Genomic DNA, 541079 nt, shown 5'->3' with positions numbered 1-541079 from the left:
GTACCCTGATTGATGGAAAATCGAGATTTGGCCTCTCAGAGGTCATCCTAAAGATATTGTGATGTATAACTTCTGAGGAAATCTTTCTAGATTCCCCTTTCTCCTTTATCTACCTGCTAACTGGATTATTACTAATCCATATTGTGTTCTACATATCAAACCGTAAGCAACCTGAGAATTGTGAAGGAATCTCTGCTTCTGAAATCTGAGGGGCAGTGGTTCAGGGAAGTGATGGCGACTCTGCCCTCTGAACCACGAGCAGAGCGTGCGCTGGGGACGCTAACAGCGGTCACCTCTTCAGACTGCTCAGGCTGTGTGTGACCCGCTGATCTTTAGGGTCAATAACATTTCCCTTGAAACCAGATTTTTCAATAATGTTAGCATGTTTCTGTTTCCTGGGATTAAATTTAGGATTCTTCTTTATTTCTACTTGATGATTGATTTGTTATTTTTTTTAATCACTGCACTAAAAATGCTGCTGGAGAAAAATCAAAGAGGAAATTGTGAAGAAATCTCATTTGTGTATTCATCATCCCAACAAAGCCAGTTTTAAATGTTGCTTTGCAGAGACTGGAAAATGAGGTTTTTTTTTAGTGGAGAATGGGCATAAAGCCTTTGAAAACACATATCCACATTCTGGGAGCTAAGGCTCCATGGTAGAGCACTTCCCTAGTATGCCTGAGGCCCTGTGTTCAATCGTTAGCTCTAAAAACAAACAAAATAAAATAAAGCCGTTATAGTCCCAGACCAGCTCCTCCACATAGGTGTTCAAATACATCATACGTGCTTTTACACCTCGCCTCACTTCCACAGGAGTGATGGCACCCACCACTTGTTCTCCCAACTTTACACATCTTCCAGGGCAAGCTTTTCTCAGCTGGGAGTGCATAGAACCAGTGCTCCCAGGAAGGGCACCTGGACATTGGGGGCCTTTATGTACCCCAAAGAGTGTGGAGAACCAGTTCTGAGTTGTCATGTCCCTCTCAAAACCCAAATGAGAATAACCTTATTGTCCTTTTTTGGTTTTGGTATTTCTGTGCATGTATTTCATTCTGATCATACATAGTCACATCACCTTCTCTTATCCCATCGGTCTTACTGCCCTCCTCCTCATCCAGCTTCCAGTGGCTGCGCCGTGGAAGAGCGGTCAGGGCGGGCCCCAGCCCCTCCCCCGCTGTAACGAGCCTGTCCTGAGCAGGTAGCCAGTTTGACGTGAGTCCATGAGCACAACGGCTTTGTCATGTGGATACCAAAGTTCCACAAGCACTCATCCTCCTCCTCTAGCTCTTTCATTTCTCTGCCTCATCATCCAATATTCTCTGAACCCTGGAGGGTTTCATTTATAACCTCAAAATCACAAGACGATGGCGGCAGAACCCCGTTCAGATATTTAGTTTGAGCCTCTCACTGCCTCCCAGTGATGTGCTAGCACATTTCGGTAGCCCTTGGAATTGCCTTCTGAGAGTCATCTGATTCTCCTCACATTGAGAATGGACAGTTAACAGCATGTATGCAGGTCCCAAATATGTTCTCCTTTAAACACAACTGTGGTTACTCGAAGTGCAGTGAAAGCCGCTGCTGTACTGCCGCCTCCTCGCTGGCAGAAGACTGTTCCGCTTTGAGCTTTCCTGTGGAGCCTAGCTTAGCCTTATATCCATGTGTCACTTGCTTTCCATTCTCCTGTTATTTTTTCAGAATCCTCATTCTGTTTTACAGACATAGATATGTTTCCATGATTTGCATTATCAACAAATTTGAAAGTATGCTTTCTAGGACTTTGTCAAGCTTGTTAGTGTGATATTCATGAAGAGCCTAAAAAGTGAGTGACCATTAATGACACTTTAAATAGTTTAAAGTCAACCATAAACTCAGGTTTTTAAAATATTGTTCTTGGGCTGGAGAGATGGCTTAGCGGTTAAACGCTTGCCTGTGAAGCCTAAGAACCCCGGTTCGAGGCTCGGTTCCCCAGGTCCCACGTTAGCCAGATGCACAAGGGGGCGCACGCGTCCGGAGTTCGTTTGCAGAGGCTGGAAGCCCTGTCGCGCCCATTCTCTCTCTCTCCCTCTATCTGTCTTTCTCTCTATGCCTGTTGCTCTCAAATAAATAAATAAAAAATGAACAAAAAAATTTTAAAAAATAAAATATTGTTCTTCATATATTTAGGATGACAAAAACCCTAATTCTTTTGCACAGACTATATAGGTTTGCTCACACTGATATATGGATATATATGAATTATTCATATTAACAGAAGTTGTTGAGTTCTGAACTGAGCCACAGTCTGGGTACTCTAAAGCAGAATTTCCTCACAGTTCTGGATCAGGGAAGTTCAATACCAAGTCGGCAGAGGCAGGAGGATCACCATGAGTTTAAAGTCAGCTTGACCTACATACTGAATTCCAGGGCAACCAGAGATATATGTTTAAAATATCTCATTTTTTAAAAAAGGAAATGAACTAATAAAAATAAATGCCAGAAATTCTTAAAGAAAAAGAAATATTTTGGGCTGGAGGAATGGCTTAGCAGTTAAGGTGTTTGCCTGCAAAGCCAAAGGACCAGGTTCGATTCCCCAGTCCCCACGTTAGCCAGATGCACAGGGGTTCACGTGTCGAGTTCATTTGCAGTGGCTGGAGGTCCTGGCGTGCCCATTCATTCTCTCTCTCAAGTAAATAAATAACTAAAAATAAATCTTAAGGAGGGGAATTAAAAAAAAAAGAAATATTTTTGATGGACTCTTTACAAGGGTACCAGTCACTTTCTCATTGCTGGGACAAAGTGCCTCACTAGAAGCAGTTTGTGGGTGATTACTTCTTACACCCGCGGAGGTCAATTTCATCATGGGCCATATCACATCTCAGCAGTCAGGTAGCAGAGAGAGAGCAGAAGTGGAGAGCTGGCTCTAACGCCTCTAGGCCTGCCTGACCCACGTCCTCCAGCCCGAGTCCACCTCCTAAAGGTTCCACAACCTTCCCAAACAGCGCCACCAGCTGGAAACCAAGTGTTCAAACAGAGGAGCCTCTATAAAGGGGAGCATTTTACGTTCAAGCACCTACATATAACCAATGAAAGTATAAATGAATTTGAAGAAGATCAATATAACCATCCAAACCTAAAATAAAAAGAGAAAAAAATGTAAAAAAGAGAATGCCCAACAACTGTGAGACAATTAGGAAAGACGCAATGAAGAAGTAAAAATCAAACTATCTAGCAGAACAAGCATTTGAAACAATGCTGAATTAGAATTTACCAAAATTAGTAAGATGCCCAATTCCATATCCAGAAGGTTCAGAGAACATGCAATGGGATAAATGACAAATATGCACTCAAACATGCCATTGTTAAGCTTAAAAGAAAAAGCCACAAACACAAAGAGACTACCTTGAAAGAATCCAGAAAAACTTATTTTTATTTATATATGTGCCAAAGTCAGAAGAAGAATTACATTAGATTTCTCTTCAGACTCCATTTCATCAAAAATAGAGAAAAACATTTTATATATGAGAGGACAAGAACCACTGATATGTAATTCTTTATCCAATGATACTGTCCTCAGAAGTGAAGGAGAAATTACTATTTTCCAAAATGAAGATTGAGGCCGGGCATGGTGGCGCACGCCTTTAATCCCAGCACTCAGGAGGCAGAGTTAGGAGGATTGCTGTGAGCTCGAGGCCACCCTGAGACTACATAGTTAATTCCAGGTCAGGTTGAGCCAGAGTGAGACCCTACCTCAAAAAAATAAAATAAAATAAAATAAATAAATAAATAAATAAAGATTGAAAGAATTCAATTTTTCAAATCTTAAAAAGAAACTTTTCAGAAAACGATGCTGTAGATCAGAAAGCTGACAAACAAATGAAAAGTATAGAAAATGAATAAATAAAAACACAATAATCCTTCCTATATTTTGTTTTGATTTTTTTTTTTTTTTTTTTTTTTTGTGGTATGGTCTCACTGAATTCAGGCTGACCTGGGACTCTCTCTGTAGTTCCAGGCTTGTGTAGAACTCACAGTAATACTTCTACATCTGCCTTCCAAGGGCTGGGATTGAAGGCAAGCACCAACACAACTAGCTCCCTTCTATATTCTCAATTTATCTAACAGAGAATAATTTATTTTGAGGGGGACTACATATATATGTTAAAGTACTTGCACTACAAGAGAATGATCAGAGTGTCGTTTAGAGGGAAACTTGTATTAATTTTAACCAAGGATGACCAGTAACACCTCATCAGTCCAAGTTAAGTTTTATATGTTGAGAGAAGAAATATAATGGACGTTATCAAATTGCATTAATAAAGGTTGGATCTGGGGGTATCTCCTATTACCTTTAACTCTTTCCCTCCTCACTATCTGACTCCTCTTTGACATGAACAAGCTGTCTCTGCATAACTATTTTGGCCTCAGTTGTATACGTCATTACCCATAACAACAGCCAGACTACCTTTGCACCAGCTTGCCCATACTCGAGTCCCCTGTATGCCACACTCAGGGACTTCAACATATTCTCTAGTCCTTCAGTGTTTTGGGGGTTTCTCTGTATTACCGCAGTGGACCCCACTCAACAAGCTTACATACTACCTCATGTCAGGTATAGGAAGGAAGCCACCATGGGATTCTTCCCACAGACAATATTCCTCTTGATGGCTCAGCCTTAGTTACATTTCTAAGCACCTGAGCAAGACTCATGCAGTCACTACCCCCACAGGAAGGAACATGAGCACACACACCACAAAGGGAGGAATGTTGGGATCCCCTACAGACACTCCACCCTCAACCTCAGCTGCATACCTTGCTGCCCATAGCCAGAACCATGTAGTTGCTCCTCTCAATTTCATCTTTGGATATCAAGCTCCACATTGGGCACCAAGTGTCACTAAGTGCCAAGCTTTTCCCTTGGGGAGACACAAACACATGTCTTCATTCCAGATAAACTACAGATTACAGACCAAGGATGATTATACCAAACCCAGCTCTGGTGAGCCAATCAATTTATTGGGGTCACTTGCAGAGCAGGGTGAGGGGTGGGTGACTCAAAGGAAACTGCATCACTGAAAAGCCCATCCCAGCCCAGGAGATGATTCACAGATCCTGCGCCTCTGGAGCTCGCTGCACAGCCTATGTGCAGCTTGCTTGTGGGAGAGTCTCAGTATACTGGACTTGCAGGCAGCTTGGTCATAGAGAATCACCCCAAACAGTTGGGTTTCCCCTTTGCATAGTTTTAGGGAGGTTTTCTCAGACTTGTTGACTTCCGGAGTCTCCCAAGCTTCCTTTCTACAACACCCCCAGGTGGGAATGTTTAGTTTTGAAGAACTTGACATACAACATTATCTGGTATGTACAAAGACCTCTTAAAATTCAACAATAAGAAAACACAATAACCTGGTTAAACAGTCAACTTACCAAAGATGGTATGTGGCAAATGAACCCAGAAAAAATGTTCAGTATCATCTGTTACTGGATAATTGTAATTTAAAACAATTACATGATATTATACACCTATTACCATATCTCTGTTGCTCTGTCATGCATCACTGCTTACACGTGAACAGACTTAATCAATACTCCATAGTATACTGTGCTGACAATGTTTTCTGGACAGGGTATTTAATAATTAACAACACAAGATACTCAACACTTTTTTAATATAAGATATGGTTTGTACCAGGTGATTTGCCAACCACGGGCTAACAATGGCATTGCAAACTTGATTAAGGCAAACTTGGCAGAGTTGCACTATTATTAGGTAAAGTATATTACATGCATTTTCAACTTAGGATATTTTCATGCTATGATGGACATCAGGACTTAACCTCATTTTAAATTAAAAATGTATAGTCTGGCACCAGAAAGCCACCAGGCTCAGCCTGAGCCGCAGGAAAAACCAGATAAGGGGTGTTTCTAATCACACTGGAGCTCTCCACAAACTCTAGAGATGTGAAGGGAGAGCGGCAGTGAACAACAGAGGAGTAGATCACAAGGTAGAAAAGCATGTGGAACAGCTAGAGCACTAGATCAGCATCGGCTCCCTCCCTTCCCCTCCCCCAAAGCCAGTGCCCAGCTCTAGTGAACAGAGCAGCCGTCCCAGGACCTGTCCACGCCAACTTGAGCCGACAGCGGGACCCAAGCAGGAGCAAAGTCTGGCAGCAACATCAGCAGCTCTGGCACCAGCAACAGTGGCCCCAGCAGCGGCAGCTTCAGCAGTAGCCTCAGCAGTTCCAGCAGCAGCAGCTTCAGAGGCAGCAGTGGAGGATCCAGCAGTGGCAGCGACAGTAACAGCAGCAGCAGCAAAGGATCCAGCAGCGGCAGCTTCAGCAGCAGCAGTAGCTTCAGCAGCACTTCCAGCACTGGGGGTGCCTATCTGCAGAGCTACAGTTGCCAGGCTCAGTTTGCCCCACAGGAAAAGCCAGTGCCCAGATCCAGAAATCACAACAGTGGCCCAACGACCCAGCCAGCAACTGGACTGAGACCAAAATCATCCAAAAAGGTAACTGGGATTGCACCAGGGAAGGGTCTCACTTGGTCACAAGCTGACTTGGATCCCTCAACAGACCAGAAATCTTAACCTCTTTGTTGATAGAGGATCTGGTTATTATAATACCTACTGTTACATAAGTACTTGGTGCTGTTTTTGATTGAATGTGTACAGTGTTTAGTTAGATTTTAGAATCTACTTGTATTTTATTCCACTCAGCCTACTTGAATACTCCAATATCAGGCAAACTCAACCCCCAGGAACACCTTTGTAGATACTCTGAGAGTCTTAAGAGCCACACCTAACAACTTAAGCTCCTACCCTGAAGATATATACCATCAGATCAATTCATACAGCTAAGAATACCCAGCTAGCTAGAAAATCCAAGCACTAACTTAATACAAGATGCAAAAATATATACATTAAACACAAGAATCACTAAAAAGCAAGACAATATAAATCCACCTAAAAGCATTAATGCATCAGAAATGACCTCCAGTGAGAACAAGTTAGAGGGAATTCCTGAGAAAGCTTTCAAAACAATGATTGTAAATATGCTCAAAGAAGTCAAAGAACAAATCAAAGGAGTCAAAGAGGAACTAAAAGAGGAAATCAAAGGAATCAAAGAAGACACATGACACCAATTTCATGAAATAAAGAAGGCAATACAAGACATAAATAAGGAAATAGAAATAATAAAAAAAGCCAGTCAGAATTACTAGCAATGAAGAACACAGTTAATGAACTAAAAAACTCTGTAGAAAATCTCACCAGTAGAATGGATGAAGGTGAGGACAGAATATCTAAGCTAGAAGACCAGGTGGCAGATCTAATACAGGCCAATAAAGAGAAAGACAAAGTTATAGAAAAGTATGAGTGGGAATTTCAAGATATTCAGGACACTATGAAAAGATCAAACATAAGAATTCAGGGCATAGTAGAAGGAGAATAACTCCACTCCAAAGGCATAGTTGGCATCTTCAACAAAATCATAGAAGGAAACTTCCCCCAAATTGGGAAAGAGGTGCCAATGCAGATAAAGGAAGCCTTTAGAACATCAGCCAGACAAAACCTGGAAAGAACCTCTCCTTGTCATATTATAATCAAACTACCAAACACACAACCAAGGAAAAAATATTGAAAGCAGTTAGAGAGAAAAATCAAGTTACCTACAAAGGCAAGCCCCTCAGGATTCCAGCAGATTATTCAACACAAACTTTAAAAGCCAGAAGGGCTTGGAGTGATGTATTCCAAGTTCTGAAAGATAACAACTGTCAACCAAGGTTACTTTATCCTGAAAAGCTATCCATTCAAGTAGACAGAGAAATAAGGACACTCCATGACAAAAGTAGGTTAAAGTAGTACTTGAAGACAAAACCAGCTCTACAGAAAATACTTGAAAGGATCCTCCATGCTGAAGAAAAGGAAAAGCACACACTTAAGGAACCTGGAAAAAAACAAGCAATACTCAAATACTAGTTAACACAAGAGAGCAAAGGTAGAACCAGAACCACAAAAAAAAAAAAAAAGGCAAACATAAATACACACCTTTCAATAATATCTCTTAATATCAACAGCCTCAATGTCCCAACCAAAAGAGATAGGTTTGCAGACTAGGTTAAAAAGCAGGATCCTACAATATGTTGTCTCCAAGAAACTCACCTTTCTACAAGGGATAGACATTATCTTAGAGTGAAGGCTGGAAAACTGTGTTTCAAGCAAATGGACCTAGAAACCAAGCAGGGGTTGCTATCCTAGTCTCTGACAAGGTAGACTGCAGTCCAACATTGGTCAATAAAGATAAGGAAGGTCACTTTATTTTATTTATTTTTTTTTAATTTTTATTTATTTGAGAACAACAGACACAGAGAGAAAGACAGATAGAGGGAGAGAGAGAGAATGGGCGCGCCAGGGCTTCCAGCCTCTGCAAACGAACTCCAGATGCGTGCGCCCCCTTGTGCATCTGGCTAACGTGGGACCTGGGGAACCAAGCCTTGAACCGGGGTCCTTAGGCTTCACAGGCAAGCGCTTAACCGCTAAGCCATCTCTCCAGCCCAGGTCACTTTATTTTGATTAAGGGCACACTCCAACAGGAGGACATTACAATCCTAAACATATATGCACCTAACATGGGGGCTCCCAAATTCATCAAACAAACACTATTAGAACTAAGGTCACAGATAACACCAAACACAGTGGTGGTGGGTGACTTTAACACCCCACTCTCATCAATTGGCAGGCCTTCCCAGGAAAAAATAAACAGAGAGGCATCTAGACTATATGAGGTCATTGAAGGAATGGACCTAACAGATATATACAGGACATTTCATCCAAATGCTGCAGAATATACATTCTTTTCAGCAGCACATGGAACATTCTCTAAAATAGACCATATATTAGGACACAAAGCAAATCTTAACAAATTCAGGAAAATTGAAATAATACCTTGCATTCTGTCTGACCACAATGGAATTAAACTACAAATCAATAGCAAGAAAGACTACAGAACATATACAAAATCATGGAAACTAAACAATACCCTACTATATGAAGAATGGGTCAATGAAGTAATCAAGAAGAAAATCAAAAAATTTATAGAATCAAATGATAATGAAACACAACATACCAAAATCTCTGGGACACAATGAAGGCAGTCCTAAGAGGTAAATTTATAGCTTTAAGTGCCTATATTAAATAATTAGAAAGGTCGCAAGTAAACGACCTAATGCTTCACCTTAAAGCCTTGGAAAAAGAAGAACAAGGCAAACCAAAAATCAGTAGATGGGAAGGAATAATAAAGATTAGGGCAGAAATTAATGAAATAGAAACAAAAAAATCCAAAAACTTAATGAAACAAAGAGTTGGTTCTTTGAAAGGATAAACAAGATTGATAAACCCTTAGCAATTCTGACCAAAAGAGAGAAGAGACACAAATTAATAAAAGATGAAAAAGGTAACATCACAACAGATTTCAGAGAAATTCAAAAAATCATAGGGACATACTATAAAAGCACATATCCACAAAGTATGAAAATCTGAAGGAAATGGATGATTTCCTTGATCTATATGACCTACCTAAATTAAATCAAGATGAGATTAATCAATTAAGTAGACCTATAACAATCATGGAAATTGAACAGTTATCAATAATCTCCCAACTTAAAAAAGCCCTGGCCCAGATGGATTCACTGCTGAATTTTACTAGACATTTAAGGAAGAGCTAACACCATTGCTTCTCAAGCTTTTCCAGGAAATAGCAAAAGAAGGAATTCTACCAAATTCCTTCTATGAAGCCAGCAGCACCTTGATACCAAAACCAGGCAAAAATAGAACAAAGAAAGAAAATTACAGACCAATCTCCCTCATGAACAAGATGCAAAAATTCTCAACAAAATATTGGCAAAAAGAATACAAGGTTATATCAGAAAGATTATTCACCCTGACCAAGTAGGCTTTATCCCCGAGATGCAGGGATGGTTCAATATACACAAATCTATAAAGTAATACATTATATAAATGGGTTGAAGGACAAAAATCACATGATCATCTCATTAGATGCAGAGAAAGTGTTTGACAAAATCCAACATCCCTTCATGATAAAAGTCTTACAGAGACTGGGAATAGAAGGAACATATCTCAATATAATAAAGACTATTTATGACAAGCCTATAGCCAACATATTACTAAATGGGGAAAAACTGGAAGCTTTTCAACTAAAAGCAGGAACAAGACAAGGGTGTCCACTGTCCCCACTTTTATTTAACATAGTCTTGGAAGTCTTAGCCATAGCAATAAGGCAAAAGACACACATAAAAGGGATACAACTTGGAAAGGAAGAGATTAAGTTATCATTATTTGCACATGACATAATTCTATACATAAAGGACCTTAAAGACTACTAGCAAACTGTTAGAGCTGGTCAAAACCTACAGCCATATAGCAGGATACAAAATAAATACACAGAAATCAGTAGCCTTCATATATGCTAACAACAAACACACAGAGGATGAAATCGGAGAATCACTCCCATTCACAATTGCATCAAAGAAAATAAAGTACCTTGGAATAAACTTAACAAAGGAAGTAAAGTATCTCTATAATGAGAACTTTAAGACTCTAAGGCAAGAAATTGCAAAAGACACTAGAAACTGAAAAACATCCCTTGTTGTTGGATTGAAGAATCAATGTTGTGAAAATGGCAATCTTACCAAAAGCAATCTACACATTTAATGCAATCCCTATCAAAATTCCAAAGACATTCTTCATGGAAATAGAAAAAACAATCCAAAAATTCATTTGGAATCACAAAAACCCTCAAATATCTAAAATAATACTAGGAGCAACAAAAATGAATCTGGTGGTATCACCATACCTGATTTTAACCTATACTACAGAGCCATAGTAACAAAACAGTGTGGTACTGGCACAGAAACAGACATGTAGATCAATGGAACAGAATAGAGGACCCAGATGTAAGTCCAGGGGGAAAAACTGGAAGCTTTTCAACTAAAAGTAGGAACAAGAAAAGATGATTTTGCACTGCAAAGGGCAGTTTATAAAGCAAAGAGGCAACCTACAGAATGTGAAAAATTCTTTGCCAGCTATACATCTGATAGAGAATTAATATCTAGGATATACAAAGAACTCAAACAGTTAAATAATAAGGAATCAAATAAGCCAATCAAAAATGGGCTATGGAGCTAAATAGAGCATTCTCAAAGGAAGAAATATGAATGGCATATAAGTATCTAAAAAAATGTTCTACATCAGTAGTCATCAGGCAAATGCAGGTTAAAACTACATTGAGATTCCATCTCACTCCTGTCAGATTGGCCACCATCATGAAAATAAATGATCATAAATGCTGGCGGGGATGTGGAAAAAGAGGAACCCTTCTACACTGCTGGTGGGAATGCAATCTGGTCCAGCCATTGTGGAAATCATTGTGTAGGTTCCTAAAACAGCTAAAGATTGATCTTCCATATGACCCAGCTATAGCACTCCTAGGCATATATCCAAAGGAATCATCTCATTTCCTTAGAAGTATGTGCTCAACCATGTTTATTGGTGCTCAATTTATAATAGCTGGGAAATGGAACCAGCCTAGATGTCCCTCAACTGATGAGTGGATAATGAAGATGTGGCACATTTATACAATGGATTTCTACTCAGCGGTAAAGAAAAATGAAGTTATGAAATTTGCAGAAAATTGGATGGACCTGGAAAGGATTATACTAAGTGAGGTAACCCACGCCCAGAAAGCCAATCGCCACATGTTCTCCCTCATATGTGGATCCGAGCTACAGATGATTGGTCTTCTGCATGAGAAGGAAAATACTTAGTAGCAGAGGCCAGTAAGTTTAAAAAGGACATATTAAGGGAAGAGAAAGGAAGGGAGGAGGGTACTTTATAGGTTGGTATTGTATATATGTAAGTAGAATGATTGAGATGGGGAGGTAATATGATGGAGAATGGAATTTCAAAGGGGAAAGTGCGGGGGGGGGGGAGGGTATTACCATGGGATATTTTTTATAATCATGGAAAATTGTTAATAAAAATTGTGAAAAGATAAAAAAATAAAATAAAAAAGCAAAAGCACAGCAAAAAAATATAGTCTATCTGATAATAATGAACTTTGTTTATTATTTTTGTCCTCCATAGACTAGAGTGCTTAGAGAATATGAGTTTTTGGAGTCTGCCTCTGACACTCATTGTGTTAATTTGGCCAAAATTATGAATCTAGTTCTCATCTCAGATGTAACATTTTCTGCTCTACAGGGTTTATATGGGTCAGGAATATATGTTACTTGGTTTTTCATTGCTGTGACAAAATATCCAAGGAAATTTAAAGGAGGAAAGATTATTTTGACTCCCAGTTTCAGAGGTGTTAGTCCATAGCTGTCGCTCCATTGCTGTGGATCTAGGACAGGCAGATGGCAGACACATTATGGTGAAAGGGCATAGCAAAGGAAAGGTGCTCATTAAAAGTAGCTGGGAAGTGGAGAGAATGAGGACTTGGGAAAAGATATTTCCATCAAAGTCATGGCCCCAGTGACCACCCTTCTTCAGCTGAACTCCACCTTCTAGTTTCTATCACTTCCCAATAATGCCATCATGTCAGGAATCTATTGGTATTTCAGTCCATTCATGTGGTAAGAGCCCTTATGGTGGCCCCACTCTTAAAGCTCCACCTCTGATCATCACACTGGAAACCAAGTCTTCAACACATGGGCTTTAAGGGAAATTTCATAATCATACCATAACAAAAACTGCCATATACTGAGCACTCAATGCATTATTGTTATCCTTACGTTATTACATCTGCTGTTGATATTCATATGTCAGTTACTAGAAAATGGATAAAACTTAAATTAGTTCCATTTAACAGTGACAGTAGTGGGCTGGAGAGATGACTTAGCAGTTAAGGTGCTTTCCTGTGAAGACTAAGGACCCAGGTTTTATTCTCCAGGTCCCACATAAGCCAGATGCAATGGTGGCATGTGTGTCTGGAGTTCATTTGCAGTGGCTGGAAGATCTGGATCACCCATTCTCACTCACTTTCCCTCTTTCTCTGATTCTAATAAATAAAAATAGAAAGTAACCATAGTAATATCAGCGCTTGTCAAGCACTATTACTATTTTGAGTACTGTTTTATAAACTGCAATTAGATTGAGCACATTTTTCTTGTGAGATGATCATGAGTCTATGGAGCACATGGGTGGAATGTGGTGGTTTGAGTGTAAATGATCCCATAGACTCAGATATTTTTCATTAAGATTAAGCTTCCTACATAAGTCTCTAATAGGCAGAGCCCTGTTAGAATTATGTCATGGGACAGATCTTCAGTCCAGCCCTACTAGGTGTGTAGAGAGCTAGTTTGAGCTCTGATGTTCATACTTGCTAGTGTTGCTTTTTCCTCTCTCTGTTTTGAATGCTAAAGTGAGCCAGCTTCTTCCACCATGATTAAGTGTCTCCTGGAATCAGTAAGCTTGAAATAAACCTTTTCCTCCATAACCTTTCCCTGCTTCTGGTCACATGTTTGTCCCAGCAACAAGATGGTAATGGCAACAATAACCTAACAAAAAATAATGTAGTTCCTGCCACATAATAAACTCAATACATTATTTTTATTATTATGTTATCACATCTGCTAATATTTATGAACATGCCAGTTACTAGAAAATGAATAAAACTTAAACTAGTTGTATTTAAAAGCAACAGTAATAATATCAATACTTGTTGAGCACTCTTGCTATTTTGGGCACTGTTTTACAAATAACAATCTATACTATCTCAATCCTTAAATCAATCCTCACTACCTACTTCACATTGTCAGTGTACGAATTCAGGTAAATACTTTGGCACTCAGCAGCAGCCATGTCAGCCTCAGGTAGTAGAAATCCATGTTGTTGGGCCCATGCATAACCTGCAACCCTGCTGCCATGGCCACTTTGTTCATGGGCCCATTGAGCAATGCCAGGAATTGCTGAGGAAAGAGGTTGAGCACTCTCCATAGAATGGGTCAGCTTGTCTACTTGATTATTAAAGTTATCCTCTGATGTGAGGTCACCTTCTGATGAGCATTAACATGGGACAAAAGTATATTTATATTCTTTGCACATTCAGAGAGTTCTGTCCACATACACCTTCCCCAAATGTCCTGCTCACCAATTTTCCAGTTGTGCTCCTTCCAAGTCCCAGACCATCCAGTTAAACCACTGGCCACAGCCCATAAATCAGTGTGTAACTGCACATCTGGCCATTTTTCCTTCCAAGCAAAATGCACAACCAAGTGCACTACCCATAGTTCTGCCCACTGTGAAGACTTCCCTTCATCACAGTCCTTCAGAGTTGTCCCAGAAAGGGGCTATAATGCTGCAGCTGTCCACTTCTGGGAGGTGCCTGCATAACGTGCTGAACCATCTGTAAACCATGCTCTAGTCCTCTCCTCCTCAGTCAGTTGATCATAGGGCACACCCCATAATGCCATAGGTGGCCTGCTTGGGGACAGAGGGCATTGTAACAGGAGTAAAAACCATGGGCATTTGGGCATTTTCTTCATGTAACTTACTTGTGGCTTCAGGGTCTGCGTGAGCCTGCTCACATACATACTGTTAGGTCAAGAGGGCTTCCCAAAAAGGGAGTCACCAAAGAAAACAGGATGGTGACAGAGAGATATAAAGTAGTGGACCATCCACATTCCTTAAGAAATTGCTCAGCTATTAATGATTCCCCAAGTCCAGATTTATTGCCCCCCCCCCTTACCTCTCACCAGGTCACTTCTGGTCTCACCCTAAGAACAGAGATTTACTGCTCCCTTATCTGTCACCAGGGATAGTTCTGGTCTCCCCATATGGCTAATGTAAAGAACAGAGATTTACTGCCCCAACAAGAAAGTTTCCTTTCTCACCTCCCCCCCTCCCAACTGAAGAATCTATAAAATCCACTATCTGTAACCCCAAACTGACTGCTCCCACTCTTGTTAGTCAGTCCTGGCAGCTCATGATTTTCCCCCAAATAAAAACTTCCATCTTTGCCTCAGAGTGCTCTCCATGGTCTTGGTCACTCCTGAACCTTACATATACCACTTCCACTTGATGATGAGCTCCTGCTGTGTATGTCTAACTTTATGGCCTGGTGGGTCAGACAATACCCAATTCATAATAGGCAGCTCAGTTCTCATAGTAACTTGATGGCCCATTGTCAAGCATTCAGTTTTGTCTAAGGCCCAATAGCAGGCCAAGAGCTATCTCTCAAAGGGAGAAAAATTATCTTTAGATGATGGCAGAGCCTTGTTACAGAATCCCAAGGGCCTCTGCTGTGATTCAGCTATGTGGGCCTGACAAAGGCTCCAAAGGGCATCCCTATCTACCACAAACACCTCAAGTACCATTGAATCTACTGGGATCATATGGCCCAAGTGGCAGAGTAGCCTGCACATCTATTTGGACCTGTAGAAAAGCCTTCTCTTCTTCTGGGCCCAACTGAAAACTACTAGCTTTCCAATACGGGACAGAGTAACACACCCAAGTGAGGAATGTGTGTCTCCAAAATCAAAATAAGCCCACTAGACATATGCTTCTTTCTTAATGGCAGGAGGGGACAGGTGAAACAACTTATCCTTCACCTTAGAAGGAATACCCCTGTATGCCCCACATCACTAACTACTAGAAATTTTACTGAGTTGGAAAGTCCTTGAATTTTGGATGGATTTATTTCCCATCTTCTGATGTGCACATGCTGTATGAACAACTTCAGAGTGGTTGCCACCTCCTGTTCATTTGATCCAGTCAGTATAAAGTCATCTATATAATGGACCAATATGACACCTTGTGGAAAGTACAGGTAATCAAGATTCCTGTGAACTAAGCTATGGAACAGAACTGGAGACTTAATATAACCTTGAGGTAAAACAGTAAAGGTATCGGCTGACCTTGCCAGTTGAAAGCAAATTGCTTCTGGTGGTTCTTATGGACAGGTGTGGGAAAAAAAGCATTCACAAGATCAATGGCTGCATACTAGGAATAAGAGATGTGTTAATCTGTTCAAGTAAAGAAACCACATCTGGTACAGTAGCTGAAATTGGAGTCACCACTTGATTAAGTTGCTGATAATTCACTACCCTTCTCTAGGATCCATCTGTTTTCTGAGCAGACCAAATAGAAAAATTAAAGGGAGACGTGGTGGAGAGCACCACCCTGCATCCTTCAAGTCCTTTATAGTGGCATTAATTTCTGAAATCCCTGCAAGGATGCAATATCATTTTGGGCTCACTATTTTTCCTTGTGGGGGGAGCACCAATAGCTTCCATTTGGCCTTTACAACCATAATAGCCTTCACTCAACAAGACAGGGAACCAATGTGTGGGTTCTACCAACTCCTAAATATATCTATCCCAATTATGCATTCTGGGACTGGGAAAATAACCACAGGGTGAGTTCAGGGACCCACTGGACATCTAAAATTTGCCAAAACTCCATTGACCACCTGACCTCTGTAAGCACCTGCTTTAACTGGAGGGTCATAATGCTGTTTGGGTTCTCCTGGGATCAATGTCAATTCAGAGCCAGTGTCAAATAAGCCCCCAAAAGTCTGATTATTTCCTTTATCCCAGTGTACAGTTACCCTAGCAAAAGGCCAGAGGTCCCTCTGAGAAAGGATAGAACTATGCTTAATATTGAAACTTTTGGGGATTGTGGGAGGCTCCTTCCTTGAGGGGACTCAGCTACCCCTTCAATAAAGGGGCTCAGGATCTGTAAGCAGGCTCATGTATGGAAACTGGTTAAGAGGTCTTGATTCTCTCTTGCTATAATTCAAAGTGGCCTTTTGTTCCTTTGGTCTGGAACTTTTCTGCCTATAGAGATCAAATAGGAACTTAGTGGGCTTCTTATCTATTTCACTTCTGGAAACACCATGATTAATCAGCTGGTACCAAAGATCTTCACGAGTCATACTATTGTGAGCATTGTTTTGCCCAGTCTGTCCATTATGGTAAACATGCTCACCTCACCTTTGGTTATTCCATGCTGCCACTTGGCCCTTGTTACCCCAAGATCCAGTTAGACCCACTGCATCTAAGTCACCTAATGTAGTAGCTGTGGTTCCCACTGTGATGTCTTATTTCCATATTATGGCAACTACTGGCAACTTTAAGTATGCTGGGGCTCTCTTCACAAATCTGTTTCTTATAGTCTTAATGAAGAGCACATCTTCTGGACACTCTCATTGTGGGGACAAAGAGGAGTGTACATGACAAATCCACTCCAGCATTCCAAGTTCTCTGAGCCTTTCAATCCCTTCATCAGCATTGAGCCAAGGGATATCATGCAGCTTGAGCTCACTCACAGTAGGACACCTTTGGAGCCATACTTCAGCCAACCAATCAACTAAACTCTTGGCAGCTCTTCCAACTGCATGAGCTGCAGTGTTAAATCTAAAATCTCTGTTCAGTGGGCCCATGTCAATAAATTCAGCCTGATCTAATCCTATATTTCTTCTTCCATCATCCTACATCCTTAAAATCCATCCTCACACATATTGTCCATGCTTCTGCCTGTACACATTAGAAATCTCCTGAAGTTCATTAGGGGTGTACCTCACTTCCTCTTGTGTCATACTTTTTATCTCACCTTTAGGGGCCTGCCTAGCCTTAAGCCATGTTATAGGCTTAGAGGCAAAGTTGGGAGGGCACTGAGGAGTATGTGCGCCTCCTACAGGGAGGGTCATTGCTGGTTCCTCAGACAAAGAAGGAGTAATTCCCCCAGGCAAGGGTGGAGATGGCAAGACTTGAGGGCTTGGGGGTGGGATGCAACTGCTGCTAAAGGATGGGAGACCACATTCTCATGCAAAACAACTTCTTCAGAGTCTGAGTTCAATGTCCACAGATTTTTTCAGGATCTCCCCACAGATCCCCATTCCAAGTCATAGGATCCCACTGTTTTCCAATCAGTGCCCTCGCTTTAACTTCTGATAGCCTTTGAGGCTGGTGTTTGAGTTTACATTTCAGGTTAGCCAGTCTCACAGTGAGAGCTTGGATATGGTTTTCTAATTTGAGCCCTGTTCTGCCTAGAGAGGAGACTCTCCGCCAGGGCTCCCTTAGAAACCTCCAGGTCATGTATGTGGGTCTTAAGCTTGGAAACTTTCTTTCTGAGGTGCTGCTTTTCTCTCAATAGTTTATCCTGAAATGTTAGAAGCAACCAACCAGCATCATAATTCATCTTACAAATATTCAAAAGATTTAGAAACAAAGTCACTAAATTCCTCACTCTTCACAAGATATGACTCAGGATCACCAAATATATCTATCCTACAGAGTTCTTTAAATTATTCACACCATGGATTATTATTGCTATCCTTATTACTGGTAAAAGCAATCTTCTTATTACCAGTAGGGCTTTTAGTGACATGAAGTGGGAGAGTCAACTCCAGAGAGCACCAAGCCCACTAGGGAAATCCATTCTTACAATTCTGTTTCTCTAGAACCACTTCTGATACCACAATCTCTATTAGTCAGGGTTCTTTAGAGGAACAGAACCAATAGAATGAATTGAATTGAAAGGCAGTTTATTGGATTAGTTTACAGCAGTCCAACAATAGCAGTTTGCAAGCCTGAGAGTCACAGAACCAGGTAACTGCTCAGTCCACGAGGCTGGATGCCTCAGCAGCCCCAATCTAGCTCTGCAGGCCTGGAGGTGTTCTGGAAAACTGCAGTCTTCAGTCCACACTGGAAAGCAGCAAGCAGCACCAACAGCCAGGTGAGATGGGGGTGGGATACTTGCCTTCCCAGAACTTCCTTAAATAAAGTCCCCCATCCTAGAGGGGCCACCCAATCTGGTGGAAGGACTCACCCTGGGGGAAGGATTCCTCCTTTCGTTAATCCTTCCTGGAAGCAACCTCAGAAACTCACTCATGAGGAATGTCTGTGGATTCCTAAACAGATCAAGTTGACACAAAACTTAGCCATCACAGAAGGGTTTGGGGGGGGGAGAAGAAGAGGGTGGGGGAAAAGCAGACACAAAACTAAATTCAAAACGAACTGGAACCATAGAAACCTTTATCCTTGGAAACGGACTAAAAGATATAGCCCTCAAAGGGAGTAAGGGGGAAGCAGCTGAAAAGAAGAGCCCAGGAGAGGGTGGGTTGAAGCCTAAGATTTAAAAAACAATTTTTTTTCCATCTCTGGCCTATAACTCCAAGTACCAGAAATTGGTTGTTACCCATAATGAGCTGTCGATTGGAGAGACCTAAGAGGTCCAAGATGACAGGTTTCTGTCAAAGTATTTGATTACCCACCCGAGGCAATAGGTAAGACCTTACTTCAGAAGACATCATATGCTGCCAAAACAGAGCACGGAGAGACCTGGATGGAATTCAAAAGAAAGCAAGTCCCCAGACAGTTAGCCTGTCTAGTGCTGGAAAGTGCTATATGGGAGGAAAGTAGCCAACAGTAGTCTGAGCAATCAGAGGTCTAAGCTACTCAGAAGGAAACACCCTGACAGGATGTACATGCCAGTGCAATAGTGGCACACAGCCTCAGTGAGTTACAATAGCTTTCTGACTGGCTAAGAGATCCACTCAGTGTAAAGGAACACATATTTGGTATTGGGAACCAGATCAGAATTCTATGGAGACAAAGATTATGTTCTCACAGTGTCAAGTTCTCACTAGTCTTTGACTAAAAGAGAAGTTACATATATCAAATTAATAATATTTATCCCATTTAAACTATGCTGACTTCACTCTCCATTGGAGAATCTGTTCTTTTTCAGAAGGTAGCAAGACTGGAGGAGATAAACCACCCCCTCACTTCAGCCAAGCCACAGCTGATACCACAGAGGAATGGGGAGACGAGTGAGTGCTGCTTTCATGGTGAACCTGATAATCAGCGCCAGGGTGAAGGAGACTCTGAGGACACTCAACACCTACCAAAGCAGAGATCCAGGGGCTCCTGAGAGCTCATCACTGAAGTAGACTTAAAACTCACCCACCATGGCTCAGGGAATTTTGTAGAAGAGGGGCCGAAAACATTGTAAGAGCCACAGGTTGAGACATCATGCCCAGAGGCATTCCCTCCCCACAAAACAACTGGCTGCTGCTCCTGTAATGCATGACCCACAGCCCCATAGGTTATACCTGCAACCTCACTCAGGAGGATGCAGGCAGGGATGATGGAAAAGACTGTACCAACACATGATGTATCCCTACAAAATATGTTATTAATAATAATAAATTAGAAATAAAAAAGAGCCGGGCCTGGTGGCATGTGCCTTTAATCCCAGCACTTGAGAGGCAGAGGTAGCAGGATTATCATGAGTTCAAGGACACCCTGAGACTGACTAAATAATGAATTCCAGGTCAGCCTGAGCCAGAGTGAGACCCTACCTCGAAAAACCAATAATAATAATAATAATAATAATAATAATAATAATATTATAATAATAATAATGTTAGCATTCTTTCTCAATCTAATTTCTCTTTAAAACAATTCCATTTTCACCCTCATTATTGGTTTTGGTCAAACCAGATCAGAAATATTCTTGTATATTGTTTCTTTTTTTGTATGTAAGTTTTCTAGAATGTTCCTACTCCCTCCCTTTCACAAATCTGAACATCATTCCCTCAGTGTCACAGAAAAGGAATTCTGAAATGTGCATTTGTGCTGAATAATGACACAGGAGATGCATGGTGACACATGTGTGACCTGTTAGATGCCATGTCAGGAGGCCTGGCCTTATCACAGAATGCCCTCTTATCATTAGTGTGGCCATTTCCCCTTTCTTCTGAAGAGTCTACTTTGTGAATGTATATTTGCACAATAAGCATGTTTGTATTTGAAGCCTGTTATTTTGATGAACACAACAAAAAGCACACTATCATTCAAATCCACAGCCTGGGGAGGGGGCTGCTTTGCTTTTCAAGGGTGGTGAGTTCTTAAACACAAATGAGATGAGAAACATATTGCACATCCCCCGGGGACTATTTAAAATGTAAAATATAAATATTTCCCCTCTGAATGTACTTAACTTAGCCATGCGGTCTCTGGTTTGTGTCTCTTTAGTCATCACATTGACACTGTGTTTGCTGTGCCTTCAGTTGGCCCAGTGGAAATGAACTGGAGCAGTGAAAGCACTATGACCCTTTGGGCCACACTGAGCCTACGCAGGTTGCCAAGCCTTCCCTGATCACAATGACCTTTCAGATAAGGTTAACGCTACAAGAGGCTTGGCCTTGAGTCGTGATTTATGGTGACAGATAGGCTCCAAGTTGCCTGACACAGTGACTCTATTGTGGGGGAAATACTCACAGAAAGTCCACCATCCAGGAGGACTGCACTTGTCCCCACTCAAACAGAAACCAAGGTTTGGCTTCCAGGGTCTTGTTAGAGGCAACTCAGAAGCACTCCACTCCTTTCCTAGCCCCACTGGAAGGCTTTAAGAGGCTCTAAAGAACTAAGAAAACACCTTTCCTCAGCCACCTTCTGCCACCGCTGATCTTCAGCAGCCCCTCTCAGACTTCAGCGACTGTGTCTGCTCTGTCTGCTTGAGGATATAGGACCAAGGACAAATGAAGTCAAAGGAGCCGGGCTAAGGAGGCTCTACCATCCTACCCCGTGGGTGGAGATGAGATAATGGGTCTTGCAGTCTGAGACAACCAGATTTTCCAAATATCCTTTCTTCTCAGCTCTTACAACTTATAAAAAGTAAGGATAAAATAATTATGGAAACTTCATTGGGTAAAAGACAAATGTAACTTTTGGGAGAGAAAGGATAAAGAAAAGTGGTGGGAGGGGATTATGTAAAATTTTAATAAGGCTTTTTTATTTAACAAAAGAAAGAAATTTTTAAGAGAAGATAACACGTGCATCTTTGATTAAAGAGAACACTATGTCCTCCCTAGAGAAGATGGCTGGGAATTGGGCTTCTGATCTCCCGATGGCAGTACCCTCCAGTATCCTCACGTGAGGCCTTGTGAGGAAGCTCCATGCTAAAGCAAATGTTTCTGGTTAAAGGAGAGGGCTGGGCAGCTATGGCACCTCAGCCTTCGGGAAATGGCTGAAACTTCTAGAAACCGAGCTGTAAAATACCCAGAGGTAAGCGGTTGTGCAGCATAGCATGCTCTACTTTAAGTTTGCTGAATGGTATTAGGTGAGCCATGTTGTGTGTCTGGGCTTGAGTGCAGGATGTGAGGGGATAGATCCGGCCACCCACCACAGAGCCTGGTGCTTCACTAAATTTCAGATGTATCGCTATGCATTCTATGGCCAAACCACCTGAGAGAACAGCCTGAAGGAACAAGTTTTCTTTTTCTTTTTTTTTTTTTTGGCTCATAGTTTCAGAGATCCTAGTGCATGGTTGCTTGGCCCATGTTCTCTAGAAGAACATGACAATGGGTACATGTGCAAGAGAGGAGCTACACAGCTCACAGTGGAAAGAAAACACACACACAGAGAGAGAGAGAGAAAGAGAGAGAGAGAGAGAGAGAGAGAGAGAGAGAAGAGGGAGAGAATGGGTGCGCCAGTGCCTCCAGCCACTGCAAACAAAGTCCAGATCCATTTGCCCCCTTGTGCATCTGCTTTATGTGGGTCATGGGGAATTGAACAGAGGTCCTTTGACTTTGCAGGCAAACACCTTAACCACTAAGCCATCTCTCCAACCCAACTGCTGGCTATTTTTAAATGTGCAATTAAGTACTATCAACAGCAGTTATTCTACTGTGCATTAGTAGTTAAGTTTCCTATCCAACTAAACCCTTCTATTTCAAGATCCTTTTAGATCAGCCAAAGATAAAAACTGTACCTCTTGCCCAGTCATGCCATATGTTTAAGTTGGCCAATTCAACATATGTCTACTTACATCCATTTTGAAAGCCTTTTATTGCATGAAGTATAAAATGCATGATGTTAATTTTCCAGGATTTTGCCATCTGTGCATGAGATTAAGCCATGTGCAGTGCAAAGACCTATTGTGGTGGTGCTAGGGTCACAAAATAACATACGAGGCATATGGATAGCAATGGGAACCCAGAAGAAGAATCAGGAACCTCTAGCCCAAAAATCAGTTCCAGTCTACACCTATGTGCGCATGCACATGCGCGCATACACACACACACACACACACACACACACACACACACACACACAGAGGGAGAGAGAGAGAGAGACAGAGAGAGAGAGAGAGAGACCTTCTTTTCTCTTTTACTTCTTGTCTTTTTATTTTACCATCTGGGTTCCTCATCTCAGTGCAATTCAAGTTTTGGTCCTATTCTCTTAGTTTAGCTTTCTTGGATGAGAACTTTAGTTTTAAATTGCTTTTTCATGTTTGCCCTGTGTTCCTTCAGGATGTGATCATGAACTAGAGCACTTTGCTCCACATGTCATATACACAGGGGATCTATTCTGCACATTGTCTCTGCTCCAGGGAACTTGCCTGGCTAGCCACACTGGACTCACCCATGCCAGACAGTATGGTCAGGAAGAACTTTCTGATAGAAGAGGGATTTGATTATTTTGCTTGAGATTGGGTAGCTTTCTAGAAGTAAAAGGGATTTCCAGGTAGCAGGAATTATCAAGAGAAAGTCAAGGCAGTAAAATAGATTTGGAATACAGGAAGTGGTTGGGTTGCATAATGGAACAGAGAGGTGAGTCATGGATTAAAATTCTAGAAAGACAGGTTGAAGTAAAACTGTGGAGGCTTCAGAAATCTCAACTAATAGTTTGATATTTTACATGAGAGAAAGTGAAGCTTCCAGAGATTTCTAAGAGCAATGTCTCATTTTCCAAAGACAAGCTTGCTGTTTAGGTTTATAACTACATCTTCTTACTCCAAGCTTCTCTTGTGCCACCCAGTGCGTCTGCTCGGTCACTCTTACCCCAGATGTCACACTGTAGAACATACTTCTGCTGCATTAATTTCATGTTTGGACCTGAGACCTCTCTAGAGCTGCTCTAGGAGCAGGCATCCAGCAGACTGTCTGTCCCGAACAGTATGATGTATAGATACAATGATACAACAGATAGGAGAGCAAGTAAGAAAATCCACTGTCTTGGACAAGACCACTGCCATGCATTCTACACAGCTCCTAGAACAGTCATGAAAGAATGACCTGGCATGTAGTCTTTCTCAATTTTATTCTCCTGTTTCCTGGATCCCTTCTCAAGATAAGGACCTCTGTGAAGCATCTAGTCTCATTGTCTGGCTTCTGCCTTAGAATCTGGGCTATGAATAACAGGACTTGTGTCTCTGCTCTAAAGTGAGAATGATGAAGACTCTGAACTACATTTTAATTCAGTTTTCTATGAAACAGTGGGAAAAAATATAAACATGCCATTAGTCATATACTTCAATGTTTTGCCACTCTTGGGCTGCCTGATCAAAGAAAAACAGATAATGGCCCCTGCTTTGTACAGCAAGGCCATTGTAGATTTTCTCCAGACCTGAAAATTTTCACATTCCACAGGCATCCCATACAACTCCTGGGGCCAAGCTATCATTAAAAGATATAATCAAAATCTCAAGTCTCAATTACAAAAGCAAAAGGGGGAATCCTTACCCCCACATGACCAACTATAAAAGACATTATCTACCCTAAATATTATTTATCCTAAATATGTTAATTTTTTCTAACAATTTATAACATATGATGGTTATAAATCTATTGGACTCCAGGGGTGAAATGTGGTAACTTAAATAAATGGCCCCCAATGTATTCAATTGTTTATCTTAAGGTGTGACGGTGGGTTTCAGATTTCAATCTAAAGATATACAAAGTGTGCCTAACAGGTGTTCCTGAAGTGTGCTGTGGCTTTTGGCTTTAGGTTTGTACTTTTAATGTCTAACTATCCTTCATACTCACAGCTTTAAAGTAGCTCCTGAGAAAGTTCAAACTGTACCTCCCTTTAAGATCCTGGGCTTGATCCTTACCCTAGATACAGTTTCACCTGTTAGACGCTCTATATACTAGGGTTAAAAGTTAAAACTCCTTTGGAGTGTCATGTAGATTTTCAATAAATTTATGTTACTTCTAAAAAATATAATGACAGTCAACAGCATTGGGAAAATACATTTAAGAGATATTTGGCACAATGATAATATTTCCTTAGATCTGATTCAGTTACATTCAGAGATTTTGTGTTTGCAAAATAATCATCTTACATTTGATGCAGCTAAAGCTGCTGATGACTTAATATCTGCTTTTAAATCTGCATTGCCTGGATGGAATTCTCTCACTTCTTGGTTAGGAAGCTTTACTGCTACAGGTGTTTGTCTTGCTCATTCTGTGTCTGCTGCCCATACTCGTTAAATGCCTTTTGAGATCCATTATAAATATCCATGCAAAAATACATAGGCTACAGCTATGGACCCGACCCAAGCTTCCTGAGACATTATCTTAAAGCCCCTGCAGAGGCTGGTAATCAAAGATGGGTAAGATTCTCTCGAATTAGGTCAACCTAAGACAGGGCATGAATGATGAAGTTCATATACCGATGATGGGTAAGGCCTAAATATCGTAGAGGACAACCTAAGACAGACACAGTCTTTCTGCACTGAGGCCCAGAGGGGCCCGGTTCATAAAAAATAATAAATAAAAAAGGGAAGAAATTGTCTAAAGCCATTTGGCTGGCCTTGTATCAATAGCTCTGGGCCATTTGACAGCAAGACTTTAACACCTACATGTAAACAAGATTATACACATTCAGTGTTACTGATAAGAGCTGGCCATTCCTTAAGATTTATGTTTATATTGTTAAGATCAAAGGGTTTATTTGTTTCCTAACCTTGGAATAATCTTTCATACTGAGAAGTGATTAAAGTACAAAAACTCTGTAATAGAAAGGAGTTTTTTGATAGAAACTTATGTAAAGCTCATGGAATTTTTATCCATGGGAAAACTTTGTAAAAAGAAAAAGATCCATTTGGGTACCAACGAGAGACCTAAAATATCTGGGCCTCCCTGGCTGCTTGCAGTACAGTTGCCCATACGACCTTAAAACATTGCTCAGCCACCTTCCCCATCCCCGTCCAGCTTTTCCCAATGTCTCCTCTGGGCATTTGGGCCCCATCTTCCCCTAATAATTCCAGTATAGATGTGGGATACATTCATCCTTCCTTCTGTACTTTTAACACAACTGAGCCCAGTGTTCAATGCTGCCTGCCTTCTGGAATGGTTTATGTTTGTGAAGGCAGGATGGCCTATAAATTTCTGCCCACCAATTGGACGTGCCCTTGTGCCCCAGCCACCTTAATCCCCAATGTAGATATAATTCCTGGTAGCTAGATTCCCTGGCTGAGGTAGTCCTACAAAACAGAGGAGGACTAGACCTACTAACAGCCGAAAAGGGAGGCGTAAGTTTGTTTTTACAAGAAAAATGCTGCTTTTACACCAATAAATTGCAAATAGTCCAAGACAAGTTTAAGAGACTCCAGGAAGACTTGGAGAGGAGTCCTGGGACCTCCAGGACTACCTGCTGCAGACGGGCTTATATGACATCTTACCCTACCTTCTCCTTCTACCTGGACCCCTTCCCCTCCTTCTCCTCATTGTCAGGCCTTGTGTAATTAACAAAATTACACAATTTATTCACCAGTGGCTAGAGGCAATAAAACTTCATCAGGTCAAAATACATTATCGCAGGCTGGCAACTCAGGAACTAAGTTCCTCAGATGACCCACTGCCACCTCCTCTGCCCTCCATGTGACCAATGATGAGTAAGATCCCCAGAGGGGGACAACCTAAGACAGGCCATGGAGTGGGTTCTCAGGGAGCTAAATACATGGAACCCAATGATGGGTATGATCCCCAGAGGGGGACAACATAAGACAGGCTATGGAGTGGCTTCTTAGTGAGCTAATCACCTGGTACTCAATGATGGGTAAGATCGCCAGAGGGGGACAACCTAAGACAGGGGCCATGGAGACTAATCCTCTTACAAAAACAAAAGGGGGAGATGTTGGGTCCTGAAAGGCCCAGGCATGAGGCCTAGTGGAACTTCCTGAGCCTAGCTAAAGTTTGGCGACCTGTCTCTGGCCAGCTAGGACTCAGCAAGATGCCTAATGGCTTCTGGCCTGCTACTTCTGAGCAGGAGTAAAATTACCATTTCAATAGTTACAGTTTACTATTGGCCCTTACCTCTCCCTCCCCACCCCCATCCTAAAATCCCCACCTTCATCCCCAATATGGTATAGGCAACTGCTCATAGCAATAAAGTGAGTTTTTCTGTGAGTTCCTGCTTTGAAAAGACTCCCGACTCAGTGTGGTTTTTCTCCAGTGGCTAGGAGAGGTTTCTGAGTCCTCGTATGCTCATCTTCCTCCTCAACCCCTTGGGAGGAACCAGCAGGCCTGGTCCTTCCCTCAGCACTACCTGTCCACCAGAGGAGCCTGGCAAAGATGGATAATGTTTTTGATATGTTGTTGAATCTGGTTTGCAAGCATTTTGTTCAAGACCTTTATGTCTAAGTTCATCAAGGACATAGGCCTATAGTTTTCTTTTTGTTTGTGGCATCTCTGCCTGGTTTTGGTGTTAGGGTAATAGTAGCTTCATAGAAGGAGAATGGGAGATTTCCCTGTTCTCCAATTGTGTGGCACAGTTTGAGAAAAATTGGTTTCAGTTCTTCCAGGTGTGATAGAATTTAACTGAGAAGCCATCTGGTCCTGGACTCTTCTTAGAGAGATTTTTTTTTTTTTATTACCTTTTCAATCTCAATGGGTGTGATAGGTTTGTTTAGGAGATTAATCTGCTCTGAGTTTAGCTTTCATAGGTGGTATGTGTTCAGGAATTCATCCATTTCCTCCATATTATCCAGTTTTGTGGAGTAGAGGTTTTTTTTTTTTTTTAATTCTTTGTTTATTTATTTATTTTTTTTGAGAGTGACAGAGAGAGAAAGAGGCAGAGAGAGAGAGAGAGAGAGAGAGAGAGAGAATGTGAACTCCAGGGCCTCCAGCCACTGCAAATGAACTCCAGACACGTGTGCCCCCTTGTGCATCTGGCTAACGTGGGTCCTGGGGAATCAAGTCTTGAACCGGGGTCCTTAGGCTTCACAGGCAAGTGCTTAACCACTAAGCCATCTCTCAAATCTGAGTAGAGGTTTTTGAAATAAGTCCTGATGATTCTCCCAATTTCACTTATGTCTGTTGTGATCTCTCATTTTTTTTTGTGATTTCTCATTTTTGATTTCTAATTTTATTAATTTGAACCATCTCTTTTTTTCAATTGATAAAACTGGCCAGGGGCTTATCAATTTTGTTTATTTTTTCAAAGAACCAGGTCTTTGTTTCATCAATTTTCTTAATTGTTTTCTTAGTTTCAAATTCATTAATTTCTGCTTGATCTTAATTATTTCTTTCCATCTGGAGCTTTTTGAGTTGGATTCTTCTTGCTTTTCCAGTGCTTTTAGGTGGATGGTTAGGTTATGGATTTGGGATCTCTCTGTCTTTGTTACGAAGGCATTTAGTGCTATGAATTTTCCCCTGATGACCGCCTCAATTATGTCCCATAGTTTTGGTACAATATGTTCTCATTGTCATTCATTTTTAGAAATTTTGCAATTTCATTTTTTTTATTTCATCCAACGCACATTTATTGTTTAAAAGTATGTTGTTCTGAGCTGGAGAGATGGCTTAGCGGTTAAGCGCTTGTCTGTGAAGCTTAAGGACTCTGGTTTGAGGCTTGATTCCCCAGGACCCATGTAAGCCATATTCACAAGGGGGCACATGCACCTGCAGTTTATTTACAGTGGCTGGAGGCCCTGGCACAGTCATTCTCTCCTATCTATTTGCCTCTTTCTCTCTCTGTCTGTTACTCTCAAATAAGTAAATAAAAATAAACACAAAAAAAAAAAAATGTGTGTTGTTTAGTTTCCAGAAGCCGATGGGGTTCCTGGTGCATCTTTTGTTGTTAATTTCTACCAACACAGCATTGTGATAGGATATCATGCAGGAAATTATGTCAATCTTCCTAAATATATGGGGGCAGGCTTTGTGACCCAGTATATGATCTATTTTAGAGAATATTCCATGGGCTGCTGAGAAGAATGTGTAGTGTGTGGATTTGGGATAGAATGTTCTATAGATGTCTGTTCAGTCTAATTGTTCTATGTATTTTTTTTTTTTTTTTGAGCTCTCTCATTTCCCTGTTAATTTTCTGTTTGGATGACCTATCTACTGCTGATAGTGGAGTATTGAAGTCCATACCTATGATGGTGTTTGTGGTTATTTCTGTTTTGTTGTCAAGTAGGTTTTGTTTTATGAATTGTGGTACACCTGTGTTTAGTGCATAAAGATTAATGATTGTGATATCCTCTTGTTGGATCATTCCCTTGATAAGTAGGAAATGGCCTTCTTTGTCTTTTTTAGTTACTTTTGGTTTGAAGTCTATTTTATCTGATATTAGTATAGCTATGCCTGCTTGTTTCTTATTTCTGTTTGCTTGGACTATCATTCACCCTGAGGAGGTGTCTGTCTTTAGTGGTGAGGTGTCTAATTTTCTGATCCACCATGTTATCTTATATCTCTTAATGGGTGAATTAAGGCCATTAGTATTTAGGGAAATGACTGTGAGGTTTGATTTAATTCCTGACATATTGTGGTGGTTTATGTGGTTTGGTGTTTCCTTGGACTTTGTAGTTGTGTACCTTCTCTGAGTTTGGTTATTTTCATCTGCTTCATATAGGCCCTTGACGTTGGTTATTTGATTCTTCTGTGTGGAGAATTTCCTGAAGTACTCTCTGCAGGTTTGGCTTGTGTTCATATAGTTAGTTGTAAAGCTGAGTTTTATCATGGAAAGTTTTTCTTTACCATCTATTATGAGTGACACTTCTGCTGTGTAGGGTAGAGTAGTTTGGGTTGGAAGCCATAGGTGCTTAGACATTGCAGGGTTCCATTTCAGGTCTTTCTGGCTTTCAAGGGTTCCATTGAGAAGTCTAAAGTAATTCTGATGGGATTACCTTTATATGTAATGTGTTGTCTTTCCCTAGCTGCTTTTAGGACTTGCTCTTTGGTATTGATGTTTAGAGTCTTAATAATAATATGTCTTGGAGAATTTCCCCTTTGGTCCAGTCTTTTTGGAGTTCTGTTAGTTTCTTGAACTTGATGGGACTTTCTTTTGAGAGAGTGGGAAAGTTTTCTTTGATAATTCTGTGGAATAAGTTCTCCATGCCTTTGGTCTGAATTTCTTCCCCTTCTGGTATTCCCATGATCTGAATATTGGGACCTTCATGGGTATCCCACAGTTCTCTTATGTTCTGCTCACAAAACTTTTTGAAGTTATTGAAACTTTTGGACTCATGAACTGTTTCTTCTGTTTTGTCATCAGTTTTAAATTTCTATCTTCCACATGGCTGATTCTATTCTTCAAAGCTTCTGTAGAGAGTTTTGAGTTTATTCATTTGCGATTGTATTTTCTACTACACTTTTATGTAGAGTTTCCATCCCTCTGTTGAGTTTCCTTTTCATGTCATTTTCTGATTTTCTTAATGCTTCTTGGCATTTGTCCTTGCATTTCTTTATGTCTTCATTGAGCTTAGCCAGCTGGTTATTAGGTGATTTTTTTTAACCCCCTGCTTTCCTTTAGATCATTTTACTGTCTTTGGAACACTTCCTGGTTCTTATCTATTAGGTCTAATCTAGCAAGGACAACATTCATACTATTAGTGGTCCTTTGTTGCTTTTCTGCATGTCCTGCTATTTGTTTGGCCAGGGTTGCATTGCTTGTATCTTCATTTTGGGATTCTGATCCTAATATCTCTTCTATGTTTTGACTAGAGATATCCATTGTAGGACTGGGTGATCTTACTGGATTTACTTGCATATAATTTTTCATGTTATTCCTTTTGTGCTGTGGTGTGCCCATCACAGGGTAGGAGTGTTATTTAATTTAGGAGAACGCTTTAGTTATCCTTCAAGTGTCTTCAGTTATTATTCCCTTTTATGTTTGCTTCCCCTGGACTTGTGATGGAAATTGGGCCTGCCTGCTCAGAGCCCATAAGGCTCTAGTGGGGTCCTGGGGACCTGAAATAGGGGCTTGTTGTTCCATGATTCAGAGTATGGGACTGCATGGTCAGGTGGCCCAAGGTGATGGGGTAGGTGGGGATGGGACAAAGCAGACTAGTGTTGTAGCTGGACTGCTGAGGTGGGGAAGATGGTAATGTGTGGTGTTTCTGCATTGCTGAAGGGTGAAAGGATGGGACAGTGTGTCCCTTGGAACCCTATACCAGGGGTGAATGGGACTGTTGGCTCCTGTGACAGGGCAGAGTGGGGACATCGGAACTTATGTAGGTCAGGTGACACATGGAGGGGGAATTGGAGGTCCCCTTTGGTTGGAGAGCCAAGAGTGGGGAATACCAGCCTGTTGGCCTTTGTTCATGCACAGAGGGACAGTGGCATGTGGAGGTTCCTGGTGGTGGCAGGGGGAGCCCTAGCCTGATGACCTGGGACTGAGCAGGGAAGTGGGGGATGGCAGCCAGTGGGAAGGCTTTCTCATGTGGAGATCCTCTGGGGAAATGCTAGCCTGCTGGCAAGGTTGGTACACTGGGGAGAGGGCTCCAGTGAGTGGGACAGTGTTCCTTGATGGAGGTCCCCTGGGGGGAACGCTAGCCTGCTGGCCTGGGTCCACAGATGGGGATGGGGGGCAGCAGAGTTCTCCTGTGGAGCTCTTTGGTGGCAGGGATGCCTGGAAGGTGGACGCTAACCTGCTGGTCTGGGTCTGTGCACTGGGGTGGGAGGTGGCGTTGGCATGTAGGCATGGGTGTAGCTACACTGGTCTGCTGGCTTGAGTCTGCACATGTGGATGGGGTGGTGGTGGTTAGTGGGATGGTGTTCATGCTGGAGAGACCCTGGGGGAATGCTAACCTGCTGCTCTGAGACCGTGGAGGTGGGGGGAAACGGCAAGTGGGACAGGGTTCTCCAGCATGGAGGCATGGGTGGAACTACTATGGCCTGCTGGGTTGGGTCCCCTTGCCTGTGGTTAGTACAGGAGGAGCCTGAGGCAGGGTCTGTGGCTAGGACAGCTGCTTGAGGGAGTTGGGGGACTGGGGGGGGGGGGTACCTGTGACCATGGCAATTAGCCAATTCCCTTCTCTGCTCCTCCATGCCCTCCCACTGGAGTTTTATTGGAGTCTGATTCTCCCCTCCCCCACCAAAAGACCCAATGAAACCTCAGTATTTTGCCTTTCCCTCCCCAGGAGGTGTGGCACAGTTAGGCCAATGCCATCCTGACTGGAAGTTTGTACAAAAGCTTTTTAGCTCCATGTGATCCCACTGGTTGAATGCTTAATTTCCTGGATCACTGGGATATTGTTCAGGATGTCTTTCCCCACTACTAAATCATAAAGAGTCCCCTCTATCTTTTCATCCAGTAGTTTAAGAGTTTCAGGTCTTATATTTAGATCTTTAATCCATTTGGTGTTGATTTTTGTGCATAGTGAGAGTGAGTCTAGTTTCATTTTTCCACATGTGGTTGTCCAGTTTGTCCAGAGCCATTTGTTGAAAATGCTATCTTTTCTCCAGTTTGCAATATTGGTTTCTTTGTCAAAGGTCAAGTAGCTATGGTTACTTGAACTAAAGTCTGGGTTTTCAATTCTGTTCCATTGGTTTATTTGTTGGTTTTTATGTCCATATCATGCTGTTTTGTTACTATGGCTTTGTACTATACCTTAAATCAGGGATAGTGATACCTCCAGAGCTGTTTCTTTTGCTGAGGATATTTTTGTATATTTGGGGCCTTCTGCCATTCCATATGAATTTTGAGATTATAGTTGCTATCTCTGTGAAGAATGATGCTGGAGTTCTTACTGATATTGCATTGAATCTGTTTATTGCTTTTAGTAGAATTGTCATTTTCACAATATTAATTCTACTTATCAAGGATGAAAGGTCCTTCCATCTTCTCAAGTCCTCCTTGATTTTTTTCTTGATTGTTTTTATATTTTCATTATATAGCATTTAAAAAATATTTTATTTATTTATTTATTCATTCATTCATTCATTTAAAAGAGAAAGAGGAAGAGGCAGAGAGAAAGACAGAACAGGTGCACCAGGGCCTCCAGCCACTGCAAACAAACTCCAGATGCATGCGTCCCCTTGTGCACCTGACTTATATGGGTCCTGGGGAATCGAGCCAGGGTCCTTGGGCTTCACAGGCAAATGCCTTAACCACTAAGCCATTTCTCCAGCCCCTTATATAGGTTTTTAACTTCCTCTGTTAGTGTTATTCCAAGGTTTTTGATTTTTTTGTAGCTATTGGAAATTGGACAGTCTTGATGACTTATTTTGTGTGTGTGTATTTGTCTTCTGTATATAGGAAGGCTACTGGTTGTTGTGTATTGATTTTGTATCCTGCCATTTTGCTGAAGGAATTTATACCTTTAGAAATTTTATGGTAGAGTCCTTTGGGTCACTTATGTATAGGATCATGCCATCTGCAAATAGGGTAAATTTGACCTCTTCCTTTCTATTTTATATCCTTTTCACATGTTTCTTCTGCATTATTTCTTGGAATAGGATTTCTAGTATGATGGTGAAGAGCAGTGGTGAGAATGGCATCCATGTTTTGTTCTCAGTATTATTGGGAACTCCTTGAGTCTTTCCCCACTAAGTGTGATTTGTGCTTTAGGTGTTTGTATCTAGCCTATTATGTTGAGATATAATCCATTCATGCCTAGTCTCTCCAGTGTTTTGATCATGAAGTGCTGTTATATTTTGATGAAGGTCTTCTCTGTGTGTATTGAAATGATCATTTGGTGTTTTTTTTTTTTGTTTAAGATGGTGCATTTCATAAAACTCACAAAAGCATGTAGGACTCTCATGACTTGGCCCTAGGAGTGTTTAACTCAGATTTGTCAGCAACCTACTTCCAGCAGTTAATTAGTACTGACCATGTGGCTGCTGAGGAGAAGGGACTCTGCTCAAGGAAGTTGTGATGCCTTATTGGTGCCTATCTCCTTCATTTCTTGGTGCAGTGGTGTGCCCTGTGGCATCACTATCCATTGGAGAGATGAAAAGTTAGTGAGTTTTTAGTTGTTTAGCATTCTAGTCTTGTTAGGGCAAACTGATGAGTTCAAAGCTCTTTGAATGTGAAAGGGTTCAGGGGAAGTCCTTCTGCCTATCTGTTACTTGGGGTATTTGTGCTGTTGAGAGTGAGGTATTCACATGCATAATCTTATTAAATCATTACAACAAACGTTGTGGTATAATTGTCCCCCTTTTAAAAAATTATTTATTTATTTGAGAGAGAGAGAGAGAGAATGAGCATGTCGGGACCTCCAGCCACTGCAAACGGACTTTAGACCCATGTGCCACCTTGTGATCTGGCTTAAGTGGGTCCTGGGGAATCGAACTGAGGTCCTTTGGCTTTGCAGGCAAATTCCTTAACCACTAAGCCATCTCTCCAGCCCTAATTGTCCCCTTTTTATTGACAGTGATACCAAAGCACAAAACAGTGTTTGTCCCAGAACTACACAGGCATTAAACTGACAGGCAGGATTTGAACAAGGGTTTCAAAATTCCTGATTGGTGCTAATTGGGAATGAGGTTGTTTCCAGGAATAAGATGTAATACACTAGAATGTTCAGCCATTCTGTAAATCCCAAGTGATTCTAACCCAAGTGATCCTAAAGATACTTCAACATTCTCAGATACTTTGCTAATTATTATGAATATCTATGAAATTTTGTTTGATGAATAAAAAATATGAAATGTGATAGTAATGATGAAGTAAGGTGAACATTCAAACACAAAAATGCCTGTAAGTTTTATGTCCTTCTGAGTAGCATGATGAAATTTTGCACTCTGTGCCTGAGATGTAAATCATCTCTTTGTCAACTAGCACCTGGTAATTGCTAATAGCCACCTCAGCTTTCCCCATATCCACTGTTGTAAATACACATGCTTGTAGTCCAACAGCCCTTATCTTACATAAAAATATCTCTTATAACAGATAAGAGTAATGATGCTGGTAATACAAATGTGCAGAGAGAAGCTGCAGTGTTTTCAAGTAGCATCTTGGGAGGGTTAACAGGTACGTAGTGTGTACAGGGTTGATGCGATGGGTAAAAGGAGGCTGTTCCAAGAAAGAAAACACCTTCCCATAATTTTCACTACAGTATAGTATTATTTTCTATTTTATTAATAAACTCTTAATATGTCTGTTGTAGTCAGGTTTGCATTGCTGGTAGAAATCTCCCAACCAAGAGAAGCTTGTCCGAAAAAAGAGGTTTATTTTGGCTTACAGGCTTGAGGGAGAAGCTTTATGATGGCAGGGAAAATGTTGGCATGACCAGAGGGTGGACATCACCCCTGGCCAACATAAGGTGGACAATAGAAATAGGAGAGTGTGCCAACCACTGGCAAGAGGACACTGGCTATAATACCCATAAGCCCGCCCCGACCAATACACTGCCTCTAGGAGGCATTAATTTCCAATTACCATCAGCTGGGGAACCTAGCATCCAGAACACCTAAGTTTATGGGTAACGCCTGAATCAAACCACCACATTCCACCCTGGCCCCCATAAACTGATAACCATCCATGATGTAAAATGCAATGCATTCATCCAACTTTAAAAGTCCCTATAGATTTTATCAGTTCCAATGATGTTCATACATGCCCATAGTCTGAGATCTTTTAACTGAGCCATAATACAAAGAAATCCCCCCCCCCCAAACCCATAATGGCAAAGGATAAATATTCACACTGCAAAAGGTGGCACTGGGCATAGCAAAGAAATACTTGACAAATACAAGATTAAAACAGGGCAAACATGAAACTCTGTACCTCCAAACCCAACAACTTCAGTGAGTAACAAGTCTCCAAGTTTCATAATATTAGCCAGCAACAAGTCTCTGAAATTCCAATTCTATCCCTCCAGCTAGGCTACTCACAGTCCTGGAAAATTTCATCCAGGGCCAGCAGCTTTTCTTAGCAGCCATCTCGTGGTCCCTGCATCTCCACTGCAATCTCTGGTTCATCCTCATGGCTCCATCAGGTCTCCATGCAGGCATCTGGCAAACCTGCTACAGACTGCCCATGGCCATTTCCAAAACACAAGACCACATTGCAAACTCAACGACACTCTCTTTCCTGCATTTCTTATACTCCATGATGCCAGGTAAGATGCCAATTTGTTGATACAGGGGGAATAAACCAGACTTTGAAGAATAGGACACTCTTTGAGAATTCAAGCCCCTTCAAAAGAGTCTACATTCTTCCTGTTGCCCCAGTACAGGTCAGATGACCCAATCTCAATGGTTGTAATCTCTCATATAATTGTAGCTGAACAGGCAAAAGTTTCAGCTCAAAGATTTCATTTTTTCTGTGCCATATTCCTCTACTCACACCAGTCCATTTCTACACAAAGCAACCCTGCACAACTTCTCAGGACACAGGCATAACAGCAAACTCACACAAACTCCTTGTAGCCTGTGCAGGCAAAGCTCTTTCTCACCCTCATAAGCCAAACCTCACAGTTCATAGTTCTTACTGCATTCAGGTCTTTCAACTCTGACCAGAATAGTCCATCAAGCTATACTTATAGCACTGCAAGGTGTCTCTTAGGCCAACATTTCCAATCCTTCCATATTCCTCTTATTCGACTTGAAAATTAGCCCCGAAAGGCCAAAAACACACAGTCAGATGTCGAGCAGCAAATGATGCCACTCCTCAGGACTAACATTACTGTTGCAGTCAGGTTCACATTGCTGGCAGAAATCGCCCAACCAAGAGCAGCTTTGGGGGAACAAAAGGGTTTATTTTGACTTACAGACTTGAGGGGATGCTCCATAATGGCAGGGAAAATGATGGCATGAGCAAAGGGTGGACATCACCCCCTGGACAACATCAGGTGGACAACAGGAAAGAAGAATATGCAAAACACTGGCAAGGGGACACTGGCTATGACACCCATAAGCCCACCCCCAACAATACACTGCCTCCAGGAGGTGTTAATTTCCAATTGGCATCAGTTGGGGAACCTAGCATTCAGATCACCTAAGTTTATGGGAGACACCTGAATCAATCCACCACAATGTCTAATTTATAAGTTAAACTTTATTGTGCATACATCCATATATGCATATGTGGATATATGTATGTGCATCATATATACAAAGAAACATAATTTGTATAAGATTGAGGGGTTGGAGAAATGGCTTAGCAATTAAGACACTTACCTATGAAGCCTAAGGACCCAAGTTCTATTCTGCATTACCCAGATGCACAAGGTAGCATATGCATCTGGAGTTCATTGGCAGCGGCTAGAGGCCTGGTGTGCCCATTCTCTATATATATATTTGCATCTTTCTCAAATAAATAAATTAATTAAATATTAAGAAAAGATTCTGTACTGTCTAAGGTTTCAGGCATCCACTGAGTCTTGGATCATTTCTCCTGGGGGGGGGGTAACTGGGAATAACTACTAATAGGAGTAGGCAGGAGAAAAATCAAACCATTTAGAGATTAGGGACTGAAACAGACATTGGATAAAAATCTTAGCTCTGTCACTGGCCATCCTTGAAACATATGGGCCATTGTACTTAACTCCCCTAAGCTTTAGGTTCAGTACTTTTATGCAGAAAAATAATAGTACAGTGTTGTGAGACTATGAAAAGTGGAAGTAATAATAACATTTAGAGGGTTAAAGGTTAAATGAAACAATATATTTGGCGTAGTCAGAATAACATCCCCTAAAGATGCCACATCCTAATGCTAAGAATCTGTCAGCATGTTATCTTACATGACAAGAATCTTTGCAGATTGATGAAAGTTTTGTGATCTGAGGAAATTAAGGTTGCAAATGGATTAAAAGTTACTAATCAGCTGATATTAAATTCAGAGAAGATAGTGGATTTTTTGCTTGGGCTCTGTATAATTAGCAGGATTCTTAAAATGAAAGTGGGATTTTTTTTTTTAAGTCAGAGAAATGTATGAGAAAAACTTATCCCACCATGGGTGATTGTGAAGCTGGGAGAAGCAGTCACAGGCCAGGGAGGATGGATGGCCTCTAGAAGCTAGAAATGGAAAGGAAAAAGTCTCCTGTAAAGCTTCTAGAATGAAGCCATAGTCCAGATCACACTGTAGTTTTAGCCCCATGATAACTGTGTCAGACTTCTGACAAACCACAGTCTAAGAGAATAAAATTGTGTTATAGGAAGCCCTGAAGCCAGCGGTAATTTGTTACATTAGCAATAGATAACAAATACAGCACTAAAGATAACAAATTATCAGCAAGTAAATACAGGAAAAATGGGGAAGGGAAATGTTGAATGCTTCTAATTTGTAAATTTCTCTGTTGTACCTAAGATCTCAATAACCTTTTGATTTCCAAAGCTTGCCTTTAAACCAAAAAGTTATTTATTTTTAATTATCTATGGTCAGACTTAGGATTTACATGTCTTATTTCAGCCATTAATGCTTGAACAACAACATGTTGTGAATATAGATACATATAGACCCTCATATGTATTTGTAAAGCCATTAAGCTACTCCTGGGCTGCAGTAAATCCAGGCAGGTAAGCTGTCCTGCTGGGTACCACCTCAAGATAGACTCCTATCCCTAACAATGAAGTCATTCTTGGTCTTCCAACAGCTCTTCTGAACATCTGTGGCCATGACCCTCAGTCTATCTTCTATACTATCTACATAATGATTTTTAAATGAAAATATGATCATTTCACCCTCATCACAAAACCTTCAGAATGTGCAAATGATATAAAAAGAAATAGTAATAAACATAGTGGTGTTGAGAAAGAAACATTTCTTCTTATATCCTCTTGGTCTCTTACCGAGTCTGCAAATTAAAATATAGGAGCTAATACTGGGAAACTAATGGAAGATAAGAGTTTCTTTTTTATTGACAACTTCTATAGGTATAGACAATAAACCACGATATTTCACTCCTACCACCCTAATTTCCCTCTCTTAAATCTTCCCTCCATTGAATCCTTTCTCCTTTCTAATTCATCTCTTCTATTTATCATTTTTCCTTCCTATGATGAAAATCTTGTGTAGCTGGTGTACTCAATGTGAGGTCATGACTAGAAAGGCTACACTGTGTCTGAAAGCATTGTAAGTGCTTGGCTCTTACATTCTTTCCAGCATCTCTTCCACGATGGATTCTGCGACTTGGAGGGTGTGATAGGTATGTGTCAGTGTTGAACCTCCCCTGCCACTCCTTCTCAGCACTCTGGTGAGTTTGGAGTCACCTCAGTGGTCACTGCTGTTTGAGAAGAAAAGCTTCTCAAACTAAAAGTGAGATTAGCAGTAATATACAAATATAAACACCAGTGTTTAGACAGCAGCTTGGTGGGCATACTATGTGCATTTAGCCAGAGTAGTTGCTACTCCCCTGTAGTTTATGTCCTCTCCAGCCATAGAATTTTGAGTAGGTTTTCAGTACCAGGCATGTATTCCCTCCCATGGAGGGGCCTCAAGTCCAATCAGAGAGAGGGCAGTTGCTTCCCTCATAGCAGACATGCCACTATTGCACCACTTGACACATTTGACCTGTCTGGCCAATCTTAAAGCTTGCAGGGTCTACTGCTGTTTAACATGGTTCATGACTTCTCTCTCCCAACAGGTTGGATGCTGCATAGCTCTTTCCTGCATCCTGACAGCTAGTCAACACTGAGAAGGTTTCCAGCTAGCTTTAGCTTGGTTTCTTAGTAAGGCCTGCAGCTAAATCATGTGGAGTTTTTAGCAATAGGGTCTTACCATCTAGTTCTGATGGACAAACAAGAGCTTTGGCAATGGTCTGTAATGCTTTGGGGGACTTCAGAAGCCTCCTTGGCCAAAAACTCAATAGAAGGTATCCACCTCTGTCACTGAAATTTTTCTATTAACAACCTGTGGCTTCTGGGAACACCTCCATAGGATATTTCTTCCAAGCTCTCTCTCTCTCTCTCTCTCTCTCTCTCTCTCTCTCTCTCTTTCTTAGTATATGTATTATTTTCTAAGAATGATGTATGTTTCCATATGGCTTATTTATAACATCTTAAATTTTGATTAACCCTCCTTGCAACCCTCCTATCCTCCATTCCTTCCCCTGAGGTCACTTAGACCATTCCACCCCCAGCATACTGTCCCCCTACTTACATATCTATAATACCCCCCAAGCCCTTCCCTATCATACCTCCCTGGTAGCCCCTTTTTAGCTTACTGACCTCTACTACTGACTTTTACTCCAATACACATACAAATCTAAACATTTGCACATATGAGAGAGAACATGTGGCATTTGGCTTTCTGGCTTGGGTTACCTCAAGTATAATCCTTTCCAGATCCATCCATTTCCTTAAAATTTTCATAATTTCAATTTTCTTTTCTAAGTGAATAAAACTCCATTCTGTAAATGTACCACATCTCATTACCCATTCTTCATTTAAGGGGCATCTAGGCTGGCCCATTTCCTCATGACTGTGAATACAGTGCAATAAACAAGTATCCCTGTAGTTATATCGAGTCCTTAGGGAATATGCCAAGGAGTGGTATGGCTAGTTCATATGCTAATTCTCCATTTAGCTGTCTCAGGAAACTCCACACGGATCCACAGTGGGTATACTAATATACATTGCTACCAACAATGGAGAAGCACTCTTCTTCTTCTACACCCTTGCCAGCATTTACTGTGATTTGTTTACTTGATAACAGCCATTCTGACAGGAGTTAGATGCAGTCTCAAAGCAGTTTTAATTTGTACTTCCCAGATGGCTAAGGAAGTAGTAGAACATTTTTAGACATCTATTGGCCATTTGTATTTCTTCTTTTGAGAACTCTCTATTCAGTTTTATAACCCATTATTTGATTGGGTTTTGTGATTTCTTATTACTTAATTTTTTGAGTTCTTTGTATATCCTGGAAGTTAATCCTCTGTCGCATGTATAGCTGGCAAAAATTTTCTCCCATTCTATATATAGGTTACCTATTTGCTCTACTTACAATGTTCTTTGCTGTACCAAAGCTTTTAAATTTCATTAAGTTCTAATGGTTAATTAGTGGATTTACTTTTGAGCAGCTGTGGATATCTTCATAAATTGTTGCCCATGCCTATGTATTGAAGTGTTCCTCCTACTATTTCTTCTGTCAGTTTCAGAGTTTCGGGTCTGGTACTGAGATCTTTAATCCATTTGGACTTGGTTCTTACACATGGAGAGAGATAAAGGCATACTTTCATCCTTCTACATATAGACATCCACTTTTCCCAGCACCAGTGAAAGATGCTGACTTTTCTCTAGAGAATATTTCTAGAAGTTTTTGTCAAAAATCTGGTGGCTAGACTGGAGAAATGGCTTATCAGTTAAGGTACTTGCCTGTGAAGCCTAAGGACCCAGGTTTGATTCCCCAGTACCCACATAAACCAGATGCATGAGATGGTGCATGCATCTGGAAATCATTTACAGTGGCTAGAGGCCCTGGCATGCCCACTGTTTCTATACATATCTGCCTCTCTCACATAAATAAATAAATCTATCTTTTTAAAAAATTCAGATGGCTGGGCATGGTGGTACACACCTTTGATCCCAGCATTCAGGAGACAGAGGTGGGGGAATCACTGTGAGTTCAAGGCCACCCTGAGACTACATAGTGAATTCCAGGTCAGTCTAAGCTAGAGTGAGAACCCACCTTGAAAAACTAAAATAACAACAACAACAAAATCAGATCTTGGTCCTCTATTCTGGCTTATTGATCTATGTGCTGTTTTTGTGACTATATAATATATCCTAAAATCAGGTATGGAGATACTGCCAGCCTATTTTTGTTGCTCAGAATTGCTTTGATTACTTGAGGTTTTTTGTGGTTCCAAATGAAATTTAGGATTGTTTTGTCTATTTTGGGAAGGAATGCCACTGGATATTTGATGGTGGTTGCATTAAACCTATAGATTGCTTTTGGTAAGATTGACATTTTTACCATATTGACTCTTTCAATCCATAAATATGGGATGTCTTTTCCATATCCTACTGTTTTCTTCAATTTCTCTGTTGAGTGTTTTAAAGTTTTCATTGTAGAGATCCTTCATGTCCTTGGTTATATTTATTCCAAGGTTCCTTTCTTTTCTCTTTTGGGGCAATTGTGAATGGGAGTGTTTCCCTGATACCATCCTCAGCATGTTTGTTATTAAAACATAGGAAGGCTATTTATTTGTGTGAATTTTATATCCTACTACTTTGCTTAACAGTTTGCTGGTAGAGTCTTTAGGGTCCCTTATGTATAGAATCATATCATTTGCAAATAATTATAGTTTGATCTCTTCCTTTCCAATTTATAACCCTTTTATGTGTGTCCCTGTGTTAATGCTTTAGCTAAGACTATGTTAAATAAAAGTGGGAAAAGTAGATACCCTTATCTTGTTCCTAATTTTAATGGAAATACTTTGAGTTTTCCCCATTTAGTATAAGGTTGGCTATAGGTTTGTCATAAATAGCTTTTTATGTTGAGATGTGTTCCTTCTATTCCTAGTTGCTTTAGGACTTTTATAATGAAGAGCTATTGAATATTGTCAAATACGTTTTCTGCATCTATGGAGATAATTTTGTAATTTTTGTCTTTCAGTGCATGTGTACAGCATCTTATATTTACCAATTTGCATATGTTGAACTACCCTGCATCTCTGGAATAAAACCTACCTAGTCAAGGTACATGATCTTTTTACTATATTCCTGTATTCTATTTGCCAGTATTTTGTTGAGAATTTATTTTATTTTTATTTATTTGTTTGAGAGAGATACAGAAATAGAGAGAGAAAGAGAGAGAGAGAATCAATGAATAAATGGGCATGCCAGGTCTCCAACCACTGCAAATGAACTCCAGATGCATATGCCCCTTTGTGCATCTGGCTTACGTGGGTCTTGGGGAATTGGCTTTGCAGGCAAGTGCCTTAAACACTAAGCCATCTCTCCAGCCCCTTGCTGAGAATTTTTCCATCTATGTTTATGAGGGAGATTGGTCTGTAACTTTCTTTTTTTGTTGTCTCTGGTTTTGGTATCAAAGTGATGCTGGCTTCATAAAAGGAGTTTATAAATATTCCTTTCTTTTCTATTTTATTAAAAAGTTTGAGAAGTTTGGTATTAGTTTTGCACAGGACTGGTAGACTTCACCAGTGAATCCATCTGGACTTTTTTATTTGGGAGATTTTGTTTTGTTTTGTTTTGTTTTGGTTTTGGTTTTTCAAGGTAGGATCTAGCTCTATCCCAGGCTGACCGGGAATTCACTGTGTAGCCTCAGGCTGGCCACAAACTCACAGCCATCCTCCTATATCAGCCTCCCAAATTCTGGGATTATAGATGTTCACCAACACACCAAACTTTAGTTGGTAGAATTAAAAAAAAAATTATTTATTATTTATTGGAAGGAGAGAGTGAGAGAAAAAGAGACAGACAGAGAAAGAGAATGGGCATGCCAGGGTCTCTAGCAAAAAAACAAAACAAAAAACTCCAGATGCATACACCACCTTGTGCACCTGGTATATATGAATACTGGGGAATTGAACCTGAGTCTTTAGGCTTCATGGACATGTGCCTTAACTGCTAAGCCATCTCTCCAGCCCAAGTTGGGAGACTTTTTTAGGTGGTTTTATTTCTTTGATTGGTCAGTTTAATTGATAGGTCAATTTAAGTGGTTTATCTCATCTTGTTTAATGTTGTTAGGTCATACATAGCTAGAAACACATTCATTTCTTTCAGATTTTCAAATATATGTTCTTAAGGTATATCCTTATGATTTTCTAACTTTCATTGGTATCTGTTGTCATGGTGCTGATTTCATGTCTAATTTTATTAAGCTGGGCCTCTTTTCTCTTTTATTTTGGTCAGTTTTGCTAAGAGTTTGTCAGTCCTTTCAAAGAACTAATTCTTTGTTTCACTAATTGTTTGTATTGTGGGTTTCTTTTGTTTCTATTTCATTAATTTCTACACTGATCTTTATTATGTTTTTCCTTCTATTCATTTTTTGTTTGACTTGTTCTTCTTTTTTCAAAGGTTTTAAGGTATAGCATTAAGGTGTTTACCAGTGACCTCTCTAATTTCTTAATTCAGGCTCTTAAATGGTACATTTCCCTCTTATGACTGGCTTGAATATATCCCATAGGTTTTGGCATGTTGTGTTTTCATTATCATGTTATGCTATACATTTTTATTTTCTTTTTGATTTCTTCAATTACCCATTCATCACTCAGTAGTATATTGTTTAGCGTCCATGAGCTTTTGTAGGTTCTATAATATTTCTTGCTGTTGATTTATAGTTTAATACCATTGTGATCAGATACTGTACAAGAGTTATTTCAATTTTTCTGTATTTGTTGTTTATTTGCATTTTAGAGAAATTTCTATCTGCTGCTGAAAGAATATTACTCTGCAGCATTTGGATGGAATATTCTGCAGATGACTGTTAGGTCCATTTCTTTTCTATGACTTCCTTTAGTCCAGACACCTTTTTTTTCTATTTTTGGCCAGATGACCTACAACTGGGAAGAGCAGGGTATTGAAGTCACCCACTACAGTTGTGTTTAGGGTTATCTATGACTTTATATTTAGTGGTGCTTGTTTAATGAAATTAGGTGCACCTATAATTGGTGCATATGTGTTAAAATTGTGATGTCCTCTTGTTGGATTGTTCCCTTAATATCTTCTAAGTAATATTGGTTTAAAGCCTATTCTGTCATTAATTAGAACAGAAATTCCCACTTGTTTGCTAGGCCCATTTGCTTGAAACACCATTTCCCACCCTTTCACTCTAAGATAGTGGAGCAGACAGCTTCAGGTTCATTGAGATGAACTTCCAGACCAGGCACAGTTATGGAGGAAGGGATTTATTGAAGGTTACAGATCCAAGGGAAGTTCTATAATGGCAAAAGAAGTTGACCTGCCTTCACAGGTACAAGCAGAGAGAGAAAAGCACAAGACTAAAAGCCAAAATCTGTACTGCACAGCACACTTCAGGAACTCCAGCTAGGCACCCTTTGCTTATCTTTAGATTGAAATCGCAAACCCACTGCCACACCTTAAGAGTTGTCCAGTGACACCACTTCCAACTAGGTGGCTGCAGATCCAAACTACAAAGTAATAAAACACTGAAAATATTGGGGGCCATCTATTCAAACTACCACAGATAGCATCTGTTTTTAAGGTGAAGTGATATTCTTGGAGGCAATGGACAGAAGGGTCCTGCGTTTTGATCCAGTCTGCAAGTCTGTGTCTTTTTGTTTGGGTATTTAGACAATTGATATTGAGTTATTATTGAAAGGTGTGTACACATTCCTGCTGTACTTGCTTTTGTAGAGCTTGCTAATTTTTTTCTCATTACTCTCTTGCATTCACTTTTATTTGAGCATGGCTTATTCATTCTTATGGTCTTATGTATGTGCTCTTCCTTCTCTTCAGACAGAAGGATCTTTTAAGAAAATATTAATTTTAAGAATTTTAAATAAATTCAAAGAAGTAAAAGCTGAAATCAAAGGAAGGAAAGTATAGGACAAACCCCTATGTGAATCCCAAGAGAGCACAGTAAGTCAACTCAATGGAATAAGGAGGTCAGTATGAGGTGATAATAATATATAATTATAAATTATAATATAATTATATATAATTATAAATTATAAATATATATATAATATATATATAATAAAATTAATATTAAATTTAAATATTTTCTGTAGAGATGGCTTAGCAGGCATGTATTCCTTTAGCTTGTTTTTTTCATGGGAAATTCTCATTTTTCTTTCAATCGTGACAGTTAGCCGAGCTGGGTATCATAGTCTCAGCTGGCATCAGAATTTGGAACACATCATTCAAAGCTCTTCTGGCTTTTAATGTTTGTGTGAGTAATCTGCTATTAATCTAATTGCCTTTGTAGGACACTAGGTGCTGTTCTCTTACTGTTTTCAATATTTTTTTGTCTGAATTTAGCAATTTAACTATAATATGGCAAAGAGAGATTATTTTCTGGTCTTGTCTATTTGGTATTCTAAATGCTCCCTGTATCTGGATTGTACCTCTTTGGCTACTTGGGAAAATTTTCTTCTAAGATATTTTGCTTTTGATTATCAAGGCAGGGTCTCATTCTAGCTTAGGCTGACCTGTAATTCACTATGTAGTCTCAAGGTGGCCTCAAACTCATGGCTATCCTCCTACCTCTGCCTCCCAAGTACTGGGATTAAAGGTGTGCACCACCACACCTGGCTTTCTTCTAAGATTGTTGTTAAAAAATGCTTGATATATGCTTGATATGCCTTTAGAGTGAAAGTATTCTTCTTCTATAACTGAATTCTTAAGTTTGATCTTTTTCATAGTGTCCAAAGTGTCTTGAAATTCCCATTCATACTTTTCTATTAGTTTGTTTTTCTCCTTGTTGAAATGTTCCAAATCTGCCTATACATTTTTTCCCTCTCCTTCATCCATTATAATCATGAAACTCTCTATAGAGCTTTTAAAAAAATATATTTACTCTATTTTTTTTTCTAGTGTTTCTAGTTGGAATTTCTTCAGTATTTCAATTTCCTTACTCACCTCATACTGACCTCCTTATTCCATTGAGTTGACTTACTGTGCTCTCTTGGGATTCACATAGGGGTTTGTCCTATACTTTCCTTCCTTTGATTTCAGCTTTTACTTCTTTGAATTTATTTAAAACCAAATCATTCTCTTAAATTTTCTGTCAGGCATTTCATCTAATTCAGTTTCACTGTAGTTCATTACTATTGGCTTTATAATTTTTGGAGGACTTATATTGACCTGATTTTTTTATGCTTCTTGTATTATCATGTACAGATTTATGTATCTCAAGTTATTTTAGTGCTTTATTTTCTGGTTGCCTTTTATATTCTTAGACATGTAGGTCAGGAGTTATTTCTTCAAGGTAGGAGCTTAAAGTGTCAAATTTGGCTTCTATATTACCCATGCTGGTGAATATGCCTGTCATGAAAGTGCTTTAGTGTCAAATTAAAAACGTTTCTTTTGACTTCAATACATGCTAGTGTGAACCATGCTATCGAAGCTAGGGTTTGGGTTATTTAGATATGGGAGCAGTAAAGAATGAATTAGTGTGAGCACTAGTATTTACCTTGAAAAAGATGGAGGTGCCAGAGGTGTCTGGGACAGGGAACTTGGGGTCCTTTCAGTTTCCAAACATTTTAGAGGTGGTGGATGCTATTATGGAGAATATAGCAGAGAGGATGATATGGAGAGAATGAGGATTAAAGGCTGGACGTTGAGTGAGAGTAAGCAAATTGTGTATGGGGAAAAAGTAGAAAGATTCCAATAGCAGCCTATTTGGAGAAAAATATATAACAAACCAAAAATCTAACTGAGAAGCATCAAAGGCAAACATACCTAAAGTGTAATATTTGTACATGAGTGGGGATTAAAACAAGCAGACAACCTAACAAGATCAAAGGCTCTGCATTGTGGCGGCACAGTGACTCACACCCTTCGTGCTGTCAGATGGGGGCTGAAATTCCTGGGCTGCAGTGCAGGCGGATCCAGGTAATCCTGGCTACAGAAAGACCCTGCCCCTCAAAAAAAAAAAAAAGAAGAAGAAGAAGAAGTAAAAGAAAGGCACTATAAACTAAGAAAGATCAAAAGTGACAAGGATTCATACCAATACAACTTATCTAAGAATGACAAAGAATACCTAGTTTTGAGTATGTAGTACCCCAGTGTAAAACAGCCCTGTTACCTTTTGGGGTGACATTTTGTCTCACCTACATTGAGTGTGAAGTCTTTATTTGTTTGTTTTGTTTTGTTTTTCCTTTTCGGTGCTCAGCTCAGCTGGCTAGGTATGCAGCTCTTCAGACCAGCTGTGCTGGATGCTGTGTGTGGACGGGGTGGCTCTGACCTGTTAGGGTCTTGAGGTCCGAGCTGTTCCAGGTGCTGGGAGCTGGGGGGCGGGGGAGAAGCTATCACAAGCTGTCCTGAAGCTGCTCAGCTGATTCCTGCTGCCTTCTCCTTCAGAAACTTTGATTTTGCAAGGCTGGAGTGAGTCGAGGAATTCCTTCCCTTGGTTAAAGGCTCTTCCCTGTGGAATGTCTGATTTTGGCTTTTTGTGTAGTTGCTGGGAGCTCCACCTCCCTCCGTTTACTCTGATAAAGTTAATAATTCCTTACACACCTCCAATTTTTGGTAGAAGCATGTATTGGGCATTACCCAACCTCTTTTTTTCTTCAATTTTATTCAGTGTGGCTCCTATTCCACTATCTTAACCATGAGCCACAGGAGTTTCTTTTTAAACTTAAATTTTTAACATTTTAATGAGAATTTTAATATATGGAATACTGTAATTTTATTGTATTTCTGTCTCGTTACCCTTTTTGTACCCTACCCTCCACCCCTATTCTATTGTGCACCTTCCGTGTTCCAAATATCCTTCTTCTGTTCTAATATCTCACTCTTTTTGTCCTCTTCCATCTTCTACGTAACAAAATGTTAATGGACTCAGAATTGTGCAGATTTTGTGGGGATAATAACAGCCACTGTGGGGTCATAAATACATCAGCCAGTTTGTACACAGATGGCAATGCCTCAAAGTACTCCTTCTTAACCTGTGGTTCTTCTTTTCAACTCCACTTCCACAAAAGTCCCTAAGCCTAGGATTTGAGAGATTGCTCCTTTAGGGTACAGCTCTCAACTGCCTTGTATTTTCTACTTTGGTTAGTTTTGAGTCTCCTCAGTGTCTACCACCATCTCCACAGAGAAGCTTCTCTGGTTAGCAGTAGTAGCATAACTAAGATTTTTTTCTGCCACCCCTCTGCAATGTTCCTTGAGCCCCTGGTGGGTGTAACAAAGGCAACTCCTTTGCTAGACACTGGGCTCTCTCTCCTGCTTAAGTCCTGTAAGTCTTGGTCTCCCCAGATTTCATTGCCATCTGTAAAAAGAAGCTTCTTTAAGTAAACATGAAAGCAGCCTTAATTGATGGGCATAAGCATACATTTAAAGACATTTTGAGGAGCTCAACATATTGATTTAGCTAAAGAACAGTGGTAGCTTCCCTCTAGGGCCTTTGTCTTTCCAAGCATATAGGCTTTTAAAAATATATGTGTAGAGGCTGAATAGATGGCTTAGCAGTTTAACACTTGCCTGTGAAGCCTAAGGATCCCGGTTTGAGGCTCCATTCCCCAGGACCCACACTTTAGCCAGATGCACAGGGGGATGCACGTGTCTGGAGTTCATTTGCAGTGTATGGAGGTCCTGGCACACCCATTCTCTCTCTCTCTCTCTCTCTCTTTCTGTGTGTGTGTGTGTGTGTGTGTGTGTGTGTGTGTGTGTGTGTCTTTCTCTCTCTGTGTCTGTCACTCTCAAATAAAAAAATAAAAATTTAAAAAAATTAAAAAATATATGTATGTAAATTCATTTATTTAAGAGAGAGAGAAAGAGAGAGAGAGAATGGGCACTCTTGGGCTTCCAGCTGCTGCATGTGAACTCAAGACACATGGACCACCTTGTGCATCTGGCTTATGTGGGTCCTAGGGAATTGAGCCTGGGTCTTTTGGTTTTTCAGGCAAGTGCCTTAACCACTAAGCCACCTTTCCAGCCCATATATAGGCTTTTGACTTGCAGCATGAGTTCCCTCCTACTGAGCAGGCCTCAAGTCCAATCAGAGAGCAGTTGGTTACCTGCATGCCCCTATTGTACACATATGCACATCTTGCCTGTCTGATCTGTAGCTTGCAGGATCCATTGCTTGATAAAACTAGTGGCTTTTCTCCCTCCATAGCCTGTATAACACTGCAACACTATGGCACCTAGCCAGCAGAGAGCTTCCAGCTCAGTTCCAGCTTGATTTCTTGGTGTCCCATGACCACGGCCTGTGGTTTCTTTAGCCTCTTACTATCTACTTCTGGTGGGAAACCAAGAGCTAGCTTATACTTACATACAGTAGCTTGTGTTTTCAGTGGGCCTATTGCTTCAAGGATAAGCTTTCCCCTCACATTAGGGTACTTCTGACCAAACTGTGTTTCTCTCTCTTATTTTCTAATTACATTTTTTAAATTAACTAACAAAGAAGTAGGTTTCTATCTGGCTTATGCATAACATTCTTAGTTTTATGTATAAAATCTATATACAAATTTGTCTTGATGTTGTTTCCCTGTCTCAAATGATAAGAACTGCTTTTCCTTTTCTGGTGTTGGGTTGAGTTTGGTGTAGTGGACACCTTCACAGCCAGATATTTATCCTCAACTTTTCAGCAGAACAGGGAGGGCAGAGAACACTTTCTGTGAGTGTTGATTCTGTCATCTCCAGCTGTAAGTAATACTTGTGCCACAGTGAGCCTGATTTAGAGACGCTATAATCTGATCCTCTTCAATGCCTAAAACTGTACACTAGGGTTCTGCTTTATTGTTGTTTTTGTTTGCTGGCAGTGCAGGGGCTCACACCAGGGCCTTGTGTGTTAGACAAGCGCTATACTACAGCCTAAACTAAGTGTTGATGTGTGAAGACTACCAAGACTTCAAGGAATCACTCACTCAGTCATTCATTTGTTTAATGCATGCCTATTGACTCTAGCAGGGAATTAGGCCTTTGGCTAGCATCTAAAACTACAAATATTCTCTGCTCTCAAAAGCATTCAAGCTTCTTGGAGTCAGATATGAAGATAATTTAAATAAATACAGAGCCAATTGGCTGCAATTTAAGTGTGTATGTGATACAAAAGGAATACAGTAGGATAAAACTATTTTGCCTGAGCAAAAAAAAAAAAAAAAAAAAAAAAAAATGTAATGTAATGCTGAAAATATGAGTGTTGCAGCTATTTTCCATGGTCTCTGACCAACTTTGTATGAACTGAACTCAGAGTCATGCTGACTCAATAGATTATTGTCAAACAACAGATATCGCCAGCAAATTAGTGTTTACTAGAAGCTACCTTCAATAAATAACTCATTTGGAAATATTCCCTTGGTTGGAAATGTCTTTGAAAATCTTACAAATTGCTTTGTTTATTTTATTCAAAAGGAATGCAAAGATCATATATACCTCTGTGTGTGTGTGTGTGTGTGTGTGTGTGTGTGTGTGTGTGTGTTTGAAGCAGGTTATGATGGTGTATGCCTGTAGCTCCTGCACTTCAAAGGCTGAGGCAGAAAGATTGGGCTATACAACAAGACCCTGTTTCAAAAATCCAAATACATAAGGAAAGAAGAACCTAAAAAATAAATAACATTTGTTTGGGAGGGATTTGTAGCTCTGAGAAGTCTACTTCAGACTGTCAGTTGCATTCACACCTATAAATATTTGTGTCTGACTTCCTTTCGACCTAGTGAGAGCCTTTCAATAAGGTGTTTTGGATTCAGTTTTATGTAGTGACATCTGGTTGCTGTGTGAAAATGCATTAGCTGGATTTGTTTAGTTACTTTTATGCCTCCAGCCAAACCTTTTCTTAGAAGCTATTCAATAGCTTGCATGCAGATTCTCACAAGATCTCAGACTTATGTAATAGTCTTTTGTTGAATAGTGACACATATTTAAAAGCTGCTGTTGTTTTCTGAACTGCTTGAGATCTTTCTACATCTCCATTATATCTGATCTCAAATCTGGTGCAAATAAACTTCACCTTTCTTAAGATGTCAGCCACAGGCATGATCACTGTGAATAAACCAGTTGCCTTGGGCAACACCCACATGTAGCATATTTCGAGGAAATCAGCATGATTCTTTGAAGTAAACAGGAGTAATTTTCCATTCTTTTTTTGATTACTTTGTGCCAGTAAAAAGAAAAAAAAAAATCCCACCTCAGTGTGATAATAATATAAATGTCTTGTTCTTCAATCACAATCTGAATCACTTGCTGTTAGTGTAAGAAGGATTCTTTTGTATGAAATTCTTCCTGTGTCTTTGGGTGGGCCACCATGTGGGGAGCCCAGTGGCAATATGCAATCAGTGTGCTTGTGCAGGTGGCCCTCAGAGGCAGGGACAGCTGCTGTAAGTGGCAGTTTATCCTGAAAAAACAAGCTGTTCACTTCTGTTTGCAGAGAGCATAGTAACCATTTAAAATTCCTTCAGAAAAATCTTATCTGTGTCTTTATCTTCTCTCTTTAAAACTGAAGTTCATTTTAGCTAAAACAATTCACAAAAAGATTTCTACAGTTCATTTTTATCCAGTGCCATTTTTTTTCTTTCTGTACCTTTCTGTCAGTCAGCACTCAGATTTTTTAAATCTATTTTGCTCTCCCACTTAGCCTAACTTTTTGCAAATAATGAATGTTGGCTTTTAGAGCCTACAAATGTTTGTACAGGGCTCAAGCTTAGTTACAAATCCCCCTCCAAGTATATCCCTTCTACAGACTTTTCTTTAATCAGTAGTACCCAGGAACTTGTTGCCACATTACAATACTCTAATTAGGACCCTTAAAACCTACCTGTGTGACTTAAGTGGCTCACAGTTAGAGCCATTGTTCTTTCTTTTTTCTCAGTTCTCCACACCCTCAATACCCCACCGACCCATGAGGGAGCCAGGCATGGTAGTGCACGCCTTTAATCCTCTTACTCTTCCTTCCACTGCCAGTTTTCATCCCTTGCCTTCTGCCTCAGTGATCACCATGGGTACCAAAGTGCATCTGCCTCCAGTACTGCCCCCCCAACACAGTGTCAGCAAGCAATAGTCTATGCTCAAAGAAAATAAATGCCTTTTAAACCTCAAACCAGGGACCATAGACTTATAGGGGTTTGGTGTTATATGTTCAGGGCTATGAGAGTTTCCCTATAAATTTTTTAAGGTTTTGTGTCTTTTTTTGGATAAAAAGTATTAACACTGAGATACATATTGAATTATCTGTTTCCAGGTAACCTTGTATGGATGGGCAATTTGAGCCTCTGTTTTTGTTTCTGTATTTCTTTGTCTCCTGTAGATCCGATGAAAACATAATGTTTTTATTTTCTTAAACCTGCAGTTACAGTGATAAAGGCTTTCAAGAGAAAAAGGCCGCTTAGACAAGAAATGGTCATTTTTCATAATTGAGCCACATTTTTCAGAGTTCTATGAGGACTGACTATAATCATATCTAGTGGTATTTTTTTTTTAATAATCTTCAGTGTCACAAACCTGTCAGTTGGGTGTTGATTACATTTGCACTGCATCATGTGGCAGGTTTCCATGCATGTTATCCTGTTAGTCCTTTGTTTTCCTGATGTTCCTTGCAGAAGGGATGCTGTCAAGAGTTCTGTGATTGATGGCTGAGGACTTTGAGCTTTATTAAATGCTTCCCCACTGCTGTTCCACAGTACTTCCTCCCACTCTCTTATCTGTTCTCGGAGTCTGATGACTAAGTTTCTGAATTATAAGGAAGACTTCTTAGAAGAGCAATCACCCTCCCGCCTCTTGGCTCCGTATGGCTGTTTCAGCTCTGAACAATGACCGGGAGCATCATGTTCTTCCTGCCATTTCCCCAGGCTCTGTGATGCCCGGTGTTGTCATTGTCTCTTCTTCCTGAGTTGTAGAGGCTACAGCATGAAGTAGAGGAGAGAGGGAGGAAGAGTTTTGGTTCTTAGGGGGCAGGAGTAGGAGCTGTGTAGATGATTCTTCTGGAATATCCTCGTATAGTCTAAAATGTCCTCATTTTTAATATATTGTGTTCTTGTTTCTCTACCTTGCTTGCCTTCCTAACTTCCTCCCCATCTTGTTCGATTTCTATTTGCTCTCCTCTCACACACAGGTAAGCATACACTCTAGATTACTGCATAATAAATCAAAATAATTGCTTTAACACAGGGTCTCATGCAGCCCAGGCTAACTTTGAATTCCCACTGAAGCCAAGGATGACCTTGAACTTCTGATTCCCCTTCCTCCACCTCTTGAATACTGGTGTTACAAGCTTATATTTTATAGTGTTTGGGATTGAATCCAGGACTCCCTGCCTGCTAGGCAACTACCATCTGAGCTCTAGCCTCAAGCCTGTCGTCCTAGAGACTCAGGTGGCTCTTTCCCTTGTTCTGCTTCATCCAAATGACACTTCCTTCGTGAAAGTTAGAAAGCTTTTAGATGGGTGACGAAGACTTGAAGAATTTCTCAATTTAGAGAAAACAATCATAGAGGACATTTTCATGTGACATTAAAAGAAAAGATGGAGCCAGGCATGGTAGTGCACGCCTTTAATCCCAGCACTTTGGAGGCAGAGGTAGGAAGATCCCCATGAGTGCAAGGCCATCCTGAGACTACATAGTGAATTCCAGATAAGCCTGGGCTAGTGAGACACTACCTTGAAAAAACAAACAAACAAAAAAGAAAAGAAAAGAAAAGATGGCAGGCACTCAGGGTCCAGGAATATTTCAAGTTGTAGAGGGACCTGAGAATGCACATGCTTCCTCTTCCTGTCTCCTAATACTCCTCTCTCAAGTCTGAAAGCCTTTGTGAGGAGTCAGGCAAGCAAATGCATGTTGGATCTACCTTATGATTCCTCCTATTTTCAGACGTAATATATTGCCAAACACCTACCTTTCCATTTCCACCATCCCATTGTAATATCGATTTCTTCAGAGTAGCTGAATTTGCTGAGTGTGTTTTATTTTATTTGACAGAGAGATAGAAAAGGAGAGAGAAAGGGAGAGGGAGAGGGAGAAAGAGGAAGGGAGGGAGAGAGGGAGGGGAGAAGCGAGAGGGAGAGAATAGGTACCCCATGGCTTCCTGCCTCTGTAAACGAACTCCCGACACATGTTCCACTCTGTTCATCTGATTTTACGTGTGTACTGGGCTATACAACCCCGGTCTATAGGCTTTGAAGCAAGTGCCTTTAATCACTTGGCATGTCTCTAGCCCCTGCTGACTGTGTTGAATCTATGGGGACTGTTGGTAAAATATATGCTATGTTTATTTCCTACACAGGCTCTCTGCATATTCAAAGAAAATCTTATTAATTCAAACAAATGTTGAATCAGTAGATTGCATGTATACACTTCTTTCTGATATGGAAAAGTCCTCCAAGGACCTGGACTCCACAGTCTAGCATGACAAATAGTATTAGCAAGGAATGCCTTAGTTTCAAGACTCAATCAAATGCTAATGTGTGAGAAATGCTCTTAAAATGTTATAAGAGGCAAAATGTTGTCATGAGGTTTGAATAGCAATTTTGCACAGATAATGTTATTTATTTTCTCATTGCACATGTGTAATTTTTCAAATGTCATTTTTGGAAAAGTCTGTGTACTGTATCATTTATGTGGGAACCTAGTTCTTCAGTATTTTTGGCTGAAACTCCTCATTAGTTCTGAAGTGTAGAGTTGGATGGTCATATCTGAAGGATATACTCTAGTTTTAAAGGAAATATTTAACCATGAGGGCAGGATAACTTATCTCAGGCATTTCATTTCATGTGAAAACTAAGCTTTTTTCTCTCCTTGGAATGTTTTGTAAAGATTAAGAAAGGTAGAGGGGTAGGATTGGCTTCTGAGCTCTAGATCATGGGCCAAAACTGTTTCCAGAAGAGGGCTTTCAGATGGACTTGAAAGAGGGCTCAGAACATGGTGGACAGTCCTGGTGCAGAAAGCCAGGATACACAGAGCACTTCAAACAAAGCTTAGCCCCATCCTTGAGCATTCGTCTGTTGGCCAATGGCCAGACAAAGATATGTGGAACTCCTGGGAAATGTGCCCAATGCAGAGTTCAAAGCTTCCTGCTTGAACAGACTCTGAGTACCAATAGATAAAAGGCCATCCTCATTTTACAAAGACATGGGGTGCTTTGCTTAGCAGACTGATCTTGAAATATTTCAGAATGTGCTGGTCTCTCTGTACCTACTATCCACAGCTATTGCCTTTAATCATTAGCTTTAACCAGGCTATATTTTGGGTGGCCCTCACAAAATACAATAGCTGTAGAAATTACAGAGTGTTAGGACAAAGATTTTATGAATTAAAAAAGAGCTATATAGAAATTCCCATAATGTAAGTTACCCCAAATGATAAGATTCTGACTTGGTGCATATGCTGATCTCAGACTGGATTAGGGGGTTTGAAATGCTTCCAGCTGTGTGAGGCAGAGTAAAACCTACTTAAACTCACAAGGAGACCTGAAGTGATTCCTTTAATATATCCCCTTAAATGTCCCCTCTTATATATATGTTAATAGTCCCCCTATAATGAAACAGTCAGTATGCATGGAATTCCTGCTCTGATCTCGATTGTGCTGAACAATGGAACTGCGCTCATGTCAAATCCCGAGACTCAGTCTCTTCAAAGAGGGCACTATCTAATCTGGAGGGCAACCACAATAAAGGATGCCTAACTGCGACAAGGATTCAAAGAAGAGGACAGGCATGCAGGCTGCTCTGGACCCAGCCAGAGCTTGGGCATAGGACATGAGGAGCCAAGCGAGAAGGGGAAGGTACAATAACAATGTATCTCGTGCTTTGGGGAAGATGTGCCTCCATGTAAGGTAGGTGGTATCTATGCAGCAGAGGGCTGTGGATGAGTGACCCGCGTTCAGTTATGGAGCTTCATAGTCACTGCTGTAGCAACTCAGTTTGATTCAGTTAAAGCCTGGACTAGGGTGATGTGATGGCATGAAGGTGAAATGTCTTCAACAAGTTCATATGTTTTAGCACTTGTTTCCCAGCTGTTTTGGAAGGCTGTGGAACCTTTAGGAGGTGCGGAAGGAATGAGCTGTTGGAGACCGGCTCGTAATGCTGCAGCCAGTCTGGCTTCTGGACTGAGCCCTCTGCGCTTCTTCACCCAGTCAGCGATGAGGACGTTGTGAGCTTAGAGCTGCAGGAACTGTGACTTCTCCCCCGGATGGACTGTCTCTTCTAACTGGGAGCCAAAATACACTCTTCCTCACTTATGGTGCTTCTGCCAGGTATTTTGCCACTGTAACAACAACAACAAAAAAAGGCTAATCAACATATTTTAGGATTATAAGAATATAGAATAAAGTCAGGTCCCTGAATCATATGAAGGGGAAATTAGTAGAAAGATTTATATAATAAATAGAAATATTTCTTTTTCCATGTTTTTCCTTCCTAAAACTTTATGACCTATATATCCTGTAATATAGTGTCTTCAGAGTTCCTGAGTACTTCTAAAATCACATCTTCTGACAAAGCTACTAGCTACAGCATGATTAATAGAAAACCAAATGAGTACAGATGACTCAGTCACCGAAACCCACACTCCACCCTCAGCTTTAGTGATGTAACCTGCAGTAAGATAGTTAACTTTGAAAGCTAACTTTTTACCACCCACAAATTGAAGTTGCGTATTTTCCCTCATTAGGAAATCTTTCTCTTCATTTTCCTTCAGAATGTTCGTGAAAACCTGGAGACCCTATCAGATGTTCATTCTCAAGCTGCTGACCATAGACTGCAAAAGACCAGCTTCAGATTTCATAGAAGCATATGCCTTCAAAGTTGCAGTACTAGGCTGCCAGTTTCAAAATCTGTACAAATACATATCTCCAGCTCTACTGTCTACTTGTATATTTCTGTCTGTCCCCTCTATAGATGCTGAGATTTGTGACATAAAGGAGGGAGGTAAAAGCAGGTGACAACCTAGATGCAAGTGCAGTCCTTGGTTCCTGGTGCATCTTCCTTCACCCGAGCCTGATTCAACCTTCCTATCAGGAATGCCTCTATATTTCTTGCCGTCATCTTGCAAATACAATATCAATTCATGAGTGAGTTTCATTTTTCCTTACAGAACTTCTGCAATTGTAAGTTTGAGTGTTTAGTGGATTGCATTTTGGAAATACATCAAGTAGCAAAGGCTTACAGAATAAGAAACATTGTGTTTGAATTATACTTTGGTTTTCTGAGTCATCATTATTTTAATTGCTAGCCCGGGTTTCTACCTCACCCATGTATAAGCTAGAAAGAGAGACAGACTATTGAAAGGGTTCTTTGGATGGGAGCCAGTGAGGCCTTTTTTCCCCTTGTAAGTTCTTCAGGTAAAAGTAACATACACAGCACATGACTAAGAGGGTCATGGGTCAGATGGGAGCAGCTATGGACAGCTAAGGGCCCAAAGGGAAAAGCAGGGAGGAAGAGAAGAATGAAAGAAAAGGAGGTAGAAAAGGAAGGAAGAGAAGAGGGAGGAAAGGAAGGAGTGCATTTAGTGTGCTGGGTTTTGTTCATCCAATTTGCAGAACAAGAATATTTTGACAACTCACTATATTACAAGGGTTGGAAATTCCAAGGATATTTCCAAATAGCCTGAATATTTGAATAATTGAAAATGCTTTTGTTGTCAAATTTTTGTGCAGACAGCCCTAGGAAGACAGCATACTAATGCAAGAAAATGGTCTTTAAGTGGGAAAAGACCTAGCAGGTCTTTAGATTTGATTATAAAATTTCAGCATTAGCTTGGATGAGAAAGGGAGAAGACAATCTCCTGTTAGAGAAGAGCAGGGACATGGTAGGTAAGATAGGGGAGGCTGGTGACAATGGCCTCCCCTAAAGGAGAAAAGGACGGATGAAGTAGCTCTCTGATCCTGAGGACGGAGGTGCCCAAGCCAAATAATGCCCAATATTCAAACCAAAATTATCTCCAACTTTTCCAAAATAGTCCCCTTTTGGTAAACTCCTAAAAGTTTAACAAACTCAGTTTAAAGTAACATATTTAGATTATATTTGGAAAATAAAAGAAAAATTAAGACTAAAAATAATGAAAGACCTCGTATGTGTGCATGAATATGCCGGCCAGAGGTTGGTATCATGGGTCCTCCTTAAACACTCTTCAACCTTATTTATGAGACAGGGTCTTTTGCTGAACTTGGAGCTCACAAATCTGGCTAGACTAGCTAGCCATCAAGCTTTCAGGATACTCTTGTCTCTGCCTTCCAGTGATGGGGTTACCGGCAAGCACTGCTGGCTCTGGTTTTGTTTTTGTTCTTACATGGGTACTGGGGCTGGAACTCAGGTCCCCGTGTACTTCAAAGTATTTTCTCAAGCACAGGAAGTACTTTGTTGACTGAGCCATCTTCCCAGTGTCCATAAAAGCACATTTTTAGTGTAAAATTGATTGCAGAATATCCAACACTCTTCTGTGTTGACTCCACGTTTTGGCTATTTTATAACTAAGTAGAAAACCAATGATTCTGATTCATCTAGGTGAATATTCTATAGAGATATACTTGTTGCCAATGCATTATAGCCTGGCATTGGTGCCCACCCACCTCTCTGTTTCTGGTCTACAGAGGTGGTGGTAAACAGATGCTCCCTCCTGCTTCCATGGAGCCCTCGGCCACTCACCTCCATGGTGGGCCGTGTCCCTTGACTGGTGAGCCAAATAGATCATTTCTCCTGTAAGTTGCTTCTTGTCAGACATTTAGTCACAATGATGAAAAAAATAACAGAGGCCCTTAATTCAGGGATGTCAGTCATAAAGCCCCAAATCAGAAATTTCCTTGTGGCTGGATCAAGCAGAATTGTGAAGTCATACAGACCCGTGTTTTCATCATATCTCCTACTGATTGTTCAGCATGTTGCAAATTTCTTACTTCCCTCAAAATTTTTCACCTATAAAATGCCAAGATGAAAGTGCTAACATTGAAGGTTTAATAGTGGATAGAAGAGATAAGATAGCACTCAGAGCTTCTCAGTGTGATTTCTACTTCCCTAGTTGGCCAGCTCAGGAGAATGAGCTAGATCTGAGTCTTTGAAAAGGAATTTTAAACTGTGGGCTAATTCCACAAGGCATGACCCATATACCTCAACAAGGAGGAGCCAATGGGGAGCTGCAGGTCATGGATGAGCCTAATAATGGTACCAAACTGCCTGTATTTGCTGAATAGAAAACTAATAAAAAAAAAATAATGAAAAGGAATTTTAGAAGGAAACATGAAAGCTATGTTTTCAATGTTTATGTCTGCTCTAGAATTCATGCAGAAACATAATCTCGCATTGCAAAAGATACTAAGATGTAAGGCCTTTATAATTAAAAAGTGGGGGAACTTGAGGGAGTGTGGTTTTCCTCTTCTGCTCTGTGAGGGCACAACACTTTCCGATCCATCCCTTTTATGGAGACCAGCTTTAACCAAAAGCCAAATTTGCTGATGCCTGAAGCTAAAAGTTCCCAGCCTCTGGAAGTGGTAGCAATAAATTGCTGTGTTGTGCATTAACAAATTTGGGCTATTTTGTTATAGCTTTCTGAATGACCAAAGCAATGAGATTACCAAACTACATCTAATGTGTGTGTGTGTGTGTGTGTGTATGTATGTATGTATGTATGTATAACCATATATATTATCTTTCTATATATACATAATTGTATTTATTTATTTGCGGGTCAGAGAGAAAGAGACAGACAGAAATTGAATATGGGCAGCCAAGGCCTCTGCCTCCCTCTGCAAACAAACTCCAGATTCATGTGACCACTTTGTGCATCTGGCTTTACCTGGACACTGGGGAATTGAACCTAGTCTGTCAGGCTTTGTAAGCAAGTGCCTTTATCTGCTGACCCATCTCTCTAGCCCATAAACCATAGTAAAGTGAGATTTCAATGAGTTTTTCTTGAAAAAACGAGTCAGCACCCTAGATATACTTTACTGTGGTTATGCAGTATGAGAGAGACCATAGCATTCATCTGCCTTGCAATAAAGAGATGAAGTCCTTCATCCATGGTCTGCTTGTAAATATTTTAAATTGCTGAAATTTAAACATTTGCTGAAGGTAACGTTTTTCTCAAATTATTCAATTCTTGATGGAAGTAAAAATGGCAGAAAAATCACATAATTGAGCTGACCCTGGTGTTCATTTCCCTTTGCAAAATAGGAATGTTGACTTCATATCCGTCTTGTAGAGATAGTAATGGTTTTACCTACAAACTATTGTGACTATCTCATAGGAAAAGTTCTGGAAATGTCAAGAGACTATTTTATAAATGTACGTATTTATTAACATACATGTTTATGTATGGTACATGTACCCATGTTTATGTGCTTAAGTTTGTGTGTATGTGTATGTATGTACATATGTATGTACGTACATATGTATGTATGGGCCTGAGGACAGCCTAGGATGTCATCCTCAGCAATGTCATCCATCTCGAGACAGAGTCTCTCATTGGCCTGGAGCTTACCAAGTAGGCTGGACTGGCTGTCTGGCAAGCCCCAGGGTTCCCTCCCTAGTGCAGGGATTACGGATGCATACCAACACACCCTGCACTCTTATGTGCATACTGGGGATGGAACTCAGGTCCTTATGCTTGTAAAAGAAGCATTTTCCACAGAGCCTTTGACTCCACAACCCATGACTGTTATAGTTTTGCTAACACATAAGCAAAATACTCTTGCCAGCAACTTGTGTCTGCCTGTGTTAATTTTATTGGATTGCAAGGCCCTATTTCTTTTATGTCTTATTCCCTTTAAATGAATGTTGTTTTGTATGGAATTGTTTCATTGAGAATAGACAAACTGTTATAAGTATGGCCACTCTCTTACTATAGCAAATGAATAGAAACACAAACACTGATTATGGCCAACAGAAATTGTTCCCTGAGCTCAGGTGAGTCATGCATATTTCTCATAGATTAATATTCTCTGATATGTTAGGGAGCCATAACTTGTTGCATGATTGAATAAATGGCTTTTATGCTATAAGTGAATCTTTGGAGTAGCCTGAAAATATGAACACTTAATTACATAACAGAATTTTCCCATTTTACTTTGGTGTCAGGGTTTCATGTACCCTAGGCAGGTCTTAAACTCATCATCGTCCTGCCTTTGCCTCCTGAATACTAAGATGACAGTCATGCATTACCCTTATATTGCTAGTTTCTAGGCAAGAATTCTGTTCCAAAGAATGGAGACCTTTAGAGAAGAGGGGTGAGTAGTACCTCACATTTCATTGCTGCATCAGAAACTTGACCATTGGCCATTGTGATGCTCTCTCAAGAACAGCTAATTTTTCTTTATATCCCTGAGTATCTACATCTGGTCATAAGAATACTCACTTGGCCACATGTGAGCCCCTGTTGCCCTTTTCTTGGTATTTATTTATTTAAGAGTAAATACATATAACCAGGATGAATCAGTATAATGACTATAATAGCTAATGGCTATAGGCAGCCTAGTGAGAAATGCTTTACAATGTTCAATAGTCCTCACAGTAACCTGTGAAGCAAAGGTTACCCCATGTTCCAGCCAGAAAGCAACTGCATAGAGAAGGAAAGTAACATGGTCATGACAAACACACACAGCCTTTTCTTCTTCAAATGTGAAGCCCAAGTTGCATTTGAGGACACCTGACTCTGAAAGCACACCTGGTTGAAGGGAATGATGACTGACTTTGGGGCATAGTAATTGTGGGGAGCATCTGCTACAGTTTTCTAATGCATTCACACTGCCTTTACTTTCATCTTGTAACATGAAGTATGGCCATTAACTTCCTTCTACGCCAAACAAAAAGATGAGAATACCAACTATGTTACTTTAGGGGAGCAAATTAAACAAAGTGCTTAGGGCCAGATTAACTTCATTAAAAAATCCTTTTAATTTTTAATGGAAGAAAAATCTCCTTTACCTATTGTTGGAGAACTCAGACAATGGTTCAGGTTTTTGGTACATAGTTGTGGTGGCTTGAATCAGATGTCCCCCATAAACCCACACATTTTGAATGCTTGGTTCTCAGCTGGTGGCAGTTTTGGAGGTGGGGTCTTGTTGAAGGAGGTGTGCTGTTGGGGGTTGGCCTAGGAGTATAATAGCCAACTCCCCCCTGTCCTGCTGCTATTTTCCACCAGCCATGGCAGAGACGATATCCAATCTCTGCTCATGCCATGCTTTCCCTGGCATCATGAAGCTTCCCCTCAAAAATGTAAGCCACAACACTTTGCTTCCATCAGCTGCTTTTGCTCAGGTGCATCCCAGTGATGTGAAACTGACTACAATAGTGGTTGTTGGCAGTAGTTCCATCTATTTCCCAAAGTACTGCCATTTTCAATTTCAGTCTGAAGCTGGGCACTGAGCTGTTTTTGAGAAAGTGGTGAGTCTTGGTCCCCATATGATTTTAAAATTGGAGCAAGCAACTTTATACTCCCTATAACCTAATGCCTAGTCCTTAAGTTAGCAGAATTTCCCCAAGGCTCACTGACATATAAGCCTCAATTGTACACTTATTATGCTGGAGTTCTTTGTAAGGAATCAATAAATGTTGCTGAAATTAACTTTAAAAAGATATCAAGAAGCTTGTAATTTCAGCTCTCAGGAGACTGAGACAGGGGGAACATGAATTGGAGCCCAACCTGGGCAACATGGCCAGTTCCAGTCCAGTCTGGTATAAAGAGCCAGACACGGTCACCATAAAAATAAATAACTAAATAAATAAATATGGAGAGCATATGTCAGAAATAAGACACACCTGAAGAAGGAGGGGTGGATGGCCTCCTCCAACCCACTGTATATGTTTTTCTGATGCTAGAGACTGAACTCGGGCTGCTTGCACACTACACGGACACTCAGCACTGAGCTCCAGCCTACCCCAGTGAGCTGTTCCTGTGTGCATGCTGTGAGTGACGAGAAGGCAGATCAAGTGCCTTGGTGCCAGATAATGAAGTATAGCAGAATGCTTGCTATAAAAAAGAAAGATAATGTTTCTTACATTGTGGATGCTAAGGAAAGCTCTCAAAGGTACAATACTAACCACATATCATTTATTAAACAATTCCATAATTAGTAAAGTGAGAAGGTAGAAAAAGAAAATATATACTCACTAGAAATGATCACAAATGAAAAGTACTCTCAATACATAGTTGTAGAATGATCTTCGGTTATTCATTCCCAAAAAGAGAGTCAGAACATGTGTCCACGCTGTCAAATGTGAAGTGAACGTGTGGAACTTAGAGTACAGCAGCTGCAATAGTTGTCATTTCCTAGCCCAGTGCCAGAAATAATGTCGGTCCTTTCTAGTGCTCATGGCAGGGGATATAAGCGACCTTTGTCTTTTTCTTTGTCAGAAACACATGGATTCTTTTAGGATTGCTTGAAGTGACTTCATCTATTTTTAGTCCTGTTTTCATGAGTGTGGAATGCTCCTTAAGACCTGGTAAATGTTTTTGTTCATTTTTATTGAAAAGCACTATTATAATATTTAATTTGTGATAAATATTCTTAATGGTCCTAAGAGACCCATATTACTTTAAGAAGCAATACTCTGCCCTAGAATTGGGCATTAAGCCAGAAACTGGGAATTTTCTTTCTTGAACACTCTAGTGGCCATAAGAAGTCACACTGCCATGGTGTGACTGCTATAAGAAAAGTAGATATGGTAGATTTTGCACCAATCAAAGGACAGTAATTTATGTCTCTCTCTCTCCTCTTTCTCCTCCTTCCTACCCACAATTTTTAGTTGAAAATAACCCTTCAATCTATTATGCTGCCCTCTGCTGACCAGGCCTGTACTTACTGATAAAGCAAGAAGAAAAACAGGTATTAGGAATATTCTTCTTAATGGATTTAACCATTGATTACAGCTCTTTCAATGAAACCCACACATCTATCCTACAAGAAGAGCATTGAGACTTCTAGTTAAGATGGCGGCTTAGGTACCACGCCAAAGCAGCCTGGGTGGGGGGGGGGGGAGACCGAAAAAACTCAGCAAAATACACACTTTTACTAAAAAGCGAGGTATATAGGAAATCTAAATGGTAGTGGAGAAGTAGAAGAGATCCAGAGCCCACACAGGCCAGCAACAGTGGCCCCGGCAGTTCTGCCGACTATGGCAGCAGTGCACTGGAAAGCCGCCAGGCTCGGATCCAGCTGCAGGAAAATCCAGGTGAGGGGAGCTTCCCCTCACACCAGCGCTCTCTGCAACTCAAGAAACGTGAAGGGAGAGCTGCAGTGAACAACAGAGGAGAAGACCACAAGGTAGAAGAACACGTGGAACAGCGAGAGAACCAGAGCAGCCGCGGCTCCCTCTCCTCCCCCACCACCTGTGCCCAGCTCCAGCTAACAGAGCAGTGGTCCCGGGACCCAGCCACGCCAACTTGAGCAAACAGTGGGACCCAAGCAGGAGCAGGGTCCCGCAGCAACGTCAGTGGCTCCGGTACCAGCAGCAGCGGCCCAAGCAGTGGCAGATCCAGTAGTGGCAGCAGCAGCAGATCCAGCAGCAGCAGCTTCAGAGGCAGCAGTCACAGATCCAGCAGCAGCAGCAGAGGATCCAGCAGTGGGAGCTAAAGCAGCAGCAGCAGCGGCAGCAGCAGCAGTGGACCCGGCAGAGGTGACAGACCCAGCAGAAGCAGCTTTAGCAGCAGTGGCGGTTCAAGCAATGGGAGTGCTGATCTGCAGGGCCACAGTTGCCAGGCTCAGTTTGCCCCACAGGAAAAGCCAGTGCTCAGATCCAGAAATCATAACAGCAGCCCAACGACCCAGCCAGCAACTTGACTGAGACCAAAATCATCCAAAAACGTAACTGGGATTGATTGCAGCAGGGAAGGGTCTCACTTGGTCACAAGCTGACTTGGATCCCTCAACAGACCAGAAATCTTAACCTCTTTGTTGCTAGAGGATCTGGTTGTTATAATAACTACTCTTGCATAAATATTCAGTGCTGTTTTTGATTGAATGTGTACAGTGTTTAGTTAGATTTTAGAATCTACCTGTATTTTATTCCATTCAGCCCACTTGGATACTCCCATAGCAGGCAAACTCAACCCCTAGGAACACCTTTGTAGATACTCTACGAGCCTTAAGAGCCACGCCTAACACCTTAAGCTCCTATCCTGAAGATATATAACATCAAATCAATTGATACAGCTAAGAATACCTAGCTAGCTAGATAATCCAAGCATTAACTTAATCCAAGATGCAAAAATATATCCATTATAACATAAGAAACACTAAAAAGCAAGACAATATAAATCCACATAACAGTATTAATGCATCAGAAATGACCTCAAGTTAGAACGAGTTAGAGGAAATGCCTGAGAAAGATTTCAAAAGAATGATTGTAAGTATGTTCAAAGAAGTGAGAGAACAAATCAAAGGAGTCAAAGAGGAACTAAAAGAGGAAATCAAAGGAATCAAAGAAGATGCAGGACACCAATTTCATGAAATAAAGAAGGCAAACCAAGACATAAATAAGGAAATAGAAATAATAAAGAAAAACCAGTCAGAATTACTAGCAATGAAGAACACAGTTAATGAAATAAAAAAATGTAGAAAATCTCACTAGTAGAATGGATGAAGGTGAGGACAGAATATCTAAGCTAGAAGACCAGGTGGCAGATCTACTACAGGCCAACAAAGAGAAAGACAACTAATAGGAAGGTGTGAATGAGAATTTCAAGATATTCAGGACACTATGAAAAGATCAAATATAAGAATTCAGGGCATAGTAGAAGGAGAAGAATTCCACTCCAAAGGCATAGTAGGCATCTTCAACAAAATCATAGAAGAAAACTTCCCCCAAATTGGGAAAGAGGTGCCACTGAAGATACAGGAAGCCTTTAGAACATCAGCCAGACAAAACCTGAAAAGAACCTCTCCTTGTCATATTATAATCAAACTACCAAACACACAACCAAGGAAAAAATATTGAAAGCAGTTAGAGAGAAAAATCAAGTTACCTACAAAGGCAAGCCCCTCAGGATTCCAGCAGATTATTCAACACAAACTTTAAAAGCCAGAAGGGCTTGGAGTGATGTATTCCAAGTTCTGAAAGATAACAACTGTCAACCAAGGTTACTTTATCCTGAAAAGCTATCCATTCAAGTAGACAGAGAAATAAGGACACTCCATGACAAAAGTAGGTTAAAGTAGTACTTGAAGACAAAACCAGCTCTACAGAAAATACTTGAAAGGATCCTCCATGCTGAAGAAAAGGAAAAGCACATACTTAAGGAACCTGGAAAAAAACAAGCAATACTCAAATACTAGTTAACACAAGAGAGCAAAGGTAGAACCAGAACCACACACACACACAAAAAAAAATGGCAAACATAAATACACACCTTTCAATAATATCTCTTAATATCATCGGCCTCAATGCCCCAACCAAAAGACATAGGTTTGCAGACTGGGTTAAAAAGCAGGATCCTACAATTTGTTGTCTCCAAGAAACTCACCTTTCTACAAAGGAGAGACATTATCTTAGGGTGAAAGGTTGGAAAACAGTGTTTCAAGCAAATGGGTCTAGAAAACAAGCAGGGGTTGCTATCCTAATATCTGACAAGGTAGACTTCATTCCAACATTGGTCAAGAAAGATAAGGAAGATCACTTTATATTGATTAAGGGCACACTCCAACAGGAGGACATTACAATCCTAAACATATATGCACCTAACATGGGGGCTCGCAAATTCATCAAACAAACACTATTAGAACTAAGGTCACAGATAACACCAAATACAGTGGTGGTGGGTGACTTTAACACCCCACTCTCATCAATTGACAGGTCATCCCAGGGGACAAAAAAAACAAACAAACAAACAAAGAAAAAACAGAGAGGCATCTGGACTAAATGAGGTCATAGAAGGAATGGACCTAGCAGATATACACAGGACATTTCATCCAAATGCTGCATAATATACATTCTTTTCAGCAGCACATGGAACATTCTCTAAAATAGACCATATATTAGGACACAAAGCAAATCTTAACAAATTCAGGAAAATTGAAATAATTCCTTGCATTCTGTCTGACCACAATGAAATTAAACTGTAAATCAGTAGCAAGAAAGGCTATAGAGCATACACAAAATCATGAAAACTAAGCAATACACTACTAAATGATTAATGGGTCAATGAAGAAATCAAGAAGGAAATCAAAAAATTTATAGAGTCAAACGATAATGAGAACAAGACATACCAAAATCTCTGGGACACAATGAAGGCAGTTCTAAGAGGTAAATTTATAGCCTTAATTGCCTATATTAAAAAATTAGAAAGATTGGGCTGGAGAGATGGTTTAGCGGTTAAGCGCTTGCCTGTGAAGCCTAAGGACCCTGGTTCGAGGCTCAGTTCCCCAGGTCCCACGTTAGCCAGATGCACAAGGGGGCGCACGCGTCTGGAGTTCGTTTGCAGAGGCTGTTAGCCCTGGCACGCCCATTCTCTCTCTCTCCCTCTATCTGTCTTTATCTGTGTCTGTCGCTCTCAAATAAATAAATTAATTAATTAAAAAAAAATTAGAAAGATTGCAAGTAAACAACCTAATGCTTCACCTTAAAGCCTTGGAAAAAGAAGAACAAGGCAAACCAAACATCAGTAGATGGGAAGAAATAACAAAGATTAGGGCAGAAATTAATGAAATAGAAACAAACAAACAAACAAAAAATCCAAAGAATTAATGAAACAAAGAGTTGGTTCTTTGACAGGATAAACAAGATTAATAAACCCTTAGCAATTCTGACCAAAAAAAAAAAAAAAAAAAGAGAGAGAAGAGACACAAATTAATACAATCAGAGATGAAAAAGGTAACATCACAACAGATTCCAGAGAAATTCAAAAAATCATAGGGACATACTATAAAAGCAAATACTCCACAAAGTATGAAAATCTGAAAGAAATGGATGATTTCCTTGATTTATATGACCTACCTAAATTAAATGAAAATGAGATTAATCACTTAAATAGACTTATAACAAACATGGAGATCCGAACAGTTATCAATAATCTCCCAACTAAAAAGAGCCCAGGCCCAGATGGATTCACTGCTGAATTTTACCAGACCTTTAAGGAAGAACTAACACCATTGTTTCTTAAGCTTTTCCAAGAAATAGAAAAAGAAGGAATTCTACCAATCTCCTTCTATGAGGCCAGCATCACCTTGATACCAAAACCAGGCAAAGCTAGAACAAAAGAAGAAAATTATAGACCAATCTCCCTCATGAACATAGATGCAAAAATTCTCAACAAAATATTGGCAAAGAGAATACAAGAGTATATCAGAAAGATCATTCACCCTGACCAAGTAGGCTTTATCCCAGAGATGCAGGGATGGTTCAATATATACAAATCTATAAAAGTAATACATTGTGTAAATGAGCTGAAGGACAAAAGTCACATGATCATCTCATTAGATGCAGAGAAAGCATTTGACAAAATCCAACATCCCTTCATGATGAAAGTCCTACAGAGACTGGGAATAGAAGGAACATATCTCAAAAAAAAAAAATCTATTTATGACAAGCCTATAGCCAACATATTACTAAATGGGGAAAACTGGAAGCTTTTCCACTAACATCAGGAACAAGACAAGGGTGTCCACTGTCCCCACTTTTATTTAACATAGTTTTGGAAGTCTTAGCCATAGCAATAAGGCAAGAGAAACACATAAACAGGATACAGATTGGAAAGGAAGAGATCAAGTTATCATTATTTGCAGATGACATGATTCTATACATAAAGGACCCTAAAGACTCTACTAGCAAACTGTTAGAGCTGATCAAAACCTACAGCCATGTAGCAGGATACAAAATAAATACACAGAAATCAGTAGCCTTCATAAATGCTAACAACAAACACACAGAGGACGTAATCAGAGAATCACTCCCATTCAGAATTGCATCAAAAAAAATAAAGTACCTTGGGATAAACCTAACCAAGGAAGTAAAGAATCTCTACAATGAGAACTTTAAAACACTCAAGCGAGAAATTGCAGAAGACACTAGAAAGTGGAGAAACATCCCTTGTTCCTGGATTGGAAGAATCAATGTTGTGAAAATGGGAATCTTTCAAAGCAATCTACACATTTAATGCTATCCCTATCAAAATTCCAAAGGCACTCTTCATGGATTTAGAAAAAAAAAATCCAAAAATTCATTTGGAATCACAAAAAAAACCTTGAATATCTAAAATAATACTGAGCAACAAAAAAGAGGCTGGTGGTATCACCATACCTGATTTTAACCTATACTACAGAGCCATAGTAACAAAAGCAGCATGGTACTGGCACAAAAACAGACATGTAGATCAGTGGAACAGAATAGAGGACCCAGATGTAAGCCCAAGTAGCTATAGCCACCTGATATTCGATAAAAATGCCCAAAATACTCATTGGAGAAAAGACAGCCTCTTCAGCAAATGGTGTTGGGAATACTGGATATATATCTGCAGAAGGATGAAAATAGATTCTTTTCTCTCGCCATGTACAAGAATTAAGTCCAAATGGTTTAAAGACCTTAACATCAGACCTGAAACTCTGAAACTGCTAGAGGAAAAAGTAGGGGAAACCCTTCAACATATTGGTCTTGGCAAAGATTTTCTTAATACAACCCCAATTGCTCAGGCAATAAAACCACATATTAATCACTGGAAGCTCATGACATTATAAAGGTTTTGCACTGCAAAGGACACAGTGAATAAAGCAAAGAGGCAACCTACAGAATGGGAAAAATTCTTTGCCAGCTATATATCTGATAGAGGATTAATATCTAGGATATACAAAGAACTCAAAAGTTAAATAATAAGGAGTCAAACAAGCCAATAAAAAAATGGGCTTTGGAGCTAAATAGAGCATTTTCAAAGGAAGAAATACGAATGGCATATAAGCATCTAAAAAAATTTTCTATGTCACTAGTCATCAGGGAAATGCAGATTAAAACTACATTGAGATTCCATCTCACTACTCTCAGATTGGCCACCATTATGACAACAAATGATCATAAATGTTGGCAGGGATGTGGAAAAAGAGGAACCCTTCTACACTGTTGGTGGGAATGCAATCTGGTCCAGCCATTGTGGAAATAAGTGTGGAGGTTCCTAAAACAGCTAAAGGTTGATCTACCATATGACCCAGCTATAGCACTCCTAGGCATATATACGAAGGACTCATCTCATTTCCTTAGAAGTACGTGCTCAACCATGTTTGTTGGTGCTCAATTTATAATAGCTGGTAAATGGAACCAGCCTAGATGTCCCTCAACTGATGAGTGGATAATGAAGATGTGGCACAATTATACAATGGAGTTCTACTCAGCAGTAAAGAAAAATGAAGTTACGAAATTTGCAGAAGAAAATGGACGGATCTGGAGAGGATTATACTAACTGAGGTAACCCAGGCCAAGAAAGCCAAGTGCCACATGTTCTCCCTCATATGTGGATCCTAGCTACAAATGATTGGGCTTCTGTGTGAGGAGGAAAATTCTTAGTAGCAGAGGCCAGTAAGTTAAAAAGGAGATATAAAGGGAAAAGAAAGGAAGGGAGGAGGGTACTTAATAGGTTGGTATTGTATATATGTAAGTACAGTGATTGAGATGGGGAGGTAATATGATGGAGAATGGAATGTCAAAGGGAAAGTGTGGAGGGTGAGGGAGAGTATTACCATGGGATTTTTTTATAATCTTGGAAAATGTTAATAAAAATTAAATAAATAAATATAATAAAAGAAAAGAAGAGCATTTATCCAGTACATAATGGAGCCCTTATTCCTTGCCAGACACTGGCAATGAACAGACCCCATACATATCCTGCTGTAGACAAATTCTGTCCTTTAGGATGAATGGTTTACTAAACTTGTAATTTTTTTGTTTGTTTATTTTTATTTATTTGAGAGCAACAGACAGAGAGAAGGCAGCAGAGGGGGAGGGGGAAGCGCCAGTGCCACCAGCCACTGCAAACAAACACCAGACACGTGAGCCCCCTTGTGCATCTGGCTAATGTGGGTCCTGGACAATTGAGCCTCGAACAGAGATCCTTAGGCTTCACAGGCAAGCGCTTAACCACTAAGCCATCTCTGCAGCCCAAACTTGTATTTATTTTGAGAGAATTAATTACCTACCATTAAGTAACTAAGACAGGGATGCTCTTCCTAAATGTGACTGCAGATGCTTCTCATTCTCCAGGCATAGGTGGAATGGTCAAATGCTGGTATCATGCAGCTAAAGCAAATACTTGGCATCATATGATTTGTGACCACCCCTATCCTTAGATGCAGGCATCCTTTATTTGTCCAAAAGTTTCATGCTTAAGGATACATGACCAACAGCTTGGACATTTAGGTTAAGTGTGGTGAATTGGGAGGTGTCATTTTGTAGTCTAAAGTTAGACATTCTGAATCAAAATTTGTCTAGAATAGCAATTTGTAGTGGTCAGTTCTGTGTGCTGAGATAAACATCCAAACCAGATACAGTCTGTGGGAGGAAGGGGTTTATTTCAAGCTTACAGATCCAGGGAGAGTTCTATGAATGGCTGCTTCCATACAAACACAAAGAAATGATCAAAAAGCTAGCAAACACCAGAAGCAGCAAGCACACACAACCTCCAGCAAGCAGGACCCGACAGAGCTCAAGCCCTCTGCACCTTTGGGCTGGAGTTCAGTCAGACCACCAGCACTCCTTTGGGCTGGATCACAGGATCCCCCCTTGCTCCCCACCAGTGGCAGCTAGAGATTCAACTCACAATTTTAATTTTAACACCCGAGTCAATGAAGGATATATATTCAAACTACCACACAACCTAAAGTCCAAATGAATTTGACATTTTGCACTTTCTGACTAATACTTCTTGCTGGAACAATCTACGTTGGCAATGTAATTCAGTTAGTTATTTAAAGTAATTCAGAGGAGAAAGTTAATCTTTTGCAATCATTTTACAAGTGTGACCATAATATACTGTTAATGTCTTTAGGGAAACTCTAGACATGGATATAACATGAGATCAGTCAGGGCTGGACTTGAAGTTTAAGTACAGATGGACACTGAGAAGTCTTCATCTTGACCCTCCACTGCTGGGCAGGAGCAGTGATAGCAGAAGCAGGAAGTAGTGTTTCTTCCTGTTTTATTTCATTTTATTTTGTTCTATTTCTCTGTCTTTCCAATCACCATTTTACTATAAAGTTTACAAATTAAGTCTTCATGGTTATTTCAGTTTTCTGAAGTTGATGTATTTGTCACTTATTAGACTCTTTGTCCATCATGTTAATTAACAGAACCAATGAAATAATAGCATTTTTCACTGAATTGGGCCTATTGTATAATAGAATGCACTTTCCCAGAAACTTCAGTTATGAAACTATGAGTAAGAGTAAAGAAATACAGCCACCTAGATTTTTTCCACTAATTTCATTTGCATCAGTCATTGCATTCAACATTTTCCTTTAATAATTCAGTAATGTCACCCTGCCTCATCCCCATGATTTTATTGTTGTTGTTTTTGAAGGTTTAGCATATCTATGGCTCCAAGATCATTTCATGAAAATTTCATTTTGGATTTGCCCCGATGGTTGACAAATTTTCTTAAGTGAAAAAAACCTTAATGACTCCAACTTAATGACAGAAAAAAAAACCTTCAGTGTATTGAAAAGGTACCCCAGAATCCTTAATAACAGATGAAGTTAACTTGCTCTTAAGTTATTTCAACATGAAAAGGTCCCTCTATAAACAGGTCTCAGTCATGAGACCTGCAAAGAAGGCATCTGCAGATTCCCCATCAGAACAGCCAGTCTGACACTGGGAACATGATCCTCTTTTGGACATGGTGTGAAGGCTTAAGCGTAGACATTTGGACATACTTGATAAAGTAAAGATGACTAAACATTTATTCAGATTAGTTTAGCAAAAGAAAGAAAAGAAACAGTGCAGATAGAAATTATCTGCAGGATAGGGTAAATATTGGACTTTTTTTTTTTGAGTGCTTTTCAAACATTTCTATTCCCATGTCTCTAATAAATAAGTATGCACTTATTTATGTTACTACGGTCCTTTCATCAGTCTACTCATGTTTTAAGATCGCTTTTGTACACTCAGATTTGTTCTTAATGACAAACATTGTTTGCTTATATCATAGTGATATTTAACTTTTTGGATTAGATCTTCTTTATTATAAAGGATGTATGTGGAATGAGACTGACTGTCATCCAATTTAAGGCTCAAAGGCACTCAAATAGGAATGAGAAGTGGAACAAAAGGAACTGGAGTCTTCAGACTGAATTCCTCAGTTTTTCACTTGCTTTGAGCTTAGAGCTTTGACCTTTGGACACAGAGTGAGCCTCCATTTATTCATACTTAATAGAAAACCTAAAACCCACATAGAGTCACGGAGAGTTACATATAAAGTCATGGGAATTATATATAAGGTTTCAGAGTTATACCTGGCCCTGACCGCTAATTGTTGTTTTTCTTTCCTTATCTATAGGAAGACTCTGACACTCTAGACTTATCTAAACTGTTGATAGGCATTGGATGTGTGGCTTCATGTGGAGTGTTCTTTTGCAGAATTTTAGTCCTGGATTTTTTGACCATAAAAGGATGAGTGAGGGTATGTATAACAAAGAAAGAGGAATAATCTTGAAACTTCTTCAGGCTTCCATGATACAACTTCTGAGAGTCCTTTAGTTTTTACACGTTCCTGCATGCCATCCCAGTCTGTCCTTGAATCTCTTGTCTCCTCCTCCACATTGCCCCTGTTTGTATTTTGTCATGTCAAGTAATAACACCAAAATTTCAATTCCCAGCCCCCTGAGCAACAGATTTCTATTCTACTGCCTTGTCTGACATGTGCTTTGAGTGTCTTTAGAGCTTCACCAACCCAGAAATGTAGCACATTAGAAAATGTAAGCACATTATGTTCACTCCTCTCTCAGCTGCTTTGTATTGCTGACTTCATTTTCTTGGGCAGTGGTGCCATGATCTACCTCAAATCTCTTGCTTTATAACCAGAGTTATTCTGTGTGTTACTTCTACTGTCCCCTCCATTGTTAAATCAATTCTCTCTTCCTAAAAGAGTTCTTCAGGTCTGAAATTTATTAGTGATAAAAGACACTTGTTTTTGAATAACACTGACATATCAGGATAGTTATTATTGCCCATGTTTTAGTCTTCCCTAGTCTAGAACCTTCACTATTGCTCTTCCTTTTATTGAAAAAAAAAGTATTTCTTCCACCAGCCTATTTCTAATCCAACACCAAATGTAACACAGATCCGGTCATTAATTTCTCTTCTTACAAAGTAGCCCCTCACTACCTTTAAGATATAGTTCAAAATCTCTTCTTATATACAAATGTATGTGTGTGCATGTATGTATTTATGATCATAAATATGTGGCAACACATGTGTGTACAGATATGCAAGCATCTGTGTGTACGTGTATGTGTTTGGAGGTCAAGGGTCAATGTAAAGTGTCTTCCTCAATCACAAGCCACCTATTTATTGAAATACATTCTCTTACTGAATTCAATTTGGCTAGTCTACCTACTTTCCAATCCCCAGGGATCCATCTGTGTCTACTTCTTGAGCTGGTGCTGGGATTGTAGACATTCACTAGTTCCCAAATTCTGTGGAACCAAACACAGGTCCTCACTCTTGCAAGGCAATCAATTTACCAACTGAGCCTTCTCTCCAATCCTACTTCAAAGTCTTTACCATGAGCAGACTCATCTCTTTACTTCTGGCCACTATATTTCTAACCTTGATACACCTATACTGTGTCTGCATTAAACTGAATATATTGATTTAGTTTGAGGCTAGACTCAACTCAATATTTAATTGAATGCAAGCACAAGTTGACACTAAAATGCTTTCTTTGAAGGGCTGGGGAAATAGCTTAGTGGTTAAGGTATTTGCCAGTGAAGGCTAAGGAATCCAGGTCGATTCCCCAGGACTCGGGTAAGCCAGATGCACAAGGGGGCACACGCATCTGGAGTTCATTTGCAGTGGTTGGAGGCCCCTGGTGTGCCCATTCTTTCTTTTTCTTTCTGCGTCTTCCTCTCTCTCAAATAATACATAAAAATATTTTAAAAATGCTTTCTCTAAAGTATGGTTTTATACTGAATTTTTGTTATTGATAAATAGCTCAGAGAAATGTTTCTCTTGAGAACTGTAGACTTCACAGAAGCTGTTTAATGTCTTGGTAGCTTTGCCCTGGTCCATCAGCTCTGGTCCCATTGGCCTTCCTAAGTCTTTGTAGCTGGATAGCTTCCTCATCTCATTCAGTAATTTGACCTAGCTGCACCTCTTCAAATCAGGGTTTACAATGAATCAACACAACAGAGTAAACAGAAAAAATAAACAATGAGTTGAAGAAGGCAGGGTTGTTGGGGTTTTGATTACTGATCCTAAGGATGCAAAGACAGGAGGCAGAACAAGGGAACCTATTAGGAGACTACTTTCATTTAGGAGACATTGATGGCTAGGACCAGTGTGGTAGGAGTGCCAGTGATTATTATGGTATGCGTCTGGGTTTATGTTACTAGTAGGGACAGGAACCCAAGGAATCAAGGATGACACTTGGGACATGAACATCAGGAAAGAAGAGTTATCTTTAACTGACAAAGAAAAGATACTGGATGAGTTAAGCTTGAAATATCAGTATCTCAGTGTGAGGCTTACGCACCACAGATGTCTATTCCTTGTCCCAGCAGGTGGGTTATGTAGACACTTGTGTGCTTCAGTCAGTGTTGGAGAGAAGTCTGAGCTGCAGATAAAAACTTGGACACCACTAGTGTGTATATGGTATTAAAAGCCATGCATTTGGATGAAAGGAAGAGAGCAAGTAGAAAATAGAGGGCCAACTACTGAGTTTTGACCCCTCGGCCAAACTGATAACACAGGGAAGAATCTGAGAGGACACTGAGAAGCCACCACCAAGGTACAAAGAAACCCAAAGAGAATGATGGCCTGGAAGACCAGGCAGTGACCATAAGGAAAAGACTAAAACCAAAAGGGTAACTTCTGTTGAATGGCAGAAGAAAATACCTAATTAAAATGTAAAAAATTGCGGGACAGAAGTTTCAGGCTCTGCTCTGAGTATAAATGATCCTTTGAAAGAATTTTGCTAAGATGATCTGGAAAATCAAGGTTAGAAGTGGGTTAAAAAGAGTTTATTGGTGTTTTAAAATATTAAAATGTTAGTATACTGATAGGAATGATCATAGAGAGGATTATTGAGGAGGATGAATCAAAAAGGCCCATGGTGGTTCACATACTAGTAATCCCAGCCCTGAAGAGAGAGATTGAGGGAGATTGAGATTTTGATGCCAGCCTGAAGTACATATCAAGACACTGTGAAGAAAGAAAGAAAAAGAGAGAAAGGAAGGAAGGAAGGAAGGAAGGAAGGAAGGAAAATAAAGAAGTAACAAAGAGGGCAGGAAAGATGGTTCAGAATTTAAGGCACTTGCCTATAAATCTAATGACCTGAGTTGGATTTCCCAGTATATAAAGCCAGATGCACAAAAAGATACATGTTCTGGACTCCATTGGAAGTGGCTGTAGGCCCTAGTGCACCTAATCTTCCTTTCTGTCTCTCTTCTATCTCTCTCTGCTTAAAAATAAATAAATAAAAATATTTTTCTAAAATGGAAAGAATGGAGGGAGGGAAGAAAGAAGGAAGTGGGAGGAAGGGGAAGGGCAATAAAGAGGAGAGAGATCTCTGTATTAGTATCTTCAAGCAGGTAAAAAATAATGCTTTGCACATGACTGGTGTTCAGCGAGCATATTTTTATTTGCTGTTTTATTAATGAAGAGATGAAAGAATCTGTAATCTTATCATATATATATATATATATATATATATATATATATATATATATATCCCCTCTCTCTCCTCATTCTATATAAAAGTTTATTTCATTGGCTTATTGAACATTCTCATAAGGGGAGAAGAAATCAATAGGCAGGAGGGAGAGATGTTTGAAATTTCATGAAAATATTATTCAATTATATAACAAATTTAAGTCAATTCTAAATGATGTCATGTGTTAGGCCATTTTCAGTGTAGCTCAGATGTCAATCAACTAGATGACCTTCTTCTGTCCTTTATCACTAGTGGGAAGGGGCTGTTTTTCTGCCCACTGCTTTCTGATACAATTGTGATTTCCTGCCTTTGGTTCTGTCCCTATGTTCCCAACTGTCTGTCTACCCACACATAAAGCCGCTGATTTCTTCTGAGACAAACTTTTATTTGCCTTATAAAACTTCAATGTGCTTTTTATTGTTAAAGTAACTCACTTCCTTCCCCACATCTATACAGCCTATTCTAAACACTGGCTAAAAAAAATTACCCTGCACAGAAACTTCCTCTCCTAATATTTTCTACTAATTAAATATGTTCATTAATAATTCTAGTATTTTTTTCTAGCCCAAATCTCATTTAATGAATCATATCACAACACCACTAACCACCTGAAAAATGACTTAGCAGCTGTGGTAAGTCTGTTATAAATTAGTTATGTTTGGATAACCCTGGTCCATAATATGTGGCACATGCTGCAGATATAACTACTACGGGAGAAGCTGTGATGCCCACCCCTCCCCTCCATGTCACAGGCAACATTCCTTGGGAGAGCACCGACATTCCACAGAAGAGCTGACCTGAGCTATTTTAAGGTTTCTTCACATCAGGGCCACTGAGACTGCCCATTAGCCCAGAGAGCTCAAGCTCATTCCAAATTTCTATATATCTGCAACCTACTCTTACTTAACAGTTGTAGGTTCTTGCCATATCTTTATGTAATGTACTCAGTAGGAGGTGTGTGTGCCATACTCCCACTGCTGACCTTTCTTTCAACCAGAAACTGGTGTTTTCTGGTGGATCAGAGATGGAAACATTAACGATGGTGACGGAAGCCCCTGTTGAAGAAGAAGGCAGTAGTCATATGTCCTACAACCATCCTGAGCCAGGAAACGGTACTGGACACAAGGCCAACTGTTTGATAACTGCATCATAGTGTGTCTGGTACAAATGGACTAGATAAGCCAATCCCTAGCCTAGCCTTCTATTTTGGGCTGCTGAATGAATTGGACAGTGACTAACATGAAAGAATCTGAAAGCAAGAGTGTCCTAAGAAGCTGTCGTATGCCAAGGGCACCAAATTCATGAGGAAGTGACATTAAAAGTAACCATGGATGCCTGTCGACAGAGACAATATTGTGTGCCCATGGCATAGAAACCTTAGCAAAGAAAGTTAACCGGCCAAGAGATGACTCTGGTTCCTAGGGTTATGTGTTTCCAAGGGTTCTACATGCGGAAGCAAACATAAGTGTACTGGAACTCTCAGACTCTAGATAAAGTCTTGACCAGTCACAGACCCTAAGACTTATCCTTACTGGATTCCCAGATTCCATGTCATTGAGTCACTGAGTAGGGCTGACTCTGGCTGGATCTCAAGCTCTGTTTCCAGTTGCTGAACTTCCTCAAAGCAGACAGCATTTACAACACAATGTGTGGTTAAGACACGTAATGTGTTTTTCAAGCACATTAATAGCTTGTCACACAGGCTAGAAGATGTATTTGTTTTTCTTTCTGATCATTATGGTAACATGAAAAATATTAAATACCCTAATGAATTAAGCAATGAAAAGGCTTTATTTGTCATTAACAAGGTATAGCACTAGTGTCCGTTATTGTAATACCTTAACTCTGAAGCTTTGGAGTTTTATATTCTGAGGATTTATGCTGCTTTTTCTACATTTTTTTATTATCTCAGAATTTAAATTCTTCTTGTGCTGGAAGATATCCTAGAGGGAAAATATATAAATAAGTTGCATTTTATTTAAATCTCGTACCCATATGAGACTCAGATTGATAATTATAAGTTGTAACATTGATATAAAGTTATCATTTTTTCTTTATGGCTAATATGTTAAAGTACTTTTTCAGGACATTTTTACCTACCCCAAGTTAACAGTAAACATTCTTGTTTTATTCTAAAACTTTATGAGTTTTCAATTTATATTTATCTCTATCATCCTCCTAAGGAGGGATTTATATTATAATATGATATGAAGATCATTGTTAATTTCATGATGACTTTTATGCGTGCATATTAATGTAAACAATAAAAAACAGTTTTCCTCACTTAATCACTTAATGATGCAAAACGTGGGTGCAGTGGTCTGGTTTTATGCCTCAATCTCATTGAAATCAAACACTACTATGACATTATGAAATGGGTGCTTTGGGAAAGATTAAGTCATGGCAGTCCCATCCTCATGAATAAATTGGACCCTCTGCATAAGAGGCTCAAGAAGTTGGCTCTGGTTCTTACCTGTAATCCCAGCTCTCGGAGACTAACAGGGCCAAGGATTGAAGTTCAAGACCAGCCCGGGGTTACATAGTGAAACTCTCAAAAACAACTCATGGTAGGTCACCACTCTTCCCAGCCTTGCATAATCTGAGGACAAATAGAAGGAATGTACAAAATAAACTTCATTTGTTTCTATGTTACCCAGTACAAGGTATCTTGTTATATATGCAGTGGCTCTAGACTCCTTTATTTATTTTATTTATTGCTTTATTTATATAGGATGGACACTATAGTTAAAAACTATTAATCATGGCTGGAAAGATTGTTTAGTGGTTAAGCACTTGCCTATAAAGCCTAAGGACCCCAGTTTGAGACTTGATTCCCGAGTACCCATGAAAGCCAGATGTGCAAGGTGGTGCAGGCATCTGGAGTTCTTTTGCAGTGGCAGGAGGCCCTGATGCGACCATTCTCTCCCTCTCTCTCTCTCTTTCTCTGTCTGTCACTCTCAAATAAATTTAAAAAAAAAGTAAACAAAAAATTTTAAAGTTTTTTTTTAAACCCTATTAATCAAAAAACACATCAAGAGAATTTTTTTAAAAGGCCAAAAAGAAACCACATAGACAGAAAAACTATTGGCAAATACATATAAGACACAACTTTGATGTTATGAATCTGCAAGTGAATCTAGAAGAAATTTATAAATGAATTAGAAAATGAATATCCCCAGCACTAGACAACCCAACAGAAATACAGGCAGAAAGATTTCCACAAGCAAGTTCTCAGAGACCACACACAAATGACAGGTGGCTAACAAACACAGGGCTCACCTTCATCAGCTAGCATGAAAATACAAATTAAAACCACAATGTGTTACTGCCTTTGGAGGTAACTTTTCAGAGCTCTTTATTGTTCCTGCATATTTTGCAAATAGTGGCTATGTTCTGCTTTAGTAACTTTACTTTTCTTTCAGATTACTTTCTCAAAGATGTTTGTGTCATGCACAGCCTTAGATCACAGAGCTATTGTCTCTCTCTGGAGCAAAGGCATGCCTACTGGGTGCTATAAGAACTCATGAGCCCTTGTAATGCAGCTCCTGCAGGGGCCATCTGCCTTCCTTAGCCTCACTAGTGGAGCTGGGGCTTGGAGATGTGACACCGAAATCATGATACTCTGGTTACTGTTATGCTGTGTGGTAACCAACTGCTGCCCTGCGTTTGTGACCTAGGAGCATTGTGTCTTCTCAGCTCCATAATGGTGCAGCAAGCTAATTAGCTTCAACATAAGATAAAATCTCAGGCCCCCTTTTTGTTCTTGACATTGTATACACTCTAGGATGGCCAGACATAAAAGATTCACAACAAGTATTGGAGAGGATCTGAAGCAGATGGAACTCTCCCTGTTTGGGGAACATAAAGTGGTCCATCTACTTTAAATGAAGCTGAACCAGACTCCTGAGTAGGCAGGTTGAAGCCTGAACCACTATGCTGGCTGACGCTGGTACACAGTGTCTACTCATTATGTGAAAATGTATCATGTTATGTACTAATGACTTGTGCATTTTTCTGTAAGTATGCTATCTTTCAATGAAATGCCAAGGACTAAAACCTATAACTTTGAGGTCTTTTGGTTAGCAAACTATGTTATTTCAAGATAGTAATTACATTTCATATGTATCCCATTTAAGATTCAACTGAGCATAATTTAGAGTTACAATGAGTTAGAAGACAAAACTTCCATAAAGAAAATAGCAAACATAGCAGCAAGATCTCTTGAAGATAAAATGCTTTCATGTTCCCATGTCTTTGCAAATAACCCATATTTTTCCTATTTGAAGTGCTACGATATAAAATAAATGGTACTAATTCAGATTATATTGATTTAGATAAAAAATAATGTTTACTTGCTGGGCATGGTGGTGTATGCCTTTAATCCCAGCACTTGGAAGGCAGAGGTAGGAGGATTGCCATGAGTTCAAGGCCACCCTGAGGCTACTGAGTGAATTCCAGATCAGCCTGGACTAGAGTGAGACCCTACCTTGAAAAACCAAAATAATAATAATAATAATAATAATAATAATAATAATATTTACTTAATTCAAGTTTATCCAGAACCAAACAAGGCATAGGCATTTTAAGCTACTGATATAACTAACACAAATCTTGTACTTATAAATATACTTTTTCAGCTTTATTGAAGTTTACTATGTTCAAAGCAACTCCAGTCATTGAACCTTTCCAAGAACCTCACAAAGTTGTATTGTCCATGAATTCTACAATGCTCACGTACCCCATCATCACTCCTGGGTCATTCCATTACTTTAAAAAGAAGTACAGATTATATTATCAGTCATCATTGTATCAAAATAAATATAGCAAGAGTGATATCCATGGCATAATAGCATGCCATGGTAAGGATTTAAAGAATGATTTCCAAGTAAAAATCTGTTGAAAATAACTACCATTCCTCCATAACTAACTCAGAAAAAAAGATTACTCACAGTACTTGTTCATTTGTCTCTGATTCATTTGACACTTAACACAATGTTAAATTGATGATAACAACAGAAAGTTAGCCCAAGCTTGTCAAATTGTACAATGCAGAATTTTCTGTATAGGATTTAAAGAATTTCATGTTAATTGACTACTTAAAACCTCTTACTTGTTGAGACTATGATTATTACTGCTTTCATAATATTAAATAAATGGCATTTGCCAGCATTGCTCAGCTCTGGTTCTGCTGTGCTGCTGTGCACTCTCTGGTTGGATCTTGTGGGGAGAGGATATAAGAGAGTCTTTGTGTTTATAATTCTTCGTTTTAAAAAAGGTCACTTTCTGAGAGCATTATAAAATATAAAAATTATTGTTTTTTCAATAAAATGAACAAAATAACAATTTTTTTAAATCTTGAGGTAAATTTATTAGATTACATATTATTAAATGTATATATAATATGCCTAAGATAATGAGATTACTTAAAAATATTTTGACTTTGGAATTTTTATGTGATGTTTAAAAAAAATCTATACAAGATTAATTAGCCTTTAAAACTTACTCTAAAAAATACCAGTTTCAAATACTTTTAAAATATCACCTGCCTCCTTCTTATAAAGGCACCAACCCATTCTGAAGTTTCCATCTGTATGACCCAGTCAACTCCCAAAGGCCTCATCTCCACAAATACTAGAATTTTGATGACCAGGATTTCTTCATACAAGTTTTGGAGGATTCACAAATGCTCTGTGCAAGCCACTCCATAGCAAGAACATTTACTAATAAGTCATGCATGCAAGCACACAAGGCCAAGACAACAATATGGAAGGCTTTGAGCCTCATCACATGTCCCTCCTGAAGTTCAATTTGTTCTTTTCCTTCAGACTTTTGATTCACTTGTTTATTTTGCATTTACTATCCCTAAAAATTTAATAATAATGAATATTTCTAAAGTTACATTACTAACAGTTACATGCAACCATTTTTACAATTTATCATCTTATAATATTCTCTAAATTATAGAACATAGCTCCCATAAAACATGATTTATTGCAGTAATAAAATAATTTGCCCCCCCCAAACATGTTTAAATAAACCTGTCATTGCCTATAAAATTTATATATTAAAACTAAGTTTAAAGCATGAACATACAGACATACAAGGAGTCTTTGTGTGGGGTCTGCTTTTGTAAGGTGAGGAAAAGGATTAAAGTTTTTTTTTTAAGGTTCAGAAGGATTTTATTATACCTTAAAACTTTAGAATATAAGAGGAGGAAGCAAGGTGGAGCTGTTGTCCAGGGAGGCAAGAGGGGGTTGAGAAGCCCACTTTGAGACTCTATTTTTTTTCTTTTAATGGAGAGTGGCTCCATGAGGAAACCATTTATAAACCAGTGTTCACTGTGGCTACTATGCAACAAACACAAGGACAGGGACATGCAGAGAGGATCATGGTACGGTTACTAGGTCAGTGAACATATGAAGTTGAGGAGGGACAGTGACGTCTGGTTGGACTAGACTGAGAATTCCAGCAGCAAGAATTTGATAAAAAGTTCCCCACATAATAGGCTTGACACAAGTGTGCCTTTGTGGTGCTTGAAGTCAAGCATTAGAGCGGCATCTCTTGTTTTGCTTTAACATGAATCTGCTGGCAGTGTGTAGATGTGGCTGGAGACAGAAGGCCTCCCAACTACCACCCTACAGAGGTTTCCAGATATAAAGTGAGACATGTCTAGCTGATATTGACTCAGCCATGGCAAGGACAAGAGGAACCTTCTCAGACAGTTTGTGAAGGAAGAGCAAACATAATTTCCTGTGTGATTGGATGGAGCAACAAAAGAGGAAAGATAGCATGGATCCTTCCAGTGAAGACAAGATGGACAGCATACCTGTTGTTGGCAGTTATATCCTCATTGCTGGGACACGACACCTGAGACCCTGCCTTGAATAAAAAAGGAAAGATTTCATTTCAGCGTACAATTTCAAGGAAGCGTTCCCTCGTGTCAGGGAAAGCACGGCAGGCAGCTGGGTGTGCTATCTCGTCCCAGTTGTACTTGTCACAGCATCAAGGAGGTGGCAGCAAGCACCCTTTCCAACATCTGCAACATATTGCAGGAATCTAATAGCCAAAATAATATTAATTTACTTTAATTTGTAAAGTTCTTGGAAATACTTAGATGTAAGGTATTGTATCTACAGACTACACTATTATTACTGCTGTAGTTGTAAAGTCCTTTAAGGTGCCTCTTCAAGCATGACTCAGACATTTTTCTTACATATGTGATGTCTGGATTACTTATTAGAAGAACATAAACTGTTTCTAAATATGAAGTATTTGCTTCTCATAAGCTATAGTGAGAGACTGTTAGGCTGAACAATGTGTTCTATCATCAAACACACATTTCCTGTTGAACATATTCAGTAGGTTTTGAATGCATTGTGATGGTTAGTTTGGAAAAGAGCATAAATGAAGGACCTGAAGTCCATTTTCAGAAAGCTGATGGAAATGGGTATCTCTAAACAAATTAACTGAAAATGGGACCTATAGTAAAAGAAATCGTATTTCAATTTTATTTCAGCTTCTGTTCATGTAGTCAGGATGTTAGAGCTGAGCCAGTCCTTGAAACAATGGAGCCAAGGGACACCAAAGATCAAATGGACTCAAATGACATCTACATCACACTCCATTCAAACTCTACTGAATACACATTCTTCTCAGCTTCCCATGAAAGCTTCTCTAAGATAGACCCATGCTCAACTCTCCAGATCCCATGTAAGCCAGATGCACAAAGGTGAGGCAAGCACAAGGTTGCACATGCCCACTAGGTGGAGAAAACACCTGGAGTTTGAATATAGTGGCTGAGGCCCTGGAGTACTAATTCTCTCTATATATATAAAATAAAATAAAAATAGAATTCCTAGAACTATATGAAAATAAAAAACAATATACCAAAACCTATGGGACACAATGAAGACAGTCCTAAGAGAGTTTGTAGCTCTAAATGCCTTCATTATAAAAATCAATTAATCTAAATTAAATAATTTAATGATCCATCTGAAGTCATTGGAAAAACAAAAACAATCCAAACAAAAAAGTACCAGGTAGAAAGAAAAAATTAAGATCAGGGAAGAAATCAAGAAATTTAACAATGAAAACAATTTAAAATTTGATGATACAAAAGGTCTAGTTCTTCAAAAAATAATTAAGAGTGATAAACCCCTGACGAAATTAATCAAAAGAAGTGGAGAGGACTAGACAGCTTGGTTAGCAGTTAAGGTGCTTGCCTGCAAAGTCAAAGGATCCAGGTTTGATTCCCCAGGGCCCATGTAAACCAGCTACACAAGGTGGCACATGCATTTCAAGTTTGTTTGCAGTGGCTGGAAGTCCTGGTACACTCTCTGTCTCTCATACACAAGAGAAAAGGAAAGACCCTAACCAGCAAGATTAGAGATGAAAAGGAGATGTGACAACACATACCAATAAAATCAGGAGACTCTGATTTTAATTATTTCTTTCCTTCTGGAGCTCTTTGGGTTGGATTTTTCTTGTTTTTCCAGTGCCTTTAGGTGGGTGGTTAGGTTATTGATTTGGGATCTCTCTGTCTTTTTTTATGAAGGCATTGAGTGCTATGAATTTTCCCCTGAGGACCGCCTTTATTGTGTTCCATAAGTTTTGGTACGATGTGTTCTCATTGTTATTCATTTCTAGAAATTTTGCAATTTCATTTTTTATTTCATCCACATTCCATTTACTGATGCTCACACAAGTGCAATAGTGGCACACAGCCATGGTGGGAAATCAACTGCTCTTGATTCAGTTAACTGATCCCCTCAGTGGTAAGGGACCCATAGCTAGAGCTGGGAAACAAGTCAGAAACATATCCAAACATAAGCCTGCTCTCCATTATCAAGCTACCACCAATCATGGGCTACAAGAGGGCTTAGACCTATTAAATTGTCTATAAAAAAGTAAAGGTTATCTCATTTGTCTGGTGCTAACTTACTCTCCGTTGGACAATCTGCTTCTCTTTTTCAGATAGATGCAGATCCTAAGTAAAGAGCCACCTCAAAAGGGCTCTGGCTGAAACTAAGAATAATTGGTGAAACAAGCAAGGGTGCTGTTTTCTTGGTGAACAGGGCACCAGCACAAGGGTGAAGGAGATCAACACAGAGAAAAATCAACTCCTACCAAATCAGAGATCCAGAGACCCAGAGGCCCCCAACACCTCATCACTGAAGCAGACCCAAAATGAACCCAACATGGATCAGGGAAATTTTGCAGAAGATGGGGTGGAAAGAATGTCAGAGCTACATGTTGGGTCATGATATGCAGAGACATTTATCCTACCCATAACTGTGGGCTAACTCCACAATGCATGACCCACATACTTCAACAAGGAGGGACCAAGGGGAGAGGGTAGGTCATAAATGAGCCTAATAATGGTACCAAATTGACTGTATTCGCTGAGCACAAAACTAATTAATAAAAAAAAATTAGGTGACTCATCGGGACATATGTCAAAAACCAATATTCCACAAAACTGGAAAATTTGGGAGAAATGAATGAATTTCTTAACTATATGATTTTATATATATATATGATGCTATATATAGCAGACCTAAAGCTAAACCCAGAAGAGGGAAATTATCTGAGTAGAACTAAAACAATTAATGAGATTTAAATAATAATAAAAGAGTCCTAAACAAACAAACAAAAAAATCCAGACCCAGATGGAATCACTGCTGAATTCAATCAAACTTTATAGAAGAACTAAACTATTACTTCTCAAATTATATTACATAATTGAAACGCAGGAAATGCCCCGTAACACCTTGCAAGAAGCCAACACTGTACCAATACTGAAATCTGATAGAGACACAACAAGGAAAGAAAATTATAGACCAATATCCCTGATGAACTTACACACACACACACACACACACACACACACACACACACAATTCTTGCAAATCAAATCCAAGAACACACAAAACATATCATTCATCTCAACCAAAAAGGTTTCATCTTGGGATGCAGGAATGGTTCAATATACAGACATTGATAAGATTAATATATCACATAGTCTTAAAGACAGAAATAATATGACTATTTCAGTAGGCACAGAAAAAACCACTGATAACATATAAGATTCCTTCATAATTAAAACACTGGTGAGACTAGGGATAGCAGGATCATATCTCAGCATAATAATGCTATATATAACAGACCTAAAGGCAACATCATACTAAATGGGAAAAAAGAAGCATTCCCACTAAAATATGGAACAAGACAGGGTTTTCCACTCTCCCCGTGCCTATTTAACATAGTTCTTAAAGTCTTAGCTAGAGTAATAAGACAAGATCAATAAATGTGCTACAAATTGGAAAAGAGAGAGTCAAATTAGCTTCATTTGCAAATGATAGGATTCAGTACTTAAGAGACCTGAAAGACTCCATTAAAAAATATACCTTAGGGCTGAAGAGATGGCTTAGCCATTAAGGCATTTGCTTGCAAAGCCAAAGGACCCAGGTTAGATTCCCCAGGACCCACATAATCTAAAGGCACAAGGGGCACATGTGTCTGGAGTTTGTTTGCAGTAGCTAGAGGCTCTGGCATACCCATTCTCTCTCTCTCTCTCTCTCTCTCTCTCTCTCTCTCTCTCTCTCTCTCTCTCTCCGTGCAAATAAATAAATTAAATTAACATATGCCTTAAAGCTGCCAAATACTTTCAGCAAAGTGGTTGGATGTAAAGTCAACACACAAAAATCAATAGCTTTTGTATACACCAATGTTAAACACACTGAGAAGTAAATCAGTTAAACAGTCAAATTTACAATAGTTACAAAAAATTGAAGATCTTGAAGTATTCCTGTCCCAGAAAGTGAAAGATTCCTTCACTGCCACCATCAAAATACTGAAGAAATAAATTGCAGAAGATATAAAGACCTCTCATGTTCATGGATTAGAAGAACTAATATGAAAATGGCTATCCAAACAAAAGCAATATACAGATTCAATGCAGTTGTGAGGAAATGTGCTATTCTTCACAGAAATAGAAAAAATATTCTCAAAAATCATATGGAAGTAAAAAGGCCTCAAAGAGCCAAAAATGTCCTAAGCAAGAAATAACACTACAGGTGGTATCACCATACCTGATTTTAAAATATACTACAAAGCCATAGTAGTAAAAACAGCATTGTACTGTCACAAAAACAGACATATAGATCAATTGAGCAGAATAGACAATCCAGGTATAAGTACTCATAGGCAGGCTTAATGGGAGGGAATTCATGCATGGTACTGAGAAGTAAGCCAGAAACCTATGGCATGGAAGGCTATATATCCTAGAGGGAAGTTTCTACTCTTCTTTTGCTGAAAGGAGAGGTTATACCTATCAAAAAGTCTTTTTCCTGGCTATGCTTAGCCCCTTGGCTTCATGCTATTTTCACTCTTGGTTAAAAGAATCTTCTTACAGGTGGCCACAAATGCTGAGAAGACTCAAGACCCATCAGAATGACCAGAAAAGGTAGCTGACTGAGAGACAAATCATGTTTATCATGACTACAAGGGCCCAAGAAACATTACAGAGGAAGTGATAGATTAAAAATGAGTTTTGCTGTTACTTCTAGCCTGGGAACTTCCTCCAAGGAGATGGCAATAGACACTGAGAAGAATCAAAACTCATCAAAGGAGAAAGTCAGAGGCTGCTGAGAGCTCAACACTAAAGTCGACTTTTAACAAGCCCTCCAAGTTCAGGGCACATTGTAAAGCCATAGAGTGGGGTGTACTCTGAGTCACTGAGCCCTAAAGGGATTGACTGTTGCATTCGTGACTTTACACTGATAACACCAGGGAGGACGGACCTCAGTAGAAAAGAGGTCATTGAAATCGAGAGCAAGGCTCTGCTTAGTTTCACAATAATTTCAATGGATATTCAGTAAATATTTGGAGATAGTTCTTTCCTAAGCCTCAGTTCTCTTGACTATAAAATAGCAGTAAGTCCTCTGGTGTAAGGGGCTGCTAGCCTGATATGCTTTATGCAAGGCAGTTTGCTTGGAACAGAACAATTACCAAAATGAGTTCTGTGATTTAAAGACAAATACTCTCTTGCCTAAATTCATCTCAGTAACATTTGTGTTTAATAGTTTTACTACTTTTGTTGTGATTTTCTTAGGGGGTGGTGATAGGAGGAAGACGTGAATTCTTCTAAGACAAAGTATCTGGAGCTGTGACACCATGTGGCGTTTTTTTACTGTGGTAAAGAATGCACCAGTGCTATGTGCCTTATAAAACTTGTATGGTTGAAGGTCATATTGCAAATGGTCATCTCCAAATACCCAAATTCCTCTTGTTGTTTCTCCTGGATATAATGTTGTAGTTCTTTAGTCATCTAAGAAGACACAGGACTGAAACTGGGGATGCCAAGCTCTGTGTTTGAATGTGCCTGAGTCATCTGAGGTCTTCCTGACTTGACATGGCTTCCTTGTAGTAGTGTATAAACAGAACACTGATTATTCCTACGAGCAATCTGAAAGCAGGTGCTTGCTGCTGGGTTAAAACTAGGGTTTATAATGGATTAAAGAAATGTTATTGCAAACTTTCCCCATTCTAAAATTACTTTGTTAGTTGGACTTCACAAAGTTAGTCTATCTTTTAAAATCAACAGCAGCAGCATTGTCAGAATCCAGGTTCCTGGTTGGAGAGATGGCTTAGTGGTTAAGGTGCTCACCTGCAAAGCCAAAGGACCTGGGCTGGATTCCCCAGGACCCATGTAAGCCAGATGCACAAGATGGTGCTTGTCTGGAATTCGTTCGAGGCAGCTGAATGTTCTGGCATGCCCATTCTCTCTCTCTCTGCACACCCCCTCAAACACATAAAATAAAAAGTTAAAAAAAAAATCCAGATTCCAAGTTCCAAACGGAAATGAAGGCCCTGATGATGTTAGATGCCTACCATTGTGGGTTCTTTGAATACTTTAAGTTTTTACATTTGTAATGTTTAAAGTTTCATGTATCAGTCATTTAGTTTGGTAAGTGAGGAATAAAAATACCAAGGAGAGGCACCCCACCGCAGCTAGGATAATGAGGGTAAGCTTCCTGGGACCAAGGTTTTTTGATTTTGTTTTTGAATGTTGGAATTTACCCAGTGATATCACAGGACTATCCTTCCAGGCGTTTGACAGACTGACCAAGCACAAAACAGAGAGAAGAATGTCCCCATCTATGACTTAGAACTTTAAAGGCACAGCCTTGTTACTACAGAAGCACCACACGTGTGCTGCCTGCATGAGCTTTCAGTGAGTTCGTTTTCTGAACTATAGTTTACTTCTCTATCAAATAGTAGCAGTAAAGCTAATCCCTTAGAATTAGTTCAGGATGGGCACAGAGAGCTTAAGTAAATTTAAGTTTGTTAATACAAATAAATACAGCCATTTTAAAATGAAGCTGAATTATCTATGCTTATAAGGAAAAAAAATTCTGCAGTGTATATTTTAAAGTTGAAAACATATGGCAGGCAGTTAGAGAATACACCAGACAGACAACCAGCATTGGGATTGAAGAGACAGGTTGACTCCAGTCATTATGCCTGTCAGTGCCTCCAGACAATTGCCCCTCTGTGCAGCTGTTCAGAATGCACTCTTTTTGCCTCTGAAGGCACACAACTAAACCACATATATCAGCATGTCTACGTGATCAAGTTCTAGCAATATAAGTAGAGATAATATGAACCATTTCTAAGTTTGGCCAACAAATCTTGCATCTCCTACTGTCTACTCTCACTTGTGCTCCATCTGTCAAGCCCAGATGGGAGTAGCCATGGCAACACTGGAAGCCATTGTGATAGTCACTCAAGCTTTGGTTTCCAAATGTCAGCCAGAAGCAAAGCTGCTTGGGATGGGAAACTACTCCAGTATCAAAGGGATACATTTCTTTATAAGCAACTAAATATTTAAGTTTTCTTTGTTCCAGAGCTTGACTTACCCTCACTAACATAGAGTATCATAATGTCTGCCTCACAGAATGCATACAAGTCTTTAGTACAAATCCTGTCACACCCAGTATAAGTGAAGATATCAAGTGTATACTTTGTAACATGGTTCAGATGAGAAGTCAATCAGAAGACAAATGAGCTGGCTTTATAAACTAACAGTGTTATGCAGACATGGGATGTTCTGAAATTTCTTCAGGTGGGTCAGTTTTAGAACTCATGAAATTTCACTTTGGTGAAACCTTCTTAAAGTTGCAAAATCAACTTTACTTTTCCATATGTCTAGTTTAATTTTATATCTCACAACATACACACATCTTGTCTGCTGGATTTACTGGCATCATAACAAGTTTATTTAATAATCTGAAATCCAGTGTATTCATTTTATATTAGAATTTTACAAATAGTCAGTGTGGAATTCTATGGAATCCAGCACATTAAGCTAGTGGTCAATACAGGCAAATTTGATGAAGATGCTACTCAGAATGGCAGAGGTTAAGAACTGTAAAGTAAAAAAAGATGTAAGTAAAATGAGAAATTGCACATGGTATTTGCTCCAGATCTGCCCAAGGTCTCCAGTGTAACCACAAACTGCAAGTGAGAAAGGAGTGAAGTCATTTCAGTCATGCTTCTTTCATAAAAACTGGCTTCTTTGGCCAAAGTGTCTTACTTAGTGGCCCATTGTCATGTCAGCATATTAGTGGTACCTGGAATATACCTAGTCTTTACTAACGTGATCAGGGAAGCTAACACATGGCTTGAAGAGATCTGTTCTCTGCATAGAAAGCCTCCCAGAGTGATAGCAGCTCATTGTTGCTTGGAGTTTCCAGCACTTGTGTTCCTTGTAACATTAAAAGAATTGGGCTTTACTTACTTGATTTTCATTAAACCCTGGCTTTTAAACATTGCACCAGCAGGGCGTGGTGGTGCATGCCTTTAATCCCAGCACTAGGGAGGCAGAGGTAGGAGAATCTCTGTGAGTTCAAGGCCACCCTGAGACTAATCAGTTCCAGGTCAGCCTGGCCTAGAGTGAGACCCTACCTCAGAACAAACAAACAACAACAAAAATCATTGCACCAATGATGGAAAACATTGATGATAAGTGTCCCAAGCCTTTTTATTCTGACATTGCTCCTTTTAAAGGAATACATTTTGCTTACTTTTTATTTGAAAACTTTAACAAGTGAGACAACCCTAACTGTACAATGTTTTGTACACTGTATTGTTCAATGTTCAATACACGCTAATTAAATTAGCATGGGTTATAAAGAAATAATTAATATAATGTTCTCAAAGGAGTCATGATTAAGTAAATGCTGTCTTTGTGCATAAAAATATGCTGTTTTCAGATAAATGATGACAGGCCATTCAGCACTCATTCATTCATTTCATTCATTCATGAGACAAGTGTTTTTTGGTCAGAATTAATAAAGGGTAAGCACCACACATGGTTCTAGGGATAGAAACTGAGCAACATCCAACTGCTGGCCCCAGGAAGCTTGTCCAGTGGTGGAAAGAAACACAAACTCAAAGAGTTTAACATCATAAGTTTTATGAAATGAATATACCACATCACACTAAACATTTAATTCAAGTTTTTCTTACCCTCTGGCTATAGCCATAAACATTAGTAAATATTATTTTCAAAGTTGTTTGGATATTTTGTGGTCTCTTAAAAATTTGATGAAAGATAAAATTCTACTTCACAAATGGTCATAATTGAAAAAGAATGACAAGTAATTAGGTATGCTATAAGAAGTCAGGCAGATGTCATGGGAAAACACTAAGTTTCATCAAACCTGTAGGTGTTTGGTTTTTGAGACAGTCTTATCCTAACCAGCCTCATCCTTCTGCCTCAGTCTCCCCAAAGCTAGTATTTACTGGAATATGCTAACATACCTGGAAAACCTGTAGATTTATAACCTGTGTTGGGATTCAGCATTCATTCCACAACCCCCAGAGGCCAGTTTGGGTTGGCTATGATCTTGTAGCCACACAAAAAGGAATTTGACTTGTGGTTTATTGACTACACAGTAAAAGCACTCTGAGTCTAAAGACACTGAATCCTGAGTGTACCCTGGTGAATCAGTGGGGTTCCTGTATGACAAAGTTTACAGTCTAGTGTAGACTCAATGGGCCCGAAATCTACAGTCTCAAGAAAATTCACACTAGTGTGATTAATTTAATAGGGACAGAAGAGTAATACTGGCAACTGATCATATGTTATACTCAACTTTTACTCCAAAGCGTTCAACACACATACATACATACCCTAGATAGATAGCACACACACACATGTACACATGCATGCGCGCACGCGCGCACACACACACACACACACACACACACACTCATGCACTGCCAATTGTCATGAATGAACTTTACAAAAAATAATAATAATAATAAGGGCTGAAGTTAAACACCTGACCAGAAGCAGTTTATGGGAAGAAATGGTTTATTTTGGGCTTAGATATTATGCCATCAAAGGTGGAAGAAACTGGTTCACTTCCATACATCTAAGTAGAGAGACTCCACCAACAGCCAGCACAAGACAGCCAGCACCCAGAAAAGCCACAACTCCAACTGTCCTCCACACACCTTGGGGCTGTATTTAAGATCTGCCTCCAGAGACATTCCCAAACAGGGCTCCACCTGCTGGTGACTCAACCTGAGTCTATGAGGCCATACATCAAACCACCACATTCCACCCCTGGCCACCATAGACTTATGATCATCTCACAATGTAAATTGTATTTAGTTCAATTTTAACATTGTTCAAAAGTCCTAAGTCTCATCTGAGATTTAAGACTGTCTCTTAACTTTGAGTCCTGTAAAATCAAAACAAATTGCATACTTTCAACACATAATGGTGCAGAGTAAATATTTCTATTAAAAAAAAAAAACAACCAACCAACCAAACAAACAAACAAACAAATAACAAAGAGAGATTGGGCCAGTGCAAAATCAATAAACAATAGGCAAACATCAAACATCTGCAGTTCAAGTCCAACATCCATCACCAGTGATAAAAGTCTCTGGATTCTGTTTCCGCCCGCTAGCTGCCAGCTGTTGCACCAGTCTTGGTGTATACAAAACATCTTCAGTTCTACACTGCAAACCTCAGTCCATTTCACAGCTCCGTATGAGGGCCTTACTTGGTCTTTAAAACAAGGATTTCAACTCTGCTTCACATTCCAATCTCAGCAGAGGCTTCTGGAGCTGGTTTATACAATGGCATTACTGGACCTCTACACAGGGACCTATCCATGCTTTCCATTCCTGGAACTGTGTGCACTTTATGATCTGCTTTCCTGCATTTTCACACTTCCAAAACCATTGCCAGGTAAGCAGTATAGCCAAATTTGTAAATACAGAGGGGAATAAACCTTGACCTTGAGCAGCAGGTTACTTACTTAAAACTTTTCCTTCAAGCCATCTCCTTTCAAATGAATGTGCATTCTTATCATTTGAGCCTACCATGGGTGGATTTCAACCTCAAGCATCTTTTCCATTTTCCCAATGCAAAGCAGTTGGTTTACCTTTAATGGTGGTCAACCTAACAAATGTAGCTTCAGTGACTTAAAACAAGTCATTGTGCCTGTAACTTTAAACTACCTTGATAAACTGTATATATTTCACATTTTCCTGTTCTATAGAACACCAATACATTACTTTTAAATTCAACCTTGATCAGACTATCTGGTCATGGGCAGAAGTACACAGCCAGCCTTTATGTCAGTAGCCCAGTTCCAACCTATTTCCCGCTTTAAAAGTTTATAAGCCAAGCCTTTACAGTCCATAATTCTCTCTGTATTTAGCATTTTCAAAGTCTCACCAGATTAGTCCATCAAGCTCTCCTTACAACACTGTGAGGCTTCTCCAGTTCCAAGTTCTTCCACATTCCTCCTACCCACAAATTCCAAAAGACGAAAATCCATATGGGCAGATTCATTTAACAACCCCACTTCTGGTACCAATTTACTATTGAAGTCAAGTTCTCGTTGCTGGGACAATCCAGAACCCTAACCAGAAACAGCTTATAGGAGAAAAGGGTTTATTTCAGGCTTACCACTTCCAGGGGGACACCATCAATGGCAGAAGAAACTGGCTCACTTCCATAGATTCAACCAGAGAGACATGGCGGAGAACAGCCCCAACTCAAACTGCTTTCCACACACCTTAGGGCTACACTTAAGATCTGCCCCAGTGACATGTTTCTGCTCAAGTAGGCTCCCCCTGCTGGAGACTCAGGTTACAAGCCTGAGTCTATGGGGTTACACGTTCAAATCACCCCATGTCTTGTTACCAATATCTAAATGGAGTATTCTTAGAGAAACGTTCTTTCTTTAGCCACTTAGCAAGCTTTCAGGATCGTAACGAATTACTTTTCGTATTTCATGTGTCACAATAAGGCGTCTTAATCCCATAAGAAAAGTTCAGTTTGTGAGCAAAGGAATGCTATTTACAAAGAAGAGAGAGGAGGAGGAGGAAGAGGAGGAGGAGGAGGATTAAGAGGAGGAGGAGGGAGAGGAGGAGGATAGGGAGGAAGAGGAGAAAAGAGAAAGAAAGCTAGAGAAGAGGAGATGGGCACGGAGGAGAAAACAAATCTGATGGAGAAGCTGGGTCCAGATGTGTATTTTGGTGTACTGGAAGAGGCCAGCTGCTGGCTCAGGCTGTGGGAGCCCCATCCTTACTTATCAGCCCCATTTCTCCTCTAGCTCCTCCTTAGGGACAAAACTGCTTTCCACTGCCTGGGAGACGTTCTTGGCAGACTTCTGCTCTGAGGGAGGGAGGCTGCCTGCCGTTTACCTATTTCAAACTCAGTTTCGGAGCCCACACCGCCATCCTCCCCCGAGTCAGAGACCTGCTTCCTCCCGCGGCGGGAGCTCGGGACCGGGCTGGGGGCCGTGGACAGAGAGCTCCCCGCGGGACCATCACCTCCCGCCCCCCGCGAGGAACTTTTCCGCGCACCGGCTGCCCGTCACTCTCACTTTCGACGCGCCGCCCCCGGAGCGCCCTCCCTCCCTCCCTCTGTCCGTCCGTCCGTCCTTCCCTCCCCGAGCCCGCCCCGCCGCGCCGAGCCCCGTGCCCCGCCACCCGCGCCACCGCCTCCGGCCCCGCGTCGCCCGGGCGCGATGGTCCCGCCGCGCCGTGCGCCCTGAGAGCCGAGCGAGCCCGGGGGACCGCACAGCGGGGCGGGGTGCGGAGGACCGGCCCGGCCCGGCCGCCAGGGGCTGCGGCCGCCGGTGTGGAGCTGACTTTTCGCCAATGGTCCAACGCGACACGTCCAAGTCGCCTCCCCCCGCGGCGGCGGCGGCGGCGGCGCAGGAGACCGCGATGGAGCTGCTGGAGAGCGCGGCGCCCGCGGGGGCGCTCGGAGCACAGGTACCGCCGCCCGCCCGCCCGGCCTCCCTCCCGCCCGCGCCGGCTGCTGCGGACCCCGGCCCCCAGAGCCTCCCCCGGCGCTGCTTCCAGCTCTGCTTCCGAAAAGCGAGCGGGAAGGGGCGCCGGAGACCTGCCGTCTCCTCGGGCTTCAGGGCCCGCGCCCCGGCTCTCCCCGCCCGGGACAGGCACATGGAGGGACGAGAACCGGGCGAGGGGACGGGACCCGCGCGGCTCAAGACCGTGAGTGCGCGGCCGGGAGGGCTCCGCGGCCCGCCGCGTTTTCTCCCCCCCCCCCCCAACGGTGGACCGGAACCCCTGCGACCACCCTGGGCACCTGGGGCGGGATGCCTCCCTGGCACCTCGGCTCGCCCCTAGGGCACTTGCCAAGGTTTCCTTTAAGGAGAGATCGAGCCTGGAGAGGAGAAAGTTTTTTATTTTGACATCTCCCTTGAAAGTTCAGTCCTTTCAGCCTTCCGGCTGCTGGCTCTCTGATGATCCTTAGCGGTTTCGAGAAAAATTCCGCTTCGCTGCTCTTTGTGAAATAGGAGATGGCAGTCGTCAGTGTTGGGCATGATAAGGTGGCTTTACGTAAGGTTTTGGCAGGTACACTTTGGGTCACTGACACCTCCAGATATCTGGGGTAAGGAGTCTCTTAACTCTAATCTTCAGGAAGAAATGGCTTCAGACTCAGGGCAGTGGCTGGCGGGCGAGAGCTGAGAAGAGGTTAGGCTTGCACTCCCAGCATCGTTCCACAGGGGTGTTTCTTCTTCTGGCTTGCTGCTGTTGCTCCTGGACACTGGGTCCTTGCCCCTGATAGACCTGGCCCCTGGGCTCTTTCCCCGGCCCTTGGCTTACTGACTTTAAAGCCTCCATTTGACTGGTGGTAAATTGCGACATGTGAACATACAAACATACACAGGGCACACATACACAGAGCACATGAGAGCATTTACTGGGCAGCAGCGAGGTGGGAATGGGGCGGTTCTGATCCACCGGGAAGGGCAGGAGAAAGTTTTCTGTACTGTGGTAATGGCAGTTCCAAGTAGCAGAGTCTGCCATTAGTGAACTTTCTACTATGCTGGCTTGGAAGACACCATTTACTTTGATTTGAGATGGGGGAAGAATGTAGGCAGTAACCATTTGTATAATCAGAAACCCATTCCGTTTGCAGTGGGAAACAGGGAAATTTTAAGCATTTGTATAATCAGTAACCAGTTCTGTTCATGGTGGGAAAACAAGAAGATTTTAGTGGGCTCAGACCAGGGGGACGTCCAGGCAACCACCAGCATTTCCAAGTAGATTCTGCCCGAGGATTTGAATTATAACCCACACATTTCACTTTTGTTTTTAGACTCCGATTTTATCATGATGCTTACCAGCTTAGATGAGAAATATGTATGTAGATATCTCGGTCTCGAGTATTGATAGAGGGACTTAGAACTCTTGGATGATCTATGAGAGGGTTAAAAAAATGTTCTTGTGACTTTCTTTTCAAGTAGATATAGAAATCTTGGAAATCAAGGTTAAACCTGACACCAAAAAGCATGGCTGCATTCAGATAGGGGGCACTATTTTATTTATGCATCCATCAACAAATATTAGTTGTGCAGGAGCGGTAGCAAATAATTCCAGTTAGGGAAGACGGTTTCTTTCGTTAAATGCATATCCTATCAGTTGCTAGTGTGGTAAACATGGTGGTTGTCTGCCATGAGTAAAAGTCACAAATAATCTATTTTGAGTAGCCTGCAAGGGCTTTACAAGAATGATGGCATTTGAAAAGAAATTGAGGGATGAGCTAAGTTTCAACAGAGTTTTTCAAGAGATGGTAGTGAGCCATGCAAAAAATAGTCCTAGAAACTAGAAGCCTTATGTACAGCATGCTTTTCTGGTTCCCAGTGTGAACAGAAGGCAAAGGTAGAAAGGCATAAAGTTTGGCTCGAGTCTGACCCCTTAGACACATTGAAATACATGGTATATTCAATAACAGATCTGTGGGCTTGTTCAGAAAAAGAGCTTTGACAATTCCATGGAAAGATCTACCAAGAATGCTCCCTGGCATCGTTTGTGTGGGACTGAGTAGAAAGGAGCTGCCAGAAAAGGAGACTGAGAGATACAACAGTTGGGGGGCAGTGCTGAACTAAACAGAACTGAAAAGGTTATGGGTGGGACAGGTCTATGCACTGGACATTTCAAAGAGCAAGCCATGGCAGTGAGTATGTGACTACCCAGATGCAGGATATAGAAGGGAAAGAGAGGAACGGATTTTATAAGGAAGGTCTGCATATTCTTCTTTCTCCTTTTCTGGCTTCTGAAAAATGAAAGCAGTTTTGCTTCAATTGTGTTTGTATCACATGCATTACCTGAGAGTGGAATTGCCTTGTTTATGTTATATCTGGTAAATTCTGGTATCATAGAGTTCATTTGAAACTTGGCAAAGCCATGCATTCTATCTTTATTTGGGCACAGCACATTAGGCATAAAGTCACCTGAGAGAGGAGACTGTCTCAGAAGTTTGTCTTCCTTATCACTAGCTTTTTTTTTTTAATCTCCATTTTGGAGGCATCAAACAATAATAATTATCATCAGAAACATAAAAATGAGTGCCCATTTGCAAGTGAATCCTTTAAGCTATGATTGGCTTTAAGAGTCCTTTTATTCTCACCTCAGGAATTGATGAACAAAACAAAAGATGTAAATTCACAGTCTTCTCAGTTACATGCTTCTTTTGATACCAATAATCCTGGATAACCTCATACATTCTAGCCCCTTTCCCAATCACTTGTGATGAGCAAAATGGATGCAAGTCTTACTGATAGGCACGAGGCCATGCAAAGTCTTAAATATTCTGGCTTAAGCAAATTGCATTGCTTCTTAGGTAACCTGCTGAGAAATTTCACTGCAAACTTGGACCCAGTCTGCCACAAAGTCTGGCTGCTTACCTGGGGCTCTGTACATTCCAAATCTGCTCAGTCTACAACAGTAACTTGGGGTTTCTGAGTCCTTAAAATGTGGCTCGGCTGACCTGAGATGTATTGCCCATGGGCACCACACTCCTGATTTCCATGGCTTACTGTACAATGCTAAATAAGGCACAACTGCATAAAGAAATTTTAAAGTAGAGTGCATTTAAAAGTATGCACCGAAGGGAAGATATTTTACATATGTTAGGTTAAATAAAATGCATTGTCATGATTAATTTCCCCTGTTACTATAGCTACTAGGACATGTCAGTTACAGGGCTGGGAAGACAGCTCAGTTAGTAACAAGTCTTAGTCTTGAGGACCCAAACTTGACCCTCAGAATCCACATGATGAGGCCAGGCATAAGTGGGCATGCTTGAAATCCCATCTCAGGACCGACCTAGACAGGTGGATGTCTGGAGCTCACTAGCCAGCCAGGCCTAACCTAATTTGCAAGTTCAAGGCCAGTGAGAGGCCCTGTCTCAAAAAAAGGTAGATGATACCTTCCGTAGCCGCCCCCAGGTCAATTACATGGGTGGTTCCAATTAGGTTCATGATAGACAGCGCTATTCTAAAGTATGGAACTGGTAATTCTCCAGGGAGTGCAATAGCTCCTTGTTGAAGGGCAGGTGGGTGGGAAGCAGGTAATGAGGATTGAAAGGATGGTGACAGGAGAGGAAATGGACCAGGAACAGCAGAATTTCTTCAGCTTAGGCCTCAAAGAGAAGGTACCCAGCCTCTGCAGTCACACCTGAAAACAAAAGTCAGAAAGCAGAAGGCCTGTTTGTTTTGCTCCTAGCAACCCATCCCAGCTGGTTCCGCCCCAGCCAGGTCACCAGCTGCCTTTCAAGGATGTCATAGAAACAGCCAGGTTGTGGCAACTGCTGAAGCTGGGACTTTATCAAAAAAGAAAGGCAGCCTTCCTCCCCAGCTCCTGAGCCAAGTTAGCACCGTTTTCCAGAAACATTCTCAGCTCCTTGAAACATAAGAGTCTTCTCTCTAGATGTACTGGCCATGGGGTCTGGGCTTTATGTTTTACTAAAACCAACTTTCTGAATCACTGTTCAATGGTATTTTTGTTCTGGAGTTGCTTGGGAAAAAGTGAAAAAAAATCCAGTCAGAATTTCTAGGTTCATTCTGAAATTCCCAATATAAAATCTGAGTGGTATGAGATCCAGGCACGCCCACCCCTGGCCAGGACGGCTGTGATTGCAGCCCATCACAGAATTGTGAATTTACTTAGAGCGCTATGAGAGGTGAGTAACTCAGCTGTGTGGCTCGCGATGTGAGCTCTGTAAAAGAGAGCATCATGTCACAATGGCAGAAGGTTGGCTACTCATGGGACTTTGGTAGCTTTGCCACTGTGGCCTCCTCCACTTTCTCATTTGTGGCGTGTGGGGTGGAACCTAATGTTTTGCACATGCTAGGCACTCTATTTTCTGTTTTTCCTCTTTTTTTTCTTTGTAATACTTAGCTTGTCTATTGTTTCATTAAACAGTACATAGACTTGGCTCCTTTTAGTAATGCTTAGCAGAATGTGTCAAGCCTGTAGGAGCTGGAGCACTCATCAACTTTGTGACTGTTGGACATTCAGGATCCTACTGGAGGGCAGGGACCAGATATTACTTTGACAACTAGAGTGAAAACTGCTTATGATACTGCTGTAGCAATTGGACCTTTCTTAAAAATAATAGCACGGCATTGTGAAAAAGGTATGATTTGTCCTTGGCTCTTTTCTGCCCTTTCTGTCTGTTAAAATCCGTTTGGATGAACCCTGCTTCCAGGACAAATCCCTCTCCTCGGCCCCCCTGTCAGATTTTTCTCCATGTTGCCTCCCTGATTTCTTTCTGTTTCTGGGTGAACTCACTTCCTGTGTTTCCTTTTTCCAAAGAAGGTAATCTCCAGGACTTCTCACTTAGTGAAGGACCTGCCAGCCATGTTCACACCAAGGTGCTGGTAAACAAGGAAATATCGTGGGTGATTCCTTTGTGGTAGTTTTGATTTTGTTGGCATTGATCTAAGACGTGAGCAAAGTCTGAAATTCAAAGGCATGAACATCGACTCATCGCAGGCAGCAGCACTTTGCGCAGGGGAGCAATTTGTAGGTAGGAGAACTGTCACCAAGGTCATCAAGCACAGAATCGGCATCCTTAAACTGTCCCCAAGATGCTACCATGACAGAAAGCTTTGTTTGCCCTGCTGAAATCTCCAGTTAACTGACAACAACCTTAACTAACTGCTACTCCTCCAACCATTCAGATGGGAGATTTTAATTGCCCCTTAAAGATGAACATTTCTTTGCTGATTTTGAGACAGATCCACTTTCAAAAGTTAATTAGTGTCAAGGAAGATGGCCACAGAAGGCTGATGCATTCTGAATATCTTTAATGTTATTAATATTTTTGTGGTAACTTCTTAAAACTCCTTTTCTAGTGCCTGAAATCTTTGGTTCAGAGCAACTAAAAGAACTTTTTTTTAAATTTTTAAAAAATTTTTATTAGCATTTTCCATGATTATAAAAAAAATCCCATGGTAATTCCCTCCCTCCCCCCTCCACTTTCCCCTTTGAAATTCCATTCTCCATCATATTACCTCCCCATCACAATCATTGTACTTACATATATACAATATCAACCTATTCAGAACCCTCCTCCCTTCCTTTCTCTTCCGTTTATGTCTCCTTTTTAACTTACTGGCCCCTGCTACTAAGTATTTTGATTCTCACACAGAAGCCCAATCATCTGTATCTAGGATCCACATATGAGAGAGAACATGTGGCGCTTGGCTTCCTGGGCCTGGGTTACCTCACTTAGTATAATCCTTTCCAGGTCCATCCATTTTTCTGCAAATTTCCTAACTTCATTTTTCTTTATCGCTGAGTAGAACTCCATTGTATAAATGTGCCACATCTTCATTATCCACTCATCAGTTGAGGGACATCTAGGCTGGTTCCATTTCCCAGCTATTTTAAATTGAGCAGCAATACACATGGTTGAGCACGTACTTCTAAGGAAATGAGATGAGTTCTTTGGATATATGCCTAGGAGTGCTATAGCTGGGTCATATGGTAGATCAATGTTTAGCTGTTTTAGGAACCTCCACACTGATTTCCACAATGGCTGGACCAGATTGCATTCCCACCAACAGTGTAGAAGGGTTCTGCTTTTTCCACATCCCTGCCAACATTTCAGATCATTTGTTTTCATGAAGGTGGCCTATCTGACAGGAGTGAGATGGAATCTCAATGTAGTTTTAATCAACATTTCCTGATGACTAGTGACGTAGACCATTTTTTTAGATGCTATTATGCCATTCACATTTCTTCCTTTGAAAATGCTCTATTTAGCTCCATAGCCCATTTTTTTGATTGGTTGTTTGATTCCTTATTATTTAACTTTTTGAGTTCTTTGTATATCCTACATATTAATCCTCTATCAGATATATAACTGGCGAAGATTTTTTTCCCATTCTGTAGGTTGTCTCTTTGCTTTTTTCACTGTGTCCTTTGCAGTGCAAAATCTTTGTAATTTCATGAGGTCCCAGTGATTAATTTGTGGTTTTATTGCCTGAGCAATTGGGGCTGTATTCAGAAAGTTTTTGCCAAGACCAATATATTGAAGGGTTTCCCCTACTTTTTCCTCTAGCAGTTTCAGAGTTTCAGGTCTGATGTTAAGGTCTTTAATCCATTTAGACTTAATTCTTGTGCATGGCAAGAGAGAAGAATCTATTTTCATCCTTCTGCAGATATATATCCAGTTTTCGCAACACCATTTGCTGAAGAGGCTGTCTTTTCTCCAATGAGTATTTTTGGCATTTTTATCGAATATCAGGTGGCTATAGTTACTTGGGCTTACATCTGGGTCCTCTATTCTGTTCCACTGATCTACATGTCTGTTTTTGTGCCAGTACCACACCATTTTTGTTACTATGGCTCTGTCGTATAGGTTAAAATCAGATATGGTGATACCACCAGCCTTATTTTTGTTGCTCAGTATTATTTTAGGTATTTGAGGCTTTTTGTGACTCCAAATGAATTTTTGGATTGTTTTTTCTATGGACCTAATTTTAAATATGCATTTGATTAAAGGGAACTTAATAGTAGTATACATTTGCACCATTTTAAAAAGTACATAAAAAGTAGACTACTAGCTTACCAGAGATACTTTAAAATTTGTTTCCTTTATCCTGATGTTATAAAAATAACCAGACTTTAAAGAGTTACTTAGTTACAAAAACAAGGACAGTTTAAAAGAAAAATTATACTGAAATGAGTAAAATATCAGAAATGAGGTATGGTTAAGTATATTGGTTTATTTTGTCCCTAGTAAATATGAATGCTGTGGCTCACACTTTTAATCTTAGCACTCCAGTACTCAGGTGGCCGAGGTAGAAGGATCACTATGAGTTCAAGGCCAGCCTGGGCTTTACAATGAGATGCAGAACAGCCTGGGGCTAAGTGAGACTGTGCCTCAAAAACAAACCCACCAACCAACCAACCAAACTAAATAAGCATGCGTGTATTAATGTCTTTAGTCAGCCTGTGAACGTTTAAGTGAAAGAAAACATGTGTTTTCTAAAACCTTAGTCACTAGTTTGCTTACAGTGAAAGCTTTATCTCAGTGTGGCTGAAAGCTGAATAATTCCATAATATCTACAGAGTAGATATTTAAGTATACCTGAAATAATATTGATCAACAATATTGCCAGAAGCTTGGAAAAATTAATGTGAATTTTTAAATGTGTCCATTTTTTTTTTCCTAAAGAAAACAGCATCCCTGCGACTGAATGTCCTTAGCATCCACCATGTGTTCCTCTCAGGGCTGATTGGGCAATTGTGAGCAACCTCGAAAAAGCTATAGACATCCAAGGCACTGAAGAACAGACATACGTATCATTAAAGGCTGAAATAACAATAGAATTTCAAAGGCCTGCTTTTCTGTCATTTCAAAATGGTACCAAAAGGAAAGAAAAAATTGATAATGGGATAGGATTTTGTCTTTGTTCTCACAAGTAACATATTCCTCTTGAGGATAAGGGGTGTGTTAATGTTGATCCTTCCCAAGCCTCCTAAAGAAACCTTAGGCCTTAAGTGTACTTCAAAGACAAGTAATTTTCCATATGAAATAATGACAGGTTTTATTTTTTTTTAAGAATATAAGATTTTGGGGCTGGAGAGATGGCTTAGTGGTTAGAGCACTTGCCTGTAAAGTCAAAGGACCCAGGCTTGATTCCCCATGTAAGACAGATGCACAAGGGGGCACACACAGCTGGAGTTCTTTTATAGTGGCTAGAGGCCGTGACATCTCTCTCTCTCTCTCTCTTTCTCTCTCTCTGCCTACTCTCCCTCTCTCTCAAATAAATAAGTAAATAGAAATTTAAAAAAAGAGAAAAAGAAAATAAGATTTTCATGCCCTGTTTTAGTGTGCTTGTGCCTTGTGAGATGGTTCTGGGAGAAGGAAGAGCATTGTTAAAGAATGTTATTTTCCCACAGCTCACTGGACTCTGTTTATGCAAGGAAGAGGAATAGGCTGCGAGGTGAAGAGAGCCTCGTGCTTACGTTGTGAAAGCCCGGCTAGCTTCTCCGCCCTTTTACAAAGTGGACAGTTAATTAAGTGTCATGGAAACACGTTTGTATTCTATAAATCCCTTAGATACTTGGAAGAGAGCAAACATATTTAAGAAAAAAAATTTGCTTTAATACTAAACCACTCTCAGTGATGGCAAATCCAGTTGAATTACTCAGAACATAAAATGTTTGCAAAAGATTTCAGCTTGCATAAGTGGTATGTATATTATGGTTTATAAGCTATTTTTATTTTAATTAAAACATTATGAAAACATCAAACAACCAAGTAGCATTTTCAAAACCTGAATATGGTGATTTAAAAAAACTTACAAGCTATAAATTTTACTAATTTAATGAAGTCTCTAAATGCCTAACAATTCTTAGGAACACATGCATTTTAACCAAGTCTGTCCTCTGACTTTTCAATCCTTGTGTGGGTTTTACTTTTTGTATCTTACTTAAATCTTTACCATGTGCTAGATCTTTAAATTCTATAAGCACCTTATTACATTGAGTACTTTAAGCAACTGTATGAGGTTTTAATTTGTTTAATACTTAACACGGTCCCATTTAAAGGTGGAAATAGTGATGCATGCAAAGAATTCTCAAAGTCTGTTGCAGGTTGGATTCCATTCCATGGATTTAACTTGAAAAAAGTCAGTGTTGAACTATTTTTCACATATTTTAAAGTTTAATATTTGAATAATGCTATCTGTGCTTTGAAGTACAGATTAGTCGATGCCTAGTTTACCATCAGGAAAGTAAACTGTAAATACAAAAGAAAAAGCAAGTTCATTAGTAAATGTTTGTGCTGGGCTTGGTCCTGTTATTGAGACAAGCCATGTTTAATTATAAAATTTTTATCTGCAGTTTCTTGTTTTTAAAAGCTCTCTCTTTAGGACCTTTGCCTTTTGGCTGCTGACATATTCTCAGGGCTGTAACTTGGAACAGTTCGCCACTTACTAAATGCTTTGTCCATGCATTTCTTTCACTCATTCATATATATATAGAGAAAATTGAAATAAATTTTAATGATTTCACTAATGTTACATTTTAAATGATGGCCATATAAAAGGAAATTTGTTTTGGCCTCTGAAATTTTCTAGAATGAGAACTAGATTCTTGTAAAACAGTTGGATAATCTAATTTTTCTTTCTCTCTTCTTTTGTAGTCATATGGGAAAGGAGCCAGAAGGAAAAACAGATTTAAGGGGTCGGATGGGAGCACTTCATCAGACACTACCTCAAACAGTTTTGTTCGTCAGGTAAGGAGCCCTTAAATTCATGGTTTTGAGAAGTATATATACATACTTTTTCTTTGTTTGGTGTATGTGTGCATAGTATTGTGTGTATATGTATGGTGTTTGCCATGTGTGTGTGTGTGAGTGTGTGTGTGTGTGTGTGTGTGCACACATGTCCTGTGTACATGAGCACCTCATCCAGAGGAGAGCTGTGGCTGTCTTTCCCTTCACTGTTCCATGTTGTTTCCTGGAGATGGTTCCTCTCAAGGATGACCAGTGAATCCCAGTGGCTGAACTGTCTCCATTCCTCGCAGGACTGGGCTTATAGGCTGGTGTGGCCATGCCAAGCTTTTTACATGGGTGCTGGGGATCAAATGCAGGCCACCACAGGCTCCCTCAGGCACTTGTTCTTACTTACATGACAAGTGTCTTTACCTGCTGAGCCATTTCCTCAGCCCCAAGAGGTATGTTTAAAATGAGTTTTAAATTGTTATGCTTAATATATACAGTATATTTTACTGGAAATCATAATGAAAGTTGTGCACTTTAATGTTCCAATAAAAATATTTATATTCTATGTGAGACTTTAAGCATTGCATTTGTTCTTGGCAAGTTGGGGACAGTCAACTGTAGACTTTATTATGGAGGGTCTCCCTAACAGATGATGGAAGAGTCCCTGCAGAAAGATGACAAGTTTGTGGCTTTCCCTAAGGAAGCAGGGAGGGGACACTCACTTCCCCAAGTACAAGGTTGAGACATGGGCATTTCTCTAGCTTTAGTCCTTCAGCTCCCTTTCTTCGGCCTTGGACTTAGAATGAGAAAATTGTCTTTGGCCTTGAAGTGGTTGGAGATTCCAAGGTTACATAAAATGTTTGACGGCTTTGAGCTGTAACTTAAATGATTGCTGTTGTTGGAGATGGATATTGTGTTTACTGGGATTAGCTTGTGGCGTATCCTGCCCAGCAGTCTGGAACTGTTTTCCACTTCACGTCCCAGAACAGCGACATAGGCAGCCGGCCTCCAAGGACTCTGGTGATGTGTCAGCACAAAAGCCTCGCAAGGTGCAAGTAAGCACACACCTTCCTCTAGTGCCTCTCAGCGTGGTGGAAGATGTGAGAAGGGTGGGATGGAGAAAACTTTCTTGGCTGAATGGTGGCCTGTACACCCATGGGTGTTCTTTTGTGGAGAGAAACCCAGAGTAACGGTTGTCAAGGGCAAAGCTTCGCTTCTCTAGGTATAACTTTTCTCATTTGCCTTATGGGTCCTTTATTGTAACTCCAGGCTTCACTGTAGCCCCTACACTTTGTTTGCCAGGATCTTCTAGGAACCCTTTTTGCCTTTGGGGAGTTTTATTTGTGTTGGAGATTATAACATTTGATCCCCTTCTTCCTTGTTGAGTCTGATGGCACTTTGTAATATGGCCCCAACGTCTTCACTTGTGACTTTCAATAGTTGGCTTAACTTGTCCGCCTGCGCCGACCATGGGGTGTCCATACTGTTTGGCTGGGGTCACCTGATACTTGAGGGTAAGTCTGCCTTCCCATCAGTCTACTCTTGCAGTCTTTAACAACACCAGTGGAACATATGAGTACCATTTAGGCAACTAGAAAAAGTTTGATCTGTGCCAACTAGGAATTGTTTTGATATCAGGAAGTTAGAAAAAGAGAATGGGTCCAAAAGGAGAGGAACTTATTTGCTAAAAACATTTGAAAAGAAAAAGAGGTGCTGGGTGTGGTGGCGCATGCCTTTAATCTCAGCACTTGGGAGGCAGAGGTAGGCAGATCACTGTGAGTTCAAGGCCATCCTGTGACAGCCTGAGACTGAATTCCAGGCCAGCCTGGGCTAGAGCAAGACCCTACCTCAAAAAGCCAAAAAAAAAAAAGAGGAAGCTAAGTATATTCCATTCAAAGCAATATTCCAATGGTGTCAGAGGGAACTGGAAAGAGAATAAGAAGGGCCCATGGTATATATCCTGGTGGTATCACAAGTAGACCTGAGTATGATGAAGAGACTTGGGACATAGTCACTTAACTTTAGGTGACTCAGTCAAAAGTGTCTGTGTTTATTTTGCTGTGGGGGCAAGAACACTGAGCTTGTAGAGCTCAAGTCACAACTTTGAGTTGACCTGTCAGAGCTGAGTACTGGAGGACCTGACACAGAACTATTCAAGTTTCCTAGAGCTGCACAGTGGCTGTACCAAAACATGGGCAATGCCAGGCAGCTTGGTGAACTTGCATGAAAGTAGAAACAGATGTTTCAAGTGAACAAGATGGAGTGAGGTGAAATTGACAGTCCGTAGTTCATTATTGCCCATGTAAGCTCTAAGTAATGTCTTTGAGAGGCAATTGTCTTCCGGTCTTCCCTTTATATCTTTGGTTGTGCATTCCCTTCTCATTCAAAAGAAGGAAACAATTATCATGGTTATCACACTGCATATAAATGAGCTTGAATTTGTTTTTCTCATAACTTTCTCTGACAATGACTTCTTAGTAAAATAGGCTTGCTTGAGACACAATTATGAGTGAGCAAGAGATCAGTTAAATTATCTAACTGTGCATACAGACTGTTACAACATGTGAGCATGTAAAGAGTCAGAAGAAAACCTACTCCAGAAAGTGACCTTGGAGGTCTATCTCCGAGAGCCTGAGAGGAATGAAGTGCTCACTGTGGCGTGGATTGGGGGTGGAAGTTATGCAAGCAGGTCATCAAACCCACTCGCAGGTCTGGTGAGATGGCTTAGTGGATAAAGCATTTTCCACTCGAACTAAAGTATCTGAGTTCAATCCCCAACCACCACAGAAAAGGCTCAAAGTTGTGAACAGGCTTTTGTTATTCCAGCATGCTGTTGCTGATGGTGAGATGGGAGGTGGAGACAGGGGAATTTCTCAGAAGAGCATGGCAAGTCCAACAAAGAAAAATGCAGCGAGAAAGTAGAATGAAAAACCCAGCCTCAAACAAGGTGGAAAGGTAGAAGAGGGACCCAAGAGTTGACCTTGGTTGTCCTTTGACCTCTGCAGATGTACCATGGCACAACCATGCTCACATTCACACACATGAACATGCATTTATATGCACACAAATAAATAATGAAATAAATTAAAAAAAAACAACACTTGCATCATCAGAGAACAAGAGACCAGCATTTCTGGAAGACTTTGGAGTTAGAAACTGTATTTTTGTTTGAATAATTTTGTCTCAATTAACACATTATTCATGTTTTGCTGCCACTTGAAAATAGGCAAAAGCTGCAATGACATGATCAGATATCACAGAGAAGTGGGTTATTGTGACATGGGTAGGTATAGAATAGAAGTGGTTTCTGAGAGTGTTTGTAGAAATGCATGCCAAAATGTAGCTGTAGGCATGTGGGATTATTAAGTAATTTGAACAAACACCATTTAATTTTGTGACTTGTAGATGACATTGCCATGTACAGATGTGTTTGGGCCATTTGTAGCTATGTTGGAATGGATATGTCCTGTGGGTTTCAGAATGGACACGAGCTGTTTGTCCCCATCATAAGCACATGTCTTGTTAAACAAGTGACTCGTATCATCGTACAGTACTTATGTGTCTGGCTGCAGGGCATTTGTAATTGTGAGTTTTTTTGTTTGTTTGTTATTTGAAGTAGGGTCCAGGCTGACCTGGAATTCACTATGAAGTCTCAGGGTGGCCTCGAACTCACGGCGATCCTCCTTCCTCTGTCTCCCGAGTGCTAGGATTAAAGGTGTGTGCCACCACACCTGGCTTTGTAATTGTGATTTTAAGAGTGTTTGGTTCATATAACTGTACTTTCTTTTCTGTATTCCTCTTTTCTTTCTCTCTTTCTTCCCTTCATTTCTTTACCTCCTTTTTCTTCTCCTTTCCTCCCTTCCTTCTTTTCTCTCTGCTTGCTTTCTTCATGTTTTCTTTGTTCTGAAACAGGGTTCTGATATATTATCCAGGCTGGTCTTGAACCCATGGAATCAAATTATCCTCCTCTGTCAGCCTCCCAAGGACGTGGAATCATAGTCCTATGCCATGTACTTGCTGTAGCGTGTATGTGCCCACGGTCTCTCTCTGTCCCTCTCTCTCTTGCACACATGCATCATACACAAACACAAGTGTCATGCAATTAGGTTCTACTATGGCCTTCAAATTAAAAATTATTTCTATAATTTTGAAAACCTTCTAATTTTATTTTTATAAACAGTGTATTATGTATAAGGACTTAAAATTGGGAAACATTGGGGACTTTTAGGTAATCATATTGAGATATAAAAGTTTTAGAATTTGGAAATATGAAAAGTTAACATATAGAAAAAAACATTAGGAATTTTTATTATTTTTACAGTTAGGAAACATCAGGGAGCTTGTTTTGGGCTACTTGTTCCCTCTGAAAACTCACATGTGACTGAATTTAGAGGTGGTCTTCTCAGGGGCATGCAAGGGAGAAGGGTGGGCTCACCCTTCGAAGGCACTGCTGTCTTTATAGGACAATGCAGTGGAGATGCGATTCACGTGCGGGAAGGCCCTGTTAGGACCCAGCATCCATCTGCAAGTCAAGGAGAGAGGCCTCACTAGCAGCTGCCTTTGTTGAACCTTGGCCTTGGACCCTTGGCTTCCAGCACTGGGAGATTAACTATTTAAGCCACTCTGAAATGTTCTGTCATGGCAGCTCAAGCAGGGCAACAAAGCTTTACCTAGAGCAAGTGTGAGAAAAACCTTTTTCTTTTATAATTTTAAATCTTTTCTCCTGCTGATTATGTGGCATATGTACCAAGAAGTGTGTATCTAAAGTGTGTTTAGTCCAGCAAGCTTTTCACAGATTCAACATACCCATAGAAATACCACCAAGGTCAAAAATAAGTGCTACCATGACTCAGATGCCCCTTTGGATCCTTTTCAATCTTTGTTCCTTCCTCCCTTCACACTAAAGTTAACTATTTCTTTTCTTTTAGATACCATAAATTCATTTTACCTGCTTTTTTGTGTATATATGTTTGTTCATGTATATATAGATACATGTGTTCATGTATTCACATGTATGGTTAAAGGACAACCTCAGATATTCTTCCTCAGGTGCCATCCACCTTCTTTTTTTTTTTTTTTTTTATTGAGATAGGGTTTCTCACTGTCCTGGAGTTCACAATTAGATGAGATTGTCTTGCCAGCAAGCCCCAAAGCTCCTTTTGTCTACACCTTCTCAGTGCTGAGATTTCAGATGTATGCCATCAAGCTTATTTTGTATGGGTTCTGGGAAACAAACTGAGGTCCTCATGCTTGCAAGGCAGTCATTGTACCAACTGAGCTATCTACCTCACCCATTTTGTCTGCTTTCTTAAGTTAAATCACTTTGTATTTGAACCCTTGCACTCAGTTTCATGCTTACTCTCATCGCCTATTGGGGAGGTTTGGGAATGTCTATAGCTTTGCGTCGTATAGATGTGCCCACAGCTGGTTCATGTGCTCTGCTTTCAGTGGACACTCGGCTTTCTCCTGGAGGTATTAGAGATGATGTTCTGTAAAAATCCTTGAAGGACTGGGGATGATACCTCTATAGGAACACTTAGATGTACCTTTGGTGCCTGGCTGCTTTTTTGTTCAATGACTGGAGTGGAATGTGGGATCCTATGGTGTGTGTATGTTCAATGAAGTCAGTACTGTGGGGCAGTTCTCCAAAGTGGTTGTGGCAATTTGCATCCCCCCTCCCCGCCCCACATATCAGGAGCATGTACTCATGTCATTTTTTCATGGGTAGCCACTTAATGTCTGTGCTTCACTTCAGTCATTTTATGACAGTCAACTCTATTGGCTGGTACTAAGTCACTATTTCCCTGTAGCTGGGTCTGGAATGTCTAGGGAAGACCACATATAAATAGGCCTAGTCTGAACAAACATCTGAGGGTATTTTGTCACTATAGCACATATCTCATCAATTATAACAACTGGACCTATAACCATCTGATTACACTTGTATCACGACTACTAACTGGAGTGTGTTGAAGCACATTGGGGTATTTCAGAACATGAGCATGAAGAAAAGCTACACACGGTTCACCTGTAGGTTAAGGCTTCAGATTTGCTGTCATGGTTTGTGCCATTATCTGTGTGGTACTCTACTAAACTCACTCAAAGAAAAAGTCTTAAGGAAACAATGTGCATAGATAAATTTCTGCAAGATTACAAGTGTCATAAATCATACTGCAGCCCCAGGTAGAAGGTCCACTTGTTAACCAGTTGATTATCTGACCAACAAACCATCTCCTTTGGTATGTGTTCTGTTGAGGATTTCAGGATGACTCTCCACTTTGAAGCACACCATCAGTTCCATGCTAGAGCTTGTACTGGTGTCCGCATTGTCATCAGGGGATCCTTTGTCCTGGGCTAGGTAGTGAAGATGTCAGTAGCATTTCCCCTGAGCTGTGGGAGGTCTTACATAAATTAAAATCCATAGCAAATATTTAACTCTTTTAGCCAAGGAGGACATGTAGAACATTCCCAACCAGTGCTTTTAGAAGGAAACACCTTATGTTAGCTACTTTTCCACATTAGTCTAACCAAACTCCTGACAGAAGCAATTTGAAGGAGGAAGGATCTGAGGGGTTGTCAGCCCATCAGGGTGGCAGGACCTGTGCCTGAGGCTTCTCTCATCTTTGCAGTTCAGAAAGCAGAGAAGTCTAGTGGAAACCAGAAGTAGATATGACCTTCAAGGCTTCCCTCAGTGACTCACTTATGCCAGTGAGGCCAGAGTCTCCCAGGCTCCCCAGTCTCCCCAAACCACTTCGCCAGCTGGGTGTTGTAGAGCAAGTGTTCAAACACAGAGACAAACACAGAGTTGCCCGCCACTCTTATCATCCTTCCACACAGAAAAGTAAGGGGAGTTTTAATACTGTAAACTTTCACTACATATCACAATTTTAAAAATACCAGCACCATTCCCTTATGTTCTGTCACCAGTTCAGTAAATACCAATTCTCTTATTAGTGGTGAAAAGGACAATTTGAGTTGGGAATGTGTTTTCTTTTAGTTCCTCCCAAAAGTTTTCAGAAACATAAATATTTTGGGATTCTGAAATCCGCCCCCCCCTTCTTAAATAAACAGATTGAACTTGAATGTGAATTTCCTATGGCCTGTGTGGGTCTGCTCTGAGGATGCCTGTGGCTAATGTCCCTTTATGACCTGGAGAACTTTGTCAAGCCTTGCATCAGGTTTTATGTTAGACTACTTTAGAAACAGTTTGTAATCTCCTGGGGCTTTGGTCTTGTAAGTATAACAGATCCATTAATTGTAATGAATCAAAGGCCATATATTACTTCCAGGTACTATAAATTAATGAATATTATTTGAATTGCTTAAAGGTATCTAATATATAAAGCTCTAGTTATGTTAGATTATTATTAAGATAATTGTAGGCATTAAAACTGTCTTTAATTCTAATATAAATTGTACTTTTTAGCTGTATATTGGGAACACATGCATGAATGAGAGGTATTTACTAGTCATAATAAGCCAAAAATCTATAATTATTAAAACCCTTTGCATTAGTGAATTGCATAAACTTTTCATCCTTAAAATCCATTGCATAAACTTTTAATCTATTAATTGAATGAAGATATTTATTTTTTTAAGTATTTTATGTTTTATTTATTTGCAAGGAGAAAGAGAGAGAAAAAGAAAGAAAGATAACACCAGGGTCTCTAGCCACTGCAAATGAACTCTAGACACATATGCCACTTTGTGCATCTGACTTCACATGGTTAGTGATGAATTGAACCTGGGTTGTTAGGCTTTGCAGGCAAACACCTTACCTGCTGAGCCATCTCTCCAGCCCAAATTAAGCTATTTTTGACTTAGCTCTTTCCTTCCAACTTCATGAACAGGAATAATAACCATATAAACTATTATTTATAAAGAAGATATTTATTTTAACACAAGACCCTAAGTGAGTAAATTAGTTTACTGGAAGAAAAACAGGTGGACTAGAAGTAGCAAAGCTTGCCTGGCACTGAAGGACAGAAAACATTTGTGCTGCTCTTTGAGTGATTGCGCAGGAACCACTGACTGTATAAAGTCTTTGATGTTGCCAAGATCATAGAAAACTGGCCATCTGTAGATAGGTTTGGTCAGAACTATGTCCATCTGTAGATAGATTTGATCATCAAAATTAAAGCAGCTGGGGGTGATGGCAGAGGAGGCAGAGTTAGAGGCCATAGGTTGTTATTTTTCTTTTGCCAAGTGACCTTGTTCTCTCTTTCTCAATCCTTCCCTCCCTATACTCTTCCTCCCTCTTCCTCTGTCTGCTTTGTTTCTCTCTCTCTCTTCCCTTCATTCTGTATTTTTCTAATTTTCTCAGACTACTTGTTCTTTCTTTATCATCTTCATGAAAACATATGTTCTCTCTGGCTGCACTGGAGTACCTGGCAGCCCTGCTAAGATGAACACCAAATGCTCAGGAGACAGTTTGCCAGCTCTGCTTCCGTGTGGGGCTCCACAGTGTGGCCACTTCCCACGCGGGGCAGTCAGCGCCGCTCCGCTACAGGCTCCTGCTGTGCTGGGTTCAGGACTCATCAGCTGTTTATACCACTTACATTTGTAGGTCACTGAGTTGTACTGACTCATGTTCTTTATGTGGAAAGTTAAAGCTTTTGACTCAATATCTTCTTTTTTTTCTGTTTTTTTTTTTTTTCAAGTACTATTACTCTTTGTCGTTAGCAGAGAAGAACCTAGCCACTGATCTTGGACTTTTGCTCACCAACATATGTTATGGTTATAATGAAATAATCCTGCAGCTCCCAAGGGCTTCCAGAATTCAATCCAGGATGACAAAATGGAATGAACAAAATATTTAACAGAAGGTTGCATGACACTTTCAGAACATGGTATTCTAAACAAATTCCATCGTCCCCTAGTCTGTGTTCTTGGTACTGCTTTTTGGACCTTTTATATTCGTTCAGATTAGCTTTAAATATGAATGATTCATCACAGAGACACACAGTCTATTTTTCAGTCCTGTTTTGCAAAGGCAGATTAAACTGTGATAATGATTACAGACTGCAGGCCTGCATAGACTGATATGTTTAAGGTTGGGTAAATCTCTCAGCCCTTAAACACTGGCGTGGTGCCTTGTCATGCTGCACTTGTCACAAACACAGCCATAAATAATAAAGCAGTAGATTTATTGCCTCTGTGATTTTCTGTAAATGTCTTTCTATCTTGCAAGGCATTTGCTTGGGTTTTGTGAATGGCAAGATCTGTCTTGTGTCATCTTAAAAACTTTTAAAGCACATCAATATACAAATGTTTATCTTTATAATGAAGAATTCCCTTGTTCTTTCTGTGGTTCAGCTTGTATACCACTGTGACCATTTTACTTTTTGTCTTTTTAGAGACTTGTGTACCTTAGAAATGATAAAACAAATTTTATATTTTGTACTCCAGCATCTAATTCTGAATATACATAATTTCCTATGGAAGAACAAGGGTGTATATGTATAGGAAACCTCCTATATTACTGGGTGCTTTTTCATGGATTTGAAATACCTATCTGTGGTGGTTTAAATTAGGGGTCCTCGGGCTGGAGAGATGGCTTAGCGGTTAAGCGCTTGCCTGTGAAGCCTAAGGACCCCGGTTCGAGGCTCGGTTCCCCAGGTCCCACGTTAGCCAGATGCATAAGGGGGCGCACGCGTCTGGAGTTCGTTTGCAATGGCTGGAGGCCCTGGTGCACCCATTCTCTCTCTCTCCCTCTATCTGTCTTTCTCTCTGTGTCTGTCGCTCTCAAATAAATAAATGAATAAATAAATAAATAAATAAATAAATAAAATTTAAAAAAAATTAGGTGTCCTCTAAAAACTCCTGTGTTCCTGTGTTCCCCCCCCCAGCTAATGGCAATCTGACATTTAGACCCTCCTGGAGGAGGTGTGTTGTTGGGAGTGGGCTTATGGGTGTTATAGCCAGCTTCCCCTTGGCAGTGTTTGGCACACTCTCCTGCTGCTCTTATATGCCTGTTGTTAGCCAGGAGGTGATTATCCAGCCTCTACTCATGCCATGCTTTCTCCTGCCATCATAGAGTTTCTCCTGCAGCCTGTAAGGTTGAGTTTTTTATGCGAACAATCCGAAGGCAACTGCACCCGGAAAGTTGGTACCAAGAAGTGGGGTTGTGGCTGTTTGGCTTTTGGCTTTTTGGAACTGAGTTGTGGAAGGAATGTGGCAGGTTTTGAAACCTACATCTAAGAGATGCCTTGTCATGCTGAAGGCAGAGTTTGATGGAGCATTCTGGTCAGAGTTGAAAGACCTGAATGCAGTGAGAACTATGGTCTGTAAGGTTTGGCTTACGAGGTTGAGAAAGAACCTTGTCAGTACTGGTCTAGAAGTAGTTTGTGTGAGAGGCTTTCTGTATTCTGCATACTGGTGTCCTGAGGACTTGTGTAGGATTGTGTTGCATAGAAATGGACTGGTATGAGCTGATGGGTATGGTACAGAAAGACATGAAAACTTCAAACTAAAGATAATAGCTCAGTACAGCTGACATTGTTTTAGAGATTACAAGTTCTGTGATTGGGTCAGCTAACCTGCATTGGGACAGCAGGAAGAATACTGACTCTTGAAAATAAGGGGCCTGAATGTTGAAGGAGTGTCCTGTCCTTTAAAGTTGGCTTTAATCCTCCTGGATTAACAAATTGGTAGTCCACCTGGTACTATGGAATATATCAAATGCAGAAAAGTGAGGGTTATTGGATTTGCAAGGTGATTTTGGCTTTTTAGAAATGGCCAAGTACAATGTGAACCATGGGATCTAGTGGAGATGCCAGGATTATGGGATGGCTGCTAAGGAGAGCTGATGGCTTGGAATTGCTCCTCTCCCCCAACCCACACCCCCCCCCCCCCCCGTTATGAGCAGCCAAGATGAAGGGGCAGAATTAGAATTTTAGAGACTGGTTAGAGATGTTGGACTTAGAGCTATAGAACTTGATATTTGCCCTGTTTGTTTTAAAACTTGTACTGGTTCAATCTTTTTTTTTTTTTTTTTTTGCTATGCCCAGTGCCATCTTTTGCAGTGTGAATGTTTATTCTGTGCTTTTGTGGGTTTTTGTTTTGTTTTGTTTCCCACTTTCATAGTTACCTTCCTGTCTTCTGCTCATTTCAGCATTTTAGGATTAAAGAGAAAAACAACCAAGAAGATGATCAGAGGAGAGTGGGAGACTTTGCATGTACTCCCTTCATGTATGCATACTTGGGGAAATTTAGTATAGCTCTTGAGGCAATTCCTGTCTCCTGCCACCATCCAAAGCCTGTCACCACCTTTCAGAGAATTATGTTGGCCTAGGGCTTGTCACTTCTCCTGATATTCCCTTGTATCCTTACAGAAGACAGACCCAGCCCCCAGTCCTCATTTGCAGCTGTCAAAGGGGGCCTCAGGCGGCCTTCCATTTGGACTTATGACAAGGCACTGTGCTCCAATCCCACTGTCTCCTCTCCATCAGTCCTGTCTGACAGGCAGGGTCTCATGACCTCCTCAGCCGTCCTTCTTGGAAAGCCCCATCCTGAATCTCTGTCTTTAGCTCTAGCCTCCCACTTTTCTATTCATGTTTCATGGCCATTTAAAGAAGTGTTTCTTTTTGGTCAAAGCATTGCATATGAAAATCAGAAAATGATCACATTTTAACACCCCCCCCACCATCAAAGCATGCTAGTAAACATTTAATTTGAAAGAAAAGTGTGACATCAAAGACATATTAATTTTCTAGGACTGTTGTAATGAGTCATCACACTGGGAGGCATAAGCCACAGAAGGTTACGGTCTCGGGGAGGCAGGCTAAAGGTCCAAGGTCAGGATGTCTGCAGAGCGGATTCCTCCTCAAATCTGAGAGGGAGAACCTGCCTTGGTGCTGCTCTTTGCTCCAAGATGGCTGTCTGCATCTTCACGAGCTCTTCCCCCTGAGGCGCGTCTGTGCCCCGTACTTCACCTACTCATAAGGACAGAAGTTATGGTGGACTAAGGCTCATCCTAATGAACTCATTGAACTACATCACTGGTACAAAATTGTGTCTCCAAATAACTTTGCATTCTAAGGTCTTTCAACTTAGGCCTCTTATACAAGAATGTCTTGGGGGATACAATTCAATATAACAGATCTTTACTATCATAATACCTTCACACATTATTTTATTTCCTTAAAGACTTACACTAGAAAGCATAGAATAAAAAAAAAAAAAAGCTAGAATAGCCAGGCGTGGTGGCATATGCCTTTAATACCAGCACTCGGGAGGCAGAGGTAGGAGGATTGCCATGAGTTCAAGGCCACCCTGAGAATACAAAGTGAATTCCAGGGCAGCCTGGGATAGAGTGAGACCCTTCCTCAAAAAACCAAAAAAAAAAAAAAAAAAGCTAGAATATACTAGAAGGTCATAAAAATGTTATTTGCCAGTGAAATGAAGTAGTAAAAAGGTAAATTTGCTATTGTGTCAATAAAATTGATATAGAAATTAAATAATTTTATATACTTTTATTAGTTTTATTAAGTAAAATACTTAATAAATTAAACCAATATCTTAGAAACACATTTTAGTTTGTTTTTTTTTTTTTTTAACATGGTATGGCAGTTTGATTCATGTGTCCCCCTGTAAACTTAAGTGTTCTGAATATTAGGTTCCCAGCTGATGGAGATTTGGGAACTAAAGCCTCCTGTAGGCAATGTACTGATGGGGTGGGCTTATGGGTGTTATAGCCTATTTCCCCTTGCCAATGTGTGGCACAGTCTCCTGTTCCTGTTGTCCACCTTATGTTGGCCAGGAGGTGATGTCCACCCTCTGCTTATGGCATTGTTTTCCCTTGTCATCGTGGAGCTTCCCCTCGAGCCTGTAAGCCAAAACAAACCTTTTTATTTTTTCCCTATAAGCTGCTCTTGGTTGGGTGATTTCTCCCAGCAATGTGAACCTGACTGCAACACATGGATTTTTATTTATAGTGCACTGCTTTGCCAAAGCATTAAATCTCTTCCTAATGCCTCAATAATTGTAACTAATGCATATAGAAAATTTTAAAGCATTTTAAACTTGGGCTTTTTGCTAGACATGGTGACACACACCTATAATTTTAGCACTTGGGATTCAGAATTCAAGGCTAGGCTACATATTAAGTTCCAGACTAGTCTTGGATACAGACTGAGACCCTGTCTGAAAAACAAAAAGAAACAAAAGACTTGGGGCTTTTGAGGATTAAACTCATCAGTATAACTTGGATTCTGGTTTAATTTGTAACATAATTTTTCTAATTTAAAAAATCCATATGATCCACTATATATGTATAGTAGACGAATCACACTATTTTCATTAGAGCGCTGAGTCACAACACTTCTATATATGTATCTATGAATATGTATTCTGCCACCTTTTGGTTAGTACTATCTATCTACTATGTTTAAAAACAGGATTATATGTTAAAATGTAATGATATACTTAAGTCAGTGTCCTTCATAGTGTGCTAAAATTATTCGGGAGCAATTCTTATTCTTCCAGTTCTCATAGTATGTGAATAAATCTGTTGAGTCTTAGTTTTACTTCAAGCTTTTAGAAGTTTAATATGAAAAAGAGGGAAGAATGAAGAGTCTCCCTTAATCTTTCCCTGTCAGTTACAGGAAGAAAGCCCACATGGAAAGTCAGGATGCCCGGATATGTGCTGGTCATTGGAAACACAGAGCTCTTAAGCCATCACGTGTCACTTCCTGCTGATTTATTTGATGTGCACTGCTGACTCAGTTTGAGTTCCACCGAAGAACATTATTTGCTCCTCTCAAAATTTTATTTCAAGATGTTCTTCTTTGCTAAACAGAATGTGTTTAAGCAGTCAAATCCAGAAAGCTCTATGGAAGGTTCGCAGTCCCGTAGATGATTTGCTCAGCAGGCACTCTGACCTGGAAGGGATCAAAGGGTCAGACTGGGTCATAAAGAAAAAACTGAGGTAGAAACCAGCTCCCAGGGAAATGGTAAGCCTAGGCAAGATTTATTAACATATAAATAGCTATTCCTTTGAACACGCAGGAAGTTTGTGCTTTCCTACAGAAGCAAAAGATAGTCCAGTGTGAGCCTGAAGGAAGTGAGTGTGTGTGTGTACAAGCACGCATGTTCACGTGTGTGAGTGCAGTCACCTGTGGGCCATAGCTCTTCCAGTATTTATCCTCACCTTCCACATGTTTGAGGTAGAGTCCATTGTTCACCAGTGTTGGCACATGAGCTTCCAGAAGATTCTTCTGTTTCCTCCTCCCTTGCCATACGTATGCTGGGATTCCTGATGGTAATGCTACATCTTCTAGCTGTGTATGAGTTCTGAGGATCCGAACTGGTGTATTCATGCTTGTTTAACAAGTGCTTTATCCACTGAACGATCTCTTAAGCCTGTAAGTGATGTATTCTGAATAATGTGTACAAAAGCATTGCGGTGTTAATCTCTACAGTAATTTGGAACATTGCTGATGCAAAGTGCATTCCTGGGATAGTAACTACCTGTGTGCTTGGGATGAGAATAGGTGGAAAGAGGGGTGGAGCATGAGGTTGGTGGCTTACAGGAGAGCACCAAGAACTGGGGGACTTCAGTGCCATGAGACTGCTATGACATACTGGGATCAAGAAGAATATTGGAAACAAAGTGGTAGCAGCCAGAATCAGTGGTACATACCTGAAATCCTAACACCGATGCAGAAGTGAACAGTGTGAAGCCAGTATGTGCTACATAGTGACACTGGGTTTGATTCCCTGGTGTCTAGGTCAAGCCAAATGCACTGAGTGGCGCATACAGTTTGGAGTTTGTTTACAGTGGCAGGGACATCTGGGGTACCCATACTCACTCACTGTCTGTCTGTCTCTCTTCTCTCTCAAATAAGTAAATAAATATAAATTTAAAAAGCCATCACCAGGCTAGAGAGATGGCTTAGTGGTTAAGTGCTTGCCTGTGAAGCCTGAGGACCCCAGTTTGAGGTTTCATTCCCCAGGATCCATGTAAGCCACAAGGCAGCACATGCATCTGGAGTTCATTTGCAGTGGCTAGAGGCCCTGGCATGCATGCCCATTCGCTCTCTCTATCTGCCTTTTTATCTCTCTGTCGCTTTCAAATAAATAAATTAAAAAAAATAAAACATAATAAATAAATAAATAAAACCACCACCAAAAATAACAAACAAAATAAGATAACAGTGGTAGATTGACAAATTGAAAAATCAAGCATTGCCAAAAAAATGCTTGTAGAAAAATAATAAAATAGGGCTGGCGAGATGGCTTATCAGTTAAGCACTTGCCTGTAAAGCCTAAGGACCCCAGTTCGAGGCTCAATTCCCCAGGACCCATGTTAGCCAGATGAATAAGGGGCACACTCATCTGGAGTTCGTTTGCAGAGGCTGGAGTCCCTGGCACACCCATTCTCTCTCTTTCCCTATCTCCCTATTCTCTCTCTGCCTGCCACTCTTAAATAAATTAATAAAAATTAAAAAAATAATAATAATTAAATAGATAATGCAGGCTTACAATGAGCCAGTGCTGTGGTAGGTTCTTTAATAATTAGCACACATTAATGAGTGTTGCTTGTATTTTCATTAATAATGATCGTTTGAGGCTGACGATGTAGCTCAGTTGGTGGAGTGCTCACCTGGCATGCACAAAGCCCTGGGTTTGACTTCCCGCACTGCCTAAACTGGGCATGGTAGTATTGACCTGAAATCCCAGCACTTGGGAGCAACAGGCAGGAAGATCTTTAATTCAAGGACATCCCTGGCAGAGTGAGTTCAAGGCCATATTGGGCTACATAAGACCATGTCTGGAAAAAAATAATGTTAATTCATTTTTCCAAGTTCATGCACTTAAAAGTACATCAAATTTATTATACCAAATTGGCATGCTTTGGGGAATGTTTGGATGTTTCTGAGCAATATGAGACTTTCAGCAACAGCATGCTCAACATTTGCTGGGAAAGGCTGTGGTTGCTTTAGGTCCGGAGGCCAAAACCAGCAATGATGACTGTGGACATGATAAACAAAGTCTCACCACTCAAAGTAGAAGTCTGGCAACATCTGGGCCACGTGGCAAGTTACCAGAGCTGAGCTTGTCCAAGACAGAGCTATGAAACCACTGAAGGATTATTAGGGGTTACCTGTTTCATGTTGAGCACAAAGAAAGATGCTTATTGTTAATGAATCTGTGGGAAGGTTCTACGGTATTAATTGTATCATTCTGTCAGGTTTTCTTTAGGTTTTAAATTAAAAAAAAAAATTAAGGCGAATAATTGTGGGGAAGGGCAGAAAGAAGCCATGGGACAGGAACAAAGTCAGCAGGATATTGGGTAAAATAAGAGGCAGAAGCTCTGAGGGAGAGACCCAACTGTGGGGCAGGGTTTCAGGGGCTGTGCTTGGTGAACAAGTGTTTTCCCTCTCCTAGCTAGGCACCCAGAGGAGTGATTTCACATTTTTCTGAGGTAAAACAAACAAGCAAACACAAGCAATTGTGGAGTTGGGGAGAGTCCTTGGACGGCATCTGTCTACTGGCCTCGTCAGAGGCCTGGCAGTGCTGACCTGGTCAGGGACGAGAGGTGACATCTGATAGTTTTTAAAAAATATTTTATCTTGGGCTGGAGAGATGGCTTAGCAGTTAAGCGCTTGCCTGTGAAGCCTAAGGACCCTGGTTCAAGGCTTGATTCCTCAGGACCCATGTTAGCCAGATGCACAGGGGGTGCACGCGTCTGGAGTTCATTGGCAGTGGCTGGAGGCCCTGGCGCACCCATTCTCTGTCTCTCTCTCCTTCCTTCTCTCTGTCAGTCATTCTCAAATAAATAAATAAAAATAAACCAAAAATATCTTATCTATTTGCAAGGAAGAGAGTGAGGGAGAGAGAGAGAGAGCGAATGAATGGGCACGCCTGGGTCTCTTGCCATTACAAATGAATTTCATATGCATGTGCCACTTTGTACATCTGGCTTTTCATGGGTACTGAGGAATTTAACCTGGTAGCCAGGCTTTGTAAGCAAGCACCTTTAACCACTGAGAAATCTTTCCATCCCCAATGCTAACATTTTATACTTTACATTGCACAGCTTTACATTTTAAAAAAATATCTTGTAAAATATTTTCAGCAGATAAAACTATGTTCAATAACCACATCAATGGCTTGTCCTCACAGATCACAAGTAGAAGGTTAGGGAGTCAGGGCATTTATGGCTCCAAACAGCTGCTTATCCTAATTCCCTATTGAGGCTTTTTCTGTGAAGTTATGTAAACCACTTAAAGCTGAGGCTAATAGACCATTTTTCCCCTTGCCCAGAAGCAGTCATTGGGGTGGTCTTATAATTTAAAAATTGGCCATTCTCTGCCTTAGGCTATTTGTTTGCAGGGGAACATTTTTTAACAAAATTAGATTATTTGGTAACCAAATGACGCTACCCAAGTAACCTATATAATTGCCCTTTTTTATAGAATTTGTCTTTTTAGCATTTATTAGATAGCTCCAAATGTTAATATTCTTTCAGGAGATATTTACAGTATACACACACACATTCTACTAGCATTTTCTACCCTCCTTTTTTATATTACAGCATGTTGAGACGTAAAACATTAATGTTTTAAGTGTTAAAATGATTAAGTGAAAGAGATCATGTGTAATTTCCAAACACAGTTGTTTTAGAATCACATGTCTGTGTTTAGTCTCTTTTATTGAAAGCAGAAGAGTGGCTGTGAACTCGGGATTTGAAGGAGCTTTTATTATGAAAAACTTTCTCTCTTTTGTATATGTAAAAAAACAACATTGGAAATAGAGACAGAGCCATGACATTTCAGACTCTTCTACTCTGCCTATACTGAGTTCCCTCTGTACTCCTCATGCTCCTTTACTCATTTATTCCCTATCATGTGGAGTGACATTACCAGACAGCAGGCCAGTTATAGAATGAAATGATACAATCCCTATATTAAAGTGCTGAATGAATTTATGCCACAGAGCCCATGATTTATTCTGCACTAAAGGTGCATGCAAACTTGGAGTGGACAGAGCGAGTGGACTGAGTATTTCCACCATGGGGTAAAGGAAGGACTTTAGGGAAAGTCATATTTAAGCTGAATATCAAAGGCTAAGGCCACATAGTTTAGGAGAGTACACTGGGAAGAGAAGAGATGCGCCAGGTCAAGACAGCTCTCTCTGTGCAAAGGCGGGAGGAGTGGGGGAGGGGGACATTACCTGGTGTGTTGGTGGCTGTGTGAGTGACAGATGGGGTTAGACAAATATGACAAAATCAGGTTCTGAAAATGTCTAGCATCAAAACAGAGAAAAATTTGTCCTCATAGCTGGGACTCACAGATGGTGTACACAGGTTCACCTTGCTTTTCTTCCTCAAGAAAAATATTATGGGGCTGGTTAGATGTCTTGGCAGATAAGATCACTTGCTATGAAAGCACGAGGAGATGAGCTCAATCCCTAGTACCAAAATCAAAAGCTTGCATGGCCACACATGCCAATGATGCCAGTGCCAAACAGGGCCAGGGCAGGTGAATTTCTGGGGCGCTGGTGAGCCAGTCTGACTGAAAAAGCGCAGCTCCAGGTTCAGTGAGAGACTCTGTTCTTTTCAAAGAACCAGCACAGAAGAGTGACAGAGAAGGATTCCCGTATTCTACTGTGTCTTCTGCACGCACACTCATGGAGCATATGCATATGTGACCACCCATATATCACGCATACAAAGAGCGCTCTGTGTCAAGGAGATGCTTATGTGTCCCAAAACACATCTGCTGCCCACAGTACTTGTGGGTTGGATCAAGTGCCCCTGTAGGTCCCAAAATCTGAATGCTTAATATAGTTCTGCTTCTAATCTGTGCACACTGTCCTGTGAACATTGTCATCTTAGACTACTTATTATGCCTATACATTGTATTAGGTATGTTGCCAATAGTTACTGCATTATATCCTTATGGAATGATAAGAAAAAAGCTACATATGTTCAATAGAAATACTTTTTTATTTTGTAGATATTTTCTATCCTACGTGGGTTGGAACTACATGTGCAAAGGACCAAGTGTGTACCCATCCTAAATTAGCTATGTAGGAGTTACTTTGTCCCAGCAGACATCAGATAAGGATGCATTTCCTCTGTTAGTGTGAAAGATGTTAAAGGGCAGCATGTTTATTAACAAAAGTCGCATGCTTTTTTTATTTCCTCTACAACTGACTGATGTTTATATTTCTGTGGTTTGAAAACTTGTAGGTTTCTGGGTCAGAAACGTCGTATTTGTTTTAGTTATTTTGTACATCAAAGAGGATCATTTATAGAGCCTGTTTTGTAAGATATACAGTTTTAAGTCAAAATTGATCTTACTTGTACCTATTTCTGAACGTTTCCCGTCATGAATGACTTCAGTATTACATTAAGAGGGATCTGGGATTACTTATGCAATCTAACTTTATTACTGTTTTGTTTGTTTTGTGGCTGGGTCTTACCTTGTAACCTAGACTGGCTGAGAACTTGCTATATAGCCCAAATTGGCCTTGATCTAGGCATCCTCCTGCCTTAGTCTTCTGAATTTTTGGATTATAGGCATTTGCTACCACATCCAGGTAACATTATTATCAATGGCATTAAATATTTCTGTAATAAATTAACAGTCAAAAGTCTTAAAAGTCAAGGTTGTTCAAACCTGAATCAATATTGCCTGCATTTATGAGTTACATTGTTTAAGGCTCAGAGATATACTTAAGAGGTTAAGTATACCCTATTTTGATGAGAATAGTTATCTGTGTATCAGATCTGTGGAATGGAGAATGTGTAAGCAAGAAGAAGGAAGCTCTTGAACACCTCCTAAGCTCTTGAGTCCTTCCAATTTCCCTTCCTAACTGCTGAGAACAGAACTAAAAAGTTTGTAGAGCCCCAAAGAGCTATCCTGAAGCCTCTCCTACTGCCTTGCCCTGTAATAAAAAAGGGAAAGCTAGAGTTATGGTTTGAATGTAAACTGTCCCCTATGTCTAGTCCCCAGCTGGTAGAGCCTTGCTGACGGAGGTGTGTCACTAGGGATGGGCCTTGGGGTGTTAGAGCTCAAACCTTTACTTTCTCTTCTTCTCTACTGTTGACGTGGAGATGAAATGCTGCCTGGCTCTCCTGCCATGCTTTCCCCATGGTGGCGAATCTTCCCCTCAAAACTGTAAGATGGAAGTATATCTTCTTTTTCTATAAGCAGCTTCTGGTTAGGCATTTTGTTCCAGTAATGAGAAGGTAATTGCTATAAGTGGCTAGAATAGTTTTGAGCTTCTTAGCTGGGGCTCCATGGTCTTGCTGAGAGCAGTCTGTTTTTCCTCTGATGAGCAGTGCACAGAGAGAGGTCTGTTTTTCCTCTGCTGAGCAGTGCATGGAGAGAGGTCTGTCTTTCCTCTGCTGAGCAGTGCATGGAGAGAGGTCTGTCTTTCCTCTCTGAGCAGTGCACCGAGAGAGGTCTGTCTTTCCTCTGCTGAGCAGTGCACAGAGAGAGGTCTGTCTTTCCTCTGCTGAGCAGTGCACCGAGAGAGGTCTGTCTTTCCTCTGCTGAGCAGTCCACCGAGAGAGGTCTGTCTTTCCTCTGCTGAGCAGTGCACTGAGAGAGGTCTGTCTTTCCTCTGCTGAGCAGTCCACCGAGAGAGGTCTGTCTTTCCTCTGCTGAGCAGTGCACGGAGAGAGGTCTGTCTTTCCTCTGCTGAGCAGTGCACTGAGAGAGGTCTGTCTTTCCTCTGCTGAGCAGTGCACCGAGAGAGGTCTGTCTTTCCTCTGCTGAGCAGTGCACGGAGAGAGGTCTGTCTTTCCTCTGCTGAGCAGTGCACCGAGAGAGGTCTGTCTTTCCTCTGCTGAGCAGTCCACCGAGAGAGGTCTGTCTTTCCTCTGCTGAGCAGTGCACGGAGAGAGGTCTGTCTTTCCTCTGCTGAGCAGTGCACGGAGAGAGGTCTGTCTTTCCTCTGCTGAGCAGTGCACGGAGAGAGGTCTGTCTTTCCTCTGCTGAGCAGTGCACGGAGAGAGGTCTGTCTTTCCTCTGCTGAGCAGTGCACAGAGAGAGGTCTGTCTTTCCTCTGCTGAGCAGTCCACCGAGAGAGGTCTGTCTTTCCTCTGCTGAGCAGTGCACGGAGAGAGGTCTGTCTTTCCTCTGCTGAGCAGTGCACAGAGAGAGGTCTGTCTTTCCTCTGCTGAGCAGTGCACAGAGAGAGGTCTGTCTTTCCTCTGCTGAGCAGTGCACAGAGAGAAGTCTGTCTTTCCTCTGCTGAGCAGTGCACGGAGAGAGGTCTGTCTTTCCTCTGATGAGCAGTGCACAGAGAGAGGTCTGTCTTTCCTCTGCTGAGCAGTGCACAGAGAGAAGTCTGTCTTTCCTCTGCTGAGCAGTGCATGGAGAGAGGTCTGTCTTTCCTCTGCTGAGCAGTGCACCGAGAGAGGTCTGTCTTTCCTCTGCTGAGCAGTGCATGGAGAGAGGTCTGTCTTTCCTCTGCTGAGCAGTGCATGGAGAGAGGTCTGTCTTTCCTCTGCTGAGCAGTGCACTGAGAGAGGTCTGTCTTTCCTCTGCTGAGCAGTGCACGGAGAGAGGTCTGTCTTTCCTCTGCTGAGCAGTGCATGGAGAGAGGTCTGTCTTTCCTCTGCTGAGCAGTGCACAGAGAGAAGTCTGTCTTTCCTCTGCTGAGCAGTGCATGGAGAGAGGTCTGTCTTTCCTCTGCTGAGCAGTGCATGGAGAGAGGTCTGTCTTTCCTCTGCTGAGCAGTGCACAGAGAGAAGTCTGTCTTTCCTCTGCTGAGCAGTGCATGGAGAGAGGTCTGTCTTTCCTCTGCTGAGCAGTGCACCGAGAGAGGTCTGTCTTTCCTCTGCTGAGCAGTGCACTGAGAGAGGTCTGTCTTTCCTCTGCTGAGCAGTGCACGAGAGAGGTCTGTCTTTCCTCTGCTGAGCAGTGCATGGAGAGAGGTCTGTCTTTCCTCTGCTGAGCAGTGCACTGAGAGAGGTCTGTCTTTCCTCTGCTGAGCAGTGCACAGAGAGAAGTCTGTCTTTCCTCTGCTGAGCAGTGCACGGAGAGAGGTCTGTCTTTCCTCTGCTGAGCAGTGCACAGAGAGAAGTCTGTCTTTCCTCTGCTGAGCAGTGCACAGAGAGAAGTCTGTCTTTCCTCTGATGAGCAGTGCACAGAGAGAGGTCTGTCTTTCCTCTGCTGAGCAGTGCACAGAGAGAGAGGTCTGTCTTTCCTCTGCTGAGCAGTGCACTGAGAGAGATCTGTCTTTCCTGTGATGAGCAGTGCATGGAAAGAATTGTCAGCCACTTCAAGGATAATTGATTTACTAAAGAAATCCACTTTGAAAAACAATCTTTACATATTCCAATATGAAGTCCTTGTGAATGATTTTGATGGTGGCACTTTTTTTTATGTGAACCAGTGATTTTAGTTTGGCTGGCTTCTGTTTCTTTTTAAAGATCTTTTAACATGTGCTTGATCTTAAGACATAATCTTCCAAACATTTTCAAAACAATTTTCTTTGCTTGGTTAATTTATAATGCCCACTTAAATATACATCATGAATGGTGAGTAGTTCACCTGACTAGCCTCAAAAACCTTGTTATTCCAATAAAAGCTGTTCCAACTATCAGTGACAATCAGGAGTGTCATACAGTTATAATTGATAGTAATTTCATAATATATTTCTTCTTTTTACTATATTTCTGGCATGCACTTTAAAAATTAAGTTAAAGATGACTTTCTAAGCTTGTGTGAACCAGTAGCTCTTTTCTTCAGGAGGACATCATTGTATTACAAGATGATTCAATTTAAAATATCTTTAGAGGTAGAGAGATGGCTTAGTGGTTAAGCACTTGCCTGTGAAGCCTAAGGAGCCCGGTTAGAGCCTCAATTCCCCAGGACCCACGTAAACCATATACACAAGGTGGCACATGCATCTGAAGTTCATTTGCAGTGGCTGGAGATGCTGGTGTGCCCATTCTCTCCCTCCCTCCCTCTCTCTCTCTTTCTCTCTCTCTTTGCCTCTCTCTCTGTCTGTTTGTCACTCTCAAATAAATAAATAAAATAAACAAATTTAAAAGAATATATGATTATTGTCTGTGTCATATGTTTATAAATTGGTTTTTCTTTCTGATTATAAAATGAATACAGGTTAATTAAAATGACTCAGAAAATAGAGATAACCTTACTCAGGTATAGTTCATGTTAAAATAAAATGTAACAGCCAAAAAGTGGTGCATAGGTCTGGTGTTTATTTGCTAGAGACCCTGGTGTGTGTACACACACATGTGTGTAAGCAAATAAATGCAAATTAGAATAATAAAATGTGGAGAATGAGTAATAAGTGACATTACTTTATGGTGATAATAGTACCCACTGAATAAACTGCTAAATTGTCTTCCACTTCAACATAAGGTACTTCCCTTGGTCATAGCTAGGCTTTTAAACAAATGTATGCATATACATGTGTGTGTGTGTGTGTGTGTGTGTGTGTGTGTGTGTGTGTGTGTTAATGTGTGTGAATGTGAACCGCTTCCTCTTTCCAACTAGTTTGTCTTATACTTTCAGGGTCTTTTTAAATTTATTAATTTGTTTTGGTGGCCCAGTGATCTTAAGGTTCCTTGTATGAGCATGGGTGAGGGGTTATTTACTGGTTCATGAGCAAATTGCTAGCAGCTACATTGTTACTAAGATGGCTTCCACTGCCCCAGTAACTGCCAGGTGCTCCTCAAGGAGAAGTAGGGCTTCATGAGTTCTTCAACCTCCATTGCAGAATATTGGCAGGCACAATCTCATCCAAGTCTGATGCAGGCATCCACAGATACTAGGAACCCATAAGGACAATGGTCAAGCTATATCCAGAAAACAGCGTCCCACAGCCCTCCTCTGTTTCTGGCTCTTACACAGTTTCTACCCTCTCTTCCATGATGTTCCCTGAGCTTTGGAGGGGATATTATTGAGGACCCACTTAGGGCTAAGCATTCTGCAGTCACTTGTTCTTAGCACTTTGAGTTTTAGTTGTCCCCAGTATTTGCTACCCATTGCAAAAAGAAACTTCTCTGACCAAAAGTGACTTCATCACTAATCTATGGACACAAACATAAATATTTTGAAGGTACTTTGATGAGCATAACATTTAACAAAATAACAGTAGAAGCTTCTCCAAGAGGGCCTATGAACTCTTCAGCTATAGACTTTTGACAAGCTTTACGTGACCAGGCATAAATTAGCTCCTGTGGAGAGGGCCTCAGATCCAATCTGAGAGTAGTAATTGGTTACCTCTATAACAGCCGTGCTACTACTATTGCACCGATGGGTGTATCTTGCCTGGATGGTTGGTTGTGGAACACCCCAGGTTCATCACTAACACTATCAATTGCTTTGTCCCTCCAGCAGCCCACATAGCACCTTCTAGCACTTTGAAAGCTAGCCAGCAAAGAGGAGGCTTGCAGCTGAGCTCTATCTTAATTCTCTATGTCCTGTGACCAAGGTGTGTAAAATGTCCAGTTAAAAGAGCTTATCATCTAATTATGGTAGGCAATCAAGAGCCAGGGCAACAGCCTGCATTATGTGTGCTGGGTTGGGGAGGCAATGGACTTTTCTGACCAAATACACATAGGGAGGAATCATACTCCCATGCCCAGCTTTTTTTATGTGGGTCCTGGACAAGCACTTTACTGATTGACCTATCTTCCCAGCCCCCTAGATAAATGCTTACATTTTGTAAGGTAGAGTATAGATGAGTAGTTTTTGGAAAGCCTTTCTTCCTGAGTCAGTGTTTGTTCTATGTCTGCCACATTTCTGGAAGTATTTTGTCAGTTTATACATTCTCTTCCCAGAGGTGTTTACCTATGCCAGTCTTCTAAAAGAGTAAAAACAGAATGCCTTCATCAGAAATCTCTGTTACAGGAGACCACTGACTTGATTCAGAGTTGGGTGGCTCAAGTGACAAGGATAGTTTTGACCTCATCAAATTGCAAAACTCAGGGATGCCTCATATGATGTAATTAGGCACCTGACTGGCCTCTGATTTTTCCTGTTGGTTTTATTCTTTGTTCTAGATGGTAGTCAGATGTTTTCCACAAGCTTTAAGTCTTTTTCCTTCTAGATTCACTTTCTGTTGAATCTCATTGGCTGCATTAGCTGTGGATCTTCAACCTACTCATGGGCCAGGCCCAAACATGTGTTTACTGTGGAGTCAGTGACATAAAACAAAGTGAAGGGATAGTCCTTACAGGGCTGTTACCAGAGGAAGAATGAATGGATAAAGGGTGCTAACAAAAGAATTAAGGTCTCTTCTACTCTGAGGATGCCTGAAACCTGTTAACCTGTCCACTTGGTTTCTGTAGAATGACTTAAGAAAATATTGGTTTCCAGATACAGATAACAAAATGGTAATTGGAACCCCTCATGTGTGCTTTAAACTGTGCTGTACCCAGGCTATGTAGCAACAGGGTGGTTCCTAACATGGATGAGTGAGACTATCAAAATATATCTTCTTGGGCATGCATAGTGCATTAGTTGGACTTTTTCCTTATGATAAATATCTGAGAGAAACAATATATGGTAGGAAAAATTTATTTCAGGTCACTGTTTCAGTCCATAGTTGTCTTTATTGTTTGATGCCTGATGTGAGGCACACTATCAAGGTGATGGGCATGTGGGCAAGGAGAGCTGCTTACTTCAGGGCGGCCAGGAAGCAGAGAGGAGACAGGAAGGAGCTAGGAGCAAGGATGAGCCTCCCCCACCCAGTTAGGTCCTTCCTTCATTAAGGCTCTACCTCTTAACATTTGCACAACCTGCTAAAATACTGCTAACTGGGACAGGCATTTCAACATAAGAATCTGTGAGGAAACATTTTATATTCAAACTATGACATACAAGTAAAACATTTGTATCTGAATGTGCATATATGGTCAAGTAGACTGCCTCTGTTGTTTAAATCATCAGGTTTTAGATTTGTGTTAAAATCAGTTGCCAATATAACATTGGAATATTTTTCATCAGTATATACATGTCTTAAAAAGGTCCTTGTAGAGACAGCTGATGAAATTTGGTTAGTATTGTCTTAAAATCATTTGAGAATTATTTGGGCCAGAGAAAGAACAGAGAGTTATTGGTGTGTTTTTTTTTTAACTTTAATTTATTATTGTCAAACTCCACCACAACAGTAGACATCTTAAGGAAATTTAATGAAATGTTTGAGAATCTTCCTAATTGGGGCAAATTAACATATTAAGATTTAGAATGTGATTTTAAAGATAACTTTGCTTGGAATCTTAATTCCATGGAAAGGATTCATTTGGCAATGCTGAGATGTTTGATACTGTGTGTTGCTATATTTGGTACTGCTGGCTTTGTCATTAGAAGCACACATTGCTATTCTTGTTGTTTTCATCCCTCTGTATTAATAATTTTCCCATATGCTTAACAGCACAGGACTCTTTGCAAATAGTCTTTAGAGGTTCCATCTTTTGCTTGACACTAGAATCCTTTATAGCTATCTCACCTCAGATTTTCTGGAGGATTGTATGACATTAAGATTATTTTTTGCTACGCGTAGTGGTGCATGCCTTTAATCCCAGCACTTGGGAGGCAGAGGTAGGAGGATTTCTATGAATTCAAGACCACCCTGAGACTACATAGTGAATTCCAGGTCAGCCTGGACTAAAGTGAGTCCCTACTTTGAAAAACAAAAACAAAACAAAAAAATCCCCAAAGATTGTTTTTTCATTGCAAGTGTCAGAATTCCATTTCCAGTTTGCATAAACAAAAGAGGATTTGCTGTCATATGTAGCTGTGGAAAGCAAGGATGTTAAGGGAGACACAGGATGCTGCCAGGACCGTGTCTCCTGTGAGAATATTTGGTCTCTTACCACAGACACGCTTTCCCCAAGCTGAGAGGGGAATGGCAGATGAGGATCTAGGCTCCTTCATTCCCAGATTTGATATCAGGAGAAAAACAGAGAAGGGCTTGCTTCTCCTCCTTAGTCAATGTGTCGTGCTAGGGCCCATCTCCACAGACAAGGATAAAAACATCCGGTAGACCAGTTTCAATCAAACGTGTATGATAAAAAGATGGGCAGATAGCATACTTATGCTAAGGGAAGTACAGTTCAATCAACACAGTAGAAGTCAAAAAGGGATTTTGAGCAACTATTCGCAAAAAGAACTAACTTCTATTATATATGTTGCTTATATAAATGTCTTTTTGGCTTCTATACAATGAGCAGAGTACAAGATACCTCATGACCCTTACTTTAGGAACATACCTAGGTGAAGAGGAAGGGAAAGTGCATGGTTGAGAGGTCTAGGACCCTTGAACTAAAAAGCCAGTGTCTTGATCCTTCAAGGAGTAAAACGTTAGTCGTTTGTATCAGTTACTTTTGTATGGCTGTAACTAAACTAACGGAGGAAACAACTTAAAAGGAGGAATGATTTGTTTTGACTCATGCTTTCAGAGCCTTGGGTCATGGGTGCTGGCTCCTATGTGCTTGGACAGCAAATCATGGTCTCAGGAGCTTGGGAGCTCACCTTATAGTGACAGAGAGCACACTAAGAAGAAGGGACTGGGGAGCAGGCATCCTTCAACACCCCTCCCTTGCCCGCACCTACTTAACTCCAGCTATGTCCACCTTATAAAATTCCTCATCCCTCCCACAATAACACCGCAGCTAGAAACCAAGTGTTGAACCCATGAGCCCATTGGGGCCATTTCACATTCCAGCCACAACATACCCTACCATCTATTGTGTGACAGAGAACAGGCTTTTCTCTGAGATTCCATCAGCACTGGTTTTATACTACCACATACATTTCCTTCCTAGTTTCTTTTTTGTTGTTGTTGTTCATTCTTGTTTTATTATTTATTTGAGACTGACAGAGAGAGAGAGAAAGAGGCAGAGAGAGAGAGAGAGAGAGAGAGAGAGAGAGAGAGAGAGAGAGAATGGGTGCGCCAGGGCTTCTGGCCACTGCAAACGAACTCCAGACGCCTCTGCCCCCTTGTGCATATGGCTAATGTGGGCCCTGGGGAACTGAGCCTTGAACCGGGGTCCTTAGGCTTCACAGGTAAGTGCTTAACCACTAAGCCATCTCTCCAGCCCTCCTTCCTAGTTTCTTTAAAGTCATGCAGCATAACTGTAAGCATGAAAAGCCAGGTTCAGAGAAATTAGGTTCAGGTTCCCAGAGGTAGAAAATGACAGAAGCAAGATTTAAGGCGTGAATACATACTCTACAAGCCAGATTGTTGTTTATCAAAGTGTTACTACTACTGGTGTCATCAGCATTCATTGAGAAAAGCCTCAAACTATATGTTTCATAGTTGATGGACAAGGGTGAGAGTAGCATGTTGTGTTTGCCATTTAGTGACAGAATTACCGAGCAACTAAGACCATAGACTCCAGAGTCAGATGGCCTAAGTTCAAATGTGTACAGCTGACCTCTTCAGTTGTCTGGTATTATGCAAGTCACTTAATGCCCTTGAGTTCTGGGTAATAAAATAAGGCCCATCTTATAAAGCTACCGTGAGAAATGAAAGAGACAGTATAGACAAAGTCAAGACAATCCGTCAGGCACTGTGGTTTACATTAGCACAATGCCTGGTACATGGCAAGCATTATAAATGTTAGTGCCAGTGGTGTTAATAAACCACTGGGCTGGTAGCTTATTTTAGAGCTGTGTGTATTTTTATAGGCTAGCCACAGGTAGGAAAGGTGAGGATGGATTCCTGGTTGAGAAATTTTGGAAGATTTTAAGAATGGGGTCTGAAGAATTGCAAACCATGGAAATGTTATAGGGCAGGTGCATGTTTTCTTATAACATCAAATTTATCATTTAAGCAGAGTCTGTCATCACTTAACTGTAACCCAGCACTTGTCAGGCATCAGCAGGAGGATTGAGGCTAGCCTTTGCTACATGGAGAGCTCCTGTCTCCAAACAAAATTGTGATTTCATATTTTCTGTTCATGGGATTAATATTGTACAGTGAATCACTGGGCTTCTGAATATGGGAAGACATATTATTAAATTGTTTAACATGTTTTCTTGATGTTAGGAGCAAGAGCATGTTTGTTCTGTTGACATGAAGATATGTCCATTCAGTGGCAGGATTCTATCTGCTTGCATTTTTGTAGGTTTATAAAATGCTTGGCAATCCAATGAAACATTTAAATGTTTAGATGTTATAGTCTATAAAAGTACCACAAATATCTGTGCTGAATTAGGAAGCTTGGGGAGGAGCTGGCGATAGCAATGGTCATTTACCAGTGAAAAGGCAAGGCTGGTCAGTCTTAGATGTCCTTTGTTAAATAGGTATTTTATACAGATATGGTCAAGAAACATGGAAAATCATAAACATTGTTTTCTATGATATCAGTAGAACAGTCTATTTGTTATCCTTAAATAATTACTAAAATTGTCTTCTGTTTCTTTAATCTTATTATTTGAAAAAGTAACACCTTTCAAGATGTGTAATTTTCATGTGTGTATGTGTGGTTGTGTGGTTGCACGTGTGTGTGAGTGGGTGCACGTATGCATGTGAAGGCCAAAGCAGGGGCTGGGTACAGTCCTCAGTCACTGTCCTCTTTGACTCTTGGACATCGGTTCTCTTGCTGAGCCTGCAGCTTCCTGGTCTAGCAAGACTAGCCAGCCAGTGAGCCAGAGGGTCCTCTTGTCCCTGCTTTCCCAGCACAAAGATTACAGGTGCACATGGCTGCACTCAACATTTTACATAGGTTCTGGGGATCCAAACTCATGTCCCCATATTTGTATGAAAGGCACTTAATCTACTGAGCCTCTCCCCAGCCCTGAAGATAGGAACTTAGACACTTTATTTCTACTTGAGATTTGTTTTCTGCCAACCTGCTCGATTTGAGCACTACAGAGCAAAAAGTATGTGAGAAAACTGTTTTAAAGTTAAAGTTAAACACAATTCAGAGTTATTTTGTCATCTTTAAATTCTTTCATAATAAAACTGCTTAAAACAAATTATGTGTTTTAATACTGTAATAAAATCAGTTTAAAAGCATAAATGAAATTATGGTTACAGCACCAATGACAAAGCTATGTATAAATGTAATACTCATTAAACCTGTTCTGTTGACCACTGTTAGATAATGATAAGATGATTTTATATGGCTAATGACAATTTATCTCTCTAAGGTCTTGTTTTAAAATCCTTTTAAACAAATCTATAGAATTTTAGGATTTTCCACATTTATTGACGTTAGATTCAATTTGATTGTGCTTGTTAGCATACTTACATTCCCAGTACTTTTGTAATGCATATTTACATCTGGGCACTAGAGGTTTGGTTCAGTGGTATAATACTAGTTTACCATGTTAGCCTGGGCTTAATTCTCAGCACCACAAACTTATAAATAAAAAGGTCAGACAACCATTGATACTCTTATTTTTCACAATGGTTCTACTTTGAAAATGAAGTATATTCTTTCAATCTCAAAGAAACATTGGAAAATGCAAAAGGAAACTGACTCTGTTAAGTATGTAGCTGACCATCTTATCTCTACCGGTTTACTTGTTGCATACTTAAGAAATACATTTAAGCTGGGCATGGTGCCACATGCCTTTAATCCCAGCACTTGGGAGGCAGAGGTAGGAAGATCACTGTGAGTTCGAGGCCACCCTGAGACTACAGGGTGAATTTCGGGTCAGCCTGAGCTACAATGAGACCCTACCTTGAAAAACCAAAAAAAAAAAAAAAAAAAAAATTTATACGTTGAGTCAAAATGAAAATGTTTCAAGAATACTGAGAATTATTGAAAAATTAAATCAGTATTGGGAACAAAAATAAGGAACATTCATTTCATTAATGTTTATGGTTCCTGTTAAGGAAGTCTTTGAAATCTGTGCTTCTTCCCTCTTCTTCCCCCTAAACATACATGAGCATACATATGCCTGTGTACACAGATATACTTGCATCCATGTATGCTGTGCTAGAAGACATGGAACTCCATACTCTACACTGCTGCTGGATCCAGTGGAAAGATGGCAGAAGCCAGAGAGGAGTGAAGTCATGGTATTGTTCTCAAAGGAGACTTCTGTGGTATTGTGACTGGGCTAAATTTTGGGTGAAGCATGTTGTATAGGAGAGCACTCTATATTCTTGCATCAATGTTATTTTTAGAATTCCGAGGAAAATTACACACTTCAACAATTGACCACAAAGTGTTTACCCCATAACCACATGAATGTTTGTGTATTTGACTCTGAATAAACATGGCGAGGAAGAAAAAACATCCATGATTGAGAGGTCAGTAACCCCCAATATATAATGCATGATACTGGCTGGAATGGTTGATCATATGAGAAAGATAAAGTCTCGGATTGTAAGAAGCTCACTTTACTACAAGTAAGAGGCTAAAGTACCCACAATGTACTTGATAGGAGAAAGGGGAAGCACTTTATATGGGGAACTGGAGAAGGTGCTATAGAAATTTAGTGTTCGGAGATAATATTATTACTAGGGGCTCCAAAAAGCATTGAGAGAGAAATTAAGTTGGAGCCACACCAAGGGAATGAGAATGGAGAGAAGGGTCTAGAGGTGTGGAGCTATGGGAAAGAAAATGGGTCCCTGTAGAAAACTAGTGAAAGGTGAATTTAGAAAGATAGGTTGAAGAAAACTTTGACAGCTAGAAGAGCGAAGGAGGAGTTAGACTTTACAGGGTACGGGCAATTTGGTCTGGAGGTGACACTTTACTTGAGTGGGCTGTGGTAGAGGTGCTGTCCCCTGTGGGGATGTCTCACAGAAGGCTGCATGCAAAGGGAAACTTCAGGGGTGAAGGACACAGAGAAGTGTGCTCATGGCTCAGTTTTAGGGGACATAGTAAACACATCCAAGGAATGAGAGACAAAAAGAAAGAGGAGGAGCTGTGTGGAAATCGTGGTCAGAATTACTATGCTTTGTTAGTCCTGAAGTATTAAGGGATATTCTCAGACTCATTAATTCAGGAAAAATTTGCTCAATGTGCTATATGTATATCGTCATTTAAATATGGTGGTCCTGAAAATCATACAGCTATGAATCAGACTGGGGCACTGTTCTAAAGCATCCTATTGACCATAAGAGTCTCTGTTTTGACTGTTACCCCTAGATTAGGTGAGCAGCCTCTGTTCCTTTTCTTTGCTTCATTAGCACAGGCATGTTGTGAAAGCATGTTTGCTTGAATGTAACAATACAGATGTGAGGGTGGCTGTGTCTTTCAGGAAGTCTGAATTGTCATGTGTGCTTATAAGGCATCTGGTCCAAGGATTCACCATAGTGTTGCCACGGAGATGGAGACGTAAAAGCAACTGCCATTGGAAACTTTGCTTGAAATTCTAGAACCTTTGAGGCACAGGGAAACTGTGTTGGATAGGCGCAGTAATGGGCTCCTGGGGAGCCTGAGGTATTTGCAGATGGAAAGGGGAGGGGCCTGAAGGAGAAGGGAGGGAGCTGGAATACAGATCAGCTATGAGGTCTACTTAGATAACGTCGTATGTTTGAAAGATGAAGCCGGGCAGTCTGTCAGCCCTCCAGCAGGTATATGCTACAGTTGGGACGTTCATATAAACAACTCAAATTATATATGCAGTGCTATAGAACAGACTTTTCAAACCAAATAAATACAGACTTTTTTATTGAAATACATTTCCTGTTTTATTTTAGCAGAATATTAGAAAAAGACAGTCATATTAGGAACTCCAAAGAAAGAATTTATAAAGAGCAAGATTAGCAGTCCTTGCTATGTCGCAAATATAACAAGTTGATCCCAAGACCATTAGTAAAGGTCCTCTGTGTCCCTTGTAAAGGGAACATGAGAAAATTAAGTAGGCTGGTCCCCTTACCCCTACCCTGCTTCCACCCTTAGCCTTAGCTGCTGTCATCCAGTCTTTAGGCTCCTTGTCATTGTCAGTGAATAAAATGATTTTCTTTTTGGTGTTGGGAACTGACCCCAGGGCTTTATGCATGCAAACACTCTCACTGAGCTCTATCTCCAACCCAAGACCTGTTTTTTAAAAAAATCTTTTATTTATTTATTTGAGAGAGAGACAGAGGCAGAGAAAATGGGCATGCCAGGGCCTCCAACCACTGCAAATGAATTCCAGACCCATGTGCTCCTTTGTGCATCTGGCAAACGTGGGTCCTAGGGAATTGAACCTGGGTCCTTTGGCTTTGCAGGTAAATGCCTTAATTTCTAAACCATCTCTCCAGCCCCCAAGACCTGATTTTTATGGTCAAATTTTGTTTTTAGAATCAAGTCAATCTGAATATACCACAATGCATAGAAGTTTACCTCTTCCTGTTGATTTTGGAGGGCAGGGGCAATCTTTGGATAAAGAAACTCATATAAGTAGATATTAAAAATCAAATTCAAAGATTGTTTTCCAAGTACTTTAGTTTGGGAGTATATGACTTTGTTTGGAATAATTGTACACTATTTACTTTCTGTTGGTTTATGAAGAAATGTGTGCCTAGGTTTAAAATGTACAAATAACCCCACCAAAGGCAATTCTCAGCAGATTTGGGTGGGTGGTGAATGGCATATGTATGCAACCTGTTTTCATTAAAAAAAAAATCAATAAATAAATGTACTTTAACCTGAAAGGATGACTTTAAAGCTCAATTCAGATAAGAAATTTAAATCCAGTTTCCTTCAATAGACTAAAATTTACCATTAATTCTATGACTTGTGGGATTCCATACCAACACCTACCTTATTGTTAGCTCAGATATTCTTTATGGAATTGCTGTGGATGATGCTTTCCACAAAGACGTGTCCCGAAGATTCCATCCTATGCTTATATGTACAAGTTGGCATGACTACGGGTCCACTTCCTCTGCTGGCTGAAGCTGGGGCTATTTATAGTTTCTTTTCTTGGCTTCCGAGTGAGCATATCAGCATGTATTTATGCAAGGGAGAACTCTGAAGCCATATAAGACTGTAGTTTAGAGACCCAGTGGCCTCCTGTGCCTTTGCTCGCTGCAGAGAGAATGGCCTTGTATTTGCCAACGTATAAACGTAACAGGATGAAGTGAATTACAAGGCACATCACTCTGCCTCCACACACCCTCAGATACACAAGCGAGACTTGAAACCACGTCTGCATCGGGCATGGACTAGTCTAAAGTGGAATGAGAGGACAGTGTCCTAGATGAAAGAACTGCTATCTATGGAACTAAATCAAATCTAGCTAGTTCTTCTGGGAGGTTGGTGATACCACAAATTCTCTTGTCATTTTCCTTGCTTATCAGAGACATGATGTTTCCCTTGAGGCCAATGATTTTCCATCATGCTGCCAGGACAGACAGGGTGATGCAATGTGACGAACATGAACCACGTAAAACTGGATTTTAATCTTGGTCACAGTGATGAGAAGGTCAACATCCCTGATCTTCTCTGTCCTTATCCATAAAATGGTAAATTAAATCCCTTGTAAATATTGGGCCCAGGGCAGATGCTGATCAAATAGTGAAAACTCAGTTAAAAAAAAAAAACTAAAAAAAAAAAAAAAAAAAAAAATGGGGCAAAGCTTTTTTTTCTCTGGAGGCTTCACATTAAGGACTTTAGCCGAGAAAGTCAAGTGTATCTTGGCAATCTTGTTCCTTTTTCTTCTGTTTCTACCCTTTGACTCCATTGGCTCATGGTCACCTTGCTCTCTGAAATTCTGACAGGTGAACTGAAATGACTTTACCCAAGTCCATCCTTTTGTCAATGAAATTTTCCTCCTTGCAAAAGCAAAGGCTAAGAATTGGAACATCCTTTGCAGGTTATGCTTGTAATCCTTAAAGTGAGTGAGGAGATGATAGTCTGGGTTAAGACTGACTGGCTATTTGGAACTTCGTACTGAGGTTCAGACTTCTGGAAAAAATAACATATTTCCTACACTGCCCTTCACATTAAACAAACAACTGCTACTCAGAGTCTGAAATTTTGGATCCACTTTAAGGCACAGGTGAATGAATTGAACCTTAACTATTAGTGCCACCCATAGACAGTCTAGTATTCTGTCCACTTGTAGAAGACACTCCTGGGTGGCTGGGCGAGGCAACATCCCCTTGGCCTCACCTCCTGTGAACAGACAGTGGGCTGCATTCCTAGACCCACTTGTGTCTGAAGTGTGTGCTTATCACAATTTCTTTTCTGTGCTAGGGAGAGAAGGCGTGGTCTAACACATGCCAAAGCTCAGCGGCAGAGCTTTACTAGCTAGCTGCTCATCAGCTTTGCAGTACAGTATTAGAACTCAAAACTTAGGTAAAATTATATAGAGATCTATAATTTAACTTTACAAGAACTAAATAATTTTTTTGCTCTTTCCCCTAAAACATGTAAGTAACATGTACTCACAATAGAAAATTGAAAAAAGGAAGAAAATGAGAATGACCTCCACCTAAAGTTTCAACTGTACTATTATTAGTAGGTTGGGAGATTTTGCCTAAATCCTTCTATCACAACCTATCACTTAACCATGTATGTGACTAGTGATCGCGAAAAGAACGCTTGCTTCACAGCAAAAACATGGGATGATGACAGCAACTTGTAGGCTTCCATTTCATGACGACAAAATGTTGATTCCAGCATCTGTACAGACACCACCGAGTTGTAAGGCTGACACAGGCCCCTAGATACGCAAGACGCAGTCCCACCCTCCAGGAAGTCTGTGTCCTTTAAGGTTTTAATGAAACAAACAGTGATCATTAGCTTTCCGCTCTGTAGTGGTTTCTCTCCATCCCTTCTATGATCTGCTCTCTGGGTGGTCCCCAAGGCCTGTTCCCTAATCTGTGAAGCTATTGTTAGGTGGTAGAAACTTAAAAAATTACACCTACTGGGATTTTAAAAAAAAGGTATTGGGTATGTGCTTATGAAAGGACATTGGGATTCTAGATATTTCCTCTGTCTCTTTTTTCTTCCTGCTGCCAGGAGGTGGTTGGCCTTTCCTCAACCCCAGGGCAGCACAATGGCATAGCTCCGCGCCATAGGCATCAAAGCAGCCGTGCACTGAGACCTCCGAGTCTTTGAGCAAAGTAAACCTTTCCTCTCTCTCTCTCTCTCTCTCTCTCTCTCTCTCTCTCTCTCTCTCTCTCTTTCATTAATTAGTTTTGTAAGCAGTGAATACAGTCAAGTTGGTACCATTGTTAGGCTCATCCATATCCTGCCCCCTCCTTTCCTCTTTCTAAGTTAATTGTCACAAGCATGATTTTATAGGAACAGAATTTTCATATCTTCTCTCTACTCTATCCTTTTTCTTATCAACAAAACACTAATAGAAATAGGAAGCTTAATTCAAAGTTTGTCACACTAATAGAAATTGTCTAAGAAGGAGCGTAGGGATTTGAATTAGGTGTTCCCCCATAAACACGTGTTCTGAATGTTTGGTCCCCAGCTCATGGCAGTTTGGGAATTAGAGCCTTACTGGAGGAGGTGTGTTGTTGGGGTCAGGCTTGTGGGCGTTATAGCTTTTCCAGTGTTTGGCACACTATGCTATTGCTATTGTCCACCTGATGTGAGTCAGGAAGTGATGTCCAGCCTCCACTTGTGTCACATTTTCCCTTGCCATCATGTAGTTTTCTTTGGGTCTATAGGCCAAAATAAACTCCTCCCAAGAGCTTCTTTTGATTGGGTGCTTTGTGCTATAGCAGGAAGCTAACTACAGCCATGAGGCCTGTCTTAGATATGCATCTCTGAGTGCTAAGCTGCTAGATGGTGTAGAGTTAACACAAGATGCTTCATTAAACTCTTCAAGTTCAATATCAGCAGCATTACCACCTGCTCTTAAGGTTTGGGAAGGCACTGGGTAGCTTTATCTCCACTTCTATGGAGGTGGCACTGTTTTAGGATTTACTGTGGGATCATAGAGATTGAAAGATTTAGTCCATGATTATACCGAAAATGTTGCTTTAGAACTATTTAAGTGTAACATCCAATTTAAAAGAGAAGAATGCATTTTGTCATAGTTAACTTTGCAGTCATTGTAAGCCTACCCCAGTTCCAGATGCAGGAGATAGTGAACTCAATTACACTGGGATGAAAATAGCAAGAGAAAGGCAGAAATACTTGGGAAGATGACACAACTGTGATTTTATTACTGAGGCTTCATGGTTATTGAAAAATTAGGCTCTAAATTTAATATACTAAAGGAAACTGAAACTACTTTTGTTTTTGAGTCAGGGTCTTGCTATGTAGCTTTGGCTGGACTTAAACTCACTGTCCTTCTGCTCCAGCCTTCAGAATACCATTACTGTAGACATGCTTCCTCACACCTAGTCTTCATTGTTTTTTAATGACAGTTTTAGGTTTACAGAATTACTGCAAACAGTAAAATGGTTCCTGTGTGACCTGTGCTCAGTTTCCCCAATGGTAACATCTTAGGTATGTTTGGTACAATTGATGGATCAGTGCTCACACAATTTACTAACTTAATTTCATGTTATATTCAATGTCCTCACTTTCTTCCCAAGGTCTTTAAAAAGAAAACCCTTGGTCCCATCCTGGCTATATTTCATGATCACATCTGATGAAGCTCTTCTTGACTAGAATGGTGTCTTTGGCTTTACTTAATTTTTGATGACTTTGATAGTATTTGAGATTTTAAGGTCAATATTTTATAGAATGCTCTTTAACTAGCATTTTAAAAGAAAATAAAATACCATATCAATATACCTTGTTTGGAAGTTACTAAAAAAAGTTCAACAAACATTGGATCCTAGTACTCAGGAGGCAGATAGTAAGTTTAAGGCCATTTGGGGCCAAATAGCCACCTATCTCAAAATTCAGAAACAAGAGGACTTCCAGTTAAGATGGCGGCGTAGGTACCACGCCAAAGCAGCCTACGGGAGAAAAAGACCAAAAAAACTCAGCAAAATACACACTTTTACTAAAAAGTGAGGTGTGTAGGAAATTGAAGCAGCAGCGGAGAAGTAGAAGAGTTCCAGAGCATCCAGAGCCTGCACAGGCAGGAAAAGTGGCTCCGGCAGCTCTGCCAACCGCCGCGGCTGCAGCGTGCCAGAAAGCCAACAGACTCGGCTCAAGCCGCAGGAAAAGCCAGGTGCGGGTGCTTCCCCTCACACCGCGCTCTCCGCAACTCGGGAAATGTGAAGGGAGAGCGGCAGCGAGCAGCGGAGGAGCAGACCGCGAGTTAGAAGAACGCGTGGAGCAGCGAGAGAACCAGAGCAGCTGTGGCTCCCTCCCCTCCCCCACCACCTGAGCCCAGCTCCGGTGAACAGAGCAGGGGCCCGGGACCTGGCCACGCCAACTTGGGCTGACAGCGGGACCCAAGCAGGAGCAGAGTTCGGCAGCAACATCAGCGGCTCCAGCACCGGTAACAGCAGCCCCAGCAGCAGCAGACCCAGGAGTGGCAGCAGCAGCAGACTCGGCAGCAGCAGCTTCAGGGGGAGCAGCGGCAATGGACACAGCAGCAGCAGCTTCAGCAGCAGTGGTGACTCCAGCAGTGGCAGCTACAGCAGCAGCAGAGGCAGCAGCAGCGGCTCGGTTTGCCCCACAGGAAAACCAAGTGCCCAGCTCCAGAAATCAGAACAGCAGCCCGACGACCCAGGCAACAACTTGACTGAGACCAAAATCATCCAAGGTAACTGGGATTGCACCAGGGAAGGGTCTCACTTGGTCACAAGCTGACTTGGATCCCACAACAGACCAGAAATCTTAACCTCTTTGTTGATAGAGGATCAGGTCGTTATAATAACTACTCTTGCATACATACTCGGGGATGTTTTTGATAGAATGTGTACAGTGTTTAGTTAAATTTTAGAATCTACCTGTATTTTATTCCACTCAGCCTGCTTGAATACTCCTATAGCAGGGAAACTCAACCCCTAAGAACATCTTTGTAGATACTCTGAGAGTCTTAAGAGCCACACCTAGCACCCTAAGGTCCTACCCTGAAAATATATTACATCAAATCAATTGATACAGCTAAGAATACACAGCTAGCTAGAAAATCCAAGCATTAACTTAATCCAAGATGCATATATATATACATTATAACACAAGAAACACTAAAAAGCAAGACGAGATAAATCCACCTAAAAGTATTAATGCATCAGAAATGTCCTCCAGTGAGAAAGAGTTAGAGGAAATGCCTGAGAAAGAGTTCAAAAGAATGATTATAAATATGTTCAAAGAGGTCAAAGAACACATCAAAACAATCAAAGAAGAAATCAAAGAGGAAATCAAAGGAATCGAAGAAGATGCAGGACACCAATTTAATGAAATAAAGAAGGCAATACAAGACATAAATAAGGAAATAGAAATAATAAAGAAAAACCAGTCAGAATTACTAGCAATGAAGAACACAGTTAATGAAATAAAAAACTCTATAGAAAATCTCACCAGTAGGATGGATGAGGGAGAGGACAGAATATCTAAGCTAGAAGACCAGGTAGCAGACCTAATGCAGTCCAACAAAGAGAAAGACAAACTTATAGAAAAGTATGAGTAGGAATTTCAAGATATTCGGGACACTATGAGAAGATCCAATATAAGAATTCAGGGCATAGTAGAAGGAGAAGAACTCCACTCCAGAGGCATAGTAGGCATCTTCAACAAAATCATAGAAGAAAATTTCCCCCAAATTGAGAAAGAGGTGCCAATTCAGATACAGGAAGCCATTAGAACCCCAGCCAGAGAAAACCCAGAAAGAACCTCTCCTCGCCATATTATAATCAAACTTCCAAACACACACACCAAAGAAAAAATATTGAAAGCAGTTAGAGAGAAAAATCAAGTTACCTACAAAAGCAAGCCCATCAGGATTACAGCAGATTATTCAACACAAACTTTTAAAGCCAGAAGGGCTTGGAGTGATGTATTCCAAGTTCTGAAAGATAACAACTGTCAACCAAGGTTACTTTATCCTGCAAAGTTATCCATTCAAATAGATGGAGAAACAAAGACATTCCATGACAAAAGCAGGTTAAAGGAGTATCTGAAGACAAAACCAGCTCTACAGAAAATACTTGATAGAATCCTCCATGCTAAAGAAAAGGAAAAGCACACATATAAGGAACCTAGAAAAAACAAGCAATACTCAAATACTAGTTAACAGAAGAGAGCGCAGGTAGAACCAGAAACACACACACACACACACACACACACACACAAATGGCAAACACAAATACACACCTTTCAATAATATCTCTTAATATCAGCGGCCTCAATGCCCCAACGAAAAGACATAGATTTGCAGACTGGGTTAAAAAGCAGGATCCTACAATTTGTTGTCTCCAAGAAACTCACCTTTCTACAAAGGATAGACATTATCTTAGGGTGAAAGGTTGGAAAACGGTGTTTCAAGCAAATGGGCCTAGAAAACAAGCACGGGTTGCTATCCTAATATCAGACAGGGTAGACTTTAGTCTGACGTTAGTTAAGAAAGATAAGGAAGGTCACTTTATATTGATTAAGGGCACACTCCAACAGGAGGACATTACAATCCTAAACATATATGCACCTAACATGGGGGCTCCCAAATTCGTCAAACAAACACTATTAGAACTAAGGTCACTGATAACGCCAAACACAGTGGTGGTGGGTGACTTTAACACCCCACGCTCATCAATTCACAGGTCATCCAGGGAAAGAATAAACAGAGAGGCATCTGTACTAAATGAGGTCATAGAAGGAATGGACCTAACAGATATATACAGGACATTTCATCCAAAGGCTGCAGAATATACATTCTTTTCAACAGCACATGGAACATTCTCTAAAATAGACCATATATTAGGACACAAAGCAAATCTTAACAAATTCAGGAAAATTGAAATAATTCCTTGCATTCTATCTGACCACAATGGAATTAAACTACAAATCAGTAGCAAGAAAGGCTATAGAGCATACACAAAATCATGGAAACTAAACAATACACTACTAAATAATGAATGGGTCAATGAAGAAATCAAAAAGGAAATCAAAAAATTTATAGAGTCAAACGATAATGAGAACAAGACATACCAAAATCTCTGGGACACAATGAAGGCAGTTCTAAGAGGTAAATTTATAGCCTTAAGTGCCTATATTAAGAAATTAGAAAGGTCGCAAGTAAACGACCTAATGCTTCGCCTTAAAGCCTTGGAAAAAGAAGAACAAGGCAAACCAAAAATCAGTACACGGGAAGAAATAATAAAGATTAGGGCAGAAATTAATGAAATAGAAACAAAAAGAACAATCCAAAGAATTAATGAAACAAAGAGTTGGTTCTTTGAAAGGATAAACAAGATTGATAAACCCTTAGCAAATCTGACCAAAAGAAAGAGAGAAGAGACACAAATTAATAAAATCAGAGGTGAACAAGGTAACATCACAACAGATTCCAGAGAAATTCAAAAAATCATAGGGACATACTATAAAAACATATACTCCACAAAGTATGAAAATCTGAAAGAAATGGATGATTTCCTTGATCTATATGACCTACCTAAATTAAATCAAACTGAGATTAATCACTTAAATAGACCTATAACAAACATGGAGATCCGAACAGTTATCTATAATCTCCCAACTAAAAAAAGCCCAGGCCCGGATGGATTCACTGCTGAATTTTACCAGACTTTTAAGGAAGAGCTAACACCATTGCTTCTTAAGCTCTTCCAGGAAATAGAAAAAGAAGGAATTCTACCAAACTCCTTCTATGAGGCCAGCATCACCCTGATACCAAAACCAGGCAAAGATAGAACAAAAAAAGAAAATTACAGACCAATCTCCCTCATGAGCATAGATGCAAAAATTCTCAACAAAATATTGGCAAACAGAATACAAGAGTATATCAAAAAGATCATTCACCCTGACCAAGTAGGCTTTATCCCAGAGATGCAGGGATGGTTCAACATACGCAAATCTATAAATGTAATACATTAGATAAACGGGTTGAAGGACAAAAATCACATGATCATCTCATTAGACGCAGAGAAAGCATTTGACAAAATCCAACATCCCTTCATGATAAAAGTCCTACAGAAATTGGGAATAGAAGGAACATATCTCAATATAATAAAGGCTATTTATGACAAGCCTACAGCCAACATATTACTAAATGGGGAAAAACTGGAAGCTTTTCCACTAAAATCAGGAACAAGATAAGGGTGTCCACTGTCCCCACTTTTATTTAATATAGTTCTGGAAGTCTTAGCCATAGCAATAAGGCAAGAGACACACATAAAAGGGATACAAATTGGAAAGGAAGAAATCAAGTTATCATTATTTGCAGATGACATGATTCTATACATAAAGGACCCTAAAGACTCTACTAGCAAGCTGTTAGAGCTGATCAAAACCTACAGCAATGTATCAGGATACAAAATAAATACACAGATATCAGTAGCCTGCATATATGCTAACAACAAACGCACAGAGGATGAAATCAGAGAATCACTCCCATTCACAATTGCATCTAAAAAAATAAAGTACCTTGGAATAAACCTAACCAAGGAGTAAAGAATCTCTACAATGAGAACTTTAAAACACTCAAGCGAGAAATTGCAGAAGACACTAGAAAGTGGAGAAACATCCCTTGTTCCTGGATTGGAAGAATCAATATTGTGAAAATGGCAATCTTACCTAAAGCAATCTACACATTTAATGCAATCCCTATCAAAATTCCAAAGGCTTTCTTCATGGAAATAGAAAGAACAATCCAAAAATACATTTGGAATCAAAAAAAAACTTGAATATCTAAAATAATACTGAGCAACAAAAAAGAGGCTGGTTGTATCACCATACCTGATTTTAACCTATACTACAGAGCCATAGTAACAAAAACAGCATGGTACTGGCACAAAAACAGATATGTAGATCAGTGGAACAGAATAGAAGACCCAGATGTAAGCCCAAGTAGCTATAGCCACCTGATATTCGATAAAAATGCCAAAATACTCACTGGAGAAGAGACAGCCTCTTCAGCAAATGGTGTTTTGAAAACTGGATATATATCTGCAGAAAGATGAAAATAGATTCTTCTCTCTCGCCATGCACAAGAACTAAGTCCAAATGGATTAAAGACCTTAACATCAGACCTGAAACTCTGAAACTGCTAGAGGAAAAAGTAGGGGAAACCCTTCAACATATTGGTCTTGGCAAAGACTTTCTGAATACAACCCCAATTGCTCAGGCAATAAAACCACAGATTAACCACTGGGACCTCATGAAATTACAAAGATTTTGCACCACAAAGGACACAGTGAAAAAAGCAAAGAGGCAACCTACAGAAAGGGAAAAAGTCTTCGCAAACTATATATCTGATAGAGGATTAATATCTAGGATATACAAAGAACTCAATAAGTTAAATAATAAGGAATCAAACAAGCCAATCAAAAAATGGGCTATGGAGCTAAATAGAGAGTTCTCAAAGGAAGAAATACGAATGGCATATAAGCATCTAAAAAAATGTTCTACGTCACTAGTCATCAGGGAAATGCAGATCAAAACTATATTGAGATTCCATCTCACTCCTGTCAGATTGGCCACCATCATGAAAACAAATGATCATAAATGTTTGCGGGGATGTGGAAGAAAAGGAACCCTTCTACACTGCTGGTGGGAATGCAATCTGGTCCAGCCATTGTGGAAAACAGTGTGGAGGTTCCTAAAACAGCTAGAGATTGATCAACCATATGACCCAGCTATAGCACTCCTAGGCATATATCCAAAGGACTCATCTCATTTCCTTAGAAGTACGTGCTCCACCATGTTTATTGCTGCTTAATTTATAATAGCTGGGAAATGGAACCAGCCTAGATCTCCCTCAACAGATGAGGGGATAATGAAGATGTGGCACATTTATACAATGGAGTTCTACTCAGTGGTAAAGAAAAATGAAGTTATGAAATTTGCAGAAAAATGGATGGACCTGGAAAGGATTATACTAAGTGAGGTAACCCAGGCCCAGAAAGCCAAGCGCTACATGTTCTCTCTCATATGTGGATCCTAGCTACAGATGACTGGGCTTCTGCTTGAGAAGGAAAATACTTAGTAGCAGGGGCCAGTAAGTTAAAAAGGAGACATAAAGGGTAGAGAAAGGAAGGGAGGAGGATACTTAATAGGTTGATATTGTATATATGTAATTACAATGATTGTAATTGGGAGATAATATGATGGAGAATGGAATTTCAAATGGGAATGTGTGGGGTGGGGAGGGAGGGAATTACCATGGGATATATTTTATAATCATGGAAAATGTTAATAAAAATTTAAAAAAATAAAATAAAAAATAATTCAGAAACAAAAATAGCAAATCTATCTATCTATCTATCTATCTATATCTATCTATAGATATAGATAGATAGATATAGATAGATATAGACATATAGATATATCCATATAGATAGATTTTAAGTTGCGTAGGATAAAATATACAAAATATAAAGATATATGTGATTGATGTTAAAATGATCAGAAATCTATATAGTACAGTAAAGAAGCACCTTGTTAGTTTCTTGGACTCTATATTCAATCCAAGAAAAGTCCTGTGTTGGTTATGCACAAATAATAACAATATTTTCTAGTTGCTATTTTTAAAAGCAGAATAATTTTTGTTTAACAATTAAAATGTCAGTACCAAGTAAGAACCAAACTGGTGTTCACAATGAATAGAAGCTTTTCCTTTCTTCATTTTGAATTATCAGGACAAAAACTTTAAAGCACCTATTATAAAATTCTATTTGATTATTGGTAATTTTTGGTACACTGTATACATGTGAAAAATCACGTTCTATTACATGAGCATAAACAATTGCTACTTGTCAATTGAAAAACACTAAAAATTTTCAAGTGAGAAAAGAATATATACTACAAAGTTCATAAAGTGTAAAGTGTGTAACAAATGACATGTAAATTCATTCACTGGTAGCTTTATTGTATTTACCTAAAATTTGTCAAAAAAATATTACTTAAACAAACCCTTTCCAGATAGGAAATGTAGTCTTTAGATTCCATTTATATGATGATTTCAGATGGTTCTGGTGAGCCTCTCAAGCAGGGTTTCAATACATTTTGGCAAAGGGGAATGGGAAGGTCATCTTGGGTTTGCTGTTACCCTGGAAATACTGAAAGGAATGAATTTGTTCTGGCATCTGGGGCTGTTTTAGACATAGCTTCTGGTAGGGTACTTGTTCTTACATACTGGCTGAAATTTTACTGATGTCAAAATATCTCTCATTTCAAAAACAGAAAGGAAAATGGAAATGCAACCCTTACCTTGATTGCAGACTGACATGGAATGAGTCAGGGTGGGCAGAAAGAGGAAATCAGGGTGTGTAGATGGGACTCTCATTGAGTTTGCTTTCCCTGCACACCCGGCATGTTTGTTCATTCATAGAGCAAATATTTATTCAGTACTCTTGCCAGAGCTGTTCTGGGTGCTTGAGATTCAGCAAAGAACAAAGTGGACAAAATCACATGGGGATTCCATGGTGATGGTGCAGCTCCACAGTGAACACATATGTGTGGGAGGCAAAAACTAGACTGAAGTTAAGGTGAGCTGGCAGAGCAGGGCCATCTGGAGGTGCTCAGGAAGCTCTTGGAGTTGGCACTTAAACCGAGTCACAGATAGTTATATATTTCAGTGAAAGTTCTTCAATACGAAAGTTCTCTTTGGAATCTTTCATTATAATTTGTTCACTCAAAATAGCACAAGACCCAAAGGCTGGTTATATGACTGATATTGGGCTATGCCCTAGGGACATAAAAGTAAAATTCAGAGTTTGTGTGCCCCTGGAACTTGCAGCCTTGAGCAGGTGCAGGATGCTAATCAACTAAGTCCTTCAGTGGCCTGCGGTGGAAAGAGCTGGGGAGGGAGAATGAGAACTGAGAGCCAGGAGATGGGCATGAGTGGAGCTGGGGAGAGAGAGCTTAGGGAACTGGGAGTGAGCAGATGGGGGTGGGAAGAGCAATCTGAGCTGTCAGGAAAGGCTTATAGGAAGAAGAGACTCCTGGCTGAGAGCCTCACAGGAGGAAGGTGAAGGCGAAGGCAGATTGGAAGGGAAGCCCTTGTGCCTGGGCACATGGGGCTAGGAGAATATCCTGGGGTAGAGTGGGAGGAAATTCTAACTTGCCTGATTACACCCTCTTCTTCAGATATATATATTCTTATTGTCACAATAACTGCTCAGTAAATAAAAGTATAGAGTATATATTAGATTTTACTAGAAGGTCCTTACATGTCACTTTTCTGATTCTTTGTTCAAATAGCTAAAAATCAGAAGTTCATATGGAAGCACTGTAAAAATAATTGCATTAATAAGAAAAAGAGGAATTATTTTTAGGAAGATGGTTTTTGATCCTAGGATACTGAACATTAGTATATTTTATTCCTTCTACAAACATCATTAGAAGAAACTCTAAAGGAAGCATTTAGAAGTATTATTCATGTGAGCTCTGGACAACAAAGCAGTCCTAATCTGATAAAGTGAATTATCTTTGTTTAAATCTTTTCTTTGGGTACATTCAGTTACTTAATGCTGCACATCATCTTTTAAGTGTTCTGATATGACATCCTCAATGAGAAATGACTTTATGAAGACTTGTTAAGAATAAAAAATAATGTCTAATGTTTGGCTTCTAAGATGTCCCTGCAGTTTTAGGAATGTCCAGATGCAACTGTGGAGTTGTCTTAAAAGGAGGGTAATGACAGCTGATAGTCACTGACGGGAGAGTGAGGAGTTAGAGTCCTTTCTGGCGCTGAGGGAACTCCATATGATATGAGCCCGCCCTACGGGTTTCAGGTTGCTTGGTAACACTGCATGTTGAATTTCATATTTTTCTTAGTTACCAAGAAACAGAAGCTCATCACCCCAAATTCACTTATTGTTTAAATCCTAAAAGGATTTCATAGAGTTTCACAATTGTAAGCTTTGCAAATTAAGGCCATTTTATTTGTGAATTCCTAATATGTTTCCTAACAATTATGTGATTTCTGTTTTTTTTGACACAGAATCTCACTATCTAGCTCAGGCTGGTTTGGAACTCTATGTAGGCTAAGCTATCTTTGAATTTGGAATTCTCCTGCCACAGCCTCCTGAGCGCTGGTTTCAAAGTATACACTGCAATGCCTAGCCTTCTATTTCTAATATATATTTTTTATGCTAAAAGTAATACATTCAGCTCAGGGAATTTTGTGGAAGAAGGGGTGGAAAGATTGTAGGAGCCACAGGTTCGGAGGGCATATCCAGAGGCATTTCCCCTCCCCACAATGACTGACTGTCGTAACTCATAACCCACAACCCAATGGGGAAGTCAGCAACCCCACTGAGAAGGACCCTCAGTGGAATGTGGTCAGGGAGGAGGGAAATTATGGTGTGTCCCTACAAAGTATAATCTTAATTTTAAAAATCCTAAAAAAAAGTAAGACATGCTATTTTGGAAAATAGGAAATACAAATACTTTATCCCATCAATAAACCATATATTTATAGCCTATAAAATGGATTTTTTGAAGGAGAATATGTATGTGCTTATTTCATATTAAAAAAGTTGAACTCAGATTAGTATAAAACAGGTCCCAGAAAGGGATAAAGAGTATAATTTAGAGGATTGGTATTTTAAATAAGCTTTTGAAGCAGCTCTCTCTGGGGCAGGGTTGTGGCTCACTGGGTAGAGTGCTTTCCCAGTATGCACAAGTCCCTGGGTTTGATAACAAGCTCTTCAAAAACCAGGGTTAGTGGAACACATCTGTAATCTCAACTACCCAGGAGCTGAAGGCAGAAAGATCAGAAGTTCAGGGCCATCCTGGAGCACATAGGAAGTTTGAGGCCAGCCTGGGATACATGAGACTCTATCTCAAAAAACAGATAAGTAAACAAGCAAAGTAGATCTTTCTTAAAATTTTGTGCTGTTGCATCTGGCCACTGTTCTGTTTTCTTCACTCTGGTTAAATTGACCACTTTAGTTGCGGCTGTGAGCATTTTATTTTGAATGAGGATTTAGTGTAGGTCAGGGGTTAAGGACACACTTGCTTGTAAGCCTGCCATCTCAAGTTTGTCTGCTCAGCACCCACATAAAGCAGACACCAAATGCATCTGTGATCCAAACACGCCTATGGCAACGGAAGATGGAGGCAGGAGAAGGCAGAAGCTTGTGGGACAGGTAGACTGGCACACACGAACCCAGTGGGTAAAATAAAGTAACAACTGGATTCTGTCTCCAGCAGGGAGGAAGGAGCAGAAACATACGTGGGGGTTGTTCTCAGACCTCGATACTGTGCTGTGCCACATGCACATACATACCATACACATGCACAAATGCACACACACACACACACACACAGTAGAACTTCATGGATGTACTCATTTGTACAGAGTATTTTTATGCAAAAAAATGACTGTCTTATTTTCGTAGTTTATTTTCCTTATGAAGCTGAACATTGTGACCATTTCCCTTTTTAATATATTAAAACCTATTAAAGTTTTCATTGGCAGAATGGCTTATGGTTTATTGTGGTTCTTTCTCCTTTCCTTTTTTTTTTTTTTTTTTTTTTAGGTAGACTCTTGCTCTATCCCAGGCTGACCTGGAATTCACTATGCAGTCTCAGGCTGGCCTCAAACTCACTGCAGTCCTCTTACTACTGCCTCCCAAGTGCTGGGATCAAAAGCGTGTGCCACCATGCCTGGTCTTATTTTGGTTCTTTTAAGCTAAGTTTTTATTGTAAGAAAAGTGGCTTGTTTCAGTATCAAAAGCAGCACAGTGGCGAAATTGGCATCAGAACCCTGCCTGACAATGCACTTTAGAAGTTGAATTACTCAGCATTAAGTGTAAATATTTTAAAAAGCCTTGCTACATGCTACCAGTCGACCACCCTGGAGCAGTGGGTCAGATGAGATTGCACTCAGATACCTTCACATCCCATCTCCCATGCTTTTACGTCTTTTTCTCTCTACCAGGCCAATCAATCTGTTCATCTGTTCCTTTATGCCCTGGCCATGTTTTTAGACAGTTCATGTAACAAGTATAAGTGGGAGATCCGTAAGCGCATTTTGTTACATTTCAGCACTTGTATGATTAGACACAGGGACGTACACGATGACAGGTTTGGATAGTGAAGACTAGGTAACATGGCCTTGGAACTTCAGAATTCACTGCTATGATTGGTGTCCATGATATGGGAATGGAAATTTATTCTTGTGGCGTGTTCACATCATAGAAAACAAACATCTTTCCAGGTTCTTGATCCTCTATTCCATATACATTCATTAGTAATTATTTGAGCCATAGATAAGTGATTTTCATCCTACAAGAAGATTTTAATTATTATGTAAAGTTTTTCAATTTCCAAATTTTAAGTGTTGCAAATATTTTAGGAACATAAAACCCTCTAAGAGAGCTTTAGAACTTGTCTCATATTTTTAACATTTGCATCTAAAACATAGGAAGGGAAAATGACTTATAATGCAGTGGTAACCAGTGGTCTTCAGGAAAAGTATGTTTGTGAGACTAGTTCCTTCTCCTTCCTGTAGCTCATCACGTATAAGGCAGAGACACAGTTCCTTCTCTGTCCCAAAACAACCTGCCTGTGATTGGTGTAGGTAGTTTTTAAGTCAAAGCAACTGATTGAGCCTGGGTGAAGGTGGTGTTGAGACTGAGGAATGGAACGTGCAGGAAACCCTTGTGGAAATATTCTTTATTCTTTATTCATAATTCTTAGAAGCCAGAGCCAGTGGTGGCTTTAAGCTTCTCTGTGCTCCCTATCCTCTGTTTTGTTTGTTTGTTTGTTTGTTTGTTTGTTTGTTTTGTTGTGTGTGTGTGTGTGTGTGTGTGTGTGTGTGTGTGTGTGTGTGTGTGTAAAGATGATGGCATTTGTTGATTGTCCTGATGCACTTGCCTTGATTTTTGGGAGGAAGTAGTTTCAGGAGAGCCAGCTTTCTGCCAAAGGGGTTTCAAAAAGCATCCCTTAAAGAATTTTCTTTATGGGAAATTAATAATTCAACTAGATTTTATACTTATAGCTTTATGCCATTGGTAATGTTATTTTCCCAGCCAAGCTAGGATGTTGATATAAAGGGACATGGTCAGTGTTACCATTGGGTTCTCTGGGATGTAGACTCTGAAACATAATGCAGAATGTACTTTATCAGGACATGGCTGGGACAAGAGGCAGACTGTGGATAAAGAATGCAATCCAAGATCAACTTCAGCCTCAGAAGCTACATGGGGAGCCATCTCAGGCCATAATGACTGGGTCTCATTGCTTCCTCCTCATAAACGGGTCACCAGATGGTATTATGAGCTGAATGGTATGTCTCCACCAAACTCAGATATTGAAACTCTAATCCCTTTGATAATGGTGCTTGGAAATGAGGCCTTTTGGAGGTAAGTAGGACATGAAGGTAGACCCTCATGATGGAATTAAGGCCCTTAGTAGAAGAGATAGGAAAGAGGTTGCTCTTCATTTGTCTGCCATATGGTGATACAGTGAAAAGGAAACTGTGTGCAAACCAGAAGGTAGATTCTCACCAAGCACAAGAGTTTTCAGTAACCTCTACTTGGACTTCTCAACCTCTATCACCAAGAGAAATATTTGTTGCTTATACCATATTCTCTATGGGATTTCCTGATGGCAGCTGAGCAAATTCATGGTTTGTTCTGAGCTGACCAAGACAGAGGAACACACCCATAAGAGCTTGATCATGGTGGAAGCCTTTCAGTGTTGAGCCAGCAAACTCCTCTTCCAACACTGGAGGACAAGTCTCAAGAGCATGCTCATGGTGGAGTCATTTTACTATAGTCAGCAAGTCATTTGGTCATGACATTATACATATGTCAGGATTCTTGAGTTAGGGTAAGTGACCTTTGGACAAGCTTTCTGAAAACAAACAAAGATAGGATAATTCATCTGGTTATAAAAATGATTTTTATCCTGTTGACTTAAAACTCCAAGATCTGTCATTTTCTGAACAAAAATAGAATATCTCTTTGATGTGTTAAAATACAAAATAAAAGAAAATAGGGCTGGAGAGATTGCTTAGTAGTTAAGCACTTGTCTGTGAAGCATAAGGATCCCAGTTCAAGGCTCGATTCCCCAGGACCCACGTTAGCCAGATGCACAAGGAGGTGCATGTGTCTGGAGTTTGTTTGCAGTGGCTGGAGGCCCTGGCATGCCCATTCTCTCTCTCTTGCTCTCAAATGAATAAATAAAAGTAAACAAAAAAAGAGAAATAGAATAAGATTTAGCTTTGACATTGAGGACTAGTGAGTCTGCAGGGCAAATGTTTTCTTATAGTTTACCTCTCTGTGGGGAAAGCTGGCTTCACATCCTCTCCTTCCCACTATGGATTATGGATTGAAATCCTTTAACAGAAGATATACCTCCCTTTCATGTAGGAAGAGTGGAAAGAAGAGACTGGATCAGACCAGGCAGTGAGAGCTCTCCATAGCATGTGATTAGGCAGAGATTCTGACTGATCCCCATACAAGGGGCCATGCTATGAGTAGAACTGGAAATACAGCCAGTGCCTGTGGCAAGAGAAGAAGGAGTGCCTTTTCTTAACCAGTCTACTTGAAGAGAGTCATCTCTGCTAACTTACCCCAAACCACCACATATAAGGTTAGAGTTCTGTTTAGAACGCCTTTGGAAGATATTTTTAAATGAAAGGGTTTGTGTGTGCACATGTCTGAAGGATGCTCGTGTGTTCATGAGGATATAAGGACAACCTCAGGGTGTTTATTCTGTCTCTCCAACCTGTCTGAGACAAGCTCTCTTTGTTAATTTGTTCTTGCTCTCAGCTTCCCCAGTCTAGTTGGCCTCTGAGCTTCCTGATTCTCCTGGTTCCACCTCCCAGGACTTCAGGTATGTTGGGATCACAGACACATGTGTCACTTTTGAGTTAAACTTGGGCCCACAGGCTTGCAAAGAAGCACCTTTAACTAGTGGACCATCTTCCCAGCCCATGTTTCAAAGCTGTTATAAAGCTATAGCAAATATTGGAGCTATGGAAACCTGAAGCAGGGGGATGACTCATCAGCCCGGCACCCCTCCATGTCTGAAGGTGCACGGGGCCCCAGGGCATGCATTGTCCACATCTCTGTTCTCTGTGTGCTTTGAAAATACCAGGATGTCAGCAGACACTAGTCAGGAATGGACATGCATCAAGGGCTTGAACTAATCACCCACAGTAAAAGATAGGTCTAGTAATAATAGACATATTTATATAGGGTTAATTAGATACAGAGTGCTAAGAATCTGGTGGCATGGTCACAGCCTGTAATCTCTCTACATTTACAACCACTATTTCACGAAGAGTACCAAGCAGCCACCTGCCATATTTTCTCTTTGCCCTTTAGGGTAATTTGTCTGTGTAGGAGTGGTATACATGCTATCCATTCATGTAGGGAAGAATTATGGAAGACTTCCTCAAAGAGGCAACATTCTATTGAAATGTTTGATAGATTTTTGAGAGCATGTGTTCAAGTAAAGCATCTGGAAAAGTAGTAGCAGAAGGGTTGGGAAACAGAAGAAGTAGAGAGATGGAGAAACTATTTCAAATAGCATGCAATATTCAAGATCAGGGCTTGGTATTGATATGAGAGGAGCAGGAAGGATAAAATGGGTCTGCATCATCCATAGTCTGGAAGCCATGTTAGAAGTTTTACCCTGGAGGCAATGGAAAAATATTGGAAATTTGAGCAGAAGTGTTCCATGATTGGATATGGTTTTGAAAGGCCATGTGGTGGCAGGATGGAGAAGGCAAAGGAAAGTGCCCGTTGGGAGTAGAGTCAGGGATGCAGGTTGGAGATGATGATGATGTCATGAACTGTGATAAAGAAACAGATGAAAAGAAAAGGAAATAGATGAAGTTAAAAAAAAATCACAGAAGGTAAAACAGGTGGGACTGGATACTGGATCTTTCCAAAGTACTGTTCTAGTTTTCTCCTTTGACTGTTGAGGTCACCCTACAGATAGTCAGGACAGGCCTTCTTAGCACCAATCATGAAGGAAGAGAAACTGATTGGCTCTTTGACCTGGGGCGGGTGAAGAAACTAGAACTTGAGACTCATAACCTTTGCTGTGTTGTCTCCTTCATAGTCCTTCCTTTTTTGTTGATTAATGAAAGTTAATAAATCAAAACATCTCTATAGCCAGTTTTCTCATTTCTGATGTGTTAAAAAAAAAAAGGACTAAAGTCTGCTCTAGTCTACATAAGGAGCAAGTGCAAGTGAGGCAGCCACCCCTGGGACAGGAGCTAGAATGTGCAGTGCGGTTGTTCCCCTCCCTTGCCAGGTCACCGCCTGTGATTTCGGTAAGTCAAGGCCAGCAGTGGTCCAATAATATTAAATGTAAATTTCCACATTTTGAAGGGTAGGAGGGAGAGAGAGGTCAGTCACATGATTTTATTACTGCATGCATTATGGTTGTTCCCCCTTGTAACTACTGGTTGTTATTAATCTTTAACAGTCTAATTTACAAATCCATTGTTACCATAGGTGTGTAGAATAGGAAAAGACACCTTATGTGCAGCATTCAGCATTTCAGGCACAACTGAGGGTGCTGGATAAGTACTGCTGCACCTCAGTCCCAGACCTGTCAACTCCTCCACTTTTAGCCTAGTTTATCTGACCTTCAGTGGGTACACAGACAGGAAAGAGCAGGGCCAAAGATACACCTCATTGTTTATCTTTTCTTTAGATTAAAAACCTCAGTGTGTTTGATCACCAGAATACTCTAATTTACTTTGTCTGTATCACCTAGACCTAAGAGGTTTCATTCATTCATTTATTTGCTCATGTTTTTATAATTTTTTAAAATTTTGATTCATTTGTTTTCAAGCAGAGAGAGAAAGAGAAGAGAGACAGAGAGGGAATAGGTATGCCACAGCCTATAGCTACTGCAAACAAACTCCAGATGCATGTGCCCCTTGTGCATCTGGCTTATGTGGGTCCTGGGGAATCTAACCTGGGCCCTTAGGCTCTGCAGGCATACACCTTCACTGCTCAGCCATCTCTCCAGTCCATATTCACTAATTTTTAATAATTAATTGATATGAAACTCACAGAATAGAACTATTTTAATGTGAACTATTCAGTGGCATTTAATATATTCAGTGTTATATAACTACTATATCTATCTAGTTACATTTCTATCGTTCCAAAGTAAAGCTCCTTACCCACTAAGCATTTTTTCTTTACCAATTATGCTCTGATGGGCCTTGACCAACTCTGACTCCCACCAAAGTCTTGATTCAGTTTGCCGGGTATTGTCTTCTCCTGCAGAACATTCTAGACATCTTTGTACCTCAAAAAATCAGTTGTTCTTGGGTGTGCCCTAGGTTTCTGGTGGTTTATTTTGAAGACTCCTACCAGGGTCTGAAGCTAGCCAGGTCTTTCCTGCAATTTTCTTTTTATGGGAACCTGTCCATTTTGGTACATTTGCAGATATGGGGGAGAGGAACATGTGTTGAGTGCTTCATTACAATACTTTCACTTGAAAATTTAGTGATTCAGCTATGATCCACATTGACCCTTATCTAGGTAGTCTGTTAGTTGTGTGAATGTGAAATATTCCCCAAAGTTTCATATCTTGAATTCTTGTGTCCAGCTGGCAGCCCTCTTTTATGAAGCTGTGGAACCTTCAGAGGGGGCTGCTGGTGAGCCACTAGGGCCAGGCCTTTGAAGGCTGATGACATGAACACCCCCCACCACTTCTTCCCAGCCATGCACTGAGCTGCTTTACCATGACACACTGAATTCCAATGGAATGTCAGGCAAAGTAAATCTTCCTTCCTGGGAGTTGTTTGTCAGGTGTTGTGGCCACAGCAGGTTGTCATTCTGTGAGGTCTTTTCTCAAGTGAAGCACCTGTGACTGTGCTTCTAGCACCTCTAGTCAGCAGAATAGAAACAGCTTAGATGTGGTGTTGGTTCATATTTCAGGATGTGGTTCTACAATTTGTCAGAAGTTCATTTCAGAAATTTAAAAGAATGTCTTTTGGCTTTTAAATGCTTAGCTCTATATGTGGTATTTAAATAAGTACACCTAGGTTGATTTTTAGCATATTTATGGTCTCTAATTTTTCCTCTTTGAATTTAAAACTATATGAATAATGAAGACAAGACATTTCTTTAAATATCCAGCTCTTGCAAAGGAGAATGCAAAACACCTCAGAAATACTTCACAATGGAATGGGCTTGCTCTTTGTCACTCCTGTTATTTTAGACAGTCATTAAACAGTTGTTAGCTAGTCTAGTAAGTTTATATAATAAAACTGCATATTTTGAGACTTTAAATGCCATAGGAGACATTCCAGTATAAACAAGGGAGAAGAGACTCAGGGCTTCAAACGGAAGCACCCAGCATTATCCTTCATTCCAACTGAGGAAAAGCTCAAAAGTACAAGATCATGAACACAAGTTGAGCCACCCTGACTTTAAAGAGGTTCTGGGGTGATTCATATCTTCAGGTTACCAAGTGGGGCTAGGAAGGCCAGATCTCTAGTTCAAGTTCAGGGCGGGGAGAAGGGGGAAGCGAGGTTCTCTGCAGTTACAGACTGTGCTTTGGCCCTGGTGATAGTCTCATGAATGCATTCCAGTCAGTGAAGGAGTGTGGGTTATGAGCCACTGGCGCCTGGCCAGAGAGAGGCATAGCACCTCAGGCTAGTGCCCAGGAGTGGAATCTGCTCGGACGGCCGTGCCTGGCATGGCTGTGTTTCCCTGCAACACCTGCCTTTGGTGATAAGATGCCATCTCCTTCCCTCCGGATGGCAGCGGACTTGACATTGCTCAGCTGCTCCCTGGGTTGGTGCTGGCCTAGAGCAGGCACAGGACACAAAAATGCTTTTTATTTTGCTGCTGTATTGTAGGTACCTGCTTTCATCATGAGACAGCATCTTATCTATTAGTTCATTAACAAAATCCAGTTGTATTCTTAAAAATGAGTGGTTATCTGGACATCTAAAATGCCTATTGAAACTTACTCATTTTTAGCCCCTCTTACTCACAATGTCATAAGAGCAGCAGCAAGAATACTATACTTATAATGCCCAAGCCTGGGTTTTGCACATACATTTCCTATCTTAATGCCTTGGGTCCTTAGTATTATTATGACCATCCCTATTATCTGAATGTGAAAGAGAATTTGTAAACTGTGGGGTTTGGGCTCAGGACATGGTCCCAGAGTTTACTTTCACCATACACCATGCTATTGATCACAAAGCAGGGCAATAAGAACAAGGAAATAATTGGGAGTGCTCCCTCTGGCTAGTTGCATTCAAGTAAGTCTTCAATATGGTGATATCATTTGACATCACTGATGTTCAATGAAAAATCATCTCTGACCTAAGAAGGGCCTCTTCTGTTCTCTAGGAGCATCACTATGGAGAAAATGCCCTTTGTATATGTGCCCTTTTGTCTCAAAATTAATTTAGGAAGAAATTTAAGACAAAATTCAAAGCAACAGAATTTAAATGACCAATTTTCCTTGCTGTTCTTGAATTAGGATATACCCTTGAATTAAGACTTTTCTCTCTCTCCTCTCCTCCTCTCTCCCATTTCCATTTTCTTTTCTCCCTCTCTTTCTCCCCTTCCTCATTTTCTTCCCTCACAGCACTGCATTATGCTTCCAGCCTCCTGGATACTGCTGTGTTGTAAGGATCATGACTATGGCCCATGAATTTGAGATCCAGAACTCTCTACTGCCTGAACTGCATCATGATCACTTTCTTGTTCTTGAGTATTTACACCTGACATGTGTGAACCACTCAGTAAACATTAACTGAATGAGCAAATACTTTCCTTCCTCATTTCTTCTCCTCCTCTGCTCATAAGCTAGACTCCCATTTTTATGTCAAGCCTCAGCTGTCCTACCTGTGATGGGAAGAGAGCTCAAGCAATGGGAACTATTGGCTGGCAGAACTATCACTCTAGAGATGAAGCCGGTCTCAAGGTGGGCTCCTGCCAGATCTCCACTGGGTTTCATTGTGATTCTCTGGGCCAGTGAGATTCTAGGTCCTCAAATCTGGCCACAGTGACATCCAAAGTATATTTCAGAGGGTGTTTTTCTTGGAAGTTTCTAGTAAACATTTCTCTGTATTTGGTTGCTCTAATTTGGGTCACATGCTGGCTACAAAGTCATTTTTGAGGCCAGGGGAGTAACATAGACATGAAATTTCTTTGAAACACAAAGTCATGGTTAAGGGCCTGGGGAGATGGTTCAGTCAGTAAAACACTTGCTGTGCAAGAACAAGAACCTGAGGTCAGATCCCCAACAGCCACATAAAACACCAAGCATGTCAGCACACACCTGCGATCCCAGCACAGGGGAGGCGGAGATGGCAGGACTCATTTTTCTTTGTGTATCTACCTGTGCACACTCTGCTCTCTAGTCCTTCTGGATATTGGTGTGAAGTTCGCCCTCTGGGCATGGCATTGATGGCGCAACAATGAGGAGAACTATGTGCAGTTGTCTAGCAGAAGCAGGGCACTCTAGGCCCAGTGAGAGGCCCTGTCTCCAAACAAGGTGGAGAATAAGAAAGACATCTCACATCAACCTCTGGCCTACATCGCATACCCACAGACATGCACATGCACCTGCCACAGGCGTGTACACATGCATTCAAATATGTATATGCACACCCCTGAATTCTGTGTATACATACACAGACGAGAAATCCAGGCAAATCACCTGGAGCACACAGCCTCTTATGGAGAATGGAAGCCTGACTAAAATTTGGGCAGCTGTTGGGATAGGAGATAATCTTAGGGGTCGTGACCAACAGCAATGTTGCTCTAGACTCTATAAAACCTCTTTGGTGACCTTCCACCCTCATTGCTTAAAACTCATATTGTAAAATGGCATCTTACCAAAGCACTATGAAGATTCAACTCACTATCCATCAAAATTCCATCACCATTCTTTACAGAAATAGAAAAACAAACATAAAATTCTCAGGGAAGCACAAAAGCTCCCAGATAGAAAATATCCTGACATTTAAGACCCTCCCACGCCACTCTCCCAGATGCATCTCGCAGCACACTTGCGCAGTGAGACTGGGATTTGGCTAAAGGGACTTACTAATTGTTCTCTGAAAACACATGTCTTTGTTTTACCTCTGCACTTTTTTTTATTAGTTATGAACACAGTATATATACAGCCATGTTGGTACCATCATTAGCCTCCTCCCTGTGCTCCCTCCTCTGCAGGGATTCTCCTCATTGGGGAACGTGGGTCATGCATTGTGGGATTAGCCATAAGTTATGGGTAAGAGGCAATGTCTCTGTGCATAATGTCTCAACATGTGGCTCTAACATTTTTTCCACCCCCTCTTCTGCAAATTTCCCTGAGCCATGTACGGTTCATTTTAGATCTACTTCAGTGATGAGGTATTGGGAGCCTCTGTGCCTCTGGATTTGTTTGGTAGGAGCTGAGTGTTCTCTGTGTCTATCTCCTTCACCCTTGTGCTGGTACCAGGTTCACCAAGAAAGCAGCACTCTTGCTCATTTCCTCAATTACTCTATGGTTTCAGCTGGGGCCCTGGTGAGGTGCAATTGCCTGATTCTCTCCTCAGGTTCTACATCCATCAGAAAAAGAGAAGCAAATTGAGTGAAGTTAGCACCAGATGAATGGGATAAACATAATTCTAGAGAGAATTTAATAGATTTAGTCTCTCTTGTAGCCCACAGTTGGTGGGAGCTTGATAGTAGAGAGTGGGCTCGTTTTTTGGATACAGTTCTGACTTGTTTCCTAGATCCAGCTATGGGTTCTGTTTCACTGAGCAGATCAGTTAGCCAAATCAAGGACAGTTGGTTACCTGTGTGGCACTATTGCACTTGTGTGAGCATCACGTCAGGTTGTTGGCTGCTGGGTAGCTTAGATCACGATTTGCTTGGACATGTGTTGGTCATTTCCCCCCAGTTGCTCATGTAGCACTTCTGGCACTGGAGAAGCTCACTGTCTGGGACTGACTCTCTTCCAGATCCCAGTCAGGTTGCTTCATGTTCCATTCCAACAGCATATGGTGACTTCAGCAGTAGGGTCTTACTTCTAATTTTTGGTGGGTCATCAAGCACACTGACAGAAATCTGTCTTCTTTTGGGAAACCTTGTAGGTGTTTCTGATCAATAGCTAATTGTGGATGTTAACCCCTTGCAGGTACAGGGAGTTACAAGCCAGTGCCAAGGAAAAGAAGGAAGGAAAAGATAGGTAATATATAAGAGAAAGAGAGAAGAGGGAAAGAGAGAAAGATAAGAAAATTAAGGTTAATCTTCATCATACCCTCTCCAGGGCCCTGTGATTCAGGTGTTCCCTCTAAGGACCTGATGACGGTTCAACCATTTAGTCTGTCTTTTAGGATGTAGAATTTTATGGTGCCATTGCCATTTGGGTCCAGTTTTGTCTTCTCCTCCCCATGCCTTACCCTTTCCCACAACCCCACCCTCCCTATTGGCCAGTCCTGGAGATGCTTATTAGGTATGTCAGCATCCCGGGAAGATTGTTTTCTAATGAAGTCCTAACCCTACTTTCAAGAGCCACCTCGGTTGTTCTTTGTGAAGCACTTCACAGCCACTCTGCTTTGAAGCAATTTGCCTGTACTGTAAATACTCTAGCTTTTATGAGTAAAGCACAGCATTTAGCATATGTTGCTTGCTGAGGAACGCTTACTCTGGTCGTTCCTTGTAGTCATGGAAGCTTCCCTTGGCAATTCATTGTAGTAAGATCCAGATCCTTGAACAGTCTTTGGTTGATAAGAGGTTCCCAGTAATAATCTGTACTGCTGCTTTGCAAAGAGCCTCAAGGAACCTTCACAGTTTTAATGTGATTAACGTGTTTGCTTGATTCTACTTTTCTCAGATGTCATATACAGACATGTTTACTAAGAACCAACCAGTTGCAAAATAGTACCTCAGCCACTAGGTTGAATTGAGTACATATAAATATTTAATTTTGCCTTCAGGAGAGCTGAAAATATGACTGCAAGCATATTTCTAGTTGAAAGGCAAGTGATACATCTGTGTTAGTCACTTTGCACAACCTCGAGAAACTCAACTTACAGGAAAGGTTTCTTGTGGCTCATGGTTTCAGTGTTTACCACTCAAGGTGGGTCAGCTACATTGCTCTGCATCCATGGCAAAATAGGGCACCATGGTATAGAGCACATGATAACACAACTGCTCACCTTACGGTATTTGCAAAGCACTGAGGTAAAGGAAAAGAGTCCAGGGACAAGATGTATCTCCCCCAAGCTCCCTGCCGCCCGCTTTTACCCAACAAGAATCTGACTTGTTTTACATTTTAAGAGAATTGCTTTGTCTCTGGTGTGAGTGGACTTTTAGGGAACAAGTCAGGAAGGACAGAGCCCAGAGAGGAGGCTGCTGTGTGGTGGAAGAGGTGGGCAGGATGGTGACTTGGTCTAGGATATTGCGAGAATGGAGAAGTGGAAGGGAGAAGTAACAGAATCTGCTGATGGGTTGGAAATGAATTGTATGTGTGTGTGTATTTGTCATTATAAACAAAGTCTCAGAAAGAGTGAAGTGAGATACTAAAGTCTTTTCAAAAATTGAGTATATGATTAATTTTGTGACCCAGTTAGGCATCCTTAAGCAAAGAACATTTAAAAATATTAATGGACTGGAGAAATGGCTTAGAGGTTAAGGCACTTGCCTGCAAAGCCTAACCACCAGGGTTTGATACCTCAGTGCCCAGTTAATCCAGATACACAAGGTGGCCCATGCATCTAGAGTTAGTTTGCAGAGACTGGAATCCCTGACACATCCATTATCTCTGTCTTTCTTCTCTCTCTCTCTCTCTCTCTCCTCTCTCGGTTTGCAAATAATTTTTTTAAAAAAACAGAAAAAATATTAGTACCAAAATGTTAAATTCTCTAAGATTATTTTAAGTACTAAATATGGGCTCTTGGATGTGACTCAGAAGCAGATTGCAGGCCTAGCTTGATCTCCGAGACCGTAAGTGCAAGAGCCAGCAACACACACACAAACACACACACACACGCACGCACACACACGCACACACACACACACACACATACACACACACACACGCACGCACACACGCACACACACACACACACACACACACACATACAACACACACACCCTAAATAAATGGCAATGTGATGATGCCAAAAGTCACTAACAGTGATTGCTTTTTCTTTGTGACATTGTTTTCTGAAATCTCTATAATTTAGATATCTTTTGTAGAGATTAAATTGATTACATCTTAAAATTTAGCATGTTGCAAAACTTCATTGTTGATGCCATAAGTAATTCAAGGCTATTTTGATTTCTGTAATAGATTTTTGTGCTGACTTTTAAAATTTATCCTACTTGCAATAATCTTGGGAATATCATTAGTTGTCTGAAGTTTGAATATGCTTCCTTTCCATTGATAGCAGGAAGGGAAAGTTTACTTGAAATAGTGCATACAAGAGAATAAAAATAATTTAAACTAATAAACCTTTAAAAGCCCAGCAAAATGATCTTTAAAATTTTTGTTTATATTTGTTTATTTATTTGAGAGCAACAGACAGAGAGAGAAAGGGGCAGAGAGAGAGAGAGAGAGAGAGAGAGAGAGAGAGCGCCAGGGGGGCCTCCAGCCACTGCAAATGAACTCCAGATGCGTGCGCCCCCTTGTGCATCTGGCTAACATGGGTCCTGGGGAATCGAGCCTTGAACCAGTGTCCTTAGGCTTCACAGGCAAGCGCTTAACTGCTAAGCCATCTCTCCAGCTAGCAAAATGATTTTTTTATGTTAAGAATGTTGTCACTATCATTTGAATGTTCATTATTTTTTCTAGTGAATTGATTCATTTATTTTCCCTAATGAAATAATTCTGACCAAAGCGAAGTCTTTAGCATTTTTCTTTTGCATGTGTGTGTATGCACATGCGTGTGTGTGTGCACATGCTTGTGTGTGTGTTTATGTGCATGTGCTCACTTGTTTGCAGATAGGTACATCCCATACGTACATAATGCAGAGGACAGAGGAGGAAGTCAAGGTTTTTCTTTTATAGCTCTTCTGCCTTATTTCCCTGAAATAGTCTTTCACTGAAACTGGCACTTATAATATTTTTTGGTTAGACAGGCTAATTAATAAATCCCATTGACCCTCCTGTCTCCACCCACCTTTAGCACTAGGGTTAAAGGCACATGTAACCAAGCTTGAGGTATTTAAGGCTGGACTTTGAACTCTCTTATTCTTGCCACTTACCCACTAAGACATGTCCTAAGCCCAACTTTGATATTCTTTATCTTATGATGATGATGATGATGATTAACAAGATGTATCACATGGATATATCATGTGTTGGTACCCTATTTTCCTTTGTTCCTGCTGCCATTCCATTGGGACCCTCCTCAGTACAGTTGCAGGTACTCCCCATGGGGTTGTAGTTTATATGTTGTGGGAACAGTAGTCACTTATTTTGTGGGGAGGGAATGCCTCTGGGTATGATGTCTCAACCTATGGCTCTTACAATCTTTCTACCCCTCTTCCACAGAATTCTCTGAGCCTTGGTGGGCGAGTTTTAAGTCAACTTCAGTGATGAGCTCTTAGGAGCCTCTGGATCTCTGCTTTGGTAGGGGTTGAGTGTCCTCGGGGTCTGTCTCCTACACCCTGGCACTAGTTATCAGGAACAGCATGGAAGCAACACTCTTGCTCATCTCCCCATTCTTCTGCAGAATTAGCTGTGGCTTGGCTGAAGTGCGAGGGATAGTTGACTCCTCTGGTCTCTCTACCTTCTGGAAAATAAGAACAGATTCTTCAATGGGGAGTGAAGTCAGCAAGTCAGCAAAGTTTAAATGGGATACACATTATTAATTTAGGGAGAATGTGTTATATGTAACCCCTCTTTTAGCTAGAGACTAGTGAGAGCTTGACACTGGAGAACATTATCTTTGTTTCCATAGGATTCTGATATGCTTCCCAATTCCAGATATGGATTTCTTTATACTGAGTAGATCTCTTAGCCAATCAGAAAGCTATTTGTAACCCACTGAGGCTGTGTGCCATTATTGCCCTGGCATTTACATCTTAAACATCGTACATTGTTTGCTTCTGAGTAGCTTAGACCTCTGGTCACTCAGACTTTTGTTGACCATCTCCCCTCAGTAGCTGATGGAGTGCTTTCCAGCACCAGAAAAGCACACTGTCTGGGAACTGGCTTTCTTCTGAATTCTAGCCCGGTCTCTCCATGCTCTGTGTCAGCAGCATATGGTGTCTTCAGCAATAGGGTCTTAGCTTTTACCTCAGGCAGATAAGTAAGTGCTTTGACAGAAAACTGTCTTGATTTGGGGACCTCGTAGGTCTCTCTGATCAGTAGCCATAGCTCAATGTGTGTAGCAACCAATCCCTGGTACTGGGAGCTTCAGGTCAGAGACAGAAAAAAAAAGAATTTTCTTTTAAGCTTAGGTTTCATCCCACCTTCACCAGAGCCCTACTCTTCAGATGCTCTGCCCTTATTTTATTTTCTTTTTTTTTTTTTTTTTTTTTGAGGATTATGTCTTTTAAGCTATCTCCAAGGATAAACATTTCTATGGTAACAACTCACTTTGGATATAATTTTGTGTTCTTTTTCTTCCGTCCCCCTTTCCTCCCCTCCCCCAAGACCCTCCCATCCCTATTCGTATTTTCTGGGCCTTGAGTTGCCTATCAGGTATGACAGCAGCTAGAGCAGTTCTGGGTTAGGAACCACATATGAGTGAGACCATGAGATGCTTGTCTTTCTGTGATTGTGGGAGTTTGCTGAGTATGATCTATTCCAAGTCTATCCATTTTTCTACAAATTTCATTGTATCATTTTTTTTCTTACTGCTGAGTAGAATTCCATTGTGTAAATGTATCACAACTTTCTTATCCATTTATCTAATGATGGGCATCTGGGTGGATTACAGTTCTTAACTATGATGAATTGAGCAGCTATAAACATGGTTGAGTAAATGTCTGTGTATTGATGCATGCAGCATTTAGGATACATGCTCAGTAAGGAAATAACTGAGTCTGTTGGTAACTCTATGTTCATTCTTTTCAGCAATCTTCAAATTAATTTCCATAGTGGTTGTACTAGTTTGCATTCCCACCAACAGTGGATGAGGGTTCCTTTTTCCCCACATCCTCACCAACATTTGTTGTTGTTAGATTTTATAAGATTGCCATCCTCACCAGAGAAAGGTGGAATCTCATGGTTGTTTTAATTTGCATGTTCCTAATGGTTAGGGTTGTTGAACATTTTCTAATGAGCATTTCTAATGAGAAAAACAAAACTTTACTGAATTTATGATTTGTACAATGGCATTATAAGTAGCAAGTTGCAACTATTGATTATTCCCATTTCTTAACTAAGGACGAAGGATAGTGTAAAAGGTGGACAGTGAGTGAACAGCAGCCAACAATGGTTATGGTGCTGAGATCCGGAGCTTTGGGAGTCAGAGATTTGGGTTACTAAGTCACCTTTGTCACTGAATTCAAATTATCTCTTCACTCTTTCAAATCTTCATGTCCTTACTGGCAAAGAAGAGGTAATGATATACAACCTGTGCTAGACTGCAATTGACTGTACTATACTGCAATGGGGAAAATAGCAAAGAGGAGATAGACTAAGGATCTATTTAGTGCCTAGAACAGAGTCATTGCTCCATAAAAGGCAGCCAAGTAGAATGAATTGAGAAGGTTGTACAAGTGTCATGGCTCCAGAATCCCTCTCACATTTCTATTTTGGGATGTTTATCTGCTCTGTGTTATGCCAGAGCAGTAACTTCCCCCTGCAATGTTGTAGCTTCTAGAAATAGCCAGTTCTTTGCTTTAGCTGTCTGTTTTACAAAGCATTGTCTTTGTAATCTGCATGTTTTACACTGAAATTTTCTTTCTGGAGGTCCAAACTGACACTGTGCACTGGAGTCTGATTGCTAGCATTTTGTTTGGATAGCTCTGTTCCCCGGATCCTGAGTTGTCACCCACCCTTCTTTGGTTGATCCTAATGCTTCTGCCAGTCATCCTTTGAAGGCACAGTGCTACAGCAAGCTTCAGGGACAGTCTGCACAGTTACTGGGTACAGAGGGGACACCAGAGATGTCATAGCACCTACCCACAGTTCTCCAGGGAAAGCTGGTTCCTTCTGTATTCTATGCATGTGACTTGAAGAAGACGTGGTAGGGAAGAAGCTTGGAAGGTAGAAATTGTAGCTGAGTGTCACCACAGGCTAGTTGAGGATCAGCTGGGCGGGCCCATGAAGCCTGGCAGCCTCACAAAGCCTGGCATGCATAGCCTGAAGTGTGGCCAGTGACCAAAAAGACTTTTATTCCTCTGATGATGATAATCCATTTTTACATGTTGATTTTTTTCAGCTTTTGTTCCTGTGTGTATCCTCTAAGTAAAATACCATAAAAGAGCTCAGAAAAGCATTTCTTATAAAGATAATATTTAAGGCATATCAAATGTTGATTATTTTTTCTATGTAGTGCAACTAGTACCTTCATAAAGAGATGAGTTAGTAGGAGGAAACATAAATAAATTATCAGCAGTACATGCACACATGCATATGTGCATGGGTTCATAACAGAGAGCGTTAAGCTCCATGTACGTGGTCATCGATCATGTTAGCAGACGGTTGAGTGAGCGGCACAATGACATATATGGTAATGAAGAAGGAACAAGTAATTGTGCTGTAATTTCTCTCCTCTCCCTTTTGCTAGTGACGGCTATTATGAAAAGCAAGCTGTTGAAGTAGAGGTCACTAAATAAACAGGATTGTAGTTTTATAATAGCATTTTATAAAATATGTCTTTTGAAATATAATTTTTCAAAATCCATGTTTCATGGCTTTTGCCAAGTATCCATTGTATTTGGGCTTATTCATTTATCCATGGAAGTTTGAGTAGGAAAATACAGTCATTTTTGTAAAGGTTAGATTCATAAGCTTCAATAAAAACAAGCTCATTCAAACAAAAAATCACTCCTATTGTGAAATGCAAATGAAAGCAGCTTATTCTGATAGTAGAAAGTATTAAATTGGAACAGTATGTTTAACTAGACAAAGGGATCACTGCAGATTTTGAAAGTGCTCATCTCGCTCCCGTTGCTACGGTTTGGCTTACAGATGGTCCATGTGATAGTTACTATAGAAACCAAACCTTTTCATCAATTTCTTTCAGTTGCTATGGTGTGTATGGGGCTGCCACATGTAAATGTTTGTTAGAAGTATCATTTATGCTTTTCACAACTGACTTATAATGAAGCATATGGATTATGCATTAACCAATAAAGTATAACACAAGGTAAACCATCACCATTAAACACCAGTTAGTGCATGGCACTGGGACCTAAAACTACCCACAGATGTGCACTGTATTTGTTAACCAGACTATTTGAAGCATTAATGCCATAAAAATTGTTTTGTTTTATTTATTTATTTGCAAGCACAGAGAGAGAAAGAGAGAGGGAGAGAAAATGGGCATGCCAGGGTGTCTAGCCACTGCAAACAAACTCCAGATGCATATGCCCCTTTGTTCATCTGGCTTTACATGAGTACTGGGGAACCAAACCCCTGGTCATTAGGCTTGGCAGGCAAATACCTTTACCGCTAAGCCATCTTTCCAGCCAAAATGTTGTTTTGACTGACAGATGGAATAGTTGTTTTCTTTAATAGCATCTCTATAAGACTTAAGGTCTCCTCAAAGTTGATACCATAATAAGGCTCAGAATTTCTGCTCTGCAATGGTTGCTGGACATTTGATATGACCTTAAGTAAATCATTTAATTTCTGGTATGAAAGATGTATGTCATAAGCTCCATGAGAGCAGGTGCATTACCTATTCTGTTTACTCTTTCCCATTCAGAGCCTGATTCATGGTCAGCCCTCAAAGCCCCTTGTGGATTGAATGAATATACATGGGATTAGTTCTGAACACATGGATATTTTGTACTCTACTTTCTATGTTAATTAAATTAATTGTCTAATTTCTATGTTAAGTCATTTTAACTCTTGAGCAGTTTGTTGAATAATTATTAAATACCTATTAATGGCAAAATGCTGGATTCCTTATACTTTAGTAGAAATAAATTAGGCTTTCATTCTGTATTCTAAATTTATACTAATTTGTAGATCTTAAGTCTGTTTTTGCTGTACTGTGTTTTTCTGTTTTCCACCCATAAATGTAAATGTTATGACCTTACCTTTCAGGGTACATTATTAACAAGATAGTTGTCTCACACTGATAAGAAACATGATCCCTTGAATCAAACTGACTTGAATATAAGCATCTTGCCTGTGCATCATTGAGAAGTTCAGTTTTCTTATTTATGTAATGGGAATAATAATGCTCATACGTCTCATATAGTTACTGTGAGAATTAAATGGGATTTATAAAGTACTAAGCATGGCTATTCACAGTGATGTGACCATAGGTGGTAGCAGCTGCTGTCTAAGTATGTAGAGAACATATGCGTGACTCACATGTTAAATAGTCAAAACTCATGGGTTTTGCTACCTTAATAAAGTTTCTTTGTATTCAGGGCTGGAGAGATGACTTAGCGGTTAAGCACTTGCCTGTGAAGCCTAAGGACCCCGGTTCAAGGCTCGGTTCCCCAGGTCCCACGTTAGCCAGATGCACAAGGGGGCGCACGCGTCTGGAATTTGTTTGCAGTGGCTGGAAGCCCTGGCGCGCCCATTCTATCTCTCTCCCTCTATCTGTCTTTCTCTCTGTGTCTGTCGCTCTCAAATAAATAAATAAAAAATGAACAAAAGAAATATTAAAAAAAAAAGTTTCTTTGTATTCATTTGGAAGGGGAGAGAGAGGGAGCACATACATGGGCATGCCAGGTGCTTTTCTGCTGAAAATAAACTTAAGACACGTGCACCACTCTGTGCATTTGTCTTTACATGGACATGGGATAATTGAACCCAAGCCAGCAGGCTTTGCAAGCAAGCACTTTTAACTGCTGAGCCATCTGCCCAACCTGATTTTGCTATCTTGTTTCTAGAGTTTTGATGTCAAATTTGGCCTAGTACAAGTTGACACTGCTTGTGTTACTGCTTGCTAAAACTTTAAGGCTCCTTTTTAAACCATGGATTTTTTTTTTATTTTTATTTATTTATTTGAGAGTGACAGACACAGAGAGAAAGACAGATAGAGGGAGAGAGAGAGAGAGAATGGGCGCACCAGGGCTTCCAGCCTCTGCAAACGAACTCCAGATGCCTGCACCCCCTTGTGCATCTGGCTAACGTGGGACCTGGGGAACCGAGCCTCGAACCGGGGTCCTTAGGCTTCACAGGCAAGCGCTTAACCGCTAAGCCATCTCTCCAGCCCTAAACCATGGATTTTTAAGAGATACAAATATTACATGCATCTTTGTAGTAAAAGCACTATAAAACACCAGGTTAACACAAATACTGAGTCCCAGGTATGTAAATATATGTCATTTATGAACTTCAAAAGGGCTGTTTTCATTGACAGTTCTCTTCATGGCTCTGTTGGTGTTCCTTAATCTTTATTGCTCATTGCTTGATCACCAGGTAGTGATATGACTATAAAATGTGCCCCATAGATGCATGTGTTTAATACTTGGTTCCCCATTGGGAACACTGTTTGGACTGGGAAGTTTGCAGAACCTTTAGGAGTTGGAGCCTTGCTGGAAGAAATCTGTCACTGAAGGCCACCTTTGAGGTATTGGAGTCCAGCCCTGCTTGGTCCTCTTTAGCTTTTTACTTCATCCTGCTGATATGAACATGTACCGCCAGCTGTCTGCCTCTGCCATGCTTTCTAAACCATAGGACACTTCCCCTCAAAACTGGAAGCAGAAATCAGCCTTCCGTAAGCTGCTTCTGATCAAGTATTCTGTCTCAGCAATGAGAAGGTGACCACTCAGTGCCCCATTCATCGAATTTTCATAGTCTGGAGCTAAACCTGCAGAAGGTCTGAAGTCCATTTCTAATTATCTAAGCTACTTACTTACATTTACTTTTGCAAATATGTTCTAAGTCATAGAAGATCCTATACTTACAGAGAGTAAGCCTAAACCCAAATTCGGAAGAATTCTCAGGAATTAATCAACATTTGCATATGAATCTAGGGTGATGTTAAATTCCATTTGGTATTCCACAGCGTGCATCCTTGTTTCATTGAATGACTGTAAAATCATTGTGTCTCAATTAGAAAACATCCATATTTAAACAGGAACTAGGGCTGGAGAGATGGCTTAATGGTTAAGAGCTTGCCTGTGAAGCCTAAGGACCCTGGTTCAAGGCTTGATTCCCCAGGACCCATGTTAGCCAGATGCACAAGGTGATGCATGCAGCTGGAGTTCGTTTGCAGTGGCTGGAGGCCCTGGCATGCCCCTTCTCTCTCTCTGCCTCTTTCTCTCTCTGTCTGTTGCTCTCAAATAAATAAATAAAAATAAGCAAAAAGCTTTTAAACAGGACCTAAACTACAGACTGCAAACCTTAACCTGATGTGCTCTGGATTGGCTATGCCCCTCGGCCCTGCGGAGCTGCTTACCCCCGTCTGCGGGTTGTGGGCTGAGCTCATGCGCAGCAGCTCAGCATGGACTGCGTACAAGAACTGCCTGCCAAACAATCACTTCCATTGCAGTAACAAAAATATGGCTTATTTTTTTTGATTGTTTGCCTTGGGGAAGACCAATTTCATAAAGAACTAAAGATGTTCTCAATGACATGGGTGTGTTCTTTGGGGGCTTTCTGTTTTAACTTACAAATGATTAACTTTCTGGAGAAGCCTTCTCTTAACTCTGCCTGTTTTCAACTTTTATAGCAGGAAATAGAAACAGGGATATATTTTTCCAGATGTTAATGCTTGCTTTTCACCAAGATCCTGGATTTTTGAGTTGACACCCAAGTTTGGGGTAATTTTGAGCTTATTATACTGACAATGAAGGAATCGATTTGAAATTTTGTAAACACATTACAGACTTCTTATAAGTATATGATTTACTGAGTTGGTGAGCTGACTATATATATCAAAGATTTAAATATTTATATGTAGTATTCTCAAACTGGCTATTTTTCACATCTTGTTAATTCATTGTTTTAATTAGAACCATCATGTTCTGTTGATTTTTGTTTCTTTTATCTCTCTATTCTCTCCTTTCTTCTCTCCTCCCCCCCTTTTTTCTCTTCCTCTCTCCCCTCCTCTATCTTCTGTCTCTACTTTCTCTTTACTCTCTCCTTTCTCTCATCTGTCTTCCCTCTCCTCTCTCTCTCTCTCTCTCTCTCCTTCCTCTCTTCTCTTTTCTCTTTGTATTGTAGAGGTGGGACTGAGGGCCTTGTGTGTTAGGTAAGGGCTTTATCCATGAATTATATGTCTCAACTTCAACAAAAATTTGTTTTAAAGGTAGCATGATATTTTCTTTAGTTAATCTTAGAAATTAATGTCTCCCAAACTATTAACTTCCTCCAGCCCTTGATGTGCTGAATATTTCTTTAGACAGATTTAATGAGATAAACAGTGCATCGTCTGAGAAAAAGTTTTCACAGCCAGAGTTTTGGGGCCAGAGTTGTTGCTCAGTGGTATAATGCTTACCTAACATGTGACACCAGGGTATTAAAAAGATCTTTTTGGAGACGAGGGAGGTTCCTCAGTGGGTAAAGTGATTTAATAACCCACATTTGGATCCCTAGACCCCACAGAAAGCCAGACACAACAGGGAGCATCTGTAATCCCAGACCTCCTACCTAAGATGGGAGGCAGAGACAGCAGAGCCTCGGAAGTCCATGGGCCAGCCAGGCATTCTTAGCAGTGAACAACATGAGGCAGGAGGGAAGGACTGGCAGCCAGGGTTGTCCTCTGACCTCCATGTGTATGGCATGGCATGTTGTGCTTACAGACACACACACACACACACACACGCACACACACACACACACGCACACACGCACGCACCAAAATAGTTAATTTTTTATGAGAAAGAGAACCAAAGAAATAGAGAGTGAGAGAGACAGAGAGAATTGGCATGCCAGGGCCTCCAGCCACTGCAGTCAAACTCCAGACATGTGTGCCTCTTGTGTACATGTGTGATCTTTTGCGTCAGGCTCATGTGGGACCTGAATAGTTGAATATGTGTCCTTAGGATTTGCAGGCAAGTACCTTAACCACTAAGCCATCTCTCTAGGTCCCAAATCATTAATTTTTAATAAGACCTATTTTTGAAGTTAAAAATATTACATTAATTTGAATATTCAAATAAGAAGAAACCATCTTGTCATTGACAAAAAATCAGAGGCACTTTGGTCAATGTCCAGCTTTTGAAATGAAAAGGAAAAAAGAAACAACATCTTCTTAATGCTACCAGGGAATCAAGCTGTTCTCTCAGAGAAGCTATGCTAAAGTTGAAGAAAGATCCCCTTTAGATTTCCAGGAGGAGAAACTTTCTCACTTTAAAAGCAGACTGCCATCCCACCAAGACTACATTTCTGGGGCTCCACTTGGAAGCTTGACGGGGCTGTGACCTGCCAAATGAGTAATCTGTGCTTTAGGTCATTTTAAAATACATCCAAGCAGATGACTATACACAGAGTTTAGCCATTCTAAGTTTGTCACAGGGAAAATGCAGCTCCCAAATAGAGAAAAGGTGTGTGTGTGTGTGTGTGTGTGTGTGTGTGTGTGTGTGTGTGTGTACACATAACACTTTTATCCTTACAATGAATTGCATGCTTACTGACTGAGGGAACTGCATGGCATTGTTTTATAATCCTCTGTAAACAATATGAAGAATTTCTTCCTCCCATAGACCTTAGGAGTTGGCAGAGGTTGTTGTGGGTGTGGATTTGTAAAGGCAATTACATGTGTCATATACAGTTAAAAATCTGGGATTAATGGTTATAGGTAAGACCTGAGTTTGAATGCTGGCTCTGAACTGTGTATAACTTTGGGCTGCACTTATCTCTTAACCTCAGTGTCCTTGTCTGAGATCTGATGATAAATAACTCTACCTCCCAGATTTGCTGTCAGCATCAAACATAGCAAGTTTTGTATGTTATTATTAAGAATTCTAAACTTAGGGGTTAAGACACTAGCCTGCAAAGCCTAAGGACCCATGTTCAACTCTCCAGGTCTCATGTAAGCCAGATGTACAAGGTGATGCAAGCATACAAGGTTGTACATGTGCACAAGGTGGTGCATGTTCTGGAGTTCGATTATATCTGGAGGCCCTGGCATGCTAATTCTCTTTCTGTCTCTCTGTCTCTCTTGCATTAAAAAAAGTAAAAAACAGCCAGTGTGTTGTGCTCACCTCAAAAAAATAAAAAGAATTCAAAACTTATAAGTAAGACCATTAATTTTTATTCTCTATTAATTTTCATAATGATCAGGGAATTTAAATGCTTTTAAATAACCTTAATATATTATATATATTCAGAGCTGGTTATCACGCCTTCGGTCTTGAACATGCTAAGAAAACACTCTGTCAGTAAATGTACATTCTGCAAGCTGAATTCTAGGACAAGAGAGTTGATAGGTATTGTTTTTGGCTTCAGAGCATGTGAGGTGGTAGTATGGGTCTTCTGATTCATAGCTGCTTGCCTCTGGACAAGTTTCTCAGTCTTTGTAAATTTCCATGAACTTGTGCATAAATAGGCTTTACTATAGTATTGTGAACACCAAATGACACACCACGTTCCACACTGACAATGGCCCACATGGTATGGCCAGTTACTTTTCTCTCACTGTTGTAAAATATTTGAAAGAGGCAAATTAAGGAATGCAGGCTTTACTTATCTCATAGTTTGGGGGCACACAGTCCATTGTGCTGGGAAGCTTGGCAGGGGCGGGGCGTTTGCTCACATCCAAATTGGAGCAGTTCAGGAATGAGAGATGAGAGAGTCGGGGCAGAGGCAGGCTAGAAACCTCAAGGTCAGGCCCCCGGCACTGGTTTCCTCCAGTTGGCCCGACATCATGATATTTGCATTGCCTCCCAAATGGCTGCAGTAGATGAAGACTGGCTGTCTCACTGTAAACATCAGCTTTCATTAGTGTCATCGATGCTCCTGATGAATTGAGGTGCAGGCGCAGCTATGGAGCTTGTGGAAGATAGGAAATAGAGGACAAGGTGAGTGAAGGGAGAAAGAGGACAGAGGACGTCCGACCACATGGGAGACAGAAGGCAGCGGACAGCTTAGGTTTTGAAGTGTGAGGAGCCAGACTGAGACACTGTACGTGAACCTGGCATCTATGAAACCCTGGTCTTTGAACTGCATACTCCCCTGTTCCTCCTGTAGACGTTTATTAGGAAGTAGCCTGACTACTTCTAGTTTTTCAAATTATCTTGCACCAGTGGAAAGTGGCATGAGGGAAGGAACTAGGAGGGAATTATGATTAAAATACAGTATGTGCATGCATAAAAATGTCAATAAAAGTTTAAAATGATACCAAAAATATTCAAATAATTATATATGTGTCAACTTCCTAAGCCAGGTTCATTCTTGTTGCCAACTGCTTCTCTCTGTGTTACACTCCTCTCACTGGAAGAAAGCACTACCTTCAATTCCTTAAACCACCTTCATGGTTTAAAAACACTTTTGGGCTGGAGAGGTGGCTTAGTGGTAAAGCGCTTGCCTGTGAAGCCTAAGGACCCCAGTTCGAGGCTAGATTCCACAGGACCCACGTTAGCCAGATGCACAAGGGGGGGTGCATGCGTCTGGAGTTTGTTTGCAGTGGCTGGAAGCCCTGGCGCCCCCGTTCCTCCCCCCCCCCCCAGGCTCTTTCTCTCTCTGTGTCTGTCACTCTCAAATAAATAAAATAAAAATAAACAAAAAATATTTTAAAAAAAATACTTTTACTAGCTGGGTGTGGTGGCAAACGCCTTTAATCCCAGCACTTGGGAGGCAGAGGTAGGGGGATCACCTTGAGTTCAAGGCCACCCTGAGACATAGTGAATTCTAGATCAGGCTGGGCTACAAAGAAACCCTACCTTGAAACACCCAGAAAAGAAAAAAAATACTTTAACTATATTTGCATATAACATAGAGCGAGCGTTCATATAAGTTTTCCTACTAAATGTTTTAGCTTTATACAAGTAATAGAATGCTGTAGCATGTTTCTTCGAGCACTCCTCTTGTTCATCTATAATGTTCATTCATTTTCAATTGGTATGGTAATTTTCTATTGTGTGGACACAGCACAACTTATTTATGGCATCTTATTTTGATGGACATTTAAGCTAGCCTCCCTCCCTTACTCCCTTCCTTCATCCTCTCCTCCTTCCCTCCCTCCCCTTCCTATTTGTCTCCCCCTCACGCATTCTTCTCTTCTCTTCTTTCTCCTTGCATTACCAACAAAGATACTGTGAAAACCCAAGTGCAGTATCAATGTATATGCATTTCCCTAGGGCACTGCTTTGCCAGCCTTTCCTAAGATACTGTATAAGTGAAAACACCATTTTGGCAGACTGCTCACACCTGTGCCAGCTGCCCATGCCTGCACATCTGAGTAGACAGACAGCTCAGTCCCACCAGGAACTCATTTGCCTCAGTTGACTGGTGGGGTGCCCTATATTTGGAGCACCTTGGGGTGTAGTGGCTGAGTTGTTCGACTGTGCTTATTTTAACTAATTAGATTGTATAAAATTATTCTTCCAAATTCTTGGAACATTTTTCCTTCCCCACCTGCAGCACATAAGTTCTCATTCCCTTGTGTCCTTGCCATACCTGTTAACATCAGACTCAAAGGTTTTCTTGGTTAATTCTCTTTTGCTTTATACTTTACTTTTATATCTTCTGCCATATATTATGTTGTTTGGTCTTTGTATGCGTTTGTGTGTTTATATATTCTTACAGTAATCCTATTGGTGTTGTAAACAGGTATTCCTAGTTTATAAATTGTTTATCTACCATATTTCTGATTAATAAGTTCTAAATTACAATATATTCAACTTTAGCATTTTTTTCTTTAATTATTTTCATTTCTTATCTTGTAAGAAATCTTTCCCTAATACTGTAAAGACATAAAAATATTCTGTATTTACTCATGAAGTCTTAAAGGTTTTTTTTTTCTTGTTACTTTGTCAGGGAATAATCTTATTTTGTTTTCTAGTTAGATAATAAATTGTTCTAGGATAACTTGAAAAATAATTCCTCTTTCTCTTAAATCTGTGAGAGCAAATCTACCATGTACCAAATGCCTATTTGGCTTTTATTTTCAAGTTTGTTTATGAAGCTTAAAATAGAGTGGATAAAATAAAATAACAACCTCGATGTCCTTCCCCAGATACCAACACTTAAAACTTTGGATTGAAAGTAAGAAGAGTTGGCTTCAAAGTGAGAATGTAAGATGGAGCCTTTGTGTCTCCATAGTATATATATGTGTGTGTGTGTGTGTGTGTGTGTGTGTGTGAGAGAGAGAGAGAGAGAGAGAGAGACACTGGATGCTAGAATTTGTTAGGTTGTAGGTTTGTGACAGAGAATAGAGGAAAGTAAGAAAATAGAGGATCCTACCTCTGCAAGTGATTATGCTGGCCTCATGCAGCTGCATGCCATTAAAAAAAAAAAAAAAAAAAAAAAAAAAGCAGTGTGTCCAAGATTTATTTCTAGAGCTAGACATGACAGCACTTGTCTGTAATCCCAGTGGTCAAGATGCTGAGGTAGGACCATGTTTCAAAAACTAAAAGTCCTAGTTCCTTCTTGTTTGGTCCTTGGCAGACCACAAGACACACATAAAAAAAGGTATCTGATCTCACACAGCGGAGGCCTTTGGGGCTGTTTCCTCTTGGAGGCTGGAGGAGTGGTAGACTTTGGGAGTTGCTTTTTACCTTGGTTTCCTCTGGTTGAAGAGGGACCAGGTAATTTGCAGTGTCTTCACTTTTTGAGAGCATGCACAATATAATGCTACACAACTATAAACAGCTTTGCTAGGACCAAACAGATGGTTGGTTGTCTTTTAGAACCTGCAAATTGGCCTTATATTTGTTCATAAGAGGTTGAGACTTCTTTATTTTAATTTTATTTAATTGTTTGTAAGCAGAGAGAGAGAGATTGAGAGAGAGAGAATGGCCATGCCATGCTGACCCATCTCTCCAGCTCCCTGCTTTGCTTTATAATGCCTGGAGGTCATGGTTGAGATCAACGTTAAATTTTCTGTACTCAAAAGGTACTATTTTTCAATAAGTTTCCTCACTTAATTCCATAATGTAAATTATTCTACAAGCAAAACACTTAAGTGAATTAGATGCTCATTGAAAAGTTTTAAATAATATTGGTGTGTTTTCAGCAACACATAACAAACATTCAAAGCCACCTTTGTGAGTGAAATTGCAATGGGGCATGTGGTGGGAACATTATCTGATCCACAGCACTGTAATCATACATACACAAAAATATGTTTTCCAGGCTACTTACAATGGAAACACACCACCATTAGCTCATAGAACCATCTCGTCAGCTCGGTTTTGGTGGTCAAAAATTAGGAAGAGGATTTAGTTAACTTCTCTAAACACTAGTGGACTTGTTTTCTGTGAAGTGGAGATGACAAGAGTAGTTTATTTCACATGACTCTGTGCTTTTACTTTTTTAATGCACATAAAATACTAAGTGTTATATCACATACTAATGGACCGATACATGCTGGCTACTTAATGCTACTGTTCATGTATTTCTGCATATGGCTTATTAGATAAAACTTAAAAGTCATTCTAGGGATCCATGTCATTCTTTACCCATGGCTGCTGAGTTTCCCATATTTATTTCCTAGTACTATAAATTTTTGTAATATGGATTAATTATAATTGCTTAGAATGCCTTTTTAATAAGGATCATATTTTACTCTTAAGGATTGTTTCCTTTTTGGTATCATTGGCATTCCTGAAAACTTGACTACACTAACGATACTTACATACTTTTCTCTATAGTAAGATACAAAACATTTTTGGAGGTTGACTATCTTAAAAACTTACTTTGTCATTATGTTTATCAGAGAAACTTAATTTTTTTCTGACAAACATGTTATGAAATTCTCTATCATGAGTCTCATAGCCCTGACACCTCTGGCCCTAACATCAGAGTAGATTAGCAAGAATCCTGCAGACACTATTGGGAGGCTACACTTCAAGGTGGGTAATGACCCCTGTGACTATCTTAGAAAATAAAGCCATTATTACTCAAATTGTACAACTGAAACAAATGCAAACAAAAAAACCAATTCTTTGGATACTAAAGACATGATAATGCTTTCCATGAGACTTCTGGATTTTTGTCTGCATTATTGAGATTAATCTCCTACATGTCATCTCCAATCCATTAACATGTGCAAGCAATCTTTGTCTTTATTAATTTCATATTTTATTTTAAAACAGTAAATCATGTACTAGATTTATCTAGCAAGTAGATATAGGCTATTTGCAATGAAATGCGAATAATTCTGCTTTTTCCAACATTTTTTATTCAAGAAACACATAACATTTTTCTGGTAGGATTTGCTAAGTATACAAAAGGCTGCATATTAAATATATTAGGAGATAAATTCCTGATAATTTCCTCAGGTTATTTATGATTTTTAAAAGAACTCTTACTTCACATAGCTACTTATAAAAATATAATTTCCTATACCAAATAAACTTCCTCATTCATTATTCATGTCACATTATTTTCTAATTAGAGGTTGGGTATCTGAAAATACATAAAAACATGATTAGTGTTAAGGTTGGTTATTTTCAAAGTTCACTATCAACTCTTTAATATATGCCTTCATGAAATATCCTTTATAATTTAAATTTTCTTGTTATGAACTTATGATATATCAGAAGTGATTTCTTTTACTACAAAGGAGTAAATTTCAATTTAAAAGTTCATTTTGTTTTCAGTTAAACAAAATAAATATGTATCTGTCAGTGTCCTATGAATACTTGATGTGCTAGGTCTTTTATTTTTGAAAACCATAAACTGAGGAAGCACAACTCTTTAACTACATATAGGAGTGAAGCAAACTGAAGAGATCGTCTCTCTATCATTCCTTTTAGTGCACGCCAGCATAGAGAGGACTTCCCAAGAGCTTGCTCCTGGGCCATTGTTGACACCTGTACTGTTATTTGTATGACCCACATCTTTTGATTATTTGAGTGGGTACACTCAGCCTTCTAAAAGGTACCCAAAGCTCAATTTTCATTACCTTATTTAAAATTTGTTTTTCAAAAAAGCTTTTCCAGCATCTTAGAACTGACTTGAAAGCATGGATTAGAGTGACGTCAGTCTTCTAAGTCAGCATCCATTTTCACTTATCTCAAGAAGTAGTAGAAAGAATGTATAACAGTTGGCCAACATGACAAACCCCGGTCAGGAAGACCATCTATCATCACCTTTCTGGATTAGCCTGTAACCCTCAAGAGGTTGGATCATAGTGAGAGTTCAGGGCAGAAGATGTGAGAGGGACAGACTTAGGGACTTGAAATTGTGGCCACTTCTATGAAAACAAGGAAGAGTCTAGTTATGGTAGCTATGGCACAGCTGTCTGTGTTCTCTGGCTGAATGTCCTGTGTCCTCATCTACTCAGGATAATCTACCTGTACCAGAATAAGAGGAAGATAGAATTTAATAGTAGTAATTAAAATAAAAATTCTTGGGCCTCATTGGCTGTGAGGTGCTAATCTTTCGATGTGAAAATTTAAGACGGTAAAAGGTTTACTGAATTCATACTTAAGTTAGAGTTAAGGCATTTCATGGGAGCAGTGACATCTAGTGTTCCCTCTCAAGACAGCAGTGACTCCGAAAGAAGCAAGTCAGAAGTAGCCTAGAGTGGATTACTTCATCTGTGGTCTGGGTTTTACCATGCTTGAAGCCCAGCACGTTCATCTCAGTCAGGAGAATTGGTTTGCTCCAGATTTTCATAATCACTCTGACAATGAGGCAAGGCGCTCTGCTTGGATGTTGGCCTCACTCCAAAAGTTCAGAGCTCAAAGGCCCCTGAGAATCAGACATTTTGAGGACTAATCTGAGGATTGGCAAAGGATTTTAAGTGAACACAAAACCACTTTCAATAAAAAAGAGGGCACAAACTCACCTGAGCCTTTTCTCTTAAAAAAAAAAACAAAACGATTTTGCTTTAGAGGTGACAGGAAAAGTCTTATGAAAGAACCTACTGTAATCGTTCATGGGTGTATGTACCTACGTGCTTTCACCGTGTAACTTTTTATCTTGTTTGTGATTTAAGGATTGTCTGCCATGAATCCAGCACTATGGAAATAGGTTTGAGACACAATAAAACCCCTTTCTGTACTGTGTCTCTCTACCTCATACTTGTTGAGCCTTACAAGGCCATGTTGGTATGTAAGAGCCACCTGCGCTTCAAATAATAGCTGAATGTTGGGGCAAAGTGGGTATTTATTGCTCATTTCTTGAATCAATTCTTTTTAAAAAATTCTGGACTACAGTGAGACCCTCCTTTGCAAAACAAACAGCAAAAGAAATTTCTTGGTGTGCGAGAGACTGCAGGTGGACACATGCTATGCACACAGGTGGACAGAGAACTGGGGGTCCTGGTCCTCCCCTCAACCTTGTTTGATGCAGGGTCTCTGGCTGGTCACCGATGTATATGACAGGCTGACTGGCCTGCGAGCTTCTAGGAATTCTCCTACTTCTACTCCCCATCTTTCTTCAGGCTGGGACCTCATAGGTGTTCACATAGTTGGGATTTTACAGGGGCCCTGGGGGCCTGAATTCAGGTCATTATGCAAGTGCTTTTCTCATGGAGCTGTCTCCCCAGCTCTGGATCTTTTTATTTTTTTATTTATTTATTTTTTTTTTGGTTTTTCGAGGTAGGGTATCACTCTGTCCCAGGCTGACCAGGAGTTCACTATGTAGCCTCAGGGTGGCCTTAAACTCGCAGCAATCCTCCTGCCTCTGCCTCTGCCTCCAGAGCGCTGGGATTAAAGGCGTGCGCCACCACGGCCAGCTTCTGGTCAGTTTTTGATGCTCATAAGCCTGGGCTGTGTGCAGCTGCGCTCCTGGCCACATGCACCTTTGTGATCCCCGGTCATGGTCATTTTTTAGTGTTTCCTTGATAATCTGAAATGATTTGCTGATTTTTTTTAATCTGCATTTCTGTCTGTTATTGTTTGTCAGAAGAGGTTTTCCCATACATCTTTAATTCCCTTTGTCTTAAGCAAAACAAAAATAAATAGCAACTCTGTTTCCAGTGTACATACCCTACTAGTGCAGGTCCATGACTGCTGCTGGGGCTGGATCGTGACAGCAGTGACCCAGCTCTAGAGTGCCTCTACCTCAGCGCTGTAAAAACATGTGGGTTTTCATAAAAGTATTTTTAAAAACTAGGATCTTGTGTACCAAACCAGTAACAAATCCTATTCTGTTATTTAAAGTTGATGAGAGGAGAAAGATAGAGAGCCATGCCATGGTACTTTCCTTTGCTCTCAGAGCCCCCCCATGTAATTTAAAGAAGTTTATTATATGAAACTCAGCTATTCCTTAGCCTCTCCAAGTTCCAGACAAAGATCTTGATGAAGTGTTCATTAAAACCAAGCATATATAAACAGTGAGCTGCTGGTTGCTGCCTAGGTGACAGGGTGAATGAGAACATGAACACCCACACAGAATGGCGGCACTGTGAATGCCTTCCTTTAACGCAGGCGAATGACAACAGGAATGACACTCAGAATGGCGGTTCTGTGAATGCCTTCCTTTGCCTTGTTGACTTACTTGTTGCAAGTCGGCCATGGCCCAGAGAGAGAGCCTTCCTGGTCAGTACACAGAATCTTCAGAGTCATGTCCTTCTTCATGCATTTATTAAACAGACAGTTACTTAGAACATGCCCAGTCTGTGAGATACATGGCTTAACACATCTTCCTTTCTCCCTTTGCGTAATCCATAAAATTCCCTGCATCCACGGGGTTTATGCTTTATTTGGAGCTTACTGCTACAAATAATGCCATGAATAAGCCATACGGCTCTTGCTTGTAAATGTTATAGTAAGTAAGAAAATGGATATCTTGATAAGACACCATTGTTTTCAGTCTTAAGTGGGAAATTCTAAAGGTGTCCTCTGGGAGAACATCACATTTGAGCAAAACTGGATGTGGAAACTAAGTCACACAGATACTTAGAGGGAGAAACTTCTTCACTGAGGAAACACCTTTGCAAAGGCCCATTGAGAAAGTCTATATAAGTTATTGTTGCTGCTGTGTCCTTGTTACCAAGTTATTTGATAAAAACAACTTAGGGGAAGAAGGATTGGTTTCAGTGGGTTCAGCCCACGTTCTGGAGTGCTTGTGCTTGCATAATAATATCGTAGCAGCAGGAGGAAATTCTTTACCTGCTAGTATATTAGGTAGGAATGTGGGGGGGAGACAGAGAGAGAGAGAGAGAGGAGCTTAGGAGGAGATATAGCTTCCAAAGACACACCTCTAAACCCACTTCTTCCTAATGTCTCCAGAACCTCCAAAAATAGCCTCACCAGCTGGGGCCAAGTGAGTCTATGGAGAACATTCCATGCTCAAACCATAACAAAATGTATCTAGTGTGTTCAGAAACATCAAGGAGGCCTGTGTGCTGAATTTAAGGAAGTGGGGATGACGAGTCAGGGAACCAAGTCCAGCTCATACCTAAAACTTTTCTTGTTCTCAGGAACTGCATTTCCATGTATATCTCCAACGGCCCCCTCCTTGTTTGCCACAGTTTTGAATATGTTTTCCTTATAGGTATGAAGAGTCCATTATGTTGTTGATATCATGCTAGGTCATGTCTGATATATTCACTGTCCATGTTACATTTTACAGGACATTCTGAATATTGGAGGGCAATTAGATTCTAATGGATACAGGATTCAGTGCATATAGGAGCTATGTTGGTAAAAGCCTGAGCTAGGCCCTCTGCAGTTTAATATGTCATTACCAATTCAATATAAATAGTATTTCTTAGTTGACTCATCTGTACCAAATGTAAACTCTGTGGTAGAATTTGTCTCACTGAAACCTGAAGCCATTTTTATCACTACCAGAGTGATATTATTATTGGACTAATTAATTCAGCTAACTAGCCTATTCATTAGGTAAGATAGAATCTAATTCAATCCCTTTGAATTAGTGAAAGATTCTTCAAATTTTAGATCCCAAAGGACACTAACTTCTTTCTGTACAACTTTGTCACTCTGCAGGGGGGGTGCGGGAACCACTACTTTCAGTCGGTCTGCATTTCACCAGGTCGTGTATCTGCCTGAACCTTGTCTCCTGTTGGCAATACTTCCACCCACTCAATCCAGAGCTACAAATTTCCACTGCTGTCCTTGGAGGAAGACAAGTAAATTTCAAGGAGTTGCTGACTATAACTTGTGCCTCTTTTATCTGGAAGGTAAAATGACTTATCCGTCATTGTTCAAGGGTGAAGAAAAAGAAGCAATTTTAGCTGGTGGTGAAAAATGGGAGAGAATCAGATGACCTGATAATATAGTTTCCTAGTACTGTTGGAAAAGAAATGTGACCTTCTCAGAAAGGGCATTTTCAAAAGGCTAGCTCTCAAGTATAATTATTAGAAAATACTTTTCCTGGCCTTGGCCCTAGCTTACAGCCCAGAGCAGGTTGTCAAGGACAAGTGTGAACTAGCATAGAAGACAGGCTAGAGGTGCTGCCGGCTGTTTATCACCTGTACATTAGCTTACCATCCTTTGGAAAGTAGAGACATTAAGGAAATGCAGGTATTGGCTTCTGGCCACTCTCATAGTTCTAATTTCCCTAACGTGCAATAGCTTCTCACCATTGCTCATCTTATCTCTGCCAACTATGACTACTATCATACATAATCTTTTCCAGCTTACCCCTGACCATATTTGCTTTTAATCATGGCCCCTTTTCTGTAATTACTGGGTGTCATTTTATGTTTATTTCTTCAATTAAAAGGATCCCAAAGGGATGAAGTTCAGATTTTACAGGACACTGCATATAATCTTATTTGTGACATAGAGGTGTTATGTTTTGGATCTGAAATGTACCCCCAAAGGCTTATTTATACTAGACACTGGGTCTCCAGCTGGTGGTGATGATGTGCTTGGGTTGCTATAGAGCCTTTGGGACATAGGACCAAACTGGTAAGTATAGGACACTGGAAGTAGACCTCTGAGGGTTATAGCCTCAGCCTGCTTCTGGTCTTGCTTTCTTCTTCTTTTTATATACCAAAAAAAAATTGTTATTTATCTATTTGAGAGAGAGAGAAAGATGCAGAGAGAGAGAGAGAGAGAGAGAGAGAGAGAGAGAGAGAGAGAGAGAGAGAATTGTTATTCCAGGGCCTCTAGCCATTCCAAAAAACTCTAGATCCACCTTGTACATCTGGCTTACATGGGTCCTGGGGACTTGAATCTGGGTCCTTTGACTTTGGATGCAGGTGCCTTAACCACTAAGCCATTTCTCCAGCCCATACTGTCTGCTTCTTGATCTGCCAAGATGTGAATGAGTTGCCCAGCAAGCTTCTAACGCATGGCCCAAGTTGTTTAAGCCACCATACCTCCCAGTCTCTGTAATAGACTGTTTTTTATTAAACTATAAGTGCTCCCTTCAGCAGCACATATACTAAAAATGGAACAATACAGAGAAGATTCACATGGCCCTTGAGCAAAAACGACACGCAAATTCGTGAAGCATTCCATATCAAAGTATAAGCCAAAATAAACTTCAGTCAGCTATTTTGTCACAGCAAGAGAAAAGTGGCTAATAATAGAAGTTGACTTTGATGAGGATAGAGCAGTTTTGTCTGGCTGGCCTTCCTGCTCTAGTTAGGGGCTCAGGACAGAAGAGGGAGAATACAAGGAAAGCCAGGATGCCCTGTGGCCTCTTATAACAGCTTTTTCCAAAGATGGCCTTCATCCTCTTCAAGTCATAAGAACTTTCAGCCTAACACATGTTTGTGCTTATTTGCCAGAACAAGTATGCAAATTCATCCCAGGGCCAAGTAGTACAAATGTATGAGGTGAAGACTGATTTTCACTTATGCCAGCACCACACCTACCCTGCGTGTGCTTGGAACTATGGCTTTGTCTACAGAATCCCTTACTTCATTCACAAGAATAAAGTGATAGTGAAAGGAAGATTGTGCTCCTGAGTATGGAAAAGCATTTTAATAGACCTTGAGGGGCAGGGGTCATGGTTCAGTGGTTGAAAGGATTTCTGTACAAGCATTATGACTGGAGTTCAGAACCCTGGAAACCATCTAAAGCAAGACACAAGTAGCACACACACGTTGAATCCTAATGCACTTATGGCAATAGGAGGCAGAGTTAGGAAAATCTTGAAACGCATGGACCAGCTTGCCCGGCACATACAGTGTTAAAACAACAAGAGGGGCCCTGTCTCAAGCCAGTGGAAGATGAGGGCCTACAACCCAAGGTTGTCCTCTGACCTGTACATGCATACCACAGCATACCACACACATACGTACACACGCAGCACACACAGGCAACACAGAAAACACCCTAATATACTCACTAAAAGAAGTAAAATTATTGTTAAATGATGCCTTATTCTCTAGTACAGTGTTTGTTTCTGCCACTGATGCCAACCCAGAGTCATGGACTATATTTTGTATATTTATCAAAAATTTAGAAATTCACTTTTAAAATCTGTCATTGCCTGGATGTGTTGGAATAATTTGTCTTTATAGAAGTATTTCAACTGGTGAATTGAAGAAAGGATCAGAGACTCGCTTCCCCACTCCTTTCTTGACTTACTGGCTCTCGGCAGCAGCACCGTAGCTGCTGAGATCACAGCGAAAGCAAAAGCCTGGCGCTGCTGGTCTGAGGACGCAGCACACCTGTGAGGTGTCCTGCCAGTCTCAAACCAAAACCTCATCTGACTGCTAGATCTAAATAGCAATCTACACTGAGCTACAGTAAACCACCACATAGAAATACAAACTCTGAATGATGCGAAGTCCTGTAAAATACGTGAGCACTTTTGGTCACAGCCATATTACACAGTGAACAATGAAGAGCAGAGGCATAGAATTGGCTGAATAAAGATCTCTGACACAAAGTGGAATGTGTGAACCTTATTTGGGTCCTGATTTTATTCAAAGGAGAATAATTCTCAAGTGAGAGGGGAGGTATGGACCAGGCAGATGCTAGTAAAGAATTGCTGTCAGTTTTGAGCTTGTGATAATTATGATAGTTGGCACTTACTGAATAGTTTTCAAGTAGCACCAAAGTTTTGGGGACACTAAAATATTTGTGGAAATATTTCAAATGAGATAAATGAAAAGTGAAATATATGGACGTTAAAAAGTACATTGGGGGCTGGAGAGATGGTTTAGCAGTTAAGCGCTTGCCTGTGAAGTCTAAGGACTCTGGTTAGGCTCAATTCCCCAGGACTCATGTAAGCCAGATGCACAAGGGGGCACATGCATCTGGAGTTCTTTTGTAGTGGCTTGAGGCCCTGGCACACCCATTCTGTATCTGCCTCTTTCTCTCTCTGTCTCTCTCAAGTAAATAAATAAAAATAACCAAAAATATTTTTTAAAAATTACATTGGATATAATGTGAAATGTGTCTCAAAATTTGGCTTTCCATGCACTGTAAACTTATTTTCTTTGAATTGTGTCACATAAATGACTCATCAATCCCACTGACAGCTCAGAAATGCTTGATGTTTTGCTGTCAATTATATACATATACCATATGCGTGACTCATGGATACATGAAACCATTTAAATTGGATTCTAATCATCATTAGTTTTTGTTTCAAAAATAATTTATTGTTATTGATAAACTATGTTTATATGACATTAATATTAATTAATTTATATTGAACTTTGTTTATGTGAACTATGAACTAAATTATGTAGCCAGCATCTCCTACATATGTAATATTTAATATTGGTATAAGATAAAAGAAATAACTCTACATCACTTTAAAATCATATATTATCAAAGACGCTTATCAGTAATAAAAAGTCACCCAACATTTTGTGAATGAACAACTGAAACTTCATTTAGTATAATTGAATTTTTGTAAAAAAAAAAAAAAAAAAGAAAAGAAAAAAGAATACTAAGTGAATTCTTGTAATACAATTACCTTGATGTTTTACAATTGTTAAGAATGTGCTTATTTTGTTTGTTTTTTAAGGTAGAGTCTCACTAGCTCAGGCAGACCTGGAATTCACTATGTAACTTCAGGGTGGCCTCTAACTCACTACAATCCTCCTGCCTCTGCCTCCCGAGTGCTGGGATTAAAGGCGTGCACTACCACGCCTAGTGAATATGCTCATTTTTAATGCTGCTGCACAAAAGCCTATAGGGTAGAATGCTCTTTGGAGACCTCTTGTTTTGTTTTGTTTTGTGTTTGTTTTGACATTAATAAACTTTCTGGGGCTGGAGAGATGGTCAGTGGTTAAGGTGCAGAGCCTAACAACCTGGGTTTTATTCCCCAGTACCCATGTAAGCCAAACACACAGAGTGGAGCATGTGTCTAGAGGTCATTTGCAGTGGCTTGAGGCCTTGGCATGCACGACCTCTCTGTCTGCTTTCTCGTTCTCTCTGCTTGCAAATATATAAGTAAAATATTTTTTTGCAGTTTGGATGAATTTAATGCTTGGATTTTCTAGTTATTATTAGATATATCAATCAATCTGATGTTATATCTCTTCAGGATAGGAGCTTAAGGTGCTAGGTGTGGCTCTTAAGACTCTCAGATTATCTACAAAAGTGAACCTAGGTGTTGGGTTTGCCTGCTATGAGAGTATTCAAGTAGGCTGAGTGGAACAAAATACAGATAGATTCTAAAATTTCACTAAACAATGTACACATTCGATGACAAACAGCGCAGAGTATTTATGCAAGAGTAGGTATTATGACAACCAGATCCTCTAACAAAGTCACTGTCCCTTAGGGTGTGTGGTGTCCTACCCACACCCTTAATCCTGACAAGGAGGCTAAGATTTCTGACCTGTTGAGGGCTCCAAGTCAGCTTGTGACCAAGTGAGACCCTTTCCTAATGTATAACAGAAGAGGAAACAAAGCCACTATAAATCAAAAAGCAACAAATAACAAGCCCAAAATATAGCTTATTTAAGAATGGCAAATCTGACCATCCATCAGATTTAACATGTAATTTATCCTGATATGGAAGGTGCAATTAGCACTTCCAGTTCAGGGCTATATACCAGTTTTATTAGGCGGGTACTGACCTGGTGTAATCCCAGTTACCTTTTGGGATGATTTTGGTGTCAGTTATGCTGCGCTGCTGCTTGGGTCCCTCTTTGGTGCACTGTGGGCTCAAGTAGACTGGCTGGGTCACTGGACCACTGTTCTGTCCACTGGAGCTGGGCACTGGCGGTGGGGGGGTGGCTGTCAATGGTGGCTCTAGCTCTCTCTCGTCCACGTGATCCTCTACCTTATGATCTGCCCCTCCATTGTTCACTGCCGTTCTCCCTTCATGTTTCTTGAGTGTGTGAAGAGCTCTGGTGTGAGTGGAAAATCCCCTCACCTGGCTTTTTCTGCAGCTCAAGCCGAGCCTGGCCGCTGTGGTCCTGTGGACCTGGTGCCGCTGCTGCTGGAGCTGCTTCTGCTGGCCTGTGTGGGCCCTGGATGCCCTGGGTCTCTCCTACTTCTCTGCTGCTGTTTTAACTTCTTATACACCTCACTTTTTAGTAAAAGTGTGTATTTTTCTGGTTTTTTTTTTTGGGGGGGGGGGCTTTTTCTCCCCTAGGCTGCTTTGGTGTGGTTCTTACGCCACCATCTTAACTGGAAGCCTAAAATATCTTTTTAAGTAAAGAAACCTTCTGGAGCTGGAGAGGTGGCTCAGTGGTTAAGATGCTTGCCTGCAAAGCCTAAGAACCTGGATTTAACTTCCCAGTACCCACATAAAGCCAGATGTACAAGATGGTATATGTATCTGGAGTATGTTTGCAGTGGCTAGAGGTCTTAATGTCCCCTTTCTTCCTCTCTCTCTCTGTGTGTGTCTTTCTCTCTCTCTCATCTGCCTCTGTCTCTCAAATAACTATCTTTAAAAAAGAAACTTCCTGTAGTGTACAAGACCAAGACAACACACACCTGTCACCCCAATACTCTGTAGGCTGAGGCAGGAGGATTGAGAGCTATGGCCTACATAGTGAGTTCTTCCTAACAAAGAAAAGAAAGGCAAAAAAGAAAGACAGAGGGAAAGAGGAAGAGACAGGGAGTGAGGCTCTGAGGGAAGTAAGGAAAGGGGGAGAGGTTGGCTGACTTTTGGGGCTACTAGCCTAGGATATATAAGGCTCTGGGTTCTTCTGTTCCCAACACACACATACAGGCACACACCTCAAAAAGAAAGTAATTATCTTTTCTTTATTAAAAAAGACCTTTTTCTTTATAAACAATTATATGATCACTAATAAAAAATTCAGAGGTTCCAAAAAAGTTTTATTCTATCTGAATATACAACCATTATTAGCATTTTAATTTTTCTCCTTTCATAAACCAACACTATAATCAAGGGCTGGAGAGATAGCACAGTAGGTAAAATGGTCATCTTGTAAGCATGAGGACCTGAGTTTGATCACCAGACCCTATGCTAAAAAAAAAAGAAAGAAGAAAAGAAAGAAAAAGAGAAAGAAAGAAAGAAGAAAGCAGGAAGAAGAAACAAAGAAAAGCCAGGCCTGGTGGCTGGCGCTTGGAATCCTGACACAGAGGAGCAAGGCTGGGTGCTCGCTGCAGGTCCTGGGCCAATCCATGTAGCCTGTCCAGCTGATCAGCTGCAGGCCAAGGAGAACTGTCTCAAGCAAGAGGTGTGTTGTATTCCTGACAAACTGTACTCAAGGTAGTCCTGTGGTCTACACAAATGCATGCACATGCACACACACACATGTGCACCCACACAAACACATACACAAAATCCAAATATTATTACCATTTTAAGAATAACTGAGTCAGCATCAAAGCATCAGTACATGAGTTTGCTTCCATTAAAAAAAACTGCCATGCCTGTAGCCAGAGCACCAATGGGAGCAGAGACACTGGGAGCAGGTCACGATGCTCACTCGCCAGGCCGTCTGGAAATTGGTATGAGCTCCAGCTCCAGCGGGTGACACTGTCTCAAGGGAACACAGTGGAAGAGAGACAGAGGAGATCACCCATGTCCTCCTGTGGCCTTCACATGTATATCTGCACACACCTGGCATGAATCACGTGCACACATGTATACCATACATACTACACACAGAAGAAAATAATTCTCATCTTTAATTTTTGAGTCAGAGTCCCTAAAATCATCCCAGAAACCATATATTTTGTATATTTCCCCTTCTCTAACAAAATAGGAACTGCTAGGCTTTCAGCAAATGGTAACTAATTTATCTATGCAACACGTACAATAGATAGGAAGTAAGTACAGCCTGCCTTGCCAGTAACATTTTGAAATTAAGGAATTTTTTTTTTGCCTTGATAATAACAGGCCCCTTTTAATTACTAGGGGTAATGGAATTTGAGCTCTGCACAGTGGCACATGCCTGTAGTTACAGCACTTGGTAGCAAAACATAAAGTATAGACTGAATAAAATTTTATTTGCAATGCTTGGGACCAAAAATGTTTTTCCTCTTGAGATTTTCTGTTTTGGGAAATATTTGCTTATTTATAGCATATTTTGGGAGAGCCCATGTCTAAATATGAAAATAATTTCCGTTTCATAGAGACCCTATATATGTACCTGAGGTGATCTTATTTCATAGCAGCTTCTTCTTGAATCTGCTTGAATGCTACTGAACTGTCAGAGGCATGGAGTCCATTGGTCCTCAGAGTTTCAGGTTGGGGATTCTCAACCTGCATTACTCCTTACCAGCTTACCTCCTCACAGCTCCCTCAATGCCACTGCGTTTTGTCTTCTTTGTAGAGAATGACTTCCATAAAATGGAGCAAACACTTGAAATATAGAAAAGCTTGAAAAAATAGCACGTGTATGTATGTGTGATGTGTGTGTGTGTGTGTGTGTGTGTGTGTGTGCATATTCATATGTGTGATGGAGCACATGTGAGCATGCATGTGAAGGCCAAAAGTTGATGTATGCTGTCTTCCTACAGTGCTCCCAACCTTATCCTTCAAGGCAAGGTCTTGTACTAAACCTGAGGCTCTCCTGATCTGGCTAGCCCAGCCAGCAAGCAAGCCACGGGGTCCTCCTGCCTGTCTCTCCAGCTGTCATTGCAGGCATAGGCCACCGCTCCTGGACGGGTTCTGGGATCTGAACCAGGTACTCACACGTGTGCAGCAATCACTTTACCCATGGAGCAATTTCCCAACCCTCGGAGAAGCTCTTCCACCCAATCCTGTCTGACTGAAGCCCTGTTATGTTCTACCTTTGTGTGCTCTTCCTTTTGGTCTCTCCCACTGCCTCCCTTCCAGAGAAACGTCCAGCTGCTTTCTGTCTCCAGGCTCAGTAAGCTAGTAAGAAACATGTCTACCCAACTAGATATTAAATCAACCTAGAGAAGTGAATTTTGTGCAAAATTAAAAGGAATTCTATCCTATTTGATAAAATTGTCTGCTGATTGATCTCTATGTTACTTCATACTTTACAAAGAACTTTTCCCTAAACCACGAAGGGGTAGAACACATTCTTGATTTAGTGAGACTTTGGCCATCAGATAAACTTAGATCAATCTTGTTGATCAAGGCTGGGCAAGGACCTGGTCTGCATTTGAGTGTCAGAGTCATGCTTGTGGCAGGATCTTATGTCCCATAACCTTGATTATCAGTGTTTCTTGGAGTTCAATATGATGTTGGATCTTTCTTCCAAAACAATAAGAATATTACCAGCTTCCATGGTCAACAAAGCCAAGTTGAAATCTAGCTGAGTTTCTGGGTTGTAGAAGTAGAAGCAGCTAAAATGGTCCAAGCCCTGCTGCTCCGCCACAGACCATGAGTGTCCTGAAGACACCCCGGCCCATCGCCGCTCACTTACACACATCATGAGTGTCCTGAAGACACCGCGGCCCATCGCCACTCATTTACACACACCATGAGTGTCCTGAAGACACCGCGGCCCATCGCCGCTCACTTACACACACCATGAGTGTCCTGAAAGAACCCCGGCCCATCGCCACTCATTTACACACACCATGAGTGTCCTGAAGACACCCCAGCCCATCGCCGCTCACTTACACACATCATGAGTGACCTGAAAGAACCCCGGCCCATCGCCGCTCACTTACACACACCATGAGTGTCCTGAAAGAACCCCGGCCCATCGCCACTCATTTACACACACCATGAGTGTCCTGAAGACACCCCGGCCCATCGCCGCTCACTTACACACATCATGAGTGTCCTGAAGACACCCCGGCCCATCGCCACTCACTTACACACATCATGAGTGTCCTGAAGACACCCCGGCCCATCGCCACTCATTTACACACACCATGAGTGTCCTGAAGACACCCCAGCCCATCGCCGCTCACTTACACACATCATGAGTGACCTGAAAGAACCCCGGCCCATCGCCGCTCACTTACACACACCATGAGTGTCCTGAAAGAACCCCGGCCCATCGCCGCTCACTTACACACACCATGAGTGTCCTGAAGACACCCCGGCCCATCGCCGTTCACTTACACACATCATGAGTGTCCTGAAGACACCCAGCCCATCGCCACTCACTTACACACATCATGAGTGTCCTGAAGACACCCCGGCCCATCGCCACTCACTTACACACATCATGAGTGTCCTGAAGACACCCCGGCCCATCGCCGCTCACTTACACACATCATGAGTGTCCTGAAAGAACCCCGGCCCATCGCCGCTCACTTACACACATCATGAGTGTCCTGAAAGAACCCCGGCCCATCGCCGCTCACTTACACACATCATGAGTGTCCTGAAAGAACCCCGGCCCGTCGCCGCTCACTTACACACATCATGAGTGTCCTGAAGACACCCCGGCCCATCGCCGCTCACTTACACACATCATGAGTGTCCTGAAAGAACCCCGGCCCATCGCCGCTCACTTACACACACCATGAGTGACCTGAAAGAACCCTGGCCCATCGCCGCTCACTTACACACACCATGAGTGACCTGAAAGAACCCCGGCCCATCGCCGCTCACTTACACACATCATGAGTGTCCTGAAGACACCCAGCCCATCGCCGCTCACTTACACACACCATGAGTGTCCTGAAGACACCGCGGCCCATCGCCGCTCACTTACACACATCATGAGTGTCCTGAAGACACCCAGCCCATCGCCGCTCACTTACACACACCATGAGTGTCCTGAAGACACCGCGGCCCATCGCCGCTCACTTACACACATCATGAGTGTCCTGAAGACACCCAGCCCATCGCCGCTCACTTACACACACCATGAGTGTCCTGAAGACACCGCGGCCCATCGCCGCTCACTTACACACATCATGAGTGTCCTGAAGACACCCAGCCCATCGCCGCTCACTTACACACACCATGAGTGTCCTGAAGACACCGCGGCCCATCACCACTCACTTACACACATCATGAGTGTCCTGAAGACACCCCGGCCCATCGCCACTCATTTACACACACCATGAGTGACCTGAAAGAACCCCGGCCCATCGCCGCTCACTTACACACATCATGAGTGTCCTGAAGACACCCAGCCCATCGCCGCTCACTTACACACACCATGAGTGTCCTGAAGACACCGCGGCCCATCGCCGCTCACTTACACACATCATGAGTGTCCTGAAGACACCCAGCCCATCGCCGCTCACTTACACACACCATGAGTGACCTGAAAGAACCCCGGCCCATCGCCGCTCACTTACACACATCATGAGTGTCCTGAAGACACCCCAGCCCATCGCCACTCACTTACACACATCATGAGTGTCCTGAAGACACCCCGGCCCATCGCCGCTCACTTACACACATCATGAGTGTCCTGAAGACACCCCAGCCCATCGCCACTCACTTACACACATCATGAGTGTCCTGAAGACACCCCGGCCCATCGCCGCTCACTTACACACACCATGAGTGTCCTGAAAGAACCCCGGCCCATCGCCGCTCACTTACACACATCATGAGTGTCCTGAAGACACCCCGGCCCATCGCCGCTCACTCACCTCACCAGATGAGTTTAGTTTGGACTCCAAAGATGTTGAGTGCAGTCCTCTTTTCCAAGGTCTTTGTTCTTTTCTGAAGTTGGCCAACACTTGAAGTTGGTCTGTGCAAGGACAAGGTTACATGACTATTTCACATAGATATTTTATGCCCTTCATTATGCATGACCTGTTATTTCTCAGGCTTCTGACCATGCATAATAAGCATTTTGGAGGAAAAAAATGTGATTCATTGTATTCTTTCAAATCCTATTATGTTTTCAGGAATTTTAATTAATTATTTTGCATATTAGATATTAAAAAATGCTTGGCAGAGAAGGGTAGGAGGGTGAAGAGAGTGAAAAGTTAGTTGGCTTTAAATTCATTCTAGTAGTTTCAGTTGATGAAGTCCCCACTTGGTATAAAAACTTTATATGTCATTTCAAAACATTGCTACAGTGAGCTGAACCTGGTAGTACATGCATATAATCCAGTACTTACAAGATGGGACAGCAGGAGGACAAGCTTCAGGCTAACCTGGGCTACATAAGAGAACCTGTCTCAAAAAAAGAAAAAGAAATCAAATTACTATAGGAGTTGTTGTGGTTTGAATAGATGTCCCCCAATTGATTCAGGAGTTTACTAGAAGCTTGTAACTTGGATCTCCAGCTGCCTGGGGGTGGATTTGGAATTCCAGTCTAAAGATATGTAAAGTGCCAGAGTTTTGCCTGTGGTTCCCTGTGGTTTGGCTGCTGTTTTTTTGCTCTTTGTTTTGGTAGTGGCTTTTCTCTCTGTGTGGGCCCATGAAAGGGGGCACAGCTTCTTCTGCCATTATGGAACTTCCCCTGGATCTGTAAGTTTCAAACAAATGTCAATTCTTCCATAAACTATGCCTGGTTTAGAAGCTCATCCCAGAGACCTGAGGCTGTCTACTATGAGTCTTTCACAATAAGTACTATATGTCTTGTTTTATAGGACATGAAACTGAGATCTTAAGAAGTCGGTTGCCTGAGACAAGACCGTTCAGGATTGGTGGGCCCACAGGCAGACTGTGCATTGTTCTTCATTCAAGTATCTTAATTGTCAGTAGGGATAGAAGGTTGGCAAAGATGAGGAAAGCCACTTAGTTTCTGACCAATGACTAGCTACTTCAGCAGGCATTGGACACATTACACATTTTGTTGGCTTTAAAGGATTATCAAAGATATCTCTGTTGACTGTACATTTTCCCAAAATTGCTCTAGTTATATTTTAGTGCCTCTTAGAAATCTGTGTACTGTTTCACACTTTCTTCTGTTTGATCTCAAGACCATATCACTAAAAAGTTGCAGGAGACTTAAAACCTAATTTTTTTGTAGCATCTGCTTGTACCACATGTGTGTGTGTGTGTGTACACGTGCATGTGCGTATGCACATATGTGCATGTGTGTGGCTGAGGATTGAACTCAGAGCCATGCGCTTGCTAGGGAAGTCTTAGACCTTTGGGATACATGCACATTCATTACTTCTTACAAGCCACGAATGCCTGATCAAATAATCTTCAACCAATTAACTCAATGAAACCAGGTTGAATGGATGCAGTGCTTTCCATTTTAGTAACACCTTCCAGAGATACATAGTCCATGATTTGATTTACGGATCCAGAGGTTTCAACCCATGGTCACTTGGCGCCATTGTCCTGGGCATGTGGCGAGCAAGTGTACCATGGCAGGGGCAGGTGGTGGAGCAAAGCCACTCGCCTCATGGCAGCCAAGAAACACAAAGAGGAAAAAGAGGAGGGCCTGGTTTTCCCAGTATCCCTTTCAGGGGCACTCCCCCAGTAACCTCCGATCTTCCAACTAGACCTCAGCTCTCCCGTGTTTCACCTCGGCCCAATGGCACTACCTGACAGGGGACAAACCTTTAGCAATTAGGTCTCTGTGGAGGTTTCAGATCCAAGGTGTAGGAGATGCTTTGCATTGTACATGTCTATATTCTTGGGTAGTTTACAAAATATTGCCAGGGGTACACTCTTAGGCAAATCTCATCCTCCAAACCTTAAAGAAATAGGTCAAGGAACCTGAAAACCAAGTCACTCACAAGCACACCAGAGCCCTTAGGTTCAGGACACATCTGCCTTTTGATTCTGAGTTTGGTGACACTGCAGAACTGCACACAGTGGCACTGTTGAGCCTGAATATATGCATGGAGGAGGCAGGAGGGAGGTTGTGGGATAGCTGAGGTTTCAAACCCAGGAGAATGGCCACTTAAAATAAACCTTCTTGGGCTAGAGAGATGGGTTAGTGGTTAAGGCTTTGCCTGTGAAGCCTAAGGACCCAGGACCCCAGTACCCACATAAGTCAGATGCACAAGGTGGCACATGTGTCTGGAGTTAGTTTGTAGTGGCTACAGGCCCTGACATGCCCATTCTTTCTCTCCCCCTCCCTCCCTCTCTCTGCCTCTTTCTCTCTGTCTCTCAAATAATAAATAAATAAATAATAAAAAGAAACCTTCTTTATCCTTAGCACTAAGGATGGCAGTAGCAGTCCACATAGAAGGCATAGTCATAATATATTTCCTGAGGCTAGAAAAAAGTTTTATGTCCAATTGTGTAATGAGGTCAATCCAGTTCTACAGAGGTAATACCATTGGAAGTAGGTTTTACTGAATAGATCATTTACCAAAGCAAAAGATGGAAAAAGGTCAGGTTCTTTCTAACTGAGATGGGATGAAAACACAGGCCCAGGTGTGGAAGATGAGGGAAGATGTAAAATCAGAAATGTGTGGGAACGATGGCCTAGCTTGAGAACTGGCCGATGGACCAATGAGAAAAAAAAAAATAAAAAGCCTAGAAATGTGTTTATTCGGTTCTTCCTTCCAACATTATCTGTTCAGCAAAGCCAGAAGAAGCTAGTGATGCCTTGAGCATTAACTCCCAGGAGAAAAAAGTTGACATTTTTCCAGGCTTGCCAGTGAGAAGACAGTCTTTTCAGTGGAGTATCTTTTCTGTTACAAATGAAAACATATCAACAAAAGGTTGCATTATTTGATGTCTCATTAAAAAATTTTAAGGCAAGGGCTAGAGAGATTGCTTAGTAGTTAAGGCGCTTGCCTGCAAAGCCTAAGGACCCAGGTTCAATTCTCCAGGTCCCATGTAAGCCAGATGTACATGGTTGTGCATGCATCTGGAGTTTGTTTGCAGTGGCTAGAGGCCCTGGCATGCCCATTCTCCCTCTCTTTCTCTCTCTCTCTCTGTCTCTAATAAATAGATAAAAATAAAAAGAAGCCGGGAGTGGTGGCGCATGCCTTTAATCTCAGCACTCTGGAGGCAGAAGTAGGAGGATCACTGTGAGTTCAAGGCCACCCTGAGACTACATAGTGAGTTCCAGGTCAGCCTGGACTAGAGTGAGACCCTACCTCAAAAAAAAAACCAAAAAAATAAATAAATAATAAGGCAAATATATAAAGCACTTCATAAATTCCCCAAGATACTGTAGAGCAATAGTGAAGGATACTTGAATCCCAGCTCTTCCTCCTCCTGTGTGACTTTGGTACATTGCATGGTATCTGAGGACCATGGAGGGCAGGAGGCAGGAATTAATATGATCTGTAGTCATAGCCTATGCCAGTTTTGTGGCTAATTTTCATCCTTTTCCCCATTATGGATTTCTTTCCTATTCTACAAAGCATTTTTATGGGAGTAAAGTAAGATACTTCAACTGTATTTCTTAGACAGCTATAGGTATAGCATTAGTTCATTAGAATGAGATTAGCATTACTCATTAGTATGGTTAATAAAATGTGTATTAATGGAAAACAGGTGGGTACATCTTATCAACATGGATGCCACATCCACAAGTTCAGTTACACAATTGTATTTATTTATTCTTAGAAAACAAGAATGATTATTTCCATATTCAGGGGTTGAGGCAGAAGTTCAAAACTTTAGCTGTATTTCTGCTTGGGAAAATAGCAGAGATCTAAAATTAGTCTTATTAGACCACAGATATGTACCCAGCCAAATTTAATGTGGGATTTTAAAGTTCATGGAATTAGATAGTTCAAAGTAGCACTGTACAAAGCAAATAGAAAGTTCACTTTTCAACATGTTTTTAGTTTTACTTGGTGAGCTATCAAAATCATTTAAGGAATGTATTTACATTTTTATGATAGCAATACTTAAAATGTTTGACAACACAAAAATGTATTCAATATGAAGTATTAATAAAATGATTTTTTAAGGCCTTACTAGGTATCATTTGCTAAATAAAAAGACAGCAATCTTTCTTGTAGTTGCAGTTCTAAATTCTGAGCAACTGACTTACACACTGATAGATCCACCTATGTGGCAATGACCGGTACAAAAGCTGATATTGGAACATTTTTAAAATAATTATTTATTTATTTATTTAAGAAAGAGAGAGAGTGCTTTAGAGTATGGGCACACCAGGGCCTCTGACCACTGCAGACAAACTCGAGATGCACATGCTACCTTATGCACCTGGCTTTACCTGCCTGTATGTGGATGCTGGGGAATTTAAACTGGGCCAGGATGCTTTGTAAACAAGTACCTTTAACCACTAAGAAATCTCCCCACATCCCATAACACTTTCTAAAGGATACTTATGGTTGTTTCTTTTTTATGTAGCTAATTTAAATTTAGATTTAACATGGTAAGCTTAGATGTTGCATTAATCCTACCATTTAAGTCATGTTTTTTTTAATCTCTTTAGTATTGACACAAGGCATCATCCATTTGCAAAACAAAATGTACAGATGAATCTTTATGATTTATCCCTCAATAAGTGAAACTCAAGGAAGAGTGCTTATCTCAGTGCTTGTATTCTGTGATTACTGCAACTTTATTCTCTATGATTCCTACCATAAGAGGTATCTATCATATTTTAGATAGCTCAAAAGGGCTAACACCACTAGAGTAGAAGCAGGACAGAGGCACAGCACCCTCGTCTCCCTTGTTTCCCAATAAATAGTAACCTCTCAACTGGAATTGTTAAGAAAAAATAGCAAATCTTTAAGAACATGTTTCAGATTAGCAACGTATGAATGTTTCTGCAGCAATGCAAAATTTCCTGGAAGCTGGAAAATGAAAGCAAGAAGAATGAGCTCCATCTTGTGGAGAAAGCTACCGCTGTCACATTGTCACCTTCACGCTTGTCACCTCCAGGTGCTTTTCCCTCACAATATTATTAAGCATATGGGCATAGATTAATATAAGGAAAAGAATATGGAACAAGGGTTAATTGGAACGATTCTCAGCAAACAAGGGCATAGAATAGCATATGTGTATAGTTTTGTAGTTTCTTGAGACTTAAAGACATCATCATCATCTGTGGCACTTTTTTGCAGTAAGAATGAAGAATGAAAATGGGAAAAATTATTTTCTCTTGGAAAAAATATAGAAATGATGACTACAGCAAAGTTGTCTTTTTGAAAAAATTAGATGTAGCGGGAATCTTAAAGGTCACATAGTCCAGCTTCTTCCTCTCCAACTACTTTGTTAGATGGAGAGTGACCTTCCTGAGTTAGAATTGTAAATGATCACTTCACCTCCCACAGCTAGCAGACTAACTGGAGACAAAGGGGTTCCTGGGCATATTTTGCTTTTGTACCTCCTCATCCACAGTTGTATACGTACAGGGATGAAAATGAAACTCAAAGTTTTTTTTTTTTTTTAAGTTAAGAATTGTGGTGTGAGGATATGGTTCAGTGAGTAAGAGAGCTTGCTGCATAGGTATAAGAACCCAAGTTCAATACCTCAAGCCAGCACTCATGTAAATTGCTGTGCATGCCTGTAATTCCAGCTCTGAGAGGAACAGAGACAGGAAGATTGCTGATGCTCTCTGATCAGCCAAGCTCATGAGCAAGCAGGGAGCCCCGGGGTCAGCGAGAGCATCTATCAAGGAATAAGGCAGAAGAGCGACAGCGCAGGAATCGGCATCTCCCTTTGTTCTCCTTAAATGTGTGCATAGTACGTATACCACGCATTACCTAATGTTTATCAAGAAAAAGAAAGAAATTACCCCATAGCCCCAATGGCAGTATGCATAATATATGAACTGAATCAGGGGAGGAGAAGTGTTAGTAGACTAGGGAAAGGAGATGCTTCTCAAAATCTCAGCTTTGGTGTATTCTCACGACACGCACAGAAAGAGCGTTATCTAGGCATACTGGAAAGAATCCCCCTTTGTGTCTCTGCGAACCATTCCACATGTCTTGTGGTATTGCATAAAACTCTTTATGTTGTCTTTATTCTGTACGTCCTCTCCAAGTAGCCTGCTATTTCATTTTGGACACATACCCACCATGTTTTCATGTACTTTTATCCATCAAACCTTAACTGTTCTGTGGTGCCCATTAAAACTTGGTGGTACATTTGCTGGTACAATGACAGCTGCACTGAAGAAATAGAAGCTTTGCCGAGCATGGTGGCACACGCCTTTAATGCCAGCACTCGAAAGGCAGATGTAGGAGGATTGCATGAGTTCCAGGCCACCCTGAGACTACATAGTGAATTCCAGGTCAGCCTGGGCTAGAGTGAGACCCTACCAAACAAAAAAAAAAAAAACAAAAAAAAGAAAAAAGAAATAGAAGCTTTATGTTTCATCTGGGTGATTTAGAGGTACAGACTGGCAAAGACATGTGTTGCAAATCAAATTCTTTCTTTCCTGTAGCAATGAGAATGCGGCAGTTGCTTTCCAACTTTTTACTCAAGATTCATTATTCACAGTGTAAGAATGCCTCATGCCAGTAGTTACAGCCCTGTACATTCCCCTAATCCTTTTTGTTAGCAACAAGAAATATTTATTTTGGTTTGTAACATTCTTGGTCTTAATTGTGATAATACCTGAATATTTGGAAAGGACCAATTCCAACCCCTTGTAGAATGCTTTATTTCAAAAGTTGTCCTTGACTGACTTTACTTTGTTTTTCCTCCCTAAGTACATAAAGAACATCAGCAAAGGGCTGGAGCGATTGCTTAGTGTTTAAGGCACTTGCCTGCAAAGCCTAAGGACCCATGCTCCATCTCTCTCCAGATCCCACATAAGCCAGATGCACAAAGGTTAGGGAAGCACAAGGTGGCACAAGCATCTGGAGTTTGACTGCTTGACCAAGGTCCTGGCATGCCAATTCTTCTCTCTCTCAAAAAAAAAAAAAAAAAAAAACTATCAGCAAAGGCATTTATACAGAGCATTTTAAGATCTCTTTTGAAGGTAATGATACATGCTCTATGATTTTTTTTTTTATTTTGAGGAATATCTCAAAGCATAGCAAGAAAATGTTCCTGAAAATGACAACAGTAGCATTGCCCATGAGGCTTTGCATGTAATCACTCACTTAGGTCTCAAGGCCAAAGTAGTCCATAAATTGCTGGGATTTTCATTCTCACTTTCCAGAAGAGGGAGCATAAGAGATCAGGGCAAGGTTTGCTTAAAGCCACGAGATTGGCCATTGTACCATTCAGCTTCTTTATAAGTAGGAAATTAACCAGAAAGGAATAATTTGTATTTCAAACTCATGTTTGTTCTAGTAATAAAAGTAGTTTTTTGAATTAACCATGAATTCTTAAAACATTTGAGGATCAGAATTATACTCATGTATTCCTTCAATTTTGGTAAGTACAGTATATTGGAGTCATCAGTAGGGATAGCTGAACTATATTGTCAGTTTTGCCTAAAACTTGCTATTATAAAAGATTGAACTGTTCTTTTGGGGACTGTGATAATTTTGAAGCACTTTAAAATCATTTCTATGCATTCATTAAAAGCAAAAATCGGGGCTGGAGAGATGGCTTAGCGGTTAAACGCTTGCCTGTGAAGCCTAAGGACCCTGGTTTGAGGCTCGATTCCCCAGGACCCACGTTAGCCAGATGCACGAGGGGGCACACGCGTCTGGAGTTAGTTTGCAGTGGCTGGAAGCCCTGGCGTGCCCATTCTCTCTCTCTGCCTCTTTCTCTCTCTGTGTCTGTTACTCTCAAATAAATAACTAAAATAAACAAAAAAAATTTTTAAAAAAAGCAAAAATCTAATTTTCCCGCTATCATTCAAGTATATTAGTGAGCTAGGGAAACTACGTACACATATTCCTCACACGGTGGTGGCCTGAGGCTGGCGAGTCTGGCTTGCTTCCTGATCTAGGCATCCTGTGAGCATCAGCAGTCTGGTCTGGGACTTGCCACTTTTCACTTCCTTCACTAGTTTACACTTGAGCATTGAGACTTAAGTCTACTTTATGTATTCGCCACATTGTCACTTTTATGTGTTTAATGACCTTTGCTTAGAATTTTTTGTTTTTTCTTTTTAAAACTTGAGGACTTGAGATTTGGAAGCTGGTCTCTAGTGAGAACATCTGTTTTCTCCATCACTGACTACTTAGCTTATTTTTCATTAACTAAAAAAATACAGATGAAATCTTTAAACAGCATATTGCCCTGAAAATTAAGGATATGATTGCACTCTGCCAGAACTTAGAATTTAAGCACATTATAACAGTTCTTTGAACATTGTTTTTTGACGTGCCCAGCACGTAGTGAGCTCTAACACACAGACTGTGCTGAGTGCAGTGTGCATATGACCTTCTGTGAGCAGGTTTCTTTTAAGTGAAAGAAGTACTAGGTTAGGGTCTTTTGGGCACAAAAGAATAAACAAAATCCCTGCTCCTATGAGCTTACTCATCAACCTATGGGATACCTATTTTATAGCATGACATTTAGAATTAAATTTCAATAGTAACTTCAGATTTAGTAATCAGTGTCTCATCTCTGTCTCCATTAGCGTATGAAACAGTAACAGCAAGTGCTCAGGAAGGGAAGCTGGTAATGAGCCAAGCAGAGTAACTGCTACCCATTATCCAGATCATGTGAAACAACCCCAAAATGCCAGTGTTTTCCTGCTCAGAGCTTAGAGGGGCTCTGATATGTAAGACCACAAGCCCAAGTTCCTGGTCTGTCAGTACTAAGATATCCCAAGGACAGTGCTGGGCAGTGGAGCACAGGCTCCAGCATAGGATCCTCAGGGCACAGCTACTGACTGAGACGATTGTCTGAAAAGGGAGACACACGCTCTCTGTTCCATTAGTATGAGATTGTCAAGAGACATTGTCAGGGGTATCACTCTTTCATGTACTTTGCCATGAATGGAAATGTTTGGGTCACTTTTCTCTTAAGAATAGTTATTTATATACATACTGTTGCAGTCAGGTTCACTTTGCTGGTAGAAATCACCAAACCAAGAGCAGCTTGTGGGGGAAAAAAAAAAGGTTTATTTAGGCTTACAAGCTCAAGGGGGGAGCTCCACAATGGCAGGGAAAAACGACAGCATGAGCAGAGGGTGGACATCACCCCCTGGCCAATGTAAGGTGGACCATAGCAACAGGAGAGTGTACAAAACACTGGCAAGGGGACACTGGCTATAACACCCATAAGCCCACCCCAACAATACACTGCATCCAGGAGATGTTAATTCCCAAATCTCCATCAGCTAGGAACCTAGCATTCAGAACACGTAAGTTTATAGGAGGCACATGAATCAAACCACCACACATACATATACACACACACATATATATATGTGTGTGTGTATGTGTGTGTGTATACGTATGTGTGTTTTTATGTACACATGTGTGTATATATATATATACACACACACACACATATGTATGTATTGTAAATACTGTGATAAAGTTGTAAAAGGGTGCAGCTATTGTGGAAAACCATGTGGCAGTTCATGACAAAATTAAACATTAAATTAGCACTTGATCCAGGACTTCCCACTTAAATAATACACAAATGAACTGGAAGTAAGGAGGGAATGGAGAAAGATATGCACATCTAGGCTCATAGTAATATTATCCCTGCACTTTAAGGTGGAGAAAAATGTTTTGACCATCATTAAATGAATAGATAAGCAACATGGGCCATATCCATACAGTAGAACAGTTTTCAGCCTTAAAAAGTAATGGAAGTATGACCCATGGCACACAGAGGAGCCCTGCATTATAGCACCTGAACAAGCCAGTCATCAAAGAACAAATGCTGTGTAACTTCACTTATATGAAGCATTTAAGGTAACTGAACTCAAAAAGGCATAAAGTGAAAGTTTCCCAGGGGGCCCTAGTGTTCCTGTTCTCAATCTCTCTCTCTGTCTCTTTCTCTCTCTCTCTCTCTCTCTGTCACTCTCAAATAAATAAATAAATAATGAACAAAAAAAAAATTTAAAAAAAAAGATGGAGTCACATTTGATCAGGGTGAGCCCCAGCCAAAATGACTGGGGCTCTTCTCAGAGGAGAAAATCGAGATGCAGACAGAGAGAATGGCCATGTTACGATGGAGGCAGGCAGGATGCTAACGGGTCTGCAAGGACTGCAGCAAGAACTGAGAACCGAGGCCGAGAATGGCAGGAGGCAGCGTCCCCTCTAGAGCCTGGGGGGAGAGCACGGCTCTGCTAAGGTTTTCATGTTGGGGCTTCTGGCCCCTAGAACAATGAGAGAATGCATTTCTATTCCTCTAAGTCGCCTGGTGTGTGGTACCTTGCAACATCTTTGCCATCACAGCTTTGGAAGTTCCAAACTATGATCTGCTCTGGGCCTGTGGTGAGATAGTTCGTCAAGGCAGAAATGCAGTCCAGCAAAGCTTCCCACCTGGGGACATAAATTAAAAGCAAAAGTGAAGTAGGAAGGAGCTGAAGTCCAGCTCTGCCCTGTAGAGGCTAAGGGCCTCCCACCTACCTACCTATGCCTCTAACGCCCAGACTTTTGGGGAACATTCAGATCCACACTATTGAGCTACTTCCCTGGGGACTGCATGAAGGCCCAATGGCATTGTGGTGGGACTGATGTGGTGGGACAGAACACTCAAGAAGCCCAGCCTTGGCTCACTGAGGATTTCGTAGCTGAAGGATCACAAAGGCTCTAAGAGCTCTATATAATCTGTTACCCATTTTCTCTGTAGCATAGATCATCCCCTAGTTTGCACCTGCTGTTGCCTAGCAACCTTCCAGAGGAAAAATGGATCAAATGTACAGAGTCTAGGGTGGGAAATATGTGGAGTGTTTTCTAAACCATCTCTCATTGCATTTGGCATTTGATTTTATATTGTTCCCATATCCACCCCAGCCATAAGTTTATGACTGGCATATAGCATGCTTACATCCAAGGGATGGTTAAAATCTCTTCTGGTTTGCTGATTCTTGGCACCATTTCATGAAAGCCTTCCAACCCGAGTTGACTTTTACTAAACCAAACCAAAGCTTTTGTTTGCTCCTGTACCAAACCTGACTTGAATGTGTGTAGGCCCTATGTGTGAAAAGCTAGTCTTGAGGTCCATCTTGGTTTGATTGTTCAAATCTTACTTCTCTTATCATAAGCCCAGGTTATTTCATCTTTCTCATTGTGTCATTACTGCTTCTTCTAATTTTTTTGAACTAACATATTTTCTACAGAATGTGAACCAAAACAAAACAAGAAGAAGGAAACCTCCAATATAAGTAACTACTTTCTTAAATTGGGGTTCTTTTAAATCTTGCAAACTCCTAAGAAGCTTCCAATAGTGTATCATGAGTGTATCTTGAATTTGTGATTTATAATTCCTGCATGAAAAAAATGACTTAATATCTGCCAGAGTAGCTCCATTCAAACAACTGTAACTACTACTGCACTTAGTTTTTAAAAGCACAGTGGAAAAGTACTAATCACTGGAGATGCCAAGGGCCCACCTTCCATTAATAGACTCAACAACAGCAAACTTTCCAACTATTTTTGTTTTCTATGGTCTAGAACATGAAAGAGGCCCAGTTAGATGATATCTAAAGTCTAACATTATCAAACTGTGAGGTTACTTTTTAATGTCAGTGGGAGTGAAAACTCTGGGGAAGTAGCTTCAGATTTGAGAGCAGCAGCATAGTTAGCAAAGCTTGCCACCTAGTGGCCACGGGGACAAACAAGGAATGGCTTTTATTTTAAAACCACTGTACAAAATGATATCACTGTTGAATGTACTTATTACATTAACTAGGTGATTTTTTAAAAATGGAATCTAGGGCTGGAGAGATGGCTTAGCGGTTAAGCGCTTGCCTGTGAAGCCTGAGGACCCCGGTTTGAGGCTCGATTCTCCAGGACCGCGTTAGCCAGATGCGCAAGGGGGCGCACGCGTCCTGAGTTCGTTTGCAGTGGCTGGAGGCCCTGGCGCGCCCATTCTCTCTCTCTATCTGCCTCTTTCTCTTTCTGTGTCGCTCTCAAATAAGTAAAAATAAACAAAAAAAATTTTAAGAAAAAGAACCCCCTCCCAAAAAAATGGAATCTAGACAAAAGGAGGAAAGTGTTCTGAAAACATGTAAATCTTGGACATTAGTTGTTCCAGTGGTTTTACATTTTTAGACTGGCGCCCCTCTCTAAATCTAATGAAGCACTAAGTACTTTTGTCTCAAACAGGATTTTTAGGAGCTGAGTCCTATTCATGTGAGAGAACATACACATGCCCATAAGCCATGCTAATTCTGTTTGCACTCAGCTAGCTGCCTCTCTTATCAGCTGCAACAAAACAATTTAAAAGGGGGCTGGAGAGATGGCTCAGCAGTTAGGGTGCTTGCTTGCAAAACCTAACAACCTGGGTTCGATTTCCCAGCACCCACATAAAGCCAGATACACAAAGCAGCACATGCATCTGGAGTTTGTTTGCAGAGGCTGGAGGCCCTGGCATGCTCAGTCTATCTTTTACATCTCTCTGCTTACAAATAAGGAAATAAAAGTATTCTTAATAAATTTTTTAATGTGACTTTTTTGAGTCAGGTTCTCACTATTAGCCCAAGATGGCCTGGAACTTACTACATAGCTCAGTCTGGACTTGAACTTGACCTTCCTGCTTTTGCTCCTGAGTATTAGGATTACAAATGTAAACCATTATAATTTTTCATGTTGTACAATTTTTATAAAATATTGAATGACTACAGTTATAGAAGCAGCTTTGCTTGAAACTCACAAAACAAAAAGCTAGAAGTAGTCTATTGAAATTAGAAAAATGCCTAAAATCATGTTTACTTGACATTTCATTCAGTTCCACCTGGACTCTTTCTTGAACAGCATTAGTGTCTGATCCAAAAAAAACATGTTGCAAAAGGTCCAGTGACTGAAGTAACTAAGCCTTTTTTCTCACATGTTTAAAATGTAACCCAACCTTTGATTAAAGTCTCCTGTAGACTGAAGAGCAGTTTCACAGCAGCTCCGTGGCTGCAGGTTTTGCAGAAAGAGTTGCCCGATTCTAGATTTCCATGCAGTGCCTGTGGTAAGATAATGAGGGCATGAAGGGCATAGCCAGGTGAGCCACTTTTATCTGGACAGATTTCCTCAAAGACACGTCAGATTTAATACACCCTAAACTAACTTGTGATCGTGTTTGCCACCCAAACTATGCATTTTCAGTATCCTCTCTCTCCCTCTCACTCTCTCTCTCTCTCTGTCCCTAAGTGGCATTTCTCTTTCTATATCTAGATAGACAAATAATGTACAAATCATGCTTTTAAAACTACTTATTTCACAATTTCATACATGTACCTAATGCATTTTGATCATATTTATTCCCCTCCCTCCTTCCCTTGCCTCCATCCAGCTCCCACTAGATCCTTTCTTCCTCCCAACCATTCCTCTCCTACTTTCAGGTCTTTTTGTTTGGATGATCCACTGAGTTGAATCAGGGCTGCTTGCATGAACATGAGTGGGGTGTTTTACCAGAGCACAGACAAGTGACGAGCGGCTACACCACTGAGGAAAATGCACACCCTAGCTCAGAATTTTTGTATCTGTGTGTTTAAGTTGGAGTGAGTTTCTGGAGAGCCCAGTAAACTAGAAAGGGGTCTGAGCAGGAGGTGAAGAGGTATGGAGTGGAAGGATAGTAAAATATGAGTCATTCTGGATAACTTTCTTCTCCCTGGGAGCTGGGAGCCCAAACTAATTTGTTTGGCCCCAACCTTTCAACTCTCCAGAGTGGGCCCCATCCTCTCTCCTCTTTACCTGGTCAGCCCGTCTCTGTTCCGCCTTCCATCCAGCTCACTTTCCACACTGTAAGTACCCAGAGTGATCTATTCAACATGGAAGTCTAATCACGACTCTCTCTTGCTGAAACCTTTCATTAACTTCCCATTATTCTAATAACAAATACAAAACCCTTTCAAGGTGCTTAATGCTTTAAAGAACTGTAGAAATTATTTTTGAAAGTATAGTCTTTGCCTATCATTTTGAAGCAGAGAGTAGAAGGGCATTTGCAAACAATTTTGGGAAGAGGTACTCTTTCTAAGATGAGTAAGTTTTGAAGGTCCTATACCCAGCCTAAGGAGCACAGTTACCAATAACACACTGTAGGCATAAAACTCATTAAGAAAATAGATCTTACTGTTCTCACTACACACACAGAAATAGCAATTATGGGAAGTGATGGATGTGTCCATTAACTTGATTATCATGAATGTTTCATTATGGATAGTATAGCAAATAGCACAGTATACACCTCAAATCTACTCTAATTTTACTTTCTACTTACACCTCAAATAAAACTTTAAAAAAATATGTTATTCATTTATTTGTTTGAGAGAGAGAAAGAGGGAAAGAAAGAGAGAGATAATAGGTATGCCAGGGCTTCCAGCCACTGCAAATGAACTCCAGACATATGCACCACCATGTGCATCTGGATTATGTGGGTACTGGGGAATCAAACCTGGGTCTTAAGGCTTCATAGGCAAGTGCCTTAACTGCTAAGCCATCTCTCAAGCCTCTCAATAAAACTTAAAACTTGCCTAAAGGCCTTACATGATGTGCCATGAGTTTTCTATCCAGTCTCAGAATAACTATCCCCTACACTGGCATTTTATTCAGAAAGCTTCCTCCCGCAAAACCGCCGCACATCCTAGCCTTTCTCCCTGCATTACTGCTCCCTTCTGTCTTTCCATTTCTCTAACGTCATTATTCAGATCTCAGTTCTTGCTTTATGTCCTCAGAAATATTCCCTGAACTCAGACCACATGCATCTATTGTCAGGGTTCACAGAGTCTAAGTCTCTTCTGAAAGCTGCTTGATACCATTATAGTTTCCTTTGAGACTGGAGTCTGTCTGCATTTACCCCCTAGAGAATCACTACCTCTTTCTCCAATACCTGATTTCTACTAAATGCCCCAGACACCTGGATACTCTTTCCCTCTACTCTGTCCTTACAAATAAATAAAAACATATTTTAGAAAAAATGGCATTATACATAAAAATGAGGCAATGGAAAATAAACACAAGGACTGAGATCTATTTGAAATTACCAAGGATAAATTAAAGTAAATTATGCATGGCTCATGTTAGGCTGAAAGATAATCATTTACCCAGGCTTGCTACCAGGATGGCTGGACGTAGGCACTGTGTGACAGTGGTATGGTCATAGTTAAGACTGGCTGAGTCAACCTAATGGGGCACAGCAGTTCCCCCATCACAGGCGCCTTGCCCTGGGACACACAGGGCTACATTTTCTGCTATAATATGTCGGGCTCCTCCTCAGCGGGTAGGTCGTGCTGAAGGAAGGATCAGGCCTGCTAGTTCCTCCCAAGGGGTTGAGGAGAAGGAATGAGCGTCGGATGACTCAGAACCTCTCCTGTTCACCGGAGAAAAACCACACTGAGTCGGGAGTCTTGTGGAAGCAGAAACTCAGAGGAACTCGCTTTATTGTTAAAAGCAGTTGCCTATATAATTCTAGGGACAAAGGCGGGGACTTTAGGATGGGGGAGAGGTAAGGGCCAATAGTAAACTGTGACTATTAAAAATGATAATTTCAACTCCTGCATGGAAGTAGCAGGCAAGAAGCCATTAGGCGTCTTGCTGAGTCCTAGCTGGCCAGAGACAGGTCGCCAAACTTTAGCTAGACTCAGGAAGTTCCACTAAGCCTCACGCCTGGGCCTCTCAAAGCCCAACAATAATAGATAAGAAGAAAATGAGTATTAACTGAAGGTTAAGATGGTGCATTAAAACTGTGTCATAGAAGATCTCTAGAGCATGGCGTGGCGTGGGGTGGGGGATAATTTACAGCACTTCCCTAGCATGTGTGAAGCTCTGGGTGTGATCCACAGCTTAAAAAGAAAAAATAAAAAAAAACAACTAGTGCCTAAAGATATAAGTAAAAGATATTAAGAGTAAATAGCAAATTATTTACCACAAGTTTATTAAAGAAAAATAGCATATTGTTTATCAACAGTAAGCGAATAAGGAAAACTGGCATTTAAATCATTAGAAGATTCTGGAGCAGAGCAGAAGCATGTTATGTAGCTCAACACTGATGCAAGCTTCCATAAGCATTCCTTTCTTAAACTGATTTTTTTATAAAATTAAGAAAAAAATGCTATGCTCTTATATCCCCTCTCCCCACGCTCATTTTACTGAGGATCCTCATCAGTGGGGATATTGGTATTCACCATGGGGTCTAAATGCCCCAGTCAGTCTGGGGGGGGGGGTCGGTATCCCAGGCCACTCCCGAACTCCCTGCAGCTGTCCCAGTCTTTCAGTCCCTTCTTCTGCAGCGTTCCCTGAGCCTGGGCAGGCGTGTTTGAGAGCTTGATTTAGTGTTGCATTCTCTGTAGCCTCTGGATTTCTGCTTTGATGAACCACAGTGTCTGCTGCCATGTCTCTGGGACTGACTCACAGGCCAGCGGGAAGAGCAGTCCTCCTGTCACCATTTCTTCTGCAGTGACTTTGGGCTGCGCAGAGGTGGTGGAGGGGGCTGGTCTCGTGGTAGAGACAGAGAAGGAGAGAGAGAGACAGTGACATAGGCATGTCAGGGCCTCTAGCTGCTGCAAACGAACTCCAGATGCATGTGCCACCATGTGCATCTGCCTTACATGGGACCTGGAGAATCAAACCTGGGTCCGCAGGCTTTGCAGGAAAGAACCTTAACCACTAAGCCATCTCTCTAGCCCAGCTCTCTATTTTTGTTGTATTGAGGTATCCTGGATTTCTCCAGTATTCTCTACCATCTGTAAGATAAAACAGATTCTCCAACCAAAAGTGAGAACAGCTTAAAGTAAAGGAGATAAGCATAGTTATTAGAGAGATTTGATGATGTGTATGCTCACTCTTCTTAGTCCAAGAGCAGTGGGGGTTCTTTATACAGTTTATTTGTTTCCTATCCCTGAGAATCTGGCTTAGTTCCCAGCGCCAGATGTGAGCTCTACCCCACTGAGGGGTCTCGTGTCCAGTGAAAACCGTTGGTTGCCCATAGGCTTTGTTTCACTATTGCACAGGCGTGCGCTTCTCGCCCAGCTGGTTCCTTTAATGCATCTATGCTTAAATTTTCTTTATTTTTATTTATTTATTTGAGAGAGAGAGAATTGGCACACCAGATCCTCCAGCCACTGCAAAAAACTTCAGGCACATGCGCTCCCTTGTGCATCTGGCTTATGTGGGTCCTGGAGAATCAAACCAGGATCCTTTGGCTTTGCAGGCAAATGCCTTAACTGCTAGGCCATCGCTCCAGCCCCCTTAAATTTTCTATTAAAAGTGAGGAGCAGGGAACATGACCAAGAAATGAGTAGGACAGAAGGTGAACATCAGGTACTTTTGCAGAAGTGAAAATTTCAAACATATATGATATGTTGAAATCTTCCAAAGCTAGGGAAACAATGGCAAGGAACACAGTCCCCGAAAGCAGAACGGTGACCAAGTATGCTACTGAGCCTGTAATCCCACACTGCCCCCCTGCATGTTCACACCGTACATGCACTGTTATTTCCCAAGTAGCATAAGATGTCCATCCCTTAAAGTGTACCTCAGGGGCAAAATCACATGGATCTGGGGTGTTATGGAAAGAGAATCAAAAATTTGCCCACCCCGTAACAAGTGACTGGGAAGAGCTTTCCACAAAGAACAAGAGCCAGGGAAGCAGCAATGCTCGAACGGACTGCTGCGTGGGCAAGTGGTGGCAAAGCAGTGTGCAAAGCAAAACCAAGAAGAAAGTAACAGAAGAAGAAGCAAGATTTAGAGGAAAATTCTCTCAATTGCTGCACACGTAATGTGAATGATAACAGTGTAGATTTAATAAAACAGCCCCTTAAGCCAGGCGTGGTGGCGCACGCCTTTAATCCCAGCACTCAGGAGGCAGAGGTAGGAGGATCACCGTGAATTCAAGGCTACCCTGAGACTCCATAGTGAATTCCAGGTGAGCCTGAGATAGAGTAAGACCCTACCTCAAAAAAAACAAAAAGTAAAAAGAGAAAGAAAAAGAAAAAAGTCCCTCATGGAAACAAGAGAAAAACTATGTTAATGAAAGGTGAGGGAGGTCTGAGGAAATACAGAACCGAAAACTATTATCTCTGAGCAATTGCATCATAAAAAGTTTAGGAATAAACAAGCTACAGATAACAATCATTGGCACAGAGTAAAAGGTTGGGGTAATCATAGTGACTGGAGATGAAAGGACTCATGTTAAAAGCAAGTAGGGTGACACCAATCAATTGAGAAGGCAACGATGAGCCAAAAATAGATAAATCATATTTAAAGAGAAAAAATAACGTACTAGAAAAAATAATGTAATAAGATGAATTCTTTGAAATGAAAACTACGATGATTACAAGAATCCATTAGATTTAATTAAAAAATGCAGAATAGCTATCTAATTTCAAGTATTAAAAAATGGTTCAGAGCCGGGCGTGGTGGTGCACGCCTTTAATCCCGGCACTCGGGAGGCAGAGGTAGGAGGATTGCCGTGAGTTCGAGGCCACCCTGAGACTCCATAGTGACTTCCAGATCAGCCTGAGCTAGAGTGAGACCCTACCTTGAAAAACAAAACAAAAAAAAATGGTTCGGGCTACGTAAAAATTCAGATCTCATCACATATCTCCATATACCTTTTAATATCTGACGACAATGGGACATTTTCTGCAAAGATCTGAAAGGATATGCCTATGATCTTGTTTGCATCTGAAAGGTCCATCCACCAGAACAGCAAAACAAGAAAATCTTCAGAGAATATAACAGCCCTGAGTCTTTTCTGGGCACCTACTTGACAATGAAACTCATCCATTGAATGCCTAAGTCAGAAAAGAGAACATAAGAAAAAGATACTTGTGGGAGAAAGTCTGTATTAAGCACTGATTCCATTTAAATATAGAACTTACACCAAGGAGCAGTGTGTTACATAACAGAAAGTATAGATTTAAATGTTAAGATATAAAAATAATATAAACAAGTGGGAATTGAGTGCTGGGTAAATGAGAAGTGTGGGAGAGTACTAATAGTTACACAGTGTATGACAGGAAGGTCACTTCTGCTCTCCACAGCAGTTACGAAAGAAAAACAGCCCAGTATGACCAACTTGGGTTTGAACTAGCACCAACATTTCTCTTAGAAATCAATAATTTACAAAAGGTGAGATAGAAAAAGAACCAAGAACCCAATCACTCCAGTATCTTATTGCTTTCATGATCTGTTAACTCTAGAGAGGTCATTTATGAAATGTTACTATCATATGAAATAATCATTATTTAAAATTTAGTACTTCAATTATTTTTAGTTGTAATTTTTTAATTTACTGAAAATTTAAGTAACTTTTAGACTTTTAAAAAATATTTTCTTTACTTATTTGTGACAGAAAGATGGAGAGAGAGGGAGAGAGAATGAGAATGAGATTGAGTGCACCAGGGCATCTAACCTTGGCAAAGGAACTCGGAAGTTGGCACCATCTTAAGCATCTGGTTCACATGGATATTGGGGAATCAAACCTGGGTCTTTAGGCTTCACAGGCAAGTTCCTTAACCGCTAAGCCATCTCTTCACTCTCTAATTTAAGACTTTTTTAAATTATAAGAATATCAATTATGTGATCTTATTTTTCTAGAAACCATCCTATTAAAGGGGATAGTTTGAAACTATTGTAATTCTTTCTGGTTGCTAGTACTTACTGTTTTTATTTCTTTTAATTAAAATAGTACTTTTTTAAATCTCTCACCTTTGTACCTTTTGCTTTATAAAATAATTTCCTGCCAGGCATGACGGCACATGTCTTTAATCTCAGCACTTGGAAGGAAGAGGTAGAAGGATAGCTGTGAGTTCAAGGCCACCCTGAGACTACATAGTGAATTCCAGGTCAGCCTGGGCTAGAGTGAGACCTAAGCTTGAAAAAACAAAATAATCATAATAATTTCCCAATTATTTGATATTTTTTAAGAAAACTGGGGCATGGGGAGATGGCTCAACAGTTGAAGGTGCTTTCTTGCAAAGTCTGCTTACCCAGATTCAATTCCCCAGTACCCATGTAAAGTCAATTGCACAAAATGATGCATATGTCTGGATTTTGTTTGTAGTGGCAAGAGGTCCTGCATCACCTGTTCACTCTGTTTTTGTCTCTCCTTACAGATAAATAAATAAAAATATTTTTTAAAATGAACAATTGGAAAATTCTATTTTTAGAAAAACACCAGAAATAAATGTGCCAATGTATCAGATTTTTAACTAGGTGAGCAAATTATAGGTAATTGTTATTTTATTCCTTTTGTTTTTAAAATTACAGAGATATGTTTATATTTCATTTATACATTTTGGTGCTCATTTATAGATGTGTAATTTGAGAAATACTTGAAGAATACAGAGAATACTACATACTTCATTCAAGAGAATTCATAGGCTTAGCTTCATTATTATTAAGACCCCAAACGTATTCCTTATAGACTAAAAAAAGGCTTAAAATTGAAATATTTCAGAAGCATAAAAATACAGAGTAATGGAACAGACCAGGCCCAGTGGTACATCCTGTAATCCTAGCACCTGAAAGACCAAGACCAGAGGACCACGAGGCCAAGGCTGAACTGGGCTACATAGCAAGACTCTGTCTACAGAGATAAGCACACCCACATACCATATATATATATTGTGGCGGGGGGCAAATGTATCTTTGTGGGCAAGTAGCTTAAATGTTAAGCCATCTCTCCAGCCCAATAAGCAAGGTTTTGTTAAGACCCTAACTCAAAAACAAACAAAAATAAGCAAAGGTTTACTGATGTGGCCCTATAGGTACACACACTTCTGTGATTTGCACAGGGCAGCCTCATATGGTCAAGACAGAGCCCCTGCTTGTGCAGCCCACATGCCATATGAGCTATGAATGGCATTGGTATTTAACAATGTAAGTCCTGTTCCTGAGCTAAAACCCAAGGAGAATTTTGCCCCTTAATACCTGGTGTGTCCCTATCATTAGTTAACTAGATGTTCAGGCTAACCCCTCGACAACTTACATGTTGCTTTAATTATGTTTACTTATATCTATCTACTTTTACTGAATTTTCAATCTTTATAGTTTATTTTACTGAAAGGCCAAAGAAATGACTAGAAATAATCACACAGATCATAATGTCAACTGAAAGGAACTCTAACTTATGCTATATTTTGAAAAAGAAAAGCGGTAAGCAAGCAGAGAATCATTGTGCATGTTTAATGTGTAATGGGGTGTGCATCTGTGCATGCATGGTGTATGCACATGGACGTGAAGATGTACTTGCAGGCATGTGGAGAACATTGGGTGTCTTTCCTCTATCACTCATCCACATATTTCCTTGAGTTGCAGTCTCTTTCTGAATGCAAAACTGTGGTCTTTGAGAGTTTCTCTTATCTCTGCTCTTCACAGGACTAGGGTTAGAGATGTGCATGAAAATACCCAGCTGTTTATGTGGGTCCTGAGGGATTGAGCTCAGAAAGACTTGGGCCCTCGTGCTTGTGGCAAGTAAGTGCTCTTATCTGCTGAGCATCTCTCCAGCTGTGATGTGTCTTTTCAATTAAGCTAAAGTAACAGTAAACAAAATATTCAAGTAACAACAAACAACTTCAAATACATACTGAAGCAATTAATAATCAATATTTATATGAAAGTACAAATACACATAATTATATATGCAAGTAGTAATGAGTAAGGTAAATGCATTGGAAAACAAATATGCATAATAGAGCATTTTAAACAATAAGCACTCTGCTATATAAATTTAAGTCTCCACTGGCCTCCACTTTATATAATGGATGAAAAAGAACATGAGACAAAGGATAATGATGACTTATCAAACAGTATAAAATTATATTGGAGGGTTGGAAAGATGGCTTAGTGTTTAAGGCACTTGCCTCCAAAGCCTAAGGACCTGGGTTTAATTCCCCAGGACCCACATAAACCAGATGCACAAAGGGGCGCATGCATCTGGAGTTAATTTGCAGTGGCTGGAAGCCCTGGCATGCCAATTACTTATCTATCTGCCTCTTTCTGTCTCTGTCTGTTACTCTCAAATAAATAAATAAACAAAAAATGTTAATTATACCAGAGTAACTGGATTTGTTTACTTAAAATTAGACCTATAATTTGTGTCAAAGGTAATTTTAGACATGAAACAAATCATGATTTGAATAAGACTTTAAATACCAAGATAACGGAAAGGTTCAAGTCTCGGTTTTGATATAATATGACAATATTTACAAAGAGACACATACTCTTCCTTCAAAATATAAAACTTTGTAACAAGAAAACAAAACTATATGCCAGGGAGTGTCTGATGCAAATAAATGAAAGAATCAACAAAGCATCCCTTAATGGCTTCTGCATACTCTAAGGCTTCCGGGACATGAGCTAAACTCAGAATTATCTACGTTATCAGTATGGTAAAAGTGATGAAAATTTTAAATAAAATGTACAAAGAGACCTAATTTATATGTTGAGATAAAGACTAAATTTTAATTGATGCTTTCAAAATTGTCAGTAGAGTTATATTTTCAATAAATTTTTTAGAATTGTCAAATGTGGCATTGGGAAGATGGCTTGGTGGGTTACACATTTGTGGTACAAGCATGATGTTTGGAGAGGACCTGATTCTCATCCTGTGTTTGATGTCCCAGAGCCCAAGTAACCAGCTGGGTGTGGCCCCCACACATAGAACCCCAGTCCTGTGGGGAGCAGAGACCAAAATATCTCTGGGGTTTTATGGTGAGCTAGCCCAACTTAGATTGGCAGCTCTGGGTTCAGTGAGAGACTTGGTCTCAGAGGAGCAAGTGCACGAGCTCGGGGGAAGGACACTTCATGTTCTTCTCTGGCCTCTGTGTACAGGTACATCCTGATGCACACGTGTGCGTACCACACCCACACCCCACACACCACACCAGTACTATATAACAAAGGTCCCAGTACGTGTGTAAAGAGACTATTTTGGAACCTACAGGACTATGAATGTATGACATTACTAGATTTCAGTAGAGACGTAGTCAAAAAATAAGTTTGAGGTTCCTGTCAAGCATTGTAACACAGACACACACAAAAAGTGTTTCTTCCCAGCGTGGCTCAAGTGAGGTGGGACATATGTGCTAACGTAACCTGCCTCTTCTGAGGATCATCTTTAAGAATGGAAATGGGATGGAAATGGAGCCCGTACCCAAGACTACCAGAAGAGTGTAAGAGGCTTTGAGCTGTAGTATCATAGGACTTTGAACTGAATCATAACGCTAGAACTCATCAGCAGATGTCCTTGGACATGTCACTTCAGTCCAGGAACCCCAGTTCTTTAACTGTGAGACTGAATTACTACTAACTGTAGTTGCTCTTTTGGGGGGATAATTAAATGGTTCAAGGCTGCAGGGTCAAAATTGCTGCCTTGCACAGCTGACTGTATGAAAAACCTCAATCAAGAACAGCCAGACCTGCTTCTACATGTTATAGGGCCATAGACATTTGCTATAATTACCTCGACAGTGACTCTATTCCATCCTCAAAAGGCATTTCCTGTCTTTAAGCCATATCAAAAAGAGTTCATTTTGGAGCAACAGATATCAGGTTACTTTGTTGAGATTCATACAGAAGACAACACTGAATTCAGCAGTGATTTTCAGACATCAAAATGTTACCTTTAAACAAAATTCATTTCACAACGTGAATGAGGATGATCCAACCATTTCCCAATCGCATTTGGTGCCAATGAACAATATGGTTTCCCCTAATGTGGACTATGACCCCTTATTTAAACAATGTGGTACATGAATTCAGGTGAAACATATACTCATATCTATTCCAAGTTACATCAACAATCTTTCTAGGATTTAAAAAATATTCTGGGGCTGGAAAGATTGTTTAGTGGTTAAGGTGCTTGCCTGCAAAGTCTAAGAACTCTGATTTGTTTCCCCAGTAACTACATAAAGCCAGATACACAAGGTGGCTCATACATCTGTAGTTTGTTTGCAGTGGCTGGAGGCCCTGGCATGCCCATATTCTTGCAGAGAAGAGAGAAGGTATGGCAGATAAGGGCCTCTTGCCCCTGTCAGTGAATTCCAGATGCTTGTGCCACTTTGTGCGTCTGGCTTTACGTGGACCTGGGAAACTGAATGCAGGCAGCAGGCTCTACAGTAAACACCTTTAAACTCGCAGCCATGTCCCCGGCCCCCGGTATTTATTTATTTTTTATTTCTTTTATTTTCTAAATAGCCTCTTGGACTCATTTGTAAGTAAGAGGATTTGAGATTTAGGAGCAGTAGATGAGGAAGCAACGTCATAGAAGGAGGCACAGATCACCGTGATGGGTATGAAAACTGCCTCTCTCAACCCATGGGTTCTGTGATCGTTAGCGCCCTCTCTCCCTCCCCCTCTCGCTCTCACTCACTCACTCGCTCTGTGTATGGGCATGTGCAATATACACTGCATTTGCATAGATACGTGTACCCTACGCACAGGACAGATGGGTTTTATCTGATGTCCTCTATTGCTACTCTTCTGCCTTATTTCTCAGAGTCAGAGTCTCTCAGTGAACCTCGAGCTCCCAGTGTTTTGGCTAGATTGGCTGATCAGGGAGTCCCATCAATCATCCTGTTTCTACCTGCAGTCCCAGAGTTACAAGCATGTGTGACATTCCTGGCTGGCTTTTGACATAGGTGCTTGGGATTGAACTCAGGCCTTCAGGTTTGCACAGCAAGTGCTCTTCCCACTGAGCCATTTCCCAGGGTCCCGTTAATGTCATGTTACCTTACATGGCAGCCAGAATTTTATAGACATGATTAACTTATGGATCTTAAGCTGTGTAGTAATTTGAATGTACGTCCCTTGTAGACTCGGGTGATTTATTAAGTTTGTGAATTGTGTCTCCAGCCTCCTGGCTGGAGGAGAATTCACCGGCGTGGCAGATCCTAGAGTTCAGCCCTACGGTGCCAATGTGGGTGGACCTAAATTTCAGCAGAAAGGTCTGCAGGGAGGTTTGATCTCTGCCTGAGTCCCCTTCTGTTTGCTGTTTCTGGTGTTTGATAGCTTGATGTTGGTTTCCCTCTCTGTTTGGATTTACTAATGGGAGCCAGCTTCTTCCACCATTATGAAACTTCCCCAGGATCTGTAAGCTTAAAATAAACCCCTTCCTCCCTTCCGCTGTGTCTGGTTTGTTCATCCCAGCAAGATGGAACTGACTACAACAAAGTGGGAAAATGTTTCTGTACTATCCAGCTGATCATGATGTAACTCCAAGATTTCTTGTAAATCAGAGCAGAAGATAGAAGAGTCAGATATCAAGAGATATGACAACAGAAGCAGAGTACAAAGGGAGATGTTTTCTGGCTTTGAAGATGGAAGGAGCCATAAACATGGGACACAATAGCCTCCACGGAAAAGCCAACAAACCAGTTTCTTCCAAAGCAAAAGTAGGGAAACACTCTGCTAAAACCCTCATTCTTTCCTCGGTGAGAATCACTTTGGACTCAGAGTTTGAGATTATAAGAGAGTATGTCTGCTTTATTTTAACCTTAAAATTGATGATAGTAGGTTACAGAATACTTAGGAAATGCACACAGGCAGCCACATGTGTGACTGCGGTATGTGGGGAGAGAAGACAGAATGTTGTAAGGAATCCTGCTCATTTTGAGGTTTATAATTACTGCCAAACACAATACAAAGCATGCTTGGCTATCGGAGTGAGCCATGTGCTGACCTCTATTCCACACAGAAGAGAGAAGGGCCTGGGTTTCTAGGCCTCTTGCTCTCCAGCAATGTGGTAGCCAGAGCCGATCGTGAAGTCCTAATACCAGAAATTTCTAAAATCCAGAGGAAGGGTGACAGGAGGTTGGAAATGTTTCTCCATTCCTTTGTTCAGTATAGTTCACTGACTTTTATTCTGACCTTGATTTTGAAATTACACATTCTTCCTTACTAACTAGGCCATGGGAGGCAATCCATTGGTATGCTGGGGAAGAAATAAGAGCTTTCACTGTGGCACACTGGGAAAATAGTTCAGAAAGGGTCCTCTCTTAGCAATGAAATACACAAGGTAAGAAAACAGAAAGGGGCATCTACTGGAGGAAGGGACCAGTAGGAAGGGGCAGGGACTACAAAGTAAGGCAGTGAGGGAGGGGAATGAATGAGCCCCAAACATAATGACATAGTATTATAAAGATTTTATAATAACATATAATAATAACATTTATTTTGTTGTGTGCTAACCTTAAAATAAAAAAACTCTAATGGGTGAAAACTGAAGTATGAACAGTAAAGTATTAGATCATGAAAATACTCAACTATACATATTGGAATATAAATCTAGACTTCCAACAGATAAAAAAAATGCTTTTGTAGGAAGAAGGAAAAAAGAGCATGGGAAGGAGGGAAGGCCAGAGGAAGGGGATAAGGAAGAAGAGAGATTGTTTTCCAGTCAACTAATGTGTCATACAATGATTTTAAATTTTTTTATAGCCAGTTCCTACCTGCCCAGTCTCTATTTTTAAACATTAATGCTTTTCTCCTTCCTTCTCTAGCTCCTTTGAATTTGTTTTCTCTAAAGGGCTTCTTGTTGCCATCAAATTTATTTTGCTTATTATTATTGATGTCTGGACTTTGGCCTGATATGTCTTTTTAACGCCAAGGCATGTTTAAAAGTATTTATTCATTTATATGCCGAATGTGGTGGTGCACGCCTTTAATCCCAGCACTCGGGAGGCAGAGGTAGGAGGATCGCCGTGAGCTGGAGGCCATCCTGAGACAGTGAATTCCAGGTCAGCCAGAGCTAGAGTGAGACACTACCTCAGAAAAAAGAGAGAGACAGAGAGAGAAGTATTTATTCATTTATTTAACTAAGTAATATTATTAAACACCCATTATATATTAATACATTTTGAAAAAGACCCAGCAGTGGTAAAAATATCAGTTTTGTTTCCAGACTTGAGATTAATAGTCTTCTTGTAATAGGCTGGGTGTCTGCACCACTACGTGTTAGCTCTTTCATTCTTGTTTTGTCTTTACTCTTGGAACACAGCCAGTCTCTGAGGAGGCGTCATCATGTTCAGCCCCTTCTCCCTCACTCCCTTGAGGATCTCAACTTGACCCTGGTGTGAGGCATTTGGTGCCCTCCAAAGGTCAAGCCTGCTTGTGGCATTCCTGGGCCCTGATCAGGTGCTGTGTGCCTTCACAGGGTGTTCCTCTTCACCAGGCTCCTGAAGCATTCAGTGTCTGATCCGAGTGCCAAGCAGAGTGGTGCTTCTGAGAATTGGGTTTATTTTAAGCATATGGACCATAAATTATGTAACTGACCGAGTTTCTCTTTTTGAGTTCACTGCTACAAAGCTTAGAGTCAAATTCATGGCTCATTTGCAGGCAGCAGGTTGTTCATCATGGGCATGTTTCAATCATTTCTGTCTCCATTTTGTATCCATATCTTTGTTCGTCTTTCACTCTCTTATGCTATTTAAACATGATTTCTTAATTATTTTTGGAGGTTGCAGGTGGGGCTCAGTGGAAGAATGCTTACCTAGCATGCAAAGGGGCCTGGATTCAATGCCCCATGCTGCCAAAAAATAATAATTATTATTATAATTATTCTTAATTACCTTAAATTATTTCTCAATGTGAGAGACAGAAAACAGATGAATAACTAGAATATAGTTTTTAATTTTTCTCATTACAATCCTATGGTTAAGATGTTAATTTTTCATTAAAAGACATTAGTGACGTAGAATGAATTGCCATGTGGAAAAAATAATTCAGTGTTTTTAACAAGAGAAAGATAAATTCCGAGAAAGAAATCCTTTATAGAAGACAGGTCACCTGAAAGAATTAGACAAGAAGTCCTAGAGAGGCAGGTTGACTGTGTTGATGGTGGGAAAGCGCATCCTTCTCCAGGGTCAGCTTGGAGATTTAATTTTTACCTGACATAGAGGAGGAATATATGTAAGACTATGGCTCTAAACTTGGGAAATCCACACACTGGCATTGCCTTCACAATGCCTCAGGGTGACTGTGAATCTTGATTGTTTATTTGATTGGATTAGAAAGAAGACACATATCTGAGTATGTCTGAGGCATTTCCTTCAGAACTACACTGAACATAGGTGGCACGATTGCATACATTGAGGGCCTGGATGAAATAGAAGGAGGAAAGGGAGAAATGCATGCAGTAAAACATCCTCTTTCCCCTGGCCTTCCTTCTTCATCTATAAACTTCAGATAAATGCTGAGATTGCTCATTACATAGAGTTTTCCTGAGAGAGCCATCTGTGTGAAGTGTGTGGACGCGGTACTAGAACCCAATAGGAGTCACTGCACGTCAGCTGGTATTCTTTATCTACTCTACTTGAGACCTGACATTTTCAAAAAGGGGCAGATTCTCAGTTTTGTAGATGTATGACTTGATGGGGTTAATGATTGGGCTGATGTAGATGATAAGTAAGAATTTTAATAACAATACACATAGGCTTTCAGTATGTCATGAAATTCTGAAATTTATCAGGAATGCTTTGTGGTAACATAAAAGGAAATGTACATTTACCTTTTTTGGTCTTTTCTCAATCAAAGAAGAATTCAAAATAACCACTGAGAAGTATCTTATGCTATTATGATCATAGAATTGTTCATGACATGTTATAATACAAATAGCATACTTTGCTCTTTCCTACCCAGAAGGCAATATTTTCTTTCTAGCAAACATATTGTATTGCCTTAAGTCCGTGAATGAAATGAGTGGGTCAGGTATTCTCTCTGATGAAGCAGCCATTTTATATTTTAAGCAATGACTATTCTTGGCTATTCTCTTCTCTTTTCTAATTTCTCTAAGTACGGTGACAAGTCACTTCTCCCTTCCTCTCAGTGTGCTCCTCAGTCAGCCTGGAATCATGTTCTCTCAATTTCCTGCACTCGGGGGTATCGAGAAATTGGACAAAAGTTGGAGCATAAAATAAATGAAGGTTTGCTTTGCTTGTTAGCTGAGAAATGGTTGATCCAGGGAGATTTGAAAGAAAATAAACTACAAATCTGCTCGATACTTAGTTGAGGTGGAGTCAGGAAGCTGAGTGAGGTTTCACTGTGTCGTGTTGTAGTGTGTGTGTATTCATGTGTGTGGAGGGTCGGTACGGGCGCTCACAGTCCGCGGTGCACATGTGGAAGTTGGAGGACAGCCTTGTAGTGTCTGTGCTCGTCTTTCATCTTGTTTGCAACAAGGACACTCTCGTGCCACTGCTGCCCCATCCCAGACTTCAGGATTCGCCTGACTTCATCTCTTGTTGCTATAGGAGCTTGCAGATACACATATCACTTGCATTTGGCTTTATGTGGGTTCTAGGGATCTAAACTCTGAGTCATCAGGTACATGGAACAAGCACTTTTACCACTGAGCCTTCTCTCTAACCTTGAGCTTTTCCTGTTTAATGTTTTAATTTGGGTTAGAAATTGGAGACAGACTCAATAGTTTTGAAAGAGTGCTGCTGCAATTAAGGGCAAACATTTGGATTTAAATGACTATTGTTACTGGATTACACTTCTTTGGATGTGATTGGGTCACAAGAGAACTGGGATTTATTAAGGTTACACAGTTTTCACACACTCTTTAATGTAGCTAACTCTGTAACACAAAATCTATCTTAAACCTGCCATACAGTCTCATTTACATTGCTGGCAGAAATCACCAGACCAAGAGCAGTTTGTGGGAAAAGAGGGTTTCTTTTGGCTTACAGGCTTGAGAGGAAGCTCCATGACGGCAGGGGAAAATGATGGCGTGAGCAGAGGGTGGAAACCACCTCCTGGCCGACACCACGTGGACAACAGGAGCAGGAGAGTGTGCCAAACCCTGGCAAGGGCAAAGTAGCCGTGACACCCATAAGGGCACAGCAACACTGCTTCTAGGAGGTGTTAATTCCCAAATCTCCATCAGCTGGGAACCCAACACCCAGAACACTCAAGTTTACGGGGGACACCTGAATCAAACCACTACATCTTGTCTCTGAAGCTCAGTACCCATTCCATGAGTCTTAGCCATTGTGGAAGGATAACTTCCCCTTCCTGCATGCTAGGGGGTCATTTTGTGGACTGTGCTGCTATGTTCACGGAGGTTGTGAATTGTGAATTACTACTCTTTTGATGGGAGAAAAGGATCTATTTTGGCTTATGTTCTTGAGGGGAATCTTCATGATGGCCAGAAAGCATGGTAGAACAGAGGCTGGACATCACCTCTGTCACAGCAGGCTTGAAACAGGAGCAGGAGAGTGAGCCAAGTTCTAGCACGTGGGGGTGGTGGTGGCTATAACATCCCTAAGCCAAACAGCACTCTTCCTCCAGCAAGGCTCTACCTTCTCAATTGCCACCAGCTGGGTAGCAAGCATTCAAAACACATGAGTTTATGGGAGACATCTGATTCAAACCACTACACATATTTATGCTGCTTGGGGACACATCCTAAGGAAAACAGATGAAATAAGCATAGAAAGAAAATACCATTGCAATTTGGTAATTTAGCATAGAAAAATGAGTGGCAACACACTTGAATATCTTCATAAATTTCAAAAAAAAATGTTTTTTAAAGAGTTGAAATTTCATTATTTTTGCCAAGTGCCCATAGTGTTGTACATTTATTACTAACAAGCTGGCTATTAGTCTGCAGGAAAAAACAAAAAAACCACATAGTAGATAGATCAAAAGGAAACATACCTTTCAGTGACAGAGAAACAATGGGAGAACGAGTAGCATTCCCTTTGTAGAAATCGGAGTAAAACAGAGTGATGCATTTTGGTGGCAAAACAAGTAGAGATGGATGGACATACGTGAACCAGATAGTGAGTCTGCTCAGGTTCCTGGAGAAGGAGGTGAGGATCACAGCATGCCTGGAGGCAGGCAAGCCGACATGCGCTGAGCGGCAGCCGGGGATACGCGGAAATGAATTAGGAAGCATGGGTCTTTGAACTGGGTTTTACTTTTCAGTTTTACTTACCTATTTTAATTCCTAGTATCTCATGAATTCATTCACTTCCTACACGCACGCACGCACGCACGCACGCACGCCTTACCTCCACTGGATGACCAGTGGATCCTGTCTGTGCTGCACTCTTTGTAGCCGTCTTCCAACCTAGCTGCAACCCCTCTTCAAGGATGCTTTAAATGTTCTCCTTCTGATCATGCATTAAACCCACTGCCCCTCAGGAAAGACAAAAGTCCTCAGTCCAGTGGCCAGGATGTGGCGGCACCTGCCTTGCAAGCCTCCTCTGGCCCCTCTCTGTTGCCTGACCCCAGCTGTATAAGCATGGCTTTCTTCCCTCCACCACAGGCATGCTTGTGTGAGCCTTGTTCCTTCCTGTGAGGTGGCTCCTCTGCTGCGTTTCCTCTCCTCCTTCCCGTCCTTCAGCTTCAGGTCAGATAATACTGCCCCAGAAAACCCTTTTCTGCCTTTTGTAATTGTAATGAGTATTTGCTCTTTCATAGCATTTTGTATTTTTATCCAAAGATGTTTATATGATTAGTAGACTGAAATTTTCCCTCTAGAACTTGTTTTTGGCATGTACATTTGTATATGTGTGTGTGTGTGTGTGTGTGTGTGTGTGTGTGTGTGTGTATGTATGTACACAGGTGTTTGGGTACATGTACGTGTATATAGGGGCAAAAGGTTGATATCAGGAGTCCTGTTCAGTCACTCCCCAACTTGTTTGTTGAGACAAAGGCTCTCACTGAACCTAGAGCTCTCTGATTTGTGTAGTCTAGCTGGCCAGTGAGCTTTAAGGATTCTGTCTCCCCAGCTCTGGGGTTATTGGAATGTACTACCACACTCAGCATTTTACGTGGTTTCTAGGGGTCTCAACTCAGGTGCCCATGCTTATGAAGAAGCTCTCTACCCACTGAGCTACCTCCCCACTCCCGCCCCATATTCAAGAAGCTGGATGATCATACTGATCAGTTTATGACCAGTGCCTCACAGATGAGCATTCAAGGTCAGCAACCCTCAGGGGATATTGTTCACTCAATAGATGGTCCTCTTTTAGTTTTGTTTTTATGAATGTAGGGGAAAGACTTTAAAATATTTTTTAAGCTTTTAAAATTTTATTTGGGCTGGAGAGATGGCTTAGCGGTTAAGCGCTCACCTGTGAAGCCTAAGGACCCCGGTTCAAGGCTCGGTTCCCCAGGTCCCATGTTAGCCAGATGCACAAGGGGGCGCACGCGTCTGGAGTTCGTTTGCAGAGGCTGGAAGCCCTGGCGCGCCCATTCTCTCTCTCTCCCTCTATCTGTCTTTCTCTGTGTGTCTGTCGCTCTCAAATAAATAAAAAAAAAAATTAAAATTTTATTTATTTATTTGAAAGAGACAGACAGAGAGAGAGAAAGACAGACAAACAGAGAGAATAGGTGTTCCAAGGCCTCCAGCCACTATGAATGAACTCCAAACACATGCTCCACCTTGTGCATCTGGCTTACGTGGGTTCTGGGGAATTGAACCTGGGCCCTTTGGCCTTGTAGGCAAGTGCCTTAACTGCCAAGCCATCCCTCCAGTCCAAGACATTTTGTTTTTTAATTGTTACAATTATAACAATGTATCAGCAGGGACGGGAACAAAGTACAAAGAGGATATGGGATATCATGGCTCTGAGGCTGGAGACCCCTCCTAGTGCTGGGATTGAAGGCATGTGCCGCCACATCCAGCTAATGTGCCTTCTTAACCGAAAGCAGTATATGGAGTGACTTGGGCGTGGGGGTAACTTTGGATTAATATCTGTGACACTGAAAGCTTATATGAATCCTTGCTTACTAGAATGGTTGATATCATCCAAATTAATAGTCAAATTCTCAGTGCATTAGTGATTCATCTTTTTTGATGTGCCATGTACAGGCCTTGGAGAAAGAATGCTAAGATCAGTTCGGCCTCTGAAAGCTGTCTTTGGGGAGTGGTATAAATAATAGCCTACATGTAGTATTGACTTGTCAGCTCACAGGCATGGAGGCCATTTAGCTTGTTGTGTCTAAATCATAGATGAAATATTATCTAGCCCGTTAATTAGACCTGCGTCTGATCACATTTGCTTGCCAGAGCTAGGTTTATTTAACATGCTTCAATGTAGAAAATGAGTCCTTGGCAGCAAGCACACAGAGCTGTGCAGCCGCAGTGGCTGAATGAGTCAGGTCCTGAGGCCAGCCCGGCAGTCCTCCTTACAATTCCTTTGAAATATGTACCGCAGGACAAAGAGTTGACAAAGGGGAGGGTGACTGTATCGTCCCAGAAGCCCACAGTGAATTAAAGTCTAGACTCACTCATTTGTCAGGGTGCAGAGAGGAGAGGAAGAGAACGAGCAAATCAGATATGTCCAAAATGTGACAGAGGTACCCGTGAATCAGGGATGCTGTTGCCAGTCTGTGCATTGTGAGGGACGGCAGTGTCAGCCAGACAGCGGCAGAGCAGCATTGCTCTCAGAAGCAGTCACATAAACAGCAGCCAGGGCCGGCCGCCTCCCTTCCCCGGCGGAGCACTGCAGGCAGTGAAATGTAAGCCTCTGAGAGCTTGCGAGGCTCCTGAGTTGAGCATGGCTACTGCACAAGCGTTGTTTGGAAACTCTGATGGTTTGGACAGGCATCACTCTGTGTTAGCAATAGTTACCTTGAGGATGAAAATGCTACTTTTTATAGATTTTTGCCAGTAGGCAATCCCCCTGAAAAAAGATCTCAAATTACCTGTTTAAAAAAAAAAAACGAAAAGAAAAAAAGGCAGACAGACATGGAGAACAAAGTTTTGGCATGCCTGCAGGGAGAATGAGGTCTGCAGAAACAGCCTAGAGTCAGAACCTCAGTACTACTTTCCCATGACTTTCACCTGGGCCTGGAAGGAGGGAAGAAATGGCCAGAGGCCGTGACGAGAAGACGAGGCACAGTGCAGCTTGGTGAAGCCGCACGCTGACTGCGCTCTGCCTGCTCTTCATGCGGTGCTGCGGGCTGGTACACCGCCGGCGAGCACGGGTGTCCTATGTAAGTTTCTCCTGCTGTGAGTTTGTGGCTGGGAGCTGAACATATGATTCGTGTCTGTCCTGTGCATGTCGCTTCTTTCAGATGTGTTAGTCCCTGGGCTGACCCAGACAGACAATCAGTCATTTGTACAACCAGTTGTCAAGATACCTGATGTCTCTGAGGTCTTGAGATATTCTTTTCTGGAGATGTTGTTCTATCTCTTTTGTGTCGGGTTACTTTAATAAGATTGCAAATCGCTTGTACAGGAATTGATTTGGGAGGTCTGTTGTCTCAGATATCTATCAGTTCAAAGCAGTTGATATTCTCTTTGACTTAGTGTAGTCCTGCTTTTATATTTGAATTCTGCCATAGGCAAGAAATTTCTTTTCTAGAGATAAACTGGTGAGTCTGTCAAATTAAAGGCAGGCATAAAAGCTAATGTTAAATCCTATTTTGAACAGGTTCAGAAAAATAGATGATAATGGCTTGATGGATGGCACAGCTGTTGCAATACTGCCAGTGTTTATAACGGCTTTACCATCCCCAGACTGCTCCACCAGACCAGCCCTTACTTCGCGGACCTGCTGTGTCTTTGCAAAATGGCTGTCTGAGTATTAAATTCTACAGGGCAGGCTCACACAAATACTGAGGTATTTGAAATGATTGCATGCTAATTGAAATACACTTCTCAGTACACTAGTTGGCCTTGAGAAAGCGCCAGCTTTATTTTCATGTCCTTTAGCAGGCAGCCACTTCATTTTCAGGGCGGAATGTGAAAAGGAACAGGAGGTGTATGCAGGCTGGCCAGCCTGCAGGGCTGAATTGTTTAGCGCTGATATGAGATTCCTGGCTACAAAACAAATAGAATATTGACAGTGAAAGCTAATCAATTGTTAAGGGTACAATCATGAAAAGAAATGTATTACCTTGGAAAAAAAAAATCCCCCAGCAGAAGAGATCTGTGTGACTTAGGACAAACAAGGTCAAAATCAGACATGATCTGAATCATAAAGTTGGAGAGTATGGGGAGAAATGTGGAGAAGGGATCATCGTATTCCTATCAGCTCTGAAAGACAGGATCCAATTTTATTATTAAATAGTGAAAAGGTTTAAAGCCTCCTTTCTTTGGAAAATTTTATATCTGTTATGTACTGGTTGCTGTTTGTCCTCTGGATGCAACAGTTGACACCACAGGAATTAGAGTAGAAATGAGGTAGCCAGCCAAGCTTCTTACAGATGACATATTCAGGGATAGGTGGCTTTTTCCAATAGCAAATTGTGTCAGCTTTTAATAAGACTTGGTAATAAGTACTAGCAACATTTTAGTGTGTGAAACTCCACATAATGAGAATCTCAAAACCAAAATAACAAAGTTAAAATCTGTATTTTCATGGACAAATGATGAATGAATTCTGTAGTTTTCTGTTTATTTTTTACTTCAAGTTAAAAGAAATCTTTGGCTATATTGACTATTGTATGGGCAATTTCTGAGGTGAGAACTCAAAGTAGTAATTTGTACATTACTTGTTCTGGCATTTTCTTAAAACAAGTATGCCAATGCATAAGAAGTGGGAAGCAACACAATCCATAACTTTTTGGAGTCCTGACTAAAAAGCATAGGGATTTGTTTCTTCATAATTTCAAACTTATATTTTGAGCAAGGAATCATAAAATATGTAGCACAAATATATTTTAAAGAAGTAAGAAAAGTATGCATCTTGGTCAAGGCAAGTCAATTTTCCTTTACTTTAGAATAATATGTCTTGGCGGCTCTAGCTTATTGGCCACCTGTGGCTGTTTGGTCTGATCTGGCGTTTTAACATGTGAATTTCAGCTTTCTTTGTAGATGGCTGATTTGGAGCCATAAAATCTGAACCATGCTCTGTTACCCTGGGGGAAAAGAATTTACTTTGTATAATCCATAAGTGAGGCCTAATTTTTCTGCAAATCAGATAGCACTGGGGACTACTGATTGAATAACCAATGAACAGTAGGACACAGGGCAGCCCAAACCCCCCAAAAATGCTAGCGGTGGGGGCTTCTTATTAGAAAGAATATCATGCTGTCTTCTCTCAAATCTATTGTCATTTTGGGAGGATAACAACTCATATCATACCAGCACAAAGTTCTAACACTTGCATATATACATGAATATCTATTAGCGTTAATTACATATAGGCTATATGTGTTATTGTAAATGAAGTATATGTAAATCCACTAGATATCTGCATTTCAGACAATGGTGGAATGCATAAGCTGATGTCATAAGATTATGATGTCTAGCAATTTACCTGACTCAGTTTGTATATACACTCTATGATGCTCACACAACTACAGAATTGCCTAGTGATTTATTTTCATTGTTAAGTGATGCAAAGTTTTTTGTGTATCTCAGGTTTTCACAAGATTTTCTTTAAACAATTTTTTAGGAGGACAGCTTTGTTAAGAATTCCTCCTCCTCTACCATTGGCTTCCGTAAAGAATGTCAAAGTTATGTGGGCTTCAAAGAAAGTTGTATGTATGAGCTATACTTCTTCATTTCCAGTTTTTTACCTTTCACAGCTCTTGCTGCATTCAGCTTTCCTCCCTCTCCTGTTCAACATGCCTTTATATCCAAAACTGTTCTGTGAGCTGTAGCCCCTGTGGTGACTGGAACCCCTGTCTTTTGCCCCAAGACTTGTTGTATGTTTCTCTTTTTGAAATTATTATTTTCAAGATCGTTATTTTGTCTGACAAGAATTCTTTAGAACCCACCCTTATATCTGGCAACTCCTTCCTGCACTTGAGTTTTGGTACTTATACAGGCCAGTGCCCTGTGGATGCTGAGGAAACACAGTACAGGCCGAGTTTCTGAAATGCTTAAGACTAGAGAAACGTCTGAGATTCTTGCATTTTTCAGGTTTGGAAGTAATTCCATTGATTTGTGATAGAATATACCTAATCCAAAAACCAAAAATGCCTTAAAATCTAAAATTTTGAAACTTATTCAAGGACAGGGATCTTCAACCCATATGACAAATATGAAAGTGATGCAAAATTTACCATTGTCAATTTGAGGGGTGTGACCAGCAATCAAACCAAGAAGTCGGGCTTTGTCATCATTCTTATTCTCCCTTCTAATCACCATTTTTTGGGTCTGATAATTGTCTTCTATATAATCAGGGTCATAGTAAAATTATGCTTTAATTTAATATGTGAACTGAAATAATGTTGGTTGTCACTTTATATATTCACTGGTTTCCAGTTAATTTTGAAAACCATGGTCACCCCTACAAAAAGAGTCCATAAGAAATAGACATATGTAGGTCTTAAAAGGCAAACATCGGGGCTGGGGAGGTTGCTCAGTGGTTAAAAGCACTTGCTTGCAAAGCCTGTTGCCCCACGTTTGCTTTTCCAGTCCTCTTATAAAGCCAGATGAACAAAATGGCACATGCATTTGGATGGTGTTTGCAGAGGTAAGAGACCCTGGTATGCCAATAATTATTCATTTACTCATTCATATTCTCTCTCTCCTCACAAATAAGTAAATAAATAGTTTAAAGGCAAAGATTACCTTAAGATATATCTGGAAAATCTATAATTTAGGAAAAATGTATGCCTTTTAAGTGAAAAATTACACTACATGGTGCATATGACCTACAATTCTATGGATTGGAATCTGTTACCCTGTCCCTTAGCAATGCAGGTCATTCCTCAAATGGACAGTCTCTCTTCAGTACCATTGTAATGTTGTCATTTGTCTTGCCTACACTTAGAGTTGCTTTACTGTCAAATCAGATAGCAAGCAAAACAATTTTTTTAATCTTTAAAGACTGTATTAGACAGTGTTACTAATAAAAAAATCAAGTATTGAATTGCTAAATTATGTGACTTAAACAAAAGTAATGCATTTAGTAACATCACCTCAATTACATATGCTCAGAGTTCAAATTGATCTAAGGAAAGTATGTTCTTACAAGTCATGTAAGGTTGCTTACACTGCATTGTATTACAAGTAATACAAGGTTGCTCCCAACCCTCACTCATTTGTGGAAGCTTCTCAAGAGTCTTAGTTACAACGAAGTAGTCCAGGCAGCAACCAAGTGTAGTAATTGTAACCAAGTGCAATTGCTTACAATTCCCTTTTCCATCTCAGCTCTTCTCTCCAAAGTCCTCAGAATCTGTCGGTGGCCAAGCTGAGATAGACTGAATCTTTCTCTGTGTATGCTGTTTTATTCCTGTCCTGTTTCTTGGAATGTATCCCTATGTTTAAATAATTGAATTATAATTAAATTCAACCAACATGAAAATTTTGTACTGCCTCTGAGTATAAACATCAGTTTTAATTGCACTTAAGAAGTACTGAATGCCAGATAATACAGATTCTGGTTAGTAGAATTATAGCTCATACATATTTTTCATTATAATTTTTCACACACAATGCATGAATTTGTCCTTTATAAGGATTTATAAGGAATAATATAGGATTTTTTTCAGATAAATCTTAAGAAGTCCTTAGGGATCATATTTGACTTTTAAGTCCTATGTCTTTAGAAGTTACATGTATAAGATTGGTGGGCTGGAGAGATGGCTTAGTGGTTAAGCGCTTGCCTGTGAAGCCTAAGGACCCCGGTTCGAGGCTCGGTTCCCCAGGTCCCACATTAGCCAGATGCACAAGGGGGCGCACGTGTCTGGAGTTCGTTTGCAGAGGCTGGAAGCCCTGGCGCGCCCATTCTCTCTCTCTCCCTCTATCTGTCTTTCTCTCTGTGTCTGTTGCTCTCAAATAAATAAATAAAAAATAGACAAAAAACATTTAAAAAAAAAAAAAGAAAGATTGGTGACTTTCTCAGATTTGGAACAGCTTGGATTCATAATAGATTTAATTTTGTTATTATTAAAATCCTTAATTTGGCCAGGTGTGGCAGCACACACCTTAATCCCAGCACTCAGGAGGCAGAGAAGTAGGAGGATTGCCATGAGTTCGAAGCCACCCTGAAACTACACAGTGAATTCCTGGTCAGCCTGGGCTAGAGCAAGATTTGACCCTTCAAATTTTAAAGGTTGTCTCAACATCTGACTTTTCTGATTTTTCAATTCTGCTCATTACTCTAGGAAGTGAGAAAGTCCCTAAGAGGGCATGGGCTGCATCCAGGCAGCACCAGTCAGCATCAGAGCATTTCAGCGCTGGGAATAAAATGCTCTTGAATGACTGAAGTTTCCAGAGCTTTGAATTTTGTTAGATTACTTTCTGTATACCAAAACTTTATTGCTGGAAAATGAGATAGTGAACAGTGCTCTGAACACAAAGGTACCTTTGGAGAGGGGGTGAAGTTAAGTTTGTAGCTGGCTGCCTTTGGGTTTGTGTGCAGAGGATGAGCTCAGGGTGAATTTTAGGGCATTGGACCCTTGGATGCTTTTCCTTCTCCACAGTGAGCCCCATCCCTGTCATTACACAGTGCTTTCCCTTCCTCTGAGAGAGACAGGTTCATGTGTGAGTGACAACTGACTCAGGATTGGGAACCTAGATTTTGCACACTGAAGAACATTGGGTAAATTGCTCCACCACTGTGTGTCTCGGTTTGCCTTCCTGTGCAATGAGGACTATTGAGAGAATTCTGCTCAAAAGGTTCATGTGAATATTATATAGAATAAAACTACAAACAATTTGCTCATACTCCAGTGTGAAATTACTTTTTATTTTTCTATTGTTTGGATTATTTGTCCTTGAGTGTGTGTGTATCATGTGTGAACAGGTGCATACGTGTACGCAGGGTGACATGCATGTGTGTATGCACCTGTCTCAACCTCTTGAATGCTGGGAGGCTACAGGTGTGAGACGCCATGCCCAAAGTAAGTTACATTAGAAAGGCAAATTTAGGAAAAAATAAAAATATGAAACAAAACTAGTTAATAGATGTTTGAATGCATACATTACCAGCTCCATTCAGGTAAATTCCCAACAAAACCATATATCATATTCACCATTAAACATGTACACATGCTTCTTGCTTGAAGTTATTCTCAGAAACTGAAACTTAGCTGAGTGTGAGTTCCCCTATTTCTGAGATAGGGTTTTTCACTCACCATTTAGGCAAGACTGGCTGGCTGGTGAGTTCCTGGGTTCCATCTTTGTTCACCTCCCCAGCACTGGGATATGAGGGACAGTCCACCACCTACAGCTTCCTCCCAAAGTTTCTTGAGACATAATTCAGGTCTTCAGGTTTGGAAGGCAAACATTTGTCTGATGGCGCCATCTCCCCAGCCTGGTAAGATTTTGACTGTTGTTACTTGTAGCCATTCCTGTATCTGAACACCTGAGCCTGTGTTGAGTAATGGCCGTCACTTTTAGACTGATACCTTCATTGTTGTCCAGGATTCTTTGGAAAATGAACCTAATAGTGTGTGGATAGCTCACAGAAATGAGATTAAAAAGGGACAGGTGGGGACTTTACTTTTTATATCATTGGACATTTTATGGCAAGCACATTTTATTTTTGTAATAAGTATTTAATGTGATAATTGTCCCCAAGTTAATTCATCCCTCACCTTTTCCTAGGAAGGCTTATAAAAAGACACATTTCTAGGGTAGAGATATGGATCAAGGAAAGAGTGCTTCCCTAGTATGCACAGGACCCTAGGTTTTCTCTCCAGCACTGTTACACACATGCATACGCACACACACACACATTGGTATATATAAAACTTTTATGTTAAATTTCTATTTCAGATATTCTTTGATGTCTGCCACAAAATTTACATGAATTACATATGTATTATACTCATGTTTCTAGATTAGTATTTTCTAATGTACTGTTTTACTTAATTTGAATTACATTGAGTGTGAATGGCTGAAAATAGCTTATCAATTGAAGAACTATTGTTTGAAATATTGGTGGATATTTACAGTACTTTGGAATACAGAAAAGAGAGGTGTTCCCTGTGGAGAAGGTCAAGTCATTTGCTTTGCATGCTAAGAACCTACTCCAGAAAGGGTGGCAAGTTTTGTCAAGTTTGTACGTGTGTGTGTGTGTGTGTGTGTGTGTGTTGTGTTTGTGTATGTGTGTGTGTGTAAATACGTGTGTGAGTACACGTGTGTATTTCTTTTTGTGCATGTGGAGGACAAAGGTCTGCTGGGAGTGTCATTTCTCAGCTACCACCCACCTTTATTTTTGAGATAGTCTTTCATTGGCCTGGAACTTGTCAACTAGGCTAGAGTGGCTGGCCAGCAAGACCCAGGGATCTGTATGTTACCTCCTCTCCAGGGATTACAAATGCATGTCACTATATCCAGATACCCAGTTTTTTACTTAGCTTCTGGGTTTCAAACTCAGGTCCTCATGTTTTTGAGGTAATCTCTTTACCAACTGAACTATCTTTCCAGATACCAACTGATTTTATATGTACTCTAGCATGGTATGCTGTCTTAGTCATTGTTTTCCATTGCTGTAACAAAGTCCAGTCAAACACAAGACAAAAGAGAAAATACCTTATCTCGGCTCACCGTTTCAGCAGCTACAGCCTACAGGCAGCTGTCTATATCGTTTCTGGACCTGTGGTGAGACAGAAGGTCAAGGGAGAAATGCATGGCAGAAATAAAAAGCTGCTCACTTGATGGAAACCAGGAAGCAGAGAGATGAGAAGGTGCTCGGGACAAGATATATTTTTCCATGGCATATCCCCAGTGACCCAAGTTTCTCCAACTAGGTTTTCACCTCCCAAATCATACCACATTAGTAATCAATCAAGGGATTAATACGCTGATTAGGTTTGAGCCCTCAGGATTCTATCACTCCTCAATAGTTCCACCAGCTAAGGATCAGACTGTCAACACATGAGCCTTTAGAGGGGAACACTTCATATTCAAACCACAATACAAGCTTTTCTGCTTAGCCTATTTCCTCTGCAGTTAATGATGATCAGTGTGCATGAAACAAAAACAGATGAGGAATGGCATGTTGAGAGATAGTTCCATCAATTTATGATGGTTCGTTGAGTCAGACTTCTTCAAAGACATGCATGAATAAAAATGGCACAGTTGTATCTGCTGGATTTGTTTCCATCCCACTGTCTTGAAAGACCTTTGCTTCACTTCTGTAATACCTCATGGTGCCGTTCCCATAGTTCCTCTCTGTCTGTGTATGCATGTGTGTACATGTATTCAAGTATGTACAGGTACATACAGATGTGAGGTTCATGTGAATATGTATGCACATGTATGTAGAGGTCAAAGCACAATCCAGGATGTTATTCTTCAGATGCCATCCACCGTGTTTGCAACTGAGTCTCTTGGTGACCTGGAATTCACCCTACAGGCAAGAATAGTTGTCCAGCAAGCCACAGAGATCTGTCTGTCTCCACTTCCCCAGTGCTGAGATTGCAAGTGACTGCCACTGCATCTGGCTTGTTGGCTTGTTTTTGTTTTTTGTTTTTTGTTTTTTGTTTTTTGTTTTTTGTACATGGATTCTAGGGATCACACTTAGGTGCGGATGTTTGCAGGGAAGCACTGTACTGGTTGAGCTATAACCTCAGACCCCAAGGTTTCCTTCACATTCTTCTCATCTTCTTCTGATGTCTTAATTTCCCTTTGTCTATGCTGTTATTTATTCCAGTGGTTGTAAATCTGTCTTCAATTCAAAAGAGTGTCTGAAAGACAGCAAACCTTTAAAAAGTAGGTTTAGAATAAATGGCCATAAAAATTGAAGAAGTGTTTCGTATCTGTGATGATTGTAGCCTGTCCTATCCAGCTGTGGTCTTTCCTGCAGGGTTCAGAACCACAGCACCAGCTGCCAGTGCCTCTGAAGGAACTCCATAAGCACACCACATGCATCTCTGCGAGGCTTCACTTAAGTCTCCCGGTTTCCTTCCTAACACTTCTCCTCCCTTCTAGTCTCTTACCAGAGTCATGTACTGCCACCTCTCCAGGCTGGCTAACTGGCACCATTAAGCTCCCAATGGTCAGATTCAGATAGTCATGTCACTCCTTTTTAACTGAAGCTCCTATGCAGGCAGAGCCAAGTTCTGGAATCTGTTCTGTATTCCACCAAATTCAAACCTCTTGAGGGTCCTGAGCATTTCCTCTTTCCTAGTCATTTGATCTCATTCTCCATTCCCCATCAATCTACCCTCCACATGGCGGCTGCCATTGTGATTGTTCCCAAATTAAAATCATGTCATGTCTCTACTTAAAACCTTCCATTGGTTTCCATTTTCTGAGAGTTAAGTATGGTCTGACCAACATGTATGCAGACTCTTCTTGATCAAACCCTTCTAAGCCTCTGTGGCCTTATCCCGAAGCGCCCTCACACTCTAAGGCTGCAACAGCAGTGAAAGCCGTGATGTTCTCAATGCCTAGGGCTCTTTTCCCTCAGTAGAGGTCCTTGCCCAGGCTTGGTTTGGTACCTTGCTGCTTTCCTGTGAAAGCGCTCACTTGATCTCGCCACAGTGATGCCTCTTTTCATCAGCTCCCCTCTGAACTCTACACTCCTCCATTCCTGGTTCATGGTTGCACCCTGTGACACAGCAGAATGTCTGGCCTCTAACACTCTCAAGACAGGCTGATTGAGAACAAATAAAGCTAATGCTGGAGAGAGATGATCAAAGTTTTATTTTTCCACTATATGCCTTCTGTTCCTGTTTGCCATTATTATGTAAAAAGTTCATTTTCTGTAAAATTCACTATATACTAGAGTGTTAGGTTCCTGGATCTTGTGAATATGTATAAAGTAGAAGAGAAATTTTGTTTCTTGTATTTAAAGATGTTTAATTAGTTTACTCTGTTGATTTTGTTTGGCTAGTTGTAATCTTATGTTTCTTTTAAATATTTAAAGAAAGAACTTGTGCATTTGCCCATTACAAAGAACTCTTGAAATAAGGAAGAGCTTTTAAATTCTGAGTTGAATGATGAAATTTACTAAAAACAACTACCTAACTTTATTTTAAAACAGTGGAAAAATATTTAAAAGCAAAAACTGAATTACATTAAACATAACAATTTTAAAATAAAAACACCATTAGATTATATGAAAGCTTGAGAAAAGTTGAACAGCCACAGGTATTGAAAACTGTCCCACAGTGAATCCCACAACCCCACTGAGGAAGGCCCCCAGGGAAGCAGCAGCATAGATAAGGAGATAAAAAAGTATAACCTGTTATAATATATATCGTATTTAAAAAATAAAAGCTACCCTTGCGTCCTTACAATGAATAAAGTGAGCAGCTCTGATTGTAAGAGATAGGTCATTCATCACTCTCCCCTCCCCCGGGTCTCAGCTTTGGCAGGTAGCAACCTTTTGTGCTGTTGGTTTTGAAGGCTTCAGTTGCAGAATGACCTTTTGGACGAATAGAACTGCTTCCCTTTGAGCAGGACTCCTGCGTGTGTTCTCTTACTGGGTATTGCACTGGGACAACGGCAAATTCCCCTCGGTCTCAATCATCAGAAGTAGCCTCTTCCTGCACTTTTGTGATGCACGCATGCCCTTCTCCCTGCACTAGAGGACTATGTGATTCATGCAAACAACTCATGTTTCCAAATAGCAAACCTGAATGAAGACATTGAGGAAAAGGCAATTTCTTTAGCGCAGTGACTCAAGCATAAGTTTTCTTGTTCTCTTCACCTTTTCCTGCTCTTCTTTTCTTTCCTTTCCCCCTCCCTCTTTCCTCACTTCATGCTGATGATGCTCCTCTTCTTCATCCTCTTCCCTTTTCCTTTGTAATGGTGTCTGTGAAACTTCTTTGAAGTGCCTCACTGCTTCCTTTCCAGTAATTTCACTGTTGGATGAATCCACTTTTTTCTTTTGGTTCTGAGAAACAGTGAAATGCAATGGCCATTACTCACAGAGATGAGTCTCAACTTTTTTCCTAAAAGATGAGCACAACACTCTCTCTTCAGGAAAAGAAACTTCTTAGGAACTTTCAAGGGTCCTCTGTAAGGGATGTACAACAGGATGTTGGGGAAGGGGGAATTAAGAAATAATCTACATCCAGCTGGGTGGGACTATTGTAGCTTAGTAGTAGAATACTTGCCTAGCATGTGTGAGGCCCTGAAACCTGGATACAAGGCTCTATCATGAACCTTGGCCTAGATTCAATGAAAAAGAAAAAAGCCTACTTAGAAGATCTGGACTCCATCCTTTGTCTTCTCCTGCAAGGTCACATGTTTCTGTACTTCATGAATGGAAAGTGAGCTTCATAGTGATGAAAACTGTACAGTAGACGAATGACATGTATTTTTGAATATCAGCCTCTGGGAGGCTGATGGAACTATGTGAATAAGGAATTGTTCTCAGTAAAATGAACTGACACACAAAACAGCATTTGTATTTTCCTATGCAACTCATCATGGTTTTCCATTTTCCTTCCATTTAAATGATTGCTTTCCTTTCTGCAAAGAATGGAGGAACTCAGTAACTCCTTTATTAGGGGTTTCTAAGTGACCATGCAAAGCAACAAAACCCAAAATTCAGAGTAAAGCATTATCCATTAATACTGTGAACCCATTTCTCTGGTTTCAAAATATATGACTCAATTGCACTCAGACTGGTTAAAGTTGTTCAGATTAAATGAGGAACTTGTGATTCCACTTTTGTTTGTTCTTAGCCAGTCTTTCAAAATTTCAGGATGACAATGTTAAAATATATTGTGTAGTGATTTCAAATATTCAACAAATGTAAAAAGTGTGTGTACCATGCATTGTTTCCAGCTTCACATAGTAGATGGTTAGAACTGTTGAAAATTCTGGTTTTACAAAAGTGATCTCACATAATTTCATAATAAATTAAACTTAGAAACAAAGATTGAAACCAATATGAAGAAGTGAACAACTGCCGGTCTTGTGAAAATGTCCGTCATCTACTTCCCAGCCTGTGACCATGCTCAGTTGCCTGATATAGCTCCTTCTCAAAGGGCAGCTCTGTGTGAACTATGTGAATAACACCACCCTTCTACTCCCAAATAGGTGCCCAGCATGAATTTGACTAAGGTGATGAGCACATTGACTCAGGTGCAGGGAATTCACAGAATCAGCATGGAATCAGGTGTTGAGAGAAGAGCAAGTACGAGAGTTGAGTCATTGGGATGCTGAGCACAAATTTTGAGTAAAATTTAAAAATATACCATGAGTTCTAGATGTGGTTGCACAGCACTAACCAGAGGCAGGAGATAGATCATGAGTTCAAGACCCTGTTTCACAAAAGCAGCATCAACATATCAGTGCAAAGAAGCAGAAGCTATGTGATGATGTTCAAAGAGAAAGAAGACTCATTCAAGTGGCCAGTTGTTATATAAAAACTAGAGCCACAGGAATTGTAGAGAACCATAGTAATGGCAGAGTGAGAGAGTAAAATCAAAGTCTTCCTGGAATTTAAAAGTGTGTGTGGGCTGGAGAAATGGCTTAGCGGTTAAGCGCTTGTCTGTGAAGCCTAAGGACCCCGGTTCGAGGCTCGGTTCCCCAGGTCCCACGTTAGCCAGATGCACAAGGGGGCGCACGCGTCTGGAGTTCGTTTGCAGAGTCTGGAAGCCCTGGCGCGCCCATTCATTCTCTCTCTCCCTCTATCTGTCTTTCTCTCTGTGTCTGTCACTCTCAAATAAATAAATAAATAAAATTAAAAAAAATAATTTTAAAAAAAAGTGTGTGTGTGTGTGTGTGTGTGTGTGTGTACACATATGAGGAAAGTAAAAGAGAAGAAGGTGGCAGGGAAGGGAGAAGAGAGGGGCGAATAGAAAGGAAAGTGGATAGAACATCTGCATGCAGGTAAATGTTTCTGTGAATGCCAGTGTGTGATACAATTCATATGTATGAATGACCTTTCTGATTACCCAGATTTTCTAAGTTCTCACAAATATATATTGATTAAATAAGGCCCACTCGGTAGGGGGGGCTTTGGGGGTCTATGCTCTTTCCAATGAGTGTCTCAAACTCTGTTAAAACACAAAGGAAAAATATGATGAAGAGACAGACAAGAATGCCAACCATTAGCATATATTGAAGTGACTTTACATAACGAGTCATTTAAGGTCGAGATGCAATATTCACATGGAGAGGCTCATTAAATAGGAATAATAAAAGCATGACATCTGATGACTTATAAGGTGAGGCACAGTTAAGTTTTAGTTCATGTTTACTCTCTCAATAACTATTTAATACCTAGCACATATCAGACACACTGTGAATGCTAAGGTGAACCACACTTGCTTCCCTCAAGAAACACATAGCCTCTTAGCTGGGATGAAACTACTCTCATAATTTTGTTTTTATATAAACCTTTGAGTCCAGCAGCAAAGCATGAGGCTCACATGGTCAGATTACATTTGAAGAGTTGGAAACCAGTTTCCCATAACCAGCTATAGCATAATATATGAGGACAAGAAAATATAGCACAAATGTGTTAATCCTAGTTTTTCTATTATTTCTCATGTAGCAGGATATATTTAGTTCAACATTTTATTTGTAATAAAGGTGTTGGAGGTTAAAATGTTCAAGGTAACCCAAAAAATAACTTGCTCTTCACAATACAATTTGGGTTATTTGACCAGAGAAATAGTTACTTTTTGAAATCTCTAGTAAATTGAAGTTGAATTAGGATGTTGTGAATCTTCAGACTCCTCCCTATAGATCTTTCTCCCCCTCTTACTTATCAAGGACAATGTAATTTAGCTTGTTGGCCAAGTTGATCAATTGTGAAAGGTAGCCAGGTGTGATGGCGCATGCCTTTAATCCCAGCACTTAGGAGGCAGACGTAGGAGAATCCCTATGAGTTTGAAGCCAGCCTGAGTGAATTCCATAGTGAATTCCAGGTCAGCCTGAGCTAGCGTGAAACCCTACCTCAAAAAACGAAAAAAAAAAAAAATGTGAAAGGATATGACTCTTTTTAAACAGTGTCCCAAATATGGTAAAAACAGATGGTTCTGTTCTTTTTGGAATAAGTTCTGAGAGCCCCTCCCTCCCTCCCTCCCTCTCCTTTTCCTCCCCATACCCACCCCCACTGGTCACTATAAGAAAAAGACAGGAATAGCTTTGTGACCATTACAAAAAATTACAAATCACTGGGCTTGGTGGCACATGCCTTTTACCCCAGCACTTGGGAAGCAGAGATAGGAGGGCTGCAGTGAGTTCAAGGCCACCCTGCGACTACATAGTGAATTCCAGGTCAGTCTGGGATAGAATGAGACCCTACCTGGAAGAAAAAAAAAAAAAGAATGACAAATCATTGTGGATGACTCCCTCCAAGAGGACAGAATGTGGTCAGACCCCTGCTTAGGAAGACATTGCTTTATAGCGTTCATTGTCCACGTTGTGTCCTCCCTGGCTCCCAGGATTGCAGTGTGTTCTTCTGGGATTCGTCCTTGAAGTTCACTTGGCAGCCATTTGTATTATCTTAGCCAGCAGTTTCATTTACTATATGTCATGGTACTATTTACTAAAATGATGAATAGGTTTCTCATTCTTGATAAGTTTATAATCCAGTAAGGTCAGTGTTTAATTGATAAATCATCATTAGCTATCATAGAATTATTAAGGCCTGTTGACAAAATTTTTAGGCAAACTATTTGCAATATTGGCCTAAAGCTAATGCAGAACTCTCCAAAATTGTCAGCACCAATAGTCCTGGCTTGGGATGAGTAAAAAAATTTCCTGTCAATGGAATAAATTCTGAAGGCTGTTTTACATCATCTGAGGTTCTTAAAACCTGTGTGTTTCAGGAGTCCCTTCAACATGTTCTTCCATTTCCCCATTTTATCCATCACAAAATTAGAAAGAGAAGCTTACCCATTTCTACTTGGCCTTGTTCAAAAATGTATACATAGAGATTGCCTTTGAATAGACTCTAATTCTGTTTCAGGTTATTAATACTGTCTGTGTTTCACCACCTGCCATCATTTGAACTGTAGGATGAATTATATTTACACAAGCTACCATAATGAACTGTGTTTTCTGGCACGATGTTAAATGCTGTAATCCTGTGCTGGAGGGAGTTAACTCCTGGCTTAGGAGTTAAGGTGTTTGCCTGCAAAAGGACCCAGGTTCGATTCCCTAGGACCCATGTTAGCCAGATACACAAGATGGTGCATGCATCTGGAGTTAGTTTGCAATAGCTGGAAGCCCTGGCGTGCCCATTCTCTCTCTTTCTCTGTCCAACAAATAAATAAAAATAAAAATAAATCTTATTTTAAATTCTGTAATCCTAAATACTGTATGTTCCTTATAATTTATAAACTCTGTGATGGATGAGAAAGCAGAGATGTAAGGGGATTGTGCCCAAGACTGTCTAACAAATAAATGCCAAAGTGTACTATTTAAGCCTCTACTAGACATTAGGGCCCAGATGTGCATGTTAGACAAAGGTTCTCTCTTTAAGCATGCTCTGCTGGGAGAATTCAGCTCGTCATTATTCTGTTGGCCAAGGCTCTATGTCGGAGCTCCCTCTCCCTGCCTCCATCTCCTGTGATAGCTTTTACATGCATGATTTCATTTGAGTTTGTCTTCAACTCAGTGAAGTAAACACGACAGCTTATTATTTCTCCCTCACAAAAGGGAAACACAAGGCTCACGTGGCTTTATGTGTCGATGATACAATGAGTACAACGTGACCCAGTCAGTACCCCGCGAGTGCGTGCTGAGCACCAGCCTGGGTGCTGAGGCCCTGTCTTATGCTGCTCATGTGCTTTCACTTGGTGTTCGCAGACACACCTTGTGATAGGAATCTCCCATCAACATAGGCTGAATTGCCTTACTTCGTCTCTATACTTGTAAATGCGAGTCCAAGTCTAACCATGGCCTGGCTGACTCCAAATCTATGTTCCTTTGTTCATGCTGACTCCAGCTGTATTTGAATATAACTGATTGCCAGGTCTAATGATGTCCATAGAAAACTATATTCACTAGCGCTGGATATCCAGAGTTTAAAAGAAAACATTGGTTAAACGAGGTAGGCCTGATTAGGCAATAAACATCTTTATTGAAAACCCATCCACTGAGGGAAAATACTGAATCATATAGTGGAATCTAAAACAACCTTCCATTCCCTCCACAAACTCTGAGCCCAAAAGGGTTGCTGTGTTCCTGTGTGAGTGCCAATAGACAACAACTTCTAATTTTTATTCCTCCAACCCATTTCCAAGGACTAGGTTAGAGTCACATACCTTACTTTTTTTAAAATTTTTTTGTTTGTTTATTTTTATTTATTTCAGAGCGACAGAGAGAGAGAGAGAAAGAGGCAGAGAGCGAGAGAGAATGGGCACGCTAGGGCCTCCGGCCACTGCAAATGAACTCCAGATGTGTACGCCCCCTTGTGCATCTGGCTAATGTGGGTCCTGGGGAATCGAGCCTTGAACCGGGGTCCTTAGGTTTTACAGGCAAGCGCTTAACTGCTAAGCCATCTCTCCAGCCCCACATAACCTTAATTTTATAATGAAAGTTGTTACATTATTTTAGGGCAGCTGCTATGTAGTAGGCAATGGGGTTGCTCTTAGAAATAAGAATGTCATGAAAACCAGAAAACACAGTAATACAAATCTGCTGCATTTCTCATCTCTGCAAAGCATCACTCTTATCAGGCACATTGTCAAATGCCTATAATCCTAGAACTCAGGCCAAGGCAGGAGAATCACTAGCTTGAGATCAGTCTTGGACCAAATAACAAGCTCAAGGCCATTCTGGATTTGTTACAAGAGCTTGTCTCGCATCTGTCCTTCTCCATAAGAATAAAAGAAAAGAAAGTCACAAATATTAGAAGAGTTGAAGGAGAGTGGTTAAACTTTAAGAGCTGATGGGGAAGTGGATAAGTACTAAATTTGGTCCCATTTTTACTTATTGAATGCCATAATAAGAAATTCAGTGGAAATGAACCCGTTGAGGGCTCCGAGAAACAATGAGAAGCTAGTTGACTACTCTGGAGACATGGGTGAGCAGAGTTACCAAAGTCCCCTCCATCCACAGAAGCGTTCTGCTCAGGCTGTGCTGAATGTGGGTGGCCTGGTCTCTATAAATGTCCTTGTGTCCTGCCACAAGCCATCCACCCAGTATTCATCCTCTGTATGGTCCTCCAGCTCGGATTCTGAGCTGTCTCTGTGACTCACTTTTAGCAAGTATTATGTAATGCCACATGACTTCTCAAGATTAGCTAAGAATCTTTGCAGCCCTTTCCCGACAGGGTTCCCCAGAAATCCTGCTCTGAGAACAGTCTTGGAATTCACACAGTGTGTTAGCTGTGAGCAGTTCACAGCAGAGAGAAGTCACACGTACTGCTGTGGCCACCTGGTTCCGCTGGGCTTCTAGTGAACAGCCAGGATGGTCTTCCAGTCCTGCGAGGGAGCACTCCTGGACGGTCAGCCAGCTTGTCCTCCGGAAGCTAGACTAAGGCTTCGATGGCTCAGCCCCAGTAGTTTTCTCACCATGAGTACCAAAATCCCTCAAGCTAATTTGAACACTGGGGCTCAGTGGACCTGTAGATCCATAACTTTTAAAGCCATTAAGACGTGAGATACTTGTTACTCAGCAAACTGGCTCCAAGTAAGTAACTGACATCAAATGCATTCAATTGTCTCCTAAATATCAGCAGACTTTCAGTTTTGTATAAATGTCATGTTGTTGAATGTCTTAAAGATTTGGTTTGTAATTAAATTTATTTATTTGCTTACTTTTTTCAGATAGGGTTATATTCTAGCCCAAGTTGACCTGGAACTCTGTGCCTCAGGCTAGCCTCAAACTCACTACCTCAGCCTCCCAAATAAAGGTTTGCACTACCACATTCAACTTGTTTCCCCTTGCCCCTTTGATTTCTGAGCTAGTGTCCCTCAAGCACTGCTTGAACTGGAGCTTACTCTGTAGTCCTAGGCTAGCCTTGAACTCCCCATGACCTCCTACCTCTGCCTCCCAACTGCTAGAATTTAAAGGCATAGACCATCATGCAGAGCCTTAATTTTATTTTTTAATTTAGATTTTAACCTTTTCCCAACCATAAATGAAAGGAACTTTTTTAAATTTTCAAGTAACTTTGTGGATCAATATTGCTGTTGACCAGTTGTTTTTTTTTTTCATGAAAATCTTATAGATGAAATTCTTAGATTTGTTGTGCCATGGACCTTCTTATAGTCTAATGAAGCCCAGATCTTTCCATGGAGCCAGATTTTTACATGCACAGTGTGAAGCCAATCATATGAGGATAGCACTTTCAAAATATTTCAAAAGTCTCATATGTGATACAGTGATATATATACTTCTTATAATACATTACAGAATAAGACATAGTGGCCATAGTTACTGTCATGAGTTACAAGTACTAGTAACATAATATTTTTTATAAAATTTTGTTGTGAATATTTTCAAATATAAAATATTTTTTAAAATTTTGCAGATAATGCCCATATAGTCAATCCAATGTCCAAATTCCTCTTTCATAAGGACAGTAGTCATATAGTACTTCAGAGGCCACAATTCAGCCCATAGCAGCACAAGGCCATCTAATTCAGAGAAACAAAAACCTAGTTGCAGACTGCAACTAAATAATTCAAATTTAATCTAAAGTGAGATATGTCTGGAGTCACTTGATCTGGTCTCTTACAGGGAAAAAACATTCTTCTAAAATCTAGGCTTGTACTCGATGTCTCGTTATGGTTTGTAGAGATTTTTAGGTATTAGAATTCAAATCTAAATAAGTAGCCCTCACACACATGCTTAAGACAAAACATTAGCCTCCATCTTGTTTCATTCGTCTTTTCAATAGTATAGTCGTGTAGAATTTGTAACCCAAGACTGTACCCAAAGAATTGTTTGAAATTTTATAACAGAACTGCAACCAATTAGTCAATAATAGTTATTGAGCAAGTTGGAGTGCCATATTCCCCAGGAGGGAAGTCTGGTCAGAATGGACAATCTCCTTGGGAGCTTCCAGCAAAGCAGGCAATGAGATTTATGCACACACATCTCAAAATATAGCACTTAGACCAAGCTTATCCTTCACTTTAAAAACCTGTATCTTCACTTTTGTCTGTATTGTAATTTTTTTGAATTTTGAACTGAAGGAAATTCTATTTAAATATGTAAGTTTAATTGTAATATTTTTTGACAATTAAAAATGGACTAATATGGCTTTACCAAAAATAAATCATCAAAAGTTATTCAAAAAGCATTCAAAAATTATTAAATAGTCAACTCACGAGGCTACCATTAATTTGAGTCAGAAGCTGGGTGTGGTGGAGCATGCCCCTAAGTCCAACACTGGGGAGGCAGAGGTAGCAGGATTACCGTGAGTTCAAGGCCACCCTGAGACTACTTAGTGAGTTCCAGGTCAGCCTGGATAAAGAAAGAAAGAAAAAAAGAAAGAAAGAAAGAAAGAAAGAGTCAGAGATAAAAGGCAAAACATTCACCACAGGGAACATTTTCCACATGTCCTATCTGCATATGTTGAGCACATAGCATAGAGGCATCAGAAATGGGAACCTTTTGCTGACAGTATGATTTGCATGCAGTGAACTCTGCAGTCCTATTTAATTGCTTTCTGGTTAATAAAATTTTGTTTCAAATGTTTTCTTATAAGTACCCCCAAAACATCATTATTTTTTAAAATATGAACAATAATTTTAAAGCATTCTTAGAAACACTTGGGCAATATGTGGTCCTTTAGAAGAGTGTGTGTATGTATGTGTACACGCACGTGCATGCCCGTGCTTCATGCTTTAGAGTGGATTGAGAGACTCAAATCCACGTATCCTTTCATTTCCCCTGGGAGTCTAGAAAGCATTGCTCTGGCCCATAGATCATGATTGAGAGGTATTTAATGTTTTTAAATTGTGATTTTCTCCTAGGTAAAGTGGTGATACTACTAATACCTAGTTCCAAGGATGAGTCTGAATATGTGTGAATTCCTATCCTGGCATGTAGCATATGACTGTAATCCAAGCTCTTGGGAGGCTGAGGAAGGAGAATCAGGAGTTCAAGGACAACCTCATCTACCTAACAAGTTCAAGGCCAGATTGAGCTACATGAGACATTGTCTCAAAGAAGAAAGAGAGAAGGAAGAGAGGAAGGAAAGAAGAAAGAGAAATTAAGGAAGGAACAACAAATGAGGGGAGGAAGAAGGAAGGAAAGAAGGTTAAGGAAAGGAGGGAGGACTGAAAGGAGGGCAAAGGAAGAGAGAAAGCAGGGGAGGAGGGACAGAGAAAGGAGAAGCTCCTAGTTTCCATCTCCCTCTAGCACTTCACATGACTTCTGTCTTTCTGCCCAAGTGGCCACTCTGCCAAGAATAGACTTGAATGAATTAGCAACCTAGTGTGCATTGCTTCTATAGCAATTTGACTTCCAATCTGAGAGATCACGAGAATTTGGAAGAAAAACAAGGTGAAAAATTAAATAGTTCTTTCCACCTCTGTTATGTCTAAGTGGCTTTAGCAATTACATTTCCTCTTGTCAGCCTTCTCCAACAGACCCTTCCAGAAAGCATCAGTCCAGTGCTAAGGACAGAGGCTCTGTGGTTGCATGGTGTTGCTGAGGGAGTCGGCCGAGGACTGCCTGCATAATCCGATTTCATCAACTCACACTAATCACTACTGATAGTAGCAAAATTTAGCCTGGCTCTGCTTAGTTAATCTAGATTGACAGGAGGTAAAAGGAAAGGGACACAAGGACACAGGAACCCAGGGACAGAGCCACATGATTTCCAGCCTGGCTGTTACAGCTGGGGATACTAATCTACAGCCCCTGGGAAATTTTCTCTTTCTTACCTTATAAACAAACAGATCTGGTTGTTAGGATACTAGTCTTTTCCCAGAGCGCGTCCATCGACAACAGGTGCACCAGGAGTCCCTGAGACACGGAGAAAACGGTGCCTACGCCATGAGGCTGAGCAGACATTCCTTCCAGGTGTGCTGTACCTGAGCTGTGTATTATTTATTGAGACTCAGCTCTGCTTTCTCTTTGTCTTCCTGAAGCCTGATGCCTCCTAAAATGGACACCACCAGGAACTAACCTTCAAGGTCTCTTGCTCTTTGTTTTCACTTTTTTGCTTGTCAAAATTAGTGCAAGCAAGCACTTCCAAGCCTTTTAGTAAATCTTGAAGGTAACTGGATTGAACAGAGGAATGTTTTTTGATTGGGGCCTTTCCACATGGATTCATCCTCTATGTTTTTAAGGGATTTCTCCAGTCTGGATTTTGTGGCTGTATGGATGATATAAAGGGTGCAGCTGTGGCCTCCACATACTGTGTGACTATAGTTGTCATGTGCTTGTGATTTGCAAGTCCATATGCGTCATACCAGGATGGAAGATGGGGTTTCAGAAGATGACCTTCCTTGTTGTTAATCGTACCTGTGTCTGGAAAGCTAGGGGACTTTTTGCATTTGGTTAACACAGACGTTTGGAGTATACGCCACTGGATTTCCATGCTGGTGAAACTACTGCTGGTCACCTTGGTCCTGCATGTTGCCATGCTAAAAACACCTAAGGGTAAAAATGTCTCCTGGGTAAGTAGACGATAGTTTGCTATCTCTTAGAAATATATTTTAAGTATCAATGTATAATTTGAGAGCAAAAAGAGACTTAGTGGTTTTGTGTTATTGGAGTGTCTGGAAAGCCTTACATGTATTTGCCTTAGGAAGAATATCAATATGTGTTAGAAATATCTACCAACATCATGATGAAATGCTTGCTAAAATATGAACTAGAAGTCACATGGACTCTAAGATTGTTTTGGCATTTTCAACTTGCTTCAACTTCACGCATATATGCAGAATTTTAAATCATTCATAGAAGGTGAAACCTTTGATTTTTAGATTTTTTTTTTCAATTTTAAGGACTGGCCATGTTGATTTCAAGTATGGGCAGGAGGTCTGGCCACTATTCAGGTAGAATGTGCAGTGTTTATTCTTTGGGATCTTAACAGTATCTTCCTTGTTTCTCTTCAGATAAGATAGTGATAGACAGTTCTAATTTTATATGCCTAACTTACTTCCCATTAGCCAGTAATAAACTTGCTAGGTGAAAGGTGAACATTTCAGGAATAACAATGGCATGTGAAACCTAATGACACTTGAATACTGTTTCAAGGTAGCTCCTTACCAAAGCAAACAACAACAACAACAAAAAAAGTCAGATTGAGCTCAAAGTAAGCCATTTGCAAACTCTTAAAAAGCAAGTGGCTTTAGTTTTGGCTGTTAGGTTTAGGCAAATTTGCACATTAAAATTAATAGGCACTGGGTTTTCTTCCAATGTCTGGATAAAGTTGTGTTGTCAATTCCCAATTACCATCTTTTATCTCCCTCCCTCCTCACTAAAATCCTTCTTATTTCAGGTTAATCCCCATCTTATTTGCATGCCTTGTTTGTGTTGTATTGTTTTGTTCTTTGTCTCTTGTTTTCGTGACTCCCTGCATCCAGTCAGGGCTGCTTTCATGAAAATGGGGGAATGGGGAACAGGCTATTGATTGAAGTATAGACAGCTACCAGTGTCTGCCCTGAAGAACACGCCTCTCCATCCCCAGCAACTATTAGCTGCCATTGGCTACTGTGAGAGGCGTGGATGGAGACTGAGCCCTTTCTCCAGCCATGAGGACATCTTGGCAGGATGGATGTGCAGGAAACCCTAGCTGCTGTGTGTTCATGAGTGTTTACTCCATGTCACGTACAGAAGACTGCAGGCCCTCCTACCCGCCCTCTTACTTAACCCCAAGTTGTTATCTGGGACAAGTCCACGCAAATACAACCACGCTTAGCTGAGAGTTTATACTAGTTTGTGCTTATTGTTTTCTTAAGGCAACATGGTAGACGTAAACGCTTCTATTCAAATAATAATTTGACTATCTCAATTGGAAATTCACTAAAATTTATGTGAAATAGCACAATATTTGTCCAAAAGTGATGATTGTGACATTTTTTCTGTTAAGAACATTTTTTTTTCATTGATTTTTGATGCACTATGTAGCCCAGATTGTCCTTGAACTGGTGATCTTCCAGCCCCAGTCTCCTGGATACTGAAATTTTGGAGCCATGCCCCCATACTTGGCTGAGTTATGATTTATAGTAACTAATTAAAGGAAATGCATTCTAACTTATAACACAATTCCCAAATTTATTTCATAGAGACTGAGAGAATGAATGGCTGAGTTTGCATTCCTGAGTGCATGACTCAGTCTATATGCATTCTCATGCCTCACCATTTTCCATCAGCATAGAAAGACTTTAAGAAGGAATGTTGCAGAAGTATATCCCCTCAGTGATCTGGTTAATCATCCTAAAAGGTTAATAGTCTCAGAGCAATAACTGCCTCAAGGAATGTTTGTTACATGAAAACAAATACATTTTACTAATTTTGACTGCCTTTGGATTTGGTTTACTTTAGGATCATTTATGCTAATATTTTTGAAAAGTTCAAATTGCTTGCTTTGAAATTTAAAAGGACTTATTCTATGTGTCTAAATATTTCCATTTGCTGAAATTAAAATGTTACTATATTATATTCCATCAATTATACATATCAAGTTGAAATGAGTTGCTTTTAATTAAAAGTTTGAGTTTAATTACTGCTGCATTACAGGGAAGACAATAGTAATTTGGTTGATGTATGGCATGTTGTTTGTATAATGAACCAAAACTTTCTATTAGTGATTATAATAAAATTTCTTAATTGTATCGATGTACAGAAAGCCACATGCCTCAGGGAAATTCCATCTTATTTTCCATGTACATGTCCTATGTAAGTGACACTGTTTTCCTGACACTTTCCCAGTCTGTGACATGAAAAAGATGGTAGTAAGAAAAAAAAAAAAAAAACAGGATGATAGTAGTAGTTACCACTCATTTCTCTGAGATGAGGGAAGGGCTTCCAGGTCAGCCTAGAGCAAGAATTCAATAATCATTTCTGAAATGGGCATCAAGTGTCTTCCTGGTAATATTCTATGCCTTGAGGAAATAGCATTGAACATGATTTCTAAAACTCTTAGGGGCTGGAGAGATGGCTTAGTGGTAAAGCGCTTGCCTGTGAAGCCTAAGGACCCCAGTTCGAGGCTTGATTCTCCAGGTCCCATGTTAGCCAGATGCACAAAGGCCGCATGTGTCTGGATTTCGTTTGCAGTGGCTGGAGGCCCTGGCGTGCCCATTCTCTCTCTCTCTCTCTCTATCTCTATCTGCCTCTTTCTCTCTCTATCACTCTCAAATAAATAAATAAAAAATGGAAAAAAAAATTTAAAACTCTTAGACCACATGGAGCTTCCATTCTAGTGAAGGGAGACACCCAGATAGCAAATTCACAAGTAGCATGTAAGAAGTACAGTCAAAAGGGATAAGAAGCCCTGGGAGGGCTGGAGAGATGGCCAAGCAGTTAAGGTGCCTGCCTGTGAAGCCTAAGAACCCTCCGGGTCCCGCATAAGCCAGACGCACAAGGTGACGCAAGCACAAGGTCACACATGTGCACAAAATGGCACACATGTCTAGAGTTTGATTTCAGTGGCTGGAGGCCCTGGTGTGCCAAATCTCTCTCTCTCTCACGCACACGCGCACACACACACACACACACACACACACACAGGCCATTTTGTTGGGCTTGCCTCAAAAAAAATTAATTTCTTTAAAGCCCTGGGAATTGAGGAGCTCTTACAAATTGTTTGGTTAAACTTAGTTGAACAGAGAATGAGGTCGGCCAGGAGGAGAATAGAGCATTCCCCAAACACCGAAGGAGCGACTCCAGTACACGGGCTCTGAGGCATGCCCTGAGGTTGGAGCATGCTCCAGGGAGTACGGAGTGGTGAACAGGCCAGTGTGGCTGGGCTGTGGTGTCATTCTTTTGATTTATATTTCTGGTATGTGGTCATCCTACTTCTGGGGGAATGGGCTCTATAATCCTTGAGGAGACTAAACTATAAGGATCATATTCCCTCATAGAAAATGCCATATTTGGCTGGGCGTGGTAGTGCATGCCTTTAATCCTAGCACTCGAGAGGAAGACATAGAAGGATTGCTGTGAGTTCGAAGCCACCCTAAGACTACATAATGAAGTCCTAGTCAGCCCGGGCTAGTGAGGGACCATGTCTTGGGAAAAAAAGAAAGATAAAGAAATAAAAAAGAAAATGGCTATTGGCCTGTAGGCTGCGTACTTCACCCAGAGTACTTTAAATCACCTCGTGCTTACTTACCGCACCCCAGGCGGCGCCTGTGCTGTGTGCGCGGTTGACCTGCAGCAAAGCGGCCGGTGCAGCGCGGGGCCCTGCGGCGTCGTGCGCGCTGTGCACGTGGCTGAACCCCAGGGCGACAGAGCAGCCGCGCAGCCGGTTGTACTTGCACATCACTGCCAGCTGCTGCCTTGCGATTCCAAGGCAGACCTTGATACCTCTGTCCACGGTTCCAGAACACGGATGCATCTGCCTGTCCAGAGATAGTTGAGGGCATTCGACAAATAAGGTTACAGAGAGCAGGAATAGAAGAGAGCTGAGCGAATGTCACTACAAGGGACTGACTGTCATAACACAGTCATGCTTTACAGCTGGCTGTGGCTTGTAAGAGTTGAAAATAGGCTGTTTTCCTTTATTAATGTTTTTGAGACAATTTCTCAGTTGAACACAATGGTGTTTGCAGTATAACAAATGAGAATAAAATAAAGATACTATTGGAAAAGACGTAGTTGTGAAAATTCAGCTTCATGGTGCACTGTGTCTTCCATAGCAAGCGATATTCCTTTGCTGGGATGTAGTTAAATACACAGAATTGCCGTATGTGCTGGGTGGATAAGAGATTGTTGGGGCAGTTTTTTTTTTTTTTTTTTTGAGAAGTATATATACTAGTTGTAGACACAGATCTGACTTCATGCCGTACTAACTGACTAACTTTGATGGAAAATCATTTAGCCTTGGAAATGCAAAAAAAAAAAAAAAAAAGGGGGGGTGGTGGTGAACCATTTGGGCTCCTGGCTTTTCAGACTCTCTCTGCTAGTCTTTGAATTCTAAAGAACTGAAGTTACTCATGCTGATCTTTCTAGAACTCCAAACCCATGTTCTGGTATGTGATGCATTTATTTATATTATATGATAGCTGCTTTTTCTTTTTTTAATTATTTACCTTAAGAAACTAATATAATTTATTTTAAAAAGTTAAAGCAAGTTGTAAAGAGCAAGAATGAATACTTATTGCACAGCAAGTTCTAAAGACCATGCATGAGCACTTGTCACTTAGCAAGGAAGTTAAGGGCTCAGGATCTGGGGCCTGTTTTCTGTTTGTGATGGAGATGTGATTAGGAAATATTGTTATCCTGTTACTATAAATAGATGCGACTTGAAACTGGTTTATGACTAACACGACTACCAACCAAATTGCCCACAGGACGGAGCGCTGGCTCATGCCCGAAACAGTGGCCACCAAGGTCCAGCCTCTCCCATCTTTCCTCAGTCCTTTGGATTCCTGTGTGTATTTCATCTTATTTCCACATGGCTGTTGTAAAAATGTAAATTGTAAAAAATCACTACTGAAGGTTTTATTTTCCTTCTCCGTATTTTTTCACTGTGTGTGTCTTTGTGATTTTCAAACTGAATCTCTTGACTTTGTGGAAACTTACCACAGTTACATTTGCTTCATTTTGTTTGTGTGTTTTGCTGAACACACATTTTACTAGGTTCTCAGATAATAACAGTGTCTGAAAGTACCCAACTGTGTATTTCCCTTTATGCTCAAATATTGATGCTATCATTGAAATGACTTCCCTGTTATTATTTATTTTCCAATGCCTTTCCCTTGTAAGAAGCACTAGCAGATCCAGGCACCGTGGTGAGAGTGGTTCTGCAGTCCCAGCACGTGGGCGCTGTGGTGGGCACTGCAAGTTCAAACCAGCCTGGGCTGCACACGAAGGTCCTGAGAACAAAGAAGGTCCATTAGAAAGTTCAGTAAACTTCTTCACACTTGCAAGTTTTAATTTCCTCACTTTACTTCAGAGTGGATGAAGTCATGAATCTAGTGAGAATGAAAATTGCCCCTGTGAACACAACCGCTGATCTTCCTGCGGACACTCACTCTCAGAGGCAGTTCTTTCTCCAACAAAGACAACATATTGTTCTGCATAGCCTGACTGTCCAGGCTAGGAAGTCTGAGGGGCTACACCCAGTTGGCACTACTGTAGATGACTATGTGATGCTTCATATAGCCAGAGAGAAAGCACTAAGACTGCATTCGTGGGTCACCTGTCACTATTCATTATATTTATTAACTGCTAAAATACATGTGTTTTTAAAATCCTAGTACAAACTCACAAGGTTCGCATACATTTTAAAAGAAACAACTCATCATTCTTTGTCTCTAAACTAGCATCTTTCCCACTTTGGATTCAGATGACATTGTTCTCTCAAATTCCCAGGTGACACCAGATGACATGACTGTCACACACCCAGATGACATTGTTCCCTCAACCCAGTTGACACCAGAGGACAAGGCTCTGTCACACACCCAGGTAACATTGTTCCCTCAACCTAGATGACACCAGACAACATTGTTCTTTTACACACTTTGATGACACAAGATGACATTGTTCTCTCACACACCCAAATGACATTGTTCTCTCACATACACACCCAGATGACACTAGATGACCTTCTTTGCTCACACACCCAGATGACATTATTCTCTCACACCCAGATGACACCAGATGGCATAGTTCTCTCTCACCCACATGTGAAGCCCTGATGACCAAGTTCTTCAGCGGGAAACTGCTGTGGAGTCCAGCTGTGTGCCCTTGGTTAGGCTACTAACCTCTGAGGATCAGTGTATTCATATGTAGAAACAATGGCGATAAAACATTTTGTATAGGAGCATTGTGAAAAATAATGTGTATAAAGTGTTTTCCATACCCCCAGCCTGTCCAAGTGACTTAGAATCCAGTTTGCTCCTCTATGATTTGTTTTCTGTTTCCACTGCTGTGACTCTGATTTGGTGACTTTGACTAAATGCCTGACAAAAGCAACGTCAAAGAGAAAGGGCTGATTTTGACTCGTGGTATGAGGGCATGGCCCATCATAATGAGGAAGATGCAGTGTCAGGAGCAGCTGGTCACATAGATAGTCAGAAAGCTGAGCATAGAATGTGCAGGTGCTTCAGTGTACTAACCCCATGCACCTCAGTTGGGTTTCCTCAGTTTGATCCCAGACTCCATGAACAAATCCTATGATGTAATTCCAGCACACTGATGCTGAAAGCAGATGGGGGCAGAGACAAGAGAATTTTCTGGAAGCTCAAGGCAAGTCCAGCAAAGAGCAGCAGAACAAGAATGTAGAGCAAGAGACTCTGACTCAAATGAGGTGGACAGGCAAGAACCAACCCAAAAGTTGTCTTCTGACCTCCATATGCGTACCATGCACATGCAGACCTGCACTCACACACAAACACATGCATACACACATGAACACACACACATGAACCCACATAGAGATAGCCATATGAATAAAGCTGAGAACATATAGGAAGTGGAGCATGACTGTAAATGCGCAAGGCTTGCCTCCAGTGACCCATTTCCTCTGATTATATTCCACCTCATAAAGGCTCTACAACATCCCAAAATAGTGCTGAGCTCTGGAAATCAAGTGCTCAAACGTTCTCTGGTGGACATGTCATACTCAAACCACAACAGAGTCCAGTGGTGGACCAGGTAACTTTCCAGCCCACCAGAATCTCCACCCTCCAGGTTGCTACACTGACATTGCTAGCTCTTGTGTCTGAACTTGAGGGAGAAATTAAAGGGCATTTGGGCAGCATTGTCATTCCATGAGCTCATTTTATACTAGCACGCAACCGTTTGCTCTCTCTGGGGACTGTGCATCTGCCTAAAAGTTCCTTAGGTGCCACATTCAAGGCTACTTGGGCCTAGGAATGGGAAGACCAGTTATGGCTTGTTCCCTCAAGTCAAGAGATGAAATTGACGGTGCATGTTCAAATCTCAACTTGTTCACAGCGATCTGGGAAATGCCCAGGTTGAAGCTCACCATGCAGGACAAGCTGCTGGGCTGGCGGCCTTCATCAGCCGGGGAAGAAACTTCCAGAAAGATTATTTCCCATCTCTGTGCTTCCATCATGTAGAAAAAAAGCTGATACAGGAGGCCTTCTTCAAAGGCAAAGCTTCTACTGTAAATGATTGTAAATTAAGTTACTGTGAGTCTTGTGGCAAGCGTTCTTTAAAACCAAGGGCATGATGGGGTGTAGCTCAATGGTAGAATACCAGCTTGGCATGCTTGAGAACCTAGGTTCCGTGTGACACACTGGAATGAAGAAACACAGCAGGATGACTTGTCGTCCTGTATTATACAAATTCTCCACAGGAATTATGGTTGTGTCACCTTTCATTGTCATCATTGTCGTTCAACAGCAAATGGCATAATCACTTTAGTTTTGAAAGCAGAATGTGAATAGTTGACTAAGGTAGAAAAGAAGGTAGAGTTTGGGAAGGTTTGAGTTTTCTCCAGAAAAACTGCTTTTGCAAGTACTCTAAAATTCAGTACTATAGGAGTGTGGATATGACCATGGATGACTCTAGTTCAGATACTGAGGCATGGGGCTGAAGAAATGACCCAGTAGTTAAGGTGTTTTTCTATAAAACCTAAAGACCCAGGTTTGATTCCCTAGTACCCACATAATGCCAGATGCACAAAGTATCACATGTAGCCAGAGACCCTGATGTACCCATTCTCTCTCTCTCTCTCTCTCTCCTTGAAAATAAATAAATATTTTTTTAAATAATAGATAGTAAAAAAAATTTTTTTAAATATTAGAAGGGCTGGAGAAATGGCTTAGCCATTAAGCGCTCGTCTGTGAAGCCTAAGGATCCCAGTTTGAGGCTCAATTCTCCAGGACCCATGTTAGCCAGATACACAAGGGGGCGCACATATCTAGAGTTCATTTGCAGTGGCTGGAGGTCCTGGCATGCCCATTCTCTCTCTCTCCCCCTCCCTCTTTCTCTCTGTCTGTTGCTCTCAAATAAATAAATGAAAAATAAAGAAAAAATTAAAAAATAATAGATAATGAGGCATCAGGTTTGGGATCTGGGAAATTAATCTCATTAGAGATACTTTCTTTACCTGCTAAATGGACATCGCTTACTGGAGCATGAAGAATATGCGTATTAGGATGAGAAGTGTCCCAGCCACGCTACCAAAATTCCCCTCTGGTGCCGATCTGGATTTCTGAGGCTGACCTTTCAAAAGTGTCCACAGTCCAATATCACCCTCCATTTCTACTCTGTTCCCTGTCAGTTCCATAGCAAGACTCTGCCTTTCTGATTCACCTTATGGAATCTCATATCTGTTCTCACTGCTTGACTACCAAGCTTACTTCCAGAACCCTAAAGTTTAATTTTTGCTACTTCTCTAATCCAAGATCAAAGGCAAGTCTTATTGGCAAAGATCACAGGAAATAAAAGAAGATTATTGAAATTATCCTTGCCACATACCACATATACAACTATAATCATGCTTTACATTTATATTGATGTTACTAGAACTAAATGGATATTACAGTATATTTTACAATTTTCCATGTTTATATTACTTCTGAAAATCAGCATGTAAAATGCAAACAAAACAACAAAGATGCAATGATTTTGGAGAAAAAAAAATACTCTGGGGAAGAAAGAAGAAATTTCCTAAGGACAGTGCTAATTCCCAAGAAATGAAAAGTGTCAGGTTTTAACTCTCATTATACCAAAAATGAAAAGAAAAGAGAAAGAAATATAATGAAGGTGAGGTAAACACTCTCACGGTACAAAACAAAAACATACTCCTTTCACAAAGGGGAATCCATGCTCAGGACTGTGATTGTGTTACCTGTCCTGTCCCCACACAACATTGTGCCTTGATCTTGACACAAGTTGCTAGCTCTTCGTTCCTAAATTTATGATCACTATTAACTTTGCATGTCAAACTAAGAGAGTGACCTGAATTGGCTTTGCTCCCTGGTAACATGAATGTTAGTTACCCTTGCACCAAAAGTTGGAGGTCAAGGCTGTCATTTCTGTTCTTCCTGGTAACCAGTTTCCCCAAGGTGAATCTGCTGAGTCTTCTCATACCTGGGAAGGAAACGAATAGCTCACCTTCTCTGGGTCTCAAGAAAATAATCCAAGTTATACATGTTACTTAAGTTAGATGAACTGGGAATAAAAAGGCTACCATTATCTCAGAGCAGAAGGAAGGAAGAACATTGTATGAGATTGCTCAGAATTGTTTATATCAGCCATCCCAACCTGACACAATAATCAGCCAGATGTTGTGGCTTGTGCCTTTAATCACAGCACTCAGAAGGCTGAGGTAGGAGGATCACTGAGTTTGAGGGCAGCCTGGAGCTACGTAGTGAATTCCAGGTCAGCCTCGGCTAGAGTGAAACTCTATCTCAGAGTTGCTGAGTAGACAGGGCATTGCAGAAGAGTTGGTGTCGCTACCCAGTGGAGGTCATAACCTATAGTATTTCAGTGTGGTGTTTGTTACAGTAGTTTTCACGTTAGCTGCTCACAGATCTGAATAGCAGCAGTGATATCACGTACTTGTAGATGTGAATGAAATGACAGATGTGGGCTACACTTTTGCTACTATCTCAGGCACATTGCAGGGTTGTATAAACTGGGCTGAGCGGAGACAGCCCTCTGCCTCACGGGTGCATACCCATAAACAGGCGTCTTTTAAACTCTGAAGCTTCGTGTTGGTCCCTGCAGGGCCATTAGTCTCAGGGTGGGACACCCATTGAAGAACTTTGAGTTCAGACCTGCTTAGCCTCTGGTGTAGCCTTTGGAGATAGGAGGGTAGGAGAGAATTCATTTTCGCTTTCAGTTTTCCGCTGAAGTGTTTGCAGGAGTAGAGACAGAAATGTGGGAGAAGGGAGGAAAGAAAAGAAACGCATCTCTATGCCATGCGTCTCAAGTGTCACCTTTACGTCATACGATTCGTTACTGAAGTCTTAGAAGCAGTGACAGATCTTATGAGGGTCTTCATTTTCTGCCATTTTCTTAATAATAACATCAAAATATATGAGAAGATTGCTTTTTGAAGTGAGCTGTTTGTGTGCGTGAACATCCCAGCTCTGCCCTTAACGAGTGAAGCTCTGGTCACCTTCCTGAGGTCAGGTTTCTAGTCTGCCCAGCAGGGAGCTACTTTTCTCTTCTACTGCCCTCTGACAACGAATCACAAATAAGATGATCTCCATGAGATTTGACACTAAAGAAAATCATAAAATAATTCTTCCTCGCTTATTAAAGTGAGTTTGAAATTTATTTTAAATTTATTAAAGTCACTTACCACTGTTTTTAAACACAGAATTGCAAGTCATGGTGACAATAGAAAAGCATATCTTTCAATACACTGTGGGCTGAGGCATTACCTCACATGAAGCAATGAGCTACCTTATAGCACTGAGGAGTTGTAGAGCATAATAGAATGCATTGAACGTATTTATTTTCGAAGTCTGAGTGTAGGAGGTGGCTTGATTTTTCCCTGATTTCCAGGTGAAGGATAAATCTGTGCCTATTTGCACTCCATTTGTTTCAGCACAACCTAAACCTGTTAATATCTATATTCAGCAAAGTTTCTCCAGTTGCCTGGCAACCAATCTTGGTGGGCTAGGAGGCACCAAGGCAAGAAATCAAATGCAGCCAACACAACCTTGATTTACATTGTCACTATGCAGACATTTATTCTCCCTGCATTCTGCCTGCCTGTTCATTTTCAAAACATAAGTAAATCTTTTAAATATGTTAGCTCAGTGCCATTAGGAGTTTAAAAATTACAGTAGGGTAACATTTCGTTTTTTTTAATTTGTTATTTTTATTTTTTTACTTGAGAGTGACAGACAGAGAGAGGAAGAGGCAGATAGAGAGAGAACAGGCGTGCCAGGGCCCCCAGCCACTGCAAACGAACTCCAGATGCTTGCACCCCCTTGTGCATCTGGCTAACATGGGTCCTGGGGAATCAAACCTCGAACTGGGGTCCTTAGGCTTCACAGGCAAGAGCTTAACCGCTAAGCCATCTCTCCAGCCTGTAGGGTAACATTTCAATGTGGTTGAATAATAATGAAGAAGAAACCTCTTCTGCTTTTCCGTAATTAAAACAAGGGCAGTCCTTTTGCTTGTAGGTCATGCTGTACTTTTCACTCTGGCTCTTCATTTCCTATGCAGAAAAATGTATGCCATATTCTTGGAATAAGATGTAATGAAAACTGAAATGGCAACTTTGAGAAGTAGAAGTTTAGGATTAATCACTGTCAATCATGTGTTCTTGTGTGTTATGCATAGAGTCAAAGGAGAACGAAGGGAATGGCTTCCTGTGCAGATCCTTTCTCCTGCCCATGCTCATCTCCCAGGCGTGCTGATGCTCTTCCCCATGGACACGCCCTTGCCTTACAGTCAGGAATAAGCACAGCCTCAGGGCTAAACAAAATAATGTCATCGACCCCAAGGATAATTTATATCCCCTGTACTGGAACAAAATTTGGAATTTAAAATGTTTATTTTTTTATATTTTCATTTGTTTTATAGCTCGGCTTTTAGTAAATAAATTCAGTATTCAGAGACAAAGTGGCTTGGAGGACTGTGAATCATACCCTTCTTGAAATAAGATGGGGGGAGGTAATACGAGATAAAACACGTAGGTGGGACTATCAGAGTGACACATGCATGATATGACAAGGAGAATAGGACACAAAATTCACTCAGTATCAACACAAATCCTCAAAATGTTCAGCTCTTACATGATTAAAAAATGATCTTTGTTATTACTTTACCATCAAACAGCCATTTATATCTACTTCCAGTCCACTTTGTCTTATTCCTATTGGTATAAATCACAGGTTTTCTTTTTTGTTTGTTTTTTGTATGTATGTGTGGTCTGCACTGTGTATATGCATATTCATATGTGTGTATGTCACGTGCATGCACGTGTATGTTTGTGTGTACATGTGCATGTGGAAGCCGCGGGTCGATGTTGAGTGATTTCCTCTCTTACTTTCCACTTTGTTCTTTGAAGCAGAGTCTCTCTCTGAATGTAGAGCTCAGCAGTTCTGCTCGCCTAGCTAGCTGGTGAGCCAGGGTTGCCTCGCCCGCCTCCCCAGCACCAGGACTGCAGGTGAGCAGCACCGCACTAGGCCCCTGTGTGGGCGCTGGGGAATCTGGGCTAAGGGACTAAGTTCCTCAGGTTTGTGCAAGTATTTCACCGCTGAGCCATCTTCCTAGCCCCAAAGCATGGCTTTGCAAGGTATACTACGTGTTCAGTTTTATGTAAAATCTCCTGATTTGTAAGTGTTGGCTTCAATATAAACTAGCAAACTCAGCACTATAAGCTGTACTACAAGTAGACTGTATTTATAGACTGAGAATAAGCTTCTGAAGGATGTGGCAGAAGGAAGGATTAGATAGAAGTCTAGGATTTGAAAGAATTTAAAGGAAGCCAGAACATATAGATTACTTTGTAAAATTTTGTGGTTTATGGCAGTATATTCCATTTGGGTTCATATCCGTCTTGTTGGACTGGAGAAGAAGACAATGGAAAGCAAAAGGGACGGGGGGGGGGGGTACAGTAAGAAGGAAAGAGTGGCTGGGGCCAGGGTCTTGTGTGTCATGGTGAAACTAGATTAAGGGGTATATGCTGAAATTTTGTAAACATTTCCTAGTAACTTGAGAAAAATATCTGAAATTTCCTATAGAGTTAAAAGACAGGAGCCAAAGACAACTAAGGAAGAAGGGCTTTGGGGCTGTTAAAGTGTGGACTGTGGAAATGTGGAATGTTGAGAAGTGATACGGGGCAAAAAGCAAAGGAAGAGTTTCTGGGAGGCGGTTGGAGGAGCAGAGGTCCTGCACAGGCATTCGGAGTCAGGGGAAGGACCCAGTGCAAGCTCAGCTTAAGCAAAGGAGCAGATAGAGGGTGAACATATAATGATATGATTAGAAAATGTCTCAGGGTCTGAGGTGCTTATTGGAAAAACTGGGCTAAAGACAAGACAACTCACGGCATGAAGGTGGCTGGTAAGGAAGTGAATGTCACTGTAGGACCAGAAAGCCAGGGACCAGTAGGATCAAGGCAGGGCTTTGCACTCAACATCCTGGATGACAGCAGGGAGCAAAGCCAAGCCCAGTTAAATAGTGCTTGGAAAAGTCAAGGGAATAGCTCAGAAGTTGGTGAGTGCACAGATAACTTCTCACATGCTAGTTACATGATCTTAAATTTGATATTATGTGTGCATGCTTGCACCCTTCCTCCCTACAAAACTGAAAATGAAGACCATGCTTTCTTTCTTTCACCCATCACTGACTAATATCTCGTCCCCAGAGGGAACAACCTCAAGGGTTAGCTGTGGTGCAAGTTAAAAGACAGCACAGGGGTGTGAAGGGTTACCTGGAATTTGATACCATGGATCTAAGGAAATGTGAGACAAATAGGAAATATTCTGGAGTTTTCAGCAAGAAGCTTGTCCAATAATAAATGCATGGAAAGCAAAATGCTTTGGATCAATAATTACAAAAGAAATAGAATTAAAATATTTTCTGCCCTACAGGGGGCAAAAAAATGGATTAAATATTTTTGCAAGCAGTTCTGCTTCAGTCGGATAAACAAATAGTATGGTTGATTTAGGTCAAAATATTCAAAAATATTTTGTTTTTCACATTTTCTGAAAGCATATTATAAAATGGCAAATATTTTATTTCTCTGTGAAGGTAAGGGTTGAACCCAGGAACTCACATGTGTTAGGCAAATGCTATACCACCAAGCTATACCCCCTAGCCCAAAGTATATCTTAAGTGGAACACAGCACATGCCCAGCAGTGATTTCTTGGGTTACCATTCAGCTTCCCCACAAGGTCACTTTCAACAATTCAGATCTGGCTGTTGGGACCACGCTAATGCTTGCCAAAAACCACCCTAGGTGTGCCAAGTGTAGAAGGCAGCCAAGCTAAGGAAGGCATAAGGTATGTTTGACACCTTTGGCTCTTGGCAAAATGAGTCAAGGGTATGACTTGACAACTTTTTAGAGTTTAACATGTCCCTTTTGCACAAAAATGTCATCAGCTTACTAATTGTAATTGCTGGTATCAGCCAGAAAATGAAGTATGCATTTTTTTCTTTGAGATAGGGTCTGATGTAACCCAGGCTGACCTTAAGCTTGCTAGATAGCCAAAGATGACCTTGAAGTTTTGATCCTTCCACCACCAGGGTGCTGAGATTACAGGAATGCTCTGCCATAGCTGGTTGGTATGGTGCTGGGAATTTGAATTCGGGGCTTCAAACATAGTAGGTAAGCACTCTACCAACTGAGCTACATCCCCATCCCTGAAGTATGATTTTCATGTGAGTTAACATTTGAATACAACCTTATTCTGATTCTCTTTCTGTTGGAGACATTGCATATTGACTTCTAAGTGATACCATTGACTTTCTCTTCTCATTACCATTTTTTTTTTCACTAAAGTGAACAGTTCAGTATTAAAGTAACAGAAACTGGAAGCTGTGGTTTGAGCTTGCTTCTAAAATTTTAACTTATCCAGTGGTAACTTTCTGGACTAAATTGGTCCTACTTATTTTGTAGAAAGATAGAATTGAGTGGATCCTGGGTTAATAAGGGGCAGGGACAGTTCAGAAACCAAAAGGAAGACAGAATGAAAGAGAAGCATCTCTAGCATTCTCAAATACCAGGCTACCACAGAGTTTCATCATGAAGCCAGAGCTTGACTGGAAAGTAGCCATCCTCATGAAATGGGCCTGGAGCCCTTGACACTCTGAGTTCAATCCTGTCACGACCAGTATTGAATGAGGTGGATGATTTGAGAAAATATGCATCAACCTAGGTATGGTGGTGTGTGTCATTTTAATCCCAGCACTCAGGAGGTAGATGCAGGAGGATCACAAGTTCAAGGGCACTGTGGGCAACATAGGGAGATCAACCTGGACAACATAAGGAGACCTCTTCTTGCTATGAGCATACTTGAGTTACAGAGTATACCATGACTTCCAGCGTTTATGTGAGATCTGGGGGTTTGAACTTAGGTACACAGAGGTGCACAACAAGCCCTGTATCCACTGAGCTGTCTCATCTGTTTATATTCGATCACAGATTAGTTAGGTAGGCAGGTAGATAGATAGATAGATAGATAGATAGATAGATAGATAGATAGATAGATAGATAGACAGATATTATAATGGATGCTGTCATAAAAACATACTAAGGATGAGTAAAATGTATGTGTTAAAACGTGCAAATATCCGGAGTTACCAAGTGGACAATTAAATGGTAATAGAAAAAATAACTTGAACATTGACATTAAGCTTGTCATTTTAATTAAGAAAATGAAGACATTGGCTGAAACCAGTTGTTATGTGAGGAAATATTGTAGGAAGGCTTAATTTACTCATTCAACAAATAAGAATTGCGTACCTGTCATGTGTACTGAGGACTCAATGAGTTACAAAGTCCCGTGATGGGGAGCTCATAGCCTGGCGATGAAGAAAGCTCTAAATGAACAACTGCATACCAGCGTGAGAAGTGCAAGAGGAGGTCAGGGGTGAGGAGATAAAGAAGGACGGCAGGGCAGGGGTGCTTTTTGAAAGGGTATGAAAGAGAACGCCTTCCTTACAAAGGGAACATTTGACCAGAGACAGGAAAACTTGTTGCAGGAAGTAACAATTTGATTCTAATCTTTCAGAATGCTGCTGCTGCTGCCACTGAACCCAAGCCTGACTGCAGACACTTGGCTCTCTAGTGTCTAAGCTTTGGCTTATGTTCAAAGAGCTTATTTTTAAAATGTTATTTTATTTATTAATTTAAGAGCAAAAAAAGAGCAAAAGAGAGAGAGAGCATGCCAGGGCCTCTAGTTACTGCAAACGAAGTCCAGACACATGTACCACCCTGTGCATCTGGTTTATGTGAGTACTGGGGAATCGAGCCTGGGTCCTTAGGTTTAGCAGGCAAGCACCCTAACCACTAAGCCATCTTTCTATCCCCAAGGAGCTTATTTTTAACTTGAATAATACCACTTTCTTGCTGCTGTATAATATATTCAAAAATGCGTTTTATGGTCTGGAGAGATAGCTTAGCAGTAAAGTCTGCTAAGCCTAAGGATCAAGGTTCAGTTTACTAGTGCCCACATAAGCCGGGTACACATCTACACATGCGTGTCAATGTACTGCACACATGCCAAACCACACATACAAACACAATATGATGTATGTGTGTGTGGAAAAATATATGGCACTAAGGATTTTTCATCATCTTTATGGTGTCGTGAGCCATCATTAATAAGAAGCATATCAGTTCATTATTTTCTTTTGTAGGTAATTTGTCCCTTTGATTTTTCTGCTTTTCTTGTTTTTAATTTAGCGCTGAATTTCAAAATTTTTCAGGATGTTTGAATCCAGTTTAATGTTTTTTAAAAATATTTTATTTTTGTTTATTTATTTGAGAGAGACAGAGGAAAGATTGAGGGAGAGATTGGGCATACCAGAGCTTCAAGCCCTTGCAAACCAACTCCAGATACAAGCACCACCTGTGTAACTGGCTTATGTGGGTCCTGGGGAATTGAAGCTGAGTCCTTTGGCTTTGCATGCAAGTACTTTTACTGCTAAGCCATGTCTCCAGCCCCAGTTTAATATATCTAATCTAAATCTGTGTTTTTTATATTCTCCATTTTCCTTGAAGATGAACATTAGACACCTGAAATTATCCATATTTCTTAAGCACTTCAATACCTCATCAGTTTTGCTTGTTATGTATGCTTCCACTCTGGTCAGGTAATTATTTCCATGTTGCAAGTGTGTTTCAATGTCCAAAGACATTGCCATTGCTGCACAGGTACATTGTCATAGGTTCCTGTTCTTATTGTATAAATGCAACAACTATCTTCATTCTCTGTGCAGTTTTTGATCTTATGGATTTGTTTGGTCTCTTCTGTTTGTCATGCTTCTTGACTGCTTTCTGTATTTTCCAGAGTCATATTTGCTGTTTATTTTTGACCTTCTCTTTGAGCCTTTTTCTTTGGTTTTTCAAACACCTGGCTTGAAGGATTATGCATCCATCCATGTTGGTGAATGAGTATCTTAGTTTGGAAGCCCATGGGGTCTTCAGTCATGCATAGTTCTGTCTCCCCAGGAGTTCAGTCTCCTCCATGGGCGGCAGTGGTGGTGCTGCTAGGTGGGGTGAGCAGATGTCAGTCAGATGTCTCACTCAGGATGAGGATTCAGGGAACTGCCAGGCAAGGACCCAAGGTGAGAAGGCCGGTTAGAGTCTTTAGTTTACTTCACTCTTGGGTAAAGCTGTCTTTTCTTTCCAATTATCCCCTTCTACACTCCAGAGTGTATTTGCCTTCAACTGCTTTGCTTCTCTGATATCCCAACCCCTTGAAAAATGAAGTTATATATTTTGTCTTTGTGAAACATGTAAATTGTCCAGCTAAAAAAATACTCCCAAATAAGTAAAAAATATATGGTGATAGAAATTGAACCTAGGGCCTCACATATACTTGGTAAATTACCACTGAACTATTTCCCCACACCCTCATATAAGTAAGTATTGCATAACAAATTAACATTATTGGGCTGGAGATATGGCTTAATGGTTAAGGTGCTTGTCTACAAAGCCTAAGAACCCATGTTTGATCCTCCAGATGCCACATAAGCCAGACTTACAAAAGTGAAGCAAGCACAAGGTCACATGTGCCCTATAGGGGGCGCAAGCATCTGGCATTCAGTTGCAGTGGCTGAGGCCCTGGTGCGCCAATTCTCTCTCTCTCCCTGTCTGTCTCTTTCTGTAAAAAATAAAATAAAATAAAATAAAATAAAATAAAATAAAATAACATTATCATAAACATGGCACAATTGAAGATCTTCTAAATGTTTGATATATAAAATAATATATTTCAACATAAAATGTAAACTCTAAACAAAATTCTCAGTTATATAATTAAAAGGCTGATGTCTTTTAGTTGTGCAAAATTCTCTTGAACATTTCAAGTATATGAAATGTGAACACGTTTCTTTACCTGAAAATATTAATTGCATTTATTTGGCCCCTAAACATTTCTGACTTTAATTCTAAATTCTCCTGAATTACCCACAAAGGGATCTTTGATATCATCTTACCTGATCAGGAATACATAGAGTGGAAATACTGGCCTCAGTGCTGAATGAATCCTTATCAAGGAGAAAAATGAGATATGTGTCACTATCGTAAGGCCCTTTCATTGGTGACATTCACCTTTATGTGTGTGGGTGTGGAGGTGGAGGTTAGAGTAAGGAGGTGCTCTTATAACCCAGCTCCTCAAAATCCCTTATCTTTTCCTTTCTCCTTTGTGCACAAGGTTGGATTTTGCCCTTTTTAGCCTCGATGATTTGTGTGTGCCTCTTCTATCTAATTCAAACACTTCTGATAAACTCTTGCCCCCTTTTCCCTGTATTTTCTAATGCTTAACACTGCAGAACCCTTCAGCTGTGTTCAGGTAATACCATGTGAGTTCTAGAGCATTCCTACAAGGCTGACTCTTTGTCACAACATTCAAGGTCATGCTACTGACAATCACTGGGGACACAGCAAGTGGCTGCTGACGTTTAGAGGAATACTTGGTACAATACGTCATCATCTCTGTGTTATGATAGCATTAGAACAGAGTATGCTTTTAACTAATTTGAATCAAGATAATGTGAGCAACATGCCCAGAGCTCAGTGCTTAGTGTATGTGCCACAGACTCAAAAACTAGTATTCAGTATGGCTGCACTGGGTAAGACCCTGTCAATGAAAATGCATAAGTTGAATGAAATTATTCAGAATTTGGTGTCATGTATACCCAGTGCATTCCCAGTTTTTACTGAGTAATATTGTACTAATCTAATGATACAAAGTCAGTTTACCTTTATAGCAAGTTCTCAACTTCACCACTGTTTGCTTTTCTGTTCTGGGTAATATTCACTGGAGGATGTTTAGCAGCATCCTTGGCTGCTGCACACCAGTGAATCCTTTCCCTTCATTACACACAGGTTTTGCCACATGGCCATGTGACCTTCAGAGGAGTCCAAGTGAAAATTAATCACTGTTTTATAACCAGACAAGCTTACATATGTACAAGTATGCACTAACTTACCTTGTGCATATACATGCATGTGTGTATATTTATCCTTTCCCCTTTTATAAGCTCTTTTTCTACATTTGGAATTTTCTATCTTTCCCATGAAAATAATTAAAATGTCAGCATTTCCATTGTTTCCAAAGCTCAGTGGGTAAAGATAAGAAATTAAATTCAAAGTTTTATTTAAATTAATAATGAACATATTAAGGGACAATTGTTCTTCAAACACACTCAGCACTGTCCCTCTTGTGAGCAGGACTTTGGCTTCCTAGGTTTGTTGTTGGTTAAAAGAATCCCAGATATATTCCACTGAGGAAAGTGGTATGTTCCCACGGTAATGGGAAACATTGCAATCCTTCAGTTAATCTTTTTCAAAGAGCTGTTGCTATTTGTGATTACTACAAAATAATGACCCAAAGGTCATCTATTTATGGTAAAGTTAATTCTCCATTGAAACATCATAGGCTTTTGGATGAATAGGATTAATTTGCTAGAGACTTTGGAAAACAAATAATTATTTTACCTGGCCATTTGAAACACCAAGTGATTTTATAGTGGCCTCAGAACATTACTGGTGCGTGCGTGCGTGCATGCGTGCATGCGTGCGTGTGTGTGTGATGCTGGAGATAAGAGTCCAGGGCCTTGCAAGCACTTTAGCATTAAACTATATTCCTAGCTCCTTCAGTGACTTTTTATAGTTAATATTGGTTGTTGGGTGGATGAATGATTAAACATAAGAATATATGGATTTTATTACATGAAACTCAATATTTATAATTATTATACTATAATGGCAACATCATAGTTAGGTACATTTTTAAAAAGAAAGTTATTATAAAACTATAAAGTACTGCTAAAAGTTGGGACTGGGAGTTGAAAACCATCTTATTTGTCAACTTATCAAAAATATTTCTTAAGGACTGTTTCCATGGTTAATGAATTTAATTATGGGTTAAATTGTTCATTTGGATAGGGATGATTCAAACATACCCAGCTATGATCACATATGGCCAAAAATGATTGAACCATTTGTGACCCAAATCTCAGAACATATGCTCTTCCTTTGTTAGATCAGGAAATGTGTTTTTCTTCTTTTTATATCCTGTTAATTCATATCATAAAAATTACTAGCAGAAAGTCAGGAACATGTGTAAACACTTGAGATTTCCAAGCTCATCCTTGTACAATTGTGAGTAAAGAAAAGCATGTCATTCTAAAATAACAAAAATGATTAAGCCAACCTATTGCCATTGCCTTCAGTTTCTCCCCAGACTGTTTCTTTGTAGCTGAAACCTGAATGACAAAGAAAGCCACCTAGTGGTTTGAGGAATGGTTTGTTCCAGTCCAGGAGGTAAAAGCTAAGGCCCTGTAGAGAGCTGTCCTGTTCAGACTCAAGAACAGAAGTGGTAGACAGAGCAGTGTGAACAGATTCACTTCCCAGGGCATTAAATATCCTTCCCTTCAGTCAGAACCAGGTCCATCACATGTACCGTCATTGTGAGAACATGTCAGTTCCTCGAGCAGCTAACAGGGCATTAGCCTGGATTAATTTCTTCCTCTTTGATTCTCATGTCAAATTGTGTTGACATTTTATACCCAGTTCTTATGTATTCTTCCATGTTCAGCCATATTAGAAGCTCCAGAGTGTGGGAGGTTTATCCTTTTTTACTGAAGACAAAGACTTGGTTGCTGCTGCTGTTTTGATTCATTTGCTTTGGATTTTGAGTCTTTGTCAAGGCTTAACTGAAAAATTGAATATATATTTAATGAATGCTCTTCTAACAAAATATGGAAAACTAGTGCTTAAAACATAGATTATAATTAAGTCCTTACCCTCCAAATGGCATGATTTTGCTGAGCAGTAGTATGTACTATTGACAAATACAAAATGTGGACAGCTGGGACAGAGCCCGGCCAGCCCTGCCGCTTACTGAGTCTGTTCTTTAAAAAGTTACTCGGCTTCTCATACTTTTGTTCTCTTATATTTATGAAGGAGATAGTTGTATTTATCCAACAGAATCACTTTGGGCATGAAATTAATTAAGTTATAGCATTCACAAGAGAGTACATATGCATATATAACCATATGTATAGTTATATGCATATAATATAGAACTATTTATCTGGAAATCTTGGAAGTGTGTGCTGGTATCTCTTACTGAGTAGAGTATAACTGATTTTCACTTCTCTGTCAAGGAACCCTTGCATGACACTTACAAAATGGTAGGATATGCTCAAAATTCCTCTCATTATAAGTAGAATAACAAGAGCCAATAAAGTGAGAGTTTAAAAGATTTTCTTTTTTTTTTTTTTTCCCCCAAGGTAGGATCTTACTCTAGCTCACAGTGACCTGAAATTCACTATGTAGTCTCAGGCTGGCCTCGAACTCTGGGCAATCTTCCTTCCTCTTCCTCCCGAGTGCTGGGATTAAAGGTGTGTGCCACCATGCCCAGCCTTAAAATATATTCTTACTTAATTTCTGTGATTTGTGGTTAGAATTACTGAACGACAACTCTAAAGAGTAACAGACAGCTCAGACTTTTTCTTTTAAGGAAAAGTTTATTAGCCCTTCATGTTCCTACCACGGTTGATGCCTAAAGGACAAGCTGGAAGTAAATTGAGTCTCAGAAGCAGGAGAACAGGAAAGCGAGGAGGGTCTTTCATGGACAACACACGGAGAGCCCTGCTGCACCGCGCAGGTCAGACAGTGAGAAGCTCCGAATGAGCGCCGCGTCGCCTGCCTGCAAGCCCAGCACTCAGGAGACTGTGTTAGGCAGAGGGATTATGTTTCAGGCTAGCCTGGGCCATGGTGAAACCTGTTTAAAAAACCCTCAACAAACAAAAGGTTGATACTGCATTTCAATCCACTGGAATCCTCACTAAACTGATCCACGGACTAGAGCACCGTGGGATCAAGTTACAGTGGCGGACTTGGCTGTAGGAGATCCTCTTAGTTTGGCTCCTGTGTGCATTACAGAATACCACAGCACTTGGGGATATAATTTATACCCAGCTCGAGTGATCCAGAAGGTAGTTTCTGTTTTCTGTTTCGGTTCCTTCAACAGTCCAAGTAGGACAATCACAGGAGCCATTTCTTCTGTCAGGTCAGGTTGCTGAAACATTTCTCTCTTTCTGTGTTCTCCTTGACTTTTTATAAGGAGTTGTGGATCGCTAATAATAAGACACTTTTTTAATTGACACATAATATTTACATATATTTATAAGGTACAGTGTGATTAATACTTGTAAACCGTATGTAATAGTCAAACAAGGGTAATTGCCATTTCTGTCTTCTCAAGTAGTTATCTGTATGTTTCCCATCTATTTTCTTTTTCTTTTTAAAACTATTTTATTTATTTATTTATGTATGGGAGTGAGGGAGGTAAAGAAAGAGAGGAAGAGGCAGATAGAGAGAGAGAGAGAAAGAATGAGCATGCCAGGGCCTCCAGCTACTGCAGATAAACTGACACATGTGCCACCTTGTGCATCTGGCTTATGTGGGTCCTGGGGAATTGAACCTGGGTCTTTAGGCTTTTCAGGAAAGTGCCTTAGCTGCTAAACAAAGTCTCTAACCCTCCCATATATTTTCTACCTGAGAAAGTAATGAGTTTCTTTCAGTTTTTTTTTTAAAGAAGTTACAATTGATTATAGTTCTTTGAGCACATTAAAATGAGATAATAAATCAATTCACTTGTATTTTGAAATTATTTATAGAAAATGTCACATTACATACTATTTATAACCTGATGATAACTAAGAGAACAACAAGAAAAATGAAGGAAACATACTATTTTAGACATCTGTCTGATCATCTAAGTGAGTACAATGGCAGGGAAGGTGAATGAAATTTGAATACTCGGACTTGCAAAGAATAAGTCATGCATTCATCCATCAAGTATTGATAAGGTATTGTCTTGTATTAGAGTCAAAGACATAGAGATGAGTGCGCACAGTTTCTGCTCACAAGGAGCTGCTGAGCCCCAGGTGACACCGCTATAATCAGACAAATATGTGCTTACCCAGAGTGGCTAGAGGTGTGCAGAGAGGTGCGTAGTAGATAATGAACAAAGCTGTGTCCCTGAGAAAAACAGAGGAAGCTTCTGAAAGGAAGGGGACTGCAAATAGGTCCCAAAGTATGGGTTGGAGTTTGCTGAGAGACGGTGTGAGGCCCATTCCGGGATGCAGCCGGCATTACCAGTGCACACTGAGAACATAAGTCCTAGTGCAGGCGCGAGCCTGGCACAGCAGGGCTACAGAGAGAGCAGCGCGGTGTGCGGCTCCCAGCACTCTTGCGTATGGGAACGGGCATGCGCAGACACCGTGATCACCAACCAGTGCAGGGCAGATGTGCTGTTCACGAGTGAGGGCCGGCTTCTGTGCTTGGGACCCCATGAGTGGATGGGTGCTCTTGTAACTCTTTAATCGCTCTGAACCACGCATGCTGTGCTACATTGTGCTTGCTCTGTACGACTTGCTTTCTTTGGCTGCAGAAATCTGGACGTGAGAGCTCAGCAGCGAGCCTTTATCATTCAGCTATGCAGTAGAATTAAGACACATCACAAGCTTCTTTTATTTATTCATCTTTGCATGTGTTTGTATGTGCGTGTGGTGAGCGTGCATGTTTGTATTCATGGCCATATGTATGTGTGCAGGGACATGTGTGTGGGGGTCCACGTGCACTTGTAAGTACCTGCATATGGAGGCCGGAGATTGGCGCTGCGTTTCATCCTTGGTCACTCTTCACCTTGTTCTTTGAGACAGGACCTTTCATTGCACATAGAGCTAATCAATTTGGCCAGGCTAGTGAGCCAGTGAGCGCCAGGAATTTACGGCTTCTGAATCCTCCACATTGGGATTACAGTTGCGCACCTCCACACCTGGTGCTTTACGTGGGTGCAGAGAATCCAAACTCAAGTCTTCACATTTGAGAGGCCATCACTTTACCCACTGGACTCTCTTCCCAGCTCTCAACCCCAGAGCTTTTATACCAATGCTTGCCTAACTCCCTTGTCTCTAGTTTTCAAGATGAATAAGTGAGTAGAAGATAGGAGCTGGTACAATTACTCAGAATTAAGAGCTTGGAATGGTGGTACACGCCTTAATCCCAGAGTTTTGGATGTGGATGTAGGAGGACCAAGAGTACACGTTCATCTTCAACTAGATAGTGAGCTTTAGGCCATTCTGAGCTATAGGAGACCCTCTCTCAAAAGTACAGAAACAGAGCCAGGCATGGTGGCACATGCCTTTAATCTGGAGGCAGAGGTAGGAGCATTGCCATGAGTTCGAGGCCACCCTGAGAGTAAATAGTGAATTTCAAGTCAGCCTGAGCCAGAGTGAGACCCTACCTTGAAAAATCAAAAAAAATAAAATAAAATAAAATAAAAAGTACAGAAACAGCCCCAGAGTTGGTGTAAAACAACAGAAAAACTGGAAAAAGAAAAGTAAATGGAATGAGACAGGGCTGGGGAGATGGACCAACAGTTAAAGGCACTTGCTTGCAAAGCCTGCCTGTCCAGGTTTGATTCCTCATTACCTATATAAAGCTAGACTCAAAAAGTATGCATAAGTCTGGAGTTCATATATGCTGCAGTAAGAGGACCAGGGGTGCCAATATTCCCTCGCTCATCTGCTCATCATCTGTCTGTCTATCTATCTATCTCTCTGTCTCTTTTATAAATTTTTTAAAATTTTTATTTATTTATTTGAGAGCGACAGACACACAGAGAAAGAGGCAGATAGAGAGAGAGAGAATGGGCTCACCAGGGCCTCCAGCCACTGCAAACAAACTCCAGATGTGTGCGGCCCTTGTGCATCTGGCTGACGTGAGTCTCAAAGCGTGGTCCTTAAACTTAACAGGCAAGCGCTTAACCGCTAAGCCATTTCTCCAGCCCTAAAAATAATTTTTAAAAAAGAATAAGTAAGGGCTAGAAAGCTGGTTTAGCAGTTAAGGCACTGCCTGCAAAGCCAAAGGACCCCGGCTTTATTCCCCAGGACCCATGAAAGTCAGATGCACAAGGTGGGGCACACGTCTGGCATTCTTTTGCAATGGCTGGAGGCCCTGGTGTGCCCATTCTCTTTCCATCTACCTCTCTCTCTCTTAAATAAATAAATAAATATGTTTTTAAAAAGATTAAGTGATGGGCTGGAGATATGGGTTAGTGGTTAAGCGCTTGCCTGTGAAGCCTAAGGACCCCGGTTCGAGGCTTGATTCCCCAGGACCCATGTTAGCCAGATGCACAAAGGGGGACATGCATCTGGAGTTCGTTTGCAGTGGCTGGAGGCCCTGGCGTGCCCATTCTCTCTCGTGCTCTCTCTCTCTCTCTCTCTCTCTCTCTCTGCCTCCTTCTCTGTCTGTCACTTTCAAATAAATAAATAAACATAAAAATATTTTTAAAAAAGATTAAGTGAAACCTCGCTAATGTGAACATAACCCTGAGTTAGGTGGGGAAATCCAAAGTGAATGATTAGTAAATGTAAGTCTCTCCTCAGGGTAACCGGAGCTGTGCACTTGCTACCGTGTCTCAGGGTGAACCTGCTCAGGCTTTGCTCACCACGGGGTAACTCCATGAGGGTCTCGTCTTGCTATTCCTTAGTAACGTATGCAAGAAAAGCAAAGAGCAGGGCTGGAGAGATGGCTTAGCGGTTAAGCGCTTGCCTGTGAAGCTGAAGGACCCTGGTTCGAGGCTCCATTCCCCAGGACCCATGTTAGCCAGATGCACAAGGGGGCGCATGTGTCTGGAGTTCGTTTGCAGTGGCTGGAGGCCTTGGCGCGCCCATTCTGTCTCTCTCTCTTTCTGTGCCTTTCTCTCTGTGTCTGTTGCTCTCAAATAAAAATAAACAAAATTTAAAGAAAAGAAAAGCAAAGAGCAGAACATCCATGTGCTTCAGTGCAGGAAGCAGCAACAGATAAAGACAAGCCTCCAGCCCCCCCCCCCCCTTTTGAACCATCCTCGGGCCTGCGGCGTCCTCCCAGCAACCTGCTGTACGCGCAGCGTGAGAGTCTCACCGTGGCTCGTGCTTGATGACCACAGGCGCTGCAGGAAGGTCTGCTCTCAGGTCCTCGCTTTCCAAAGGAATGCGACAATCCAGTCCTTGCATTGTTGGAATTCGCTTTTATGAATGAATGCTTCATGTTAACCCAGAAAAGAAAAGAAAGAAAAAAAAAAAACACATTTGCAACAGTCACCTTTCTTGGAAGAGCAGGAAGTCAAAATTCCATGGTATTAAGGAATAACTCCTAGAATATTCATGATTTGCTCATTCACATTGAAGTGATGCTATTCCAAAGCACTTGTGGGTTTTAGGGGCCAAGCTGCACAGTCACAGACGATGCTTATTTCCTAAAGGGCATCTTTTTCTAAGTGTATTCATTATGTTTTCTTCATGAAAACAAAAGAAATCTCTTGTGGTTCATTTCTTCAGCCACCAAAAATATCAGATAGACATAAATGCTTTCTGGAAATATGCACATCTGGAAATCCTAAACTTTTCCTGTGCTACTATAAATGCCCACATTTGGACACGATTTTCTCAAGTGGACAGAAGTGTACCCCAACATCTCAGTACCCCCTCTCACTGATTAGCAGAATTTGGCATGCTGGGGCCTCTGGAACCAGGATGAGAAGGGTCCCAGAGAAGTTGACTAAAAGACAGGAGCAAAGACACAGTAGGGTTCAGAGCAGGTCAGAAACGCCACATGCTTAAATCTGATGGCGGCTTAGGACTGAGCACTGAAAGAAGAGCTATCATGAGGGCATCTTGTGAAACTAACCCTGCAGCTGTGGCTACTCACACAAGAAGAGCTGAAGATGGCGAGGCACCTGGAGTCAGGGGTTATCAGGACAACGTTCACACCAGAATCCCAGCATGATCAAATGCTGGGTTTCCAGATGTCAGTTCAAGGGCTATGAGAATTCAGAGTCTATGCAATGAAGAAACTTGCAGAGAAAATAAGACACTTTACCTGACCTTACAGCAGTAGTTTTCTACCTTGGCTTCACAGTACAATCATCTGAGGAGCTTTGGAAAAGCCAAATGCCCAAGTTGCATCCCAGAGCAGTTATTGCAGAATTGCAAGGGCTAGAATCCAGGCATTTATATAACTTAAAGGTCTGATCTGAGTCCACTTTGCAGCAAGGCTGAGAAGGAAGGGGTCGTTTAAAGTAATGGATAATGTTTAATTAGGGAATTTTGGTCTAGATTAACCACTTAAGTAGCATATACATCATGGTCATAGATTAACTCATGTATTCACTGCAATTTTACTTGAACACACTAAGTTATACTGTACCCTCTGTGCAAATACTTAAGGGGTATTATGTCACTACAAGGGTTCAATGCACACCATCAAAAACTGGCACATCTCTAAGAAATAGTTCACACTGTCAATCTAACTTAAAAGACCAGTGTAGAATACATGTTTATTCTTAACAAACCTTAGAAAAGTTAATAAATGCACTTCCCATGAGCTTTCAGCCCCCTTCACTGTGCACTTCCCGTGAGCTTTCAGCCCTCCTTCACTGTGCTACAATCAGAATAAAGCATTTTCATAAGGCAATTTTCGGGACCATAATGTCGTGTCCTTAAGGCTCATACAAGAGCATCACTGTGGAAACACATCCAAGTGAACAGATAATTGGCTGGCTTTCTTTTTACTCTTGACTTCCCGGTCCTTTTTCTACTCAGCTGTGATAGGACTACATTCAGATCAAGTTTGTGCATTCTTATCCATGTAGAAGTCAAATACTGTTGTAGATAAGTAAGTGTATTACAAAAATGACGTGAATACCTAGGGAAATACTACCTCAGCTCCCGTGCTGAACATGCACGAATCCCATTGTGAAGCATGAGTAAGGGGCCTCCTTGTAATGTAGTCCAAAATTCTGCAAATAGTAAAAGCAATAACTTTAAAGTTTTATTCTCAAAAAGTAAGTGATCAGTCTTGGCTTTAATATATTTAAGACAGAATTATAATTTCATATTTTTCCAGAGTTGGTATTTCTAAATCATCTCTTATTATAAAAAAAGGAAAGAATGAGCTTAAAATTATGCCATTGCAGTAAAAATCAGGGAGTAAACAATTACATTTTTGTGATTTGTACTATTTACAAATAGAATGTAGGATTTATTTCAGTATTTCATTGGAGAGATTAGCAAAATGATATTACATGTTGAGAACCACTGTATTTAGCTCATGATTTTCTAACTGCCTTCTATTTCTTTTTGTAAACATTACCTTTATTCATTATTTTGTCTTATATATTTTTGTTTATTTCACTCTGTTACATTGAATTTGGAAATTTGTGTTTTCAAAAAACAAGACTTATGTAATAATAAGTGATTTTTCACATAACAATGTGAAAATATTTGATAGACTGCATAAGCTAGTGTCACATGCATCGCATATCATGCCAACACTTATGCATTCAAGGTTAAATGCAGGGAGCTCTCAGGTGGATGCCCTCCACAACACACAAGTTTAGTTTTAAAAATATATATATTAAAATGGGCTGGAGAGATGGCTTAGCAGTTAAGGCATTTGCTTGCAAAGCCAAAGGATCTTGGTTCGATTCTCCAGGACCCATGTAAGCTAGATGCACAAAGGGGCGCATGCATTTGGAGTTCTTTGCAATGGCTGGAAGCAATGGTGCCCCCATTTTCTCACTCTCTCCTTCTCTCTGCCTCTTTCTCTCAAATAAATAAATAAATTTTAAAATGGAGTTAACTTAGCAAGTACCATTTATCTGGACTCCCACCCATGCAGTGAACTGAAGTATGTTCTAGAGTTTGCAGTTGTTAGCTCTAGAGGATTGAGATCATCGCATGAAGTCCTTTTCCTCCAGCATGTTCAATGAAACAACAGTTCTAGAACTCTGTACTTTAAAATTAAGTAACCCATCAGTCAGTTTCTCTCTCCCTCCCTCTCCTACCTTCATCTCTTACCCCCTCTCTTTCCTCTCTCTCTTCCTTACCCCTGTCCCAGTCATACATCCAATCTTCAGAAGTCTCTGAGGCTTTGGCAGCCTAACCAGCTAGTTAAGGGCAGCAGTGCCAGGACTAACCTATTTCAACCTAAAACCAGTGTAATATTTACTGTACTGAATGTTCTAAGTTGCATTACTCCAAACGAAATAGTTCTGTTCACACTGGTTACACTGAAGTTTAAGCTAGCATGGTGGACATGATATCAGTTTGTCATTCATTCTAATTAAGGAAGATAAATATTTGTATACGTGCATTATATAAATATTTGTGAGAGTAACTATATTCAATACATTAAAATATGATTCGACTATTCCACATATTCCTATATTTAAAATATACCTAGAAGCATTGCTATATGTCCTAACATCAAATTAGGTAATGTGACAGTGAGTAGCTCCACCTTGGTCAGAACCATTAGGGGCTCCCTTGAGAAGAGGAGTTCTGATGGGTGACTTGAGTGATGTGCGATAAGCAGACTCAGCTGCTGGGAGAGAAGACCAGAGGCATCCACACAGGAGTGCTTGTGGCACTGTCTGGGGCACATCACTATGGTTACAGTGTGATGACAGAGTCCACAGTGTAGGGAGGTGATGTCAGAGACATGGGCAAAGCCAATTCACACTATGCCCCACAGCTGTGCTTATTTCATTTGCAGTAAGATGAGATCCAGAGAAATAGAAGAAAGGCCATTCTTGCATCTTAGGAGAATCCTGTAGATGCTCTGTAGTAATGGGACAACAGGCAAGGAATGAATGGGCCAGGGGGTTATACTCTCAGAGAGGGCAGGACTTTGCAGCTAGAATGGAAGGAATTTGTACTTATTTTGGTCTGGATAATTCTAAGGCATGGTGATGCTATTTCTTGTAGGATGGAAATTGGTGTGTTAGAAAATCCTGTTGGAAATCCATGGAGAGGCATCCTGTCAGTAATTCCTAAGTCTGAAACATTTAGGAAGCCCCAGTCTAATGACCTGGAGAGTGTGGTTTGGAGTGTATGGTTCTGTGAGGATTCGTGGTGGTGGTGACTGGTTGATGGCTTTTCACCATGCTAGGGATAAATACCCAGGACCTTTCACAGGCTACAGAAGCACTCTACCACTAAGCTACACTACCAGCCCCTGAAATCAAGGGCTGGTGGGGTATGTGTTTGCTCAATACAGGTAAGGTGTGACAATTTCATGAGGAAACAGTAAGCAAGCAGGACAGAGAAAGGCAGGGAGAAGAGGAAGCATCTGGAAACACAACGTGAGAGCTCTCAGAAGATGAAGCTCCTTTCCTAATTCCTAGCACGCACTAATGCTGTGTTTTTCAGTGGCGCTTCTGTCAAGGAAAGATACTGAGACACTATACATCTGAATTGGGTTGCATAAATCTGTTCAGCTGTCATAGAAAGTCACCCCTAGTTCTGCAATTAACACTGGAAAGGTGTTGGTTTTTAGTGGCATAGGTTTTTCCATGTCAAACATGGGTTAGAAGTACCAAAAAAAAAAAAAAAAATACAAGTTATGCCTTTTTGGTTCATATTTACAATGGAAAAGATCCTTAGCACAATAATGAGGTCAAAGCAGCCCTGCTACAAGCCCTGATCCTAATTTTCCTGGAACTGTTTGAAGTAGAAACATTGGGGAAGCCAGTGCCATGGTTATAGGAGCTTATGTACAAAGACTGCTGTCCCAGCTTCAAATACCTAGTACCCATGTACCTCTAGGTGAAAAAAACGACATGCAACTGGTGTTACTTTGCAGTGGCAAGAGGCCCTGGCACACATGTGCACACACATGCAAATAAATTTAAAGTGGAAGCATTGATATGCATAGTTGAAATGACCTTTCCAAGCCTCTTCACTTGCAGCAGCATTTATGTTTCAGGAACATCTCAGTCAACAATGGGTGCTGGGAATATGAGGAGCAAAGGGTCATTCCAACTCTTGCAGTGACCTGGCTGTGATGTTTATATTGAACATTCTGACTCCAGAGGGAAAATTCTGTGGCTAATATGAGGTCTTTACAGAGCATAGGAAAATTTTCATATTTATGGCTTAGTGGTTACAAGCACTTGCCTGCAAAGCCAAAGGACTCAGGTTCAATTCCCCAAGACCTATGTAAACCAGATGCATAAGGTGCACATGCATCTGGAGATCAATTGCAGCAGCTAGAGGCCCTAGAGCACCCATTCTCTCTCTCTCTCCCTCTCTCTCTCTCTCTCTCTCTCTCTCTCATTATCAACTTATCTGCTACTTTCTCTCTCAAATAAATAAATAAAAATAAAAATATTTTTTTAAAGAGAAAAAACTAGTAATGACATAGATTGTTATGTGGAAAGAAAACCCAATTATGTGTGACTATTTCCATTTGGCATGTCAAATTGTTTCCTATTTTTATTTCTTGAGGAAATGATGTATTTGACTATTATTTACTAAAAACACATGTGAGCTTTAGTGTGTGCACACACGCTAGAGTTCTGTTTTGATGTTATGATTCACTGTCTGGTTCATACATACTATAATTATCCACATTTGTACACATATCATGGCCTTTTGTAATCGAAGACAGCAGTAGTGATGCATAAACTCTGAACCGGGGTGTGAGCAAGGGGAGGTTTTCACAGTCCTGGCAGCTGGGTCACTAGTCTCAACTTTGAAGTCCGGACCAGCTGCTTGAAGTATGTGACCTCCAAAATTCTGCATTTTTTCCCGTCTCCTGGCAACCTCACTTATTTATACTCCAGCTACCATATCCCTACCCAGAGAGTTCTAGGGCTATTTTAGAGTTTAAAACAACACATAGAAAAGTGGTCTTGGATTGAACAGTCAAAATTACTGAAGGTCTGCTCCCTGTCTCGTAGACTGTAGCAGTACTGCATAACAGACGAGAGAAGCGCTTTCTCTTTGCAGATGAGGGAGCATTTGTCTTTAGTAATTATGTTAGGCCTTCAGGAGTTCTGTGGTTGTATCGGTTTCATTTTCACTAAGCCCTTTCCTTCATTTAACACAGTTTGGGGGTGGGCAGAGGGCAGCGAAGAAAAAAGGGGCCAAAGAGGACTGGCACCGAGCAAAGAGGAAATGTGTGCTCCATCAGCTGTGCCAGGTGTGATAGCTCCCAGGCATTGCACAGACTTCCAATGCTGACAGGCGAACATCTGAATTCTAACTACTCAAGCGGCCTGTGGCCATCCTCTGTCATCACAGAACAACCAGGCACTATGCTGAGCCCCTGGAGGGCACCTTTCAGAGGCTCCAAACCACAGTAGTCCTCTGCTTCTAGACTCCCTTCTCCCATTTTGAGGCAACTTGCAATAGATCTAGAACTAATTTGAATCTCATGCTCTGTCATCTCTGGAAATAACTAAATGCATTTCACGCCAGCACTGTTGATATAAGGACACCTTCCTTTGTGCCGGCGTCTCTCCGTCAGTACTATGGGCACACTCATTTAGGGCACTGTGGTGGGCTGCCATGTGTGTTGCAGGATGCTGAGCAGTGTCCCTGGCTCTGCCCACTTAATGCCAGGAAACTACCCACCCTTTGCTGTTAGGGCAATCAAAAGTGGTGGTAGATGTTGCTCAATGTCTTCTGGGAGGAGAATCACTTTGAGAACCCCTGAGTTATACAAAGGAAACTAACATTTGTTTGGAAACTGATACACCAGATGTACACTAGATGTTTCTGTCACCTAACGGTCAGCCTTTGAAGTGTGACCCCATGTCAGAGGGTCAGGGCTGGGCCGGCAAGGGCTGTCAGCGCTGCTGCCGTCCTCTTCTTTTCCAGCGAAGACAAATTGAAACCAAAGAATGTCCACATAGACATAAAAAAAGAAAATGTTACTACATTTTTCTGTTACATGGGTATGTGTTTTATATATGTATTTCCTAGATTAGTGACATTTAAGTTGAAAGTTTACCAGAAGTATGAGTTGTCAAAAACTACTATTGTGCTGGGGTTTATTTATCTAAGACAAGTTAGTTTCTTTCCTTTTCTCCTAATGCTGGAAAGTGACTAAACTGCCTTGAACTTATTTCCTTAGGCTTTTGGCACGACACGCTCTCTCTCCTCTGAAATCTGTCACTGGCTGTTCCACGGGTCCCTGAAATGGTCCCTTCCCCGGGTTTCACTCACTATTTCACTTCACAATGTTGTGTACTTCCTTCTCAATTTCTTCTGTTCAGTTTTTCTGTCATGACCATCCAAGGGCCTCAGTGAAGTAGCTCTCAAACCTTTCCCCTCTTTTTTGAGACAACAGTCATGTAGCCAACTGTGACTTCAGACTCACTGTGTAGTAGAGGATGACCTTGAATTCCTTATCCTTCTGCCTCCACATCCTAATTTTTGGAATTCTAGGTGTATGCCACCACAGTTGGTTTATGCAATGCTGGGGATAGAACTCAGAGCCTGGAACATGCTTAGGCAAGCATTAAACTAACTGTGTTACATCCTTGGCTCTCTCAACCGCATTTAGGAGCAAGAAAAATATGCTAATTAACACTGGAATAATAATGATATAACTGAAAGATGCTACTTCTTATTAGAAAATGTATACAAGCTTAGGGAAGTGTTGAATTCCCATATGTTTCACTCAGAATTTTCATCCCCATTCTTCTTTTGAAATACCAATATTTTGCTTCGCAAAATCATTCTTTTTTTAGTTTTATTATTATTATTATTTATTTATTTGAGAGTGACAGGCAAAGAAAGAGGGAGAGAGAGAGAGAGAAGGAGAGAGTGGGTGCGCCAGGGCTTCCAGCCACTGCAAACGAACTCCAGATGCATGTGTCCCCTTGTGCATCTGGCTAACATGGGTTCTGGGGAATCAAGCCTCAAACTGGGGTCCTTAGGCTTCACAGGCAAGCGCTTAACTGCTAAACCAACTCTCCAGCCCCCTTAAATCATTCTTGACATTTTTCATTGTTTATATATTTTCCTGCCATTATAAATTAAAGTGGGCTGGGCTTGGAAAGCTAAAAATCATTTATGTTGGTGTTTGAAATGAAATAAACTTTCAAATTTAAAATTGATTTCTAGATATAATTTTTATAAAATTTCAGGTCCTTTTATTTCAAAGAAAGAATGAATGTATATGCCAAAGGGTTGTGGGTTTATTCTGATTTTTGAGACAGGTTCTCACTATGTACAAAGGTTGGTGTCCAATTTGTAATAGTCCTACCATGGCCTTTCTAGTCCTGGGATTATGGCTGTGTGCCAAGTTGCCTGGCTCCCAATATTTTTTTTTCTTGGTATTGGTTGTTTTTTGTTTTATGTTCATTGTGGGAAGAAGAGAATAAAGCAGGTAATATAAAAGATTATGGAAGAAGCATAATGCTTAGAATTATTAAAAGAAAGAATGCTTAGCTAAGATGGTTAAATTTTAAGCAGTTGATACTTTACAGGGCAATAAAACCATAATTTAGAAGTTGTCTGTCACATAAGGCAGGAATATTTGCTTATTTTCTATTGGACAGATTCATTTGCAGTTTTGGTTTCTGCAGGTTGATGTCCACTTCATGGAAATATAAATACACATTCAGAGCAGATAGTGAGTGAATTAAAGATTTCTAATTTCTCTAGAAAATTAAACAATTTTTCTTTTCATTTTTCATGGTAGAAAGAGTAAGCCTTTTTAAAGATAGAAAACATATCACAAACTCATTGTAGAAAGTTTGAAAATACTGGTTTTTAAAAGAAAAGTAAAGAGGGCCTGGGGATATGGTTCAGCATTTAAAGGCACTTGTTTGTAAAGCCTGTTGACTCAGGTTCAGTTCTCAGCACTCTTGTAAAGCCAGATGCCGAAGTGGCACACGCACCTGGAGTTTGTTTACAGTGGCAAGAGGCCCTGGTACACCCATATTCTCCCTCTCTCTTTCTTTCAAATAAATAAATAATTTTTAAAAAATGGTAACCAATCTTACTCAAACCACTACCCACCTAACTATAACCTTCTGTTAAGGTCACTCATATATTTCCTTGCAAGATTTTCTAAATGTTTTTAACAATACAATGTGTTTATAAATAGGAAAATTGAAGCTGGGTGTGGCGGCTCACACCTGTAATCCCAGCACTCAGAAGGCAGAAGTAGGACAATTGGTGTGAGTTCAAGGCCACCATGAGATGATATAGTGAATTTCAGGTCAGCCTGGGCTAGAGCGAGGCCTTACCACAAAAAAAGAAAAGAAGAAAGAAGAAAAATTGATAGTCACCTGAAGCCATTACTTTCTTGTTTCTGGGGGTAAAAAACAAAACAAAACACCTGATTAGAAGTAGTTTGTGGAAGGAAAGAATTTATTTCTGCCTATAGCCTTAAGGGCAAGTTTCATCATGGTGGGAAAAGTATGACAGAACAGGTAACTGAGCATCACTTCTTGTCATCACCTGATAAGAAGCAAGAGTGAGTTATCTCTGAACACCCAGTGGGCTGGACTAATAAACCTCAGGGTTCAAGCCCTCTTCCAGCAAGGCTCACCTCCTGAAGGCTCCACCAACTGGAGACTAAGCATGAGGCTTAATCACAAACACATGAGGCTACAGGAACACTCAATACTCAAACCATCACATCTACTTTTTACGTTTTTCTTATTCTTAAACTTATACCTATTAGTTATAAGATATAAATGTTCTATCAGTGACAGAGATCTATGTGTAATCCTTTCACTCTGGAGGTGGAAGGCAGGCAAGAGGACCATGAGTTCCAAGGTATTCTGGTAAACATAGCGAGACCCTGTCTTTTGAAAAAAGTGAGAGAGTGAGAAAGCGTGGCTAATACACATTTTAATGATTGGGCACTTTATGTGTCACGATCCTTTTCATACTCTTTTCTAATTATCTACACTTGTTAAATATTTCAGAATACAAAGCATAGGAATAAAAGTTAAACAACAGTTTAAATGTGGCCTACTTTGCAAAACAAAATAGCATGAAAAAATTGGCCTTGAAACCTCTTCAAATATATTTCTTTTGAGAACTAATCAGTATCTGGAATTTGGTATTTATTTCCCTACTGTTCTTTATAATTTTTCATTTATATAATGTATTAGTATTTCTGTATTTGTTCAAAAGGTTATCTTCTGATCACCTTCTGAAAATATCCCAAACCTAATTGTAGGATTAAGGTTAGTCTTTGCATTTAGGTTAGGACTAGTTACAGGATTAGGGTTAGGGATGAGTTTAGAGCTAGGGTTAGGGTTAAGGTTAGAGTTAAGGCTAGGGCTAGAGCTAGCATTAGGTTTAGGGATAGATTTAAGGTTAAGGTGAGGGCTGTGGTTAGGGTCAGGGCTAGGACAAGGCCCAAGGCCATGGTGAAGATGAGGGTTACAGTTAGGGTTAGGTTCAGAGTTATTGGTATGGCTAGGGTTAGGGTTAAAGCTTGGGTTATAGATAGTGTTAGAGCCGGGCATGATGGTGCATGCCTTTAATCCCAGCATTTAGGAGGCAGAGGTAGGAGGATCGCCATGAGTTCAAGGACTCCCTGAAACTACAGAGTGCATTCCAGGTCAGCCTGAGCTAGAGTGACACCTTACCTCGAAAAACAAAACAAAACAACAAAAAAAGATAATGTTAGAGTTAGGGTTAGGTTTAGGTTTAGGTTTAGGGTGATGGTTAGGGCTAACGTTAAGGTGAGAGCTAGGGCTAGGGATAAGGTGAAAGTGAGTTTCAGTTATTAGTACTAGGGTTGTGTCTAGCACTGGGGCTATAGTTAGAGTTAAGGCTAGGGATAGGGCTAGGGATAGATTATCTTATCATAACTTTGTTTTTTCATGCACATGTGTAACGTATGTGCACATGTTCATATGTGGGTGCACACCTGTGTCTATATGTGTAGAGGCCACAGGACTGCACTGGGTGCCATCCTTAGGAGCACTGTTCACTTTCTGTGTGTGATGGAGTGTGGGCACATGTATGCTGCGGCACACTTGTGGAGGTCCTAAGGAAATTTTGGGGGTGGTTCTACTTTTCCCTTTGATCTGAGGCAATTTCTCTCTCTAAACCTCACTCTATTGTTGTTCTTTGCTGTGTTTGCCACAAGTTTCTGGGGCATTCTCCTGAGTTCACCTTTTCTTGAGTCAGAGTCTCACTGGACTGGAACTTATCAAGCAGGCTGCAGCGGCTGGCCAGGGAGTTCATCTATCCCTGTGTCCTTAGTGATGGGATTACTAGCACTCCGTAATTACTGGCACTTTTGTGTGGGAGTCAGAGTCAGAGCCCTGCGCATGCAAGGAAAGCACCTTGCCTCCTGAGCTATTGCCCCAATCCCATCATAACTTTGTTTTTGAAAAACATTTCATAAAAGATAGGGCATAACTCAGTGTTACATTACTTTTTTTACCATGTGTAACATCCTGGCTTGATCCCTACATGATAAAAAAATTAAAGTGTGCAACATGAAGTTTTGAAGTATATAAATATAGTAAAAGGAAAGAGGACTCTGATAACATCTACAAAAATTAACTTGAAATGAATTCAAAATCATATTCTGAAATCATAAAAATAGAAGAATGCATGAAGAAAAGTTCCTTACTGGCTTTGGAGAGTTTGTTTTGTTTTGTTTTTGCTATTTGCTGTCACACCAAAAGCTTAAGCAACACAGCCAAAAGTGAGTGACTGGACCACAGCAAACAAAAACCTTCTGCAGGGAAGGAAATGATCACCAAGAGGAAAGAACGTATACACACACAGAAATACCATATATATATAAGCAAACCCCATGGTTAGTAATGGGTTAATAGTCACAGACCTCAATAGACAAAAAGACAACCTAAGTAGGAAATAGGCAGCTCTACAAAGAAGACACAAATGACCAACAGGCACAGGAAAAGATATTCAGCATCACTTCCCATCAGAGACAGTCAAAACCAGAGAGACCACCACATGCTTATTAGGATGGTGTTTAAAAGACCAGATAACGTGTGTTGGTGGAGTTTAGAGAAAAGGACACTCTATACACTTAGTTCCTTAAGTTACCTTAAAGTGTTACTGCTTACTTTTTGTAACAACATTGTTTTGTGGGGAATTGGTCCATGTAGTTAAACTTCATCCACTTTGACTACAAAATAGTGCGGCAAAGTTTGTTTCCTCATGTTGCTGTTTATATATTTAGGCTGCTTCCATTTTACACTGTAACATTGCTGTTGCTATGGACATGTTGCCATGTGCCTGCTTGTATAACTGTGTGATGGGGTCTCTGGTGTGCAGTGTCAAATCTTGGTGTCCAGTGTTCCAGGACACCTCTGAATTCCAAAAACCACAGTTGAGGCCCCTTCAAGTAAGACCTCATATTTGCCTATAAACTGCATATCTTTGTGAATTCTTTAAATCATCTGTAGATTACTTGTTATATCCAGTACTTGGTAAATGCTAACTTTATAGTTTATATACCTAGTAATGACTAAGGAAAATCTTATACTTGTTCAATGCTGATGAAAGATTTTTTCAAGTATCCATGCTTAGAAGACCCCATGAATATTGAACTCACAGGCAAGGAGAATGGGCTACTGAGGGCTGGGAATGGTGGGTGCAAGGCATGTACCCCCCACCTTCAGCCAAAGATCTCCCTTAGACTGATGCTTTTGAGCCATGCTCACCCCTAAGCCCTGGAAGTCGCCACTGTTATTCATCTCTTTTTGATGACATCACATTTTGCGATTTCAAGTTTGGTATCAATATAATGTGCAGTATGAAACTGTCCTGCCCACTGGGCCTCCGCTCATGGTCTTCGTCATGGGCTAGTAGATGTGACATTAGGAAATGTTAAAGACTGTCAGTTACAAGGTCCCCATTCCACTCTGCAATAAGGCAAAAGCAGCAAGGGATTCAAAAATAAAATGTGGACTATATTCCCATATACCTTTATTTAAGAACATGGATTTGAATTTCATAATTTTTATGTATCACAAAAATGTCTTTCTGCTTTTGACAATTATTTAAAAGCCTCCCTACTCATTTAAAAGTATGAAGCAACCATGCTGTAACCCCAGCCTCACAACTCAAGGCCTAGTTGGGCTACAAAGTGAATTCAAGGCCAGCTTAAGCAACCAGGTAGAGCCCATTCTCAAAATTAAAAATAAAGAGCTGAAAACACATATCTTCAGCACAAGTTATACAAAACACTGCCCCATGGACTATAGTTTGCCAACACTCGTTGCACATTTTCACCAAGATCCAGTAACTTCAACCACTTAAATGCTTTCACCATGTTGAGTGACAGGTAAAATTAGGATTTGTTTTATATTTCTCAACTAGTAGGGAGGTCAGGCATTTTATTCTACTTGCTGGCTGTTAGATTTTTTTCTTTTGTGATGTATTTGCTAGCCCCTCCCACCCATCATATTCTTGTAACTTGTGGGTCTAATTGATTGGTTTATAAAGAATACTTTCCATTGTCTGGATATGTACCTCCCTTTTAAGCATTGCAATTGTGTTCAAGATGTTGCACCTATTTCGTTTTCTTAATGTGTCAGGGTTTCATTGATTGCATGGATTTTGTTGTGCTGGTAATTGAAACAGGGTCTCAACTCCATACCTCAGCTGCATAATCCTCCTGCTTCAACATCCAAGTGCTGGGCTGGAATTTTCAAGCCACTATGCCTGGATTAAATGTGTGCCTTGATTTTACAAAAGGGGGCCTGGAGAGAAAGCTCAGTGATTACAGGCACTTGCTTGCAAAGCCTGATGATCTGGGTTCACTTCCCTAGTACCCATGTAAAGCCAGGTGCACAAAGTAGTACATGTATCTGCAGTTTGTTTGTAGTGGTAGGAAGCCCTGTGTCCACCATACACATTCTCTGTCTGTCTGCCTCTTTCCCTCTGTGTCTCTCTCAGATAGATAAAGAAATTTTTTTTTAAGTTTTAATTTAGGCTAAATTTAACCAAGCAGGATTTTTATTTGACTGGAAAAGTACTTCTAGTCTGGGTGTGGTGGTTTACAACTTTAATCCCAGCCCTGAGAAGGCTGAGGTAGGAGGATCATTGTGAGTTCAAGACCAGCCTGGGCTAGATAAGGTTCTGCCCTTAAAAAGTGCTGGCAAATAAGACCTTATCTTGGGCTGAGGAGGTAGCTCAGTGGTTAAAGATGCTTGCTTGCAAAGCTTCATGGCCAGATTTGATTCCCTAGTACCCGTGGAAAGCTAGAAGAACAAAGTGATGCATGTGTCCTGAGTTCATTTGTAGTGGCAGGGGCCCTGGCAGGCTCATGCCCTCTTTCACTTTCTCTAATAAATAGATAAAAAAAGAAAAAAATTTAAAGTACTTCTGTTCTTGGGCTGAAGAGATGGCTTAGCAGTTAAGGAGCTTGCCTGCAAAGCCAAAGGACCCAAGTTCCATTCCCCAGGATCCACATAAGCCAGATGCACAAAGTGATACATTTGTCTGGACTTCATTTACAGGGGCTGGAGCACATGGCATGCCCATTCTCTCTGTCTCTCTCTCTCTCTCTTTCTCCCTCAAATCAATAAATAAAAATTTAAAAATAAATAAATAAAGCAATTCTGTCCTCCATAGACGCTTGAAAGGGCTCACTTTCTTGTGTGCAGAATAGAAAGTATTTCTTCATCTGCTGGGAATAGAGGAATGTTTTCACTTTTATTCTGGACTTTGCAGGACAGTAGTTGAATGCTAAGCACATATCCGGTTGTGCAATCTAGTGCACACCACTGAGTATCTCTAAAGCCCTGCTGTGGCCAGTGTGCCCCAGGCGTGCATCTGATACTAATGAAGTGCTACTCTGCTTCCACGAGTTTTCAGGCGCCTCTAGTCCAAGCCAGCTGACGTCACTCAAAGTAGGAAAAGACCCTCCCACTGACTTTGCTCATTGACTTTGATGTCTTGCCTGAGTTGTTCTGGAAACAGCGAGTGCTTGTCACAGGGGGAACTTTAGTAAGTCATCAAGTCATTCTGACCGCACAACCAGACAGTGAGGAAACGTGTCAAGCGCGACATGCTGATCCATAAAGCCAGACTGGGCAGCCGGTAGCTGGTTTCCAAGTCTTGCGGTAGGACACCTCCAGTGCTGGAGCTGGTCTGGCATGCTGGACAGACGCCTCATGTCGCCCCACACTAAACGCAGCACTCCAGAGGTAAGAGGCAGCAGGAGGCCATCAGGATGCTCAGGGGGGTTAAGCAAAACCAACTGCTCTCAGCTCCTCTGAGCTGAAGCTGAAATCATGCTATTCGCTTTGCTTTCTGAAGATTTCCTTGTCTTGCCAGAGATGTCGTTCACGTTTTCATTTCAGTACTGAAGAAGATTTTGCACAAGCAAGTAAAAGTGTAACTGGTTTTAACCCCAGTCTTACTGAGATCTGGGCTGCTGGGGAGGGGATTAGGGTCAGGGAACTTGTGGGAAATGAAGTGTTGCTCCTCCTGGCCTTGTGAACTCTCTGGTAGCTGGTGCCTTGTGCTTCTCTCCTTCTGAGACCTTCTCATGCAAATTGGGGTGTTTTGATTTCCAGGGTTTTTTTTCATTAACATTTTTATAGCTTTGAATCTAATGAAAGCAGGAGAGTGTAGTGTTTGAAATGCTAAAATATAAAGCTTTATTGCACAAGCACCATTAGAGTCCTTGATTTAGAACAATGACAAAAAAGATCATATAGTCATTAACCACATAACTATGTTTTGACAATACAGTTTTATGAGTCATTCCTGAGCTTTAACTTCACCACCTAAGATTAGGAGCATAGTTTCTGTGTTTAAATAGAATTTCAAAACAAATCATATTAAAGATAAAGATGCTATCATTATCATTATTCTAGGGAAGGCTTTAAAAAATCCAGAGCCAAAAATTAAATTACAGCTTGTGAATAAAAAATTTGTGAGGTTACAAATATATGTTAATGGGTATACACAGATCATTTAAAATCAACTATATATAGATCGTGTAAAAATTCTAACTTTCCTATTTGTTCTAACCCAAACTGCACTTAGGGAAAAAGTTAGTACTAAGAAATAGCTGTATGGAAAACATTTGTTCTATGCTATGTCATATAAAAACAGTATCACAAGCAATAAATTCTGAGACATCTGGCTAAATCCTATGTGATATTCACAATTGGCTTTCATTTTAAATTTTCTAAAAATACAGAATTTCCTGCTTGTGTTGGCCTACATGAAACTTTGTAAACATGCAGGCTGGGGTGCAGCTCAGTTTCAGAATGCTTGCCTAGTCTGTGCTAAGAGCTGGGTTCAACCCCAATACTGAACAACTACGGGTCCAGTTATATTCCTTTAGCATCCAACGTGAGATCGGTGTTGTAACCACAGTGGATTGGGGGTATTAGAAATTTCTTAGAAGCTTGTGTGGAAGTGAGAGGGACTCAATACTGTGTAATTGTCTCTGTTTTGAAGAACTTGTGGAATAATCGTTTCTGGTAAACATACCTGCTTTTTAGGAATGTTATCAGACATGAAATAACTGCTGCATTTTTCTTGCAGAAGAATTCTGTTATGAACTAGAAAAATACATGACACCAATTCAAAACTTACCCAAGTTGGCAAGTATATTCAACTTATGATTTTAAGTGATTTCAGCACTGAAGTTTGACATAATAATGTCACAGTTAAGTGATGCTAACCTGTGTGATTCTACAGTCAACAGTTTATCCTATAGTCTCAAGATAGTATGAGGAAGTTATGTAGGAAGATTTGTTCTTTTAAACAACTTCTTTTCTAAACCTAAACTTTTCCCCCTATGACCTGCCTACTACTACTCATTTGAGGATCTTTGTTTTTATGACAGCATCTTGTTATTTATCCCAGGCTTATCTCTAACTCCTAATCCTCCTGCCTCAACCTACAAAATGCTGAGATACAACTATGTACCACCACACCAAACTTATTTGTGTGTTTTTGATATAGAATCTTGCTGTGTTGCACAATGTGGCCTTAAACTCACAATCTTCTTGCCTCAGCCCTTTTAAAACCTGGAATTACAGGTCTATGTTCCTGGGTCTACCTCTCTCTTGTTCAACCTGAACCATTCCTTGAAGAGGACTGATAAATACATGGATCATTCTGAATCTTTGTAAAGTTTAAAGTAGCTATCAAAACTTTCCTCTATAGCCACTTAACAATTTGAATCCAGACTTCATCAAAATTTTCCAATAATGATGGAATTTTTTCTCTTAAGGCTGGACAATACTATTAGAGAGAATTTTTAAATAGATGCATATATATGTGTATTTATGTACATCTATGCATATAGTTTGGAATAGCTTTTTAGGATATCAAATAAACTGTGGTTGTTATTTTTATTCTAACCCAAGTATGATATCAATTTTATATAAGTTGTGTTTTCTAAAGTCATTCCAAATCCCAACTGCATGAAAATACATTTGGAAATTTTTTATTTAATTTTTATCTTGCATTAAAATAAAATTATTTTTAAATGTAATTTAGCAAAGATAATTACTTTTCAATACCAAAGGCAAGATATACATTAGTCTGCCTACTACTGAGTACACTTTTTGCTTTCTCTTAAAGTCTGGAATTGTTGCATTATTATTAAGTTTCTTGAAAATGGTTTATTTACTGACTGTGGTTATATGCCATTATTCTTAGACCAAAAATGTTACATCCTTCATGGAAGCTGTCAATAACAAGTTTTTTCTTTAAAAGAATTTTATTTTTTCTTTTTGTATCCTTTCTATCATGTAACAACAGACTGTGGCTAACAACAAAAGTTTATATCAAGGGCTGGAGAAATGGCTTAGCAGTTAAGACACTTGCCTGAGAAGTCTCAGGACTCAGGTTCAGTTTGCCAGTACCCATATAAGCCAGATGCACAAGATGATGCCTTTGTCTGGAGTTCACTTGCAATGGCTAGAGGCCCTGGTGTGTCCATTCTCTCTCTCTTTCTGTCTGCCTCTTCCTGTCTCTCTTCCTTTTCCTTTCTCAAATAAATAAATAAGTAAAGCATTAAAAACATTTAGTCCACATTGAATTCTATAGCTTTTCTGTAATATCTCTGTGACTTGGAAGGCATTATGTTGTCTGAGTCTTAGTCTCAACAACTTTAAAATTAAGAATAATGATAGTGTACATGTTTCAAGAGAATTTTAAAAGAAGTTAGAGTACATATACATTGAGATTATGTATAGATTGTTTAGAAAAATCCCTGCAGTTATTAAGGGAATGCATATTGCCTTTCTGCATGTTCTGCAATGGCTAAGGAACTTAGCTCTGAGGTCCCCAAATTATAGTACTTTGGACATGTAGCAAGTGGAGGTTATAAGCTGGCTTTCACTTGCACAATAAAGCACAAGGAGATTAGTGAAGTAGGACTTCTCACTGGATATCTGTATCTCGTGCTTAGAGAAGAGATTATTAACAGACCTGGGGAGACAGAAATCCTTGCTAGCTATGTAGTTTCTTCTCAGAGGTCTGGAAAAAGGCAAGTATAAATGCTCTAAATCTATGCAAAATCTTCAGCCTGTGTGTACACAGCCATGATATTCTCTAGCCTGCATGTACATGGCTGTGGTGTTCTCTAGCCTGCCTCTAGATGGCCATATGTTCTCTAGCCTGTGTGTACACAGCCATGATGGTCTCTAGCCTGTGTGTACATGGCCATGATGGTCTCTAGCCTGTGTGTACACAGCTATGACCACTTGCTGGCTTTAGCCCATTCTCAAAGTGGTCATCAGCTCCCAAAAAGTGGGAAAAAAAATATATAGAATTTCTGAATGGAGAAATAGTTCCAAGAGAACTACAAAAGGGATGGAGGAAGTTAAATGTTCTGAGAGGATTGGTATTTTTAAAATATCTTTCTTTCTCCTTTATATGGCTTTAGTAATGTAAACAATAAATTAGCACGTTACTATGTACTCCCATATTATAGGACATGTAATGTCATAAAGCTATAACTTTTTGCATCATTCCCCAAATATAGTTTGCATTTAATGTTAACAAGGTCTGTTTGCTAATATAGGTACCTTTCATCAATATGACATACCAGCTTGTTGATGTCTCCTTGTCCCATAAAGCAATCAGTTTATGAAAAGGATGATTTTATGAAATTCCAACAGACATTTACAAAGTAATTTTATAATTAAAATTGCTAAACTTGGATGATAGCTTTACCCTTCAAAGAAATTAGCTAAATTATTTCTATTAAAAAGAGGAGATAATAAGAAAATGTTGTGGATGTATGAATACCTCTTGATATCAGCATCTTGCATAGGTATATCTATCCTGGCATGCTGCATTCTAGCCCTTTTCTATAAATACACATATTTTCATGGTGGTGACTGCACTGTGTGTACTTTACTCATTTTGCATTCCTCTTTCACTCTTATCTTGATCAGTACTTAATAACAGTATAAAATTATATTGTATATTTGCTATTCTTTGTCCAAATAAATGACCGTTTGTTGTTGGACTTTGGGATAAATTCTGTTTATATTATTTTTATAGATAGACTCATAATAATAATTGTGAGCATGTAGTATTTTGGATTGATTGAATAATTTCTATGAGCTAAATTCTCAGATAAGAAATTATTTTCGCCGGGCGTGGTGGCGCACGCCTTTAATCCCAGCACTCGGGAGGCAGAGGTAGGAGGATCACCGTGAGTTCAAGGCCACCCTGAGATGACAGAGTGAATTCCAGGTCAGCCTGGACCAGAGTGAGACCCTACCTCGAAAAACCAAAAAAAAAAAAAAAAAAAGAAATTATTTTCACCATGAATAGGTTTGAATGTTCTTATTATCTCTGGCTGTGCCTTTGATATTTCTTTTCAAAATGACTTTGTTAACAATACCAACACTGTACTGTATGAGCCAGGTACAGTGACACACATCTTTAATTCCAGCTACTCAGAAGACTGAGGCGCAGGAAGATGAGCTTGAGACCAGCCTCAGCAAAATAGTGAGGCACTATCTCAAAATATGATAATAATTATTGGATCGCTAGTGAAGGTATTTGAGTATTTGTATATTCTGTGTAGTTCTTTGTAGTTTTATTAGGCTTCCTATATTTAGATTAAAATATGTATTGTATTTGTAAAAAAAAAAAAACTGAGTAGAAATAGAAATAGTTTTCCCTCATTATCTCTAGCTTCCAAAATGTTTTCTTTCCTACCAACTCAACTTACATTTATATTTTAACACTACTATTATTAAAGACACTTTGAGAAAATAAATTATTAGTATGGTTAGAAGTGAACAATGGACTAGTGCCTAGGCTAACTTTCAGTTCTGGAAAGTGGGACAACCTTCAACTTTATTCAGATATCTGGCTTGTTTTGAACAGAGCTAACCAAGTAAGATGTAAACCACTTCTAACTCAAGATGCGGTCAATATGAAAAGTGGATGTTGTCTCACCTTTATGTTTCTAGTATGTTCATTGACAAGGACAGCATACACCAATAAATCACCACATCTATATTGATTCAGAACTGACAGGGTCTGGAAGAGATGTTGTACCTCTTGGGTAGCTCTTTGTCCTACTGGGCATTTGGAGAACTTGAATGAATGAATGAATGAATGAATTATGCAGTGGATGCTGGGTGTTGAACTCTAAGCTTCCTGCACATTAGTCTAGGACTTGATCACTGAGCTATACCCCCAGCCCTGAGAGCTGGAATTTTCTACACTGTTTCTTAGTAAGGGAATTTGTTGTCATTTTTTAAAAAAAAATTATTTATTTATTTATAAGAGAGAGTAAGAAGCAAAGACACACACACCCACAGAGAGAGAGAGAGAGAAAGAGAGAGAGAGAGAGAGAGAGATTGAGAGGGAAAATAGGTATACCATATACTCTCGCCATTGCAAATGAACTCCATACGTATGAGCTACCTTGTGCATCTGGTTTTACGTGGGTACTGGAGAATCGAACCTGGGTCTTTTGGCTTTGCTGGCAAGCACCTTAACCATTAAGCCATCTCTCCAGCCCACCCATTTTGACTTTAATATAAATTATGTGATTGTAAACCTTGCAAGTAGTAACGACCTGCCTTTAGATTTTGGCCCAATTTCACAGCCTTGTTAAAGCCTTGCTATCCACTTAGCAGTATGTCAAGGATCAGAGAAAAAGATAAAATCTTGCCCATAAAATCATCTAAGACCCTCATCTGTGCTATCAACATATATAACGCATCCATCACAATCAGAAAGGTAGACACACTGATGCAGTGTCCTCTTTACAAAGCTTGTTTTGTGCCATTCTCTGTCCAAACATGACTTTGATTTGATCACATAATCAGATTCAAATCTCTCAGTGCACTTAAAGAAGAATGCAAATTTTATTGTTTTTTCAGATTTTTTGAATTGGGGTCCCACTGTAGTCCAGGCTGACCTGGAATTTACTATGTTGTCTCAGGCTGGCCTTGAACTCACAGCAGTCCTCCTACCTTGGCCTCCCAAGTGCTGGGATTAAAGATGTGCACCACCATGCCTGGCTAAATTTTATTTTTGATACAACTACTAATATGTTAGTTTTGGGATGTATTGGTTAATTTTTCATGGCAGTGAACAAACTCTTGATCAGAAGCAACTTTGGGAAGGAAAAGAATTTATTTTGGCCTACAATTTCAGCAGGTAGAGTTTATCATGGTAGAGAAGCCAAAGCAGGCTAATGAGGAAGGTCAAGTCACATCTCACCAGAGTCAGGAAGCAGAGAGACAACAGGCCTGGCCCCAGTGACCCACTTCCTCCAGGAAGACTCACAAATGTTCCACAGCCCTCCCGAATAGTCCTACCACCTGGGGATCAAGTATTCAAACACGTGAGCCTATGGGGAGAGTTTACATTCACACCATTTGCTACATGGGACATGTTGGTTAATATCTCTGGGTTTATTATTTTCTTAACCCTGTAAAATGGAGATATTATTTTAATATTTTGTTTTCTATATCTTCATTGCTCTATCTGGGAGATTGTAAATGCTCACTTGAGTATATGACATTTATTCAAAGCACTTCAGAATAGCAGTTTGTCATTTAGTCTTTTCTTTAAGCAGTTGCATGAAGAAGGTACATACAAAAAAAATATATATCAAGGAATTTAACAGCACAGGTATTTCTATGATATTTGTATGATGTTAAACCCGATGAGACAGAGATCTTGCCTGGTGGGCCCAGGCTTGTGGCTGTGTTTGAGGCTTAGTTTAATAAGGTTTAATGCTCAGTATCATGCTTGGAAGGCAGCCTGCAAGGCTAAGTTCCACATCAAGAGGCTTGTGCATCCTACGGAGCTCCCAGGCTCTTACAGTGGGCCGTGAATAATTTATGCTGATTTGGTGTTTGGGTGCTTTGTTTTTTTTTAAGAGGACTTGTAAGTGCTCAAATATAACAATATAAAAAAGTAACTGTCCTGTTTTGGCCAAGAATACTAATCATATGATATGTGACACATGGTGTGTGTCAGCAACAATCTAAGGAAAGTTAACTGAGCTCTCTCTTGTGGAAATTGCCACAGACTTGGGTGAATATCAAGTAAAATGATACGTTTGTAACTATGCAAATATTGAGGAATAGAGAGCCATAATTCTTTATATTATAGTTATAAATATGTAGGGAATTCTCAGGATTAACAAGCAGTTGAAAATTTGGAAGTTGTGGCCTTCAGTTTGACTTAACATGCTTACTGAGTGGCAACAATTATGGAATAGACTAGCCAACTGCCTCTTTAAAATGATTTAATTAAGATACACATGTTTCATATTGTAGTGAGGGAGGAAAATCCCAGTGTGCCTATGTGGATTCAATTTGAGCTCAGTAAAAATTACTACTTTTATGAGACCTTAAACCTGTTCTTTGTGTTTCATACAGAACATGGGAATTCATGGGACTTTACAGGGTGCTGGGAGTGGAGCGCCCATGAAAAGCTGCATCTCCTGCTTCCGTGTAACTTCTAACAGATCTGGAGCTGCTGCTGGGATAACTAATGGGCAGAGAAGTTTTTGAAACCTGTTTTTGTAAAGACACCCCAGAAAGCATAGTTTTTACTGAGATTTCACTTTAATATTCCCCACAATAACCTGAGAGAGCAATATGTGAATAAAAATGACTTCCTGTTACTGATGATTCCATGCCTGCTTTGGGGTTGAGAAAATAGGTAGCAGTTTGATTTCTATAGCTGAATCGGAGTGCATGGCTTCTCTGGGACTGTTTTCCATGCTAGTAGCACAAACACGGCACATGGAATGTCACTAAAGCCAGCCACAGTGGCTCACGGTTGTGCCGTCAGCCCTCAGGAAGCTGAGGGAGGAGGACTAGGCTCTCAAGGCCAGCCTGGGCTGCATAATGAGACCCTGCCTAAAAAATAAAGAAAAATACCATTCAAAGCAAAAGGAAATGCCATGAAAATTGAAGACAAAAATTGTGAGATTCCCACTTACCTGATACAGTAAAAGTATTGAGACAGAAAGCAGAGTGGTAGTGACCAGGAACTGGGAGAAGGGGTAGAATGGCTTAGTGACTCCTGAACACAGCTGCTCAGTGTGGGATGATGAACATGTTCTAAACACAGATGGTGGTTATGGTCTTCCAAACACTTACAAAAGAAAAAACTGGTTAATTATATATTACTGTTTTACCCATGTCTTAAAAAATAAAATGAAAAAGGTCTCTGTACTTTGTGTGGGGCCACATTATTTATGTATGGAGTTGTTTTTAATCCTCATAGCACCCCAGTGGGGTGGATATATTAATATTGGTAAAAAACCTACACATATCCAGGTTAGTCACTAGTCTTGAATATGTAAGTGTCAGTGTCAAAGCAAGGACTGGAAGCTGACAAGCAGCCACATTGGTGCCCAGGGCACACAGCAGACCGCCGGGCACTTCTTGTTGCTGTTTCGCCTCTGATAGAATATTTACATAATTTTCTCTCTGCTCATAATGTAGAACAGAGGAAAGAAGATTCATTCACTTCAATATAATGATTAAATTGAATTTCAATGAAAATGTTTAACATAATTTAAGAGTCCTCAGTCATATTTCTTTCAAAGTTGAAGACTTTTAAGATGTGGTATATCTATGGGATGTGCGTTCTTATTCATTCGTCAGTTCAACAAGTCAAAGTGGCTGATTGTTCATAAAGCTGAAAAGAGAAATAGTGGCATCAAAAATACCGATCTAATCATCCCATGCATGGCACTTCAAGGTGGTACAGTAGTTAGTACTCTATGTTGTGAAGGTATCAGTTTACACAGAGAAGATTCTCTCCCCCTTAGTGTTTATTTCCCCAAGCTTCTTGTTTGTTTGTTTATTAATCTGTTTATTTGGTGTGGTACTGGGGATTGAACCCAGGGCTTCTTCCGTACTAGGCAAGCACGCTACCACTTAGCTACATCCCCGGGCTCTTCCTAATGCTTACTTAAGGCCAGTTCTGAGTCTCTTAAAAGGGATGTTTGAGGGCTGGAAAAATGGCTTAGCCTTTAAGGCATTGGCCTGCAAAGCCAAAGGACCCAGGTTCGATTCCCCAGGACCCGCATAAACCAGATGCACAAGGGGAAGCATGTATCTGGAGTTTGTTTGCAGTAGCTGGAGGCACTGAGTGCCCATTCTCTATCTGCCTCTTTCTTTCTCCCCCCCCCCAAAAATAAATAAATAAAGATCTTTTTTAAAAAGGGTGTTTGACCTGCTTGCAGGGCTCTGCCTGATGTTTCTACAGATGCACTTCGGTGAGGCATGGAGCGCTCCTGTGGGATGGGCCATGCTGACTATCTTCAGCCGTGGAGCATTCTAGTGCCCTCCTTTCCACATGCTCGCCCAGATACGAGGTCATGTTACTGCATGTGTATTGATGTTATCTTCCTGGTAGCATAAATCCAGGTGACACCCGCACATCACATCGTGTCCCCTTACAGCCTTCTCATTGAAGAGGGAACAACATGGCATCTGGACTTGTTCACTGTTGTAACACCCGGGAACATAGCTGCTTTATCTCACAAGGCTATGTAGATAGCACATGTCACTGCTGTTGGAATGCTCTTGTGTTGTGGAATTCAGTCAGTGACTAGTGTTATCAAGGAAGGATATTGAAATAGAGAACAAACAAAAGTGGGGATGATAAATGGGCACAGAAAAGAGTAACTGGTAATAGTCAGTGAGTGACAAGCACGCACATGGTAAAAGGATTCCAGGACCTCCACTTAAAAGAACTCCTCTTTGCTGTTCTTCTTCCTGCTTGTAGCTTTGGCAGTTTCTTTTTGGAAACTCTGGACTTAGCATCTGTCAAAATGTAATCAGCTTACTTGTTATACAAATACAAAGAACTCCATTGTTTTAGTTACAGAATTATTTTCAGAGTGATACTTGGGCTGGAGAGAAGGATTAGTGGTTAAGGTGCTTGCCTGCAAAGCCAAAGGACTCAGGTTCAACTCCCTATGACCCATGTAAGCCAGATGCACAAGGTGGCACATGTGTCTGGAGTTTGTTTGCAGTGGCTGGAGACCCTGACATGCGCATTCTCTATCTTTCTCTCCCCACCCCCCATCTCTTTTTCTCAAATAAATAAATAAAGATAAAATGTTTTTTAAAAAGTAAAAAAAAAAAAAGAAGAAGAAGAAAACGAGAGTGATACTGGGAGCTGGAGAGATGGCCTGGCAGTTAAGGCACTTGCCTGTGAAGCCAAAGGACCCTGGTTAGATTCCCCAGGATCTACGTAAGCCAGATGCACAAGGGGGCAAGTGCATCTGAAGTTTATTTGCAGTGGCTGGAGGCCCTGGCATACCCATTATTTATCTATCCATCTACCTATCTATCTATCTGTCTATCTGTCTATCTATCTATCATCTATCCATCCATCATCTATCTATCTATCTACCTGCCTCTCCCTCTCTGTCTCTCTCTCTCTCTCTCAAATAAGTAAATAAATAAAGTTAAAAAGTTATGCAGAAAGAAGACATTCCTTTATAATACTTCATTGTGTAGGCTTTGTTGGGGCAGAGCATGTGTACACATGTGGGTAAGTGCCTGTCATCCATTCTTCGGTGCCTGCCACCTTTTTTTGCTTGGCCTGGAGCATATCAATTAGGCTAAACTGGCTGTCCAGCGAGCCCGTCTCCTCTTCCCCAGCACTGGGATTACAAGTGCATACAACTGTACCTATTTGTGTGCATGCATGGTTGTGCACATGAATGTGGAGGCCAGAGGTCAATGACAAGTGTCTTTCATTGTAATCACTCTCCTCATTTTTTTTTGGGGGGGGGGCATTTTCTCTCAATGAACTTGTAGCTCACCAGCAAGCCCCTGTGATCCTTTTGTCTCCACCTTCCTAATGCTAGGAAAACGAGCATAAGCTGCCATATCCAGCTTTCTCATGGGTGTGTGGTCCACACTAAAGTCCTCACGCTTGAGTAGCAAGCACTTCATTGACTGAGCCATCTTCCCAGCCACTGGTGTATAAGCTTTAAAGGGAGAATGTCTTCATGTAGTGTTTAGCAGATTTGCAATTATTAGCCAGTATATTAAATCCTTCCATCTACATAAATGATGAAGAAGCCATAGCACTCATAATAGCTATGTCCAGAATATTAGGTAAAGCTTTGAATTCATCAAATGCTTCACATCATTGTAGGTGGCACAAATTACAGGATATTATTTATTTTTCTTAGTTAAACATTATAAAGAGTTTGGCAGTAGGAAAGTCTGTTTTTTTTAAGATATTTTATTTATTTGAGAGAAATAAAGAGGGAGGGAGAAAGAGAGAGACACAGCCAGGGCCTCCAGCCACTGCAAATGAACTCTAGATACATGTGCCCCCTTATACATCTGGCTTATGTGGGTCCTGGAGAGTCAAACTGGGATCCTTGGGCTTTGCAAGCAGACGCCTTAACTGCTAAGCCATCTCTCCAGCCCCAAGTCTGTTCTGTTAAATGAAGTAATAATGAAAAATAAAAATCCACTTATAATCATTTTGTATGAAAATGTGATTTCTTGACAATATGGCTTATATTTTAATTTCAGATGATAACATGGTTTAAAATTATAGTTGGACTTTAAATTTTTATGTGATTTTGTTATATCCTAAACTTTATGTGCTTGAAAAAGTCTTAGCTAAGAGCATGAATCTTAGCTGTCCTTGGTTCAATGCATTATAAAATAAACTTAAGTACACAAGATTTTCTTCTCAGTAGATTAATCTGGGTTGGTTTACCATAAGATATATATCAAAATAAAATAATAAAATAAAATAGGCAAAACATCTAAAGCTAATTGAAGGGGAAAAGAAAGCAAAGCATTGAGAGAGAGGATGCAATTCTCCCAGAATTACATGCTGTCATTCATTGAAACCTGGTTTGAGAATATACACTTTAATTTCCAGTTTAGCTCTTAAGAACTGCTACTCAGTGGCAGTGAAGAGCTTCATCCTGATCTTAGCTTTCTGAGAGAATCTACCAAGTGTGACGGGAGTCACTATCTGTCTCACTAAAGTGAAAATGAAACACTATGAGCAAAGCTCTATTTCCAGGGCAAACAATTCTTTCTAGGTATAGTTTCCACCTATATCCTACCTAATCTTGTCAAGGATTCTGATACTTAGAGATAGGAGTCAATCTCTGATAACTTGAATATTAAAATGGAAATTAGGACCCTTAACCAGACAGAGCTAGGAATGGTGGCACACACAATTAATTCCAGCACTTGGGAGGCAAAGGTAGGGTCTCCATGAGTTAGAAGCTACCCTGAAGCTACATAGTGAATTTCAGGTCTGTCGGGGCTAGTGTGAGACTCTGTCTCAAAAAACAAAATAAATAAATAAAAAGAACCAAATGAAGGGCTGGGGAGATGGCTCAGAACTTAAAGTCACTTGCTTGCAAGCCTGACATCCCAGATTCAGTTCCAAAGTACCCACATAAATCCAGATGCACAAAGTAGTGCACGCATCTGGAGTTTGTTTGCAGCAGCAAGAGACCCGGTGTGCCCATACACACACTCTCCTCCCCTTTCTCTCTCTTTCCTTGCAAATAAACAAATCATTGTTTTTAAAGGACCAGACGGAAGCCAGGTGTAGTGGCACATGCTTTAAATCCCAGAGCTCAGGAGGCAGAGGGATTTCTATGAGTTGGAGGCTAGCCTGAGACTACAAAGTGAGTGCCAGGTCAGCCTGGGCTGGAGTGAGACCCAACCTTGAAAAAAAAAAAGAACCAGGTGGAGTCGGGACTAGGAACACAGCTTGGTGGTAGAGCCCTGTCTTGTATGAGTAAGGCTTCCATCCTGAGTACTGAAAAACATAATAATAAACTATGGCACAGGAGGTGCTCAGAGGGTAGTGTTTGCTACACAAGCATGAGGATTTGAGTTCAGATCCTTAATACCCATGTTTTTAAAAAATGAGCCCATTTCAACACAACAGCCGCAGCTATCCAGCCTTGAGGACTAAGCAGCCACTGCTCTCAGACTCTCAGCCTGCAGACTATCTCTGTTCTACTGCTGAGCCCGTAACACAGAAGCCAATCTAACAAATCCCCTTTTAGCATTAAAAAAAAAACAAGGTGGAGAGATGGCCTAGTGGTTAAAGTGCTGGCCTGTGAAGCCTAAGGACCCATGTCCTACTTTCCAGATCTGAGGTAAGCCAGACAGACTCATAAAGGTGAGGCAGCACAAGGTTGCACATGCCCACTAGGTGGCACAGGCTGAGGCCCTGGCGCACCAATTCTCTCTCCTATAAAATAATAAAATAAAATCTCTCTCTCCCTCTCTCTCTTCCCTCCCCCCCCAATCTAATTTTTTTAAAGGCATAGCAGTGCATACCTATTACCATGGCTGGGGAAATGGAGACAGGAGGACCCCTGTGTATTGCTGACTAGCTAATCTAGCTGAATGTTCAAGACACTCTCATAAAAGTTGATGGAATGTCACAACCTTTAAAAAAAAAAAGAGGATGGAATGTGACTGAGAAAGACACCTCATATTAATTCTTTTCTGCGCAAATGCATGCTCACACATATGTACATCACACATATAATAAAACAAACTGAAACAGGCTGAGTGATACTGTGTGAATTACCCATGTCTCTGAAGGTTATTTTCCTTAATTTTTTTCTTTTTTTTAAATTTTTTATTTATTTATTTGAGAGCGACAGACACAGAGAGAAAGACATATAGAGGGAGAGAGAGAGAATGGGCCCGTCAGGGCTTCCAGCCTCTGCAAATGAACTCCAGATGCGTGCACCCCTTGTGCATCTGGCTAACGTGGGACCTGGGGAACCGAGCCTCGAACCAGGGTCCTTAGGCTTCACAGGCAAGCGCTTAATCACTAAGCCATCTCTCCAGCCCAATCCTTATTATTTTTTTGTTTCCATTTGAAATAGTCATGATATGACCCTGTGGACCTCAAGGACCAAATATAGTATGGACAATTTAAAACATACAGCAACACTGTGTGATCATGAGATAAGACTCATTTGAAAAATATTTGTAGAAGATTAGCGCGTCCTTCTCCTCCTGACTTGAGCCATTAAGCTGCTCCTGGTGATCTTACTTCTCTGTGAAGCAATCTCCTTGGTGAGGTCCCATGAAAACCTTAATTCTGTCTTGCCACAGGCTCAGCTACCATCTTCTCCTCCAACTCTGAGGCTTGGAGAGAGTCCTAGAGACAGACCATGACACTTGCTAGCCAAATCCAGTTGTGTTGGGTGTGACAAGGATATAGTTCAGTGTGTCAGAGGGCTTAGCGTGGTACTTCTAATACCTCTCATTATGTGACAGTTCAAGAATATTGGGCTGTAAATAAGGAGCTTATTGTTCATAAACCCTCCTAGTAATTCTTTTCCAATGGGAACCTTGGCAGAAAGAAAAAGACATTACTGCTTTTTTTTTAGAAAACAACAAAATAAAACATTTTTAAAAAAAATAATGAGATTTCCATATGCAACTAACCTTTCAGTGTTATTTTCTTTATGATTTATTCTCAAGATGATAAATTAGGATGTATGAGTAATGGTAACACCCGAATAAATGTTATCTTTTCATCTTATGTTTTAGGATGACAGAGACTCTGCTAAATGCACAGTTCTAGTTACCATTGGATATAAACATGGCTGACAAGGCTCTTCACCATTGATTTGGTTTCTTCTCTGAGTCAACTGTCAAGAGAAAACACACACAGTCTGATTTTCACAAAGGCCACACTCCGGGGCCCTAGGACCATCCAGACCGCAGGAGCCCTGTTGCCATAGCTGCTGTTATTGCTTAGACACCTTGGTTCTGTCATGGACGTGGCTGGAGCCCTGGAACAGCAGGTGCCTTTGTAGCCTGAGCCTCCACCCCATGTTTTTCCGTAGCACTAATGCTCACCCACATCTCCCAACACTACTCAGTGATTAAGACATCAGAAAAAGGCAGTATTTTCTCTGTTGTACAGAAGAGGAAACTGAAGGTCAGAGTTTGAGGTTTTTTTTTTTTTTTTTAGCATTAGTAATTACTTCCAGATGTGGTGGCTCAAATCTGTAATTCCAGCACCTGAGAGCTGGGAGAAGGACTGCATTTATATCAGGACACTGCGTCAAAACAAAAACAAAAACAAAAATGGACCTAGTGCTTCCTGTGTACATCTAGTAACTCATTACTCACTCACAAGAGTCCTGTGGAGTAGATCTACTAATGCGTCCTTCTTGCAGATACGAAAGGAAGCTGAGGCGCACACCAGCTTCACACGGAAGCTCTGACCCCAGTAAGCCGTTTTAGCCATCGGCTGTGAAGGCGGGAGCAGGCTCCAGAGTTGACCCTCCCACCGCTCAGCAGGCCTGCCTCTCAGGAGCAGGTCAGGGTCCTGCCAAGTGCACAGCAGGGCGTGTTTGACTTCAGAAGCCATCCTGTCCCATGTACCTTGCTACAAAACCAATGATAGAAGGAACAAAACATGAATGCCTTCCTACATAGAGAAGCCAACAGTAGTCGTCCCCAGCCATGATCCTTCTGTGTCATTTTCAGTCCGTTCCTGAGCCCTCCTTCATCTCATTTTGTTTGTACCCAGCTTCTTCCTTCCCTGAGCACAGCCTCATCTACTTGATGTGATGCGTGTGTTCCCCGGAGCTTTGCAAACACTCTGTTCTCTTCCCTGCTGTGACCATCTGTCTCCTGAGGTTTGCGTGTGTTGTGGATTCAACCATCATCTTTATAAAAACTTCCACTCATGTAAGCCCCCATCCTTGCTGTGCATTTCCCCATGGTTTGTCACCTGCCATTATCAGGTTGAAGGCAAGATTGTTAATTGCTGAAATGACAATTAACACGTTCTGTTTCTGACTTCCTGGTTATTGCTACCACGCACCTGTAAAAGTAGGTCCGTTCCTGTGACACTGTGCACCGGGCACAGTTCTTCCCGGTGTTCCCGTGGTTGAGCTGGATTCTTTGTAACCATATTTCTTGACTTCTTAAGGTCTTAACTTTTACATTTCTAAAAAGTTATAATTTCTCTTATTTCATAGTACCCTGAATATTTTTCTCTCTGATGATTCTATTAGTCATTTTAGAGAGTGGGTATAAAAAATATATTGGTTTAAAATCTTCATTTTTATCATCTTCATCCTTCTTTATTTTATTTTGAGAATGTCTCACTGTATATAAAGGCTTCCTTCAAACTATCAATCCTCCCACTTCAGCTTCCTCAATGCTGACATTTCAGGCATGTACCACAATGGCCAGCCTTAACATCTTTAAAATTTATTTTAAAATGGCAAATGTTATAACCTGTGGGGTTATAGATTTTAAAGTCCATATAAAATAAACAATTCATTCAAAATGATATTCCTGGCATGCCCATTCTCTTCTCTCTCTCTCTCTCTCTCTCTCTCTCTCTCTCTCTCTCTTTGCCTCTTTGTCTGTTGCTCTCAAATGAATAAATAAAAAAATAATTAAAAAAATGATATACCAACAAAATAATGATAGCTTATTAGGTGAACTCTTTGTTAAGCGAGTTCACGAACTGTGTGTTCATTGGTTGTGCCTGTGAGTAAACGTAGAAGTCTGCCCTGAAGACCTTTGGTTTACCATCCCTTCACATTGCTGTTCACACATTGTCTTCTTAGACATCTTAGAGCCTTCCCATTAGGCTTTCTTCATCCTAGGTCATTCTTTCTATGTATAACACAACAGTCTTTATGCATAAGGAGTTCAACAACGCTGCCCCTGGGTTCAAACACGGGCTTCCTCCCTGTTGATAGGATCAGTTTCAAGTGCACGAGCCTGGCATGCAGCCACTTTTGCAGACACACTTCCTTCACTTCCTCTCCAAACTTGCTTTAGGCTGATGCTGAGCCCTGTTCTCACTTGAGAATGTCCTGCATCCAGTCACCTCAGGGGTCTTCCAAGATCTGATCAAATCCTCTTCCTTCTTTGCTCCCCTGGAGACCCCTTCTTCTGCTCCCTTCTGTTAGTGTTTGTTGCTAGTTACTTACTGCCCTGTCTGGTTTACACTTTCAGAGAATCCCCAGAGCCAGCTAATAAGGTCAAAGCTACTATCTAATAGGATTTTTTTAAAAGATATGACTAGGCTGGCATGATGATATGGTTGAGAAAAAAAAGCATTTAGGTATAAGGATCTTAATTCACATCTTTTTACTTCTCCATGCAATGAGCATGTGTCCTTGTGTTTGAGACTCATCTTTGAATATCAGTTTCTTTTTAAAAATAAATAATAGGGCTGGAGAGATAGCTTAGCTGTTAAGTGCTTGCCTGTGAAGCCTAAGGACCCCAGTTCGAGTTTGAATCCCCAGGATCCACGTTAGCCAAATGCACAAGGGGTGAACGCATCTGGAGTTTGTTTGCAGTGGCTGGAGGCTCTGGTGCGCCCATTCTCTCTCTCTGTCTGCCTCTTTCTCTCTCTGTCTGTTGCTCTCAAATAAATAAATAAAAATAAAAAAAGTTAAAAATAAATAATATAATAATACTACAAGTTGGTTTAGTTTAGGAAGATTAATTTGAGTGAAGTGTGAAATGTTTCATAAATGTTATAAAAAGGTTTATTTGGGGTTGGAGAGATGGCTTGGTGGTAAAAGGCACTTGTTTTCAGGGCCTTGCTTGCAGCCTGGGTTCAATTCCCCAGTACCCACATAAAGCCAGATGCACAAAGTGTTTCATGTGTCTGGAGTTTGTTTGCAGTGGCGAGAGGCCCTGGCTATTCCACAGCCCCCTCTCTCTGCTTATAAATTAATAAATTTTAAAAAGAAAAAGTTTATCTGGCTGGGCATGTAGCTCAGTTGGTTGAATGTTTACCTAGCTTGTGTCAATCCCTGCGTTCAGCACCCTCTAAACTGGGTGTGTAGTCCCCGCCCTGAGGAGGCTCAAAAAGCTATAGCTGAGTGCTTTTGGTTGTTGCTGTTTTTTTTTTAGTTGTTGTTGCTCGAGGTAGAGTCACTCTAGCCCGGGTGACCTGGAATTTACTATGTAATCTCAAGGTGGCCTTGAACTCCTGGCATTTCTCCTACTTCTGCTTCCCAGGTGCTGGGATTAAAGGCATGTGCCACCATGCCTAGCTAGAGTGGTGTTTTCATTGATGCTGCAGTAATAATGGTAACTTCAATGTGGTTTGACTGTTTGCTTGGCCTCCTTTTCCTTTTTCTCAGCTCTCAGCCAATACTCTCTCTTCCTGTTTCTTCTTTATCTTATTGGCTGACCCCCTGCATCTCTGTCCACCAGCTCTTCTGCTACCTCATTCTGCTGTCCTTTGCTGGTCCAGGCTTCTCTTTCTGCCAAAAATCCATTTCTTTCATGGTATGTCTATCTGATGGAGTCTTTAGTTTTAATTCCTGTCTGCAGTATGGCTTAAAACTGGCAGGGGATGAAAGAATGCTCATAAAGTGCAGAAATCTGTTTCTCTTGTTTTTAGGGTAGCATTTATAGCAAGTGCTGCTTTATTTGTATGCATAGAATTTTGGAATGTTAACGGTATCAAGAGCCATGGAAATTCATTCAGTCCAATCCCCTTGATATAAAAGTGCATGTCCAGAGGAGCTGAGGACTCATCCTGGACTAGACAGGAACTTCTCAAGTGAGTAGATCCTGAAGATATTTCTGCCTTCCCCATCCTCTTGTTTCCTGCTTGTGTTTTCTGTCCATTCTCACCTCTGAGTTTGGTTAAAGGAATCATCTGGGACTTTATTTCTTTACAACTTCCAATCTCATTTGCTCTGGATAACTTATTTAACCTCTCTGGCCTTAAGATTCTGAACAGAATGCAAAAAGACCACACAGATGCTCTTTAACAGCTTGTTTTTAATTCTCATCCTTAAACCCTTTTTAGCAGCTATTAGATGACCAATTACGTGTAAGTACAAGGTGATCTGGACTCTCGTACTTGCGCTGCCATTGTGGTTCTTCGAAATAGCACCCAAAGCTGAACCTTTTTGCACAATACTATATTTAATCTATACGACCTCTTAAACATATTGGTCATATTATTTCTAATTAATGATGGCTTCCTTGGAAGAAATTTTGTCCTTGTACTACAAAGATGTCTAGCAAAACTTTTACTATCATTATGAAAAGGACTCCTTGAAAATGAAATATTTTGCCGGGTGTGGTGGCACACGCCTTTAATCCCAGCACTCAGGAGGCAGAGGTAGGAGGATTGCCGTGAGTTCGAGGCCACCTGAGACTCCATAGTGAATTCCAGGTCAGCCTGGGCTAGAGTGAGACCTTACCTCAAAACCCCAGAAAAAAAAAAAAGAAAATGAAATATTTAGTTGAAATATTTTCATTGTATTGTGTTGAGATTGGACAATATGGCATTCTTTTTTTTTTTTTTTTTTTGGTTTCTGAGGCAAGGCCAACAGACTGACCTCTTTCTTTCTTTTTGTCTTTCTTTCTTTATTTTCTGTGTGAGAAAACAAGAGTGAGAGAGAGAGGATTGGTGCGCCTGGGCCTTCAGCCACTGCAGTCAAACTCCAGACAGGCGCATCCCCTTGTGCACATGTGCAGCCTTGCGTGCTCATGCACTTTGTGCAGCTGGCTTATGTAGGACCTGGAGAATCAAACATGAGTCCTCAGGCTTTACAGGCAAACGCCTGAACTGCTAGGCCAACTCTCCAGCCCAGTTCTGGTGCACTCATACTCACTCTATCTCTCAAATAAATAAATAAATAAATATATGAGAAATATATGGCTTAAAACAGCTTACCGTAATTAAACAAATCTATACCTCATTAAGTTCAGTTTTATCTTTTAGTCACTTAAAAGGCAGGCTACTGCTTTCTATTTATCTTACTGGATGGATTAATATGAAATTTTATATAGCTGAATTGATTGAGAAAAATCTGAATCATAATTAAAAATGATTAAATATTTTCAAGAAAACATGTGTAGAGTGAAATTTTACTAACAATTAATTATAGTGGATCTAAGAAAAGGTATCCTAGAATAACTCTCAGTTCATTTCATTCCAACTACATTTAACAGATATTTCACTGGGGAAATTGCAAACAAACTCCATCATGACATCAAGGTTATCATCTGGTGCATGCACATAGACACACGCACACACATACACACACATGTAGCCACATAAATGCATGCACCCACACACATATGTGCATGTAAAATAATTTTAAAGACTTCTCATGGATATTGTATAGATATGGTATCAATGGAAATATATTAAAATATGCTACAATGCAAAGGATTATCATTTGTATTTCCTGGTCATGGTTAAATGGTGGAACTAGGCCAGTAGCAGCCATTATGTGTGCTACAGTGTGGATTTTTTAGGATAAAAATAGTGGGAACACTGAGACATGCGCGGTGAGCCTTGCAGTCCTGGCAGTACTCGGTCTTGCTTTTTGCATACCCTAGCCAGCAATGTCCAATGAAACTTCATCTGATGATGAAAATATTCTCTTTATTGGTAGTTCACTGGTAGCTATTAGCCCTGTCTGTATTGTGAAGAGGCATCAGATTCCTTGAAATGTGTTAACTAAAGAACTTAATAGTTATGAAAATTTAAAAGTCGCATGTGTAGTTTTCACTAGAGATCTTTCTATTCCAAGTGCATTCCCTGCTTCCCCCTGTCATTCGTGAGGAAAGCAGTGTCTCAGGATTTGCCATGGCCTTGACTTGGAATTCACAGATTGAGAAAATCCCTGTGCAGTTGGAGCACTGTTCTGAAGAGGGTTTTGGACACAGAAGGCTCCTGATGGTGAGCAGATGTGAGCATGCCAGCTCCTCGGAGTCTATGATGCATTTATTTCTGAGAAGTTGATTGGAAGCTAGGAGAAAACACCTCAGGTTAAAGGTAGACAAGGAATTTAAACCCAGCTTGGCCACTTTACTAGGTGTGAGTCACTGAGAAAATCAAACTACCTAAGCTTCAATTCCCCATCTGTGACATGGGGATGCTGGTGAGTTGTGGTTGCTGTATTGTTGTGAGGATGCATCAGAGCGACCTAAGCAAAGTGTTTACACTTGGTAAGCCTTCAGTGACTGATGAGTGTCACCCATTACCTGCAGTTGGAGGACTCAAAGGAGATCAGGCAAACTAGATTTAACAGGCTTAAGTCACTGGATATACTTTTATTTTTCATCTGAATGAAATTTGAGAAGCATAAGTAATGGCTCCCTGTTCTGAAGAAAAGAGGGTATGGAGTGCCATAGTTGGATTTTTTGTCACATATTATATACTTTTTTAAATTTTTCAAGGAAGGGTCTCCCTCTTGCCCAGGCTGACCTGGAATTCACTAGTTCTCAGGATGGCCTTGAACTCACAGTGTTCCTCCTACCTTTGCCTCTTGAGTGCTGGGATTAAAGGCGTGCACCACCACACCCAGCCACATATTATGTTTTTAGAATTAATGTAAACAATGATGACCTCACCTCTTTGAACTGTGAAAGAATCCTTGAAATGGAATTCCAAGACCATACCGGCAGCTCTTTAGACTCTGTGGCTGTTCATTTCTCTGAGTTGGCTGAGGTTACCCAATTAACATTCAATATTGGGCTGGAGAGATGGCTTATCAGTTAAGCGCTTGCCTGTGAAGCCTTAGGACCCGTGTTCGAAGCTCGATTCCCCAGGACTCAAGTTAGCCAGATGCACAAGGGAGTGCACACATCTGGAATTCGTTTGCAGTGGCTGGAGGCCCTGGCATACCCATTCACTCTCTCTCTGTCTCTCTCTAACTCTTTCTCTTTCTGTCTGTTGCTCTCAAATAAATAAATAAATGACAATTTTTTAAAAAAAGATTCAATATTTATAACATAGCTGTGTAAAAACAAGGCAAGTTAATAAAAACAAAGGCTTTACCCCTAAGATTTAGCTGAGGAGAAGTTCCTACATTCTCTGGTATCAGAGGCTGCTACAGTTTGGATGTGAAGTGACCCCCAAGGGCTTGAGTATTAAAGACTTGGTCCCTTGCTCGGTACCATGGGAAAATGGTGAGGCCTTGAATTGGTGGGACCTAGCAGGACACCATGTGGTTTTTGGGGATGTGTCTAGAACGGGATTATGGGGCACTAGATCCTCCTTTTTCTCTTCATTTTACTTACTGACTCATCTGTGCTCCCTCCATGATGGACTATGCAACGACAATCATAAGTGATGGGGTGAATAGGTCATACACTTAAACTTTACAAACTGTGAGTAAAAATAAATCTTTCCTCTTTACAGGTTGAGTTTATCTAGGTCTATCTCAGGTATTTTTATAGTAGCAGAAATGTCACTGACACCAGGATCAAGGTGACTGGGCACTGAGCGCTGTGAAGTGCTCGGTTCTATTTCATGCCCAGATCTCTGCCTCTCTAGCCTGTCTCAATGCCATAAGGAGAAATATACTTGTATCTGTAGTGAGATAATCTCGATGTGGAATGGGGATGAAGTCCGTTGCCAAATTAATCATTCTCTAAATCCTCTAGTAGGTGTTATTTATTCTTTTTAAGTTTTCAGAGCTGTGCATTGGGAAAATATCAGGCAATTTAAACTGAAAAGGCAGCTTTTGTTGATGAAGACATCTTCCCTCTTTCCTTAAGGAAGATCGTCCCTTAGAATTCAGAAATAGAAAGTGGTATTTGTCACAAAATACTACTCGCAAGAAACTGAATCTTCCCTTGGACCCTTACTGAGGACACGGACAGCCCCATCTATGAGTGATTCCTGAGACACGCCGCCTTCAACGCAGACCAGCAGATGTGATGGAGAAGCAGTGAGCCCCCGATTAATGTTGCCTCTGTCCCCTTTAAAGAGTGGCTTCATTTTTCTGGTTTGTTCCCCTCTACTAAGGTGTCTCCATTTAAATATCTTTGACCTAGTTTAGAAAATAAAAACCAGTTTTGTTATTTGAAACTATCACTCGTTTATAAGCCAACTAAATGTAACTAGCATTGGTGAAAGGGTTCATGAAGAGAGAGAAGAACTTTCTTGTGCCACACACATGACTTCACTTACACTCAGCAAAAAGGGCATTTGGGCAGCCATGGTGGCACACACCAAGAAACCCAACAGCTGGGAGGCTGAAGCAGGAAGACTGAGTTAGAAAGCCAAGCGGGGGCTACATAACAAATTTAAGATCAGCATGGTCAATATAAGAGCCTATGTCAAGAAAGAGAGTCACTGATGCAAAAATAATTTGATTTACTCTCAGTAACAGTATACTATTATATTAGCTACATCACTTTTACTCCGGACTCACTCACAATACAGGGATTGTTGTCAGAGGTCAAAAGCAAATATTTGCAGCCTCAAAGTGTCTGTTGCAAGTACATGATGTGTGTGTGTGTGTGTGTGTGTGTGTGTGCATGTGTCGCCATCCTCAGTCATGCAAGCTGAAATGCTGACGGCACACTATTGTTTAGGTCTTGTGTGGTCAGAACAGCCACTGTGAGGTCATGGGTGCAAAGGCCACTTACTGTCCACATGATGACATTGGAAAGTGCTCCTCCTGTCCTCTGGCTCCTACATTCTTTCCACGCCCTCTTCCGAAATGTTCTCTGAGCTTTGAAGGGCGTGATGGAAACACCTCATGTCAGGCTGAGGGGTCACCGGTTTCGTGTTCTCAGAACTCCTTAGTTTTGCTGCTGTAACCTGGCACCTGCCAGGAGCAGTTCACCCACTGTGAGCCCGGCTGGCTGTGTTCCCGTCACACGTCACTGTTAAAAAAAGCGGGTAAGAAATGAGAGGGAAGACCGCTCAACCACAGAGGCAAGCTTTACTCTGGAAACTTGGGAAGGGCTCTGAGCAGGCATAGTTTAATAGGAACATGACTATAAGAACTAGAACTATACCCAGAACGACAGGCACCTCAGCTGCTCACAGAGTTGTCAAGTCATACACAGTTTTAAAAGGCTAATATAGTCCCAAATTGTTTTGACTCTGCACTGGTAACATGTGCTTCTCCACAACTGCTGCAGTCCAGCGTTGAAGTTAGAGTCACGCAGGTGTGGCGTCTGGGAGCCTCAGGATTTGGCTCCCCATCCGCAACACTTCACCTTGCACTCTGTGCTCTTGGCAGGCTGTGGTCCCACCTGGCCAGGAGGCTTTCTCCTCGAGCCCATTTAGATGATGCTGCACAGGCAAGGTCACAGCTCCTTCGGAGGGAGGTGCTTACTAGAGCCGTTACTAAAGAAACCCCTTGGTCATGTGAAATCTGCTAGCCATTATGATCTACATGTGAACTTTCTTGTATATGAAGTGACATTTACACTTGACATGAATATTCTATCTAAGGTTGAAATCATATATGTGGTAGGTAAGGAAACAAGAAGTGCTATCTGCAAAAGTAAGGATGAAGGAATTGTTAACTTGGATAAGGAATTAATAGAAATTTCTGGAAATGTGAAGATTTGGCTTAAGTAAGGTAGGAATTGGTAAGTACAAGAAACTAGTTTTGAAGTAAGACCTGAAATAGAAGAATTTTTTAAGTTTAGTTTTTTACAGGCATAATAAAAATGTAGCAGACAAGTAAAAGTCTTACCCAATGGGAAAACATATGAGAGCAGAATATTTAAGAATTCTATTATTATAAGCAAATGTTTTATCAAACAAAAAACAGGTTTTATTAGATGGAAAACATCTTATATTAGATGGAAAACAGCATTGGAATATAATTTATAAAATAAGTTCTGAGCATCTCATTTAACACAAAATTCTTGTTTGTAACCCATTTTGCAAACATTACTAAAGTAATATCTGTGAGGTCTGTTGTTGTAACAGACTCAGACACTTTGTAAACATTTAAGAATAGATTTATATTTAAGAAAACTTGAATTTGACCTTAGAACTTGAACAATATTTAATAATATACCCATGTCATATTTTTGTTTAACTTTAAATATATCTCAGTCAGAAATTTTATAACCTTTTTGTAACCCAAATTATTTTAAATATATGGTAAACTTGTTTCTAGCAATTTAACATCATCTTACAATCTATATATGAACATCAGAACACTTAATGACCATGATGACTACTGACCAGAATTTAGTTACATGTAAAGACAGACAAGGGCTGGAGAGATGGCTTGGTGGTTAAGGCACTTCCCTGTGAAGTCTAAGGACCCAGGTTCGATTTCCCCAGATCCCACATAAGCCAGATACACATGGTAGCACATGCATATGGAGTTCATTTGCAGTGGCTAAAGGCCCTTGTATGCCCATTCTCTGTCTATCTATATCTTTCCCTCTCTGTGTCTGTCTCTTTCTCTAATAAATAAATAAAAATAAACTTTGAAAAAAAAGATAGACTACATGAAACATAAAATACATGATATGACATGGCTGGCCAGCATTAGACATGACAATGATCATGAAACATAGAAGGAGACACGGTTTTTCTTAAGCTTTTAGTTATAGTTCAGATATTTTTAATTATGAATACTTACTTGTGAGCCAATGTTCCCATATCAGCAATATAGACAATAATTTTTGAAAATCTTTATTTAGTTGAGAGAGAGAGAGAGAGAGAGAGAGGCCAATAGAAAAAGAATGAGCACACCAGGGTCTCCAGCCACTGCAAATGAACTCCATATGCACGCACCACTTTGTGCATCTGGCTTATATGGGTAATAAGGAATCAAGCCTAGATAGGTCCTTAGGCTTCACAGGCAAGTACCTTATCTGCTAATCCATCCCTCCAGCCCATAGACAATATTTTAAAAGCCAAATTTTCATCATCATCATCATCATCATTATTATTATTTAAGGCATTAAGTAATTTTAAAAACAGAGCAAGTTGAGCCACTGGGTGTGGAGGCACACACCTTTAATCCCAGCACTTGGAGGCAGAGGTAGGAGGATCACCATGAGTTCAAGGCCACCCTGAGACTACTTAGTGAATTCCAGGTCAGTCAACCTGAGCTAGAGTGAGACCCTACCTCAAAAAAAAAAAAAAAAAAAAGGTGTGTGTGTGGGGGGGTGAAAGTTGCTTACAGTTGGAATTTAAAATTTTTTTGTTCAGGAGACAGCCCAGCTGGGAGGCCAGTGAGGTTTTTCTTTGCCTTTGGGAAGACTGTAACATGTGGGAGAGGCCTGCATGCCTCTGGGAATGCATGGAGTTGATGGGCAGGTCCTATTAATTCTGTAGAGCCATAAAGAACAATCTATGTGGCAGCTGTTTATGACTGTAAATGAAGGCCCACACAGGGGAGAACAGAGTCCCCATCTCTCTCATCTCTCTGTGGCTGTGGATCACAGGTGATTTCTCTGGGAAAGCAAACCATGTCAGAAATCTTGAAGGTAGAACCAGAGGCACGAAAGAGAAACCAGTGGAGTCTGGAGAATGGGCTGGAGGCCATTCTCAAAGGGCCAGTTTTACAGCTGCACTTCGAACAGAAACAGGTTAAGCAAACTTAACTGCAGTTTAGGAGACCGGAGAGAGAGAGAGAGAGAGATTTCCAGCAGCACAGTGAGGGAGGGCTGTGGTCATCTTGGGCTGGGGCAAGGTGAATCGCTAATAGGAACTGCGTGATGGGGTGAAGGCTGTTCACCCAGAAGGAGGATCTGCATTGGTGAGCAGAGCTGACAGAAAGGGAAGAATCTGATTAGAAAAATGCCTAAATATGGGTGACTTCTTGCCATTTGCACTTCTGATTTATGAAGTTATCAAGGTTTTTAAGAACTTGGAAGTCAAATGTGTCATTTTCATTGTCTAATTTGAACTGTGGCCAAACTGGAAAAATAAAACAAAAAAAAGAGGTGCTTGGGCTTTATGTCTCTTTTTCATTGTCCAGTTTGTCCAGGAGATAGCCCAGCTGGGAGGCCAGTGAAGTTCTGGAAATTTGGGAACCCTTGAAGAGGCGAAAAATGCCAGGGCAGCTGTCTAAGGAGTAGGCATTCCTATCTGAAGACAGAAGCCAAAAACCTTCCCCTGGAGAAGGGTGGGGTGAGGGGGGAGGGGGTTGCAGAATGAAAGCAGGCTTTTCTGAGCAATTGTTTCTGACTGGAGGCTCCCAGGGCTGTCCTCTGAGGACCAGACAAGGGAGCACGATCTGTCTCTCTTAAGGACTGTGGGAAGACAGATGGATGAAGACTGACTCACCACCTCTTTGGGTTAAAGATGGTCCAGTGTTAGATGATCCAGTGGACATGATGAATGGTCTCTCCATGGCTGGAGCTGAAGAAAGCGTGGGGAGGGGAAACTTTTTGGTAGGTGAAATATCCCAAGTGGCTGTAGGAGATTTGCTCCAGCCACCTGGAGTTTTGAAAGCCCCTGAAGAGTAGCCTTGTCTTGGCTTCACAGTCCTACTCAGGGGAGTTGCAATTCTCCATGGAGAGAAAGAGAGAGGAAAAGAGAGGCAGAGAGAGAACAGGGTGAGTAGGGTGGAGATTAAGGGCCCTCAGGATCCACGGTAAGCTCCAGAAGAGCCCCTGTCACCCACCGTTGCTCCCTGGGTTGCAACGGGGTCCCACTCAAAGCGCCTGTCCAGATTTTAGCTCCATAACACCTAAAACTTGGAGTTTCATATACTTTTCTCCTGTCATGAGGTACTCTTCTTCCCTTGGTAGTTTTTTAACTTTTTTAAAATGTGAGCCCCATTCTTAGCTCAAAATTCAATCAGGAAAAGGTAGCTGAACTGAGTTGCCCCCAGAAATTATAGGGCGAACAATGCCTGGTGTAAACTGTGTATAGCATCAAAAATTTACACAAACCCAGTATAAAATCTGTAGATTTGTTACATGTGGCTCTTTGTGAAACAAAATTTTATTGGTATTTCTAAAAAATTTACTTGCCAATAAGAAGATTAAACTTTGGCTTTTTTTTTTTCTTGACTCTTGATTGTAGGTATCTTCCTATTCTTTCAGAGTACTTAAAGCAGGGATTGTTGCAATTGCTTTAAAAGCCAGAACATATCCTTCCTTCCTCTCTTGTGTTCCTTCTGTCCTTTATTGACAGTTCTCTTAAATTTCTACCCAGACCTGAGAATGGACTGCGAATACTTGCCATAGTGGGCAGGGTCCTTGAACGCTTTTCCTTGGCTCTTGTGAAAGGCCATTGTCTCTGTGTTAATTCCAAACCAGGAGCCTTGGCTGCAGGTGGCAGGTATTAGCATCAGGAAAATGCTCTCCGTAGGAATTTGTATGGCGGAGTGTCAGCTAGGACAGCAGGAAACCCGGGAGAGCGAATCCCAGGGGTGGCAACAAAGGCCACTCAACCAGAAATTATAATAAAACTCCCTGAGCTTGAATGCAAAGCTAAAGTGTGTCACTTTTCACATTTAAATTATTATACTCGACTAATAACAGTGTACTTGGTGATATATCAACATTTTGATTGTGAATGAGTGCTAATTAGGTATTTCAATGTTGAAATGATTTGTTACCTAAAACACACAATGTGAAAGTCTCTCAATTTTAAAATTTGATAGCACATCCAGTTTTTCTAGATATGCTTGTTTTATTCAAGTTTATAAATCCATTAACAAACCCAAATTTTCCAGGCATGATGGCTCATGCCTCTAATCCAAGCATGTGGGAGGCCTAAGAGAAGGGAAGAGAAAAGTCCTCATGAGTTCGAGGCCAGCCTGGGCTACAGAGTAAGCTCCATGTCAGCCTTGACTTCAGTGATATGCTGCCCACCCCTCCCCCCCATAACAACACAACGATCAAACAAACAGTCATAAGTATCATTATTTGACTTTTTTTTTGGACTGTAGCTATCTTCTTCCTATTACTACAGGACACTAGGAACAGCGCTCGTTGGAACTGCTTTAAATATACTTTCCTTCCTCTTTTGTGTTCCTGGCTCCCCAAATCAACCCGAGTGGCATACCCAGGGGACTGTCACTGTCCTAGGTGCTGGGGCAGTGGGCAAGAAGGAGCCACTGAATAGCCCTTGATTGCACCTGTTTTGCTAGCTTGGCAAAATTTCTTTGGTCGTGTCAGTTATTTGTTTGTTTGTTTTTAACCTTCTGTACCAGAAATCTTTTGGGGCCTTTATTATTATTATTATTATTATTATTATTATTATTATTATTATTTTACTTGGGATGTGTGTTGGTGGGGATTAAACCTGGGGCCTTTAACATACCAGGAAAAGCACTCTACCACTGAGCTCTACTTCCAAGCCACATGTTTTTAATTAGACAGTTCCACAGTGTAATATATTGACCCTGATATGCAGCCATCACAGCCACATGTTTCTAGAATGTTTTTAACCTTTCCCACCTGTCCCTCTGCCCCTATTCAGCCCTAACTTCCTGTTAGCTCCACACTCCCCAAGTTTGGCAGTCACCTCTGTCTCTGTGCGTCTGATGACCCTCAGACGCCACACAACAGGGACTGTGCAGTGGTTATGCTTTGTACCTGGCTTGTTTTAGTTTGCATGGTAGGGAACCCTTGAAAATTCTTTCAAGTATTTTCCAAAGTAAATGTAAAAATATTAACTAAGAAAATGAAATTTTGAGGTTAGGGTTAGAGAAAGAGCCATTTCAATTAGTTTCTCCAATCACTAAAGAAAAAATGAATACAAAAGGAAATAACATACCTATTGGGGGATTCTACTTTTTACAGAAGTGTAAAACACTTTTCTCCGTGCATTCCAAATTTTATACTAATTAGCACATTTGCCCTTACATAAAGGAAACAGTAGTGCCCTCCTTCTGTGGTGGGCTGCCTTCCATCCCCCAGGAGCCACACTGAAGAAGGAGAGCAGCTGGTTTTCCAAAAGCCAAAAGAAGGGAGATCAACAGAGTTGTTAGTACTAATTGCTGAGAGCAAGTCTGCAGATGCAGTTCTAGCTGGGGAAATTATACTCCAGGCTGCTCTCCATTGGTTCTGTTGTCAGTAAAACAAGTAGAAAGCCCTGCCTCTCCTACATAATAAAAGGTTCATTTTAATATGATTTAATTGCAGACAGATCTTGGGATGTGGAGGAGTAGCACGGTATTAGCAAGCATTATATCAAAGAAATATGTGCTACATACAGACAGAAGTAAGTCGTGAAAAATGTAATTCCTAAAAGGACGTGCATTCATTGTGTGCTCACCCAAAGCTCCAAAGTCCTGCTGGTTCCACACTGACCACAGAGCCCTCTCTGGACACTGTAACAAAATTCTCTTGCTTATTTCTTATAAATCACACACACCATTAAAAAAAAAAAAGCACTCAAGATCAAACTTCTATGGTGAGATAAGACTTCAATGCCTTTTTACCATGTCATCATTTTAAGCAAGATTGTATAAGTTATGAATGACACCCAATGGGGCTTTGACATAATGTTTCTTAATTCATTGAAGAAATAAAAAAAAAAAAAATTCAGTGTACCAAAACCATGGGAGCAGCAGCAAAACAAAAAGGAACAAAATTCAATGCTTTGTTAGTCTAGAACTTGTACAAGTCTTTCCAGAATTTTGAGAATAGCCTTCTAATGGGACCTGAAATGAATATTGTTCCAGAAGCGTTTTTTTTTTCTTTGCTTTCTATGAATTTGCTCCTTTTTGCACTAATTGCTCTGTGTTTTCTTGGATCATGGGGTGTCCAAGGAACTGGTGTGTTCATAACTGGAATCTGCACAGGTGGGAAACACAGATCTTAATGTCAGTAGAGCACATGCCAAAGCCACAAAAGCCACAGATCTACCTGTTTACCACCTGAGGCTTGGTGCTTGGTTTCCTGCTCACCATCCATGATCATTCAAGGCCTGGTAGTTATGTGCTCATGGCCAGGGTCACTCAAGGTTTGGTACAATAGACAAATGCTTTCTTTGTTTTTTACTTGCTCACTAATGTTCATTGTGCTACAAGATATGTTTGGAGATGCAAGCCAAAGCCAAGTTATATAGGAAAGGGGTTAGGGTCTTACTTAAGTGAAATGGGGGAAAAAAGGAGTAATATGATCTTACATGTGCAAGAAGATAAATCTGGCAACTGGGTATACATACAAGGCTTTCTGGGTTAGCAGGAGTAGAAGAACCTATAAGAAAACTACTGAAGTGCCTAGAAGACATTAATTAGTGATTTGACCAGGGTTGTGGTGGTGAAGTGGAAAGAATGGGCAGTAAGGTGAATAACAGAGCAGCTCATTTTCATCCCGCAAATGTTTATTGGCTTCTTTCTATGTACAAACTATGTGCTAGATATGGAGGATTCAACAGCAAACAGAAACAATATAAATTCCTGCATATATGAAGTTTACATGCTAGTTCAGAGTCAGACCATACATACACATGCATGTATACATGTATATCAACACACACTTGCTATGCTGGAAAATGAAAACATGGAGGTACATTACACAGAAAACAGGAATTTTGGATAGTTAATGGATTGCTATTTTGTATGTGACAGTTGTTTATGCTAGATCATGACCTTTGAGATGGAAGATGAGAAAGACAATTTTGGGGAAAAGGTGTGCCCAAATGCCAACAGGGGCAGGAGGGGCTGTGTTCCCAAAGGGTTCTATAGTCACTTGTAAAGCCAATAGTCAAACTGCCCAATATCTTTTTCTGCCTCTGGGTTGACTTGTCATATTAGAGAGTAACTTGAATAATATTCACCATTACAAATAAAGTGTACCAAGCCAGGTGTGGTGCTGCATACCTTTAATCCCAGCACTTGGGAGGCAGAGGTAGAGGGATCACTGGGAGTTCAAGGCCACCCTGAAACTACATAGTGAATTCCAGGTCAGCCTGAGCCAGAGTGAGACCCTACCTCAAAAAAAAAAAAGGAAAAAAACATAAACAAAAATAAAGTGTACCACTTCTCTAATTGGAAATTTCCTATCTATGTATTATCTATCAATCTATCAACCAACCTATCTATCTATCTATCAATCATCTATCTGTTTATCTATACTACTTGCTCATTGTCAGACAAAATACCTGAACAGAAACAGCTTATTTACTTTATGGTTTCAAAGCATAGAATCTATCACAGCAGAGAAAGCATGGTGGGAGCAGGAACCAAGGATTGCATCATCACATCTTTGGAAAGAAGTAGAGAGCATAAATGCTGAATGTTGACTCACTTTTCCCTCTTCATACAGTCCAATAACCCGGTCCTAGGGATGTTGCTACCCATAGTTGGGATGGGTGGAGTAGTCCCTCCCACATCAGTTCAACTGATCTAACCTAGAAAATCCTTCATAGACATGAACAGAGATATTTTCTGTGTTGATTCTAAGTTCTGTCAAGTAGACAACCAGAGATTATCCATCACACTAAGTTTATTGCCCATATGAAGATTACCACAAAAATTAAAAGACCCAAGAGCAGAGACTGTGTCCTATATTCTGACACCCCAGTGGCTGGCTGTGTAGTAAGCACTTGTTGAAAGAGTGGATGGATATAAATGATTATGATGAAGAATCATTAAACCTGATTCCACACGCTCATGCTGGGGAAGCTAAAAAATTAATAGATTGCTTACTACAATTTAATTTCCTGTGTGTTTGGATGGCTTGGTTAATACCTGAAAATTAGGTACCAAAGATATTTCCAGCTGAATGATTTTAGGAGCCTTTCTTTTGCTCAATAAGCTTGCACTCTAAAAGCATTCAAATCCTTCTCCCTTCATGTTGATTCTTCTGTGTTAGAATATTGTCCTGGTGCTTCTTTCTATGATTATTTCCTGTCCACGCTACAATCCATCGTAAATTTCCTTTTCTTTTGTTGTTGTTTGTTTGGTCAGTTTTAGTCTTTTGTACCATGATGGAGATCAACCCAGGGCTGTGCACATGCTAGAAAAGCACTCGATTACTGAGCAAACCCCCAGTCACTTCTTCTCAGCACGGAGGTGACTTTTGAGTCATCCCAGTGGTCACCACCATCTGCAAAGAGAAGTTTCTTTAGCCAAAAGTAAGAGTATCATTAATATATGAGCATAAACATTAAAAAAGTGCTTTGGGGGCACTTTGGTGACCATAATATATTATGCATTTAGTCAGACAACAGCAGTTGTTACTCCCCTAGGGCTCATGACCTCCCTAGCCATGGGCTTTTGACTAGGTTTTCAGTACCAGGCATGTATTTCCCCCTGTGGAGTGAGCCTCCAGTCCAATTAGAGAACAGTTCAATTCCCTTATAACAGACATGTTACCCTAGCTGTTACACTTAGCCTGGCTGGCCAGTTTTAAGGCTCTCAGGGTCCACTGCTGTTTAACACTGTTGATGAATTCTTTCTCTCAAAGGGCTCAATGCAACATAGCTCTTTCCAGCTTTCTGACAGCTAGTCAACAGGGAGGAGTTTTCCAACTCCTCGGCTACAGCTTGATTTCACAGTGACCACCGGAAGCCCAAGCATGTGGAGTCTTTAACAATAGGGTCTAATTATCTAGTTCTGGTGAGCAACCAAGAGCCTTGGAAATGGCCTGTAATGTTTTGGGGGCATCAGGCACCTCTTTGGCCAACAACTTACTGGGAGGTATCCCAGCCCTGGCACTGAACATTTTCTAGTAACAATCTATGGCTTCTGTTGCACCATTATCCAAAGAACTAGATTTCCATATGGCTTATTCATAACATCTTGAACATTTTACTTTTTAGTTTAGAAGTCACCATCACTTACCAATTCAATGTAGTGGTTCTTTTTTTAAAAAATTTTAAGTCAGATCTTAATAATTTCAGAATAGTGAAAAACCACCTTATTAGAAATTCTAATAGGAATTTAAGCACAGAACATCTTTGTGTGATAAATTTTGATGAACAACTATATCATAAATGATGAAAAGACATTACATTTTACTTTAAGCATAAAAAGGTGATTCAGGTTACAAAATACTACATGGTAAAGGCCTCAGCTGAATGGCTAACTAGAGACAAATACCTCATTTTCCTATTCTTTAGAAATATATTATTCACTCATCATTGTTTACCTTGATGTTATCATTAGTCTAAAATGTCATGCATGTAGTTATATATGTCCAATGTTTTATGAAACTAACTGTTAACATACCCTGAATTTTATAACATTAGTAGTATATGCTAATGGTATATTTATGGCTGAGTAAAAAAAAAAATGCATCCTTTTCAGATATGTAGCCACATCTGAACCAGATTGTCTTTACTTCTTAAGTCCCTTCCCAAAGGTACATGAGTCACTTAATGGATGAACTAACTATATTAGGTCACTGGGGTGCTTTGTGGTACTTCATTAGTAAATGCTGCACATCATTGGTGCTTTTCCAACTAAATCCCTAATCATGTAGCCTATTTTTAATATTAAAATCTCTCTAAACCAAAGTCATAACTTTCTAGAAGGTCAGACTTTTGGGACAGTATATTAATAATTCACTACAAATTACTCAGTCACTTGACCTGCTTCAGTACCTTACCCAGTCCCAACAATTTATTTCTATATTCACATAAAAATATCCCAGTGTTTGTAGGTGAAAGGTTAAGTAATCATTTTACACATTTTAACAGAAAAATAACCATAGAATGTTAACAGTTTTTGCATGTGCATGTCTTTATAGTTTTGTGCATGTGTGTGCACTTATATGCAAGTGTTAGCAAATGTGTGCATGAGTGCATGTGCACACATGTGGATGTAGAGGTCAAAAGTCTACTTTGGGTATCTTCCTCTGTCACTTTTTTTTTAGATAGTTTCTTACTAAACCCCTGAGACATAACAATTCATCTAGGCTAGCTAGCCAGCAAGTGCCTGGCATCCTCCTGTCTCCACCTCCTAACTACCACCACACCTAGCACTTCATGTGTGCACATGGAATCCAAAGTCAGGTCCTCATCCTTGCACTATAAGACCTTTACCAACAATGGCATCCCTCCAGCCCTAGGATGGTAACTTGTTTAGCGTAAGTCCTCCTCTTCTTTCAACTCTAACTCCTTACCTCACACGAGTCCTGCATCAACCTTTACTTTGTGACTATGTTCTGAATATATATTACTTTTGGGAGAACCAGTCCTTAGATTTCTTCAGCTTACACAAAAATTATCAAGGATAAATCAACAAATTACAAGAAATATATATTCATACACCATATTTTTACTACATCAAAAATTTTTCAAGGTGGACATTGGGTGTAGTTTTATAACAGCAGCTACTTAGTGGTTGAGGAAAAAATATCACATGTTTAAGGCCAGGTTGGGCTACAGAATGAGTTCATAGACAGACAGCCTGTGACACAGTGATTTCCAAGCTAGCCTGAGTATCTCAGAGAAATCCTATCTCAGGTAATAAATTTAAGAACTTGGAATGTAGTTCAGTGATAGAGCATTTGCTAGTAAAACAAAGTTTTTACTTTTATTCCAAAAAACCTATTAGCATTATAGAAAGAGATCTAACCATGAATTTTTAAAAGTATGCCAACTATGTCTTTTCTATTATTTTTGTTGTATCTCTAGCATTTTTACAAATATGAGTATATTAGCATGTAGAAATTATTTTGAATTTAGTTTTTTGGTTGGATTTATTGAAGATAATCATCATAAATAATTTCCTCTACATAATAGTTTTTATTCTTGGTAGCTTTATTTATGTACTAATTTACTTATTTTGCATCTGTATGTTGGTGGTATCCATGACTGTGCATATGCATGTTTGTATGTGGGGGCCATACATGTGTGTGCTGGTGTATGCATATGGAGGCCAGAGGTCAACTTCAGGTATCTTCGTCTATTATTTTCACCTACGTTTCTGAGACAGAATCACACTGAACCTGGTACTCACTGATGCAGATAGACTAGCTAGCTGGTGAACCCTAGAAACCCTCCTGTCCCTGCCTTCCAGCACTGGGATTACAGGTACACATGGCTATGCCTGGCTATTACTTGGGTATTAGGGCTCTAAACTCAAGTTCTCATGCTTACATACCAAGCACTTTATTAACCAAATCATCTCCCCAGCCCTTGGTCACTGTGGTTAAGTTTGCCTCATAATACCCCATGGACCACAATTTAAAAATCTTCACAACTAGGACTCATGAAACTGTTAATCTAGATACATATGAATATAAAAGAAACTGAAGTTTGCAAAAGTTACTCTTATCAGAGCTGTCAGCAATGTGTGTAAATATCACTTTTGCTGTGTCCTTCCCACACTGTAAATTGATACTTGGCACAGGGTACTAATTTATTGGGGACAATAGCATTGTGTTTAATCATATTGAACACTTTCTCCAGTTGATTGTGACTAGTTGATTTGTGGGGGTGAATCCTGTGTTCAAATATTTTGTCTGTGTATATGTGTAAATTTCTTACTGATTTTCCTATCAAGTGGTATGCATCATACAAAGTGTTAGAGGGTAAGTTCTTTAAGGACTGAAGCCATGTCCCATTCAGAGTGGTATAGTTCCCTGGAGGACATTCCTGGTAACTAGGCATTTTTACCTGTGGGAAAACTTACAAGATTCATTTGCTTGATTACTTTGCTGCTAAAGAAAAGGCCTAACGCTTGGGGGTGTCATGTTTTAATGTGGCCTTGATTAAGTAGCAGAAGGCCCATTAAGATGTTGCATATTTTTACATTTGCCCACTTAATTGCATTTCTAGGGCTGGGAATGTGGCTCAGGGCTAGAGCACCATTTAGTATGCTTGACGTCCTGAGTTCAGTACAAGACAAATGCATGATACTTTACACACGTAGAATTATGTGAAATGGCATTTCCTCCTATATTTGCTTGCTGTTTTTTCTTTTTTATTAGTATGCATTAATTGCAGAAAATAATGATTTTTTAAAAAACTATTTCTATTTATTCCTTTGAGAGAGACAGGCAGATAGAGTGTGCAACATACTGATTTTATTGTATATTTTCATACACGTATTAATGTCTTTGATCATATTCATCCCCTAGTTGCCCTGTCTTCTCTCTTTGGCTCTCTCATTGATACCCTTCCTCTTCCCAAATAGGACCACTTCTATTTTCATGTCTTTTGGTTTGATTGGATGCATCATTTCATTTTCATTTTTTTGGAGACAAGTTTGAAGTTACAGTTCAAGGTGGCCTCAAACTCCTGATATCTTGCCTTCTAAGTGCTGAGATTATAACCCAGCTCTGGCTTGCATTTTCTAAACAAAAATGTTCTGTATTACTAGGTGTCATTTGTATACTTATATTTTCAGCTATGTATTTCAGCCCCATCTCTATAAGAATGGCAGGGATCATGTTTTAGAACTGCCATTCAGTAAACATTCAACAATGTAATATTTATAATTTATTTTTAGCCACCTACAAAAAAATTCTTCAAGTACATTCTTTCTAACAGCCTCAATTTAGTATACACATCACTGAGGGGAAATTTAGCCTTGGTAATATTTACATGACTTGCCTTTGTCTATGCTGTGAGTCATTGGCAGTTATAGGATTGGAACTTTATTTCCTAGAATGGAAAAAAGTGAAAATAATGGAAAAAGAGACCATACACACACACACCATATACACATGCACATATAAGCAAGCTTTTGTCATATTGTCAAAGTATAAAATTTCAGCCTCTTTGGAAAGAAGATGCTATAAAAATTTTAAGGTCAATACCTTCTTTTTTATGTTGAATGGCTTACTTGTTATAGAACATGATCACATATCAGCTGGCTTGTGGTTGAAATATGCACTAAGCTAAGTTAACTTTGTAGTATTGAGATTTGTGATAAGACATCATCAATACGTTCAAGTCTTTGTTTAAGGTTTTTTTAATTGCTATAGATATTGATTATTAACATTCAACTTTCTGTTGGTGATTTCTTATTGAAGGAGGAATACAAACATATTTACAAAAGGTTTTGCAATGTTTAGGAGTGCTAGGGAAGACTGCAGAATACTTCAAAATAGAGGATTAAGGGGGGGTAATCTCATCCTCTTTCTCTTTTTCCTTTTCTTCCTCCTTCCTTCCATCAACTTTTTTCATTCATTCAACAAATATTTAGAGAGCATGCCTATTTTTATTCAGGCATTTCTGGAGTATGTATGAATGAAATTGAAAGAAAACATTATAGAGATTATATTCAAGGGGGAAGAGAGACAAACACCAAACAATAAATATAGCAAATAAATTATATTGTAAGAAGGTAGAAACACTGTTTTACAAGTAAAACAAGGTAAGGTAAAGAATGCTAAAAGGCAATGGGGGTTATAATTTTTAAGTAAGATGTTTGCAAAAAACATCTATATTTATTAGTAAAGACTAAACTCAAGGATAATATCTTCTTAGTTAGCTACTCATATTTTATTTTAGGACAAAATTTAATAAAATTTATAATAATTGAAAATTTATTTACTTTTGATCTATAATTCCAATTGTGATTCAAAGGTTTTTATCAAGAATGTGAATAAGAACATATCTATATCTATATCTATATCTATCTATCTATCTATCTATCTATCTATATATATATATATATATACTATATGTGTGTATATATAGAGATAGAAAGATATAGATATCTTCAGTGTGGTTTTTTTTTTTTTTTTTTTTTTTTTTTTTTTTAAATTTAATTTATTAGTTTTCTTTTCAGTAAATACAGGCAGTTTGGTACCATTGTTTAGGCTCATCTGTGATCTACCCCCTCCCATTAGACCCTCCTTATTATTGAAAATGGGTCATGCATTGTGGAGTTAGCCCCCAGTTATTAGTATGAAAAATGTCTCTGAAAATCATGACCCAACATGTAACTCTGACATTCTTTCCGCCCCCTCTTCCGCAAGATTTCCCTGAGCCATGTTGGGTTCATTTTTGGTCTGCTTCAGTGCTGAGGTGTTGGGGGCCTCTGAGGCTCTGGCTCTCTGATTTGGTAGGAGTTGATTTTTCTCTGCATTGATCTCCTTCCCCTTTGTGCTGGTATCCAGTTCACAGGAAAACATCACCCTTGCTTATTTCGCCAGTTGTCCTTAGTTTCAGTTGGGCCCCTTCTGAGGTATGTTGGGGCAGCTCTCTTCTTAGGATCTGCATCTATCTGGAAAAGAGAAGCAGATTCTCCAACGGAGAGTGAGTTAGCACCCAGAAAATTGAGATAACACTTACTTTTTTGATAGACAGTTTGATAGGTGTAGGCCCTCTTATACCCCGTGATTGATGGTAGCTTGATATTGTAGAGTGGGCTTGTGTTTGGGTATGGTTCTGACTTGTTTCCCAGCTCCAGCTAAGGGTCTAGTACCACTGAGTGGATCAGTTAGCCAAATCAGGAGCAATTGATTCCTCACCATGGCTGTGTACCACTATTGCACTTGTATGGGTATCACATCCGGTTAATTGTTGCTACTTAGGTTAAACAATGTGTTGCTTGGACAGATCTTGGTCACTTCCCCCAGTCGCCTATGTAGCGCCTTCTGGCACTAGACACGCTGACTGTCTGGGGACTGACTCTCTCCTGGCTTCCAGCCATGTCATTCCATTTTACGTGTCAGCTGCGTATGGAGTCTTCAGCAATAGGGTCTTACCACTGGCCTTTGGTGGGTCATCAATTACTCTGACAGAAGTCTGTCATTGTTTTGGGAAACCTTGTAGGTTTCTTTGATCAAAAGCTCATTGTGGAATGTAGGCCCAAGCTGGAAGTGGGGGTTACAGGTCAGTGTCCACTAAGAAATTGAGGAAAAAGATAACTAATATACAAGAGTTAGAGAGAAGAGAGATAGAGGGGAGAGGGGGAGGGGGAGGGAGGGAAGATGTAGGAGATTTAGGTCAGTCTTAATGATTTCTGAAACATGTTCACAGACATACTCTGTTGTGCAATGGTTCAAATGGTTCATTAGCAAGACTAAATGTAGAGATGTTACACAGCACTTCTACCAGGAATTCCCATCCCTTGGCTTTCCTGTGAAACCACCTTTGCATGCCTTTCCCCAGTTTGATTCATTTTCTTCAGGAATATATTGAAACAGTCCAACTTTCTCATAAAAGAGAGCTGCTTCTTGCCAGGTATCATTTAGCTGCTTAACTTCCCATTTCTACTTGTGTGATTGGAATGACAAATTTTCATAGGAAAGTGTTTTATCATAAAATTTTTTGTCATTTCCCAACACCAGTATATACACCATAAAGGCCTCAAAAACTTCCCAGTACATACAAAGTGATTATGAAAGGAAATTATCCTATGCAATATCAAGAACTCAAAATAATATTAAAACTGGTGATCTGATTGTATCCTTTAAAAAATGTTGTTTTTGACCATGTTGTACTTTATAAGTTTTAGACAATCATTTGTACAAAACATAAACAGCCATCATGCCATTATTTTAAGAAATAATTTAATGATAACAGTGTTTTAAAATGCTACTCTTAAAAAACATGTGGGCTGGAGAGATGGCTTAGCGGTTAAGCGCTTGCCTGTGAAGCCTAAGGACCCTGGTTCGAGGCTTGGTTCCCCAGGTCCCACGTTAGCCAGATGCACAAGGGGGCGCATGTGTCTGGAGTTTGTTTGCAGAGGCTGGAAGCCCTGGCGCGCCCATTCTCTCTCTCTCTCTCTATCTGTCTTTCTCTCTGTGTCTGTCGCTCTCAAATAAATAAATAAAAAAATTTTTTAAAAATTATTTTAAAAAAATATATGTAAGTTCATGCATGCCATCTGTGGTGATAGCATAGTTGTTATCCCAGCATTCAGGAGGATGAGGCAGGAGGGTGGCAGGCTCCAAGCCTGAGCTTTAGAGAGATTGTCTCAAAATAATAATTAATTTAGCTTTTTAAAATCAATTTTCAGTGCTTCAAGATTTTAACATTTCCTAGTGAACTGAAAGTTTACTCAAATGATTATGAATTCTTACCTATTTAAAGCAGATTAGCTTCTGAGAGCGAGCTTGCCAAAGTCGCATTCATTTCCAGGGAAAAGAAACATTTAAATTCTGGGTTTTTTGACTTCTATTGTTTTCTTATTTTACTATCTACTTGCTATTGTAGATTGGTAATGAAAAGAATGTGCCACAATTTCGAGATACTCTGAGGAAAAATTCGGAATAATAGCCAACTCTACAAAATAGCACTGTATTTTTTAATGTGTAATTATCTATGTTTTACTAGACCCCCCCCCATTGTACCTTTCCTGTATTATTTGGAAACTGAATCTTGTGAAGATGAGAGGGGGACTCACAAATGCATGTACCAACTTAGCAAAGATGACATTAGTAGTTAGGAAGTCATTTATGGGCACTGGAAGTCGCAAGCAGTAGAGGTGATGGCTTGGGACATAGAAATATCCCAGCGCAGTGGCATGTAGGGATTCTTATGAACAGGTATGTGCATGGGGCTGAACTTGTTTTGTTAAAAAATGACTTCAAACTCCATTAGTTATGAGCTTTGTAATTTGAGTCAGGTAAAGTAACTTTGCTATGCCTCTGCTTTCTCATCAGTAAAAATATAGATAATGAGAAATTTAAGATGATGCTTGTGAATCAATATAGTTCATTAATGAAGTAAAAACTTGATTGTGTGATTGTCCTTCATTATTTTAATAAAACAGACATTCTATTTAGCTTTTAAGAGACAGTGCCGGATTTAGAAAAAAGAAAACCAAAGAACCTTGTTTTAATCATAGAAGGCATAATGTTTTTAATAATGTGGAATTTTTACTGACAGCAACTTAAATGCCATGCCTCCTAATTAGAGAAGCAAGTGTATGAGGAGTGCTTTGGTGTGATGAAGCCATGTAAATGCAGAAGCCTCAGTCACCTCACCCAGGCTTTCTTGGTACCTGCATAAGCAGGAAGCAGACAGTGTAAAGGAATCTTCTGGGAAAGTAGCCTGGTAGCTCCACTGGCATCTTGCACAATGCGCTGGTGAACATCCTGAATATTTCTTGCTCTCGGGCCTTAACATATACCATTCTCTCTGCTTGTACTTCTGTTTTCTCAACACATTCCCGGATGAACTAGTTTCTTTTATCATTTGGATTTTAGCTTGTCATCACCGTACCCACAATTCTATCATTTCTAATTGCCAGTCTGTTTTCTCAAATTTAAAAAATTTTCTCCAATACCATTTATTTTTACTTAAAACAAAAGAACGAAGCCGGGTGCAGTGGCGCACATCTTTCATCCCAGCACTCGGGAGACAGAGGTAGGAGGACCGCCGTGAGTTCTAAGCCACCCTGAGACTCCATAGTGAATTCCAGGTCAGCCTGGGCTAGAGTGAAGCCCTACCTCGAAAAACCAAAAAAAAAAAAATGAGTCTCATTCACTGAAGTGACAAGTTTGATATAAAATGAGCTTCAATTTTTTTCACAGCTATGTGTTCAGCATTTACCTTAGAGCTATAGCACATTTGGTTTCAAAGAAGTAAATGTCCAGTAAATACACATGGTTTTCAATGATCAAATGTGATCATCAGTACCTACTATAGCAATACAATGTCTATAAAAATTTCCTATTCTCTTAATAAAGTTAAAATGAACATATCAGCTTTTACATAATCATAAAAGTATCACACAGGGATAACCTTGTTTGTAATGCTCATTATCATATGAATTTGTAAAATAAATATGTGGCGTTTTAAAACTAAATTTATAGCAGTTATAAAAGTGTGCTTCCCCTCTATACCTTATATCATATTTTAATTTTTGGAGTCAAGCCCTGATTATCTGTGAATAGTTTGTGATTTTATTTATAAAGGAAGCAATAAATCAAGAAATTTTCATTAGTAATTCTAAAAAATATCTGTATCACATCCTGAATCAAAATATTCTGAATACATAATTCTAAATTATGAAGACAATATGAAAAGTGAAAGAATGGTCAGTCCCACCAGTAAATAATACAAGACATAACCCTTCTCCACTTCCCCCTAGGTATTGTTTACTTTGCCTTTATTCTAAAAAAACAATGAGCCCTTATTAGTAGTGCACTGAGATAGCATATCTGTCCCACAGCGGGTCTCAGGGGCAAGCAGTTGGAGTCAAATTTACAGCTCCGTTGCTATAGCCTTATGTACAAGAAGGGGATCTGGAGTCTTCTCATAAAGCACATTGCTTCGTCTCAATCAAGGTGTCTTAGGAATACTGTGCGGTGTTGATTCTGCTTCAGCATTGCTGTAGATTTCATGTGAAGACTCCTACAAAAAGAGATGGCCCAGTTTGAGATTTATGATGCCAGGCACAAGTAGACTTACAACTCTTATATGTTGGACTTTAAGAAAAAAATATTAGAATAGTCAATAAAGCTGGCATAGAAAATGTATAACACTGAAACATAGACCATCAAAAAGCAAAGTAGAAATACAAAACTATGATAAAGGAAAAGGATAATGCCTTATACTACAAATATTTGACAATAAAAATGGGAAAAGCAGTTAAAGAATAGAATAAAAAGTGTAAGCTAATCTGATTTAACTGTTTTCCTTTAAGCACAGATGCATTTAGAGTGAGACTCCTGAGACTGGAGTGGAAGATCCTGGGATGAACTGCTGGTTGACACGAGGCTCTACTTATATCTTGGAACTGTATGTTTAGCGATGTGAATATTATGAGGCAGGAGAGAAATATGCGCAGCTGAAAATAGGATGAACCTACAAGGACAAATACTGCAAACAACCAACTCATCACATTACAGGAACTGCAAAGATCAAGGGCATATCTTGTAATGAACCTGCTTGGGAATTATAGAAATGATTGCCAGATGTTCCTCACTCAAGAATACTCCAGGCACGATGACCCAGAAAGTCCATATGGTACTAAAGGCAAAATCTTAATTGGATATATCACCTCTCACTGCATACACCCCTACTGTCAGAGGAAGGAGGTTAATTGTAACGTGACTTTCAAAGATGCAGCACTTCTTCAAAGCAAAACTTGCTGTTACTTCAGCCATGGGTCTCTTAAAGTGGGAAACTTTAAGGACATAGATGCATCTCTCTTAGGACAATGGGTTCAGAAAACTTCTGTAGTGCACTGTTTCGTGATTCTATACTCTCACAGACATAGTAAGCACTCTAAACATCAGTTCATAGGCTCATAAACTAGTCAAAGATTAACTAGTCACTGCAAATATTCAAAAAGTTATTGCCAAACTTAGTGAAGAGATTTTTAAAAACTACATAACTTTATTAAGCCTGGAGACATAGTCACTATAATAATGCAATATAAAAGCTACATGAGATTATTAACAAAAGCTGTGTGTGATGAGTGTGGTATGTGGTATATGCACATATGTGCATATGAGGCACATGCCTCATATCCATGTTTGTAGAGGCCAGATGAGAACATCAGGTGTTCTCTTATTAGTTATCTGCATATTTTTTTCCTGGAGAAAGTCTTTCCCTCAACCACAAGCTTGTATCCACGGGGGAACCCCAGTGATTCTCCTGCCCCCTCACGCACACACAGAACACTAGCAGCACAGTCATGTATGACCACACCCTGCTTTTTCCCGGACTCTGGGGAGTAGGACTTGTTTTTTTCTAGTCCAAAAGCCCCTCATACTTGCTCATTGCTGAACCCTTTCCCTAGCCCACATAAGACTTTGAAATCTTGTTTTGTTTAAAAGAGATGACAGCAGGGTATGGTGGCGCACGCCTTTACTCCCAACACTCAGGAGGCAGTGGTAGGAGGATCACCATGAGTTCAAGGCCATCCTGAGACTAATTCAAGGCCAGCCTGGATGACAGTGAAACCTACCTCAAAAAACCAAAAATTAAAAATATATAAAATAAAAGAATGAGATTATATAAAATTGTCTGCATTATATTGTTTTTTCATGGTCAGTATGTATTATATTGTTACATTATTTCTCTTCATATGTACTTCCTGGTTTTCTGTGGTTCTTTTTTTTCCTTCCAAGGTAGGGTCTCACTCTAGCTCAGGCTGACCTGGAACTCAAAATGTAGTCTTAGGCTGGCCTTGAACTCCCAGAAATCCTCCTATTTCTGCCTCCCAGGTGCTGGGATTAAAGGTGAGCGCAACCACCCCTGGCTGTTATGTGGTTCTTCATCACCTTCTATCTGTGCTCAGGTGAATAGCGCCTTTAAGTAGGGGTTAAAATGCCAAGACTTGTGGCAATGGGGACTGAGGGATTCATCGTATTTTCTGATTAGTTTCCAGTATACTACTAATTGCTTAGAAAGATTCTCTAGGAAGATTAGAAATTTCTTCCCATATATACTTGTGTTGAAACATTAATTTGTCCTTTGGGTATGTTTTTAAACTTTTTAATTTATTTTTTAAAATATTTATTTACTTATTTGAGAGAGAAAGAAACAGATAGAGAAATAGAGAGAATGGGCACACCAGGGCCGGAGGCCACTGCAAACAAACACCAGACACATGTGCCACCTTGTGCATCTAACTGGCTTATGTGGGTACTAGGGAATTGAATCTGGGTACTTAAGCTTTGCAGGCAAGCACCTTAACTGCTCAGCCATCTCTCCAGCCCTTTTAAACTTTTTTATTGGCAGTTTTCTTACACCCATATAGTGTGTTTTGATCATATCCCTCCCATTATTTTTTTGTCCCTCAGTCCTAGTCCTCCTTCCACTGAACCCCTTCTTTTTTCCAGCTAGAACCTCTTCTACTTTGATACCCCCCCCCCCCGCATCATCTGTGATACAATGCTGATGGACTCAATATTGTGCAGAACTTGAGAAGGTAACAAAGCCACTGTGAGGTGATGAATGTGGTGACCACTTCGTGTCTGGAAGATAGCTTTCCAAAGCATTCCTGCCCCTCTTCTGGCTCTAACTTCTTTCCACTTCTTCTTCCAATTTGATGGACACAACATGTCCATTGAGCCAAACAATAGTAGCTCCCTCGCCCCTCCAAGGGCCCATGACGTCTTGCTGGACTGGTTGGTTATGTAGCTTTCAGGGCCCACTGCTGGTAAAGATAGTTGGATGACTTTTCTTCCCCAGTAGCCTGTTTAACACCTTGTAGCACTAAGACAGCTAGCCAACATGTTCCTTGTGTATTTTCATCGCACACAAAAACTGTGTTTCTGTCCTCTAGACATTTTACATTTACTCCATAACAACATATGAAATCTGTGTATTAACGTATGTCTAAATATTGAATCCAGACATAGTCAGTCTGTAATATTCATAAGGAAGCACCTATTCTGTGTTTTCTGGCTTCTGGTTCATGAAAATTAGCAATGGCTGAAAATATAAAGAAGGAGGACATAATGGAGAAGGAAGGAAAGATAATTTGTTGTTGCTGTTGTTTCTTCCTCTTTTGTTTTTTTGAGGAGGTAGGGTCTTGCTCAGGCTGACCTGCAATTCACTATGTAGTCGCAGGTTGACTTTGAACTCATGGTGATCCTCCTACCTCTGCCACATTTTTTTTTAAAGCATCTTACTATGTAGCTCTGAATCACTGTGTAGCCCAGGTAGCCCTAAAATTTATGATTCTCTTGCTTCTGCCTCCCGAGTGCTGAGGTTATAGCCATATGTCAATAGACCTGTTAGAGTTTATTTAATAAGAGACTTGTTCTATGTCTGTTACACTTTTTTACAAAATAATCTCATGACACCAACAAACACGTAGTTTCTAATTTTTTCTTTTCTTTATAAAAACTGAAAGTATGCATTTCTCCATAAACATTAACAATGTAATCCTATTCATACAGGATTAATAGCTTTAGTACCATGCCTTCTTAAGCCCCTATCATTTTGTTCAGGAACAGCTGCATTACTGTGTCCTGTGAATGTCAACACAAGCTGATGCCCTCAAGCCCTCAGGATCTTCAGCGACACTGCTAACAACTCGGGTTGTTGATCCTCACTTATTTCAAGGGCTCTCAGTTGTTGATGCCGACTTCCTTCAAGGGTCTTGCCAAGAGTCAGTTCCAAGTCATTTTGAGCTTTCTTGAGCTCATTGCTTCATAGAGCTGTGATTACTTCCATGCCTCAATTAAACAGTCAAATCTCCCTTACATCTTGTTTGAGCAGTTAAAATCAATTAACAGCAGTATCAAATGATGATGGAAGGACACTTTAATTTTTGCTGTTCAGTATCACATTTGTTACCTGCCAGTTGCCTGTGTAGCCTAGGATATACTTTCTGTAGCAGGGAATGGAAAGGGATTATTAAATGAAAAAAAAAAAAAAAGACTGTACACTTGGTCTTTGAGAGGTGTGATTTCGAACAGAAAGCTGACAAACACACCGTGTGCGCTGGTTACTATAGAAGCCGAGACGCTCCAGCTGTTTACACGTTGGATGTAAAATGGCAATTTGACATAGACCAACAGTGTGATGTGAGCATCTGCGTAAAAAGGCTACATATGGAGCATGCCCAGTGCGGGAGGAAGTCTTCCTCCCTCCCCCTCCCTCCCCTCCAGATCTCTAAAGATAAGGCTTGAACTTTGCACTTGCAAATATCACTGCACACGTTTTTTGCAGGTTTTTTTTTTTTTAAGATCCTCTTGCAATTGATTTCCTTTGACTGCCCAGGGACAGGGAAGAGAACGTTTAGAGTAAGAAGATGCGTTAAGTTTGGAGGCCGGTCTTCGCACTTGAAACTGGTCATTTTGAAAGCAATACAAAGCTTTGGGTTGTGTGCCCCACCCCCACGCCCCCTTGAATGGGAAGATCGGGATTTTGTGGGACCTGAATCTTCAGGGGCAGGGACTGAAAGCCCTGGAGGCGAACGGGACGGAGGAGAGGGGCTTCCCGGAGCATGGCTAGCCGGCGAGCTGGGATTCTCCAGGGCTCGAGCGCACTGAGGTTCCGTGCCCGGGGCTGCGGCTGCGGACGACCCAGGCGCTAGCCGGCTCATGAAGGCCACCTGGATCCGGCTTCTGAAAAGAGCCAGGGGCGGAAGGCTGAAGAACTCCGACGCCTGTGTAAGCATGGCCAGGGCTGCCTGGGGGGAGATGCTGTTTTCCTTGCTTCGCTGCGGCCGCAGGGAGGCCGGCGGAGGGGTGCTTTGATTTGGTTAATGCGCTCCTGATTACAAGAGAGGGAGCTCGGCAGATTCCTGTCATTTTTTTTTTTTTTGAGCTCCTTTCTCTGCGTGGCGATTTATGCCAGATAAATATCCCAGGCAGGTGTTTGCGGTAGCCAGCTGTTTGTAAATACCGATGTAAAGGCATTTTCTGCAGGAGTTGCTGGAAGAGGGAGTGTCTTAGCATCCGTCTGGGAAGGTGGCAGGTGCCTGACAGGGAAGGGGAGGACTGTCAGCACTGCGGTGGGGTCGTCACGGCAGTGCAGCTGGGGCAGTTCAAGGGTCTGACTGCTCACACTTCCTTCGTGCTTCTGCTGGGCTTGCGGTCTGCGTGTGGAGCCTTGCCCTAGCTCGCAGGTGCCCTGCCCCTTACCCTTGAGGGCATCCGTGTCCTTCTCTGCACTGCACCACCGAGCGGGTGTCATCAGAAAGGGACTTCGTGCAGCTTCCAGAAAGGGAGCAGTGGGCACTGCAGGCTTGGGACTGTCTGTTTTCTAGGTGGGTGGCTGCAAAATGGATTCTTTTCTCCTCTTTTCAGGAATGTTTGGCATATTGGAGGAAGCCAGCTGCCACATCAGTGAGGCTTTTTCAGGGCAAACATCATTGATTGCATCTATTTTAAAATACTCATTTTGCTCTCCAGGGTTCAGCAGACTCCTACACCAGCCGCCCATCGGATTCTGATGTGTCTTTGGAAGAGGACCGGGAGGCGGTGCGCAGAGAAGCCGAGCGGCAAGCCCAGGCCCAGCTGGAAAAGGCCAAGGTCAGAGCTGGGCTTCCCTGCAAGACCCTGCTTTCAAAGTTGCCCTAGGTCTCATGGCCACCTGTGGGAGTCTCTCCCAACGCTGGCTTTCGGTCTAGCAAAGTATTTTGTTGTCTACTTTAAAACGGGCACAGTGAATGTGGTGTGTTATGGATGGTAGAAAAGAGGTTGTGATATGGATGATGATCTTTACTTTCAGTACTTTGTAAGGCAAGCCATTTGTTTCCAAGGTACATCGCTTATTTAGACACAAAGGGCTCTCTCACTATACAAAGAGGGAAAACTGCATTTAATATCAAAATATTTTACTTCATTTTCCCAATAAACCCTATATCTCTGTACAAAAACAAACTTATTCCCTTAGTCTAGAACAATTATTTCCCCCAATTTTACAACTTGGGACTTTTATAATGCTATCTTTGCCTATGGTACTTTTGAAAGTAAAACAACAAAGGATTTTGTTGTTTTAAACGTCCCTCCCCTTGGAATGTTTTCTTCTTCGTTCTCTTATAGTAAGGTGTAAGTACTGCAGATAAGCTCTAAATCAGATAGGAAATCTATGAAAAATTTATCTCAGACTGAACTGTGTTTCACTATGAATTGAAGGTCCAAGTCACTATGATTTGAATCTTATTTTCCCTGGCAGTCATTTGAGTGACAGCCATTTTTTACACCACAGATTGTTGTCGAGATTTAAGGTATGCTTGCTTATGTGACGCTAGGTAACTTCTAAGTGAACACATTTGAACATGGCTGTTGGTTGCCTTTTGAAAAAAAGCAAGTTAGTTTTGAAAAAGAGTAAGTACGACATTGATCTTGTGAGAAAAATCAGGGCAGCATAACACAGCTTGTCCTAGTGGCTTCATCTGGGAGATGACTGAGTTCTGTGTTGCTATGGGAATCGCGGCTTGACGATTGTGGACTGAATGCATGGACGGGCCTTGTGTACTATTCCCGGCCTCTAGCATAGCTGCCTTAGTAGTTTACTGAGGAGCTGCTCAGAGACCTTGAGTTTTAAAACTCAATTTTGGTATAGCAGCTGGGAGGAATATCATCATTAGGCCCCATAGCCTTGACGCTAGACATGTCCTAAACAGTAGGGCAGGCAGGACTCTCACAGTGTAAGCTGCTAAGGCAAGGAGTGCCCAGGGCCATCACCTGTTCTGCTCCCTAATGTTAACATGGGGTACACTGTTAGGTTGAGATTAAATAACAGTAAATAATGAATGCTTGCTCAAGGCAATTGTCACAAGTATAACTGTAGTAAGTATATTTGACAATTGAGAATACAAATTCTACATTCTGTCTTTTGTACCTGAACATAAAGAAAGAACAAGAAAATAAAGTAACAGATTATGTTACAGAAATAAGATCATTTTATTGGTGGTTCTTATACTCACAGATCTCAAACCATTTCAGGTTAATAGTCCTCATCATATAAACCAGTGTGTTATAGATTTAGTTAACAAAAGCTTAAACTATCAGATGGGAGTGTTTTGTCCACATTTGTGCTCTATGAGCATGAGCTCAGTGACATGGCTGTAGAAAATTTTAAATTTTTTAACATACATTTTATTTATTTATTTGAGAAAGAGGGAGAGGGAGAGAATGGGCATGCCAGGCATCCAGCCACTGCAAATGAACTCCAGATGCATGCGCCCCCTTGAGCTTCTGGATTACATTGTTCCTAGAGAATCAAACCAGGATCCTTTGGCTTTGCAGGCAAATACTTTAACCACTAAGCCATCTTTCCAGCCCTGAGAATTTTTAATTTTCTTAAACTATTTTTTGTTTAACTTTATTTATTTATTTAAAAGCGACAGAGAGAGAAAGAGGGAGAGAGACAGAGAATGGGTGCGCCAGGGCTTCCAGCCACTGCAAATGAACTCCAGACACATGCACCCACTTGTGCATCTGGCTAATGTGGGTCTTGGGGAATCGAGCCTCGAACCGGGGTCCTTAGGCTTCACAGGCAAGTGCTTAACTGTTAAGCCATCTCTCCAGCCCAAATTTTTAAATGTTTAACTCTAGCACTGATCAACATATAGGACCTAAATTTTGGCCTAGATTACCAGGTTTATGTTTTTTATGCTTTTGTCATACTAGCTAAAACTTTCATAGTTGAAAATGATGTGAAAGATGAAAGAAAAGGAAGAAAAAAATTTCAAAGGCAAAATGGTAGAAGGACTATTTTCTTTAATGAAAATAGTTGGTTCACATCCACTTATCTTTCAAATCAATAAATTGAACCAATAAATTGAACCTTTGATGTGCTCAAATGACTAATCTCAGAGGAGTTAGATATGTTCTAATTGAAGATAAGTGAACTATGATTTAAGGTCATATCCAAATCATGGTTTGGTAGGTTTGGCATATTAATTTCACGATCCTTGAAGAAAGAATGCAAAAGAAGGATTATGTATGTCTACTTCTTTATTAGGTTGTTTTTAATCTATTCTCCTTTGCCAGTCTGTCATCATTCCCTTGTGGGACCTATGTGAAAATGAAGCCTTAATGTTTAAAAACACGTGAGTTAGGGCTGGCGCTGTAGTTCAATTGGCACAGTGCTTCCCTGACATGCACAAAGCCCTGGGTTTGATCCCCATCCCCTCTTTAGTGCCGTGGGGGTGGTGCATGCCTTTCATCCTATCACTGGAGTTGAAGGTCATTCTCAGCTAGGATTACATGAGCCTGTCTCAAAAATTAAGTAACACATGAATGAATGATTTAATTTAAAGTCGTTTCTGCAGTTTTCATATCCATTTTGAAAGACCCAAATATGTTCTGCCTTTATTTTGAAAATTCAAACAGAAAGGCTTTACAGGTTGGTGTTTTTACCCATCAAATGTAGTAAATCTGCACAGATGCCTGGAAAAGAAAGAGCTCAGCTGTGCTTTCAGATCCTAAACCAATATAAGGATGAACCACATTACCCACTAATTGCCTTAATAATACCTCTATGAAATAAGGTAATTGGCAAGTAGTAAAACTAGAAATACTGCCTTTTGAAATTAAATGATATGTAAAAGGTTATATAACAAGGCAGCTGTGCTGGCAATAGACCCCAGAATTTTCCCTACCATTCTGCCATGGCTTCTCTTAAATAATACAGCTTAGAGGGCTCCCGCCAGTTCTAAGGCAAGTGACTCTTTTGTTTTTAACTTAGTCTTTTCAGATCCCAAATGTGTGTTGTGCTTCTGTGCAGCTTGATACATTTTGTAAATACTGCCTTGCTCCAGTTCATGCTCTTTGATGTTGCTGTTGACAGAATTTATTTTTCCCTTTTTCATTTGTGTTTGTGTGCATGTGTGTGTACGCACACACATGTGCATGAATGTAAGGTGCAGTGCATGTGGGGGTCAGAGGACCACCTCAGGGACAGTCCTCTCCTTCCACACTGTGCTGCGGACAGGGCTTCTCTTCTTGGTTTGCTGCTGAACAGGCCAAACTACAGGTCCTGGAGCTTCAAGGTTCCTCTGACCCTCCCGTCGCCATGGCTGTGGAGTGCTGGGCGGCCTGGTGTGTGCACTGCTTCACATCCTGCTTATGCTGACGCTGGGATCCAAACTAGTCAGGAAGCTTGCAGATCAAGCACCTCTAACCACCAGGCTACTTCCTAGCCCCTAGTGTTGCTGTAAAGACAAGTAACACAGATTTAATTCATTCCCACATGAATCTTTTCCAAGATAATTGGTGTATGATTTAAATTTATGTTAAGGACTGGAGAGATGTCTTAGTGGTTAAGGCGCTTGCCTGCAAAGCCAAAGGACCTAGGTTCAATTCCCCAGGACTCACGTAAGATAGATACACAAGGTGGTTCATGCATCTGGAGTTCGTTTGCAGTGGCTACAGGCCCTGGCACACCCATTCTCTATCTCTATCTGCCTCTTTCTCTGTCTCTCAAATGAGTAAATAAAATATTTAAAAATAAATAAATAAAATCACAGTTTGGTGGGTTTTGCTTATTAATCCCAGTATTCTTGAAGAAAGAATGCAAGAGAAGGATTATAGATGACTACTTCTTCTTCTTAGTGTGCTGAGATGTAACTCTGCGGTGATTGGCACATAGTAGACACCAAGTAATTTAAGGGTCTCACCTCTCCGAGGCTGGCCTGGAATTCACTATGTAGATTCACAATGTGGTCTCACAGTGATCCTCCTACCTCTGCCTCCTAAATTCTGAAAATAAAGGTATGTGCCACCATGCAAGAGGCAGTAGGAGAGAGAGAGTGGGTACCTGCACCAGGGCCTCCAGCTGCTGCAAATGAACTCCAGATACATTGTGTATCTGGCTTTACGTGGGTACTAAGGAATCGAACTCAGGTTGTTAGGTTTTGCAGGCCATCTGCTTAACAACTGAGTCATATCTCCAGCTTATACTTGTTTGATGACTAGAGAATAAATGACTGATTTGGAGACCTGTGGCGAGGGTGATATTTTAGTGAGCTGCTGCAGAGTTCCCAGATTCTATCAGAGATTATTACTAGGAATGTCTTTGTGCAATGGTTGGAATTTGTCTCCAAAGTTCTTATGCAGGTAACTTCATCTCTAAGACAACAGTGTTGGAGGATGAAGGCTAATAGGTGTTTGGTCAGAAAGACTTTACCTTCATAAATACTTCATGGAGTTATTGTGGAAGTTGGTTCATTGTCCTGGGAGTGAGTTCCTTCATCCCTTTCTTTTCTTCCTTCCTTCTTCCCACCTCCGCTCTCCCACCCTCATTTTCTTACTTCTTCCCTCTTTTCCTCCTTCTGTTTTTCCTTCCATCCTGCCCCCTTGCCTCATTCTCTTCCTCCCTCCATTTTGAGACAAAGTCTCTAGATCAGGCTAGCCCTCAATTCCATATGTAACTGAGGGAGATCTTGAAGCCTTAATGTTTAAAATTAATTTGTGAGCCACCGGCCTCTGCCTCCCAAGTACTGGAATCACAGTCACTGAGCACCACATCTAATTTATGTAGTGCTGAGGATTGAACCCAGCGTTTCTTGCATGGTACGTAATCTAATCGTTGAAGTACGTTCTTAGCTCCCTGGGGTCAGGTTGTTTCATGGAGGGCAGTTTGACCCCTTCTCACTGCCTTGCCTTCTCTGTCTTCTTCTACAGTGGTGTGATGAAGCAAGAAGGCACTCACCCTACGTAGGCCCTGATCTTGCAGTTCCCAACATCTAGAACTCAAAGAAATACATTCATATTGTTTATTTGTTACATTCCTTATTTCAATCAATGAGTTCATAAAGAGATGAAAAAATGCATGCAATTAGCCAGGCATTTCAGGTAGTGCATGCCTGGAATACTAGGACCTGGAATGCAGAGACAAAAAGGCTACAGATTTAAGGCCAGTCCACACTACAGCATGAGACCCTTTGTCCAGAAGATAAAGTATACAAGTTCATGGTTGTTTTTGGTATAGAGTTGTACACTCCTGACACTAATCAATTTTAGGACATTTTCATGTTCTTCAAAATAAATCTCCAGCCATTACATGAGGGTAGAAAAGTCTTCAAGCATGCAGAGGGAAAAAGGAACGTGCCCAGCTGCAAAGGAAAGTATTTCCTGGAAGAGGAAAACAAACTCCAGATACATGTGTCATCTTGTGCATCTGGCTTTACATAAGAACTGGAGAATTGAACCTGGGTCCTTTGGTTTGCTGGCAAGTGCATTAACCAGTACATCTCTCCAGCCCCAAAGTACTTTTTCTGTATCTTTTTAAAATTCTTTTAGTGAAAACTTCCATAAATATAAAGAATATACCGTGATCATAATCTGTCCCACCACAGTCCCTTTCCCCCTCCCAAATCTTCGCTCCATTGAATCCCTTCTTCTTTCCACCTAGTTTCATTTCTATTTTTGTCATTTTTCTTTTCCTCCTAGTATGCAGATCTTGTGTAGGTAGCATCAGCCACTGTGAAGTCATGAAGGCTGAGGGCATCTTGTTTCTGGAAGACAGTATTATAAGCACTCCTCTTCTTCCTGTGACTCTTACAGTCTTTCTACCACCTCTTCCACACTGGTCCCTGAGCCTTGGAGGGTATGATAAATAGGTCTCATTTAGTACTGAATATTCCAGTATCATTTCTTTGCAGCACTTTGGTGAGTTTTAAGTCACTATCATCTGAAAAAAAAAGCTTCTCTAACCAGAAGTGAAAGTCACATTAATGTCTGGGCATAAACATAAGTATTTACAGGGTAGTTTGGTGGACATAATATATCCATTAGCCAGACAATAGAAATAGTTCCCCCCTAGGGCTTATGACCTCTCCAGCCACAGGCTTTTTTGATTAGATTTTCAGTATCAGGGAGGAATTCCTTCTCATGAAGCAGGCCTTAAGTCCAACCAGAGAGAAGTTGTTTTCCCCCATAACTGACATGACACTATTGTACCAGTTGGTATATTTGGCCTGGCTGGCCAGCAATAGTGCTTTCAGGGTCCACTGCTGGTTAACACCATTGATGACCCTCCCTCCCCTCCCCAAATAGACTGCATAGCTCTTTCCAGCATCCTGACAGCTAGCCGACAGGTAGGAGACTTCCAGCTCAGCTCTAGTTTGATTTCTCAGTGACCTTGCAGCCAAGCATGTGGAGTCTTCAGCAATAGGGTCTTACATCTAGTTCTGTTAGGCAACCAAGAACCTTGGCAGAAGCTTGTAATATTTTGGTACATCAGGGACCTCCCTAGAAAACAACTCACTGGAAGGTATACCACCCCTGGTACTGAAATAACAATCTATGGCTTCTGGCCACAACATTATCTATATCCACAAGCTGCTTCTGCAAATTTTTTTGCATCTTAGGATTGAATTGCATCAATTTGGCTACATGCATTTCATTATTACTGTACAAAGATCTTGAGCTAAAATTTCTTGAAGCAAATAAGTTGTTAGCTAAACAAAGAGGTCCAGCATATGAGCTCTCTAAATTTGCTTTATTGAAGGGTCAGGGAAATGGACTTGACACTGTTTCAGTGAGACGCTTCCTGTAGATAAATCTTTACATATATGAGGCCAGAACCCACTTGTCCTGCCCTTCCTAGACATGAAGTGAGTAGAGAAGAAGCTACACAGTCCAGCAATTTTCATTCTACTTTCACCTTTTAAACAACCAATTGTTCCATTTTCTCCTAAGGGGAACTATATGTGAATGAAATATTTATAAGGCTAATTGTTACCTTGCATTTAAATCAACCTAGATTCCTTACAGACAAGAGTTAAGTTACAAATTCTTTTACAAAGAATTCAATGTCTTACACACTCAGCCAAACTAAAGGAGATCCTTGGTAATGACTTATGAAACAAGGAATGTCATAGTAGATTAGGCAGAGAACTGCTTCTTTCCCCTGAATATAAAAGTACTTGCTTCATTTTGTCATATGGATGCACAGAATGGAGTATATAATTCCTTTGACGAGACAAAGGTCTCTGCATGCTGTATAAATGTACTATTACTCAACACTCTTGCAAGGGTGACTAACCTTGTGCTGACAGCTTAGGGGACCTAACATATTAAGCCTTGGTCCTTGATCCAATAGAGCATTTGAATAATAATCACAGTAGCTAGTTTTTTCATTGCTATGACAACAAAGCTGACAAGAAGGAATTTAAGGAAGGAATGGTTTATTTTGACTCATAGTTTGAGAATAGGGAAGAATGGTGGCAAGACCTTGAGGCAGCTCGTCACATTCAGTCCACAGTGAGGAAGCAGAGGGCGGTGAATGCTGCATCAGCTCACACTCTCTTTTTAATTCTGCCCAGGACCCCAGCATGTGGAGCTGTGCCATCTCCACTGAGGATTTGTCTTTCCCAACTCAACTGACCCGGTGTAGATATTCCTCTGCAGCTATGCTCTGCAGTGTGTCTCTCAGATGATTCTCTAGGCATTGTCAAGTTGATAATCAGTATTAACCAACACAGTGATGTTATGGGAGTATATAATTAAATCTTACTTCACTACTCACTTTAAAATGAAAGCAGGAAGGAGGTCATGCTGAGGCCCATGTCACATATGATATATAACGTTCAGAAACCACTGTGTGTTTGGTTGAGTTGCTTTTTTCCCACCTGGTAGAGCAGGTAGACCTTTGAGTTGGCATTTCAAAGGTGGCAGCTGAATTATTACCCTCCTATGCAAGTGATCAGAAAGCCAGAGAAAGGTATGCATTCAAATATTAAACATCTTTTTCTAAGTTTAGTGCACTAACAAACTAGTATTAACCCTTTGAAAAAAAAAAAATGCCAGTTCTTCCAGCATCAGTTCATGGATGAGCCAAGGTTTAAGGTTCTCAAGGAAACAAAATCAATGGGACATTCAGAAGTGGAAAAATGGATAATATAAGAAATTGGCTCACATGATTACAGAAGCTGAGAAGTCTCCCAACCTGTTACCTATAACCTGGAGACCAAGCCAGAATTCACAAGCCAGAGGTATAAACTCCAGGCAAAGGAAGGGAAAGACCCAAGTTCCTGCTCAACCCCAGAAAGTGTGATGAAGGACTACATTCTTCCTCCGCTTTTCACTCTGCTCAGTAACTCAAACTACATGATACCCACCCATAGTTGGTAGAGTAGTAAACTTCAACAAGTCCACAAATTTAATCTCAAATAAAATGTCCTCACACATGCCAGAAATACTGTTTAACCTGGGAACCCCTTGTGTAATCGAGTTGACCAAAAATTAACCATCACAGCCTGTGGATGAGGTTTCATTTGTGCCTGTATAACATCTTTATTAAATAATTTAGCTTGACATTTACTTTACATTTGACCCTCTCCATATGGATTTTAGTTCCCACAACATAAAAAGTGGAAAGCTTTGTTTAATACAGTCATGTTTATACTTCAAAATGATGCTTTAGTTTTTTTCTACATATTCTAGGAATTAAGATTGGCCAAATATAGACCATTCCTTTTGAATATTTTGTTATTGATAAATATTTTAGTAACATACAAGTACAGAAAATATATCACCTTCTTTGCATGTGTGTAAGATGTGGATACATGTTTCGGGATATTCATATGTGAGTTGGTGTACATGTGTGTCATGTGTATGGTGGTCAGAGGTCAATGTCAGGAATCTTCCTCGATTACTCTTTATCTTTTTTAAAAAATGTTCACTGTCTGGACTGGAGAATTGGCTTAGCAGTTAAGGCACTTGCCTGCAAAGCCTAAAGACCTAGGTTCAATTCTCCAGTACCCACATAAGCCAGAAACACAAGGTGGCGCATGCATCTGGAGTTTCTTTGCAGTGGCTGGAGAACCTGGTGTGCCCATTTTCCCTCTCTCTCTTTCTTTCTCTCTCCCTGTCTGCCCCCCCCTTTCAAATAAATAAATAAAATTTTTTGAAGTTTATTGTCAACCCCCATAGATATACATAATGTACCCTAATCATAATCCCCTTCCACTCCACTCTTTTGTCCTTCCCCTCTTACTCCCCTCCAGTGAACTCCTTTCTTTTTCATCTAATTACTCTTCTATTTTAATGTCCACCTTATTTTTTGAGACAGAATCTGTCATTGAACTTGAAGCTCACTGATTCGGCTAGACTAGCTAGCCAGAAGCCCAAGGATCTTCTATCTTTCTGTCCCCAGTGCTGGGATGACAGGCATGCATTGCCACTTCTGGCTTGAATGTGGGCACTGGGGATCTGAATTCATGCTTGTGTGGCACACACCTTTTAGATCCTGCTTCCCATCTCTTGGAAATGTATCTTCTTAGGAAGTATGTGGGGTGCATAAACTTGTGTATGTATGCTTATATGTGTATGTATGCACATGTATGTATGTGCATACATACACATATAAACATACATATGTGTTTGGGGATGCATGTATTTGTGTGTATATGCATGTAGAGATCTGACCTTGACACTTCATGTCTTACTCAATCATCATCCACCTTTATTTTAAAGTATATTTTATTTATTTATTTGCAAGCAGAGAGAGACAGAGGTGATAGAGACAGAGAGAATGGACATGCCAGTGTCTCTAGCCAATGGATTCTGGATGCATGGGCCCCCCTATATATCTGGCTTGATGTGGGCACTGGGGAATCCAACCATCAGGCCTTGCAGGCAACCACTTCAATGGCAGAGCCATTGCTCCAACCCCCACCTGAATTGTTGAGGCAGGGTCTCTTACTTGAACCTGGGTCTTGCTAGCTGGGCTAGTTCATCTTGCCAGCTTGTCTCCACTAATCACTAGGATAGTAGGTACACACCACTGCGTCCAGCATCTTAGGTGGCTGCTGGGGATCTAATCTCGGGTCCTCAGACTGTGCAATGAGCACCTTACCTATGGAGCCATCTCTCTGTCCTTTTAAATATTTTCCATAGAAATGAATATCTATATAAAATGTCCTCATATCATCAGTGATCCACCATCCGTTGTTGACTGTGTCCTAAGAAAAATTATCAACTTGGGTTTGAAAAGCAGGCACCTTATTATCCTCTTAGCTCTTAATTTTATTTTTACATTTTCCTGAAATGCATGTGTCCTTGGCTAGAACACATTTGCTTTAGTAGAATTCATGAGGTTTCTTAAAATAACAGTGGTTCTTCATATTTCTCAGTACCAGCATGCCTTTGAGTATATAATAAGTCTGTGAGCTTTCTCCAGAGAAATGGATGGCTTACATTTGCACAGTGTGGCTTCTGTTTGCAGGGTCTTCACAGATCCCTAAGGTATACAAAACTGAGACCCTCTCGGAAGTTAGAATGAATGACTGGTATCAGAAGTCACTGTCCTGAGTATGTGGAGTGTTTTCCTTTGTTTGCTGATACTTGAGGAGGTTACCACCAGCATGCTCTGAGTTCTGGTTTTAGCTAACGTGTTTAGTCTAGTGTAGGAGCGGAGGTTGGACAAATACACACTATTCCAAATACTTTCATGTGCCGTAGTCATGTTCAAGTTTAAACATTTGTCAGTGATTAGTGATACCAATGTTTTGTTTTAAGATTTTTCAGTGGTCTTTATGAAAGGGAATCAAACTAAAACATCCTCTCAAGTTTGGCAGGTTTAGCAGATAGTGGGAGTTAATCTTCTCTGTGGTTTTGATTGGCCACATGCCTGTGCTGGCTTAGTATTATTTATGGACTTTTAAATTGCTATAGTATTATGTGTTAGCTCACATAAAATATAATGACCATACTTACCTTGTTTATTCTTGACTAGCTTATCTGTCTGACTTAGATAAGTAGAACACCCATTTGGTATACAGAGGGGATCCTGCCTCTAGGTCACAAATGACATGATGACATGATCTGATGCCAGGTCCTTTTTACATGAGTCATACAGAAACCTTCTACCAGCTTTTTGGTTTCTTCAACAAGTAAATGAAATGTCAAATGTTGATAGCAAATGGACTTTTCCAGCCCATTGACAGCCCCCATGTCATTCAGCAGATGTGTGCTAGCATGGTCTGTCCCTCTGACCCTTTGTCTCTCCTGTCTTGCTCCCTCTCATCCTCAGAAATAGGGTTTGTGCTTCTACTCAAGAAGTGCAATGATGGCACCCTAGCTTTTTTCACCCCAAACATGAGTAGAATGATGGTACCCTAACTTTTTTCACCACAAACATGCACAGCTTGGACTGCAATCTGTCTTGTTGCCATTTGAAATTTAATTCCTTTCTGAAGTATGGAATATAATTGTAGTCCAAATGAGTCATATCACTTGATAAATCATGGGAATGTGTGAATAGAATCATAAAACATTGTTATCTTATAATTTCTTAAAGGATGAGATTACATTTTATCTGCACTGCTTGTAGCCCAAGTGATTGTGAGGATACATAATTCACCTATAGCCTCCTGTCTGTGGCCAGACAGTGAGTGAGTTATACGCTGACTTTTAGCTACTTTGGTGAGGTTTTGGTAGTATTTTTTTAAAGTTATTAAATAGTTTGGGGCAGAAGTAGTGTGGTGGTTTGAGTTAGATGTCCATCATAAACTCATATCCTGAATGCTTGTTGCTAGCAGATAGCAGTTTTGGAGGTGAGGCCTTGCTGGAGGAAGTATGTTGTCGGGGTGGGCTTAGGGGAATGATAACCAGGTGCCCTTCATAAGAGTTTGGCTCACGCTCCTGTGACTGTTTCCACTTGCTGTGGCAGAGGTGATGTCAAGCCTCTGCTCATGCCATGCCTTTCCCTGCCATTATGAAGCTTTCCCTCATTATTGTGAAGGGCTGGAGAGATGGCTCTTTAAAACACTTACTTGCAAAGCCTTATGGTCTGGGGTCAAGTACCCAGTACCCACATAAAGCCAGATATACAAAGTGGTGCATGAACCTGGAGTTCATTTGCAGTGGCAGGAAATCCTGATACATCCATCCAGCCATTCATTCATATTCATCCTCTCTCTCTCTCTCTCTCCCTATCTCTCTCTCTCTCTCACTATCTCTCTCTCTCCCTGTCTCTCTCTCTCTCTCTCTCTCTCTCTCTCTCTCTCTCTCTCTCTCTCTCCCTCTCTCTCCATAAAGAAATAAGTAAGCTGGGTGTGGTATCACAGGCCTTTAACCCCAGCATTTAAGAGGAATACATAGGAGGATTACTGTGAGTTCAAAGCCACCCTGGGACTACAGAGTGAATTCCAAGTCAGCCTGGGATAAAGTGAGATCCTACCTTGAAAAAAAATAGATTGGGCATGTCATTTTGCCATATTCTTCAAGGCAGAATTAAAAATTCCATAAACTTCTATTCTACATAAATTTTAAGTATCATATGAAATTCAATGAGAAAGGAAGAAGAGAGAAAAGGGAGGGAGGAAAAAGAGAAACAGACAGAAAGAAAGAAAGAAAGAAAGAAAGAAAGAAAGAAAGAAAGAAAGAAAGAAAGAAAGAAAGAAAGGAAGGAAGGAAGGAAGGAAGGAAGAGAAAGGAAGGAGGAAAGGGAAAGGGAAGGGAAGGCGGGTCGGTAAGCTGGTTTAGTAGATAAGGGCACCTGCCACACTGATAGGGCCTGAGTTCAATCGCAAGCACCCACATACAAAGGGTGTGGCTACACTTGCCTGTAACCCCAGTCCTGTGGGGGGTGGGGGGGTGGATCAGGGACAGAAGAATCACTGGGACTCTCTAGTCATCCAGTCTGGCCAGAAACAAACAGCAGCTTCAGGTTTAGTGAGAGACTCCATCTCAAGGAAGTGGAGGAAGGCACCTGCCATTTCCCTCTGGCTTGTGCGTGTGCCCACATGGGGTGCTCACCTGCACACTCTCATGCATACACGCACCAGGTTAAATATATATATCACACACACACACACACACCTACCTCCCTGGAAGAAAAAAATCAATCATGCTCTGCTGGGATTTTTGTTTGGTATTGCATTTGAATCTCTAAAGGAACTTGGGAGAAAAGACTTTGTTAAAGCATTGAGTCATTTTACTCTCAAATATGAAGTGCTTTTTTTCCCCAGTAATCTAGTTCATGAGTATTTTATAATTTTCCTACAAAGTCCATGTTTATGGGAAGTAAAACACTTGCCTGCTGTGCATGGGATCTGCACTTGATTCCCAGCACCCCTCTCCTCCAAAGAGTCATGCCTTTGAGATTTGTATCTAAGTTTGCTTTTCTGAAATCCTTTGTGTTTGTGAATATTTCTAAGCTTAGTAAATACTCAAAAATCTCTGTAGATTCATAACCTTTCTATCAGTAATCTCAGGTGAGTAATGAAAACTCAGTCCTTTTCAGCATTGAATTTTACCTCATCCAGTTGCAGTAGTTACATGGCAATGGTGAGCATCCTCATTACATAGTGAGGCCCTGAAAGAATGTTAATATTTAGATTAAAGTGTCATGTAAACTTTCTGTGGACACACTGAGAATTTTTCCATGTTAAGGAAATTTTCTTCTATTTCTAAAATTCATGAATTAATATTGACTTTTATCAAACAATCCCTTTTAAGATTCTATTAGTGTTTCCTTTAAATTTTATGTTTGTTATTGTGGAAATGCATATTTTTACTAGTTTTTCCAAAGAAGCTGGCATGGCATGTTTGGATACATAATTTTCATGTTTTTATTATGTTGTGGCATTTGACCTTTCAGTATCTTCATTTTTATTTGATTTACTGTATTGCATCAGAGCAGCCAGCCTCTCTGTTTGCACTCTTGAGCTGTCCTCATATAGTTGAGATTGAAGTTTGTTCCTCTCACAATGTTAGGATGGTTTTGTATATTTTGATCTTCATATTAAAGGTTATTCCTTCCGAATAGTTCTAACACTCACTGTGGAAATGCCTATAAATACTGTGATTTTTGGTGCCTGGTCCAAATTTTCAAACTATTATAGAAATTTTATGGGTTTTCACTCTCTTCCAATGTGAGTTTTGGTGTAAAAGCTTTTTAGTACTTTTTCTATTTCATCTATATTTTCAGATTTTTTATACATAAATATATTTTTATTTTCCTATTAATCTCTGGAGCATGTACAGCTTATATCTGTGTCCTTTCAATTTTCACTCAAGAAGCTTCATTAGATGTTTCTGTATTTGCTTACATCAAAATATAAAATTTAATTTACAATCATGTTTTTTATTCCATTAAGTTCTCCTCTTAATTTTTTTATATATTTTATTTCTTATTTATTAGAAAGAAAGAGGTAGAGAGAGAGAATAGGGACACCAGGGCCTCTAGCCACTCCAAACAAATTCCAGATGCATGTGCTACCTTGTGCATCTGGCTTATATGGGTCCTGGGGAATCGAACACGGATCCTTAGTTTTTGAAGGTGAGCACCTTAACCACTAAGCCATCTCTCCAATCCAATTTATCCTCTTTTTAAATTGTGTTCAAATTTCTTCCCTTTTTCTTTTAAATATGATACTTAGCTTATTATTTCTCATTCCCTCCTCTATTCATCACACAAACTTGTTATGTTTCTGTTTAAGAATCTGGTTTACTACATCCCACAAAATTTGTTCTGTGACATTTTACTCTTGTTAAATTTCAGGTATTTTATCTGTTCCTTTGTTTTAGGTTTTTATATTTTAATGGTTTATAGTTTCATTTTATATTTTATTTCATAAAATATTTTTTGTCTTTTTTTTTTTTTTTTTCTTTTTCAAGGTAGGGTCTCACTCTAGTTCAGGCTGACCTGGGAATCACTCTATAGTCTCAGGGTGGCCTCGAACTCATGGTAGTCCTACCTCTGCCTCCCTAGTGCTGGGATTAAAGGCATGTGCCACCACACCTGGATTGTCTTTTAAAAGAGTTAGTGTTATTACATTGTGATTCTTAGGTGATGGAGTATTCCAAACCTACTGTGTACATTTCATGTTTAAAGGTCATGAAATTGCTGAATAATGTACTTTTCCATGTTTTCCCATGGCTAGTGACATGCGACTGTATTTATGTAGTAGTAGAAAATCAAGATATTTTTTAAGTTCCATAGTGCCAAAATAATAAGAGAAAAGAAACTGAATTCTCTAAGTATGATAGGTGCAGTTGTGGGTGGTGATAGATGTGAGTTAGTGAAACAGCTCCACCCTATCCCCCTGAGCAGCTTGAGGGATTCTTTCCAGAGACATCTAGTCAGGTCAAGACAGAATTCTTTGTTTACCACAGAAAAGAATTTAAAGATGAGTTAGTATGAAGCAAAGTTGGAGTTTAAGAGGAAATATTAATATAAATCAAGAACACACATTTAGCAAAAAGTAAGATTTAATAGAGGAAAGGATTAAGACTTACCCAATGTGGGTATGGGCTCCTCAATAGAGTCACACGTTCTTTACAATAACCATATATATTATGGTTTTAGTGTCTTCTGAAGTTTCATCTCAAAGCATACCTGAGCTGCACTGGATAGAATTACAACTGATAAGGTAAAACCCTAGCCCATGTGGGTTACAGAGGAAGTTAACATGTTTTTACTATGAACCATGACTTAGTTATATTTGTGAGATTCTCAAAACATATCTGGCAATGATTGTAATGGGGATATAATATGATGGAGAATGGAATTTCAAAGGGGAAAGTGTGGGGGTGGGGAGGGAGGGAATTACCATGATATTTTTTATAATCATGGAAAATGTTAATAAAAATTTTAAAAAAAAATTAAAAAAAAAACAAAATTGAGATGAGGAGGTAATATGATGGAGAATGGAATTTCAAAGGGAAAAGTGTGGTGGGGGAGGGAGGGTATTACCATGGGATTTTTTTTTTCCCATGGGATATTTTTTTTATAATCATGGAAAATGTTAATAATAAATAAATAAATAAACAGAAAAAAACATCTGGAAGAGGAGCAAAGTTATATTTAAAACCATATATGCTCAGAACTTAAACATGATTTATCACTAATACTTGTTTTTACAATTTATTTTTTATGAGAGAGAGAATTGGCACACCAGGTCCTCTAGCCACTGCAATCAAAGTCCAGATTCATGCACCACCTTGTGTGCATGCATCACCCTATGTGGCTGGCTTACATGAGTTCTAGGGAGTTGAACCTGGGTCCTTAGGCTTTGTAGACTAAGCCAGCTCTCCAGCCCTCATCAGTAATATTTTAAAATACCTATATATAAAATGAGTATTAACTCTGTAGTTAACCTTCACAAAAAAAATATTGTTAATTGTGGGCTGGAGAGATAGCTTAACAGTTAAGCACTTGCCTGTGAAGCCTAAGGACCCTGGTTCGAGGCTCGATTCCCCAGGACCCACGTTATCCAGATGCACAGGGGATACATGCGTCTGGAGTTCGTCTGCAGTGACTGGAAGCCCTGGTGCACCCATTCTCTATCTCTCTCTCCCTATCTGCCTCTTTCTCTCTCTGTCACTCTCAAATAAAGAAAGAAAGAAAGAAAAAAATTTAAATGTAGAATAGACTTCCCCACAATTAATGAAAATGCTGCATTGTTTTTAAATGTAGACCTTACCACTAAACACCCATCATATGCAAAGCAAAGTATTAATCAGGGTTGTTTCCTGCCTTAATTAAGAGCTTTACATATAAATATTAATATTTATCTATGTAAAATACCAAAATTTGTCTAGAGATCTAGCTCCAGAACCTAGGTTCTAACACTACACAACACTAAAAGAGAGAGGGAGAAGGTGACAAACAAATTAATTCATTAATTAACTGGGGCTTGCTGTTAATTCAAAACAAATAGGTCACAAAAGACCTTTTTTGGTATATATTTTATTTGTTCAAGAGAGACAAGTAGAGAGAAAATGAAAATGAGAATGGGCACCATAGAGACTCCAGCCACTGCAAGTGAACTTCAGACTCATGTGCCACCTGTGCACCTGGTTCTATGTGCATGCTGGGAAATTGAACTCTGGCCATCAGGCTTTGCAAACAAGCACATTTAGCCACACAGACATTTCTCCAGCCCCACAAAAGACCTTTAGGGTGACTACATGGCATTTTCTTCCCAATGATACATTTCTGCCCCAAGACTATTATTTGTCCTTTTGAAGGACAGATCAATCTATTGTGGGGAATAAAAGACAAGAAGATCTTTTTAATAATCTAAGACATCAAGATTTTTCCTTGGCTCTAAGCCAAATCAAAGGCTGAAGTAGTACCACTTACATTCTACCTGAAGTGAGTATTTGAATCTAAATGATCAAGGACATATCTGATATCCCAAGAGTTTCATTCCTTTGTGATCCTTTCCTCTTGACCTGTGACATCACTATTACCACTTATTATTACTCAAAATTACAAAAATAAAATTTCAAAAATATTCCATAAGTCTCTAGGAGAAAGCTATTCCTTGGTCTTGTATTTTGAAAGCAACATTAAATACAGCCAAAATATATAATTTATAATTTAATTATGTTGAGATGAAAGATAAATGAGCAGAGCCATTCTTGCTGCTGTACTTTTTGCCTTATGAGACCATGACTGCTGAGATAACATGTGGTTTCTTTTCTTTTCTCTTTTTTTTTTTTTTGAGGGAGAGTCTCATTCTAGCTCAGGCTGACATGGAATTCACTATATAGTCTCAGAGTGGCCTTGAACTCACGGCGATCCTCCTACCTCTGCTTTCCGAGTGCTGGGATTAAAGGTGTGCACCACCATGCCTGGCTAAGATGCACTTTCTTAATCAGATATGTACATGCACACACACACACACATATGAAATTGTATTAGGTTCAAGGCAGGGCTGATGCTGCAGATAGGCAGCATGAGCGCATAGACTGGACCAGCAGCACACCCTTCAGAGCAGAAGACAGCAAGATTTGTTCTGGGAGCCGCACTTAGTATAATGGCGTTTGTGATCATAGATAGCCAATTCCACTTTAGAAAAGAAATGTTGCTTTTTATCCCAGTATTTCTTATAAATTAGTCTTTGTGGACATCAGCTGGTAAAATATACACTAGGTTCAGCATTATACCAAGTCTGTTTGGTTGTACTGTGTTGTGGTCCAAGTACAAGCATGGCACCCTGTAGGAATAGACTTTGCTCTGCAGCTCAGTGGCTTTGTTTGAATGGCTTCATGTAGTCCGGGATGTAAGAAATTTACAGAGGTTGACCCTCATTGGTATTGGTAGTTAAAGGCCCTTGGAGGTTTGGGTCAACAGATCAGTTATAGAGCATTTAATTTAGCATTATGGGGTTGATCTTACAATTTTAAACTAGAAAATAAAAACCTTTTTCAAGTATTAGATCTATAAATTTAAAATTAGCACTTATAACTATTTTCTTAATTTAATAATTATGTGTATACCCATAGAAAATGAAATCTTTATGTAAAGTTTGAAGCTTTCTAGTCTCCAGTCCTTTTCATCTGTGATCAAAGCTATTGTCCTTAATAGGTATTTATTTAACTACTTGGAACTTTTCGGAACACAACTGCTGCATTAGAACAAACTATGTTATAGTACCAATAGCCATTTCAACAAGAATAATAGTAAAATTCGTTATAAGTTTTTATGCTAATTTTGGTCTTGCTCTGAAGGGCATATTACATGTTTTACACAGAATTCTCATTTCAGAACCTAAAACATGGAGTGTTGAGGCCACTGATGAGAAGCCAGTGATTTGAGTGTAAGTTTCTCTGATTGGTAGCAAGGGTGAGGAAGAGATTTTTCCATAGGGTATGCTTTTAAAATTTACTAGAAACAAATTCACAGTATCCTCGATCAAGCATCAGTCAACTCTATTCATACTTTAGTCAGGGGGAAAAAAAGCCACCTTAAGTATCTCAGGGTCAAAGCAATGAGGTACATGGGAAAGGGAAGTGGCAAGACCTGGAGGGACTGAAGGAATGAAGTCAGGGAAGGAGTCAGCTCTCAAGCTGGCCAGTAGCCGTGGCAGACTGAAGATGTGCCAGCTGCTGGGCACCCACACTGATGACCTCAGCCACCGGCAGCACTTCACAGGGCATTCTCGGCACACAGCTGACCACAGCCCTTCTCTAATGTTCTAGTCTTATGGCCACTTTACGTTCTTAGAAACTACTAACTACTCTAAAAGACTTAGTTTATATAGGTTATATCTACTGACATTTACTGTGTTCGAAATCAAAACAGAAAACACTCAATCATAAGAGTACACAGTACACAATGCCTTACTCACCAGGTTGATGATAACCTTGTCACTGGCCGTGTAGCTTCTGGATAATGTCACCATGTGATCATAAGATAATGAGAGCATAAAAGGCTTGTGATATCTTAGTATAATTATAAAGTTGTTTTTGACCTTGTGGGGTTTCTCAAAATGTCTCTGTCAATTCTAGGATTCTTGAAGGAGACTAGAGAATTGCTGGTAGAATGAAGCTGAATAGTCTCTTGTCTGCCAGGGCCTACAGACAGGCCTTCTGCTGCTGGTAGAGCAATAAAACAGCCTATCTCTCGCCTTCTGCCTCTCATGCACAAGGTTCTCATTTGGGATCCAACCACTGCCGCACTGGCATACTCCATATCCATAGACTACACCAAGGATCCATGGCCTGTACTGTATAGAAAACATGATCTTAGGGAAGCATGGGGCTGAGTTGGCTGTAAACAAGCCTGTGCATCTCGTTAAGCAACTGTGAAAATCCACTGGGTTTGACAAAACTGCATAGATGTGAAAAATTCTCTTGCTATTTATTGAACTTCCTTCCAATGATCACCTCATTGCCTCAGTCTAATAATACAATGAAATAATGATCAACTAGGTCCTTGACTACTTTCTACAAAACTTTTCAATATATTTATCCCTAAAGCGTTGTGTTTAAAGGTGAATATTCATATTCATACAGCAGAATTATTGGGATCTACATAGAGGTTGACCAATACAAGTCCTTTTTGCAGGGCTAATAACTTCAGTGAGTCAGAGTGTTCGTACTTGTGTAGATCAGGCCTTGGGGAAAAGACAACTTTTTAAGCACTAGAAGAATATTGCAGCCAGGCGTGGTGGTGCACGCCTGTACCCCCAGTGCTCAGGAGGCAGAAGTAGGAGTATCACATGAGTTCAAGGCCACCCTGAGACTACATAGTTATACCTTCTGTGAAGAATGTTTTTACAGGGTAAGTTATTTGATTGTTACACCTTGAAAGTCTTAACTAAGGTACAGTGAAAGAACAGAGCACAGTGAGTTAATTAATATTTAATGAACAGTAATTGTGTTCTCCTCATTATTAATGATACATTTAAAAATATGTTTAATTTCAAATTTGAGTCAACTTTTAGAAATCATTCAAAATCTGCTTTACTAAACCAGCCATTTTGACAGGAAAGTATAAACTTAAGCATCCTAGAATTATGTGTTCTTGATGAACAAAGCTAAGAACAACAGTGAAAAATATATTTAAAACTACTCCAAGAATAAAGACAACATATATGTCACATTTCTGCTCCATACCCTCTACCAGTAATTTTTGTAAAAAATTAGAAAAAAACTTATAAGGTCTTATTGGTCCTTGAAAATATGTGTCCATTAATTATTCCTGACTTACATGTGGATTTATAATCAAAAACATCGTCACTAACCAAGCATATTTGGCATTTTTAAAACCCAAAGGCACCTGAAAAAATAATCAGAGATTCTTAAACATATACAATGTAAGTTCCCAATCTATGGAAATGCCAAACTGAAAGAAGGTTATACAACAGAACAAAAATAAACCGTGTTTTTTCCACTTACACTTAGAAAGAAAATATGCAAAGATGAATGTTCAGAAATAAGAATTTGCCAAAGATTACCACACATGCCTGAATATAAAATGAGTCTTTTTCCCTCAAAATTATTCTTCAGAAAAGAGTTGCTGTATCTTTGAGTCCCTATAGATCTTTAGTAGTACAAGGAGAATATTGTCAGATTCTTTATTATGGACAACAATGTACTATTTGCTAAATATACATTGGCCTGAATGATCTTCAGTCAATCTTATTTTAATATGTTTATATAAGTCACTTGATAAATTTGGCTTAAACATTTAAGTGGAGAGTTAGCATTCATTTCTGGGAATATGAGCTCACAATTGTAAATATTGGGTGTTATAGTAAACATGGTGAAATTCAAACAAATATTGATTCCAACAAGTTAAATGGAGGTTTCCTCTAGAAATCAGTTAAATAATCCTGTCTCTCTGCTAATGTCCATTATGGGGGTAAAAGAAAATTGCATAATGTTTCTTTGTTAGATAATATTTATATAGTGTGACATTTAAATAGTTTGCATGTGAATTTTAAGTAGCCATTGATATTAGGACATACACTGTCATCTGCTGTAACAGTCCTAGGCACATGGTCGGTCCCAGGAAAGCTTTATTTCTCATACATGTCACATTCCATCATCTTCTGAGCAGTGCTTAGAGATCTAGGATCTGTCTATTTCATGACCCCACCATGGTTAACACACAGCATTCAGATCAGCCCCAAGATAAGAGACAGAATAGGGGAATCCCACATGGGCCCTGTATTGCTACTCTGGAAAATGGTAGGTAGGAACTTCACTCATATTGCACTGTCTGAAACACAATCATTTGGGCCCTACATTTCTGCAAGGAAAACTAGGAAACTAGGAGGAAAATGGAGGTAGTAAGCAACCAATGTCTTCCATAGCATGTGACTCTCCTTTGCCATCATAAGAGTTCTCTCAGGTTTAAGATCCTCATTTGTAGAATCTATCACTGCCTTACATGTGGAAGTATTTCTATTTGTACACTTTATTTGGAATGCTTACCTCAAACTCTGACCAGAGGAGAAAATGCTTTATTATTAGACGTTTAAAAAATTATTGGCGTGCGCATGTGTGGGAACATGGATGCACATGTGTCCTGCCATGTGTGTGGAGGTCAGAGGACAGCCTTGCATGGTTGGTCTTCTCCTTCCACCTTCTCCTGAGACACAGACTCCCTGTTGTGCCACTGGGAAGGGCGGTCTAGATTCAGGGTTCTCCTGACTCTGCCTCACTTTGCTGTAGACACATTGGGATTAAAGGTATGTGTGCTATAGGGTGGCACATACATCTGGAGTTTGTTTGCAGCATCTCGAGGCCCTGGTGCACCCTCTCTCTCTCTTTCTCCCTCCTTCTCTCTGAAATAAATAAATACAAAATAATAAAGGATCTTTCATTGTCAAAAAAAAGAAAAGATATGTGTGCTACTTCCAGTTTTGCATGGTTACTGGAGATGAAACTTGGGTCAACAGACTCACAGAGTAAGCACCTTTGATGACTGAGCAATTCTCTCAACCTCTATTAAATTTTTTAAAAGTTTTTGTAATCAAGAGACTGGCACAAAAGGAACATAGAAATATATTACAACAGTAAGATTGAATGCTGAAGAACAAATGCCTAGTTACTTCCAGTTCTATTTAAATTACATATTCTTTCAAAAAATATCAACTTGTTTTTGAGGCAAGCCCAACAGACTGCTCCCTTTTTTTAAAATTTTTGTTTTATGCGAGAGAGTGAGGGGGGAAGAGGGAGAGAATTGGCTCACCAGGACCTTCAGCCACTGGAATCGAACTCCAGAAGTGTGAACCACCTTGTGTGCATGTGTCGCCTTGTGCATCTGGCTAACATGGGACCTGATGAATCAAACATGGGTCCATAGACTTGGTAAGCAAGCACCTTACCTGCTAAGCCATCTCTTCAGCCCCCAAATATTATCGTTTTAATCACATCAACATACATGATTTCAGGAGTGAAAGAAGCTTCAATCTATTCACATATTTTAAACTCTTATTAGTAGAGTTCTTATTTTCCTTCCAAATGGCATCTTCTATCAAACCTTGGTTTTGAAAACAACACCACTGCATTAACAGTAGAGTGGCCCTGAGTTGGGTTCTACAACAACTTGATTCAATTGTATTTCCATCTTCAACAGTATCCCTCAGCTATCTCCTCAGAAACTTTGGCTCTAAGAAATGGGTTGGCCAACTATCAGTTTAATCTGCCTTGCTTTGTTGAGGAAGAAATGATGTCCATATTTGTCCATGACAGCAAAGCCCCCACAGCTGTTGGGTGGTTGCTGCAATGATGAGGTTCAAGGGCACCTGGGCTCTGCCTGTGTTTATGTGATCACCACTGGTATCGTTCCAGGCCAGTTGTGCATCTGTCCTCCTGCTCTCCACAGTCATCCAGAAAGGCCATTTCTTCTCCTCTTGGCTGGTGGCCTACGCCTTCTGCCAGCAGCTTTTGGTTTATAAAGACAAACGTCTCCATGCTTTACCATTGATTATTTCATCCCAGATGTGTTCCTTCTGGCCTTATGGCATACGTGAGCATCTTTTCCCTGCTTAGATTTTGGTGCTGGCCAGGTAATCCCCAAGTCTTCATGTGATGTGCTTTAATGCCCCTTCCCTGGCTTCCTCCTGTCAGAACATCGTATAAATAGAACTCAAACAGAGAACAACACATACCAGATTAAACGCTCAAGTTATGATCTCACCAAGCACTGAGCAGAATGAACTAGAAAGGCATATGGGGTGAAATGAAGTTTGTTAGGGAGGAAAACCTTTTTTTTTTCTTTGTAACTATAAACCACAGATTCACAAGAGAAAATGTATATTATTTTATTGGGATTTTATGGACATAGAGATTCACAGAAAGCTAGTGAAACTCAGAGGTGTTTTTCTGGGGGCTTACATGCTATTTTAGAAAAGGAAAGGGGGGTCAGGCTTCAAAATATGATGCATTGTATAGAAATGGCTACGAAATGTTTGGGGAACCTAATAACAGAGATAAAGGTTATTTTAGTAATACTTGTTTGTGCAAACTGTTCATGATGCCAACTCCCTCACAAGTGACCAGGGTCACTCTTTGGTTCTGCTATGGGATGAGTGTGGGGGCAGGAGACAGGTTCACAAGGAGCGTCTGTGCCTGGGGATTAGTCATCTGAAGGGAAGGCCGAGAACTCTTCTAGTGTCTGGTGATTTCCTCATTTGACTTCAGCTCACGTTAAGCCTGTGCTAAGGTGACCTGCTTTGGGTGACAGAGGCTGATCCCCTGCAAGGTGCAATTTGGGACCTGCTCCCTTACTGCAGCTACTCTGAATTGCTTACTTCAATGTCGACACATCCCCAACCCACCACTACTTCAAAATGGTCTCTTTGGATTGCCCCACTATGCATCTAGTCTTTTGAGGTTTAGCTATTATACACCAATTATAAATCATCTTGATTATTTGATTATACATATTCTGTCACTTTCTCCTTAAGAGAAGTCACATGGAATCTTGGCTGAAATGTTGACAAATTCATCCTTACCCCCTGTTTCTCCTGTTCCTGATACTAGGAATGGGATAAATAAAGTCCATGCTCTCAGAAGGATGATAGTATAATTGGGGAAAGCAGGCTGTACATAAATCCATCCATCTATAATGTAATGAGGCAGTCATACATGGTGGCACATGACGCAACCCAGGAGGCTAAGACAGTAGATTCCTGCATTCAGGAGTACAAGTCTATACAATGAGGCTGTCCCAAGAAAATAGACAAGGCTCCAATTAAAAAAAAAATCACAAAAAGAAACAAGCTAAAAAGAAACCCATGTTGTCTCAATCTGTTCCTACATGAGCCTCAGTAGTTTATAGAAAAGAGAAACTTACTTCTCATAGTTATAGAAGCAGGTGCAGTGTCGCAGGCAGTGTGAAGGACGAGGCCAGCAGGATGGAGTGCAGTGTCCCAGGCAGTGTGGAGGACAAGGCCTGCAGGATGGAGTGCAGTGTCCCAGGCAGTGTGGAGGACGAGGCCTGCAGGAAGGAGTGCAGTGTCCCAGGCAGTGTGGAGGACGAGGCCTGCAGGGTGGAGTGCAGTGTCCCAGGCAGTGTGGAGGACAAGGCCTGCAGGAAGGAGTACAGTGTCCCAGGCAGTGTGGAGGACGAGGCCTGCAGGGTGGAGTGCAGTGTCCCAGGCAGTGTGGAGAACGAGGCCTGCAGGAAGGAGTGCAGTGTCCCAGGCAGTGTGGAGGACAAGGCCTGCAGGAAGGAGTGCAGTGTCCCAGGCAGTGTGGAGGATGAGGCCTGCAGGGTGGAGTGCAGTGTCCCAGGCAGTGTGGAGGATGAGGCCTGCAGGGTGGAGTGCAGTGTCCCAGGCAGTGTGGAGGACGAGGACTGCAGGAAGGAGTGCAGTGTCCCATGCAGTGTGGAGGACGAGGACTGCAGGAAGGAGTGCAGTGTCCCATGCAGTGTGGAGAACGAGGCCTGCAGGATGGAGTGCAGTGTCCCAGGCATTGTGCAGGATGAGGCCTGCAGGATGGAGTGCAGTGTCCCAGGCAGTGTGGAGGACGAGGCCTGCAGGATGGAGTGCAGTGTCCCAGGCAGTGTGGAGGATGAGGTCTGCAGGAAGGAGTGCAATGTCGCAGGCATTGTGCAGGACAGGCCTGCAGGATGGAGTGCAGTGTCCCAGGCAGTGTGGAGGATGAGGCCTCCTGGATGGAGCGCAGTGTCCCAGGCAGTGTGGCTAAAAAGGCAAAGGCTCTGATGCACTTTATAGGAATAGTACAGAAACCAATGTATCTGAGAGAATGGCAAACCCTGCAGGCTGAAGCTCATGTAGAGACACGTGGACCTGAAGGAGGAAGGCTTGCAATGTATTTAGCACATCAGACCACAGATGTTGGTGTAGATCAAAATGACTTGCTTTAAATCTTGAGTATTCAAAGATCAAAATGAAAAAGGAACACACTCACTTGTGGGGAACAGCCATAGGGTTAGAAGCCAGTGTGGAAGCAAGACAACAAGTAAGACAGGAAGCCACACACAGTCTGTTTAACCCCAGTCCTTGGTCCAGTTTGACAATCATCTACAGAGGCAGTGCTTGCTTGAGGGGTTGGTTGGGATTTTCAGCACTCACTGGCTCCAGTGATATTACTGTGCCTCACTATGTTTTCTTCCCTTCTTTCCACTTTTTTCTTGTGATTATTGTAAATCTTGTTTACATGGTTTCTTTGTTTTCCTCAGATGACAATTGACAAAAATTGTGTTTATAAGGTGAAGAATTGACTCATTCAGTAAGGCAAGCACGAAGAGATGTGTTGGGAGCCCCACAACCCATCTAAATGGGAGTTATGGCATGCACCTGTAATCCCAGCACTGGGGAGGCAGAGACAGGTGGATCCCCAGTAAAAACTGGCAGCTACACTAAACAAACTCTATCTCAATAAATAAAGTAGATAGCAACTGAAGAAAATATTTGACATAAACATCTGATCTCCATGTACATGAAAACATACCCCCAGACACGTACACACATACATGCACACTCAAAAATGTATTTGCATTGTATAATGTGATGTTTTGCTATTTGTAAATAGTATATATGGTAGTTAGCATATCTCCTTTTATTTTCTAAGAACACTCAAGCTGTTCTCATAATTCCTTCTACAACCTTCCATGATTAGACACTTCTGTTTCCTCTGAATGAGATGAGTATGCAAAGACAGTAGAAGGTAGCTGAGAGGGTCTGTGGGTTGCAGTGTGCACACCTGGTTCGAATGTTGCACTTCATGTAAGCTTAGGTGCAGTAACATGATTAGTCTTCTTATGTACAAAACTTGATCATACTTCTCCCAGAAATTATTAAAATGGAGACTATTAAATAGTTTAAATGCAATTTAAGGGCTCAACAACTCAACTCTTTTTCTACCCAATTTTGTTTTACTTTAGGATGCATTTTACATGATTTTCATGAAATAAGGGTAGTGCAAATATTTGTGTTTGTATGTCCATCACCCTGCTTAAGTCATCGCACATGCCCCACTCAGAGTGAATCAATACATTTGTGCAATAATTGACAAGGTAGCAAATATCTTAGTGTTCTGGCAGAAGAAAGATGTAATTTTCAGGTGGGAGTCACTGAGTGGCAGTCATCAGTTCACCCCAAGTCTCCAAGGCTCTTTGTCAGGTTGACCATGTTACCACTGAGCCTCTGACCAGCAAGATCATCAGTGCAGGGTCAGCTGGAGCCTCAGAGGAATCTCACAGCCCATGTGCATCTCTGCACGTTGTGTCAGTGTTTGTTTTGTTTTGTTTCCTCAGCAGCTTCAGAAGAAGGCACAGACCCAGTTTGCCAGGTCATCAGAAAGGGTATTAACTAATTTGAGCAAATATGGTTCTCCCAAGGATAAGGATCCTCTTTATCCTCCTTATTGCTCCCAGGACCCTCGGTATAACATCAGCAGAGTGTGCTGTTTCCTCTCTGGTGTAGAGAGCTGGGTAAATGACTGTTTCTGTATGTACTCCAATAGACCAGACCCTGGAAACTACTCCCTCTCAGCACCTCTGCTGCCCTTAATGAGCCCATCTGCTGTAGTCTATTATGGTCTGTTTTGATCTAATTGTGATCCCCTCAAATTCATAACTTGAAGTTATAAACCCCAAGAATTAGAAAGCAGACCCTGTGGGAGGTTCTGAAGATAGAGAACCCTCATCAGTGGTATTTGGCCCTCATGAAACAAGCTCCACAGGTTTCCCTAATCACTCCCACCTTATGAGGATAGAGCAGGAAGACAGCCCTGCACGTGCATGCAGCAAATCTCCAGCACTCTCTGGGCACAATACATTTCTGTTGTTCAGTCCACCCAGTGTATGGCGTTTTGTTATAGCTGCTCTAGTTAACGGACAACTTTGAATTAGCTCCAGGAGGTCACCGTGCTAGGTTTTGCTTTTTAATGTAGTTTGTGGGCACATATTGTATTAGTTAAAATTATCAAAACATAAGCAACTGTGGTGATATCTTACTTTTCTGAAATATGGAAGTCCAAAATCAACACATAGCCAGGGCGGATTCCTTCTGAGGACAGGGAGGGGGAATCTCTCCAGACCTTTCTCCTTGGCTTCTGAATGCCCGTTTTCTTTCCCCTGTATCTTCACATTTCCTCCCATCTCTTCATGTCTCTGGTGCCCAGCTTTCCTACTTTAGTGGGACACCAGCTCTTTGCATAGAGTCTACCTTAATGACTTCATTTCAACTTGATGACCTATATGAACTAGATATTTTTATAATTGCTATGACCAAATACCTGATAGAACACTTTAAAGTTGGAAGGATTTATTTAGACTCATGGCTTCAGAGGGGTCATCCATGGATGTTTTGCCATTGTACATCATCGTGGTGGGAGTATAGGGCAAAGGAAAGCTGTTCCCCTTGTAGAAGACTGACCACGGAGTGTGAAGGAGGAAGGAGCTAAGCACGATATGCACATAAGGACCTGCCCTCTGTGCCCTGCTTCTTCCAGTTAGGCTTTACTTTCTAATGTCTCTAGGTAAGGACGAGGCCTGCATCATATGTGCCTTCAGGGATATTTCATACACCATACACTTTGTAAGACCATTTCTCAAACTAAGGGCCTATTTTTTGGTAGTTTGGGTTAGGATTTGAGCATCTGAATTTTGTGGGGCACAGTTAAACCTATGAGAGGCTTCTCAGCTAGAGAAGGATGACCCACAGTCCTATCTTACCTCAGTCAGCTTATAAACTGTCATTTACATTAAGGACAGTGGAATGAAATGAGCCAGAAAGACCTGGGTTAAAGTCCAGACATCAATGTCTGAGGATGTACATCATTGGAAGAGTACTATTTCCAAGCATAAGTGAGACCCTGGTTTTAATCCCCCACACTGTAATATAATTTATACAATATAATATATATGTTATATTAGTAATAATATTAATAATAGATATTCCATGGCATTGAAATAAAGTCTTGAAATGAAAAGAATCATCTACCATTTATTTGACTATGTCCTTCAAGTAACTATTAAATTGATTATATTTTCTGATTATTATGTCTTGGTTTACCATGACCAAGAAGTTTTCTAAGCATTTTATAAATATTATCTTGGTTAATATTTGTAATACCTGTGGAAGATGTGTGCTATTAGCATCTCATATATTTGGGGAAGAAGTATTAAGTAACTTGTTCAAGGCTACATAGACAATAAAAAAGAGCAGAATTTGAACTCACATGTTGATTTTATATCATTTGCTTTATGTGTTCTGTATGCAGCAGATTTCATAAATTAATGACCCCCCCAGACAAAGCTTGCTGTGATGTTTCATCAGCTGTCAGCCCAGGAGGTGATTCTTTGGTAAAGTGCTTTTTGTGTGGCCTGTGGCTTGAAAAATAAATAAATAAGCCCCTCCTGTCTCCTTAGTTTTTGATGATCTTCTGATAGAGTGGCCTCAGTATTAGGCAAGATTATAGCATATGGTACTCTAAGTGGAAGAAGAAAGGAACAAACAATCATATAATGTGAGGGTTTGAGTTGAAGAGGCATGAAAGTAGAATGGAGGACTGATTGGGAAGACTGGGGAGTGTAGCAGGTGTGGGGGGAGATAGGGGAAGGTATTGGGGGTACCATCAAAATGTAGTATGGAGCTGGAGAGCTGGCTCAGCTTTTGCCGATAGTTACCTCAGTAGCCTACCAACCTGGATCCACTTCCCCAGTACCCACCTAAAGGCATATGCACAATGTGATACATGCACCTGGAGTTCATTTGCAGTAGCTAGAAATCCTAGTGTGTCATATTCTCTCTCTTTGTCCCCCCCCCCTCTCTTTCTCTCTCTCTCCTCACAAATAAGTAAGTTAAAATCTGAAAATTTTTTTAAAAAACAAAATGAATTATGTACATGTGTGAACTTATAAAAATACACCATTACTTAATAGAAGAAAGAAAAAACTTCGCCTTTGACTAATTATTTTAGCATTTGTTTTCTTGAAAGATGAAAACCTCTGAACTGTACGGTCTTTCTTTTGCTTTATACATATTTGCTGCTGGTTGGAGCTTGCCTGTTGTTCCTTTTTAACGAGACATTCAGATGTAGTGAGGGAGCAGGGCTCATGTGCACACTTTGGCAATGCCTTTGGATTTTTGTTACCTGCGAGTACGTTAACATTATTCTGTTATTCTTCAGTTCAGTAGTACATTCTTACTGGGAATATGAGGTATCTGATTCCTTTTAGAAACAAGGGGAAACTGTGGAAGAGCAGACGTGCTGGGAACTGGTTTAAGCTACTATATATGACAGTTTATCTTAAACTATGGTGATTACAGTTACTCATACCACAGAGCATTAGCTCAACCAAATTCCAGCACTCAGTATTAAAAGAAGCTTGACCTGAAAGAAGAACATCCAGAGTTTTCTTTCTCATTGCCTCTGCACCAGCTTTGCAATGTTGTTGGTTCTAATGGAGAAGCATGCATTTCCTTCTCTGTGTTCAGGTCAATGTGGCATGCTCCTTATTCATTATCTAGACTGTTTCTAGAGCTTTCTGAGCAAGATGCAACAGGAGGTACAGCTGGGGACACCAATATGAGTGAGACACAGTTTTTGTTCTCGCCTTGACTTCCATTGCAAACGCACTCCATTTGTATGTGCCACTTTGTGTGTCTGGCTTTATGTGGGTGCTGGGGAATCAAACCCAGGCCATTAGGCTTTGCAATAAAGCACCTCTAACCACTGACCAATCTGTCCAGCCCCCTCACTGTGCCTTGTTCTGAAGATGAAGGCCACGTGTAATGAGTCTCTAGCATTTCCCAAGGAGCATTAATAATTTATAACTAGAGCATTGGGGAGTTGGGTAGGAGGGCTTGAGGTTTTATCTGAACTGTGGACAGAGAGCAGGTAAGACCCAGACACTTCGATGATGGAGGAAACAATGAAACATGGAAACAGCAAGAGCCAGAATTAGGTGGGAGGAAATATGAGAGTCAAAGGTACATATTAAATTAAACCTAGAGCACAGACTGAGAGGCAGGAAAGGAGGAGCTGGGAAGGGATCTGTGTGGGGAGAAAAGACTTAACTGTCATTTTCTATATGATGACATTTATTATTTCACTGAAAAAATATTTTAAACCAGAGAGTGCAAAATGATCTGAGCTGTACTTTGAGCAAATTAGTATGTCTGTAACTAATTTTCTTGGATGAAAGATTGAGGAGCATCTCAGCTGGATATTCAGCTGCAGCACAGGGCAAGGAGCAGCAAGGGCCTGAAGAGGGAGGCGATGGAGCCTGGGAATAGAGTCTTGGAAGAAAAAACCCTCAATGAGCCTGGGCAGATCGCTGGATCTGAGCAAAGAAGTAGGTGTGTAGGTACTTGCAGGGAGACCACTTGGTGTTAGAATGGAAAGGAGGGTCTTTCTTAGCACCATCTGCTTCTTCTGTATGGAACTTCTCAGAGTTTCAGTCACTCCCCACCGACCCTCAGAGACATGTTGTCATTGATTTCCCAAACTTACTTGTTCACAAAAACCTCTTTGGTTTCCATTCTAATCTTTCTGGAACATTATTACAAGGGTACACTGTTTCACATTTGAGAATGATGGTGCCAGTCATAAGGTTGGGGAATTGGGCTGAGAAGACTGTTAAAACACTTTTCAAGTAATACGAGGGCCTGAGTTCAGATCCCCAGAACCCATGTAAATGGCAGGCATGGTGCTCCGTGTCTGTAATTCCAGTGCTCATGAGGCAGATACAAGCAGATACCTTGGCAAACTAGCTAGACTAGCAGAATCAGTGAGCTCTGGGCTAAGTAAGAGACCTGGTCTCAATAAATAAGGCGAAGAACAATTGAGGAAAACATACAACATTGACCTCTGGCCCCCACACATGCACAATATAAATATTATCTACACACACACACACATACACACACACACACACACATGTATTCACCCATACAAACACTTCATACATACATATCCACATACAAAAACTGGAAGATGAAATTAGAATTTGGTACAGGCTTAAGATAGTAAGTCAAGGGCTGGAGAGATGGCTTAGTGGTTAAGCGCTTGCCTGTGAAGCCTAAGGACCCCGGTTCGAGGCTCGGTTCCCCAGGTCCCATGTTGGCCAGATGCACAAGGGGGCGCATGCGTCTGGAGTTCGTTTGCAGAGGCTGGAAGCCCTGGCGCGCCCATTCTCTCTCTCTCCCTCTATCTGCCTTTCTCTCTGTGTCTGTCACTCTCAAATAAATAAATAAATAAAATTTAAAAAAAAAAAAAAGATAGTAAGTCAACTTTAGTATGAATTAAATTTGAAGTAATGTGGACCTTGAGTTAGAAGCATCTAGAAGCTTGTATGTTTCTGTGGGGTATAGCTTAGGTGAGAGGTTGGAATAGTAAGTGAATTCATTTATCACCTAGAGGTGATAATTAAATGAGTAAGGCAAAAGCACTGGGGAAGAGAGGTTTCTGGAATGAATGAAAGTTGGGAAACTTCTGAATGACATAGCGGAAGATAAAAGGCAGAATGGCCAAGTTGGAGAATGGGGATCTTACTGTCTTAGGAAAATAGGAGAGATTTCAGGCCTTAGCAGGTGTTTGGAACTGTCAAACGCAGCCAAGAGACTCAGGAGGAGCAGCAAGGAAGAGGTTCTCCTGGCCTGGGAAGGAAGACTTTTAAGAGAATGCCATGGGGAAGAAGGTGGGAGCCCAGCTGAGGGGACCTTGGATGACATGGAAAGAAAGCGTAAAAGAAAGTGTGCTATGTCCTTGGTTTAGAAATGCTATAAAATAATGTAAAAATTACATGGAACTTTGTAGATGGAGTAAGATTCAAGGTTTTTCTTTCCTTATGTGAGCACACAGGACCCAGTGCATTAAGAGGAAAAGAAGCAGAGGGAAAGGGATAATAGCAGACTAGCTGTGCTTTCATTTACTATAAATTCCCTAGAACATCCTGCTTAAATGATCCTGTATCAGACCTCTCTGGTGGGCTGGGTAAAACATAGGCTTGTTGGCCTCATACCCAGAGTTTCTGTCTAGTAAATATGGGGAGCCCAACAAGTGGCATTTCTAATAAGCTTTCAACTGCTGCAGTTGCTGTAGATCTGGGCACCAGAATCTAAGGAACTCTGCTGTAGAGAAAGGAGAAAGTGTCGTTGGAAGGCAGAAAAGGCACATCCATGTCAAAACACTGTCAGCAAGGAAAGTGGCAGCAGTAAGTGAAAATGTTACTCAACTCTTTCAGCAAGGACCAGCACAGGTGGCAGTCAGTAGAACTGGTGAGTGAAGAACCAGAGCCCAGAGGCTGTCACCGTGGATCTCGAAGTTCTGACAGTGAAGATGGGACGAGGTGGAAGATAATGCTATGAAGCCAGTACTGAAGCTGTCCAGAAGGTGGTTAAAAGAGGGAGCAGGGGTTTTGTATGAGGCTGGACCAAAGTCTGAGTCTTGCCAGAGCAGCAAAGATCATGCACAACTTTTTAAGTTTAAAAAGCATAGAACGCAGGGTCTGCCTCCGTGCAGAAAGTCACCACAGACCCTCTGGATTGAAGCTGGTCTTCTGTTTCAGCTAAGGCTGAGTCCAAGGCACCTAAAACAGAAGGAACATGCATGACACTTTGTATGAATTCCTCTTTTCATCCTGTTGAAAGCATCCTTAATCGGAGCATTTCTGCAGTGAGCCACATGCTGAAGCATCCTTGATCAGAGCATTACTGCAGTGGGCCACATGCTGGAAGCATCCTTGATCGGAGCATTTCTGCAGTGGGCCACATGCTGGAAGCATCCTTGATCAGAGCACAACCCTGTGAAAGACTGGCCCTGCACTGATCTTGCAGACATGGAGAGTCTCAAGGCTGGCCTTATAAATAAAGGTGCTCTGTACTTTTCTCATGTCTGGTTTATGTATTTGTGTTTTGGAGCAGGGGTATTTTGACCTTTATTTTTTGGAAAGGTCTCATGTAGCACAGACTGGCCTCAAACTTGGAATTGTCTTATCTGTGTCTCTCTCATTCTGAGATTGTCAGCATGAACCACCAAAAGCAAACAAAAACAAAACAAATTAGGTTCCCCTGTCCATCCATAGCACTAAGCACTTTTAAAAAATATTGTATTTATTTATTTGAGAAAAAGAGGCAGAGAGAAAGAATGGGTGTTCAGGGCCTCCAGCCACTGCAAACAAACTCTAGATGCATGCAACCCCTTGTGCATCTGGATTACATGGGTCCTGGAGAATTGAACCGAGGTCCTTTGGCTTTGTAGGCAAACGCCGTAATCACTAAGCCATCTCTCTAGCCCAAAGCACGTTTTCTGTGTGTGCTCATGTGTGTGAGTACAGGTGCGCTTATGTCATGGTGCATTTGAGGCAGTCAGCATTCACCTTTGGGTCGGTCCTCTGCTCTCCACTTTGCTTGTGGCTGGGTTTCTCTCTGGCTCTTGCTGCTGTTCTTTGCTTCTCTCCCCACGAGCTTCTAAGAGCTTCTGCAGCCTCTACCTCCCGTCTCGCTGTCTGTATGCTGGGATTACGGAAGCCTGCCATGGATTCTGGTAGGGCCTGCAGTTTGAACTCAAGTGCTCCGGCTTAAGCAGTGAGTGCTTTATCCCCTGAACCATATCCCCAGGCCCACTGTTGTTTTTCAGTACTGGGGATCAAACCCAGGGCCTCGTGCATGCTAGGCAAACATTCTACCATGGGACAATATCTCCATCCTGAGCCTAGTCATTTCTTAGTGGGAGTACCTAGTGGAGCCTTGCTGGAGTGTCCCCACTTGGCATGAGGACTAAGGCCAGAGACAGGGTGGCACCCAGATTAATTCCTCTTGGCAAGTGGCACCAACCTCCACCCACTTGGATTTCCCTCTGTGCTGCCCTTTCAGCTCTGGCTACTGATACCTGTCCCCTCATCTCTGTCTCACTAGTCCATTCTGGGTCCTGTCCCACTGAATTCATCACACTAAACTAGCTTCCCATTCTACTCTCCTCTGTCCATTTCACCCCTCCCCAGGACACTACAGAGAGTTTATTCACTCTTCATTTGAGTCTTGTCTCTAATGTGTCTAACCATCAATCCTGACTTCCCTCTACCAGTCCAAGGTAAACCTTGTGGATTAGAAGGTAGAGCATGAATTACTCCTCATCAGCGGGCGCCCGTCTTCCACATTCCAACTAGTCACCACCTTCAAGGTTTCTTCTTGACACAGCCATCTACCCATTGGTTCCACCACAGAACTTTAGTGAGTTACAGGTTGAGCACCTCTCATCTCAAAAATACTCCAAAACCCTAATATCCCACAAGTGGAAATTCTAACACCTGACCTCACAGACATAAAAATATTATATGAAGTTGCCTTTAGGTGCTATGTGTCAGGTGAAATTGAAACATAAATGAACTGATTTTTAGGTTTATGTCCTATCTCCAAGATATATGTGCAAATATTCCAAATTTCCAAAAGCTAAAAATGTGAAATATTTTGGGTCCCAGCAATTTGGAGGCTAAGCCTGTTTTTTTAATAGATTGTTTCATGTATTGTTACCCATTTACATAGCCTGTTTGATGTCTGTTTTTCTCACAGGTAGTTTGTGTCAGGAGGCCCAAATTCTTATCTTTTTCTTACTTGACTTTCAAGAGTGAGTCCAGTGCCCTTCTCACAATAAGTGTTCTATTGAGTGTTAAATGAATCAGTAAAGACACTCCCTGCGCTCTTCAGTGTTGTGAGGAGATAAGGCCCGCTGGGCAATCATACTACGATGGGAGGATTCAGACCCATGGAGCATTCAGAAGCTTCATCAACTATTTTGGAAAAATTGTACAGAGAAACGATAACTATATATTTCACAGATCCCTAATTAGGAACTAAATTGTGTGTTATTACATTAACATTAATTATTCCATAGAAAAGCACTGCTTTTCAACCTTTTGTACTGTTTACCCTTTTAGGAGCCTTTTCTAGAAAAATTGCTCTTAATCTCCCCCATGAAATTTTATAACACAGATACCATTGTTTGTCTTCATGTCTATATATTCTATATATGTGTCTTTGTGCATACAATCATAAGACTGTCTTTTAGCTCCTAAAAACAAATGGTTGGTTCCTTAGGAGTAAAACTTTGTCTATTAAAATGCATATATTAAAGTTTTGATATGGGCTGGAGAGATGGCTTAGTGGTTAAGCACTTGCCTGTGAAGCCTAAGGACCCCGGTTCAAGGCTCGGTTCCCCAGGTCCCAAGTTAGCCCGATACACAAGGGGGCGCATGCGTCTGGAGTTCGTTTGCAGAGGCTGGAAGCCCTGGCGTGCCCATTCTCTCTCTCTCCTTCTACCTGTCTTTCTCTCTGTGTCTGTCGCTCTCAAATAAATAAATAAATAAATAAAAATAAAAAAATAAACTTTTGATATGAATCACAAGACCATGTTTTGAAGGAAGTGCAGTTGGCATACCATCATAAAACTTGCTCTTTAAATATTAACATGTGGGCTTGAGAAATGGCTTAGTGGTTAAGCACTTGCCTGTGAAGCCTAAGGACCCCAGTTCGAGGCTCGATTCCCCAGGACCCACATTAGTCAGATGCACAAGGGGGTGCATGCATCTGGAGTTTGTTTGCAGTGGCTGGAAGCCCTAGAGCGCCCATTCTCTCCCTCTCTCTCTATCTGCCTCTTTCTCTCTCTGTCTGTCACTCTCAAATAAAAAATAAAAACTTAAATAAATTAAACAAATAAATATTAACATGTAATGCTCAAAACAAAGCAGAGTACTGAGGGGGGTGATCTTGATTTTTATATTAAATATAGTCAAGTTACCCCAAGGTCATATGAGTTCACATAAAAATATCCCAATATATCATGAGGCAGTGGCACAAAAAAAGAACATTAAACAATGTATTAGAGGAGCTTGTATTTTAGGAGAAAATGTGACAGACAAATGCAAGTGATCAGTGCACAATGAGGAAAGGAACATGTGGGGGCTGCCTGACTCCAAGAGTTCTTGGTGATAAGGTTGCTCAGGTGACTTTGTAAGAAAAGATTGCCTGAGACTTAGATTTAGAAATATTAATGAAATTATTGACCAGTAAAATACATAAATGAGTGCTAATAAAGTTGCCTGGAAGAGGTAGGGCTATGAAAGAGCTGTGTTTAAAGATTATGAAGTAAACATTTTCAGAAGAAGACCAATGCAGATTCTGTCCACTGTTGCTACAGGTAAATTCTGGTTGGAACACCTGCTTCACCACTGCTAAATAAATACCCAACAGCTGGAGGAAGAGTAGTGTGGGGTGAGGAATGTGGGCCAAGGAGTTTTAAATAATGGAACTTAACCCAAGGGCAAATTGTGTATCACTCAACACTTTCCACTTGCTTATCTTTCTGGAATGTTAAGAAGGTTACCAGCACCAAGATTTGCTGGCTGGTTTAACTCTGCAGGCCCCATTTAATAGTCTGACTGGCATTTGGCAGCTACAAATGGGTAATACTTTGTGATGATAAGAAGAACAAAACCCCCAAAAGCAACGGGCTTTGAATTCTGCACTTTGGGAAGTAACTTGTTTCCTTAGCCAAGTAGAACTGAGCCTTACTAATGTGCAGTGCAATGAGGCATGATGGTCCAAGAAGGATGCTCAGTGAGGGTGGCGTTGGTCCTGTTCACGCTGACTGTCCTTTCATACCAACATTAGCTTGTGCAACTGCCCAGAGGAAAGAGGCTTCTGGCTCTAGAGACACACATGCTTTGCTCATATTCGATTTCTCACATCACCAGCCTCCCTTTCCAATTCTTCATCTCCTTCATAGAGTAATCATTTTTTTGCAGATTAATCCATATTATCATTCTTGTAATGCTTCTCCCTTAGGAAGCATTTGATTCATCTATATATCATCTACAGACTGCTGAACTTACTTTCTGCCTAACCAGTATTCTTCTTCAACTTTATTCTTATTTATTCCCAACATAAGTGAGCTCTGATCTCTTTGTTCCTAGCCCCTTCCGTGCTCCGCTGTTGGCTGTGTAGGCTTCCTGCTCCTCTTTCTGTCTCCACAGTGCTCCTCCCTTCTACGGTTGGGCTTACTCTGCACGCAGACCATGGCCTGAGGAAGGACGTTCATTCATGCTGGCTCCAGAGCTGGAGCAGCACTGCACAGCTCTGCTGGTGCTTGCGTATATGCTTGTTACTCCGTCTTAGTCTTCCTTTAATATTACTATAACTTACTTGGAAAATTATTCAAGACTTAATATATCTTTTCACCTCACCAGTGAACTAAACACACTGAAACATATCCTATTAATGCTAAATCCTCTGAAATCCTGGATGCATGAAAATGTGACTCTCATCTACATTAATGGATCTTATATGTGTTTTCCTTCTAATCTGAGCATTCAGGTAACAAACGGAAAATTATATCTAATGTTATGTAGATGAGCATATACATATAGTCTTGGGAAAGTTATTAGTCTTAAAGTAAAAGTTTATCATGAGAAAATGTTTGGAGAACCAAATACAAAAAAAAAAAAAAATTAAGTCATTTTAGTATACTGTATTTGGTTTTGACATGGCTAAATGCTTTACATAATTACCAGTCTTGGGCTGGAGGGATGGCTTAGCAGTTCAGGCATTTGCCTGCAAAGCCAAAGGGCCTCAGTTTGTTTCCCCAGGACCCACATTAGCCAGATGCACAAGGGGCACACACATCTGGAGTTAGTTTGAGATGGCTGGAGGCCTTGGCACGCCCATTCTCTCACTCTCCCTTTTTCTGTCAAATAATAAAATAAATAAAAATAAAATATTTAAAAAATAATTACCAGTCTTGGACTATAAATATATTTTGCTAAGTTAACAAATTATTTTTGAATGATGTGGATGACATTGGAGAAACTCTGTCACCAGTCAGCCACTTAATTGATCTTTATGAGATCATTACTTTTTTTTTTTTTTTTTGAGAGGCTGGCAGAGAGAAAGAGAGAAAGAGAATGAGTGCACCAGGGCCTCCAGCCACTGTGAACAAACTCCCAATGCGTGCGCCCCCTTGTGACACTGTGCATCTGGCTACATGGGACCTGGAGATTCTAACATGAGTTCTTAGGCTTCGCAGGCAAGCACCTTAATTGCTAAGCTATCTCTTCAGCCCCCACCCTTTTTTGCTTTTCTTGGGTTTTTTTTGTTTGTTTGTTTGTTTTGTTTGTTTGTTTGAGGCAGGGTCTCACTCTAGCCAAGGCTGACCTGGAATTCACTATGTAGTTTCAGGGTGGCCTCAAACTTATGGCAATCCTCCTACCTCTGCCTCCAGAGTGCTGGGATTAGAGGCATGCACCACCACACATGGCTGAGATCATTTCTGTTAAAAATACATGTGTCACTTGGGAGTCAGAGGTAGGAGGATTGCCATGAGTTCAAGGTCACCCTGAGACTCTGTAGTGAATTCAGGTCAGCCTGGGCTAGAGTGAGACCCTACCTAAGGAAAAAAAAAAAAAAAAAAAACATGTGTCTTAGCCAGGCTGGTAGCACACACTTTTAATCCCAGCACTTGGGAGGCAGAGGTAGGAGGATCACTTAGAGTTCGAGGCCACCCCAAGACTACATAGTGAATTCTAGGACAGCCTGGGCTAGAGAAACCCTACCTTGAAAAAAAAATGTGTCTTAATCCATTGAAACAGTGAAGTATGTTTGGAAACAAGTAATAAAATCTACAAAAATGCTTGGTTACAAATAAATTCTTATCTTCCTGTGATGTAGTAACTGAAGATAAAAATATTAATCTCTCAGATGAAAACAAATTTGCACATCAAAGATCATACAAATTTCAAAAATATGAAAATTTTTATTCTAATTTAGTTACATGATTTACTATTGTCGATACTCAATTCATATTGGATACACAAAATGAAAAAAATGTAATGATCTAACTTGAAAACTTTTCATTAGCTTTCCTTCATGTATAACCATGAAATTAATAAAGGTTTAAGAAATATTCATATAAGACAAAAATGCATATGAATAATGCCTATTGAAGGATTTTTGTTTAACTTTACATCATCTTCATTTTAATGCCCAACTACCTCAAAGGCTGTTGTAGTTATATTTGCATTGCTGGGACAAAACACCAAACCAAAAGATGCTGATGGGGGCTGGAAAGATGGCTTAGCAGTTAAGTGCTTGCCCATGAAGACTAAGGACCCCGGTTCAAGGCTCGATTCCCCAGGACCCACATAAGCCAGATGCACAAGGGGGCACATGCATCTGGAGTTTGTTTGCAGTGGCTGGAGGCCCTGGCATGACTATTCTCTATTTGTCAATCTCTCTCTCTCTCTCTCTCTCTCTCTAATAAATAATAATAATAAATATAAAATATATATATAAAAATATATATATAAATAAATAAATAATATAAATAAATATATATATATAAATATAAAAAAATAAATAAATAAATAAAATAAAACAAAAAATCTTTTAAAAAAAGATACTGATGAAAATAAAGTTTATTTTGGCTTGCTCTCTGAAGAAGAAACTTCATATTGGCAAGGAAAAGCATGGCATGGGCAAAAGCTGGACAGCACATCTTGCCACAGCTGGTAAAAAGCAGCAGGAGTGAGCTGAGCTTCAGCAAGGCTATGACACCCCAAAGCCTTCCCTCAACAATGCACCTCCTCCAGCAAGGCTCTCCCTCCCAAACTGCCACCAGCTGGGAACCAAGCATTCAACACATATGAGACTATGGGGGGCAGTCCACATTCAAACCACCACAGAGGTCTATACATATTACCATGAAAGAAAGGTGAGCTTGTGCCAAGATTTAAAATATTTAATTGAAAGAGAGAATTGGCACACTAGGGCCTTCTGCCACTGTAACTTAACTCTAAATGCATGTGCTGTATCTTGTGTGCTTCACACGGGCACTAGTTAATCAAACCCAGTCCATAGGCTCTGCAAAAAGTGACTTCAACTGGTGGGCTATCTCCCCAACCATTACCCAGATTTCAGAAATAAAACTTAGCCGGGTGTGGTGGCGCACGCCTTTAATCCCAGCACTCAGGAGGCAGAGGTAGGAGGATTTCCGTGAGTTCGAGGCCACCCTGAGACTCCATAGTGAATTCCAGGTCAGCCTGGGCTAGAGTGAGACCCTACCTCAAAAAAAAAAAAACAAAAAAAAAAACTTGTTCATGATGGTAATTTCACATTGAAGATGATCTTCTTTATGAATTATTATACTGCTTCTTGCATGTATATGCACTATGTGTGAATATGTTGTGCTTGTTTATATGTGAGTACATGTAGACAGATGCACACGTGCATGGAGGCAGATGTTGGTGTCAGGTGTCTTCTTCTATCACTCCACCTTGTTTATTCACACAGTGTCTCACTGATCCCAGATCACCCATTCAGCTAATCTAGAGTCGGCTTGCTCCGGGGTCCTGCCTCTCGCTGCCTCCCAGATGCTGTGATCATAGGTGCATGCTACCACATCTGCATTCAGGTAGCTTCTGGAGATTGGGACCCATGATTTGGAAATCATATTTGTAGAGCAACTGCTTTACTGACTGAAGCATTCCGTAGCCCTAGGCTACATTTTTATAAAATGCTGCTTTTGGTTTTATTTTAAAAGTCAAATTGCTACTTCTGACTTGCTTTTGTAGTTCTGAATGCAAGAGTCTTATGTACTGGAGGCAGTGGGAACATTGGACCAATTGTAATTTGCTCCTCTTATCAAACCATTGTATATTTCTTCTGAAGAAATAACACTTTCATCTGTGACAATATTGAACAATAGAGGTGACTGAGATTATCCAGTGGGATTTGTATTTTTCTGGGTGAAGGGCATTCTGCTAGTGTCGTGAGCTTGGCCCAAACCCAGACACTACCTCATTGCTGGGCACTTCTAAATCCTTCAAACGTCAGAAAGCAGTGGTATTGACCATTGGAGCTAAAAGTTCTGCATAGCATGTTATGGTAGTTTGACTGTTTATCCCCCATAGACAGGTGTTTTAATAACGCTTGTAACTTGGATCTCCAGCCACCTGGCTAGAGGATGTGTCACTGGGAACAAATCCTGGGGTCCAGCCCAAAGGTATGCAGGATAGTTTGAGCTCTGGGCTTCTGCTGCTGCTGCTGCTGCTGGTTTTGTGCCTGACACTTTTGCTGTTTGCTGGCTGTTGACAGTTTCTCTCTGTTTGGATATATGGAAGCAGCTTCTTCTGCCATGGATGGAACTTCCTCCTTGTCTGTAAACTTGACATAAACTCCTTGCTCCCATAAACTGTGTCTGGTTTGGATGTTCATCCAAGCACTGTGAAACTGTCAACAACACATGGCCAATGCTTGAGTAAAATCTGCCAGTCATAGTAAATATTCTCTTCGCCTATTTATATTGTAATGTATGACATTACTCCTAATTACAATACTCTTTATATGCTGGATATTGTGTGTGATGAGCATGGTAATGCTTGCTCTTAATTAGTTGTAAAAGTAGACTGCTAACATATTCTGGGGTTCTTTAAGTAAACTGCACACACACACACACACACACACACACACCATCTTCCTCTATCATTCTCCGCCTTGTTTTTGAGACAAGATAACTCATGGAACCCTGAGCTCACTGATTGGACTAGACTAGTCAACAGACCCAGTTGTCTTCTGTCTCGGCTCCCGAGGGCTGGGATTAAGGCACACACCACCATGCCCAGCATGTTACATGGGTGTTGGTGATCTAAACTCAGGTTCTTGTGTTTGTGTGACAAACACTTTACACCCAGCTGAATTATCTCCCCATTCTTTCTACTTTTGAACCATTAAACCTTGACGTAACAGAGTGTGATTAGGAAATAATGGTTTCCCATCTGCCCTTGGTCATCCTGGAAGGAAATGCACCCAAAGGGTGAGAAGTCGTAGCTGCACTAGCACACCCAAATCTCCCTGAAGCTCTGGAGAGATGTCTGGCATATCATTTTTTTTCACATTAGATTTTAACTCACTATAAAGAGAGAAGCTTCTCTATCCTTGCCACGTAGAACTCCTCCAGCTCTGGTGACTGTGGATTCCATCTTGCTCTGATTTCTTTACAAAGTAACTTCTCACAAGACTCCCAGAAGCCTTGATTTCCCAGTCTTTTCCCATAACTTTGCAGAATTTCTAAGGATTCTAGGACAATATTCAGTACAAGAAATGATGAAAAAAAAAGGCTAGAGAGGTAGTTCAGTGATTAAGGCACCATTAAGGTGCTGGTCTGCAAAATCTAACAACTACAGTTTGATTCCACAGTACCCATATAAAGTCAGATGCACAAAGTGGTACATGCATTTGGAGTTCATTTGCAGGAGCTAGAAGCCCTGTCTCTTTCTGTCTCTGTCTCTCTCTGTGTGCAAATAAATAAATAAATTTATTTAAAGATGATGAAAATGGGACTGGATAGATTCCTTAGTGGTTAAGATATTTGCCTGTGAAGCCAAAGAACCCAGGTCAATTCCCCAGGACCCACGTAAGCCAGATGCACAAGGAGCACATACGTCTGGAGTTTGTTTGCAGGGGCTGGAGGCCCTGTCTCCATATGTCTCTCTTCTATCTCTCTCTGCTTGCAAATAAATAAATAAATAAATAAATAAATAAATAAATAAATTTTAAATGATAAAAATGTCTAAAAATAGCTCTTACAGTGCCCACAGGCCATAAGCAAAAAGGCGGTATTTGTAAATACACACACCAGTGTTGACTTTTATATGAGATGATTCTTATACATTTTCTTTCTTTTGTAAATTTTCTATTCCCTCTATTACTTTTAGTTATTTCAATCTCTTTTGACTTCTAGGAAAGAAAATTAGCTCACTAGTATTTTATTATATTTTCATTTAATTTACTGACCTTTCCTCATTGTTCACTGAGCAAACAGAAGTTCACAGGTAGTCACACTCTCATCTTGCCCCATCTAATCTGCGAACAGTCTTCACCTGTGCCCCATGTTCTCCTCCTTTCTCACAGCTGGAGCATAAGTGTCCTTCCTCCCGTTGGATCCTCATGCTTTCTCTTTCTACCTGTCAAAGCCTCCTGCCTTTAGTGGACAGTGAGAAAGAACAAAGATGATATCAAACAATGTGAGAAGGATGAAAAACAGCATTCGCATAGCTGAAGGCTGAACTTGTTATAAGATCAACATATGAACATTCTTGGAGCTCGTTATAAGGAGACAACTAGAACAAAACAGTATAAATATTTAAACATAGCCTAAATATGTAAACGTATGTCATTATAGGTTATACCTGAAGCCATAAAGGTGGACAAAGTCACAGAGGAAAATGTATTAATGGGAAAATAGGAATGTCAACCCTGCCTGCTGTCCTCAGGTTGATTTCAGTCCATATCTGTTTTCCTTCCAGACTGAGCTCCACAGCTCCACAGTACCTTCGGTGACCTGATATTCCTTTCCCAGGACACATACAAAAGGAAGTATGATTCTTCGAGTCTTCTTCACTCTTGCTCACAAAGATTAAGCACAAAAGTCCACCTTCTTTACAAAGGTTCTATTGCTGAACATTTTTGGGAGTTAATCTCCAGTTATCTAGACCAGCATCAAAGTGACAAATACCCATCACACCTCCCCACCCAGGCCCTGGGGGCGGGTGACTTATCCCACCCCACATGGTGCACAAAGCCAAGAATCTGAAAGAAGAAAAAAAAGAAAGCTCCCAGCCATCTAAGCATCATAACGTGGAGGCACTAAAACCACAGTCTGTGTTCACCTGTCTTACCTATACTCTAATGTGGCAGGTTTATTTTTTTTTATTATTTTTTGTATACCTGTCAATTTTTTAATTATAAAAATGCCCCACCCAAAATGCTGTGTGCTGGTGCTTTCGTAGTGAGAAGAAAATTAGATTCCTTTGTAGTGTTTTCAGATAATCTATTATAGATACTGCTAGTTACTCTCATAGTCCTAGTTCTTAATGTTTCTTCATCCTAAGATTCTAGCTCACTAGTCGGTGACAGCTAGTGACAAGTGTTTACTCACAAAGCTGACAAACATGCTGATAAATTTGATCACAGATTGAAGCAAGTTTAAAGAAAAGTAAATGTCCAAATAATATGAAATTTTAATTATAAATGAAATATCATGCAATGGGAAAGCAATCTTATATATTTAAGAGTATGAAACATTCTATGGGCGAGTGTCACGATCGGGGTGACTAATTCATTCTGTGCCTTTTGTCACAAAACTCAAGTACTTACCAACTTTCAACACCAGTGTTCAAACATCAACATTGAATTCTTTGAACTTAAATATCAGCTGTGTTCTGAAAAACCTTAAGGGTAACATTGAGTTCAAGAAATATTTATTGGTATCAAATATATACCAGGTACTAGAACAACAGTGATGAGTAAGAGACATTTCCCACTTTACAGAGCTCAGATTGGTGACTTTGCAACCTGGGTTAATAAGACTGCATAGAAGGAACAGAGCAACAGAAAGTAGTAGACAGTGTACAGAACACTGAGTGAAACAGTACATAGCCTCAGATGGTGGAAGCTTGCTGAGTACAACAGTGCGAAGTAGAAGGCAGTGTGAGTTTACTGAGTACAACAGTGCGAAGTAGAAGGCAGTGTGAGTTTACTGAGTACAACAGTGCGAAGTAGAAGGCAGTGTGAGTTTACTGAGTACAACAGTGCGAAGTAGAAGGCAGTGTGAGTTTACTGAGTACAACAGTGTGGAGTAGTAGACAGCGTGAGCTTCCTGCGTAGAACAGCGCGGTCACAGGTAGTGTGTGCCGGCTGAGCACCTCACACAGTAAGTGAAGCCCTGGGGGGATTTCAGGTGAGCAACAATCTCGAGGACTGCAGGATGAGTAACTGGAAAATAACTTAGTGGCATCCACCCAACTGCAGCACCCTGGAGCCCTATTTCCCCCCGTTAATTCAAGAAGCTCCGCCGTAAGGAGCTGTTCTGCAGGTTGGTCCCCTCCTCCAGCATATTCCATGAAGGCCATCTTTGTGACATACTTTAGTGAGTTCGTGTTAAGTTCTCTGTAGATATTGCAGCCTGCAGATATATGGATGTATGGATGTCTCCACCACAAGATGCTGATTCCTTTGAGACAGTAACTATTGTATGTTCATCTTTCTTCTCATTTTTCTCTCATTTTCTTCTTGTTTCCTGATAGTTTGTACTATAGGGTATTGCTATTCAGACTAAGCTTGCTTTGAACTGCCTGTCTTGGGCTTCCAAGTATTATAATTACAGGTGTATCTCCCCATACCTGGCTTTATGTTCATCTTGGAGTTCTTCTAGTGTTCATGTGATATAGTGTCATTATGTACCCCTAAAATTTCTTTTATAATTAAAGAGACCCATGAACTCACAAGGTATGAGTTGGAAGATTTTAACTCTGCCCTTGTAAGTCTGTATCAACATACCTTCATTGGGAACATGGTGCTTAGAAATAAGGAAGAGTAAATACACAATGATGTTGTGATGCACGGTTATGATCGAGGTACTTAGGAGGTTGAAAGGGGAGAATCATGAGGTAAAAGCTAGCCTGGGCTACATAACGAGACCCTGGCAGAAATGTCACTGACTTACAGAGGTTTTTATTGTTGTTTTCACTTCAGGTTTTGTATAAGAACATTTCAGATGCCCCTAGCCTATTTTGCTTAGTTCTAACAAAATCTAGAACATATACAAACCTGTAAGTATGTAACACCCCCTCAGTGGGAGGCTCATAGCATAACTTATTTAGAAGGGTTGATAGTTCAGTCTTACTTCACATTTAAGTAATTTGTGGCTCAGAGACACATGCTGACTTTCCTGAGATGGAAAGTTAATGTTATCTAAATTCAACCAAGTTAATATGGTTTGGGCCAGAAAGCACTGCTGAATCTTACCACATCCATAGACATCTGGTTACTAGAAAGAATAAGCTTCATGGTTGGTATGGTTTTATTCTAACTCCTTTCTGCTCAGTGTAATCACTGTGAACTCTGATATATATTGGTCCATACTCACAAGCCACAGGGTCCTGTTTTCTGTATATTTTTGCCTATAATCCAATGATGTAAAAATTCTCTACATATTTTCTTTGTTATGCTGAAAGCCCATCTTTATAATTAATAATGTACAGGTAAATCATGAGCATTTAAAGTAAGGCATCTCATTACTTTATGCAATGTATTTCCATTTTTGTTTGAGGAAGCCACATACTTGTATTCACCAGGTTAAAAAGAAATATATTGAGGAAAACAACTCCAGAATGACATAAATGGACTTTTAAAAACATGGAAAGTGGCCCCAGATTTTTAATAGATGATAGGTCCCTTTCCATGGGGCAGAGATGGCAAAGCCAATCCCTTGGAGGCTGAGAATGCGGTCTTCCTACTCTGAGTGGTGAGATTTAAAAATAAATGTTCTACGTTAGTTTCCCGTTTCAGTTGTTGTATTGGTTTCTGCATACATGTCTTGGTTTCTTCATTCATTATGTGCTCATATCTATTTTTTGCTCATTAAATATAAATCTCCCATGTGTGCCAAAGACTTCAGAAAAATAGTCTGGCATATTTATCTCGAAGCTCTCTTACTTCCTAGACTTGCATCAGTTTTCTCATAGTAGAATCGCACAGTTCATAAGACCTCATGCGCTGTACCCACTCACTCCCTGAAACTGACTTTTCCAAGCCTTTAGCTTGGTCAGTGTTCAAATGTTCGTTGGTGCTTGTTGAATGCTGGGTGTGGAAGGTATCTGTGTGAGCAGAATAAGGAAGGTAAAGGTTTAAAGAACAAACAAAAACAATTGGCCTGCCAGGTGTGGTAGCACACTTTTAATCCCAGCGCTCAGGAGGCCGAGTTAGGAATACTGTGAGTGTGAAGCCAGCCTGGACTACACCATGAGTTCCAGGTCAGCCTGGGCTAGAGTGAGACCCTGCCTAAACAAATGAAAGAGCAGAGTCAGATAAAGGATACATGCTCTGCTTTTAAAGGAGCTTTGCTGTCACAGAGGCAGACACATGGACAGACAGGCTATGAATATGTGAGCCCTGTGCCCATGTCCCTTCTCTTTCTAGACAAGAGCTTTAACGTGATGGCAGGTGCCATTCCAAGGTCTTCACACAACACATGGTCAAATGTAAGGTGTTACACACAATTGGAATGTTTATGGAACAAGCATTCCTGGAAGCCCTTCAAATTAAGGAATTCTTTATACATGATTGATAAACAACTGCTGTTTTCTCACAAAATTTATTTAATTTTATTTTAATACATTAAAAATTTACTCTTGTTGATAAGCATGATTTTCTGCAAGAAAGGAAGCCATTGTGCAGCTAGCACTAGTTTTTACGAGCCCACCCCTCTTAGGTCCTTGGATTTTCCACTTCCTGATGTACTCGTCAGTAAAAGCCTGAAATGGAAGCAGAAATTATGAGGTAGTGGATTTGGAATTATGGGTTAGAGTATCTACTGCATGCAACCATTTGCTTTGGGGCTGACATCTGATTTTCTACATTTGCCAAGTGGGAATAGGACTTTACTTGTGTACCTGACTGACATGTCTGATGTTATGACACAGAAGGGAACTTAAAATGTTCATTTTATTTTTTATTTATTTATTTTTTTTACTTTAGAGAAAGCAAGAGAGAATGACAAAGACAATTGGTACTCCAGGGCCCCAGCCACTGAAATTGAACTGCAGATGCTTGTGCCACCTAGTGAGCATGTGCAACCTTGCACTTGCCTTACCTTTTGTGTGTCTGGCTTACGTAGGACCTGGAGAGTTGAACATGGGTCCTTAGGCTTTGCAGGCAAGTGCCTTAACCATCTCTCCAGCCCTAAAATATTCACTGTATAATATATGTATCTGCTAAAGCCAGGTGTGATGACTCACACCTGTAATCCCAACACCCAGGAAGCTGAGGCAGGAGAATCACTATAAGGTCAAAAGTAGCCTGCCAGACCAGGGATGCATAGGCAAACCCTGTCTCAAAAAATGCAAAGGAAGGCCAGAGACGTGGCTCAATGGTGAAGTGCACCTTCCGTGCAAGCACGAGGCCTAAGAGGATCCAAGACAGCCAGAGTTCAAATCTCCAAATCCCATGTAAACAGCTGGGCATGACCCGTAACCCTAGTTCTACAGGGAAGCAGATACCCAAGAATCACTGGAGCCCCCAAAATTCCAGAATCAATAGAAATTTTGGCTCAAAACAAGACCAGGTAGAAGAGTGATGGAGCCAGATGCCTGATGATCGTTTGTGGCCACTGCTGGAAAGCAGTTCCCACCACAGGCTAATGTGTGGGGCACCACACCATACTACACTACACACACCACAAACACACACTACATACATATCACACACACAAACACACACGTTAGAAATGAGGGAGGAGCTAAATAGACAAATGTACATTGTTAGGAAAGGTCTTAAAGATGCTTTATGACATACAAGTGTCTATACAGGTATCACGTTTTACCCACTAAACATCATGACATCATTACATTGTTCTTTGCTCAACTGTTTTTGGAGAACACCTAAACAAACAAATATGTCTCACCTTGAAATTGTTCCATTACAGAGTCTGCTTTTATCAGTAGTCATCTCTCTATGTGGCTCCTTAAAATACTAATTCCTGGGACTGGAGAGATGACTCAGCAGTTAAGTCACTTGCCTGAAAAGCCTAAGGACCCCAGTTCCCTTCACCAGTACCCATATAAAGATGCACAAAGTGATGCATACATCTGCAGTTTGTTTCTCGAGGGTGGAGGCCCTGGCATGTCCATTTTGTCTTCTCTCTCTCTTTCTCCTTTCAAATAGATAAATAAAAATATTCAAAAAACCTTCTTAATACTCCATCTCCTCTTGGAACTCATGTGTACCTTGCAACCTGACATTCCTCCACTCTCTTTCTGGGGCTTCCTGGCTTCACTCTCCTTTCTGTGTTTGAACCCCACTGTGGTACCTAGAAGTCTCAATTGCCTTTGACCCTCAACCCATCAACCCATCCTTCCTCCCTACCTGCCTAAATTGGTCCTATGAGACCAGCCACCTTGTTAGCCTAATGTTAACCCCAGGAGTGGAGCTTTGAAGAGTTAATAGGAGAGTGTCCTTGATAAAAACTACATCTATATTAAAATTGAGTGGTGATAGTTTGAATATAAACGTCCCCATAGAGCTACCTGCTTGGTCCCCAGCTGCTTATGCACTGGAGAGGTAGCCTTTCTAGAGGAGGCATGTTCCTGGAGGCAGACCTTGGGGTTGAGGAATCCGGCCTTCCGTGTGTTGAAAGGCAGCTGGGCTCTCTGTGCTGCAGATGGATGATGAAGTGAGCCAGCTGCCTCCACCATGGTGAAAGTTTCCCTCAAAACTGTAAGCCGGAAATAAACCCTTTCCTCCTATAAGCTGTTTCTGGTTGGGTGTTTTGTCCCAATAAACTTTTTGGTTTACTGTTTTCAGTTCAATCTTTAGAAAATGAGTAGCCTTTTTAGGAACACTTCCAGAAGTTTGATTCTTAAGGTTGTGGACTTCTGAATATACTGAATAGCTTTGTTTATACTGATTCACGTTCCTGTAGTAATTTCAGTTCAGTAGGTCTGAAGTAGGACTCGGGAGGGAGAGATGGCTCAGCAGTCAAGGTGATTGCCTGAAGTGAGACTCTGCTTTTCAACAGGCTTCACTCCACTGGTGGATCTGCTATGAAAGGTAGCTAGGCAATACTGAAAGAAAACATTCTGAGCCAGGAGTGGGAACACACACCAGTAAGATTCTTGGCTGGGAGGTATGCAGAGTGCAGGTCTGGGTACATAATACTTCATGTCTCAGAGAAAGAAGAGAGGAAAGACAAGAGCGGGGAGACAGAGGGAGGGAAGAGAGAGAAAAATATGAGAATGAATGAGGAGAACAAATATATTCTCATTGTTCACATGGAAATTTCAGTTCCTGAACTCGGTGAGGTAAAGTGATTCATGAGAATTTACATGGCTTTTCTGTGTGGTTCTTAATCAAAGATTGGTCTGCAATTCAACTGTGGTCATCAGTGAAAAATCTTCACATGTTTGGCTCCACCCAATCCAACATAGTACTTCTCAAGTACCCAGCTTACTTAAAAAAAGAAAAAAAGATCAAACATCATTTCCATTAGTCAGCTTTCTGTTATGGTGATCTGGAGCTGACATAGTATAGTCAACCTAAAGAGAAAAAGAAAAGGTTTGTTTTGGATTACAGGTTTTATCTATGGTCTGTTAGTCTGTTGGTTTGGGACCATGGTGAGGCCATTCGTCATGGAGGGATCACCTGGCAGGAAGGTATTCACCTCACAACAGCTAAGCATCAAAAGAGATAGGGATGGGAAGAGTCCCATTATCCCCTGTGAGGACACACACAACAATGACCTGCCTTTTCATTGTGTCTCACCTTTTATAGAGTTCGCCATCTCCCCACAGGACCACTGACTGCAGCCAAGCAACGTACTTCCTTATTCAAACCATGGCAGTGTACTATGCCGAGTACATCTGTGATACAAATAAAGGCATGGTTTGGATAATGGTTTTTATATTTAAATTTAAACTATATGAATCAATCAATATCCATCTTTTTTGTTTTGTTTCTTTGAAGTAAGGTTTCACTCCAGCCCACGCTGATCTGGAATTCACTCTGTAGTCTCAGGGTGTCCTTGAAATCACAGCTATCTTCCTACCTCTGCCTCCTAAGTGCTGGGATTAAAGGAATGTGCCACCACGCCTGGCAAAATTTTTAATATTATAACCAAACGCTGTTATTTATCTCTTTCTATGAAGTTTTAACCCTCACAACCACACAGTTGAGTTACAAAAAAATGCAAATAAATCTCAATGGCTTAAAAACAGCTTGTGTTGTGTTCTGTTCATAGCTGCTTGTAGTATGCAGCCCGCGGGCAGCAGGTTGGACATGCCTGGTGTGGTTTGAAGAGATGGCCCCAAACATTCAGTTCTTTATTTGTTTGAAGTTTGCATCTGCAGCCACCTGGCTGGAGGCAGTGTCACTGGGTGGCTCTTAAGGTGTGGTGGTGGGTTTCAGATTTCAATCTAAAGATAGGCAAAGTGTGCCTAGCTGGATGGAGTTCCTGAAGTGTGCTGTGGCTTTTGGCCTTTAGGCTTGTGCTTCTCTCTCTCTGCTTGGTCCTGTGAAGGCAGGCCAGCTTCTTCTGCCATTATGGAATTCCCCTGGATCTGTAAGCTTCAATAAATATCCCTTCCTCCATAACTGTGCCTGGCCTAGAAGTTCACCTCAGTGAACCTGAAGCTGTCTGCTACACCTGGAATTCAAAGAAATTATAGGTTATTTCTCAAAAACTATAAAAAGTCTTTCAAAGGGCTATAGATTTAGTACAACCTTTAAAAATATTTCTAACTATCTAAACTCTGCAAATATCAGTTAGCTCTCTCCATCTCTCATTAGAGGCACATTTAAATTCAGAAACACCACTGCTAGTTGACATTCAGTTCAAGACAGCAAGGCTGAAAATAGCCTTAATGACGCATGCAAAGTGTTTTCCTAGGAACAGACTATGGACTTATTAGTGTCTGGAGCCATCAGTCAATACTCATCTGGTGTACTGGTACACTGGTAAGTGATTCCAGAAATGTTCACTGCCCCTATCAGTGTCTCAGAGAATTAACGCAACTGCCTTTAAATAGCCAAGGTGAGGAAAGAGATTAACTTTACAATTGTTTTTGCTTCTTAAAAAAAATACTTATCTTGCCAGCAGGTACGGTGGCATGTGCCTTTGCTCCCAGCACTCAGGAGGCAGAGGTAGGAGGATCACCATGAGTTCAAGACCACCCTGAGACTACATAGTGAATTCCAGGTCAGCCTGAGCTAGAGAGAGACCCTACCTTGAAAAACCAAAACAATGAAAAATAAATAAAAACATATCTTTTTCTGGCTGAACACAGCAATTAAAAGTTATCATGTAAAGTTTAAAATAACTTGCCAAGGTTTTACGTGTGCTTTGCTTATACCAGAACTAGGGAAGATGTAACTGGAGAGAGCCTGAAGGGGCGGGAATCCCCAGGAGCTTCTCTCTGTGACCTTGATACACAAAAGTACTAGGCTTCTGCTTTTCATTTTTTTAAAATTATTTATTTATTTATTTGAGAATGACAGACACAGAGAGAAAGACAGAGAGAGAGAGAGAGAGGGAGATAGAGAGAGAGAGAATGGGCATGCCAGGGCTTCCAGCCTCTGCAAACGAACTCCAGACGCATGCGCCCCCTTGTGCATCTGGCTAACGTGGGACCTGGGGAACCGAGCCTTGAACCAGGGTCCTTAGGCTTCACAGGCAAGCGCTTAACCACTAAGCCATCTCTCCAGCCCAGCTTTTCATTTTTAAAATGAGAGTATTGGATTCTCTGGCAAAGAGCTCTTCTAGCTCTAATTATCAAGCTGATGAAACATGATGCTTTAAGGTATTTACTAAAGTTGCTCACCTAAAAAGGGCCCTTTGAAAAGCTATAATTGTACTCTTTTGTAGGAAGGAGCTTGTGGTATAGTAGGGGACGTAGCGTGAACATAGCCGCAGTGCAGGATGATGGAACAGCAGACTCCTGATCTAATCATCAAGGATGCCAAGGTTCCAAGAAGGGTGACTCTTAAGGACCATGGACAGGATAATTTCATGGTCGTCTCTGGCAGCCCTCTTAGTGGGGCTCATGAAGTAAGATGGCATTCATCAATTAGTGTGAGTTGTTAGGCTGTACAAAGTGGGAATGCCAATTTATCAACTTTTTTCTGGGATTTGTGACATCCTTGCTGATGCTTAGTGACAACTCTCAGTTCTGGGGTCACAAACCCCAGTGGACAGCTGGTAGCTGTGAGGCACAGTGAAACAAGCTCACCTGTATTCTGAAAGATCACATTAGTGTTGACTCCATTAGCACAGTGTCGCTGAATGGTGTTGTCCTAAAAGAAAAAATATTCCCTCTCTAACAGTCTATGGATGGTAGTCCTGACACAAGATATGGGGCTTTCTGTACCCCAAGCAATTCTCTAGTGTTCCTCTGATATAAGCTCAGTTTCATCTGTGATGTCCAGTGCACACCCACCTGGATAAAGGATCAGTCCCACAAGACCATTGCAGACACCATTCACCCATGGCAGGACCCAAAGTCATATACTCTTCTTGTGTGGGCTAGGAATTAGAGATTCCTGTACCCCTCAGTAATCTGTCAGAACACCTCACAGAACTCTAGAACCCAGTTATGGACTAGATGACCCACTTGTTATAGAAGGATGTGCTTCAGGAAGACTCACAGGGAGGGTATGAGGCAGGGTGCCTCACCTCCCAGTGCGTAACAGCCCAGAAGCTTCTCTGGGTACCCATGGAGGCATTCTTACTTAGACATGATTGATTAAATCATTGCCCACTGGTAATTAAGTCAATCTCTAACCTCCTCTGGTGGAGGGCTCATTGGGTAGGGCTGAAAGTTCTAACCTTCTAATTATCAAGTGCTCTCAGTGACAACAATCCCCACTTGAAGGTCAGTGGTCATTTCATTAGCAGACAAGAATATTCTTCCCTTTAGAGGGTCTTTAGTGATTGTATTCTATGAAGCAAACACACACAAAAAAATGTGTTTCTTACACATCTTCATCAGCGTCATTGTCATCATCATCTTCGTAGTCTCCCTCGTCTTTTTTTAAGTCTTCTTTGTCCTCCTCATCACCATCATCTTCCTCCTCCTCACCTTCCAGCTCCCCCTCCATCTCCACTGGAGGAAAGCACTCTCTTTGTACATTACGGGTCAGTAATAGGCCCTTCCAGTCAGGGAAGCTATCACCATCAGCAAAGTGGATCAGCTCAGTCCAGACATGTAAGACAGGAAGTTCAGCCCTGGGTCAGAATGGACAATTTTTGAGCCACCAAACCATGGGCAGGAGGTAATTAATGAAAAGCCTACAATGGATCATTTACACTTGCTTACATTTAGTTATGCTTATGCCACAACAGGATAAGCTGTATGTGGGTCCAATTTTTCTTCATCCTTTCTTTCTTTCTCTCTGCCTCTTCCTCTCTCTCTCTTTCTCAATTAAATAAATAAAATATTTTTTTAAGTGTTAACCAGCTGTTAGGACTGCCTTCTGAGGCAGTACATACAGAACTCAAGAAAGACAGCTTGTGACATTTAGAATCAAGAATTTTTGTTTGTTTTTGTTTTTTTTTTTTAAGGTAGAGTCCCACTCTAGCCCAGGCTGACCGGGAATTCACTAGGTAGTTTCAGGATAGCCTCAAACTCACAGCAATCCTCCTACCTTTGCCTCCTGAGTGCTGGGATTAAAGGTGTGTGCCACCACACCAGCAAGAATTTTTTTTTAATGTAAAAAGTTTATCTCCCAAGTTGATCACTGATTTTATCCACTTAACTTGGCCTTGAATGACTCTAGGCTGTCTTAGAAAGCTAACTTGTTCTCACAGAAAAAAAAAAAATAGTTATCAATATTAAGTACAATCTTTGATTCTGTTGATACTTTTCAAAAATAAATTTTAAATAGCTTATAAACAATAGAAACAACCTTAGAGTATAAGCACATTTTATAGACTTTCTTGACCTTTGTGTAAGTAAGGGGTGGCATGCCTACTACGATGTACATGTGGAGATCAGGGTCAAGCTCAAGTTGTCGATGTCCCACTGCCAGTGAGTCTCACCTATGAGCTCCAACGACTCCTGGCTCCACCTCCCATTATTAAAGGCATGCTAGGATCACAGACTTACCACCACTTTCCATCTGGCTTAATGTGAGTGCTAGGGAATCAAGCTTGGGCCAGCAGGCTTTGCAATCAAGTGCCTTTAACTGCTGAGCCATCTCTCCAGCCCTGTAGGCATATTTTTCCCCAAGAGTATTTTTTTTTGAAGGGTCCACCACTCACTTGGATAAGTTTGTGTATGCTTGCTTATTTAAAAATAAAATACTGAGGGCTGGAGAGATGGCTTAAAACACTTGCTTGTGAAGCCTAAGGGCCTGGGTTTGGTTCCCCGGTACCTATATAAGGTAAGTGCACAAGATGGTGAATGCCTCTGTTGTTCATTTGCAGCGGTTGGAGGCTCTGGTGTACCCATTCTCTCTCTGTCTCTATCTGCCTCTCTCTTGCTAATAAATAGATAAAATATTTAAAAACAAAATACCAAAATTATTTGAATAACTATTTTTTAACTTACTTTGTAAGTATTAGAAGTGTGGGATTTTTTTTCTCTATTATAGTTGATAGCCTGATTATTATTATTTTTATTTTGGGTAGTGGAGAGGGTGGTTCAAGGTAGAATATTACTGTAGCCCAGGCTGACCTGGAACTCTGTAGTCCCAGGCTGGCCTTGAACTCAAAGTGCTCCCCCACCTCTGCCTCCTCCATGTGGGGAGTAAAGGTTGTACCACCACACCCATGATTGTTAAACCCCATTACCCTTGGCCTTCCCTACGTTGTGTTAACTAAGGCAAGCTTGGCACATACAATGTCTCATTTGTAAAACTTCCCACAAATAATAAAAATGATGGAATTGTTTGGTGGTTGTCACATGCTGGGGGCATCGGCATGCCAGAGCATGGTGCATCTTTTTGTTAAGAGACACTTAATAAGCAGCTGCTGAATGAAAGGGAAAGTAATTACTGAACTAGTCTACCAATTGTAACTGGTTCATCTGCAGAAAACAGAATTTGGATCTTTTATCATGGTGATGCCCAAAGCTTAGGAGCAGGGTGGGGCGGGGCAGGGCAGAGGTGAGGCACCAAGAACCTAGCCAAGTTTATCCCTGCTGTGGGCAAGAGAATGGTGTTGGAGAAACGTTTGATAATATACATCCCTTCAAATGAGATCTTTAATATCAAGATGTTTAATAATGGTATTGACACCTGTGAAGTGTCCTTTATGATCTTTTCAGTCTCACCTGCTCAGCACTGTACCTCTTGGGACCACAGATTTTCCCTCGTGACTTTGGGGAGGCACAGCGCGGGACCGCTCCGCAGCCATTCTGTGTACCGAGGCACGCGGGCGTCTCACCGCAGGGAGAGCTCCGCCCGGGCGGGAGGCGCGCCCGCGAGCGGAGTGCGGCGCCGCGAAGCCCAGTCTGAAGGAGTAAGCCGCCGCCGCGCGCAGCGAGAGCCGCCGGTCATGCGCCTCCGACGGTCCTTCGCTCCGTCCTTTCCTTTCCGTATTCTCAACTGGCCCACAACAGACTCTTTGCCTCAGCTCTTGTTTGCTAGGAAAACTAAGAAGTTGTTTCATGAGCTAAATAAGCTGTGTAATTACTTCAATGGATATCGAATTTGTAGCCAATAAAAATGACATGAAGATGGGCTGGAGAGATGGCTTAGCGGTTAAGCGCTTGCCTGTGAAGCCTAAGGACCCCGGTTCGAGGCTCGGTTCCCCAGGCCCCACGTTAGCCAGATGCACAAGGGGGCGCACGCATCTGGAGTTCGTTTGCAGAGGCTGGAAGCCCTGGCGCGCCCATCCTCTCTCTCTCCCTCTATCTGTCTTTCTCTCTGTGTCTGTCGCTCTCAAATAAATAAGTAAATAAAATTTAAAAAAAAAATGACATGAAGAAGCAAAGCAGAGTGCTGGATGGAACACAGGTCATGACATGCTGCCGCCCTAGGTAACAGTAGGTCCTCCCATCTCAACTAACCTAATCTAGAAAATCCCCTAAGGACAGGACCAGAGATGTGTTTCCATGGCTAGTCTTCATCCTGTGCACCTTACAACCAGAAATTGCCTGTAACAGCTGAAATTGTGTGTCTAATATGCTGCATTCACATTACATCTAGAGTATTATCTCAATGATGAAATCATGTAGGATTTTTTTGGGAGGTGTATGGACGTATCTTTTTTCTTTTTTACTTTTGTAAAGAATATTCAGCTGGCTATAAAACAAACTTTAAAAGCTATAACTAAAAGACAGTAACTTTAAATTGAGTGTTAAAAATGAATCAGAGGAGCTTTGATCAAGGTTCTAAAATCTGTAAACCTTTTAGTATTTTCTTAAGGTTTTATGACACATAATGGAACTTTTTATAAAATTAGAATACATATAAATAAATGAAAACAATCATATTACAAAAGAGACTACACTCGCTTTTTGTGATAGTTCAGTGTCTATGAAGGAACATGTTTTTCTTTTTACTTATTTAAGAGAGAAGGAGGGAGAGAGAGAGAATAGGCATGCCAAGGCCTACAGCTACAGCAAATGAACTCCAGATTCATGCGCCACTTTGTGCATCTAGCTTATGTGGGTACTGGAGAACTGAAGCTGGGTCCTTTGGCTTTGTCAGCAAGCGCCTTAACTGTTGATCCATCTCTGCAGCTGGAACATGCTTTTATAGTGTAAAACAAAAGAAAAGACCACATGGACTCTAGATATCTGCTTCCTGAATATTCACTTATGGCCACAGACAAGGGCTGTATGTTGAGGTGACCTCTGCCTTCCTCTGTTCTTCACTGCCTTGGCTGTCACCATCTGTCTCAAGCACAGTGACCCTTGGTCACAAAGTCTCACAACAACAGAGAACAGCTAGCTAGACTGACTCCCTGGCAGGAGATGAAGCACCCCTTGCACACCAGCCAGGGCCCAAGTGAGACACAGCGGAACTTTGGAGATGAGCAAGAGCGGCGTCCCCGTGGGGAGCCTGACATCCACGCCAGGGTGACGGGGCGACGCTGAGGACACTCACCACACCACAGCAGAAATCAGGCTCCTGAGAGCTTGAACAGTGAAGTCGACTTAAAACACACCCACCATGGCTCAGGAAATTTTGTGGAAGAGGGAGCAAAAGATTGTAAGAGCCACAGGTTGGGAGGGAATGCTCAGAGGCCTTGCGCCTCCCCCATGACTGCCTGCTGCTCTCACAGCTCATAACCCAGAGCCGCGTGGTGAATCCCAGCAGTCCCGCCGCGGAGGGTGCTCGGGGGAGTAGGGGCAGGGAGGAGGGAAATGATGGTACCAACACATGATGTGTCCACTCAAAGCTCCTACTTAATAAAAAAATAGCTAGAGATGTTTTTGTTTCTAGAGTGACACCATGGTTCTCTGGGCTGATTTGTTCCTTACAGATGGTTTGGTTTGGTCATACAGAAAATCTGCTAAGTTTTTGTTTCACTTTCAGAAAAACAAAACACTTCAGGAAAAATAATGGGAAAATCAACACTGCCAAAGGCTGGAAAGATGGCTTGGTGGTTAAGGCACTTGCTTACCAAGCCTAAGGACCCATGTTTGATTCTCCAGGTCCTGCATAAGCCAGATGCACATGGTGGTACATGTGTCTTCAGTTCCTTTGCAGTGGCTGGAGGCCCTGTCATACCCACTTTCTCTCTCTCTCTCTCTCTCTCTCTCTCTCTCTCTCTCTCTCTCTCTTTCTCTTTCACTCTCTCCCTTTCTCTCTGTCTTAGATAAAAATAAACACTCCCAAACTATTCTATATAACTTTTTAAAATAATATTTTACCCATATATTTGAGGGTGCAAACAGCCTCTGGTTGCTTCAAAGAACTTCTCATGTATGCACCATTTGGTTCATCTGACTTTATGTGGGTACTAGAGAATCAAACCAGGGCTTGTAGGCTTTGCAAGCAAGCCCCTGTAACCACTGATCCATCTCCCCACCCCCAAAACTCTTGATCTCTAGAATTTGTGAGCTTAGCTAAGACAGCAGCTGTTGGAACAGGGGATAGTGGAAATTACTGAATTACCACAAAATATAATGTGTCTGCCTGTGGTTGTTGGCATGTACTTTGTATGGACTTTTCTTGTATTTGTTTGGAATGCTTCTTTGGAAATTCTTTGTAGGGTATAATTTTCTAAATAAGTATAGAAGAGACATTGTATAACAACTTAAATGCCAAGCAGTGGTTTAAAAGAACCTCCACTACTGGTTCCACTTAATTCTTCTACTCACTCCTTATAGTAGAAATCAAAACTGAGTGTGGAGCCATGATGGTCGGGTGAGCAGTCTGGGTCCTGGATGTTTGCTGGACTCACTCTGGCAGTGTCACTGGTAACTAAAGAAGTGACCCTATCGCATTCTTCCTTTGTTTTCTTTATTTTTGTATTTGAAAAAAAAAATAGAAACAATAGTAAACAAAACCAGCTAAGCAATAGGACAGGTAAGTGAGGAAAATATAAGCAAAGAATAAAAAGTTGTTTATTTTAAGAATTAGAAACAGGAGCCAGGTGTGGTGGCCCATGCCTTTAATCCCAGCACTTGGGAGATAGAGGTAGGAGGATCGGCATGAATTCGAGGCTACTCTGAGACTGCATAGTGAATTCCAGTTCAGCCTGGGCTAGAGTGAGACCCTACCTCAAAAAACAAACAAACAAAAAAAGAATTGGAAGCAGAAAACACCCATCCAACCAATGGAAGAGAGATAGCAAATGTGTTTGAATCCAGGCACACAATAATCCAAACTTTTCTCATGACCTCACACTGGCAGATGCTACCACATAAAACTCACATAACAGGAAGGAGAAAAAATGACAACATCAAAATAAAAGAGACTAGTTGGAAAGAAGAGTTTCAGTACACAGAGGATTTGAGAGGGGGAAAAGGCAGGTATGAGAGGGGATTATGATCATGGTATATTGTCTATGTACAGAGATTGACAATAAAAAGTTTAATAAAAGAAGAAAAAGTTTAACAAAATAAAAAAGATTAAAAATTTACAAATATTTTCCATATGCATCCCAAACAACTGCAAACTTTGCAACAAAATTAATGTTAAAAAAAAAACTTAAACTTTTTAATTGCTTAGCTCAAGTCTCTGGTGGGCACTGACTTCGCCATGGACATCATGGCACACTAAAGCCAGCCTGTACCTTGTGCCATCTTCTCCATTCAGCTGTGAAATGCTGGGTTTTAAAGAAATAGATGCCAGGTATGTGTGAATCAAGAGGTAGTCGATTTTTAAAACACTTTTTTCCATTTGCATGGGTGTTCGTGTGCATGTGGGCACACCAGGGCCTTTTACCACTGCAAGTGAACACCCGATGTTTGCCTCACTCTGCATCTGCCTTAGATGGGAAGCTTAAGAGTTGATCCTTACCTGAAGACTTTGCTTCCAAGTGCCTTTAACTGATGAACTATCTTCCCAGCCTCCAACATGGCAGACTATTTTTATTTATTTAAGAGACACACAAAGAGAGAGAAAGAGAGAGAGAAGTGGTACACAGGACCTCAGCCACAGCAATCAAACTCCAGACTCTTGAGCCACCTAGTGGGCATGTGCAACCTAATGCTTGCCTTATCTTTGTGTGTCTGGCTTACATGGGATCTGGAGAGTCAAAGGTGGGTCCTTAGGCTTTGCAATGAAGTGCATTAACTGCTAAGCCATCTCTCCAGTCTGCAGATATTTTTTCAACTGGATACTTGCCATATTTTTCTGAAGAAATGAGTTCAAGGCCAGCCTGGGCTACATAGTGAGACCCTGTCTCAAAAACAGACATGAAACCGATGGCTAACCCCACAATGCAAGACCCATATACCCCAACAAGGAAGGGCCAGGTGGAGGGGGGAGGACAGGGAGGAGGCTAACAATGGTACCAACTTGACTGTATTCACTAAGTACAAAACTAATTTAAAAAAAAACAAATGATAAAAACAAGTAAACACAAAAAAGAACACAAGTAAATCAAAAGATAATATATTTGAGGATGTGGTTTTTTACTAAAAAATATAAACTATCACATTTGATTAGGCAATAGAAGAAAACAAGGATTGCTTTTGTTTTACAAAATTCTAATCTTAAAATTAATAGTCACTCAAAATTTATGTCATTTGTTTCAAAATTACTTGTGAATTGCTGTTATAATGCTTGCTAAGGTAATTAGTGATGGGGCTAGAGAGATGGATTAGTGATTAAGGTGCTTCCTGTGAAGCCTAAGGATCCAGGTTCAGTTCCCACAAGGTGGCACATGTTTCTGGCGTTCATTTACAATGGCTTGAGGCCCTGGCATGTCCATTCTCTCTCCTTCCCTCCCTTTCCCTTTCTCAAAATAAATAAATAAAAATGCTTTGGTTTTTTTTTTTTTTAATAAAAAAAAAGATAACTAATGGTGAATTGTTTTAATTCTTTTTTTTTTTTTGAAGTAGGATCTCTTGCTCTAGGCCAGGCTGGCCTGGATTTCACTATGGAGTCTCACGGTGGCCTTGAATTCACAGTGATCCTCCTACCTCTGCCTACCAAGTGCTGGGATTAAAGGCATGCACCATCATTCCTGGCTGCTTTAATTCTTAAAATGCCAGATTACCTGGGAATTGTTTCAGATGTCTTCCAGTACAAAGACAAAGACATTTTGCAATACAGAGGAAACAAAGTGGGACCCTTTCTCCCAATATTGATTTCTCTCTCATTAGCCTGGGAGAACTGCTTTGTTTTCTTTCTTTATTTATTTCTTTGAGGCAAATCCAACAGACTTGGCCGTGTGTGTGTGTGTGTGTGTGTGTGTGTGACAGAGAGAGAGAGAGAGAGAGAGAGAGAGAGAGAGAGAGAGAGAGAGAGAAAGAGAGAATTGGTACGCCAGGACCTCCAGCCACTGCAACCAAACTCCAGACATGTACGCCCCCTACTGTGCATGTGCAACCTGGCATGCTGTGCATCTGGCTTATGTAGGACCTGGAGAGTCAAACATGAGTTCTTAGGCAAGCACCTTAACCACTAAACCATCTCTTCAGCCCAGAACTGCTTTATTTTCTAAAGTCTTACTGTGGTAAAAGGCGCTTCACTGGGGAAAGAAGGCAGTATGCTCTCATTGCAGGAGAGTGCTTTCTTATGACTGTGAACTTTGCTACAATTACAGTCTCTCTTTGCATATAATTGTCATTAGATATGTTTCTTTTTGGTGTTTGCTTTTCCTGGTGTCTGGGGTCCTGGTAAACTAGGACTTTTGTAGCAGAATATCATAGATTTGAGGGCTTATGAGCGACAGAAATTTCATATCCTTCTGAAGGCTGAGAAGCCCAAGATCAGAATGGCAGTAGATTTTGTGTCTGAAGAGGGCTTCCTTCTTGGCTCATAGCCAGCTATTATCCTGCTATAACCTCATGTATCAACAGAAGAGGCAATCTCCTGGAGCACCAGTCTCATGCATGAAGACTCCACCCTCATGAGCTGTTCACCTCAAAAGGTTGCACCTACAAACACCATTCCTCTGGGGACTAGGGTGTAACATATAGTTGTTAGTGACATAGACAAGCAGCCCAGAGCAACTACTAGTTAATGCTCTGCATACTTCAGTGGGAGACCTTGATCCAAAGACATCATTTTGATAAGCAAAAGGAAAATTCTGGGCTTCATTTCTATGCATGTGTGTCATCAATAGCATAATAATATGGACTCTGCCACTCTGAACACTGCCTTGACTGGTATATTCAGGTGTTGTGGTAGATTGAATGTATGTCTCTCATAGACTCAGGTGTTTTATTAAAGCTTTTAATTTGGCTGTCCATCCACCTGGATGGCTGAGGTGTCACAGGGGGAGGGGCATCCTGGAGTCCAGTTCTACAGTGTTTGAGGACAGATCTGATCTCCAGCCCAAAGGTGTGCAGAGAGGCTTGAGCTCTGCCTGGATCCCTCTGCTGCTTTGGATGTGTGCTGGCTGTGTGGTTGTTTCTCTCTGATTGGATGTATGGAAGCCATTTCTTCCCCCACTGATGCAGTGCCCCCTGGGTCTATACGCTGGAAATAAAGCCCTTCCTCCTCTGAGCTGGGCCTGGCTTGGGTGCTCACCCAGCAACGTGGAGCTACTACAACAAGGGCTATCTTTAGTCTTGATTTTAAATAAGCACTTAAGGTTATTATGTTTTAAGAATTGCTATTCACTTTATGAAACCTTTGCAAATTCATCTACTTTTTAATCATTTGTGAAATGATAAAATCATATGAAAAAAATCACAACTCTGGGTTCATATTTTGTAAGTTTCATGGTTTTACAGTGATAAGATTAAAAAAAAATAGTTTCCCCTCACTGGTCCTGGTGGCACAGATCTTGTCATAGCAACTACTTGATAGCTGAAGTAGGAGAATCACAAGTTCAAGTATAGCCTGGGCAGCTTAGTGAGACCTGTTTTAAAATAAAAAGTGAAAAAGAAAGCTGAGGAGATATACATACATATATATCAGTGCTAGAGTGCGTACCTAATAGATATAAGGCCCTAGGGTTCCTCTTCATTACTGGCAACAGCAACAACACCACTAAAAGCCAACCTGTGCTTAATTCTTAGTAAACTAGTAAATACATATACACTTACATTTATATATATGCACGTTAATCATAGAGCAAAACCCCAGTCAGCTATCCTGCTGTCTCTGGTAGTTTGGCCGTTTCTGACAGTCTTGCCTATAGTAGTTGATGGACAATTACATGATACCTGATTTCCCTAATAGAAAGAGATCCCTTAATTATTTCCCTAGCAATTACTAATGTCTAACAGTGAAGGCCAAAATCAGAAATAGAATTTAAATCATTTGAAAAGAGAAGGATTTGCACCATTCTACTCCATTTCTTTCACCTTTCTGCAGCAAATGATACCTTGGATCAACATCACCATATGTCCAAATCCTCTCCTTTCTTCTGCCCTCACTCTGTTACGGCTTTAACCTCCACCAAGCTGTTTGACCGAGCCAACAGTGGTCTTTGGGTTACAAGTCCACTTGGTGGTTCTTGAAGTATTAAAAAATATTTTGTATTTATTTGCAAGCAGAGAGGGGGAGAAAGAGAAAGTACAGATGCACTGGAGACTCCTGCCAGTGCAAACAATTCCAGATGTATGAGCCACTTTGCACTTCTGCTTTTACACATGTACTGGGGAATTGAACCTGTGCTGTCAGGCTTTGCAAGCAAGTGCTTTTAACCACTGAGCCAGCTCCTATTAGACGTTTTTAACACAGTTCATCATTTCTCCTATTTTCTTTACTTCCTAAAATTCCAGTTTAATGGTCCTTCTCCTTCCTATTGCTCCTTCTGAGCCTATTTGCTAGCTCAGGGGTCCTGATGTATGCATATTCCCTTGGTTATGCCATCCACATTCATGCCTTTAAATGCCACTGGTATGTCTGAGCCCAGATCTTCCTTTCAGGCTTCATGCATTCTTCCACACACTAGTTTTACACTGTCTCAAGTTTTGCATATTCAACATGGAATTTCTAATTTTTGCTTCCTATTTGGACCTGCAGTCTTACCTACATCACTTTGATTTTCTCTCCTTTAGTTCTCAAAACATTTAGCATCATTTTTGACTCTCCTTCACACTCATGATGAACCTGTCAGGAAATCTTGCCTTTCTACCTTGAAAATGAATCTGGATAAAGTAGACTTTTTCACCATACTCATTGCTACTGCTTTGATCTGAGCAAGCATCATCTCCACGTGTGGATTACCAAAATCACCTCCAACTTCAATCATTGCTGCTTAGCCTACCCTTAAACTCTTTCCTACTTAACAGTCAGCACAGTCTTTAATACATCAGACCAGACCACGTCACTTCCCTGTTGAAAAGCCTCACCACTGAGACTACAAGCTGAAAGAGTCTTGCCTGTGACCTGAGAGCTCTTACCTCATCTTTTCTTCCTTGCCTTACTGTATGTCAGTCATTTTGAACTCCTTGTCTTCCTCCAACACAGGGGTTCTCTGCGCCTTCTTTGAAACCTCTCTGTTCCCCCCGGGTGATTTTCAGAGACCTGAACTTCCTCTCCTTAGTGTTATTCTTCCAACAACTCCGATGCAAGCTACCTATACTCCCCTGTCTGTCACCTTGCACTCTGCATTCCCTTAGTTTGATTTTGATTTTACCACTAAACATTCTATATCCTTCATTTTATAAATCCCTTTTACTTTTGGTCTGTGTCTCCTGTCTACCGTGTAACTGTGGAAGGCAGGCAATCTTAATGTCTGTTGTTCATTGATGTATTCTAGTTGTATCAGATACAAACCTTCATGTACCACAAAAATTGTAGAAAAGGCTTTCCCCAAGCACCTCATCTTATATTGCCTGTCAGGCCTTCCCTATGGTTACATACTACACATATGACTTTGTGTTAGTGATTTTTAAAATTATATTAGTTAGGATATCATCACCACTAAAATATTATGCTATACCAGAATAGTGACTTAAGATATAAAGTATGTTAACATATATTTGCTAAAAGAATTCTGGAGACGGCCTTCCAACAGTTCAGTTTCTCAAACCATCCAACAGAATACATAAATTTTATCTCATGATGATATGTGGTTATTTTCTGCTTTATTCAGTCTGACTTATTGCTCAGTCATCAGGGCAAATAACAAGCTGTTATATTTTCTTTATTATGCTGGTTTAACATTTCACTATTGGAAGAATTCTAAAACTACCTTTGATAGTTTATAATAAATCTAACAAGACTGAAATCTTATACAAAAAAAAATGTGTTGAAAAGTTTCTCCCTATATAAGGAATAAAGTTTAAACTTTTCCTTCTAAATTGGAAAGATTTTTGTTTGTCACTGAAAGAGCAAAATGAAACTGAGAAATTATAATGAGAGAATATATATGGAACTTAAACCACCAAACCTACCACCTAAGCAGATAGTGTGATCGGACGCCTGAGCGTGCGTGACAGCTTCTTCAGTTCCTATTTCCCCTATGAGACGCGGCGACTACACTTGTCTTGGAACAGTAAGGTATTGTCTACATTCTGCTCCATGAGCCGGCACTTCACGGCCACAGCACCCTGAGCTAAGAGCGCAGGAACAGCAGAGAGCAGGTTGGAGACATGGCCCAGTGGTCAAAGGCACTTACTTGCAAGCCTGTTGGCCCAGATCCAATTCCTCAGCACCCTTGTAAAGCTGTCCACAAAATGGTACATGCACCTGTACACCCGAAGACAACGGGAGGCAGAGGCTCCCAGACAGACTAACACACAGAGATGGGCAAAACTTAAACTGCAAGGGAGACCCTTCTCAGGTAAAGTGGAAGGAGAGGACAACTTCGGGGTTATTCTCAAACCTTGACATGCACATCCATATGTGCACACACATATGCAATCATTCACACTCTCTTAAAAACTGAAAAAGGAGCTGACAAGTTGGCTTAGTAGTTAAGGTGCTTGCCTGCAAAGCCTAAGGACCCAACTTCAATTCTCCAGGTGCCACATACGCCAGATGCACATGGTGGCGCATACGTCTGAAGTTCACTTGCAGTGGCCAGAGGCCCTGGCACATATGCTCGCTCTCACTCTATCTCTCTAATAAATAAAATAAATCTTTTTAAAAAACTGAAAAAGGGCTGGGCGTGGTGGCGCGTGCCTTTAATCCCAGCACTCGAGAGGCAGAGGTAGGAGAATCGCCATGAGTTCGAGGCCACCCTGAGACTACATAGTGAATTCCAGGTCAGCCTGGGCTAGAGTGAGACCCTACCTCGAAAAACCAAGAAAAAAAAAAAAAAACTGAAAAAGGAGCCAGGAATGGTGATGTACACCTTTAATGACAGTACTTGGGAGGCAGAGATAAGAGAATTTCCATGAGTTCAAGGCCACCCTGAGACTACATAGTGAATTTCAAGTTAGCCTGGACAAGAGTGAAACCCTACCCCAAAAAACCAAACCCAAAAACAAACAAACAAAAAAGCCTGAAAAAGTAGATTGAAGCTATGGCACTAGCATGAAAATAAAGTCCTTGGAATAGTGAAAATAGAGTTATCTTCAAAGTCTAGAGCAACTCTGGAGTCCACTGCCAATCAGTCTCTCCTACAGTCTCCACTGTTGTGTATTCCTAGGAGCCCTCCTGTAAAGCCAGTGTTTCTTGGCTCTGTTGATCTTATATCCCAGGAGAGAGAAAAGGAGAGGGAGAAAGAGTCACTGGTCTCAGAACATTCATACTACAAAAGTGGCTGGAGAGATGGCTCAGCAGTTAAGGTACATGCTTGCAAAGCCTTATGGCCAAGGTTGGATTCCCCAATACCCATGGAAAATCCAGATGAACAAAGTGGCACATGCATCTGGAGTTCATTTGCAAAGGCAAGAGGCCCTGGTGCACCCATTCTCTCTCTCTCCTCCCTTCCTCTCCCTCTCTCACTTCTTGCAAATAAATAATTTTTAAAACTCAGTTAGAATTCACTAATCTTCTTTGTAATATTTTATTTATTCATTTATTAGAGAGAAATAATGGGTGCGCCAGAGCTCTAACTACTACACACGGGTCCAGATGCATGTACCACCATGTGCATCTGGCTTATGTGGGTTCTGGGGAATCGAACCTGGGTCCTTAAGCTTTGCAGGCAAACACCTTAATAGCTAAGCCATCTCTCCAGCCTCAAAATTCACTGATCTTTTTAAATATTTTATTGTATAATTATATAATACATATTATATATCATACATGTATATATACTATCCATTATATATTATCAGCCTTTAACTGCTGAGTTCCACAAGAGTGAAACAGGAATGAACTGACTCCTGTCCCAAGGCCACAGTACTGGAACACTATGAAAACATGGCAGGTGTCCACATGAAAGGAAATTTCTCAGTGAGCACAAGATCACAAGCCCCACATGCTGAGACAAAAAAAAATTCCTGTGTGGCTCTCAACTACACTGAGGTTTGGCCAAACATCAATGCATCAACCTAAAGTAGGGTACAGCCAATAGAGAGTTGTTCCCTACAGTAAATGGATTCCTTAAATGTTCCCTTGAAATATCGAGTTGCTTGAAAAGGATGAAAGTGTCCCAGTATCTGAGTATTACTGAAGAAAGTCAGAAATAAAAATATAGAACACTATAAGCATGAAAATGGAACAGTTTTGAGCCAGGTGTGGTGGTGCATACCTTTAATCCCAGCACTGGGGAGGCAGAGGTAGGAGGATCACTGTGAGTTCTAGGCCACCTGAGACTACATAGTGAATTCCTGGTCAGTCTGGGCTAGAGTGAGACCATACCTCAAAAAAAAAAAGTTTGATATTCTAGTTTATGGAGTAAACTATTTTGAATATGACAGAGACTGAACTTGCATCACGAGACACATATTCAGCTGTGTTAACGTCTTTGGTGTGAGAGAGACATTGCAATTAAATGACTTGTGTTGGGTCTCACTAGACGAGAAGTACATATAAGGGTAATTACTTGCGTGTAGAAGACATATCACATGAAAAAATACATGAAAATACTAAATATTAGACCAAATCAAATACATAACAATTGTACTCTGGAGGTAAAAGATATACATATAAAAAGATTATAAGAAAAAAATAGAAATATAATCATGATATCAAAGATTCTCAGTGGTAGAACTGCTGATGACACACACACACACACACACAGACACACACACAGACACACACACACAGACACACACACAGACACATACACACACACACGCCACGCACGTCCTCACTCTATAAAGGGGCAGCACTCCCAGTATAATTAAACATTGTTGTGCACCAGCTGTGGTGGTGTGTTGTCTATATAATCCGAGCACTCAGGAGCCGAAGGAGGATCATGAATTCACGAGCTCAGCCTGGGATGCACAGCTAGACCCTTTCTTAACAAACATGAATTTTAACGGATTTTAATTTTAATGGAATAGGTTTTTGAACATATAAAGCCACTTCATATCTATTTGGTTTTTCTTTCACAACCTGAAAATTGTGGGTGGAGCAGAATAACCTCAGGTCTCTTCAGCTCAGACAATAATCAGGTAGTAGATTAACTGTGGACTATTAGGGAATGAAGATGGGTCTTCTCCATTTCTACCACCCCAGTCCTCCTGGGCAGGTCCAAACATAAACATCTCTGAGTAGAAAGAAGCTTCTTGGGACAAACCACTTCCCCATAGAGCGGAGCACAAATGCCAGTTAGAACAGTGGGGTCCTTTAACCACTTCTCAGCCTGCTACGGCTTTCATCTTGCACATAAATGTATTGCCAATAAAGGACAGATGCTTCTCCACAAGTGATCAGAAGCATCAAATACTGAAGGATAGTGAAACTAATGCTATATTTATGGCTGAGCAAACTCAAGGACAGATATTAGAATAAAATGTCAATGGTTTCATAATTCCCTGTAGCCATGAATAATGAAGTTGGAGGTAATACACCCTGGTTCTTTTTCACCTAAAATATTGTACCATTGGGAAACATATCATTAATGATTAATTAAAGTGGCTGTTTGAGGTATGGAGGAAATTTCCATATCTTTTTCACGAAAACCAAAGAACTGGACATTTTCTTCCTATTTGAGTGTTATGGCTACATATTGCTATGTTGTAAACATGTATTTCAGTCATCCATCTTCACTTAATTATTTTGTCCTTTCAAAGAGAACAAGGGTCTTTTTTCTAGTTCAGAAGTGGGTGGTATGTGGTGGAGAGCTGTCTCCTGCTCTGGGAATACTAACAAGCTGTTTTGTGATAAGGAACCAATGCAACAATCACAATTGCTCAGGGTGCCTTACTATTTCAGAGGAAGCAGGAAATGACACTGTTCTTTTTTTTTTTTTTTTTTAATTTCTCATTGTTTTTCTTCTCTTCTCTTCTCTTCAGACAAAACCCGTTGCATTTGCAGTTCGGACCAATGTCAGCTACAGTGCAGCCCATGAAGATGACGTCCCCGTGCCTGGCATGGCCATCTCCTTTGAGACGAAAGACTTTCTGCATGTTAAGGAAGTAAGGAAAATCATTTCAGTTTCTCTCAGGAGGGCCTTCCATCTCGTGACATCATTGCTTACTTTTCACTGCAGGGAAACAGCACTGGGTCTAGCTGCAGTGGGGCAACACACTCGCTGAATCAGTGCCTGTCAATGTTTCCTGATACAAGTGAACACTTCTGGAGGACAAAGGAGCCAGAGTCTTCAGGCACAACCTTAAGGTCCCCTTGGCCTCTCTGGCCTAGAATTGGGAACAGAGTAGATCCCTTCATTTATGCAGAACCTGTTCTTTTCCTCTTACTGTTTAACCTTTATTTTCCTGACGTCTGAAATTTAAACATCTGAAGAGTGTTTGATGGCTTTTCTTTCTATTCATTTAATTTATTAATTTATTTATAGAAAAATTGTAGCCCAGGCTGGCCTGAAATTCACTATGTAGCTCAGATGATCTCAAACTCACCATGATCCTCCTGCTTCTGCCTCTTGAGTGCTGGGATTATAAGTGTGAACCACCATGCCAGGCTCCTAGGGAGTTTTAATAACAGAATTCCTACTCTGTTCTCTTCTGACAACTTCTATACTCACACCTCTGGTGCCCCTTTTCCTTTTCCTCTTTAAAATGCAAATTTTCAGGCTAGAGAGATGGTTTAGTGGTTAAGGTGCTTGCCTACAAAGCCTAAGGACCCAGGTTTGATTCCCTACTACCATGTACGCCAGATGTGTGAGGTGGTGCATGCCCTGGAGTGTGCAGTGGCTAGAAGCCCTGGTGCACCTCTCTCTCTCTCTCTCTCTCTCTCTGTCATTGAAATAAATAAATTAAATTAAATATTTTTAAAAAGTGCAAAATTTTGCCAGGTGTGGTGGTGCATGCCTTTAATCCCAGCACTCGGGAGGCAAAGGTAGGAGGATTGCCAAGAGTTCGAGGCCACCCTGAGACTCCATAGTGAATTACAGGTCAGCCTGGGCTAGAGTGAGACCCTACCTTGGGGGGAAAAAAAAGTGCAAAATTTCTTCAGTAGGAAAGAAAAATAGTAGGAATTAAACCATTGAATCAAGAAAAGAGATATCTGGAAAATTCCTCCTCCCCCCACCCTTATGTAACAATGACACACTCTGTAGATAAGAAACCTTTCTTATATTTACTTTTAAATTTTGTTTGGCATCAACATGTGTTAAATGCCATATTAAGTGACAGAGATTCCCTCCCCCTCTCCATTATGGTATTCTGTGTGCACACAAGCTTTTCTTGGGCCTGGAAGGGACTTAAAATTGATATTCTTCCACCTGTGAGACAATGCATCATAGGGAACTTATGGAAACTGAACTCATGAACGTACTTTAAGGCTGTGAGTACATGGGGTAATGACTGCCCACAAAAAGAGACTTCTATTCCAGTAACTTGTAGGTAAAGATGTGAAATGCTGGCTAAATGAAAAAAAAATAAGTTTTCAGAAGTGATGGTATGTCTAGACTCCTGGTTTATAACCAGTGTTAGATTAATCCACGTGATAGCCAGTACTTAGAGGAGGCTCTTCTACGAGAGCAAGAAAAACAATAAGCACTCTTTTCTCGAGTGCCTAGGAGCAGGCTTAGTTGAGGACAATGAAATGAGATGGTACACATTCAAGATACTCTGCCTGCTAAAGAGAAAGGATCAACCTGAGCAGAAGAAAAGTCACCTGGAAACACTATTGCCTAATTACAAAACTGCACAAAGGTAAATTTTGTTCTGGCACAAAAATTTTCAGATATATTTCATGATTTATTCTATTAATATTTATAATTTATTTGATTGTCTGAGGGAAAGGGCTATATGCCACTTCCCAGTTCCTAGTGGTGTCTTGCTCTGACAGCATATGGCAAATTCAGCACAAGAAAACATGAATTGACCTGCTGAGTACATCCAATTTCCCGCTCATGAACAACATGCATGAACCTGAGGGTTTCTTGAGTTATGATATTTTAGGCTTATTTCATTGTACTTGTCATCTTTCTCTCCAGTGAAAATAGCTAATATGAAAGAAATAGATTCAGAAATTTGAACTTCTATGCACTGATTTTAATGTTTGATTTTCTGTTTAGAAATTTAATAATGACTGGTGGATAGGAAGATTGGTAAAAGAAGGCTGTGAAATTGGATTCATTCCAAGCCCGGTCAAAATAGAAAACATGAGGCTACAACATGAACAGAGAGCCAAGCAAGGAAAATTCTATTCCAGGTACGAGGAAAAGGTCAAGTGTCCATGTAAGAAGCTCAGGTTATACCATCATTCACACCCTGTGGGGTTTGCTGTATTCTATAAGCTTTATTATGCACTGAATAGGCATTGATATGGTTTATTGACACATCACAGCTGCTGCATATATAAAAAACTTCATCCCATTATCTAATTTTCATCCCATCTGAGAATCAAATTATGATCATTTATGAAAATAGCTAAGGTCACAAAATATTACATTCTGATCTTAGCACAAAAGAAACTCTGAAGTCCTAATCATTTACTGAAAATAGTCTTGGCATGGAATAGCTGTGGTGACTAACGCACTGTCCGTAGCTGCTCGGCATGGCTGGGAGACCCTTTAGAGATGGCGCTCAGACACCACTGGCAAATCGCAGTGCTTGTTGCCTATTAGTTTCATTTTCCCTTGAGAAGTTCAATTTTCAGTTCTACTCACTGTTACTATGCAAAAAGAAGGTATGAAGCCAGTTCAGATGGCCTTTGCAGAGAGCAGATAGGTGATTGATGTAACAGGCTGGGGCTGAATAAGCCTTCCTAGGAAGCTTTCCTAAGACACTCGTGAGAATATAGTGAATTTTACATGGCGCCATATGCAGACAAGTCCAAGGACCCAGCACCCTTCTTCCTGCCTGGAATAAAATTCAGTGGATCAGTGAAAGCAGAATTTATATCTTCATATCAGTACTTAGGCAAATATTGTCCTTTAATGCACAGTCCTGGTAAAAAGTTCTTGCAGGCAGAGCCTGCCCTCCATGGTAAAAAGCATCAGGCACCGCAGTCATCTTGCTCAAGTTCCAAGACAGCCTTTTAATAAGTTCCTTGCCATCTTTGTATGAAAAGACAATTTAGAATATTTTTGCATTCCTGAATATTGATAAACCATAAATGTTATTGTTTTATTAACACCAAAGCTTCAAAAGACAGAGCATACATTCCATGAAACATTAGAATTTGGTAGTTCAGAAGTTTTGAATAATCTTCAAAATGTTTTAAAATTAGCCACATTTAAACCTCCATGTTAATTATGCTTAGGATATGTTCCAGATTCTGTCTGCTGGTTAAAGCATAATGCAGTCTGTGTCCAGGTTTCCTCCTGTGTCTTAAGGGTTAGTGAGTATAGGCACTGCTGTTTTACTTTTACAGGCTGCCTGTGAAAACATGACTACCTTCAAGCTTACAATACTAAAGATAATCAAACTAAGCCAAAGGAGCTAGAACTAAGCTGGAGGGAAATATTCTGTTTGTTAGCCCTAAGGTCCTGGACATTGCCTCCAGCAGATCTGAAATAAAAAGAAAATGAGGGTTGGAGAGATTGCTCAGTGGTTAAGGCACTTGCCTGCAAAACCTAATGACCAGAGTTCAATTCCCCAGTACCCATGTAAAGCCAGATGCACAAAGTGGTGCATGCATCTGGAGTTTGACTGCAGTGTCTCGAGGCCCTGACACACCCATTTTTTTCTCACTCTCTCTCCTTCTGCTTGCAAATAAATAAAAAAAATATTTTTTAAAAAACACAAAGAAAACCTCTGCTGTTTTTCTGGCTGTAGAACTTGATGGCTGCAGAAATTATCCTAGCTCTCTTCCCTTCTCACAGAGACCTTTAAAATTAATCCTTGAGCCTGAAAACATATAGTATCATAAGATGCTTTCAAGTACTCCAGAAATGTCTACACATGTAGGAGGTTGTGGACTTAACTCAGTGGATCAGCGCTTGCCCAGCCAAAAACTGCATTACCAGAAATACACATACAAATCTCAGTAAAACATAATGGACTATACACATTGTTGAGAAGTATAAATATTTTAGGATCCGAAATAAGTGTCAGGTTTAATGTGAATTTTTCTTTACTTCAGTAAATCAGGAGGAAATTCATCGTCCAGTTTGGGTGACGTAGTACCTAGTTCCCGGAGATCTACGCCACCATCATCTGGTAAGTGGGCCCATGCCGAGCACTGCGCGCTGCACTTCAGGCTCCCACCAGGCGTCCTCATTCTGTGCATTGACATACGCTGGATCTCCAGTAACCTTTCAAGTGGTAAAATTAGCAGCAATAAAAATGTCCCTGTGAAATTAGGAAAATTATGGCAGTTATGACTTTGAAAAACAAAAAGGAGTGTCAATGGGTTTACTTTATGGTGCCAAAAGGGATTTGATAGTTTATGCATGACAATTGTCATGGGTGGTAAATATGCAAATGTTCAACAACTATCACAGCACAGTATAATGTCAGATGAAGGGAGAAGTGGGATTCAAACTATAGAAAGGAGAGGAATAGAGAATCAAGTAAAGGTGGAACGACTGGCCCGCCATGAGAGACAGCCAACCAGCTTTGGGGAAGATACAGATAATGTGCAGAAATTTAAGACAAAAAGAAAACATCATGTAAGGTAGGAGTAACTTCTGTTTTGTAACCCCAATTTAGTGGGCTTTTTTGCTAGATAAAATGAAGGATATCCTGTTAAATTTGAGTGTTAAATAAATACAAATATTTTTAATACATGTACATACTTTAAAATTTATGAGACAACACTAAATTTTATCTATAAATTTATATATCTATTTATATGTTATATTAACATGTATACTTATGTCTAAATTTATACATAAAGTTCACCCATAAATGTATAAATTTAACTATACATACATCTATATATCTATTTTATTTTAATTTTTTGCTAAACTTGGCAGCTCTACCATTATGTGCAAAAGTTGAAGTTCTGTATGACTAAGAGACTGTCTTGGAGTGAAAAACCTAATTAATGTCTGAGTTTGTTAACTGGGAATCATAGAAAGATCCCTCGGACTGGCTGCCAGAACATTAAGGCAAAGTGATTCTGTAGTGAGGTCTAGAAAGCTAGAAATGAAAAGATATCAAATTGTACATCCAAGGAGAAATTAAGGAACTGGCTGTAGTGTGACTACTGCATTTAAGAAACAGTATTCTCTATTACTAATCACCATAGCTACTTCCTGAATGTTGACAGCTTTTAACAACAAAACACTTAGCAAAAAGCAAAAAATCAGTTTTTTAAGTAAGTAAAATCTAGGTGCAAAAATTAATTGGTATAGGATATATATTGACAGCAGAAACTATGACATAACCTGAGGAATATTAAGCTTCTCGACATTAAATCAAATGTATGCCTGGGGTGAAAATCGATGCTTCTGCAGCTCTAAGAGGAAGCTTATGTCCTTCCTTGATCAGAATCCTCTGGATGCTCAAGGGAAAGGAGCCTACTGCTATTATGAAATGTATAAAGCTGCAGGGATTCCTCTAAAACCTTACATACATATTGTCAAGATTATCTCAAGATAATCATGAGACTCCTGAGACTGTCGGGAGGCTCTTAAAATGGAAAACTGTTAAATCACTTGTGATAGAGTCCTCTCTATGTACTAGTAAAAGTCTAGCTTAATGAAATAAAGATGACTTAAAAACTTTGCTAGAATTTTAAACGTGTGTGTGTGTGTGTGTGTGTGTGTGTTGGTTTTTCACAGTTGGGTTTCACTGTAGCCCAGGCTGACCCAGAATTCACTATGTAGTCTCAGGGTGGCCTCAAACTGACAGTGATCCTCCTACCTCTGCCTCCCGAGTGCTGGGATTAAAGGCGTGTGCCAGATATAAGGCTGTCATCACTTCCATGAATACCCAGAATAGAAAACACTGTGATTGACTGGCCTGGATATATTACCAAATGTAAAATGCACAGTAAAGACGTCTGAACTCTATGATGATTTTCATATTAATAGCTCAATAGAGCTAAAGGAAGGCTTCAGAAAAATCTAGAGAAAATTACTACAATTCACTCTCAAGAAAAACTGCCCCACCAATTAATTGTGAATTGTCCTGAAATTGTATTTTTTATCTTTGTTTCCTAAAGGCCCTATCCATAATTCCTCCACCTCATTGCTAAAATGAGGAATAATTTCTAATATATAACTGAGAAATGAGGTAGTGGCCAGTTGCACAACACATATCAAATGCTTACACGTGTGTGTATACTTCACCTTTGAATTTTGCTCAATTTGACCCAAGCTCTAAGACTAATGTAAAATTTATATTTCAACAATGTTCCCATGGTTCTCAACATAAATGAATAAACAAGCAAAGAAATATCAGTGAAGAATAAAATATTTGGAAATACTTTCCCCAATACTAATGTTTGACAGGGTATTTAAATACAACTATGAAATAAAAAGTGGGTACCATCTTGCAGTAAAAGAGAATCATTTGAGTTTTAAAAAAAGTATATAGAACCCCTCAAAGAGTTGTTTCTTAATATACTTCTAAAGTGGCCATGTTTTAGAATTCTCAGTGTTTTGAAATGGATCCAGATACTTTGAAACCTAAATTCACATAAAATCAAAAGTAGTGAGTTGGAAAGGGGTTCTGAGTGCCTGGTGTTGAAGTACAGGTGAGTTTCCGTTACACAGGTGGACAGCCAAACATCTTGGCGGTGCCTCTGTTACCTGTCTACACATTTCTACTTGTCTATGGATTTCCAGTCTTTCTTTTAAAATAAACTATCTGATGATCACCGAAGACTATTCAATGGACAAATCATACAATCTAATTCATAACTAGGGTCCTTGGGTTATGTCAAGTCTGGCCTCTGACTGGGTATCTATCCAAATTTCCAGAAAGGTCTTGGAGGGTGCTAGCATCTAAACACGGCTTTCATATGCTTCATGAGAGGTGAACAGGATAACATGTATGGGAACTTGCTGCCAGAAGAGAAACCCAAGACCTGTGAGGAGAGTGATCAAATGGTCTGGGATCCTCTCCTACATGTTTGTAAGGTCCAAAGAACATGTTTCCTTGTTAGAGTCGAGGAAAACTGTTCCTCCAGACATTGCCCCCCAGCAGGCTAATGTCATTCAAGGAACCCTATAAGGAAACTTTCCTATATGAGCAAAGAGCTATAGTGTTTTATAAATGTCCAAATTGGTTCAACCCCTGTGTTGTATGATGTGTCTCTGCTCACCAAGCTTTTAGTTCATTAGCATGCTATATGAGGCAAAAAGAAAGCCCTCCCCCCAAACATATAAAATCTATTTAGTCATCATTACTTTCCTTTGATAGAAAACCCTAATTCATTCATGATATAAGCCAGAGCTGATATATTAATACTGTGCAGACAAAGCCAGGTATTCACTCCATCACAGGTTCCTGAACTAACCAAAAGAAACAGAATTAAATATGAGATGCTAGTTTTTAAAAGCCTGAATAACTGCAAAACTGAAAAATAATGTGATGCCTGCCAGATGATCTTGGGTCCTTTGAAAAGGCTCAAAGAGGCTTCTTTAAGCACCAGGTTCAGTTTGTAGATGTCAGAAAATGGTCCTGCAAGACCAAACTGTTGTTCCTAATGGTAACTTGCTCCTTAAACTTGAGTGCAGTGTGGTTTTTGTTAGAGTTAACATGTTTAGTGTGATGTCTTCCTAGGGTAAGTAAATTCTCTTCTGCTTGACCTAATTTCAACAACCATAAAGTGATTTCCTATCAAGCTAAGTCTATGATATCTTTCTGAATCCTGACACTGGGGACATAACCCCAAAGGGGAAGTAGAAAGAACTGAACACCTGGGCCCGGGCCCAGCAGTGTCCTCACCTAAAGGGCAGCATCGTAGAGGCCTGAGTGAGACGCAGAGGCAGTAGAGCGAGCGTCTGTGTTCTGCCATGGCTGAGTGCTCACAAAGCATGTCTGTTACACTTCGAGTTCAGCTTTCAGATCTTAAGAGGTAATCTACTTTCCACTTGATTCTTTAAGTTATAAAATTCTATAGCAAACTCGTGGAAACATTTTTACATATTTGGTAATGAAGTCATGTATTGCTTTTTTACTACCCTTAGAGCTGTATTTTCAGTTTGAAAGTTTTTAGAGGTGAAATTATGTCAAGCACCCAGCCTATAACCTTAATTTTGCATGTGTGGAAACCAGAGGCACACTCCCTCAGGTCTTTGTGCCTCTTATATAGCATGCCCAGAGGCATTCTAAGTCAGCTGGAATCTTATTTGATTTAATGAGACTGATTCCATTAACCCAGTTTTCCCCAACTAGTGTTCATTCATGCTGTCTTGAAGTCCATGCTGAAGCCTCTCTGAACCACTTGCCTTGCATGTGACTTCTTTCTGTTGCCTAAACTGAGGATTTTCTACTCTTTCACTCAAATGCCTATTGGAATTTTAGTGAACTTTTCCCATGGTCCCTTATTTTCAATCAAACAAAATGAGAAATGTGTGGCCTGTTATATCAAATGTTTTACAGAATATTTGTCTTTTATAAAATCAAATAGGCTAAGATATTGCACTGAGTGAAGCCAGATGTGCAGAACCATACATTCATGCAGCTGACTTAGAGAATATCAACATGAGACAAGTTAAAATGTTTCTTTAAAACTATCCATCAGATATTTAGCATGAAGCAGATTTGCTCAAGCAAACAGACGCTATCAGAGTCATCTTTAGCTTTGTTAGATTTGGTTATGTCACGTTCTTAACATGCTGAACCTTTATAGATTTTGCTTTGTGTAATGTGTTAAGCACTCATGGTAGATCTTTTATAGTAGTTAGTCTGTTGACTTTCATTTTATTTTCTTTATAACCTGTTTTTCCTCTCCTGTCTACCTGATGATTTTTGAATTGTCTGTCTGTATATAGCTATAGACATAGATGCTACTGGCTTAGATGCAGAAGAAAATGATATTCCAGCAAACCACCGCTCCCCTAAACCCAGTGCAAACAGTGTAACGTCACCCCACTCCAAAGAGAAAAGAATGCCCTTCTTTAAGAAGGTAACATGACTTTCCCAGCTCCCACTGTCCACCGCTCAACCGCACTGCGTCACCTTTCTAGTCCTGTTGACTGTCTGCGTCCTTTGACAAGCCGGTAACATGCATGCTCTGTTACTCTCTGTTTCTTTTCCATGCTGCTGTAGCCAAGCAGAAGCAGAAAGCGGTAAGTTTACGTTGACACAAGCTGTGTTTTTCCTGCCACTGGCATCATTAGCATTAATTCCTTCCATTTTATTAAATACAGACATTTCTAAGAAAACCTACTAACAGCTGAGTCCATGCATTTCAAACCAACTAAAATCAGTTTGTGACCTGTTAAGACACCATCACAGTTCTGAGCCTTTTTGATGGAATAATATCTGCCAAGGGAATTTGTTTAAACATTCAAGGACGTCAACACCAACAGCTCCACATAATGCACCTCAACCGTGCATGCCTGTATTGTCTGTCTTTCTTTTTCCCAGAAAGTGAACTTATAATCAAGTATATTGCAACAGTTATTAGATTCTGATTTATGCTAGCCAAATACATAGCTTGTACTAAAGGAGATCATTCAAGTTGTAATTTAGTCAGTGTTAAACTTCTAATCCACTAGGTGCATACTCTGCAGATGAACAGGACACCTGGAAACTGCAGGCTTGTTCTGGCGGTTTACTGTGAGTTTTTCCTGTTGTCATATGTAAATACTTTCCCAATGTTCTGCCTTCTCCGTCAGTCAGATTTCAGCATCTCACCTAGTGGACAATAAGGCTGGTGGCCATACTCATAGCCTCTGCTATTGGCCAAACAAGATGCTATACCCTGACACTGTCCTGACTGAACTCCAGGGAATTTTGAGCTTTCATTATACCAGTCTGTTTCCTCTTAGCATGTCTTATAGCTTCCTAGCTCTAGTTTTAAAGGACCCACCCCCAATTTCCATTTTCCCCTTCTTTGACATAACACTTTTCCATAGCCACTGTGCTGTCTTTTAGATCCATGCTTCCCTAAGGCCACCAAGTCTAGCATAGCCATGGGTACGCTTTAGCTCAAACAAATGAAGTCAAATCCATTCTGCCCAGAATGTCTCTTTCCCTCTGCAATAACTGTTTTGTTTTGTGGAGGAACTCTTGGCTTATCAATAAGTTGTCAGATAATGATACATAACACTGATTTTTAGTAAATTTGAATTAACAAGCGAACTCAAGGCAAAGCTCAAACAACTGAGGTTTTGAGTTCCAACAGAAAACCCAAACTTCCTGCTCCTCCAGAGCAGCAGGCCATCTCTCCGGGTCCTCCTCTCATCCCAGCTGAAGCTCGCCCCCTGGTGGCTGACGGTATTCACGTCAGCAAGCCAACACTGCTCACACAGAGCAGAACAATATCAAACCATATTAGTCAAGACAGTGTTCTGAAGTTTGCTTACCCTTCAATTTCAAAACTTTTTAAATGTTTGCAAAATTTTTTCCACTGAATATTTCAAGCAGAACAGGCTAGAAAGGGTAGATTAAAATGTCATTATCAGGACACAAAGTACTAATATTCCATCAAATAAGGTAATTTCTGTTGTTACCCCTATTGACTGAGAAGCTGGCTGGCGACCAGCATGGGTAGCCCTTTGCTAATTGGCAGTCACAGATCAAAGGCACCAAAGACCTATCAAATACTGGGTCATTTGAGACTTAAAGACCTAAAATGAAAACTTGTGAAAGCTGTTACTAAAATGCATGCAACTGATATTCCTCATTAGAAGGGTGGGAAAGGAGATCTTCTACTGCAGTTGTAAAGCTGTGACTTCCAAACATTCCCGGCACAATACCAGGTGGTTTTAAAAACATAATGACTTAACAAACATGCTTATGATGCCTTCGGCACTGGTGTTCATTCTTCTACTTGACTGTGTGGTGAATGATGTAGCCTTCAGAAGAGCCGGCCTGAGCTCGTCCTGCGTGTGCTCAGTGCTTGTAGAGCGTGCTCACCGGGCCGGCCTGAGCTCGTCCTGCGTGTGCTCAGTGCTTGTAGAGCGTGCTCACCTGGCCGGCCTGAGCTCGTCCTGCGTGTGCTCAGTGCTTGTAGAGCGTGCTCACCGGGCCGGCCTGAGCTCATCTCTGTGTTCGGTGCTTTTAGAGTGCTGTTTGTCTGGCCTCTGGCTGTCACTGTGTTGTCTTGTTTCAGAATTCCATGCAAAAATGTATTTTGTCTTTATTGTATCATTAAAATTAGATAGAGTGCTTAAATGTGAAACAATAACTTGTGACGGCACAGTCACAATAAGATCTGTTTCCCTTCTGATCATACTGTCTACAGCTACTGGTTAAATGCTCGGATGGAAGTGTCTGAGCTTGATGTGCCTTTAAATAGCCCCCGTAAGCACCAGTAAAATGTTCTTGAGTGACAGTCACAGTCGCACATCAGTTTATCAAATCCTTAAAATAATTTAAAGGACATTTCTCTTTTGGTACATGTGATACTTAAAATAGATTTGTCAGATACTCCTTAATGCAGGGAGTCTTACCGAGCAAACAAGTTATAAGGGCAAATGATGTGCTTATCCCAGTATTAAAACCATAACTGCTGCTCTTTTGTATTAAAGAAAGGTTATTTCTGGATCATTTTAGTATTGTCTTTTATCAAAAGAACTAGTTTGAACACTAGAGGCCACTGAAGCATGGTTAAATGTATTATAAAACATTAATGTTCCCTCCACTACACATAAATCTTATGTTTTGTATTTAACTGCCAACATATAGAAACCAGAAAGCCAGAAGCATTAATCACGAAGTTCTGAGCAGTGATCATTACTGTTTACTAGAACAGGCATGCAAGCCAATTTATACTCTCATAACTTAAATGGAATTTTCATATGTTCGGTAATGAGAGTCATGTTGTTCAAAAATTAAATTTTATGCAGGTGACACACAAATACCTAAGCAGCACAGGTAACTGTTTTTTTCTCCATAATCACCAATGTCAGGTCAAGTCATTTCAACTCTACAGAAAACACAGACACACCTGAAAAGCAGTAACTTTCCGTTGAACCTAAAGCTCCTAGTCTACATGAGGTGTGTTTATATTTGGTATGCCAACTAGTTTTTATTCACACGCAGCACTTCCTGCTTCCAGGATGAACACATCTTGACAAGAGCAAGAAAACTATAGGCCATTCAGTATAGTTATAAACCCAGCAATCTTTCATTAGGTTTCTTTAGATAAGAAGCAATTAGAAAAAGTTAAACATTTGAAAAACTGGTGCCTTACAGAGCAGAGTTCAGAAAAGACTGCCTTATTATGCATAAAGCCTTTTGGGTGTCCTTCCTACGAGAAGTCTAAGTGTCCTCTCTCTCTGCAGACAGAGCACACTCCTCCATATGATGTGGTCCCGTCCATGCGGCCAGTGGTACTGGTGGGCCCTTCTCTAAAGGGCTATGAGGTGAGCAGCTGCCCTCCGTAGCACATCTGACTTTGGCAAGCTCAAGTGCTCGGTGACTCTGCCTCCCAGTCTGAAGTCTGGAATTTGAACTGGAGCTCATAGCAGTTGAACATGTTGTTTTCCAAGCTGGGGTATACATTGCTTAGTGTTTTTCTTACCTTGTGGTGGCTTTGCAGATTCCTGTAACCTACCATTTACCTAGTCTAGTAAACAATATCAAATGAAGAATGACTGAAAAGATTTGAAATGCAATTTACCATCACTAAGACATTGTAAGTTGGGAGAACATTTCTCTTTATACTTATCACTTCATTAGATTTCAGAAGCAGAAATGTGATAACTTCACATGCTATTATTTCCCAGTGAGAAACTCAGGTTTTCAAGGGTTATTGAGAATAGCATAATTACCATAATTACTAATAATTTTATAAAAATATTTTATCATATTTAATTTGCCATTTTTCTCAATTACAGGTCACAGATATGATGCAAAAAGCATTGTTTGATTTTTTAAAACACAGATTCGAAGGGCGGTGAGTATTTCAAAATACTGATTTATGCATTTTGTCTGGAACATGACCAAACCTTCTGGGACAGACATGTGGCCACAAGAGCAAAGTAGTTTCTGATGTCAGGAAATCAGTCACATTCCACTGGAGACAGCCTAATGTTTGTGTTGCACATCCTCAACCCAGTGCACTCTCGTCCCTGCACCCGTGTCCCTAAGCTCAGCATGACCCCACACTGGTGATGCATCTCACCCTCCATTCACCCTGCACTGGCTCCTTACTGCTGCCTAAATATAACTAACTAGTACGTCTTTCACTCATTTTCCCACCTTCTAAAAGACTTTTATACCATCTCCTCTCACCATAGATCTTTCCACCATTTCTTTTCATTGCATTTTCTCACAATGAACTTGTATTCCTGTCTATTATGAAAACAGAGGCAGCCAAGCATGATGGTGCATGCCTTTAACACCAACACTTGGGAGGCAGAGGAGAGGATCAAGTTCAAGGCCATCCAGGGGCTAGAGTGAGTTCTAGGTCAGGCTGGGTTAGAATGAGACCTTGAAAAAAATACAAAAATACAAAAACAAAAAAAGAAAGAAAGAAAAGAAAACAGGCAAACCAGGTATGCTGGCTCATGCCTGTCATACCAATACTAAGGAAACTGAGGCAAGAGGATTGCTTTGCAGTCAAGGCCATCCTGGGTTACATATCTAGACCATCTTGAACCAGGGGAGGGGAGAAATAGAGGTAAAACCGGAATGTGAGTCTATACATGAACTATCTCCCTACTTGGATGTTTCTCCAGAATATTCTGCATTTCTCCTTTATGTGGTGTTGCTAGCAGCTGCTCAGCTACCACACATTTCCTGGGCACCAGATCTCATTCACATCCTCATTCTGTTCAGACTTTCCACACAAGCTCTTACCAACTTTTCTTCTCTCTTCATCAGTATTTCCTTTCTAATGGAAATGTCATCAGCATGCAAAGATATAGTTGCTCTCACCTTTAACCGAATGTTCGTCCCCAGCTGTCTCATTTTGGGCCATTTCTTTATAAAAACCATGACTGAGCTGTATGTGCCATGCTGACTCTCTGCACTCACTCACATCTGCTCCAGTTACATGTCCACCAAGCCCTGACTTCCTTGTTAGTGCGCAGATGGCCAGACCCATGTCCAGTCAAGCTCCGTAGGCTGCAGTAGCCTCTGCTATACACACTCTCCTCTCCTATATTCTCCTGGAAATTATCCACATATGTCCTGTCTCCCTTCTCTAGTTTTCTAGTGTTCTTATATATAAACACTTATGTTGACTTATCTTGTTATCAATCTCCATCATCTAGGCAGTGAGGGCAAGGTTTGCTAGTGTGCTGTGATCTCAGTGCCTAGAGCAGTACTCAGTATGAGTCATGTCCTATAATCTCAGAATATTCTGGAAAGCAAGCATATTGTAAATCAGTAATCCTGGGACACATCACATGACTTTATTTTCTGGTACATGATGTTTAGATGTGAGGAAAAAAATTGCAAAGCTAGTGCAAAATCTATCTGGGCTACATGTTAAACTACTTGAAACATTTTTTTTTTTTTAATGCCAGACATGGTGGCACACACTTCTAAATCTAGCACTCAGGAGGTGGACAGAGGAAGATTACAAACTTGAGGCTAGTCTGGACTACATGGAGAGAGAACCTAACTCAGAACACCAAAAACAAAGCAAACCAGAGCAAGAGCCTATTGCTTATCCATTTACCAATTAAAACCAAATCTCCAGGCACAATATGGGCATTTGGTTAAAAACAAAACAAACAAACAAAAAAAAACCTTTGCTTTGTTTTGATAAACATTTTTTGATAAAAATTGTTTTGATTAAAAACTAACAGGGAGCCAGGCATGGTGGCGCACACATTTAATCCCAGCACTCGGGAGGCAGAGGTAGGAGGATTACCGTGAGTTCAAGGCCACCCTGAGACTCCATAGTGAATTCCAGGTCAGCCTGGGCTAGAGTGAGACCCTACCTCGAAAAACCAAAACACCAAAAAACAAAAACAAAACAAACAAACAAAAAAAAAAAACTAACAGGAGCAAGAACCACTTCTCAAAACTGAATTGTCCTTTAGAAACTTTGCCCTTAGAATTTTCAAGAACTGGGGGGACAGACAGACCCCCAAGTAATGAGTTCCAAAGGCATGACTTCAAAGCCGAACTAACGGCCAGGCCCATACAGCCTGCAAAGCGGAGCACATAGGAAGGTAAGCAGTGCCTTGCTTGAGCAGTACTGTGTCGCCACTGGGGCCCCAGGGTGGTCCCCACCCCAGGACAGTTGCCTCCTGGGGACTGCCAAGAGCTAAGGAGCCTCAGCTCTGCCTCCGTGCTGGAATCCCACTCTGTGCTGGAATCCCACTCTCGTGCAAAGCAAACACTCTCTGCATTTAGGTGCTCGCTTTCCCTTTGATTGGGACTCCTTCCCCCAGCATCGCTTCCTTTGGGTTTGAAAAATGTCACCTTAACTAAGAGGTCATTTCTGAGTAGCACATTCCCATTCCCACTTTTGCTGTAGTGCATCATTTCTTGCTGAAGTATGACACACTGGTATTTTGTATCTGTCGGCTTCTCTCCACTCTTTGCCTCTCCATAAGAACTTCAGTTCCATAGTAACACTGTCTTCCCTCACCCCAATATAAGGGTCTCACTACATTGCCTGTGTACACATACAACACCTGCTTTAAAATAGCAGCTTATGCTGGGTGTGGTGGCGCACGCCTTTAATCCCTGCACTCGGGAGGGAGGCAGAGGTAGGAGGATCACCATGAGTTCGAGGCCAGCCTGAGAGCACACAATGAATTCCAGGTCAGCCTGGACTAGAGTGAGGCCCTACCTCGAGAAACCAAAAAAAAAAATAATAATAATAATAAAATAGCAGCTTAAAAGCAAGTAATAAGCAGCCCATAGATATGCAGGGAAGGAATGCCTTAACCACTAAGCCATCTCTCCAGCCCAATTTCCTTATTTTTATTTATTTATTTATTTATTTATTTGAGAGAGACAGACACAGAGAGAAAGACAGGTAGAGGGAGAGAGAGAGAATGGGCGCGCCAGGGCTTCCAGCCTCTGCAAACGAACTCCAGACGCGTGCGCCCCCTTGTGCATCTGGCTAACGTGGGACCTGGGGAACCGAGCCTCGAACCGGGGTACTTAGGCTTCACAGGCAAGCGCTTAACTGCTAAGCCATCTCTCCAGCCCCCAATTTCCTTATTTTTTAAACGTAAGTTTGCCAGTTCCACAATCACATTTTGGTTTTCAACAATGAATATTTACTAGTGGCTACAATTTCTCAAACGCCTCCCCTATGAGAGCTTTCCCTGAGAGACCTGGCGGACAATGAGCTGTGAAGTAATGAGCTGCAAGTTCCATGCTCACAGGGAGCCCTTCCCGGATATTCTTGCTGATATATTACACAGGAAACTTCCAGTACGCATTATCTCTTTGTCTTTATTCTTCTGCAGTCTGTTTACCCAGAGAAGATGCTTCCTTTCTGACTAGAGGATAGAAGCAGAAGCCAGGTTCCCAAAATACTAAGTGAGGAAACATGAGAGCTCAACATTCAGAATCCTTTATCCCTTCCACCTAATGTACCCTACTCCAGGCTCTGTGTTCAGCTGCCTGCCTACACCAAAAATGTAACTAACATCTGCAACTTAATGTTGTGCAGGGGTGACTCCGAAAGACTGTTTAACCAAGCCTCTAGTTTTCCCTTCTACATCCACCACTGTCTTCAGATGTTGTAAGCCTTTAACTTTCCCTGCTGCCAACCTGAACATTCAGCCTTCCCTAGTATAAGCTGTTTAGTATTTTCAGCTTCCAAATATTGTTTTTGGTTTTGCTCCATCTAAAGCAACCCTCTTAGCTCACTATTGCTACCACAGTACCCTGTATGTGCTCTTCACAGAATTACCATGACCTTTCAGCACTTACGAGGTCACTTTCTCTGATCTTCATACTTGTCACACACATCAGTTCTCTGAAGGAAGGCTGATTGGCTTTGTCCTTATTTCTTCCCCATGCCCGTCACAACACTGTCACAGGAGTCAGTTTTAAACACCAACTCTGTCACTCAATAAATACAAAGGTTTGGGTAAGTCTACCTACAGTTTATTTTCTTCGCCAGCATCTTTTGCAAGCATGTGGGACAATTTAGTCAAATTTGGTTGAAATAACACAAATTTTAAAAAAAAGAAAACATTAGGTAGGACAAGTGCATGATAAGGATAAAAGATTATATGTCCTAACACGTCTGGTCCAATACACACATAAAAATGTTGACCATGGGCACCTCTGTTCTTTTATTAGACTAACAACTAGAGGGTCTTTTATTTTTTTCTCCTGCAGGATATCTATCACAAGGGTCACTGCTGACATCTCTCTCGCCAAACGCTCAGTATTAAACAATCCCAGTAAGCATGCAATAATAGAAAGGTCGAACACAAGGTCAAGCTTAGGTAAGTCTGTAAGATGTTGATGAGGTTAAGCTAATTAAACATTCCTTGCTGTGATAGTTTGAATGCATATCCCCCAAAGACTCAAGTGTTTTATTAAAACACCTGAGCTTCAGCCCCGAGCAGGCAGATAAGGAGCTCTAACTATTAGATAATTCCAGGGCACAGATAGAAACATCAATGTTAGTCGTCAGTCTAGTCTTAATGATCCAGAGTATGGAAGGAAGTATTAGGTTGGCTTCAAGTTTAAAACCCCACGTCATTAGCATTGACACTGGATGGGCTGTTTTGTCACACATGTGAGCTGAGTATGATTAATGATTTTATTGGTAATAAAGTCATATTCAAAATAGGATTATATGTGTGTTGAGTGCTAAAGGATGAAAACAATTCATATCTGCTCTTACTGAGTCAGCTTTTTTTTTCAAGGTAGGGTCTCACTCTAGCCCAGGCTGACCCAGAATTCACTCTGTAGTCTCAGAGTGGCCTTGAACTCACAGTGATCCTCCCACCTCTGCTTCCCAAATTCTGTGATTAAGGTGTAACCCCCCATGCCTGGCAGCATTTTTTTATTTATATAATAGCAGTATAGGGATTTTGGTTTATGCGTACATTCTGAGGGGCTGACTGGAAATTGCCTGTTAATATGTACTATTGAGAAGATCAAATTCTGGGTCTGGGCAGATGAACAAAGTATTAAAAGCAAGCCTGATGACTGGAGTTCAGATGCCAGAACCCATGTGCAGCCAGGGTCAAGTAGCATATGCCTGTAATCTCAACACATCGCCAATGAGGGCTTACGGGCCAGATAGTATGGCCTTGGCAGTGGCGAAAGAGAAGGGAGAGCCTGTCCGAAACAAGGTGGAGGAGAGGACCAGCCCCCCAAGGTGTCCTGTGACCTCTCCCCGTATGCACAGCACACATGCACCCGTGTACACACAACCAAACCAGGCATTTCAACAGCTGTTTCATGTCTTTGTGATGTGTTCAGAGTTTAATCAGTTTCAAAATTTCATTACTAGATTATTAGTTATTTTGCATTTGTGTGAAGCATTTCTGGTACGATGCAGAGTATGGTGTATGCTCATGTCATGATGTGCACACCCCACGTGCACCACGTGGACGCCGAAGAAGAATCTCTACGGCTCGCCAGCTTGTTTCCTCGAGACGGGTATTTGAAGGGCAGACTGGCTGCCCAGTGAGCCCAGTGATTCTTAGCTCTCTACTCCCCACAGGACTGGGCCACAGGTGTGTACGGCTGTGGCCAGTTGTTTACAGGACTGTTGCATTAAGTACTAGAGAATTAGACTCTTGCCATTTCAGGCCCTGAGCAGTCCTCCCAGCCCAGGCTTTCTGCCTTTATATAGGAAAGCCTCTAAGAGTAGTGCAAAATGTTTAAAATCAGTTAATTCTTTCCCCATTTATATGTTAAATATATACCTTCTTTGGAAGGCTTTTAACATAGAAGTTTTATGCATACTCAATTCTGACATAAATAATAAAACCCATTATAAATAACAAAGCTTATGTGTCAGCAATGACATTTTATAAAAGCTCAGATTCCTCTCCCACCTAACAGCTGGCCAGTGGTCTAGGAGTTCTGGCACAGCATCCAGCCAGGGAATAGAGAGTACGCTGAGAATCAAGGCGTGCTTGTACACCAAGAAGACCCCTCTGGGGAAACCACGTGCGAAAACAAGGACTCGTGTACATATGTAACTTACGCTGCTAGGCACACTCGCCTCAGGGAGATGCACGGCTAAAGTCTCTTTATATTCAGGCAGTCTTGTTTTATTTATAGTCCTCTCCCCCCACCCACATAACATTCGTAAGCAAATCTCAGACATGTTTTACCAAATTTACTCATTTATGCATCATAAACTTATAAGCTATAAAGGATACAAATAAAATCTATGTTATAGTTCATAGGCATCTTAAGCCTCCCACTTTTCAGAAGATTTTTTTTTCTTATAGTTTTTTGCTTGATAAAACTAGGCTACTTCATACTTCCGAAAGGTACTGATAGTTCAGCTTTGCTGACGGTATTACATCAGTGTCCTTTATGCAGCTCTGTTCCCTCCATTTCTTACAGATTGGTAAACTCAAACGCTTGATCAAATTTCTCTTAGCAGGATTGTATCACGGGTGGTATGTGACCATATATGTTAGTATCTCAAGTAATTAGGTCCTGATTTCTCAAAGATACCTAATCAGTAAAAGAACTCTCAACATTATAGTGAAGCAAGTAATAAGTAGCTTGTCTTTTTTGGAATTTTCTTCCATGAGTACAGATTAATAAAAGAAATTGAGGTCATTCACAGGCCCCAGTTGGCTGGCCTGAAGGAGTCCTGAACTGGCCACAGTGGTAACCACAGCAACACAAATATGCATGCTAGTTCCATGCTGCCTACTATGGTAGTTTCCGGATATATTATAAAAATCTAAAAATTCAAGTCAGGTGTGGTGGCACACACCTTTAATCCCAACAGTCAGGAAGCAGAGGTCAGAGGGTTGTCATGAGTTCGAGGTCACCCTGAGAGTACATAGTGAATTCCAGGTCAGCCTGGGCTAGAATGAGACCCTACCTCAAAAAACAAAACCAAACAAAAAAAAACCTTAAATTCAATGTTTCTTTTTTCTTTTTTGGAGTTCATTTATATTTTTAGGTGCTTGGTAATATTTTTCTAAAAGTTTCATAACTTGGATTTCCATAGTGCTGTCATTAGCAGAAAGCTCTTTTAAAACAAGAAATTTTACAAGAACTTTCCTCCAGTGATGAAAAATATGAGAAGTGTGTTTTTAGAAGAAAATTCTGATAGGTGCCCTTGTCTCTCCCCTTTCACAGTGTACTTTAGCTTGGTAATGAAACATCTCAAAATGACAATAGTGGGTGACACACACAGGCTCAAAGTGAAAGGAGAGCTGCTCGAGAGTGCAGTTCTTGAAGTGAAGGTGTGAAGAAAGAGCCCTTTCCAACGGACACCTTCTATCAGTGGTATAGTCTGTGATCATTGAACTAATAGCTGACTTGCTGACATTCCTATTGAAGGAATGTTCTAGTCCATCTCAATGTAGTCTAGAAACATGAACTTTAAATAACTGGACTCTGCTTAACCTTTTCCAGCGGAAGTTCAGAGTGAAATTGAAAGGATCTTTGAGCTGGCAAGAACCCTGCAGTTGGTAGTCCTCGATGCAGATACTATTAACCACCCCGCTCAGCTCAGTAAAACCTCCTTGGCCCCTATCACGGTGTACGTGAAGATCTCGTCTCCCAAGGTAAAGCGCTCCTGTTTGCTCTGTGCTGACACCACTGAAGTGTGCTTGACACTCGGGAGTGCGGGTCAGTCCAGAAACGTTCAGACTGGTGGAAGTGAAGCTTGGCGGCTCCTTTTACGACTCATCCCGGTGACTCACAGTCCGTCATAATCACGGAGAAAACTTCAGAGGGTCTGTGCTGGGAAAACTATTCCTTTCATGATACTAACGCATTCCTTACATCACTCTTGACACATGCACAAATGGTACAAAAACAATGTTGGGTAAAAATAAGAGTATGGGGCTAGAGAGATGGCTTAGCAATTAAGGCACTTGCCTTTGAAGCCAGACCCAGGTTTGATTCCCGAGGACCCACATATGCCAAGATGCACAAGGTGCCACATGCGTCTGGAGTTTGTTTGCAGAGACTGAAGGCCCTGGCGCACCCATTCTCTTTTTCTATCTACCTCTTTCTCTCTCAAATAAATAAAATAAAGTTAAAAAAAACAGAGTATGGAAGAAAATATACCAAGTTACTGTATTAAGCACCATCATACTTGTAGTTAAAAACGCCTAAAGAGCCAGGGTTCCTAAGAAGGTCCTGATGCGGCGGCACGGCCCTCGCTCGGCGCAGCCCTGAGACGCGCTGGGCGGCGGGACAAGTGCGCAGCGCAGCAGCCTCAGGATGCGCAGCTGGCGGCATCGCAAGCTCCCACGAAGTAACTCGACATCAAGCATGGGTTAGGCTTATTCAGACTCACAACTTAGTAGTTTTTGTTTTATTTTGTTTTGTTCTTGAGAAAAATGAGTTTGTCACTTCAGAGAGAACTAATGTCTTTTCTTTTGGGGGGGGGGGCGGGGCGAAGTGAGGCAAAATCTCACTTTAGCCCAGTCTGGCCTCTCAGTGATTCTCTCACCTCAGCCGCCGAAGTTCTGGGATTACAGTCATGAGCCACCATGCTCAACCAAATATCATGTTTATATAGTGAAGTATGTAGAAACATGGTGAAGGGAGTATAATGCAAATAATGCATGGTGAAAGATCCACTTAAATTTCAACAGAGACCAATGGGACTTTTCTTATTCTACTATATTAAGTTTTCCTCTTGGTAACTAGTTGAGTTTTAATGTAGTATCATATTTCATATTTTTAAAAAATATGAAAGCAGATTTGAACATTATTAGAAATTTTAGAAAAATTTTTGAAAAACTCATTATTACTTTTAAATTTTAATCTTGAAGTTGTTGTCTGTTAGTAGTCTCATAGAAGCACTGAGAGATAAAATAAACTTAAAAACAGTTGTAAATTTTTTACAAGAAGTCTATTTTACAAGAAGTCTATGCCATCTATTTGTGGCAATTTGGGACTTAGCCATCATGACGTTGGGGCCAGGATTCTGAGATTCCCTACGCCTGCAGTCCGCTGGCTCTGCAAGGCAGGGAAGCTGAGAGCCATCCGGGATTCTCCTGGGGACAGCGTCAACTCCAGAGAGCTCTGGTCTTGTCTTTCTGTCCAACAGTGAGCCTTGTGCGTTAGGCTCCTCCTCTATTCCCAGGGCCACCTGGCCATCTGTAGATTAAGCCCTTGAGGGGAAAGCACCAGGTGACACATTGCAGGTGCTTGTTTATGTGTAGTCCCCTACTTTATCTTTGTTATGGAGAACTGCCCAGCCACAGCATGTGACAGCAAGACAGTTTTCCCAGGTTTTAGCATCTGTCTGGGATTGACCCAGAACTCAACTATTTTTTATCTACTTTTTATCCCTGGGGAACACAGCGGGATAGCATCATTTCCTCCCTCCCCCCACCCTTTTTTTCCCTAAAATTTCAGGGATAATTTGAACTGTCCTCAGGGCTACAAGGCAGCTTTATGATCCTGTCGTTTTATAGCTTTTTACGAAGGAGAACCTTGCATTTTTTTTCCTGTCTATGATTTTAATTATTTTCAATATTCCTTTTGGGGGACACTCAACAGTAAAAGTTAGCCATGCAGTCTAGGACAGTGGGCTTGGTGGAGGCTATCCCCCACAATGAATTTCCCACTATGTTGGTTCTCCAGAACAGACACCAAGGCAAAACCTTATTCTTCAGACTTAGGGCTGTGAGCCAGCCACACATATGCTCATATATAACACATTCTTTTTTTTTTGTATTGTTTGTTTTTTCGAGGTAGGGTCTCACTCTAGCCCAGGCTGCCTGGAATTCACTATGTAGTCTCAGGGTGGCCTCGAACTCATGGTGATCCTCCTGCCTCTGCCTCCTGATAAAAGGCGTGCACCATCATGCCTGGCACACACACATTCATTTTAAGTGTACTTTTCATATAGACTTCAGACACATTTTCTCCTCACACATTCATCTATTTATTTTTTCATTCCAAAGCTATGTGGTCTCATTTTAAATTTTAATTTAATTTTTTAAATTTTTATTTTTATTTATAACTCTGGAGACCAAAATCAAATCTTGAATTACTTTAAGTATAATTTCAGATTTCATATTCAGGACTTTCCAAACCAAAATTTGATTAGTCTCAATTCCAACTTTTTAAATTTCCAATTTTCAAATTACCTGGGATGGTCTGGGTGTCCAGATTACCCAAGGACAAACTGACTTGATATGCAATTCCTAGGAGGATCTAAAAATGTTAAAGCTGGGCGTGGTGGTGCACGCCTTTAATCCCAGCACTCGGGAGGCAGAGGTAGGAGGATTGCCGTGAGTTCGAGGCCACCCTGAGACTCCATAGTGAACTCCAGGTCAGCCTGAGCCAGAGTGAGACCCTGCCTCGAAAAACCAAAAAATAAATAAATAAATAAAAATGTTAAGCACAAAAGGACAAAACGAATACTAAACAGGACAAGACACAAAAGAACAAAGGAAAGACAGACAAAAGACAACAATTGAATGATATATGGGCCCCAAAACCAGAAACAAGTAGACAAAGTGACATTTCGCTCTTGCCTAGAACCAGGACCAAGTAGAAAATGCAGGCTCTGCGTTGTCCTGAACCAGGTGGGCAGTGAAATGACTTGAAATTGCCCTGGAGAGGAATGTGCATGTGTCTTGTCAGACACCTCTCTGCCCCAAGTGAGATTTCAACCCAGACCAAGTGTCATGGCAAAAAAGCTATGACTCTCCAATTGAGGCCTCCCCACACCAGCGCTTGCTGGGTTCACTTTTGTGCGGCCATTCACCTCGGCTGTCCATGGAGCAGAAAGCGGGTCCCAGGGCCTTGGAACATCTTCAAGGTGCACACCCCCTGGGAGCAATGCTTCAGTCCTGGAGGTTCAGAGAGAAGGGTCCAGCTTTTGAATTTGGGTTGGGGTCTCCATTATGTTACCCCAGAATTCGCAAGAATAAAGACCACTGACCACAAATTATGACCAAGTTGAAGCAAGTTTTTAATTGTGTACAATACAGCCGGTCCAGTGGCTGTCCCCCTAAGGCAGGGTTCTGGAAAGCAGCCCCAAGTTACTTTCTCAGGCTCCTTTTATAGGGTAAAATCACAAAAACCATAGGTTAGGGGGCAGAGTTTTATAGAAGGCAAGTAAGCGTGGTGACAGAAGCTGACCAGCTGTTATAGTTAAACTACTTTCCCGAACATTATGAATACACAATCTTGGGCACAGTAACCAGGGAGCAGTTTGTAGCCCCACCTCAGACAGAAACTTAACCTAGTCATGGCTTTTGTTGTTAAAATGGAGTCAGGTTGGCTCTTTAACAGTACGTAGTAGATAAAATAGCAGAGACTTCAGTTTTCTTCAATGAAATCATGTATAGATTTGTAAAAGTGCCAGGCATGATGGCACCTGCCTTTAATCCCAGCACTCAGGAGGCAGAGGTGGGAGGATCACCATGACTTTGAAGCCACCCTGAGACTACACAGTGAATTCCAGATCTGCTTGAGCTAGAGTGAGACCCTACGTCAGAAAATCAAAAAAAAGGAAGCGATTTGTGGGGGGAGATGATTTAGTCAGTAAAGTGCTTGCCAGACAGGCATGAACTCCTGAGTTTAGTTCCCCAGAAGCCACGTAGAAGCCGCGAGTAGTGGTGGTCACCTCTAATTCCTGGGCTGGGAGGTTCGGCCAGATTCCTGGGATTTGCTGGACAGCTAGCCTAGCAGAAGTAGTAAGCTTCAGGCTCAGTGAGACCCAATTTGAGAAATAAGGTGGAGCCAGGCATAGTGGAGCATGCCTTTAAAAGATTCCAGCACTTGGGAGGGAAAGGTAAGAAGACTGCTCTGAGTTTGAGGCCAGCCTTGAGGCTATGGAGTGAGTGCCAGGTCAGCCTGGGCTAGAGTGAGACCGTACCTTGAAAAAAACAACAAAAAAATAAATATAAATAAATAAATAAGGTGGAGAATGACTAAGGAAAATATCTGACATTAGCTTTTGGCTTCCATATGCACACATACATATAACTGATTAATTTTTTGTATTTTGTTTGTTTGAGGTAGGTTCTCCCTCTAGCCCAAGCTAGAACTCACTCTGTAGTTCCAGGCTGGCCTCAAACTCATAGTGATCCTCCTATCTCTGCCTCCCAAGTGCTGGGATTAAAGGCATACACCACCATACCCTGCTTAGATTTATTAATATTTAAAAAAATATTTTTATTTATTTGTAAGCAGAGTGAGACAGAAGACAGACAAACAGAGAATGGGTGCACTAGGGCCTCCAGTTGCAAGCAAACTCCAGATGCATGCACCACTTTGTGCATCTGGCTTTACATGGGTACTAGGGAATCAAATCCAGGTCAGTAGGCTCTGTAGGCAAGCACCTTAACACCACTGAGGAATCTCTCCAGCCCCAGATTTATTAATTTTAAGTGGATTAATACTGTTAAACTTTCTGGTATTAGAAACAATAGCCCTTTGGGAGATCATGAGGCAGAAAGTTTTGAGACTCTTAGGCTAGAAAAAGAGGCTCAGAATAAGCTCTTTGCTCTGGTTCAAAGCTAGCAAGAGATTTATGTGAACCTGGTAATTTTGTAGACAATCTTGTGTGTTGCTCTGTATCTCAGTCAACTATGAACAAGTGTTTATAAAAAGCCCATTCCTGAAAGAGTCAGTCATAATGTCTTGCAGCTTACCTGAGTGCCTATACTCCTCCATCTTTTGCAGGTGTTACAGAGGTTAATAAAATCTCGAGGGAAGTCACAAGCTAAACACCTCAATGTCCAGATGGTAGCAGCTGATAAACTAGCTCAGTGTCCTCCGGTAAGTCCTCCATACCGTGGATCCAGATGAAGGGTCACACCTGGCATTTTATTTTAAGAAACAACAACTAAATGCCTCAAGGAAAGAGATTTCTCCTCACTTAAAATGTGTTCACTCCAAAGAAGAAAACCACCAGCCTGCAGTTACATGACCGTGTGTTCTGAGCATAAGCAGGCCAGGTAATGACCACACTTTCAGAATCCTGCATGCGTCTGTGCCACCCTCAACAGGACCATAGTTCTAAAGAGCTGAATTGTAAGATGGCACGACTTGGGGTTGGGGTCTTGGCACCTCTAATCACAGGAAGCGGATTGCCTACTCTTATCAAGTATCTGAGAAATTGTCTTGAGACCATATCAAAATGAATTTTAACCTGTAAGTTACCCCGACATTCAGGATTCATTCCTAGTACTAATCCAGGCTTTACAAACATAGCTACTTCAGAGGCTACAAAGCTATACTTATATCCATTTTGATTTGAGTGATTGCTTTAAAGTATGCTGAAGCTTTTGATAAATACTTTTTAACATCTTGAAAAGGAAGGCATTTTCCCCTAATGAACTGTTAAATCTGGAGCATCAGCTGCTGTAGCAGACAGCCGCAGGTTCACTGAGATGAACTTCCAGACCAGGCAGTTATGGAAGAAAGGATTTATTGAAGCTCACAGATCCAGGGGAAGTTCCATAATGGCAGAGGAAGCTGGCCCCTCTTAAAAAGACCAGGCAGAGAAGGAGAGGCCATAAGCCTAAAAGCCAAAAGGCACTCAGCGCAGCACACTTCAGGAACTCCAGCTAGGCACACTTTGTGTATCTTTAGATTGGAATCTCAAACCCACCACCACACCTTAAGATCCACCCAGTGACACTGCCTCCAGCCAGGTGGCTGCAGATGCAAACTACAAGTAAAATACTACTATTAATAAAAAAAACTACATAATAATGAAATAATAAATCAGGACTGGAGAGATGGCTTAGTGGTTAAGCGCTTGCCTGTGAAGCCTAAGGACCCTTGTTTGAGGCTCGGTTCCCCAGGACCCAAGGTAGCCAGATGTACAAGGGGGTGCATGCATCTGGAGTTCATTTGCAGTGGCTGGAGGCCCTGGCACACCCATTCTCAATCTCTGCCTCTCTGTCTCTCTGTCTGTTACTCTCAAATAAATAAATAAAAATAAACAAAAAATAATAAATCAATAATAAAAATAAAAATAATAAAACACTGAATAATATTGGAGGCCATCTAGTCAAACTACCACAGCTGCACTTTTTCCTCACTGACTTCTGACATGGGCTTTTTGAAGCCCTGTAACAAAGACAGGCATCTTCAGCTGTTCAGACTGTTTCCCTGAACACTACCAATAAATAATTTCCCTATACCAACCGACCCTTACCAACCATTTTGACAGCTATTCACTTTGGACCTAATTAATGAAGAGCTGAGGTGGTGAACACAGGCTAAGTCAGCTAAGAGAACTGGGAGCCCTGTGTATCAGCAAGAGCAGATTCAGAGGCCCAGTACCTCCTCTACTTAGGAGTTTAGGGAAGAGAAGGGGAACTCAGTCCTGGCTTGCCATAAGGGTGCTCTCGGAAATGTTTGCCTCAGCAGGAATCATTTGATGTGATTTTGGATGAGAACCAGCTGGAGGATGCCTGTGAACACCTGGCTGACTACCTGGAGGCCTACTGGAAGGCCACCCATCCGCCCAGCAGCAGCCAACCCAACCCACTCCTCAGTCGCACCTTGGCCACCGCACCTCTGCCTATGAGCCCCACCCTTGCCTCGAATTCACAGGTAAGGAGAATGCTGCGTGTGTGGTCCTCCCAGAGAAGCCACGGTGAGGTCCCAGGCCTTGAGCCCAGCCAGCCAGCGCATTGCTTGCTCTGCCAGCCTTCTCTCCATGCCACAAGAGACCTGGTCACTTAAGCAGGCCCTGTATAACCTGAATCTGGGTAAGAAAGAGGGCACAGTATTAGCATACACAGCTTTGATGCTCACTAACCAAATGGTCACTCTAATGGCAGGTGCTTGGAGTCCAACCCTGCCCCACCTCTGTCCACATGTACAGCTGCCATGTTCCTTGACCATTTTTGCCTTAGAAGCCATAACAACAACCACTTTCTAATGGCTATTATCATTAATTAGCTCAAGTTTTGTCTTTGCTCTTTAAATCCTAGGCCTGCCATAAATAATAGTATGTGGTGGCCCATGCTTATAATCCCAGCTATTTGGGAGTTTGAGGCAGAAGAATGAAAAGTTTAAGGAAAGCCTGGGCAACTTAAGGACACTGCTTCAAAATAAAATCTGTGAAGTTTGGAAAATAAACCATGCCTCTCCCATATGTCATATGTCATTTAGCATTTCCTATCTTAAGCCCAAACTTAACATCTTGACTAGTTTTGCATGAGTAGGTTATTTTCCATAGATGTGGAAAGCTCTCAGACACCTGAATCTTTCCTTGAACCACAAGAGAATATGTAAGAGGACATTCCCTACCTTCATTTATTCATTGAAATGTAAAGTTGGTCTAAGAACTTATAAATTAACATAAAGCAAAGCTGAGCCAGCACCGCTGGGCTTTTTTTCGGGAGGAATTCTGGGACCAAGCGCAGTTAGGCTGCGTTCCAGAGACTTCCGAAAGGACTACATGTGCATGGTCCTGCTTTCTGACACCTTAATGCTTCACTCTCTGACCTCAGTTGATACCCCTTGTCCTTTGCTGCCAGGGTTCTCAAGGCAATCAAAGGATTGATCGTTCTGCTCCTGTCCGTTCCGGGTCCCAAGCTGAAGAACCTTGCCTCGAACCAGTCAAAAAATCCCAGCACCGCCCTTCCTCCTCAGCCCCACACCACAACCACCGCGGTGGGACAAGTCGAGGCCTCTCCAGACAAGAGACGTTCGATTCTGAAACCCAGGAGAGCCGAGACTCTGCCTACGTGGAGCCCAGGGAAGAGTACTCCCATGACCATGTTGACCACTGTGCTCCCCACCGTGACCACAGCCACAGAGACGAGAGCCACGGAGGCAATGACCACAGACACAGGGAGCCTCGCCACCGCCCAAGGGACATGGACCGAGAGCAGGACCACAACGAGTGCAACAAGCAACGAAGCCGTCACAAATCCAAGGATCGCTACTGTGACAAGGATGGAGAAGTAATATCAAAAAAAAGGAATGAGGCTGGGGAGTGGAGTCGGGATGTTTACATCCGCCCGTGACCCTTTGTGCACCGCCCCGTCTCGTGTAACAGCACCCTCAAGAAAAATCTCTGGGGTCAACATTGCAATCATGTCATCTGTCTTGTATGTTCTGCGTTGCTGTTGCTTCAATAGCAATAGCATGCAAGAGTACTAACATATATTATTTTCTTTGGTATTATCTACACTGGCCGGGTACAGATGTAATCCCTCCTACTGGACATTTCAAAAAACTTGTGGGTAGTTGCCACCTGATTAAAGTGGCTTAAGAAATGTAGCTAATGTATCCCGCAAGCCAGATACAGCACAGATTTTAAAAAGTGGAATTTCTTATTTCTCCAGATTTTTAATACCCAGATACCCGACTGACATATTCATTCATCCATGGACCACGTTTCTTGCTTGTACCTCTGGCTGACTAAATTTGGGGACAGATTCAGTCTTGCCTTACACAAAGGGGATCATAAAATTAGAATCTATTTTCTATGTACTAGTACTGTGTACTGTATAGACAGTTTGTAAATGTTATTTCTGCAAACACCTTATTATAATTATATATAATATATACATAATATATATATATATATCAGTTTGATCACACTATTTTAGGGTCTTAATGCCAAGTCAGCAGATTTGCTTTATGAATCACAGGGACTAGAAATGTCCACATTCAGGAACTTTGTAATACCGTTGTGTAGACAGACACCTATCCTATTCTAACAGAAAGTCTCTATACACACTGTAAATATGTGTGACTGCTAGACCTGAGGTTTGATTTCTGAATGTTATACCATCCTTGTAAGTTTATAATTTTAACCATAAATTATGGTAAATATAACCAAACTCCAGAGATTGTTCTATTCCATACAGTCTACACTGATTGTGACAAACACGTTCTTAGCAGCTAGTGTCTGTTATAGTCACTGCACTGGAGTATTCGAGCCAGAACCCACTGTGTGCACAGGTATGTGTGTGTGTCTGTGAGCATGTGTGGGGCTGAGGTGAAGTGAAACGCTGAAGACTAATGAGAAACCCAAGGCCAATGTCTAGACTGCTGCCCATCTGGCTTTGGAGTTAACTGTGCTCTGCGTCGCTATCAGGGACTGTTTGGAAGCTTGCTGCCAAAGGTAACCAGGAAAGCATTCCTCTGCTGGCTCCTTATTTTCACTCCTACAAAGTGAAAACATAGGTATCTTGTACTGTGAGTGTTTCACTGGAAATGTACAATCTTGGTGTGTTAGAGTATCTGTTTTAGTAAGAAATGTTTACACAGCTTGTAGAACTATTTCATAGGAAAATAAATTTTTATAACTTCTCCCACTTCATTTTCTAACCTGGCCTACTATTCCTGTTGCTTATCTCCCAGTTACCTCCTGTTCCTCCCCACCCCTCCCCACCAACTTGAATAGTTGCTTTGTCAGAACCCAGAAGTGCTTCTTATAAACCAAAGTTTCTCTCTTCAGAAGTTATCAGGGCAAAATGGGGTAACTTGAAGTGAAAAGAAAATTACAAGTACTTTCCTACAAGAGACATCTATCTGCTCTCAAGGAAGCCTAGAAGCACTAGTTCCAGCTTCCGCTTACACTGCTGCAAGAAGCTTAATGTGATGCTAAGGCTGGAACCTTCCATATGTCTCCTAAGTGTCCTGTTAACTGGATAAGAAAAACGGTATTAGGTGTGCAAGTCTCTAGCACTTCAAGCTTACTACAGGAAAATGTTGATCTGTGATGCCTAACTTCAGATTTATTACTGAAACAATAGCAGGTATAAAAATCTGTTTATTGTTTTGCTTCCTAATTATTGCAGATTATTGCCAAATATCCTCAGGCATTTATAAGTAAAGCTGCTTTACATTTAATTATTTTTCCTAGACCCAAGAAAACTCAAGAGTTTAAAAAAATGAGTTACAATCGGACTTGATAGCACAAGCCTTTAATCCCAGCACTCAGAAAGCTGAGGTAGAAGCATCACTGTGAATCTGAGGCCGGCCTGGCCTACCAAGTGAATTCAGTTCTGCCTGGATTAGAGTGAGACCCCGCCTCAAAATAAATAAATCAAAAAAGGAGTTACATATCCTATTTTACCAAGGGTTTATCAGCTAATAAAAAATGATATTCAGAATCAAGCTATTAACTTTATACTATAGAACTGATTTGTAGAATAAAACAGTAATCATTACATATTAATTTTTTTGTTGTTGTTTTTTCGAGTTAGGGTCTCATTCTAGTGCAGACTGACCTAGAACTGATTTGTAGAATACAACAGTAATCATTACATATTAATTTTTTTGTTGTTGTTTTTTCGAGTTAGGGTCTCATTCTAGTGCAGGCTGACCTAGAATTCACCTGTAGTCTCAGGATGGCCTCGAACTCATGGTGATCCTCCTAGCAAATTTAATTTAATCCCAACTTAATTTAATTTAATCCCAAATGCTGGGATTAAAGGCATGTGCCACCACTCCCAGCTATATATTAATTTTTAATCCACACTTTTCACTTTAATTTGGGAAAACAAATTAAACTTGCTTTTTTGACAATTTTTTTTTTTTTTTTTGAGGTAGGGTCTCACTCTAGCCCAGGCTGACCTGGAATTCACTATAGAGTCTCAGGGTGGCCTTGAACTCACAGTGATCCTCCTACCTCTGCCTCCCAAGTGCTGGGATTAAAGGCGTGCGCCACCACACCCGGCTTTTTTTGACAATTTTTATCATGGGAAGGTGTTAATCACTAATCCGCCCTTTTCTACACATTATTTCATCAAATGAATGATTCTGGAACATTTAGATTCTTGAAGCATAAATGGTATTTTCATACTTGCTAGTGTCATCAACTACTTCCAAAGAATCATGCTAACAGCATCCATCTTTTTAAGTTTTGTACCCACTTTTAAGTTTATTCCTCACTTTACTGTGGAACTTGTTAGTGCAAAGCAAAGTGTTCCTCAACTATGTTAAGGGAACTGACATAAAGGTATTGCCATGGACGGTGTATACCAAGCGTATGTGTGAGCAGCGTGTAGCGGATCCATAAATGGAGAAATAATACCTAGGGCAATGGGATATTTACTGCCTTGTGGAATGTAAAATTATAGTGTTTTTACACAACAAAGGTTTAATCTTAACCTATGCAGTGGTACAATCATGATGGCTTTTTGGAGTCAATAAGAAATACTGGAAATGTGCTTAATAGTGTTATATTTCTTTGTCATCATCTTTTTAGTATTTCCTATGCTCTTTCTCAACCACTCATTTAAGTTACTGTTACAAAAATGGTGCTGCTAAATGTAGGATGTCTCAGTCGTACTGTACTTCAGGACAGTGCCACATTTTACCATGGTCTGCCATGCATTCCTGTGAAACAAACATTCACTGTCAGCTACACTGAACTGTTGAACAACCTTGGTTTAAGTCATTTCATACAAAACAAATAAAGAGCTGGCTTCTGCACTGTTTACGCTAGTATTAATCGCCACTGTAGGAGTGACTCTCGTGACGGAGAAGGTTACAGACGCAGCGCTCGCCACTGCTGAGCACGCCGAGGACCACGGCTATCACCGGGCGCTCTCCAGCAATCTCCCACCATGTCTGATTGTCACAAAGTTCAAGACGGTAGAAGACTGCATGTGAGCTACAACAAAATAACCTTCTTCCCACCTTAATTTAACAAGTACAATCATGGTTGGAAGTTTCTTCATTTTTAAAATGAAGATCCATCTTAGAGACAAATTTAATACATGCTTTCCCTATACCCAGTGGCCAGTAGTCTGTGTAACACTTCAATGAATTAAAATCAGAGTCATACTGACGCTTCTGGGTCAGTTGAATCTCTGCAAAGATACATTATAAATTATTTGTACTTCATTGTGTGATATAAACTAAAACCCAACACAGGGACTTTTTTAGAGTAAAATTATTTACTATTGAATTTTAAAACTTTTCTGCTTTCTATATAAATATCAAAACTAAATTTAGAAAAAGATACAAAAATATCTGACATGTCCCTGATTGTCCCTTAATGGCATTTTTCTTACATTTTTGTGTTCTTTAGATGTCTTATTACCAACTTCATGGAAAGAAACCCACTGAAAATTGCTTATGTGTTAAAGGAAAAAAATTATCAATATTCTTTATCTTACTGATTTAAATATGCAACTGTTTTCTTTTGTTTTAGAGTAGTGCTTACATTTTGACATGGATGGTAGTAATCTGTACCACGCAAGTTTGCTTTTCTTCCACTTTCATCCCAGCTATCACATAAGCATGTGCACAGGGAAAGGAAACAGTATGGAGTTTTTAAAAATATATATATTTTTGGTTATTCATTTATTTATTTGAGAGAGAGTGTTCTAAGGCCACCAGCCACTGCAAACGAACTTCAGACACAAGTGCCACCTTGTGCATCTGGTTTATGTGGCCCCTGGGGAATCAAACTTGGGTCCTTTGGCTTTGCAGACAAGTGCCTTAGCCACTAAGCCATCTCTCCAGCCCCAGTATGGAGTTTTTTGATGCTGTTTTTAATATTTTAAATATATTTTATTTATTTACTTGATAGAGAGAAAGACACAGAAAGAATGTGTGTGCCAGGGCCTCCAGCCACAGCAAACAAACTCCAGATGCATGTGCCCCCTTGTGCATCTTGCTTACATGGGTACTGAGGAATTGAACCAAGATCCTTTGGCTTTGCAGGAAAATGCTTTAATTGCTAAGCCATCCCTCCAGCCCGATAACATATAGTTTCTTAAAGTACATTTAAAATTTGGGGAGGCATGCTGAACCCCAGAGGTAGAAGTGGCAGAGGCCAACGGTGTCTCTTTTTGTCAAGTAACATCGACTGGACACAAGTCAGAATGGGAAGGTTGCTCACATGACTGAATCTTGGGAACTTTGAAAAATATATATTTTCCACAATTGACTTTCTCCTCTGAAGTAGTGACAGGAAAGAAAAAGATGGGTTGTCTTATGTCCAGATACATTTTCCAAGTGTGGCTCAAGGGCGCAGTGAAGAAACTGGAATATAAAGTGGGGACAGGAGGAGCACTTGAGTTGAGGCTAGCCTGGGCTACATAGTTCCAGGTCAGCTTAGGTTAGGGTAAGACTCTGCCTCAAAAAAAAAGGGAGAGCCTGGAGAGATGGCTCAGTGGTTAAGGCGCTTGCCTGCAAAGCCTAACAACTGTGATTCAGTTCCCCAGGACCCACATACGGCTAGATGCACAATGGGCAGTAGCTGGAGTTCTTCTGCAGCAGCTGGAAGCCCTGGTGCACCATTCTCTCTGTCTCTCTTTGCTCTGTTTCTCTGCTTGCAAATAGATAGGCTGCGCTCTTCTCTCACAAGACAGCCTGGCAGCTCCCAAGTAAACTTTTACTTTGCTTTAAAAAAAAGAAAGAAAGTAAAATAATTTTTTAAGAAAAGGCTGAGCATGGTAGTGTATGCCTATAGTACCAGCACTCGGAAGGCAGGGGGTAGGAGGATCGCTGTGAGTTCGAGGCCAGCCTATGACTACATAGTGAATTCCAGGTCAGCCTGAGCTTGAGCAAGACTTTGTCTCAACAAAAAACTAAGAAAACAGAAACTAGAGCGTGTTGGGTACTGGAAGGATACTGAGCAAATTCATGGATGTTTAAGGCTTTCTTCATGAACAGGCCACCCATTGGTATCACCTGACCCAAGACATCATTAGCAATATAGTGAGTGGTTGTGAAAAGTTCTTAAAAGCAGCCAACAAGGAAAATAAACTACCAGGCAATTGTTTCCAACTGTTAATTTCATATACTCAAGGCAGTGATTTAGGAGGCTGAGAATAAAAGCCACGCAATTTGATGTGTTTAGCACATGAGGCAGTCTTTAAAAACTATGATTGCATTCTGAAATTTTAACAGGTCTTACCTAAATAGTTCATTTGGGGAAAAAAAAAAAAAAAGGCAGAGACACTTGGGCTGGAGAGATGGTTTAGCGGTTAAGCACTTGCCTGTGAAGCCTGAGGACCCCGGTTCGAGGCTCGATTCCCCAGGGCCCACATTAGCCAGATGCACAAGGGGGCACACACATCTGGAGTTCATTTGTAGTGGCTGGAAGCCCTAGCATGCCCATTCTCCCGCTCTCTATCTGCCTCTTTCTCTGTCTGTCACTCTCAAATAAATAAATAAAAATAAACAATTTAAAAAAAAAAAAAAAGCAGACACACTGAGCACAATAGCAGGAGGAGGTCTGGTTGCTTCTGCAGTTTGGATGTTGTTTTTGTCTGGGTTTAGATTTGACTAGAAATTCTCTTTTTTTTTTTTTCTGCCTTGACCTGCATGCTACACAATGCTAATTAATGTTCAGCAGAGCAGGCCAATGCCAATGCCCAGCTTTAAGCACCAGGCTAGTTCCAGGGTCTCAGAAGCAGCTTTTTCTTTCTTGCCAAGCAGTTTTCCTTTCATCCGCACAGAGTGTGCTCCAACAGATGATACAAGGAAGCCAAAATGGAAGCTTTTCTCAGTCACTTTTCTACCTTTACTATATCTACATTAGCTGTGCAGTAAATACCTATTTCACCCTTAATATTATCATTTGGAAGAGATCTAGACCTCATTTAATAGGGCTAATTTACCACAGATAGTGAGTCGGTGACAAACCTATTACCTCAGTTACTAGCACATAGTTGTTTTTAAGGAAGTAGCAACTTCAGAATGTGGAAACAACGTAACTTTTTATGTCGTATTAAATGTTGATAGTTTTATTCTTTTGTTCTCAGTTTCACCAAATTTTAACATTCAAAAGTCTAGTATGTACAAATTAAAATACAGCTGCCAAGTGCAAATATGTCCGAGATACCAATTTACAGCTCCTTTTCATCTATTCAGGTTATAAAGAATAAGCTGATTTACAAACCTAGAATATCCCCCAACTCCTCAGGACAGCATACACATACTTCTATTGGCCAGCTTCTTTGCTGTTTTCATTTCAAGAAACCACCCCCTCTGTGCTTTTACATTTCAGAAATTTTGCAATAAAAAACCCTATGCAATCCTTATTTGCCAACCAAACCATGTCTTCTCCTCTGGCGTCTCTGAGAGAATCAATGCAGGTGTGTTGGAAGGGTGCGGCGGACGGGTCAAACCGCTGTAGCTGTTTCAACTGCTCCGGTGATAGGCCAGCTCCCAGCATTCCTTCTCCTCCGATGTGTGGTTTCTGTTGGGAAAAAATAAATACATATACTTGAAGACCTTATAATTAGTAAGCTGGCCTGGTAAAACTTAAGCTAATAGACAGCTTGACTGTGCATATCACATTTTCAAGAAACTGAACTATGAGTAAATACTTTTAACTTTTGCTGAATGTATCTGCTATTTTCAGGAGTGGGGAAGCAGCAATACATGGCCACCTGATGAAGGAATACTTTTGTCCTACATACCCTACATGTTTATCTATGGTATTTTGAAGGTCAGAACTGTATGATTAGAAACATGGATTTAAATTATAGCTCTAGCAGGTTTGAAGATGTGACCTTAAGCAAATAGCTTTATCTAATTCCATTTCCTTATATATAAAACACCTAGGATCTTCAGAGATGGCTCAATGGTCAATGGCGCTTACTTCCAAAGGCTAACAGACAGGGTTCAATACCCTAATGCCCACATAAAGCCAAAACCACAAAAGTGGCACATGCATCTAGTGTTTGTTTGCAGAGGCAGAGGCCCTGGCATGCCTATTCTCTCTCTTTCCCTGTCTCAATAATAAATTATTTTAAAAATTCATTAAAATAGACAGTGCTCAGTTCTTTAATAACAATGGTGCTCTGACATGTCAGAACACAGTAAACAAGGCATCAACATTAAGCAAGTGAGCACCTTTTTATTTTCTCATAGTGGAAGGACTTCCTGTGACATGTAAAATACTTTTCTTTAATCAACGAATGTATGATAAAAGGTTTTCTTTTTACATGCACTAGAACACCTACTATAAATATATGTATAAATTAAGGTTATACAACTTAAAGAAATATAAAACCATAAGGAATTCAGTGATTCTTACAAATCGTGACTACAAGGCTCCATAATCCTAGCTTAAGTCATGATTTCACAGACAAGTGTTTACATAATAATGAAGAAAGGTTTTCAGACATAGTTAAGAAAATATGGCCAGGCGTGGTGGCGCGCACCTTTAATCCCAACACTCAGGAGGCAGAGGTAGGAGGATCACTGTGAGTTCAAGGCCACTCTGAGTCTACACAGTGAATTCCAGGTCAGCCTGAGCTAGAATGAGACCCTACCTCAGAAAAACCAAACACCAAAAAGAAAATATGATCATCCATGGAAGTGAAGGAAAAACATTCCATTATTTTCTATATAAATTCTATGTAAATTCTGAGGTTTTCCTTTTATTTATAATCATTGACTTATTTACTTGCTTGATGATTATTTGCAAAGAGAGGGAGATAGAGGCAAGGTAGGAAAGGTGTGCCAGGCCCTTCTAGGTACTGCAAACAAACTCCAGATGCATGCACCATTTTGCACAGCTGGCTTTACATGTGTGGAAAACTGAACCCGGGCCATCATGCTTTGCAAGCAAGTGCCTTTAAACACTGAGCCATCTCTCCAACCTTATAATCTTATTTTTTGAACCTAGAAATCATTTCCAGATTGACAGGTGTTCATTATCTTTGGATGACACTCATTACATATTTAAATCTCAAAACAGAATTAGGCTTAATAAAAATCGTAACAGAAAGTAAGATGTGCTAGCTAAAACAAACTGCAAAAGGCATTTAAAATATGATGTAATATATATAAAAATTGTAAATGAAAAACAAAAAAGCTTACTTAAAAGGCTAGGCATGATGGCATACGCCTTAACTCCCAGCACTCAGGAGACTAAGGTAGGAGGATGGCTGTGAGTTTGAGGCCAGTCTGAGACCAATTCCAGATCAACCTTGGCTAGTGCAAGACCCTACCTCAAAAAAATAAAATGTAAATGATCAATATCCCCTTGACTGGTCCTTTGATATGCCACAGCCTGCAGTTGTGATAATCTGTTTGGGATTTTATATGATATTGTTATATTTGGGAAACAGAGTCACAATGTGAGAAAAAAAATGCTCCATTTTTTTAGAAAAATATAAGACTAGAAGGAAATGAAGGCCTTTAAAAAACAAACCTAATAACAATAAACATTATTGTACAGCAAATTTCTCCAAGTTGAAATACTCCCTCCTGGAGGATGAGTCAGAAGGTCAACTAGTCTGGGAGTGCTGAAACTTAAAGGTCATGGGACTGCTCCCCAGGGCTACAGGAGCAGAACCCAACTGTAGAGGCACCTGGGGACTGAGTAGTGTCCGGCAGCAACTGTCTCTGAATTGAAACACTCCCCGCTGAGGAGGAGAGAGGCTAAGGAGACCAAGAGGTCAACAAGTATGGGACAAACGTGGCAAACACCCTCCTTGGGTTATATAAAGAGGACACAACTTTTTGATTGAGTCTCTCTGACCAGTTGAGCTGCCTGCAAGTCATATAATGTGCTCCAAAGACACAGCTTCCATGAGTGGTCACCCAGGCTCCAATAAACAGCCCCTTGCCCTGCCCTGTAAGTAACCCCAATAAACTCATTGGTTCAACAAAATTGGTTATGGTGCAATTGTTCTTTGGTCTGTCATCTGTATGCTGCACCCTATCTGGGGTGACTGGATATATGTTCACATCTTACCAAGCAAACATCTAGCAAAAATATACCCAAGCTCTATGTCACCTTAACACAATGGCAAAGTACAGAAGGAAAGAAAATGTGCAAATTTTCCATGGTTAGTCTCAATCTAAAGAGAACTCTTCTTGATCATCACAATATGATTCAGAAGACAATCTATAAGACCCTATGTGCACAGCCACACTTTATCTTCTGAGAATCACTACACTGCACAGGGAATGAAGTAGTCTTACCTGGGGTTGAAGCTGAAGACAAGGGAAGGTTTTAAGGGCCCAGGCAACTTGTTCTTCATTTTCTGCCAGAGTTATAGTGCATGTACTGTAAACCAGCACCCCACCTGGCTTTAGCAGCTGAACTGCCTAAAAAAAAAAAAAAGAAACTATGATCGACCACACATAACACAAGACCAAACATAACATCTGAAAGGACTTTATACAGTAACATCCAGCCTCCAAGTATGTTTAACAGAAATAAAATACTTAAGGATTTTGTACAGCAACATATAATGATTTCCAAGTATTTAACAGAATTTTTTGGAAGCTGTTATATGTAAATACTTCAAAGTTTTAGAGTGCAATGTGTGCAGATCTCACACTCCACACGCCAAGATGTTCACATAACAATGTTCACTTTAATGCCTTTCGATATCTTTATGCCAAAAATACAAATCTGTCTTTTGAGGGCATGTCTCCTTTCTGAAGTATATACTGTGGTGGTTTGATTCAGGTGTCCCCCATAAACTTAGGTGTTCTGAATGCCAGGTTCCCAGATGATGGAGATTTGGGAACTAATGCCTCCTGCAGGCAGTGTGTTGTTTGTTGGGGGCGTTATAGCCAGTGTCCCCTTCCAAGTACTTGGCACACTCTCCTGCTACTGTTATTCACCTGATGCTGGCGAGGAGGTGATGTCCATCCTCCACTCATGCCATCATTTTCCCCTGTCAGCATGGAGCTTCCCCTTGAGTCTATAAGCCAAAATAAACCTTTTTTTATTCCACAAGCTGCTCTTAGTCGAGTGCTTTCTGCTAGGACTGGGAACCTGACTGCAATAGTAAAGTTGGTACTAGACGGGGATCACTGCTAGACACCTGACTATGTGGCTTTGGCCTTTTGGAGCTGATTTTCAAGAGGAATGTGGAAAGATTTGAAAACTCGGCCTAAGAGACACTTTGCAGTGATAATGGACTATTCTGATCAGAGTTGAAAAACCTAAATGCAGTAATAACTATGGACTGTGAGGTTTGGCTTGTGAGGGTGAGAAAGAGCTTTGCTTGGACTGGACTAGAAGCAGTTTGTGTGAGAGGCTTGCTGTTATGTCTGTGTCCTGAGAACTTGTGCAGGATTGCTTGGTGTACAAAGGACTGGTGTGAGCAGAGGAATATGGCACAGAAATGAAGTCTTTGGGCTGAAACTTCTGCCTGTTCAGCTGCAATTATATGACAGATTACAACTTTTGAGACTGGGCCAGCTGACCTGCACTGGGGCAACAGGAAGAATGTAGATTCTTTTGAAGGGGCCTGAATGCTTAAGGAATGTCTTGTTCTTCAAAGTCGGCTTTATTCCCCCCTGGATTAACAAATTGGCACCCCCCATCTGGTATTGTTAAAGTATGAGACATGCAGGGAAGAAAAGGTCATTGAATTTGCAACATGGTCTTGTGTTCTGGAAATGGTCATGGGCAGTGTGAAGTGAAGCAGGCTTGCTAGAGGCCTGCATGGAGACACAAGGGAGCTGTGAGAATAACTGTGGGTTGCAGGGAGACCCAGTAGAGATGCCAGGACCATGAGATGGCTGCTAAGGAGAGCTGCAGGCCTTGGGTGAAGTTTTCCAGGACTGTGAGTAGCCTAGCTGAAGGAGCAGAAATAGAACTCCAGAAACTTGTAGGTAGCTACAATTATCAGACTAGGAGAGTTATCACTGAATAGAATTGTTGGACTTGGAGTTACAAAATATGATGTAAATCTTGGATTGGTTGAATATTTCTTTGCCCAATATGATTTTTTTTGCAGTATGAATGTTTATTCTGTGCCATTATGGGTTTCGGGGGGGGGGGACATTTTGGTATTATGGCTCAGTTAAATGACGTCTGAAGATCACTGGGATTGATAAAACTATGGGGACTTTTAAAGTTGGAATGCATTGTATTTTACATCATGGATAGTTACCAGTTTATATGGGCCAGGGGCAGAATGTGGTGGTTTGATTCAGGTGTCCCCCATAAACTTAGGTGTTCTGAGTGCTAGGTTCCCAGCTGATGGAGATTCAGGAATTAACTTCTCCTGGAGGCAGTGTATTGTTGGGGACAGGATTATGGATATTATAGCCAGTTTCCCCATGCCAGTGTTTGGCACACTCTTCTATTGCTATTGTCCATCTGATGTTAGTGAGGAGGTGATGTCAACCCACTGCTCATGCCATCCTTTCCCCTGCCATCATGGAGCTTCCCCTTGAGTCTGTAAGCCAAAATAAACCCTTTATGTTCCCAAAAGATGCTCTTGGTTGGGTGATTTCTGCCAGCAATATGAACCTGACTGCAGCACCCATTCACATATACAATTGCCTTATCAGCCTTTCTGCTATCACACTTATCATGTCCCTCCAAAAGTGCTTACTGTCCTTCTAAAGTGTACAGCAGAAGTCTTCTCATCCTTCCAAATACTCAGGTCCCAAACCTTAGGTTACCATTTTTGTCTCTCATTCTCTCACATTCCCTGTCTTCTGATCACCTCCACTGATCCTCCTTTTGAAATATACCCAGAATTTGGCTACTGCCCCTACTTCCGATGCTATCATTCTGGTCCTGGTCTTTTTATCTTTCACCTCATTACTGCAACAGCTACCTGTGTGCTGCTCTGCCCTCTTACAAGCTAGCCTCCATACTTCCCCCACAGTACTCCTTTTCAACGTGTTACTTCGCAACACCAGACTCAAAGTCCTTAAAGTCCATAAAGAGGTTTCCCAGGCCTGACATAGATGAGTCCCTTGCCATTTAGCCCTATTGGGGTGCACCTCCTACTTCCTGCTTTAGTGGCTTGACCTCCTGCTCTTCATGAGGCATGTAAGGGTCATTCTCATCTGAGTATCTTGGCACCAGGTTAGAACTCTCCCGATTCTTTGTACTGCTTGCTCCTTTACAATCCTTCTAACCTTTGTTTATAGGTCACTTTTTCCACTAAGATCTTCCTGACTAAAGTAGTCAACCAACCATACCATCCTATCTTCCTTCTTAACTGGCTCTATAGGATTACTGTCATGTAATGTAACAAGCTACTTACTCCCCTTCCCAATTAGAACAAAACCACCTGAAAGGAGGGCATGTCTTACACAAGTCAGGTGCTCAGTGCGAATCTATCAATTAAAGGAGTAAATCCGGATATGTGATGCAATGCTTAAATTATTTTGCCGCAAATATTCAAAGTTTATCTTTTCTCTCTCTCTCTCTTTTTTTTTTTTAGAACAAGATTCATGTGTATCCCAGGCTGGCCTCAAACCCCCTATGTAGTTGAGGGTGACTTTGAACTTCTGACCTCTAATCCTCCTGCCCTATATCTGAGTGCAGATTATAGGTACGTGCCAGCGCACCCCGACTGTGTGGCACCGCAGGCTGGTCCCAGGGCTTGATGCATTCTAGGCAAGTCTCCTAACAACAGAGTTATATCTCCACCTATAAAGTTTTTCTTTTCAAACTCATAGAATTTGTTTGAAATTTTAGTGAAAAAATCCTTTTGTAATTTACACTTGCACTCCCTCCATTTCTCTAATATGGAAATAAATGTACCTAAAGTCACTGATGTGGAGGAGCCACAGCTCAATTCAAAGCATATCAGACCCGAAAGTCCACATTCTCAATCGATTTCTCCCCATACCAAAGGGTATGCCTCCTTCACACATGGTCAGCTCTTCACGTGCCCTGAAACCATCTATCTACTTCTAGTAGCCTTTCTGTGGAAATGAACTACAAGAATGAAATACAGGAATGAACTATGGAGATTAATTTTTTGAAGGATTACTGCTGTGAGAGGCTAACTTCTTTACTTATAACTTGCCCTAAAGTTAATCCCACAACTGTGTAATCTACCAGCTTAACACAATGTGACTAGGTTTCCTCTGCCTTGGTGTATCTTTGGGCTGAACAGCACAGTTGGCCAATATTGACAGATGATGTTTAGAGAGGCTAACTGATCCTAATCTATGTTCTCTGTCTAATTTACTCAGAGACTAATTTGACTCTTGACTCAGAACAAGAATGTATACATAGCCGGGCGTGGTGGCGCATGCCTTTAATCCCAGCACTCGGGAGGCAGAGGTAGGAGGATCGCCGTGAATTCAAGGCCACCCTGAGACTACAGAGTTAATTCCAGGTCAGCCTGGACCAGAGTGAGACCCTACCTCGAAAAACCAAAAAAAAAAAAAAGAATGTATACATAAGTGGTGATCAAAGCATTAAAGACAATGAGGTCAGTAACTAAGGCTCCACAGATCTGTTGAAGACAACAGGTGAGCTTAATGTGATTGCATTTGTGAAGAGTGTCACACCCCTAAGTCCCTTCCTTTAACTTATGTTTAAAAATTATCCAAAGTCAAAAAATCCTTACCCTCTGCTCAAGCAATGTTCTACTTGGTCATGTATTACTGGTCTTTGTTGTTTAATAAAAATGCCAATGAAGGCCTGTATGAAGAAAGCTACAGCCACAGTGAGATTCAGAGCAGTGGCACAGTAGATGCAGCAGGTTTGCCTTTGCTTGGGAAACTGCAAGCATTAGCTGCTTTGTCCTCAGGCTGCTAGAGGCAGCTAGCACCTCTGCCCAAGACCTCAAGGGTAAGTGCTCACAACTCCAGAGTTGTGCCCCCCAAATAGGAGACCTTTCTGAATTTCCCTGATGCCAAAATAACAACAACAAAAAACAGTAAAGCAATATCATAACATATCCTCAAATCAAAGTGGGTGTGGCTGGAAAGAATCTTCTGGTATTACTGTTTACCACTACGGAGATGTTCTTTGAAGACCACCTAGAAAGCAGTTAAATAATCCAGTGTTTCCTCTGTACGGAAGAAGATGTCACGGGAGATGAATAAACTTACTCAAAGACAACCTCAGAATCTAAATACTTATAGTACATTCACTAGTGCTGCAGTTTGTATGTTTGTAACTTATGGGCTGAAAGGAAACATTGAATTCATCTGGAATCAGAAGTACTTTATACCCTGCAATCTCCTAACATCTGACAGAACTGGCACAAATGCTCAAAGGTATGACCAGAGCTTCAGAGATGCATTAGAAATCATTTACTTGCTAGACATTGTGGTCCTTCTATTCCACACTTGACATTGTAATAATATGATTGACTCAATTAGATTTACTACTTCTAATCTGCTAGCTAAGATGACCCGGGAACCCTATTGTAAGTAATTTATTGTTACTAAAGTCTTTATATCAATTATTAACTAGACATGAACAAATTGAACACATCTTATTTATTTATTTATTTTGTCTCTTGTGGTAGGATCTCACTTTAGCTCAGACTAACCTGGAATTCACTATGTAGTCTTGGTAGCCTTGAACTCACAGCAATCCTCCTACCTCTGCCTCCCAAGTGTTCAGGTTAAAGGCATGTGTCACTGTACCTGTCCCAATAAATCAGATTTTTTTTTAAAAGAGAAGAATATTTGAAATCAATGAAATGTCTCAGCAAAGAAGCTCCACAGACTACTAGCTATGTGCTTTAAAGGATGAGTCCATGTGAAGTAAAGCTCCCTGTTTTTAAAGCACATGGCCAGACATGTGCATGCCTGTTATACCAGCACATAGGAGGCCGAGGCAAGAGGATTGAAAGGTGAGTCAGCATGGGCTAGGTAGTGTCACCCTATCTCCAAACAACAACCAACAACAAACAAATAAAAATCCTCCAAGTCTTTTAGTTATGTGAGGTAAAATGTACATAACACAAAATTACTGATTTAACCATTTTAAATATTTAATGAAGTGTTTTTGTGTAACCATTACCACTATTTATCTGGAATTTTTCAAAACTCCAAACTAAAACTCTGTAACTATTTTTTTTTTTTTTTTTTTTTTTTTTTTGGTTTTTCAAAGTAGGGTCTCACTCTGGTCCAGGCTGACCTGGAATTAACTCTGTAATCTCAGGGTGGCCTCGAACTCATGGCGATCCTCCTACCTCTGCCTCCCGAGTACTTTGTAACTATTAAACAACAATTCTTTCCTCCCATACCCAATTCCATTTCTTGTACTTTCTCTCCTTATGAATTTACCTATTTTAGTTAGCTCATATAAGTAGAATCAATCAGATGAAATGTGTTCTTTCGTGTCTGGCTTCTGAGACTTTTAAGGCTGAACAATAATCCACATAAGGCTACACATAACTTGTCTCCTTGTCTGTCAGTGGGCACTTGGGCTGCTTCTACCTCTGTCAGGTGACTGAACACCAAACTAGTGAAAGTTAACTTCCTTTCCACATACCACAGTAAAGAGCTTTCGCTGTAGTGGCTGGTATGACATCACTTCCTTTAGTGTCCAAGTCCAAGCCATATTCGGCCTCTGTCCCAGACCACTGCAGGGAGCATCAAGGAGGATTCGATCAAAAGATTCTGGCAAGAATGGAGGTGCACCTATAAAAAGAAGTTATAACATAGATGCTATTTGTTTCATTGATCTACAATAGAAAACTTATGAAATAAAATCAATGATCATAAGCTTATCATAATCCAGGAGAGAAAATAAAGAAATACAGAAAAATAATTTCTCCTTTTAATAAGATTAAGATAGCTGACTGAGTCAGTACTGACTTTGATTCCATACACACTTTGCTTTGTGGAAGGATTAGAGGGTTGTTGTGTCAATACAAAACTCAGAGAAAATCCAATGATACCCAATGAACTCCCAGCTTCAGAAGCCATGATACTTCAGAACTGGGACCTGTAGTTAATTCTAGTCATTGTGAAAATAAGGATTTCCCTCATAACTCCAATGCAGATAGCTCCAGAAAAGCCAGAGCCCATTGGGATATATGACCAAACATGCTGGTATTGGCTCTGGTTCTGGCTCTGCTGGTCTTTAGACTCTGTCACCACCAGTTTGGCTACGGTCCAGAATGGGCTGCTAACTCTCTGGATTTAATATTCTACAGGTTTCCCTTAGTATTCTTTTGAAAAATTTTCCCTGTGCCGATTTACAATCTATCTAGTGTTACTGAAGAAAGACACGAACCTGAATGGTCACATTGCATATGTATATGATCTACCTGCAAGGAAAACACTGCTACTGAATGTTTTTAGAGCGCCTTCTCCTGCAAGGTTCTAAAACCCAGGATTATTTTCTGCTTTTATCGAATTACAAAGATATGAAATACAAGCCATTATCAATGTAACTTGACTTACAACCTTCTATACATGTTTTGCTTTCTTATGTACAGCTTTGGCCAGATTTCTGTTTAAAGAAATTAAGTTTTTTACAAAGATTATACAAGTTCCATACTGTAATCATCATGACCCTATTTTCCCCAAAATATTTTCCTCTCCTCCTCAGAATGGATTTTTTTTTGGGGGGGGGTCTTTTCGATGTAGGGTCACTCTAGCCCAGGCTGACCTGGATTCACTATGTAGCCTCAGGCTGACCTCAAACTCACAGCAATCCTACCTCAGCCTCCCAAGTGCTAGGATTAAAAATGTGAGCCATAGGCGGGCGTGGTAGTATACGCCTTTAATCCCAGCAGACGTAGGAGGATCACTGTGAGTTCAAGGCCACCCTGAGACTACACAGTGAATTCCAGGTCATCCTGAGCTAGAGCAAGACCTTACCTCAAAAAAACAACAACAACAAAAATTGAAGAAGAAATAAAAGGAATCAAAGAAGAAAACAAACTCCTGAAAGAGAACACAGGACACCAACCTAATGAAATGAGGTCAATACAAGACATGATTAAGGAAATAGAAAAAAAAACAAAAAACAAAAAACACCAGCCTGAAATACTAGAAATGAAAAACAGAGCAGATCAAATAGAAAACTCTGTAGAAAATCTCACCAGCAGAATGGATCAAGAAGGGGACAGAATATCTAAACTAGAAGACCAGGTGGCACATCCAATACAGTCCAACAAAGAGAAAGACAAACTAATAGGAAGGCAAGTCTGGGATTTTCAAGACATTATGGACTATAAAGATAACAAACATAAGAATTCAGGGCACAGTAGAAGAATTTCACTCCAAGGGCATAGTAGGAATTTTCTTTTCTTCCTTCTTCATTTTTTTTTTTTTTTTTTTTGGTTTGGTTTTTTGAGGTAGGTCTCACTCTATTTCAAGATGACCCGGAATTCACTATGAACACTCAGGGTAGCCTCAAACTCATGGCAATCCTCCTATCTTTGCCTCTCAAGTACTGGGATTAAAGGCATGCACCACCATGCCTGGCTCATGGTAGGTATTTTCAACAAAATCATAGAAGAAAGGCATGTCTGGGATTTTCAAGACATTCTGGACTATAAAGACAACAAACATTAAGAATTCAGGGCACAGTAGAATTTCACTCCAAGGGCATAGTAGGAATTTTCTTTTCTTTCTTCTTCATTTTTTTTTTTTTTTTTTTGGTTTGGTTTTTTGAGGTAGGTCTCACTCTATTTCCAGATGACCTGGAATTCACTATGAACACTCAGGGTAGCCTCAAACTCATGGCAATCCTCCTATCTTTGCCTCCCAAGTACTGGGATTAAAGGCATGCACCACCATACCTGGCTCATGGTAGGTATTTTCAACAAAATCATAGAAGAAAATTTCCCCCAAATAGGAAAAGTGATGCCAATACAGATTCAGGAAGCTTTTTAAACTCCAAACACACAAAATCAGGAAGCAACCTCTCACTGACATATTGTAATTTATCTATAAAACACACAAAACCAAGAAAATATATTGAAGCAGTTAGAGAAAAACCTCAACTTACTTATAAGGGCAAGTCCATCAAGAAAACAACAGCAGATTACTTAAAACAAACTTTAAAAGCCTGAAGGGCTTGGAATGATGTATTTCAATTTCTATGAGATAACAACTGTCAACCAAGATTACTTTTGCAGAAAAGCTATCCATCCAAATAGATGGAGAAATAAGGACAGTCCACAACAAAAGCAGGCAAAAGGAGTATGTGACCACTAAACAAGCTATACAGAAAATACTTGAAAAGACCCTTCATGCTAAAGAGAAAGAAAAGCACACACATAAGGAAATAGGAAAAAATAAACCACACTCAAAAAATAGTTAATAAAAAAGAGGAAGGAAAAACAGGAAGAACTATAAAACAAGAAGAAAGGCAAGAATTAATGCACACTTTTCAATAATAACTCTTAATATCAATGGCCTCAATGCCACAATTAAAAGATACAGGCTTGCAGACTGGGTTAAAAGACATGATCCTTCTGTTTGTTGCCTCTAAGAAACTCACCTTTCCATATCTTAGGGTGAAAGGCTCTAGATCAAGCAAATGGATCTAGAAAACAAACAGTTGTTGCTATCCTAATATCTAACAGGGTAGACTTCAAACCAACATTAGTTAGGAAAAATAAAGAAGGCCAGTTTATAGTGATTAAAGAAAATCTCCCAACAGGAAGACATTGCAATTCTAAACATATATGTAACTAACACAGGGCTCCCAATTACATCAAACACTATTAGAATTAAGGTCACAGGTAACACCAAACACAATTGTAGTGTGTGACTTCAATACCCCACTCTCAATTGACAGGTCATCCAAGCAAAACATAAACAGAGGATTAAATGATGTCATAGGACAAATGGACCTAACAGATATCTACAGAACATTCCATCCAAATACCACAGAATACACATTCTTTTCATCAGCACATGGAACACTCTGTAAAATAGACCATCTATTAGGACACAAAGCAAATCTTAACAGATACAGGAAAACTGAAATAATTCCTTGTGCTCTATCTGGTCACAATGGGATTAAACTACAAATTAACAGCAAGAAAAGCTATAGTACATACACAAAATAATGGAAACTAAAGAGTACACTACTCAATGATGAACAGGTCAATGAGGATATTAATCAAAATATTCATAGAATCAAATGATAATGAGAACATAACATAAAATCTTTGGGACACAATAAAGGCAGTTCTAAGAGGGAAACCTGAAATAGCTTAAGTGACTGCATTAAGAAATTAGAAATGTCACAAATAACATAATGCTTCACCATAAGGCCCTGGGAAAAGAAGAACAAGACAAACTAAAAATCAGTAGACAAAAAGAAATAATAAAGATTAGGGCAGAAGTTAATGAAATAGAAGCAAAAAATGACAAAGAATCAATGATACAAAGACTTGGTTATTGGAAAGGTAAACAAGATTTGTAAGCCCTTAGCACATCTAACTGAAAGAGAAAAGAGATACAATTCAATAAAATTGGATATGAAAAGGGTACCATATTAATAGATACCAAAGAGATTCAGAAAATTATAAGGGCATACTTTAAGATTTAAAAATGTGAAAGAAATGGATGATTTCATAGATTGACATGACCTACCAAAATTAAATCAAGATGATATAAACCATTTCAATAGACCTAAAACAAGTATGAAGATCAAAGCAGTAAGTAAAAAAAAAAAAAAAAAAAGTCTCCCAACTAAAAACCATCTAAGCCCAGATGAATTCATTGGTGAATATTACCAGACCTTCATGGAAAAACTAACACTAATGCTTCTCAAACTTTTTCATAAAATAGAAAAGGAAGGAAAGCTACCAAACTCCTTCTACAAAACCTGCATGACCTTGATACAAAAACAAGACAAAGATAGAACAGAAACAAAAAAAGAAGAAAATTAGATACCAATCTCCCTTATGAACATATATGCAAAATTTCATAACAAATATTGGCAAACAGAATACAAGAATATATTAAAAAGATCCTTCTCCCTGAGGCTTTATCCCAGAGATGCAGGGATGGTTCAACTATGCAAAGTGATAGGTGTAATATACTATATAAATGGACCGATGAACAAAAATCACATGATCTCAAGAGACACAGAAAAGGCATATGACAAAATCCAACATCCCTTCATGATAACAGTCCTGCAGATACTGGGAATAGAAGGTACATATTTCAACACAATAAAGGCTATTTGTGACAAACCTGCAGCCAAAATAATACCAAATGGGGAAAAACTTGAAGCTTTTCCACTAAAATCAGGTGTAAGACAAGGGTGTCCACTGTCTCTACTATTATTTAATATAGTATGGGAAGACTTAGCTATAGCAATAAGGCAAGTGACACAAATAAAAGAGATACAAATTGGAAAGGAAGAGATCAAATTATTGTTATTTGTAGATGATATGATTCTATACATAAAGTACTCTAACGATCCTACCAGCAAACAGTTAGAGCTGATAATCACTTTTAGCAATGTAGCAGGATATATAATAGACACACAGAAATAAGCAGCCTTCCTATACACTGACAACAAACATGCTGAGGATGAAATCAAGGAATCACTCCCATTCACAACTGTCTCAAAAACAAATAAATAAATAAATAAAGTACCATGGAATAAACCTAACCAAGGAAACAAAGGATCTCTGCCATGAAAACTTTAAAATGTTTGAGAAATCACAGAAGACACTAGGAAATGGAAAGACATTCCATGTTCCTGGAATGGAAGAATCAATATTGTGAAAATGTCAATCTTACCAAAAACAATCTACACATTTAATGCAATCCCCATTAAAATTAAAATGGCATTCTTCACAGAAATAGAAAAAAAAAATTTTAATTCATTTGAAAGTACAAAAATCCTTGAATAACCAGAAGAATTTTGAGTGACAAAATAAAGCTGGTAGTATCACAATACCTGATTTTAACCTATATTACAAAGCCATAGTAACAAAAACAGTATGGAACTGGCACAGAAACAGATATATAGATCAATGGAACAGAATAGAAGTCCCAGATATAAGTCCAGGCAGCTACAGCCACCTGATCTTCAACAAATACCAAAAGTACTCATGGGAGAAAAGATAGCCTCTTCAATAAATGATGCTAGGGAAACTGGGCATCTATACTAAGAAGGATAAAAATACATCGTTATCACTTTCCATGTATAAGAACCAAGTCCAAATGGATCCTAATAACAGACCTAAAACTCTAAAACTGTTAGAAGAAAAAGTCAGGAAAACTCTTCAACTTACTGGCATAGGCAATGACTTTCTGAATCTAACCCCAGTTGCTTAGGAAAATAATAATAATAATAAAAGAAAAACTAGTCAACCACTGGGACCTCATGAAAGTGCAAAGCTTTCGCACATAAAGGACCCTATATTCACAGTGAAGAGCAGCACCTACTGGATGGCAGAAATCTTTGCCAGCTATGATAGAGGATTAATAACCAGGATATATAAACACCTAAAAAAAAAAAAAACTAAATAAATCAGACAAGTCAATTAAAAATGGGCTATGGAAAGGGTGGGGGAGGGTTAAACAAAATCTAAGAGGGTATGAATAAGTCATATGGAAACCTATTTTTTTTGGACAGTGGAGCATCTAGAAGCCATAGATCATTACTAGAAAATTCTAAGTGCCAAGGATGGGATACCTTTCAGTGAGTTGTTGGCCAGGGAGGTCCCTGATGCCCCCACAACATTAGAGGCCATTGCCCAGGCTCTTGGTTTCCCACCAGGAATAAATGGAAAGACCCTATTCTGAACACTCCACATGCTTGGGCTACAAGGCCACTGAGAAATCCTGCTGGAGCTGAGCTGAAAACCTCCTTCCTGTAGACTAACTGACAGAAATCTGGAAAAAGCTACACTGCATGCAGCTCTTTGGGAGATAGAGAAGTCATCAGTGCAGATAAACAACAATGGACACTCCAAGCCTTAAATTTGGCCAGCATAGGGTGCAAAGTAGCATGTCTGTAATAGGGGAAATCAACCACTTTCTAATTGGACTTTGGCCTGCTCCACAGGAAGGATTACAGGCCTGGTATAGAAAACCTATGACAGGGGAGATCATGAGCCCTAGGGGTGTAACACCCACTGGTGTCTGGCTAAATGCATTATATTATGCTCACCAAACTACTGCCCAGTAAGCACTTCTCTTAATGTTCATACCCATATATTAATGCTACTCTCACTCTTGGTCAGAGAAGCTTCTCTTTTCAGATCACAGCAGCATGTGGGATGACTCAAAAGGCAACACAGCACTGAGAAGTGCTGTGAGATTCAGCACTGAAACATCTCTATCAACCTTCCAAGGCTCAGGGTCCACTGCGGAAGAGGTGGCAGAAAAAATGCAAGAGCCAAAGGAAGGGTAGGACTCCTTACAACATGCTCCTCCAGGCACAAAATGGCCTGGATACCCATGACATCACATTGCCTGGCATTACCTATAGAAGACCAGTATAAAAGGAAGAAAAGATGATGACATCAAAATAAAAGACTGATTGAGAGGGGGAGGGTATATGATGGAGAGTGGAGTTGCAAAGGGGAAAGTGAGGGTGGCAAGAAATTATCATGGTTTATTGTCTATAATTATGGAAGTCATCAATAAAAAATAAAAAACTATACCATAACAACCCTTAACCTTGGCATCAGCATTTTCCAAATTTTTCCTTTCATGTAAGTCTGAAATGGCCAGAGCCCGCTACAGGAAAGGCTCAAGGGCCAGCACAAGGGAGTGCTCTGCTTGGTATCCAGACTCTGAGGAAAAGCAGCAGGTGAGCAGTAAACAGCCCAACCACAGAAAGACAATTGTCACATGGTCTCACTCGTCTGTGGCTCCTAACCTGAATCAGCCTGAGATGCTGACATACCTAATAAGCAAGGACCGGACAATAGGGAGGGTGTGGCAGGAGGGAAGAGTCGGGGCGGGGGGGGGGGGCATACAAAACTGGACCCAAATGGCAATGCTACCATAAAATTCTATATCCTAAAAGACAAGACTAAATGGTTGAACCTTAATCAGATCCTTAGAGGTAACACCTGAATCACAAGGCCCTGGAGAGGGTATGATGAAGACTAACATTAATATTCTCCTGTTTCTCTCTCTCTTTCTCCCTCCCCTTCTCTCTTACTCTTTTATATTACCTATTTTTTTCTTCCTCTTTTCCCTGGCACTGGCCTGTAACTCCAAGTACGAGCATGCAGTTAAGATCCACAGTTGATCAGAGACACCTACAAGGTTTCCCAAAAGAAGACAAATTTATGTCAGAGTACTTGATGACCCACCAAAGGTTAATGGTAAGACCCTGCTGCCAAAGACAACATATGCTGTTTCTACAGAACATGGAGTGACCTGGCTGGAATCTGGAAGACAGTCAGTCCCCAGAGAGTTAGCTCATCTAATGCCAGAAGGTACTACATGAGCAACTGGGGGGAAATGACCAACATCTGTCCAAGCAACTCGTGGTCTAAGCTACTCAGCAGCAAACAACCTGACATGATGCTCACACAAGTGCAATAGTGGCATAAAGCCACTTTTTTATTGGGTAACCAACTGCCCTTGATTTGGTTAACAGATCCACTCAGTGGAAGAGAACCCATAGCTACATCTGGGAAACAAGTCAGAACCATATCCAAAAAATGAGCCTGTTCTCCATTATCAAGCTCCCACCAATCATGGGCTACAGAGGGCCTAAACCTATTAAATTCTCTCTAAAATAATAGTGGTTATCCTATTTATCTGGTGCTTACTTCACTCTCTGTTGGAGAATCTGCTTCTCTTTTTCATATGGATGCAAACCCTGAGGAGAAAATCAGCCCATTGCACCTCACCAGGGGCCCAGCTGAAACTGTACAGTAACTGGGGAAATGAGCAAGAGTGCTGCTTTCTTGGTGAACCTGGTACCAGCACAAGCGTGAAGGAGACAGACACAGAGAACACTCAGCTCCTACCAAACCAGAGACCCAGAGAACCAGAGGCTCCCAAGACCTCATCACTGAAGTAGACCTAAGTTGAACCCAACATGGCTCAGGAAAATTTGCGGAAGAGGGGGCTCCCCATTAAGATTGTTAGAGCCACATGTTGGGACACTATGCACATAGACATTGCCTCTTATCCATAACTGATGGCTAACTCCACAGTACACAACCCACATTTCCCAATGAGGAGGGGCCCTGCGGAGGGGGGAGGATAGGGAGGAGGCTAATGATGGTACCAACATGGCTATATACCCACAGTGTACTAATAAAAAGATATTTAGACTTTTTCTTAGTATATTTCTAAGTACTAGAAAAATGTTAATTACTGAAGATGCAATTGAGGATGATATCTTGTGCTTTCATTAATCTTGCCTATTTGTTTACCCAGACCTCCTACCTTACTTAAACCAAATCTTCATGTTTAAAAAAGATTCTTTGTTCACTACTTTGTGGGAAAAAATTCTCTAATTATTCAGTATGATTTGAATTTTTAAAAGTCTACTTTTTAAATTAACAAAGAGTTATCTGAAGTCTTACAAATGGAATTCCAATTAAGGATGCCTGTATTTTAAATCCAAACTCCTAGAGCCAAAAACAGACTTCTTACTAATGAGAAAAAGAAGAACATTAATTAGATCCAATCCCTTAAACTACAATTACCTTTATGTCACAGTCAGATTCATATTTATGGGATGAACCTCTAGACCAGACACAGTTTATAGGAGGAATGGAATTTATTGAAGTTTACAGACCCAGGGGAAGTTCCATAATGGTGGAAGAAACTGGCCCTCTTTACACAGATCTACACAGTAAGAAAAGCAACTACCACCTATACCACAACACAATTACACTCCAGGCACCTGAAGCAGAGCTCAAACACTGCATATCTTTAGTCTGGAATTTCAGAGCCACCCCAAAAGCCACTTACCTAAGTACCTTATGGCTGGACCCTAGGATCCACACACAATGACACTAAGTCACAAGATTAAGTAGTAAAACTCCTGAATCTATTGGGGGACATTCAGTCAAAGTACTACACTTTTTTTTTTTTTTTTACAAAGTACAACACTTTGACATTAATACTTACAACAAAACAAATGAAAAACTCTAAAAAGCCTTAGAACATACTCCGATACCTAGCTACTTTACATTAACTTTATCTCCACTGTCTCTTGTTAGGAACACCCAAAGATTTGGCTTGACTGTTCTTAGCCAAATTATAAAAGTCAAAAACAAACCACAGTGCCCAATGACCGCCTCCTTCCTATTGCTTTTGTACTCTGTTGTAGTCATCTCCACATTGCTAAGACACACTTCCAACCAGTTTACAGGAGGAAGGGACTTGCTTATGTCAAGCTTACAGGTCCAGGGGAAGTTCCATCAATGGCAGAAGAAACAGGCTGCCTTTCACAGATCTAAGCAAAGAGAAACTACCACCAGCCAGCAAACACCAAAACCAAGTAAACAGGAACCTGGAGCTCAAGCTGCTCCCTAAACACTGGAATTCAGAACGGCCACCAGAGACAGGCCTCCCTGCAGCAGGAGTCGGGCCTGCTAGGGGCTGAAGTGCAAACTGTTTTAACAAAACACCTGCGTTTATGGGGCCATGCACTCAAACTACCACACTCCCTAAAAACCCATGTTTCATAATTAAATAAAGTGTCCTATAATTCAGTGCACTGGGGTTTAAAATATTAAATGATATTCCTGCTTTATCAATGAAAAGTAAATGTACAGTATTCCAAAGTGACTCTTGTCATGGCCCCATTTCACTTTCTGTTTACAAAATAAGATCTGCTTATGCCTACAAAACCTGTAAAGATCTCGGGCTGTATATGGTGGCACAGTCCTTTAATCTCAGCACTTGGGAGGCAGAAGTAGGAGGATCGCCTAGAGTTCAAGGTCATGTTGAGAACACATAATGAATTCCAAGTCAGCCTGGGCTAGAGGGAGAACCTACCTTGAAAAACAAAAACAAACAAAAAAATTATTTCTCGTAAGTCTGATATGACATGGTGAAAACATGATTTTGTTGAAGTAAATTTGATGCAGCCAGGCATCGTGGCATGTGCCTTTAATTCCAGCACTTGGGAGGCTGAGGTAGAAGGATTGCTGTGAGTTCGATGGCCACCCTGACACCACATAGTGAATTCCAGGTCAGTCTGGGCTACAGTGAAACCCTACCTCAAAAAAAAAAAAAGAAAAAGACTGGCCACCATCATGAAAACAAATTATCATAAATGTTGGCGGGGATGTGGAAAAAAAGGAACCCTTCTGCACTGCTGGTGGGAATGCAATCTGGTCCAGCCATTGTGGAAAACAGTGTGGAGGTTCCTAAAACAGCTAGAGATTGATCTACCATATGACCCAGCTATAGCACTCCTAGGCATATATCCTTAGAAGTACGTGCTCAACCATGTTTATTGCTGCTCAATCTATAATAGCTGGGAATTGGAACCAGCCTAGATATCCCTCAACAGATGAGTGGATAATGAAGATGTGGCACATTTATACAATGGAGTTCTACTCAGCGGTAAAGAAAAATGAAGTTATGAAATTTGCAGAAAAATGGATGGGTCTGGAAAGTATTATACTAAGTGAGGTAACCCAGGCCCAGAAAGCCAAGTGCCACATGTTCTCTCTCACATGTGGATCCTAGCTACAGATGATTGGGCTTCTGCGTGAGAATGAAAATACTTAGTAGCAGAGGCCAGTAAGGTAAAAAGGAGACATAAAGGGTAGAGAAAGGAAGGGAAAAGGATACTTAATAGGTTGATATTATATATATGTAATTACAATGATTGTAATGGGGAGGTAATATGATGGAGAATGGAATTTCAAATGGGAAAGTGTGGGGGTGGGGAGGGAGGGAATTACCATGGGATATATTTTATAATCATGGAAAATGTTAATAAAAATTAAAAAAAAAAAAAAAAAGAATGCAGGTGACCTCTTAAAATCTATCCAAGGCCAGGAAACACACTTTCCCCTCAAGCTTCCAGAAGGAAAACAGCTCTGCTAGCTCTTGACTTTAGCACACTAAAACAGACTTGGGACTTCTAGCCTCTAGAATTGTGGTATAACAAATCTGCATTGTTTAAATTATTAAATAATAATTTGTTGTGATAATTTCTTTCAACACTGGCTGATAAGGGAAGTTTGCCAGTTGACAGACACAATTGTCTAATGTCTCTTCCTTTCATAATATTCTTCAATTTAAAAAGAAAAAAAGGGGCCGGGCGTGGTGGCGCACGCCTTTAATCCCAGCACTCGGGAGGCAGAGGTAGGAGGATCGCCGTGAGTTCAAGGCCACCCTGAGACTACAGAGTTAATTCCAGGTCAGCCTGGACCAGAGTGAGACACTACCTCGAAAAACCAAAAAAAAAATAAATAAATAAAAAGAAAAAGAAAAAAAGGCAAGGGCCGGAGAGATGGCTTAGCAGTTAGAGGCACTTGCCTGCAAAGCCTAAGGATCCAGGTTTGATTCTTCAGGTCCCATGTAAGCCAGATGCACATGGTGGTGCATGCATCTGGAGTTGGTTTACAGTGGCTAGATGCCCTGGCATGCCTATTTTCATTCTCTCTGTGTGTGTGTCTCTAATAAATAAATAAAAATAAATTTTAAAAAAGGCAAGACTCTGGGCTGGAGAGATGGCTTAGTAGTTAAGTGCTTGCCTGTGAAGCCTAAGGACCCCAGTTCGAGGCTCGATTCCCCAGGACCCATGTTAGCCAGATGCACAAGGGGTGCACACATCTGGAGTTCATTTGCAGTGGCTGGAGGCCCTGGCATGCCCATTTTTTTTTTTCTCTCTCTCTCTCCTTCTTTCTGTCACTCTCAAATAAATAAATAAAAATAGCTTTTTTAAAAAAAAAATAAATAAACAGACAACAACAACAACAAAAGAGAGAACCAGATTTAAGTAAGACTTACAGCTTACAATAAGCTTAGGATTTTATAAAATTTAACAACATGTAAACAGTAATCTTAATTTATAATATGATGCTATAAATATAATTCAGATTTGTCATTGATGGGTTTATATTTCAGATTTTTTTTCTAGTAGTGGGGGAGGTATACCAGGGCTTCTTGCCACTATAAGAAAGCTCTGAATGTATGCATTACTTTGTGCATCTGACTCTATGTGGGTACTTAGGGATTCAAACCTGGACCATCAGGCTTGCAAGCAAGTGCCTTCACCACTAAACCATCTCTCAAGCCCATATTCCAGGTTTTACAAAATAAATAATCTAGTTTTATTTATTTTAACTTTTGCTCTTAGGGAGGCAAGAAAGTCTCCATTTTATGGCAATGTGTTTTCTCAATTTTTGAGGGCTTCCATTCACAATTTCTGTGTCACAGCAAATTAACCCCAAGCTAATAAAGTTATAAGTAAGAGAAGGGCATAACCCTCCATTTTATTATCCTAGGTAACATACCTTCAGGTAAATAAGAAAACCTAGCCCACTAAGGGAATTCTCAATGGGCGGAAGTCTCCCCATGTCCAGCTATTTGTCTCTCATCCACTCCTTAAGACATCTCAAGCAGCTTAGGAGGATACTGGGAGTGACAGGGTTTTTGCTGGGCATAGTGGCTCACACCTTGAATCTCAGCACTAGGCATTTTAGGGGACTATTGGCAATTCTGCTAGGTGTGATGGCTTATACCTTTAATCTTAGCACCTAAGAGGCAAAAGGACCAGGAATTAGAGGCTAGCCTACCCTAAAGCTACCAAATTAAATCTGAGGACACTTGCTCTGATATCTTAAAGCAGAGATGTCAGGACTCTATAATGTTTTAGTTATGTTTTAACAAAACCATTTCCAAGTATTTATAATTTGTTGATAAAATATTGTTTATAGGGGCTGGAGAGCCGGTTTAGTGGTCAAGGCACTTGCCATTGAATCCTAAGGACCCAGGTTCGAGTCTCCAGATTCCACATAAGCCAGATGTACATGGTGGCACATGCATCTGGAGTATGTTTATAATGGCTAGAGGCCCTGACATGCTCATTCTCTGTCTCTCTTTCTCTCTCTCTCTCTTTTTCTCTCTCTCTCTCCCTTCCTCTCTCTCTAATAAATAAATGAAAATACAACATTAAAAAATTGCTTATAGGGCTGGAGAGATGGCTTAGCAGTTAAGCGCTTGCCTGTGAAGCTTAAGGACCCCAGTTTGAGGCTCGACTCCCCAGGACCCACGTTAGCCAGATGCACAAGGGGCACATGCATCTGGAGTTCATTTGCAGTGGCTGGAGGCCCTGGTGTGCCCATTCTCTCTCCCTCTCTCTATCTGCCTCTTTCTGTCCCTCTCTGTCTCTCTCAAATAAATAAACAAAAATAACAAAAAAAATTAAAACAAAAGAAAAGGGGACAGAATGCTCCACATCTTATAAAAAAATTGTTTATAGATTTGTTAACATGCTCAGCCTGTGCTAACAGCTGTGAGCTATTTAATAAAATAAGACATTTCTTCTTTTTTTGTTCCAGACATGGCTTACAAAGGTACCAGGCAACTAGATCTGAATGCTAGGCAGAATGACTTTGAGCTTCTGTACCATTAACAAGATCCATTTTGGTCAAAACTAAAGTGATCAGATCTGTTCTCTATTCACACTTTTCTTTTTTTTTTTAATTTTGTTAATTTTCATTTATTTGAAAGTGACAGAGAGACAAAGAGGCAGATAGAGAAACAGAGAGAGAATGGGCATGCCAGGGCTTCCAGCCACTGCAAACGAACTCCAGACACATGTGCCCCCTTGTTCATCTGGCTAACATGGGTCCTGGGAAATCAAGCCTAGAACCAGGGTCCTTAGACTTCACAGGCAAGCGCTTAACCACTAAGCCACCTCTCTAGCCCTCTATTCACACTTTTCTTTAAGACTGGTTTAACCGTCCTTTTGGGTGCTCAATAAGTACATGCAGAAGTGAAAGCCAATTGAAGACACCACAGCTAAAAAGGACAACCAATATTCTGATTCCTGCTCCCAGGTCAAAAGGGCTACATGAGATGACCAGACACTCCTAGTGTATCCTACAACTCTGGTCTTGATCAGCGAGATTATGGAGGCACAGAGACTGGACTTGAAAAATGGTGTACAGTTTGGTAAAGGAAAGTCAAAACAAAGGGGAAGGTGCTCAATGCTTCCAATGGAGGTTACATGGTCAGCCTGCCCATGAAATATCCTGAAGATGGCATAAATGCTGAGCCACAGAGCTCAGAGCTCCTCTCAGGTCCATAAAGAGCTGCAAGTGACCTTAAAAATACATAAGAGTGAAATTCTGGCTACTTATATGGTCTTAAAGATTCAGAAAGAAAAAGTATACCCAAGAAGTAAATAAAGTACTTATTCAGAATGACATCTGAACCCTTATCAAGGTTATATATTATTGGCAATTCTAATAATGTCTAATCTGCTTTGTAAGAGCAGATATGGAACATTCCAGAAACCACCATGGCATTTGGTGAACAGCTTTAGAAATTTCTGGATCTTCATGATATCCATCATTTCTGATAATAGTAACTTTGCTAGTTTTTGAAACTTGTGTACTCAGTTGCTATTTTAACTTTATCTCTTTATTGCCATCAGCTCACATTCAGATAGCCCTGGAATAATCTAAACTCCATCTACCTGTGTCCCCTCGATTGTCCTCCAAGGCCTTCAAGTCTACAAGAATGGGAACCTTGAATATCCCCAATTTACTCAATGTCTACTTTCCCCTAATGCCTTGCTTTTATTCTTCCTACCCAACATTTTCTGCCAGGACTATCTTCCTGTATTCCATATTCCACCAATGTACTTTCAGAGGCCACATTCAAAAGATTTATGTTTATAGTTTCAAAATAAATGCTAGATCTGAAAAATAAGATATAAAGTAGAAGATTTATCAAGCCTAAGAAAGAATATGTATACTTAGAGAATTATTAGAAAATATATAGTCAGAGGGGAAAAAAGAAATGAAGAAAGCTTTAAAGGACGGACAGCACATCAAAGACCACATTTTCCAATTACAGAAGATCTAAAAGTAAAATATAAGAAATGCTAAAAACTTGTTTAAAGACCATGCCGTAAGTTATGAAAGAGATACATACCTGTGCAATAGTGGCCTATGTAGGTAATCAATGGCTGTTCTCTGATTGAATATGAGGCCCTTCAGTGGGTCACAAGTCATGCCTGCCACTGAGAACCAAGTCAGAATACTAGGGATAAGAAGGTCATAAATTCCATACAGAAGCTCCCACTGGACTTTGACCAAGAGGAGTGCCTATACTAAAATGTCTCTTAAATAACTATGCTTATCCTCTTTAATTCATGATGCTCTCACTCTTGGTTGGAAAATCTGTTTTTTTTTTTGTTGTTGTTGTTTGTTTGTTTTAAAGATGTCAGTGAAAACCAGGGAAATAAGATCCATCAACGTAAGAAAAGATAGCTAGAAGAGAACTCAACAGTAAACCAAACTGCTAATAGACCTGCCAAGACACAGGGATTGTTGTGTAGAAGGAAGCAGGGAGGTTGTAAGAACCACAGAGTGAGTAGAAATATCCTGAGACACAACCTGCCTCCCCAGACTGACTGAGGTACTAATTACCCCATAGAGGAAACTAGTAACTACACTGAGGAGGGCCATCAGGAAAATGGTGACCAAGAGAATTAGGATATAAGACTTTAACCTATGTAAAAAATAAATAAAAATAATAAATTCATTAAAAAGGACAGCCAATTGTCTAGCATAAGACAAGCCATGTGTTTCACATCTTCAACACCCAGGAGGCATTAAAGAGGAAGTGGCAATTTAAATGTAAGGGCTACTCTCACTGCTAGCCTGATAACCAGCTCCACAGAAATGGTGATAGAAAATGAGGACACTCAACACAAATCAAAACCAGGTGTGGTGGCACATACCTTTAATCTCAGCACTTGGGAAGCAGAGGTAGGAGGATCACTGAGTTCGAGGCCAGCCTGGAACTAAAGTGAGTTTTAGATCCGCATGAGTGGGGTAATTTGAATGTATGTCCCTCAGCCGACTCAAATGTCTTCTTCAAGCTGTAACTTGGATTTTGAGCCACCTGGCTGAAAGAAGTGTCACTATGGCAAGATCTGTGGTCCAGCCCTAAGGTGTTACTGGGGGAGGATCTGACTTCTATCCTACAGCATGCAGAGTGAGTTCTGCCTAAGTCCCTGATGTTTTTGATTTTGGTGTTTTCTTTATTTTCTTATTTTCTTTTTATTCATTTGAAAGACAGAAAAAGAGACAGAGAGAGATTGAGAATGGGCACACCAGGGCCTCTAGTTGCTGCAAACAAACTCCAGATACATGTGCCATGTTGTGCATCTGGCTTACATGGTCCTGGTGAATTGAACCTGGGTCCTTTGGCTTTGCAGGCAAGTGCCTCAACCACTGAGCCCACTGTTAGTATTTTGTTGCTGATTGCTTGCTTTGTGGATCTATGAAAGGGGACAGCTTCTTCTGCCATTATAGAACTTCCCCTGGATCTGCAAGCTTCAGATAAATCCCTTCCCCCCATAAACTGGGCCTGGTTTGGAAATTCATTCCAGCAACGTCAAACTGACTACAACACGGGGTTAGAGATTCTACTGAAGGAAAAAAAAAAAAACTCATCAAAGCAGAAATTCAGAGGTTATAGAGACCTCAACATCATCCCTGCCAAGGCCCAGGGAACATTGCAGAAGTGGAGGCAGAAAGATCATAAAGATGGAAAGGAGTATCCTGAGGCACTGTCTCCTCCACACACACAGAGAGACTGACTGATGCATTCATGACCCTACAGTGAATGCCAAAAACCCATTAAGGAAAGTCTTCAAAGGAATGGAGGCAACAGGAAGGGACATAAGAGGATAACTGGAGAGGAATGTGACTAACATGATTTTTTTCACACAGTAAAGTTAGTAAAAGTAATTTTTAAAAAGAGCAAAAACCTTTGCAAACCTGGGGAAAGATATAAATAAATGCACAGACCCAGAAAAAGCAAAGCTCACCAATCAGATTCAACCCAAACAAACACAGACATACAAACCAACTGCCAAGAATCTAAGACAGAGCCCCCTGAATGTAACAAGGAAGATGAAGACAACCAGTAAAGCTTGCAAGAGACTTCTCAACAGAGGTCTCACAAGCTAGAAGACTACAGAATGTGTTGCAGTCCAGTTCACGTTGCTGGTAGAAATCAACCAACTGCAAGCAAGCTCTTTCTCACCCTCATAAGCCAAACCGCACAGTCCGTACTTTTTACTGCATTCAGGTCTTTCAAATCTGACAAGAACAATCCATCAAGCTGTGTTTACAGCACTACAAGGAATCTCTTAGGCCAAGGTTTCAAATACTTCCACATTCCTCTTGAAAATCAGCTCCAAAAGGCCAAAGCAACACAGTCAGGTGTCTAGCAGCAATCCGACTCCTCAGTACCACTTTACTGTTGCTGTCCAGTTCACATTGCTGGTAGAAATCACCCAACTGAGAGCAGCTTCTGGGAAAAAGAGATTTATTTTGGCTTACAGGATCGAGGGGAGGCTCCATGATGGCAGAAGAAAATGATGGCATGAGCAGAAGGTGGACATCACCCCCTGGCCAACATAAGGTGGACAATAGCAACAGGAGAGTGTGCCAAACACTGGCAAGGGGAAACTGGCTTTAACACCCATAAGCCCACCCCCAACAATACTCTGCCTCCAGGAGGCATTAATTCCCAAATCTCCATCAGCAGGGAACCTAGCATTCAGAAAACCTAAGTTTATGGGGGACACCTGAATTAAACCACCCCAGAATGATACACTTAAAGTTTTGATCAAAACAAACAAACAAACAAACTCCTAGCAAAGACTATTTTAGTCAGAAATGCCATCCTTTAGAAATGAAGACTTAAAACATCCCCCAAAAGAAGTTGAGATTCACCACCAGCAATCCTTTATTGCAAGAAATGATAGAGATTAAGGTGAAAAAACTATAGTAATGACAAAAATATATGGTAAAAACAAAAATATAAAAGTTGACAATCAATATAAGCCATCAGAAGTACAAAACCCATTTAGAAATTAATGCACACTAAATGTTACATAAGCTGCTGGGGAGATGGCTCAGTTGTTAAGTCCCTGCCGCAACAGCATGAAAACTGGAGCTTGAGTCCCCAGTAGCATGTAAACCGCCTGGTGTGCTGCAGTCCCCGCACCCCTGGGGCTCACTGGCTAGCTAGAGAAGAGAACGTCATGAGCTCTATGCTCAGGAAGACATCTGACATCAACCTCTGGTCACCACAAGCACATGTACCTGCATGTACTTATAACACCATATACATAGAAACATGCATGCACACATATACATACAAAATCATTGTTAAATGGGTCTGAAATCCAGAATACCGCACATATGCCTGGTATTTAAATCATTACTTCTTTAGTATGAAGGTTAAAAACAAGTAAAAAACTGTTCTCAAACTGTTCCACATGATCCGAGACCAGGGAATCCTTCCCAACTCCTTTTATGAGGCTAGCATCACCCTGATACAAAAATCAGACAGAGATGCAAGAAAGAAAGAAAAATTTAGACCTATATTCCTAATGAACTTAGATGCAAAGATCCTGAACAAAATCCTGCAAAGTGAATTTAACAACACATCAAAAGCATTATATGTAGTAGGCTTCATCCCAGGGATGCAGGGAAGGTTTAACATATGGAAACTGGTCAACGTAATACACCACATAAACAAACATAACCATATGAGCCACATGATCATCTCAATTGATGCAGAGAAGGTGTCTGACAAAATATACCACCACTTCATGATCAAAATGCTAGAAAGAATAGGCATGGGAGGCTTATATTTCAACTCAATAAAGGCTTCTATAATTATTATACATATATATAATATAATATATAAGATAAAATAATATTATAATAAAGCTCCTAAAAAACCAAGTAATACTTAATGGGGAAGAAATTCAAGGAGTTCCCACTGAGATTGGGAACAAGACAGGGGTGCCCACTCTCACCACTGCTCTTCAACAGAGTACTAGACGTACTAGCTCAAGCAATAACACAGGGAAAAGAAATAAAAGGGATTCAAATTGGAAAGGAAGAAGTCAAATTAGCCCTATTTGCAGATGACACGATCCTGTACATAAGTGACCCAAGTCTCCATCTCAAAACTTCTAATGGTGATTAATTCCTTCAGCAAAGTGGCAGGATACAAAAATCAATGCACAAAAATCAGTAGCTTTTCTATATGCAAAAAAACAAATATACACAGAGGGAAATCAGTGAGGCTATCCCATTTTCAACAGCAGCAACAACAACAAAAAAAAAAAAATTAGACACTTTGGAATAACACTAACCAAGGATGTGAAAGACCTATACAAGGAAAGCATAAAAACGCTTAAGAAAGAAATCGAAGAGGACTTAAGATGGAAAGACCACCCATGCTCCTGGATAGGTAAAATTAATATTGTAAAAATGGCAATTCTACCAAAAGCAATGTACAGATTTAATGTAATACCAATAAAGATACCAGCATTGAAAAAAATGATCTCAAAATTCATATGGAATGGCAGAATGCCTCAGATATCCAAGCATAACCTCAGGAAAAAAAATAAAAACCCTCTGGTGGTATCAACATACCCAATCTATATTACAAAGCCATAGTGATGAAAACAGCATGATACTGGAATAAAAACAGAAATATTTACTAGTAGAACAGAATTGAAGACCCAGACCTGAGGTCAAGTAACTACAGCTGCTTGATCTTTGACAAACGTAATAATAATGTAGACTGGAGAAAAGACAGCATCTTCAACAAATGGTATTGGAAAAATTGGATGACTATATGTAGAAAAATGAAATTAGACCCACTCATTTCACCATATAAAAAAATCAAGTCCAGATGGATTAAAGATCTCAATATAAGACCTGAAACTCTTCAACTACTGGAAGAAAAAATAGGAGACACTCTCCATGATAGGACTGGGAAAAGGAAAAACACCAGTAGTCCAGGAAATTAAACAAGCACTCAATCAATGGAATGCCATGAGGCTAAAAAGTTTTTGCACAGACAAACATACCATAAGCAGACCCAATAGATTACCCATGGAATGGGAGAAAATCTTTGTTAGTTATACCACTGACAGATGCCTAACATCTAAAATCTACAAAGAACTCAAAAAACTAAACAATAAAAAAATCAAATGACCCACTTCCAAAGTGGGGCACAGAACTAAATAGGGAGTTCTCACATGAAGAATTACAAATAGCTAACACATACTTAAGGAAATGTTTAACGTCCCTAACCATTAGGGAAATACAAATTAAAACAACTATGAGATTCCACCTTACCCCAGTAAGGATAGAAAATATTAAAAAATTGAAATAAAAACAAATGTTGGTGAGGCTATGGAGAAATAGGAACAGTCATTCACTGTTGGAGGGAATGTAAGCTGTTACAACCACTGTGAAGATCAATTTGGAGACTCCTAAAAAGGATGAATATAGAGTTACCAGCAGACCCTGTTGTTCTCTTACTGACATTTACCCTAAAAGCTCCATATCTCAGTTCAGAAATATTTGCTCAACAATGTTCATAGCTGCTCAATTCATAATAGCTAAAAACTAGAATCAACCCAGGTTTCCATCATTGGATGAATGGATAACCAAGATGTGGTATATCTACACGATGGAATTCTACTCAGCAGTAAGAAAAAAAAAATGACACATTGAAATTTGTAGAAAAATGATTGAACTTGGAACAGATTATTCTATGCAAACTCACATAATCACAGAAAGACAACCATCAAATAATCTCACTGACCTGTAGTTCCTAACCTGGATCAGCCTGAGTTGCTGACATAACTGAATAGCATCTTGAGGCTTGGACAATAGGGAGGGTAGGGCTTGAGGGGAGAGGTAGGGTAGAGGGACACAAAACCGAAATTGACCTGGTACCATAAAATCCTATATCCTGGAAGTCAAACTAAACGTTGGAACTCTCAAAAGGACCTTAGAGGGAGCACCTGAATCGAAGGGCCCTGGAGAGGGTGAGATGAATGAAACATAACCTCAAATTTCTCCTGTTTCTCTTTCTTTCTCTTTTTCTTTTTTCGTTTCCCTTGGCACTGGCCTGTAATTCCCTGTACCAGGATATGGTTTACATCCACAATGAGCTGTTGATCAGAGAGACCTACTAGATCTCCCAAAACAAAAACAAACAAGACAGACTTCTGTCAGAGCACTTGATTACCCACCAGAGGTTAATGTTAAGACCTACTGCTAAAGATACCATTGGCATGGACCATGGAGAGACCTGGTTGGAATCCAGAGGAGAGCCAGTCCCCAGACAATTAGCCCATCTAGTGCTGGAAGGCACTACACAAGCTACCAGGGGAAAGTGGCCAGCATCTGTCCAAGCAACTCAAAGTCTAAGTGACTCAGAAGCAAACAACCTGACATGATGTTCACACAAGTACAATAGTGGCACACAGCCATGGTGGGTAACCAACTGCTCTTGGATTGGCTAACAGATCTGCTCAGTATAAAGGAAACCATATCTGGAACTGGGGAAACAAGTCAGAATCATATCCAGGTACTGATTCCACTTTCCATGTCAAGTTCCCACTAACCTTAGACTATAAGAGGATATACATCCTTTCAATTCTGTCTAAATTAATAATGGCTATCCCATTTAACCAGTGCTGACTTCATTCTCTGTTAGAGAATCTGTTGCTCTTTTTCAGATGGAAGCAGGACCTAAGGAGATAAACGACCCAGTGTATTCCACTTTGGCCCCAGCTGAAACCACAGAGGAATTGGAGAAATGAGCAAGAGAGCTGCTTTCTTAGTGAAACTGATATCAGCACAAGGGTGATGGAGATCGACACTGAGGACACTCAACACTTACCAAACCAGAGATCCAGAGGCTCCTAAGTGCCCATCACTGAAATAGACTTAAAGTGCTCCCAGCATGGCTCAGAGAATTTTGTGGAAGTGGGGGCAGAATGATTGTTAGAGCCACAAGTTAGGACATTTTGCAGAAAGACATTGCCTCTCCCTCTCTCCCATATTGCATGCTTCACAATCCCCATGGGGTTGACCTGCATCCACAACTGGGAAGGCTTCTTCAGAAAGGGGGCAGGGAAGAGGGAAAAGATGGTACTAACGTGTGGTTAACATACTAAGTATGTCCATATCTAATAAAAAAGTTCCTATGACAAGCTATACCACCCTTGGGCATATAATCTAAGAAGTCTACTGTAGAGATCCTTGCTACCAATGGTTAAGGCTGCTCTATTAACAATAGCTATGAAATGGAATCAAACCCAGATGCCAACCAAGTGATGAATGGATAATGAAGATGTGACACATATAAAGAGTGGAGTTTATTTAGCTGAAAAAACATTTGAAATTCACAAGTAGATGGACGGATCTAGTAAGTATACTAAGGGAGGCAACTCAGGCTCAGAAAGAAATGTCACATATTCTCTCTTATATGTGAATCTTAATTTCAAATTATTAGATTTGTATATAAATTAGAATTAGTCATTAGATGATAGGAAGCTAGAAAGGGGTCATGTTGAGGGATTAAAGAGCAAAGGCTTAAGGGGAGGAGATAGAAGAAATGTAAGTAGAAGCAGATAATATGGAGGTAAAGAGGTTTAAGTGGTGATAGTGGTGGAAGATTGAGGGGAAGAGGAGACAGGAGAAATGCTATGAAAAAGCCATGTGGAAGCCTACTTCTCTGTTAGCTAAATAAAAAAGTATAATTTAAAACAAAAAAAAACACTTAAAAACAGTAAGTTACAAGAATTTGGATACATAAACAAAAAAATATAAGTGTGTCAATAAAAACAAAATATAAATGTGGTTAAGCAAAATCTTGAGTGTTTTATGAAAACTTCAATTATCTTAAAATAGCCTGTTATGAATAAGTTTTGTACAAATCTTAAGGTAACTTCAAATTAGGAAATTTATACATATATATATATATATATATATATAAATTTTTTAAAGCTCCACCACAGAAAAGTACCTCATTGCAAAGGAAAGCAACAAAACAGAAAGCTGCAAGATCAGAGAACTATCCAAAAATGGCATTAGTAAGTCCTCATCAATAAAGTATTTTCTGGAATAAAATGTATTAAATATTCCAAATAAGACAATGTGGTCAGGTTAATTTTTAATTAAATTTTTGTGATCGTTCATCTCATTGTCGATTTGACTGTACTTAGTGTCACCTAGGAAGAAACCTCGGGCATTCTGTGACAGCGCGTCCGAGAGGGCGCTTCCAGAGAGCTCTGACTGAGGAGGAAAGAGCCACTCGGAGGGGGGGGTATGTTCCACGGCTGGGGTCAAATTCTGAACCCAAGACATCAAAGAGACAGCTGTACTCACTGATTAATACAGCATTATTCACAGCAGCCAAGTCACAAAATCAAGTCAAGTGTCCATCAGCAAGGAATGGCAAAGAAATGTATACATATACACAATGGAATACTATTCTGCCTAGAAAACAGAAGGAAACTATTATTTGAAACAACATAGATGAAGGTGGAAGACATGTTAAGTGAAATAAGCAAGGGATCAAAAAAAACCAAATAATTTATGATCTTAATTATGTATCCCCTCTGGTGACACAGAACACAGAAAAGCAAAGAGTAGAATAGCGTCTACCAAAGACTGAGTGAGTGGATGGGTGGGAGAAGATAGACACGGAAAGAACTACTCCAAAGCCATAAAGTTTCAGTGGACAGTTTTTGAGATCTATTATACAACAATATTTCAAAATTGCTATGAGTAAATTTTAAGTATCTTATCATGGAAAGTGATGGATGTTATTTTTGGTTGATTACTCCACATTTATATGTATATCAAGATATCAACCAGGCATGGTGGTGCATGCCTTTAATCCCAGCACTTGGGAGGCAGAGGTAGGAGAATTGCTGTGAATTCAATGGCAACTGTGGGACTACATAGTGAATTCCAGGTCAGCCTGAGCAATAGCAAGACCCTACCTCAAACAACAACAACAACAAAAAGATACCAAATATATACAGTAAAGCCTGTCAACTAGAAAGGATAGGGCTAGAGAGACTGCTCAGCAGTTAAAGGCATTTGCTTGCAAAGCCTGATGCCTGGGATTGATTCCCCCACAAAGTGGCACATGCATCTGGAGTTGGCAGTGGCGGGGACCACTGGTGCACCCATTTGCTCTCTCTTCCTCTCTCTCTTCTGCCTCTCTCCTTGCCTCTGTCTCAAGTAATAAAATATAAAATATAAATATAAAATATATCAAATATAAAACTTTTTTAAATAGGAACAGATAAAAATGATTCACTTACCTTCCGTGTTCTCAGTCATGTCAACTTTAAATGCCTTTGTTCCATCAAAGCAAAATGCTCTAATGGAATTCAGCCCTAATAATGAAGCATTCTCATTTATTTTTTCTACTTTGTTGGATATTTTGTCCAATGCTATTACTTCTCCCTAAAAAGAAAGAGACAGAGAAATAAAGATAACACAAAATCAGCCTTGCTGGCATAGTGGTTGCACACCTTTAATCCAACATTTGGGAGGCTGAGTAGAAGGAACGCTGTGAGTTTGAGGCCACCTGAGACTACATAGTGAATTTCAGTTCATCCTGAGCTAGATGAGACCCTACCCAAGAACAAAACAAACAAACAAAAAAAAGCAGCCTTGAAAACCAGTAACAGAAAAGACCAGTATAATGCTATGGTCTTCCTCACTTTACGCCCAGACCTACTTTTATAGCTAAATTCACTAGCAAAATATATATCAAATCTGTACTGGTGGGAGTGTTGTTCAGTAATAGTGCTTCCTCAGCATGCACAAGCCCTGGGTAAAATCACCAGCACTTCAAAACATAATAACAAATAAATATATCCTCGAATACTTGTCTTTCCCTTTTAAACTTTGCACCCCTCCTGTCAACTGATCTTATAACTAGCTACTTTTAATCAATTAAAATCAAGCATGAAAACAGCATTTAAAATAATTCTCAACAAATTGAAAGGCATCTGTTGAAGGTAAACATTAAAAACTAGCAGTCTGGTAGTGACTGCTCCCTTTGGAAGAGCTTAACTCTCAGACATCTACCTTCAAACATGTTTTTAAAATATTTATTTATTTATTTAAAAGAGAGAGAGAGACAAAGAAAACAAGGCAAAGAGAGAGAATGAGTGTAGCCGGGCCTCCTGCCACTATAAACGAACTCCAGATGCACATGCCATTTTGTGTATCTGGCTTCGGCATGGGTACTGGGAAATTGAACCCAAACCAACATGCATTGCAAGCAAGTGCCATTAACTATTAAGCCATTTCTCCAGCCCTCAAGTACTTTTGTATGTAAATAGACGTTGCTTGTAAAACTGATCCTCATCTTTAATATCTTCAAGTTATTCATATGAAATTCCTGTGAATTCTGGCAACTAAAGCAAGAAATGAGCCCAATTTGTTACCGGAGCTGAGAGGGTCAGAGCCTAGGCTTAACCTAAGCTAGGCTCAACCACTTATCCATAAGAGGCCAATTAAAGGGAAAAAAAATAGTGAAAAGAAGGAAAAGGAGATTTATTCACTGTGGTCATGTTGGCAGAAGTGACTCCTGGAAGTCTATCTTCATCCTGACATGAAGCTTAGTCAAGATATGACACCCACTGTCATTGTCTGACTTGTCCCCATGTGAAGAATCTTTCTAGGAGACAAGTTCCCCTTCTGGCTGGCACCAAATCCCCAGCCTTTTCCTTCTCCTAAGAGAAGACTCCTGGGAGAATTCCAGTTTCTTACAGTCCACTGTCTCAGAAGTCTGATAATCAAAAGGAGGGCACAAGTGTCTCTTCAAAATGTCACTCCTGCTGGGATGGAACAAAACTTCCGTATCCCATAGCCAAATGTTCTGGAGTGGTATCGCATAAAGTTCACAAATCCCCGGGAGAAACCATTTTGTGGAACAAGTGGTTTCTCCTGGGGGCGGGGCAGCAGTGAAGAGGAATCCCATGCTGTTTCTACAAGACCCAGAGGGCAGTGGCTGCGCGCTTCCTTGGGAACAATACTATTATCTAAACTTAGCTACCAGCGGACAGGACTCAACCACAAGTCCGAAAGCTTAGATTTAATCTGCCACAGCCCTGAAGCACCTGGGCAGTTTGAAAGAGAAAATCTGAAAAGTGCAGGCAGCAGCAGCAGAAGCACAAGCCCGCCTTGACTGGGGAGGTAGATGATCTAATGAACTGAAAGCCAGTGTTTATAGCCCTGAGTCCGAGGTCAGAGTGCCGATCAGCCTCAGGACCCATGACCTTCACTATTGCAAAGCCCAAGTACACTGAAGAGCAGCTGAAGTGCAGGGTGGTTCATACTTAGGCGACGTTTAGTGGTATGGTTATTTCTCACCCTCCCAGTACCCTGGAGAGACAACCCTCACCAGCGCTAGAACATTAACTACCCAGAGAAGCAATCTGGGGAGTTGGTAGGAGGGTGAAAGGTCCTATCCAGCAGAGGTCCCTAGTACACAAAGAAGGGAAGCTATTAAAGTGAAGACAGCTCTGGTGGACATCAGACACTTGTCCTACAGGTGCATTGCCAGCTTAAACCATACAAAAGACAAGAGTCCACAAATCCATCTGACCTCCAGCCCCACACTTACATATATAACTAAAAATCTCACATTCTAAGAGCACAGAAAGAAGTGGTCCCAACCCTTCCATGTTTTCCTTTTTGTCTTCTCCCACCCCTGTTATATTTTTTGGGGGGGAGGGGATCTCTTGTGCTTCTTTTTCTTCTATACTTCCCCCCCCCCAAGGTAGGGTCTCACTGTAACGTGGGCTGACCTGGACCTCACTCAGTCGTCCCAGGCTGGCATGGAACTCACAGCAATCCTACCTCTGCCTCCTGAGTGCTGGAATTAAAGGTGTGGAGCCAAGCCAACTTATAGTCCTCTTACCTTGTCACATTTCAAAACGTCTATTCCGTTTTATGTCACTTTAAGCATTCATCTAATTTTGTTTATACTTTTATTATTAGGCACTGTCTTCCTTTCTTTTTTTGCCCTTTATTATTCTTGCCGATGCTTTCTGCCATTTCCTCTCTACTTTTCATAGTATTTTGACATTATTTTTAAATCAAAAATCCAAATATATGTTTTTAGTTTTTTATTCCTATCTTACAAGTGCCTAATTTTACTTCCAAGCTTCCCTCCAACTGGAAAAACTTGTTTTCTTGGGGTTTTATAATTTTTCTTGCCCTTTTCTCTCCATAAAATTCTTCTCCATTTCTCTTCTTTCTTCACTTATTAGACTTTGTTTTTTCTTCTATTTTCCCCTGTTTCTCATTCATTACTGCCTCCACAACCACTCCAGATAATAAGCCTCACAGCATTTTCTGCATTAGTTTTGCCGTTTCCTCTTATATGATCACTGAAAAATACTAGAGAGCATTTAATCAACTTTAATTTATATTTTGTGTACACTGATGTTGCTACCACAGCAGTGTGTTTTCTCTCCCTGTGTGACACTGGATATTGAGATTCCCAGAGTAAGTTAGTCAATTAGATCAACAAATAGAACCAGAAGAGAGGTCTAAATGAACAAATCACAACCCAGAAACACAACAACAAAGAAAGGCAACATGACTTCAATACTCCACTATCATCAATAGATAGATCATATAAGCAGAAAATCAATAGGAAATAATAGAGCTCAACAACACCATAGATCAACTAGAACAAATGGACATCTATAGAACTCTCCACCCCAACTCTACAGAACACACATTCTTCTCAGCAGCCCATGGAAAGTTCTCCAAAATAGACCACATATTAGGCCATAAAGCATGCCTCCATAAATTCAGGGAAATTTAAGTAACTTCCTGCATCACAGCAGATTACAATGCTTTCAAGCTAGAAATCAACAAGAGACACATCAAGAATTCCACCAGCTTTTGGAGACTAAATAACACACTTTTAAATAATGACTGGGTCATAGAAGGTATCAAAAAAGAAATTGTACAATCCTTAGAGTTGAATGATAATGAAAACAAAACCTACCAATTTATGAAACACAATGAACGCAGTCCTAAGAGGAAAACGCATAGCGCTAAATGCCCTTATAACAAGAGAGAGATCCCAAATTAATAACCTAATTTTCCGCCTAAAGGCACTGGATAAACAATCCTCCCCTAAGAGCTCCAGACTGAAGGAAATAATCAAAATCAGAGCAGAAATTTAAAAATTGGAAACTACAAAAACTATTTTAACAAATTGAGGAAACATGCCGGGCTTGATAGCATATACCTTTAATCCCAGCACTTGGGAGGCAGAGGTAGAAGAATCTCTGTGAATTCAAGGCCATCCTGAGACTACATTGAAAATTCCAAGTCAGCCTGAGCTAGAGTGAGACCCTATCTTGAAAAAAATAAATAAATAAATAAATAAAATTTTTAAAAAATTGAGGAAACAAAGAACCAGTCTTTGAAAAATAAACAAGATTGATAAACCCCTGGCCAATTTGGTCAATCAAGAGAAAAAAAGAAAAAGAAAAAGAAAAAGGATAATTATTAATAAAATTATTAACAAAAATTAACAAAATCACAAATTAAAAGGGAGGGTAACAACAGATATCAATGAAATTAGGAAAATTATCAGGGCAACTTTCCAAACCTCTACTCCACAAAATTGAATAATCTGGAAGAAATGGATGAATTCCTAGACACATAACACCTACCAAAACTAAACATAGAGCAGATTAATCTCCTAAACAAACTTAACACATCCATGGATATTAAAAGGTAATAAAAAACCTCCCCCAAAAGAAAAGTCCAGGACCAAATGGCTTCTCAGCTGAATTCTACAAAATCTTCATTCAAGAACCGAAACTATTTTTTTTCAAACTGATTCACATAATTGGAGACCAAGGAATCCTCCCCAACTCCTTCTATGAAGCTAGCATCACCCTAATAGCAAAACCAGACAAAGATGTAACAAGAAAACTACAGGCCTATATCCTGATGAACTTAGATGCAAAAAAAAAAAAAAAAATTAAGTACCTTGGAATAACACTAACCAAGGATGTGAAAGACCTATATAATGAAAACATTAAAAAAAAAAAAAAAAAAAAAACTTAAGAAAGAATCCAAAGAGGACTTGAGAAGACGGAAAGACCTTCCATGCTCCTGGATAGTTAGGATTAATATTGTAAAAATGGCAATTCTAGCAAAGGCAATATACAGATTTAATGCAATATCGATAACAGCTTTATTCCTCCCAGAGATAGGAAAACCGGATCTCCAAATTCATATGGAATGGCAGTAGACCTTGGATATCTAAGCATAATCCTCAAAAAAAAAAAAAAAAAAAACCTGAACTGATCACCTCCCCCATATAGACCAGCTGACAGAAATCTGGAAGAAGCCATTCTGCATGCAGTTCAATGGGAGAGAGAGAAATCATCAGTGAAGATACTCAACAGTGGATACTGCAAGCCTTATATTTGGTCAGCCAGGCCAAATGAGCCAACGGGTGCAATAGTGGCACGTCTGTCATGGTGGAAACCAATGCCCTCTAATTGGACTGGAGGCCCACTTCATGGGAGGAAATACATCCCTGATACTGAAAACTTAAAACAGGGGTAGTCTTGAGCCCTAGGGGTATAACGTCTGTTGCTATCTGGCTAAATGTATATACTATGCTTATCAAACTTTGAAGTAAGCACTTCTCTTAATGTTCATACCCTTATATTAATGCTACTCTCACTTTTGGTAGAGAATCTTCTTTTTTCAGATGGCAGTGACCTTGGGATGATTCATAAGGTATCATGGTGCTGGAAGTGACTGGAGTGCTCAGAACTGTATTATCTCTATCACACCTTAAAAGGCTCAGGGTCTAATGAGGAAGAGGTGGTAGAAAGACTGTAAGAGCCAAAGGAAGGGTAGGACTCCTTACAATGTGCTCCCCCCAGACACAAAATGGCATGTATATCCATGACCTCACAGTGCCTGACACCACCTACAGAAGACCATCATAGGAGGAAAAGCTCATGACATGAAAATAAAAGAGAGACTGATTGAGATGGGGAGGGGATATCATAGAGAATGGAGTTTCAAAGGGGAAAGTGGGGGAAGGAAGGTATTATCATGGGGTATTTCTTATAATCATGGATGTTGTTAGTAAAAATTTGAAAAAAAAAATCTGGAGGTATCACCATAACCAATGTAAGGTTATATTACAAAGCCAAAGTAACAAAAACAGCATGGTACTGGCATAAGAACAACAACATGGACCAATGGAACAGAATTGAAGACTCTGACCTTAGGTCAAGTAACTACAGCTACTTGATCTTTGTCAAAGGTGTAAATATGTAGACTGAAGAAAAGATGGCATGTTCAATAAATCATGTTGAACAAATTGGATAACCATATGTAGAAAAACCAAGTCCAAAGGGATAAAAGACCTCAATATAAGATCTGAAAATCTTCTCCTACTGGAAGAAAAACTAGGAGGCACTCCCCATGATACAGTAGTGGGAAAAGACTTCCTGAACATAATCCCAGTAGGCTGGGAAATTAAACAATCACTCAACCAATGGGATCTCATGAAGATAAAAAGCTTTTGCACAGACAAGCACACTATAAGCAGAGCCAACAGATGAATGGGAGAAAATCTTCACCAGCTATACTACTGACAGAAGTCTGATGTCTAGAATCTACAAAGAACTCAAAAACCTAACAATTAAAAAATCAAGCAGCCCATTCCAAAAATGGGGCAGAGAACTGAACAGGGAGTTCTTAGTGGAAAGACATCCCTAGCCATTAGGGAAATGCAAATTAAAACCATGAGATTCCCCCTTACTCCAGTAAGGATGGCAATCATTTAAAAAAAAAAATCTAACAACAACAAATGTTGGCAAGGATGTGGGGAAAGAGGAACTCTCACCCTCTACTGATGGAAATGTAAACTTGTACAACCACTATGGAAAGCAATTTGGAGATTCCTGAAAAGGATGAACATAGAGCTAACAATAGACCCAGTTATTCCCTTACTGAGTATTTATCCTAAATGCTGCATGCATCAATACAGACACATTTGCTCAACCATCTTTATAGCTGCTCAATTCATCATAGCTAAGAACTAGAATCAACCCAAGTACCCATCATTGAATGAATGGATAACAAAATTGTTATACATTTGTACAATGTAATTCTACTCAGCAGTAAGAAAAAAAATGATACAATGAAATTTGTAGAAAAAATGGACTTGGAACAGATCATACTCAGTGAACTCACACAATCACAGAAAGACAAACGCCACATGGTGTCACTTATCTGCAGTTCCTAACGTGGAACTGCTTGAGTTGCTGTCATACCTGATAGGCAACTTAAGTTCCAGACAAGAGGGATGGAAAGGCCTGGGGGGAGAAAAAAGGGGGCAAACAAACACAAAATTAAATCCAAAATGAGCTGATATCATAGAACCCTTTATCCTTGGAGATAGCCTAAAAGATATACCCTCAAAAGGAGTAAGGGGGAGCACCTGAAAGGTAGAGCTCATGCTTATCCCAGTAAACTATGCAGACTTCACTCTCCATTAGAGAATCAAGTCTTCTTTTTCAGAAGGTAGTTAGACCTGAGGAGATAAACTACCCCTCACACTTCATGAGTCATACATTCAACAATGCAGAATAACATCAAGGATGGAGAAAAAAGCTGAGGACATACTACAGTCAAACATGACAGGGGCTGGGGAGATAAGTACTTGCATTCAAGCATGCGACTTGAGTTTGATCCCAAGTAACCATACAAAAGTGCCGGACAGAAGACGGTCCATACTCATGGCCTTCTGGGGAAGATGCCGGCATAGCAGGCCCACCAAAGCAGCCTAGGGAGGGGAGTAACCAGAAAAACAGCAAAATACACTCTTCCCCTGAAAAGTGAAGACACATAAGTTATTGTCAACCACAGAAGAGAAGGAGCAACTCAGATCTGGTAGAAAGGAGGAAACCGGCCACATTCCTGCCAAAGTGCCAGCAGCCCCGTTCCATGTGCCCACCCCATGGTGCAGAGCTGCAGAAGCGGAAACCAGGTGGAGGGATTTTCCACTGACACCAGCCTCCTCACATAGTCAAGAAACCTGAAGTGGAAGAGGTGGCGGAAAGAATGTAAGAGCCAAAGGAAGCTGAATGATTGCTTCAGCGCAATCATTCAGACACAAAGTGACCTGGATATCCACGGCCTAGCAGTGTCTGATACTATCTACACAAGGCCATCATAATTGGAGGAAAAGATGATGACATCAAATAAAAGATTGATGGCGATATGATGGAGAGTGGAGTTGTGAAGAGGAATGTAGGGGGAAGGGAATTATCATAGTTTATTGTCTATAATTATAATTATAATTATATATAATTATAATCTGTAGGTTGTCAGTAGTAAAAAAGAATTAAAATACAGCTGGGCATGGTGGTGCACGTCTTTAATCCCAGCACTCAGGAGGCAGAGGTAAGAGGATTGCTGTGAGTTCAAGGCCACCCTGAGACTGCATAGTGAGTTCCAGGTCAGCCTGGACTAAAGTGAGACCCTACCTTAAAAAATAAAAAAAATCGCCAGCTATATATCTGATAGAGGATTAATATCTAGGATATACAAAGAACTCAAAAAGTTAACTAATAAGGAATCAAACAAGCCAATCAAAAAATGGGCTAAGGAGCTAAATAGAGAGTTCTCAAAGGAAGAAATACGAATGGCATATAAGCACCTAAAAAAATGTTCTACGTCACTAGTCATCAGGGAAATGCAGATTAAAACTACATTGAGATTCCATCTCACTCCTGTCAGATTGGCCACCATCATGAAAACAAATGATCATAAATGTTGGCGGGGATGTGGAAAAAAAGGAACCCTTCTGCACTGCTGGTGGGAATGCAATCTGGTCCAGCCATTGTGGAAAACAGTGTGGAGGTTCCTAAAGCAGCTAGAGATTGATCTACCATATGACCCAGCTATAGCACTCCTAGACATATATCCAAAGGACTCATCTCATTTCCTTAGAAGTACATGCTCAACCATGTTTATTGCTGCTCAATTTATAATAGCTGGGAAATGGAACCAGCCTAGATGTCCCTCAACAGATGAGTGGATAATGAAGATGTGGTACATTTATACAATGGAGTTCTACTCAGCGGTAAAGAAAAATGAAGTTATGAAATTTGCAGAAAAATGGATGGACCTGGAAAGTATTATACTAAGTCAGGTAACCCAGGCCCAGAAAGCCAAGCGCCACATGTTCTCTCTCATATGGGGATCCTAGCTGCAGATGACTGGGCTTCTGCGTGAGAATGAAAATACTTAGTAGCAGAGGCCAGTAAGTTGAAAAGGAGACATAAAGGGTGGAGAAAGGAAGGGAGGAGTATACTTAATAGGTTGATATTGTATATATGTAATTACAATGTTTGTAATGGGGAGGTAATATGATTGAGAATGGAATTTCAAACGGGAAAGTGTGGGGGTGGGGAGGGAGGGAATTACCATGGGATATATTTTATAATCATGGAAAATGTTAATAAAAATTAAAAAAATAAAAAATAAAAAAAATAAAAGAAATTAAAATAAGCCAGGTGGGGCTGGAGAGATGGCTTAGAGGTTAAGCGCTTGCCTGTCAAGCCTAAGGACCCTGGTTCGAGGCTTGATTCCCCAGGACCCATGTTAGCCAGATGCACAAGGGGCACACGCATCTGGAGGTCCTTTGCAGTGGCTAGAGGCCCTGGCGTGCCCATTCTCTATCTATCGGCCTCTTTCTCTCTCTGTCTGTCGCACTCAAATAAATAAATAAATAGCAAAAATAAAATAAAATAAGCCAGGTGTAGTGGCACACACCTTTAATCCTTTAATCCCAGCACTCAGGAGGCAGAAGTAGGAGGATTGCTGTGAGTTCAAGGCCACCTTGAGACTCCATAGTGAATTTCAGGTCAGCCTGGGCTAGAGTAAAACCCTACCTTGAAAAATGAGGAAAAAAAATTAAATTAAATTAAATTAAAAGATCTGGATTGGAGATATGACTCAGTATTGAAGACACTTCCCTGAAAGTCGAAGACTAAGAACCTGGGTTTGATTCCCCAGTACCCACCACACCTGGCTAAGAAATGAAATTTAAATGCTCATGTAGGGGCTAGGGAGTCGGCTTGGTGGTTAGGGCATTGCTTGCAAAGCCTAAGGACCTAGGAACAATTCCCCAGTACCCACTTAAAGCCAGATACACAAGGTGGGGCATATGTCTGGAGTTTATTTGCAGTAGCTGCAGGCCCTGGCACACCATATTCTCTCTCTCTCTCTCTCTTTCTCTGTGCATATTTCTCCCTCTCTCACTCTCAAATAATAAATAATTTTAATATATTTTTATTTTATTTATTTATTTGACAGAGAAAGAGGGAGACAGAGAGAAAGAGAATGGGTGTGCCAGGGCTTCCAGCCACTGTAAACTAACTCCAGATGTTTGTGCCCCCTTGTGCATCTGGCTAAGATGGGTCCTGGGGAAAGGGTCCTTTGGCTTTGAGGGCAAACGCCTTCACTGCTAAGCCATCCCTCCAGCCCAATAAGTAATTTTTTTTTAATATTTTTATTTATTTATTTGAGAGAGACAGACAGAGAAAGAGGCAGATAGAGAGAAGGAGAGAGAATGGGCGCACCAGGGCCTCCAGCCACTGTAAACGAATTCCAGATGCGTGCACTCCCTTGTGCATCTGGCTAACGTGGGTCCTGGGGAGTTAAGCCTCAAATCAGGGTCGTTAGGCTTCACAGGCAAGCGCTTAACTGCTAAGCCGTCTCTCCAGCCTGCAATAAGTAATTTTTTTTTTTTTCTTTTCTGAGGTAGGGTCTCATTCTAGCTCAGGCTGACCTGGAATTCACTATGGAGTCTCAGGTTGGCCTCGAACTCAAGGCAATCCTCCTACCTCTGCCTCCCAAGTACTGGGATTAAAGGCGTGTGCCACCACGCCCGGCAAGTAATTTTTTAACTGAAAAAAAAGAATGTAATCCAATTCAATGAATGAGCAAATGAACTGAGCATCTTCTCCCTTCTCAGCCCACATCCAATCTACCAATGCCACCTCACAATTCTACCATAAAAACATCACCCACTGCTTACCACAGCCATTATTTTTTTTCAGAATTGCAGTCTTCTCACTGGTCTCTGTTTCTACTGCCCTTTCCCATTTATAATTTCTTCTCAAAATTATCAGCAAATATAAATTTTTAAATAGTAGGCTAACATTAATTTTCTGCTCAAAAACTTTTAATGACTTCCTATAACTTTTGAGTAACAACAGTTCTTTCAGATCCCACAAAGTTGTTGATCCTAAAGACCTCCAAGACCACACCATTCTGATCTCTTCCCTCTCTTAAAGGACTTTACCAAAACGACTGAGGCTCTTTGAACAAGCTGCATACTCTCCCACCTCAGGACAGCTACTCCCCTACCTAGAATTCTCTCCACTTCAATCCTGCTCATCACTTTCAATCTTTCCTCAAATACTGCCTCCATAACATGGCTCTTCCCTTAGAGTGAATCTTCTGTCACAGAACTGCTTTTCCCTCACAGTGACTCTTCCCTCACAGTGACTCTTCCCTCACAGTGACTCTTCCCTCACAGCACGGCTCTGTCCTTAAAGAATTGCTCTTCATCTACTTTGTGGCTCTTAACCTCACAGCATAGGACTTCCTTTTCAAAGGACCAAACTGATGCCAAGACAGGCTTCAGTAAGGTGCCACCCTAACTCCGCCTAAGTTCCAGTTTCCCAGAGAGGCAGGCAAGACTTCTGAGAAATGGTGGGCTGTTAATCAACAGTGATCCTGACATGTGGCCAGAAAAGATAACCACCCAGGGACTGAGTCAGTTCCTGGAGACACGCCCCTTTCACACCTTCTGCCCCAGCCAATAAGAGATGCACAACTGTAACTGCTGCTTGCCTAGCCAATCATTTTAAAAATTACCTAGCCTGCCTGAAATGCCCCTAGACTAGCCCACCAAAACCTTAGGACCAATCAAAAGAGTGCAAGTACAACTACTGTTCAAATTAGCCAATCATGTTAGAAAAGACTAAGCCCGCCAAAATTCCTCTAGCTGTGCTTAAAAGGAGCCTGTGAGCTCCTCTCAGGGTCGCCATTTTACATGAATGGTTGGCCCCGGCATGCTGGCTGACTCTGCAGAATAAACACTCTTTGATTTCACATACTATCTGAGTCTGGGGTCTTTCTTTAGCGATTCTCAGTTCCTTTACATTTTATCACCTGTCTGTCAATGGTCACCACTTCCTTAGCTTTACTTTATTGCCACAATCACATATGCTGCTACTTTTTTGAGGGGGGGGGGGATTCTATCTGTCTGCCTGTTGAGATAGGGCCTCAATCTGTAGCCCTGGCTAGCCTGGAACTTACTTTGCAGTCCAGAGTACTCTAAAACTTGTGGTGACCCTCTGGCCTCCGCCTCCCTAGTGCTGGAATTTCAGGCATGTATACTGCACCAGGTTTACATATGTCTATCAATTATTCATTTGTTTGTTTTGTTTTCTGTCCTTAGAGTGTAAACTCCATGAAGCTAGAAATTATTGTTACTATATTTTTGGACCATAATCTCCAATCCTTAACATAGCAAGTACTAAATAAATAGTTGTTCAATCTATATAGATCAGGAAACCTTAATACAGGTAAAAGTTGTTGGATGTGTCAGGATTTTAGGAACCACTTATAGAACTTGAAAGAAAAATGATGGCGTCATATAGCCACATTTCTTCAGTTGAAGAATAAAAGGGTCACAATGAGTTTTGAACACAGATGAAAATCAGCTCATAATCAAACACCTTGGAAAATGAAAATGCAGGGCTAAAGAAATGGCTCAGGTTAAGGCACTTACTTGCATAGCCTAACAGCCTAGGTTTGATTCCCCAGTACCCATGTAAAGACAGATGCACAAAGTGGTACATACATCTAGAGTTCATTTGCAGTAGTTAGAGGTTCCAGTGCACCCATTCTCTCCCTCTCTCTCTCCCTACCTCTGTTTGCAAATAAATAAATATAAATAAATAAAAGAGAAAATAAAAAATGCATAGAAAAATGCAGTGAGACTTGAACTGAAGCCATTCAAGGTCAGATATACTCTTATTTTGTGATGATGGAACATGATTATAAAGATTATATTCTTTCCTAGACACAAGCATTCCATATGTATGGTTATGTTTATCATGTGTAATATGTATGCATATATATCATACATATGCTATTAATGGTGATAACATACCATCTAATTATTATTAACAATTGATCTTAATACTTCAATTAAGTATAAGATTTTAAAAATAAGAACATGAAAAGATCTCTTAAATGTTTTAGTAAATAAATACTACAAAAGGGGCTGGGGAGATTGCTCAGTGGTAAAAGGTATTTGCTTACAAAACCTACTGGCCTGGGTTCAATTCTCCAACACCCACATAAAGTCAGATACAAAGTGGCAAATGGATCTATGATCCCAAAGTGCCTATGACAATGAATGGGAGGTAGAGACAAGAAAATGTGAAGCTTATGGGCCAGCTAGTCTGACTTCCTTTGCAATCTGTCAGTTGAGATGCAGCAGCAAGAGACCTTGTCTCACAGAGGAGGAACGCAGACATCTTGAGATTGTTCTGTGACCTTCACATGTGCCATGACACACACCTCCAACCCAAACCCTCACCCCACACAAGTCAATAAAATTATTGTATAAAAACTCTATGAATGAATAATTCTATAACTGTATTAGCAAACTGAGAATATAAGAAAGGCTGTAAACAGTCTTCATAAATAATGTCAACTGAATTGAAAGCAATAACTGACAGAATTTTAGCTGAATTGGAAATAAATCTAGATTATGAACATCTCTGCTTCCTAAATGATATGTAATCTTTACCTTCATCACTGCCATATGCAATATGCTGAGTAGTTTGATTATAATGACAAGCTTACCTGGTCATGCATCAATGCTGCAATATGTGTTGTTTTGCCCCCAGGTGCTGCACATAAATCTAGAATCTTCTCTCCAGGCTGAGGATTCAGAACATGAGTTACTACAGCAGATGGCAAATTCTATGAGAAAATGAAATCAATTATTAGTGATTCTAATCTGTTTTTGTTGCATGTGTGGCACACGTGTTTCAACGTGTTGACATAGGGGAGTCTGCCTCAGTAATTCCCTGCCCTGTTTTTTTAAGACAGGGTCTCACTGAACATAGACAGACCTCACCAATTCAGCTAGAGTTGCTAGCCAGAGACCTGGAATTACAAGTACTTGTACTTGGATGGCTGTTGGGGCTCTGAACTCAGGTTCTTATGCTGTATGGCAAGCACTCTGCCAACAGACCCATCTCTCCAGACCCTCAACTAATTTCTTACATTAAACATTTGCCACAAATGCAGGCAGGGGACCTGCAAAAGCAGCACTTGGGACACAGAAGGAACATGTAAATTTCTTGGAGACTTCACCCCCTCACTTCAAACTAGGGCCACAGACTTGCATTTGCAACAGGCCTTGCACATGATCTGGGTGCAATTCTTCAAAGGGTCACATTTTTAGCATAAGCTCAAGCTTGAGTCAAAGAACTAGGTTCAAATTTTCGCGTTGGTCGTTTCTATCTGGGTGGCACTCAGTAAAGCACTCATTTAGCCCCTGGGAAATTCTTGAATGCCACTATGTGATATGCACTCTATTTACCCAAGCCTCCATTTCCTTATCCATGACCTTAAATGTATGTTAACAAAAACTACAATACAGAAAATGCAATAATTACTCGATACATGTTACCTGCTATTACCATGATCATTTTCAGTAAGTTTTACTGTCCAGTTAATTAATGGTCATTATGATAGATTACATAAAATAAAATAGCTTCCACTATGGAAAAGACAAAAAGCTAAACTCTGGGCATGGTGGTACATACCTGTAATTCCAGCATTTGGGAGGCAAGGTAGGAGGACTGCTGTTGAGTTCAAGGCCAGCTTAGAGTGCAGAGTGAGTTCCAGGTCAGCCTGGTCTAGAGTGAGACCCTACCTCAAAAAGAACAAAAACAAACAAAAAAGCTAAATTCTACTCACAAGTACAAAACCTTTACTCCAGCAGTGATCAAATGCCCTTTGTTATGGAGTTAGCAATATGTTAAGAATGCAGCTCCATGGTACTGCATGGATATTATGAGTCATGAATGGTCTCCTAACTTCTATTTTATAGTCATCCTTAAGCTGTTTTAAGGTTATAAATATAGAAAGGAGAATGGTATAGGTATATTTACCAAGAAATATAAAAATCGTTTTGCACTATACTGATTTTTCTCTGTTAAAAAAATCTAGGAAGGGCTGGAGAGATGGCTCAGTAGTTAAGGTGCCGGTCTGCAAAGCCAAAGGACCCAAGTTCAATTCCCCAGAACCCACGTAAAGCCAGATGCACAAGGTGGTGCTTGTGTTGTTCATTTGCAGCTGCTAGAGACCCTGGCATGCCCATTGTCTCTCTCTGCTGAGCATGGTAGCTCATGCCTTTAATCCCAGAACATGGGAGGCAGAGGTAGGAAGATGGCTGTGAGTTCAAGGCCAGCCTCATACTACATAGTGAATTCCAGGTCAGCCCGGACTGGAGCAAGATCTTACATCTCTTTCTCTCTCTCTTGATAGATAGATAAATATAAAAACTCAGTGGACAAAGTGCTTGTCATGTTACTCTTGAGTGCCTGAGTTCAGATCCCTAAACCTCATGCAAAAGCCAGGAGCTGTGCAGGCTTCTATAATCCTAGATGATCTATGGTAAAATGGGAAATACCTCCACGTGTGTGCCATGGTGCGTACTCACACAACACACACAAAACAGACAGATAAATAACTGAAGAAATGAATAAATAGATTGTGCTGGGTGTGGTGGCATACACCTTTAATCCCAACACTCAACAGGCAGGATCGCTATGAATTCGAGGTCAGTCTGGGTTTGAGTCAGATCCTATCTCCAATAAAAAAAACAAATTCTAGGGCTGAAGAGATGGCTTAGAGCTAAGGTACTCGCCTGCAAAGCCAAAGTACCCAGGTTCAATTCCAGGACCCACGTAAGCCAGATGCACAAGGTGGCACATGTGTCTGGAGTTCATTTGGAGCAGCTGAAGACCCTGGTGCGCCCATCCCCCCCCCCAAGTAAAATAACTAAATAAATAAGAAAATGGCCTCATCTTAAAAAAGAAAAGAAGTTCTAAACTAAATTTAGAACAAATGTAGAGCTCTTTATTCTAGCAAAGAGAGAAATAAGAAAGAATAATATTGCTTTAGTCACTACTAATGTGAAGGAGGACAGAAAATGCCTGCAAGGATTCAGGGCAATGTTGTCGGCCGATCATAAATGAATGAAAATGGACTAGAAAACAAGCAAGCAGGAAACAAAAACTAAGCAAACAGAACCACCAAAGTGATTCACAACCAATTATGTGTAAGGTCCTCATATTTCACATTACCACTAATGTGCAGATAACACAAATCATTTGATAATCTCTGGGGTTTTCTTTTTGATGTTTATTTTTATTTATTTATTTGAGAGTGACAGAGAGAGAAATAGGGAGAGAGACAGACAGACAGAGAGAATGGGCGCTCCAGGACCTGCAGTCACTGCAAACGAACACCAGACGTGTGCGCCCCCTTGTGCATCTGGTAACGTGGGTCCTGGGGAATCGAGCCTCAAACTGGGTCCTTAGGCTTCACAGGCAAGCACTTAACTGCTAAGCCCTCTCTCCAGCCCTAATCTCTGGGTTTAATTCTATGAAAGTAAGAAAGCACACAGCACCTGGACTTCGGCTAGTGTTCACACTCTACCAGCTACTGCTGGTGTGCACTGGGCCAAGAACCCAAGCAGATCTAGTCTTCAGTATCTCATGTGATGCAAAAGTAACAGTAGTATCACCTAACTATCAGACTGAAACCAAATAAGTTCACGTACATGAAAGTACTTAGTAAACTGAAAACATAAAAAGATTTCTTATATCACAACAATTAAGAGCCACCAGACAGAAACCCAGTATCAGTGAACAATTTGAATTTTTATTCATTTTTTTTTTGAGGTAGAGTTTCACTCTAGTCCAGGCTGACCTGGGATTCACTATGTAGTCTCAGAGTGGCCTCGAACTCACAGTGGTCCTCCTACTTCTGCCACCCAAGTGCTAGGATTAAAGGCGTGCACCACCACGCCCAGCATGAATTTTATATGAACAACAAATGTGTACATTGTATTAACATTCTGAGATAAAAAGCAGTAACTGCAATGTCATTAAATCACCTTCAGATCAAGAGGATAGAATAAGTAGCTGGGGGCTGGAGAGATGCCTTAGCAGCTGTGGTGGTTTGACACAGGTGTCCCCCATAAACTTAGATGATCTGAATGCTGGGTTCCCGGCTGGTGGAGATTTGGGAACTAGCGCCTCCTGGAGGAGGTGTGTTGTTGGGGCGAGCTCATGGGTGTTACAGCCAGTGTCCCCTTGCCAGTGTTTGGCACACTCCCTGTTGCTACTGTCGCAAGGGGGTAGTGTCCACCCTCATCGTTTTCCCTGCCATCATGGAGCTTCCTACTTGAGCCTATAAGCCAAAATAATCCTCTTTTTTCCCACAAGCTGCTCTGGGTTGGGTGATTTCTACTAGCAATGTGAACCTGACTGCAACAGCAGTTAAGGAGTTTGCTGCAAAGCCTAAGGACTCATGTTCTATTCTCCAGATCCCAAGTTAGCCAGATGCACAAAGGTGAGGCAAGTGCAAGGATGTACATGCCCACTAGGTGCTCCAAGTGTGGAGTTTGATTGCAGTGGCTGAGGCACTGGTGCCAATTCTCTATCTCTCCTCTCCTCTTCTCTTCTCTTCTCTTCTCTTCTCTTCTCTTCTCTCTCTCTCTCTCTCTCTCTCTCTCTCTCTCTTTCTCATTTGCTCGCTTTTTCTTAAAAAAGAAAAAGCAAAAGTAGCTGAAAATCAATATAGAAAAAGAAACAAGTGTGCTTATAAAGGTTTCTCCTACTGTTTAATAAAAGATAGACCAGAAAATACGTAAATCGACCACAAAATACTCATATAAGTTTAAAAAACAGATTCCAAATAAGTCAATGTCTAAATACTTTAATGAGTAACTTACTTGTAAAAATAAGTAATTGGGCAGCACACGGTCAAAGGAAGGGCTAAGATATACAGGTTCTGTCATTCTGATGCCTATGCCTCTAAAAAAAAAGAAATCTAGCATTAGTTGCTATATAAACTTCACAGTTTACAAAACACAAACGAACAACACATCATCTATAAAATATTCTGACTACTGGGCTGAGGAGAGGGCTTAGCAGTTAAGGTGCTTGCCTGCAAAGCCTAACAACCTGAGTTTGATATCCTAGTACCCATGTAAAGCCAGATGCACAAAATGGCATAAACATCTAGAGCCCTTTTGCAGTGGCTATAGGACCTGGCACAGCCATTCTCTCCATCTGTCTCTCTTCGATCTCTCGTTGCTTGCAAATCAATAAGTAAAAATATTTTTTAAAGTATTCTAGCCGGGCGTGGTGGCGCACGCCTTTAATCCCAGCACTCAGGAGGCAGAGGTGGGAGGATCACTATGAGTTCAAGGCCACCCTCAAGCTACAGAGTGAGTTCCAGGTCAGCCTGGACTGGAGTGAGACCCTACCTCGAAAAACCAAAAAAAAAAAAAAAAAAGTATTTTGGAGCTGGAGAGATGGTTTAGTGGTTAAGGCGCTTGCCTGCAAAGCCAATGGACCTATGTTGGATCTTTCTCCAGATCCCATGTAGGCCAGATGCACAAAGGTGAGGCAAGTGCAAGGATGTACATTCCCATTAGGTGGCGCTAGCATCTGGAGTTTGATTACAGTGGCTAAGGCCCTGGTGCACCAATTCTCTCTCTCTCTCTCTCTCTTTTTCCCTCTCGCTTAAAAAAAAAATTCTGACTTGCCGGACATGGCAGCACATGCCTTTAATCTCAGCACTCAGGAGGAAGAGGTACATGAGGTCAAGACCATCCTGAGACTGTATAGTGAATTCCAAGTCAGGCTGGGCCAGAGTAAGACCCTACCTTGAAAAAAAAAGTCTGACTTTTTATAACTACCTTTATTTAAAACCAAACTACATAAAATGTCCTGTGATTTTGAATCTTTGTCTGGAACAGGAAAGGGTATTGGAGATTAAAGTGGATACAATTACACAATTACTTTAGTTAGGCACAGGGTTTCTTTTGATATCCAAAAGGTAAAGAACACCAATTATTCACTGAGATTGACTCTAATCTTCCTGGTAACAAAAACATGTCGTGAGTGACTGAATTCACAAGGTCCTCTGCTGGGCACTTAATGGAACCTGAGACAATGCTTGGAATCAAGTTGACTCTAAATGCTGACAAGAACCCAACCCTGGTGCTCCCCCATCTTTTTATAGAATAACTGCCCAGTACTGACACAACCCAGATGGCCCTTTCAACATTGTTCATTTTAGTTACAAGTGGCGGTGGAGTTGTTTGGAACAGGAAGGGCCAGGACTCAGGATGGTAGGGTGTAGAGTAATTCAGAACAGCTATGACAATCTGAGACATGTGCTCACAAAGTGTTAAAGGCACCCAGGCGAGGGTGCACACGCCTTTAATCCTAGCACTCGGGAGGCAGAGGTAGGAGGATCACCATGAGTTTGAGGCCACCCTGAGACTCCATAGTGAATTCCAGGTCAGCCTGAGCTAGAGTGAGACCATACCTCCAAAAAAAAAAAAAAAAAAACAGTATCAAAGGCAACAAAGCACACCAGCACCAGACTAGGACAGCAGCTGTTCTTTCCAAACGAGCTGCTCTTACTGCCACCAACACAGAGAACTGTCCTGGGACAGGAGCTAGAATCAGCGCATCAAGAGGGAAGAAAACACCAATAACGAGCAAAGGCAATCAAAATACCAGCTCCCTCTGACAGATCAAAGACAGACACAATCTTCACATTCACAAAACACTCTAAAGAGTATAAAATGGATTCTGGCCATCTGGAAATAATTGCTTTCTTAGAATGAAGAAGCCCGATACTGTGTTCCTCGAGAATCGTTACAGGATAACTGCTCCAACAGGAGTGACATTCCAGGAATCGGGAAAGCAGCCCGCGCGAGATGAGCGCTTTACAGTTCTCAGTGCGGTCTGCCAGCTGCTAATGTGGAAGGAATGAAGTTCTTTCTCCACAGCATTCCTAAAGCAAACAGGGGAAACAAAACTAGAGCTATGGACAGCCAGAGAGATTTAGAATGAAATATATGTCAATTTGGCTTGAACAAATCCAGATGTTCAGTTCTGACCATAAATAAATGCTGCCTTTCTAGTAAAAGTCATTTTCATTTAAAGTAATTTATACTTTTGATTTACATTAAAGTCAAACTTTTCTTTGACAAAATCAGAATGTTAAAAAGATCAAGTCAGCTAGTTAGTTATTAATAAGATAATCAATAAGGAAAGCATTGTTCTTCAGAGTTCAAATAATTAACATTCAGGACAAGTAAAATTCACTGACAGGGAGGTATCTCCTGCGGTGTACTTGGGCTTTCTGTTCCTCGGTTTGCACTCAAAGCCTCAGGTGCGATAGGAAAGTGTCCAACCACTGTACTAACCTCCAGTCCATGACGTTGGTTTTTAATCTGTCTATATTTTTTTTAACCTAAAATAACTTTCTTTAATCCCAAAAATCATGTATACTTGGACTAATTATTTTTCCAGTTGAATTTATTTAAAGAATTCATATAATTCAACTAGATACACTTTTACATTATTTTTGGTTTTAAAAAAATATTTGTATTTATTTATTTGAACAAGAGACAGAGAATAAGAGGCAGGCAGAAAGACTCCAAATGAACTCGAGAGGCATGCTCTACTTTGCGCATCTGGCTTTACATGGATTCTGAGTAATGGAACACTGGCTGCCAACTTTCAGGCTTTGTAAGGAACCACCATTAACCACTGAACCATCTCCCTAGCCCTATTTTTAGGTATTTTGTTTGTTTGTTTGGTTTTGAACCACAGAAAGAATACTATTTTCCCCACAGTGTATGATAACATACTTCAATTCAGGTAGCCCACTGAAGATTTCTTTGCGACTTAGTTCAGAAATTCCATTTCCAAGAAATACTTTTGCTCCATCAAATTCTTTGGCTCCTTTCTTACATTTTCCTTTAATATCAGAATATACAGAAATAACATCTCCAGCTTTCATAACTACAGGAAGAAGAAAGTCAGATTATAATAATCCATGCTTTTGGCAGAACTGTGAAAATTCTTCAAGCAAGAGTGGGACCTAAGAGACAGAAATTATAGACATGAACCAGTTAAAATTTATCTCAATAATAATCCTTCACATGAAATCCAACTCTTAACTTTTAAGTATTCCTATCTAACTGGAGATTTCTTTTTTTCATTGAGAGCATGAAAATAAAAGAGTACCCAAAACATTCTAAACAGACAAGGAAGGACATCTTCAACACATATTACTTTCCCCTGAGTCATTTTTTTCCATGGTGTAACCACTAGTGACTTGCCCATGCTCCAGAAAAGAACCCTCCACATCCATCCTCATACAAGTAATGCTAAGTAAGCTCAGGTGAGGGGAGAAAAAGAGGGTTAAGTGGAGGAGAATAGAAGAGAAAGAAGGATAAGAAAGGAAAAGGAGGATGGCCAAGTGTGGTGGTGCACACCTTTAATCCCACCACTCGGGAGGCAGAGGTAGAAGGATCGCTGTGAGTTTAAGGCTACCCTGAGACGACAGAGTGAATTCCAGGTCAGCCTGGACTAGTGTGAGACCCTACCTCGAAAAACCAAAGAAAGAAAAAAAGAAGAGGAGGACAAAGGAGGGCATGGGGGCACACACCTTTAATCCCAACACCCATGAGGCTGAGGTAGGAAGATCACTGTGACTTCCAGGCCAGTCTGAGACTACATAGTGCATTCCAAGTCAGGCTAGGCTACAGGGAGAAACTACCTTAAAAGAAAGGAAGGAGGGGAAGAGGGAGGGAAAGAGGGAAGGAGGGAGGTACGGAAGGAGAGAAGGAGAAGAAGGAAAATATCAGAGTAGATTGGCTTGGAAGAATAAGGGATTCATAGGAGGGAAGGGACCAAGGGAAGGTAACAGGGAGTGACTATAATCCAAATATACTGTATACATGCAATACATGCATAAAACTGTTAAAAAATAAAATAATTATTTCCCCCAAATCTAACAGTACTTAATACTTTTGCCAGGTGTGGTGGTGCACACCTTTAATCCCAGCACTTGGAAGGCAGAGGTAAGAGGATCGCCATGAGTTCAAGGCCACGCTGAGACTATGTAGTGAATTCAGGCCAGCCAAAGCTAGAATGAGATCCTACCACAAAAAACAAAAAATATATATATTCTTTTATGTAAACTGTGGTATCTTGACTTAATATTAAATGTTCTAAGTTTTCTTCAGAAGTGTTCATCAGAAATTTACATTAGGGTTGGGGAGATGGCTTAGAAGCCTAAGGACTCATGTTTGACTCCCTAGGTCCCACATAAGCACAAGTGATGCAAGTGTGCAAGGTCACACATACGCACAAGGAGACGCAAGTGTCTGGAGCTCAACTGCAGAGGCTAGAGGCCCTGGCGCACCAATTCTCTCTCTTACTCTTGCATAAACCAAAAACAAAGGCAGTCTGTTGGGCTTGCCTCAAAAAAAGTTTATATTAAGAAAAAAAATCCATCCAAACACACAGAAACGCACATTCTTAGTTTGTAAACCAGACAAAAACAAACAAGAGCCAGGCATGGTGGCGCACGCTTTTAATCCCAGCACTCAGGAGGCAGAGGTAGGTGGATCACTGTGAGTTGGAGGCCACCCTGAGAATACAGAGTGCATTCCAGATTCCAGGTCAGCCTGGGCTACAGTGAGACCCTCCTCAAAAAACCAGGAAAAAAAAAAAAAAAGCAAGGGTGAGACCTGGCTAGAATGCAAGATGGCTGAGGATCAGGGGCAGAATAAATCTGTAATGCATCAAAACCAGTGTTTCCTGATTTCAAGTCCAGTAAGGTCCCACTGAGGCAGAATGGCTAACTTTCTAGTATAATCAGTTGAGGGACATCTAGGCTGGCTCCATTTCCCAGCTATTATGAATTGAGCAGCAATAAACATGGTTGAGCACGTACTTCTACCGAAATGGGATGAGTCCTTAGGATATATGCCTAGGAGTGCTATAGCTGGGTCATATGGTAGATCAATCTTTAGCTGTGTTAGGAACCTTCACACTGATTTCCACAATGGCTGGACCAGATTGCATTCCCACCAGCAATGTAGAAGAGTTCCTCTTTTCCACATCCTTGCCAGCATTTACGGTCCTTTGTTTTCATGATGGTAGCCAAACTGACAGGAGTGAGGTGGAATCTCAATGTAGTTTTAATCTACATTTCCCTGATGACTAGTGACGTAGAACATTTTTTAGATGCTTATATGCCATTTGTATTTCTTCCTGTGAGAACTCTCTATTTAGCTCCATAGCCCATTTTTTTTATATGGGATAGGATAATTTATTCAGAAAATTCAATTACAGACAGCTCTGTCTTAGTTGATGACCAAGATGAACATGTGAAAGTTTTATTTTTTTTTCAAACAGTATGCTCTGATATCCCTTCCCTCCTGCCCCCATACCACTGAAGGCCCTTCTAAGGGGGTTTATTAATATTTACTGTGGGGTCATGAAGTCTCTGTGAGGAGGGACTATGCCTCAGGATATTCCTACCCACCATATGACTCTTACAAACTTACTGCACCTTCTTTGAGAACATTCCCTGAGCCTTGGTGCATAGCCCATTTTTTAATTGGCTTGTTTGACTTCTTATCATTTAACTTTTTGAGTTCTTTGTATATCCTAGATATTAATCCTCTATCAGATATATAGCTGGCAAAGATTTTATCCCATTCTGTAGGATGCCTCTTTGCTTTATACACAGTGTCCTTTGCAGTACAAAATCTTGTTAATTTCATGAGGTCCCAGTAGTTAATCTGTGGTTTTATTGCCTGAGCAATTGGGGTTATATTCAGAAAGTCTTTGCCAAGACCAATATGTTGAAGAGTTTCCCCTACTTTTTCCTCTAGCAATTTCAGAGTTTCAGGTCTGATGTTAAGGTCTTTAGTCCATTTGGATTTAATTCTTGTGCATGGAGAGAGAGAAGAATCTATTTTCATCCTTCTACAGATACATATCCAATTTTCCCAGCACCATTTGCTGAAGAGGCTGTCTTTTCTCCAATAAGTATTTTTGGCATATATCAGGTGGCTACAGTTACCTGGACTTACATCTGGGTCCTCTATTCGGTTCCATTAATCTACGTATCTGCTTTTGTGCCAGTACCATGCTGTTTTTGTTACTATGGCTTTGTAGCATAGGTTAAAATCAGGTATGCTGATACCTCCTGACTTATTTTTGTTGCTCAGTATTATTTTAGATATTCAAGGTTTTTTGTGATTCCAAATGAATTTTTGGAATGTTTTTTCTATTTCCATGAAGAATGCCTTTGGAATTTTGATGGGGACTGCATTAAATGTGTAGATTGCTTTCGGTTAATTGCCATTTTCACACTATTGATTCTTCCAATCCAGGAACAAGGGATGTTTTTCCATTTCCTAGTGCCTTCTGCAATTTCTCGTTTGAATGTTTTATAGTTTTCATTGTAGAGATCCTTTACTTCCTTGGTTAGGTTTATTCCAAGGTACTTTATTTTCTTTGATGCAATTGTGAATGGGCGTGATTGTCTGATTCATCCTCTGTGTGTTTGTTGTTAGCGTATAGGAATGCTACTGATTTCTGTGAATTTATTTTGTATCCTGCTACATGGATGTAGGTGTTTATCAGCTCTAACAGTTTGCTGGTAGTCTTTAGGGTCCTTTATATATAGAAGAATGTCATCTGCAAATAATGATAATTTGATTTCCTTTCCAATTTGTATCCCTTTTATATGCGTCTCTTGCCTTATTGCTATGGCTAAGACTTCCAGTACTATATTAAATAAAAACGGGGACAGTGGACACCCTTGTCTTGTTCCTGATTTTAGTAGAAAAGCTTCCAGCTTTTTCCCATTTAGTAATATGTTGGCTGTAGGCTTGTCATTAGCAGCGTTTATTATATTGAGATATGTTCCTTCTATTCCCAGTCTCTGTAGGACATTTATCATGAAGGGATGTTGATTTTGTCAATCGCTTTCTCTGCATCTAATGAGATGATCATATGATTTTTGTCTTTCAGGCCTTTTATATCATGTATTACATTTATTGATTTGCATATGTTGAACTTCCCTGCATCTCTGGGATAAAGCCTACTTGGTCAGGGTAAATGATCTTTCTGATATTCTTGTATTCTGTTTGCCCATATTTTGTTGAGAATTTTTGCATCTGTGTTCATGAGGGAGATCGGTCTGTAATTTTCTTTTTTTGTTCTATCTTTGCCTGGTTTTGGTATCAGGGTGATGCTGGCTTCATAGAAGGAATTTGGTAGGATCCCTTCTTTTTCTATTTTATGGATAAGCTTAAGAAGCAATGGTGTTAGTTCTTCCCTGAAGGTTTGGTAAAATTCAGCAGTGGATCCATCTGGGCCTGGGCTGTTTTTGGTTGGGAGATTTTTGATAACTGTTTGGATCTCCATGCTTGTTATAGGTCTATTTAAGTGATTAATGTCATCTTGATTTAATTTAGGTAGGTCATATAAATCAAGGAAATCATCCATTTCTTTCAGATTTTCATACTTTGTGGAGTATATGATTTTATAGTATGTCCCTATGATTTTTTGAATTTCTCTGGAATCTGTTGTGATGTTACCTTGTTCATCTCTGATTTTATTAATTTGTGTCTCTTCTCTCTTTCTTTTGGTCAGATTTGGTAAGGGTTTATCAATCTTGTTTATCCTTTCAAAGAACCAACTCTTTGTTTCATTAATTCTTTGGATTTTTTTTTCTTTTGTTCCTATTTCATTAATTTCTGCCCTAATCTTTATTATTTCTTTCTGTCTACTGATTTTTGGTTTGCCTTGTTCTTCTTTTTCCAAGGCTTTAAGGTGAAACATTAGGTCGTTTACTTGTGACCTTTCTAATTTCTTAATATAGGCACTTAAGGCTATAAATTTACCTCTTAGAACTGCCTTCATTGTGTCCCAGAGATTTTGGTATATTGTGTTTTCATTATCATTTGACACTATAAATTTTTGATTTCCTTCTTGATTTATTCATTGACCCATTCATCATTTAATAGGGTATTGTTTATTTTCCATGATTTTGTGTATGCTCTATAGCCTTTCTTGCTATTGATTTGTAGTTTAATTCCATTGTGGTCAGATAGAATGCAAGGAATTATTTCAATTTTCCTGAATTTGTTAAGACTTGTTTTGTGTCCTAATATATGGTCTATTTTAGAGAATGTTTCATGTGCTGCTGCAAAAATGTATATTCTGCAGCATTTGGATGAAATGTCCTGCATATATCTGTTAGGTCCATTCCTTCTATGACCTCATTTAGTCCAGATGCCTCTCTGTTTATTTTTTCCTGGGAAGGCATGTCAATTGATGAAAGTGGGGTGTTAAAGTCACCCACCACCACTGTGTTTGGTGTTATCTGTGACCTTAGTTCTAATAGTGTTTTTTTGATGAATTTCGGAGCCCCCATGTTAGGTACATATATGTTTAGGACTGTAATGTCCTCCTGTTGGAGTGTGCCCTTAATCAATCTTCCTTGTCTTTCTTGACTAATGTTGGACTGAAGTCTACCTTTGTCAGATATCAGGATAGCAACCCCTGCTTGTTTTCTAGGCCCATTTGCTTGAAACACCATTTTCCAACCTTTCACCCTAAGATAATGTCTATCCTTTGTAGAAAGGTGAGTTTCTTGGAGACAACAAATTGTAGGACCCTGCTTCTTTTTTTTTTTTTTTTTTGGTTTTTCGAGGTAGGGTCTCACTCTGGTCCAGGCTGACCTGGAATTAACTCTGTACTCTCAGGGTGGCCTTGAACTCATGGCGATCCTCCTACCTCTGCCTCCCGAGTGCTAGGATTAAAGGCATGTGCCACCACGCCCGGCTGGATCCTGCTTCTTAACCCAGTCTGAAAACCTGTGTCTTTTGGTTGGGGCATTGAGGCTGTTGATATTAAGAGATATTACTGAAAGGTGTTTATTTGTGTTTGCCTTTTTTGTGGTTCTACCTTTGCTCTCTTGTGTTAACTAGTACGTGAGTATTGCTTGTTTTTTCCAGGTTCCTTATATGTGTGCTTTTCCTTTTCTTCAGAATGGAGGATTCTTTCAGGTATTTTCTGTAGAGCTGGTTTTGTCTTCACGTACTCCTTTAACCTACTTTTATCATGGAATGTCCTAATTTCTCTGTCTATTTTAATGGATAGCTTTGCACAATAAAGTAAACTTGGTGGACAATTGTTATTTTTGAGGACTTGGAATACATCACTCCATGCCCTTCTGGCTTTTAAAGTTTGTGTTGAATAATCTGCTGTAATCCTGATAGGCTTGCCTTTATAGGTAACTTGATTTTTCTTTCTGACGCTTTCAGTATTTTTTCTTTGGATTGTATGTTTGGTAGTTTGATTATAATATGGCAAGGAGAGGTTCTTTCCATGTTTTGTCTGGCCGGTGTTCTAAAGGCTTCCTATATCTGCACTGGCACCTCTTTCCCAATTTGAGGGAAGTTTTCTTCTATGATTTTGTTGAAGACACCTACTATGCCTTTGGAGTGGAATTCTTCTCCTTCTACTATGCCCTGAATTCTTATATTTGATCTTTTCATAGTGTCCCGAACATCTTGAAATTCCCACTCATTCTTTTCTATTAGTTTGTCTTTCTCTTTGTTGGACTGCATTAGGTCTGCCACCTGGTCTTCTAGCTTAGAAATTCTGGCCTCTCCTTCATCCATTCTACTGGTGAGATTTTCTACAGACTTTTTTTTTTTAAGTATTTTTATTTATTTATTTATTTGAGAGCGACAGACACAGAGAGAAAGACAGATAGAGGGAGAGAGAGAGAGTGGGCGCGCCAGGGCTTCCAGCCTCTGCAAACGAACTCCAGATGCGTGCGCCCCCTTGTGCATCTGGCTAACGTGGGACCTGGGGAACCGAGCCTTAAACCGGGGTCCTTAGGCTGCACAGGCAAGCACTTAACTGCTAAGCCATCTCTCCAGCCCGTCTACAGAGTTTTTATTTCATTAACTGTGTTCTTCATTGCTAGTAATTCTGACTGATTTTTCTTTATTATTTCTATGTCCTTATTTATGTCTAGTATTGACCTCTTTATTTAACTAAATTGGCGTCCTAGGTTTTCTTCAATTCCTTTGATTTCCTCTTTGATTTCTTCTTTGACTTCTTTGAACATATTTACAATCATTCTTTTGAAATCTTTCTCAGGCATTTCCTCTAACTCGTTCTCACTGGAGATCATTTCTGCTGTATTAATACTTTTTGGTGGATTTATATTGTCTTTATTTTTGGTGTTTCTTGTGTTATAATGTATATATTTTTGCATCCTGGATTATTTAATGATTGGATTTTCTAGTTAGCTGGGTATTATTAGATTTATCAGATAATCTGATGTTATATAACTTCAGCATAGGAGATTAAGGTATTAGGTGTGACTCTCAAGACTATCACAGTATTTATCTAAGAGTAGGTATTATGACAACCAGATCCCCTAACTGTCCCTTAGGGTGTGTGGTGCCCCACCTATACCCTTAATCCTGACAACAAGGAGGTTAAGATTTCTGATCTGTTGATGGTTTCAAGTCATCTTGTAACCAGGTGATAACCTTCCCTGATGTAATCCCAGTTACCTCTGCTCCTGCTTAGGTCCCGCTGTCGGCTCAAGTTGGCGTGGCCGGGTCCCTGGACCACTGCTCTATTCTCTGGAGCTGGGCATAGGTCGTGCGGGAAGAGAGGGAGCCGATGCTGCTCTAGTTCTCTCACTGTTCCACATGTTCTTCTACCTCCTCCATTGTTCACTGCCGCTCTCCCTTCACATTTCTTGAGTTGCAGAGAGCTCCGGTGTGAGTGGAAAATCCCCTCACCTGGCTCTTCCTGTGGCTCAATCTGAGCCTGGTGGCTTTCTAGTGTGCCAGGGCCGCCACGGCGGATGGCAGACCTGCCGGAGCTGCTTCTGCCGGTCTGTGCGGGCTCTGGATCTCTCCTACTTCTCCGCTGCCATTTCAATTTCCTATACACCTCACTTTTTAGTAAAAGTGTGTATTTTGCTGAGGTTTTTTTGGCTTTTTCCTCCCTAGGCTGCTTTGGCATGGTACCTACACCACCATCTTAACCAGAAGTTCTAACTTTCTAAACATATGCAACATGCCATCAACAGGGGAGATAACTGAAGAGCACCAAGTTTATTTGCGTTGTTCAGATGTTCCCTCACAAACATCTTGACAAAGTAGTAAGACAACAATGTCAAAACTACAAAATGAACCTCACTCTCGTTTTACACTGTACCCATTAGTCAAATTTTCCTGGACTATATCATCACATTGATCCTTTTATAGAAAGGAAAAATTGACAGAAAGCTTTATGTGGATGATTAACTATTAATCTTTATTGGATAAAGTCCCCACACACTATAGTAAACACAAAGTTCAAATAATACCTAACAAGGATAAATTTGATACATACACCTGAATGATTAAAATTCATTTTGCATCTGATGGCACACCTGAATTTCAGAGAGCCCTAGACTTGATACCTACATTTTGAAGCCGACACGATTCCTGGAACATAGACATGGGCTCCTCTCAACACTGCATTGCCACACTGAGCTCCAACAATAACTTCACACTGTTGTTTTCTTATATTCTTTCTAGGAATGTTAAGAAAAGAGAAATAGTCCTTTAATGCCTACAAAATTTTCAATATTTCAATAAAAACTTTATATAATAAAGTAATTTAGTCTTGATTTTCCTGCATAAATGAGAAAAAGAAAGCTGAAAAAAGAGTTACATACAATAACATTTTAAAAGGGAGTAGGGCTAGAGAAATGACTCAGCAGTTAAAGGCACTTGTTTACAAAGCCTGATGGCCTGGGTTTGATTCCCCAGTACCCACATAAAGCCAGATACACAAAGGAGCATAAGTACCTGGAATTCATTTGCAATATCAGGAGGCCATGGTGCACCCTTTCTCCCTCTTCCCCATCTCTCAAATAAATAAATAATATTTAAAAATAATAATAAAATAGAGAAGCTCGAATGGGCCTTGGGAAAAGAAAAAGTACAAAGTCCATCTGGTGGAAGGTAGAAGGGGGAGAGAGTGCCACAGGAAGAGGTTTAATCACTTAACAAGCTCCCATGGCCTTCACAAGAGCATTAGAAGAACAACAGGTTTGCTGTCTTCAAAACTTTTGTAAAATGATAAATTGCTGCATTGTAAATTATGAATATTTTTAACTAGGCAAGTAAAGGTAATTCTTCGTTCTTTCAATTTTGCATATCTAGATCATTCTTTAAATCACTAAAGGCTAGGCATCACTGCCAACACTCAAAAAGACTTTTTCAGAAATCAAGAGGTGCTAGTTTGATTAGGCCTGAATAACAATCCTGAGCACTGAATTTTAAAGATCCTTGCCACTTTCCCAGAGATGGCCCCCCATAAGACTATAATACAGAAATTGGGGTTTCTGGGGTGCTTCCTGGAACTCTAAGCCCTGAGTTCATATCTGCAAATCAACCAAACAATTGGCAATTCTAGATTCAAGAGAATGATTTTAAAATACCACATTTTATTCAGATTTTACAAAGGAGTGCGGAAAGGGGAAGGCTGGGAGGTAAGGGGAGATAAACTGGGGAGAAGAGAAGTACACCACACTGAGCCCAAAAACCCATGTGGGCCACTTGTAGCTCAGGAGTCCACTTGACCAGATACGGATCAGGGGGAAAAAAGTGTGGAAAGAGAAAAGAAAGTTCAAGGAGCTCCTGCCATGTGGGGAGGTGGAGGGGATAAAGAAGAACCCATGCGGAGAGTAAGGGCTAGGAGGCCGCCTAGCTGGGCCTGAGCCCTGGGCCTGAGTCAAGCCAGCCCAGGCGAGAGAAAAACTCACCCATAACTGGAAGTTCCTAAGTGATCAGAGAGACACTAGCCTCCCCTTGCAAAGGTATTTATAACCTTAGAGTGGTAGGCTCTCTTTTGGCCCAGGTGAACCGGAGGGCCAGCTGACTGGTTAGGGCTGAGCTGTCTCAGGAAGAAATTAGCTCTGGCACCAAGTTCTGGGGGCTGAACTTGACCAACCACAATGTTTAAAGCCTATGAAAGACCTCCCGACCAGGAGGGGTCCTGACTGTGGAAAAACTGGTCCCTAGCAAACTAGGCAAAAGATAAGAAGTCAGAGGATCTTGGATTTCTAGCATGCATCAACTTTTCTGCCCTTTTCACCTTCAGGGGTCCAATCACCCTGACTTTAGCCCCCCTCCAAGGCTGGAGGTAAAAGAAGGGTTAATTCCAATCATTCATTGGTTGAAGAGACAGAGAATCCTGATGCCTCAAAGGGTCCAATCCTTAAAATACTTGGATCTTGGGAGTTAAGAGGAATGTAATGTCAAGTGTGGTGGTGCACGCCTTTAATCCCAACACTTACGAGGCAGAGGTAAGAGACTGCCATGAGTTCCAGGCCACCCTGAGACTGCATACTGAATTCCAAGTCAGCCTGGGCTAGACTGAGATCCTACCTCAATTTAAAAGATGCTTTCTCACAAGGGTGAAGGAGTTACACACAGAGAACACTCAACTCCTACCAAATTAGATATCCAGAAACACAGAGACTCCTAAGACCTTGTCTCTGAAACAGACCTAAAATGAACCCAACATGGCTCAGGGAAATTTGTGGAAGAGGGGGCAGAAAGATTGTTAGAGCCATAAGTTGGTCATTATGCACAGAGACATTGCCTCTCCCCCACAACTGATGGCCACCCCTACAATGCAAGACCTACAATCCTCATGGGGGCCGACAGGGAGAAGGCTGATGATGGTACCATCATAGCTATATACATACTATACACCCAACTAATAAAAAACAAATAAATTAACTAGTTAATTTAAAAAACAAGCAGGTTTTACCTAGCAGGAAACAGTAAGCTCAGAACAATATATAAGCATAGAGATTTAGGTGTTATATAAAACAAATAGCAGATTTGTCCATGGGGAAAACACAACTCTAGCATTCATCTTTATAACACACTTGCATCTTACATACAGCACAAATTTTTTAAAAAGTATTGTAAAATTATACATGTCTGTCATGTTACTCAGAAAGTTAAGGAGAGAAAACAGTGGATTCTGGATAAGAATTAACAAAACAGGCCTGACTTCTTACCTATTGCAAGGCCTGCTTACACAGCTGGTCCTTGATGGATTCCTGGAAATTCAGGTTTCAGGAATCCACACTGTTTGCTGAGAGAGTGGTTCACTGTACCTAAGTCATTTATACAAACAATAAGGCTTATGAGGAAAACCAGTTTTCCTGTTTGGAGCCTAGAATTTGGATCTATGCCAGGCCAAGGGGCGGGAGTGTTTATATGACCTCTGACTAGGAATAATGGTCCCCAAGCCTTGAAAGAGAGCCCCCAGCAGCACTGATTCATACAGTCACAGCTTGTTCTCTTGTTCAGTGTGTCCTGTGTGACTCCAGGTGCACAGAACTCGGGAAGCTTGAGCCTGGCATTGTCGGGCTCACCCCAGGAGCCTTTCCCTCTTGCTGACAGCGCCTCCCCTTCTTTTCCTGCCATCAGCTACAGCTGTGAGTAGTCTCAGAGGACCAGGTGTCCCAGAAGTGGGGAGGCAGCAGCAGTAGGAACAGTTGTATAAAGACATAAAACAGGGGCTAGAGAGAGAGCTTAGCAGTTAAGGCGCTTATCTGTGAAGCCCAAGAACTCGGGTTCGATTCCACAGAACCCACATAAGCCAGATGCGCATGGTGGGCACATGCATCTGGAGCTCATTTGAGTGGCTAAAGGCCCTGGTATGCACATTCTTTCTCTAATAAATAAAAATATTTTTTTTAAAAAGACATAAAATAGATGGCCCTTCACTTGTAATGGTTCAACGTGGAATTTTGTGACCGTACAAGAAGAAAATAATAGGCTCTATTCCAAATTCTGAATTTTCCTGAGTATTGTGGTATCATACTGAGCAATAGCAGCGAGCAACAATGTCAGCAACAAAGAGAGGGGCTTTTCTTTGTTTGTTTGTTTTTGTTGTACTGGGGATCTAATCCAGAGCCTCATACATGCTAGACAAATAGTTTATCATTAATCTACATCTCTAGCTCATTACAAGTGTTTTAGCTAGGAAACTTAACCGCTAAACCATCTCTCCAGCCCTTAGCTAGGAAACTTTCAAAAAGAAATACAAACTTGATTTTTATTGAAACGTTTCTTTAAAAAAAAGAAGTTAAGCAGCTAAAAGATGCTTGCTTTCAAAGCCTGATGATGGCCAGTCCAGGTTCAATTCCCCAGTACCCATGTAAAGCCAGATGCACAAAGTAGTGCATGTATCTGGAGATCATGTGAAGGGCCAAGAAGCCCTGTGTGAGCCAATTTTCTCTCTCTGTAGTAAATAAAAATAAAAAAAATAATTTTAAAAACTAAATTAAGCCGGGTGTGGTGGCGCATGCCTTTAATCCCACCACTTGGGAGGCAGAGGTAGGAGGATCACTGTGAGTTCGAGGCCATCCTGAGACTACATAATGAATTCCAGGTCAGCCTGGGCTAGAGTGAAACCCTACCTTGAAAACCATTAAAATATATATATAAGAAGAAAAGAAATTAATAAAAAAAATAATTCTCTAATACTATAGCAACGATTGGAGAAAATAGTATAAAGACATCTACATTAAGAGAAAACTATTAGAATAGTTAAAAATGAATGGCTGGGAATTAAAAATAGACTGTTATATGCCTGATTAAAGCATACAAAAATACATATATTTCTCTGGAATTTTTTTAAAGTTATCTTACTTATTTATTTATTGGAAAGAGAGGAAGAGGGAGAATGAGGCAGACAGAATGGATGCACCAGAGCCTCCAGTTACTCCAAAGGAACTCCAGACATACGCACCACTTTGTACATCTGACTTACATGGGTACTTAGACTTTGCAGGCAAATGCCAACTAAGCCATATCCCCAACCCTCTCTGGTACTTTTTAAACTGCTCACGTTAATGTTTATAAAATTGGAGATGCTAAATAAAATTCTGTGATAGTTCATGACACTGTTGCATGTCAACCAACTGCTTTTCAAAGGGAGTGGTATCCTTACTAAATGAGAGGTCTGTATGCAGGCACCTTGAGGTTCCTTTGTAATAACCCTATTTACACATGCAAAACATAAATTCCAATCTTAGAGTGCTCTGGAATGGATGTGCATCCCACTCAAAAGTTACCTTCTGAAATCCTAATTACAGTGTCAAAGTGCATGAAGGTAGGGGGGGGAGATAATTAGGTATGAAGCTAGCAGCCCCCAATAGGATTAGCGCCTTTATTCTAAGAGGTCCTGAGGGTCAGCTCATCCTCATTCTGCAAAGGGAGCAGAAGTCAGCTCTCTGAACCCTGGAGAAGGGTTTTCACCAGAACCCAAACCACTGCCTTATCTGACTTCTGACCTCCAGAACTGGGAGAAGTAAACTAGACAGATATTACTGATATGGCAGCTGTAGAAGAAGGAAACGAGCAAGCTGAGAGTAAATTTGCCTCATTTGGTTTTTTTTGTTGTTGTTTTTTGTTTGTTTTACAAATAGGTCTTGGCTAAGCAGCCCTGGCTGATCTGGTGCTATGTAGTCTATGGTGGCCTCAATCACATGGCAATTCTTCTGCCTCAGCCTGCTGGGCTAGACATACACACAGCTCTCAAGTCTAGCCTCATTTGGATCTCAAAAGATTTAAGCCATTAAATCATGCATTTCATTATGAAAAATATAGTGATCTGATCTGCTACAAATACTGGGGTGAGATTTTTACTAAAATGGAAGAAGTCTTAAAAGAAAATATAAAATTTATTTAAATTAAAAACTAAGTAGGGTGCTGGAGAGATGGCTTAGTGGTTAAGCGCGTGCCTGTGAAGCCTAAGGACCCCGGTTCGAGGCTCGGTTCCCCAGGTCCCACGTTAGCCAGATACACATGGGGGCGCACGCGTCTGGAGTTCGTTTGCAGAGGCTGGAAGCCCTAGCGCGCCCATTCTCTCTCTCTCCCTCTATCTGTCTTTCTCTCTGTGTCTGTCGCTCTCAAATAAATAAATAAAAAAGCTTAAAAAAAAAAAAACAACTAAGTAGGGATCCTATTGCTGAAGACTCCACATACTTGGGCTGCAAGGCCACTGAGAAATCCTGCTGGAACTGAGCTAATAACCTCCTCCATGTAGACCAGCTGACAGAAAGCTGGAAGAAGCCATTCTACATGTAGTTCAATGGGAGAAAGAGATACCACCAGTAAAGATGGATACTCAACAGTGGATGCTGAAAGCCTTATAATTGGCCAGCCAGGCCAAATGAGCCAACGGGTGCAATAGTGGCACGTCTGTCACAGTGGAAGCCAACTGCCCTCCAGTTGGACTGGAGGCCCACTCCATGGGGGGAATACATCCCTGATACTGAAAACTTAAAACAAGGGTTGTCATGAGCCCTAGGGGTATAACATCTGCTGATGTCTGGATAAGTATATATACTATGCTTATCAAACTGCCCAGTAAGCACTTCCCTTAATATTTATACCCTTATATTAATGCTACTCTTACTTTGGGTAGAGAATCTTCTCTTTTCAGATGGCAGTGACCTTGGGATAACTCAGAAGGTATCATAGTGCTAGAAAGAAGTGACTGGATTACTGAGTAACCTCTCAATCACACCTTCCAAGGCTCAGGGTCTAATGTGGAAGAGGTGGTAGAAAGAATGTAAGAGCCAAAGGAAGGCTGGGACCCCTTACAACATGCTCCTCCAGACACAAAATGGCCTGGATATCCATGACCTCATAGTGCCTGATACTACCTACACAAGACTATCATAAGAGGAGGAAAAGATCATGACATCAAAATAAAAGAGAGACTGATTGAGATGGGGAGGGGATATGATGGAGAATGGAATTTCAAAGGGGAAAGTGGGGGGGAGGGAGGGTATTACCATGGGATATTTTTTATAATCATGGAAAATGTTAATAAAAATTGAGAAAAAAAAAAAACTAAGTAGGAGCCCAAAGAATTCTCTAGATATAAATCCAGTCTTGGAAAATGCTAATTTAAATGCAATGTTATAGCCTGATGTCATACCCTGACTTAAGTACACAGACCTAACTACCGTCCCCAGTGACAATAGACATGGGCTACAAACCCTCATAGAGAGCTGCAGCATTCACCAGTTCTGCTCATCAGGACCGCCAGACTTCAGTGGACAGCTCAAGGAAGTCTGTGTGAGGAAGCCTGTCAGACCAGACCTCAGACAGGCTCTACTCCACTCTGCACACTTCTGGAGCAAATGGCACAGGAGCGTGTACCTTTTTCCCTTTGATGAGGAGCATACAGAAAGCATTCATTCAACATGCAACCTATGTCTGAATAGTACCAAAAAAAAAAAAATTAAAAAGAACTTCATAAGCATATGGAAAATTAAAAAGTATACAAAAAATAAAATTAATTCAAATGCATCTCTATATTCAAAGCAACTAAAGAGAAAAGTCTCTATTATGGTAGAAAGAATAATAAAAGTTTCTGAGCATGGTGGCACACTCCTTTATCGCAGCATTCGGGAGGCAAAGGTAGGAGGATCACTGTGAGTTTGAGGCCACCCTGAGACTACACAGTGAATTCCAGGTCGGCCTGAGCTAGAGTGAGACCCTACCTCAAAAAAAAAAAAAAAAGAAAAAGAAAAAAGAAAGAAAGAAAGAAAGAAAATCATAAAACAGAAACAAGAAATCTCTTTGACTTAGAAATACAGAACAATAAACTAGGCCAGGTGTGGTGGTGCACCCCTTAAATCAGCACTCTTTTTCAGTTTTCTTTTTTGTAATAAATATTTTATTTATTTGTTGGAGAGAGAATGGCACACCAGGGCCTCTAGCCACTGCATATGAACTCCAGACGCATGCCCCATCTTGTACATCTGACTTATGTGAGTACTGGGGGAATCAAACCACGGTCCTTAGATTTGGCAGGCAAGTGCTTAAACCACTAAGCCATCTCTCCAGCCCTCTTCTGCAATTTTCAAATATATACCTCCCAAATAGATACATAAATAAAACCATTCCTAGCATACAGTAATTTACCATTACTGTTAAATTATGAATAAAATTTTACAAACACTGAAAGTAGGAAATATGTTATGCTGGATATTTGTTACAGCCTCAACAATTTTTTAATTTACCAGGGCGTGGTGGCACATGCCTTTAATCCCAGCACTTGGGAGGCAGAGGTAGGAGGACTGACGTGAACTCGAGGCCACCCTGAGACTACACAGTGAATTCCAGGTCAGCCTGGGCTACAGTGAGACCCTACTTCACAAAAACAAAAAACAACAACAAAAATAATTCAGCAATATAACCTCATAACACACATGAGCAATAAAAGGACCTAACAGGCATCTCTGGGGCACTTAGGGGCACTCCTAGTGCTCCGTCACAGCACCTGCTATGACACAGCCAGAAATGCACCTACAGGAATTCAGGAATGCTGTACCAAGTTGCTAACAATGCAAAAACTCAGTACTGTCAACATACAAAGACGCCTGGACATGTTCATATTTAGAATATCATAGGAAAACAAAACCCTCACAAACCTAGGTCCAATGACGGGAATTAGGAAGACATCTGGAAGGTCTGGATGCTGAAGAACAGGAACTTGTAATCCATTAAACTGCTGTGAAGATGAACATGAAGTGATAAAGCAGTCAATGTTGAATACATGTTATGGGTCTTGTCAGTATGACTCTCACCCACAATTGAAAACTGGAATGTACTTCATGGAAAACAAAACAAAAAGATCTCAAAATGTTTCTTCTCAAATTTAATTGAGATATCCTAACATTTTGGAGACAGACTGCCGGGGGCTGAACTCCAGAGCCTCAGCCACACTAGGTAAGCATTCTACCACTAAGCTATACCCCCAATCCCAACTTTATTTGGGGGCAGAATCTACCAAAACTGCCCAGGGTAGTTTCAAACTTGTGATCCTCTCACCCCAGCCTCTATAGTAGCTGAGATCACAGGTATGCATCACCATTGTCAGCTGAGTTCTTCACAGGAAGTCATTTCACTTACTGCTTGCCTTTAAGATTCAAACCATGTTGATTTTAAGTGTCTTCCTTTGAAAATATACCCAACACAGAACAACATGCAGACATCAGTTTTTAAGCTGGGCATGGTGGCACACAACTCTAATTCCAGCCCTTGAAAGGCTGAGGCAAGAGGGTCATAACTGAATGCCAGCCTGGGCAACACAATGAGTTGCAGGTGAGCCTTGTTTAGAAAACCAGACATTGATTCACACTCCACCCAAAAACGTTTTATTTATTTATTTATTTATTTATTTTTCTTTTTTTTTTTTGGGGGGGGGGCTTTCTAGGTAGGGTCTCGCTCTAGCCCAGGCTGACCTGGAATTCACTATTTAGTCTCAGGGTAGCCTTGAATTCACAATGATCCTCTGGCTCCTGAATACTAAAACATTTTTTAAAGTATTAAAATAGGGACTGGAGAGATGGTTCAGTGGATAAGGCACTTGCCTACAAAGCCTAAGGACCCACGTTCCATTCTCCATGGAACATTCATCCATGTAAAACCAGATGCACAAGGTGATGCATGCATCTGGAGTTCATTTGCAGCGGCCAGAGGCCCTGGTGCACACACATGCATGATCTCTCTTTTGGTCTCTCTCTGCTTGCAAATAAAAATATTTAAATGTGTTAAAATAGTGCATAAAAAATTGAAAATGCTATTACATACCCCATCAATACTGGAAGCCATGGTAATTATTTGATTTATTTGCACATACATATGTGTGTGTGTGTGTGCATGGGCCCTGTAGGACCTCCTGCCACTGCAACACAACACAGTGGAATGCACAATAAGACACTTGTACTTATGTGGGGGCTTGGAATTGAACTTGGCCAGCAGGCTTTGTAAGCAAGCTATGCCAGCTTTGATAAAAGAAAAAAGCACTTTTTATCAGAGACACATAGTTTTCAGCATTATCCATCATAGCGGGACAGTGGAAACAGATGCAGGGCTGGCACTATAAGCTGCTGGAGCCAGCTAACAAGCTCATCCTATGCCTCTCTCCCAAAAACTCTGCAGGCATGCTCGTAACTTAAAACTAACTGTAGTGAGAACATCTACGCCATGGAAATCAGCACACCACAAATCAGGATTATGTTTCTTTAAAAGTGGATTGTTTGAATATGTAACAGAATGCATAATTCAAAAAGGGAGAAGAAAAAGCACATAGCAGATCAGATGATAGGCTATACTCCATGAGAGAAAAGTACATGCCATGTAAGCTGAGATTTATCAACTTACAAATGTTCATCTACCACATGGGTGAATAATGGTGATACATAATTAACTGCTTTGTAAAATCTATATACTAGCTGAAACCTATAAATCAACTTATTTATAAACTGTTAAGGAAGAAGAAAATCTGTATTTTAGAAATGTAAATATAATCCTACCAAGTCAACGTCTCTCCTGATTTCTTCCAAAGGGTATTTCAGACTTTAACCATATCCAACAGATTTCCAAGCAAGCAATCTTTTCCCTTTCCTCACCCTCATTTTTTAAAATTGTACTTATTTATTTGTGCATGTTTATGGAAGTCACCAATATCTCCTGCCACTGCCAACAAAATACATCCAGCACCATGTGCCGCTTTACATGGGTGTAAGGAATACACCCAGCCTCTGCAAGCGGCACTTTAACTGCAGAGCCATTTCCCCAGCCCTCCCTCATTGTTTTGGGGGGAGTTTTTGTTTTTTAATGACAGAGAATTGGCACACCACAGCCTCCAGCCACTGCGATCGAACTCCATACATGTGTGCCACTTTATACACATGTGCGAACTTGCACACTTGTGTCACCTTGTGCATCTGGCTTATGTGGGATCTGGAGAGTTGAACATAGGTCCTTAGCTTCACAGACAAGCACCTTAACTGTAAGCCATCTCTCCAGCCCTCCCTCATTGTTTTAATATCTTTTATTACAACTACTGTTAACATATCTGACCAAAAAGAAAAGAATTTATTTTGTTTTATAAATACTATTTGCTTTACAATATAGAAACACTTTATATAGGTCAATCCTTGTCAAGCCAAGTTCTCTTCTCCTTTTCTATCACAGCATGTTAAAGTGACACAGAAATAAAACCATACACATGAATGACTTTCATGACCAACCAAACTTATTTTTTAAACCAAATATATCATGGGTCACTTTTTTCTGTCTTTGCCCAATGCCCACTTCAATGTAGTCTTACAATGGTGTAATTTACGTGCATAACATTCACTCATCTTGCCAGGTGTAGTAGTATACATCTTTAAACCCAGCAGTTAGGAGGGTGAGGTAGGAAGAGTGCCATGAGATCACGGCCAGCATGGGGCTACAGAGTGAATTCCAGGTCAGCTTGAGCTAAAGTGAGAGCCTACTTAAAAAAAAAAAATGACTCGTTTTATGAATGTAAGTTAAAGATATTTTAGTGCATTTGAAGAATTGTGTAATCCCTACCACAATCCAGTTTCTGGCCATTTGCACTGCCCCACAAACACCTCGAGGCCCACCTGCCATCCATCCCTGTTGCCATGACAACTCTTCTTTTTACATGATCTTGCCTTGTCTGGACAATTCCTATAAATAACACAATCGTCTACTGAGATATCTCACTTCTTTCCCTTCATGTTTGAAGTTAATCTAGGTAGCTACATTTGTAATCGCTTGTACTGCTGGACAGCACTTCGCTGTATAAATATTCTGTATCTGTCATGAGTTGCACCATAATCCCTTTTCATTGTAAATAATGCTGTAATGACAGATCACTTTCTGACAATTTCTAATTGTTGCAGAACACTGAGAACACCACCTGTGACACACACTTGGATGCTCTTTAGTGTTCGTCTCCTACTTTAAATGTAGATACAAATTAGGGAGAAACATCTGCTGACACCCACCAGGTAAATGTTAAAAAATACTTGATAACAATACACTATTATAAGGGAATCCCCCACCATCTATTTTCCTCTATCGCATGTCTTTGGAGGCAAATTTCTGTATGCAGTCAAAAACACAACGTAGGCAAGGCTTGGTGGTGCAAGCCTTTAATCCCAGCACTTGGCAGGCAGAGGTAGGAGGACTGTTGTGAGTTAGATGCCAGCCTGAGACTACATAGTGATTTCCAGGTCACCCTGGGCTAGAGCAAGACCCTATCTTGAAAACCTAAAAACCAAAACCAAAACAAACAAACAAACAAAAACCCACAATGTAGCCAGATGTGGGGGTGCACACTTTTAATTGGAAGGCAGAGGTAGGAGGATCATTGTGACACTCTGAGTTTGAGGCCAGCCTGGGACTAAACAGTGACTAAAGGTCAACCCAGGCTAGAATGAGAGCCTACCTCAAAAAATAAATAAATAAATAAATAAATAAATAAATAAAATAAAATAAACTTGGGTTCAATTTCCCAGCCACCCATGGAAAGCCAGACAGGCACTGATCTGCAGTGGCAAAAGACCCTGGTACATACACACACACACACAAGCAAACAATTTTTTAAAAAACCTTAATAATGAAAAAGGAAAGTGGAACAACAGATCATTCACAGGACTTTAATAGGGAGCAATATAACAGAAGATAGAAATACAGTTGCAGATGACATGTAAATCTTGTACAAACCAGGGATGGAGAGGTGGCTTAGTGATTAAGGCACTTGTCTGTGAAGCCTACAGACCCAGGTTTGATTCTTCAGTACCAACATAAGCCAGATGCACAAGGTGGCTGGAGGCCTTGGAGTGCCCATTCTCTCTCCCTAATAAATAAATAAATTTTTTAAAAACTTGCACAAACCTTCTCAAGTTCCTCCAGCAACAGTCTCTTCACATGCTCAACTGAGGCTAAGTGTGTGTTCACTCTCACAGTTGTGAATGAGGGAGGGTGTGACAAGCGGCGTAACAGAGTTTCAAACTTCGTTTCTGCTGCTTGTGTGCTTGAAGCAGACACGACCTGAAATGAAAAGTCAGTGCTTTGATTCACACAAAAAGTAAAAGCTGGGCCTTAATCTCAGCAATCAGGAGGCAGAGTGTGAGTTCACAACTCTTCTGGAGTTACAGGGTGAGTTCCAGGTTCTAGGCTAGAGTTCTAGGCTAGAGCGAGACACTACCTCAGGAATAAAAAGGAAAAGAAAAAATACCTGAAGGAACAGAGGTTTACATGTGTTCCACCTAATGAAATATCTCTTAGCACATGTTCAGTAACACTACACTTTGTGTTAGTAACAGTGAGAGTCTGGATATGCTTCAAATGATTCTTGAGTTTAATCATGGTAATAAACATTGAACAAAATACCTGACATAAAGGAGTCAAGAAAAGCATTGTTGGCTGGAGAGATGGCTTAGCAGTTAAGGTTACTGCCTGCAAAGCCTAAGGACCCAGGTTCAATTCCCCAGTACCCACGTAAGCTAGATGCACATAGTGGTGCATGCATCTGGTATTCATTTGCATTGGCTACAGGCCCTAATGTACCCATTCTTAAAAATAAATGTTTTAGAACTTCCGGTTAAGATGGCGGCGTAGGTACCACGCCAAAACAGCCTAGGGGGGAAAAAGACCAAAAAAACTCAGCAAAATACACACCTTTACTAAAAAGTGAGGTGTATAGGAAATTGAAGCGGCAGCGGAGAAGTAGAAGAGTTATAGAGCATCCAGAGCCTGCACAGGCGGGAAAAGCGGCTCCGGCAGCTCGGCCAACCACCGCGGCCGCGGCTCAGCAGAAAACCGCCAGACTCTCAGCTCGAGCCGCAGGAAAAGCCAGGTGCGGGATTTTCCCTCGCACCGCGCTCTCCGCAACTCGGGAACGTGAGGCGAGAGCGGCAGCGAGCAGCAGAGGAGCAGACCGCGAGGTAGAAGAACACATGCAACAGCGAGACAACCAGAGCAGCCACGGCTCCCTCCCCTCCCCCACCACCTGAGCCCAGCTCCAGCGAACAGAGCAGCGGCCCAGGACCCGGCCACGCCAACTTGGGCTGACAACGGGAAACAAGCAGGAGCAGAGTTCAGGAGCAACATCAGCAGCTCCAGCACCAGTAACAGCGGCCCCAGCAGCAGCAGACCCAGGAGCGGCAGCAGCAGCAGCAGATCCCGCAGCAGCAGCTTCAGGGGGAGCAGCGGCAGTGGACACAGCAGCAGCAGCTTCAGCAGCAGTGGGGGCTCCAGCAGTGGCAGCTACAGCAGCAGCAGAGGCAGCAGCAGCGGCTCAGTTTGCCCCGTAGGAAAAGCAAGTGCCCAGCTCCAGAAATCAGAACAGCAGCCCGACGACCCAGGCAGCAACTTGACTGAGACCAAAATCACCCAAGGTAACTGGGATTGCACCAGGGAAGGGTCTCACTTGGTCACAAGCTGACTTGGATCCCTCAACAGAACAGAAATCTAAACCTCTTTGTTGATAGAGGATCTGGTCATTATAACTACTCTTGCATACATACTCGGGGCTGTTTTTGATTGAATGTGTACAGTGTTTAGTTAAATTTTAGAATCTACCTGTATTTTATTCCACTCAGCCTGCTTGAATACTCCTATAGCAGGGAAATTCAACCCCTAAAAACATCTTTGTAGATACTCTGAGAGCATTAAGAGCCACACCTAATACCTTAAGGTCCTACCCTGAAAATATATTACATCAAATCAATTGATACAGCTAAGAATACACAGCTAGCTAGAAAATCCAAGCATTAACTTAATCCAAGATGCAAAAATATATACATTATAACACAAGAAACACTAAAAAGCAAGACAATATAAATCCACCTAAAAGTATTATTGCATCAGAAATGTCCTCCAGTGAGAAAGAGTTAGAGGAAATGCCTGAGAAAGAGTTCAAAAGAATAATTATAAATATGTTCAAAGAGGTCAAAGAACACATGAAAACAATCAAAGAAGAAATCAAAGAGGAAATCAAAGGAATCAAAGAAGAGGCAGGACACCAATTTAATGAAATAAAGAAGGCAATACAAGACATAAATAGGGAAATAGAAATAATAAAGAAAAACCAGTCAGAATTACTAGCAATGAAGAACACAGTTAACGAAATAAAAAACTCTGTAGAAAATCTCACCAGTAGGATGGATGAGGGAGAGGACAGAATATCTAAGCTAGAAGACCAGGTGGCAGACCTAATGCAGTCCAACAAAGAGAAAGACAAACTTATAGAAAAATATGAGTGTGAATTTCAAGATATTCGGGACACTATGAAAAGATCCAATATAAGAATTCAGGGTATAGTAGAAGGAGAAGAACTCCATTCCAGAGGCATAGTAGGCATCTTCAACAAAATCATAGAGGAAAATTTCCCCCAAATTGGGAAAGAGGTGCCAATACAGATACAGGAAGCCTTTAGAACCCCAGTCAGACAAAACCCAGAAAGAACCTCTCCTCGCCATATTAAAATCAAACTTCCAAACACACACACCAAAGACAAAATATTGAAAGCAGTTAGAGAGAAAAATCAAGTTACCTACAAAAGCAAGCCCATCAGGATTACAGCAGATTATTCAACACAAACCTTTAAAGCCAGAAGGGCTTGGAGTGATATATTCCAAGTTCTGAAAGATAACAACTGTCAACCAAGGTTACTTTATCCTGCAAAGTTATCCATTCAAATAGATGGAGAAATAAAGACATTCCATGACAAAAGCTGGTTAAAGGAGTATTTGAAGACAAAACCAGCTCTACAGAAAATACTTGATAGAATCCTCCATGCTGAACAAAAGGAAAAGCACACATATAAGGAACCTAGAAAAAACAAGCTATACTCAAATACCAGTTAACAGAAGAGAGCACAGGTAGAACCAGTAACACACACACACACACACAAAAATGGCAAACATAAATACACACCTTTCAATAATATCTCTTAATATCAACGGCCTCAATGCCCCAACGAAAAGACATAGATTTGCAGACTGGGTTAAAAAGCAGGATCCTACAATTTGTTGTCTCCAAGAAACTCACCTTTCTACAAAGGATAGACATTATCTTAGGGTGAAAGGTTGGAAGACGGTGTTTCAAGCAAATGGGCCTAGAAAACAAGCAGGGGTTGCTATCCTAATATCAGACAGGGTAGACTTTAGTCCGACGTTAGTCAAGAAAGACAAGGAAGGTCACTTTATATTGATTAAGGGCACACTCCAACAGGAGGACATTACAATCCTAAACATATATGCACCTAACATGGGGGCTCCCAAATTCGTCAAACAAACACTATTAGAACTAAGGTCACAGATAACACCAAACACAGTGGTGGTGGGTGACTTTAACACCCCACTCTCATCAATTGACAGGTCATCCAGGGAAAGAATAAACAGAGAGGCATCTGGACTAAATGAGGTCATAGAAGGAATGGACCTAACAGATATATACAGGACATTTCATCCAAAGGCTGCAGAATATACATTCTTTTCAGCAGCACATGGAACATTCTCTAAAATAGACCATATATTAGGACACAAAGCAAATCTTAACAAATTCAGGAAAATTGAAATAATTCCTTGCATTCTATCTGACCACAATGGAATTCAACTTCAAATCAGTAGCAAGAAAGGCTATAGAGCATACACAAAATCATGGAAACTAAACAATACACTACTAAATGATGAGTGGGTCAATGAAGAAATCAAAAAGGAAATCAAAAAATTTATAGAGTCAAATGATAATGAGAACACAACATACCAAAATCTCTGGGACACAATGAAGGCAGTTCTAAGAGGTAAATTTATAGCCTTAAGTGCCTATATTAAGAAATTTGAAAGGTCGCAAGTAAACGACCTAATGCTTCGCCTTAAAGCCTTGGAAAAAGAAGAACAAGGCAAACCAAAAAGTAGTAGACGGGAAGAAATAATAAAGATTAGGGCAGAAATTAATGAAATAGAAACAAAAAGAACAATCCAAAGAATTAATGAAACAAAGAGTTGGTTCTTTGAAAGGATAAACAACATTGATAAACCCTTAGCAAATCTGACCAAAAGAAAGAGAGAAGAGACACAAATTAATAAAATCTGAGATGAACAAGGTAACATCACAACAGATTCCAGAGAAATTCAAAAAATCATAGGGACATACTATAAAAGCATATACTCCACAAAGTATGAAAATCTGAAAGAAATGGATGATTTCCTTGATCTATATGACCTACCTAAATTAAATCAAAATGAGATTAATCACTTAAATAGACCTATAACAAACATGGAGATCTGAAGAGTTATCAATAATCTCCCAACTAAAAAAGCCCAGGCCTGGATGGATTCACTGCTGAATTTTACCAGACTTTTAAGGAAGAGCTAACACCATTGCTTCTTAAGCTTTTCCAGGAAATAGAAAAAGAAGGAATTCTACCAAACTCCTTCTATGAGGCCAGCATCACCCTGATACCAAAACCAGGCAAAGATAGAACAAAAAAAGAAAATTACAGACCAATCTCCCTCATGAACATAGATGCAAAAATTCTCAACAAAATATTGGCAAACAGAATACAAGAGTATATCAAAAAGATCATTCACCCTGACCAAGTAGGCTTTATCCCAGAGATGCAGGGATGGTTCAACATACGCAAATCTATAAATGTAATACATTACATAAACGGGTTGAAGGACAAAAATCACATGATCATCTCATTAGATGCAGAGAAAGCATTTGACAAAATCCAACATCCCTTCATGATAAAAGTCCTACAGAAACTGGGAATAGAAGGAACATATCCCAATATAAAGGCTATTTATGACAAGCCTACAGCCAACATATTACTAAATGGGGAAAAACTGGAAGCTTTTCCACTAAAATCAGGAACAAGACAAGGGTGTCCACTGTCCCCACTTCTATTTAATATAGTTTTGGAAGTCTTAGCCATAGCAATAAGGCAAGAGACACACATAAAAGGGATACAAATTGGAAAGGAAGAAATCAAGTTATCATTATTTGCAGATGACATGATTCTATACATAAAGGACCCTAAAGACTCTACTAGCAAGCTGTTAGAGCTGATCAAAACCTACAGCAATGTAGCAGGATACAAAATAAATACACAGAAATCAGTAGCCTTCATATATGCTAACAACAAACACACAGAGGATGAAATCAGAGAATCACTCCCATTCACAATTGCATCAAAAAAAATAAAATACCTTGGAATAAACCTAACCAAGGAAGTAAAGTATCTATACAATGAGAACTTTAAAACACTCAAGCGAGAAATTGCAGAAGACACTAGAAAGTGGAGAAACATCCCTTGTTCCTGGATTGGAAGAATCAATATCGTGAAAATGGCAATCTTACCTAAAGCAATCTACACATTTAATGCAATCCCTATCAAAATTCCAAAGGCTTTCTTCATGGAAATAGAAAAATCAATCCAAAAATTCATTTGGAATCACAAAAAACCTCAAATATCTAAAATAATACTGAGCAACAAAAAAGAGGCTGGTGGTATCACCATACCTGATTTTAACCTATACTACAGAGCCATAGTAACAAAAACAGCATGGTACTGGCACAAAAACAGACATGTAGATCAGTGGAACAGAATAGAGGACCCAGATGTAAGCCCAAGTAGCTATAGCCACCTGATATTCGATAAAAATGCCAAAAATACTCATTGGAGAAGAGACAGCCTCTTCAGCAAATGGTGTTTTGAAAACTGGATAAATATCTGCAGAAGGATGAAAATAGATTCTTCTCTCTCGCCATGCACAAGAATTAAGTCCAAATGGATTAAAGACCTTAACATCAGACCGGAAACTTTGAAACTGCTAGAGGAAAAAGTAGGGGAAACCCTTCAACATATTGGTCTTGGCAAAGACTTTCTGAATACAACCCCAATTGCTCAGGCAATAAAACCACAGATTAACCACTGGGACCTAATGAAATTACAAAGATTTTGCACCGCAAAGGACACAGTGAAAAAAGCAAAGAGCAACCTACAGAATGGGAAAAAATCTTCGCCAGCTATATATCTGATAGAGGATTAATATCTAGGATATACAAAGAACTCAAAAAGTTAAATAATAAGGAATCAAACAAGCCCATCAAAAAATGGGCTATGGAGCTAAATAGAGAGTTCTCAAAGGAAGAAATACGAATGGCATATAAGCACCTAAAAAAATGCTCTACGTCACTAGTCATCAGGGAAATGCAGATTAAAACTACATTGAGATTCCATCTCACTCCTGTCAGATTGGCCACCATCATGAAAACAAATGATCATAAATGTTGGTGGGGATGTGGAAAAAAAGGAACCCTTCTGCACTGCTGGTGGGAATGCAATCTGGTCCAGCCATTGTGGAAAACAGTGTGGAGGTTCCTAAAACAGCTAGAGATTGATCTACCATATGACCCAGCTATAGCACTCCTAGGCATATATCCAAAGGACTCATCTCATTTCCTTAGAAGTACATGCTCAACCATGTTTATTGCTGCTCAATTTATAATAGCTGGGAAATGGAACCAGCCTAGATGTCCCTCAACAGATGAGTGGATAATGAAGATGTGGCACATTTATACAATGGAGTTCTACTCAGCGGTAAAGAAAAATGAAGTTATGAAATTTGCAGAAAAATGGATGGACCTGGAAAGTATTATACTACGTCAGGTAACCCAGGCCCAGAAAGCCAAGCGCCACATGTTCTCTCTCATATGTGGATCCTAGCTACAGATGATTGGGCTTCTGTGTGAGAATGAAAATACTTAGTAGCAGAGGCCAGTAAGTTGAAAAGGAGACATAAAGGGTGGAGAAAGGAAGGGAGGAGGATACTTAATAGGTTGATATTGTATATATGTAATTACAATGATTGTAACGGGGAGGTAATATGATGGAGAATGGAATTTCAAATGGGAAAGTGTGGGAGTAGGGAGGGAGGGAATTACCATGGGATATATTTTATAATCATGGAAAATGTTAATAAAAATTAAAAATAAATAAATAAATAAATGTTTTAGCTGGGCATTGTGGCACACTTTTAATCCCAGCACTCGGGAGGATCGCTGTAAATTCGAGGCCATACTCACGCTACACAGTGAATTCCAGGTCAGCCTGGGCCAGGAAGACCCTACCTTGAAAAATCAAAATAAATAAATAAATAAATGAGGGCTGGAGAGGTGGCTTAGTGGTTAAGCACTTGCCTGTGGAGCCTAAGGACCCCAGTTCGAGGCTCGATTCTCCAGGACCCACATTAGCCAGATGCACAAGGTGGTGCATGCATCTGGAGTTCGTTTGCAGTGGCTGGGGGCCCTGGCATGCTCATTCTCTCACTCTCCCTCTCCCTCTCTCTCTGTCACTCTCACATAAATAAAATTGTTTTTTAAAAAAGAAGGTATAAAGAACCTGGTTGGTTTTCTTTAAAATTGTGCTTTTCAAAGTACATATTTTCCTATTGGATTACACCCTGTGTCAGCAGCTTTCTTTTGCATTTCTGTGATGTGTGTTCACATGTATTTGTGTATATGTGGGTAGGCACACTTGTGAATGCACATGCTTATGTGTGTTTCTGGAGGGTAAAGATTGATGTCAAGTGTCTTTCTAGATCATTGTCTATCATATCTACTAAGGCAAGGTCTCTCACTTAAACCCCATTCGGCTAGTCTAGCTAGCCAGCTTGCCCATGATCCTGTCTCCACCTCCTGGGCCCCTTGGGCTGCCCTACTGGCCCAGGACTTCCCAAGGTGCTGGGAACCACCAGTCCTCCCTCATACCTGTGCCATCTCCCCAGCCCAGAGATTTTTTTTTTCCTTTTATTAGACAAAGTATGACCACATATGTATCTCAGGTTGGCCTTGACCTCAAACTTGCTAAGTAGCTAGCCTAGAACTCCCAGCAAGCCTCCTGCTTCAGCCTCCCTAGTGCTGGGATTAGATGCCTCACAACATGCCCTTTTTTCTTCACTGGAACTTTACAAACCATTTGTCCACCTAATAATCCACCAGTCTCAAAGTATGCATTTTCTCAATGCTTAGCTCTACTAATATTACTCAAAAGGGATAATTTCCAAACTTTTTGTTACAAATTACAAAGATCTATCTTTCTTTCTTTTTCTTTTTTGTTTTTGTTTGTCGAGGTTCTGTCAAACTCTAGCTCAGGCAGACCTGGAATTCAATATGTAGTTTCAGGATGGTCTCCAACTCACAGCAATCTTCCTACCTCTGCCTCCCAAGTGCTAGGATTTATCTTTGGCAATAAAATGTAGAGATAAAAGATTAAAAATCTGACTTCAATAACATTTGAAAATGAACATTTCAGTGGCTTTAATCTGGATCGAAAAACCAAAGATTTATCAAAAAAAAAAAATTGCCTATCGGTCATATGGTGATGTGACACAGTTGCCCACAGGTGGTGTACGTGGTTTGTATGACAAAGGACATGGTGTGCTTTGCACTCAAAGGAAATAACAGAGAACTTCCAGGCTAAGCACTACCAGTAGTAAATAACATTTTCTTTGAACACTCATTTGCCAAAATAGTAGCAGTTGCTTCACTTAAGTTTGGTACATTTAAAACAACTTTGGCAAATATTTTTAACCTGAATCAATTTCTTTAAAAGAGGAAATTAAGGTTGAGAAGTGAGGACTCAAAAACGAATGCAAAAACCAAATGCTTGAGACTCTCAATCTGAATTTTTTTTCATGATTCCTGAGCTCTCTGCCTTCAGATTTCAGTAGGTGGATAGTGATGTCAACCTGGGCGCTGAGTTGTCACATTTTCTAAAATGAGAACAAATCTCTACCAAAAACATGCGAGTTTGCAACCCATGTAGCACAATTTATGGCATCTATAGAACTGAAATTAAATTACCCTGTCCACTTGGAGGGCCAGAGCATGCGCCAAAAGAGAACGGATGCATCTGGAGTTGTGAGGACAGGAACCTTTTCATGCAACTCCTTGTAACCCCTCAGCACTGAGCCCGACTGGCATGAGACAGTTCTTTGTTACACCCAAGTGGAAATACGCGTTTAACCTCGTCTCCATCAATATGATAACCTTAAATTATACTGTTCTTTCCTTTTTTAACATTCACATAAGTAACTGGCAAAACTGAGATTGCAAAGAAGCCCCTTTTAGACTTATTATTTCCGTGTAGCTGTATTTGAATTTTTGCAAACAGCAAATATAGTTATCTGACCTACCTCTTTATTCATAAAGATCTCTTTAAGATAGTTTTCAACTTCAGGTTTCAAAGATATCTTGGGGAAAAAAGACATTTTTCTCCACAAGCTCGCCAAGAAAAACGCTGGGAATCGGTGTGTTTTTCCTCTGAGTAAGACAGCGGCGATTAACCGCGAGCAGCCACGCGCCCGGCGCCGGGACGCCGCCGCCAGCCCCGCAGCCCGGGCTGCGGAGCCGCAAAGGGCCTCGCCGCGAGTCGGCCAGCGCCGGGCGCAGCTCCCGCCCGCAGCCGGCCGCGCTCGCGGCTTCCTCGGCCCGGCGCCCGGCGCTTCCGCCCGCCTCGGAAGTGCGTCCCCGCCCGCGCCCCCGCCCGCCCTCCTCCCCCTCCCTCCCTCCCTCCTCCCTCCTCCCTCCCTCCCCCCTCCCGGCCTCCCAGCCGCCCGCCTCCCCCTCCCTCCTCCCCTCTCCCCTCTCCCCTCTCCCTCCTCCCCTTCTCCCTCTCCCCTCTCCCTCCTCCCACCTCTCCCTCCTCCCTCCTCCCCTCTCCCTCCTCCCTCCTCCCACTTCTCCCTCTCCCCTCTCCCTCCTCCCCTCTCCCTCCTCCCTCCTCCCCTCTCCCTCCTCTCTTCTCTCCCTCCTCCCCTCTCCCTCCTCCCCTCTCCCTCCACCCACCTCTCCCTCTCCCCTCTCTCTCCTCCCACCTCTCCCTCCTCCCCTTTCTCCCTCTCCCCTCTCCCTCCTCCTGCCTCTCCCTCCTCCCTCCTCCCCTCTCCCTCCTCCCTCCTCCCCTCTCCCCCCTCCCTCCTCCCCTCTCCCTCCTCCCTCCTCCCCTCTCCCTCCTCCCTCCTCCCCTCTCCCTCCTCCCTCCTCTCCCCTCTCCCCTCTCCCTCCTCCCCTCTCCCTCCTCCCTCCTCCCCTCTCCCTCCTCCCTCCTCCCCTCCTCCCTCCTCCCCCCTCCCCTCTCCCTCCTCCCCCCTCTCCCTCCACCCACCTCTCCTTCTTCTCCCTTCTCCCTCCTCCCACCTCTCCCTCCTCCCTCCTCCCCTCCTCCCTCCGCCCTCCGAGCCGCTGCGCTCTCGGCCCGCCCATCTCCTCCAGCCTCGCTGCTGCCGGCGGAGGGAGGAGCTAACCTGATGAGCGGAGGGACGCTGTCCTTTAGGGTGACTTCAAGTGTACTCTGCCCCGCCAACCACCATTGGAGTTCAGAGATTTCCTCCCACAGACCCAGATGAGACTTGGGTCGTGAGTGAGTGGTACCCCTATTTGTGAAAGTTGGGTCAATGACGTGTGCATATCCGTGACTGCTCAGAGGAAACTTACAAGAAGTAATGCTTACATACATACAGAAAATATTCAAGTTCTTGCATTTTATTTTTTATCTATTAGATGGTGACAATAGACCCTTCTCAGCATTACTAAAGACTAAATATATTAGAAAAGTGCCTTCAAACAGTGCAGTAAAGGCCAATCCTCAATAAGTGTTAGATGGTACATCACTCATCTGTTGGATGAATGGCTGTAGGAGAAAAGAACTACAGTAACCCAAATCTGGCTATGTCAAGATCTAACTGTTCTATACAGGGGAGGAGTAAAGATTTCAAATTTTTTTTGACAGATTTCATATTTACAGACAATAAATCAAGATAATTCACTCCGCTCCCCCACTTTCCCCTTTACATACCCACTCTTCATCATATCCCCTCCCTCTCTCCATTCGTTTCTCTTTTATTTTGATGTCATCATTTTTTCCTCCTATTATGAGGGTCTTGTGAAGGTAGCGCTAGACACTAAGAGAGGTCATGTATAGCAATATCTGTCTAGATGATTGCATTGTGAGCAGTCCTACCCTTCCTTTGGCTCTTACATTCTTTCCTCCACCTCTTCCACAATGGACCCTGAGCTTGGAAGGCGTGATAGAGATGTTTCACTTTTTCTCATCACTATGGTGCCTTCTGGGTCATCTCAGTGGTCAACACCATCTGAAAACTGAAGCTTCTCTAACCAAAAGTGAAAGTAGCATTAATATACGGGAATCAATGTTAAATAAAGGGCTTATAGGGCAGTTTGGTGAACATAATATATGTATTTAGCCATACAAGAGCAGACATTACACTCCTAAGGCTCATGATCTCCCTCACCATAGGCTTTCAATTAGGTTTTCAGTACCAGGCATGTACTCCCTTCTATAGAGCTGGTCTCCAGTCCAACTTGGGAGCAGTTGGTTCCCCTGTAACAGACGTGCCACTATTTCACCAGTTCGGTCAGTTGGCCTGGTTGGCCAAACTTGAGGTTTGTAGTGTCACTCTTTTTTCTGCTGACGACTTCTGTCTCCCATAAGGCTGCATGCAGTGCAGCTTTTTCCAGCTTTCTGTCATCTGGTCTATAGGGAGGAGGTTTTCAGCTCAGACCCAGTTTGATTTTTCAGTGATCTTGCTGCCCAGGCATGTAGGGTCTTCAGCAATAAGTCTTGCCATCTATTCCTGGTAGGAAACCAAGAGCCTTGGAAATAGCCTGTAATGTTTTGGGGGCATCAAAGACCTCTCTGGCCAACAACTCATTGGAAGGTATCCCATCCCTGGCACTGAAATTTTTCTAGCAACAGTCTATGGCTTCTGGGTGTAGCATTATCCAAAAAGGTAGGTTATCATATGGCTTATTCACAATATCCTGAATTTTGGTCAGCCCCTCCCCCCTTCTTTTACTCAATCTCTTATCCTGACCTCACTTAGGCCGTTCTAGTTTCAAGTTTTTAATGAGGGGTTATGTAAATGAAGGCCCCACCCTATGGCACAGTGTTGTAGCAAAGGGAGAGGTACAGATGTTGCTAAAGAGAAGAGAATCTGGAACATTTCATAAACTGGATCAGCTTCAAGTAGATCTTGTAATCAAGGATTTTGTAACCCAGCATGGCTTCTACTGCACCAGGAGGGAGAAGCTCATTAAAGGATTACACATGCTCATGAGGAATGCTCAGAGGCCCCCCTAGAAAGGTGCACTTACTAAATGTGAGAAAAGCTGCACACAACTCTAAACTCCTGTAGAAATCTTCATTCTCACTGACTAAATGATGAGTGAAGTCATGGATATGGATATTTTAGCCAGGTAAACACAGGAAACCATGAGTCTTCTTTGTGAAAATACAACAACTTTATCAGAAACTTACGAACATAATATCCTGTTAGGAATGAAGTGTTTTCTTTTGCATGAATCACCTAAGAAGTTTGTTTTCATAGACATTTGTTGGGTGAAATCATGTTGTTTTCTCAGGTCATATAGCTTAAAAGAACTTCCTGATGGGAAAGCTGTCAATACCAACTCATCTGGAAACTGACCAGTTCCACTAAAATCACCATCATTAACATTACTTTAAAGGTTAAAGAACGTTCCTTATGTTTGTTTGTTTGTTTTTTGAGGCTGGGTCTCCCTCTAGGCCAGGGTGACTTGGAATTCACTGTGTATTCTCAGGGTGGCCTTGGACTCATGATGATCCTCCTGCCTCTGCCTCCCAAGTGCTGGGATTAAAGGCGTGTGCCACCACACCCAGCAAAAGTTTCTAAAGAGTGGCTTTTGTTCTTATCTGACAGAACACACTTTCCCTTGAATTCTCTTTTAAGACCTGTATGAATTGATCTATATTAACAGTAATTAATTGAATTCACAGGTTGGAGAGATGTCTCAGTGGTTAAAGGTACTTGTTTACAAAGCCCTGACAGCCTGGGTTGGATTCCCTGATGCAACTATTCTCTCTCACTCTCCTTGCAAATAAATAAATAAATAAATAAATTGACTTAACTCCAATTACAACCAGTTTTTGGAAATACCATTCAAAGTCAGTTTATAATAGTTCCTTCTAAGAAATTAGTATATATCTGTTCTTTTAAGGCTTCATAATGTGTTATTTTCCTTCCTTGAAATTTCAGATTATTTTGTGCAAAGCATAGCATTTATCTCTTTGCATATTTTGTTAATTTAGATAGTTTTTATGGGATTCTAATTCAATAAACTGACATTATAATTAACATTTAACAAAACAAACCATGCTCCTATT

General features: G+C 40.6%; 2 protein-coding genes and 1 non-coding gene across 9 annotated transcripts; 2 read left to right on the top strand and 1 right to left on the bottom strand.

Annotated features, from left to right (window-relative positions):
• The first annotated feature begins 96739 nt into the window (after nt 1-96739).
• On the top strand, nt 96740-447346 carry Cacnb2 (calcium voltage-gated channel auxiliary subunit beta 2). Of its 3 annotated transcripts, XM_045134924.1 has the most exons (14): nt 96740-96850; nt 106308-106400; nt 345136-345255; nt 415829-415951; nt 418015-418151; nt 420027-420103; nt 424834-424967; nt 428296-428376; nt 428851-428909; nt 433277-433386; nt 436508-436659; nt 441755-441850; nt 443453-443638; nt 444571-447346. In XM_045134924.1, exons 1-14 carry the CDS (start codon nt 96800-96802, stop codon nt 445060-445062), a joined length of 1911 nt encoding a protein of 636 aa, XP_044990859.1. In that variant the 5' UTR covers nt 96740-96799; the 3' UTR covers nt 445063-447346. The 3 variants fall into 3 exon arrangements, with proteins under 3 accessions (XP_044990859.1, XP_004668462.1, XP_004668461.1); XM_004668405.2 differs by lacking the exons at nt 96740-96850; nt 106308-106400 and adding an exon at nt 343971-344391; XM_004668404.2 differs by lacking the exons at nt 96740-96850; nt 106308-106400 and adding an exon at nt 343971-344391 and having other exon boundaries at nt 443450-443638.
• Nucleotides 189745-189851, top strand: LOC123455177. Its single transcript, XR_006633732.1, has one exon. It is a non-coding gene; the product is annotated as a U6 spliceosomal RNA (small nuclear RNA).
• A 4388-nt stretch (nt 447347-451734) lies between the features above and the next one.
• Nsun6 (NOP2/Sun RNA methyltransferase 6) lies at nt 451735-537222 on the bottom strand. Of its 5 annotated transcripts, none has more exons than XM_045134955.1 (12): nt 537052-537215; nt 527738-527893; nt 523471-523550; nt 515414-515523; nt 506750-506903; nt 505753-505887; nt 503807-503888; nt 499636-499755; nt 485985-486129; nt 461196-461344; nt 454952-455077; nt 451735-452210 (listed from the first exon to the last, which is right to left on the bottom strand). In XM_045134955.1, exons 1-12 carry the CDS (start codon nt 537124-537126, stop codon nt 451983-451985), a joined length of 1560 nt encoding a protein of 519 aa, XP_044990890.1. In that variant the 5' UTR covers nt 537127-537215; the 3' UTR covers nt 451735-451982. The 5 variants fall into 5 exon arrangements, 4 of the variants coding, with proteins under 4 accessions (XP_044990890.1, XP_044990891.1, XP_044990892.1 ...); XM_045134956.1 differs by having other exon boundaries at nt 523471-523547; XR_006633667.1 differs by lacking the exon at nt 451735-452210 and adding an exon at nt 476741-476828 and having other exon boundaries at nt 537052-537222.
• Between the last annotated feature and the right edge of the window lie 3857 nt (nt 537223-541079).

This window comes from Jaculus jaculus, chromosome 15, assembly GCF_020740685.1.
Source record: "Jaculus jaculus isolate mJacJac1 chromosome 15, mJacJac1.mat.Y.cur, whole genome shotgun sequence".
NCBI lineage: Eukaryota > Metazoa > Chordata > Mammalia > Rodentia > Dipodidae > Jaculus > Jaculus jaculus.
This window is presented reverse-complemented; position numbering and strand designations above follow the sequence as displayed.

Bases quoted from the DNA above. Each gene is read 5' to 3' on its own strand.
- Nsun6 (XM_045134955.1), bottom strand. From the start codon at position 537,126: ATGTCTTTTTTCCCCAAGATATCTTTGAAACCTGAAGTTGAAAACTAT. The intron at 486,130-499,635 runs GTAAGCTTGTCA...CTTTCTTTTTAG, and splicing joins CAGCATTGATGCATGACCAG to GGAGAAGTAATAGCATTGGA. The intron at 455,078-461,195 runs GTATGTGGAAAG...TTTTTTTTTTAG, and splicing joins AGCGAAAGCTCTTTACTGTG to GCAGTTCAGCTGCTAAAGCC.
- Cacnb2 (XM_045134924.1), top strand. From the start codon at position 96,800: ATGGAGGGACGAGAACCGGGCGAGGGGACGGGACCCGCGCGGCTCAAG. The intron at 96,851-106,307 runs GTGAGTGCGCGG...CTTCTTTTGTAG, and splicing joins GACCCGCGCGGCTCAAGACC to TCATATGGGAAAGGAGCCAG. The intron at 424,968-428,295 runs GTAACATGACTT...CTCTCTCTGCAG, and splicing joins GAATGCCCTTCTTTAAGAAG to ACAGAGCACACTCCTCCATA.